The sequence below is a fragment of the Antedon bifida genome, chromosome 11 (genome assembly GCF_963402885.1).
Source record: "Antedon bifida chromosome 11, ecAntBifi1.1, whole genome shotgun sequence".
NCBI classification, from domain to species: Eukaryota; Metazoa; Echinodermata; class Crinoidea; order Comatulida; family Antedonidae; genus Antedon; species Antedon bifida.
The window spans coordinates 4570170-5140709 of NC_136236.1; the positions used below are offsets into that span (position 1 = coordinate 4570170).

The 570540-nt window shown below is 33.1% G+C and overlaps 26 protein-coding genes and 1 non-coding gene across 41 annotated transcripts; 13 read left to right on the forward strand and 14 right to left on the reverse strand.

Annotated features, from left to right (window-relative positions):
* Nucleotides 1-642: 642 nt before the first annotated feature.
* LOC144855451 (interleukin-1 receptor-associated kinase 4-like) lies at nt 643-7454 on the reverse strand. 3 transcript variants are annotated; one of them, XM_078713314.1, is made up of 10 exons: nt 7305-7454; nt 6610-6799; nt 5827-5972; nt 4787-5059; nt 4303-4448; nt 4069-4121; nt 3671-3895; nt 3378-3555; nt 2640-2864; nt 644-1948 (listed from the first exon to the last, which is right to left on the reverse strand). In XM_078713314.1, exons 2-10 carry the CDS (start codon nt 6786-6788, stop codon nt 1907-1909), a joined length of 1467 nt encoding a protein of 488 aa, XP_078569440.1. In that variant the 5' UTR covers nt 6789-6799; nt 7305-7454; the 3' UTR covers nt 644-1906. The 3 variants fall into 3 exon arrangements, with proteins under 3 accessions (XP_078569441.1, XP_078569440.1, XP_078569439.1); XM_078713313.1 differs by having other exon boundaries at nt 6610-6816; XM_078713315.1 differs by lacking the exons at nt 5827-5972; nt 6610-6799; nt 7305-7454 and adding an exon at nt 5308-5328 and having other exon boundaries at nt 643-1948.
* Nucleotides 7455-8401: 947 nt separating this feature from the next.
* On the reverse strand, nt 8402-11396 carry LOC144856041 (uncharacterized). The gene is made up of 5 exons (XM_078714019.1): nt 11371-11396; nt 10608-10795; nt 9809-9954; nt 9214-9420; nt 8402-8734 (listed from the first exon to the last, which is right to left on the reverse strand). Exons 2-5 carry the CDS (start codon nt 10784-10786, stop codon nt 8658-8660), a joined length of 609 nt encoding a protein of 202 aa, XP_078570145.1. The 5' UTR covers nt 10787-10795; nt 11371-11396; the 3' UTR covers nt 8402-8657.
* A 1001-nt stretch (nt 11397-12397) lies between these two features.
* On the reverse strand, nt 12398-37444 carry LOC144856346 (uncharacterized). 2 transcript variants are annotated; one of them, XM_078714330.1, is made up of 24 exons: nt 37297-37444; nt 32788-32959; nt 32012-32126; nt 31030-31202; nt 29914-30101; nt 29210-29382; nt 27342-27430; nt 26189-26455; nt 25814-25934; nt 25572-25681; nt 24818-25031; nt 22349-22633; nt 22139-22239; nt 21860-21892; nt 21077-21320; nt 20757-20957; nt 20353-20473; nt 19603-19958; nt 19092-19157; nt 17241-18590; nt 16403-16689; nt 16120-16313; nt 15439-15557; nt 12398-15113 (listed from the first exon to the last, which is right to left on the reverse strand). In XM_078714330.1, exons 2-24 carry the CDS (start codon nt 32877-32879, stop codon nt 14754-14756), a joined length of 5259 nt encoding a protein of 1752 aa, XP_078570456.1. In that variant the 5' UTR covers nt 32880-32959; nt 37297-37444; the 3' UTR covers nt 12398-14753. The 2 variants fall into 2 exon arrangements, with proteins under 2 accessions (XP_078570456.1, XP_078570457.1); XM_078714331.1 differs by lacking the exon at nt 19092-19157.
* A 3703-nt stretch (nt 37445-41147) lies between these two features.
* On the reverse strand, nt 41148-198089 carry LOC144856384 (caveolin-3-like). Its single transcript, XM_078714383.1, has 3 exons — nt 197337-198089; nt 43036-43430; nt 41148-42001 (listed from the first exon to the last, which is right to left on the reverse strand). Exons 2-3 carry the CDS (start codon nt 43210-43212, stop codon nt 41663-41665), a joined length of 516 nt encoding a protein of 171 aa, XP_078570509.1. The 5' UTR covers nt 43213-43430; nt 197337-198089; the 3' UTR covers nt 41148-41662.
* On the forward strand, nt 49013-49776 carry LOC144856584 (uncharacterized). The gene is made up of 2 exons (XM_078714608.1): nt 49013-49264; nt 49472-49776. The coding sequence occupies exons 1-2, from the start codon at nt 49165-49167 to the stop codon at nt 49705-49707; spliced, it is 336 nt and encodes a 111-aa protein (XP_078570734.1). The 5' UTR covers nt 49013-49164; the 3' UTR covers nt 49708-49776.
* Nucleotides 56658-106590, forward strand: LOC144856351 (uncharacterized). Its single transcript, XM_078714339.1, has 13 exons — nt 56658-56802; nt 71716-71876; nt 101013-101081; nt 101221-101335; nt 101485-102160; nt 102733-102922; nt 103175-103376; nt 103640-103851; nt 103989-104202; nt 104702-104890; nt 105637-105789; nt 106041-106244; nt 106517-106590. The coding sequence occupies exons 1-13, from the start codon at nt 56733-56735 to the stop codon at nt 106573-106575; spliced, it is 2514 nt and encodes an 837-aa protein (XP_078570465.1). The 5' UTR covers nt 56658-56732; the 3' UTR covers nt 106576-106590.
* On the reverse strand, nt 79953-93477 carry LOC144856074 (uncharacterized). The gene is made up of 7 exons (XM_078714047.1): nt 93456-93477; nt 93076-93197; nt 92788-92819; nt 87128-92006; nt 82224-86575; nt 80933-80994; nt 79953-80573 (listed from the first exon to the last, which is right to left on the reverse strand). Exons 4-7 carry the CDS (start codon nt 91062-91064, stop codon nt 80570-80572), a joined length of 8355 nt encoding a protein of 2784 aa, XP_078570173.1. The 5' UTR covers nt 91065-92006; nt 92788-92819; nt 93076-93197; nt 93456-93477; the 3' UTR covers nt 79953-80569.
* LOC144855455 (GATA-binding factor 2-like) lies at nt 141103-180049 on the forward strand. Of its 4 annotated transcripts, none has more exons than XM_078713321.1 (6): nt 141103-141235; nt 159590-160059; nt 164623-165180; nt 169263-169408; nt 173903-174028; nt 177440-180049. In XM_078713321.1, the coding sequence occupies exons 2-6, from the start codon at nt 159774-159776 to the stop codon at nt 177776-177778; spliced, it is 1455 nt and encodes a 484-aa protein (XP_078569447.1). In that variant the 5' UTR covers nt 141103-141235; nt 159590-159773; the 3' UTR covers nt 177779-180049. The 4 variants fall into 4 exon arrangements, with proteins under 4 accessions (XP_078569447.1, XP_078569446.1, XP_078569448.1 ...); XM_078713320.1 differs by lacking the exon at nt 141103-141235 and adding an exon at nt 151755-151900; XM_078713322.1 differs by lacking the exon at nt 141103-141235 and adding an exon at nt 151755-151900 and having other exon boundaries at nt 169266-169408.
* A 10882-nt stretch (nt 198090-208971) lies between the features above and the next one.
* Nucleotides 208972-211536, forward strand: LOC144856216 (uncharacterized). Its single transcript, XM_078714168.1, has 2 exons — nt 208972-209017; nt 210602-211536. The coding sequence occupies exons 1-2, from the start codon at nt 208972-208974 to the stop codon at nt 211534-211536; spliced, it is 981 nt and encodes a 326-aa protein (XP_078570294.1).
* Nucleotides 211537-211633: 97 nt separating this feature from the next.
* LOC144856217 (uncharacterized) lies at nt 211634-212590 on the forward strand. Its single transcript, XM_078714169.1, has one exon. It carries the CDS (start codon nt 211634-211636, stop codon nt 212588-212590), a length of 957 nt encoding a protein of 318 aa, XP_078570295.1.
* A 2001-nt stretch (nt 212591-214591) lies between these two features.
* On the reverse strand, nt 214592-222954 carry LOC144856367 (protein transport protein Sec61 subunit alpha-like 1). The gene is made up of 13 exons (XM_078714363.1): nt 222804-222954; nt 221797-221864; nt 220810-220875; nt 220114-220192; nt 219842-219973; nt 219443-219552; nt 219049-219202; nt 218358-218518; nt 217817-217957; nt 217407-217463; nt 216732-216923; nt 216144-216220; nt 214592-215773 (listed from the first exon to the last, which is right to left on the reverse strand). The coding sequence occupies exons 1-13, from the start codon at nt 222805-222807 to the stop codon at nt 215587-215589; spliced, it is 1428 nt and encodes a 475-aa protein (XP_078570489.1). The 5' UTR covers nt 222808-222954; the 3' UTR covers nt 214592-215586.
* An 85-nt stretch (nt 222955-223039) lies between these two features.
* LOC144856350 (uncharacterized) lies at nt 223040-235116 on the forward strand. The gene is made up of 13 exons (XM_078714338.1): nt 223040-223173; nt 224015-224234; nt 224491-224696; nt 225905-226183; nt 226371-227078; nt 227652-227785; nt 228252-228576; nt 229150-229283; nt 229750-229881; nt 230646-230730; nt 231211-231339; nt 231635-231946; nt 232785-235116. The coding sequence occupies exons 2-13, from the start codon at nt 224027-224029 to the stop codon at nt 232869-232871; spliced, it is 2739 nt and encodes a 912-aa protein (XP_078570464.1). The 5' UTR covers nt 223040-223173; nt 224015-224026; the 3' UTR covers nt 232872-235116.
* Nucleotides 235117-235523: 407 nt separating this feature from the next.
* On the reverse strand, nt 235524-238322 carry LOC144856378 (mitochondrial inner membrane protease ATP23 homolog). Of its 2 annotated transcripts, none has more exons than XM_078714377.1 (6): nt 238205-238322; nt 237694-237838; nt 237345-237390; nt 236483-236705; nt 236096-236182; nt 235524-235764 (listed from the first exon to the last, which is right to left on the reverse strand). In XM_078714377.1, the coding sequence occupies exons 2-6, from the start codon at nt 237791-237793 to the stop codon at nt 235576-235578; spliced, it is 645 nt and encodes a 214-aa protein (XP_078570503.1). In that variant the 5' UTR covers nt 237794-237838; nt 238205-238322; the 3' UTR covers nt 235524-235575. The 2 variants fall into 2 exon arrangements, with proteins under 2 accessions (XP_078570503.1, XP_078570504.1); XM_078714378.1 differs by having other exon boundaries at nt 237694-237835; nt 238205-238313.
* A 705-nt stretch (nt 238323-239027) lies between these two features.
* On the forward strand, nt 239028-249093 carry LOC144856373 (pleckstrin-like). The gene is made up of 9 exons (XM_078714373.1): nt 239028-239195; nt 240986-241141; nt 242261-242415; nt 243597-243688; nt 244439-244614; nt 245110-245280; nt 246749-246832; nt 247577-247652; nt 248136-249093. The coding sequence occupies exons 1-9, from the start codon at nt 239151-239153 to the stop codon at nt 248276-248278; spliced, it is 1098 nt and encodes a 365-aa protein (XP_078570499.1). The 5' UTR covers nt 239028-239150; the 3' UTR covers nt 248279-249093.
* Nucleotides 249094-249434: 341 nt separating this feature from the next.
* On the forward strand, nt 249435-262830 carry LOC144856349 (urethanase-like). The gene is made up of 18 exons (XM_078714337.1): nt 249435-249581; nt 250178-250415; nt 251417-251589; nt 252193-252332; nt 253340-253615; nt 253874-254039; nt 254221-254283; nt 254559-254659; nt 254743-254929; nt 258055-258292; nt 258519-258691; nt 258779-258918; nt 259097-259372; nt 259594-259762; nt 260176-260238; nt 260400-260500; nt 261696-261882; nt 262282-262830. The coding sequence occupies exons 1-18, from the start codon at nt 249575-249577 to the stop codon at nt 262482-262484; spliced, it is 2901 nt and encodes a 966-aa protein (XP_078570463.1). The 5' UTR covers nt 249435-249574; the 3' UTR covers nt 262485-262830.
* Nucleotides 262831-337938: 75108 nt separating this feature from the next.
* LOC144856352 (uncharacterized) lies at nt 337939-351985 on the reverse strand. Its single transcript, XM_078714340.1, has 15 exons — nt 351853-351985; nt 348321-348426; nt 346951-347193; nt 346564-346689; nt 346006-346122; nt 345067-345132; nt 344811-344834; nt 344106-344144; nt 343455-343487; nt 343114-343167; nt 342559-342699; nt 342137-342421; nt 341440-341592; nt 340930-341082; nt 337939-340389 (listed from the first exon to the last, which is right to left on the reverse strand). The coding sequence occupies exons 1-15, from the start codon at nt 351934-351936 to the stop codon at nt 339659-339661; spliced, it is 2355 nt and encodes a 784-aa protein (XP_078570466.1). The 5' UTR covers nt 351937-351985; the 3' UTR covers nt 337939-339658.
* Nucleotides 351986-359851: 7866 nt separating this feature from the next.
* On the reverse strand, nt 359852-378567 carry LOC144856369 (uncharacterized). Its single transcript, XM_078714365.1, has 7 exons — nt 378139-378567; nt 368152-368260; nt 365656-365754; nt 364944-365039; nt 364734-364775; nt 362706-362801; nt 359852-362623 (listed from the first exon to the last, which is right to left on the reverse strand). Exons 1-7 carry the CDS (start codon nt 378208-378210, stop codon nt 361860-361862), a joined length of 1278 nt encoding a protein of 425 aa, XP_078570491.1. The 5' UTR covers nt 378211-378567; the 3' UTR covers nt 359852-361859.
* A 3848-nt stretch (nt 378568-382415) lies between these two features.
* Nucleotides 382416-393669, reverse strand: LOC144856353 (uncharacterized). Its single transcript, XM_078714341.1, has 11 exons — nt 393534-393669; nt 390355-390460; nt 389296-389544; nt 386504-386626; nt 386102-386182; nt 385675-385770; nt 385491-385532; nt 384485-384664; nt 384062-384349; nt 383561-383632; nt 382416-383325 (listed from the first exon to the last, which is right to left on the reverse strand). The coding sequence occupies exons 1-11, from the start codon at nt 393615-393617 to the stop codon at nt 382568-382570; spliced, it is 2079 nt and encodes a 692-aa protein (XP_078570467.1). The 5' UTR covers nt 393618-393669; the 3' UTR covers nt 382416-382567.
* A 1585-nt stretch (nt 393670-395254) lies between these two features.
* On the reverse strand, nt 395255-407253 carry LOC144856218 (uncharacterized). The gene is made up of 14 exons (XM_078714170.1): nt 407179-407253; nt 405036-405141; nt 403781-404023; nt 403394-403519; nt 402836-402952; nt 401897-401962; nt 401641-401664; nt 400936-400974; nt 400285-400317; nt 399938-399991; nt 399395-399529; nt 398958-399257; nt 398335-398487; nt 395255-397993 (listed from the first exon to the last, which is right to left on the reverse strand). The coding sequence occupies exons 1-14, from the start codon at nt 407251-407253 to the stop codon at nt 397242-397244; spliced, it is 2223 nt and encodes a 740-aa protein (XP_078570296.1). The 3' UTR covers nt 395255-397241.
* Nucleotides 407254-411730: 4477 nt separating this feature from the next.
* Nucleotides 411731-527774, reverse strand: LOC144856363 (uncharacterized). 4 transcript variants are annotated; one of them, XM_078714355.1, is made up of 15 exons: nt 526798-527774; nt 520182-520241; nt 481277-481373; nt 445162-445255; nt 420586-420706; nt 418008-418262; nt 417153-417284; nt 416388-416486; nt 415809-415883; nt 415470-415511; nt 415238-415381; nt 415033-415077; nt 414831-414869; nt 414211-414390; nt 411731-413706 (listed from the first exon to the last, which is right to left on the reverse strand). In XM_078714355.1, exons 4-15 carry the CDS (start codon nt 445180-445182, stop codon nt 413414-413416), a joined length of 1446 nt encoding a protein of 481 aa, XP_078570481.1. In that variant the 5' UTR covers nt 445183-445255; nt 481277-481373; nt 520182-520241; nt 526798-527774; the 3' UTR covers nt 411731-413413. The 4 variants fall into 4 exon arrangements, with proteins under 4 accessions (XP_078570481.1, XP_078570482.1, XP_078570479.1 ...); XM_078714356.1 differs by lacking the exons at nt 520182-520241; nt 526798-527774 and adding an exon at nt 483842-483980; XM_078714353.1 differs by lacking the exons at nt 445162-445255; nt 481277-481373; nt 520182-520241; nt 526798-527774 and adding an exon at nt 425256-425375.
* Nucleotides 427380-440521, reverse strand: LOC144855871 (tumor suppressor candidate 2-like). The gene is made up of 3 exons (XM_078713823.1): nt 440168-440521; nt 431073-431193; nt 427380-429835 (listed from the first exon to the last, which is right to left on the reverse strand). Exons 1-3 carry the CDS (start codon nt 440359-440361, stop codon nt 429767-429769), a joined length of 384 nt encoding a protein of 127 aa, XP_078569949.1. The 5' UTR covers nt 440362-440521; the 3' UTR covers nt 427380-429766.
* Nucleotides 441582-455100, forward strand: LOC144856372 (uncharacterized). The gene is made up of 3 exons (XM_078714372.1): nt 441582-442130; nt 452994-454301; nt 454696-455100. Exon 2 carries the CDS (start codon nt 453132-453134, stop codon nt 454251-454253), a length of 1122 nt encoding a protein of 373 aa, XP_078570498.1. The 5' UTR covers nt 441582-442130; nt 452994-453131; the 3' UTR covers nt 454254-454301; nt 454696-455100.
* LOC144856219 (uncharacterized) lies at nt 476566-477941 on the forward strand. Its single transcript, XM_078714171.1, has one exon. It carries the CDS (start codon nt 476566-476568, stop codon nt 477325-477327), a length of 762 nt encoding a protein of 253 aa, XP_078570297.1. The 3' UTR covers nt 477328-477941.
* On the forward strand, nt 486205-488346 carry LOC144855704 (protein BTG2-like). Its single transcript, XM_078713622.1, has one exon. The coding sequence runs from the start codon at nt 486583-486585 to the stop codon at nt 487090-487092; it is 510 nt and encodes a 169-aa protein (XP_078569748.1). The 5' UTR covers nt 486205-486582; the 3' UTR covers nt 487093-488346.
* Nucleotides 512336-521177, forward strand: LOC144856374 (inositol-pentakisphosphate 2-kinase-like). The gene is made up of 13 exons (XM_078714374.1): nt 512336-512427; nt 512994-513063; nt 513406-513459; nt 513744-513854; nt 515144-515332; nt 515488-515583; nt 515927-515985; nt 516300-516372; nt 516736-516869; nt 517951-518078; nt 518947-519088; nt 519527-519721; nt 520466-521177. Exons 2-13 carry the CDS (start codon nt 512998-513000, stop codon nt 520641-520643), a joined length of 1425 nt encoding a protein of 474 aa, XP_078570500.1. The 5' UTR covers nt 512336-512427; nt 512994-512997; the 3' UTR covers nt 520644-521177.
* A 101-nt stretch (nt 527775-527875) lies between the features above and the next one.
* LOC144856371 (ras association domain-containing protein 1-like) lies at nt 527876-565803 on the reverse strand. Of its 5 annotated transcripts, none has more exons than XM_078714369.1 (8): nt 565676-565803; nt 559815-560233; nt 535627-535772; nt 534410-534508; nt 532300-532479; nt 531954-532077; nt 531540-531655; nt 527876-528117 (listed from the first exon to the last, which is right to left on the reverse strand). In XM_078714369.1, the coding sequence occupies exons 2-8, from the start codon at nt 560170-560172 to the stop codon at nt 527956-527958; spliced, it is 1185 nt and encodes a 394-aa protein (XP_078570495.1). In that variant the 5' UTR covers nt 560173-560233; nt 565676-565803; the 3' UTR covers nt 527876-527955. The 5 variants fall into 5 exon arrangements, with proteins under 5 accessions (XP_078570495.1, XP_078570493.1, XP_078570494.1 ...); XM_078714367.1 differs by having other exon boundaries at nt 535618-535772; XM_078714368.1 differs by lacking the exon at nt 565676-565803 and adding an exon at nt 563124-563179 and having other exon boundaries at nt 535618-535772.
* Nucleotides 564781-564852, forward strand: Trnac-gca (transfer RNA cysteine (anticodon GCA)). Its single transcript has one exon. It is a non-coding gene; the product is annotated as a tRNA-Cys (tRNA).
* Nucleotides 565804-570540: the final 4737 nt, after the last annotated feature.

Here is a 570540-nt window from a genome sequence, read left to right on the forward strand (position 1 = left end):
ATGTCAACTATGCTATAGTAACCAGTTTTATCGAAAAATAAAAAGGTCGAAATTTGGCCATTTTGGCGAAAACATCCCTGTACAATAGTACAGGGAAATTTTCGAAAAATGGCCATTTTTCGACCCTTTTATTTTTTGATATCAATGGTTACTATAGCAGAATAAACATGCGCAGAGTCGAATAATGGGTTCTGCGCATGTCAACTATGGTATAGTAACCAGTTTTATCGAAAAATAAAAAGGTCGAAATTTTGCCATTTTTGGAAAAAATCCCTGTACTATAGTACAGGAAAATTTTCGGAAAATTGTCATTTTTCAACCCTTTTATTTTTTGACATAAATGGTTACTATAGCACAATAAACATGCGCAGAGTAGAATAATGGGTTCTGCGCATGTCAATTATGCTATAGTAACCAGTTTTATCGAAAAATAAAAAGGTCGAAATTTGGGCATTTTTGGAAAAAATCCCTGTACTATAGTACAGGAAAATTTTCGGAAAATTGTCATTTTTCAACCCTTTTATTTTTTGACATAAATGGTTACTATAGCACAATAAACATGCGCAGAGTAGAATAATGGGTTCTGCGCATGTCAATTATGCTATAGTAACCAGTTTTATCGAAAAATAAAAAGGTAGAAATTTGGCCATTTTTGGAAAAATCCCTGTATTTTTTGGCATAACTGGTTACTATAGCATAATAAAAATGCGCAGAGTCGAATAATGGGTTCTGTGCATGTCAATTATGCTATATAGTCAGTTTTATCGAAAAATAAAATGGTCAAATTTTTTTTTTAAATCCTTATACTATTCGAAAAATGTTTTTAAAATTCAATTATGCAATAATATTGCTGTATATGACCATATATTGCCTTATCTTGTAGTGCTATAGAAAATTTGCTATTTTTAAAAATTCAATTATTATGCAATAATATTGCTGTATGTTACATCGTCTTATATTACTATAGAAACCAGTTATGTCGAAAAATATAATGGTCCAAAATTGGCTATTTAAAAAAAATGTATTTGTTTTTAAAATTCAATTATTATGCGATATTATTGCTATTTCTTTTAGCATATATTGCGTTATCATCTTATAGTGCCATAGAAACCATGTCGAAAACTGTATTTTATCAAAAATTAAAAGTTCGATAATTGGTAATTTAAACATTTTTTTTTTTTCAAATGGCTAAATTTCGACCTTGCTATTTTTCAACGTAACTGGTTACTATATCATAATTGACATGCGCAGAACCATAAATGGTTCGAAATTTGGCCATTAAAAAAAATATCTGTGATGGCCAAATTTCGACTTTCTATTTTTTGACATAAATGGTTACTATATCATTATTGACATGCGACGAACACATTATATGATATAATATGAATTATGATTCAATTGGATTGATAAAATACAATATATTATACATTTTTGTATTTAGATTTTAAGATAAATTTACATACAGCATCCCACTTTTGGATTTGGTACAGTACCTCAATTAATTGTCCCGAATTGATTACAACACGAGGTTCACTATATTCTGGATAATGAACATGTCATTCCAATCCAGATAATTAATCTAGCTAACTGATAAACCTGACTGAAAGATCTGGATGGCACAAACTTTATCAGTTATCAAGGTAACTGTTTTCGACTTCTCCTCTGTAGCCAATAAACTCCTTGTATTGTTATCTTCTCGTTAAATGACGCTAGTCATTTTATCATTCATGTGTGTGCGAATTTTAGGTTTAGCTACTGTTAAACTTAACCAAAAATATATTTCAGGTTAAAATGCTTTTTTTCTGCAAGAATGGAAGGTTACTGACGTACAGACAGACAGCCTAATGTGTTAATGATTCTAGATGGTTTAAACATCCCACATGTTATTGTCCAATTTAAGTTTCCATCATCCTTCGTATTTCGATATTTGTTTTATTTCACTTAAAAGCTGTGTAAAAAGATAAGGAAACTAGTATTAAATATTATCATTATTATTGATATTATATTATATAGATTACAGATAAAGGCCAATTTACACAGACGAGTGTAAACAGTAATTATAAAAATATAGATTCTATTTCACTCCTTATGACTATTTACACAAAGCGTGGAGCGGATGGGCGGTTTCCGCTGAAGATACACATTGTACAACTTGACCGAGGACCATATTTTTACAACGTATTAGAGATGTACATATGATTTCAGAACAATCGCGAGATTAGGGATATCGCTGCACACGCTTGCCGTACAGCCGTCGCTGTAAATTGTACTGTTAGTCACAATTTCAATTTGTGAATATGGAATAAGTGCGTTAAAAGTGGGAGGAAATATCTTAAAACAGTGCTGATAAATTACTATACTCTTCTCGAGGCAAGTGGTTAGAGAATGTTTAAAAGGAACACTCCGGATCTAGCATTGTGTATAAGAGGGGCACATAGCCTAGGAGCATGGTTTGTGTATTTTCATTTGTGAAATATAAGGGGGAGGGGTTTTCACCATCTTGGACAGTCACAGTATCAACAGTAGTCAAACAAAGTCAAGGAATGGTGTACAAGGAATTCACTACTGTAGAAGCTGGCTGGAAAAAGTTGAACTTTGACATTTGGCAAAGTTACATATAGACTTATATAAACACATACCTTTTCCATTGTTATCCTTTTAACTTTTCTATGCTCAAGACAGGCTTCTGCTAATTTGTAAAGGCTATCCAAATCTGCTGTACAATATTCCACTAAAGACTTATCTATGATGCTGTATAACTCGTCTCGACACGTGTCCACTTTCGTTTGGCAATACGTTATGATGTCTTCTTGCGTCTCTGGCACCTCAGAGGCAGGAAGGCCGGTTATTAACTCGAGCAGAATCTAACAAAAGAAAGGCAAATAATATTATGAGTTTTTAAATAGACCAGTATATCACTCAATGTACATAAAGCATGAAATAATGCACGGCAGGATTCAATACATATTTAATTCGAGCAGGGCAGGGGCCCAAGAAAAACATACCAATGACCCACCAGGGGTCTCATAAAAAAACGAACACTAATGACCTACCGGGGGCCATAAAAAAACAAACACTAATGACCTACCGGGGGCCCCAAAAAACACTAATGACTCACCAGATAAAAACACTATAATGTCCCACCAGGTTCTCCCAGAAAAACACATAACCCACCGGATCATATTATGTTGTAAAATTTATGCAGTGTAAAAAGGATATAAGTCATATATAATCGACATACAGACTATAAGCTACATTCAAACTACTTGTTCTGTTTCATGGAATGTTAAATAATGGTAAGTCCTGTACAGAATTGAATGGCGGCATCTTGGTTTTGTGAAGCAGAACATTACTAACATAGTTTTAATCAAACCTACCACTCCATAGCTGTAGACGTCAACGGTAGGTGATACGTCTCCTTGAAAGGCTTCCCGACACATGTACACCGGACTACCAATGATGACCTTCGTCACATGTGTTTTGTTACCAATGTTTCGTACCAAACCAAAGTCAGCGACCTTCCCAACAAAATCCGCATCCAATAAGACATTTGCACTAGATAAAGATAGATTAACAACATATAAAAGTTTGATGATAATAACAATCACCCATGGACCCTATGCGGGAAAATATATTAAAACTCTCGGAGTAGAAAACGTTAAATACTAACCTTTTTATATCTCTATGGATAATGTGTTTACTGTGTAAATATTCTATTCCGAGAGCAATATCCGTAGCAATGGAGAGTCTTAACTTCCACGGGAGACATTTATCTGGTGTGGAGTTCCTAAGGCAGTCTTCCAGTGAACCATTTGGCATGAAGTGATACACAAGACAGTAAGCAGGCCCATCAAATGAGTAACCCATTGGGGGAAGAATATGTTTGTGGCTAAGACTGAAAAAAAAAAAGATAAGATAAGATAAAACTTTATTGTCATGACCACAACAAGGCGAACAAGAAATTGGTTAAAACAAGTGAGTGAGTGGCCGAATGGTTGAGACAGTGGAACCGTAATTACGTAGCCATAACATCGGCAATAATTTGGCATGATTCCTTCACTAACGCACCTTGATAAATGTTTTAATTCATTTTTGAACTGACTTTTGTGCTTTTCTTCTTTCTGAAAATAAAATAAACAAACAAATTCATTACACAATAAACACAGTAGCTAGTAATGGTACTGTGGTAACGATTTGAACCAAGGACATTAGGGTTATTAGGCACAACCACCGGAACCTTCAGATTGACAAGCAAACATGTTAACCACCGACACACCAATACCACAATTAATTATTTCTTACTTCTTTTAAAACTTTAACTGCAACATCTTCACCATTTTTTGGTAACCTTCCTAGATACACCGACCCAAAACCACCCTCTCCAAGTTTTCTCCTTTCATCAAAGTTCGACGTTATGGTTTTCAACGAAAAATAACAGATATCCATCACTAGAAAAATAAATTTAGCACTCAGAAACAGAGCAAAAAACAGAGGGCACGCTATTTAATATTCCAGCCCATAGTGCAGTGCAGTGGTTGCAAGAAAAAGGGAACAATCTCTGTGCGGGCTGCGGGCTATCAAAGGTCTTTACGAGAAGGCCTGAAGTTGAAACCTTACCACAACATACTAGTGGTCATAGTCAATAGCGTAACGGCTATGAGTGCTTACTGGCGTTTTTATTCTCTACAAAACATTGGATTTGCGCGAACAAATTCGTCGGGTAAAAAATCAGCATCAATTCTTATTTCAACGTAAATTATATGAGAAATATTCATGTTACATATACCTCCTTCTTCACTTGCTTTAATCATTATCTGTACTGTTTCGGACGATTTGACTACCGTTGTCGTTCCTTGCGGTTGTTCAGCTGTGCTTGATTGACTTGGAGTAGAACTACTGGTAGTATTACCTATCTTCACATCTGCAATGCCTTCTTCAATGCTACTGGTGGTGATGTCGTCCACATCTTTGCCGATTGGTGGCTCCCCGTGCTCCCCGACAATCTCAACGCTTGCATGTGGATTACTGGCTATTTCAACTGTCTTCTGTTTTAGATACTCTGAAAAATAAAACATTAAAAAGTTGTTCAGTATACTAATAAATTTTGTATTGGTGTAAGCAAAACATCCATTAATTTAATTCAATATTTACTTAAGTGATATCCCCAAATATAGTAGTGATATGACATCATCATGTCCATATATGGGCACATCTTTTTTCATCACATTTTTGTTGATTTTTTTTTATGAAGTTTGATAGTGTAGACAGAGCTTAAAGATGTAATATAAAATAAAAAAAAATAATTACCAGGCATGATTTCTGAGATCACATCATTATACCTTACCAGGCATGATTTCTGAGATCACATCATTATACCTTACCTGGCATGATTTCTGAGATTCACATCATTATACCTTACCAGGCATGATTTCTGAGATCACATCATTATACCTTACCAGGCATGATTTCTGAGATCACATCATTATATCTTACCAGGCATGATTTCTGAGATCACATCATTATACCTTACCAGGCATGATTTCTGAGATCACATCATTATACCTTACCAGGCATGATTTCTGAGATCACATCATTATATCTTACCAGGCATGATTTCTGAGATCACATCATTATATCTTACCAGGCATGATTTCTGAGATCACATCATTATATCTTACCAGGCATGATTTCTGAGATCACATCATTATATCTTACCAGGCATGATTTCTGAGATCACATCATTATATCTTACCAGGCATGATTTCTGAGATCACATCATTATACCTTACCAGGCATGATTTCTGAGATCACATCATTATATCTTACCAGGCATGATTTCTGAGATCACATCATGTCTGCCAAGTTCAAAGAGAACCTCCAAAAGTTGTTCCACTGTTGTTTCTTGCGTTCCCCAATCTCGCAAAACTGCTTCTGTCATACTATTGCCTTTTCTCAACTCTAAGCGAAAATTTCTTAAAAAAGAAAAAAAAAGAAAAAAAAAGGACCATAGTAATTAATTTTAAACAAAACTTAATTCTTATCAGTTTATAAAATAATTTATTTTTTCTTGAAATAACTAGGCTAACTGAGCGATATCTTTCTAATGTGTTTTTTACACAGTATTACTGTATACTACATTACTCCAGGAAAAAACTAGCGCGTGTTAGAATTTGATAAAATTAGCCAGAAAGTTATATCCATGTAACAATGTAAACAAATATTGATCTAGTTATCGTCCATCGTTATTGTCCTAGTGTGAATGGGCCTTTAAGCTTTGTTCCCACATGGACACAACTCAATAACAGAAGTACACTGCAAGTAATGGATCACCTGAACTGTAACTAATTGTGTTGCATCTACTGTGGGAACCAAATGTTATTTGACAAATTTTGCATTCCATACTTCCTGATGCTTGTTTGTTGTATTTTTGTTCTTCTTTAAATATTTATTAAATTTATATATAAAAAACCAGGCGGTTTAGAATTAATGTTCTATGCCTAATGTGTTTATATATATATATTCCTGATGAGTGTATACTTCAAACAACAGAGGATATCAAATGATATATCATACACCAACAATACTTAATAAAATTATTTTAAAACTCACTCAATATCAGTTATTGAATATCTGTTGGACTTGGTTCTGGGGTCAATTATCGACCCCGCTAAAGCCTCCCAGTTATTAGTGTTTGAGTCTATGTCCATAAGCCGGCAGATGATCCGGCGTGGACCAAACGGCATCTTCCGTATCAACATGTCCGGCAACAATTTATTTTTTAGAGCCATAATGACGTCGGCTAATAAAATAAAATCTCTGTTGAAGGAAAATGTATATCATTTTAAAATGTAAGATGGTTCTCAAACCTCAATGGATTCACAAAGGATATTATTACAAAATATAGTATTACAGTATTATCTAATTGCCAAATAAAACTTCAGCAGAAGGTGATGTTCCCCACAAAAAACAGTTTTTTGATATGATTTGTAGTTATTATATTGGCCCTCTTTTTATTTATTATAATAAAGATGTTTAGGCAGAAGAAGTACTTGTAAATATGTCTAACTTAGTATGTAAATCTGTGGTTCAGTCTGGGAGCTAAACGATCAGTAGGCCTAGCCCATACCTAGGTAATGATTGACAGGAAGCCTCGTAGAGTTAGGCCCGCTATATTAATTCCAAAGCCCCGTGGTCGTGGGGAGACATGATGGTTTTCAGGGTACGAAATGTTTACAGCTGGTGGTGTATGATTGATGTAGCCTGCCTAGGCGCTACTCACTAACTACTTTCAATAAACAACTTACATGTAGAATGTAACACACACAACGTATCTTCTGCTGGTTTTAACAGCGCATTAAAGAATGACAACCTTTCTTTGACTAAAGATCAACAAATATGATGAGTACCTAGGCCTAAAGTAGCAGCATCATAAGCACCGCACATACTTGTTATTAGCGGACGTGTGGAGAGAGCTGAGAAAATTAAAAAACACAAACTTCCGGGTTCTCTATCGCTTTGTAAATAAAAAACAACTATACAATGACGTAATCGAGGTACGAAGGCCCAGAATTGACGTAATCATAATTTATAACATTTTCCATACGCCATGTGTTAGCGTGACGCATGCGCGGATCAGTAAGCAAAGCACATGCTTTTCGATTGGTAAACAGTTTACATAGGCCTATAATATTAAAAGTTCACTTGGAATATTTTGTTGATTTATTTTCATTTCATAACAGTCTAGGGCGCATTATCACCTTTAACTTTTCAAATTCTATTTTTTTTTTTTATAAAATTGTAGAATATTTGATCGACCTTATTTTATATAGTAAAATAGTGTTTTTTAAATGTTTTGTATCAATTTTGTATTTTTTAAACAATTAATTTCATATATTTTTTTGTAAATTAAACAATATCAGCCTTCAGGCTGCAAGTTTTTACTATAATAATATACCTGTATAAATAAATAAATAAAAAACAAACACATTATGGCACTCAACAGTTATTATTAAGTTACTAACAGAGCTGAGTAATAGTAGTTAGAGCTGAGTGTGGCAACTAATATTACTATAGTATCTATTTTTTATTTGCATTTTTTCCACAACAAATTTGGTAAATCTTTCCACCCACAATTTAATATATATATATATATCCAATCTGCAGACAGTACTGTTTCGATCTTATTAGATCTTGTTGTGCGCAGCTCAGGTTCAAAATGATATGTACCACAGAACTGGCACAATATACAGACTGAGCCAGTTATGTAGTACACTGATTATGAACACAAAGAGTGCACAAACTCAACGAACGTGCATTGCAAAATGCTAATAGTATTCACAACAAAATTCACCGTTTTGAACTGAAGAGTTCGAAACATTATATTCAACTTTATTGCCAGAAAACAAGTACTGCATATAAAAAATATAAAATGATGACAACAGGTTAAAAAATAGATTTACCTCAATATATATGATATAAGCATTTACAGGCATAGATGGAATTCTAAGCCACGTACTTATATATACTAAAAATAATTAATTTTTTAATGATAAATATGAGGAAATCTGTGAGAAACAAAGATTGCTATTATGTGCATGTCGGTTAATGATACTGCTTTAACTTGACACTGGTGCGTGCTTCATACTCAGCATTGTTTTCTAAATGCTCATGCTATAAGTAGCGATGTCCTTGCCACTGTTCTCTTCTTTTCGTAGATTCTGTGTTTCCAGATGCTCTGTATTATAGACATAATGAATATTTAATTATTTGCCTTTTAGAGTGCTACTGAAAAAGTACACTATATTTAATTAAGACTTTTTGTAATTTACAATTTATTATTTACAGTTTAAAACTACATCGATAAATTAAACCTTTTCTTCAACTTGTTTAACACACAGAAAAACAAATAATTAAATTACAACTTCATCAAACAAACTCCTGAATCAAAAGATATTTGTGGTTGTGTATTCAAGTAAATCTACCATATGATTCATAATAGACACTAATAAGTTTGATTATATGATTTGAAAGTTTGTTCTACTTTATAATAATACGAATAATACATTTTGAGGTAAATCCTACTTGTATTATTATTTGTTTTCTACCTGTATGAGGTTGCTATACCTTGTTGTTTTATGATCTTCCCGACAGGAGATAAACAACAAATTTAACTGAGATCTTATCAAATTTGTCCACAAGTTACATCTACTATACCTTGTTTGGTGTCCATATTTTGTACTTTTTCTGCTTTCACTGTGGCTGTTGTTACTATGCTTGGAGTGTCACTACTAATTGTCATCTCTTTCAGGCCTGCTTCAATGCTTATTGTAGTGTGGATCTCATTCCTGCCAACTTGGGGCTCACCTAGCAGATGATGTGGATTCTGCTTCACCAGTTGTTTTTGGGTTTCCAGGTTGTAATCTATATATATATATATATTAAGAAAATAATCTCCAGAAAACTTTACAATATATACTATTACTCCTGTTTCTTAGAGTATACAAAGTATCGTCAACTGAATCGCAAGTAAAAACGAAACAGACAACACTCCTTTTCATAATTGCACATAACAAATTGCTAAAATCAAAACCCTTTCTATACAATACAACTCTGCCCTTGATATCTTTAAAATTAGAAATTATCTATTAGTTTTCTGTTCTCCATATTACTCTGCATGCACTGCATTTGAATTTCTTTCAACCTAGCTAAATTTTAAGATTTTCTAGCAAACATTATATAAAAAAGGCTATTCATAACCTTTTATACAAGATATTTTCACTCTTAGTACTCTAACCTTTATGTTGCTTACCAGGCATAATTTCTGTAATCACATCTTTTCTGCCAATTTCTATGAGAACCTCAAAAAGCTGCTGTACAGTTGTTTCTTGAGTTCCCCAGTTTGTCAACACTGCCCTTGTCATGCTCTTATCCCGTTTCAACTCCAAACCAAAATGTCTAATAAAAAAATCTTGTAAGTTATTCAAGATATGTCTCTTCTTTGGTTGCAGTTTTAACACATTGCAGTGGTTATGATAAAATCTCCACATTAATTCATCATGATCAACATTGTTTTTCTTTTACTTGCAAATAGGCACTATTTTAATGAAAAATACAAATACCAATCATTTGTTCATAGGCCTACAATTAAAAGTGTCTATGTTTTTATTATCATAAAAACTTTTCACACCACTAAATGTTCCTCCACATTTTGCTTTCATACCTTTCACATTATATAACATGGTCATACTTTAAAGATGCATTGTCCCCCAAAAACATGAAAAATGAAGATTAATAAAATCAGACTTTGAATAAGCAATTTTGTAGTTGTTGTAATCACTTCAATAGAAAAAAAGAACAAAAATGTTTCACTTATAAAATAATGGTTAAATTGAACAAAAAACCTCATTGAATTCTAGTCAATTTTCAGGTAAATATGTTTTTTTTGTGAATTCAATAACTATTGTGACATTAGAAAAAATATTTTCAGGAGGACAATACATCATAAAAATATATAATTTATTATAAAAAAATAAATATATTATATTAAGTTATGTAGTCGATTTTTTGACAAACAATAACTAAACATCAAGTGAATAAGTGAAACTTACTGTATATCTAATAGTGAATATCTGTTTTCTTTTGTTTTTGGGTCTTTAATTGATCCTGCTAAAGCCTCCCAGTTGTTTTTTTCTGAACCTACATCCATCATGTCACAGATTATTTTCTGTGAAGGATATGGCATACGTCTGATCAACATGTCCAGCGACAATGCGCTTTTTAAAGCCATGATGATTAGCTAAAATAAAAGAAAACATGCAACTTTAATAAGCATTTTAAATTGTTACAGTGACAGATCCAGGATTTTGAAATAGGGGCTGGCTCCCATTGAATCCACCTATGAACAAATACTAGTAGGCTTAATTCGAGCATAATGCTTTTTCACTAGAGTTAAAAAAAACAATTCAAGATGTTTTTATACAATGAAATGAATAAAAGAAAGGTAACGCACAGGCCTACATGCTCTACACTAAAGTACATATACAGGTAGGCCTCAATTAATACATAATAATTTAAGTTACGCATGTTATTAGATAAACTTAGACAACTATAATCAGTTAAAAAAACATTTAAAGGCACAATATTTCAAACAATGTTATGATACCAATTGATGTGAAGCGCCGCTGATTATAATTAAATGTTGTATAAATGTACGATATACAATAATAATAATAATAACAAATTCTTTATCAAAAAATGCCTTACTTTTTACTCCTTACTCCCTACAATCCAGTAAGCCTTCAAATCAAATCTACCGTACCTAATCTCATAAAGTTGAAAATAATTGCATAAAAAAATATAAAAATTACCTACTTCAAAAAGTAAAGTACCACCCTGAATGCTGGTGCAATTAAATGTGGGTAAAACCCATAATGGGAAGAATAAAATATGAATATATATATATATATATAAACACAGTAGGCATATATATATATATAAATTGAGGAATTTCCCTCTAATAAGGTGTATGATTCAGGTGTATGATGTAATTAATGTATAAAGGCCCAAAGTGGACAATGTGGATAGTAAAAACAGAGGAAGTCATATTCCATTAGAACTCTCCTGTATCTCCCTACATTTTGTTGGATCCATAAGGTGTCCATTTGTTTCCTTTGTAATTGGTTTTAAAATTATCCATATACTGTATTCAAATATTAATTAACAAAACTCGGCAAAACAATTTTTGTTTTACAGAATTAACTTTAAAACCTTTTGTTTTCTATTGACTATTATTCATTTTTTTTATTCTTACTCTTCCCTACATCAAGGGATGAGTGACAATAAAAAAAAAGTTGAATTTCTCAAAGTCATTTATATGACAAAACACCTGAGTGTATTCTTTCCATTTGATTGGTTAATCATAATATATCCTGCATGTGATATAATGGTACTAATGAATGATCAGATTGTTGCAAATATTCAGAATTTTTCTTCTTGAAACATATCTGTATTGAAATATTGTTCTGTTTGACTCATAAATATTTTTCCTTTTCAACTCAAACAATTATTTGGATTTTATAACACAATTGTATTCTTGCCATTTCATTGGTTAATTATGCTGTTCATTAATTTGCACTAATGAACAATAGCGTATACTATTGAACGTTCAGCTTTTTGACAATGTTGACTGATTCATGTTTGAAAACCTGTAGTGCGTGCAGTCCATAACTACTCCGAGTCCAACGATGACAACGATTCAAGATGGATTCATTTGAATAGGTTATGTTAGGTGTGTTATAAAACAAATGTTTTCACCATTCAACTCATAAACAATTCATCATTTGTACAAGTACAACCAAAATTGTTAAGATTTTACCACAAAACAAACACAGCATACATGCCTAGTGCTATTGTATTTAATCAAGCTTAATTTTTAAATACATTTACAATTGGTTTTGGTATCAAATATTGAATAGGCTAACGGCCTAACTCATTCCTGTATTCTGACCTAACAAAATTTAACATTTAACCCCATTATAAATGATACTATGTTTATGAAATTAATATGCATGAAAAGACAATCTATCCAGAATGATTAAATAAAAATATACATAAAATCATAAAATTAAACAAAGTATAATTGATTCTTAATCAATTTCAAGTATTCTATGGTTCAGATTACATTAACACCTCTATTTAGGGGACAGCCTCTATTAAAGGGACATTTGTTTTAACACCACAACACCTCTATTAAAGGGACAATCTGGTAGGTCACAAAGGTGTCCCTATTTATGTTATGTTATCTGAACCACAAAATACATGTATTGAACATGTTCTCATTCGAAGTATATTCCCTTCTTTATTGACATTTCCTGCACCCAAACTATGGTTAAATATTCTTAAAATAAATTTCCCCTTTTAATAAAATTGATTTCAGTTTTCCTATTATTGTTATTCCCTAAATTTACCCCAACTTTTTTCATTCAATTTGTTTTCAACTTTATCATCTCTCCACTTTTTCCCACCCCTAAATATTTATCCCAACACCCTCTTTTCCCAACCCTATTCCCCCAGTCCCCTAAATTACCCACAAACCCCTACATCAAAGAGGCAATGGAACAATTAAAAAGACAATACAAACGGAGTTTATTTACAGGCAATCAGAATACAAAGGCTACAGCTATTCTTTATTTATACTAACGTCACTACAACTAAGCAATACAAAAATGGAATTTAGCTAACTATGCATAAACGGACTAAATTCATCATTATCATCCCATTTGAATACGCAATCATTATTCAACAATGCTTAAAATAGTAGATCTCTACGCAAAGCTTTTTAACCGCACGCTTCACCAATCCGAATTGAACTCCAACCTGGCAGAAAAAAGCTAACATTTACGCAAAAGCCTTATGCGAAGGAAAAATTAGCGTTGTAAAAGAAAAGATACTGTACATGGAACAACACTAGTGTGTTTGTAATAACGCTACAAACCTAGAGTAAAATCGTTTCGTTCTTCAAAGATAAAATAAAATTCCCACAATTGTGACCATGGTTTATTGTTATTTATATATACATTTTTTTATTGCATATATACGAATTACGAATAGTTCACTCAGTTTAACTTATCAAATAAAATCATTTAAAACTATGCACAAATAAATCTCTATAAAACTACAATGTAAAAGTTTATCTAAGATTCAACAAAAGAAAATTACAAAAACATGATGAAAATAATACTACAGAAATAAAAACATGAATACAAATTACAATAAAAACCTGATCACCAGTAACAGGGGAAAACAAATTATTTATACTAATTTATGAACAAATATAGTATTAGTAGTACAGTACTGTATTACTGTATAAATACCGGTGCCAATCATAGTTTTCATTGTGTATTAGATGGAAGTACAGCATTGCTTTATAAATAAAGTTTACTGTATTGGCGACAGTCTTAGCAGTATTTAAACGCCAGTATTGTACAGTATTATTACTGTATACATACTGGTGACAATCTTAGCAGTGTCCAGCCTAGTATTGTACAGTATTATTACTGTATACATACTGGTGACAATCTTAGCAGTATCCAGTTTTGAAAGCCTGTATTGTACAGTATTATCACTGTACACATACAGGTGACAATCTTAGCAGTATCCAGTTTTGAAAGCCAGTATTGTACATTATTATTACTGTAACCATACAGGTGACAATCTTAGCAGTATCTAGTTTTGAAAGACAGTATTGTACAGTAGTATTACTGTACACATACTGGTGACAATCTTAGCATTGTCCAGTTTTGTACAGTATTATTACTGTACAAATACTGGTGGCGATCTTAGCAGTATCCAGTTTTGAAAGCCAGTATTGTACAGTATTATTACTGTACTCATACTGGTGACAATCTTAGCAGTATCCAGTTTTGAAAGCCAGTATTGTACAGTATTATTACTGTACACATACAGGTGACAATCTTAGCAGTATCCAGTTTTGAAAGCCAGTATTGTACAGTAGTATTACTGTAAACATACAGGTGACAATCTTAGCAGTATCTACTTTTGAAAGCCAGTATTGTACAGTATTACTAGTGACAATCTTAGCAGTATCCAGATTTGAAAGCCTGTATTGTACAGTATTATTACTGTACACACAGGTGCCATTCTTAGCAGTATTATTATTTTACCACCTGGCAGTTTTCAGTTGAGAGGATATTTTGGTCAGCTGCTCAATGAGACAAAGATACACAAACCGTTTCCTACGATTTGTAGTACCCACGCCGTGGAGAGTAACTATGGCCGTAGGCTTGCTTTGGAAATGGAGGCTTTGCAAGTTGAGGACGCTGTTGCTGTTGAAAGTTCACACCCTGAGGAGCAGCTGGTGGTGGCGGTACGTTTGACGTCTGCTGCGGATACAACTGGTAACCATCACCGTAGTACTGCTGTGAAGGGGGATGACCTGGGTGTTTTGGTGTGGGAGTGCCTTGCTCGTGGTAGCCCGGGTATGTGCTAGGCTGGGTCGAGTTGACTGGGCTTGGATGAGATGGCTTTACAGGAAAATTCAAGCTGGTCTGGTGGCCTCTGGGTGATGAGGATGATGCTGCGTGAAACTGTTGACCCTACAAAATAGAAAAACATTACAATAAATCAAAGATCATTAGAAGAAAGCTTTTTAAATTTCAACCAGCAGTATACATATCAGTCATTTAGAACAGGACTTTCCTCACTAGTCCAGTGGGCTAGAACAGTAGTAGTACTTATTTCTAGTTGCCCACCTTACAAAACTAGCATCATTTAACACACTCATAGATACAAAAAAACACACAGTAGTACTTTTACTATTTTATACACCGGGCAAGTACTAAATAAACCAGGTTGTGCCTTGGGCTAGTACAAAATCTACAAGCTCAGGCCCTGGGTTAGTAAGATCATACATTTACTAACCTGTTGTTGATACATTTGCATCACCGGATTGTTCCGCGTCCCAGCAGACGCCACTGGACTAGCTTGATAACTGTTTTGTCTGCCAAATGGAGGTGTAGAATCTGCACTATTAAAGGCCACTGTATCAGAGGTAAAAAATGTTTACAAATTAAAATGACTCGGACAATACGCAGTTTCCACGATACGGAAGACATCTTCGATCGATGCAATGCTGTGTAGCGAAATAACATAAATCAATTATATTTAAAAAAAATCATATAGTGCTTTTAAGAACATTTTACAGTGAAAATCATGTCCATACGACCGTCCGTTTAAGAATGAGTAACTTGTCCTCCGAAAAAATGTTCGCCACACTATTTTATTTCGGTTGGTTGTGTCTCACTGCACAGCATTGTTTGTCTTTGATTGAAGATGTCTTTTATATCATGAAATAGTCGTAAGCCTATCATGATTATCATAAGCTATACTGAATACATAAAAAGAAAAACGCAATCATACTTTTAATGTTAGGCTTGAATAAATAAACAGAAAAACACAATCATACTATTAATTCTAGGTTCTCAACATTTTTGTTAACTAAAGTCTTTCAAACTATGCGATGCTGCATAAATATTGTCACTGTGGTGCAATATGTTTGTTTAGCCCTATCTGACTCACCCATTATTAAATAATCATTCTTACCTCTTGGATCTGCCTTCGTTTTTGGCGGAGGAGGGGGCGGTATGTGCAGCTGCAGTGTAGGCTTCTTGTTTGGCGGTGGTGGCGGAGGCTCAGGTGAACGTGCACGCTTTAGGCTGTGGTTAGGACCGATACGAGACATTTTCTCGCTCAACCCTTTATAATGACTAACAGCACTCTCTGCAGGTGCAGATGGCCTAAGTAAACAAGAAAAATATAGGTGTATTTATTTTGTCTAACTGATAAATTTCTGCTTAAAATCGTATAATAGTTGAGTGTTACTCACCTCTTGGTCTCAACCTCGCCTGTATCTTTCAATAACGATGTAAACGAAGAAATAGCCTTTTCGGCTTCTGTGCTTAAGCGTAGCCCCTTCCCCGTCATGTCCTTTTCCACTGGCGGAGGTGTGTCAAACAAGGGTAACGTGGGCAGTGTCGCTGGTGCCTTTACAGGTGTACTATCAGATGATTTGCTTAAAGATGACGTTATAGATTTGACGGGCGTTGAAGGCTCGGAGGATGTTTGTGTCGGTTTTGTCGTTATCTTCCGTTTTCGATACTCCAACAGTGACACCTATAGTACAATAAAATAATATTAAAACAACTGATGATTCTGTTTCAACATATCAGTATGTTGTGATTGAAATTAAAAACTGGTTTGGTACTATGACAAGAAACGGACCCAGTCACTTGTAGTCTGTAAGCATGTCAACTAATGTGCCACATCAACTACAAGCAAAAAGTTCAGATATCACATAATATACAGTCTACAATCCTTATTAAACAGGGGTACAAAAATGTAAGTTGATCTCATTCGAATTGAATTTAGTAGTAAACAGAATACAATTTTTAATTATGAGATAAATTGTTTTCTTTACCAAAGCATTGGCCCTACCCATCATTGCATGGACAGGTAAGAATTTGACTACTTTGGAAGATGTTAGTGTAATCTTGACATCAACTAAACTTGAAATTGGATGCAAGGTTTAGAATTAATACAGTATAGAACATCGCATCAAACTACAGAACTTCTATGTACACAAACATTCTAATACAGTATAGACAGTATTTTATATACACAGAATTATACAAATGCTACTAACAGAGCTCGTAATGTATACCAACCTTTTTCTTCACAGCAGGTACTGCTGCTGGTGACTGGCCACCAGTTGGCAGTACACCATCCGTTGATGTCAGTCCACCAGCCTGCACCAATGGGGGAGTGCTAGAACTCCCCAGAGGCTGTGGCGATGTCTGTGCTAGCATTCCACTATTAATGGTTTGCTGGAGTCCAGGCATACCAAGAGCCTGCACACCAGTGGTGGTCGGTGTTAATTGTCCGGCGTTTATTTGTGGAGCACTGCCTGCAGAAAGGAGTGCAGGTTGCTGTCCAGGAACACTTCCTAAAGAATAAGGCGTAGGTTGTGGTCCTTTAACAGTTTCAGAAGGATAAGGTACAGTTTGCGGTACAATAACACTTCCCGCGGGATTAGAAACCGGAAGCGGCACACTGCCTGCAGTTTGGCCTGAAGACTGACCACTTGGCAATCTAGGTCCAGTACTCGCGTCCAGAGAAGCACCAGTTGATAAAAGCTTACCACTATTCTCTTTCTCTCCTAAATTATTTGTTAGCGTTTTATTTTCATGTTCTGTTGCATCTGACAAGCTATCGCGCCATCCAGCTGAAAATTGCGTCAGCAAGTTCTCCGAATCCCGCATTAAAAGGAGAGCACGTTTTTTAGGAGAAGCGTAACTCTGTGGTCCTATTTGGTCATCAAGAGAACTTCGTGCAGAGTCCGTCCCAATCTTTTGTGGCGATTCAAAATTTAACGTCCTGATTGTATTGGGGCAGCTGACTACACTGGAGCTGGACAAATGGCGTGCTCTTTGCGAAGCAATTGTAAAGTCTGATCCATGGATTGTTTTTCCAATGTTATCAGAGTTCAAATGGTCCTTTTCCATAAGATTCAGACTTTTAATGCTATTACTAGATTGTGCATATTCTGATACAGAACTCCAAGACTGCTGGAGGTCCGATAAACCTGAAGCGGATCTATCAAGAGGATCAGTTTGTGAAGCATCTCCAGACGCTATTGAACACATGGTTGTGTGTGAAGAAGACGTCGATTTATCAAGTTCAACTTTGGCTACAGTCCTGCCTTCTGAGAGATCTGATGTCTCTAGTGTTATAGGTCCATTTGGCCTGTTTTGGTCATATTTGGAATGCATGTGGAGAGCTTCAATTAAAGGCTTTTTCTCCGTAAGGAGTTCATTATTCACGGCAGACTCAAGCTGCGTTGTTGAGGACTTGCCGTCAATTGGCACATTAACAACCTTATTCTCAGAGCTGCTAACAACTTTATTTTGGTCAATACTATATACATTATCAGAGTTAAAATAATTCAGATTTTCAGATATTTCCATCGGAGTTGTAACAGACAATCCACTATCTATTGACGAATTCTTCCGACAATCCTGAAATAAAAATGAGAATTTAATTTTAAACTATAGCTGATGGCAGTATACCTTTCATTTAAAAAAAATATTTTTAAAAACTCGCCAATTACACGATGAATAAACTATTTTATAATTTATCGTGCTTATAAACTAAGTCTTATTTAAGGCTTAGGGAGTGGAGTTAAAAGAGTTAAACCCTGGCACTGGACCTTGGGATTGGAAGGCAAGCACGTTAACCACCAAGTTACAGCTCGACTATCAAACAAACTATTCGATATATATAAAATTGTAAAAGTATCAGTAGTACTTTAAGTACAGAAACATATTTAAAGACACAGATTGTGTTCTTTCCAGAAAAGGTCATTGCTTGGATGTAATCCTGGATGCCATGGACCCGAGATTATCAATTTTTATCATTATTTATAGCAGATTTTATGAATACAAAAATGTTAATGCATGATCATGAATCATTATTAGTAATTAATGTTAGCGAGAGAAAATGTAATTTGATCTGCTAACCTTTTTAGCTGGCAATGCAAGGGGGTGGGGCCTAAAAGGGTCATCTTGAGTAGTAGAGAGAATGAGCTAGAGACAAAAACAAGCACGTTAAAACACAGCACACAATGAGTTATATAAACATAAGCTCAATCACATTAGTAGTTTTAACATGTACAGGTAATAGATAAATTTTAACATTACTGACAAAAAGCAAAAGATTAATGGGAGGCAACAAAATTGTGAAAATTTACAACTGGTTTCAGCTCAGACTATTAAGTAACCAATTTCACAAAGAGGCACAAACTATTATACGAGCTAGGTTAATGTATGCATGCACGATTTGTTTCCTTTAAGAGTTTTCGTTAAGAATTAAGATAAGGGGCCTGTTGAAAAAGATCGGAGACTTTTTGGTACGAAAGCATCTAGCTTTGGATTAGATTAAAACAATTTTTGAGACCAAATCAAAGATAACTGCGAAAAAACTGTTTTTAAAAAACAGAATTACGTCTCATTGACGCAAATCTGAACTTACTTGATGAGGTCGTTGACACGCTTCCTGTATTTCACACTTTGGCCGTACAGAATCTTCAATCTCATTTACAACATCTAACTGGCTATTAATTTCTTTTGGCTCTTCTTTCGGTTCTCCCGAAACCGTTTCCGTCAACGAAGAAGACGAAACGGTCGTAAGCAGATTATCTGCCACGCTTATGTCGGGTTTGATATCGACGTTAAGCACTGCTGATGTAGAGGGCGGTATGTAATCGGTATCCGAGGATGGGTGTAAGGGAGAAGACGACGCCGATGTTGCGGCACTACCAACTGTACCGGACTGCTCATCATTTACTGATATCCTTAGCCATCTTTTCTTCAATGGTGTGATTGTATCTAAAGAAAATTTACAAATGAATTTTATAGTATGAATCTATGATAGTTTAAAGCTAGGCCCCAAGTGATTTTGGAGTGTACAAAGTGTGCCCGGGTAGATGGATGTCTGGCAGTGCTACAAACTGCACCAACCTGGGGTGATCATCTTTAAACGATATCATTTTTTTTTTATGGCGTAATTGTATCCAAGAGAAAAAAGAAAATACTATAGTATAAATCTATGATAGTTTAAAGCTAGGCCCAAGTGATTTCGGAAACTGAAAAGTGTGCCCTGGTAGATGGGTGCCTGGCAGTGCTACAAATGGCACCAACCTGGACTGATAGGCCCAAGTGATATCAGAGACTGCAAAGTGCCCCCTGTAAGGTCGGTGTACTTATCTTAACCACTACTTACCATTCTTAGGTGATATTGCTGAGCCTGCCACTATGCCACTAGGACTAAGTGCTCCACTGCCCACAGGCGAGTCCCCTCCTCCCACTCCTCCAGCCTCGTTCATAGCTAGCCGAAGCCATCTCTACAATTAGAACAAAGGTGAATATCAAACTACATTGCTGAATAAAGATGAAAGTTCAGTGATGTTGCCACAAAAAAAAAGGCGTGCAAATGAAAAGGTACCAATTTCTGTTCAAGCGACTGGGTTGTCAAAGGCCTGTGAAAAAGTGGTCAGATTGAAACCTTACCAACCGCACTTGTGGCTACAGCCCTGAAGGTTGTTATGCTAGCGTTCATTCGCCATGCAAACCTTTCAACAATATAGTTGGTAAGATTATTAATTTCACGTTCTAAACAAATCGTACCTTTTTTGCAGACCCTAAACTTGCTTCCGGACCAGACTTGGCAGCAAGGGCAGATAAACTATTGGATCGTGCCAAATGAGAATGTGCATACGAATTCGGTGAGGCCGAGTCGACCATATCGACAAGATCCGTGGATATTGAAAGAGGATTATCCGCACAAGCTTCTTGGGCTTTCTCGTTTAACCATTCATTTAAAAACAACTGCAAGACAAAAAACAAAATTGTTTCATTGGTGTTTTTTAAAAAAATATGTAATACACTATATTATTGCATTTATTTCTCAAAAGTTAAGAATGGAAATATATGGATAGTTTGATTACCTTTTTAGTCTTTGGAAACTTAAAATGTTTGCTGTTGCAAGTAACTGGTGATATTAACGGTAACAGCCGATCGTTGTTGTTGTTATGTACAGTAGTTACGCCATGCGTCCTGGCTGGACTACTGATGCTTGGGAACAGTGGTGGCGTGCTTGCTACGGGTGCGGCTGCCAGACTTGAAAACGACTGTTCCAAAGGTTTCAAATCGGTACTGATAATTGATGCAGCACTGTTGTTTCTTGTTCTCCTAGAAAAAAATGTTTGATTGTTATATTGTTTACTCAACTTTTTAATTGTTTGTTAAATTGTTTAGTCCACTGTTTTTGTTTGTATGTTTGTTATATTGTTTTCTCCACTGTTTTTGTTTGTATGTTTGTTAAATTGTTTCCTCCATTGTGTGTTTGCTATATTGTTTTCTCCACTGTTTTTGTTTGTATGTTTGTTAAAATGTTTCCTCCATTGTGTGTTTGTTACATTGTTTTCTCCACTGTTTTTGTTTGTTAAATTGTTTCCTCCATTGTTTGTTTGCTATATTGTTTTCTCCACTGTTTTTGTTTGTTTGTTACATTGTTTTCTCCACTGTTTTTGTTTGTTTGTTACATTGTTTTCTCCACTGTTTTTGTTTGTTTGTTACATTGTTTTCTCCATTGTTTTGTTTCATTCACTGTTTGTATTTGTTACTTTATTTGTTTATCATATAACTGTAAATCCATGGTTTTATTATTATTATTTAAAAAAAATTATATTACCAAACTTTTTAAATAATTAAATAAACATTTGACATACCTCCTTGGTGTGCTATTATACCTCTTCTTTCGTCTGAAATAAAATAGCAATTTAAAGATAAAATTGGATACAAGAGCTGTCTGTTTGCATACAATCAATGCATTTTGCTGTTAAGCCCTGTCTACACTATCAAAAGTGTGATGTGCCCAAATATGGTAGTGACATGACATCATCATGTCCATATTTGGGTACATCACATTTTTTTTGTCACATAAAGTTTGATAGTGTAGACAAGGCTTTAGTTTGCATAAAAAGATAATATACATTTCAAAATGATACCTTTTTGGAGCTGGAAGTTTGGCTACTAGATTGACTGATTGTGCTTCTACTGGTTGCTGTGGTATATTTGATTTAGCGATGTCATCCGTAGGTTGATCAACCTAGAAAACAGAAAAGAATATATATTTTAAAAATTACAATTCTTACATTTATGTTGGAGTGATGATGAAACAAATTATTATTCTTAACCATCAAAGCAATCAAACTAACCTGTAAAATTTGATTACTATCTGTACTCTCTTCCTCCGACGTCTTTGTCTTCGCTTGACTGCTCTCGGTGTCTTTCGCAACCGCCAGCCTGTCCAACGCCTGCTGCCGTCGCTTTTGGGTCCTTTCCATTTTCTCAAACGCTTTCATGATTGCCTCCATCTTGCGTTCCTCCCGCGTCAGCTTACGACTGCTTTCCGGTTGGTTCTCCTCCGTCTCGACATCCACGTCCGCCTGCGTCTCCTCCTCCGTCATCTTAGTTGGAGTGATGTCTTCAATAACCGAATTCTGAAATTAAAAATTGAAATACACAGAAACGTTAATTTTTAAAAATTGTATGAACTTCGAAACATGTGGCCAAGGATTACCAATAGCAAATTAATCACTGTCCTATCAGATAGGTGGTAATCAACCTGAACAGGCGCTATTTTGTGAACCAGTTCACTGGGGTAATCCATTACTCATCCCGAATAATGAACTGGGTTCTATAAAGTGCACATGGACAAACTGTGTACACTGGACCTACGGTTTACAGTCCTTATTCAAAACACCACCAGAACCATAGAGGGATAACCGTGCCCTTGCCTTAACTGCTCGGCCATTTGACTCATTTGAATCACTTTTTGAACGTATGGTTCCCACGTATCATCAATGACGACTCCCATTAGTTAACTCTTCCAATAACATACCCTTCTAGAAAATGAACGCTCCTACTCATGCAATTATATTTAAAAAACACCCATCATAAACCACTTTGGACTATTTCTATACTCTAAAGCTCTGTCTACACTATCAAACTAGTTTGACAAAAAATGTGTTTGTTATGTGCCTAAATGTGGTAGTGATATGCCCAAATATGGAAGTGATATGACATCATCATGTCCATACATTTTGATAGAGTAGACAGAGCTTAATAGCAATACAACTTATTTTTATATTACTATATTAATGTATTAACAAATAGCTAATCAATTAATGCTTTTTACAACTTTTATATTTTACTCTACTCTACTTGTTTATTACTGTATTATCTCATTTGCTTACATATTCAGAATGTATTGGTCTTTAGCATTGAAGCTAAGTGTCTTAAAAGGCTTTAATAGTACATTAATAACTATACAATATGATTATTGTTTTCCGTTTCATGTGCACAAAATGAAAGTGAACGAACATCAAAGATCACATGAGGAGCTCATATTGCAAAACAGCTAAAATACATTTTGCAAAATCAAAGAAAGGCCAAATATTTACAACTAAAATATAATTGGATGCTCAAGCTGTTTTGAAAATACAATTAATTTATGATGGGTTGTTATTATATAATATAAAAAATAAAATAAGCAATGTATATTTGATCTTTCTCACAATATACAGTATTCATTCATTCAATCTTTTATTTCAGATTCTCTGGTCCATAGAAAATAAAATTTACTTATAAATTAATAAAAAAACTGTACTAAAACATTTTTACTTGAATTAAGCCAACACATCTGGATATTTATCAATTTTCTTAAAAATTCATATTGTATATAAATTATAATTAGCACTTGCAACAACAACAAAAAATGTCATAAAACAAATAATATCTGCATTGCAAATATTAAAGACTTAAGCTCTATCTACACTATCAAACTTTATTTTACAATAAATGATGATATTACAGTATATCACTTCGATATTTGGGCATCACTACCATATTTGGGCACATCACACTTTATTTATCACACTAGTTTGATAGTGTAGACAGAGCTTAATACAATAACAACATTACAAAAATTAAATAGAAATTTTATCTTTCTTTATACCGTGTATCAAATAATTATTGATAGTATTGATTGTTTTTTTTCCTATTATCATTTTGAAATAAAATTCTAAATCAATACTACTGTTTCAGTAATTGACAAGTATTGTACTATTAAATAACGTTGCTATGGCAGCATAATATATTGCCATGGCAACACGGTAATATAATAAAGTACTATCTCAATATTGTAGCCAACCTCTTTAAGGTGGTGATAGTTTTATTACGTAAAAACTCACCTATTTCAATAGTTATTCTTTCCATATTGCGCTGCGAGACTCTGGTAAAGAGCGCTTTATAAATGTTCAATATTATAAGTCCCAACTAGTTTTGTGTTACAGTGGAACACCTATTAAGGGGACATCATCAGGACCAAAGAAAGTGTCAATGGGCCACAGTGTAAACAGGTCTTGCTCGTATTCTTTTCACAGGAAAGTGTCTCCTTAATAAGATATCCTCTTCATTGTATAAAGGCTTGTTTACACTATCAAACTTTATGTGACAAAAAATATGTGATGTGCCCATATATGGACATGATGATGTCATAGCACTACCATATTTAAGCATATCACTACCATATTTAAGCATATCACTACCATATTTAAGCATAACACTACCATATTTAATCATATCACTAGCATATTTAAACATATCAAATTTCGGGCACTTGCCTGAAGTTGGTTTGACAGGGACACCCTCAAAGGTGAGACGGTCCTCCTACGTCCAGACACAGGAGCAGATTGGGTACCGCACGAGTTTGAATCATCCTTCTTTATATGGTTATTCTTTTGATTCTTCCGTTTGCCATCGCTATCATGCCGATGTTTTTGGTATTTCCGTATGGGGCAGTTCTTTTTACCACACGCACACTCTACAGGAAAAGGGCTGAAAAATGCAAAATATTTTAGAATACCTTAGATGTACACTTTAATTAATTAATTAAAGAAATGAAAAGGAGATAGAAAAGACACAAATAAATATCTAACAATAGATGGACAAAAGGAGTAACATAATGGCAAAAAAAGAACTGGAAGACGAAGACAAAAAAAAAAAGGGCGGAGATATGACATCAAGAGATTCCGAGTACTGCAAAACGGTCAATACCTTCAGAAAATAGGAATTGGAAAATGTGTGAAAAGGACTATCTCCAGCAGTGAACATTCTGCCTACAAATATTGGCTAGGTCAAAGGGCATTGTTCCAATTATGGCCTAAGGTACCTACTTCAGTAATAAATGACGCTTGGTGTTTATATGCAGCAACTCGAAAAAACTTTTGAGGCCACCAGCCTACAAACTCATTTGTGTTCGATTGCAATGTAGTTTATTCCGAGAACAATTTACTCAGACAATAACCAAACGCACAATCTTTCGCAACAGTGTACCTAATCTTATCAAATAAAAAACTATAAATTTTAATTTCTTACCATTCTTTGTAATTAAAATCAAACGCTATTGTAACCTCAGAATCTTTAGATATTTCTTGGCTGGAGACTAGAAACAGTCTAATCAGTTCACCTTCTGTTGTATGAAGAACCTACGACAAATAAAAAGAATTAATAATGACAATAATAATCATTTATGATGTCATTGTCATTGTTAGATTGCCTTGGTACTACGTACATAGATAATTTACTAGGAACAAAAAATAACATTGAATCAATTTTACCTGTGAGTTAGGGGAACACGACCTCCTCACGTATCTTGCTTTGTTTCCACTAACTCTCGAATCGATACAAATATCAACATTAGCAAAGTGCGAGTAGTTGAGTATATACCTATAAAATGCCCTAAAAATTAAAGAAAAAAGACATCTTAATTGAAGTACTGAAGTGGTTTTGAAAGAACGTTTGTTGCTGACAAATGCAATAAGAGTTTAAACATAAAGCTCTGTCTACAAAAAAAGCGTGATGTGCCCAAATATGGGGTAGTGATATGACATCATCATGTCCATGGGCACATCACATTTTTTTTGTCACATAAAGATTGATAGTGTAGACAATGCTTACAGCACACGCTCTGCATTACAAACAAGAAAACTCACCCTCTAAAGAACGTATTCTGCGCCAGGAGTTGCTTTTTAAACATGACTTTGCCATGATACTCTAGTATTGTCTGCCGCTCAGTTATCCGTTCCTTGGCAACAAGCCCCTTCCTGCCATTGTTTACCGTAGCGACGGCGGTGATGTTTGCTCGTAGCCTGTTGTTCGGGATGGTGGCGCCAATATCCGGCTTATGGGTGACAACAAACTGTTGCATTTCAGCTGTGTATTCATTTCTTGATACCTCTTCGTACTCCTCATTATTTTCACTACAAAAATGAAAAATATTTTACACAATGATATTTTCTCCTTTATAAAAATATCATAGGCTATGTTCGGACTTCAAACGCGGACTTTAAACACTTTGTAACGTAAGGGTATGTTCAGATCCATGAAGTTATGCTTTCGTATCACAAGCAATGTCATATTATAATCGTAACAGCAAAGTGTTCAGATTTGCTCAACCAACGCTTTCGTTTGAAACTGAAGTGTCACCGATTTGGGTGAACATCTGGTATGCAGGAGTAAATTTTATCAAGATCAGTGTCCACACTAATCTGTTCCTGGTTTAGACCTATGGAGTTGTACGCAGCGTACAATACAAAAGCATAACTCTGTAGGTCTGAACAAGCTGTAAATTACTCTTGGGAATAACCAGACAAACAATGTAAAACCTGTAATCTCAAAAAATGTACCCAGCAAGGTCATATTTCATGCATCTTTTTTACACTAGTAAGGTCAAATTGCTCCCTATCTTGTGGTTAATCAGCTTGCTGTTTAAGGTGTAATTGAAAAATCCACCTCATGTTGGGTTTTTGAAATAGCAGGGTTTATCTCAAAATGTACACCAAACGCGACCATTACATGTGTAAATTGTAAAGTACGAACAAAACAGGCTCATAGCCATCTTCCCTCAAACGATAAGGGATCATGTCAAAATTGTTGTATTGCAGTAGAACAATTTCGACATGGTCCCTTATTAGAAACATAAATTACTATTCAACATTGAGAATGTAATGTTGTAAGAAAATGGTGTAGGTCACAGGAGCTGTTAACAACACAGCTTGCTTTGTACACATGTGCAGATGTTGGGACATGTTATGATGTTATGGATTTTAATTACAAAAAGAAAAAATAAATAACATGGTAGCTTACCTCTGATGCCATGCTGCTTGTGTGTCCTCATCGAAAAAGTTCAGCTCGGACGATAAAGATCTGGATCTTGATTTCTTATCATGTTTTTTCTATAAAAAAAACACCACCATAAATAAGTAAATAAAAATACAACCCTTGCAATACCGGACACCTTTGGGCTGGCCTAATATGTCTGGTTTTCCGGAAAGTCTAGTATTCAGAAAGTATTTTTAATGGTAAAGAGGGATTCGAGACATTTTGGAATTACTAGAAAAGTCTGGTTTTGAGAGAGTGTCCGGTTTTCAGATAGTCCGGTATTGGGAGATTCGACTGTATAGTATAGATTTATTTGGCCATTTATAGTGACTCTATACATGGTTGTATATTAATGTCCATCTATAAGCTATATTTAATACTACAGTACAGTAGAACAATATCTACTATGAAGCCATCTTTACACATTGATAAAATAGTGAAAAATGAGTTGCCATTAACTGGCTTATTAAACAATACACGACTAGATATATGCTAATATACTGTATGCATTCAGTTTAGTAAAATTTAGCAAGCAAAATTGTATGTGGGTGTTTTTAATTAAACATAGCCTTCTATTAATTATAATTAAAAAATTATAATTGTGTATATTTTGTTTTTAAAAGAAAAGAGATTGTTTTTATAATTCGTTTTCTTTTTATTAAACAAATTTCCTAATGTAAGGATGCCAAAAATCCTTAAAATAATAGTATCCATATTGAGGCAAATATGGGCGTGGCATTTCAAATATTTAATGACTTCTCATAGCATAAAACTCTATCTACACTATCCTCAAACTTTATGTGACAACAAATGTGATGTGCCCATATATGGACATGGTGACGTCATATTACTACCATATTTGTGTAAATCACTACCATATTTGGGCACATCACATTTTTTTGTCAAACTAGTTTGATAGTGTAGACAGAGCTTTAGTTAAACAGCTCTATAATATTATTCTGGTTAATCTCACCATGGAGAATATCTATGGTCTTTATATAATACAAAATAGATTGCTTTTAAACAAAAACAAAATACTGAAATTTTAAGACGATCCCTTAATGAGAATTCAAAGGAAGTACTGGCTCTGAAAATTTCTGAGAACAGGAAATGGGATATATTTTCAATCCACAGCAAAATATTTTTTTAAAATTCAATAGAAACATAAAGCTCTGTCTACACTATCAAGCCAAATATGGCAGTGATATGCCTAAATATGGTAGCGATATGACATCATCATGTCCATAAATAGGCACATTACATTTTTTTTCACATAAAGTTGGATAGTGTAGACGGAGCTTCATAACAAATCAAGCAATTGAATTTTACTTTAGCATATTTAATCAAAAGTAATGAATGTATAATGAAAGATTCAATGCTTAAAGTTAAATGCCACAATACAACCTCCACATTTTGTAAGATGGTTCCAATTTGAAGGTAGCATGCGACATGGTGTTCTAGGTACTCTAGCATGGGCCAGCGACGGGTCTAATACAAATTCCTGATGCTTTTGGCATTTTACAGCTTATTAAAAGCAGTAAATTAGTCGGTATGTTGTCTAGGAAACATCACAACAAATTTATTTTGGTTCAACAAAAAAAAATTAAAATGCAACACTTAAAAAAATACTGATAAATATAGTAGTTACAATTATTCACTAGCCCATGTACAATTTTTTTGACAAACTCTGTTTCCACTATCAAACTTTATGTGGCAAAAAAAAGTGATGCCCATATGGACATGATGATGTCATAATCACTACCATATTTGAGCATATCAATACCATGTTTGGGCACATCACACACTAGTTTGATAGTGTAGATAGAACTTTAGTAAATAACCAAAAGTGATACCTTCTTTTTCTTGTGACTTCGTTCGGAGTGTTCACGTTTTCGCTTCTTCTTTTTCGATTTCTTATTCTTATGATGCGTGGTTAGCGTAAGCCTCGTCGGGGAATTCGAGATTGCCGTATACGTCGTCGGATTGACAGCATTGCTTTCCTCACTGTCCGAACTACTTGAATCATCTGAAAATGAAGATAAAAAAAAAATAATAATTCAAAAAAAAATTGCATTATTAATAGATTATTGTATCATATTCTAAAATTAAATAAAAATCAGACATACACATCATAAGCCAAAAATAGCAGATAAAATAAATTGTTTTTTTTTTGGTTAAATATTTCCTTCCATTTCCAGAAATTATTCTAAAATTATAATATCTGTACATGTAATAGGCAGTTTCTTTATGGGCAGTAGGCAGTCTAATTATTAGTATTATCTAGTCATGACCATGGCTTCAAGTTTTATACTTAATTAATAATTACATTGTATACATTAATTACCAAGAAGGCCTGTTTCTTATTTTTTCATTGAAGTGCAGGGTCATAGGGCATAACAATAGAAAAGGTTTTACATATCTAAAACATTGAGGGTGGTCTACTCCACTGGTTCCCACAATGCATTTCGTTATGTTACACATTTTGAATGATGAAGAACTTTTTATTTAATTTAATAAGTTCTTTGGATATAGTATGAAATGAAAATTGCGTAATTACTTGATAACTGTTCCCGTTTTTTCGTTTGTAATGCGACCGCCTTCTGGACATCAACAGGCCGCGGTTGACAGCGTTCGCAGAAGTAGCTGTCGGGGATGTTGTTGCGGTCGAGTCCCATGCACTCCACATGCTGCCACGTCAGACATTTATCGCAACTTATCATATAGCCGTCATCATGTTCAAAATTACTATTAAAATAAACTATCTATTAATACTATTCTATAAAGTGAGCTGTTAAAAAAACATATTTACTAAAGCTCTTTCTACACTATCAAACTTTACTGTATGTGACAAAAAAATTAGATGTGCCCATGGACATGATGATGTCATATCACTACCATATTTGGGCATACCACTACCGTATTTGGGCACCTCACACTTTCTTGTCAAACTTGTTTGACAGTGTAGACAGAGCTTTACAATAAGGATTGTACACATTGATAATTTGTGGGTAGGTTTATATCCATATAAGGTAATATATAGTCATAGTTAATTTAAAACTATGTACAGATAACATCACATTTGTTTATTCCAAAAATATAACGATTTTACATTATTTTTATGCGCATATTTAACGATAATAATGTTATCATACAATAGGGTAAAGCGTAAGTGATAGCAAACAAGAATAGGAAATTGAGGGATAACAATAACAACAATAATGATAATAAATGGGACTTATATAGCGCATTATGCAAAGCTTCAATGAGCTTAACAAAAGAAATAGAAAGCGGAAATCTAAGAGAAAAAAAGAGTTAAAAAGGTGAGTTTTCCAAGAAGCCTTTAAATATGCGACGGATAGTGGTTGGTAAATTGTTACAAAGAGCGACAGGGGCCCAAGAAAAGGAACGGAAAGCATAATGCTTTGTTGACGGATGGATGGAATGAGCAAGAAGAGATTGTGAACTAGATCGTATTTAGAAAAATAATTTGTTTAACCCAAAAATTGTTGGCATTAAAAAAAGCACATTTATAACCATTGTTTCGATTAACTATATATTTTCGGTATATTTATTCAATCATAAAAAAAGAAATTAATTGCTGCCTAAAACGCTGAATTGTAATATTTGTACAAAAATATTGATTACACTAATATTTACATTAATATTTACTTACCATATGCAGCGGGTAACACTGTCATCAGCACAGTTTGGCGAGGTACTTAACGTGCTTATGTTTAAATTATCATCTAGAAATCCATTCAGTTTATTTGTCGGTGAAACAGGCCGCAATTTGGGAGGGGGTGACGCAGGAGGGGTGGGTGGTGGTGGCGCTCCGTAATTATGATCCTAAGAACAATAAATTTAATTGGAATGAATCGGTTTGTTATGTATATAATTAATAATAAAATAAATTTAATATCATTTTCAATAAATCTTAAATACACATTTTGATTGTTAGTTAAAATATGATTAATTATTACAACTGGCTAAGGGATCATTCTGATTATTCCATATGATTTTAATTTGATTAATAATAATGTAGAGATTTATGAGCCGGTCGCTTCATTAAACAGTGTGTAGGATTACTCAAGTAAAACTTGCTAAATAATTACTGCAATAACTTAGTAGAATAATTGTAACATGATCCCTAACCAATAGTGGGTTATGAGGCAGTCACTGTAATAAACAGTGTATATGATTAAGAAAAACTTGCTAAATAATTACATATAAAACAGGTTAAAGAATTTAAACAAAAATGTAGTTACTGAAGTTACTGCAGTAGAATAATTGACAATAATAATTTTGACACGATCCCTAAATTTATTAACTGTAATTTACTGAAGTGACTGCAGTAGAAAAATTGACAATAATAATTTTGACACAATCCCTAAATTTATTAACTGTAAGTTACTGAAGTAACTGCAGTAGAAAAATTGACAATAATAATTTTGACACAATCCCTAAATGTATTAACTGTAAGTTACTGAAGTAACTGCAGTAGAAAAATTGACAATAATAATTTTGACACGATCCCTAAATTTATTAACTGTAAGTTACTGAAGTAACTGTAAGTTACTGAAGTAACTGTAAGTTACTGAAGTAACTGTAAGTAATTTTAACACGATCCCTAAATCAATCCATGTTTATTACTGTACCTGATATGGCAGACCAATGTAATGGGAGTGGTGTAGGTTGGCTGGAGTGTGGTTTGACGGCTGACTTTGGCATTTCACATCTCCAGTGGCGACGGGGTCTTCAACGGCTTCAGGACTAACAAAATTAAACATAAATAAACAAAATAACTTTTTTTATACATAAAATCTAAACTCAAAAATATTCTAAAGAAAAAAAAAATGATCTTAAATTTCTTCATGGGACTTGATAATAAATAATAAAGCAATAATTTTTTTTAAATTTTATTTTTGTATTTACAATAAACGTACCCTCTTTCGATCTTAAATTCACTGTACTAGTACAGTCAACTCTCCCAATACAGGACTGTAAATACCCAGAAACTTTCAAAAAACCAGACTTTTCTTGAGGACCAAAGGGTCCCAAATTCATTTTCACCATTAAAACACATTCCAATACCAGACTTTTTAGAAAACCAGACATATTAGGCCAGGCCAAAGGTGACCAGTATTGGGAGAGTTGACTGTAGTATAACACCTACATATTTGATGGGCCCGAATTTTATATATAATGCCAATGGTACCCCAAATTAGGAACAGGGGAATAATAAACACCTCCCCTTCCTCCCTTTGAATCTATATAATATGTCTGCTGGCACATTGAAAATGATTTACTGTTCTGCTAACATCAACTTAAGTAAAGTATGATTTGTGACCTCAGCACTAGAACAAAACAGTATTTGTTTTCAAACATTAAAGAATTACAAAGCAGCATTGTAAAAATAAAAAAAAAATCTTACTCTGATCCTGCAGCCATCGTAACATAGGGGGCGCTGTCTGCAGCTGTTGCTAGTAAGTTCAGTGTAATACTCATTACGCATTTATTGACCATTGTTGAACTGGCGCTGGGGTAAGGTTGCTAGACTTTACCCCCGGGTCAAAGGACATGGCTACCTTTGCAGGTGGGTGTGTCTGTGAAAATACAAAAGTAGAACATAAGACTCAACATGGGCAATTGTTGGTTTATCCGTGTAAACTAGGCACGAAATAGACTGACAGAATAAATATACTGTAGTAATAAATACCTTGATAATATATTAATGAGACAGCTATGCCATGGAGGTATGCTTGCAGTGATAAAGCAATTTAGACTACCAATACCAAAAGTAAAAACTATAAACTATTAACATTAACAACATTGTCTATCATGGTAAGGTATGATAAAGTGTTTTTATCACTCCGTCTAGGTGTAGATTGATAAAGGACCAATTTATGCCAATGTTCCGATTAATGTTAATATCAGACGATGTAAATTGTTGACGTGAGCCTTGAATAGCAGAATATTAATTATAAATCTTTTTAACCACAACCTACTGTACAGTAATTACGGATTCTGTATAATTATTTATTAATTATTAATTTAGTTATAATAATAATATTGAATATTTAATGCATTATTTATTATCCTTATTTTGATTATTCAATGCATTAAAATTCACCATTTGTATAAATTATTGCTATATTGCTGTATAATTTGTTGTTTTTTACACACAATTTACAGTGAAAATTCTACAAAATAGTTAAAACCATGAATGGTGGGAGATTCACAGTATTTCTTTGTGGTTTATCTACTGTATACTATACCCATTTTAGCTGTCAGCAGAGGCAACTTTTGAAGTTTAAAGGCCAACAAAGGGAATTATTGAGCTGGAGTTCAATACTAATTCTTTGTTAGTATTATAATAGGCCCATTGAAATGCAGATGAACAAGCGGTCACGCTTCACTGCTCACCTATTCTACTCATTAAAGACAGATCCTGCTGTATTGTACAACTTAGCATTCATTCAATACTAGACAACAGCATATTTTCGAGTACTTTAATATTTACAGTAATAAATGTCTGTGTGTGTATTCATACAGATTTTATTTCTGTGCAATACTTAATATTAATAATTTTATTACAAAAATGTTATACACTAACAAAATTAAATATCTTGAATTATATTTGTATTGTAAATTCTATACTATAGTATAGTATACACTACTAAATTATACAGTGTTAACTCTAAAATTATTAGCCTCGAAAATAAACATCCTCTGTACTGTAGTAAACACACAACTGTGATGAGTCATACGATTGTTGCATTGTGGGAAGGAAAGTCAACCTGACCTCTAAAATATATTATAGAGTGAATTACTGAACTAGGCAGTATCCAGTAGCATGTTTAAATCATTATTTAATCAACTCAAACAGTAACAAATGGACATTTTAAAAACAAAGTTTGATAGATCCCCAACCATTACACTAAAAATGTATTTAAATATAAAATCAATAAAATGTACTTTTAATGTAAAATTTAAGTGTAGCCTCGAAGTGTTCATGTACATGTTGTGGTTTCCAAAATAAAATAATGATTTACTTATCTTATATAGTAAATAGTATCATTGCTGATGAAATAATACAGTGTATATGTATAAATTATTGCTTCTATTCATAAATAATATTGTGTCAGTGAAAACCATCAGCCCAAAAATCATTAATACTGTACAGATATGTGAAGAAAGAGAACAAATATGCAGACTCTACCATTGGTAAGTAACAAGATTTTGTTGGATTTCAAGAAAATAATCATTTTATTTCAACAAATGAACACATAATTAATTGATCAGACTTGGTAGCATTTTGAACTGGACCCGAAATCATGGTGACATTATTAACTGTGGCAGTGTTCAGATTCGAACATAGTACTCTGTTATATTAAGCAAGCTTGTCAACCACATATTTTACCTCATATTATTACCCATAACAGTACACACAATACATTGCTAATGTCTGAAGAATGAATGCTATAAAACTAATCACAATGCTGTAGAAACACTGAGCCTGTTGTAATGTATTTCATTGCTGAGTATAATTTTGCAATTGAAGGACACTAGTGGATGTTTTTGGTTATGATAACTGCTACTCCATGCTTACTGTACAGTTACTGAGAGCATTCACACTAAGTGCCTATACATATATACTTCAATTACATCATTGCAACTCCTATTCTTACAGTACGTCATATGACTGGTATTATTAATGAGAACCCTTGACCAGGCCAGTCATAAGAGACCCCCTAAGTCTATGGAGAGACCCCCTAAGTCTATGGAGGTTAGTCTTTAATTTAAACCAGCAGTTATACAGACTGAACTGCTACAGCATTAGCAATAACTGAGTGTTTACATTTAATACATTTTAAATAAAGAACACACACAAAACAAAGATTTTTTAAAATGAAACAGCAGAGAAATATTGGATCTGAAAGAAATATAAAGTTCCCATTTTAACATAAGATGGACATTACATAACAGCAAAATCGTGACAAATGTTTGTCTGGTCTGGCGGTAATTAACACACTCCTTGTGCATACTTGAAAAAGGTCTGATTATAATAATATAGTAAATGGAACTTATACAAAATTTACTGTCTGTAGTGTCTCAAACGCAACCCATAAACCATTGTCATTTTAAATTTTTACAGTACAGTATGCGACTACTTTATAATATACTGTACATATAATTATAGATTACATTCATTTAATTTTCTTATTGATTCTTATAGATGGGAACAGTTAAGTTAGTTTGTTTTACTATAAAAATGAACAAATTATAAAACCCTGCCTCATAACAAATTGACAAACAATGAAGTCTTTGTTCTCATACTTAAGTCAAATTAGTACCAGGTACTTCTAAATTCACATTGTTTGGATGTATACTTAAGTTAACAATTAAAAATCATAAGAAAATTTGTGCTTTTTTGGATGAGGAAAAGCGAACAAATAGTAACAAAAATAAAAACTTGTGTTTTATTTTTCTAGTGACAGCAAAAAGGTAGGTTAGATTATCTGTCAAAAATAAATCATAACTATTAAATAAATCCTGCAAATAATAATATAATTAGATTTAATAATCAAAACATAATTTTTGCTTTAATAAATTTACTAACTCAATGCCTAGATCCATCCGAACTGTTTATAGGCTAATTTTACAACTAACGCTGGATTGTGTTTATAAAGCTCCGTCTCTACACAATAAAACTAGTGTGATGTGTCCAAATATGGTAGTGATGACATCATCATGTCCATATACATGGCCCTGCACATCAACATTTTTTTCCACATAAAGTTTGATAGTGTAGACAGAGCTTTACTTTCTGCAACAGTGTTTTCTAGGTTTGTTCAACAACTTCCTGTGTTGGTCATGTGGTTTACTAAAGTAGCAAAGTTACATGGAGGGAGGATCATTAAATATTCTGGGCTATTGTGGTTTCCATCAAACTAAAGTTTTTTTTATGATTGGATGATGGGCATTTGTTTACTGTTTAATTTAACATACAACATTTAATACTGTAGCTGATTATAATTTGGTGTTTTACTGTCCAATGATATGAATTTGAAAGTATTAAATACCAGTAGTTACATATTGTAGAAGGGATTATGGCAGAATTGGACCACTACTAGGCATAGTACTTTACTACAGTGAGATGAGTTTAATAATTAACCTCTGTAGCCTTGTATTCATTGGGTATTATCTAATTGTCGTGATGATGTGATGTTGTACAAAATATACAAAATGCACTTACTACTAGGGCCTACAGTATACTGTACTACCCCTGGGAGAGGTCATTTACAAATAATTAATGATGCAGGAGTGTTTCAAAAAACCTAAATGATACGTCACCTCAATGAACAATGGTGTGTCACTTTATCACCCACCACCATCCATGAACAACATTGTCACAAACAATGCGTCAAAAGAAAATGGGTGCGTAACTGATGGTCACCTAAAAGTAAAGTCACCTTTTTGATGTAGGGATGCGTCATGGTATTCATAAGGTATGACCCACATCGGACAAATGATACACCTCTCCCGAGGGTTGTAAAAAAAAAACAATGCAATGACAGTAAGACCGTATCACCTTCTCCACTCCAGCCAGCAGCAGCAGTAGGCCTAGAATAATTAATAACAATAACTTTTTACCATTCGGTGCACAACAATGCACTTGTAGGCCTACTATATACAGGTAGCTTCTAGATCTTAGGCTAGGCCTATGTTTACCAACACCCACTCTCTCTGGCAGTGGTCTGGATAGGTACACAGTAGGAAACAAACAACTACCAACCAGCCTACTACTAGGCTAGGCCTACGCGGTAAGCCGGTTAACATTTGAAATGTTTAGCGAGAAATTCCAAACTAAATCACTCCAGTAGATAATGCACACGCTTAAATACCATTCATTTTCATATTCAACAAAACGATAACCTACCGATATTATACTCTACGTGTTTTCGTGGCGGTACATAATTTATTTCAGTGCTAATTTTAATTTTATCCAAGTTTCGTACCAATCAGTTATTCCAAAGCCTACACATTACAGTTTTCTCCTTGGCGGCCATCATAAAAATTCGCGACGGGTTTCGATTCTGTTTTGAAGGGCGCCTCGAGTTTAAAAAAAAATCGCCTCTCTCGGATGACGTCATCTAAGGTCATAGGTGACAACAAACACTACTAAATTCGCGAATGGCTCGGAGCTGCATGCTCTGCATAATTTCTTTCTTTTTTTCACTAATGTGGTTTGGTTCATCGATTACAAAAATTCCCATTAATGTTGTGAATTTTACATCCTGTGTGTATGTATCAACAGGCCAGAAGGTCCGCAGGAGACATTTAGAGACTTTTCCCACCAAAAATGTATTTAAAAGTCTGCATACTTCGATTCAAATTTAGGAAAATATTTTTACGATATTTTACAAAATTATTAATTCTGAACACCTATAGTAGGTTTATAATTAAAATTAACTATTTGACAAATTCGATTTTGAAGGCGTTATTGCTTCACAGACGATCGAGTGACGGTCCGAACATGGGGTTGATACTAGTTATTATTATATTAGCTGTTCTGAAGAAAAAAGGGCACGCTGTTTCTGTGTCTTATAGCTCTTACACCAATTTAACAGAGTTTGAAAAGTAATACCACCAGCTGATTCGAGTAAAATACTTTTTTCTTTGTAGGTATTTGTATGCCGCCTCTATGGTTTTTCTAATATATTTGGTGACGGTCAGTAGACAAGAGTAATGTGTAGTTTAGTATAAGTAGTTTATCTTCGATTTATTAACATTTTTTCTACTAAAGCAAGATATCCATTTATTACGATATGTGGCAAATGCAGCTGAGCGTCACTGTTTTGTTTTTTTAGCGCACATATACATATAATATTAATATAATAGACAGTGTGGAGAAAAAGAGGGCAGTATTTAAGTAATAGCTCTGTATGGAGTTTGTATTTACTGCCCTCTGTCGTTGGGAACGCGCTACAGGTTTCTGTTTAATCGGTATGTTAACAATTCCTTTACAGGTACTTAATTTCTAGAATGTTTACTCGATGGTATGTAAAGTTGGTTCGTACTTTCGGTAATGATTTTATCCACCTGATGTAACCCTGTTTACTAATTAAATTGAGTTCGAAAATTAGTTATTGACAATTAAAACGAATTTAGGTTCAACGATTTGCCACAGCATTGTCATTTTTTCAGTAATTTGCCTTTGGATTTATATATATACAAATATATATAAACACAAGAGGCAAAGAACATTAATTCTAAACCGCCCGGTGATATACTGAAATTTAATTAATTAATTTGAAACGATAAAGACGAGGAAATCTGTGAGAATGAGAAAAAGTATATATATCCAATCTGCAGACAGTACTGTTTCGATCTTATTAGATCTCGTCAGTGCAGCTCAGGTTTCGAAGTATATATATAATGAAATATGAAATATATATATATATAATTTTTTTATTTTTATAAGTTACCAATTACCAATTTTATCTATAGCGTTAAGTAGTATTAGTACGTTTTAAGATAAACTAATTACTGTAATTGTGGATTTCTTTTGTGTTCTAAGTCATTCCATGTTTTATCATCGCTTAGCTTTTTTTGGTCCCATAGTTACCTATTGTTCAAAGTAATGAGACTATCATTGTTGCCTCATAATACCTCCTAAGGATCGAATATTTGAATCAGTAAAAAATAAATAAATACAAAAAAGAATAAAGATAGAGATACGAATAGAAAGACGTTTACTATGATAATAACTTTAAAATAAAATGTAATGATACAAATAATTTAAGTTTTGGCACAATCTTGTAACCATTGCTAAGTGAATAAACAAAGTAACGAAACACCAAAAGTGAACTTCCTTACACCCATGTGTTTTTTTATCTCACTGTTTTTTGGAAAATAATCAAAAATGCTCTCTTTTTGAGAATGTGAATTCAAATTGCAATGTTTTTTCTAGCCACTTACAGACAGAACATTCATTATTTTTATTTGTTATTGTTTAAACTGTGAAAATTGGAGTATATACAAACAAGTTGCAGAGGAAACACTATGTATATGCCTAAATTTGAGAAATACATTTTTTAAACTTAATTTATTTGTATTTTTCTGATATATTCTTTTTGTTCATTAAACAATAATTTTTAATCCTAATTTTTCTTTTTGATTTTTGTTATTCATTTTTTTAACCATATTTAGGCCTAATGAGGGTGATCTATCCAGCAATTGTTGATTATTAGGGATACTCAGAGGTTCACAAGACAAACATATAGGCCTACACAAGATGCTTTACATAAACAATCTTATTACAAGTCTTTGGGAGTGGAGTTGTAAATTTGTCCTTAGAAATGTGACGGGACTTGAACCCAGAACCCTTGGAGTGGTAGCCAAGCATCATAACCACCAAGCCACAATCTTAATATAGTACCTTAAATGGGCAACAATTTTAATAAGCCCAAAAACAGAGATAAATACGTACTCACCGATTGCATTAGACGTCACAAGCGTCGCAAACGTGATTATAAACGTAGTGTCCATGTTCTTCAAACTGATAATCCTGGAAATGTTTTGCCAAAAATAAGGAAAGTAACCGTAACATTAAGATAATCAAATTCAATTACCAAAAATATTCTATCAATTCAATTCAATTCAATAAACTTTATTGTCAAACTCATGAATGCCTTGAAACTTTGGCTGAAAGTACACACATTAAAATTGTCTAAAAACATTGTCGCACAAACAGTAAAAAAGAATAAAATCACATAAAACTGAGAACAAGATGTCATATAAAAAGTTAAAAGAGGACACAAAAAGTACAAATTGAGTTAAAAATACAGCTAAGATACTTATTGCGTTTATCTTTTCCACATTACATTAAAATGCCTCATAGCAGATGGGAGAAAGGATCTACGTAGGCGTTCAGTGTTCCGGCTTAACGTAATGTACTGGTTAAGGGGGTGGCAACATCTGACATAATAACTTTAAGTTCATAAAATAAAACATTTTCTTGTTAAATCTACTCAAAAAGCTATCCAAAATAATTCATGAATAAATATCAATAACATGGAAATATTTGTATGTTAGAACAGTAAAATCATCATTATTAAAAAGTTTAATCGAACAATGTCTACAAAATACAGATTATTTTACATACTGTACCTGATTAGTATGAGGATATTAGGAACATAATTGTGAGCAAAAAACGTACTTCTAAACAGAAAACGTGTTTAAACAAAAATCAAAGTTAGTTTGCACGGTGAATTTATTCACAATTGTGAGAGTATGGGCTGAGCATGTGTATTGATATTTCTTTCTTTATCTACTGCTCTTTTCTACTGTTTCTTGAGTTTTTCCAATCCCAACCAATCATAGCTCTTGAAATTATATAATGTATTCACAACATTAAGCAATTCAGCCAGCAGACATTTTATCGATCTTTTGCAGTATAGAAACCAGGGAAGAGTTAAATTAATAATTTAACTCTTCCCTGATAGAAACGTAGTGTAATTGTTCATGTCACTAACATTACATAAATAGCATTTTCTGCACTGTTAGTTCAGGACCATAACTTTGGATGCTATTGTGCAAACAAACAACAACAAACAACAAAAGTACTATATACTTGAGCAAATTTTATTTTGCCAAGCAAAGAAGTTATTTCACCTGCCATAGACATTTTAGCCTATCTGGTACAAAAGCTGTGGTGTGGGCACAATGGCAAAATCTCTCATACACACTGGGCACGTACGTGCTTTTGAAATTGTAGATAGAGGTGACAGTAATTATTAGTTTTACAACATAACAAAAGGTAATGTGTGTATTAAACATGGGGAGATTAGCGTCCTCAAACGGTTTGTTATTATTTTATACCCGATTCAAAGAAGTCTGATCGATATTTCTTTATTTCACCACAGTTCAATTAGTAACATAAGTCATATTCTAGATACAAAGTCACAGTGAACATAACTATTATTTAGTAAATCATAATCCGAAATTAAAATGATAATGCCATGTCATGATTGTAGGCAGGAGATTGGAAAAAATGTGATGGTGGGAAATATATTTCCATTTTTCTAAAACAATTCATTATATATATCGTGAGAATGTCTTGTATCAAGACAATATAAAAACAGGATGTTGAGCTCCGGAGATCAAAGAGTATCCTTATATTGTTTAATTGGTTAATTATTATAATTAATTATAAATAATAAATTACGTAATGGTAGCGTGATTATGATTAATTCATTGTTTTTAAAGATTTTGTGCTCTGATTTTCGGAACAATTCTTTCTGTCAGGCTTGATGAAAATCCACATTAATTCTTGAAAACGTCAAAGCGACAGAAGAATAGCATGGATCAAAGAAGGTGTGTATACAGATAGACCAGATCTCACCAGTACACTTCAAGAAAATCTTGAAGTCATGGAGACACGGGACGGCACACCAGATGTGGTAGAAGCTTAGACAAGCAAATTCAAGACCCCAACAGAACGCAGCTGGTATGGCGCAGATCGATGTCAGACAGTTGTAACACCAGGATTTTGTTCCTCGGAATGTCTGATAGCTCTTCAGCCACGTCTTGTCTTGACTGTGGAGATCGTCTGGCTCGGCGAATATATCTTCGAAAGCAACCTACAAGAAAAAATGTATGGTAGTGATATAACGTCATCATATTTTGTTGTCACATAAAGTTTGATAGTGTAGACAGAGATTAAGCGTTCTAATGTTGATCTAATTACACTTCTGTATGACGAACTCTACAATTGACAATTGATTGACCAATGCCAGTGGTCTGTTTGATACGCCCCTTTTTGTAATTGATCAAGTGTTGGCAAGTTTCAGTTAGGCCTAAGTTGTTTATTTGTCAAACGTGTATACTTTTTATCTCAGCTATTGATAAGTTCACCAGATAAGACCATTGGAACCTTTAACACAACAGGGTCAGTTAGTAATGTAAATAATAAAATAACAGGTCAAAAAGCAAGTAGGCCTATACTATTTTAATCGATAGTAATACAGCTTGTCATGTTGTATCGACTAAGTGTCCACCTGACGTTTGGAAGATCAGTGTTAGTTATTTGTAAATGTGTTGTTATGAATGAATTTAATCCTAATCTGTATTGCTAAATATTAGTTCAGTGTGGACCCACCCCTATCTACGGTGATAGCTGAGGTTGAGGCTGTGATAGATTTGAATGATTGGCATTTCACAATCAAGATGATTATATTTTACCACATTCCGGCGGCACGTCCGTTAACATTATTATTAAAAGAAGTGGTTCACATGCATTGTTAATAAGGCAAAGCCTACTCAATTACAACTACAAATGTTCACAATTAAGAGAACAGAACACCCGCCTCTGTTATGGATTATATGTTGTTGATGAATTTCATATTTCATGATAGTAGGCCTACATAAATACTAAGCATTAAAGAACAGTGGCCGTATTCACCAATCACACTTAAGTGAGATATTTCCCTTAAATTGTTTTCAAAAGTGTTTCCCTTAGCCGATGAATGTGGATGGTGAATACAGCTGCAGCCGATTTAATTGCGATATGTGACTATATATGGACATGATGATGTCATATCACTACCATATCTGTTCATATCACTACCATATTTGGTCACATCAAACTAGTTTGATATAGTAGAGAGAACTTTACCTTAACATCTTCATTGATGTGCTCAGGATCTCTATCGTTCATGTCTATATGGACGTCATCAGGAATCACCAGTTCAGTTTGTTCTTTCTCTTTTTTCTGCTTCTTCTGCTTCTTCTTTTCTGATTTATCTTTTGAAGACGAAGTGCTTTCATCTGTGTACTCGGGTTGGTCAGCCATGTTTGGACGTTTCGCGCTCTGTTCTTGCAAAGACAACGTCCACTAGTATACTGATAACTGGACCTAGCCTGTTATATTTGAATAGCTTTTTATCTCAAATCTGATATCTTTAAATTGTCACATGATACGGTGTATTTACATTGGTGTGTTTAATAATTTGCACGCTGTTATCACATTAGTAGTACACCACACGTTATAATCATATAGCTGTCGTTTACCTGTAAACGAATGGAAATAAAATTACGTTTTGCCTCCTTCCTCTACCACATCTCCTCTCATGGGTATATATTTCTTATGCGTTGATTTTCTGTAAGAATCAGTCATTTTCTTTTGAGGTGAGCGAGTGCGTACACCCTTGAGGAGTGTGATTTACAACACACTTACATTTGTAAACTTCTACACACCAAAATACAAACGGCACACCTACCGCACCACTGAATGCATTGAGGAGTGCAATATGTAGCACACCTACATTTTTAAAAAGACAAGGCCTGAAGGCTTCTCAATTGTTATGTTGTAAAATTAATTATTACTGTCGTCCGTATTTATTATTTCAAATGCATGCACGTTTTTTAAAATGTAAGAAAAAAAAAAACCAATGCCTGCCGGCCGAATTGCTTGATGCTCTGAACACATTATGACAAACAATTTCAAGAGCTATGATTGGTTGGGATTGGAAAAACTCAAGGAACAGTAGAAAAAGAAATAAATATTATTTATTTATTTATTACTTCATACATCCATTTCAAATTCATAAATGTCCCGTCCGCGACTTTTTATGCGGTTTTTTTACATTTATCTTAAAAGTAATGATGCAAAAATCTTGATATTTCATTTTCTCCTCCTGAGGACTATATCTCATTGTATTATGAACACATTTTTTGAAAATTTTATATTTTGATGAAAACATCATATTTCAAAAATATATTGTTACGGACGGGACATTTTTGTTACGGACGGGACATATCATTTAAATCCAAATTATTTCACAAACCATGCATCGTTTAAAATTTTTTGCCAGATATAGTTACTCTATGTCCCTATTGTACATATTCAAGCATTTCATAACACAAATTTTGTTTATTAAATTTCATATATACATTTCAAAATTCATAATTGTCTTATCCACGACATTTTAATAGTAGTTTTATGGTGTTTTTTACATTTCAGTTAAAAGTATTGACACCACAATTTAATATTTTGTTTTCTCCTTTTAAAACTATATGCAATACATTATAAACAAATATTTTGAAACTTTTGGGAAAAATATCATATTCAAAAATAATGTAACGAAAATCCGTTCTCGGGTTCGTTCCCTTTTGGGGGGAGGGGTCTGCGGTACTGCGACACACTCGAATGAAACAAACAAATCAATTACAATTTTTAGAGTGACCTCCTTTATTCTTCTTTGATTCCAAATTATTGGTAACAACCGATTATAATAATTAATTAGATTAGTTCTGCTATTACGCCGGACTTGAAACAACAGCGTAACCACCAGTAATGACGTAACCTCCAATAGTAGCGTAACCACCAACAAATTACGTAACCTCCAATAGTAGCGTAACCACCAACAATGGCGTAACCTCCAACCAGCAACGTAACCACCAACAATGTGTAACCTCCAACAGCAACGTAACCACCAACGATGGTGTAACCTCCACAGCAATGTAACCAACAATGGTGTAACCTCCACAGCAACGTAACCACCAACAATGGTGTAACCTCCACAGCAACGTAACCACCAACAATGGCGTAACCTCCACAGCAACGTAACCACCAACAATGGTGTAACCTCCACAGCAACGTAACCACCAACAATGGTGTAACCTCCACAGCAACGTAACCACCAACAATGGTGTAACCTCCACAGCAACGTAACCACCAACAATGGTGTAACCTCCACAGCAACGTAACCACCAACCACAGGGTGTACCACGGGCTAACTGTATCTCAAGCAGTAACACAACCAGTAGGTGCAACCCCCGGCTCAGCTATCTCAAATAGTGATACAACCAGTACAGTAGGCGCAACCTCCGGCTCACTTTGTCTCAAATAGTGATACAACCAGTACAGTAGGCGCAACCTCCGGCTCACTATGTCTCCAACAGCAGCACAAGCGGTAGGCTGTACCCTCCGGCTAACTTACCTGCTGTGTCTTAACTCTCCTTTTATTATTCAGCTCTAATTTTCTCTTTCTTTTCTCTAATCTTCTCTACACTTTGTTTTCCAATTTCTCTAATGTCCCTACTTATTTAACACGTTTTCTCCCTGCTTCTCCGCTTTTCCAGCTCCAATCTCTCCCTCCTTTTTAACGCAGCTCGAGGTAACCCTCCATTGCCTTCCTTCTCCAATCCCTCTCTGCCCTTTTTCTCACGTCCGTTCTCTGCTACTCTTCCTGCCTAACTCTGCCTCCATCTGCCGCCCTCTATCTTTTCCTTCTACCCCAAAATCATTACAATATATTGATGACATTTTTCGTAGGAACGGGACAGACATTTCTGTTAAGGACGGGACATATCATTTAAATCCTTTTTATTTCATAAAACCATGCATCACCCATAAATATACTGCAGTTACTTTTTTTTCAAAGGAAGCTCCAATTATTCATAATAAAGTATTTTATTAAAATTGTTTATCAATTTCATACTTGCATTTCAAAATTCGTAATTGTTATTTCTGAGACATTTCGATTGGGGCTTTTTCCTCACTTGTGTTTATTGAAGTAATGGCTCTAAAATTGTTATTTAATTCTTAATTTTAAATCTTAATTTTCAACTCCTAAGGAGATTAAATTGCAATAGATTTAAACAAGTTTTTTAAAACTTGTATTTTTTTTTATTAAAAAAAACCATTACTATCAAAATTTATTGAATGTTACGGATGGGACATTTTTTTTTATGGATGTGATGACAATATTGTAAGAATTAAAAAGTATTTTTGTACTGTAGGCTGAGAAGTACTGTACAAAGGTGTTAACTGTTGTTTATTAATCACAAAACATTGTGGTCTGTATTTAAAATAACAATCCACAAAAGAACAATACCTAAATCCAAAACAACATGACCAGTATGAATGGGAGTATTGGGTGTGGTCATCGCTTTGTAGATTTCATTCTTTGGTGAATTTGCAACCAAGAACCTTTTATAAATCAGATACTAAATATTTAAGATTGAATTTTAATAAAAGTAGGCCTACAGTTATTAAATCCAAGCAAGGATAGAAGAAAATTTCAGATGCAACTTGGATCCACTAACAAAGTCAGACGTCAAACGCCAACGCCAATTTTTCGCCTTAAATGTGTTAATATCTTGAAGTCTTGTGTAATATGCCAAGCATAACTTTTATATTAGTGTAAATAAATATTTTGATAACATTTAACAATATTGCTTCTCTTTATAACTCTTCGAATAATTAATTTTATAAATAATATTTCATATTTATGAATTTTAATATTTTCACTTGACATAAACTTTTAAACAGTGTTTCAAAGGTTGAATTATATTTTGATTTGTAAATAAAAGATTACATTGATGTAAAAAACTGTTTTAATAGCAAAATTATACAATTTTTTAACGTGGACAAAGTTGTCCTGTCCGCGACGTTAGAAATGTCCCGTCCGTAACGACATATAAATCATATTTATTAATAAATTTGCAGTTAAATTTTTATAATTAACATTCAGTTATCTAAAACAACTATCCGGCAACATAATAATATAAAACAAATTTTAAAATCTCTTTTAAATGAGGAGAAATATTACAATACGTAAACCATCTCAAAAGTCATGTCCATTTGCCGTCCCATCCGCGACGCATACAATGTTCATAATAAAAATTTTTTGTACAGTCTTTTTTCTTTTTTTGACTTTCATAAATAACATTGGCCATATATGTATACATTTATTCTACTTTGAATCTTGTATTCTTTTTTATTTCTAAGATATGTCTAGTTATATTCTCAAAAATGTCCCGTCCGTAACAAAAAAATACTGTGGAATGCCCCATAAATGTATTTTCGCTTATTTCTCCGTCTCATAAGTCATAAAAACGGCAGTCCTTCTTCTATTTGTACTTAAACAATAAAATTACCAAAATGACGGTTTGAAATAAAAAATAAGATTACATTTAACTTAATTAAGAGACATGTTTCGATGAGGACTTTAACCATTATCAGCGTTAACTAAAGCAACACACTGACAGAAAACGTTGCTAGATTACTTATAATATACGAACAAATGTAATTGATCTGGTATTTAAATTATATGGTATATAATATCTCTAACTTCACAGTATATCATATCAATTACCTTCATTATACAAATAATGAATGTTCGTGAATGTAATGGTACAATTAATGACATGAGGTAAATCATTCACCAAATGCCATTATTTGTACCATTACACGAATATAAAACATTCATTATTTGTTTTATATAACATATAAATAGATTCCTGTCATTTGAATCAAATAAAAGGTAGGCCTAACCAAGGCCTACATTTGATTCACATTGATTAATACAGTAACATTTGGTTTTTAATAATTATGTCAACAAACGACCAAACCATCCTAGGCCTAGCAAGGCTAAAACGCCTAGGCCTAGCCTATACTAACAGGCCTAGGCCTACTGGTACTAGGCCTAGTTAGGCTGAAAGACAGCAATACGAAACTTTTACAGGCAACTGTAATTCATATCAAGCTAATTTAAATGCCTTTTTGATCTAAATTATTACATAATATATATCTCTTCAAAAATATACTTCCATCGCGAAACCAGTCATAACAATAACTTTCGCGACGAAAGTACAAAATAGGTAACGCTGTTGTATTTTTAAAAGCAATAGTATAAACAAATATTTTCCAAAAGATTCATTTTTTCGTACACGAAAAAAAGTACTATTAAACGATCGTTTAATAGTGCGTAGTATTTCACGCCATGTGATCCAAAATCGTCCAATCAAATGACAGGAATTTATTTAGGTGTTATATAAAAAGTAATATTACAGCATCGAATGTAAAGAAATCAGAAAACTTGTGTGCTTGTTCTGTATAGTATAGATAGATCAATGTTTCATTTTAGAAGAGAGAGAGGGTATAGAAAGACAAAGGCCAAAATAAAGCTCGCCAAAGCAGCCAATAGGCGAGCGTTAATCTAGTAGTTTCAATCTCCAGCTCAACCATACGTGCCATTGGTAATTGGTTATGATGTCAATACCTCAACAATATACTGGACTGAAAATTCCCCAGCTACGATTCAACGCTATTCACTTGTCACTAACAATCACGAGGAGTTTTTGTATTTACATCCAGACTGTAAGATGTATTTCTAAACCCAGGAGCCCTACCCTGCAAAGATCCTGTGATGAAATACAGCAAATGGACTAACGCCCAGACAAGCACCTGTCATTATGATGCAGGATCTAGCCAGTGCGATGCTTGCGTAGCTGGTGCTCATAAGTGTGAAAACGGGAAGCATAGACTGTGTGTGCGTCAGTGATCCTAGTGACTGTCCAGTTTCAGGTACGTTTCTGGATTATGCTGAATATTATTACAGGAAGATACGCCTCTTATGATTTATTAAAATACTTACATAATGCAACCAATAGAAAGCAAGATTGGATTAGAATCGTGCTTGTGATAGGTCAAATTTATTTTAATGTTAAGAGTTTACAAATAATAATAATTTAGTTTAAAATAATTCATCTAAAACAAACACTCACTACCCGACTTAAAACAACTCAAATAAACAAGAAATAGTAAATTTCGAAGACGGACTTCAAACTTATTCCAACAACCCCGGATCATCTTCATGGTTTGGTTTCTGTCTGGGTTATTTTTTTAGCACCTGTGACCTCACAGCATGTCCACACACAATGATGAGTATTTGCATTATTTTGACAGATTATTACAACCGGGGTTTTGTCATTACAAAGAAGTTGGACGATCCGGATAATGAACATTTTTGTTTGTAACCCTTCATTTGGACGTCTATCAGACAAGGTTGTTCCGTCTTGCTATATACAAGATAATCCACCAGATGGGAGATGGAAAGGTAAGGAAAATTACTCCATAGAACAGCATAGCATGGCTGTAGATTATCTCCTAAAAACAGTTCCTCCATCGATCCGTTTCGGATATATATCTTGGAAAAATAACTGCGCATGAGCGCCTTTCCAATTTGCTTTTATGGGTGCATCTTTAAAGTTAAAATGCTATATTTCTTAAAATACACCTCACTATTATCAATATCCTTCATTAGCTCTTCCAATGAACCTGCACAACGTCATTGGATCTGACCAACTCACAGGACATATCTATGGCATCCACATGGACATGCGCAGTTACATGCGCAGTAAAGATCATGGTGCAACGTGGGAGTTTATCAGTAAAGACGATTGGGACTCGTTGACAAAAAGTTTGCCGGACTTCAAGACGGCTGGGACTAGTGAGGACAACTGGATATGTAAGTTTTTCTTTTTTGGTTCTCAACTCTAAGTTCTCACAGTCATGTAATGTAGGTGTAACGGGTCTTTCACACCTGTTCCGGTACGGTTCCGATCCGAAACCTGGAAATCAAATCGAACGTCAACGTTTCGCTTCCACGACTCTCCAGGCGGCTATGCACCAATCGATATGCGCGTAGCCGCGTGAAAACGACACACTGACGTTCGAAACGCAGGTTTGGTTGGCGTTTGATGCCAGAAGACCTTCGGATCGGCTTTTGAGTGTGAAAACAAAGGTTTGATAGTTACAAAGGTGTAACTAATCAAGTTTAACGCGATACCAACCATGCAATCAAATGACAAGGACAATTGTTATATATTTATTATATTAATATAATATTATTAATGTAATATTATTAACATCAATTTCTATTATCTTCAACAGATGACGACAGTGGCCTGAAGTACAATGGAGTTTTGAAAATGAAAAAATACTGCTGCTAAATTGAAAATTATAAGCCATTATTCAGTTTTCGCAATTTGTTCTGTTCTTTGCTAATGTAGTTTTAAAATGAAATCGAATGAAAATTTTATTTGCAATGTAGGCCTATGTAGTAAGGTATTTGCATGCATTGTTTATTTAAAGATATTGAAACTACAAAACATAATATGGGAACATCAAATGTTTTTATCACACAAAGTTTGATAGTGTAGACATAGCTGATTAACCTACTTTCACACTTGTCCAAAACGGGAGACGGCGCTGTTTAATTCTTTATAATATTATCATTTTCCAACGCCGTCTTTCATTCAGTAAAACGGAACAGTGTGAATGTATAAGATTTAGTCGTGTAAAAATATAAAATTCATTACATGCATAGATTTAATAGATAAATAGATAATAATAATAATATATGTAAAATATAATAAAAAATGTTCTAGCCTATTTCCAAAACATATGGCACCAACAAACATTTGGTTGTTATGACAAAATACAGTAGGCCTATATTGAAAAAATCGTTAAATGAAAAGATTTAAGCCATGAAACAAAAATCCTAATTTACCCAACGAAAAAAACAAAATATGCAACATATGCTGAGGAACCGACATCACCGCTCTGTTCGCCTGCAATTTAAGGCGCTTAAGCTCTGTCTACACTATCAAACTAGTTTGACAAAAAAGTGTGATGTGCCCAAATATGGCAGTGATATGTCCGAATATGGTAGTGATATGTCCATATATGGACACACAACATTTTTTTGGTCACATAAAGATGTAGACCAGCCTGCTCTTAGATAGATAGATAGATAGATAGATAGATAGATAGATTTGCAAATACTTGCTAACAACGTTACTACAATCAATATGCCGATAATAGGACATCTGCGATTATGGTAATGAGGACAATCGAAAAGATGCAAACTAAATTTGCATCTGTGAGTTACAATTAGCTCTTAATGTGCCCTACATTATTCTGAAATAATCATAGAAGTAGAGAATGATCCAATCTTTAGAATAAATATACATTAGTACATAAAACAGTCAAATCAATGAAAAATGCATTAATAATACAAATTTAATCTAAAAGTAAAATATATGTTATGATTAAAAATGATCACCTGGTTTTTAGATATATGCTGATGATCAGAAAAAAATATTAATCGGTGGATAGATAACGGTGTTATAGTCTTCAAGAAAAGTTATTACGTATTTAAGCAAGCACTACAATAAAGAAACTGCTATCAATTATAACAATAAAACGTTAATGATACAATAATGTTGTGTAATTATGTTTCTTTTCAATAATTGGTGTTTGACAGAAAATAAACTCTTCTGGTTGAAAAACGACTTTTCTTTGCGGAGGTTTCGATCCACGCCTACGATGTGTTGTTGTCGAATAGAAAGCGTCATAAAAGTTACGAATAGGGTCATGGGTCATTGATACTTCGTTTGATGTTTAAAATAGAATTATGAACCACCCATGGCAGTGATGATACGATTGTCACAAAGTCACCTTTACCTAGATATACCTGTCATCTGTTGTCTCTTGTTCACGAATATCAGCTACTTATCCAGGTATGTGTATTGTGTATTCTACTTCTTCTATTTTAAGGAACAAACTTTAAAGTGCACATGAGCCAGATGTACACTGGACCTACGTATTCAGCAATTTAAAACATTTTACTAATTATTACATTTTCATGTACTTTACATTCAAATCATGTGTTTCCCAATTATTGGTAATTTTTAAAGATGTTTTATGAATTATTATGGGTCTAATAACTTTTTAGAAATTTGGCTGATACTACTTTATGTGAAAAAAAGTGTGACGTATATATCACTACCCATATGTGTGCATATCACTACCATATTTGGGCATATCATCACCATATTTAGGCACATCACACTTTTTGTCAAACTAGTTTGATAGTGAAGACAGAGCTTAAAGCTTGTTTGTTTTGTTTTAAGTTGTATAGCGACTGTAGTTTGATAAAATCTTTCCTGAATCATCAGTATGGAGATTATGAATCCCACGTGTATGATCACGTTTATGACGCTCATTACATCGTCCGTTGGTGAGTACCGTACAGATATCATTTAAACAAATTATTATGATATGTCATTATATTGGCTGATTTTAAAATTATCATGCTTGAAAAAAAGAAAAAAAAAGAAATGAAAAAAAAAAGAAAAGGAAAATGAGGTAATCCAAACAAACAATCAATATCAGTAAACGGTAAATAAAAAGAGAAAAAATGAAATTCTAGGACAAAAGTTACTGTAAAGTGTTTTTAAATTGGGTTTTCGCATTTTGTAAGTTTTATCTTGTCTCTCATAAATTCAATAGCTGCGCACGTGTTTTTCCTAGTACCAGTTTCCGATTTCAAACATTTATTCGTTATTTCCTAATCTCTAAGTATGATTAATAAAATGAATGGATATATTTCTCGCTTTTAACATTAATCAATAAGAGGTTGTTCATTGTACAAATGAAATACTGCAAAATATTCACAATATTTCCTTACAAAAATCAGGAAATTTGTAAGCCTTCCTTTCATCTTTTAACTCTTGTCTTGCGCCCTCTACAGAGCAGTTATTGTCTGTATTGTACATTGTCAGGGGAAAATGGCAAAAGGTTTCCTACTTTCTTGGATTTTTATCAGATAATCTATATTATTTTGACTACTCTTGTAACATGACCACAGTGCTAATATCGCCATTTTCCCTCTAACTGTTAAGGCCTAAAACAAAGAAATTTAGAGCCATTCACCATCTTATAAGGCCTATAAAACCCCGATTTTGTCTAATATATTTTATGTTTGCCCCTGCCTGAGTGAAATCAAACCGGTTGCGTCGTCGGTTCCAAATTGTGATTACGCAATACACCACTTTGCGTCAATATGCCACTGCGTCGCTAGTAGGAACCACACCTTAGTTATTAATACAGTAACTGTTTTTTTTAAATTTTATTATTGAATTTTCATTTAATAAAATCAAATATTTAATCTTGCTCCAGTTTATGTTAGGCCTATCAATTATTAGTTATTAAATTACATAAAGTTTTACTATGAATGTAAACTACAGTTATTGTACGTTACACTTAAGCTAGGTTCCCATAACAACCATGTCGCAACGAACGTAATGAAACGTAACGTAAGAAAATAGTCTTCTATCAATGTCACATACCCCCTCTTACGTGAAGTTGATATTATTGCTTTTATTAATCATGACGTCATCTGATTGGACTTTTGAAAATCTTATTCTATTTCCATAAAAAGAAGCATAAATGGTTCTCCTAGTTCTTGGATGAAAACTGTTTCGATTAGCCTATTTAGCCTTTTTTATTTCACACGCAACCAACAGCGAGCACAAACTCGCCAATTACAGGATGGATAAACTATTATTATAATTTATCGCGCTTCTTATAAACTAAGTATCATTTGAGGCTAAAGCTTGGTTCCCACTAGAACGCAACGCAAAGACGTAAGCCGTAACGCAAGCGAATTGACAAATCACAAGGAATGGTTCGAATAATCCATCGCTTGGATTGGTCAATTCGCTTCCGTTGCGAACCAAGCTTTAGGAAGTGGAGTTGAACGAGTCGTGAGTTACAACCCTGGCACTAGGTCAGGATTGAACCACGGACCTTGGGATTGGAAGCCAAGCACGTTAACCATCAAGCTCCACTTCAATTTTGTCTACGTATTGTCAATCGTTATCCTTCTCGTATAAACGGGTCTTAAAGCGTGGTTCCCACTAGAACGCAACGCAGTGACGCAAAATGCTGTATTGCGTAATCACAAGTGTGAACCGACGACGCAATAGTGCTGCAAACATCGCAGGTTTGATTTCACGCAGGCGGGGGCAAATACAATTATGGGAAGGGCATTTTCTTACATCGTGTAGGTTGCGATACGTTGCGTCGCTTAAGGGTGAATAGGGATGGGGAGATTAACCATTGTGTCTCTCGCTATAGAACGAACTTCAATTAAATTCATAGGCACATTTTATAGGCATATCGTGAATAACCACTCCAGAAAATACATTAACACAGCGTGTAGCTAATTAGATGTACATTAATAAGCAAACCGAGGTATCGATCTACTCATTTTATAAGCTTTTACAGAATAATTGTAACCGTGGCAACTGCCACTAGTTGGATAATTTAATTACTGTACTAAGTAACGAGAAAGAACAGTGTATTGTAAAATAGGTACTAAAGCAACGAAACAATACTTATATACGTATAACAAATATCGAATATTACTTTAAAACGGAACTGAAAAAATGAAACAGAATTTGTTTCTGATAGGATGGCTATTAGGTCTAAATAAGAAAAGTAAACAAATTATAATTTCATAATGGCCACCATTTTAATATTAACATGTTGCGTTTTGGAACTTGGTGTCATATTTTTCACAATCACAATGTTTTTTTTTAAATCGTTTGTGGTTCACCGCCACCTTTATTCATTTAATATTTCATTACATAATTCCAAACATTTCCTATCTTTTTTCATTATTTTATGTTTTTTCCCACTCATTAATATCCTCAGTTTAACATTTAGTATCATACCATTAGTATAGTATTATCATTCATTTAAAGGGGTTTTTTTCGGAATTACTAAACAATAATACAAAGTATTTACTTCTTAACATTCTTTTTTTGTGTTAAATCCTCTATTTTCAATAACCAATTGTATATAAATAAATTACAAACTTGTTAACACACTTGTTTACATACAACATACATAAAATGCATTGTTTGGTGTACACTGATAGTATTAGCATACACACCCCCATAGAGTACACACACCCACACATACACATTCATTTATATATACATTTTCACCTTTAGTATATATATTACTTTAACAAATATGAATTACCGTATACAATTATATGTTTATATTTGCTCTAAAGTAAATTTTTCAAAAAGTGATAAAATCCGTTTTCTACTGTTCTGTGTCATTAGAGACAATTTGTTAAAAATAGATATGTATTATTGTATCAATTGTTAAAAAGTACCTGTTTATTGGGGTTGTATTATTTTAAAACTGGATGGTTCAGACCTAAAGCCAAATTGGCTTAATGCAATCTCCACACACATTTTTTTATCACTTATATTTAAAACAAGGCCAACAGCCATAAGTCGCGTGCTAAAACGCATAGTGATACCGGACCGACAGACAGACCGACCGACCGACATAGTGAACTATAGAGTCGCGTCCACGCGACTAAAAAGATGTACTACAAAAAAATGTATGTATTGTGTTATATTTATGTGTGAAATAAAATCAAATTTTGTAAAATATACCATTTTAATTGTCACACAGGCCAAATGAGTCTAGTTATTGACCACAATTTGATGAAAAAATACTAAAAAAATTTAATTTAAAGCCAACTATACCGTAGTCAAATAGTAATGTTTTTCGTTAATTTTTCCCTTTTTTTGTGTCTTTTTAAAAGTCAAATTATTATTTGTGTTCGTTTTTACCACGGAAATGAATAACTTAAAACTGCACAATTGCCTACTATGCAAATTGTGCTTTATTAACCTTAGGCCTACTTGTTCATATAGTATGCAGTTATTTGTCTTTAACAATGTATGTGCACCGGTGGTATGTGTGTGCTAAAAACTCACTAAAGCTCTGTTTACACTATCAAACTAGTTCAACAACAAAAAAGTGTGATGTGCCCAAATATGGTAGTGATATGCTTAAATATGGTAGTGACATTCTTAAATATGGTAGTGATATGACATCATGTCAAAATATGGGCATATTCTAGTTGATGATGAATGTTCATTCAATCTTTCCTTTTATTTCAGAATTCAAACAAATCCAACAAAAATTGAATGGTGAGAATATTTTATTTGCTTTTGTCACCGGAAATATTACAGTTTTATTTTGCCTTGTTCAAAAATACCATTTCGCACTTAGTCTGGCGTAATTTAAGCTCTAATTTGTTCTTGTTCCGAGGAGCAAACATAGTTGGAGGAGATCAGACTCTCAGTATTGCTGGACATAGGCTATGAACTACTTACCTTTGAACATTAAACAAACATTATTATTTTATTGTGCACCTTTAAGTCACTACTCAAAACTCACATTTTCTGATATTTTTGGCAGATCCATGAGAAATGACTGTTGGGATGGCGCTATATAAATCGAACAATTGATTGTCAAATCATGAGCATGTATTGTTTATGTATACATTGAGCTTTAATTTAAAATTTAAAAAATGTGCTCTTGCATTCTGGCAGTAAGCGGTCATAGCTACACAATATTATTTCGTTTAAAATTATTATTGTATTTTAGTTTCTGTTTTTACATTATTGATTTAATAAGTTTCGACAAAATTGATAAATGACAATCCTGTCAATAATGTGTGAGACGTAGATGGCGTAAACACCTGACGATAAAGTGCGCGTGTCAAAATGCAACTGGAAGACAAGACTAATTAGCGCTTACTGCGCATGACAGCACCGCATTGCATCAAATATTCAATATTTCTACTAGTCGCAGTAAGGTTAGACAAGATAAGGCTTTGTCAGTTTAAAGAGCCGAAACACAACATGTTGTCTCCACCGATTTGGAGCAAAGTAATGATCCTATCTAGTTTGATAGTTCTTTTTGATAGAAATGGTAAGTAGTATAAATTTGATTGTTTTTTAAGCAGCTCAGAAATAGAAAAAGAACAAAAGTTTAACTGTGAATTTTAATTATGAGCAATACAAAATGAAATATTTTCAATAATAAGTATGTATTAGAGTTTAACTGTTTTTTTTTCTAGTTTAAGAGTTTACTGGTTTTAATAGTTTAGGAGTTCTGGTTTTACTAATTTAAGAGTTTTACTAGTTTTTGTATCTATATATAAAAAAAAATATCGGTAAATCGCGCCTTATTTCTAGAAATTGTAGGCCAACTCTATGGTGTATAAAGTTGGTTCGTACTTTCGGTACTGATTTTAACCACCTGATGTAACCCTGTTTACTAATTAAATTGAGTAAGATAATTAGTTATTGACAATTAAAACGAATTTAGGTTTACGATTTGCTCCAAATAGGGGTGTTTTCCGATCGTGGTATACACTGTCTAATGGATGGCCATCTTCCAAATATCTGCACACAATAATACGAGGATGCTCCGCATTTACTTATCTCCTCCTACGATAATTGTTTTTAGTCGTGTGCAAGCGACTCTACAGCTCCCTATGTCGGTCAGTTGGTCGGTCGGTTGGTCGGTAAACACTAACTTGAGCGACTGCAGCCATGTATATGTCCTTGTTAATAGCTGAGTAAAGCATCATAATGTTGAAAACAGGCCGATTTTCTTTAAAAGGCCATGTACATGGTGGCTGCAGTCGCGTGCTCAAGTTAGTGTTTACCGACCGACCAACCGACCGACCGACCGAAAAACCGACCGACATAGTGAACTGTAACAAAATACTATTTTGATAGATTTAATATAGGCCTACGTTTATACAAACTTTTATACAAATGCATTGATTTGTGATGATTGGAACATTCCAAATTATTGGGTTTAACACAAGTAGGTAAATTTATGGACCATTAGAGGACGTTTAGACGTTTAGACATAGTATTGCAATACTTTGACAATACTGTTAATACGTATTAACCACTTTCGCCATTTTAATCGCAAATGTCTTACTGTGAGTGTGGGTACTGTTAGATATAATATAAACATATAATACAAATAAACTGTATTACTGTAAGTGTGGGTAGGCCCTACTGTTAGATATAAACACATAATACACAAATAAACTTTATTATTGACAGTTGCTTCTCAACGTTTGTATTAATTAATAATTACAAAAAATATAAACATCGTAGTGGTGTATCGTTACATGTACTATTTCAATCGACTATGACAGTTACAGTTGTAACGAAGCATTAAATCGCAAATGTTTTTACTGTATTTAGTGGTATATTTTTTATAGGCATATAAAACTTGAACAAAATATTTCGTTGCTGAGTGGATAAATAATATAATATTTAAAAATTGTTCCTCTTTGTACCTATCCTCTTCCCTCCCTCAACCATGTTACATACAAAACACAAATTGGGTTTGTTTAAATGAGTCCAAATCCTAAATTTGAACTCATTTTGTGACAAGTTTCTCTTTCGGAAGTAATTCCCAGGGTGCTAATTTTAGTTGACTACATAACTCATCGTATCCATTTATTCGTTTCTGTAAATGACAATGTATTATAGTCCTGCATTTGAAATCGCCAGTTTTTTTACGCTGAAATTACTGTGTATTCGAGAACCATCTGTGGGCACGACCTAGATGGTACGCGAGCGAAGCAAGCGTACCATCTAGGTCATAATTTTTAGTTCTAGTTTTACTAGTTTACCTATAGTCACATAATTTTACTATTTTTACTAATCGTATAATTTTATTAGTTTTAATAGTCACATATTTTTACTAGTCGCAGAGTTTGACTAGTTTTAATAGTCACATAGTTTTACTAGTCACAGAGTTTTACTAGTTTTAATAGTCACATATAGTTTTACTAGTCAGAGTTTTACTAGTTTTAATAGTCACATATAGTTTTACTAGTCAGAGTTTTACTAGTTTTAATAGTCACATAGCATTACTAGTCACAGAGTTGTTTTAGTTCCTAGATGAACGGTTTTTATTATGTATGTTCAACAGGTGAATACTGAATTAATGTTAATACAATGTTTAACACAGGATTAATACAATTTACGCCTACGTTATACCATAGTATTAATGTTTATTCCCTAAATTGTTTACGTCATGTTTGGATGATGATAATAGAATGTTGTTACAATAAATTCTGCTTGCTTTCGCTTGATTGCTTTCGTTCATTAGGCAGGTCTACAACGTACATATAGTACATATAAACATTTATCTATATATTATTTTTAGTATGCTTTTGTTCACCTATGTATTACCATCTTCTGACTATAATAGTAGAGTAAAGATACAGATACAGATTCATTTATTGTCCAAAATATTAATGGAAATTACAGTGCTCATAAACCTTGGCTTGCCTAAAATAAATAAAGAAGGACTCCGACACACAAGAAATCGAGTTAAGGCCCATTTACACTAGGACGATAACGATCGACGATAAATAAATAAAGATACATTTTTATAAGGCCTACATAAAGCAAACAAATAAAATAGAAAGATTATTACAAACAATCACGATCTTTATCATGACGTCATTATGATTAGACGTGTTAAAATATCATTTTCAAAATATCATTTTCATCAAAGGAAGCATAGACGGTCATTTTATAGTTATTAGGATGAAAACTTATTAGATTTCTTTTGTTTTATGTATGAAAAGTGCAAATCTATTTATCGTCGATCGTTATCGTCCTAGTGTAAATGGACCTTTACAAAAAGCAAATTCTAAAAGATATATTATATAGTACATATAATAGTTTACAAAAAAACGCAAAATAATAAGAATATATTTATATATTCCAAACGATAAAGAAGAATAAGCTAATTAAGTATAATAATAAGTATACCGTACTTAAAAACGTCAACATTGTCACGAAGAAGCAATTTTCCGTGTTCTATCATAATAGTACCCACTTTCTAATTACGGTATAATCGATCGATGTAAAAATGTAAATGTAAGCAGTATTGTCGACTGGATTGTGGATTGTGGAGTATATAGTCAAGAACTCGTTATTGCTTTGTCCGTGTCTCCATGTTATTATCAGCTATTGTCTTTTAAATGCACACTCAAATGCAGAACACGTTCGTTGCCGTCGCATACATTAGTCGTCATAGCGACGTTGATATAATTATTACTGAAGCATTTGTTCCTTCAAACAATATTTTTCCACTGGTTATGAAGGACAAGGGAAATAATATATTTAGAAATTATAATGTATACTATTATTGAAGAAATGCCGTAATCCACTGCTGGTTAATGAGTTAAGTTTGTTTTCAATATAGATGGATTTTTTAGGCGTTATTGTCATAACCACTGTGTATGATTACTCCAAAACCTTGGTAAATAAGGGCATGTGATAAATAATCAACAAAATATAGTTAATTTATATAATATTTAAAAAATATTATATAGTTTGATTTGTATTACTGTTAAATACGTTTATCCAACATTATTTTAATGCGGTTTGTTGAGAATGAGTGTTTTGAAAAAAAAAAACAATCAAAACACACTGTTGTTTTGATATTTGACCCCACAAGACAACTTTCAAACGATTAGACCACAAATTTGAGTGTTGGTGTTTTACACTGTCATTAGATTTCCATTAATCACAGTAATAACAACAGTAAAAAAAAACTAGAATTTAATTCGTCACTTTGACGAATTATAGGTGATCATTTTTATTATTTTATTGACATTAATATTTTTTAAACATGCACGTATTTTAAAATACAATCAGAAAATGTTGATGTATGCCATCCTATTATACGGTTATACTATAGTGCTGTGCCTATTATATGCCATATACATTATGTACAGTATATACTGTATATCTATATACAGTGTAGCATTGGTGAAATTACGGACACACATCATGTTCTAATTTTTCGGCACTGATGACATTATGAAAATAAACTTGTGGATTACAATATCGAAAGATAATGAATTGAGCAATAAAATATAACAATTGGAAGAAAATTTGGCACGTAGAAGGGCGGTGCGCGCTCTTTAAAAATTGTATAACTTTGACGAAAGAGATGAAAAAACTACTTTTTAACTTCAACTGGCCATATGATAACGTCACAACATCCGATAGGCTTAATTTCTATAATAATTCATATCTACATTTCACCAGCTCTCATAATAAGTTATAAACATCAAGGTCAACTTTAATTCAGAAGAGCTGTAAGGTATTCAAGTATACCTTGTAGGTGAAATTACGTAACCACCGTTATTTAAATTTTAAGACGTGATGACATCATCCAAATGAAAATATTGGCAACTCATAAGTAACATAATTGGTTGAGGTAGAATATATTAAAAATTTAAAGAAAATCGATCACAGATAAGCGAGTTGCGCTCTGTTGAATATGGTGGTCCATTACAAAATGGGAAAAAACCCTATTTTAAAAATTAATGTGGCCAAATGATGACGTCATACCATTTTGTACGTCTAATGTGTATATACATTTATATCTACAACTCATTGGCTTCCAGAATAAGTTAAAAAAATTGGGGGTCATCGTGCATTCTGAAGAGTTATATTAATTTTAAAAAGGCCTTATTTTTTACCATTTTTAGCACTTTTGTACAATTAATGTGCGCATTTTGTCATTTTTAACCTGCTCGTATAGCGTTATTTTAAGTCGGAACAGACTCAAATTTGGTGAATGTACTAAGGATGGTGAGTAGAATACGATTTGTAAAAAAAATTCATATTTTTTACGCATTTTAAGAATTGCGCACGCAAAAACGCATTTTTGCGCAGTAATTTTTTGAAACACGCAAATGGCCTAACTCATGCTCTAAATTGATCAAAACTTAATTTGGAGCTTTTTAAATTTTTAACGCGCAATTTCACGTGCATGACCTTGAAAAATGTAAGTTTTTATTTGTTAATATTTTTATCCTTCACCTGAAGTTTACGTATAGTGAATTTTATTGATATGTGATAAAGAGTTATGGAGATATGATTGATAGTGTGATTTCACAAAATCGCGTATTAATGACGTCACGGTTGAGTGATCACGCTGAAAAGCTTATTATGGCTAAGTTAAAGTATTTGAAAGACATTGTGAAATTTTTGTGATCATTGTTATTCAACTTTTTGAGATAATTGCTAAACAAAAGTGTACAGAAAGAAGAAGAAGAAGAAGAATAATAACTAGAATTTAATTCGTCACTTTGACGAATTATAGGTGATCATTTTTATAATTTTATTTACATTAATATTTTTTAAACATGCACGTATGTTAACATACAATTGGAAAATGTTGATGTATGCCATCCTATTATACGGTTATACTAATAGTGCTGTGCCTATTATATGCCATATACATTATGTACAGAATATACTGTATATCTATATACAGTGTAGCATTGGTGAAATTACGGACACACATCATGTTCTAATTTTTCGGCACTGATGACATCAAAATAAACTTGTGGATAACAATATCGAAAGATAATTAATTGAGCAATAAAATATAACAATTGGAAGAAAATTTGGCACGTAGAAGGGCGGTGCGCGCACTTTAAAAATTGTATAACTTTGACGAAAGAGATGAAAAAACTACTTTTTAACTTCAACTGGCCATATGATAACGTCACAACATCCGATAGGCTTAATTTTTATAATAATTCATATCTAAATTTCACCAGCTCTCATAATAAGTTATAAACATCAAGGTCAACTTTAATTCAGAAGAGCCGTAAGTTATTCAAGTATACCTTGTAGGTGAAATTACGTAACCACCGTTATTTAAATTTTAAGACGTGATGACATCATCCAAATGAAAATATTGGCAACTCATAAGTAACATAATTGGTTGAGGTAGAATATATTAAAAATTTAAAGAAAATCGATCACAGATAAGCGAGTTGCGCTCTGTTGAATATGGTGGTCCATTACAAAAGGGGAAAAAACCCTATTTTAAAAATTCATGTGGCCAAATGATGACGTCATACCATTTTGTACGTCTAATGTGTATATACATTTATATCTACAACTCATTGGCTTCCAGAATAAGTTAAAAAAATTGGGGGTCATCGTGCATTCTGAAGAGTTATATTAATTTTAAAAAGGCCTTATTTTTTACTATTTTTAGCACTTTTGTACAATTAATGTGCGCATTTTGTCATTTTTAACCTGCTCGTATAGCGTTATTTTAAGTCGGAACAGACTCAAATTTGGTGAATGTACTAAGGATGGTGAGTAGAATACGATTTGTAAAAAAAATTCATATTTTTTACGCATTTTAAGAATTGCGCACGCAAAAACGCATTTTTGCGCAGTAATTTTTTGAAACACGCAAATGGCCTAACTCATGCTCTAAATTGATCAAAACTTAATTTGGAGCTTTTTAAATTTTTAACGCGCAATTTCACGTGCATGACCTTGAAAAATGTAAGTTTTTATTTGTTAATATTTTTACCCTTCACCTGAAGTTTACGTATAGTGAATTTTATTGATATGTGATAAAGAGTTATGGAGATATGATTGATAGTGTGATTTCACAAAATCGCGTATTAATGACGTCACGGTTGAGTGATCACGCTGAAAAGCTTATTATGGCTAAGTTAAAGTATTTGAAAGACATTGTGAAATTTTTGTGATCATTGTTATTCAACTTTTTTAGATAATTGCTAAACAAAAGTGTACAGAAAGAAGAATAATAATAACAACTAGAATTTAATTCGTCACTTTGACGAATTATAGGTGATCATTTTTATAATTTTATTTACATTAATATTTTTTAAACATGCACGTATGTTAAAATACAATCAGAAAATGTTGATGTATGCCATCCTATTATACGGTTATACTATAGTGCTGTGCCTATTATATGCCATATACATTATGTACAGTATATACTGTATATCTATATACAGTTAGCATTGGTGAAATTACGGACACACATCATGTTCTAATTTTTCGGCACTGATGACATCAAAATAAACTTGTGGATAACAATATCGAAAGATAATGAATTGAGCAATAAAATATAACAATTGGAAGAAAATTTGGCACGTAGAAGGGCGGTGCGCGCTCTTTAAAAATTGTATAACTTTGACGAAAGAGATGAAAAAACTACTTTTTAACTTCAACTGGCCATATGATAACGTCACAACATCCGATAGGCTTAATTTTTATAATAATTCATATCTACATTTCACCAGCTCTCATAATAAGTTATAAACATCAAGGTCAACTTTAATTCAGAAGAGCCGTAAGTTATTCAAGTATACCTTGTAGGTGAAATTACGTAACCACCGTTATTTAAATTTTAAGACGTGATGACATCATCCAAATGAAAATATTGGCAACTCATAAGTAACATAATTGGTTGAGGTAGAATATATTAAAAATTTAAAGAAAATCGATCACAGATAAGCGAGTTGCGCTCTGTTGAATATGGTGGTCCATTACAAAAGGGGAAAAAACCCTATTTTAAAAATTCATGTGGCCAAATGATGACGTCATACCATTTTGTACGTCTAATGTGTATATACATTTATATCTACAACTCATTGGCTTCCAGAATAAGTTAAAAAAATTGGGGGTCATCGTGCATTCTGAAGAGTTATATTAATTTTAAAAAGGCCTTATTTTTTACTATTTTTAGCACTTTTCTACAATTAATGTGCGCATTTTGTCATTTTTAACCTGCTCGTATAGCGTTATTTTAAGTCGGAACAGACTCAAATTTGGTGAATGTACTAAGGATGGTGAGTAGAATACGATTTGTAAAAAAAATTCATATTTTTTACGCATTTTAAGAATTGCGCACGCAAAAACGCATTTTTGCGCAGTAATTTTTTGAAACACGCAAATGGCCTAACTCATGCTCTAAATTGATCAAAACTTAATTTGGAGCTTTTTAAATTTTTAACGCGCAATTTCACGTGCATGACCTTGAAAAATGTAAGTTTTTATTTGTTAATATTTTTACCCTTCACCTGAAGTTTACGTATAGTGAATTTTATTGATATGTGATAAAGAGTTATGGAGATATGATTGATAGTGTGATTTCACAAAATCGCGTATTAATGACGTCACGGTTGAGTGATCACGCTGAAAAGCTTATTATGGCTAAGTTAAAGTATTTGAAAGACATTGTGAAATTTTTGTGATCATTGTTATTCAACTTTTTTAGATAATTGCTAAACAAAAGTGTACAGAAAGAAGAATAATAATAACAACTAGAATTTAATTCGTCACTTTGACGAATTATAGGTGATCATTTTTATAATTTTATTTACATTAATATTTTTTAAACATGCACGTATGTTAAAATACAATCAGAAAATGTTGATGTATGCCATCCTATTATACGGTTATACTATAGTGCTGTGCCTATTATATGCCATATACATTATGTACAGTATATACTGTATATCTATATACAGTGTAGCATTAGTGAAACTACGGACACACATCATGTTCTAATTTTTTGGCACTGATGACATTATCAAAATAAACTTGTGGATAACAATATCGAAAGATAAAGAATTGAGCAATGAAATATAACAATTGGAAGAAAATTTGGCACGTAGAAGCGTGGTGCGCGCTCTTTAAAATTTGTATAACTTTGACGAAAGAGATGAAAAAATTGCTTTTTAATTTAAACTGGCCATATGATAACGTCACAAGATCCGATAGGCCTAATTTTTATATTAATTCATATCTACATTTAACCAGCTCTCATAATAAGTTATAAACATCAAGGTCAACTTTAATTCAGAAGAGCTGTAAGGTATCCAAATATACGTTGTAGGTGAAATTATGTAACCACAGTTAATCAAATTTTAAGACATGATGACGTCATCAAAATGAAAATATTGGCAACTCATGAGTAACATAATTGGTTGAGGTAGAATATATTAAAAATTAAAGGAAAATCGATCACAGATAAGCGAGTTGCGCTCTGTTGAATATGGTGGTCTATGACAAAAGGGGAAAATCTCCTATTTAAAAATTCATGTGGCCAAATGATGACGTCATACCATTTTGTACGTCTAATGTGTATATACATTTATATCTACAACTCATTGGCTTCCATAATAAGTTAACAAAATTGGGGGTCACCGTGCATTCTGAAGAATTATTTTCATTTTAAAAATTCCTTATTTTTTACCATTTTTAGCACTTTTGTACAATTAATGTGCGCATTTTGTCATTTTTAACGTGCTCGTATAGCACTATTTTAAGTCGAAATGGACTCAAATTTGGTGGATGTACCAAGGAAGATGAGTAGAATGCAGTTTGTACAAAAAAATTGTATTTGTTACGCTTTCTATGTACGCACGCGCAAAAACGTGTTTTTGCGCAGTAATTTTTTAAAACACGCAAATGGCCTAATTCATGCTCTAAATTGATCAAAACGTAATTTTGAGCTTTTTTAATTTTTAACGCGCGATTTCACGCGCATGATCCTACGAGCGCGTGCGTTTTTATTTGCTAATATTTTTACCCTTGGCCTAAAGTTTACGTGTAGTGAATTTCATTAATATGTGATAATGAATTATGGAGATATGATTGATAATGCGATTTCACAAAATGGCGTATAAATGACGTCACGGATGAGTGATCACGCTCAAAAGCTTATTAGAACTAAGTTAGAGTATTTCAAAGACATTGTGAAATTTTTGTTATCATTGCTATTCAACTTTTTGAGATATTTGTTAAACAAAATCTGTACAGAAAGAAATTGTGAAGAAAAATTTTTTTTATATATAAAAACAATTTCACACTAGAATTTAATTCGTCACTTTGACGAATTATAGGTGATCATTTTTATCATTTTATTGACATTAATATTTTTTAAACATGCACGTATGTTAACATACAATCGGAAAATGTTGATGTATGCCATCCTATTATACGCTATAGTACTGAGTTGTGCCTATTATATGCCATATATATACATTATGTACAGTATATACTGTATATCTATATACAGTGTAGCATTAGTGAAACTACGAACACACATCATGTTCTAATTTTTTGGCACTGATGACATTATCAAAATAAACTTGTGGATAACAATATCGAAAGATAAAGAATTGAGCAATGAAATATAACAATTGGAAGAAAATTTGGCACGTAGAAGCGCGGTGCGCGCTCTTTAAAATTTGTATAACTTTGACGAAAGAGATGAAAAAATTGCTTTTTAATTTAAACTGGCCATATGATAACGTCACAAGATCCGATAGGCCTAATTTTTATATTAATTCATATCTACATTTAACCAGCTCTCATAATAAGTTATAAACATCAAGGTCAACTTTAATTCAGAAGAGCTGTAAGGTATCCAAATATACGTTGTAGGTGAAATTATGTAACCACAGTTAATCAAATTTTAAGACATGATGACGTCATCAAAATGAAAATATTGGCAACTCATGAGTAACATAATTGGTTGAGGTAGAATATATTAAAAATTTAAAGAAAATCGATCACAGATAAGCGAGTTGCGCTCTGTTGAATATGGTGGTCCATTACAAAAGGGGAAAAAACCCTATTTTAAAAATTCATGTGGCCAAATGATGACGTCATACCATTTTGTACGTCTAATGTGTATATACATTTATATCTACAACTCATTGGCTTCCAGAATAAGTTAAAAAAATTGGGGGTCATCGTGCATTCTGAAGAGTTATATTAATTTTAAAAAGGCCTTATTTTTTACTATTTTTAGCACTTTTCTACAATTAATGTGCGCATTTTGTCATTTTTAACCTGCTCGTATAGCGTTATTTTAAGTCGGAACAGACTCAAATTTGGTGAATGTACTAAGGATGGTGAGTAGAATACGATTTGTAAAAAAAATTCATATTTTTTACGCACTTTAAGAATTGCGCACGCAAAAACGCATTTTTGCGCAGTAATTTTTTGAAACACGCAAATGGCCTAACTCATGCTCTAAATTGATCAAAACTTAATTTGGAGCTTTTTAAATTTTTAACGCGCAATTTCACGTGCATGACCTTGAAAAATGTAAGTTTTTATTTGTTAATATTTTTATCCTTCACCTGAAGTTTACGTATAGTGAATTTTATTGATATGTGATAAAGAGTTATGGAGATATGATTGATAGTGTGATTTCACAAAATCGCGTATTAATGACGTCACGGTTGAGTGATCACGCTGAAAAGCTTATTATGGCTAAGTTAAAGTATTTGAAAGACATTGTGAAATTTTTGTGATCATTGTTATTCAACTTTTTGAGATAATTGCTAAACAAAAGTGTACAGAAAGAATAATAATAATAACAATAATAAAGATTTTGTACAATAACAATAGGTGATCATTTTATTCTAAATGATCACCTAATAAAGATTTCATACAATAACAATAGGTGATCATTTTATTCTAAATGATCACCTAATAAAGATTTCATACAATAACAATAGGTGATCATTTTATTCTAAATGATCACCTAATAATAACAATAACTAGAATTTAATTCGTCACTTTGACGAATTATAGGTGATCATTTTTATCATTTTACTGAAATTAATTTTTTTAAAACATGCACGTACGTTAACATACGATCGGAAAATGTTGATGTATGCCATCCTATTATATGCTTATAGTGCTGAGTTGTGCCTATATGCCATATACAATATGTACAGTATATACTGTATATCTATATACAGTGTAGCATAGGTGAAATTACGGGACACACATGTTCTAATTTTTTGGCATGATGACGTTATCAAACTAAACTTTAAGATGACAATTTCGAAAGATAATTAATTGAGCAAAAAAATATAAGATTTGGAAAAAAATTTGGCACGTAGAAGCGCTGTGCGCGCTCTTTGAATTGTGTATAACTTTGACGAAAAATATGAAAAAACTACTTTTTCACTTCAACTGGCCATATGTTAACGTCACAACATCCGATAGGCTTAATTTTTATATGAATTAATATCTACATTTCATCAGCTTTCATAATAAATTATAATCATCAAGGTAACCTTCAATTCTGAAGAGCTGTAAGATATTCAAATTTACTGCGAAGGTGAAATTACACGGCCTACGTTATTCAAGTTTTTACGCGTGATGACGTCATTAAAATGAAGATAGTGTCAACTCATGATAAAGATAATTAATTAAGCAAGCACATACTGAAAGTTGTGCGAAATTCGAGCACACATAACCAAGATGCGCTCTGTTGAATGTGATAATCTACACAAAAAGATAACAAATCCTAATTTTTAAATTCAAGTGGCCATTTGATGACGTCAAAACATTTTGTACGTAAAATGTGTACATGAATTCATATCTACAACTCAATGGCTTCCAGAATAAGTTAAAAAAATCGGGGGTCATCTTGCATTCTGAAGAATTATTTTCATTTTAAAAAAGACCTATTTTTCACAATTTTCAGAACTTTTGTAAAATTAATGTGCGCATTTTGTCATTTTTAACGTGCTCGTATAGCGTTATTTTAAGTCGGAACTGACTCAAATTTGGTGAATGTACTAAGGATGGTGAGTAGAATGAGATTTGTAAAAAAAATTCATGTTTTTTACGCTTTTTAAGTATCGCGCGCGCAAAAACGCATTTTTGCGCAGTAATTTTTTGAAACACGCAAATGGCCTAATTCATGCTCTAAATTGATCAAAACTTAATTTTGAGCGTTTTAAATTTTTAACGCGCGATATCACGCGCATGAACCTACGTGCGCGTGCGTTTTTATTTGCTAATATTTTTACCCTTGATCTGAAGTTTACGTGTAGTGAATTTCATTATTATGTGATAATGAATTATGGAGATATGATTGATAATGTGATTTCGCAAAATGGCGTATAAATGTCGTCACGGATGAGTGATCACACTGGAAAGCTTATTAGGATTAAGTTATATTATTTGAAAGATATTCTGAAATTTTTGTAATCATTGACATTAAACTTTTTGAGATAATTGTTACACAAAATAGTGTACAGAAACAATAAAAAGAAAAAAAAAAAAATAATAACTAGAATTTAATTCGTCACTTTGACGAATTATAGGTGATCATTTTTATCATTTTACTGAAATTATTTTTTTTTAAACATGCACGTACGTTAACATACGATCGGAAAAAGTTGATGTATGCCATCCTATTATATGCTTATAGTGCTGAGTTGTGCCTATATGCCATATACAATATGTACAGTATATACTGTATATCTATATACAGTGTAGCATAGGTGAATTTACGGGACACACATGTTCTAATTTTTTTGGCATGATGACGTTATCAAACTAAACTTTAAGATGACAATTTCGAAAGATAATTAATTGAGCAAAAAAATATAAGATTTTGAAAAAAATTTGGCACGTAGAAGCGCTGTGCGCGCTCTTTGAATTGTGTGTAACTTTGACAAAAAATATGAAAAAACTACTTTTTCACTTCAACTGGCCATATGTTAACGTCACAACATCCGATAGGCTTAATTTTTATATGAATTAATATCTACATTTCATCAGCTTTCATAATAAATTATAATCATCAAGGTAACCTTCAATTCTGAAGAGCTGTAAGATATTCAAATTTACTGCGAAGGTGAAATTACACGGCCTACGTTATTCAAGTTTTTACGCGTGATGACGTCATTAAAATAAAAATAGTGTCAACTCATGATAAAGATAATTAATTAAGCAAGCACATACTGAAATTTGTGCGAAATTCGAGCACACATAACCAAGATGCGCTCTGTTGAATGTGATAATCTACACAAAAAGATAACAAATCCTAATTTTTAAATTCAAGTGGCCATTTGATGACGTCAAAACATTTTGTACGTAAAATGTGTACATGAATTCATATCTACAACTCAATGGCTTCCAGAATAAGTTAAAAAAATCGGGGGTCATCTTGCATTCTGAAGAATTATTTTCATTTTAAAAAAGACCTATTTTTCACCATTTTCAGAACTTTTGTAAAATTAATGTGCGCATTTTGTCATTTTTAACGTGCTCGTATAGCGTTATTTTAAGTCGGAACTGACTCAAATTTGGTGAATGTACTAAGGATGGTGAGTAGAATGAGATTTGTAAAAAAAAATCATATTTTTTACGCTTTTTAAGTATCGCGCGCGCAAAAACGCATTTCTGCGCAGTAATTTTTTGAAACATGCAAATGGCCTAATTCATGCTCTAAATTGATCAAAACTTAATTTTGAGCGTTTTAAATTTGTAACGCGCGATTTCACGCGCATGACCCTACGTGCGCGTGCGTTTTTATTTGCTAATATTTTTACCCTTGATCTGAAGTTTACGTGTAGTGAATTTCATTAATATGTGATAATGAATTATGGAGATATGATTGATAATGTGATTTCGCAAAATGGCGTATAAATGTCGTCACGGATGAGTGATCACGCTGGAAAGCTTATTAGGATTAAGTTATATTATTTGAAAGATATTCTGAAATTTTGGTAATCATTGACATTAAACTTTTTGAGATAATTGTTACACAAAATAGTGTACAGAAACAATAAAAAGAAAAAAAATAATAAAGATTTTATACAATAACAATAGGTGATCATTTAGAATTCTAAATGATCACCTAATAAAGATTTTATACAATAACAATAGGTGATCATTTTATTCTAAATGATCACCTAATAAAGATTTTGTACAATAACAATAGGTGATCATTTTATTCTAAATGATCACCTAATTATTTTCCAATTGAAATATTAGTTTGTATTTAAAAAAATCGTATATTGAATTAAATATAAGTAAAAGTAAACAAAACTGACAGTAACCAACTTTACGGAAGAAGACGAGACATTCTATATACTTCACAACACAACGTATGAGTTTAGATAGATAATTATAATTACTCTTGTCTTATGATAATTGTTTATTATTGTTTCAGCTCCTGCCGAAGCCGTAGAAATGGAAGCGAGCGCAACCGTAGAAGATTCGACAACCTACTACGGAATTGGAGATGAAGTAAAGACAGACTTCTTGGTGAACACTACTGGATTGAACGCGGGAACAGGTTTTAAAGTCACCCTTACAGCTGAGAACATGGAGGTAGCGAACTAAATAAAAAATACATATATATCATCATTATACTATCTATTCCATAGATTTCTACTGTTATTCCAAATCTTTTAAATATATTTAATAATAATTTAGCAATTAACTAATTACCAACCAATAGTTACAGGGGTACTGGTTTATGTAGTGCGTTTCTGGTGTTTTCCATTTTTGTTTTGTTGTTCACAGTTCGAAAATAATTAGGTGATCATTTAGAATAAAATGATCACCTATTGTTATTGTATGAAATCTTTATTGGTTATCCGCAACGAAGTTGCTGATAACCTCTTGTGATTGTACGAAATCATCAACATCAACATCATCTTTTTATTAGTTATCCGCATTCAGCGGATAACTCCTTGTAACTGTCCTGTTTCATCATCTTTTTTTTTTTTTTTCTGTATTCTTCTTTCTTTCTGTCATTTTTGTGTCACACGTAACTCAAAAACGTGTAAACATAACATTTTATAACTTTGTCAACATGTGGGCATTCACGTGAAGTTGTGCACCTGCTATTGTGAATGACGTCAGAGTTGCGCAACGTGACTTACGCGCGTTTTTATGAATTTCGCGTATTTAACATAGATCGAAAACCATATAACATTTTAATTTGAAACTTAGAAAAAGTTTAAGTTATATCTTGCGCTAACTGACTGTGGGAAAAAAATGACATGTTTCACACAAAGTTACGCGTGCACGCGCGTTTGAAATTTCAAAATGCGAAAAATCAATTTCTAATCAACTTTCTACGTGTTTCATGTCATTTTGAGCATGTAAAAAATTCCCACGCGCGCGCATTTTTTTACGCGCGCGGTGCGCACGTAGCGTTGAAAACAATTTTTTTCTCGTGATTTTTGTTTTTCCAGCCTTTTCTAGTAATTTTACCAGCTTTTGAACAATTTCGATATAAAATTACGTCATACGGGCACGTCGAATTGGATAATTTACGTGCATTTTTTATTAAAAAGTTCAAAAAATCGTCAAAATTTGTCAAAATTATGCCCTTTTTTAAACAGTCGTAGTTCCTAAACTAAACGGTGAAAGTTATTTTTTTTGCATATTCTGGAAGTTGATGAGTTTTAGATTTTGGATCATGCGTTAATATGGCTAACCGGACATTGTGACGTCACCGTATGGCCACGCGAATATAAAATATAGGATTTTTGTATCTTTCATCATAGCGCATGACATTTAATAGACCGCATCTCCAATTATCTGTTTTCCATTTTTACCTAAATTTGTATATTATCTAGGTCAATCAACTATCTTTCGCATGAGTTAAAAATATTTTAATTTTTATGACGTCATCATGTCTAAAAATGTAAATAATGTGGGTCACTTATTTTCATCTTTACAGTAAATTTCAATCTGTTATAGCTCGTCAGAATAAAACGTGATAATCATGATTAAAACGTTTTCTGGAAGCTATTGGATTGTAGATACGAATTCATGTGAACATTTTGCCAATCGGATGTTGTGACGTCATCATATGGCCAGTTGAATAAAAAAAATCGTATTTTCATATTTTGCGTAATAGTTCATCACATTTAAAAGGGCGCGCATCTATATTTTACGTATTCAAATTTCTTCTACACGGTAATATGTGGTTGCTGAGATAATGTCCTTCCGAAATTGCTGTTTTAGTTTTTCATTTTGATACCGTCACCATGTTAAAAATAGGAATAACCGGGGGTCCCGTAATTTCACCTATTCTACACTGTATGTAATATGTATACAGATTATACAGTTTATACTGTATATACTATATGACACAAAATTGACAGAATTCAGCACTAACAACATATCATATTCTTCAGATCAGGTCATAATGCCATAATCTTTTTCTGTGTGCAAAAGTCTAACGTATGACGTGCACGTGGCGTTTGTCGTGCGGATAACTAACTCGTCAAAGTGACGAGTTACATGTCTAGTTTCTCTTCTTTCTTTCTGTATGATTTTTGTGTAACGCTTTAATCTGAAACTTGCAAACATAACATTTTGTGAACTATGTTAACATTTTGACATTTATGTAACGTCGTCAAGCGAAGCTTTTCATGATGTTTACAATTGCGCAACGTGACGTACGCGCGATTTAACGATTTTCTCGTATTTAACATAGGTCAAAAACCAAATAACATTTTAAATTGAAACTTTGCACAAATTTAATTTATATCATGCGCTAACTTTCTGTTGAACAAAAATTGCGTGTTTTACACAAAGTTACGCGCGCACGCGCATTTAAAATTTCAAAATGCGCAAAATTATTTTCTAATCAACTTTCTACGCGTTTCATGTCATTTTAAGCATGTCAAAAATTCCCACGCGTGCGCAAATTTTTACGTGTGCGGTGCGCACGTAGCATTGAAAACATATATTTTCCGCGTGATTTATGTTTTTCCAGCCTCTACTAGTAATTTTACCAACTTTTAAACAATTTGGGCTTAAGGTTACGTCATACGAGCACATCGAATTGGTCAATTTGCGCGCGTTTTTGATGAAAAAGTTCAGAAATTCGTCAAAATTATGCCTTTTTTTAAACAGTCGTAGTTTCTAAACTGCACGGTCAACTTTTTGTGGATGACATATTCTGGAAGTTGATGAGTTGTAGATATAGGATCATGTACCAATATGGCTAACCGGACATTGTGACGTCATCGTATGGCCACGCGAATATAAAATTTAGGATTTTTGTATCTTTCGTCATAGCTCATCACATTTAATAGAGCGCATCTCCACTTATCCGTTTTCCATTTTCACCCCGATTTTGATATTGTCTAGGTCAATCAACTATCTTTCGCATGAGTTAAAAATATTTTAATTTTTTTGACGTCATCATGCCTAAAAATTTAAATTACGTGTGGCATTAATTTCATCTGTACAGTAAATTTTAATCTGTTATAGCTCGTAAGAATAAAATGTGATAATCACGATTAAAACGTTTTCTGGAAGCTATTGGATTGTAGATACGAAATCATGTGAAAATTTTGCCAATCTGATGATGTGACGTCATCATATGGCCACTTAACTAAAAAAAGTCGTATTTTTATTTTTTGCGTAATAGTTCATTACATTTAAAAGAGCGCGCATCAATATTTCACGTATTCAAATTTCTTCTGCACGTTAATATGTTGTTGCTGAGATAATATCCTTCCGAAATTGCTATCTTTGTATTTCATTTTGATGCCGCCGCCATGTTAAAATTTGGAATAAATGGCGGCTCCCGTAATTTCACCTAATCTACACTGTATGTAATATGTAAACAGATTTTACTGTTTATACCGACTGTAATGGAATAGCCCAAATCGTTTATTTCCTACCTATTTCTATAATGTAGCAGGCCAAATAAGACGTTATTTTTACAGGATAGAGAGAGGCAAACAATATTTTTCTCATATCAGAGCCGTTCATCGTTGTTAGGAGATATGTGATTTCTATTACATTTTCTGGTTTTGTTTGTCAGTTGCTTGTCCGGCCTGTAGGTCATAATGCCAACGTGAACGCTTCCTTTTGGCCTCAACCTATCCCCTTAATGTTAAAAGGTACGTCGTTAAACGTCCATGTTTCACCACTTGCGCAGCGGATAACCAAACTCGTCAAAGTGACGAGTTTCATGTCTAGTTGGTTTTCCGCAACGAAGTTGCAGGAAAACCTCTTGTGATTGTACGAAATCATCAACATCATCATCATCATCTTTTTTTTTAGTTATCCGCATTCAGCGGATAACTCCTTGGAACTGTCCTGTTTCATCTTTTTTTTTTTTTTTTTTCTGTATTATTCTTTCTTTCTGTCATTTTTGTGCAGAGCGTATCTCTAAAACTTGTAAAGTTAACATTTCATAACTTTGTTAACATGTGGGCATTCACGTGAAGTTGTGCTTTTTTATTTTTGAATGACGTCAGAGTTGCGCAACATGACTTACGCGCGTTTTAACGAATTTCGCGTATTTAACATAAATCGAAAACCATATAACATTTGAATTTAAAACTTAGTAAAAGTTTAATTTATATCTTGCGCTAACTGACTGTGAAAAAAAATGGCATGTTTCACACAAAGTTACGCGCGCACGCGCGTTTAAAATTTCAAAATGCGAAAAATCAATTTCTAATCAACTTTCTACGCGTTTCATGTCATTTTAAGCATGTAAAAAATTCCCACGCGCGCGCATATTTTTACGCGCGCGGTGCGCACGTAGCGTTGAAAACAATTTTTTTCGCGTGATTTATGTTTTTTTAGCCTTTTCTAGTAATTTTACCAACTTTTAAACATTTTTTACTTAAAATTACGTCATACGGGCACGTTGAATTGGATAACTTACGTGCGTTTTTGATGAAAAAGTTCAAAAATTTGTCAAAATTTGTCAAAATTATACCTTTTTTTAAACAGTCGTAGTTTCTAAAATAAACGGTAAAAGTTATTTTTATTACGTATTCTGGAAGTTGATGAGTTGTAGATATTGGATCATGCATTAATATGGCTAACCGGACATTGTGACGTCATCGTGTGGCCACGCGAATATAAAATATAGGATTTTTGTATCTTTCGTCTTAGCGTATCACATTTAATTGAGCGCATCTTCACTTATCCGTTTTCCAATTTCACCCCGATTTTGATATTTTGTAGGTAAAAGAACTATCTTTCGTATGAGTTAAAAATATTTTAATTCTATGACGTCATCATGTTGAAAAAATTTAAATAACGTGGGTCACTTATTTTCTTCTTTAAAGTAACTTTCAATCTGTTATAGCTCGTCAGAATAAAAAGCTATAATCATGATTAAAACGTTTTCTGGAAGCTATTGGATTGTAGATACGAATTCATGTGAACATTTTTCCAATCCGATGTTGTGACGTCATTATATGGCCAGTTGAATAAAAAAAGTCGTATTTTCATCTTTTGCGTCATAGTTCATCACATTTAAAAGAGCGCGCATCTACATTTTACGTATTCAAATTTCTTCTACACGTTAACATGTTGTTGCTGAGATAATGTACTTCCGAAATTGCTATCTTAGTGTTTCATTTTGATACCGTCGCCATGTTAAAAATAAGAATAAACGGGGGGTCCCGTAATTTCACCTATTCTACACTGTATGTAACATGTATACAGATTATACCGTTTGCACTGTATATACTATATGACACAAAATTGACAGAATTCGGCACTAACAGCATATGATATTCTTCAGTTCAGCTCATAATGCCATAATCTTTTTCCGTGTGCAAAATTCCAACGTATGACGTGCGCGTGGCGTTTGTCGTGCGGATAACTAACTCGTCACTTTACGGATAACTCCTTGGAACTGTCCTGTTTCATCTTTTTTTTTTTTTTTTTTCTGTATTATTCTTTCTTTCTGTCATTTTTGTGCAGAGCGTATCTCAAAAACGTGTAAAGTTAACATTTTATAACTTTGTCAACATGTGTGCATTCACGTGAAGTTGTGCTTTTTTATTTTTGAATGACGTCAGAGTTGCGCAACATGACTTACGCGCGTTTTAACGAATTTCGCGTATTTAACATAAATCAAAAGCTATATAACATTTTAAATTGAAACTTAGTAAAAGTTTAATTTATATATTGCGCTAACTGACTGTGAGAAAAAAATGGCATGTTTCACACAAAGTTACGCACGCACGCGCGTTTAAAATTTCAAAATGCGAAAAATCAATTTCTAATCAACTTTCTACGCGTTTCATGTCATTTTAAGCATGTAAAAAATTTCCATGCGTGCGCATATTTTTACGCGCGCGGTGCGCACGTAGCGTTGAAAACAATTTTTTTTGCGTGATTTCTATTTTTTCAGCCTTTTCTAGTGATTTTACCAACTTTTAAACATTTTTGACTTAAAATTACGTCATACGGGCACGTTGAATTTAATAACTTACGTGCATTTTTGATGAAAAAGTTCAAAAATTTGTCAAAATTTGTCAAAATTATACCTTTTTTTAAACAGTCGTAGTTTCTAAACTAAACGGTAAAAGTTACTTTTATTACGTATTCTGGAAGTTGATGAGTTGTAGATATTGGATCATGCATTAATATGGCTAACCGGACATTGTGACGTCATCGTGTGGCCACGCGAATATAAAATATATGATTTTTGTATCTTTCGTCATAGCGTATCACATTTAATTGAGCGCATCTTCACTTATCCGTTTTCCATTTTCACCCCGATTTTGATATTTTGTAGGTAAATGAACTATCTTTCGCATGAGTTAAAAATATTTTAATTTTATGACGTCATCATGTTGACAAAATTTAAATAACGTGGGTCACTTATTTTCTTCTTTAAAGTAACTTTCAATCTGTTATAGCTCGTCAGAATAAAAAGCTATAATCATGATTAAACGTTTTCTGGAAGCTATTGGATTGTAGATACGAATTCATGTGAACATTTTTCCAATCCGACGTTGTGACGTCATTATATGGCCAGTTGAATAAAAAAAGTCGTATTTTCATCTTTTGCGCCATAGTTCATCACATTTAAAAGAGCGCGCATCTATATTTTACGTATTCAAATTTCTTCTATACGTTAACATGTTGTTGCTGAGATAATGTACTTCCGAAATTACTATCTTAGTGTTTCATTTTGATACCATCGCCATGTTAAAAATAGGAATAAATGGCGGGTCCCTTAATTTCACCTATTCTACACTGTATGTAATATGTATACATCTGTATATACTGTAACGGAATTTGGTATAGCCCAAATCATTTATTTCCTACCTATTGCTATAATGTAGCAGGCCAAATAAGACTAAGTTCTGATTGGCTATTTTACTGTGCGTGTAATTCAACTACACGCCTAATTGTGGTAAACAACTTATCCAGGGACCTAGTAGGCCTCAGGCACTCTTCGTTGAATATACTTGGACCATCCATCCCATTATTTCTACTTAATTGTGTCGTATCTTGTAATTATAATTGGTAAGTTTTACCTTATATGAATAAAAGGGCCATACGGCTCATGAGAATTTAACCTACTTGTACTTTCATCATTTATCTATTTACATTGTACTTGAAGCCGACGGAATATCACCGTCGCCGAACCTGACACTACCTGTCATCATAAACATAAACCCTATTTACCTAGCAATAATTACTTAATTTAGTGTACGTACGTGTTGCGACGTCATCATATGGCCAGTTGAATGAAAAAGTCGTATTTTCATCTTTTGCGTCATAGTTCATCACATTTAAAAGAGCATCTATATTTTACGTATTCAAACTTCTTCAACATGTTAATATGTTGGTGATCAGATGATTGTCTTCCGAAATTGCTATCTTCCTTTTGATGGGTCATCATGTTAAAAATTAGAATTGAAGTCGAGTCTACTCTAATATTTTAATTATGCTACACTGTATGTAATAATGTATAGAGTATATAGTATACTGATACTATGGGACACAAAATAAACCAACAACATATTATATTCTTCAGGTCATAATGACATAGCCTAATTTTTTTATGTGCATAATTTTTAACGTTACATGCACGTTGATATGGCACAAATATAGACAGGGTTCAGCTCAACTACGGTATATATTATGATCAATTTTCTGTCGTCTGATTTAAAAATATTTTATTTTTTATGAAGTCATCATGTCTAAAAATTGGAATAACTTGGATCACTTATTTTATCATTATAATATACATCCATCTCTCATAACTCTCTCCAAATTTAAAGTGATAGCCATAAAACTTAATATGGAAGCTGTTGATTTGTAGATATGAATTCATGTAAACATTTTCCTATTGGATTTGTGACGTCATCTGGCCATGTCAAGTAAAATCGGATTTTCATTCCATTTAGGAACGCGCATCTGGAAATATATGTTATTTCAGAGTGACTTCATTTTGATATGTTTTAACTCAGAATATTCCATTTCATTCTCCGATTGGTTTGTAATTTGGTTATCTAATATCCTGTTTCTATTTCAAGTTTGAACATTATAATGTAAATTCAACAATGTGTGTTAATAATTGTACAAACTCTGTAGATTAAACTCATTTCATTTAATAGTTTACATATATAAGAATTGTATATTTTTTTTCATACCATACACATATTTTCCATATTAATTTGTCTATGGATAAACAATTATACTGATATTGATTTTTTCACATGGATAATTTTTGGTTTATGCAAAATTCGCCATCAAGACGTGGCATTGAATACTCTTCGTGAACACTTCTATCTGTCATAAAACTAGCCATTGGACTACCAACAAATATCTAAAACATTAATAAATACAAAAATAGGATAAACAAGCAGCCAAAAAAGGAAATAAAGAGGAAATAAAAGAAGAAGCTATTAAATAGTGAATTACATGTACACATTAAAGATTTTTTTGCTAAAATATAATAATTATAAGACTATTTATTTATAAACACATTTATTAAAAATAATGATAGGACGTATTCAAGGTATTTTTACGCGGTATTGTTTGTGACCTTACTTATACAATTTGTATTAAATTAGTACACCAATATAATGTGTTGTCTATTCCAATATACTTCTACCGGTAGTAGCATCATCATCTTTTGTTAATATATCTTTGACTGTCTTCAATTCTTGTAATGGACCCCATTTTGCTTGACCACAAACATTGATTACAAATTGAAACCACTTCATTACACTCCGTAACACTTGCATAAGAAGCCTACTTGTGATGAATTATCATAAATGCTATCTGAATAGAAAGAAAAACAAGTACCATAAAACAGATATACATTAAATTATGTCTAATGAATTTGTTAATCGTATCAAATGAAATGTTTTTTTAAACAGTTTTATTAAACTTATTTATTTAATAGATAATTATGTTGTTATGTACATACATTCTGTGTGTCATAGCATTTTTGAAATTCATATTCAATTCATTTTTTTATAAATGTGAATGAGATATTACTATCCCGAATGAGATCTTTTCCAGAGATGACCCCACAAAATATGGAAAAAGATCTCATATCAAAGGAGGCGGAGCAGTTAGAAAACTACTCGGCATAGAGGCGTTAATTCCAATAATCCCTAACATGAGGGTTTACTCACCTGATAATAATGTATTTCTTCCATACTGGAGGGTGACAAAGTTTGGAAGTTATGCTTGTCTCCTATGAAGAAAGATTTATTAAGTTCTGTTTGTAAAATTCGGGTTTTTTTTCAATTTTCCATAATAATAGGACAGTAGAATAAATGTATAGATTATAATTACAATGTAATTTGAAATGGCCTAATATAATAACTATAATAAATATTGTCTGTCTGGATTCGATCTAGACTTTTCCTAACTATAGACATAATTAATCATAATACTGTACTTATGTACGGCCATATTGCGTTGAAACACCGGTTCTCGTCAGATCACCGAAGTTAAGCAACGTTGGGCCCGGTTGCTTTCTGGATGGGAGACCGTCTAGAAATAGCGGCGGGTGCATGGTGTAATGGTAATAACGGACTAGCATGTGATAGGCATGGGTTCGAGGTTACCAGTACCATACTAATTGCATCCTTAGGCAAGATGATTTACTCTCATTGCGTCGAGTATGGGATCGTCTCCGGTGTGCTGATCTGGTAGGCGCTGCACTGCTGGCTGCCGTGAGTCCGTGGAGGACCTAATCCGAATTTCCTCCGAACTTGAGGACCAGAATGCATTAGACATTTGACATGTAGTAGAACATGTTCTGGATACCCATTCTCTGACATTACATTATTTGAATTATTTATTTTTATTTCAAACTGTTTAAAATGTGATTCCACACAATTAAATGTAACCTATATAACATTCTTGTATATCACGTATAATGTTACTTTTAGTTGGTATTTCTTTCTACAAAGAATTGCTCTTGTTTTTTAGCTCTTTTTAAAATTGTTTTTTTTTTGCAAGTTTGTTTTATCCAGTTCTATTTTAAGTTATGTTTATAATTTTGTTTAACCTTAAAACAATTACGATTAAGATTAAACATCTGAGTAAATATAAAGATTATAATCCAAATTTAATTTGAATGGCCTCATGATAACTATAATAAATTGGAATTACATGTGCCTGCATTGAATCTAGACCTTTGCTATATACATGATCAATCAATGTATTACTTTCAGTAGTAGAACTTGTAACATGTTGTTGATAACCACTCTCTGTCATTAAATTATTCACTTTGGAAGGTTGTTTGAACAGATTTTCATTAAAGTCGCCCATTATGATACATTTTGTACTTACTTTATGCAACCTTTTTAATAATTTCCTCAAATTCTGACAAAATTGTTTAATATCATAGTTCGGAGGTCTATAAATTACTGACACAGCAACTGAAATTGGACATGTTATTAAAAATGAAATTACCTCTATATCGTTAATACCTATGTCTAACCTGCTTGAAAATTTGTTCTTGGTATAGACTGCAACTCCACCATGAGCCTGATTTTTTAATTTTAGAGTAAAATCATTTTTATTAGAATATGAGTCATATCTTGCTTGGTGATAGAATTTATACGGCTCTATACTAAAGTCAAAAAAATCATCATCCTTATTTAGCCATGTTTCAGTTAGACATATGGTAGTAGAATTCATAAACAAATCATTGCACTGAAGATCAGCAAAATGTTGTTTAAGCCCTTGAATGTTATGTAACATTATTGAAAATTCAGAACCGGAATCATTAACTTCTTTATCACATTGTATGTATGAATTCATCTTGTTTAAATATTCCTTTATATGAGGATCACAATAAATCAACTTAGAATTAACATGTTCAATGGTAAGTCCAGATATTGAGGTAACACGACTGAGTGCTACATATGCTTGTCCAGGCGCAAAGGTATTTTTAAGGCAAACCAGTGCTTTATTCATTGTCATTCCTTGCACTTTATGAACTGTGCATGCATATGCTAATTTGAGTGGGAATTGCTTTCGACTGTATTTTTTTCCAATAGATTCTTGAAACATTTCAATTGCCTGAATACCAATGTCATTGTTATCAAATTTCACTTTAATTGATATTGGTTTAGCGTTTTGACTGGGCTTAATTATATCTTCCACATGTCCCATACATCCATTTGTTAAGCCTTTTTTAACATCTACATTTTTAATCAACATCACTCTGGCATTAAGTGCAATCCACAAATAATTTAATAAATTAGTTTGACATGATTTCCGAGGTTTATCACAAAGTTTGTCTTGTTTCTTGCTGTTTACTAGAGTATCCTCTGCTTCAATGCATATAATATCTAAACATATTTTATGCAACATTTTTTTATTCCATTCATTAACCTGCTTATTACATGGGTATATATGCACAGCATCTTCACATTGTTCACCTGTTTCACATGATTTTAAGACTGACAAATCTTTGTCAGACAAGCAATCATTTCTTTCTTTTGTGCGCAATTTGTTTAACAATACAGCAAATTCTTTATCTTCTTTTTGCCTCATGATTTCATCTAACTGCACTTTTTTAAAGTTATTTACCCATAATGAGTTTTCCAATGTGTTTTTATACAAAGAAGTGCCCCTCACAGGCGGTAACTGATAAAAATCACCAACTGCAATTATTGAAATATTACCAAATGCACTATCATTACGTACTTGCTTTATTTGCCGCAATCGTCCGTGGATGTACCAAAGTAACTTTTGATTTACCATTGATATTTCATCTATAATAACAATTTGCAATTGACCTAACTGATTACGAAGTGCACTTATTTTTTCTTCTCCAAGTGGTTGATATGGAAGTGAAATATGAATAGGAATAGACAAAGCACTATGAATGGTATGACCTTTAATATTATATGCTGCAATCCCTGTAGGAGCTAGTTTCAATATTGACATATCATCCGGATTTTCCAACATTTTTCCGAGAATACGTGTTGCTTCATTATAAATACAATTTACCAAATGGCTTTTTCCAGTGCCAGCGCCTCCAGTTATAAAAGTGTAAAACGATTCAGGTTGTTTGCCATTAACTTTATCTAAGCACCATTGCCTTGTCTTATAAAATATTTGTTTTTGTTGTTCATTTAAAGATCGAATCATTTTGTTCAGTTCCGGTCTTGAAATATTAGATGAGTTACATTCTATTGTAGATGTTTCATTTTTTTTTAGGCCAAAATCTGGAACAAAAAATTCATTTTCTTCATCATCAACGTCTACATTTGGCTTTGGATTCTCTAATCTTTCCTTTTCACTTTCCGGACATAATAGACCCCATGCATCTTCTTGTGGTCCAAATTTTGCTAAAACCCCTTCTGCATGTTTAATAGCATCTGCAGTTTTGTCATACTTTTCCATGTTTTTATCAACTATAACATTTACTTTTTCTAATTTACTGCCACATAATTTGACAGATCCTAGCTCATAAAATTCTTGATATGTTTGAAATTTCGATGGTTTTAACTGTTTATCTGTTCGAAATGGCAGAAATAACTGCAATATACTCATAAAATATTTTTCAGATGCTGTATTCATTGGAAACCGAGGGTACCTTATTATAGCATTGTCAGTCCGTGTTCTTTTTTGGATAAATCCTAATTTTTTTTGTAATTGGAATACGTTCTTTCTTTGCACGTTTCCTTTCATTTCTGATGTACTTAATATTCTATAATAAGAGCAAAATGTTGCAAGACACATTGTATTAAATTCAGAACTATTTGGTCGAGCTTTATATTTGTCGAGCTTATTTGGCAACCATGCACTTTGATTATCATCCACTTTGTTTTTAATTACGCTTAGTGGTAAACTCATTCTAACAGGATTAGGTCCTACTGGGATAAATTCAACTTTCCTTGAACTTTCTTTCAATCTCAAGCCACAAACACGATAAACACTTTCTTGCGCAGACACTTCTCGATTATTCATGTACACATGACCAAGTTTACTCAAGCTTTGTCTGGCATTTTCATTACCTTCTTTCACTTCTGATGCTGCATGAGATAAAAGTAAGCCCATTTCCCGTTCAGATTTCGACATATATCCTATAACGTACGTAACACATGCATATACACTGGTAATATACTGAATATCCATATTAGCATTCCATGCTCTAAGTAAGGAAGGATTGTATTGATTTACCCACACATCTTGGGGGTTTCTCTTTAAAACAATCTTTTCTTCAGTAGTTATACAATTATTTGCATCCTCATATGCACTCTGAGTAATATTTAAACTTTGAAAAAGTTCCTTGGCGCTTTGATACGTTTCTTCATTTGTCAAAGCATTTTTTACCGAGGTTAATAATTCTTGCGCTTGTTTATTTGCATCACCATCATCATTATCATCATCATTGTTTTTATCCACAATTGCAGGTCTCATAACAAATGTTTTTTCAGAAGGCTGTCTCGGGAAGTTAAATCTGCAATTTGTTCCCTTCTTTTTACACGATTTCGAATGTCTTTTACTGTGAATCTGCACACTGGTAACAATTTCATTCATTTCAGAATCTACAAATTGACGTGGCACACAACAAGAAATATATTTGTCAATAAATTCAATAACTTTTTTATCTTCATCTTCATTAAAAACAGGGGCATTTTCGACCCATACCAACATATGAACATGTGGACTTCCCCTCATTTGAAATTCAATTCTGTAAAAATAATCTGTGACTTTACCAATAGGCTGGGCTTCAGACAAAATAACTTTTTTCAAAAAAGTATGAAAGCGTTTGTCAAACATTCTGGCAACAGTTACTGGATTTGATTTTAGCAAATTACATTTGTCTGCCCATTCCAAATCATCTATGTTTCTTTGGTCTCCTGTTTGACTCAACAATGTCGTCATTATTTCTTTCCAACGGAAGTCAGCACTTGAGAATGAAAGAAAGAATGTTGGTTTTCCAATCTGTCTAACCATTGCTAATACATCTTTTTGTGTTGCTTGCCAGTAAGGTGGAGTTCCACGTATTTGTTTTAGAAATTTATAACCTTTATCAGATTTTAAAATCTCCTCAATTTTGTTTATGTTTTTTAAATCAGATACAGTTACTTTACTAAAATCATCCTTTTTACTTGACCCTTTTCGCAACGCTATGGAAATACTTGATAAAATTTGTTGAAGTTCATATATAGATTGGGCATAAAATATAAATTCTGTATTTTTTGCAAACCTGTTATCTACATGCATCAATCTATTGTGTAAATATCGTCCAAGTGTTATCTTAACATCTCTTGTATCATGGAATGTTGGTTGACCTGTTGGAAATAGTACTGGAAAAGATTTTGCTTCATTGTTTTCATTACTTAATAATGCAATAGGACTATTATTTTCACATGGTGCACAACAAATTATATCACGAAAATATTCATCAACTAAATTTTGTCGCCTGTCAACAGGTTGTAGACTTGTATCAAACGCAACACCACATAATCGATCTTCTTCATCTTCTTCTTCATTGTTTTCTACACATGTTTGTTGATTAGTAGTTGTACTTTCAATGTTTTCTTTAGACAAATAATTGTGCCAATTTTGATCAATTGCTACGTCAAAATACCATTTGTTATGATCTTGTAAATATTCAAGTGCTTCAATAACATTGGCTGTGTTAACAAATTTATATTTATAATAACCTTTGTACGACAATTTTCGCTTCAATTTTACGGATATTAACTGATCATCAGCCTCTGGTCTAGGCAGAATTTTTACAGTTTCAATAGTATTTGATGGTACGCATACAACTGGTCCATGTATTCCATGCTGTCCACCTTTGGGTAAATTCATTAATTTCATAAAAGGAATATTTAATCCAATCAGATGTTGCTCTAAATTATTTAAACAATTTAGCTCAGGAGGAATATCTTGTAGTTCTAAATTGTTTGAATTGGCTTCTGCAGGGACTTTTCCTTTCAGCAATTTCTTGTGACATGTGAAACAAATCCATAATTTGCATCTTGGTGATTTGGTAAATTGACAAGGATTATTACATTCATTGTTGCAAATATGTAAATATTTTTCATTTATACATGTCCTATACTCGTACTTAGCTTTCGTGCATTTGACAACTTGATTTTTGAATAACATTTTAAAGCATACGCAACAAACATATTCAGGACCATGAGATGTTGATTCTCTGAAGTTTTGCAAAACAAATTCAAAATTACGCTTTTTTGCTATCCATATTTTACGATGCCTCATGTTTTTTTGTACAACATTTTTTCGGAAAAGTGAATCACCGTGATATTTTTCGGTAAATTTTTGATTACAATTTTTTTTAAATTTTGGATCCCCTTGGTATTTGTCGTTAAACCTTTGCTTACAACTTTGACGAAATTTTAAATCAATACGGTATTTCTCTCCTAATGCTTTCTTCAAAATACTTCGATACTTTATTTTCAAGTTTTGTCTGAATGTTGAATTATTGCGATACTTTGCTGCTAGTTTTTGACTCAGGTTTTGTCTGAATGTTGAATTATTGCGATACTTTGATGCTAGTTTTTGACTCAGGTTTTGTCTGAATGTTGAATTATTGTGATACTTTGATGCTAGTTTTTGACTCAGGTTTTGTCTGAATTTTGAATTATTGCGATACTTTGATGCTAGTTTTTGACTCAGGTTTTGTCTAAATTGTAAATTATTCCTATACTTTTGTGCCATATTTTGTTTATTGTTATGTTTAAAGTTTTGTCTAAATATTAAATCAGTATGATATCTATTTTTTCTTTTCTCTTTTAAATTTTGCCTAAACCTTTCATTCAATCTATAATATTGCACACTTTTAGCTTTCTTGGTTGTTCGATAATCCAAATTAATGTTGTCATTTAGTTTTATCTCACTTCGTACTTTAAGATTATAATTTGGTTCACACCTGTACGCCTTCTGTTGTCTTTCTCGATTTTCCTTTCTTTTAGAAAATTTATAAATGTCATCAGCATATTTTATTCTCTGTGCCTCTTTAACTTTACGTATCTTTTCTTCTCTGTATACAGGATCATTTTGATATTTCTTTCGTTGTACCTCCGCTTTATTATGTTTCTCTTCCTTCGTCGTACTGTCATTTGAACGTTTTATCCTCATTCGCCATTTGTTTTCAAGTCGTTTATTTCTTTCAGTTGTTGTTTTATTATCTCTTATTGTCTTTATTTTGTTTGAACAACTTCCTTCAACATTTTTACTCCGTTTCTGTTTGGGTCCTATAGCATCTTCAAGTATTTCATGACTTATTTCTTTTCTTTTTCGTGTATTGTTATGTTTTGTCAAATTATTTTTCATAACACCAGGGTCTACACTTATTTCCGAGGAGCTATCCACATCATCACAATCCACAATTTTTATTGTTTCCGGAACATAATTTAAATTGACATCAACAGACTCCACTACATTGAAATGCACATTTCTGGTGTACAGAATATACATACCGTTGTCAGTTGTAACCTCATTAATTTTTCCAGGGTTTTTTGCAGAAAACATTTGCCAAGTCAAAAGCTGATCATTGAAGGAATAAATATCTGTATTAAGCAAGTTTGCCATTGCACTTATTTCAGTATTAGAAGCCCATGTTCCATTATCCATTACTCTCTTTTTAATCACATATTCCATAACTGTTCTATATTCAAAACTTAATGTACTACTAAACAAGTCATCAGTTTCCAATAAATGATTACCAATTGCTTTTCTTAAAATTAAATGATTATTTTCAGTCCCAGAAATAATGTATGAAATTGCACGATAAAAACAATTACCATCACCCGTTATATTCTTAATTTGACAAGGATGTCCAATATGACTTGCTCGATTAATACCACCATTTCTACCGGTATGTTCACAATTAATGCCAACTTTATGACACATACTTTTCCTTTGTGCTTCTAAAATTGGGATAAATTTAAAATTCTTGTCAGGTCTCTCTCCATACTGAACATTAACAATTTCAATTTCGTCATCAGTTTGACATCCTTTACTTGTTGAAACATCATCTTTTTTATTACTATGTTTGTTGTCTTTAATTGTAGAATCAATATTTTTGTCAGGTAATGTTTTGCTACATTTAAACTGGGAAGATGTACCCGGTGCATCCACATCGCAATTTTCAGAGTTGTTTTGTTCACAATTATCATCTAACGTGACAGAAGAAGAGGAACATAAAAACATAGATTCATTTTGAACATTTACACCAGTCAGTTCAAACTTTGTGTCATGTAAATTACAATTCATTGATCTTGCTAACTTTAGACAATAACTGTATACACCTTGCCAAGATGTACTATAAAGTAAAATGCTCTTTCCATGTTCACTAACACAACCAACACGATCTCTTGCATGTGGATCAAATATAAGGAAACCATTTACACGTTTAATAATAGCAAATGTACTTCTGTTAAAATTCATGAAACACGCATCATGTTGATGTAATTCTTGTTCAAGAGCTTGATTTAATGACAAGGCTCCATATTCAGCCATCATTTCAAGATTCCCATCTATTATGCCAAACACTGATTCTTTGGGAGATATTACAAATGTGCTATCTAACATATCCAATTTTGTCGGCAGTTCAGAAATCATCAGAAGATCCTCATCCATAGTGGAATCTTTTTGGATATAATAGTACAACTCATTTCCAAGTGTCAATATTGTGTCAAGATCATTTTTATAAAATTCATTTCCATTCCTCTTAGTTGAATAAAGAATAGCTACAAGACTATTTGCAACACACTGTTTACCACGTGCAAAGCCGAATCTAGGATTCCCTTGATTAAAATTACCCTGTGCTATAGTTTTATTATTGTTACATGGGTTTACAACACTATTGTATTCCTTAAATGACGCAACATCTTTAGTATCATCATTAGATATTTTGCATGCATTGGTTGATTCTTTAACATCGACACTGTTATCATCATTTATATCATATTGTTTAAATTCATTTCTAGGTCGTGTATTCTGCTTAATTGTTCCATTGGATATTTTTGTTTCTTCCGCATCAATTATTAATACTTCATGATCTGTAACATCACAACTACTATCTAATCTTAGTTGATACAGTTTGCTATTACTCTTTGGTTCATCACTAGCTGCTGTGTAAACGTTGTCTTCATTACATTTTTTTTTTGAATTATCATCATTACCCAAGTGATCTGAAATAATATTTTTACTAATGTCTTCTTCCATTTTATTGTTTTCGTTCTTCTCTTGTGATTCTTTTTTTTTTGACCTTTTGACAAAACGACCTTTTTTGCGCGCCTGCTTAATGTTAAAACCGCCACCAGAAAGTTGTTGTATTGTGTTCGTTATTGTTTTCATTTCTAAAGCATCACTCGTAGGGCTATTTACATCAACGCTTACTTTTTCATCAAGTATTCTTTGTGAATTTTCTCTATCCACATTTTTATTCAGTTTCTTGTTTCGTTTTTCATAGAAATCTTTGACAGCTTTACCAATATATGTTACACCTACTTCAATAATTATACCATTTATAACACGCTTTCTTCTGTTCTTATTTCCTCTTTTTTTATTTCCTTTTTTTCTGTTATTGGTACTTTTCCGTGATTTTACCTTAATCCATTCTCTACCAAGTAAATTTTCACTTTCTGTTTGTTGACATTGTGAGTTGGTGTTAGTCTTTGTTATATTCCGTTGGTTGGATTTCCAATTCCGTTCATTTTGCGTAAATTCTTTAAAGTTAGCGTTAGATTCATCATGTTCTAGAATCATATACCTATTAAAATGACACGTAATACCTATCTCACCTAACATATTATTTGCAAAATTACTATTTCCACACATTGAACAGATCCAAATTACTCTTGAATCACAGAGTTTGCCTTCAAACATTTGTCTTACACATGTCACATGGTAAAATTTACTGCAACAATCACATGACACATAATTTTCGTCTGCTGTATATTCAATATTACATAGGCCACATTTCTTAAACTCAGAGGCGGCCGCTGTACAAGAAGAAACATTTACGATATCATCAACTATTTCCTTAATGAATTCACAAATGTCATTACGTGGATCTTTTTTGTCCATTGTGAGAGTGCTTACGTCCTTGACATTTGTAGATAAACAGCATTGATCGGGTACATCTGTAACCTCTGTTGTATATATAATGCTGTTATTGACATTACCAGGTGTGTTGTCATTGTTGTACTCTTTACTTGTAACGTCTGTATGGTTCTTACATAAACACCACATCATTAACAACAACATTAAAAACAACATAGTAACAACAACAGTTATCAATTGTGTATCCATTATGTATAATAAACAAGTCAAATTCTATAACAATTACTAATTTATTTATTCTGTAAAATGCTACAAAAAACCGTTACGTATGGCTACAAAAGATAGTTCACTTGTTCTAAAAATTAGTTCACTGTTCTAAAAATTAGTTCACTGTTCTAAAAATTAGTTCACTTGTTCGGAAAATTAGTTCACTGTTCTAAAAATTAGTTCACTTGTTCTAAAAATTAGTTCACTTGTTCTGAAAATTAGTTCACTTGTTCTGAAAATTAGTTTTCTTGTTCTGAAAATTAGTTTTCTTGTTCTGAAAATTAGTTTTCTTGTTCTGAAAATTAGTTTTCTTGTTCTGAAAATTAGTTTTCTTGTTCTGAAAATTAGTTTTCTTGTTCTGAAAATTAGTTTTCTTGTTCTGAAAATTAGTTTTCTTGTTCTGAAAATTAGTTTTCTTGTTCTGAAAATTAGTTTTCTTGTTCTGAAAATTAGTTTTCTTGTTCTGAAAATTAGTTCACTCTTTCTATAGTTTGTTCACTTTTCTATGTTCACTTTTCTATGTTCACTTTTCTATGTTCACTTTTCTTTGTTCACTTTTCTATGTTCACTTTTCTATGTTCACTTTTCTATGTTCACTTTTCTATGTTCACTTTTCTATGTTCACTTTTCTGTGTTCACTTTTCTATGTTCACTTTTCTTTGTTCACTTTTCTATGTTCACTTTTTCTATGTTCACTTTTTCTGTGTTCACTTTTTCTGTGTTCACTTTTCTTTGTTCAATTTTTCTTTGTTCACTTTGTCTGTCTTCACTTGTACTGTATTTACTTGTATGAACTTGTAATGTATTAACTTGTAATTAATTTGTATGTATGTTTTTGTTGTGTTTATTTTCTATATTTTGTTGGCTTTAATTGTGTTTATTTGTGCTGTGTCTTCCAAAGTTTGGCAGATCGGGTTTTCAAAACTGAAAAATAAAATGAAAACAATAATCAATTTGGTTTATTTAACATTGTGAAAGTGACAATCCAAGCCATTGTTTGTGGTTGTATCAATTGAAGGGTGTCCAGTGGGCAAGTGGCCAACCATATGTGTTATGTTAATGAGGGTGTAGGTTGCTTAGGATCACGTAAACATAAAAGGTTTACTTTGAAGCCTAAAGTTGGCTGACCACCAATAGAAATGGTAGTTGTACCATGGCTTACTTAGAAGGTTATTAGTACAGTAGTAATCCCAGTAATTGAGCTATAGCTATAGCTTCACTTGTTACACAGGCATCTCTTTGGTAAGCACTTGAGACTTGTTTTATTTATTTCATATAGGTTTATTATTATTACACAACACACAATTATTTATATTGTATTGTTTTATCATGACAATTTCAGATGTAAGGTATACAGTGTATAATAGATACCGTAGATATTATTCTGTATTTATTGTTTATTTGTTATAATAAATCGAATTGATGTCCCCATTCGCAAGATACAAACGTTATACATAGGTTTAGAATATTGAATTCAGTTTATTTAATAACTACTTTAAGCATGGTCCTATAATCAAGAGTCACAATGATTTATAGCTTGCATGACTAATTGACCTTCGGCCATTTACCTACAGGCGATAATTATATACTGTAAAAGGTAAACTGCAGTAAGGAATTGGTAATTAGAAAGAAATTTGGCCTTTGCAAATATGGGACTTATGCAAAGTTAGCTAAAGGTCAAGTTGCCTTTATTTCGTACACTTACCGTATCAAACTTCCGTTGCACAAATCACACACCTGCAAGGGAAAAAGAACAGAATAATAAGATGTTTCCGTTCAAACTAATTTTTCATAGGCAAATACAATGCACCAGTCCCTAATGATGTACCTCACCTACAGTATATAAACCACCTTCATAAAACAATGTTGAAATATGATAATTAAATCTGAAGTACCATTTTCATTATGACCAAAGAAACTAAAGGGTCTTATAAACGCCACATCTTCCCTCCTCCATTTTTGATGTTATTGGCATTTAACACTCCATGCATACCTAATAAATATAGGATTCTCCTGTTTACAAATAATAGGCAGCACAGGAAGTCCCGGTGTTTTGCAGCTGTGATAAGGTAACAACGCTGAGCGCTTATTTTGATGTAGTCTTTGACATGTGGTCTTGAAAAACAAATCGATACACCAAAGGGTGTAGTAATTCAATAGAAATGCTCAACTAGTAGGCCTAGTTTGGTGAATTAGGTGCAGTAAGTAGTTCAGTATGCAAATGATGATGTTTGATTTTGACTTTCTACTAAGCACCTTGGTATTTAGGCTTTGAAAGCCCTATGTATGACTTTACAGTTCACCGCTAATAAACGCTCCTTTATTTTAATTTTAAAATGCTACAGGCTGTGAACCATACTAATATTACCGTACCTTTCTACTGTAATCACAATAACGTTCAGTCGTCCCAGGTACACTAATCAAACATTGTACCTTTCTACTGTAATCACAATAACGTACAGTCGTCCCAAGTACACTAATCAAACATTAACAACTGCAAATGAAAAACAACAGAATTGTAAGGTTTAACGTAACCAAAGTTAATAGCCAAATATAATGTCAACAATCCCCAATGGTCAAATGCAACTGAAAAAAAACTCAATAATAATATTAGTTGAAAACAAAGCCACCAGTCTCACGATGGGACTGGAGTAGCACAATAATATCAATAAATTTTATGTACCACCTTTATGTACCATGCCATAGGCCTCATCATTTACAATGTGGAGGTGTTCTATAAATAGTAAGTTTAGCTATTTATCGTCAATTGTTATCGTGGTCTAAGAAGTTTCAAAATTACAGTAATGCCAGTGTGTATTATGTTATTCATTATTTTGATCATTAGAGCAACATCATAATACTATAATAGTCCTATACATACAAGTACTTTTAGTACATTTATCATATTCGCCTTTTACTAAGTGCCACCAAAAATCTGAAGCAAACTTTAAAATAACTGAAATATTTTACAGGCTCAAAAGAAAGATTAAAAAGGCCCGTCAGGTAGAGCCTGTTTGACGAGAATTACTTTACGATACATTGGTCTGTTGCTATCTTAAACATGCCATATGATCTGATGTTATGTTTTAACAGTAACATGCATTCCTCGTACAAAATGTCAGAAATTGTAGATAAAGGGAAGTTTTAAGAATGACTAATTTGTTGAATTCTTACACTTACAGGATTGTAACTGCTGTAAACTTCTTTTTTTGATGTCAGAAATACAACAACTGAAAGACAATACATTTAACAACTTGTAAATAATGCATAAAAAACAATCATACTAATGCAACATGGTAAACTATAGGAAGGAATTGGTACTTTGAAAAAAATTTCACCTTTGCAAGTTATTCAAAGTCAGCTTAGGCAAAGTTGACTGTATATCTCTGAAACTCACTGTACTATCAACATACAGTGATTCCACTGCACCAATCAAACAACTGCAAGGGAAAAACAACAGAATAATAAGGTGTATCGGTTCAAACACATTTAAAATAACCAAATACAATGCACCAGCAGCGCTACAAATTGCTAATACCACACGCTTCTCAAACAAAATTTGAAGAACTAAGGAATTTTCTCAAAATGACAAAACAGACTTAGGTAATGTGCCATTTCATTACAATCTACATTTTCTCACACAGTGGAATTGAATGCTTAATTAAGTCTATACAAATAATTAAAACACTCAATTCTTATATAATTGTAAATCTGTGATACAACATTTACTTACACTATTTAGATAGTACCAAATAAAAAAAACTACTTCTGATTTAGCAGTAATGCTAGCAGGCAGCAAGCAGGCAATCAATTACTACTTCGTACAATCTACAGTAAAAGAAAAATAACCAAACTATTGCACGTATCAGTTCATTTAATACTTTATGGTATTTCAACCACAAGTGGTAAAAACATGTAAAATTTTTATATCTCACTTGCCAATAAGAAGACAAATATTGTTTGCATTGTATTCAAACCACAAGTGGCAAAATATTTAAAAATCGTATCCTATACTTATTACTACAAGATATAAAAAGACAAAACAAAAATATTTTGTTGGTATTGTATTCAACAAGACATCAACATTACAAAATTAATAAAGCCTAGCAGAGTACAAGCTAAACATACTACTACATAGTACAGACAGGCTATTAATACAGTGTAGCATAGACAAAATTACAAGACACATCTTTTACATCCAATTATTAATATGATGACGTCATCAAATTGATAAGATAAGAATTTTAGAAGATAATTATCTAAATAATTACATTATTGCAAATTTGAAGAATTTTGGGCACGTAAAAGTGTGATGCCCTTTCGTTTAAACGTAATGAATGCAGAGTACAAGCTAGGCATACTACTACATAGTACAGACAGGCTAGTTAGAACTACTAACATACTAGTAGTATACTACTAGCCTGGGTGCAGAACAGTTAATATACACATTTGCGGGAAAAAAGTATAGGAAAATTTTTTTTTTGGTTTTCTGATAGAGTATACAATATAGAATGTCAGAAAAAAAATCCCCATCCCAGGGTCTTGGGGAAAATTTTTTACGGCACTTTTACATTTTGGCCTATATAACACACACAAATTCCTATTAACACACACAAATACCTATATATAGGGGATAGGAAAAATCAATTAACAGTTTTTGTTACTTGCAGTTGTGTTTTAATGATTAAAATTAGTAGAGGCATACTTTAATAACTACTTCTCATAGTAGTTGATGAATCAAGTCGATACGACGACATCATCATGCCAGAATCCAATATGGCGTTAAATTTGGCGGGAAAAATAGGGTATTGCTAAACCCCGCAAACCTCCAAAAAAACATAGCAAACCCCACCGAACCAACATAAAAGTGATTGAATCATGAAGTGTACGACCCACTGGGTATATAAAATATTAAATTTCTACTGTTAACTACTTATTTTGGGGATAAAACATCATTTTTTGGTAAAAATTAGAAATCATTTTATACCAAAAAATGAAGTTTTACCCCAAAAATAAGTAGTTAACAGTAGAAATTTAATTTTTTTTTTACATGGATATACCCAGTGGGTCGTACACTACATGATTCAATCACTTTTATGTTGGTTCGGTGGGGTTTGCTATGTTTTTTTGGAGGTTTGCAGGGTTTGCGGGAAGTTAGCAATACCCTGTTTTTCCCGCCAAATTGGACGCCATATTGGATTCTGGCATGATGATGTCATTGTTATCGACTCGATTTATCAACTACTATGATAAGTAGTTATTAAAGTAAGCCTCAGCTAATTTTAATCATCATAACACAACTCCAAGTAAAAAAAAACGTGAATTGGTTTTCCCTATCCCCTATATATAGGTATTTGTGTGTGTTAATAGAAATTTGTGTGTGTTATATAGGCCAAAATTTAAAAGTGCCGTAACAAATTTTCCCCAAGAACCTGGGATGGGGATTTTTTTTTCTGACATTCTATATGGTATACTCTATCAGAAAAACCCCAAAACATTTTTCCTATACTTTTTTTCCGCTATTTTTTTTTTTCAGGCTATACCAGGATCTTCGGAAACATTTTCTTTTATCAATTAGACATTACTACGGCTAATCCACAAAACAGTTTACATTTCATATAACATAAAAGCCTAACAAATAATACGTCTACTAGACATCAACATTACGTCTGCTAGTAACTGTACTGTCTGTATTACTACTTGACCAATCAATACACGATTCCCGCTCTACGGTTTTACGGACGCCATTTTTTTTTACAGAAATGACAAAAACATGATACATCACATTGTGACATTTTAAATAATAGGCCTTATATATTATGGCGATTTTTGTTTAACTCTAAAAAATGACTTCTATAATATGCTATTGTAGGCTCGTTGTTTGTTTTTCTTGTTCAGCTAAAGAAACAACCTACCTAGACAGCCTATAATACAATACGACCGTGAATGTACTGGTCCTATTTATTTATACTAGGCCAGGCCTACTAGACAAGGCCTAGGCCTATTATTGATTAAATTACAAAACAACAATCCAAATTAAACAAAGAATGTCTTACTTATATTATATTTCACCAAATGTAGTAAAACTTTCTTGAAAATGTAATTTTGTAAACAATATTTGTTTCCGATACAACATGGAAGCACGTATACAATTACAAAGAACCACGTTGACGTTGTGACGTTTTCAATTCACTGACGACCGTCTTTAATATGGCATGCAATTCCCGACAAAAAAAGACATATCAGTTCATTTCTGTGGCGATTAAAGTAATTGTATGTGTTGCACCACTTGCGCGGCGGATAACCAAACTCGTCAAAGTGACGAGTTTCATCTTTATCTTCTTTCTTTCTGTAATTTTTGTGTCACGCGTATCTGTAAAACTTAAAGCCCCCTTCCCTACGTTTTTTAGATCTAATTTAAGATCACAAACTATTTTAATGTAAAAATAATACTATATGGTCCTATTGCGATAACTTTTTTCGTCTTTAAACGGTTAAAAATGTGAAAAATAAGTCGATTCTAATAATTATAGCGGCCCGCTATAAATCCCAAAATGCATTGCGCGCGGATTGATATTTTTGTTTTTCACCTGTAATTCGCCCACTTTTCGATCGATCGTGAGGCCAAAACAAATGGAAGACTCCTAACTTTTCAGCGAAAATACCGGGTTTTCCCCAATTTGTATCAACGGAGTCTGGCAAAAATAGAAAGACAATTAATGCAGCAACTATACAACGTCAGGCTAAATTCAGCACTAACAAAATATCATATTCTTCAGTTCAGGTCATAATGCCATAATCTTTTTCTGTGTGCAATATTCCAACGTATGACGTGCACGTGGCGTTTGTCGTGCGGATAACTAACTCGTCAAAGTGACGAGTTACATGTCTAGTTTTCATCTTCTTTCTTTCTGTATGATTTTTGTGTAACGCTTTTCTCTAAAACTTGCAAACATAACATTTTTTTAACTATGTTGACATTTTGACATTTATGTAACGTCGTCAAGCGAAGCTTTTCATGATGCTTACAATTGCGCAACGTGACGTACGCGCGATTTAACGATTTTCTCGTATTTAACATAGCTCGACAACCAAATAACATTTCAACTTGAAACTTTGCAAAAGTTTAATTTATATTATGCGCTAACTTTCTGTGGGAAAAAAATTGCGTGTTTTACACAAAGTTACGCGCGCACGCGCATTTAAAATTTCAAAATGCGCAAAATTAATTTATAATCAACTTTCTACGCGTTTCATGTCGTTTTAAGCATGTCAAAAATTCCCACGCGTGCGCACATTTTTACGTGTGCGGTGCGCACGTAGCATTGAAAACGTATTTTTTTCGCGTGATTTATGTTTTTCCAGCCTTTTCTAGTAATTTTACCAAATTTTAAACAATTTCGACTTAAAGATACGTCATACGAGCACGTCGAATTGGACAATTTGCGCGCGTTTTTTATGAAAAGGTTAAAAAATTCGTTTAAAATATGCCTTTTTTTAAACAGTCGTAATTTCTAAACTAGACGGTCAACTTTTTGTGGATGGCATATTCTGGAAGTAGATGAGTTGTAGATATCGTATCAGGTATTAATATGGCTAACCGGACATTGTGACGTCATCGTATGGCCACGCGAATATAAAATTTAGGATTTTTGTATCTTTCGTCATAGCTTACCACATTGAATAGAGCGCATCTCCACTTATCCGTTTTCCATTTTCACCCCGATTTTGATATTGTCTAGGTCAATCAACTATCTTTCGCAGGAGTTAAAAATATTTTAATTTTTTTGACGTCATCATGCATAAAAATTTAAATCACGTGTGGCATTAATTTCATCTTTACAGTAAATTTTAATCTGTTATAGCTCGTAAGAATAAAATGTGATAATCACGATTAAAACTTTTTCTGGAAGCTATTGGATTGTAGATACGAAACTATGTAAAAATGTTGCCAATCGGATGTTGTGACGTCATCATATGGCCAGTTAAATAAAAAAGGTCGTATTTTCATCTTTTGCGTCATAATTCATTACATTTAAAAGAGCGCGCATCAATATTTCACGTATTCAAATTTCTTCTACACGCTAATACGTTGTTGCTGAGATAATTTCCTTTTGGAAATGCTACCTTCGCGTTTCATTTTAAAACCGTCAACATGTTAAAAATTGCAATAAATATCGGGTCCCGTAATTTCACCTATTCTACACTGTATGTGATATGGATACAGATTATACTGTGTATACTATATATGAATTTAAATAATAAAATTCAGCAATAACAACATATCATATTCTTCAGTTCAGGTCATAATGCCAACGTGAACACTTCCTTTTGTCCTCAACCTATCCCCTTAATGTTAATGTTGCACCACTTGCGCGGCGGAAAACCAAACTCGTCAAAGTGACGAGTTACATGTCTAGTTCTTTATTTCTCTCTGTACAGATTTTGTGTAACAATTATCTCAAAAAGTTGAATGTTGAAGATGACAAAATTTTCACAATATCTTTCAAATACTGTAACTTAATCCTAATAAGCTTTTCAGCGTGATCACTCAACCGTGACGTCATTTATACGCCATTTTGTTAAATCACATTATCAATCATATCGCCATAACTCTTTATCACATATCAATAAAATTCACAATACGTAAACTTCAGGTAAAAGGTAAATATATTAACCAATAAAAGGCACGCGCACGTAGGGTCATACGCGTGAAATCGCGCGTTAAAAATTTAAAAAGCTCAAAATTAAGGTTTGATCAATTTAGAGCATGAATTAGGCTATTTGCGTGTTTCAAAAAATTACTGCGCAAAAATGCGTTTTTGCGCGCGCAATTCTTAAAAAGCGTAAAAATACGAATTTTTTGTAGAAATCGCATTCTACTCACCATCCTTAGTACATTCACCAAATTTGAGTCCGTTCTGACTTAAAATAACGCTATACGAGCATGTTAAAAATGACAAAATGCGCACATTAATTGCATAAAAGTGCTGAAAATGATGAAAAATAAGGCATTTTTAAAATGAAAATAATTCTTCAGAATGCACGATGACCCCTAAGTTTTTTAACTTATTCGGAAAGCTATTGAGTTGTAGATATAAATGTATATACACATTAGACGTACAAAATGGTATTACGTCATCAAATGGCCACTTGAATTAAAAAATTAGGATTTTTTTCCGTTTTGTGTAGGTTATCACATTCAATAGAGCGCATCTCCGCTATTTGAGCTCGATTTTCGCACAAATTTCAGTGTGTGCTTGCTTAATTATTTATCTATTTGCATTCATTATCTTTCGAAATTGTCATCTTTGAGTTTATTTTGATAATTCCATCATACCAAAAAATTAGAACATGATGTGTGTCCCGTAATTTCACCTATGCTACAATGTATATAGATATACAGTATATACTGTACATATTGTATATGGCATGCAAAACTCAGCACTATAAGCGTATGCATCATGTCATAGGATGGCATACATCAACTTTTTACGATCGTATGTTAACGTACGTGCATGTTTAAAAAGTTTTAATTTCATTAAAATGATAAAAATGATCACCTATAATTCGTCAAAGTGACGAATTAAATTCTAGTTATATTTAATATTTCAAGCTTAAAGAGTAAGAATAAAGCTGCAACTTTAAATGTAATTGCACTTCTCATTACATTTTCCATTTTTTACACAGTTCTACAATATTATTGAGTCAAAATGTAGAATATGTAGGATACTGATAAAGTAATTATATACCAGTTTGATGTAATTTATTATTTTTACTATATTTATTAATTTTTTTTTCATTTCATTTCCAAAAACACAACGCGCCATCAGCTGTGGCAACAAGACAAAAAATGGTTCTCAACAAGATGTGTTTTTTGTTGTTGTTTTTTGTTTGTTTGATGTAATTTATATTAAATGTCTTTTTTAGTTGGATTTGTCTCCGGATTCATTTATCTGGACTCTCACAGGAAATGGAAATATCGACTCAACCGCCGGGGTAAGATTTCTTTATTTTTTATTTGTGTTAAAAGTTTCTCACTTTGCCTCTAGAATGTTTACTGTGTTTTATTTGTTGATATAATTAGAAACCAAGATATAAATGCTAATGGTTTATATTTTTATTACATTTTTTCAAGAGCGGTTACACGTTGGACCCTGTAAATAATAGTCAAGCTGAACTCACGTTTGCTAGTGATACTTACTTTGCAGATGACATTCAATTCGTAGGAAACATAAACTCAACTGTTAAGGGTATTTAAACTAAACGTTGTTTGTTTTTTTTTAAATCAACACAATCAATAACTAGTACTGTCATAATTGATGATAATAAAAAATGCAATACACGTACATTTGAGTATTATTGTTTTTTGTTATCATAATGAATCGTTTGTATTTTTCAGCCGATGTGAAACCTGGAGTAATCTTACGTGTTACTATTACTGCTGAAATCAATGACCCCGGTTTGGTCACCGCAGAAGGAGCTGCTAACGCAGTCTTCAGTAAACTACCACATTTTGTAATGAACATCACCGAGCAATCTGCAGATGGCAATGTTTATGTTAACGTTGGTCAAAAGGTGCATATGAACCTTATTGTTGAGTTTCCAAAAGGTACCGCAGATCCTACAATTGAAGTCACACTACCATACAACTTTACGACTAACAAGACTAGCGAGCAATGGAGTATCAACAAAGTGTCGGTTTCCTCTGTTAGTGACAGTTTATCTTGTACGTATTCGACAGAGTTCTGCTACTACGCTCCTCAGACGCAGTACATTGCTAACGATGATGACTTCGGCATCCTTAAAGACTGGTCGGTGACACAGATTGAAGGAATTATTGAGGTGAACGATGTAGACGCTTCTAATAACATCTTAGCGTTAGAAGTAGAAGTTGTCCTAGACGATACAGACGCGGTGGTCAACGGATCTGAGCACTGGTTAGGACTTGGAATGCAGATTGGTGACGAGGCTCACATTTGGGTTGGAGAAGTACCAGTTCATACACTGATCAATGATGTTCCGGAACCGAAAATGTCGTTCAAGATAGCATACGAAACTAATTCTTTTTATAAAGGGTAAGTGTTTTTATTGGATTCATACTATAGTATAATCATAAAACTAAAAATTGCAAGTACTTGCTGCGAGCAAAATGAAATAACGTAGTTTTGATGACGCACGGCCCTCCTAAAGACACAAACCGAGTGTCTATAATAGAACGCTTCTCATTGGATAACAAAATACCTCCCACAGACTATGCAGTGAAAAAAACGTTAAACGCATGCCTAGGTCTTCTTAAGCCAATGGTCTGTGGACAAACAATAAACTTTCAAGTCTGACAAGCAATGAAGCGTAACGGCAGGTCAAGCTACTGTTCAGAATATTAATTAATAACCACTACGCAGCAATAAGCTAATAAAAAATGTTTATGCTCACACTGGCAGACAAAAAACAAAAAAACATAAACATAAATTAAAACATATTAATAATTTATTAGTCTTACGATTACACAATAGTTCATCTTCAATATAATATAAATATAATCCTCCAATTAAATGACAATAATTTACTCGGGTGTGTTAAAATAAATACCCTATTGTTTGATGTAGCACAAAATATGATACTATTTTGTTTTGATCTATGTCTCTAGTGATGATATTATACTATTGATTACAATTTGGCATGATGACGATTCAACCGGGAAAGCAGTAAACGCCACTTTCACATTGCTTACGTCTAAGACTGTCCAGTATATTAGCCTCGAATCCGAATACACAGAGCTCATCCAGGCACCAGTGGTAAACTCTATCATGTCTGGGCCATCTCCTGTTCGATTTGATGTAAGTTTTATAGAGTTCTGCAGGAACCTAAAGTCTTTCAACTTCGGCCATTATCGTCTACAGATTATAGTTTTGACGGGCCATGACGTTCCACTTCTTGCAGAATCTTATTAATTTAAAATTTAAACAAAAAAATGTTCAGCAAGTGTGGTTTATTTTTTTTTGTCTCCGTTAGATTCCTTCGTGCATGAAAGGAGTTTTCTAAATGAAACACAAACACAAATTGAAAATGTAGTAACATTTGTTTTACAGCTTGGAACTATTCAGATTGCTGCCAAACCAACCTTCCGAGTACGCTTAGGAATCGACAAAAATGGAAACAGTGCTCCGGGCACTCATCGCTTTGTTGGCGTGGCTGATTTGTTGTGGTTCTCGACTGTTAGCGATAACGTTCTAGGTTCTACAGATCTTTTTCAATTTGAGTACTCGGACATACCAGATGTTGAAGGTGGTGGTAAGTGTAGCATTATCGTATTGAAAATGAAATGTGCAAGAAAATGGTTGAGTTCTGGTTGATTTTTTATAACTTTCTTATCGTTTATTGTTGCACTTATCGTGATCCAAATTTGGCAATACTTAATCTAATTCGGAACTGGCTGTTTATATCTTTTTAGGCAGGCCTACATAGCCTATACACAAACATGAGATTGTTATTTTTGATTTATGTTCTGTTTGTTATAATGATTAATTACTCCAACATTAACTCTCATACTTCAGATTTATGTCGGCCTGGTTACACACCTTACAAAGAAACGTGTTACAAAGTGTTCAACGACACGCTACAAACTTGGGATACAGCAAAGGCGGCATGTGAAGCAGACAATTCGGAACTAGTCATGATTGAAGATACGTTTGAACAGCAATTTCTTCGCATCCTCGTTCCAGTACTCTCGCCATACAAATACTGGATTGGGCTGAAAGACGCTGGGGTTAGTATGATGTTATCCATATAATTGAAGACTGATGACGTAACCTGATGTAATCATGGCGGTGGTTATATTAATTAACTGTATGCGATATACTGTATTATACCTTATGGTTATTCAAAACATCTTGCATTTTGTAGAGTACTGATATGTTCATGTGGACAGACGGTTCATCGACATCTTATACAAAATGGCTACCAGATAGGCCAGGGGCAAGCGCGACTGAAGACTGTGGAGCTGCGGCTTTTGTAGATGTCTACGATACAAGGGATGTCAGTACTGATCTTGGTGATTGGGACATTATGGACTGCACCGCTGTCCTGCCAGCTATCTGCGAGTATCCTATGTTTGATGGTAGGTTCCTAGTTCAGCAAAGGGAAGGCGCCAACTTTGATCGATTCAAAGTTTCCTCAATTTTCTAAGTTACATTGTAAAAACTAAACATAATTTCGCTAGATTTTGTTTGAATATTTTCAGAATACTCAATTCTTAAGTTTAAAAGTTCCTACATGATTGAGTACAACAATATAAATATAGTAGAGAAAATTAAACCCTGTCTTATAAATGTATACACAAAGCATTGTGAACATAGTGTTTTAATCAAATGAGCTACTATAACTGTCATCACTATCATTTTTAATGTCACCCATAACCCTTTCCTCATTATTCGACGAGAATAAGAGCCCGTTCAGTTTAGTTCATTAACCGCGTTGGCTTAATAGACCAATTATCGCTAACTTTGGTAGGTAATTGTTAGCAACATTTCCATGTAAATAACTAAGCCTAAACGGGCCCCATGTTGCCGAACCTCACTTTTTTGTTCTAATTATCACACTGATTATGTTTACTTCAGAGGAGCCTGCACTTAACCCGGCTAAAGAACCCGTGATGAGGTACAGCAAATGGACTGACATCCAGACATGCGTCTGCCATTATGATGCCGGATCTAGCCAGTGCGATTGTTGCGTGGTCGGTGCTCATAAGTGTGAAAACGGGAAGCATACTGTGTGTGTCAGTGACCCCAGTGACTGCCCAGTTCCAGGTAAGTTTGGGAATAATTGAGAGGCTGAATTATATTTAATGCGTTACTTCCAAAGGAAAGACATTATCAACTGTAAATACAAAGATAAATTAGATAATTTCCCTCTTCCTTGGATAAATAAGAAATATAAAATTTACCAGGAACGATATCAAAAGACAGAAAGATCCGTCGCTTAAAAGGCGTCAAACCTCAGCATTATTAAGAACACTACTTACACAAAGTTTACCAATTCAAAACACATTTCAATTAGTTTCTAGTTCTAGTTTCCATGACCTAGAGGATCGTAATCGTGTAGCAGATTAGATACCGTATAGTGCACCAAGTCCTTCCAGGAAATCAGTAGTTGTACTCATCATGATACGATACACAGGCATAAGCCATATCTCCAAGTGGGGTCTATCTCATCTCCGGGCTGGAGGGGTTTGCTGGATGGCCGTTATTGGTTCTCCTGAACCAACACCCTTGTAGTATCAACTGGGTGTCCAACCACCCTCCACACCATACTCCTAAAGTAGTTGGTAGGGTACCGGTTTAATCGCCGGCGGCGTATTGGATTACAGGTTTCCAGGTCTCCTGAACTGACCTATTAGTTTGAACTATCTCATAAAGACAAACTTTGCCCTGGTTTTCATTTCGGGTCTATTATACTTCCTGGTTTGGTTCCTGCCGTCCGTGTGGCTCTTTTCTATCATATCAACTGTCTACTCAATATACTGAGCTAACGATGTGTTGTTTAATTTCGACAGATTATTACGATCGGGGTTTTGTCATAACTAAGAAGTTAGACGATCCGGCTAATGACGTCATTTTTGCTTGTAACCCTTCATTTGGACGTCTATCAGACAAGATTGTTCCATCCTGCTATGTACAAGATAATCCACCAGATGGAAGCTGGAAAGGTAAAAAAATGAGACTTGGTTTCATAATGTCGTTCAAAGAATAGCACTGTCCTGGATAGCACAGGACACTCAGCACTTCCCAGGGAAGAGTGAAATTGTAAGTTTACTCTTCCCTGTTCCTCCTTCTTTAACGGTCAAAGGTGAACTGACTAGGATTATAAGTACATCGTCCATATAAACAATATTCCGTGACTGACGATTCTAAACATCCCCCGGTACTATTATTAACATATACATATTTTTTTTAATAGCTCTTCCAATGAACCTGCATAACGTCATTGGATCTGACCAACTCACAGGACATATCTATGGCATTCACATGGACATGAGCAGTTACATGCGCAGTAAGGATCATGGTGCAACGTGGGAGTTTATCAGCAAAGACGCATGGGACTCGATCACAAAAAGTTTGCCGGACTTCAAGACGGCTGGAACTAGTGAAGATAACTGGTTGTGTGAGTTATTTTATATCTTTATTTAGTTCCCACAAAGTTCTCATCTGAACCGTCGCTTCTGATTGGTTAAACTTTGCTTCCTAATGTATGAAATCTTAAATAATTACACTACAGTAAACACTTAAGTGCGACAATCTTAAATTGTAACAATTGTAACATTGTGGGGCTGTCCGTTAAATAGAACCATTGAATGGAACGAAATAATCAATTATACGTTATACGAACAAATTAACTGGCAACGATTACATAACTCATTTCTATCTCTTCAACAGATGATGACAATGGTCTGAAGTATAATGGAGATTTGAAAATGAAAAGAGACTGCTGCTAAATCATGATATTTTAGCGGCCCGACTCTAAGTTATTAATCAACTTTCGCAAATATTATGCAAATTAGATTCCGTCCTATTGTAGTTTTGACATTTTTTTCTAAAATTCTATTTTGGAATTTATATAGAACATATTTTCAATTTTCAATTCATATTTAATTGTTTTGATTGTAATATTCATGATATTTGCATTGATTATTTAAATATCATATTAAAAATACATAACATTCCAGAAATTAATTGTAAACGAATTACCTTGAACATTTTTCTGTCTGTGTTTTGAAAGTATTTAACCCTTTTTTTGCAATTATTAAATTACGCAATATTTGTCAAAATTCAATATTTTTTAACAAAAACGTGAGTAAACAATTATTGAATGTTCTTAAATAGTTTGAATGTCTTGGCGTACCGTAATATAACATTAATGGCGATTCGGCCTAATAATAATAAAATATGTTTTTGTCACGCATGACGTTTCATAGATACGCAAAAGCTTGTTTTGAAAAATCAAAATGCCCGGGCCACTGGTGGCGCTACGTAAAATTAATAAGAATTATATCAATTTCGAATATTTATAGCTAGATTTTTTACGTACTTAATAGTTATTAATATTGTAATGACAGAACAGCTATTGTTATTTACCGTACCTATTAGGGGACACTTTCCCGTGAAACGAAAAAGAGGAAATATGTTTTAACACTACGACCAACCCCCGACACCCATTTTAAGGGGAACATTTGTTGGGTCCCCTGAAGGTGTCCCCTCATTATGGGTTCTACTGTATTTAATTTATCCAATTTGCACGCGATTAAACTGTTTTTACAATTGTAATTGCACTATATCGTTTTAACTAAAGTATATTGTTTTTGATATTGTATAATATTGCATAACATTCGAATGAAATGGTTATCAGTGTAACCACCCTGGTGTAACAGACCAAGGTATTTTTTATTCTAAACAGTTAAACACCAAGATGATCCATACATAGTTTCATTATTGCGCATGAGCGTATTAAACATAATCTGTATCAGACTGTATCCTTGTACAAACACCATTGCTGGTTATGATGTAGTGAATTGAAGGAGATGATTATTGATTATGCACTGTAACCAAGGAGGAAGCCTGATTGTTTATTTTAACAGTATCTTAGTTACGATGTAAACTTAATATAACGCTTAAATAAAGTTGTCGAAAAAAACAGTCATTGTAGGCGTATTTTCATATTATATACATACATAATACACATACATGCGCGTACATATTTTATTCTTTAACAACAACAAAAACCGACATGGCTATAAAAACATGAAGCTGTAGATGTTTTTGTTAGCGAACACCATAAAACATATTTTAATACGTCGCCTAAAGTGATATATTGTTATTAAAAATAAACAATAAAGTTGTCGAAAAAACAGTTATTTTAGGTGTATTTTCAAATTATGTACATAAATAATACATAATACATACATGCCCGTACATATTTTATTATATAGCAAAAAAACTGACATGGCTATAAACAAGGCCATATACATGGCTGCAGTCGCGTTCTCAAATTTGAGTTAGTGTTTACTGACCAACCGACCGACATAATGAGCTCGTTTGCACGCGACTAAAAACATGAATCTGTAACGTAAGCTAACGTTATAAAAAGTATTACGTGGCAAAAGGCAGAGAGAGCGACAGAGGGCGTGTTATTTAATACTTCCGTCCATAAAGTTCTATCTACACTATCAAACTTTATGTGACGTGCCCATATATGGACATGATGATCTCATATCCCTATAATGATTGGGAATATCATTACTATATTTGGGCACATCACAATTTGTTGTCAAACTAGTTTTATAGTGTTGACAGAGTGTTGACAAAGATTATATTAAGCTTTTATGACGTCACCGATATATCGATTTTCCTGACAATCAATATGCATGTTCTGTTTGCATATAAGTGCGATGCAAATGATTTGACCAATGACGACGCGTGGATTCGAAATACCATCTCAGACTATTGATCTGGGGATCGAAAATTGTATTTCTCGAGTAAGTTTCCGAGTCGACAAAAAGCAATATGGAGACGTACCGTGGAGAAAGAGATTAGGCTGGAGATCATGGAATGAAGCTAAAGCAAAAGCTAGAAAAAGAACTGCGTAAGCTCAAGCTTTGCCCGAAATATTAATGTCAAAAGCAATAATTGAAATTTTATTTTTGCTGCTTATATGGTTAATAAAAGATAAAACTTTCATGCAGTATCAAAACCGATGCTTTTTTGTAGAAAAAAATTACGAATTTAGCGAATTTATCAAAACTGTTGTTTTTTGCTCATTTTGAAATTTCATGGTTTCGCCTAGTTTCCATGGTAACAATACACTATTAAAATTTAACAAATATAAAATTATTAGTGGATTTATATAATTTAGGATGTCTTTTTTTCTAGTTTGGATTGCCGCATTTACCATTTTGGACTTTTGGCACACTTTGAATTAATTCTGGCCCATTGTGCATCGTCACGTGATTCCTTAATCTGGTATTGAATTTTGTTAACGTAGCGAATTATTTTCATTGCTTACACATTTTAGGATATTTTTGTTGTCTTCTAAAAAGTGTTTAATGCGGCCCGCTTAATAAAGTATGATCATGATGCATCAAAACTCTAAGCTCTAATCTTATCTAGTATAATGTAAGTTTATTAAGTTATTCATTCTGTATTTTTTGAAGACAATAAAATACTATTAAAGTTTACTTGTGTGTGTTATCAATACAAGTACAATTTGGTTGTGTTTATGTGCATAGGCCTATAAAGTACTTAATTAGTCCGCCAATGTATAACATTAATTTTAATACTAGCGTTATTGCTATTTTTTACCTAGAAATGAATTAAAAATAAATTCATAACTCATTGTTATTTTCCTATTATTCCCCCGTTACATGCACGTACATATTTTATTATTTATAAAAACTGTCATTGCTAAATAAAGTTAAAGATGCATGAGTCGAATGAACGTCAATTACAAGTACAATTTTGTTGTGTTTATGTGCATATAAAGTACTTAATTTGTCCGCTAATGTGTATGAAATTAATTTTAATACTAGCGGTATTGCTTTTAATCTAGCAAATAATTTAAAAGTCATAACTCATCATTATTTTCTTATTATTCACACACATGCACGTACATATTTTATTTTTTATAAAAACTGTCATGGCTAAAAAAGTTAAAGATGCATCCGAGTTGAGTGAACGCCATAAAAACTAATGCTTGTCAAAATATTTCCGTCCACGAAGATAATGAAAGAAAGACTATAATATTTTTTATGACGTCCCTGATATATCGATTTTCATGAAAAGAAATATGCATGGTCTGTATATATATATATATATATATATATATATATATTACATAATAATAATAATAATAAAATAAAAAAAATTTGTTTTAAAAGTAATTTTATTGTGTTTATGTGAATATAAAGTAGTTATTGTCAGTCTTATGTATTAAATTAACTTGAATTATAGCGTTATTAACAAACAAATCGCTACAAGATAGCGTTAGTTATAATATTGCGACCGTGTGATATACAGCATATTCGTTGTTGACGACGTAATTGAACATTGTTTATTAACACACTGTGAAGTTAGATTGTTTAAAAAAATGGCCTGTTGGAAATTCGTCTGTTTTTTTCTTTCTGTAATTCTACACTTAAGTGAAGGTATGTTATTAATATATTATTTACCAATTCTGTAAATGTAATAGTATCTCAGACTAACTTCTACATTTAGGAAGAACTTTTTGTTCTCTTTTGTGGCGTAAACACCACTTTTATTAACATTCATATTATCTTGTCATAAAATCACAATTATTTATCCCATTTTTGTTAATTCCTAATGTCATCACAATTTGATAAACTTCTTCAGTAATTTTTTCAAATCTTTGTATTCCGTATTATCTCCTTTTTTCATTAATTCCCTTATATTTTGCTATAATACACTTGCAAAAAAATAAAAAATACAAAAGGTTAATACAAAGACGTTTGTTCTAAATAACCTTGATGTTTATCCTCTTCAAAGTAGGCTACAGTGTATTGTACGAATTTAATATGAATTACTTCGTTACTGTTATTATTTTAAACAATGTTTTCGAGGGATTGAGTATTATAACATTATTAAACATTTTTAATAATCACAATTTATTTACAACATTGAAATTATAATTTTCCTTGTGGTTCTTGTTATTCGTTCACACACTGGTGACGGTAAATTAATCAAATATATCGGTAACTATAGATATGATATTAGATATTTTTCCTAAAGCATTATACAATCTACCACATGTACGCATATCGAGTAAAAAATATTAGCACGTCGCAAGCCGCGCAAGGCGCGTCGTGAAGACGAAATATTGAGAGGTGTGAAAGACACTTAAGGCGTACGGTAACTACAGTTATTTTAATATTGCAATAGTGGGACTGAACAATGCTTGTAAGAAACCTGTTAACAAAAATTATAATTAGGGTGTTTAATTTTGTTATTCTTATTGTTTATTTAGGTGTTATATTCAAGTAAACGTTTTTTTTTTAATATTCTAATAATACAGGTGATGTCATGTTTGTAGCCAACCGGGATCCTCCTGGAATATATATGACAAACATTAGTTACAGTGACAACACAACTTTAAATGTAGCACCAGTTATTCAGAATGTCGGATTAACTGAACCTCTCGCTCTCGATTATGACATTAGCACATTAACACTGTATTGGTCTGATTACAGCAGAACTATTGAACAGTTTTCATTTGTCACTAACCAACATGAAGTGTTTTTGTCTTTGGAATCACCTCATGCTCGTAATATTCTATTTATTTGAACATGTTTTGTTAGGAAAAATAAGTATCATGTATTTTTAGAGCATTTGTTATCAAAAATGTATGCAAAAGAAATGTATTTTTGTTTTATTAATTTATTTTTAAAGAATAGGCCTAATTATTTGGTAGCAAGTGTATAACTTCACTACTTTCAACATGTAGTCCAAATAGACCAACTCTTTAGAGTTATTTCAAGGTTGAACCAAACGTTGTTGCACTAAACGCTGCTGTTTAATAAATAATAATTAAACGTTTGAGGATACTAAATTAACATAATGTCGTTAAGAAAATTACGTTTTACTTCTTTTTGCATAGGTGACCATTTTATAAATCCGTCTGATTTTTTCAGAAATTGTCGATAACGGGGTCGGATTTAGGATTTCTGAATCGAAAGATTTCAGTAAGCGTTGATAACAGATGTGATGTTAGGAAAATTGAGCGCCTAGTCCAAATATGCACCTGTACAATCTTTTATTTCCCGCTTTCGCAAAGAAAAATATTTTTTTTTCAAGAAGTAAAATTCCGGAGATAATAAAGGGTATAATAGAATCATAACACTAGAAATCAAAACACCGAACACAATTAATAATAAAACCAAGAAGAATATTATGAATAGGCCTAATTATTATAAACACAATTTTACAAACAAATTCAACAACTAAACAGTAAAAGTAACTATTAAAAACAACATAGAATAAAATCAATATACCATGCTCTTTAAAAATAAAGACATTATCAAATTATTTTGTAAATAAATTGTCACGAAATCAATTTCACTCACTAATATTTAAGGAATCCCACTAAAACTTGTTTGTACCTAAATCTGCAAAAGAGATTCTTGAAATTTATAATCTAAAATAGTACCGGCCTTGACGATGTTTAACTACAATAATTATAAAAGAAATTGAATCTTTTTTAGGCCTCCGAATTATCGTACGGTTCAAATATTAAACTGCCTTGCATTTAAAGATACGCCTTAAATTATATAATTTTTTTTCTTTCTACGTGAGGAAGCATTACGAACAATAATTAGTTGCGTCGAGAACCTTATTTTTGAAAAATAGCGACGTGAAAAACGTTAACCAAAGGGTATCGGAACATGAAAGATCATTAGATTTCATTTCTGCAAAATAATTAAGAAAACAAAATGGTAAATTTAAAGTTATGCTTTTAATTAAGTCAAACAATAAGATTTGTTCATCGCAATATGCTATTTATCAGATAATAATATGAAAGTTAAAATGCCTAGCTAGGTAGGGTTGGGCGGCCCAAGGCAATTGTTTTAATGCGAGCGGTGTATGTTGCGTGCGCGATACATGCGTTGCGTTCAAATCAAAATGTATGAAGAAGTACGTTAAAACGAAACTGCTGAATCATGAACTACACTTATGTAAATGAGTATATGGTTGACGTCATCCGTAAACGTATACGCCCTCGTGCGAAAGTTTAATAATAATAATACATAACCCTAGTTATCAATTAAAATGGGTAAAAACAGGTTTAGTCTTCAGCAAGTAAATTTCATAGGTTGAGATTGCAGCAATTATTTACTTTTTTTTTCATTAATTAAGTTGTGTATGATTTAGCCGTTGATGGAGCTGGAAAAAAACTTTATTGGACAGATGTTAACACCAACCGAATTGAAGTAATCAATCTGGATGGAACAAACAGAATAATTCTGTTTGACACAGGATTACCCGGTCCGTCTGCAATTGAGATAGATGCAGCTAACGGGTATGTCACTCTCTCTTAAATTACATATATCTTTTTTTCACTCACCCAAAGGAGACAAAATATTTGATCACATTTCGGGTATTCTGCATATTATTAACGCATCTAAACCATACAATTAAATTCGTTAAAAATGAATAATAAGAATTTAGAAAAATTAATTATTAACGTCTCAGATTTAGTAGTTTTGTAAGTTTGACTTTTCATTCACACCCAATTCTCTGCACCATTATAGGCCAATTCTGTAAATACATTGTCACATGTTTCACATGGCGTCTGTACTATGTTACGGTTAAAGTTAGGGTACGATTATAGTCATAGTCATAGTCATATATACTTTATTGTCCATTTAAAAAAAAAAAAAAGGTGTCAGGTGTCACATGTGATACAGATATAACACTGTATAGAACCACTTGTACTGTATCATAATCTAAATTAGTAAAAGACTGGCCGTATTAAAGTAATAAATCTGGATAGAACGTACTGACAGTCTTAATCCTTTTTAGTTACGATTGATATATCTAACGGGTAATGTCTAGCCTATACACAGTAAACATTTTTTCACGTTGAAGGGAGATCAACTATGAACTTCACATTTCCATTATTATGATTATTAATTTTGGTTAGTAAGCAAAAACTTACTAATAGTAATGCATTAATACCACTCAATAAAGGAAGTAATAAAGATTTAACATTTGTTTTCACATATTCGTAAATCATTAGCCTAATAACTAATCTGCTTCAGTAATTTCGTAAGTTTCAATATATTTTTTTATCCGTGGAAGGGATGTGAACTAGCCTACTTGTAACAGGACGTTAATATAGTAACATAGATTATACGTACACTTAGATACCTGTACTGGACTGATGCCGATAACGATGTGATAGAGCGAGCGAAGTTAAATGACTTGAGCACAAGGACCGTGTTAGTAACAAACGTACGAGAAGCAAGAGGACTTGTTTTAGCAGTTCCCGGTAAGTTACTGTATGGCCATGAATGCATGTAAGTTATAAAATAGTATTACCGTATGTAATGTACTGTAGACAATAGTAACTACTTTCAATGCTGATTGTTGATGTTTATACATAAAGCCGCTTGCTATATAAACATGATCATTTCGGGCCACGTTGCTTATTTATACCTGCACCGTGTAGACTAGAGTCAGACCTAGAAAAGAAATGTGTACCAAATTTTGATCCTGAATCAAAAATCATGTCAAATGTACATGGGGTTATCACTTTGACATTCAATGTACTGCATGTAGTAGAGTCTGCATCTTACCAAAGAACTTATAACACAAGAATCTCCTGTTCTTCAATTTACATTCAAAACACAGTATCGGAAGTACAGGGTTAAAAGGTCAAACTGGGCGACGCCATTTCACAGCATGGAGCAGCGCCCCCTCCAAACTAGGAAGTCAAAACAATTAATTTCTATAGAGGGCTCAGTCAATTACTCTATCCCCCTATAGTATTAGCAGATCCCTCTATGATTTTGACTTTCTAATTTGATGCGGGCGCGCTTCTCCATGGCTCACAATGGCGCCACCCATTAGCTCTATTCTATACCACAATGCCTTTCGAAATTGTTACGCGTTTCGGACGAACAGGAGATTCTTGTGTTTACTTCCTGACATTAGCGACTTTGCGTTCACAACACGCGCCACGCGTCTTTCGAGTAAAAAGACAATTCTGTGGACGCTCAAAAACACATGAGCATGCGCATAATGATATTTTTACTCGCTAGGCACAAAGTATGTTGCTCATATAGTCCATGGGATTTAGCTAAAAAATGACCCTTTTCTCACACAAATTGCAAGAAAAGTTTTTTTTGATGAAATGTGTTCTTTTGACCCTACTGAACACATTTATCAACGTTAGGACATTTTTCGACAACGGGAAGTAGCCTAATTTGCATAATTAAAAATGGCGGCCATTTTTAATAACGTACTATGTATCTTGGAAACCGCTAGTCACAGATACTTAATTATGGTGTTAAAATCGTTAGAATATATGTTTTTATATTCACTGTAATGAACAAGTTTGTCCAAAAATGAATGGAAGTGCTATTTCTAACATTATTGACCTTGATTTATCATATCTCAGCAACCATTAATCGGAGATATACAAATTAGGACTTAAATTGTTCAGAAACTACACATTGATTTATATCCAGTCTAATGGCATGTTTTTGCAAAAAATGGCGGATTCTAACATTATTGACCTTTGACCTTGATTTATCATATCTTAGCAACCACTAATCTGAGAGACACACAATATGGCTCAAACTGTTTAGAAACTACATATTTATATTTAGTCTAATGGCATGTTTTTGCAAAAAATGGCCGAATCTAACATTATTGACCTTTGAACTTTGCACATAAAATCGCATAACTTTGAAAATATTGTACTAACATATGAAATTATTTTTAGTGTAAAATTGTTCAGAACATACATGTTTCTATAGAGTCCAATGACACATTATGTCCAATGATGGCCTATTGTATGGTTAGTAACATTTGAACTATATTTGAAAAGGATTTGAACCCGGAATCTTCTTCATGTGGACATCCATTAGAACATGTGATTTGGCTCTCTAAAATGTAAGAGTTGCAACGTTGACTTATTATGTTTAGTTTAAAGTAGGCCATGGTACATTTTATTATTGCATTCATCCATAAACTGCCTACAAGTTTACACGTTTGTTTATTTGATTTTTTATCGTCTTTGCAGCTGAAGCTGAATTACAAGATATTATATTAAAAACATTAAAATTGATGGTTAAAAAATGGTAAAAATTAAACCACATAGAAACATGGTACTGTACATACACAATACATTCACGTATAAAAAGTACAAAAACAAATTATAAAAGGTTAAAAACTATACACCACTAGTAGTCATACTGTATATGGTTATTGAAATAAATAAATAAATTCCATAGGAAACTGAGGTTTTTACTGTATACGGCGAAAATATTGCAAGTGGTGGTCAGCCTAATTATGAATCTTTTAAAAGTAGTGCCAAATCACATGTTCTAATGAATGCCTACATGAAGAAGATTCCGGGTTTAAAAATCCTTTTCAAATATAGTTCAAATGTTACTAACCATACAATAGGCCATCATTGGACATAATGTGTCATTGGACTCTATAGAAACATGTAGGTTCTGAACAATTTGACACTAAAAACAATTTCATATGTACAATATTTTCAAAGTTATGTGATTTTATGTAGTGCAAAGTTCAAAGGTCAATAATGTTAGAATCGGCCATTTTTTGCAAAAACATGCCATTAGACTAAATATAAATATGTAGTTTCTGAACAGTTTGAGCCATATTGTGTGTCTCTCAGATTAGTGGTTGCTAAGATATGATAAATCAAGGTCAAAGGTCAATAATGTTAGAATCCACCATTTTTTGCAAAAACATGCCATTAGACTGGATATAAATGTGTAGTTTCTGAACAATTTAAGCCCTAATTTGTATAACTCCGATTAGTGGTTGCTGAGATATGATAAATCAAGGTCAAAGGTCAATAATGTTAGAAATTTTTTGACAAACTTTTTCATTACAGTGAATATAAAAACATATATTCTAACGATTTTAACACCATAATTAAGTATCTGTGACTAGCGGTTTCCAAGATACATAGTACGTTATTAAAAATGGCCGCCATTTTTAATTATGCAAATTAGGCTACTTCCCGTTATCGAAAAATGTCCTAATGTTGATAAATGTGTTCATTGGGGTCTAAAGAACACATTTCATCAAAAAAAACCTTTTCTTGCAATTTGTGTGAGTTACGGTATAAGTCTAAATCCCATGGACTTGATTGATTGATTGATTTTATTCGATATTCATACACAAAAGTTAAAATATACAATGTACAAAAAGAATACCAGGATAACCCATTAAGTCGACAAATAAAAAGTAAACTTATTTCCAATGGGGTCCAATCCGTATTAACTGAAAAAGTGAGTGGTTGGGCCTAGTACAATATATCATTAAGTTGGACGCAGTAAAAATGGAAAAACAAGAAAATACATATAAGACAAGATAACATCAAAAAACAATATTAAAAAATAACTTAATTAAACTGATATTCCAAGCTGTTCATTATTAAAATATTCTTTAAGTTTTATTTTGACGGTTGCATTATTTTGTATTGATTTGAGTGACTAATACCCCATACCGGTAATCAAAGATATGCGTACATTTGAGTACACTTTCCTCTTTCTCAATGAGTTATAATATTTGTTTACGTTGTACATTGTGATTAATTTTCTAGAACTTTGTTTTAATTTGAACTAAATGCATGATAATCCATTTTAGCGCGCCTTCTAAAAGGTATCGTGCTTGAAATACGGGTATTCAAGTACAGTATACAATCGTAAACGTATCTCTCTCTCTCATTTTTGTTTTTCACTATTCTCAAGATGGAAAGATGTATTGGAGTGATCGGCCGAGTCAGTTAATTGAGGAAGCTAACCTTGATGGAACTAACAGAAAAACGATTATAACTGTGCCGGTGCGCCCGTGGGGGATTGATATTTATGGAAACTATCTGTACTGGACAGGCACGTTCGGTGATATATATCGAGTGGATAGAACAACTGGAGTATCATCACAACAAAGTAGCGATAGTCGACTTAATAAACCAAGAGGCTTATATATTTTGAAAAGTAAATATTCTATTTTATTATTCAAATGAAATTGCTCAACTCAAACTGTAGTTAAAGATTCAAATGACGTTCTATCAGCTTTGCTTTTATATTGCTATTTCAGTATAGGCCTAGTATAATAGTAAAGTATATTTGTGGTCAACAAGCCCATTTTTAATTTACCTTTTTTAAGTACCTACACTCACAATTAAGTCAAATGTGCTAATAAAAACACTCTTTAGAACAAAACAATGTAAGACGAATTGGACGCAATATCCACTTAGTTCCCGACGAAATAATTTCGTGTTGTGATTCAAAAGTATACTGGATGATTGGAGAGTAACATATTAAACTTTGACCCGTGATAGAAATAAGATATGTTTACTTTATTATGATATTATTGGGCGAAAGTTGTTTAATTTCTGGCGAACAAGAGTTCCATTGAGTACATTTTGATAAAAGACGCATTCCCTACATATTGTGTATGGTCTATTTTAAGATCACAGACTACATTTTAAAAAAAAAATTAACCCCAAATGGGCCTACATTGCGATCATTTTTCTTGTCTTTAAACAGGTAAAAATCTGAAAAAGAAGTCGATTATAATCATTTAAGCGGTTAGCTTTAAATATCGGCATGCATTGCGCGCATATTGTTTCGTTTTTCAATGATAAATCCAAAATAGAGGCGATTGTTAATAAATTTACCAGATCTTCCACCTTCTGTAGTAATGGATTCTGCCAAAAAATGAAAGATAATTTAAATAATCTGATAGCAGACCATCGTATAGATAAATTTATAATACACCTGATTGTATTCTTGCAATTTTATTGGTCAATTATGCCTCGTTAAATAGTGCAGTCAATTTCTCAACGCATAAACATTGATTATTTGTATAATAATAATTATTCTTATTGTTATTATCTAATTGTTTATTAATACCGGAAACGTATACTTTCAGTTCGCATGGATGCGAGCGCAACCGTAGAAGATTCGACATCTTACTACGGAATTGGAGATGAAGTAAAGACGGACCTCTTGGTGAACACTACTGGATTGCCATCAGGAACAGGCTTTAAAGTCACCCTTACAGCTGAGAATATGGAGGTAATTAACAAAAAAAGAACACATATTGTATATACAGTGTTTCTGACCATGCCATTAATTTATATATCAAATGTCTATATATAATCTTTTTTTCTCTATTTTTGATTTAATTTAAGTCGGCGGCTATAGGGTGATTATTTGGCTGTAATGTTTTCCACTTCGTTGTTTTTTTGGTGGTATTCATGCAATACTTGCATACAGCATCAGAAATAACGATTAGTATTATATCAAAACTTGCACAATTGTTGACCTGTGCGTCGATGATTCTCAGATGAGAATGCATATGAAGGGTATAATGAGTTTATTATAGAATAAGTAGAATGGGAAAACTCCCTAGTCGCAAAATGGGTCACAATGTGTGTGCGAGTAGTGTGACGCGCGTGATCCTGAATTTTTGTGCATTTTGTTTGTTTCGAATTTTACACGTTTGAGATTTAATTGTTGAAAATACATTTACAATGATGAAACATAAACATAAACTATTCACAAGAAAAATGTTTAATTAAAACGAAAAAAAACTAACAAAAATGTTAGCCAGACGATAAATTCCATCGCTAGCCTACTGAGAACGATGGATCACCTGTCTGCCCTAAGGACGGACGTAAAATGAATTTAGCCAAATGAATCAAGTTACGAATCCATGTGTCATGTGTCGTGTGTCGACATGGATAATATACGTATACGTTAGTTTATTAAAGAAATAACACACACATGTATATATTACTATAAATACCGGTTGAGTGTAATTATTACCCAATTCTAAGTCCTGAATCTTCGAGATATAGTTTCCAAGTATCAGAGGAATATTTGCTTATGATACTAGGAGAAACATGTGAAACACATGTGGTGTTGTATTACCAACTATTCCAATGATACTGGGCAAATATAGACACATCACCGATAATCGTTTGGTAATTATAGTAACATCTTTTTCAGTTCGACATGTCTGCAGATCCTTTTATATGGACTTTAACAGGAAACGGAAACACCGACTCCACCATGACGGTATGGTTCTGTTTTATATTTTCCTAATATACGGTATTGCTTAATTGAGTAATGTTGTCATAACAAAATAAGTGTGACGTGTGATTTTAGCAGTGAAATAATTAATATAACTTAATGTAATGGTATGTTAAACCATAGATATAGGTCTTTTCCCTATAATATAATTGGGCGTGCGGGAAAAATGAAGCAGAACATCCGAATTTAATCTCAGAGTGTTTTTGTTTTTAAGTCAGATTTGCTATCAGATGTTGCCACGGATCCATTGTATTTTTCAGAGCGCCTTCAAGGTCACCCTGGTCTCCGCATCAGACATTACTTTATCTTTTAGTGATAATGATTACTTTTTATCTGACATTCAACTTGAAGGGACCATCAATTCCACTGTTAATGGTATTTTAACTGAATCTTTTGTTAGTTTTTTAGCCAAAATAATAATTTACACTGTAAGCTGTTGAACCCAAATGAGTGTTACCACATCCCTGCTCCTATAAAACTGATGTTGTTAGCGTATAAGATCAGATTTATTATCAAATTGATAATCTTTTGAATTGTAAAAGCATTTTTTTAATGAATTAATGTGCAGACCTCAACCAACCATATCACATTATAACAGTTCCTATAGATCCCTCCGGTAACCGTAGGCCTACATTGCTTTGTTATACAAAATCGTAATTATAAATATATCACCAATACTTCTTTGAAGTACGTGAACATTATAGTTTTAATGTCTTCCTAATTTGTATTATTTTTTATATACAACAATAATCTGTATTTATTGTTGTTACATCAATTTCTATGTAGCCGATGTAAAACCTGGAGCTATTTTACGTGTAACTATAACTGCTGAATTAACTGACATATTCAATGGCTTAGTCACCGCAGAAGGAGTGTCAAACGCAGTTTTCAGTAAACTACCGCATTTCGTGATGAACATTACTGAGCAGTCTGCAGATGGTAATGTTTATGTTAACGTTGGTCAAAAGGTGCATATAAACCTTTTCGTTGAGTTTCCAAAAGGTACCGCTGATCCTACAATTGAAGTCTCATTACCATATAACTTTACGACTAACAAGACAAGCGAGCAGTGGAGTATCAACAAAGTGTCCATTTCGTATGTCAGTGACTCCTTATCGTGTACATATTCGACAGAGTTCTGCTACTATGCTCCTCGGACGCAGTACATTGCTAACGATGATGACTTCGGCATCCTTAAAGACTGGTCGGTGACACAGTTCGACGACTTTATTGAAGTGACCGACCCAGATGCTTCTAATAACATCTTAGCGTTAGAAGTAGAAGTTGTCCTAGACGATACAGACGCGGTGGTAAATGGATCAGAGCACTGGTTAGGACTTGGAATGCAGATTGGCGACGGAGCTCACATCTGGGTTGGAGAAGTACAAGTTCATACGCTGATTAATGAAGTCCCGAAGCCTAAGATGTCGTTCAAGATAACATATGAAACTAATTCCTTTTATAAAGGGTAAGTTTAGTATCGGATACAAGCAATGTACTGTAAGAGTAATTGTTCTTATTATAGTAGAATTGTATGAATGAAATAAGATAAATTAGAATGGTTCAAACACTATCAGAAATTGTGATGTGCATTATTTAATTGGCAAACAATTGCATTCGTCGCATTTGATCGTTGGCAATCATTGTTCATGTTTGAAGAATTTTTAATGTAACCAATTTGTACATAAGCGTTTGAGTCGCGGCATTTGACGTTTTGACAAAAGGCCTCAACTACAGCAATTGACCAATCAGATAACAGTATGATGGATAGGCGCTATATAATGAGGCAGATTAACACTTTCAAGAGAAAAGCCTTTTTCATATATTTTATAATTTGTTTTACAAATTACGTGATCTAAATTGCATTTATGGTTTATTTCAACTAAAGTCATAAATGTTTTGGTGAATTTTGATCAAAAATCAATAACTGAAAAAGTGCACTGTTTTCGAAGTATTTCCCACCATTTTTAATGACCCCCAAATAAAAAAGTAATAATTGAAAATTATGTCAGATATTTTTTAATAATTTACTTTTGAAATATATTCATTTGAAAATAAAATATTATATGAACTTTTGTAATGAAAAACAAAAACACGTTTTGGTCAATTACTCAAAAGTAGCTTTTTGTAGATAAGCCTTTTTCTCAAAGTAGGGAAGATATGTTCACATAATCACTCTAAGTATTGGGATATAGTGATTGTGGTACCACTCTAATTTGATTTCGATAATAGTATTTGTTGGCTGTTATTTTTAGTGATGATGTAATAATACTGATTAGTATTTGGCACGATGATGATTCAACGGGAAAAGCAGTAGATGTAACTTTCACAATATTGAAGTCGAAAAATGTGCAATATATTAAACTTGAATCAGAATACACAGAGCTGTTCCAGCCACCAGCGGTAAACCCAAGCATGCCTGGACCATCTCCTGTTCGATTTAATGTAAGTTATTCTACAATCAACCAGATTCAATTATGTGTAGGGCCCACAGTCAGCTTGGTTAAGGTTTGGAAGAATACTTTAAAGTATGTTAGGTGTTTACCTACAGCGCTGATACATTTTAAAAGATTAGGAAACGGGTGGATGGCCAGTGTAGTACCTTCAGTAATAAGTTAAGAATATATTATTATACCTATTAATGAAGCATAACGTCTGTCTGCATCAGGATAACGAATTCGATCTTGGCTGGGTGCAATTTTTTCACTCTTCAGATTTGTTATTATTAGGCTATTTTATTTGATTACAATTATTACAGCCTTTATTTCGCTGGGTGATGTGTTTAACTCTCTGTTTTAATGACTTATGATATAAGTGGACAGGTGTTTTCTAAATGAAATCAAAGACAATCGTAGTAACATATCTCATGTATTTCACAGCTTGGAACCATTCAGATTGCAGCAAAACCAACTTTCCGTGTACGCCTAGGAATCGACAAAAACGGAAAAACTGCTCCAGGCACTCGTCGCTTTGTTGGCGTGGCTGATTTGTTGTGGTTCTCGACTGCTAATAGCGCTAAAGTTCTTTCTAGCACAAAACATTTTCAATTTATGTATTCGGACAGACCAGATGTTGGTGGTGGTAAGTTGTAGATACAGGATCACATGTGTATCATAACGATGACTTCCTCAACTAAAACAACTTGCGTTGATACAAGTTTACATGTGATCGATATATTACGTTGTAATTAAGAGTGTGTCTGATTCTTACAGACATGAATCGGCCGATTGTAATTACTCTATAACTCTTACACTGTACTTCTAGATTTATGTCGGTCTGGTTACACACCTTACAAAGAAACGTGTTACAAAGTGTTCAACGACACGCTAGAAACTTGGGATGCAGCAAAGGCGGCCTGTGAAGCAGACAATGCGCAATTAGTCATGATTGAAGATACGTGTGAACAGCAATTTCTTCGCGACCTCGTTCCAGCACTCTCACCATACAAATACTGGATTGGGCTGAAAGACGTTGGGGTGAGTATGGCTATCCGACCCCGTGTCACTCGTAATCGCCGTAATGAACTGGCCATGCTAACTACACGAGAAGGGGGACGTAACTTTGACAGGGCAAGTCTATAAACTAATCACATGACATGCCGTTTATTATACTCCCTATGACTTCAATTATAACAATGTATATGTTCTAGGGTACTGATACTTTCAAGTGGACAAACGGGTCATCGGCGTCTTTTACTAAATGGCTACCAAACAGACCCGGAATAAGTGCGACTGAAGACTGCGGAGCTGCGGCTTTTGTAGATGTCTACGATACCAGGGATGTCAGTACTGATCTTGGTGACTGGGACATAATGGACTGCACAGCTATCCTGCCAGCTATCTGCGAGTATCATATGTTAGATTTTGAACACGGTACGCTAATTCCATGGTTCTTACTTACTCGCACAAGACCGTGTTTCTGCAGTTTCTGTGTTTACCGGATTCCACTCCAGAAAAAGTAACCGATAATTATCTTATTCAAGTCGGATAATTATCGGATAAATGCAATAATGTTTTAAACTTTGACCTAAGGGCAAATTGTTGCGTTGTGATTGGGCACTTGTTTTTCGATAATGACTACATACTATCATAAATTTGATCGTCACAATAAACCTCTAAATGAGTTACAACTGCAATTTTGTAATAAAGAAACGCACAAATTGTCTATTAGAAAGAAAGGTTGTCCATTGTTATAGTACTTTTCTTTCTCTCAGAAACAGTACTAAGATATGCAAAAGAAGCTGTGATGAGGTACAGCAAATGGACCGAATCTCAGACAGACGTCTGCCATTATGATGGAGGATCTAGCCTGCAGTGCGATGGTTGCGTGGCTGGTGCTCATAAGTGTGAAAATGGAAAACATACTGTGTGTGTCAGTGATCCTAGTAAATGTCCAGTTCCAGGTAAGTTTGGAAAAAAGAATTCTGTAGAGTATAGCTAATATTGCACACGAAGTTCCGTCGCATCATTAGAAAAACTGTAAGAGCTTAGATAATATAATACTTCTCAATCTACAATACATGTTTCAGTAATGTTAAAACATATCAGTCTAAACTAATATCACAAAAGAAACTAGTAAATGTCATCGACGCACTTTTACCAGCAATCTCCGAGCACTCCTCGTTCCTATTTAACATGGTTTGGTTTTTATCCGTTTGACTTTTAGCAATTTGTCGAAGAATCAACACTTATTATGATATTTATGATTATAAATTTTTTCAGATTATTATGACCGGGGTTTTGTCATAACTAAGAAGTTGGACGATCCGGATAATGACGTCATTTTTGCTTGTAACCCTTCAGTTAGACGTCTATCAGACAAGGTTGTTCCGTCCTGCTATGTACAAGATAATCCACCAGATGGACGATGGAAAGGTAAAACAATGAGGATTGTTTTCATAATGTCCCTCAAAGAATAGCACTGACCTGAGGCTGGCTGATATATCAAAACACTTAGAACTTCCATACTTAGAGCCTAACTGCCACGGGTCATCATACACATCGATATGGACAGCAACAGGAATATCTCTAACTTGATAAATCATCGATAAGTAATACTGACTGACACTTTCTTCTGGAGATTTTTGGATTTCTAGACAACTATCAATGATTGGTTAAGTATAGGGCCTACATTTCTTTTGTGAATACATCCTCCCTTGAATGCTTAGCGCCCACAGCAATGACTTTCTCTTTTTCTTACTTTCGATTTTAAAAAAAGGCACATAAACAGAACATTGCATGTTAATTATTTTCTTATGTCAAAATGAAAAATATATCATATACTATTATCATTATAATATGTATACAAATATAAATATTCTTCAATAGCTCTACAAATGAACCTACACAATGTAATTGGATCTGACCAGCTCACAGGACTTATCTATGGCATTCACATGGACATGCGCAGTTACATGCGCAGTAAAGATCATGGTGCAACGTGGGAGTATATCAGTAAAGACGCCTGGGCCTCTTTGACAAAAAGTTTGCCGGACTTTAAGACGGCTGGAACTAGTGAGGGCAACTGGATGTGTAAGTTATCTTATTCTATGTTAGTTACTGTTGTCTGACGTTTGACCAATCTCAAGTGACGGCTCATCTGAACTGTCCCCTGTGATTGGTCAAGTGCTTAAAAAATAAGCTGTACTTTGCTTCTGTGGAAATAATTTAGACTCTATTGTTTTAATATACGGTGATCTTAATTCTGACAATGAGCCTAATAAAACCACGTTAGATTTTAAAGTTTCACTTTTTTTAATTTTTCTATAGTGACTATAATATAATATTACTATATTTTTATAATTAATGTCTATCTCATCTACAGATGACGACAGTGGCCTCAAGTATGATGGCGTTTTGAAAATGAAAAATGACTGCTGCTAAATTATGATATTTTAGCGGCCCGACTCATATTCGGCTTTTGAAACTATTAGGCCAATTGGAATTTGTCCTGTTAAATGGCGTCGAAAACCTTTCTTTGAATTTTACTAAAAATGTTCGTTTTATATTTGTTTGTTTATTGTAATTATGATAATTGAAACTTATTAAAATATGTTAAAACAAATGCAAAACATTTCAGAAATTTGCTAATCGTAAAGAGAATTACAAGTTTATCACCTTTAGCAAAAAAATTTGAATATTTATTATTATTATTACATTTTTCAATTGTTATATATGTAAGATGGTAGCAGTTATTATTAAGTAAAATAGAAGTATAGAGACCATGTGACCAAAATACAAATACAAGAGTGAATTCTGTATCATGTCTGGCGACAATAAACATTGTGCTGTATCGTGGCTGCTGACCACAACGGCTCATACCATAGCAGCACCTAATTTATACACTTAAAGATGTATTGCCCCCTGAAAAAAAACTTCTTAAAAACATTTTTGGTGAATATGCCATTTTAATGTAACATAATGTTTATCCACTTTGACAACAAATCGAATAAAAAAAAACATTTATTTACTTGAAAAAACTGTAAAGTTAAAGCAAAAAATGGTCAAATTGGCTGCCAGCCAATGGGTTTTTTGGTTAAATTTAACTATTTATTTCATCATTTTATAAGTGAAAACATTTTTTTTTCGTGTTTTTTACTATGGAAGTAACTTGATTAAAACTACAAAATAACATATTCAAAGTCTGATTTAATTAATCTTCATTTTTCATGTTTTTGGGGACAATAAATCTTTAACCTAAACGTCTAAATAATCTCTTACTATATAACAGTATACAGTTAGCGGATAAATTTTTTTGTCAGAAGAGGCTGTTTAATGTCACTCTTGGATACTTTAAGGTCATTCATTTCACTGTCACTGTATTTTAGAAAGTAGTCCTAATTATCAATTTAATGCTATTTATGCAAAAAATGCCGTGCTTTTAGTTTAATGTCTAGTCCTAGGCCTCTAGTCAAGATGGATTCGGCTTAGTTAAATAAGTTTGTATACAAATAAACATTTTTGTGAACATGCCATGTCAACGTTACTGTACAATCATATACCTTTCCGATTTTAAAGGCGTAGGCCTAGTTCAACTAGATCTTATGTACAATTTCATAAGATACACTTTATTTAAGCCTTTGTCCCGCGACCGGATGCCGTTGGCCTCATACCAGAAACTCCTCGCAGAAAAAAAAACTTTTAAAGCTTCGATGTGTTTAAATACAACATTATTATTAATATTGTTAAATTGGTGTATTAAATTGAAGGTAAACTAAATGTATCAGTATTTTAACTAAAATCTTAACGTAATTTACCGCTTAAATAAAGTTGTCGAGAAAAAAAATCAGTCATTATTGAATATGTTGTATTTTTCTATGTTGTACTACTTAACCACATAAATCTGACACTTGACTTGACTACAAACCATTGCAAGAAATTCTCGCTATATTAGAGAATTAGGATTCTTATGACTAGGCCTACAGTATTTTAATTCATTGAAGTTCAAACACACAATGTGTACAGCCATACTGCGTTGAAATACCGGTTCTCGTCAGCTGGCGTTGTTCTGGATGGGAGAGCGCGCGTCTGGAATCGCATCGGGTGCTGTATATACAGGGGTCTTTATTTTTTTCTCCTATAAAAGGCTAAGGTTAAAATCATGAATAATTCATGATTGATAATTCATTATGACATTATAGAGGTCGCTATATATTTACATGAACAGTAATAATGAGTGATGGAGTGAAGATTTGTGTGATAGGCATGGGTTCGAGCCTACATATGTAATATATTGTATCCTTAGGCAAGATGCTTTACTGTCATCATTGCCTCGTCCTTCGGATGGGACGTAAAGCCGTTGATACCGCTGATTACTATCTGCATTATGGGAGTATGTTTCCATACGTGTTTGATAAAAAAAATGACTGAGGTAATAATGTTCAGCGCTTAGCTGTTTAACAACATTTGGCGCTATAAAAATCCAGGATATTATTATTATTATTATTATATTAGTGTACGTCAAAGAACTTGGTACACTATATTTGAAAAGAGTAGGTGATCATCTCACGGTGTGCTGATCTGGTAGACGCTGCACTGCTGGCTGCCGTGGGTTCATAGAAGGCCTAAGCGATTTTCCAGTTTTTGTTTTTAGTTTTTTTTCAGTGTTAAGAAAGCAGGTGAACAAAAATATATTACAAAAATTCGGTTCATTTTTTAATCCAAAAAAATAAAGTGCGCATGATCAGACATTACAGAACAACCAAGTGCTCAATCACAACGTAACAGTTTTTCCTTCAGGTCAAAGGTTAAAAATCATCTCGTACTGATGTAGGTTGGATTATACAATTAAATCATAAGCATTGCTTTTTTCTCCATCTTTTTGTGACAATAAAAAATTCTCGTGAAAAGTTCCCTGTGACCTTGTTTTTGTTTCTTCATTAGCTTGTAGCCCTATTGTGTGTACATTTTGTTTATTGCACCACGATCCTTATTTTTTTCTTTAGTTATTTAGCCTAGTGTAGCAGTTATTATACAAGTTAAATCGTAAACATATACCTGTGAAGACACGACATGTAAAAGTAAATTATGGATAGTTAACCTTCCCGACTGCACTGTATACTTACTTGTTTCCGAAGCTCAGCATTTGCTGGGTCCGGAGTCGAGGCTAGGTTATGCCTATAAGCCCCTCCTAAAAATAACATCAATTCTTGAATACGGCGCAAATTTGAGAGGGTGGTTGGACTATGCCTGTTCGAGACCTGACTTGAATTAATTAGTTGATCTTGATATCAACTTCCCATAACAAACTCTGGGCATCGTAAGTTGCCAATCAATATACCTATCTATGTAATTGGAGTTTAGTTTCAAAACAATTGCAATTAATTAACAACATTATCTTTATTATTGATAACGATTTTGTGAGTGACGGTGTTGTTGTTTGAATGTTTTATTGTTTTTCATGTTGGTTTAATCCAAGTCGGAAATGTCAATCTATATGAAATAACCATACAACATTTATTAATGACATGCGTGTTATTAAGGCAATTTTCCACAGACGAAAAGCGGCAACGGTAAGCGGAAAACCGCGTAGCTTGACCCACGTAGAATCTGTATCTTTCGTGAGCGAAATCCGCCTGTCCGATCCGCGTTGTGTGTGTGTGTGTGAATGGTAATAATGAATAACAAATTATATTCTATATTCTTATTATCTTTACCGCTCGTCTGTGTAAATTGGCATTTAAATTCCAAAGTTTTTTTCGTTAGCTGGCTGCTGCTTATGTAGCCTATTTAAAATATTGCCTGTGAGAATCCACCCACACTAAAGCTCTGTTTACACTATCAAACTTGTTGTGACAAAATGTGATGTGCCCATATATGGACATGATGACGTCATATCACTACCATATTTTGGCATAACACTACCGTATTTGGGCACATCACACCTTTTTTAGTCAAACTAGTTTGATAGTGTAGACAGAGCATAAGGACATGTTTCCGCTTAAAAAAAGTTTGTAAGAACATGCAATCACAAAAAATAAAGACAAATATAAATATTAAAACAAATCAAATAATTAAACATCTGAACGAGTTTTGTATTAGCTAAATACGTAACAATTATTTTGACGTACGATAATGTTTGTATGTCATTGTCAAAAAATAAAAATTAATCATGCTATTCTTAATTAGGCGCTAGGCCGAATTTATCTTTTTATTATTCAGTACCGTATGTAAATGTAAGAAAGACAATCTCCTACATCCTGCAGTAGCGAAAGAAAGGCCTAAAGAAAAGTTCAGACAAGAAGTACCGTAAACTTTATACAAAACAGATCCCATGCAGGAAAAGTCTAGGCCAATGATTTCTGTCAAACTATTGAAGAGACCACTGAGTCTAGGCCTATAAGATGATGTAAAATCTGTCTTCAGAAAAACTATTAACAGAAGGTCTAATCAATGCGCAATATTTTTGAATGACCATGTTGCTAGCCGTAACAAAGAATACAATGATTTTAACAAGTCGAGAGGCCACTTTGCACTAATTGACCGCGTGCTGGTATTGTGTTTGGCGTAGAAGACATTTCCAGCCAAATGGTACAACTTATGTCCAAATAATGTCATTAAGTAGGAATGTGTTTATTTATACTTGTTTGGTGACAATATTCTTGATGAGTTGGTCTATATGCTTGGTCGGTAGTGAGAAAAAGTAGTATGACTATAAAACACTGTGTATACTAGTACAGCCTCAAATAATGGGGGTTACGAATGAAAATGTTAGTTCTACTAGATTTAGATTCAACATCATTACATAAAAATAAAAATCGAAATTTTCATTTTTAAGAGAATTTAATAACGAATTTATAACAATTAAACCTAATAGTATGCCTACATTTTGTTAGTATCCGAAAAAAATACGTACTTATCTTAATGCAAAGATTTCGGAATAAAATATATATTTTTAACATAATATCATGCCCTATATCATTGAGCTAAAATGATTTAAAATTGCTACTCATACCGAATATTCTTATAGGGCAAATATTATCGCATGTGGAGAAAAATCGCTATGGAATTAAGTAATTATAAGTACTGTAGGTTAATTATACTAAGTATTCGTTAAAGATGTATTGTCCCCCTGAAAAATAATTATTTACAAATTTTTTTTTTTTGAATACGCCATTTTAATTTCACATAATAATTATCCACTTTGACCAAAAATTAGATCGAAAAAAAAATTATTTACCTAAAAAAACAGTAATTTAAAGCAAAAAATTGTCAAATTGGCTGCCAGCCAATGGACTTTTGGTTGAATTTAACTATTTATTTTGTCATTTAATAAGGGAAAACATAATTTTTTTTCTACAAAAGTGATTAAAACTACAAAATAACCTATTCAAAGTCTGATTTAATTAATCTTCATTTTTTATGTTTTTGGGGGACAATACATCTTTTAGAAACATAAATGCGTGACGTCATATCATTTTGGCAAAATGATTGATACGTATCCTAACATTTATGAATTAAGAAACAGTTGGTTGGTACATACCAGATAAAGTAGATAATTAACAATATTGAAGAACCATCAATGGTAAAGAAATCAATCCGTTTAATTGTGTACAATTACCAACAAATTGATAATTATCTCTATATATACAAACACACGTCCACGATAAAGACACGCCTTTGAGCGTAATATCACCTTGAGAAAATAAAAACATAGTAGGCCTAAGATATGGATGTGCTCGGAAAGTTGTACCATCCTTCGAAATGTGTCTGATAATTGAAAACAAATTTGTCCTAGGCCGGTGAGTGTATGATGTAAGAGTGATCGAAATGATAGACTCGCCCTTTCCATTATCATTCACGGCTGAGCCCAAAGATTGTGATCAGCGTTTTGACACTTAACGGCAATATCGCATCTGTGTCACGACACGGTAAGCGGATGGGTCCTGTATTATTGGCTGTATTAGGGCCTACACTACGTTGTATTTAAATTAAGTCTACGAAGGTGATGCACCGGTTTTTTGAAATAGATTAGTCTATAAAATAATTTGGACACATTCAGTTGAGATTGGATAGATGTGTTGCATATTTTGTTGTTCCTATCTGAATATCAGGTAAGATAGTAATCCTACGATTAGATAGTATTTATTTTTATAGATTAATATTTGTGTTACATACTTTAATTTTCTTGTCTAGATTTGTTTACTGTTTTAATGTTAATTAAATCAAAGCCAATTTCTGCCATTATAAGAAGTTGAAGTACTTTTACATTTTTTTGTTTGTAAATAATTAAGAATTTGTTTTCACATATTATAAGGCTATTACTTTAATCTCTTTTTATCTAATAATGTCATAATATGTTTTTTCGGGTTAGAATGCTTACTGTTATGAATCTTGTTCTCATGTATAATTTACGATATTATTGAAAGTTTTACTTTTTGTGGAGAAATAAATACATTTTTAATTTTTACTTAATATTTATAGAAAATTAAAATATAAAAATAAGATTAAAAGTTTTATACATAAATTTAAAATAGCAATGAGAATAATAAGACAAGCAATTAATTTTGGCAAATTATTTAATATCTTATCTTAGATTATGTCTTCATTATTATTATGCCAAATTGATTGTTTATTATGCTTAACTATACTAACTAATTAAAATAACTAACGAACTAACGTACTAACTAACTAACGAACTAACGTACTAACTAACTAACGAACTAACGTACTTATATTAATATAACGTTATTATAGATTTAGACGAAGATACATTTATCAATTCATGATACATAATTATCATTGTATTTTGATATACAAGTTATCTGTATCGTTGTTGTTCACATGTGTGTGCAATTCAGTTTAGATGTTTTACCAAATTAGGCCTACCGGTACTCTTCTAAATACATTAATGGGTTGGATGTGTTTTTCAATTTGTTTTTATTTAAAAAAAAAATGTTATTTCATAGTATCAAAAACAAAACACAGGACCGACGCAGCGGTAACACACACACACACAAAACAACGCTAAAACAAATAAAATAAACTAAAAAGATTCTGCAATAAACAATTCAACTACCATCTTAGTACATTGTTCCTAAAGATTTAAACATACAGTATATCTTACTTCTTAAAGAATTTTAAGAATTTAAAGTTATTAACTTAGCGATTTTCACTTTAAATCCAAAACAAATTGATTAGAAAATAAATGTCTTCTATATCTCTTTGTATTTCAATAAGACAATTTGTTTAATATATTCAGGTTTTTATCATTTTTTCTCAAACATATTTTCCAATGTAAACAGTAGCTTAAAGATGTAAACAAATGGCTACATTTGGTTTATAAGGGTATGATAATACCTAGGCTACCTATGAAGTGTTTCGTAGGCCTACATAAAGTCCACAACCGAAGGGATAGCCGTTACTCACAACAGGCCCAAGTTCAACACAATTTAGTTTTGGCTTTAAACTAAATGACTACCTGGCCAAAATGTTAATAGTATAAGTGCCTAGTATTAAAACTGTATATCATAACCATAATGTCTATTACTGTTATTGATGATGATTCAACACATAGGCCTATTTAGTACCAGAGTATTGAGGCTAGCGTGTAACGAGAAAATCACCATTGTTACGATTCTTGGTCAGTTTTCTTTGGCCGTAAATCAAAATAAAAAACAAACCCTAGACAAATATTTTTTATTTAATATAATAGAGATTAGTATGACGTTTGATCAAATATAAAATTTCCATCTAGTAGTCGAGTTCTATATAAAAAATTCGTTTAATTTGTTTAATATTTAACTTACCGCTGTGGTTCCTCTACAAAAGTAAATTAGAACCGTTTCGTTCGCAGGGGTTGATTTGTGTTCGTGGATTGGTTCATGACCGTCGACTACGAATCCATTAAACCAAAGTTGTACAAAATAAGTTTGAAAAATGATTTTGAAAAAGTTCAAATTCGTTACCTTGGTTTTAATTATAATCCAAACTTTGACCAAAACTTTGATTTAAAATATTTAATGACTTGTCGAGAGTATTTATATCTTTAAATTTTAATTCATTATATATGTATCATCTTCTTTTAAAATAATTTATTCCTGTTTTTTTTGGTTGTTATTGATAAAATAAATTCTTATTACCTTGTTTTTTTAAGGGTCTCGGCCTTAAAGCTTCACTTATTTTGAGTTCCTTTTCCATAACTTTTTGATGACATATTTGTACATATCCTTAGTTTATGGAATAGATTGATTTTGATTGATTGATGATTGATGGATAGAGAGATAGAGGATTTGGAAGGGGGGGGGGGGGGGGGCTGGGAGTGAGAGACCAACATGACATTTGGTGGATCCAGAGCTAATTAGACTAATATTCTGAAGGAAACAATTTCCAGGTTGATTTTTTAACAGAAACAAACTAAAAGCGGGATTTGATTAAAAAAAAAAACAAGTCTTTAATTAAAACGTTGACATTAAACTAAGACATGTCTGAATAAACGTACATTTTTTAACAGAAGACAATAGACAGTTTGTTAGATTAAAAGAATACTTTAAAGTCTATTGTATTATAAACTATTTTATACAATCTAACGGACACGAGAACAAATCGTCGCTTGAATCACTAGACATAAAGTTTGAAGAAAACGTTTTTAAGAACAGACACGAAAACAAAACTTCAACAATTGAGACATGTTCGAAGAAATTGTTTTTGACAGTACAAAATGCTTTTAGGAGGGTCTCAATACAAATTAAAAGAAGTCTACTGCTTTCAAAAACAAAATTTGAGAATTATAAATGGTTGATCTTTTTTGAGATTCTAAGACTAGTTTCAATAAACAAAGATGAGCAAGATGATGCGATCATGGCGGACTATGTATTAAACCTGCTGTGTTTGAACACCAAAACCCAAAACCATGTCAAACTATGGTCATTCGATACAGCATTCAATTATCTCTCGGCCAATACATACAAATGGTTTAGAAAAGAGGCGAACGGTCAAGTTATGAAAGGCAATCACAAGAAGTGCTGAGTCACTGAAATTTGGTATGGAAAACGGGTGTATTTATAGTAGTAGTATATATATAAGTAGGTTAAGAACGATGAGTTCATTTGGATTAAAGATTTATTGTTTCCCTGAAAAATTTTCTTTTTTTCTTTTAATATGCCATTTTAATGTCACATAATATTTATCCACTTTGAACAAAAATTAAATTGAAAACAAATATATATTTACCTGAAAAAACTGTAATTTAAAGTAAAAAAATAGTCAAATTGGCTGCCAGCCGATGTGTTTTTGGTTTAATTTGACCAATTTTTTGAAAAAAAAACAAACCAGGGAGAGTGAGAGAGACAAACTGAACAAACAAAATGTTTTGTTTTTCATGTTACAACATAACGTGTATGAAATATGTATAACCACCATGTCTTAATGTTACAACATAACATGTATGAAATATGTATAACCACCATGTCTTAATGTTACAACATAACATGTATGAAGTATGTATAACCACCATGTCTTCATGTTACAACATAACATGTATGAAGTATGTATAACCACCATGTCTTAATGTTACAACATAACATGTATGAAGGATGTATAACCACCATGTTTTAATGTTACAACATAACATGTATGAAGGATGTATAACCACCATGTCTTAATGTTACAACATAACATGTATGAAGTATGTATAACCACCATGTCTTAATGTTACAACATAACATGTATGACGTATGTATAACCACCATGTCTTAATGTTACAACATAACGTGTATGAAGTATGTATAACCACCATGGACATTATTTAGAATTATTCTTTCTGATACTGTAAAATCAGACTTGAGAGAGGGCATTAAATTAAATTTATTTAGGAAAAACTATAAAAGTACTGCTTATTATTGGTGCAGTGTATCACCAAAATAAGGAAGGAATGTCGCCCTCAACCCAGAAGTCAATTTTACGCTTAAATAACTATTTTTATAAACTCCACAAACATGAATTCAATGTTCAAAATTCCTCAAAATGTATACAACCTCATAACCATAACCTCACTGTTTTGTTGTTGAATTATGATTAATTATTGATTTAATAACTAGAGGCTACACTTCTAGACATGGTTTTTAAAAATATCGATATCGATAATGATAGACAAATGTGATGTGCCCATAATATGAACATGATGTCATAGCACTACCATATTTGGGCATATCAATACCATATTTGGGCATATCAAGACCATATTTGGGCATATCAATACCATATTTGGGCATATCAATACCATATTTGGTGCGCATATCAATACTACTAGACTACACTGTGTTACATAATAACCACATCTGCTTTAAAAGTGCATGAGGTTAATAACCTTAGGTCAATTTGCACGCAGACAGCCACGTGTATCTCGCATCGGGCCTATAACAATGTGTTGGATGTGACAACACTATCAAACTTTGTGTGACAAAAAAATGTGATTTGCCCATATATGGACATTATGATGTCATATCAATACCACATTTGGGCATTTCACTACCATATTTGGGCACATCACACCTTTCATTTCTCAAACTAGTTTGATAGTGTAGACAGAGCTTTAGATTGGATTTTAAAAATGTGACGTATTAGATAGAGAGGCCCATATGGAAAACAGGCCTCCTGCATATATAAATAGACTTATACAACACATGAGCTTCATAAACAAATATTTTTTAAATGTTTTAAATCTATTTTTCTGCACTCAAATATTAATATATAATAATAATGGTAATTTGAAAGGAATTTTGTTTTATTTTCTGTGGTTAATCACCATCTTTATTTATTTAATCTTTCACAATCAATAATTACAGAATCTCTATACATTTTCAAAATTTTTCGTTATTTTCTGTTTTTGTGTCTTTTGAAAGCTATACTGGCCTATTATTTTTAATATTTTAAAATTGTTGCGAATTTCTACAAATCTATCTATCCCCCTACTTTCAATTGTTTATGTCCTAAGGCTTTCGGTCGCGTGTACTAACAAAAATCATACACACAGGCTATCGTTACAAAAAGGAAAATAACACTCGACTAAAAGTCTGTTAGTACGTCGACAGTAAATACAGAAAATTATGCCGAAATAAAAGATATGCACGCTTGGGTTAGCTTGGTAAAATTGACTTTGTAGGCTTACAGGTCCGCCTCATTGTGACTGTAGCCCCCGAGGGCTTTATTTTGGCTCTATGTACACAAAACACACGGCATTCTTTTATATTTTTCTGGGCTTGTAAGTTAGGATCAAAGTGCCGAAGCGCTTGCAACATGGCGGGTCGCTTTGAACAATACGAGAACAATGAATACAACTTATAGTAAATTAAATGCTGCTTAATTTAAGAAAAAATGACTGGTGTTAAACAAATCTTTTGATAGGGGTGCCGTACTCTGTTCGGCGTTGCTCCGACCTCGATGGCACTTTTTCAGGCCTACCCGTATATTAACAAATTCAAACAATAACAGTTACTACGTAGGCCCATTGAAAATGGTAAAATAGATTTATGATATTATATCATCTAAACAAATAAATTACAACTCCACTCCCAAATCCAAAAGACTTGTAATAAGACTGTGTTTATGTAGAACATCTTGTGTATGTGATTATTTATTTTGTGAATTGGATTGCCACCTTAAAGAAGTATAGTGAATTAAATCGCTTACGGTCATCCTTGGCAATTTGCCTAAAATATATAATTTATTAAAAAAAACCCCAAATACTGTGATTTATTCCTACCAACTTAAGTCATTTGTGAACTTACGATAACGATATGGTCAAAAGCCTCGTCAGACAACAACCTCCTCCAACAATCGACATAGCTTAAACCATCCTAGTTGTAGATATGTTTGATATGTTTTAGGCCTAAATCAATTCTCATTTTAGGCTGTAAGTTAAACTTAACTATTGCACGCAATGTGACCCGCAATCGTCAAATCAAATGACAGAGATTTATTCAGGTGTTATATAATCGGTATATTGGTCTGACAATAGGACTTGGGTGTATGTCCCTGAAACATAATGAAACTGGTGTCGAAAGGCACTTGATGTGTTTAAGTTATAACTTATTGCACAAATAGATTACTAATATTAAATATTTGTAGTTTCCGTGCAGTGTTTAATATATCGATTTCAAAGTCCACATTACACATCCCAAAGTTATAATAATCCGTATTTGTTTAGCGTTCCGATTTGTTAGATCTAAAAGGAATCAAGGTTATTTAGCCGACCGATAGAAGTATCTAATTACTGTATCTACTAATTGTGTTTATATATTCGATCGGTTGTTGATTACATGAAAATAAAATAAAAATAGTCATATATATGAGGACAATATTTCTATAAAACGAATATTTAACTAAATCGTCAATTAGAATTGGAGTAGGAGATTAGCAGGAGTAGGGGATTAGCAGGAGTATGGGATTAGCAGGAGTGGGGTGGTGAGGGGATTATCAGGAGTGGGGTGGTGGGGGGGGGGGGTTTTGTTGGATTAAACATGTACGTCATGTGTATACACGATTAGATGATTACGATGTGTATACGACAAGACCATTATTTTGTTAAATTATACAGTCTGTGTCAGTGAAGTCGCATACAAACAGAATACAGATTTCTAAAATCGGTACCATATTTATTATTAAATAACTCTCTCATTTTGAAACGTTTTCCATCATTCAGACATTGCGCTTTACATGATTTTTTTTCATATTTGTTTCCTTAAATATTTTTTTATTTGGTTTATCCAGTTATCTTTTGGTTTATCCAGTTTATCTTTTGGTTTATCCAGTTACCTTTTGGTTTATCCAGTTATCTTTTGGTTTATCCAGTTATCTTTTGGTTTATCCAGTTATCTTTTGGTTTATGCAGTTATCTTTTGGTTTATGCAGTTATCTTTTGGTTTCCTAGTGGTCTTTTTAGTTTCCTAAGTAAAGGAATAATAAAACAAGTGGTCTTATAGGTTTGTCCCTCAATCTGCCTATAGGTTTAGGCGATGAACGATACGAGATACATTAGTGCATGAACGTCCCATCTCAAACTGTCAAATTCGTCGGTGGTGCGCAAGTGAGGATGGTAGTGAAACAGATATTGGTATTAATACTAACCTCCGAGATCTGATTCAATAAGATTATACTATTCAGACAGTGCTATTTTTTGTTCTTTACTTTTTTCTTTTTGATTATCAAAATTGATAAACGGTGTATTTGTAGTGTTAACCGTGGGAAATACGTCGTCTATTGTCAGATTGATGACAGACAAGATACTGACGCTTCAGAGTATTGAACAAAGTGTGACATGTAACTAAACATAAGAAATACAATGTGAGGTTGTTTAGTAAATAAGATAAGGGCGGTGCACATCAAACAAATTCGACAGGTTTCAATAAACAAGATAGATTTCTCATATTACATGTTCTTATCTTATATCTGTACCTCACAACTGTAACAGGAAAGTATTTTAACTTAAATAATACAAGTTTTGTTATACGTTATAGTGTTTATCGTTTTAACTATCTAACTATCTTTCTGTTCATCTTCTAATTCATCCATCAACCGTGGCGGTGCGTGTACATACCGCCACGGTTCACCGCCACCGCGCTCCGTCGTCTGTATCGAACTAGGCTGGTGGGGATTGATACAAGATGCAGGTATGACACGCAACGCAAGCAAGTTAAAAATAGACAACGTTGCGTCGTCTTTAGTATGGCGCGCACAAAGTTTGTAGTCTGCAACGACATGTGCTCACAAAGAACGTACTCAGTTCATTATAAACCACAACATTCTTACACAATTTACTTCTACAATAAAAATAATTACTTATATAATTCAGAGCAGTTTTAAGTGCGATGTTCGATTTATTTTTTTTTACAACTTTTTATATCAGCATTGTGTTTGAAAAAGTACAGCAAAGTTCAGGCTATATCTATAAGTATAATATCGTGACAACGTACGAATAGTTCAACTGACATTTCATTTTGAAACAGTGTATGGGTTTCGCCTCATCGCCTCTAACGTTAAAGGCGGTTAAATCAGAGCTTTTGAGAGGTTTTTATTTCTATTTGGTTTGGATTCACCCCACTAACTACTTTTGAAATTGGTAATAGCCTACTTATGAAAATGGTATTGTTAAGTTCTAAAATAATATACGTTAGGCTGTGCTTTTTGATGTGTCAAAGTACGGACTATTATGCTGCACCGTTATACACCCCTTTTTTAAAAAGAAAAATATGGACTGATTGGAAAGGTTGGTTTGGATGTAGATAGATATATCATTCATTTATTCAATATTATGTAGGCCACTGGTCCAAGTACAATAATAGGAAACAGTAATATATGCATACACCGTACCACTTATGTTACTAGCATCCCTTTATTAGCAATTTTTATTTTTAAAGTGAAGGAAAATCCGAATAGAGTCAATTTATCACCATTCATTATAAGGCATGCTTCATGTTACTTCTAAACGGTACACTTGTATACTCATGACCACATTAGAAACAGATACTCGCTAGTTTATGCCTAAATGTATGCGAGTTCGGAGTGACCTATGTTGCATGCCGAATTTACTAGTAGAAGAGAGGGTGCAAACTCATGTGCCTGCGGTGGTACCAAACCTATCAAGGCCTACAGGACAATCGGCAAGTAAAGGGGATTCCATTATTGTCATGCAATACTAATAGCAGATTAGTTGTGATATATTGATATTTCTACACATTGACAATAATAACATGAACATGCACAAGTAAAAATACTTCATGTCATTTTTTGGTCAATTTTGACAAAATCAAACAAAACCAAATTGTAAAGCTCTGTCTACACTATCAAATTTTATGTGACAAACAAATATGTTATATATGGACATGGTTATGTCATATCACTACCATATTTGGGAATATCGCTACCATATTTGGGCACATCACACTTTTTTTGTCAAAATAGTTTGATAGTTTAGACAGACCTTTACAGACGGTACAGCATCTAATTTGATTATTCTATAAAATTGTTTATCAATACAAAGCTATTTAGCATGAATAGAAATACAGAATGGAATGGCAATAAAATCCACGTAGTATTGGTGTAGCTATTATGACAGGCCTAGTTAGTAGGTTAAAGGAAAGGTAGAGAGAAAAAGAGGCATTAACATTGAAACAAATATATTTAGAATACGAAGATAAATTGCACTATTTTGCGTAACGCATGCAGTTTAGATGATCTATCGTTTGTGATTGGTTAAATTACATGCGTAACGAGCACGTGGCCTTGTGATTTTATTTCGTTACAATATAACAAGAGAAGAGTTAAACTCTGATATAACATTATAAAGCTCTGTCTACACTATCAAACTTTATGTGACAAAAACATTTGTAGGCTAGACAGAACTTAATACAGTACATATTCCGTATCATTAAATGTATGATAACATTGTCTATGTATTCTTAACGAGGAATATAACAGTTCTGTATCGAAACATACTTTAAAAAGACTTCGTACAAAGACGTATTCACCTAACATGCGCCGTGTTTTAAATACAATAGACCATTCTTTAAAGTACCACGAACTTATTATCGTGTTGATAATTATCATCGTAAAACTTGAGTAACCCCAGTATATGTATTCTTTAGAAATAATATACGTTATTCATTTCTTTTAAACCACAACTTTGTATGAATGCTAGAAATACGATTTAGACTAGAGCAGGTCGTACGGTAGAGTCAGTGTAGGCCTAAATATTATTATAAGGTAACATGTAGTAGGCCTAAATAATGTGTGACGGGCGCACTACACGTAGACAGCCTTAGACGAAATGCTTAGAAGAAATAGATACAATAGTAAGTTAATGTTTATATTGTACGTTTATCAGGCGTGATACCACCTTACTAAGGTATTCTACAAAAATATTGAACGAGGGGGAATATAATGTGTGTCTCTGATATGATCCACGCTTCTCCAAGCTTTGTAGTTAGAATCCTTTCTTTGGGACACCCCTATTCAGGGGTCCTCCCTAATAAGAGGAATCTTAAACGAAAGAGGGGAAATACAATGGAGCTCTCCATTGGAACAAACCAGGGCTGCCCATATATGGACATGATGATGTCATATCACTACCGTATTTGGGCATATCACTACCATATTTGGGCATATCACACTTTTTTTTGTCAAACTAGTTTGATAGTGTAGTCAGAGCGTTAGAAGCTTTGTACAGTAACCCTTCTTTTGGGACACCCATATTCAGGGACACCATTATTATTATATGGGACACTTTCATGTGAAATTAACAAGGGGAATAATGTATATTGTTTTAACCATGGAGCAATGATTCGACATTAAACCCTAAGAGGACACTTTATTGGTCACGACGATATATCGTTAATTCATGTTCTACTGTATATACTACAGTACTATGTTTTCACCCTTGGTATAAGTTACAAGGTATAACTGACACATACAACTATATCTATTGTTGCTTTAAGTAGTAGCAAATCCTTTTACACAAACGTCAGTTTGTTTTAGATTTTTTTTTAAGCCGGTTTCCTTCTTTTATGATACATACTGCATTACAAAAACACTTGACTTTAGCAAGTTTACTCGGCAAACATTTGTAAAGAGTGAAAGTGTTGGTGTACACTGGGTATTAAGTTTTGGCCCAGTAACCTTAGTTTAACATTTTAAACTAAACTAGAACATTACAGATAGCTTGTAAATGTGCAGATACTCTGGAGATCCGACATTTTTGGGTAGAGTTATTTAGTTTCAAAGCATTCCTATTGCTAATTTACAATACTATGAAAATAACATTGTCAATTTGGGTAAAATGACGGGGATTTTTTAAAAGGAAATACGTAGGCTTATGTTGTGGATAATTGTTAGGCATAATTTACAAAAACTTCCATTATACATTTTATACGGCATTTTTAAATTTAATTAGACGAGACCTAAAAAATGAAATCACGATTTAAAATGTCTGACATTTTGGGAATGGGCTTATACTTTAGGTCTACTACTGAATAGAAATAAGTAAAATGGTAAGATTGGGCCTGGCTAATACGAAAGATGTCACGAGCGTACGAATACTCGGTCTGGCTTAGGCCTACTACGACATATGGCCCACACGAGCGCACAAAGACTGGGCCTGACTTTAGGCCTACTACGAAAAATGGCCCGCACGAGCGTACGAAGATCGGGCCTGGCCCTAGGGCTACTACGAAAGATGGCCCACACGAGCGTACGAAGACTGGGCATGCATGACTTTAGGCCTACTACGAAATATGGCCCACACGAGCGTACTAAGACTGGGTCTGGCTTTAGGCCTACTACGAAATATGGCCCACACGAGCGTACTAAGACTGGGTCTGGCTTTAGGCCTACTACGAAATATGGCCCACACGAGCGTACTAAGACTGGGTCTGGCTTTAGGCCTACTACGAAATATGGCCCACACGAGCGTACTAAGACTGGGTCTGGCTTTAGGCCTACTACGAAATATGGCCCACACGAGCGTACTAAGACTGGGTCTGGCTTTAGGCCTACTACGAAATATGGCCCACACGAGCGTACTAAGACTGGGTCTGGCTTTAGGCCTACTACGAAATATGGCCCACACGAGCGTACTAAGACTGGGTCTGGCTTTAGGCCTACTACGAAATATGGCCCACACGAGCGTACTAAGACTGGGTCTGGCTTTAGGCCTACTACGAAATATGGCCCACACGAGCGTACTAAGACTGGGTCTGGCTTTAGGCCTACTACGAAATATGGCCCACACGAAAGAACCATACGTGACAATCACCATCATCCACGAAATAGTTTTGCAATGGTTGTTGACATCATCCAAATATTAGTTAATATGATTAAATGTCCTAAACAAATAAACACATTTAGCAGTACACAAACAATCGTGTGCCGTTTCGTCAATAGTTCGTGCGGGACTGTTGATATTATGTTGATCAAATTCGTCATCCATGTTTTAGAAACCGACAAAGCAGTACTGCTTTTACGTGAGCTAAATAATCAAATAAGGACGGGTCAAGATTTCGTTATCCGGCGTTTTAGAAACCGACAAAAGTTTCCCATCGTAACTATAGTTTTTGTGATCTGTATACTCCTTTTTTTCACCTGTGCTGTTCTCAACCACTTCAAATAAGGATGATTCGAGCTTTCGACCAATCGGATACGACCTAGAATTATTCGTCATTCGCGTTTTAGAAACCGTCAAAGAGCGTTGTTCACACTGTACCAGTAAAACACCTGTAATGGTTTAATGAACAAACAATAGGCAATATAATAATCGTATTATGATTGTTATCTGTTCATAATTTCGAATGCTGGACAATGAGAAGTCAGGTTTATGTTATTGAGAAGTCAATGCGTTATTCGGATTTCAATGCTGGTTTATTCTGCTTGACCGAAATATGCTCCAGTTTTGTTTTGACTTTTGGGGAAGAATGAATTACAAGGTAAGACAGAAATAAGAAATAGGATTAGAAGACAGGTGGTCTTCGGAAATAATTAAATTAATAACTTTACGATAAAAAAAAATTGAAATTCTAATAGGCCTACTCGTGTTAAAGTTTGAGTACACTGTTCAGAATCTGTACGTTTTACAAACCATCTTCTTAAGCTCTGTCTACTCTATCAAGCTGTATCACATCCCTACCATATTTGGGTACATCAAATTAGTTAGTGTAGACAGAGACACTATCAAACTTAAAAAAAATGTGATGTGTCCTTATATGGACACGGTGATGTCATATCACTACGATATTTGGCCATATCACTACCATATTTGATAGTTATAATTTAGACAGAGCTTAAATTTGTATCATCAATAATTTCAGGCGTGACCTGGGGGCCTAATTTACACTTGATGGGCCCTAACCGGGGCCCTAACGTAATCTACTTTAATATTGTGCACGTTTAACATCTTCGGCCCAAATAAATTGATTTAGGAATCTCCGCTCACTCAGGAACGAGACGCGGGTGGTAACGGCCTACGATTTAGAAATATATGTAAAATACCCAGGCCTAACTATTGTATGCCTACTACATGTAATATTACAAGTTTGTTTAGATTATCTTAAATTTGTATCTCCAGCCTCCACAACTAAACGGAACGGGAAATCCCCATTCTGTATCTTTTGTCTTTGTGAAACGTACCGTAAAATACACAGCGCCCTCTAATATTTTGTCACTAACTTTTTCAACCAATCAAAATACAGAAGACAACTTCTTTAAAAAAGATGAGTTAATTTTCAGATATTAATTACAATATTATTTATTTGATTTGTGGAAATCTAAATTATTTAATTACAAACTGCCTTTGACGACTCGTCATTATCAGCTCACATGCATCTGCGCGTAGGAACACTTTCGATTTATTGTACAGTACCCTACAGTCTACTTTCACTTTTATAGGCCTAGGCCTGTAAAGTTGTACGGATAGATTCTGCCAAGATGCCTGCGCCCTAAAAAGATAGTGAAAGTTCAAATGAGCCAGTCTAATGAAAGGTAATTAAGCCTCTTAGCTAAAATTGGATCCGTCAATATTATAAGGATACGCAATTATGATACTCGCGTACCCTGCTGTAATAAGCTGGCATACGTTGAACAAATTATGCACTAACTGTATATGGAAATATTGCATAAACGTTCATTATTCTAAACCATTTCATAACTGTCGAGTAGAGAATTTCTGCAAACAAACCAAACTCAACAGTGACATTAGGCTATAGAATGATACACATTATGATTATTAACAAAGCATCATAAAATTAAATAAATCATATTAATGAATATTGTCTATGATGGAAAAAATAAGCATCGGACTTGTAGGCATATGTATTTTGTAATGATTGTGCTAATTTAGGTTATCGTGCAAAATGAGTGAACTTTTTTTATGCAATCGTTTCGTACTGGCCGGCCATTTTTTTTATTGTTGAAAAGTTTACCGAACGTTAAATCGACCAAAGACAGTCGCGATATGAACGGAACGGTGCACTGGACTTATACGCATGCGCAGTTTAATGTTTTATATATACATTACTGTCTGCTTTCGTTAACCGCCCCGATGCGCGCGAATACTCACTATTATTGATTCACTATACGAGGAGATAGCACATTGTTCATAAAAAGCTGAGATACATAAAAAAATAAATAAAACTAGAAAGGATGTGTTTTTTTTCAATTCAAGAAAATTGTATACTTATTTATCTAAGATTCCAATATGTTTCAAAGTTGTTTAATTAGATATGTACGCAGACAGTAGCAATAATTCTCAGTGCCCTAGGCTTGATAAATCAACGAACGCTCAGTGTTAAGGGATTGATTCCCCCAATCCCTGGAAATAAATTAATTGCGTGTTTGTTTGCGATAAGCTGGTGAAATATTCGTAGCGTAAGCTTTCTTAATCTAATATGACGACACGAGTTAATTGACAAATCTCTTAAAGATGCATTGACACAGAAAATTAAAAAAGAAATATTTTTTTAATGTTCGTATTGAGGGATTACCCACGTAATAAAGATTTAGTTGTTAAAAGAATACGTTCACACATGTGCGCAAGTCAGGAACAAAAACTGTGAGGTATAAAACAAAAATTGTATTTATTCATAAATTAAAAAAGTAAAGAATTACACACGCATTTGAAGAAGAACGTCCGTCGCTTGCGCAATTCAATGAGTTCGCGTGCCAATTAAGTGGTAAGTTCACAGAAAATCAAAAATAATTAGTAAAACAAAAACTACTATAATACCGGTACGTCTCTCTTCAACACAAGTGTTATCTACGTTTGCCTATAAAACCCTTGTTGTGTCTACATAACTCTCTAAACAAATTACGTTAATCAAAATTTCAAAAATAAACATTATGAAATTAATTTTTAAATGAATTTTGATTACCTTTTCAAAATGTCAAAATATATATTTGTATTATACTCCCTCTAATCCCTTTTGACTTATTCCAGACATATTTAAAGTTACGTTCACAAAGCGTTTCAACGCGCGTTAGAATATTGATAATAGCGGTATGCAGTACGCGCGCGTTAATAATAAGAATACGCGCTACGCGCAAGTTTAAATGTGGATATGCCTACACAACACGCGACGTTAAACTATTGAGGATAAAGGTACGCGCACTTATGGATAGGCATAGTACTGACAACAACAGGACGCGGTACGCGCGCCAACTTTCTGCCTCAATGTTATGATGTTATTTGCATATTATTTTCTTTTAATAACTGCTTCTTTAAAGAAACAGTTACGTGTTCTATGTAATGTTCCTTGTCGCTAACTCCTTGGGGCCTGGCGCCAAAGCGAAAGCAAAACGAACGGTTGAAGATCCATTTTACTCTGCTTATTGAAACTTACATTTCATTTTCTATATTGCAGGAATATATTAAGAGACAGCATTTAATAACGTCTGGATATAGAAATAACCGGAAGATACAACGACGAACGCATTAGTTTTCAACCGTTTGGAAAAGTACAATATTATTAATTGATTTCAACATCTTGCGTGTTGAGTTTCAGATAGTTTGTAGATTATCTATAAAAAGTATACAATTGTAAACTATAGTATTTAAAACTAGTAAACAAAACTTTAAAATGACTCTAAATACATTTCTTTGTTTCTGTGTACTAAGCTATTGGTGTAAATACTAAACAATAACTTATAACGTGTGTTTAAAATGTAATAATTTCTTTAATTTAATTTCTTTAATTTTATTATTTTAAATGTGAATTGAAAGCATTATTTCACTTTTAAAATGTAAGGGTTACGGTAACGATCCTTCGTGATAGTCGGTGTCGTTCTGTGCGCATTTATAGTACACATGACATAATTAATATAACAAATTAAAATTAAAACCAATAGAATTCTTAAAGAAATAAACTCAGAACAAGAAGTCACAGTCAAAACATAACAAAGAATTTTCAACCAATTGAAAAAAAAACCAAATCTCAACCGTTTCCTTTTTTTGTCGTCCTGGACTTATTCATCGAAATGACATTGAATTAATTAATCCAATTAATTTAATAACTTGATTAAAATCAATAATTATAAAATTTCACCAATTATAAAATACCTTAATTTGAAAAGTCAATAATCTTTTTATATAAAGCCATGTTTCCTCTGTTTTTGTTTCATTGCCGTTTTAGTTACAGATAAGTTAGTTCGTAATCCGTGTTAGGTAATTGGAAGCTACAGACTAAGATTTTGTTTGGATTAACTTATGTGAAGTGATTTATCTAATTTTTAAGTTTTAGCCTCATGATATAGGTTACACACAGCCTGGCATTCTTCATTGGTTGGTACTGCATACTACAACAAACCCAACTTGAGCAGAAACCAAATTCTCCTAAATATACATTATTCAGCTATTATTAAGTTAGATGTAAAGATTTTTATAAGTTTTAAATCCACCTCAGGGTTATGTGAGCTATCGGCCAATCGTAATTGAGTGATATATTTCCCTTAACTAGGTATTTCACTTAAGTCAATGCATTTTTAAGTTAAATGGTTATTCACTTAAATTAAGAAAATGTATTATTTCCTTTAGCCAATAGGGTGAATAGTAAGTTTGTTAGTATTTTATTGGCACTACTCACTACTAGAATCAGTGGCACACACCTTTCGGTGGTGCGTCCACACAATATAAACAACACAATATAAAAGGTAAATGATGATTAAAATTACATAATTTCAGGTAAAATCGGACAAATCATCATGAACAAAATGAACAAAACAAAAAAAAAAATAAAAAATAAATAAATAAAAACCTAATGCATTGTAGTAATTGTAGACAACGAGCAAATCAATATACAGATACAACAGGTCAGTACACATAATATATACATAGTAGTAATAATAAAGATATGTATAAAGATACAAACAGAAAGGTAGGCCTAGTCTATCTATGTATAAATTATGGATACTACTATAGGAACGTATCCTGAATATGGATTTTAAAGAGAGTAGGCCTATAGAGAAATGTTTTAGTTCTTTATTGGAGATTAGAAGTTCTTAATAGTAGGGAGATGTGTTATTATAGGAAGGTATTTGGTAAATCAACGTTTTGGAAAGATAACTGTATCTTTGTAAGTGATATTTTGTTATATACTTGAACTATGACCTGTGGCGATGCAACCTTGTATCATTTTGTCAATATTGACTCAGTGACGTGTCATAGAAAACTTTTATTTGTTTTAGTAGGCGTTGTGAACACGTTGGTTGGTATAGGCCTACATTAATAGGTAAACAATAACTTGGACGGCATGGCCTAAACAACGAGTGCTTAGGAAACATTTGAAAGAGATGAGTTGTCGCAGAAACAACCGTATGTTGTAATAAAAATTGCGATCAAACAAAGTTAAATTTGCCAAACAAAATCAGAAAGGGTTACGTAATAAAAATATAACAATACTATAACCAAGCCACGGAGATAGTATTATGATAAAAGACGAAATACCTCAACAGGAAAAATTAAACCAGGCAGTCTATCCGGGCACACATTTATATAAAACACAATATATATTTTACTTAAATTAAATATTTTTATTTAATGGATGAGATTGATATTAATTTGTAATATCAAATATGAGTATATACGTCTGGTAGCGTATTATTGATGACGTCACAGACTAGGCGACAGCTTGTCGGTAAAATCATATAAGTCAGGGTATCAAAGGCCTACCGCGATATTAGTCAATTACTGACTGTCAATCGGCTTTAGAACCGGCCCTTACCTGCCCCCAGGCTAACGCTACGATGATTCCAAGCCTAGCTACAATGGCTTGATCAATACATTTGTATTCAGTCGTCCCAAACAGTTTAAAAATCATGCATGTCCTCTTTGTGTTTTTATAATCCGTTTAATTGTATTTATTTGATGATCGTTTGAAGTCTGCTTAGAGAATTCTCAAGTTTACAATTGGTTCTGATAAATATCTAAAACACGTGGAATTAACAGTATTATGGTATTTAACTGTAAAAAAGGACTTTTCTAAGGTAACGCACAATTTCAACTAAAGACAATACACCGCTCGTGGCTCGTGGCAACAACGTGTTAAAACTAGTTTATTAGAGGTTAGACAAATCACCTGGTTTAGGCTCGCTTAATTAATGTACGATTGCTTATTCCTTTGCAATAGAATCGGTCCGTTCCGCCAGAATATATATATATATAACCAATCGAATACCATGAAAGCCCTAGTGATCTAATGGTTAGGACATCTGTCTGTGGACGAACGCATTGTGAAATTGAAGCATGACGTCACAAGACACTATAAGATTCATATATACACCATGTCAATAAACCATAAGGATTGCATTGACATTTTCAAATCGGATTGGGCAAGACCTTCGCCTTCACGGTAGAAAAGGTTTCAATTGTACGCACGCGCAACATAGAAATATTCTGTTAAATTAAAAAAAAAATGTTATCTTCATTTGTATCTGTTACAACTTTGTAAATAGAAAAGTTAATCAATAAAAGGGCATTTCTTTAGAAAGTCACGGAAATGGTAAAAAATACAGATTTCTATATTTATAATACATATGGGTAAAGCTTAGGATAACTATCTATAATCAATTGAGATTTTGATTCGAAGTGCGTGAGGTATGGTAACACGATACCACTACAGAACAATTTTATCAAAACATGTATAGATGATATCAAATCATGATATTATACAACTTTTAGATATCATCTGGTTTACTGTACTGTAGACTAACATGGCCTCAGGGAAACATGTATTTTTGTTTGTAAATAGACATAAAGGTGTACAAGTATAATTTAGAAAATTGAAATGTCGTAATATGTTAACAAATAGATTCTGTTCGTATTTGGACAATTTTTGAATTAATTAAAAAAAAATGTTAGGGTAAAAATACTTTCAATATTAAGTTATGTACTTTTGTATGAAGATGCTCTAGAGAAAATATGTATCAAATGTCTAATTTTAAAATGTGCGTAAAAGAAAATGGAAATGAATTGATGTAGCACTAAAATAAGGTTATTAGATCATTAGGTTCCCGTGGGTACCGTCAGTACCTCCTAAGTAAGTTTTAGTAGGCGAATGTAGGATTTCTAAGGTCAGGTGTTTTTTTTTCGGGTCACAACAAGAACACCATGTACGTTTTCGATTCGCGTAGTGGAAAACAAGCCCAGTCTACATTATATCTTAGTCTGGATATGGGTAATGCGACTGTACCGTTCCTACCTGAAATGTTACTTTTGGCCTACACAGTTCAATCGAGTGTGTCGTGGTACGGTATCCTTCCCCCTCCCACGACACATGGAGTACCTAAATATTGTCTAGTCTAGTGATTAGGGATCGATATATTATGACCTTAAGGAGTATCGTCTCTGGATTGTGTATGCCTACATAGTTTAATGGGGACCGTTTCCACCTCATACAATATAGACTTTACTTGTTCAACTGAGATACCAATACCTCCGGGCCTTAGGAGTGCAGTCACTTCTTCATAGTGAACAATACATGGGGTATATATTATTGTGTCTCATTGTTTCAGATATGGTATCGCTAGGCCTCTTATTCTTACTCCTAGATAACCCTTGGAACTCTGTCACTAGGAGATGGTCATGCTGGACCCTCAAAGTAGGCTTACTTTGTATTCAAAACTTTTTCCCGAAGTGAATAAATTCAGTCTTTGTTTTTGGTCTTTGGTATTTAAACAACTTTTTTTTTCACTCAACCATCAATATAATTATTGTTATATTCAAAATGGTATTGTTGAATTATAACAGAGCTATGATTTATAGCATGGGTTAAACTCTGTAATTAGTTAGTAACCTCTTTATTGTCTGCCCGATTGCTATCAATTAAACTTATACAAAGTTCGTTGTGGTCCGAATGCGTCAAATAAAATGCGGTAAATATTGCATTTGATCTGCCGCACGTTGGTATTAAGTCCGTTGTCGACTGTGACTAATTGAAATTTATTTCTAAATCACGCCAATAAAGAACTTTATTTGCTTTGAATATATATACATTTGAATGGAACGCATACTTCCAATTCCGTTACACAATAGAAAGGTGAACGAATTTCAAACACAGCGGTGTTATTATTATCAAACTATGGTAAAATATCGTTCACCAATGAATTAATTATGAATGGGATAAAATTGCTATCGTATGAAACCAAGCCGCTGCTGTCGATCGTCTGCTAAACTAGTGTGGAGATGTTTCAACCAATCGCGACAGAGTAAGTTGGTTTGGCGAACTATGATTGGTTGATTGTTGGTATTGTCCTGTTGAGCGCGATTTGATACGCAAGTCAGCACCAAATACCATCAACACTTCTTTCATCTTTAAATACCTCATATACGTTTCAAATTAACGAGTCGTATACACAGTACGCACATGTCAACAGCAATATTATTTGGACATTTGTACACCAATTCATATTACCTTATTTTCAAGAGGATTTTTTTTATCTTGTATTACCGTTGGATGTAAGGAACAGGTTTACAAAGTTAGGTAGGTCAAATTCTAAATAATAGTTCTAAAATGTGAAGTATGTATCATGCTTGTATCCGACACTTCCGTATAGATTAAATTATCACTTCTACTTTCTATGCCTTAACTTCCATGTACTCTTTATTAGGCCTAGAATTATTTTAACTCTATTTAATAGTGGTGGGTGCCTAACTTCCATCTACTCTAAGGCCTAGGACTATTTTAACTCTATGTAATGGTGCTGGGTGCCTAGCTTCCATCTACTCTAGGCCTAATAATGCTCATTCATTACACGGAATTATTTACATTGATTAATAATTATAGCAACATTAATAATTAATTAGTATATACAATATCCACTGGTATCTTTGAGAATATATCAGTCCCTGGCCTTCATCCGGTTATTTATAATACATTATATAGCAAAATAAAAAAAAGAAAAATAAAACAATTTAATTTTGGTGTTAAACATTTTTTCTTCCAGTATAATTTATGAAACTTTTTTTAGGTTTGAATATTGATATCATCTAATATTGATATCATCTACTATTGATATCATCTAATATTGATATCATCTAATATTGATATCATCTAAAGTGTACACAGTATTTCTTTCTTTAATAGTGATAGTTTAGGACAAGCAATCTAATGTTGGTGTTGAACATTGATTTTTCCAGTATACTGTATCAAACTTTTTTTAGATTTAATATTAATATCATCTAGGCCTAATATTGATATCATCTAATATTGATATCATCTAATATTGATATCATCTAAAGTGTACACAGTATTACTTTTTATATTGATAGTTTTCTATATTTTATTTCTGTACTGCACTCTTGTACTATTTAAAATAAAATCAATTGTTTAGTTTTAGTATGATAAGAACAAACAAATAGGCCTACCGTGTGCAGGGATAACACTTTCCTTTGGGACTCTTCTATTTAGGGGACACTTTCTTATCAAACGACAAAGGGGACGCTTTAGCACAATGGGAAAAAATGACCGCCAGGCCCGGGACAACCCTTTGTTGGGTACGGTACTGAAGATGATTGTCCCCTTGACATGGGTTATACCGTAGGCTTACTTAACGTATCTAATCTTTCGGTTTAATTTGACTGTGGTTCTCACGATGAACTGATGTTAATAGACATCAGATGTGTGATGACGGTCTAAGTCTACTAATAATCTACACATCATTACCCTAATATCAAATATGTACGGTATTCACAATATATTATTAGTACGAAATCAGTACAAAAATATAACCACTGAACAGAAGAGGAAACGTTTTAATATTATTGGTATACGTGTTATGGCTTTATATTAAAATAATAAATAAATTCCATATCGTAATCTCGCGTTATTTTATATGGGTCCGAATGTTCCCTTTAAAAGGCATTCCTATAACGAAAATGTATTGTAACACGTTATCACTTAACCTATCAAACCTATTCGTAAGCTCTTATTGTACTGATCCTATTATAAAATACATTTCTATTACAAAATAATATCTATACATTTTCAGAAAAAGGGAAGTAAAGTTAAAATTCATGATTTTTGACCGAATAGAAAAAGGAAACGATTTAAAATGTAAGCCTGTTATTTGCATATATATAAACTTTTTTACCATATTAGATAAAATATCGTCACTTTGTATTGGGTTATCTTCTATGCATTCTTACATAATGTACAATGCTGTTATCGTCATTATATTGAATTGTTCCGTATTATAGTAACCATGATCATACCATATATGCTTAAAATGTTCCTAAGTTTCTTTGTACCTATAACGTTTGTTCTATATACTAGAAAGTAATCAATTAACGCAAAATATAAACCATTTGCGTATTTCGCTTTCATATTCTTTGAAGAGGAAGAACATTGATATTCTGTTTAAACAGAATGTTTCACTCAATTATCTTGCTAATTTTACTAAACATGTGTCTTGTGTCTTATGGAACTATCGGTATTTGATTTACTGAACTGTTCCTGCAGTAAGAAACGTCGTACCGCCATTTAATGTTATTTGTTTCTCTGAACAGTTTTCTGCACCATCAACACAGTGTACAATAACAGCAGCAATTGATTCACTACGATAGGCCTACATGTTTGTGTTTAAACCTTACTTAGGCTCACTATACCACATAATCAGCATTACTGACACTACTGAAACCACCTACCACCGCTACAACCAAAACTGACGGTACTTGTGGTAAACGCTACTAGGCTCACTATGCCACACGATCAACATTACCGCCACTACTTAAACCACCTACCAGCGCTACAAACAAACCTGCCACTTTACAAAAACTCATACAACCACTAATACTGCTACTACAACACCCTGTTAAGTATACCCCGCCACTACTATACCACTACTTACGACTGCAACCTCTACAGTACATCAACTCAATAACACCACCTAATCAACAGTATGCCCTACATAATCTCTTTAGAAAAAGTCATATTATACATCATTTAATATGGCTCTATACAAATGGCTTTACATTACTATATTCGCCACCACCATCGTTATTTAAAAACAAATAACAGCATAATTACAGCATTTGCTACATTTTTTTGCAAGATGTATTATAGGCTAACATACTAAAACTATGTGGTTAGATTTTCACATTATCTTTTTCAATTTTGATAAGGTAGTATACACCAGATATTTCTAACAGCCCTGGTTTAGCATCATGAATAAACCTGCATACCATACAATCACACAGTTGCTATTTGTATAATCTAACTCTCTTTAGAAGAATTAACACAAAAATAATAATTTGGCTAAAGGGGATACACATCACTTGTATATGTCTCCGATTTTAATTGAGAAAGCCAGCGTACACGGAAAAACGTCAATGATATTATCTACAGAACCGTCTGAAAATGAATATACAAAACTATATTGATACAGTGATGACGGAATATATACACGACAATTTAAAAATACTTTTTCCTTTACGGATCTATAGAAAACCAAGTATTGCTTATAATTCTCATTATTAATACAATTAATGATCGTTGGAGTCTACATTGCCGTAGAAATAGATTACAAAATATAGTATATAATTACTTATTATAGATGTATTACTAAATACAATGTTGACTATTCATCCGATTCTCGGTATATTGTGTCTAAATTTTCTCCAGTCATAGGAATATTTGAAATAGGAATATAGCATATCCTATTGTATACCATAACCTAACCTTACTTGATACAGGTTAGGTTATGAGATGAGAATTACCAATATTTCTATGATACTTAGAAAATATTGTATTATGTGTACAGCACTGAGGATTGAGAATCGGGTACATTATTGATAATAACTGATTATAGTTGATTCTTTATTTGCATTTCAGAAGAAAATGTTTCACACTTTTCACAGTTTTTCTGTCTATTTTCTAAAATATGTAACGTTCTATAACTAGAATGTTTCACACAAATCTAATTTTAAAAGTCGCCCTCACGACAATTAGGTTATTCCACATCAAGTTTTGCTTCCAACAGTGTCCAATAACATTCATAAACACATCTAGTATAGTGTGCCATTTCTAAAACAACAACAATGACTGAGGGGTATTTTAATTATTAAATATATACAAGCGTTCTATTGTTTTAATAACTTTGCGAAAAAACGTTCGAATTCTTTTATAAAGTTTAGGAACTTTGCAAAAAACACCCTCGATTTCTTTTATACCTTAAGAACTTTGCGATATGTAAAACAACAAATTATTATATAATATTTGTATATATTAGCGTTCGATTTCTTTAATAACTTACTTTAAAACATTTGATTTCTTTGATACATTTTTAAGAACTTTGCAAAAAAAAAAGAATCGATTTCTTTGATAATCTTAACTTTGCAAAAAAAATTGATGAACCTTTAAAAGTACAATTAGGCTTATGTTGAATTTGACTAGAACCTTTGCCAATTTTCTTCAAATGAGATTCAAAAGACGAAACAATAACTCACTTTATTACAAATAAAAAGCATCATTGTAAACATTTTAAAATTGTTTTTTGACCTAAAGGAATTCAAAAGGTACCTTAATAACAATAAAAAAACAAATAAAGGCCTATTGGTTTATAGTACCTTTTTTATTTTACGAATCAAGGACAACTACTAATCCGGGAGATTAAAAGTTTAATATTAACGATAAACCGATTAAATTGTAAACAGAAAAACACTACAAGAAAACTTGAAAATAATTAGAAAAAAACAAAAGGATACACTGTAAACATGTAGAAGAAATCAACAAAGATGAATGCTTAGGCCTAATTTTTGAAAAAGATCATTGTTTTTCAAAACATTGCATTTTAGGAATTATAATCAGTAGGCCCAATACTTATAATTTAAAAACATTTTTTCAAGATTAATTAGTTTCTCTGTAAGTCAGTACAGGATAATTAGAAGTATGACATTAGATGACCAACAACCTCTAATAAGCTCTTACTTATCAATACATCCGAGGGTTAGCTTTCAAGGAAAATAGAAAAATAGGTGGAGAAATCTCCTTTCTTCTTGAAAATAAGCGCTAAAAAACATATATGTAAACCCATGTAACTTAGATATAATATTGAGATACTGAGAGTGGAGAAAGAAAGGGTTTGACGGACTGTTCTACAGGATATGGAATGAATCCCCAGTGATAAAAAAGATGAGCAATAATTAAGCCAAATTTTAATTAGGACTAATCAGTGACAGAAATAATATGCCCCTAAACAAAACGTAACGTATGTATCCTGAATCAGTAATTCCAAATTATCTAAAAACGAAAATATATCTCTTGACCTAAACAAATATCAAATAAAGTTAATTATAGGAGAATTTATTTTTATGATTAATAATAATTTGATAACGAAACTAAAAAAATGAAATATATTGATTCATAACTTTGGAGTAGAGTTGGTAGTTGGACTAGTTAGAGGAGGTAGGTCACTTTTAGATACTTTCATCATAACTTTTTCAACTTGTAACTTAAAAAAATGTATTATTATACTATAGGCCTAATTGCTTAATTATGCCTTTTTGTTAAGAGTTTCAGTGAGACAGGTATCAACTTCTAGTTTCTTTATCTGGAAGGGGCAGGCATGTTCGGTGGTCGGAAAAACGACATAGCATTCTCTTTAGAAACCACTGACCGTAATCACCAATCGCAATATTATTTAGGCCTAATATAAATATTTCACTAAACTCAATAAATATTTAAATATTTCTCTTAAATTGTATTCATTTATATAGGAGATTTTTTAAATGTTACGTGTAAAATATTTTTGCAGTTTATTTTACTTTCCACATACATAATATGATGAACTTACGGTAATGTCCACATTATACCAAAGTAAAATGTTGCCGTTTTTTAAAACTTTTTTTTCAATTTTAAAACTTCCGTTCCCTCTTTAACTTTTGTCATTCCAACATAAAAAATCAATCCACATATTATTCGCTTTGAATATAACACTATTATTGTATAGCGTTTAGCAAAAGTGTAGAAGTAGTATTTGTAAGTGAAGTATCTTTTAGGCATGTAGATTTTATCTCGTTCACTAAGTATTATCATTTAATCATAATTGTTGATGTGGATTGGAATAGCCGATAAAATCAGAGACGCGATATAACTGCTTCTGTGTGTCCGTCAATCAAGACATTTTGACATTTTGTTTTATTTATCAACAATAATGGCAAAACAAGAGGAAAACATTGAAAAATGTGTAATTTCAAAGTGGGTTACATTGTAATTTGTGAGACTCAAATTAATTTTATATTTAAAAAAAAAGTTAAAGCTTGATTCCCACTTAGACGCAACGAAAGGACGTAACCGCAAGCATTTGACCAATCGCGATGCACCATATGAACTATCGCTTTTGATTGGTTAACTCACTTGCGTTGCGCCTATGTTGTCGTTGCGTCCAATAAGTAGGAACCAAGCTAAATACCCAGTAAATTGTATAAGTTAAGTACCGTACGGTATGTGTAGCCTATACTGCAGGGATAAGTCAAAAAATTATGATCTGAAATAAATTCATTTAGGTCTAAATGTTTTAAGGAAACCCCTTGTTTCCACTAGCGAAATATATCATTCACGAGCTATGGTGTTTAATTATTTTTTTCGCGTCACAAAAATGTGACGATAAACGCATGCGCGAGAACAAATTATCTTGGCGTGAAAAAAACAAGCGTAATCTGCATTGAATTGTGGACTTAAATATGATGGTTTTCCCCAGAGGACATTTCAACTTTTTCTTTCTGATTACAAAGTTTTTGTTCATGACATTCGTGCATTTTTTTTACATTTTTAAACAGGCGTTTTTAAAATCATCATTAAATAACGAAACTTGAAATTGCAATCGAAGTCGTTGTCAACTGTGAATTAATAATGTTTGTATCTGTCGCTGTTTATTTTGAATATAACTGACAAGATGAAATTGTTTAATTTCTCTAATCTTTAAATAATTATCTATTTTAGTTGTAATACTATGTAACTATGACACGATTAATCAACATGTTTGTTTCCTATCGAATATCACAGCATTTTTCGATGAAATTGATAAAAAAAAAAGTTCAATAATGAAAATGAAACTATCTTGTTATAAGTTTCTTCGCGTCTTAATTACCTTTTTGATGTGTTCAAATTTAGTTTATTTTCAATTTAGTTGAAGTTTCTAACACTTTATCAACGACAACAACAACTAGTTGAAACTACTTCAAGGACAAACGAATCACATGTGTTATTAAATCATTATTTTCTACAACATGTATAACAGTTTATAACGTATTCGTAGGAGCTAATATAAAACATTTATCGAAACTACATTATTTATAAAATTATGTAAAAAGTCTGAAAACTGTTCTGAACGGTGACACGCCATATGTCGTGCAAGATACCAGAACATTATAGTTACGTTCCTAACATTAAAAGTGCATAACAATTATTTAACGAGAAAGGAATAAATTACGGTATTTTAAAAATTATAAAACGATATTTCGTGCAAGATAACAATTTAATAAAACTTTGTTCATGGAATAGGCATAAGTCCCCAAAATATTGCATTGTAATTCATCGAGCAGATCATTTAAAAAGATTAACAAGGTTATTTTAAAATCAGAATTTTATTTTGTTATTCTTATTGTTGAGCACTTTCATCAATCTGTGTCATAACAAGTGGGCCTAGCATTGAGACGAACTGACTTTTAAAAACCTATTACTGTACTAACAATGTGTGTTTATTAATCATTTATTTATTAATTAATTGTTCGGCATATTTTTATGATGGCTAGCGTATTTTGGTCACTCCTGTACACACTGTGGTTCCGTACATAACTCGCCCTGGTAATTTCCAAGGTGGCCTGTGATAGGCTGTGTTCCCTATTTTTGTTTGGAACCTAAACCAAACTTCAAAATGATGGTATTAACTTGTTTGATTCCTTAGATGTTTCTATTTGTGTGTATTTTATTTAACAATGCTGTTACGTCAACGATAATTGACCTTTTACGACACACATGGATTTTAATATCCCTGGATTCGGTAAGGGGTACTTAAACCAGCCTAATTCACTTAGCCGATAAGCAATCCATACTTTTCCTGAATTAGTTTTGCAATTTATAATTATTGAAACGATAGGAAGTGAATATAAATAGTCAATATTAGATTTACAAAAAATATATCCTTAATAGTTATTTGTCTCATTTTTTTTTCAGTTACACTTTGTTTGTACTTGACAATACTCGACTGTGATTGGTAGAATTAGTTTGTACTTGAAATTAAGTAACTATACGCGGATGCACCCGACACACGTGGACGAACGTGTATTCACCTGACGCGGTTAGAGAGAACACGAAAGCACGCCTCTGTCAGGCGAAGGTGACTCGGTTGCCGATAACTATGGAAATGTCACATGTTCCGGCTATTTCTGAGCCCACCCGGTGGATGTTAGTGAACGGACAGCCCCACGACACGCACGCGCCGCACGCACCCAGTGGGCCTTCAGTCGACAGAATGCATGTATCTTCGGGCTTAAATTTCGTAGATCCTTCATCACAGATTTTGCCGTCTGAAGAGGTAGATGTTTTCTACCCTACCTATGATGGGCCTGGAAATCACATGAGCCACACAAGCTACTACACGAACTCTGCAGCCAGAGCAATGCATAGCTACAGACCACCATCAAGTAAGTTGAATAGCCTAAACAAAAGTGTTTCTTAATATACCAATGTATTATATAGCAAATTGTTTCTTATCATCGTTAAGGGCCATGTATACTAGGACGACAACGACCAACGATAACATAGGTATTTTTTAAATAAACAAAAAAAAAATTAGAAAATGTTCATCCTAAAATTATAGTTTTAGAATGAAAACTTTTTAAATCTCTTTTGTTTTATGTAATAAAAATGTATAGGCCTAATATTTACCGTCGCTCATTATCGACGGTCCTAGTATGATTGTCTTTATAGCCGTTATATTTAGTATTGTTGGTCTTAGAAATAAATACAAATTACCAATGTGTATTAAAGAATGGTTGTTGACTGGAGGTTGTCAGTTTTTCGATCGGAGAAAAGGATATAATAGAAAGACTATGATTATTAAACATGAACTTTGTTTTCTTTTTGTTTTCAACTATTAAGCTCTGTATACACTAACTCTATGTGAGAAAAAATGTGATGTGCCCATATATGGACATGATGATGTCATATCACTACCATATGTGGGCATATCACTACCATATTTGGGCACATTCCACTTTTTTTGTCAAACTAGTTTGATAGTGTAGACAGAGCTTTAGTAATGAATATAGTCAGCATGCACTCTCGCGCTAATTTGTACTTTGCGAAAAGAAAAGTTTGAAATCAATATTCTCTCAAGGGTCCAAAGGATTATTAATTAATTTCCTTGTTAATTAGATTTACTTTAATTCGTTTTATATTTACACTTCTTACGACTTATCCAACATTACGCAAATGAAAAAAAAAACATTACGTAGAGGAAGATTCTGAACATGAATGTTTACTACACTTTGACGTAATTTGTGACGTAATTTGTTACGCAATACCACTGTATATAGGAAGGAATGACAGACCAGTGACCGTTCAGTAATAACTTTTTTTTTGTGTTCGTAAATTGCACTTCACTTTTTAGAGATAAGCTAAGCCGCAATGAAAGTAAATATATAGGCCTTTGGGACACTCCTATTTACGGAACATAATACCGTACACAATATTTTAAATTCAATGTATTCACATTCCTTGTCTGCATATAGAAATTTATGACAGAGATTATAACACGTATTTAAAAAAGCTAGACTCGTATCTAGATGAATTGCGATAGTCAGTTAGAATCTATCTTGTGACAGCTGCAGAATCGGGTGTTTAAAACTATACGGCTATAAACATATATTAAAAGAACAACCCACTTTGTTCGGTCCCGGTTCTAAGCATATATACCATTATTATACAATTACCAATTCCAACTTCCAAGCGGAATTACCTTGATATCTGTGTAGCCTACAAATCGGTATGATAGGCCTGCGATGCACTGGATACAGTTATGCCTACTATTATAAGTTATTTATATTTGTACATTTCTTTGTTTATATAAGGCTATTATATATGTTAGCCAATGCTATACAGTCTTCAAAAAATGCGTTATTAGTAGTAGCGTTACATGTAAATCATTTTAAGTTTCATTTTAATAATCGAAAACTAACGTTATTAAGATTTTAATCAAAGTGAACGTTCTTTCAATTGGCGAATGTACAAGTTTCGTTTGTTTACAGTAACTTAACAAACGCCCGGGGGCGCTGTAGCAAATCCTAAAGTTAAATATATTAATATCCAAATAAAAATAATAAAACACGTGCTGTAAACTATTGCAAAATAACAGAAATTCGTATATCATTTAAAATGATAATTTTAATTTGGAGATAATTAAGTTCAAAGGTATAGTAATTATATTAAAAAAATTATATATATATATATATATATATATATAACTTGATATATTGAAACACAAGATAAAAATATCTAATCTTTTAATCTAATAATTTCAAAAGCATTGAGAAGATATTAATAACAATTAAAGATATCGCGTCACGAAACAATTCACATTATTATACAATTAAAATGTATAAAAGCATATACACGGGAAACCAAACTCACGAGAGAAGATCTCACGATTTTAAAAATAAAAAAATATTGGTTCCAACTTGGACGCAACGCAATGACGTAGGCGCAACGTAAAAGTGATTAATCAATCACGACGCAATGGATCATCCAAACTGTTGTTTGTGATTGGTCAACACATTTGCGTTGCGCGTACGACGTCATTGAACATAAGTGGTGTCATTATTTACAACATAGTCAGCTTTTATACAAGAGACTTTATAAAGAAATTTGTACTAGTTTGTGTTTACTATGATTATAAGCAACATTTTGATAAAGCAGTCATGCTATTCGATATCATAAATTTAATTACATTCGATGTTAGTCCTCACCTTGAAATTAACATACATGTGTTTCATTTTAAAACCAGTTTTCTAAATGGCAGAAGACACCTGTATAATTAGCAGACGTGTGGGACGCATTGATAATTAGGTCATCATAGTACTACTAAAAATACCTCAAGATCTGGGGTTAAAACATGGGCAGATGTATCAGTGCTAATACATAACCCTTTTACGTATATAGGTATATTGTTCACTGATATAAATTATTATAACCTGACCCTTGACCATTATGACCCTGGGTAAATGAATTAATTTAATACATTTCAGTTTGCTAATTCAAATATCGTCAGCCCAAAACCAAAACAGAAAATTCCAAAAGTGTATATTATAGGCAACGGTATAAGAATGATAAAATTATATTACAGAAAATATGAAAAAAAAACTACCCAATCTATTCAATTTATTATTTACAGATACAATTATCAATTTTATTGTTGTTGTTTTATAAACGTGGTATTAAAAAAAGATAAAACAGAAAAGAGAAGTAAAAATGTACCAAAAAACTTGCAGATAGATGGAGTGATAAAGAATCGTGGATTTATTTATTTGTGATACCGGTACAACACAAGTTTCAAATGTTAAAAAATGTCAACGAAATATTTTAACAAAAGTTTAATTTGTAACATGTAAACATAAAAGTTGTTTGTTTTTACAATATTGTATATTGATTTTAAAAAAGAATCGATTATCTGATTTTATCTTTGATAATGGCATAATTGAGCATTTTATAATTATAAATAAATGACCATAACATTAAAAAAAAATGAGAAGGCTTAATTTGATGTGTTGCTTAATTAAATAAAACATTGTTATCTGATGCTAACCTTTGATAATAATATGTTTACGTTTTCCATGATTTATAGATCATTTTTTAAATGACAATACGTGGAAACGGATTAAAAGTAAAACGATTAAAACAAAAGAAACGAGTACAAAATACCGCCACGGGTCGTAAATAACAAAAAAACGTTATAATACTGATTGTAACGATGGGAATTCTGTGTTTTTAAGCAGATAATTCGGTTTAGAGAAAAACACAATATCAATTTGGGAATATCCGTTTTTCTATAATGTCATTATAACATAATTTATGACGTTTCCAATTGGCTAGACATAGTGCTAACACCTGCTAACCAGTTCAGTATAACAGTGAATGAAATAGCTGTATTTCCTAACAAAAATGTTTAAGTCAACGACCAATTATTACTATAGATTCTACTGATTATGATATGATGATAATTTCTTACAATGGGTGAACAATTCGAAACCACACAATATAAAAAAAAGATGATTAATAATGAATATCAATAAAACACAGAACATTCATTCATACATTTTCACACAATACTGTCATACAGTATAAAACTTAATTAATTGAATGAAATTAATACATTAAAAAAAAAATATTATATTGTGTTTGGAAAATACAAGTGGGTCCAAAATTGTAAAATGCTAAACATTAAAAATTATATTTGTTGATTGTTAGTAAAAGGTTGAATATCAAACATTATTTCAATAAAACTATTTTAAATTTATGTATTTGCAACTGTTGAGTTGATTAAAACAATTAAAATTAAACATTATTATTACGATTTTGTTTAATGATTAAAGGAAATACCAGATTTAGCAATATAATATTTGATAATTTATGTACATACTTTTTTAATTAAAAATATTTTATTTTACAGATTTTTATCTACAAAATATAATCATAAAAAAAGAAAATGTTATTTTCGAAATTTGTATTTTCCGACTAATATTTTGATTATCAATATTTTATTAATATAATATCTAAAATAACGATCAGTTTTGCTTATGTTATCATCGAAGACTCTTCTATCATTTCGGATTAGTACGACTGTTTTTAGAACTCTTCGCGTCTGTACTCTGTAAGATAGCCTATGTGTTTCCTTACAGATAAGTGGATTCCCTTGTCTCTGTATGTCGATCTCTTGTTCGTTAGTTTTTTTTTTTTCATATAAAAGGCATCGAAGAGTCAAAAAACGGATATTCTTATATGCACAAGCTATAGCTGTCAAGCTATGTGCGCTTTGAACTTTATAGGAAAATTGGAGTTCCTTTCCTGTGTGTTGCAGTAATCGTATAAATAGGACGGGCACAGTAAGTGGCTTATTTAGTAGAAGCCTTGGCTCAGTGGCCACACGTCCGTTGTTTTATTAGTTTTAACCTGCTGTAACCGTAGCTTCGTTATTTTTTCTTATTTCTCAGTGCGTGGAGGAAGTCAAGTCTGTAGGCCACCGCATTTTCACGCTGCACCGATTCAGTGGTTAGAAAGCAGTAAGTCGCTGCACTCGGTTCAAAGTTCTGCTCACAGTGCATGGTGTTCGAGCCCGTTCAGCAAACCAACGCACCATCCAAGACCCGCATGTTCCTACCAACCGTCCAGCATTACCTCTAGCAACCACTCAAACGGCCATCATCCTTTCAACTATCCACCTACACCGCCTAAGGAAAACACCCCTGACCCTGTTGTTGGTACGGCGGTGGTGACCACCCCAACTTCGGACTACAATTCATCGTCTGAAGATAAACTAAGCTCAAAGTCTATCAGTGGAAATTCTGCGATGAACATGTCAATATCAGGCGCGGAGAGCCCGTACAGCCAGGCTCATCCTTTATCGTCTTACCCCACGTGCCCAACGTATGTACCCACGACGGACTTCGCTTGCAGTGGAACAACCCTTGGGTTTCACCCTAGTGTGTTCTCAAATCGAAGTAGTTTAACCACTACTACACGACCACGAACCAAAAGTCGATCAAGCTCAGGTAAGTCTGGTAATTTTACTTTTTTGTTCTTGAACTTTGAGAATCTTTTATACTGACCTGCTGCCAAATAAGACAATTAAACAAAATTAGGGTTTAATAGTTTAATTTTGAGTCCAATAAAGTATGTATGTACGTTGTAACAAATTACATCCCAGAGTTAATACACTGCGTACCGATACAGCTAGTTCATTGATATACCGGAAAATAAACGAAGCATTTTAACAGGAAGATTTAAACTCAAACGATACACCTGTTGTTCAGACTGTTATTGTGAAACTAAAAATTAATAATTCTGAGTATACCTAATCACAAAGACAATAATAACTTTCGTGTTGATAAGTCATGTATAAAAGGTATTGAACGACGGGTTGATAACCCAACATTCAAAGAGTGGTTCCAGTAATAACTAGTTCTACTATAGTTTTAAAAATTTCGAACAATAGAGTAGGATATACATGATACAGTATTTTGAATATCGTTTACACGCGTACAAAATAACGGCACATCTTTTGTACGCGCGCGTACAATCAATGATAATAATGATACACGCTGTACTCACCCTTGAGAAGTGATGTGTGTAACTTTACAATTTCAAAGTGAACGAGTTCACATAACCGTTACATATCTATGTCGTACGCGCGCGTACAAACAATGATGATATTGACACACGTTGTACGCGCGCGTACAAACAATGATCATAATGACACACGCTGTACGCACTGAAAAAGTCCAAGGTAAATGAGTTAACATCACAGCTACATGTTTCGGATGTGTAGCCTAGCGTTAAATTGTAATGATTAAATTGTTAAATTGTAATAATTTCATAATAATTATTTCAATAATCGTTGTTCAACAAGACGCATGGGTAATCTATTTTTAGTCTACGATGTTCAAACTGTATCTCATGGGATAATAATAATCTTAAACGTATTTTGCGATATTATCTTATAAACTGAAATCCTTGTTTTGGGGTCAATGAATTACAAGCATAAAAGAAGGAATATCCATAATTAGACTTCGAAAACAAACTATTAAAAAAAGACAAAGTATGGGTATATTCTTTGAAGGAACCTTTGGCTGATATGTTCAATGTATTGATTATGAAATTTCGACATGGAGTAACTGACATTTTTAAAGTTTATTCATAAATTGTTCACACATATGCCTATGCTTTTCAGAATGCAATGTGTACCATACCAAGGTTATCGGGTGAATTAGTTGATTAACTAACCTGAAAATTAAATTATCTGTTTTAAATAAGAGCAAGAACATTTTAAAAATCTGCTGCTGATTTTACACACAAACCTATTAACTATAACGATACCGTACGAAATAAGTATCGCAACAATTATTGTATAGAAAGTTACAAAAACTATATTTAGATCAATCCTTTTGTGTCAAAACTTCAGATATTATTCGTGATAAAAGTTTAAGGCCTAAGTGCATCGACATTACGAAGGTCCCGGTAAAAAGCAATACTTCCCCGAGACTGAGCTTTTGAAATTTGCGTCGCTGGGTCAAAGCAACACAGCCTAAGGGTATTTAAGATTTTACACAGCTGCTTCCGTGTTCTTTGCAAGTCTAACCCAGGCTGTGTACTCCCCAATGAACACGACAGTATACGCAACATCGCGACAGGATCCCCTCTATCCTAGAAGCCTTCTTCGGTAAACGTGATCACTCATTCATCGTCTATTATTTACAGTTTTTATCGTCTCAAACATGAGCTCTACAATCGCCTTGAAACGTGTAATATTGAAAAGTAAATTAGAAGGTTGATTTGTTTAAAACCCTATGACTTCTGTTATAGAAGATAGTGTGTTTTGTTTTGTTATGTAGGTCTGGAAAAACGTGTAAGAAAATTATCAAATTTGATTTAAGCTAATTGCATTCGATTAGTTAGGCAATAGTTTGATATACTTTAATATAGAGATAAGGAATATAATGTTAATTCTAAACAAAAATCGTGCACTGCACTCATGCACTGGTAACAATATAAACCTATCTGTTTCTGGTAAATTTTGAGGCCAATAATAATAGGCCTTAGTATTCACTCATATAGAAGGTCTAGATTGAGGTGTTTAGGATGGACCATTATGGTATCTTCGTATGCTCTCAACTTTGGGATCTTTATCATCGCACCACACAACACCACGTTAGGTCATCTTTATCACACTAGCCGCTCACCATATCACCAATTACCATCGTTCCTAGTCATTATTTCTATAGTATCAACATTACCATTATTATATCTCTCGAACCTTTTCACTGTCAACAATTAACGTAAGGAAGATACCACACGTCATGGTACTCAAACAATCATTGTTATAATGCCCTTTTAAACAGTATTGCTCAGTGCAATGTAGTACGGTATCACAACCGGGTTGTAAGCAGTTGTACAGTACTATAGAAAGAAACGAACATGACCACTGTGCTCCTAAATGAACCTTGGAAAGACACAAGTTCGTAGCCTACTGTACTAATTAATGTTTTTCCTTCATTACATTACATTTGTGTTATGTTCACGCTCATACACAAAGAAGGTGTACTTGAACTTCAATTTAACATTATCGAGTTTCTACTATATGGATGAATCTATCAATTAATGTTAACAAGAGGCACACCGTCCTAACTAATGACATTATAACATTATGATTGTTCAATTGAATAGAATAATGTTATATATATAGGAATATACGGTAGATACTATGATTTGGTGACATAACGTCTGGTAAAATATTGAATTTGATAAGCTCAATTTCATCGGAGGGCAATGTTTTCGCAACTATACATCGGTTAAAACCACCACATTGGAGTCCAGGGTATTGTAACCGTGGGATAAAATAAGTCAGTGAAGACATTAACGGAGTTTTGATGAGAATTTAACGCTAAGTTGAATCGACTGTATCCAAACACGGGGAAATGTTGGCTAAACACGCCGTGAACTTGCAGTTTTCATCGTTGGCTGATCGACAAATGATCCCAATCATTTGGTCTTAATCAAAATGCCGGAGACAGAACGACGACGCAAGTCTTATAATTTGGGTGTCATCATCTTCAACAGGTTAGCCTCCCGAGAGGACAAAAATAGCTTAATGTGTCGAGTAATTAATATTTTTGACAAATTAGTACACGCCTTCGGCAGTGTGGTTAATTCGTTCACAAAAAGAAACCTTTTTCTCTGCATTTTTATTTTCATGGGAGTTGAGTAAAAGGCGATTTCAGATAGCACGTGTTCGGTTTCCCATTTAAACGTCTGTCTATTTCGTGCATTTCAAAAGTAGCGCGTGTTACGCGCATGAATGTTGTAGGTGCTACGCGCATTGATGAATAGTAATTTCCTTGCAGGTGTTAAGTATGCGCAGTGGTTTGTGCGCAACTCTTGCTTCATCAATACATTTATGTAAGAGAGAAAACTTTGTATATCTTCAGAATAACTCTTAGAAAGAACAACCGCTAACGTAAACAAGTTGATTTATGTCTAGACATTTTCGTCCCGTATGTATTTTAGAAATTCATATTATACGAAAATCAATGCAGATAAAGATACACAGTCCTAAAGATTAAGTCTTATTGGCTAAAAAATACAAATCAAAGTCAACCATTTAATATCACAGACATGTATCATTTAAACGGTATGCAAATTTTAAAATAACTCCCTTGAGCAAACTGTTCGTACAAAAAGCAATTACAGATATGGCTGACCAATTGTGTTCATGATTGATAGTAAATACAAATAACAACATTAAAGTATACATAAAGAAAATAAGTAAAATGTTAATCTTAGCAAAGTATACAAAAAAATATTTAGGCCTATAGAAATAAAAAATAAACATTGCAAGGGAATAATTGCAATACAATTATGTATTTTGATTTTGTAATACTGTATTGGATCTACTTTAACCTATAAGGGGAAGGGGGAAACCGGGGGCGGGGGGTTTGATTGATTATATTTTGTTTTATTGATTTTTATATTTTATAGTTGAAATTTACTTTAAAATAAATTTTAAACGAAACAAAACAAAGAAGTATTTGTATGTTTAATCCATAGATTTTATGAATTCTTTATTGTTTTTATTCAGAAGGTCGGGAGTGTGTTAATTGTGGTGCAACGTCTACACCTCTATGGCGAAGGGACGGTAATGGTCACTACCTGTGCAACGCTTGCGGATTATACCACAAAATGAACGGTCAAAATAGACCCCTAATAAAACCTAAAAGAAGATTGGTACGTATATATATTATATTTTAATTCATTTCACAGTAATTTTGATAATTATCATCATCATCATTGCCAATGATGACGTCATCGTCAACATCACCTTCATTATCACATCAACCCACCATTCTGAAAATAGTTTATTAGAAACATCAGACTATACTCGCTGTCGTTGTGTTGTCATTCCATCAACGACAATCATTGCTTTATAACTCTCGTAAATTATTCGAATGTAAGTTTTAAATTGTAAATTAGTTAGGTACCAATCTTTCCCCAATCAACTATCGTGCATAAGAAAAGTTACCGTACATTTAAACAAACAAACAAACAAACCGTTTTACGGTGCTTTACGATTTTTCTTCATTTAGCAAAATGGCACCAACTTCTGTTAGATGAAACGGAAAAAAGTTTATATTTTATTTTGTTTTTATTTTATTTTACAATTTATACGACTATTCAGCATTAGCAAGTAGTGAAAATTAAAACTTTCGTATATACATTAAACAACAAAGTACACACATAACATGAACATTTTACTGATAGTGGAACGTTCAGCAGATAGGAACACTGCACCCGCTCCTTCCTAATCTACCTCACTCATCACTTCGCTTTCATTTTTAAATTAATTTGTCTTTTGATGAAGTTTAATCTACGTTATTAATAATTCAGAAGAGTGTACGATGTTATCTTGAACTTCATATGGGCAACGGTGTAATGATTTAATTGAATTAGGCAGCGCGTAAACCACCAAAATGCCAGAAAATGACCCAAATCTAGTAGCTGTTTCGTATCCGCAGCTTGCATATTTCCTTTAATTTCTTTAAGATTAAAGGCTAAAAAGATGCCTAATTGTGAGGTTATTAATGAAATAATAATTAATTTTACAATATTGCAATGGTTAATGTTCGCGATAACTTTCGTTATCACAACATCACGAATTGATTATAACATATTCGCTATACATGTCGTTTCATTCGTTATTAGTGCTAGAGTATCCGAATACATATGGTATCATCATTTATGAATTTTATTAAAGTATCTGTTCAAAATTAACGATACATTTCCTATAATACTATATTCTTGCTAGAGTCTACTAAAGAGCAGTTAAACAGTTAAAAGCATTAGTTTGCAGTTAAATATTATGCCATACATTTTAATTTATGAAAATGTAATCAGATAAAGGTCGAGGAGTTTACATAATCTCTGGTAAGATCTTTGGCGTTTCATAGTTTACGGTAATGAATAAACTTACTGACGTCATCAATTATTAATTGCACTAAATACACGCTTCTGACTACCTGGTCCTATATATAAATTACACGGCACCTGTTGCTTGTGGACCTATTTGTGTACAGTACTGTACATTTTTTTTAGTAATGTCTTTCTATAAATTAAGATCTTCGTATATATAAATAACGAGATAAATAATTCTACTAAATCTAAATTTATTGAGTTTTTATTGGTTTTGTTCGCAAGAGTTTGTTTTCGTTACCCGTTTCGGCAGGTATATTACCCGTCCTATTTTTATCTCGTAACAAAGGAAATGCCTTTGTTAAACGGTCGTCGTATATCGTCATTAGAAGATCCGTAATCTGTAAAATGCATTACTACTAAATTCCTGGGGGTAACCAATTGACCCTAACATTGGAATTCGCTTAACACCATAAATTATAAGTGTTTTTATTAGCGCGAGTAATTGAAGTCGCGAGTCAGTTCGAGCTGAAAGGATGTTCGTGCAATGTTTGATGGGAGTTTCCGGTGTTTTCGCTAACGGACCCGAATCACATCCTGGAGTAATCTCTCATGTTTAGGCCGAGGGGTTGCAACAAGCACGTTCAAAACCTTGAAAACAAGGTAGAGAGTATCACATTTTCTTGCCTTATGTTATCAGTACCATGCAGACGACCAGTGACAAAAAGAGCGTAAACAAAATGACATCCAATGTTTACTAAACTTCTAAAAATAGCTGAATGAAATTAATGTATTTAAAATGCTAATACATTAAAATGTCTACAGAAAATAAACAGACGACCATAGGATCTTATCTAGGCCTACGTCTTCTTCGTTACACCTGTTGATTGACCCATGGCTAACAGTGGTTCATCTATAGTCCAGCTTAAAATGACTGTTGAGAGACGCATACTTATAAACACCGTGGGCCTACGCGGTTCTTCTTTCAACAAAAGGTGTTCACAGACTTCGATTCAATGATTTACGTGTAGCACGTGGCCGCCATTAGAACAATTTGTAAACATATTCATACGCGTGGAGTGTGTAGTTTGGCGTGCTGCCATGTGATTTATGCAGACATTATTCTACAATTGTTATAGCAGGTTTAAGGATTTCATGTCAAAGTTCAAGGGTTCTGGTTATATAAAAACCGAAATACCGAAAATGTAATTACTGTAGTTCTATATAGGGCTATATTGTAACCTTTATGTTAAATAAACGATCAAGAATTGTATGACGTTTTAGGTGATAACAAAACGTTTTAGGAGTTTTTGAATCGGTAGGAAACTTTACCTAATAATATACCCGGATATTCTATATACCTTAATCACAAAGATCGTTCAAGTAATATAGATTCCTACCATTATACCTAACTACTACGATGATACTGAGTATACCTATCTAATATTAATAACATTTCATTATTAAGGTAACAGTGCATATTGTATCATGGTGTATAACGTATACAGTTTGAACCATCAATTGTATGTGCCTACCCGTGGTAACCCTCCTGTTCTTGCAAACCTATCTATATCAGTAGGCCTAATAAATATATGCAGGCCTAAACTATACAATGACATATGCCATTTCTGCAAGGATCTGCCAATTATAAAGGGAAACTACTGCTATTTATCAAAATAATTTTCGGATTTCTAGATGGATAACACATGTATATAAAATATACAAATTGAATAAATCGGTTTTGATAATTTGAGGCTCAGTTTCCGCGCTTTGTCCTAGCCTATATAAACGGATACATCCTTCTCTTTAAAATTCCTTCTACCGACTTGATTTGTTTGTATTAACTGGTTTTCTTTTCCTCTTTGTGGTTCTATAAAAAGAGACTCGTGTTTATAGTTATTTTCGATTTTCCTGTTTGACGAGTCCAATAATTCAGTGTAATTGTGTAAACAAATGACTATGGAGGATTTCCTTTACAGAATTAATAATATAAATTGTCGTCGTCATTAAATTTAGAAAGTCTCATTTATTTTTAGATGTTTAAAATAAAGATATTTAACTGAATTTTATTATACAGTGAATATATTGATAATTTATTTTATAAAATAAAGAATATAATAATGTCTTCACAAATTCATCAAAACTTTTCAATTATTATTAGCTGTTTAACAGAAAGATATTTATTTGAATTATCATTAAAAATGAATATAGGCATACAGCTATAATGGCGATAACGATTGCGTGTTGTATCTCAAAATATGACAATATTTAGCCAGTATCTTAGGCGAATTCCTCAATACAGCATCTCATATGCATCATGTGACACCTGTATCATGGCAGATTGGGTTAAGATGGGGACTATAATACAAACATCACATGTGAAACACATGAGATGCTGTATCAAGTAATTTGCCTATAATATAACTTGACAAATTTTGAATCTTCTGTAAGTGTAATGAACAATGTAAATAAAAGTGATAGAATCTCACAAACTCTCTCATAACTGTCTGATGATAAATTCATACCATAACCTGTACATGTGTTATCACATGTGTTGTCTATGGTAACTCATTAATATACATATTGTTAATAGACCTACAATTTAATCGATTATTTCCGGTCTTATACACGAATTACAATTTAATTGTCATAATAGTTTCTTGTTGATATTATGAGATTAAACGATAAAGTTATAATGACAGACGATGTTTATCTTTCTGACTACAATTTAGTCTATAAGTGGAAGTTATTTGAACGTACAATTTACGTTTTTTTTCTTCGTAAAAGCATGTGTGAACATTCTAGACATTATTCTGAAGAATTTACTAGTGTGGACACAATTTAGTAGATTGAGATTACAACAATTTAGTCTTTTTTTTGTAAAAGCATGTGTGAACACATCTCTAACCATTATTCTAAAGAATTTACCCATGTGGACACAATTCAGTAGATTGAGATTATTGTATAAGTGGAAGTTATTTGAATGTACAATTTAGTCTTTTTTTTTGTGTGCAAAACCATGTGTGAACACATTTCTAAACATTATTCTGAAGAATTTACCCGTGTGGACACAATTCAGTAGATTGAGATTATTGTAATATCACTCTTTCGTATGTTCTGCCTGATACGTTATGTAAGAGTAGTCCCAAATGCCACAAAACCTAACGCTATAAACATTAAATACATTACATGAAATTACAAATTATTTGATGTTTGATGCTACAAATCACATAAAATTGTATCACAAACTACAACTCTAAACATGGATGTTTAATCGTTACTTTTTAATGTATTTTTAAATATTTTTTACAGTCTGCAGCAAAAAGGGCGGGAACATCATGCGCTAATTGTCAGGCTACAACAACGACTTTATGGAGAAGAAACCCTAGTGGAGATCCTGTTTGTAATGCTTGTGGCCTTTACTACAAACTTCATGGGGTGAGTTTTTTTTGTCTTTAAAAAAGCAATTATTATTTATTTTCTTTTATAAGAACGAATTAGCAGACCACAAATTAATGGTTAAAACATATTGTTGGATCAAAGTTGAAAGGTAATTTCCGGTTACAGGTCATTTTGTGGTTTTCCATGAGCATACAGGTACCTGGAGAAATCTGGGAAGAGTCGTGAACAATAGAAAAGGAATGAGTTATAGTTTTGGGAAAATCATTAACTGATAATTATTGTGCGTAAATTGACAACAAAAAAGAATGCTACGAATACTAGAGGATACGTTTGAAACTCGTTCTTCTTATCGGATTTTTCTTGAAATATTAAGATGGTAGGGTCTAATGTAATTTGCCTGTGGTGAAGCTAATGTAATTTGCATAAACTGTCCATCAATAATAAAAAAAAAGCAGTATTTCGGAAATGTTTTGTCAATATAATTAACAGAATAATGAAATTCACATTGTTTTAAACATGTATTTCTCCATGTCCTAACTAATCATTATTAGGGACATTATATCTTTAGGTAAAACAATACTAGGCTTATATTGTTCTTGTAAGCATATAGATAATACATTATAGTGAACATAGAGATATTATAGTTCACTATGTTGTAAGTAACAAACGGACATTCGCTGAAATTCGAGACCAGTATTTCTACCCTATAAAACGTCTAAACATTTAAACCATAAATTCATAATAATGATTGCCTATAAGCTACCGTTTTATAATCATGTATAAAAATGCTCCGAGAAAAGTTTATTTCTATACAATCAAAAATACAAAGTCTAAAAATAACTAGTAGTAACTAATAATTTATATTCGATTCTGAATACATTCCCATAGCAAAATTAATATTCTGCCAAATAGGCTTATAATCATGATAGTGAAACTATCCTCATACATGCAATAGTCAGTATATTTATACTATTAACGTTCAATATTAGTATTAACTCAAACATTCATATGTTTATGGCTAGATTCTGATTCGTCATTGACATGAATGGTATTAGCTTACGCGCCTCTAGCTAGCAGACTACAGTTGTATACACGGAGGCGCCAAAATAAATATTCTTTTAAGGAAATACCAAAGATTTTTTAAACAGAGGTAAATGGGATTACGATGTTATATAGTTAACTCTATAATTTGGTTAAATACAAGCACAATAGGCTAATAACAATGGCGGTAACTTCAAAGACACATTTGTACTTTTTTTGGACTATTTTTTGTTAACTTTGCGCGTACGTAGGAACGTTTTTGAAAGATTGACAAAATATGATAAATTTCTTTTACCATAATCATACTTTTTTTAAATTACTAAATTTTGTACATTGTAAGAAAAATTTAAAATAGCATTATTCGTATTTCTACCTTATACATTTATTTTTATACAAATTTGTTACCGGTAATAGACCTGGTGTACAAGTTAACAATGTAAATCTGTACATCTGTCCGATGTATTGTAAATAATTTCACTCATTTCCATGTCTAGCAAAAATAACATTTTTAAAATATAAATTAACCGTAATTCTTAGAAATTAATGAAAATTGTACACTCGGATAAAATAAGATATTTAGATAAGTGGCTACATTTTAGGAGTTCGTTACAGATGAGATATCAATCGTTAAGGCACCTATCAAAATGCTAACCTTTTAGATACTAGTAATTAGGCTAGATTTGGAAACTCGTGCTCAAAATAACGAACATATCGTCGTTGTCGGATTTCCCATACGCTAATAAACCACGTCACACGTTATCGTGTATGTCTAAAACTCTCTTGAGTTTTCGTTAGTAGGAACCCTCATTAAATTTACTTAATTTATCCGTCAAGTTCTCATATGGTGATGACGTCAAAAGCTAGGCCTGCGTCTTGTACATGCGCGTCGTGTCAGGAAATATTTCAGGCCGTGCTGCCTTATCTCCGCGTATCAAGCTTCCCTTTTGAATTAGTACTCTCCTTGCGTATAGTGCCTGTTTCCTGTTGTGGTCCTAATGCATGCAAATTAGCAAAACCCACATTAACCAATGACGGTCGCGTATTTCAGACGAACACATCCACGCGACTTCAATTAATAATAATGAACTTCTAGTGTTAATTTTTACCGAGATAAGACTAAAAATGAAATTAACAATTTCGTTTTATAGTCTATTGGTTGATACTCAATCCTGTTCGACGAAGTAGGATATATATATATATTTTTTCCTTTCAAATTAAAAGAAAAAAAAAATCTGGTTGAAATGCTTTATAATATTTTGATTACATCATATTTGCTTTATATTTTATTAGACCGGAAAACTTAATTATCCAATCATAGGTTATTAATTACAAACATTATTGTGACACCTTCGAATGGTATTCCATTTCCTTTAATATTATGGTGGTCTAGACAATTGGTGTATCTTGACAGAAGAGTGAATACGCAACTTAATGATATACTACTGGTGACCCACGTTGTGGGCCTACATTCTTACTTTGTTTGATAATATGACTCGAAAGGACTTCTTAGTATACATATCAACATTGAAAAAAATGTATGAATAATAGGCCTACATTTAGTAGCTGTAAACGAGAACTATCAACAAGCAGTGTCAACTGCTACTGTTCTAGTCGATAATCGCGTCTGGATAAGTAGAGACTAATCCCATGGGTGTTCAGTCTTAATTGATATTGGCATATTCAGTTTTTAGCATATATTTTGCCTCAACTCTGTTGTTTGTGATACAGTTCTGTTATGTTTAAAGTTTTGTCCGTTTAAAACACTAACTGACACGGGGTTTTGAAAAGCTCAATAATATTTTGTTTTTTGGGTATGGCGCGCCAAACTACCATTTATTCTAAAAAATAAATATTTAATAGATATATATAGTAATTCTCAACTAAGATACAGTACATATTGGTGCATTATCTAAAAGAAAAGTTGAATTGAAAGAAATCTGATCGATGTTTTTTTTTTACGAAATTTGACTATAATTCTCAATGATAACTGAACGAAAATACAAATTCATACAAAATGAAAACAAAATTAAAATGGAAACATTCGCATTGGATCAGTTAACATGAACAAACAATTTTTAAAAACATATAATGATTCCTAAGCTGTATTAAATAGATTCTATTCAAATTATTTTGATTTGACCAATTTAGTTAAATTCAATGTTAGTAATACTTCCAAGGGATTTGACCTCCAGTTTTTAATTTTGTGTTAAATGAAATTAGTTTCAAGTAGGTTTTTTCTTTGAGCACTTCCATACTTGAGGCTAATTTATATTACACGAAATTGACCTGGAAGGTTAGTTAGTAACGCGTTTACACAGGGGAAGTTTGCGTTTTAAACGCATAATATGAACTAAAAAATTAGATAGTAAGACGTGTTTATTTATTACGATATTTTATTTGTTTCAGGTAAACCGTCCCTTAACGATGAAGAAGGATGGAATACAAACAAGAAACAGAAAACTTTCCTCAAAGTCAAAGAAAAGCAAAAATAAAATGCCAGAAGAACTGAAATTCCCGAGTTTTATCGATCAACCAAACCACTACGGCACAACGATGCATCACGTACCCGACTACGGTATGGGAGGCCCAGGAGGTCAAATTCACCATCACACACATCCATCGATGGCCTACTCATCACCATCACTATGTAACAGCCTTTATCAATCACCGCCCAGTCATCATATGTCTGTTCCAAGCAGTTTATCCCTGTCATCAAATACGAATATGGTTGGAGCTATGGCCTAACTTGCAGGGCCTAGAAGTAGGCCTACATGCGGTACGGTAGCCGAAGAAAGAGCGTCAAACGCTTGACAGTACAGTAAAGCTAAAACGTGTGATATTTTAAAACTATACAGTAACATTTACGGTGCTAAGACGTCACGGGAAAATTGAAATCATTATGAGATGACCTTTTGACATTTCCGTTAATGAAGAATTAAAATTGAGCGAATAAATGAAAATAGATGGACTCCATAAAACAATGCTTTTTCAGCATTCTTCAGAGCCGACTACTTTATATCTTACAGTATACAATATTGAACAGAAAATAACCTTAAAGTGTATGTACATAGTTTAAATATTCGGAGCAGTTTGCTTTCAGGAAGAAATTAACTTTGTACGTTTTGTATGAGCAAGAAATTAGTATAAGTAATTAAGGCTAGTTGACATTTTTATATTAATATTTTTACCTGCCAGTTGATCGGAGGAATGCTTCGGAAAGTTTCGGAATGTTTCGGAATGATGTGAATCATAGCTTCCATCAATTTTGTAAATTTAAATATTTATGTTCTATAACCGTAAAAAGGTTGAAAGATAATTAACAGGGACTCTTTGATCCACGAATTGAAATTGAACTGTAACCTTATTGTCTAACGCACGCGCGCGTAGTGAGCATGCTTGACCAACTTTGTATTTACGCTGTCCGCATTGACGGACGGAACGGGAAACTTATTAAAAGATTGAATTAATTGAAATTCGTGGATTAAAGTTTCCTAACAAGTATACCTATAATTGGTTTACAAGAAAGTATTAAAAAGCTGGACTTTAAAAAAAAAAGTATAAGTATTATACTTATATGGACGATAATTTTCTAGATAATTATTAGTCTACGATTTGTACATTTTTTAAAATAGGTGTTGGTTGGAGAATAAGAGTCACAAAATTGGTGCAATATTTGTGTTCAAGTTGATAAAAAAAATTATCAAACAGTCCGAACTTGACATAATTATTTCTGAACAATCCGCGATATCTTCCCTAAAGAATCCTCTAGAATCAATCTAATTTGTTCCCCAATTGGAAAAAGTCAAATCCAGTTTGCAAAATTTGGGCATTGAATTTAATTTTAAAACGTTTGTGCGTCCCTAATATTTACTTTATCATCACCTTTACATTATTACAATTACTAGAATAAATGTTTGTTTCTTATTTAAAGTCAGCAAACCTACTGCAATAGTCATTCTATCAACCAATAGACATAGGCCTATTATAAGTATTATCCAATGAAATGCATCCTATTATAATCCTCGTCCGTTATAACCTTATCTTGAAAAATGTCGTCTGCTCTTTTCTATGCGAATAAGGTGTTTCCAGCAGCCGAGCTCGTATCACGCTCAAAACTAAAAGAGTACATTTCACTATCTAATTATTTAGACCACACTAGTAATGTTAAAAGTGGAAAGTATGCGTGTGTATCCTCTTTAAATAACTTGTGTTTACTTTGTTAATTATATTGATGAATGAAATTGTCGTGTTCAACACAACTTAGTAAATACACAGATATACACGGTGTGAGACAAGCAATGTTGTCCACTTAACATTAATTCTTCATGTTTGCCTGAAAATTAGAATCTCTATTAGGGGACACCTTCGGGACCCAAAAAAAGTGTACCCTGAATAGGAGTTATCCTTAGTGTTAAAACATTACATTGCCTCTAGCTCGGGAGAAGGTGTCCCCTGTATAGAGGTGTTCCAAAGGAGGGGTTCTGCCGTATTAAAATACATCATTTAACTTCGTCACTGATGTGTTTGGGATGGGTTATTTCAGAGATAATTTTGCCCTGATAAAAATAATTTGTTTCTTACTGGTACCATCATCATTTTATTATTATTATTATATTTTCTTTTTAGAAACAACATTTACGAAACATTGATTAAAATATATTCTGTTTACGCAAAGAAAGTCAAGATTACCTCTTTTCGAGTTAATCTTTTTATCTGCAATTAAGATGCTGTTAACATTCTTAAATTTTAAACTGGTAAACAGCTGATAAACGTGTGAGAAAAAGGTAGTGTCAAACTTAAAAATAATAAGAAGTTTTAAAAAACTTGATACCATTTCAAGTTATAATAGAATTTTAAATTGCTTCGGTACAATACGGGTACCAGAAAACGTAGACTTATTACTATCCTATAAGTCATTATTTCCAAATCTGTGTGTACATTTAAATTTCATTAGGATTTTGGTTGGTGTACTTACGATGCTGTAAAAATAAAGTTATTAAAAAATGAAAATTTAAATGTGTTTATTGAATATGTGGTGCATTTGTTGTTTTCTTTTACTAAAAAGTTAATTTGTCGTTTAACAATATTGGCTTGGTCTTCAGGGAAGAGTGAATTGGTTCATTCTATTCTTAAACAAAGATTGATTCGTTTCCATATTTTTCTACAGAGATTGAATTAGTCGTATTCCGTATTTTCGGTAAATGTCTTTGCTCTCCAACGAATATTCAATTCGTAGTTTCTATATTTTCAACAAGGAATGGATTGGTCGTGGATATGCCATAATGCAGATTATTATACGCTCAACAAACAGGATCCGCTTACTATCTACAATTGAGAAGGAAGGGTATTGTAGATTGACGAGTTTATTTAGATTAATTTTACTGTACTTAACAGTTATTTTTGCTTGTAGCCTGTAACAAGTTCTCTCTATATAAATGACAATACTGAGGGTAGGCTAACTGAATATCAACGAAGATACACTCATGGAAAAAGCTAAATCAAAACCTATGCAAACAAGGCCATATACATGTTATATAAGTTAGTGTTTACCGACCAACCGACCGACCGACCGACCAACCGACCGACATAGTGAGCTGTAGAGTCGCGTTGCACGCACGCGACTAAGAAGGCAGAATGTGAGAAGCTTCCAGAAACACTTTCGTAAGGCTAATTGGAATATCTCTATATAGGCCTATAATTGAACAAACTCTAAAATATATATTGGTTTACTGAACCAAATGTTTATAAGCACACCTAAATTTTGTGTGAACAACCTTTCAGTTAATAATGGGTCATTCCACACCTAGGGTTGGACGACTTCCCATATGTCTTTCCGATTATAGACAAAATTCTGGACTGATTTTCCGGAGTTGTCCGGAAGTTATTGGTGTATAATGCTTTGATAAAATAAGGATATAAAATAGTGAATTTAAAAAATTACCAGAGGAATAACCATGTTAGAAGTCCTTGGATTTTATACAACAATTCAATTATTGTTAAAATGATTCCGAGAAAAGTAATTAGGAAAACCATCCAAACCTAAAGTGAGAGGAAGTATTCTTCGTTGCCCCACAAAAGTGAACCTGTTAATTTATATTATTGGCCTACCTTCACTTTGTTTTTTGTTTTTAAAAATCGGGGTTACCAACACAAACCCATCATTACAGTTATTTTCTTAACATTAGCCTATTATTTTTACACAGTCTAGCATCCACTAGTTGTGTCACAATTGTTGTTCAAACATATTTAATGTTCGCACATTTAGAAAAAGCAGCATACTTAGGCATTTTGTAGTTTGTATGAGATCTAGAACCAGGCTAAACTTAAACTCGAGTGCCTACACACATTCAGTGTCATAGTTTTCTATTTTTCAAGCTTTATATAATATACAGTCGAACAAAAAACGTAATTTTTTTTAAAGATATTGACAAAAAAATGAATAGAGTTGAAAGTACCAAGGTTGTTCAAAGCGCGGTTTAATTTAACAAAAGTTATTTTATTTGATTAGTATAATACAGGATGTTATTAAAATGTCCACCATGGCCGGAGCCAGTGTCCAGGCCTCGTGGCCTCGGTGCTCCTTCTGTATTACCGGATCTTATCCACCTGGGGTAGTGCTGGCTACACAGAACTAATTGTTTAGCCCTTGTTAATATTTAAAACGGACTGAAGTGGAGGGCAGAAGCGGATACAACGGTTTCTATGCACACATCACAGGGGAAAGATTGCAATATTATTTAGGTCTATTTTTACTAATCAGTATAGTTAAACCTCTTTGTTGGACATAGTGATCACTATAACAATGTCCTCCACATTCAACTTTATAAAATTTGGTGTGTTTAGCATTTCATTAAATATCGGAAGCCAGAGGTTTCTGTGTCCTGTTATAAAAAGTATAACCAATGAGGTATAATGCTTAACTGGTACTGTATAACCATGGATGATATGCATAACTTTCTAAATTTCATTTTTCAAAAAGGGTCTTACATAAACATGAATAGGCCAATATAAGCATAATTTAATCCAAAATCTTTGTGTTGACCAAGCATGTCCAGAACAAACTAGTTTTTTAATAAGGATTACTAGAATTGCCTAGAATACTACAACACTTTTCAATAATATGCGGCACTATACATTAATGTTGATGAATCATGGTCAATACAAAACGTTACTGTTACAAATAATTGATCATAAATTTAATAAAAAGCATCGTCAACAATATTAGTAATGAATAAAGGATGCATATGTGTAAAATGAGGATATTGCCGTCCAATACTGTCACCATCATTTTACCTCCCCTGGGATGTCAAAGGTCACTTAGGATATAATTATTTCCAAATTATGTAATTGCCCAATAAAGTTTGTTTATTTCAAATATACCGATTAAAAATAGACCGAGGCAAAAGAAGTATTGGAACTGACCAACGTTGACGGAAATTAATGATACACAATTTTACTTTCCCATAACAAAGTTTTTAAGTAAAATTCACTTTAAATGAGTGATTTTTACGAATGTTGCTTCAATTAAAAATCAGTTCACCTAATGAGTTTGAATAGTTCAACTAAACAAAATAACATTAAATGACCACGAGACATGCGCAAATAGAAACTATGTCAACGGTACTAACATTTAAATAATACGAGATAGATACCTCGTCATCACAGCAATATAGCAGAACCTCTACCCAGTACTTAACTCGAGCGGAATAATAAAACCCAGAATAAAAACCTATACATTTTAGTATGAGAAGCATCCTCTTGGATTGTTCTTTGTTTAGATAGCATACTTTCACTCCAATCCACTCACAGTTAAATCGAGCGGAATATTAAGACATAGAATATTCCTATATATTTTAGTATTGAGAAGTGCCCTCTTTAAAGTTTTTGTCAATTATCATAGGTAAAAACGATCGGATCAAAAGATATCTTGTACATAAAAAAACAAACGGTGATGAAACATATCTGCTTTGATTGCGGTAATGATATAGTAATTATATTGTGATTAACAGTATAAAGTGTGGGTGATTGGTTGGTTATGATAAGTGTGCAAATATGCACGTCCTATTAACTTACAATACACTTTTATCAGATTGCGTTTATTTAAATTATATTTCGACAAAGTGGTAAGTAGGAAGATTGCAAATAATCGGTTGTCGCTCAGTAGGAAACTAACGGGACGATCTGGAGATGACCACACGTTTAACATGGCCGGACAGATGACCGTCAACAGCCGGATTGTTCGGACATCTGGTGAACTGACAAAACACAGCACGTATGAAGCGTGTAGGCCTATATACTTTTTAATAGTGAAAGTTGTATAGTGATTTTTTATTGTTGTCAACATCGAATTTCATGTTCTGTTTCGATTTGTCACTTTTTTTGATGTAATATTCACTAAATTGGCACTCATATGTATATATGGTGTCACATATAATGTGACACAATTAACAATGAAGGTCGTATGTATAGGCCTAATAACAAGTAGATGAAGATAAGAAAATGTTTAAAAAAAACTAACATACAAGCTCACATTTTAACAAGCAAGATTAGTCTACGTATAGATATTCTTAAACTACAGAATCTTTATATTTTTTATAGCAGTATAATGGACTAATATATAATTTCATTAGAAATGTTTATTTTCTTTACCTCCTTTAATAAATGTTATAACTTATACTGCTATTATGTTAAATTGTCCCGGGTAAAACAATAGACCCGATATTGAAGTGATAATAAATAGAGGAAAGTACTGGTGAAATTATAATAATATGTTAGTTCATTCTTATTAAAGTTAAATTATAGGCCTAATATATTATAAACGTACCACGTGAAACTTGTCACGCTGAGTTCTGTAGTAGGCCTACAATTAGTATAACGAAACTTCCTAGACACATAAAACTGTTTCCGCTCCAATTCTACGGATCAGAAATCATTAATCAATCAGATTTAGGCTTAAACCACGAATTTACAAGAGTTTCGTTACTAACAGAAGCATACATGAAGGTTGAACGAGCCTCAACCCTTAAAAGGACACGTTTGCCCGCACCAGGTGTAATTTCCCCCCACAGATCAGACGTGGCATAGAGCAGAGGCAAAGTTCTAAAGGAATTTGCAATTTACTGTCTGTTCATTTGAACTAGCGTATGTGCATACTGGGTTATGTCAAAAGGTACACTGATTTCTCGCCGTAGAAAATGAGATTTTTAATGTTGGAAGAAGATAAGCAGGTGCGGGGCTTGAAAAGTGCAAGGCTGGTGATGTCGGGGTGGCAGTAATCATTTGCATTATGCAAGTCACTGACTTAAACCGATGTTTGTATTAGGGTCTTTTTAGCTAGGCAGTGTCAAACTTATTTCTGACTTTTGCGTGTTCTTACAGGGGAGCTCTGACCCGTGGTTCAGCGTAGCAGCGCGGGGACTGGCTGTACCGAGCGTCGCTTCGTAAGCCTGCTTTTACATTTTGATTGCTGTAAATTACCAACAGTTATTGCAGTTGCGATTTGTACCCTTGTGCTGTTTTTGAACCGAGACCCCTGGCGCGGTGACGAAAACGTTGAAAGGTGTGAGCCTACGCTGCTAACAAAGTGTCACTAACCTAGTTTGGTATCTACAATATGTGTTGGCATCTTCCCTCCCATCGCTGGACGCTGGGTCTAGAGGTAGGCAAGCAGTCATTTGCGACTGATAATTAAATCAGCGCTGATTGCAACACGCCGCTATGGTCTGTCAGCGAATGAAGAGTTAATTTTTAGTAATCGTTAGGTAATTTCTCTACAGGTGCACTAGGTATCAGAATGATTAACAGATAATCGAATTCTCTACTCTTTTTAGATTCCACACAAATCAACACAGCCCTCGTGCTAATAAAGACGAGTGGTAGCTTCTAGATCATTATCTCAACTGTCTTGTCCTAATTTTAAGTATACTATGCCCTCAAATCATTGCGGTCAAAAACAAATTATCATTATATTCAAAATAGCACAAGGTAAATAATTGCATTGTCAATTTCACTAAAACGGTCTCATTATTACTTAGTAATTAATTAGTTATTAGTAATTTGAATTAACTGAATTTTTTTTTATCAATAAAACTACCGTATTCTATAGAGGGCAAATTGTGATTCTATTTAATAGCTGTAGATTGATGTGATTTTGTTAAAGTTTCTCTAAAATTTATAACTGAAAAAAAATAATAAAATTGTGCGAAAGATAGTAATTCGTGATAGCTTGGTATTACATGTTTTTTTCCAATAAACTATTAATGTATTGTACTTTAGATTACAAAAATAACTATTAATAACTCCTAAATATGTATTTCTTTGCAATATTTTTTTTTCTTAAGTTGTTCTGTATAACGCGTAACGTGGTAATATGTAATGACTTAATAGTGTTTATTGCGCATTAGAAAAACTCAAGTGTGTATAATGCGCAGTATTTATTGCGCATTAGACAAGCTCAAGTGTGTTTAATACGCAGTATTTCTTGCGCATTAGACAAGCTCAAGTGTGTATAACGCGCAGTATTTATTGTGCATTAGACAAGTGTGCTTAATGCGCAGTATTTCTTGCGCATTACACTGTTTCTTGCAAACTTGCACCTAATCAGAATGATAAAAATTATTTGAATTCTACTCAAATCAAAAGATCACATTTACTTGCTTTCATTTATAATATAGGCCTAAATAAATATATATTATATATTTTATGAAGGGAAAAAGCAGAACCTTGAGATGGACAAAAAAATGAAATAAACGAAACAAAAACGAAAACAAAAAAAAAATCAATAGAAAAAAAAAAGAACTCCAGGCCCTATGACAACACTGATTACCATAATTGTATATAATGTAAAAATAAAATGTACGATGTAAATTCTTATCTCGTACTCTCACATAGTGTATCTTTTCCTCTTTTCGTTTATCTCATGTTGTATCTGAAACCAAACAGCGCTTGTTATGTGTAACAACACGTAGTGGCTTGCCAAGGCCACAATGTACGCCTCGCGTGGGTCTATAATTTCCCCCTTTTCCTTTTAGGCCTACAGATGTTCTTTTCTGTTAGGGCCTATATTCAATCACAGCAATTACGGATATTCGAACAATAAAGTTGACAATGTGTGAAAGGGTAAAAAAGGAACAAAATTAAAAGGGTTAAAAAGTTTACCCGAAACTGGAATCTGGTGCTTGATTTATGTTAACGCCCTACCACCATAACATGTTAATGTTATGTCTTTATAGAAAAGTAATAATACATTTTTAAAATGTATTGTCCCCCAAAAACATGAAAATAATTGTTAAAAACCACTTTGAATAGGCCATTTCGCAGTTATAATAAAGTTTACTCACTTCCGTAGTAAGAACAAATTAAATAAATAATGTTTTCGTTTTTAAAAGAAAACTAAATAAACGGTTATTTTTGGTCAAAGTGAATAACTATTATGTGACACTAAGATTCAACAAACCAATTATAATCTTTTTTTCAGGGGGAAAATATAGGTCATATATCTTTAAATTTAAAAAAAAACAAGTTTATGTGTTAATTAAAATTTAGATACTTTCATAATGTCAGAATTGTCGTTATATAGATTTTTGCGCATGCGCGAATATTTGATTTTTTTTTCACCTATCGTACCGAAAATATATCAAGCGTCCTGTATACGTGATTTCACATCGTACTTGAGGGCCGCATGATCCCGTTTTTACAAGGATTTAATGTAATAGATACAGCCTCTATTAAGCGATTCTTTTAAAAATAATTTCAAATTATAAACTAATATAATTTATATAATTAACTGAATTTAAAATGGGAAGTTGAACAGAACGAGATAAGGATTTTATTCGTGCCTGGTTAGCAGGGACTTAATAGCACTGAGGCAGTTCCGAACTATGTCTATTTGATTCCTATAAACAAAGCCAAAAATAATTGTCTGGAGATTTATAAATATTTCTTTTTTTTCAATTAAATAAATACATACATTTATACAATAAGTATCTTCTAAAAACTATAGTACGTTATTTGTGTTCAAAATAACAAACAGTTCAGCTCTGTCTTTGTGTGACAATAAAATGTGATGTGCCCATAATTATATGGACACGATGACGTCATATCACTACCATATAAAGGCACGTCACACATTTTTTTTGTAAAAATGATTTTATAGTGTAGACAGAGCTTTAGATAAAAAGGGTATTTGAACAACTCTGACTGTATATTTGTCAAATTGCAAGAGGAGCTGGGGAGTCTTTTTTTACTGTGCAAGTTATAGCCAACCTATTTACCATTGAAATATTAATAAAGCAATTGAATACTCAGTAACTTAGTTCTATTATTTTATTTGTTTTAATTAAACACTACAAATTCCCTAAACCAACCGTGTTGTTGGTAGTCTTTGCCGCTTACTTGGATGAACTAACATGTTTATATTTGCCATATTACGTGTCTCGCTATTACTAACTACTTGAATGTCAATGTAATTACGTATTTCTTTCAAATATCTGTTTGGATGCGGATCATAAAAGGTAAAAAAAAAATGACCTTAGAATCGTATTAGCGTTTTCCCAATTATCCTTCATGTTTAGAAACATTTAATTGATAGGTTTGAACATCATTGGAGAAAGTGAAATTGAAAACATCACAATCAAGCCTATATATGTAACATGAGAAGAATGAGAAAAGGAAGTGAAAATGAAATTAATCCGCACTGGAAAATATCATAATCCGTGACAAGTTGAGATTTCTATATTTATCTTTATTTAGTAATGTAACTATCAATATTAATATCTAATAATTAGAACTTGGAGCACCGTGTATGCTACTACTTAGTCAACGTGAATTTTAGCGAAACAAAAAAGCGTTTAAAACACGGACAACGTTTGATTACCCGCTTAAAACGATACAATTAACAATTTAGGAGATGATAACTGATGATTATCTTCAAAATACTAAATACATGAGGATAAAGATTTCTTATTTTAAAAAAATCATTGTTTATAACACTATTACAAAAAATACAATTATGGATGGATTGGTTGGGATGTCTTCGTCCTTAAACCAGTTTTGAATATTGTCACATCACACGTTTTGGACTTTTTGGCACACTTGAAATGAATTCTGAAACTTGGACGTCTAAATCTACAAAAATATTTATCGCAGAAAGAATGAATATTCACTATCAACATGCATGGAGGACAATTCACCAACAAAATTCAAATCACCAACTAAAAATGACAATTCACTATCAAGGAATGGCAGTTCAGCAAAAAAAGCATGACACATTAAAAAGTAATGGCATTTTTTCTTTGAAAGAATTAAATTTCACCACCAACAAGAAATGACAATTCATCACCAACAAGAAATGATAACTTAACACCAAAAAAAATGAAAATCGACACCAAAATAATCGAGAATTCGCATTCTTATAATTGTGATGAAAGTGTTTGAATAAATAATAATAATAATAATAATTTATATTGAGAAAAACTTGAATTATTACTAAAGGAAAAGGACATTAGTTTAGTGGTAGGTTTAAGAGAAGTTTGACATTAAGATACCAAAAATGTGTATAGTATAGAGGGAAGGCAATTGAATAATAAGTTTGTTCCAAAGTGTTTAAAAAGTGTATTCCAAAGTGTTTGAAGGAGAAAGTTTGGACACAACAGAGTTCAGTGCTTGGAATTTCTATGCTAAAAATAACCTGTATTCTAAAGAGCCTAAATTTTTAAATAACAATATCAAGCTAGTTTAACATAATAACCGCAATAATGAGAATAATGTATTAACGAATTAACATATTAGGAACTGCTGTTGCAATTACTGCTAGCAATTGGATGTTATGTCTGAACCAAGTTTGTGAATGCAGTATGTGACTTTATCATTTTACATTATTATGTTCTCTGTCATGTAATATTAATGCCCTTCTAATATTTACTCATCTTCTTTGTTTGATCTAACCGGTATTGAGTACTTAAACAGGTGACCAATTAAAATCAAGTGAATGTTGGCATGACCAATGAGAAACTACTGCGATTTCCTTCACCTTTCTGGACCACCATACAAGCATGTCGATATTGGTATCGAGTCGTGTATCTTCCACGCAATTAAGATCTCGGTGCGATACACTACACTCTCTACAAATTCAAGTATGTTTTGATTCGAATGTTATCATGGTATGATATTGATAAGAAATGTTTCATTGCTCCTAAGAATGTCATTCATTGCACGTCTTCGCACAGAACGTGTGAAATTAATTTTATCATTAGCGTACGCTAAGCCAGATAAAATATTTCTTTGACACGGCCCCTCCTGGGATCAAAACCAATGCGGTCGTATGTGCCCGGGTGCGCGGCCTAGGCAAAAACGCTATTAGGTGTACCGATTCAGCTCAGGTGAAAAGTGCCAATGGCTAGAGCTAGCGTAGCGTTTTACTATAGCTGCATGGTGTTACTACGTGTTTGTATATCTGAAACATATGTCAGTACTTAATTCAAGCTGTGTTTTTGTCGCAGACGATTAAGATACGTTAGCGGTGAAGCTCATTGAGGTTCAATGAAAACGTTTTGAGGCATCGTAACATCACCTCCAACAACCATCATTTACCCATCGTTTTCCCAGCATAGTCGACACACCTGGACGAGATATTTTGGCTACATGGGCAGTTATTTCTAACACATTTTCTCATCGTGATTATTATACCAATTTGAAAAGGAAACATGATAGTTTACAGATCCCTGACAGTCATGTTGGCCTAAGGCTCGGACTGTCAAAGGCGATCAAAAAGTACCTTGACTGTACAAATTTCAATTTAAAATTATTACCGTTTTGATTTACATTATAAAATTATATACAATCAATCAACAATGGAAGATGCAGTTATGTTCTCACCAATGGAAGAAGATAAGAATGCTATTATTATTATCGAATGTCTAAAAATAAACGAGCATCTTCCATTTATAAGAATAGGCCTAATTGATACTAATAACAATTATTTAATTTGCGCTAATATCTATCAACAGTTTATAATAATGGCTCCATCTAGTTCTCTCTCTTCTCATTGCTACTTACTCTACTAGGCCTACTACACTATCTAGTTTATTGATAAATAGATAAATATTTTATAGAATACTGTCTGTGGTTTCTTTAGCTGTAATATAGGCTATTAAATGGAATGGAAATTCTAGATAACTAATAAGAATATAGCTGCTGCAACTAAAATAGCGGCTTAGAGTGGCTTCACCAGAGCCAATGCTATTATTACTAAAACTACTACCACTGCAGTTGCTCCTGCAACTACTACTAATTTCATTGCCACTACTACAGTTGCTACAACCTTGGACACGCTATTATGAGAGCTGCTGCTGCTACTAATAGAGATGTTGCAACTAATATACAAGAATAGTTACTGCCACAATAAAACTGATACAACTAGAGTACTGTTACAGTATTACTACTAAGCAATTTTATTGATTATTGTTAAATATGTGCAGCAACTTGTTCACACTGCTATTTTTTCAGTTGCTGCTTTAGGTAGTAATTGCAGAGCATTATCAGATAAGATACAGATAAGCTTACTAGCGTTAGGTATTATAGGGCCTCTACAAACTGCAGATATTTAGTCAAATATCTAACATTGAAATCCAATTCTTGTACTCCGTGGTACACCATAATTAGTTTTCACAACTGAATGACAAACATGCTAATTACAACATTAAAGTCTTCCGCTTCAATGCAATGTGCATCCAGTCGCTACTCTGAGTATTTTACTATTTTCTCACATATGTCCCCACATTGTTTCTGTAAACACGAGTCTAATTTGATATGAGTTGACATGTCTGGTCTACACCTGTCATTGAAGGCCTGATGCAATTATAAGCTTGATGACAACCATTTAATACATTGTTATTTCATTCAAAAGGCAAAATTATACCCCCAACATAAACAAATTATCTAATAGTGTTGTTTTTGTGGTAGATCTCTAAGCCAAGATATACAAAAATCTTCCTTTAATAGAGGAAGTAGTTGGTAATAAATTAAGGGATATAAAATCGGGGGAAAATAATATAGGTTAATAGTTCTGCAGAACAACCATGAATTTGCACCACGTATGAAACGCAATCGATTATTGCGCGCGCACGCAACTCTTTGAAATTCACTGATTCATTTACCCCTACTGTATTAGTACGGTAACACAGAAAACACATGATCAAAGAACAGTATCTCGGAGTTACTATTACTGCTTTACGGTAGAGTAATGTTCATCTTGTAAAGTTTTACTCAATAGAGGGCGATGTCGAATTCGGAACTAATGATGAGTCGAAAAATATTAATCAATCCAATTCAATTAGTATAGGAACAAGGCATTTGAAGAATCGACAGAAACAGAACCGTGGAAAAAGTTATCCGTTCTAATTATAAAAAGTATAACATAGGTATGGTGTATGCCCAGTACAAAAAGATGAATAAGTAAATCTTTGAAATAGGACATTCTGAAGTTGTAATACCGTATTTACTTTCTTATAAAAAAGCCAACAAAACAATGGCTGTCGGTGAATTAATTTCTTTTTATTTAAATAACTGTTCATTGGGTACTATTCAATGGTTGGACAAACATTTTGCCTGTGAGGACAAGCTCCGTATATTTATGAAACCAACGCGGTTCTAAGTCAGCGGTGATTTGCTAGCAATCCCTCTGTACACATCAACCACATTAATGACAATTGTTTTTTGATCCAATCACAAGTAGTGATTCCCTAACCATACATTACCAGCAGCACAACCGCCTGAGCATCGTCTAATGTCATATTTTAATATCAATAACAAAAAAATTGGCAAACATAATTGATGATACACATAGGACCTTTTGGTAATTTCTTACTTTATGAAGAGTAAGACTTGTGGAGCCGTGTACGCCTCCGGCCGTCTAACCCTTGACCCTAGTTGAGAAATACATGTTCCAAATGTCACATAGGCCTAAGTTCTCGTCGTATAATATTATTCATATACCCTATCATTTCTGCGGTTTTTCCTAATACAAACTTTTACAGCAGACAAAAATCTAAATTTAATTTAACAAATTTGTTCAGCGTTCAAAAATGTTTTAATTGGCATCAACTTGGCATATAAAACCATGTCTTCTTATTCCAATAAATATTCATTTTTTCTCACATAATTGGAAAAATTATAAGAAGTAACCTAATCTGGGTAACGAGTACACATTGAAACAGATATGTGGGAGATATGTAACAAAGCATTCACTACATGTTGTACTTAAAAAACACACAAAAGTTCTGCTGTACCGCTAACGAAAAATAAGTGGGGTTAGTCTCAATTAATGTTGTTGTATATTTTTACAATATGAACTTTATACACGGAGCTTTTTTTTAAATTTGTTTGGGGGAGGGGGTCTTGGTGATCGGTCAAAGGTTAAAGTTAAGTTAATCATTGAGAAAAACTTTATTCCAATTAATTTAAAAACAGATACAAAAAATACAGATACAGAATGGAAAAAAAAGGCAACCACACAATCAAGTTTTAAACCCGCGGCACCTGAAAGATACAACATGTTTCTTAGTGCTCAGAATCACTTATTCGATTGGGACTTGAGTATATTTTTCCCGTTGAGTAATTATTGACCAAAGTTGAGATTGTTCTCAACGAAAAATCTTGTGTTTGTTTACGTTTTCTATTCGAATGATTTTCTGTTGAGCACAATCCGTTTACAATTTACCATTCGAATACAAAAATACTCAACGAATCTTTACGTTGGCAACGAAAGTTCCCAATCGAATACAACAATTGAATGCAATCATTATTGCAATTGTTAGAGATACTATGCCTACTAAACAAGAACAACGAATTTGGCGCAGTATTCAGAAAAGTTCTAAGATTATGGCGACTTGGACTTTGTCAACAATCTCGTAGGGTCTACAGGTGGGTCTTGTCTGTAATGCTACCGGAAACTATTGGTACAGTTAAAATGAGACTATTGGTACGCTGTTGACGAATATTTAGGTGACTTAGTAATATTTCGGAGAACTGTGTGTAGGAAACATGTTACTGAAAGTCCCACTTGACTCTAGGCCCGATGTTGTTTTAGCTGACGGTTTGGCTAGAAGCTAACTAAACAAAAGAACATCTTTTGACCCGTGGGATAAAACAAGTGCCCATCTTGTTCCACCATCAATTGTAGCCTACAATTAGCACGCACCATTTTAAAGAGAACCTACATCAATGCATTACAATCGAACTTTAAAAATATATCTTTTTTTTCACAATTCAAAAATATCATTCCTCGAAAAAGTATGCTGAGTATATTAATATACTATACAGCAGTAGGTTACATAAATATAAAAGAGTCTAACGGCCTAGTACGGGACATTTAGGACCACGTGGAAGGAACGGTACAGTAATACTTAATATGAAAGGGAAATTTTGTTATTGAAATATTCATTCAAAGAATCAGGGAATATGTGCATACTCCATACTTGTTTAGTTATTGTAATAGCCTACAGGTAGTGATGTAGTAATTATACCAAATTATAATATATTCCAGCAACATAGGGAGTGTTTATTATTTAATCTTAAAACATTACAAATACAAGATTTTCGTCATTTTCTTTTTTTTCTCTTTCGTGTTTTTTCGTCATTTTCAAAGCACATTTCGCGTATCTGTTATCCTCCAAAATTCCAATATGTTATTGCCGACACAATTATAATGTTACCATCATTCATATTATTGATGACGTCATCATCGTTAACATTTTAAATAAGGGGGAGTCATTTATTCTAACGAAAGCTAACACATGATTAGTTCGAATAAAATGTTTGTACTCTATTTTCGTTCAATACAGTATTATGTGTTCATATGATACATTAATATTCGGTATGTTCAGGTTTATTTATCCAATCAAAATTCCTTTTCAAAATCAATCAATAATGCAGATTAACTCGGCCACGTAACATATTTTACAAGATCTTGACTTCCAAGTGTCAAATCGTTAGATCATAAGTCAATAGCGTGAACGCGGATGCATTTTGTCATGTCACTGCTGATGACCCACCGTCAACAAATTATGCAATTTACAACATCTGTACATCACCTGGTATTCGAATCATAGTTTTCAATTTCAAAATTAATGTCCACTCCAAGTAGGCTATCGAATTTCACGATGTGCCATCGTCAAGTCGCGGACAAGCCTGGGTACAAGGTCGGCAAAGGGACTGAAACAATATCAGCCTACACTGAAGACAAATACTTGGAATTGTCTTATAATCCGTCGCAGGTTAGAAAAACTTCGCATAAACGACACAAAGTGCAATTACCCAGGTAGTGTTTTTGTCCGCGTTTGAGTGTCGCGTTTTAGCGTCACAGCGGGTGACGCGTTTTGAAATGATACAGAAACACACATGGCACAGCGAAGTATGTTTTTATTTTTTAAAAAATAATGTGAGAAAAGCATAACGCAAGATAGATATAGTAAAATATGCATTAATTTTGTCATAGAAATTGCAAAGCATTTGCACTAGGCTACTAGTTCCCATATATTGATTTTCTGCAACACTTAGGCCTATAACAACCAATTTTGCAAATCAAAAAATGTCAAAGAGTTGACCACTGGTCATCGATAATTCAATTGGTCACTCGACGAGTGGCCGCCACCTGAGGAATATCTCGGTCAAACAGCATTAATCAATGGTCAACTAGTGGTCAAGATCTTGCTATTTCAATCTTGTTTCACTTAATTTAATATTTTTCTTTATTTTTTGGCTGTACTAATGGAATCGTTTATGTTCTATTAATTCTAAAGACGAATATTAATTAATGAGGACTGTAATACATGAGTTGTTTTGTTTGTGATGACATAAAAAAAGAAACAACCAAATTTAATTGAAAATTACCATATAATCAATATTGAAAAAAAAAATAAAATTCATGTTTCAATGTCGCATACGCCTCCTTTCATAGTTGTTAGTAGGCATATTATGGTATATTTTTTTATAGTTACTATATTACTAAATTTAATTGAAAAAAAAAATTTAAAAATAGGTTTTAAAATTGTTATAATTTGTAATTCTTTGTAATTTTTTTTTATTTTGCTTATTCATTCATTTTCTTTAGGTCTATTTCGGATAGTAAAGCCATATACAAAACATACAACAGAAAGAGCAATTTTACCAGGAAATTAAAAATACCATCTTCCACAAAAACAACCAAAATTGTAACATATCAATTTGCACCAACGCTGTGATGCAGATTTCATTGTGAAAATACTGAACACTGACTATTTGTTTTAATAAATATTAATTTAATTTTTATTACAACTGTCTTGAATTCTTTTCTTAAAACTGAATAAAGTGTCAAATAAAATAAAAAATATTGAACAAACGAGGTAATTAATATATAATAATACTGCTTTTTTGTCTTTTTTTTCTGATTTGGCTAAATAAATGTTAACTTGAATTGAAATCTAGATAAGCGAAAACTTTTTATTTGATCTTTGTGTCAAATTTGAATACTAAAGTTTCATTTTTACATTTTTGACAATAAAAAGATATTATGTAATCGAACATCGTTTTAAAATCAATTAATGTAGTCTCGTATATAAAATTCTAGATACTGAAAGAATTAAATTTCATGAAAAATCACGCAGATGTAGACAATAATGTACCTTAAGCAAACGCACTACTCTCTACGAATGAACACTTATTATTTTAAATATAGCCTACTGTAGATTTTTTTTCCATGCAGTTCTAGTCTAAAAATATAAACCCACGAACATTTACTTGAATTAAAATGTACACACTCATGTATCTGTTGAACTAAATCTAACCTTCGACCTTTTACTGAACTTATTTGGTCATTAGCAACTAAAATTGGCCCTAGTTCTAGAATCATTTCCTTCTTCGTTGTTCAATGTCACAAGACGCATTAATTAACATTGTTTAGATCACCTTAACATTATATACAACAATCTCACAAATCTAGGCCTTACGAACATTTTTAACAATAACATTTGTTTGTTTTTTAATTTGTGTAAAATATAATTAGAACACCTGGGCTTAAAAAAAAGGAGACAATTCAAAAAGGTAAACTATTTCTTTGTAATACCGAAATATTCAAGGTAAACGAACAAAGTCTAGCCACCGCCCGTTGGCGATACCTGGTTGAACATGAAACTATATAACTAATATTTACGTTAAAACATGATTATTTGGTTTATGAAATCATAAACGCTCCACGTTTCTGTACAACAAATAGTTTAAGGCGCAACTTAACATTGAGGTGTGTGAATAGTATAGTTACCAGCTGGAAATGTATGTTCTAGGTACATAAATAGCCGTCTAGGGATTTGACAACGCGGATTAATATTACTAATAATCGTGATACTTTGATGGAAATAGCTACCACGGGTAGGTGGGACCTCTCTAGCCCGCCTTGAACCCTCTTGGTAGTCATCAAGGGGTGCGAATTAGGGGTGTCAACTATCAGCTGCATTGTAATTATCGACACATCGGGTAGTTCCCAATCGGTCGTGTTTTGATGGTAACACGTCACACTATGAGGCAAATGTAATGAGATGAAACGTTATTTTTAGTTTTACTCTGACATAAGATTATTTTTGGAGTTGATAAACCTAAGGCAATACATAACAATGATAGCTTATATCAATACTGAATGGGTAAATGGTATGATGTAATGAAGACATGATTTCTGTAAGCGTTCTCAATACAAGGGGCCTATAAGAGTTCACAATTGTGTTGTAATCAAGAAACTAGGTTAATTACGTAATAAACGTGTGACATTGGCGTATTGTCACCATTAATTGACATTTATAAAGAGGTGACGAAGGTGACAAAAGGTTACAGAGGTGACAAATGTAAATACAATTAAATAAATTATCCGAATTAATGTATTTTTACGTAATGTGGGAAAAAAGAACAGAAAGAGAAAGAAAGACAGATGCGGGCGTATAATAAATGTAACGACATTTTCAAGAATTTCAGTAACTTGAGGGTGCTATGGTCGCGGGAATTAAACACATGCGTCGTGACAGAAGAATGGGGGCGACGTACAGTATTTAGCTATCTACGTCATTGGAATATGAATAAAATAATTACTTGACTGGCTACAGACAGTAGCAGGGAAAGCTAATCAATAAGGAAAACAAAACTATTAGTTGCCCTTAATTAGACTGTCCGACTGACCGTCCGTCCGAACCACCTTTGAGTATAGGTATGACCAATTGCTAATCACAACAAACGCCTATTCACGATAAATCCGACTAGTAAAGGTTTATAAATGTGTGTCACTCACCATTTTAGGCCTCCTCGTCCTCAGTCAATTGGTATAAAATTCACAAGTATTATATCCAGAATGTTAATTCATATAAATCCAAAATGTTACCGTCCTTGATTCTTTAAATTCAAACGTTACTGTCTTTGATTCGTATAGATTCAAACGTCACCGTAGTTTACTTGATTCGTATAAATTCAAACGTTACCGTCCTTGATTCGTATAGATTCAAACGTTATCGTCCTTGATTCGTATAGATTGAAACGTTACCGTCCTTGATTCGTATAAATTCAAACGTTACCGTACTTGATTCGTATAGATTCAAACGTTACCGTCCCTGGTTCGTATAAATTCAAACGTTACCGTCCTTGATTCGTATAGATTCAACCGTTACCGTCCTCGATTCGTATAAATTCAAACGTTACCGTCTTTGATTCGTATAGATTCAAACGTTACCGTCCTTGATTCGTATAGCTTCAAACGTTACCATCCTTGATTCGTATAGGCCTATATACAAACGTTACCGTACTTGATTCGTATAGATTCAAACGTCACCGTCCTTGATTCGTACATGTTCAAACGTCACCGCACTTGTTGATGATTCCTATACATCCAAATGTTTCTTAATTGCTCTAAATTCACGTGTTAAATAATTCCACATTCTAAACGTCCACATTATTACTTTACAAAACCATATAAAGTGATAAATCTACGCGATAAATTAAATAAACAATATGTTTTGCCAAAGACAGTAGCCTACATTACAACAGTAACCATTTTGTAAACACTCAACTAGAAGTCGTATACAGTATAGACAAAGGTGTATTGAATTGATAATGATTAGCATATCAACTAAACTAATTTGCATATTCATCTGTGATCTGATTGCACGTAATCACACAAGAATGTCAGTTCGTATAGTTATAATTACGTAAGCATTTTGTAAACAGAGTTCGTATACAGTACGCAAGACAAAAGTGTATTGAATTGATAGTGATTAGCATATCAAATAAACTAATTTGCATATCCATCTGTGGCCTGACTGCATGGACGTAATGTACACTAATCACATAGGAATGTCAACTCGTCTCCTTTCAATTATTGACTTATTATGTTTATGTTTGTTTTTGTTATTTTTTTTATTTCGAATCTATTGCAATACAGTTGAGAAATAAAAACCATATAATGTATACTTCCACGATCCAACCTGCATCACAGCGTTGGTGCAAATTGATATTTTAAGTTGTTTTTGTGGAATATGCTATTGTTAATTTACTGGTGACATTTTTTTTCTCTTTTTGTTTTGGAAGTTTTGTATATGGATGTGCTATCCGAGCTCAGGTAGCATACGTATGAAACGCCATATGTGCCAAAATAATAATCTTTTTCCTAATATTAAGAAGCTTGACTAACCAAAGGCGAGACGAGATTGGAATTGTCTTAATAAATTAATAACAAACGTAATAAATAAATGAAATTAAGCCATTAATATTATTTATTAATTTCGACAAACACCCAAACCGTACCAAATAGCGTTGTCTTTCCAAGGGTAGCAGAAAATCTCAAAAAAATAAAAATAAACTGCTGCCGCATATTAGGGGTAAAATAAAGAAAAATTAATAAATAAATCAAACTAAAATTCGACAAACATATAATGGCCAAATATATATCGACATCTAGTAATACAGTATTTGCATTACCAGAAATCACTCAATTATTTTATTCTCCGTTTCTTTCTGGGAATTGAAAATACAAAGTAGGTCTTACGTGATTAAAAAGCTTTGGCTAAATTTGATAATAATCACGCGAAGGATTTAAACAAAACCCAACGCTATAAATTCTCAAAGCATCGTCATAATGAGGGAAGAGAATAAGTAGTTTGACCAGTTAATTATTAGGAATTTAAGCTGGATAACTGTCAAGTTGACGTATCCTTGAGACCCAAGAGGAAGGGCCTGTGCCCCGCGGGAAACTGTGAGTCTCTGGATGTCTAGCCTATAGAGGTGGGAAAGACGGATCTGTGTTTGAGTGGTTAATCCGATGGGTTTAGGCCTACTTTTAACATTGATTAAAGAGAGGATTAATCAGTAATAAATGTGTTGATAAATTATTCGTTGATCCGTGAAGAGACTTTAGAGAAGCGATGTGGACAGAGAAACTTAGGCCAACGAAGACAAATGAAGTCGGCTTAGATGGACTTAACGTGAGATCGAACCCTCATATACTCTAAATGAGAATAGATAATTATGCTATAGGCTTTAGGTTTAAATCTAGACAATTTTGAACATTTATCGAGTGTCAGATTTTTGGAAAAACATGGCTTTAAGTTAAACGAACGGTAAACAATTATACAGGGCTCGGTTTCACAAAGTATACGAAAAAAAAGTAAGTTATTTAGGGGCTTACATCTATTGTAAAATGTACGGTCGCTCATTTAGGCCGCCTACAAAGGAAACACAATTAAAAAAATTCCAATGAAAAATCCTCCACTATCTCCTAGGATAACTATGAATAAAAATCATATTCTTCTACCCAGTGAAGGATGGCTCGAAAGAATATACGTGAAACAATAACGAAAGAGGCCCTGAATTGAGGATAGCTAGGCTTTTCGGTATACCAACGCACTATACACGTCAAGTGAGCCATCATCGTGCAACGAGGGCATTTCATAGGGCTGTGATGATCAGTTACAGCCTGCAGGCAGATAATACACTGCTCTGCCATCTTCCTCCTTTCGGAGGGACGAGGTGCAGATTTTATGTTTAAATTTATCTTAAATACAGCTTATTTTACCAAACACAACAAGTGTTAGATCCTATTCAAAAGTTTCAATGTAAAATATTTCGAAAATAGTAATTGTGCATAAAATAATTTTTTTTTCCAATATCAGTGAAGGTCAATAATAAAAAACAAAACAAAATATTGTAAAGCATATATATAATTTAATGTTATGAATATGTATGCATCTCTTCTGAAAAGGTATGGGGGAAAGTCCCAATAAACACCGACACATATTTTTAGAGAACACACAATACAAATAACAATAAAAGAAATAAAATACAGTGACTTGCGACATTTTATATCGTGTTCATTGGAACGGAATAAAACGTAAGCCTAAAAAGGAATAACGTTGACAGATTCGTACAATCTTCCACTGAAAACGAACCATATTTTGATTATTAACTTAATGAGTTATTTATACATAGATTTTGCTGGTTGAAAAATATTGTACACAATGCGCATTATTACATGATTACCGTACCTAAAGAGCCAACAATATCGGCAAGGGTTCGAGGCCGACTCGCTCCTAGTTCTGGTGGTGGAACAAGTCTTCTCGGATAAGGAGTATAAACCGTAGGTCCAGTGTACACAGTTATAACCTGTGTCCACTTTAAAGAACCCAGTTCATTATTCGAAAAGAGTAGGGGGTTACCCCGGTGAACTGGTTAACAAAATAGCCCCTGTATCAGGGGGATTACCACCTATCTGATAGGACAGTGATTAATTCACTATTGGTAATCCTTGGCCACATTGCCTAAAGACATAAAATAAAATAAAAAATAAAATAAATAAAATAAAAGCATTGACAGTGGCTGATAGAGAGACATCAATTGAATAGAAATTTGTACTCTCCTACAAAATGCAAAATGTATTCATATGTTACGCAGACTTTAAACATTATATCTGGTGCTTCTAAGTACAGATTTACATACGCTGGTCCACTAAAGTTTGTTTTATGGCCAAATATAGAAAGCACGAATGCTTTAAAGTAATTGCACTGGCTGTGGATTAGGAGGGGAAAGAAGTATGTTTCACTTTACCACCACAACAACATTTATGTTTTCGGCAACAAAAATAATGGAAGCTAGTATAGGCCTACAGTGGTAAATTCCTATCTTGCGCCTCGTTATTTCACGGGAAAGTCTACACTTTAGGGAACGCCCTTTTACTTAAATATATTTAAGTAAAATGTATTTTGATGTGTGTGGAAAAGAATTAATAAACAAACAAACAGAGGTCTCCTAAAGTTCTTCTTTAGTTATGTGAATTTCTAATATTAGGTACATTTAAAATCCTTATTGAGTTTTAAAGGATTTTTAATACTAAGTATAGAAATCAAATTCTATGATCCAGTGAGGGAGGGCTAATCGAAAACACCGACGTCGTCTACGTGGACGTCGGCGGCACTGTGGACAACTACGTTTATTAGTATACCATTTCAGTATACACTCCAAGTGAGCTGTACAAGAGCAGACAGAGCACTCCCAGAATCCTAGCATTATACCATTCAAGCAAATCATACAATTACAATTCCAATCCATGATGGCATAATAGAAACAAATGTAGCCTACTGTACATTATATATAATATATAATACTGAAAGATGAGGGCGTATGTATATATATTTATACAAAATTCGGTAAATCGCGCGTTATTTCTAGAATGTTTACTCGATGGTATATAAAATTGGTTAGAATCTCGGTACTGATTTTAACCACCTGATGTAACCCTGTTTACTAATTAAAATGAGTTAGATAATTAGTTATTGACAATTAAAACGAATTTAGGTTCAACGATTTGCCCCAAATAGGGGTGTTTTCCGATCGTGGTATACACTGTCTAATGGATGTTCTCTTAAAAAATACCTGCACACAATAATACGAGGATGCTTCGCATTTTCCTATCTCCTCCTACGATAATTGTTTTTAATAGCTGAAACCCGATTGAACAGCTCGAGTACAGTATAACATGTTGAAGACAGGCTGATTTTATTTAAAAAAATACTATTTTGATAGATTTAATATACGTTTATACAAATGTATTGATTTGCGATGAATGATGAACATTCCAATCTCTCAGACTCCCAGTTTGTAGGTAAATTTATGAGCCCTTGGTTTAACAAAAGTAGGTAAATTTGTTTAAACTTAAAAGTGAGATATAGTATTGCGATTCTTTGACAATATTGTAAATAATGTACGTATTAACCATTTTTGGTCGCAATTTGAATCGAAATTTTCTTACCGTGAATGTGATTACTGTTTATATAAACACATACACAAAGAACATTTATTACTGTGACTGTGGGTAGGCTCTGCTGCTGGATATATAAAACACATAATATACAAATAAAAACTTTATTACTGACAGTTGCTTATCAACGTTTTTGTAATAATTAATCATTATAAAAAATATAAACGTCGTAGTGGTGTATCGTTACATGTACTTTACTATTCCAATCGACTATAACAGGGACGGTTTTAAAAAAAGTATTAAATCGTAAATGTTTTACTGTGTTTAGTAATATATTATTGATAGGCCTATAAAACATTTAAAACAATATTTCGTTACTGAGTGGATAAAGAGTATATTTAAAAATTGTTTTTCCCATCCTCTTCCCCATCCCTCAACTCTAATGTTATATACAAAACACAAATTGGGTTTGTTTAAATGAGTTCAAATAAAAAACTCATTTTTATGTTTCTCCTTCGGAAGTAGGCCTAATTCCCAGGGTGCTAATTTTAGTTGACTAAATTAATCATCGTGTCTATTTATTCGTTTCTGAAAACGACAATGTATTTATAGTCCTGCGGTACGTATACATTTGAAAGCCAGTTTTTTGACGCTGAAATTACTGTGTATTCGAGAATTGAATTATCTGTGGACACGACCTAGTGAAAATAATGAATAAAAATACTGAGAGATAAGGGCGATCAATTTGATCTCTGGTGCGCGTGCGTACAATTGAGGGACTAGTGCTATTCCTCCGTACCACGCCGACAATGTTAAAGGGTCGCTATCCAATCGCGTTTGAACAATAGAACATGAAAGCCCCAGTGGTCACATGGTTAGGACATCTGCATATCAAGCAGAAGGTTCCGGGTTCGAATCTCGGTTGGGGCGACTTTTTCTCATTCTCACACATTTCCTCATCTTATCGTTTCAAATTAATTAATTTAACTTCAGTATATCCCCGGGGAGTTTAGAATTACTGTTCTGTCTATATATATATATATATAATATCAAATATTTTACCTATTTCTGACAAACGTTATATTACACAATTTTATTATGAGCTTAGATAGAAAATATAAATCAATAATTATATTTGTGTGACATGTATGTTTGTGGATATAAATACGTTCTGGTGGTTAAACATACAATAGAACATAATTTATATTCATATTAGGCCTGGAGGCGTAGAAGAAAACACTTCTAGTCCTCTTATAATGCACAATTTGAAACAGGCCTAATTCCCGGTACATGTATGCGGACATAAGATGAAGACGTATGTGGTAAGAAGTGGGGAGAAGTGATAGAACTCACTTTTAGTTATGACACATAATATTGTAATACATTAAACAAGTAGGCCTAATACAGAACACACATTAAAGGGCCTATCAATAAGCCAAACGTACTTTTCGAAAACAATAACTGTGTAGTTTTCTCATCTCATCTAAAAATCACAGTGAATGTTTCTTCACAGAAATGTTTTCCGCTTCGAAATAAAGCTAATAAAGTATCAAAATTGTATTTTTGTTGTTGTCAATACAAATTTTTCATGTGGCCGCTTAATTTTTTGTTTAAAACGGAAGGCGGCCGCTTACGGGAGGTACCAAATGCACTAATTTAGATAGGAAGAACAAACGGGCTTTTAAAGTGCGGCCGTTAAGGGAGGTGGCCACTCACGGGAGGTGGCCGCTCGCGGAGGTTCAACTGTCCGATCTTTCTTTAACAACTTTCTATTCAAAAGAAAGAAAGAAAGAATTCGATCCGGCAGCGAGGCGTCCTAACACACTAGGCTGTTCTGGAAGACTTAAGTATATTTCAATTTCTAATGTTAGATTTTTTTTAAACCATCTATCTATAATTAAATTAAATGGTTAAAAAACTAGGTATAGAAATCAAATTCTATAACCCAGTATGGAAGCGGACGTCTAGGTGGATGACGTCGACGTCGATGACGTCGTCTGCATTGTGGACAACTACGCTTTTTGGCATACCATTTTCGTATACACTCAAAGTGAGTTGCACAAGTGCAGGCTGAGCACTTCCAGAAGGCTAGCCTTATATCATAAAAACAAATGATACATTTCTCAATCGCCATAAAGAGAATACAGAATTTGAGTTAAAATTTATTCTATACACAGATCGGTGGTAAAAGTGGTAAATCTACTACAACGGTTTCAGTCTGAAATCTCGTAAACACAGAAACACTATATTAAAATTATTTATTTCCAAATTCATTAAAGGTAATTAAATAACAACGTATATCATAAACACAATTATTAAAATAATTGTACACAATTATGATGAATATGCAAGTCGTCTCCTCTATAAGGGCATGGGGAAAAACCCCATGTAACTATAATAATAATATTATACTATTAAAACACCATTATGAGAGACAACAATAGACAAAATCAATAATGCGTGTGACTTGTATAACTTGTGGATATAAATACGTTCTGGTGGTTTAACATACAATAACACATCATTTATATTCATATTAGGCCTAAGCGTAGAAGAAAAACACTACTACTAAACTGTTTTGTATAATGACCGCCCCACAGCAGTTTGTGCGGCTTCAAAAGGAGAAATGCCAAATAAATAAGGCACCGTCAAAAGTAGGGTCTATATGCATGGTTTACAACCAAAATATGGAAAGTATGGATCCTACAGTAGTCCTCTAATAATACACAATTTGAAATATGCCTAATTCTCGGTACATGTCTGCGAACATAAGATGAATACTTATGTGGTATGAAGTGGGGAGAAGTGATAGAACTCACTTTTAGTCATGACACACAAGTAGGCCTAATACAGAACACACATTAAGGGGTCTATCAATAAGCCAAACGTACTTTTCGAAAACAATAACTAAAAATGACTGAAAGATTGCATAGCATTACTGGTTGTCTTGTTTAAAATATAACTACAGTTGAACCTCCCGTAAGCGGCCACCCTCGGGACCGGGAAAAATGGCCGCTTCGAGAGGTGACCGCTTACGGCCTACACTTTAGGGAAGGCCTCTGAACAGAGGTCTTCTAAAGTTATTAGTCTAGTTATGTGAATTTCTATTATTAAGTACATTTAAAATCCTTATTGAGTTTTAAAGGATTTTTAACACTAGGTATAGAAATCAAATTCTATGACCCAGTGAGTATGAACTCGTCTAGAACACCGACGCCGTCTACGTGGACGTCGGCGGCATTGTGGACAACTCCGCTTGTTGGTATACCATTTCAGTATACACTTCAAGTGAGTTGCACAAGTGCAGACAGAGCACCCCCAGAAGCCTAGCATTATACCATTTAAGCAAATGATACAATTCCAAGCCATGATGGAATAATAGCAACGAATGTAGCCTACTGTACATTATATATAATAAATACTGAAAGATGAGGGCGTATCAATTTGATCTCTGGTGCGCGTGCGTACAATTAAGGGACTAGTGCCTGTTCAGCCGTACCACGCCGAGACTGTTAAAGAGTCGCTATCCAATCGAGTTTGAACAACATCATGAAAGGTTCCGGGTTCGAATCTCGGTTGGGGCGACTTTTTCTCAATCTCACAGATTTCCTCATATTGTCGTTTGAAATAATTAATTAAATTTCAGTATATCACCGGTTTAGAATTCCAGTTCTATGTAATACATAATATTTATATACAGATTATTTTACCACACACTATAAGTGTTGAATCCAATCCAAAGGTTTCAGACAAAAATCTCTTAAAACCAGAAACTCTATAATATAAATATTTGTTTCGAAAACCAGTAAACATAATAAATAACAACGTATATCATAAACACAATTATTAACATTTAGTAAAACATTATGAATATGCAAATGTTATCCTATATAAGGACATGTGGGGAAATCCCGTAAGAACAACTATACTATTCAGACATTAATTGTATATGAGTAGAGAACAATACGAAATCAATACCGTAATGTGTGACATTTGTGTGGGTATTGGGTTCGGTAAAGGTAATTTCATATTGGTAACAGAACAAGAAGATCAAAATAGATAATTATATGATTTAACACACACTGGTGTATTTCTTTGGTTTTACATGGATTTCTGTTTACATAAACAACCTTAAAACATCGCATCTAATTGAATTCCATCACAATTATGTGGACAATTGATGATTCAAAACGATGAATGTAGAGCGACATTCAGAGATGCGGCCTGCATAAGAAAATGTTCCGCGCTTTAAAAAAAAAACTGTATTGTTTTGTAATGTTCAAATATTTTACCTATTTCTGACAAACGTTATATTACACAATTTTATTATGAGCTTAGATAGAAAATATAAATCAATAATTATATTTGTGTGACATGTATGTTTGTGGATATAAATACGTTCTGGTGGTTAAACATACAATAGAACATAATTTATATTCATATTAGGCCTGGAGGCGTAGAAGAAAACACTTCTAGTCCTCTTATAATGCACAATTTGAAACAGGCCTAATTCCCGGTACATGTATGCGGACATAAGATGAAGACTTATGTGGTATGAAGTGGGGAGAAGTGATAGAACTCACTTTTAGTTATGAAACAATATTGTTTATGTTTTACTAAGGAAAGGCACATTTAATTATTTACGGTACTTGGTCGCTCACAATACAAATTAACGACAAACTTGTTCAACTGAGTAAACTAATAGGCCCAACTACATTAATCAAGTATGCTTAATACAGAACACACATTAAAGTTCCTATCAATGAGCCAAACGTACTTTTCGACACTAACATTACAATGATCTTCATTTTAAAACTGTGTATATATAGTCATGTATCATAGGAATTTGCTCCGACAGCGAGGCACCCTAACACACTAGGCTGCCCCGGAAGACTTACCAATGTCAATTTCTAATGTTAGATATTTTTTAACCATTTTTAAAATAAAAATGGTTTAAATTATTAGGTATAGAAATCATATTCTATAACCCAGTATGGAAGCGGACGTCTTGGTGGACGACGACGTCGTCTTGGTGGACGACCTCGTCTGCGTGGACGTCGTCTGCATTGTGGACAACTATGCTTTTCGGTATACCATTTCAGTATACACTCCAAGTGAGCTGTACAAGTGCAGACATCGCACTCCCAGAAGCCTAGAATTATATCATCCATACAAATGATACAATTCCTAGCCATGATGGAATACAGAATTTGAGTTAAAATTTATTTTATATACAGATCATTTTACCGCACACTATAAGTTTTACATCTACTACAACGGTTTCAGGCCAAAATCTTGTAAAAAACAGAAACACTATATTAAAATTATTTATTTCCAAATTCATTAAAGGTAATTAAATAACAACGTATATCATAAACACAATTATTAAAATAATTGTACACAATTATGATGAATATGCAAGTCGTCTCCTCTATAAGGGCATGGGGAAAAACCCCATGTAACTATAATAATAATATTATACTATTAAAACACCATTATGAGAGACAACAATAGACAAAATCAATAATGCGTGTGACTTGTATAACTTGTGGATATAAATACGTTCTGGTGGTTTAACATACAATAACACATCATTTATATTCATATTAGGCCTAAGCGTAGAAGAAAAACACTACTACTAAACTGTTTTGTATAATGACCGCCCCACAGCAGTTTGTGCGGCTTCAAAAGGAGAAATGCCAAATAAATAAGACACCGTCAAAAGTAGGGTCTATGCATGGTTTACAACCAAAATATGGAAAGTATGGATCCTACAGTAGTCCTCTAATAATACACAATTTGAAATATGCCTAATTCTCGGTACATGTCTGCGAACATAAGATGAATACTTATGTGGTATGAAGTGGGGAGAAGTGATAGAACTCACTTTTAGTCATGACACACAAGTAGGCCTAATACAGAACACACATTAAGGGGTCTATCAATAAGCCAAACGTACTTTTCGAAAATAATAACTAAAAATGACTGAAAGATTGCATAGCATTACTGGTTGTCTTGTTTAACATATAACTACAGTTGAACCTCCCGTAAGCGGCCACCATCGGGACCGGGAAAAATGGCCGCTTACGAGACGTGACCGCTTACGGGAAAGTCTACACATTAGGGAAGGCCTCTGAACAGAGGTCTCCTAAAGTTCTTCTCTAGTTATGTGAATTTCTAATATTAGGTACATTTAAAATCCTTTTATTTAAAGGATTTTAAAGATAGCACACTCTACCTTGTGACACTAGGTATAAAAATCAAATTCTTTGACCCAGTGAGGGAGGGCTCGTCGAGAACGCCGACGCCGTCTACGTGGACATTGGCGGCATTGTGGACAACTACGCTTGTTAGTATACCATTTCAGTATACACTCAAAGTGAGCTGTACATGAGCAGACGGAGCACTTCCAGAACCCTAGCATTATACCATTCAAGCAAATGATACAATTCCAAGCCATGGTAATGGAATAATAGAAACGAATGTAGCCTACTGTACATTATATATAATATATACTACTGAAAGATGAGGGCGTATAAACTATTGCCTATAATAATTATACTATTCAAACACCATTATGAGACAAAACAATAGACAAAATAAATAATGCGTGTGATCTTGAGAGTATCACGGTGCTGACGTCACGATGGTAGGTGGCGCTGAGGGGTTGCTAGCGCAATCAAAAATGCCTTCAGCCTGGCTGAGAGTACGTGACTCCAAGATCTTCAATGGTTTGGAATAGGCTTATTGAAATAGTCATTTTAAAACTTTCAATAAAAACAAACTAAAATTTCAAAAGATCACTAATTAAAATATTTGCTTTTATATTTTGTATTTTTGTATTCATATGTTACGCAGACTTTAAACACTATACCTGGTGCTTCTAAGTACAGATTTACATACGCTGGTCCACTAAATTTTGTTTTATGGCCAAATATAGAAAGCACGAATGCTTTAAAGTAATTGCACTGGCTGTGGATTAGGAGGGGAAAGAAATACCGTTATGTTTCACCTTACCACCACAACAACATTTATGTTTTCGGCAACAAAAATAATGGAAGCTAGTATAGGCCTACAGTGGTAAATTCCTATCTTGCGCCTCGTTAATTCACGGGAAAGTCTACACTTTAGGTAATGCCCTTTTACTTAAATATATTTAAGTAAAATGTATTTTGATGTGTGTGGAAAAGAATTAATAAACAAACAAACAGAGGTCTCCTAAAGTTCTTCTCTAGTTATGTGAATTTCTAATATTAGGTACATTTAAAATCCTTATTGAAGTTTTAAAGGATTTTTAACACTAAGTATAGAAATCAAATTCTATGACCCAGTGAGGGAGGGCTCGTCGAGAACACCGACGCCGTCTACTAAATACGTTCTGGTGGTTTAACATACAATAACACATCATTTGTATTCATATAAGCCTAGAGGAAAAACATGATTTAAAAACCAAAACAGGATTTCGTTTGTCACAAATTCCGTCACAATACTGGACGACTAAATATTCGGTGGAATATTCAAAACGATGGCATAACATGGTACTGCATTATTCAGTGTGTAACAGTTCTGCTCATTTTAAAACCTTCTAAATTTGCTATTTTTTGTTTTTGCAGGCGAACTTATTTATTTTTCAGTTTCTTTTAGTTCTCCCAATACATGCGGACGATTAGACCTAAATACAAATTATTAGAGAATAGAAGACAAAAGACTGCAACAGTATTAATAACAGCGAAGTATTATGGGAGAAATGTTGTAACATGCTGTTCCATTTTGTCTAGTCTTACCTGCTATTTAGCATATTCTGTTATAGCAATTAGGCCTATAGGGAAATGCTCTCGGAAATTTCTAACATTTGTTAATTTTCAAATACATACATCTTCGCATTACACTGCAAACGTTTAGACATCACCCCGCCGAGTTTAAAGCTTAGATACCCTTTTAACACCGAAATCAGCAAAAATATCATCAAAAACACCGAAAAGCAGTTATTACGTGAGAGTATCCGTGTAACGTCGAAGCAGATTGAGCATTTAAGCGTTAAAGAAAAAGAAATAAGCGAAATCATCGACCGAAAAATCACGAACAGAGGGGATCGTGACGCGATAAAGAATTTCGCAAACAACAGCAAGGAAAGAGAGTTTGCAGATGTAAGATCACGGCAAAAGAAGAAACTTGAATGGTGGATTAAAAAAGGAAAACATCTACAGAATGAATTATATCAAGAACCAGATTTGAGCGGGAGGCAGTTGAAAAACAGGTGGGTGATAAATCTATCCAAAAAAGACCTTAGCAGTACTGAAATTAAGGTATTTTAGAGCTAGTCCTAAACTATGCAGTGTCCCCACGCACAACACCTATTGAGGACATTGTTGTAGCGACAGAGCTAGCATGTAAATCGATCAACGCTGAAAAAGACATCATTCGTGCCAAAATCTTTAACACCATAAACACTGCTAAAATCCCACCCTCCAACATATCATCCGAAGAAAGAAAAGCCTTACTCAATTTAAAGAAAAACAACGACATTACAATCTTGCCAGCCGACAAAGTTCGAGCTACTGTTATTCTAGACACAATTGATTATGTAAGCAAAGTTAATGACATGCTTAGCGATAGTAACACCTATGAACAGCTGAAGAAAGATCCAACGGCAAACCACAAAAGAAAACTAGTCAACATCTTGAACAGGCACTTTAATGATAAGAAAATATCAAGGAAAGAAAAGAATGACATGTTTCCCACAGCTGAAAATGTACCACGCCTCTATTGCTTACCCAAAGTACACAAACCAAATTGGCCCATCCCACCAATTGTTGACAGTATTAACACCATTTTCTACGGAGTGTCACGCTACATTAAGGAAATCCTCAAACCCCTAGTAGGCAACTCAAAACATCATGTTGAGAACTCCAAACAGCTAGCGAAGGAAATGAGGAACATAAACATACCTCCTAATGAAACACTAATATCATTTGATGTTGTTTCTTTGTACACAAAAACACCAGTAAAAGAAGCAATAAAAACCGTAGAACATTGCCTAAAACAGGACAAGCAACTTAACACAAGAACAAAATTAGAAATGGTTGACATCATTGAGTTGCTATCACTGATTCTCAACGCCACTTATTTCAGTTTCCAAGGCAAAATATACAAACATAGGGAATTTGTTTATGGAATGGTTAGAGTCGGAGGCGATTGCTACAGCACCAATGGAATTCAAACCCACCATATGGTATCGCTATGTCGATGACATTCTTGCCAGCATTCCCTTACATGCAGCTACTGATCTAAACACTCACTTAAACAACATTGACACTACCCAAAACATCAAATTCACCACCGAATGCATGTCCAACAACACCATTCCTTTTTTGGACATTCTCATAACACTACAAAGCAACGGATCATTAACTACTTCAGTCTACAGAAAACCGACACACACAGATCAGTATTTAAATTTCAAGTCAAATCACCCATTACAACCCAAACTCAGTGTTATTAATACGCTTGTGGATAGATGTGAAAACATAGTTTCAACACCTGAAGGACAGAAACAGGAAATGAACCACATCAGACAGGCTTTGAAGAAATGCGACTACCCAGAATGGACATTCAAGAAGGTAGAAAAACAACGACTCCAAAAACGGCAACAACAGCTTGATCAAAATCGCAGCAAAGGTACAACATCTACTAAAGAAAAGTCACGTTGTAACATCGGGATCCCATACACAAAAGGTCTGTCTGAACGCATAAAAAGAGTATTCAACCAACACCAAATTGACACCTTCTTCATCCCATCTAATAAGATCAGGCAAAACCTCGTTCATCCGAAAGACCGCATCGAAAAAGATCAAGTATGCGGTTGCATCTACAAACTACAATGTTTGAACTGTCCACAAGCTTACATAGGGGAAACAGGGAGGGCTTTAAAAACACGCATAAAAGAACATCGCACAGACACAGAAAATAACACGGGAGGGATTTTAACTAGGGCTCAAAGATCGTCTACATCTTCAATCATACATAAATCTGCAATAACAGATCATGCACTACAAGACAATCACCTCATTGATTGGAACGCTGCTATCCCTGAGAAAGAATGCAACACTCAAAAAAGGCAAATAAAAGAGTCGATCAACATCAGAAAACATGGAAAAATCATGAACAGAGATGAAGGAGCCCACGAATTATCACACATTTATGATCAACTATTGAAGAAGGAGAAGGGGGCACGTCCTTTTGGACCTATTTGTGGCGCTATACCAACTCATCGTCGTCATGGAATTAACAACGCTAGACGATGAAACGCCAGTTGAGAATGAACTGAAAATGAACTGAAACGTACTGTAAGTTCACTTATACTATTTTTGGTTGTTAAAAAAAAAATAAATAAAAAAAAAAAAAAAAAAAAAATAAATAAATAAATCTTTTAAAAAAAAATGGATTTTTCATTTACTAGGTATAGAAATCAAATTCTACCCAGTGCTGAGGAGAAGCTCGTTGGGGAGCTCTGGGAGGACGTCCACGCCGTCGACGTCTTCTGCATTGTGGACAACTACGCTTTACGGTATACCATTTAAGTATACACTCAAAGTGAGTTGCACATGTGCAGACAGAGCACTCCCAGAAGCCTAGCTTTATATCATTCAAGCAAATGATACAATTCAAAGGCATGATGGAATTTAGAATTTCAGTTAAAATTAATGTTATATACAGATCATCTTACCACACACTATAAGTGTTAAATCTACTACAACGGTTTCAGTCTAAGATATCGTAAAAAGGGAAACCCTATAATATAATGTTTTGTTTCCAAAATCAATAAAGTTAATTAAATAATAACATAATTAAAACAAAGGAATTCAAATGTAAAACAACATTATGAATATGTAAGTATTCTCCCACAATGGGTATGGGGGAAATCCCGTGTTACTAGCGTAACAATGATTATTATAGAGGAAATCAATCAATATTTGTGTATATTCATTGAAGAAGGATTGTAACATTCTGTTTAACCAGCGACTATTTTAGCATATTCTCATGAGAAATAGACAGTGTTCTCGGAAATTTCTAGTAAATGTTAATTTTGAAATCCATCTTTTAAAACAAATGGATATGAATAGTCCTGTAACTCAGAATAGCCTTCTGGTATATTCGGAAATATAGGGTGAAGACACATGTCGTGTTGTAAGGAAGAGGAGGGGTAGGTATATGAATAGAAAAAAAATCGCACTAGCCAAGCACTGTCCAACTATCAAACAGGTTTTAGTTATTATATGCATACACAATTTTTTTCACGCTGCTGCTCTAGCCCGCTACGTCACAAGAGATGACTCATTTATAAGCTGAAAGCAAAAGCAGCAGTTATAGTACTAGAGGCTGACGTTTTTGCTAATTTGTAAACTCAACTATAATTTATAGATCCCAGCTGCTGGACTCAAACAACTATGGGAAAAGAGAGTCTATGAGGGCTCATGGTTGAACGATTTTAAATTGTCTTTGATTGGTTGACAGACTGGAAAGAATTTTCTCACTTGAAGCAAAGAATATATATCACTGAAGTCACGTTGTCTCTAGAGTGTATTCAGTTGCATGCCTTGAGGTCACAAACACACAGCACATTAAAGTTCAAAATTGACCATTTTTAAATGGGCATGTGATTCATAATTAAAGAACTATCTTTGATTTGTATGTATTTTTGGGATTAAAGGACATCTTTTTAAAAAATATATCTGAAGAAAGAACAATGTTTAATTTTAAAATGTCGAGCAGCGTTTTTTGTAAGAAATATTTCTTGTTTAATCATTTTTTCATGGGATGTTGTTGTTTATTATTGTGTTGCTTTATTTTAATTGTGTTGTTTTTGTCTTGTCATATTGTATTTTTGTGAGGGTCCCTAATGATCAGCTTCGGCAAATATTGTTGAAATAAATAAATTGCACCTCAAAATTAAAAAATGGAAATTTAAGTACAAAATAAATATCCACACCATTCTTTAAGCTCTGTCTGTTACACTATCAATCGAGTTTGAAAATAAAAGTGTGATGTGCCAAATATGGTAGCGATATTGTCAAATATGGTAGTGATATGACATCGTCATGTCCATATATGGGCACCTCACATTTTTTTGTCACATACCGTTTGATAGTGTAGACAGATCTTAAAGCCCTACACTATCAAACTTTATGTGAAAAAAAGTGTGATGTGCCCAAATATGGTAGCGATATTGTCAAATATGGTAGTGATATGACATCAACATATCCTTATGGGCACATCACATACTGTACGAATAAACATAAAACATATTTCAAAACTTTGTTATCAGTTTATTTCCAAACATGACTTTTGTAACCATAAATTGTTGATACATACAGCATTATATTACTATACATTACTGTTGTGACAATAACTAGATGGTTCGCCCTTCAGTGACGGATGGACCACCTATTACTCTTATAGTTTTTACACTGTATTTAATTTTGTAAGAAGATAGTAAAGCATAACATTAATTCCTGTTTTTTCTTTAAAATAACTTTCACATCCAACAACTCCACAAAAAATATAACATTTTCTGTTTTTTTAATTTAATTTATAAACGCATGAATATAAACGGCGATCGTATTGATAGAAATATGTGTAGGGATAATTTGTTTTTAAGTAGCACATTTTACAATAACAAAACAAATAAATTATTTATTAAATAAGGAAGTCAATTCATGTTTGAACAGAAAAAAAAATTAAAGGAAAAGAATTTAATTACTAAACAATATTTAAAATTACTTAACGCCATGAATAACACACAAGTAAAGTACTGTAGTGCTAAAATGGATATTTTAAAGTAAAATTATTATTAAATTTATGTTGATTTGTTTACAGTATTTCGGAGGGAGGACTGGCTATCCTTAAAGGCGTGTCGTCGGCCACATGGCAAAACGTTTCCATAGAGATTTGTTTTACCGCGATACTGCTGATTAGAATGAAAATTTTACTATCTCAAATAATTACCCCCGAAGCAAGAAATAATATCTTAAATATTACATGTTATGTAACATTTTTAACTATGAGTCGGAAACAGAGAAAAGTTGACATGGTGAGAACGAAAAGATGGTAAACATTTAAAAACATCTAAAACTAAACATCAATGGATTAGTAATGAGAGTGAAATAATAGCATAGGGAAATCCCCTAATTAGCATATCAACACAAAACAACTCCCTAATTATGTATGCAGTACGCATACATAATTTTAAGGGAAATACCCTAATTATAATAGTTTTATGAATAGTTTTTATTGGTCAATGTTAGAATAGCAACGATCCCATGCCGCCCATTTCGCTCTGTTCTTTAACAAATATTTCAAAATATTGGTATATAATCGTAACAGCTAGTAGAATACCAGTTCCGGAACCAATGGCGCCGAGAAGATCAGCCATAACTGAGAGGGCACCGATGCACAGACCTCCAAATGCGGCGGCTGTAGGTATGTATCTACATAATTAGAAACAAAAATTATTAATTTTTTTTTCCATTTTTTTCAAATTGTTTTATAAAATATAATATTTATTAGAAGCTTGGTTCCTACTTGGATGAAACAAACAACGTATGCGCACCACTATGAGTTTACCAATCAAGCGACAATTCGAATAACCAATCACATCATGATTAGTCAAATTACTTGCGTCCATGTGTTGCATCAAAGCGAGAAAAAATCTTTATTATTAATCATTTACTTACAAAAATTAGTAATGATCGCAGAACAATGTGTAGAATCATGTCAAAATCACTTTACTGCAGTAACTACAGTAAAATAATTTTGACACGGTCCCTAGGGGGATGAAATAAAGGATAAGATGCCTACCTGTTTAGTTCATGAATCATAGACTTCTCACGGTGACCACGCATCACCATTTGTTGTTCTTTGAGTTGCTTGGCAACCTAAGATAAATATAAACAAAACAATAAAAATATTGTGGCAGATGATTAAATGATCAAGTTGGTCTTGAGGTATGAATGGCTAGTAATCAGGAGGTTGTAGGTTCGAGTCCAAATCATCCATTTTTACCACAGAATGATTTTTTTCTTCGTCATCTTTCGGCAGCCAAAACAAAATTATCGGTTAATTTTTTAACCAATAAAGTGCGCATGATCAATCATTACCAAACAACTAGATGCCCAATCACAACGCAGCAATTTGTCCTTTAAATTTATCCAATAATTATCCAATTTGATTAAGATAATTATCAGTTAATTTTCCTCGAGTGGAATAGGTTAAACTCCGTTTCCACAGGCAGTTTATCGGTTAATGTTTGTCTGAGGAAACACGCCCTTTATAACATTTTTTGGATCACAGCCAACAGAAAAAAGATCTACAATAACCGAGAACATTAATTATTTCATTTTTTAATATGTTTAAAAAAAAAAAAAAATTTAAAATGGCCACACTTACATCTTTAGCTGATGACCCGGATACATCGATCCAAGTCTTAGAAAAGAAGGCGCAAGAGCCCAACATAAAGACAATATAGATGAGAGCGTGGATAGGATCCGCTATCATATGACTGAAGTTCTCCGGTGGCGACATATAGTAACAAATGCCACCTATAGGAAAAGAACGTGCCGGACCGCCATCTCCTGAATCCTGTTAAGTAAAATAAAATTTATTATTATTATTTTATTTACTTTATATATTATTTTTATTCTTTAATTTGGTAAACAAGTCTAATGTTTGTATTGAGGGGTACACTTTGTCTATTTCCCGGGAGAAATGCAAATGATATGGTTCTAAAGCTCTGCCTACACTATCAAACTAGTTTGAAAAAAAAGTGCCCAAATATGGTAGTGATATGCTCAAATATGGTAGTGATACGACATCATCATGTCCATATATGGGCACATCACATTTTTTATAACATAAAGTTTGATAGTGTGGACAGGGCTTAAGAATGCAAAAGGTATCCACAACAGTTAAATAACAATTTCTGGTGGTTTCTTTTTATTTGCAATCTTACTACACTGTGCTATAGGTCTTATGTCTTTATATACATTCCTGTCAGATGTCCAATTCATTAGTGTGTATTCTATGCATACTCGGCAATATATGTTGAATTTGAATATAACTTACCGCCCATGTTCCAAGGAAATTAACAAAAATATTTCCACTGAATTTTGCTGCCAACATCTGAAAGAAAGATGAAAGAAAAATTATTATTTGAAATATAATCATTTGTATTTCTTGAAGTGGTGTTACTAAATATGGTGCATCAGGAAACGACAAATTGTTACAGACCTCAAACAAGTATGGGCATTAAATTTTAACCTAGGATGTACATGTACCCCAAAATATAGCAAATATCTTATGGTCATTAAGCTTGCTTAGAAATCTTGCGTTTTAAGTTCAAATCCCATCTGATGATGTAACGATTTTACATATGTAGCAAATATGTAATGTATTAGAAATCGTCTTGCGAGCACCTAAAACATTCTTCGTGAAAATAAAAAGTTAAAGTTTGAAGAAATATTTTATTTTCTTACCTGCGAGATAATATAAAGATTAGAAACCAGAGCACTCTGCAGAATGATGGGAATGTTTGATGTATAAAACAATTTGATTGGATAAGAACTGTATTGTCCACGGTAACGAGAAGATTTGATTGGTAGATCGACTCTGAAGCCCTGAAAAGTAAAATTTAAAAAATACAAAAGTTATATTTAAAGGAAAAAAACTGTTATTACATAATATGATAAATATAATTATAATATATGTATTTTTTTTTGTGGGTAGGATGCGAGGTTGGAATGTGCCAACTGAAATAGCAGTCCAACAAGCTTATCCAACCAGTGATAATATACCTGCATTATATAGTTGTAATGGCATTGAAGAGGCCAAAAAACGTAAGCGGATCTGCAGGAGAAGGACCATATATCAAATATAAGTGTAATGATATACCCAAATATGGTAGCGATATGACATCATCATTTCTATATATGGGCACATCACATTTTTTTTGTCACATAAAGTTTGATAGTGTAGACAGAGCTTTACTACTCGACCCTGAATAATTGATTCACATACCTGGAAGTATATTACTATCGCGAATACAAGAACGGTTGCTGTAAGGTTCATCAGATTCGGCAAATTCTGTCGGTAGAATGCTTCTCGCAAGGCGCGTACTTTATCTGTACGTGTCGCTAATAGATGGAACAATGCAATAACTGCGCCCTCAAATTCAGTTCCTGCAAGACGAATACAATGACATTAAATAAGTTTATGAAACAGATATATAATTAATAATAATAATTCTGCATACAAAATATGTGAAGATAATTTTTCTGTTGGTAAGATGCGAGGTTGAAATGTGCCAACTGAAATAGCAGTCCAACAAGCTAATCCAACCAGTGATAATATACCTGCATTATATAGTTGTAATGGCATTGAAAAAGCCAAAAAACGTAAGCGGATCTGCAGGAGAAAATGGCATATAGCCGTATAACAAAATATCCAATGTGTAGGTATATATTTTGTATGAGCTTCCTGATACATGTTAAATTTAAGTTAAACACACTGTCAAGTAACAACAACGCAATAACTTCAGGCATATGTTTACACTTAGACGTACATGTACCCGTAAAAAAAATGTAATAATGCGATTCCTTGAAAAGGTTTCTGGTAACACAGTACACACATTCTTGCATTAGGTATTTCCCAAAGCACAATTATGCTGTTTGTGCAATTTGAAGATTAGTACACTGTTGAATCAAATTACCTTTTCCAGTGTTAACTGTCGCTGGACTGAACGCCCTCCATACGATGGTCTCGCAAATATTAGTAGCAATGAAAAGCGAGATTCCTGAACCAAGTCCGTATCCTTTTTGTAGAAGCTCGTCGAGCAACAATACAATGAGACCAGCAACAAACAACTGTAAAGAACAAAAGATTAAAATATCTTATAATATGTATGCTAGGCCTTATGCCGGAGAATAAAACCAGACAAAAATCAGACACAGAACAACTTTTATACAGCGTTCTTGACTGTGTTTTGGGATAGGCCTAGGCTAGCAGTTTTCTAAAATCATGCCCTCCCTAAGTGTTGTAATATATTTTTGTAGTAATTGTTGGTGCTCACATGTACATAAATCGAGAATAAGTGCGTTCCATACCTGAATCATGATGAGCATGCAGATTCCAAGACCAATATCACTTGGATCTCCATACATTCCGGTCATAACGTATACAATAGCCTGACCAATAGTAATGATCATACCAAACACTGTAAAAAATAAATAAGATAATAAATATACTTGTAATCATGGTAACAACATGGTATACATGAATTGGATGTGGGTGGGTTACCCAGTATATTTTAAGGGTTTCTACAGTCATATTTCTCACTTAACACACGGCCTAGAATTATAACGTTGCTTAGTAAGGTGCAGTCTGTATAAAACTCTGTGAATGTAGGGTGTGTATCTAAACTTGTATAGACCCTACAAAATCATACATAGTCTAGAAGGGAATCGCTTAGTACTAATAGGCAAGGAAAATACTAAATTACTTACACTTTTGTGCACCATTGAAAAGAGCTCTATCTTTTGGGGTATCTCCTACATCAATGATTTTAGCTCCAGCCAGCAATTGCATGATAAGACTGGAAGTGACAATGGGTGATATACCCAACTCCATAAGCGTTCCTGCAAAGATAAATTAAATCATTAGTACTGCAGAATGTCAATGATATGCCAGAAAGTTTTTCGATGTATGGGTGTAACTTTGTAGATAATCGAACCAGGAATAATGGTCTAATAGTCAAGCATTCTTATTAGATACTTACCCCTGTTTGAAGCCATGATAACTCTAAGCCAGTAGAATGGATCAGCGGAATCCGAGGACATAATACCGAACAATGGAATCTGTAATAATAGACACATTCTTTAGTTTTTTAAAGTTCTTTACACACTTTGATACAGTTTCTCTAAAGCTCTGTCTACACTATCAAACTAGTTTGACAAAAAAAGTGTGATGTGCCCAAATATGGTAGTGATATGACATTATCATCATGTACATATGGGTACATCACATTTTTTTGTCACATAAAATGTGATAGTGAAGACAGAGCTGCAGACAGAGTGGTGCGGATATAACCCAGCCTAAATCACTTAAAGATGTATTGTCCCCCAAAAACATGAAAAATAAAGATTATTAAAATCAGACTTTGAATATATTATTTTGTAGTTTTAATAAAGTTAATCACTTCCATGCTTTAAATTACAGATTTTTTAGGTAAATGCATTTTTTTGGATCAAATTTTTGGTCAAAGTGGATAACTGACAGTAAAATGGCATATTAAAAAAAAAAAATAACATATTATTTTTTCAGGGGAAACATACATCTTTAACTGTTTTATAAATACTTAGCCATCTACCTATTACCCTTTGGTACCCACACAAAACTTGTAGGTTTTTGTTAGATAATACTCTATTTCATTTATTAATTTAAATATATTTTTTTGTTTGTTTATTTTTCTTACCTGGCAACAAACCAAGAAGATGAAAAGCGTAATTGCCGTCCATAATACTTTCTCTCTAAATTGAATCTGAAAAATAAAACATAAATTTGAAAGTTATTTTATAATTAGAGACCATTTCAACATATCAACGTATGTTATATTGTGTGTGTTATCTTTTGAACCTCGCTAAAGACTTAAGTAAAAAGAGGTGGGTATCGCTTCCATAACAATACATTACACAAAAGCCTAATTAAAGTTGGCTTGTTGTAAAAATGAGGGTGTGGTCAAAAAGCAGGATGCATTTTAACTCAGGATTTTTAAAGGCCAGGTGCGGGCAAAAAATTTCTATTGATCATACATTCCAATAATTATCGATCTATAGTTTCCCCTATGTTTCATAATTTTTGGGATTTTATTTGTGTTACACAAGCTTGTTGAAAATAAGCACTTTCTTATCAGTGGGGGGATAGTTCAAATTACACAGTAAAATCTCTATTCTTTTGTACACAAATTTTGTAAATAGAGAGGCATTTTAAAAAGCTATGAAAAATAAACAGTGTGGTAAAAAATGTTATCAGATAACTAAATATAGGTAATATAACTTGAATATTACATTTATGGTATTTTTATTCAACTTCAGCTTTTTATTTTCATGCTATAGCAAAAATTATCCACCGTATATTCACCATCTTTTTTCACCTTCTAGGGAGTCACCAGACATGTTCTTACATTAGGTTAACTACCTAACTACTGAAAAAAGGTCTTCCTGGTTTTTATGGAAGAATTTTGCCAAATTTTGTATTTGGCCATATTAAGGGAAATTCATGTTTTTTCGTCTTGATTTCGGTTACAAATATTTGATTTATGTACAATTAACCAAATATTATATTTAAAATTCATGCCTGTACCTGAGCTTTAACATAGAGCACGTTGTTTGAAATGGTATAAAGACAAGCAATTTTAATATTAATTGAAAATATTTTAATATAAAAACTACAAGAATTATACCTTTCGCTCAGGCTTGGAAATTTCTGGCAATACTGCACAGAAAGGCTTCAGCACTTCCAAAAATTTCACTGTAAAATAAAAGTTTCACATTTATGTATTGTTACAAAAGATTTACAATAGTTAGTACAGTATCATATAAATAACCTTGGCGATCTAATTGTTAAATAGCAACTTTTATAAAGCCTGAAAATAAATCTTAAATCTAAGTTTGATTAATTAAATCTTAAATTATGTTCTAAGCATATTTAAATGGATTACATAGTTCTTCATTGTTGCAGAATGAAACAGCTTGTTCGTTTGTGTTTATTTACTGTTTTGTTCCACCATATGTTGTTTTCAATTATCAGTTCAGGTGGTCAATTTTAAAGTAGGTAACATTTGAATTGCCCATACCAATTTAAATAAATATATACATATATGGGTTTTAAAGCCCTGTTAATTGGCATATAGGTTATAAAAAAATGTAATAATACTAATAAAAATAAGATTTAAGTTTTTTAAACAAAACAATAACCTTAGGCCTAGGCATAGTAGGTTTTCTAATTTAAATTAAATGTCAGTTAAATAGTAAAGAGACAAAATATAGTAAATAAAACATTTCTTTCAAAATAGAAAAGGTGAAAATATTTCAGAGATTTATTAAACAAAAAAAAGTTTGTTAAAGAGATGGTAAAACTTCCACTTAATTAAATTATTATAAATAAAACAATTTTAAAAAAATGCAAGGAATCACACATGTTAAAAAGCCTAGGCCTAGTAATGTATTATTCATGAACAGTTACACTGGTCAATTTAATTGAATCTTGTTATCTAACTTAGCCTAGGCCTTTAAACTACTAAGCCTAGACTACCGGCAATGAACGGTCAAAACTGCGTTTGTGCGACGTGTCACTTTAGAACGCCACCAGAAGTCACCACAAACGAGAAAATCAACTGATAAAAACTTAAAAAACACAACTGTAAATTGAAAAAAAGCATAAAATATTAACATCAATAGAGATACTTACCCATATTTAACACCACTAATTATAAAAAGTATGAAGAAAATGCCTGTATTTTGTTAAATTTTGACTTTTAATTACGAAGAAAAACAGAACCTTCTGCTACCCATCAGTAGCCGACAGAAAAGAGAGTCACGTGATATGCTCAACACGTTCACTAAGAGGACGCCACCTTTAGTTTTTAAAAGGCAAATCATTGATGCATGACGTTATTATTATCAAAATCATCGTCACGTCACACATATAACTCAATTAGATTCTGGAATTTCCAATTGTGTATTTTAGAAATCCAGAAATTACCAAATCGTATTTCTGTATCGGAGAGCAAAAAAGAAGGATGTTAAACATATTACTACATTTATAGCTTAATATACAGGTAAGAAGTAGGTAGTTTTCGCAGTGCTGTAGTGTAAGTGTAAAGTTAGGATAGGCCTACGCCTACCACACACGGACTGATCGTCGGTACCGGTACCTGTTGGGGGAATCCCCTGATTAAAATATGCTAGCCGAAGGCCTAGGCCTAGACTATTTAAAACACTGTACTTCTTACTAAACGTACTTGGAGGCAGGAATATAGGTTTATACTTAGCTAACATAATTGGTATCTATTTCATTAAGTTGTATTGATTCTAATATAAGCCTAAAAATAAAGTCTAGATAGGAAAGACAATTCAATTTAATATTTTATTTATTTTTATGTACATATTTCTTATGGTACTTTTTTTTGGACAAGAAGTAATAGGCCTAGGCTATATATAGAGTATAATCATTCAATAATGACTGTAGTCCAGGCTTAGTTTAAGACATATCATGTATGAAAAATAGTGTTTGCTTAATTTCAAAGATTAAAATCCAAATTTTCTACTGTATAGAATATTATTACATCATCATCATCATTACGCAATCAGTCTGCTTTGACCTTTAAATGTAAACAGAGTTTGGTGAAACTGTATTGCAACAGGCCTACTCTAAAATTTGGCATATATTAATATTCAGAAAGTTAATGATCTAATTATATCCTATTTACAATATTGAGGTCACTACTCTATCCGAGAATAAATTTCTTTCAATGTTTCATTTTTACCAGTATTGATTTTTTTAAAACTTTCATAACTATTTTCAATGTTTGTATTGTATACAGTACGTCATAAATTAAGAAAACATTTTGAAATGAAATTATAATATATTATTAATACTACTGAATTTTTTGTTTACAGTAATAGAGAAATATGGATAACGATGGTGAAAATCAACAGATGTTTGAGGCAAATTTGTCCAGCATTCCAAATGATTTTGTTGTTTTGAATTACTCTAAGGAGCCACTAGTGGGTGATATCAATGAAGAGCACTTATCTGAGAACCATCACACGAATATAGATGAACAGAATCTGATCCAATCATGGGAAATGTTGAGAGAAGAAAATGCCAATCTTAAAGGTAAGAAAATCCCTATGACGATGACACTCTCCATGACGATGACACACACAAACAAAATCTCATCCAATCATTGGAAATGATGAGAGAAGGGAATGCCAATCTTAAACAAAATCTCATCCAATCAGATAAGAAAAGAGAATGACAAGGACATTCTCTAATCGTAGGAACTGTTAGAAAAGAGAATGACACAATAGTAGATGTAGTTGGCTTTAAAACAAAAATAATGTATTTAAATGAAAACGCTTTTATTTTTTAGAACAACTACAGAAACTAAATCTGTGTCTCATTAAACGAATAGAAGAAACAAAGGTGATGAGAATTAATCAAGAAAAAAATGTAGAAGTGTTTGACACAAATTTCAAACAAGCAAAGGAGATGATTATGAATTTAAGAAAAGAAAATGACAGCTATAAACAACGTATTGAATCAATCTTGGAACAACTCGGGCAAATTATTGAAAGGGTATATTTTTTTTAATTAATTAATAATACTTAAAGATATATTGTCCCCTAAACAAATATTTTTTTAAATTTTTTTGTTGAATATGTTATTTTAATGTCACATAATAGTTATTAACTCTCACAAAAAATTGGGTCTGAAAAAAATTTATTTACCTGAGAAAAATGTAATTTAAAGCAAAAAATGGTCAAATTGTCTGGAAGACAATGAGTTTTTGGGTAATTTAACTGTTTATTTTGTCTTTTTATAGGTGAAATAATTTTTTTACCCCGTTTTTTTTCTTATGGAAGTGAACAACTTCATTAAAACTGCAAAATGGCCTATTCAAAGTCCGATTTTAAAAATCTTTATTTTTAATGATTTTGGGGGACAATACATCTTTAAATTATTCGTAACAAAAAATCACAAATAATTGGTTGGCAGATCCATGTCAGAAATGATGGTTCTGTAGGTACTGCAGTAACTATACTGGTGTTGTGCCAATTAATTATGCCTCAAGGACCAACAAGTATGGTTTAATATACAAAAACACGCCATTGAATTCTTGCGCAATATTTAAAGAATTACAAACGGATGTAGTCACCTTCTGTACAGATTATTAAATGACAACCACAATTCATTTTTCTTTTTGTTCAGACATAACATTAAATTTCAACAATCTTTTATAAATATTACACTCAAGTATGTCCTTGACTATAGTTTTAGATTTTAAATTATTCTCGTTAAAAAAAAAATCTCATTTAAGGCAGATTGCCAAGGATAGCTTGCGATTTGTGAGTTATTTCACTGCCTTCCTGAAAGTGGCAACCTTGTTGACAATATGATTGCAAGTCTGTGGTTCGAGTTGAGTTGTTGTCATGAGAAAAAATCCTGACAGAATTTGAACCCACGACCCTGTGATCGGTAGCCAAGCATCTTAACCACCAAATAAAGAAAATTCAAAATATTGTTTATAATTCAATTCAATTAAAAAATAAACAACATTCATTGGTTGACTTCTATTTTAGAATATTAACCACCAGATCTATGTAGTTTAAAAAATGAAAACTATGTTCCCTTCCTATGAAACCTCTTCACTGTAGGTGGATGCTAAAACATAGTCATATACAGTTTTTTTCTGTGTTAATAACCTTTAACAAATTTCGAACAATTGTATGTTAACATGAATTTCCTTTAGGGCAAATAATTTGAACTATCAAACATTTTTTTAGGAAAAAGATCCAGAATATAAAAAAGTCCTTGAGCATATCTCATTACAAATCAAAGACGAAATAGAGACAGATAAGCTAGACACAAGCAATACAGAAACTGTTGAAGAGGTCGGAACACAGAAGGAGAGAAAAGAAACAAGCGCAACTGACGAAGAAATGACCAAGTTAAACGCATTGGTTGCGGAGATGAGCGAACAGTTAAAATGTAAAGATGAACAGATCGACTTGATAGCCAAACAGTTATCGGAAATGAAATTAGCTCAACATTCTCCAAACATGGTAGGAAAAATCATTAATTCTTCAATGCACAGCAAGACTTTTAGATTTAAGTGAACGTACACAACGTTCACGTCCACATGGGTCATAGTTGACTGTTACTCGTCGATAGATATATAAACTTTTAGTTTAAGGGGACGTTTATGTTAATTTGTACTATAGTTTTACTATTTTTATTTTGCTATTGCAGGTCTCAGAATCAACAGAAACATCAAATGGAACATCTGAAAGTACATTACCAGAAAGCTCCCTAGACGATGTTGCATCGATGAAAAATGAACTTGGCAAAGTGACATCGCTGAATACTCAGTTGACAGAAGACCTTGCAAGCATGAAGAATCTACATTCAAAGAACCAGACAGAGATCAATGCTCTGAAGGCTTCCGTTCTTAGGTATCAAAACATCCAGGAAGAGAAGTCAAAAGAGTTTGAAAGACTCCGTGCAAACTATGACAAAGTTCAGATGGATAGGGATGAACTGGTGAAGAGTCAGACTTCTCACCAGCAGCAATCTGCAAACATACCAAAAGTAACTGTGAAGTCACCGCCATCATCTAATAAAACTTCAACTCAGTCTACAGAAGTCTTGGTTGGCAGTGCTCCAAGTACTGGTGTTAAGAGTTACAAGAAGGAATCAAATGATGAAACGGTACAGAATTTGATGATGCTCTTCAAAACGGAAAGAGAAAAATGTGCCAGTCTACAGGAAAAACTTAGAAACGAATCCAAGAAATGCCACGATCTTGAGATGGAATTGTTCAGGAGTCAAAGTAGACTGGAATATAAAAGCAGTAATCTTGACAAAGAAATGACCAAGAGAGAAAGAGAACATGAGCTAACTGTGGAAGAATTGAATAAGAAACTAGACAACCTTTCTAGAGAACTAGAAGAGGCTAAGGTCAGTATTGCTTGTGTTATAATTGCCAAGGATTGCAAACTGGTAAATCCAGTTATTGATTTAATTGGTTTCAATGTGTTGGGGAGCTTTCGGCTTGCGATGACCAAACTACCATCATTGTGCGCATCCAGGAATGTTGGGATGTGTGTCCTTGCCCCGACACAGGTTTGATGGTTTCTAGATCTAGACGACGACCGACGACACAGTGATTGATGTCACTTAGGTTGCTACAGTAATCGTTTCTCGGTCGTTGCAAATCAAAATTAACAGATTAACAGAAAAAAGAAACCATTATGTTAAAATCGGTGTAAAATTAGGAGAATAAGCTGTGACTCACAGCCTACTGGGCTGAATTGCACACAAGTGTGAACAATACAGAAACCAACTGTTATCTCCCTAAAAAGTCCTTTCGTGTCATACAGCTGCCACCAAAGAGCAATGTCCAAAACTATGGTTGAGGAAAGTCTTGAACCTGTGCCGATGTTATGGCTACTGTAGATTGAGGTACCTATACCTGACTCTTTATACTACTAAGATTGTGTGCTAATCCAGGGTCCATTTCTCATAATATAGGAACCACGATATCAAAGTACTGGAGAGAACCTACGTGCCTTAAGAGGACAGGTGATGCATCTAATGAGGGAACTCTCAGAAAGGAATGCTCAAGTAGCCAATGCTAACAAACAGGTGGAGAAGAAAAATGAAAGGTATGCACTAGGTATCTCTTCTTTAAGGCTCGCCCATCACAAGATGTTTTTCCTCATCTTTCTGGGCATTTGTCTTCATCATTATTCTCTTACATTGTATTCCTTCTTTGTCAGTGAGGTTATGTGTGTGTCACTGTCACAGGGATAGTGAGTAAGGTATCAATAAGCTGTTGTCAGAGAAAAAATATAAACAGTCACAGGAATTGGACTGTATGTTTAAAGAAGAGTTTCCAAATACCAGACATTCTTTGGCTGGCATATGTCTGGTTTTCTAAAAATTCTGGTTTTCCGAATGAAGTTGTAATGGTTAAAAAGAATTTTGGGACTTTTTGGTTTTGGTAGAGTTTCCATTTTTCAGATATTCCAGTATTGAGAGAGTCAACTGTTAGTAGTAAAGATTGCTGTATTAAATCTGTTTGTCGCATTGCATTTAAAAATAAAATTATTTTTTGTAATTGAAAAACAGAATTAAAAGTCTGGAGATGAAGAATTCTGTTTTAGATAGTGAACATTACAACCAAAGTATGCAAGACACAGCTATCATTGAACGTCTTCAAATCGAAGTTAAACGTCTCGGAAATGACCTAAACAGTCTACAGGAAAAACTTAGAAACGAATCCAAGAAATGCCACGATCTTGAGATGGAATTGTTCAGGAGTCAAAGTAGACTGGAATATAAAAGCAGTAATCTTGACAAAGAAATGACCAAGAGAGAAAGAGAACATGAGCTAACTGTGGAAGAATTGAATAAGAAACTAGACAACCTTTCTAGAGAACTAGAAGAGGCTAAGGTCAGTATTGCTTGTGTTATAATTGCCAAGGATTGCAAACTGGTAAATCCAGTTATTGATTTAATTGGTTTCAATGTGTTGGGGAGCTTTCGGCTTGCGATGACCAAACTACCATCATTGTGCGCATCCAGGAATGTTGGGATGTGTGTCCTTGCCCCGACACAGGTTTGATGGTTTCTAGATCTAGACGACGACCGACGACACAGTGATTGATGTCACTTAGGTTGCTACAGTAATCGTTTCTCGGTCGTTGCAAATCAAAATTAACAGATTAACAGAAAAAAGAAACCATTATGTTAAAATCGGTGTAAAATTAGGAGAATAAGCTGTGACTCACAGCCTACTGGGCTGAATTGCACACAAGTGTGAACAATACAGAAACCAACTGTTATCTCCCTAAAAAGTCCTTTCGTGTCATACAGCTGCCACCAAAGAGCAATGTCCAAAACTATGGTTGAGGAAAGTCTTGAACCTGTGCCGATGTTATGGCTACTGTAGATTGAGGTACCTATACCTGACTCTTTATACTACTAAGATTGTGTGCTAATCCAGGGTCCATTTCTCATAATATAGGAACCACGATATCAAAGTACTGGAGAGAACCTACGTGCCTTAAGAGGACAGGTGATGCATCTAATGAGGGAACTCTCAGAAATGAATGCTCAAGTAGCCAATGCTAACAAACAGGTGGAGAAGAAAAATGAAAGGTATGCACTAGGTATCTCTTCTTTAAGGCTCGCCCATCACAAGATGTTTTTCCTCATCTTTCTGGGCATTTGTCTTCATCATTATTCTCTTACATTGTATTCCTTCTTTGTCAGTGAGGTTATGTGTGTGTCACTGTCACAGGGATAGTGAGTAAGGTATCAATAAGCTGTTGTCAGAGAAAAAATATAAACAGTCACAGGAATTGGACTGTAGGTTTAAAGAAGAGTTTCCAAATACCAGACACTCTTTGGCTGGCATATGTCTGGTTTTCTAAAAATTCTGGTTTTCCGAATGAAGTTGTAATGGTTAAAAAGAATTTTGGGACTTTTTGGTTTTGGTAGAGTTTCCATTTTTCAGATATTCCAGTATTGAGAGAGTCAACTGTTAGTAGTAAAGATTGCTGTATTAAATCTGTTTGTCGCATTGCATTTAAAAATAAAATTATTTTTTGTAATTGAAAAACAGAATTAAAAGTCTGGAGATGAAGAATTCTGTTTTAGATAGTGAACATTACAACCAAAGTATGCAAGACACAGCTATCATTGAACGTCTTCAAATCGAAGTTAAACGTCTCGGAAATGACCTAAACAGGGTTATGTAAGTACAGTACTTTTATGTTAATTGAAGTTGGCCGTCAGTACTAACAATTGCTCATGTGCACTTTAAAGAACCTAGTACATCTTTCGAGATGAGTAGGGGTAGTCCACACACAGCCACTGTCACACACCAGCGACCAAACCGGTACCCACATCAACTTCTTTAGGAGCATGGTGTGTGGAGAGTGGTTGGACACCCACAAGGGCATCGGTTCAGGAGAACCAAGGACGGCCATCCAGAAAAAAACCCCGCCATCCCGGAGAGGAGATAGGCACCACTAATCATAATAACCATAACGTATCATGATGAGTATCACGTTTGCTACGCCCCAACAGGACATCGAACGAACGAACGAACTAACAATTAGCTGTCAGTTTGTCTGTATTTTAAAAGGCGCCAACGCTTGCATTTGTACGCAGATTTAATCCAATTTGAGATAAATACCTGTAGGTTTGCAGCTAATGGGATATTCCTATTTCCAAATATAAATTAAGAAAAAACTCACCCAGAATTTCCTCCCATATCAAATGAATCATCTATTAGAAAAAAATAAACATTTTTTATCAGAATAGTGTCCAGTGTTTTAGCATATTTCTTCAGTAGTACTGTACCTTAAGCTCTGTCTACATCTGCCCAAATATGGTAGTGATATGACATCATCATGTCCATATTTTGGCATATCACATTTTTTTTTTACATAAAGTTTGATAGTGTAGACAGAGCTTTAGATGTAAATTAATATTAAATGTGTATTATTATTTTAGCGAGGAAAGAAACAACCTTCTAAGTAAATGCCAAGAATTTCAAGAATTATATCAAGATGTGAAACAGAATGCAGTTGACGAGCAGGTATTAAGATTTTTTTTCCTCGCGTATGTGTTTCAAATAATCCACACACATATAAAATTGACATATATTTTGCCACACACTTAGGGATCATGGTATCATATTCTAATGCAGTAACTAAGTTTTTTTTACTCCAGTAAACGTACTGTATGTGTGTGAGGCAATAACTGCAATTACAATACAGTATGTGTATACTGTACCCAAAAAAGATTGCTAAATAATTGCATAAACAGCTTAAAGAGGAAAATGTAGTTACTGCAGTAACTGCAGCAAAATAGTATATGACAAGGTCTTTTATGAGTTGGTCTTCACGACATTTTATGTCAGGAGGTAGCCATTTAAAAATCATCTTTATACTCAAGATCATTTGGTGATAACTCTTTGAGCACAAAACTGTAGCACTAGACGTAAAATAAACCATAACATAAATAAATGGAATTAATTTGTTTATTTTATCCCAAATTTTTTTTATTATTTACGTAGGCATTAAACGACATAACAATAAAGTTGGTTCAAAGCCAAGAAGCCCACGAGAGGAAAGACACTCACATCAAAGAGTTGCAAGGAATGAAAAACCAGTTGGAAGACAAATGTTCCGCATTAGCTGCCCAGGTGAATATATTAAACCTACGGCGGGAGGACATAAAGTCTGTCTACACTATCAAACTAGTTGGAGCAAAAAAGTGTGATGTGCCCAAATATGGTGGTGATATGCCTAAATTATGGTAGTTATATGACACCATCGTGTCCATATATGGACACATCACATTTTTTTTGTCATATCAAGTATGATAGTGTAGACAGAGCTTAAGTTTGGTCTAGTCCAGGACTTTGTTGTTGTTGAAAATATTTCTGTTTAAATTTTTTCTACCGATGTCTCTAGTAATTCTTGTTATTTTTTTTAAAGGCGGAGGTGTACAAGGCCGATTTTGAAGCCGAGCGACAAGCCAGAGAAGCAGCACACAGCGAAAGAGAAAATCTTTTGGAAATGATTAAAATGAAAGAGAGAGAAATGGAACAGTTGACAGAAGACCAAAGTCCGGCTAATGTGAGAGCCTTAGAGGACCTACAGCGTATATATGGAGGAGCGCAAACCGCGCATGGTTACCCCCAGCATACAATCGCACCTGCTGCTGGTCAGACGTATGGAAGGCAGGAAGACTACTATCCACACCCTGTTGGTGGTGGTAATTACCACATGGGAACAGCCCAACCACTGGTAAAACGACCACCTCATTATCAGTACATAAGACCTACCCAACCACTGGTAAAAACAACCATATTATTATCGGTACATAAGAACTGCTCAACCACTGGTAAAAACAACCATATTATTATCAGTACATAAGAACTACCCAACCACTGGTAAAAACAACCATTTTATTATCGGTACATAAGAACTACCCAACCACTGGTTCTATAGAAATTCAATACAATTAGAGATTCTATAGAAAAGAAGAAACATTCTATAGACACTAAATAAATTCTATAGAATTTGAAATATGTTTCTATAGAAATGTTGTACTTCTATAGAATAATATAGAGCTCTATAAAATGTTCTATGGAACTCTATAGAATTCTATAGAACATTTTTGCAAGGGTGATTAGACACAACACCACTTTTCACAGGTTGTAAGAGCTGCTATTTAACATAAAAATGCATGTATTTGTCAAGATAAATACAACTGCCTATAATAGAAATAATAATAAATCCAAAGGCAAATTACTGAAAAAATGACAATGCTGTTGGTATCAGTGGCTGGATCGCAATGGAGATACAAAATAAAATAAGCAAAAAGCTAAATCAAAACGATAACGATAAGGTAAAACAGCCGGAAAAAGTAGTAGAGCTTTCAGGCAACACTAGCCCTTCATCAGTGCAAATGAAACAGAAATAATACTGTAAGTTATATATCATTAGAAAAGGTAACCTACTTTGCGAAATTTTGTAATTGTGGGGTCCAAGTAACGTAATGTCAGAAAGATAAGATGAAAGCAATTTATGAAATGATTGTTAGGAAAACGTTTTAACAGCCATTTTTGTTTTTCTTCGACAGGCGCAAGAATTTAAGTGTCCCGTTTGCCAAAACTTGTTTCCAGATATAGACACACTGCAGATTCATGTTATTGATTGTATCCAATAGAATGCCTGCAAATATCGAAACGGTTGAACGATCCTGACTCAAGAAGTTTTCATTCACTAGCAAAAATTATATTTTGTTTATTTATTTTTTAAAATGTTAAGACACATCCAGAAAGCCAATAAAAAGTAAATATAAACAAGCAAAGATATAAAAAAATTATTAAATATCAAATAATTGCATAATTACTATTAAAGTACAGTTATGTTTAATTTGCTGCAAACATTAAAATTGACAAACGAAAACAACAAACCGGGGATATAAATTTTAAAATATGATTGAAATTGTTCTAATAATAATGTCTTTATTTATGTATACTTTAATTTTAAAGACATTTTTCGAATTTAAAAGTAAACTTTAAAAGAAAATTTATGTTTCAGTTGAAATTAAATTTTGTGTAGGACAACAAAAAAGGATCGATTTACTGTAGAAATTAGAAAGAATGTTTTCGATACAGTTTATCAAATAGATTAACTGAAAGATATTTAAAGGGTAATTTAGTTTATAACATTTTCTTTTCAAAGAAAATAAATTTAGTAAAATATTGATTTTTACCAATATTAATAATTATGTTCATTAATGTGATATTCTGTAAATATTTGATTTAAAACTTGTCAGAGATTGAAAAAGGGTTATTTAGCATTACCTAACCCTGGTTATAGGCAAGAATTAATAATCTGGTGTAGATAAAAATTGATTAATTATTTAGAAGTACTGTGTAGTTGGCACATTCTGTTGAATGGTATCATTATTATAATAAAGTTATTGTTCAGTGGCGCAACGGGCCCCTGAGAGGGAACAAGGCTAAAAACACCGAAGTCCTCCAGTGTTGGAGGGCCACTTAGAATCCCTAAACCAGGGGCCTCAAGCCTCAGTGTTACGCCACACTCATTGCTAATTCACTGGTTAAAAATATACAATAAATATTTTCAGCATTAATATGTGAAGTGCCTTTAGCTTAAATGTCAAAATTTATCATTATTATTGTTATTCTATTGACCATGTTATGGTACTATTATATTATTGTAACCTGCAGTTTAGTCTTACCCTATGATCCAAGTGTTCTGTTTTAAAAATATAAATGTTAAATTGTAAAAGTAAAGAATCTTATATATACTACAGTGTATTAAACAAAATACTACTACATTATATCAATATGAAATAATAATTATATAGAAATTATAAATCACTTGAAAATTTAGAAATATATTAAAACAAACATAAAAAATATGTTTATTGAATTACTAGGAGTATGGTAGTGTGTGGCGTTTATTAAATTTTTTTTTTTAATATGGACAGTTACCTTAAAGGTAACTGTCCATATTTAAAAAAAAAATATATTAATAATTTATGGACTGTCACATGATTAAAGCCCACCAATTAGCACTCCCAAAGTTGTGTTAATTATGCAAAATTTTGTGAATAGACCGACTTCAATATCAAATTGATTTTTAAAAATTGCGCCTTTTATTCAAAAGTGGGGAGACCGCATCTTACAGAATTTGCATTACTTGTCAATAGGTTAAATAAAATTATTGTGTTATATAATAATTGTATTATTAGTACTTACTACATATGGTGGGTGAATAATTAAGGAAAAACCATACAATCGTACATAATTATATTAATTAATACATTATAATTGATTTCAAATTTATAAGTTTTATTATTAAATTGAAATATTAAAAACTTTTTTTTTGTAAAACTTTATTATCAATCAATTATTTAGAATTAGCATATTGTGTATATTCTGTTAAAATTATGATTTATGTAAAAAAGGAAACATTTCATTTGTGTAATTTAATTGTATATACATTTAAAGACAAATAGTAGTCATAGGAAAAAAGTTTTCAGCATCGACAATTTACTTAAAGATATATTGTCCCCCTAAAAAAATATTTTTTTTAATTTTTTTGTTGAATATTTTATTTTAATGTCACATAATAGTTATTCACTCTCACAAAAAATTGGGTCTGAAAAAAATTTATTTACCTGAGAAAAATGTAATTTAAAGCAAAAAATGGTCAAATTGTCTGGAAGACAATGAGTTTTTGGGTAATTTAACTGTTTATTTGTCTTTTTATAGGTGAAATAATTTTTTTCCCCCGTTTTTTTTCTTATGGAAGTGAACAACTTCATTAAAACTGCAAAATGGCCTATTCAAAGTCCGATTTTAAAAATCTTTATTTTTCATGATTTTGGGGGACAATACATCTTTAAATGAATGTCATGGCACAATTAAAAAGATAATCAAATGATTATAGATTATTGTATTTTCCTATTTTAGTTTTGGAAGATTGTATTTCATCATTTTCTAAATAGATGGGATATTTTTGGATTTTTATTCACCGACCGGACGTGTTGTACGCAACAATTTTTAACCAATCAGCCTTTCAACATGAATTCAATATTAATTCATTCATCATATCAGTGGAAAATTACTTCCATTTATGTCACTTACATATTAAGTATACATAGACATTTTGTTTGCTCCGAGATATACAAAAACAGATAAATAAAAAACTAAAAAAAAACAATTACAAAATGTCACATCTCTCTCATACGGTATACTGACATGCATCGATTTTCAAAAACGGATTCAATTGAACTCTGCTCAAACAAGACACGAGACAAATTGTCAACAAAAAATTCTTTGCATAAATCAGAATTTATTCATAAAATAACAATATTTCTAAGTAACTCTATGTCATAAATCATAATTGTATTTTTGACGGGACATACGTTTAATTTCTTCTTTGTTTCTTGGAATTTTGTCAAAAGGTTCAAAATCGTTGAAGCATATATCCCACACGTCGTCCATCGCTTTGTCAATGTCTTTTTTAGATATATTCCACACCGACATAACCGATTTCATTGCACGTTCCCGGACACAATTCTGAAGAAAAAAATGAAAGATAATCGCATATATTATATGGTTTTTCCTTTTTACGTCTTGTTTGTGTATAGCCTATCGAATATAAATTAGTGCAACATATATGTGAAGCATGTAGGAAATTGCTATTAAAAAATTGTGTGAGTAACAATATTCTATACAATTCTTTATACTGTATAGCATCGTAGGCAAATTGTAAAATACAGTGTCACAAATGCATCACATACAGTATGGCAACTTTACAAGCGTCACATGTGATACATATGTGACGCTCTATTACAGTATTTGCTTATGATACTCAGGGTTTTTTTCAATTTAAAATATATAAAAGCACCTGGTGATGTTTCTTGAAACCAAATTTGTGACTATAGACATTCTGGCTAACAAACGAACAATCTCCGCTAAGACTAGCGGCACGAATCTGTAAATAGATCACAGGTTAAAGGTCAAAACGAGTACAACTGAAAATTCACAAATGAAATAATCTATTGATAAACGGCCTTTAAAAAATCAACCCGATTATCTGTACTATAACTGTATCTCCACATATGCCATTATGAGTCCAGTATAATACAGTAGGCAGTCGCCAAATGTAGTGGTAAGGTTAAGCTTATGATACAGGCATCCCATGTGACACATATGTGATACTGTATCACAGATACTGTGATATAGATACAGTATAAACATATTTTTTTACACAAAAGATTAAAAAAAAACTTACTTCTGTGCAGGCAACATGCTTTAAGTTGTCCCACTCTACGTGAGCGCGACAGAAATCAAATGCGTGAATGAGTTCGTGAGTGAGTAGCGTGCTAACAACACGCTGTGATGGCGCCCTGTTTTCACAGAGTACAATCTGTCCATTTGAAGGATCAAATCCACCGTTGATAATACTGTCCTCAGGGCATTTTTCGCAAGAAATATGTCGGGATATGTTCACAGGACTGAGAAGAAAAAAAATTAAATTAATCATTGGTAGAACTTGGTATGCATTATGTACTTATCAATTGTATGACCCGCTATACGACCCCGGGAGAGGTGCGTCATGGATGCGTAATATACAGGGGTGCGTCAAAAAAAGGTACAGTACGTCGCATCAATGAACAATGGTGTGTCAATGTCTATTGCTTATACCACCACCAACATGGTCACAATGCGTGAAAATGGGTGCCTCATGGTCACCTAAAGGTAAGTCACTTTTGACACAGGGGTGTGTCATGGTATTTATATGGTATGATGCACATCGGACAAATGACACACCTCTCCTAAGGGTTGTATAGTGGGTCATACTGTACAATTGACAAGTGCATTATACTGTTTGCAGTACTTGGGGATAATGTCAAAATGATTCTACTGTGCAGTTACTGCAGTAACTAAATTTTTTTTTTCTACTGACATTATGTACCATATGCTTTTAGTTTGTTCCAAGGTATAAGTTTATGAGGCAGTCACTGAAAAACAGTTTATATGTTTACAAAAAAAAGTTTGCTAGATAAAATGACATATTAAAACAGGTTATATTAAAGATTATACAATAATATAGTTACTGCAGTAACTGCAGTAAAGTAGATTACAGTACTTACCATCCGTGTGCTTCCATAGATTTCAGCATGAACTTTACAAAAGGACCTGAAACAATTTAAAACATTTTTGTTAAAATAAAAGTAAAGAAAAATATTATTTGCTATTATTGAAGTTGTTGTATCAGTTACTTTGCGCGCTGCTGTAGCATGCTGCATGATGGGATACTAGTAGCATGCTTCTGTAGCATGCTGCATGATGGGATGGATATTTTACAGTAATCTAAGTGTACCTACTGTCAGTATTATATAATTAATATACTGTGATAATATTAATAATGAAATTCTTACTGTTTCAATATAAAACTTTAGGTAACCAATATGAATCAAATTAAAATGTTCCAAAACTTACTTTCTTTGCAAGCAAATTCTAATCGTCTAAGACAAGATCTATGTTCAAGACTTCCTTTTTTAGAAGCAGGGGAGGGTGAATCATTTTCCTTTTCTGCCATCCTTACTTATTACAGATACTTACTAAAAATTTGTAATAATCTCTGCTGAAAAATAAATTAACACATGTTATATATTGATAACTTTACAATTAATCATATATATATATTTTTAAATCATAGGCATAGAATAGTTTATTAATATATAAATGAGCCATCTAAGATCTACGCTCAAAGATAATAACACGTAGTACTAGTAGTAATCATATGGATATTCATAGTAGGTCGAAACGACTTCGAGCACATCGCATAGCTATATGATACAGCTATCGCTGTGTCGCGTGTGGAAATAGGTATAAGCTATGCCTAGCCTAGAATGTAGGCATGGCTGATCTAGCCTAACCTAGGCTAGAAAATGAAAAAAGTGGGCTTTCAATAACAGTATGAATGGTAAATAACATAATGGACACTTACTTGTTCTTATTGCTGATCTTTCTATACGTGAAAGTTCGTAATTTAAACCAGAGCTAGGCCTCCCACGTTCAGAACCATCGTGACGGAGATTTACAAACACCAATCTATGGCACGCCCGTGGTGCCGTTATACAGAGGACGTATGACACGCGAAATTATTATATCAAGGTAATATTCCCCAGGAAATGCAACGTGACCTAAATACTTGTATACATTTTATGATAATTAATATTTAGAACAGAGAGTTTTTCTACGGTTTTTATTGGCAATAAACGTCGTATATAGATGACACCGCATTTTGTGTTTTCGATTCCTAAATACTGACTTACAAACATTTACACGGGGCCTACAAACGCTAGACCTATCGCATTAATTATTCATTGTTTTGATACGAACAAACTGATAATGTAGTGGTCCCCTGTAGCTTTGAGCTTAACGTGCTTGTCTTCCAATCCCAGGGTTCAGGGTTCAATCCTGACCTAGTTCCAGGGTTGTAACTCACGCTCTTTCAACTCTTCATGCACGATCAATTATAAAATATTTATCCATTAGCGAGTTTGTAATTGCCGTGTGTGTGCTCAGATGCGTATGAAAAAAATAAAAAAATAAATAAATGCACTTCTAGTTACTGTACGTTTTATTAGAATATTCTATAAGACATTAATTTTTCAATAATATTTAATTTCTGGAAGTGACAACATTTACCTACAGCGCCTCCATTTGAAAAGTAGGCCTATATGGTTATACTGCTGACAATATACTATTGTTGTTCCAACCAGGAACCAAATAGAGCGTTAAATGATATCAATAGTATAGTAGTAACTTCCCATTACAACGCAATACTAATATCCGTGCAAGGCATAACTTAATCTGATCTTGAGCCGGTGAGTTGGTTATTACTAAGGACGGGCTACTGATTTAAAATAGGCCCTTACATCGGTGGCTAAATGACACAACGCGCTAAGTTAAAAGAAGGGTTCCTCGTCAAAAAGGTAAGCTTAACGTTGTTTTTGATATACACACAGAATGGCTATGTTGACATAAGCATTTGTGTAAATAAGAAATCAACGGGGTTGTAAAACTGCGATATGACACACTATAGTGGCCCACGGTATTATTATGATTCTTTTGATTGTAAATAAAAGAATTGTATAGGCCTATGCTGTGTAGGCATTACGGTAATGTTAAAATTCGTTTGCTGTATCTATCGGGTCTGAGTTCTGTTTTTCAAATGTATAATAACGTAAAATACAAAGTGAAAAAGATACAATTGTTAGGCCTAATTTGATATTTTAATATGGGACAACCTTAGGAGAAGGAACTCATACAACCCCTCAAAAAGACTTGTTAAAAGTAGAGATATTCAGTAAAGCTCTGTCTACTCTCTCAAACTAGTTTGATAAAAAAAAGTGTGATGTGCCTAAATAAGGTATTGATATGCCTAAATATAGTAGTGATATGACATCATCATGTCCATGGGCACATCACTTTTTTTGTCACATGAAGTTTAATAGTGAAGACAGAGCTTTAGAGTCACAGGGTTCCCGATAATAACTATAGTGTAAGTCCGATATTAAGGGCAATCAGGGCACATGAAGAATTAGTGTCAAATTAGTTTTTTTAATTGTATTGTAGGCTATTTTTACCAATATCAAAGATATATCAATTGTATATATTAATCTGTTCTGTTACACTTTTCTGAGTTTACTTAAGTTACCGACCTTCATGCTGTTCGTAATTATTGCTATATTGTTCCCACGAAAAATGTCAAAGTTAATTTGTTACGGAAGAACCAATGGTTATAACGAGTATTTGTTTGGCATTCAATTGTTGGAAATTCAACGTTGACTTGAGTAAACAAAATGCAGTACTATAACTTTTTGTTATTATAATGAATTTGTATGAATGAATGGCCAATGATTAAATCTATTAATTCCTACAATCACTCTAGCAGAAAAGAATCACTTCCGGAATGCAATGATTAGGCATACTGTATAAGTATTTCAAAACTTTGTTTGTGTTTATTTTTTTGTGAAGATGGATTAATTATAACGACTTGTAGAATCTCAATCACCACATTCTCTAACAATAGGCCTAATTATATTTTCTATTTTGCCTGTGCGTTTTACGTCATACTACACGTGCAAACACAACATTGAATGCGCTTGTTAAGGCCAATTTACACAGACGAGCGGTAACGGTAAGTGGAAAACCGCGTAGCTTGTCCCACGTAGATTGTATCTATTCTGAGCGCGGAACTGCCCGTTCGCTTCGCGTTGTGTGTAAATGGTCATAAGGAATAACATAGATTCTATATTTTTATTGTTCAAAGTTTATTAGAATCCGCTATCAATTTTAGATATTGTTTCCGTAAGTTATAGGCAAGTTAAGCAGAAGTCGGTTAACGTAACCGCTACAAAAAAATAGGAAAAGAAAAGGAAAATGAATAAAATACGGGAGTAATCTCACTATATCCTTATGGTTTGATTAACACGTTTCCATCTCTAGATCGCCAACATTGATATACTAATGCATTCTTCCATTATTTCTCTACAAAGAAATAATACGGAAAAACGCATAGGAAGTTATTAGGTATTTAAACCACAAATGTAATGTATGGATTATGATGTTACGGATACGAAAAGATCCTCTCCGAGCAGAGAGTGAGTATACATTGCATCACATCACCATTGGGAATCACGTGTGTTTTGTATATCCATTCATATTCATTTTATTAAGATCACCCAGTGTTTTACACTGAATCTAACCCTTTTACTCGTAGGGTCATGTTCGTACCAACTGGAGGACCCGATGGTTTGTTTTGTTTCCAGAGGAACTACGATATTATAAAAAGAAGGAAGACGAGGTGGCGGCTGGTGTCGTCATATTAAAAGGAAGCTCTGTCATCTCACCCGTTCCGCAATACACTAAGAAAACGGTTTGTACATTTATTGTAAATAATGGTGAAGACAACATCGACGACGATGATGGTGATGACAACGACGATGACGAATACTAATCGACGAGAACGATGACGAACGCAAAGACGAGGACGACGAACACAATAGACGACGATAACGAATACGACAATGACGATCACGACGATGACAACCATTACGACGAGGACGGTGGCGGCGACGACGACGACTATGACGAACACAAAGACGACGATGACGAAGACGACGATGACGACCACGACACTGACAACCACTACGACGAGGACGACGACGACTATGACGAACACAAAGACAACGATGACGAAGGCGACAATGACGACCACTATGATAACCACTACGGCGACGACGACGACGAGTATGACGACCATAATGAATGTAACCGTGTGCGACGTCTTAATGAAATTCCAACACGCTATATTTGCGCATTATTTTCCTGCTCGCTTGAACTTTCTTTTTTAAATATTTATTTTTTCAATTATAAATATAGTTAGAGTACTTCCTTTGTGGTTCAGTAACCTGTAATTAGAGAGCTTCCCACCGAGTTAAAAATATTTCTATAATTCTAGAACAAATGTTATAATTTACTACTTGGCAAAATGACCAGTGCGTTTACTTTGTATGGCATTCTGTTTGTCTGGCTGTCCATATCCACATATATGCCTATCATACCTATTGATTTCCAATATATTCGATGACGTCACAAAAGATTATTTAAATCTCGAACTAACTGTATCTTAAAATATTGTGGTTCGCACTTTCAAGTAAATATCTTAAGCCTTGTCTACATCATTGCAATTTATGTGACAAAAATGTGATGTGCCCATATATGGATGGATGTCATAGCACTAATATATTTGGGCATATCACTACCATATATTTAGGCATATCACACTTTTGTTTGTCAAACTAGTTTAATAGTGTAGGCAGAGCTTTAGAGTTTAGCATCGCCAGTATTTTGATGTATGTTACAATTTTAACTTTTCTAAATCACTTGTTCTGTCTAGTTTTAAACAAGAATTCTAGTTGGGGATATATTAACCTCATAACCTAATTAGTTCTAAATGTACCGTTATATTATATGTACAATTTTGTAAATTTAGGACGTATTTCAAATATCATCCATGGCTGGTCAAGATCTTCTGGTTCAAGCATCTGGTGACGCTGAAAGAGAAGAATGGGTAGCTGCCATCAGTGAGGCTATCAGAGGAGTCGATGCCGTTCGAGTAGACGGTAAAGAACACGACAAATCTTTAAAGTAAGTCAACCAATGGGATGGTTTGTAGCCGAATGTAATCCTAATGCCATTGGCTGTCAATAGTTAAGTTTGGCCGCACCTAAGTTCCAAAGTAAACAAACTATTTACGGAATTGACTTCCTTAGATCTTTAGATAGCCTTACATCACATTATTTCCCTTAGTTTCCCTTGCTTCCTTGGACAAAATCATTGTTTTTATTTTTCAAATCTGACCTCTGCGCTCAACTTAAACAAATTAAATTACCGACGGATGACTTGATTTTCCCTAAATACTGTGATTAGTAAGGAACCGAAGGAAATGCTTTGAAAGGAGGGAATTTAACTCGTATTGGATCATCGGCGGGTTCGATTGTTATTCAGATTAGGCCTAATACCATTCACTACATCTGACGTAATATTTTAATCCATCTAATCCTCTTCATCAATGATGGGAAACATAATTATATGCCTACCATGGAGGTATACCTCTATGATTACATCATGAACAAAGTTTAAAGTCTTCATGTCTAACCACACCTGTAATTTCCTGGTCATGATGTTTTATGTGATAAAGTTTAGTGCATTCATAAAACTGTAAACAATATTATTCGATTGTTATACTGAAATTATATTATACTTTTAATATGTAATCGTATACGCCAATACAAACAAATAACCGCACAAGAATTGATAATTGTAAACAAAATCATAAATATTTATCACAGGCTTATTTAATACTTGCGAAGATTTTATTAATAGAAATACAGAATGATGCAACCGTAATTTTTACAATACCTAATGTAGGCCATACTGAAAAATAAGGCGAGGTGTGTCAGGAAGCGTGAATTTGGCCACTGGGCGGGGTAACACTATACTAAACAATTTGGGCTATCCCCTGCTTTAATTTCTCAAGTTTAATGTTTTTATTTATCTATTTACTTTCATTCATATTTTTATGCTGTTTTATAAATTGTACTGTTCTTGGAAAGCAATAAATATTACTTACTTATTCGTTATAATTACATCCGTACATTCCATTATGAAGTAGCCTACAATATAGTATGCTATAATGCAATAGGCACACCATACAACACGAGCCTAACCCAACTAATTTCATAAAATATTATAATTTTGATATCTCCCATGCCTCGTTTCTTCTTTCCTCTCTGTATTAATGATTTATTATTAACTTTTTTTTATAGTGATCTTGTATCAGCGATGCAAGATTCTGGAGGGGGTATTCAACTTGACACGCACGTTGTCGGGACTAAAAAATACAATCACTGCTTTACAGGTAAGGCGGCCGTGTATCCAACATTGAACAATAACATAATTCAAGTTTGAACTATACTGCTATACTGTTTTCAATCAAAAACTATCCAAAAAACTATCAAACAACCAAGCGGTCAGAAAATGAGCGAACTACCAGAGGGCGTGCTATTCAGTATTTTTTTTAATATTAAAGATACAGACTCGAGATTTTAATATGCTTTGTGACGTCATCGATATATCGATTTTCTTGAAAATCAAAAGACATAATCTGTTGTTATAAAGCTATTTACAATCAGGAACAAATCGGAACAATAAGTTAAAAATTGTGAACCGTTCCGTGTAAACTAACCAGTGCAATTCTTGGAATTTTGCCAAGTAATAATTATGCCCTAATTCATCAATGTTAGGTGGGCGAAGAGTTCCATCACACCCGGAAGAACAATATATTAACTTGACACAAATATTATTTTTCACACCATTGATACTAATTCTAAAGCTCTGTCTATCAAATTTTATGTGACAAAAAAATGTGATGTGCCGGTGTATTAGTACATCACAGCCACTGATGACCAACTGGGCCCTCTGGGAGACCAGTCTTTGACTGAAGAGGTTACCCAGTATAAATATATATTTCAATCATTCATTCAATCATATGGACATGATGATGTCATATTACTATCATACTTGCACTTGCCATATTTGGTCAAACTAGTTTGATAGTGTCGATTAGGGCTTTATGCTGATAAGAATGATTTCAATGTACCTTTAACAGGAGTGGCTTTGGTAGACTGGCTCTTAGAATGGTCGTTTGTCTCAAATCGAGCGGACGGAGTCAAGCAATGCAATACGCTACTTGGGCGGGCTTATCTACAAGCACTAGAGGGTGACACGAACGGGACGAAAGACGCAAAAACATTCCAAGACGAACGACATGCATTATATCGATTTGTAAGTAACATTTTGAGGGCTGCTGTGTGTCTATTGTTCCTCAAATTCTACCGGGAAATCATAAAACTAATCTCAAAACACAGTATCTCTATTTTGCGTAAAGCTTATTTCCAACTAAAAAGCTATGCAAAGAAGTTGCGCAATTGGACCAATCACCTCGCACGGATAATCATCCATCCATTGTGATTGGTCAGTGTTACGCGTACATTCTTGCGCTGTGTCCTCTAGTGTCCATCAACTCCGAGAGACCACCGTCATAATTACATTACAGTCGTTACATTACGATTGTTGAATTAGTAGTTTTCTATAGTGACCCTTTAAGTGACAATAACGAAATATTACATGGCTGCAGTGGGTCTATTTCATTTCATATCAACAACAGTAGCTGATTATACGTTTGCAAACTGTACGGGTAATATTTATAATCATGATTAGTATTATTCGTTAATTCCCTTTCTCGTAAATTATCACAATTCTTTGTTTTATTTTATCCAGTCAGCCTTCACATCTAACAACAAAGATACATTCACTAGTAGTAGCGATGAATCCGATTCAGACGACGAAAAACAATTGAAAAGGGCGAAAGAGAAGGTAGTCATACCTTCAAAATTATTAAATGGACCGGAAGGTGGAACATTGATTAAACAAGGATTTCTATTAAAAAGGGTAAGTTCAAAGGTGGAAGTTTAATGTTTCTCTTTTGAAATTCTATAATTTTACCTGTTTTTTCAGGCACATTATGCTCTCGGCAATGGCCGACCACAATGTAAATGTTCACATGGGACGTCCCATTGAAAGCGATTGAGTTCGCTGTAGGAGTCCCCCGGGTCTAGCATAATGTGATGTATGTGTTATTGTTTGTTTTGTAAAATCCGGAATAAATTGAATTGAATGATTACATTGAATGGCCGTTTACGCACGATAAGTTAATAGCACTGTAATACAATAGACGTATACTTTTTTTTAAAGATACATTGATTTATGTGTGGTCACAAACGTCGAAACATTAACGATAAAAAAATACGATTTGACTGAGAAATATTGAACCTAATGTTTCCGTGGTTTAGTTTGAAAAAATAAAGTATGATGTGCCCAAATATGGTAGTGATATGCTTAAATATGGTAGTGATATGACACCATCGTGTCCATATATATATGGGCACATCACACAACGTTTGGTAGTGTAGACAGAGCTTTAAGCTTGGTTCCCTTAAGGGCCTTTCACACCTGTTCCGGCACGGTTCCGGTCCGGCGAATCGAACATCAATGTTTCGTTTTCACGACGCTCCACGCGGCTATGCGCCAATCGAAACATTGACGTTCGATTGGATTTTCCGGCGCCGGACCGGAACCGTGCCGGAACAGGTGTGGAAGACCCTTTAAGGACGTATAAGCACGCCGCAAGATATTTACCAATCACGACGCGATGAATCACCCTAACTGTTGTTTGTGTTTGGTCAGCTCACTCACTGTAACGTTGTGCCTTACCTTATTGCGTTGTGCTGAGCGTGGTTCCCACTAGAACGCAACGCAGTGACGTATTGACGCAAAGTGCTGTATTGTGTAATCTAATCAGTGGGAACCGACAACGCAACAGTGCTGTAAACATCGCAGGTTTGATTCCACGCAGGCGGCGTAATTGGAAGGGCGCGCATTTTCTTACGTTGTGTCGCTAGTGCGAACCAATATTTAGCATCAAGCATCTACTGCTTTGAACTTTGTTTCAAACTTTTAAATGTAAATTATATCTTCTGGGTCTGAATTACAATACCGGTTACCGATAGGCATAGAGCGCTGTTGCGTTGAGTGGAATCATTGAGTGCCAATGAAAATCTATGTATAATTTATACGCGATAAAATGTAATTTCCTTATTTGCATTGTTTGTTATCATGTCCCACAAGTGGCATTATGTTTGTTAAGAGGTTCAATTTTAAACAGCATTGTGTTTGTACAGTAGAGCCTACTATACATACATTATTGTGTTTCATATTTGCTTACTTTACAGCATGAAAGACAGTAAAATGTTGATGTTTTTACAGCAAGACAACAGGCTATGACAATTGAGTTTATTCATGTATTCATCACCCATTCATGATTCATCCAAACTATAATGTTATGTCTTATTTTTTACAGGGTCACGTGCGCCGAACGTGGAAAGCTAGGTTATTCCTATTATGGGATAAGCCACAATTATTACAGTATTATCGGGGTTCAAAGGTGAATATCTACCGGATGTTGCAAATCTGGAATTACCAATTGTCAATATAGACATGCCTGATAATAATTCATTATGACGTAATAAATAGGCGGTTTACGGAACCACAAGCCCTATTGGTTGTTCTGCAGGGTTAATCCCACTGTTACGACTATAAATAGATAATAATATATTAGTTAAACACCACTGTCATAGAATAAATTCTAAACAGACCGGTGATATACTGAAACTGTATTATAATTAATACTAATAGACAGTTTACGGAACCACTAACCCTATTGGTTGTTCTGCAGAGTTAATCCCAATGTTACGACTATAAATGAATATATAATATATCAGATAAACACCACTGGCATAGAATAAATTTTAAACCGCCCAGTGATAGTGAAAATGTATTATAATTAATACTAATAGACAGTTTACGGAACCACAAGCCCTTTTGGTTGTTCTACAGGGTTAATCCCACCGTCTATAAATAGATAATATTAGATATATATAAACACCACTGGCATAGAACAAATTCTAAACCGCCCGGTGATACTGAAAATGTATTATAATTATTTGAAACGGAAACCTGTGAGAAAGAGAAAAAGTCGCCCCAACCGAGATTCGAACCCGGGACCTTCATTCAGATGTTCTAACCATTAGATCACTGGGGCTTTCTGATTGGATAGCGACTCTTTAACACTCTCGGATTTAATCCAACCAGTGTAATTTAATCTAGGCCTAATCTAATCCTATTTCAGATTGATGAGGAAAAACCACTTGGAGAAGTAGATATAAACTATTGTTCGGTTGAAATATTAAATACAGATTCATCAGGTAAGTGTACCAGCACTCGTTGACTAAGATTAGCGTACATTTAACATAATAAGCCTATCGCAAATAGTGTGAGCGATGCATAACGGGACGGAATTGAGAGCAATAGCGCCACCATTAGTATATAAAGTTTTTACTATGCTGGTGGCGCTATTGCTCTCAATTCCTTCCCATCATGCATCACTCACGCTATTTGCGGTAAACCCTTGGCCGGTTATTTGGACAAATAAGAATAAAACCAGAAACTAAGTAAAATTACCAACTAAAAATGACAATTTACTATAATCAATGAATGGCATTTCAGCATAAAAAGCATGACGGAAATAAACACGCGGGCAAATCAGATGCCTATCCCGTGGCCTATCCGCAATTGTGTAGGCTACACGTAACCTAATGACAATGCACATTTCTTTATGCTTCTAGGATCATAAATAATAATTACCGCTCGCTAATAAATGTTTATTACTATGCTTGTTTGGATTTCAGACTCGAAAGTGAAAAATAAATCTCGTTCCAATCTGTTTAGCGTGAAAACACGGAAGGGAAAACAATACATATTTCAGGCATCCAGTCCAGAGGAGAGAGAATCGTGGTTAAGGGCTATAATGAGCCCGGGTAACTTTAAGTGAATAATGGGATTGTAGGCACACACTTAGGCCTAAGTTTTTCGTCCTTGTCGTCATGTCCATACGACAAAGTTATTTTATTCATGTATATTAATTTTAAACATTAAAATAATGAACTAATAGATCAATTCGTTTAGGCGTAACGAACTCGCTTGCGTTGCGTCTGTAGCTTAAGCGTGGTTCCCACTAGCGACGCAACGCAAGGACGTAACGCAACGTAAGTGAATTGACCAATCACAAGCGATGGCTTATTCGCTTGTGATTGCTAACTGTCTATAACTTCGCTTGTCATTGGTTAAAACGCTTGCGTTGCGTTTACGTCCTTGCGTTACGTTCTAGTGGGAACCAAGCTTAAAGCTTGGTTCCCACTAGATACGCAACCCAAAGACAAAAGCGGAACGTAAGTGGTTTAACCAATCACAAGCGATGGATTATTTGAACTCTCGCTTGTCATTGGTCAACTCGCTTGCGTTGCGTCCCCAGTGGAATGGATAACGGAAGGTTTGGTTAAGTGTTAGGATTCTGAAAAAACACGTGGTATACAAATAAGATAATAAATTAAATAATAGTAGGCCTATAACATTTGATGAAAGCCTTGCACTATGAATTTTATGAACTAGACTGCCAACTAAAAGGCCATTTCGCTTATTTGTAGGGAGAAAGAAGACTAATGTATTTTAAAAACCAGCAACTACTAATATTAAAAACAATAAATCAAATTTGATGTGTTTTGATTCAGGTTTTAAATGTTTGTATAAATAAAATTAGTTACTCCTGTAAAAAATGTTATATAATATATTTTCTTAATTCTTGAATAGGCCTACTGTATGTAATAATAGTTGACTTTTAATAAATAATTTGTATTTAACGAAATTGTGTATAACTGTTGTTTGATTTCCTATCACTACTGGCATATGTTAACCATAACATTAATTAGGCCTATTAAAATTATTTAACCACAAACAATATACTATATCCTTCAAATTTTGAAAAATGGAAACACTTTCTTTAATTATTGAACCAAAACGCCTACTAATAATACGTAATAACCATTTAAGAGAGTTTATTATGCGTGCAAATGAAACTCGTCAAACATAAATGCTAATCACTTGTTATCTGAACAAATCAAACTAAACCAAGGCAAGACATTATTACAGAGAACAAGTAAATTTAAAGGTAGTAATTATAAATTGGAGAAAGAAAACCTATGCCAACCTCTATACCAGACACGTTCAAGCCTTTTCAGTATTAGTTGATGTTGATATTTAGTTCATCTAGAAACCGAACATAACAGATAACATGGCACGTAAGTAGCCTACAAGTTATATTTCTTTTGTATTCACTGCCTTAATGTTCTTTCCTACTGCAGTAAACTGCGGTAGATTCAAATATTGAATTAATTCTTTAACATTATGTAAGAATCCATCCATTAATGAAAAAAAAATCTAAAAAAAAGTAGGCCTTGTCAATAGTTAATTTTATTTTTTTCACATTATTCACCCGATTCTGCAGTTGTCAGTAAATAGAGTCTAACTGACTGTCGCAAGTCTAGCTGTATTATAATACTTTTAAAAAACGATATCTTTGTTAGTAATTATCTACGCATAACGTGAATTGTGCATTTCTTCTAGTGACAGCGATATCTTATTTAATACAGCTAAACTCGTTTTTATATGACTTGCAAGATTCAGTTAGACACTATCTACTGACAGATGTAGGATCAAGTGTATTACTAGTGTCGAAAAACTGTAGTGGCAATACACAGTAAAACAACCAATTAAAGTGAAAGAACATTTATCGTTCATTAACACGTAAATCTAAAAAGTTCCATGTTCATAAAAAGGATAAAAAAGGAGTCCTTTCGAAAATTATTAACAATTGGACACCTATCATTTGTTTTAGATGTACCCTACAGTTCACCTCCAGTTCGCTTACCTAGTCTAAAAAAGACGAAAGAACTTGCCCAGAGAATCGGAATTGATCTAAGTGAAGAAGAAGTAGCCGAATACAGGGATCTAATGAAAGATATCATTGGCTGCTACAATGAAATAGAAAAACTTCCAGAGATTACGCTTCCAGTGAAGTATCCGAGACTACCGGGTTACAGACCGACGGCGGAAGAAAATCCCCTGAATGCGTGGTAGGTTTAAATAGATAGGCCTATAATATGACACAAAATATAACAAATGTTTTGTTACAACAAATCAGGGATAAGACAAAAAATGGGGAAAAAATATCGAGGATAAAATCCAATGACAAAATCACACCTATAGTCCTTTAGTTAAACAATACAGAGACCTATGTTTTTAGAGAAAGTTATTTACCCAACATTAATAATTCAGAAACATGGCATCTCAAAAGAACGATCACAAATAATGTGAATGGAATAAGAAGAGGAAGAACGAAACAGAGATTCAGAGATGATATCATACAGATATGATACCATACCGAGATGACATCGTAGAAAGATGACATCATACAGAAATGATACCATACAGAAATGACATCGTACAGAGACAACATCATTCAGAGATGGCATTATACTGAGATAGTATCATACAGAGATGGTATCATACAGAGATGGCATCATACTGAGATGGTATCATACAGAGATGGTATCATACAGAGATGACATCATACATAGATGACATCATAAAGAGATGACATCATGCAGAGATGCCATCATACAGATATGACATCATACAGAGATAATATCATAAATAGATGACATCATACAGACAGGACATCATACAGAGATGATACCATACAGAGATGAAATCATACAGAGATGACATCATACAGAGATGACATCACACAGAGATGACACCATACAAAGATGACATTATACAGAGGCAATAACATACAAAGATGTCATCATACAGAGATGACATCATGCAGAGATGACATCACACGGAGCTGACACCATACAAAGATGACATCATACAGAGGTAATAACATACAGAGATGGCATTATACAGAGATGACATCATGCAGAGATGACTTCATACAGAGATGAAATCATACAGAGATCATTGTTTCAAAGAAACACCCAAAAGTCAGCACTGTTTGAATTTTGCTATTAATCGGGACATTAATGGTACCTACTGAACAAATTGTCCAATTAGGTTGGTTTACTTGCAGGTATTGGAAAACTAATATTTCTGGAGCGCCAAAGGGAATACTGAGAGGTAAACGCATTGCAATGAAAGACACCATCGCCGTCTCTGGGGTACCTATGATGGGAGGATCATGGGTAATGGAAGGATATGTACCAGAGTTTGATGCCACGGTGGTCACAAGAGTTCTAGATGCAGGTTTGTGACTACTGATGAATTTTTGGTATGACATTTGAACCCAGAATACGGTTGAAGTGTAAGCTGTACAAATTATGATATTGTAAAAGTTCATCTAGTTTGTGAAAAGAAACTTCTAAATCCTTGTACCAACTTGTTTGTAACTCTTGTATTTCTGTATTGTATTATCAAATCATTACAGTAGTATAGAGGTCATTTCAATAGAGAGATTACATTTAGTGTATGTAATGATTGGTTCTCACTAGGACGTAACGCATCGGCGTAAGGCACAACGTGAGTTGACCAATCACAAGCGACAGTTCGGATGATACATCGCGCCGTGATTGGTCAAATCGCTTACGTTACGCTTACGAACTTGTATGTGGGAACCAAACTTAAATTCCATTTATATATAAAGATACGTAAGAAGATAAATCATTAGGCTTACCTTAAAACTTGGCGTGTTATTGTATAAGATTAACGTGAGCTGAAAAGAAATAAATATTAGTGTAAAATTTATTTGTAAACAACAAACATATCTTGTGCTACTATCTTAATTATAGTTGTTGAAAAGTTAAAGAAAACTGAAATCATGATTGCTTTTTATGTTGTATTGACGCAAAGGTGGAACAGTCGCAGGCAAAGCATTGTGTGAGGACTGGTGTGTTTCTGGAGTAAGTTTTCTGGCAGCGAAAGGACCGACACTGAACCCTCACAACAACAGTCACAGTGCGGGTGGTTCAAGCTCAGGCTGTGCTGTATTGGTAAGTCTAGACGTCTGTCACTAACAGCTTTCGATTTGCGAAGACCGATGACCTACCCCAGGTAGGCAGGTAGGTCAGGTCAATAGATCGGTCTCGCTTGGAGCATATCTATCTATCTAGGCATAGTTCATCCATATGTTGAATGAAGCCCTCCTCATAACATTTCCACTGCTGTCCTAGTCCATGCAGCCGTTCCAATGTATGTTGTTAGATCATCTCTCCACCTTCTTTTCTGTCTTCTTCTTTTCTGTCTTCCTCTTTTCCTCTTTCCTACCCTTGGTTGCCATTCTGTTAATCTGTATGTCCATCTATTATCTTGAAATCTTGCCACGTGCCCAGCCCATCTCCATTTTGACTGTCTTACTTTCTCCATTATATCTGTAACACCTGTCTTTTTTCTGATGCTTGTATGATTTACCCTGTCTCGAAGCGATAAGTTCATCATCTTTCTTTCCATTGCTCTTTGAGTAGTTGTAAGTTTCTGTTCAAGTTCCTTTGTTATTGCCCATGTCTCTGTACCATATGTCATAGTTGATAGCACACATTGGTTAAATAATTTCTTTCTCAGTGACATTGGTATATTTTTGTCAGTCAGCATGTGTTTGTGTCTGCCAAAATTCATCCATCCTGCTTTTATTGTTAACAGAACTTCCTCCTTCGTGGCGTCTTCCATTTTCAGTGTTTGTCCTAGATATTTATATTCTTTCACTTTTTCTAGTTTCCGGCCCTCTATTTCAATGTCTTCCTGTGTGTCAAAGTTAGTCATGTATTTTGTTTTGTCTTTGTGCATAGTTAGTCCGATTGATTTACTCTCCTTATTCAAACTTGAGCCTGGAGCCTAGAAACCATAAAAACTGTGTCAAGATGGGGGGCGCAAGGACCCACGTCCCATTATCCCCGCATGCGCACACTCAATTAACATGACCAGGAAAGAGTGAACACGATCTTCCATGATCACTGGTCGTCACAAATTGAAGCATTATAAATTTATGGTTATAATTTTTTAGGTTGCAAAAGGTGAAGTGGACATGGCGATTGGAGGTGACCAAGGCGGGTCAGTTCGACTACCTGCTAGTTGCTGTGGAATCGTAGGCTTAAAGCCTACCCATGGTCTTATACCTTACACGGGTGCTCAAGCCATGGACTCGACAGTCGATCATTTAGGACCAATGACAAGGAACGTTACGGATTGTGCTCTTCTTTTGGAGGCAATAGCAGGATACGATGATGGTCTCGATCAGCGACAAAACCCAACAATCGTTGGAGAAAAATACACAGACGCAGTAAGTATGATTGTTCTTCATTTATATGCGGAAAAACATGCTGTTCATTATCAGATATGTAAAGCTCTGTCTACAATTATCAAACTATATGTGACAAAAATGTGATGTGCACATGTATGGACATGGTGATGTCATATCACTGATATTTGGGCATATCAATACCATATTTAGGCACATCACATTTTTTGTCATACTAGTGTGGACACAGCTTTAGTAATATAAACTGCAATATGTTATTTAAATCCATTTTATTTATAGTTGAAGTTTAAAACGCTCGATAATATTACGATTGGATTGTTGAAAGAAGGTTTTGAGCAGGATAACTCCGAGCATGTAGTAAATGAGTTGGTTCGAACAGCTCTTCAAAAAATTACAAAAATGAAAGCAAAAGTCACTGACGTTTCGGTACCATTGCACAAGCAAGGTAAGATTTCATGTGTTATATTTCAATTCATAGAAAAGTGTTTAATAAATAAGTACAATGAACAACATTTTAGGTAATACACCACTAGGAACGTTCCATAAAGTGGTAGTTAGGCCTATTTAATAAGAAAAGGTTGCAGAAGGATTTTTTTAAATGAAATATCGTTGAAAATAATTTATAGGTCCAAATATGTGGCTGTGTATAGGACATCAAGCGATAGCAGATACAATGCTACGAGGAGGCTGTAAGTAACATTTTAACCGTCATGCTCCCTTTGTAAAATGCCAACTCTCGTATATGAGTATAACTAAGGTAACTTATCTTAGATAACTAATAGGCCTACCATACTTTAAAAATTATTCTAATACTCATTATATTCTAGATATGGGGTGGTATTACGAATTTCCAGGCATCGAAATCATTCCAAATTCTCCCGTGAAACATTTGCTTTGAATTTTGCGATAAAACGTTGGGAAAAAAATATAATACTGCTGGTAACGAATATCATCTTTTTTTTAGGTTTTGGAAGTGGCCACAAAGGATTCTACTCCACCAGTATGATGGACGCTGTCGGCAGAGGTATTCAATCCCAACCAGATGATCTACCATCTCCACTTAAGGTAGGCATCCAACATATCAATAACATCAACAAGAGTTTGTTTTTTGGGGAATAAATTCTTGTAACATGTATAATATGTTTTAGAGTGCATGGATGTTGGGAGAATATATGAAACACGAATATCGAGGAAGATTTTACGGCAAGGCTCAGAATCTTAGAAGATTGTTGACAGCAGAATTTGATAAAATTTTTCAAGAGATTGATGTCATTGCTATGCCAACGATTCCGTTTCGAACTCCAGAACTGCAAAGAAAAGGCGCTTCAATCTCAGGTAATGATATTTTTTAATAAATTAACATTAATGTTATTTCAACTAGCTTCTGCTAACAATACGGCAGTTTAAGATTAATTATTTTTCCGAGTAACCTTGTGAGCACAGTTAGTTGGTGGTAGTTCACCAACTTATCCGGATATATAACTAAGCCTGAACGGGCCAATAGTCACATATACAATCTCAAAATACAAAAGATATCGGTCACTAACAAACAATTTACTATCGTTGTAATTTAGAATTGGCCAATAATAGTGGAAATAACTTGACGAATACATTTACATTTAACGTAACTGGTCACCCAGCGCTGACCATCAACGCAGGCTTTATAGACGGCCTACCAGTCGGGATGATGTTAGTTGGACGAATGTTTGACGAGAAAACACTTCTGAAAGTAGCGCACGCTTACGAACAACTAGACCAATAGGACCACCATGATATTCAACGTAAACAAAGAAGTTGACCAATGAGAAACGACAGTTCAAATTATCCATCGTGATTGGCTGAATTACTTCCAAACTAGACCATGCATGTTATAACTCAATGTGAGACAATAGAATTTCGAATTTCCTCATAAAAAATACATCTATATTATATATAAGATCTAGCTGTCCTCGTCTAAAGTCAATTTTTCAACAAATGTCTCGTACGTACGAATGATAGAAGACTTTGTAACTGTTGTTGACTATTAAGGGAATATGCTGCCTATAAAGTTCCAAACATATTTAAAGAATCATTGTAAAATGAAAAGATAACATAATAGATGCGAATTGATGTTTTTTTAAATAATAATAATAATAATATTGTTTTTGTTTTATTGGATATAAGTTATCACTTTACTTTCTGTATTTTTTCCTTAAATGTTTTACGTTTGTAAACTTTAGAATAAACAAATAAAATAAATACATATTAAAGGTACAGTATTATTAATGCATATGTTAAAAACATATTTAATAATAAATATTAAAGGTACAGTACTAATAATAAGCGTGCAATGCATAATTTATGTTAATATCATATTTAATAAATAATTATGTGCACTATTGCAAATGATACTGGTAGGTCTATTAAAAAGATATATTAAAGGTGAAATCTTCATTTATAAAATGTATTTTCATTTCATATTCCTGCTATGAAGATTTCATATTCTTTAAGACATATATCATAATTATCTCCCCTATTAACAAAATGGATTGGCCCAATTCTTATTTTTGAATCTGGATATGACATCACAATCACATCCATTTTATATTATATCGTAGTTTTGCCATACGGTGTATGTAAGTCCTTGAACATTGAACTGATTTGCCTTATTGCTGGTCGTCATATTTTGTGGTAAGGTAGGCTTACACGTTGTTTGCTAGGGTAGGTTACTGGGGAATTTAAGGCTCGGTCCCTGGAAAATTACAGCTCGGTCCCTGGAAAATTACAGCTCGGTCCCTGGGAAATTACAGCTCGGTCTCTGGGAAATTACAGCTCGGTCCCTGGGAAATTACAGCTCGGTCCCTGGGAAATTACAGCTCGGTCTCTGGAAAATTACAGCTCGGCACCTGGGGAAATGACAGCTCGGTCCCTGCGGGAATGACAACTTGGTCTTTGTGGTTGGAATGAACGTTTCTGAATTTGGATAGTACCGAGAGTAAGCCAATTCTCGGTACTGTATGTATCTATAGGGAGATATAGTACTGGGAATCAGGAGTAAAGACGCATTCTCTGCCTGGATTGTATAGCCTCAATTTCCCAGGCCTATATTATTTCAGCATTTGTCGAGTCGGCTTATAGTGCAAAACGCTATGTTTCTCCAGCGATTAAACTTGGTTCTCACTAGGTTAACGCAAGTACGTAAACGCAAGTAGACCAATCACGACGCGACGGACCATCATCTATCGCGCCGTGATTGGTCAACAATTACTTGTTTTGCATTTCGTCCTTGTGTTGTCTACTAGTGGGACCCACGCGTTATTGTGCAGTGAATTTAAGGTAGTATACTGCAGATCAGTCGTATAACGAATGTTAAACATTTGCGCATGCGTCATTTCAAGTGTACCTCGTAAGATTATAACAGCCTAATAAACGGTACGATACACACGTATACGCTCCAAATAAAATAATAAATAAAAGTTTATTGCAGGCCTTCATATTAATAAAATCATGATATTTATAATAAGGCCATTTCAAGAAGCCAATCAGAAAAAAGGCGATAAAGTTAGCAGTACATTAATAGTATGTTTTGCTTATAATTGGTAGGCTTAGGAACTCTAGTCAGAAGAGAGAGACTGATCAAACACAATATTTAGCAATGGCTTCATGTAAGTATATCAAGCTAAAGCTTGGTTTCAAATACAGACAGAACGCAAGTACGTAACTCATCAACGTAAGTAATTTTACCAATCACAAGCGATGGATTATTCGAACAATCGCTTGTGATTGCTCGACTACTAAGTATATCAAGCTAACAAACAGTTCACACCTTTGGCCGTAAGAACTACGCAAGTACTTTTGATGATTCTCGTCTCTTGTAATTGATCAAATTACTGTCGTTTCCGCTTACGTCATTGTGTGAATCCACCTTAGCTAACGCGTGCATTTAATTTATAATGTACGTAACGTTTGTTGTCAAGTTGACAAGAAGGTAGGCACATACAGTATTAGTTACCGTACTGATTACTGTTTAAATGTTGCTACACAACTTTTGCTATTTTTCCTATCCATGTACCTGTTAAAAGGTAGCTCCGGGTAAAAAATGTATTTTGTTTATAACATTACACAATTATACAATCACCTTTGCTACAAAATTAATAAATGACCCCAATAATAATAATAATAATAATATCCTGGATTTATATAGCACCTAATGCTGAACATTTTTTTTCTGTTGATCAAACTCGTATGGAAACATACTCCCATAATGCAGCTAGTAATCAGTTGTGTCTTGATCTAACCGAGTTCCCATTATACACCTGGGTGGAGTGAGGAAAACGATCTCGCGATCAGTAGTCGAACGTCCAACACACTGCGCCACACGCCCTAACAATGGTACAGCCGAACGAGCATCGTGAAATAAGCACCAAGTAATTAAGCCTAATAACAAAACATGAACGTTTAATAAATGACTTTTTTTGAAGATGTACCATATAGTTCACCACCAGTTCGCTTACCTAGTTTAAAAAAGACGAAAGAACTTGCCCAGAGAATCGGAATTGATCTTAGTCAAGAAGAAGTAGCTGAATACAGGGATCTAATGAAGGATATCATTGGCTGCTACAACGAAATAGAAAAACTTCCAGAGATTACACTTCCAGTGAAGTACCCGAGACTACCGGGTTACAGACCTACGGCGGAGGAAAATCCGTTAAATGCGTGGTAAGTCATTATGTTTGTAAGATCTGAGCCTAGCCAAAAGGATGGATTACTGTATACATATTGATGACGTCACAAAATATTAATGTAAAGACTAATCTCAGGTTTTCTGTATTTTTTAATATGAACAAAAACATTAAATAGGGCGCACTCTTTCGTTCTATGCATTCTGTATTCCGTTTAGTTTCTGAGCGCTTAATTTATTATATTTCCAATGTGGTTTTCTTAGGTATTGGAAGACTGACATCAAAGGAGCTTCAGAAGGATTACTGCAAGGAAAACGTATAGCTATGAAAGACACAATCGCCGTCTCTGGAGTACCTATGATGGGAGGATCATGGGTAATGGAAGGATATGTACCAGAGTTTGATGCCACGGTGGTCACCCGGGTTCTAGATGCAGGTTTGTTGTTTTTTGTCTAAAGATGTACAGAGAAATTATACGTACAATTTTGCTAAGCCTAATTTAGTTATTTGTATTCTTCCAAAGGGGGAACAATTGCGGGTAAAGCAGTATGTGAGGACTGGTGCGTTTCTGGAGTAAGTTATATGGCAGCCAAAGGGCCGACGCTGAATCCCTGCGTCAACACGCACAGTGCAGGAGGGTCAAGCTCAGGTTGTGCGGTACTGGTAAGACGGTGTAATCAATTAATATTTCGATGAATACTATATGGCTTAGGGAGAGACCCGAATTCCTCGGATTGGCACTCATAGACTGGGAGTTTGAACCAGAATTCAGAGTAAAGTTTCCTGAAGATTTTCATAATTTAAGATTAATTGTTTTTTCATGGTTGACTTATTTTCAAAGGTAGCAAAAGGTGAAGTGGACATGGCGATTGGAGGTGACCAGGGCGGGTCGATTCGACTACCTGCTAGTTGCTGTGGCATCGTAGGCTTAAAGCCTACCCATGGTCTTGTACCTTACACAGGTGCTCAAGCCATGGAACCAACAACCGATCATTTAGGACCTATGGCAAAGAACGTAAAGGATTGTGCTCTTCTATTGGAGGCAATCGCAGGGTACGATGATGGACTCGATCAACGACAAAATCCAACAATCGTGGGAGAAAAATATTCAGATTCTGTGAGTATAGTAGTATAGTTAGTTAATTTTACTCATTATTATAAACTACTTGGCACACTTGGCGTATATTACCTATAATAAAAAGAAACAAAAAATTGACCGAAGAAAAACAGAAACGAACATGCAAAGCTGGCCATACATTTTGCTAAGTAAAAATTAAATTTTTTATTCAACTTTTTGTTCTCTTGTATCCTAAACCATTCTTGATTTGTATTTTGCAGGTGGAGTGTGAAAATCTCAAGAACATTACAATAGGATTGCTTAAGGAGGGTTTTGAGCAGCAAGGTTGTGACGAAAGGGTGAACAGTATTGTAAAGTCGGCTGTTTCCAAAATGTCAAAATTATTATTGACAAAGATCGTAGATGTTTCGGTTCCTTTACACAACCAGGGTAAGCCACATTTTCTAATACATAGAAAAAGACAACAGCCAAACAATGTACACAAAATAACCGTTTTCAGATTAGATAAGAAGGAAATGTATCAATTTGATTCAATTTGGTCAAAACACCCGATTAGGCAGCTGTCATTCGATAGTATCTAACAGATTATTGACAGTCAGTCAGATACAATTCTAAGTGTATTGAACACAATACACCTTATAGAATAAAAAACATAAACAACGAAAACAAAAGTATGAATAATACAAAACAGGTAACACAGAGAGAGTTTCATAAAATATTCCAGAAAAAAATAATTTTAGGTTTGCGCTTGGTTTGTAAAGATTTTCTGTCATGAATAAAACATGCATTCAACATTGACAAAGCAAGTAATAGGCTGATCAAGTTTGAAACGGTATTTCTAGGTAAAAATATAAGGTGGTGTATGGCACATCAAGGAATAAGTGACACAATGCTACGAGGAGGTTGTAAGTAAAAACATAAATTTCATATTTTGAAACTTTCTTGAGACTTTAGCTGAGAAGAATCGTTCCAACTAGGGCGATATTATGGTTATGCATGGTTCCACTGAACCACTCGGCTACTCACTAACTATGTTGTGTGCACTGCTTTGCTTTTCATTTCCCAGGTGTGGGAAGCGGTCACAAAGGGTTCTATTCAACCAGCATGATGGACGCTGTTGGCAGAGGGCTCCAGTCACAACCAAATGATCTTTCACCTGCAGTTAAGGTAATAACAATATGGATGTTCCTGGTCGTGTCGCAGCCACAGATAAACAGTTGATCTCCTGATTGCCTTGATGTAGTTCAGGCGTAGGTGGTATCTTATTAATCCTTCCCATCATGCAGATGTTTGTTATAGTTTGTTTTTTCATGGATACTATTTGGATTTGACAGCATATCAATAACCAATTCAAACTGTAAGAACACCTCGTCACTTCCTGTCTCAATTAACTAGACTAATTCCAAATTATTATTACATTTTTGAACAAATTAGACCATTCATTGATTTTCAATACGTCATAAATTTGCTATACTTTGCTATAATACTTGTAAAAGTCAATCACTCACCGCAATGTACACCAAAGCGAATAGGCGAACAACCACCGTTTATTTTCTGAAATAACATAGTATAGTACCGTATGTTTTACTTGGAGCCGACAGTACTTTATTAATTAGTTGTTTAGTGAATGCCTATAACGACAGTGAGATGTTTGTTAATAGATAGATTGGATGTTGTCTTGACTAACTAAAGCTCTATGTACACTATCAAACTAGTTTGACAAAAAAGGTGTGGTGTGCCCAAATATGGCAGTGATATTGACACATCACATTTTGTGTCACATACATTTTGTTTGTACACAAAGAACTAGATTTAGACAGAAAAGATTGAAAGGCGCATCTCAACTCAACAATGTATTGTTTTATCATCACTCAGTTTATTTCGTTTATGAAAACAACCTTGTGAAAACACTAGTTTTAATTATTCAGCCTATTTTTCTGTGAATTTGTTAAAGCATTGCATTATATTAATTGTTTTTGTTAAGCATGTATTTAGATAATGACATACATAACAAACTAAGACAAAAAAAAGATACCTTCATTCCTAACCTTAAAGTGGATCTTACAGAAGTAAAATATATAAGAAAAAAGATAATTCAGTAACAACAATATAATAAAATATATAGCTAAATAAAGCAAAATGTATAAATTATTCTAGTTAATTACATATCGAAATTCTAGAAATAATTAGTTAAATATAGAATAAATATAGTTTATTAGAGCATAATTTGATTAGACAACATATACTAATTTTAACACAGTGTTCTTTTTTATTCATAGTTTATTATAGAATATTATCCTTTATCTTCCTAGTGATTCCTTACATTATACATTCAATTATACCCCAATATTATTAATTGTAGCGTGCTTGGATGTTGGGAGAATATATGAAACATGAATATCGAGGGAGATTTTACGGCAAGGCTCAGAATCTTAGAAGACTACTGACTGCAGAATACGATAAAGTTTTTCAGGAGGTTGATGTTATCGTTATGCCAACGATTCCATTCAAAACGCCAAAACTACCAGCAAAAAACACCCCAGTTGCAGGTACGGTTAGAACACATGCCAGTAATGCAGTAATTTGGTTTACACTTTAAGCTTTAAAACTATTTAAGAAGCTTTGGGGTAATCATACACATTGATGATTAGAATTACTGCTTAGCATACGTTACTGCAGTAAACATTTAGTTTTAGTGACTACAACCACTATTCTACTCAATTCTATTTGAATAAACTATGTTCTACATAAAAAAAAGCTTATCAAACTTATCAAACTAAAGCTCTGTCTACACTATAACATTTTATGTGATAACAAAATGTGTCCATATATGGACACGATGACGTCATATCACTACCATATTTGGGCACATTACATTTATTTTCACATAACGTTTGATAGTGTAGATAGATTTTTAAATAGAATACAATATTTTATGTGTTTTGTAGCTCTGTTGAAAGAGGTTGGGCGAAATGTGACCAACACATCACCCTTTAACGCAACTGGTCATCCAGCGCTGACCATCAACGCAGGTTTCTTAGATGGCCTACCAGTGGGGATGATGTTAGTTGGACGAATGTTTGACGAGAAAACTCTTCTAAAAGTTGCTTATGCCTACGAACAACTTCAACAATACACTTTGCTTCCTTAAAGGATGAATTAACTGCTAAATGTTATGCCACCGATTCTATAATTAGTCTTCTAACTGGGATTTGAAACAAACAACTGCTGAACGCTAATAATGCGTGAAGCAGTATCTGTACAAGAAGATAGGCCTACCTCTATATTCTACTTCAACAAGTTTCAATCATTAATACTTTTCTACACTGTATTAGGTCTATATTCATATGTATTTCTGTAATAAATAGTTACAGACTAATGATCGTTTTCATAACATTTGTGAGCATCACAATCATAGTCAATAAACTGCCTTCATATTTTAAGATTATTCAACCTTTCTTCATCAAAGAACGAAAAAAATGAATAAATTGCTCATTCCACAGTTTACATAGGTAATTGTTAATAGTACAACTATCACATCAACATTGTACGAATATTTACCATCGCTGATTTCCACTAACGAACAATACAGGAAATATACCACAAGTGGGGAAACACATACAACATATGTGCACACAATTACGAGAGTTGTCTTCGTAGCTTTGTAGTCTTTCGCGCGTTTTGATCTGGTTACAAGATTCTCTATTGCGGCAATTTTTAGCTGCTGCTCTCTTGCTTTGAAATAAATAACAACATTGAAAATGCATATTAAGATGAGAATTATTAGACGTACAGTATCGAACATTATGAAGAAGGTACCCATTTTAATGTACGTTATAATGAACGCGCCAGCAATTAAAATGAATATTCCAGTTACAATCATGGTTACAATTCCAATATTTACAATTCGAGGACTCATCAGCTGATGGTGACGAAAGGGGTAGACTATTGCTATGTATCTTTCGATTGCTAGCAAGCACAAAAGTAACTGTGATGTGAACACCACACACAAAAGAATAATGTCCAGTGAAAATTTAATTCTTGATTCGGCCTTTAAGAAGTTCTGAAAAGCCAAAGCACTACCAATTATCCCAGAAGTAAAATCAGTTATGCTTAAACTGAACTGAATACGTTTGGTCATGTTATTATGGTAAAGCTTTTTCCAGAAAATAAATGCAATCACGAATGAATTACTTAACATTATCCAAATAGAAATAAATCCCGATATTGGTCCACATATTAAAGCAAAAGAATCTATTTCGGTTTCTTTCTCATCCGAGTAATTCATGTCTTCGTCAGTAACTAAAAATCGTAACTCGAAACTGCATTTGAAGATTTGGAGATATCAACAAATCAAATATACATTTACAATCCGTTTAGTTCATCAATGGTGTAGCGTACTTCAGTGAATGTTCGCCAGTGCCCATTTAATTTAAACTCCTGCCGAGACTGATTAAGCTGTAACCATGGTAACCATGGAGAATTAATTAATTTTCTTCTCTTCTTCAATCTACCGATATACTTCTACCGATATTTTATGTAAGAAAAAGAGGGCGCTTTCGTTTACCGATTTTCCATTCTCACTCCTGAGGACGATCAAAGCATATTGAAATTGAAAATAAACTCACAGTTTTTTTTCAGAACTAGTATACGTGGTGTACCGCAAACTTTATATCAACATTTGATTTCGCCATGCAAACATTCAACAATATATTTTACCGATTCAATTATTGTAATCATTAATAGCAAAATGACAGAAACGCGATGAGGTTATTTAAGACGTGTTAGATAGTGTTAGTTATTTTTAGAAAGTTAATAAATATGTTTTAATTAAGATGTAAACAACATTTAACATTTTCTACCATCTGGATATGATACAGTTAGTCAAATTGTTTGTAAGTTAAGTTTAAATTCGAGTTAAAGATGTATTGTCCATCAAAATATTTTGAATAGGCCATTTTGTATTGTTAATAAATAGGCCTAATCATGCTAATAGGACGAGTAAAAGCATTCATATTGTACCAATCACAAAATATGTGAATGACACCCACATTTTCAACATTCTTTAGCCTTTCCTTATCAATGAACAAAAATAGTGAATAAATTGTTCATTCCTAAAGGAATACACAATAGGATTCATACCAGAGTTTAAATACGTAACTGTCAATAGAACAAGAGTAATTATTTCATCGTATATTAATTTACCATCGATAATATATAATATAGAGTGAGACAAAAAGTAGACGCAAAATGGAAAAATACATACAAAATATGTACCGATAATGATGAGAGTTGTTTTCGTAGCTTTGTAGTCTTTCGCGCGTTTCGATCTGATGACAGCATTCTCTATTGCGGCGATTTTTTGTTGTTGTTTTCTAGCTTTAAAATAAATGATAATATTGAATACGCACACTAACAGTAGAATTATTACACGAATCGTATCAAAGATTATGAAAAAACTAGGCAGGTTGATATAAAATGCTATGAATCCTCCTGCAATGAACATGAACATTGCTGTTACTATTGTAGCCGCAATTCCAGTGTTGACAACACGAGACGTCATCAGTTGATGATGACGAAACGGATAGACTATTGCTACGTATCTTTCAATTGATAATAAACACAGATGTAGCTGCGATATAAACACTGTAAACAACAAAACACAATCCTGAAAAAAATTGAATCGTGATTTTTTCAGTAAAAGTCCCTGAACTGCCCACACACTTCCAATTACACCAGAGCTGAAGTCAATTATACCTAAACTTAACTGGATTCGCTTTGTCATGTTGGCGTGGTAAAGTCTTGTCTTGATAATAAAAACAATAACGAACGAATTACTTATAATTATCCAGAGAGATAAAAATATCCATACAGATCCACATACTATGAGGCTAGTATACCGTAATTTGGTTACTTCTTCACCTGTTGTATTATTCATGTTAGTAGAAGATCAATGAATGTATACAATTGTGGTTTCAGCAAAGTGTTATTTTATAAATTCAGTAGGCCTATAATCCAAAAGGATGCTCGCGGTGAATAAACGCATTGGAGCGATGAATCAAAGAAAACGATGGTGAAAAATATGTAGCCTTAAAAAAGTGAAATTTCAGCCTTAATGCAGTATCGTGAACTCGAGGGTCTACGGTAAATGTCAATCTTCTACTTGCTGAGAAAATATTACAATAATATGCAAACATAAGTGCACTACTAACATTTATTCAACAATAAAGGCCTGGTGATTTATTAAACATTTTAACGTGTACAACAGTAACCCTAGACTGTCATTTCTCAATCAGTTTAGTTGTTATTAAGAAGATATATTTCATCGTTCGATATTATATTAAAAAATAGATTAATTAGTTGTTTGACAGTGAAATCAAATTGTCAATTATGCTTTCGTAGAGTATGTAGGTCTACAAAATAAAATGTTATGACAATCGATTGAGTCCTCCTGTTTTCTTGTTCGAGCGATTCAAAAGTCATCTTCTTCTGTCAATTTCTAAATGCCCCTTTTCTTCGACGAATTTACATTCAATATTGAAGGAGCTGCTCAATTATTAATTTTTTTCCATTGTATTTAAGAATCAGATTTTCCTCATAAGAGAACGAAAATAATTAATAAATTGCTCATTCCTAAAGGAATACACGATGGGATTCATTCCCGAGTTTAAGTAGGAAAGTGTAAATAATATAATTATTATTACGTCATCGTACATCTTTTTTCCATGATTGACTTCCAGTATAGAATAATAAAGTAAATATACTAATTGTGGAAAAATACATATAAAATACGTGCCCACAATGATCAGTGTGGTTTTCGTTGCCTTGTAGTCTTTTGTCCGTTTTGATCTGGTTACCAAATTCTCCATTGCGGCAATTTTTAGCTGCTGCTCTCTTGCTTTGAAATATATAATGACATTGAATACGAATATCAATACAAGAATTATTAGACGTATTGTATCAAAGACTACTAAAAACACCGGCGTGCTAATGTAAATTGAAACGAATCCACCAGCTAGGAGTATGAGAAATCCTGTTACTATTGTGACAGCAATACCAGTATTTACGACGCGTGACGACATCAGTTGATGGTGACGAAATGGATACACTATTGCTACGTATCGTTCGATTGATAATAAACACAACTGTAATTGTGATATGAACACAAGGCATAAGAATATACAGAGCAGTAGAAATTCGAATGTTGATCTTTTAAAGGAAAGTACTTGAACTGCATATATAATACCAATCATTCCAGAAGTGAAATCAATTATGCTTAAACTTAATTGGATACGTTTAGTTATGTTATCGTGGTATAGTCTTTTCCAGATATTGAAAATAATAACGGATACATTACTTATAATTATCCAAATAGATACAAAAAACCAAAAAAATCCAGCTATTATATTAAAATATTCTATTTTGGTTTCTTCTTCGCCTGTTGTGTTATCCATGTCCTCGTGCGTCAGTAGATGAACTGATTACTTGATGATAACTTCTTCTTGATTACAAGATCAACGAAATTATTATAGAGTACAGTACGCTGTAAGATTCAGTAGAGATGTATAGATCGTCCAAACGGATGTTTGGCATTGATGAAACTACAGGACAAAGTTGGAAACCGATGAATGAAAAAGGGGCAATGAATAAGATAATGTTTACACATTAGCGAAAACTGACCGATCTATTATAAGATAATAGTAATAATACTAATATTGGTAGTCTTAAATAGCGCCTAATACAATGCTTCTAAACGCAACAATGATCAATAAAATATCGTAAGATAACCGAAAAAATAAGAAGAAAAGCAGATAAACCAGGAGCTCGAGTGAAACATGCATCTGTATTCTAAAAAAGGCGAGGTCTAACTGTGATTAGATACACTTTATTGAACAATATCACATGCCAAAAGCTGAGTGCAGAACTAACGTTCACATATTTGACAAAAGGCTATTAGGTGACTTACTACAAATTTAGATCAATATAACGTGTACATTTAACTGTTGTTTTTAGGTCTATAGTTGCTTGTTGACAAAGACGCTATCGATCGATAGCATGATAACTAATTATTAGGTCAGTGAAAATGTTATATTATAGTTAAAAAAATAAGATAGTACGATTGTAATTATGTTTTACAATTTACAAATTACAATTACTAGATGCGCTTAATTTAATAGGTCGAGTGGTTACAGTAGTTAGGACGTGATGTATAACATTTAGTTGTAAATGCAACGTTGAAAGTACCAGATAATGTGTTCAATTATGTAACGGGAAAAGCAAACCTTCCTTCTACAAAGAACAAACAAGATAAATTGTTCACTTATTTGTGAATGAATTAGTTGTTTGACGTCAAATATGATTTCATTGTAGAGTTAGGCCTACAAAATAAAATGTTATGACAATCGACTAAGGCCTGTTTTCCCCACTAGGCGACTTTTTTTTCGACCGAATAGGAGGGTTAAATCCCTTCTGCGAAAAGAATTCAAGTTTCTTGAGTTTTTTATTTCGGCGAAATTATAAGTTTAAATACAATAATTTATACCTTTTGCACATCAAAAAGCAATTGTCTATAATAAAACGCTTTTCATTGGATAGCAAAAAACCTTCTACGGATGCTGTTTACAGTCGTTGCCTGCAATAAACGATTTCCCTCGCAGAGGGCGAAAGCCGTAAACTTGCCTAGGTCGTCTTAGGCCAATGTTTCGTAGCTAAACAACGAACTTTCGGATCTGTCAAGCAATGAAGCGTGACTTGAGGTCAGATTGCTGTTCAGAAGAATATGAAAAGCTTGCGTCCATAATATGGCTAATAATACTGTATTATACTTCATATAATGTCACATTCTATATTATATATAATACTTTATTCATGCTTTTCTCATCACAGAACGAAAATACTTAATAAACTGCTCATTCCTAAAGAAATACACGATAAGGTTCATTCCCGAGTTCAAATAGGTAACTGTAAATAGAACCACTAATACGACGCTATCGTACATCTTTTTTCCATGAATGACTTCCAAAACAAAGTAATACAGTGAAAATACCAACTGTGGAAAAATACATACAAAATACGTGCCCACAATGATCAGTGTGGTTTTCGTTGCCTTGTAGTCTTTTGTGCGTTTTGATCTGGTTACAAGATTCTGCATTGCGGCAATTTTTAGCTGCTGCTCTCTTGCTTTGAAATATATAATGACATTGAATACGAATATCAATACGAGAATTATTAGACGTATTGTACCGAAGGCGACTAAGAAACCAGACGTTCCAATGTAAGTTGAAATGAATCCACCAACTATAAGTATGAGAAAGCCTGTTACTATTGTGACAGGAATACCTGTATTTACGACACGTGACGTCATTATTTGGTGATAACGAAACGGATAGACTATTGCTACGTATCTTTCGAAAGCTGATAAACACAGCAGTAGCTGTGATATGAACACCAAATCCAGTAAAATACAAAGCAGTACAAATTCTAATATTGATCTTTCCACCAGTGCTTGAACTGCCCATACACTGCCAAAAATTCCAGAGGTAAAGTCAATTATGCTTACACTTAGCTGGATTCGCTTTGTCAAGTTATCCCGGTAAAGTCTTTTCCAGATATTGAAAATAATAACGAATGCATTACTTATAATTATCCAAAAGGATACAGATAACCATACAAATCCACATACTATATTAGCATAGTCTATTTTGTTTTCTTCTCCATGCTTTGTTGTGTTGTTATCCATGTTCTCGACAGTTTAACTTTTTTTCTTGATGAAAAGGTCAATAGAGGTATAAAACGGTATACTGCATTTTGAGATATAATGAACGTTTATAAATAGTTCAAAATTCAAAATACTTTATGAGAGTTTGAGCTGATGAATCAAGTCTATAAATCAGCGAAAGTTCACCGAGTTCTATTGTAAAAGCAAAAGTCCAGTGAGCTTTAACTTATCAGCGAACATTGAATAATGATTCCAACATTTAAGCGTAGTAAGGTTGTCATAAATAAACTTACTTACTCTCATGTTACTTATGATATCTAGAAATCAGTTGTTATTATTGGGCCTGTTTGTTGAAGTTATCGATTTATATCAATCGATAGCATGAACAAAAATAAAAGAATTATTTGTTCAGTGAAATCAAACTCTTCCAATAAGATCTTGTAATCATTATGAAGAAAATAAAATATGATGACGTAATTACAATATGCACGGATGTTACGAGATGCACATTTAAAGGTAATGGTGAAACGTTGCTGTTTCAACACGATCATTACAAAGTACAACTTCTTAGGATATTGACAGCATCACAATACGTCATAGATGAAATATTAAAACTATCAGATACTGAAAACTAAATAGCTTTTTCTTCTCTACTGAAAACATCTTTACCATTTATTCAACAAAGAATGAAACGATGTAACAAATTGCTCACTTCTAAATGAATAGACGATAGGATTCAAACCAGAGTTTAAATAGGTAAGTGTAAATAGCACAACTTGTAGTCTTTTATCCGGATCGTGAACACCACAAACAACATATAATAAAGATTGGTATATATTATACACCAGAAAAGGTGAAATGCATACGAAATAGGTGCCGACAATTATAGTGGTTGTTTTCGTAGCTTTGTAGTCTATGGTGCGTTTTGATCTGATCACAGCATTCTCTATTGCGGCGATTTTATGTTGTTGCTTTCTAGCCTTGAGATATATTAAAACATTTAAAACACATACCAACAACATTATTAGTAGAGGTGCTGTATCTACTATCAGGAAAAATAATGACACCATTAGGCCTAAACGGTGACTGCTGAATAATGCGAACATTATGACAAATCCTACACAAATTGTGACGATAATTCCTGTATTTATAATGCGCTCAGTTATCAACTGATGACGAAATGGATAAAATATTGCTACGTATTTTTCGATTGCTAACAAGCACAATAGCAACTGTGATGTGAACACCAAACACAGTAACACCACATCTAATACAATGGCAAGAGTTGATTTTGAAACTACAGCTTTCTGCATTATACACACACTACCAATTAGTCCAATAGTTAAATCAGTTATGCTTATACTGAACAGGATACGTTTTGTAAAGTTTATTTTGTAAAGCTTTTTCCAGATGATGAAAGTAATAACGAATACATTACTCGCTACTATCCAAAACGATGTTGCTATCCATAGCAGTCCAATAATTATATTCCTATAGTCCATTTTATCTTTAGCTGTGGTGTTCATTGTATCTTCGTGGTAAAATGGACTTGTTTCGACTTATCAAAGAAATAACAGTTGAGATAATTTATCAACCAAAAATGAAACAAAGGAATGTCTAAAAATTACAACAAAGATAACAATATTGCAATAAAGATAAAAACAATAAATGGCAGAGTGTTCGCAAAGTATATTTTTAGTACAATTACTTTACAGTAGGGAAAATATGTTACCATTTATAACGTTCCACAGCGTATTATAAGAAGGATAAACGTAACAATATTTAGTACAATGGAACGTCGTTGTTTTTACACCTAGGAAGAACAAAGCAAACTAAAAAAGTAACTTCTCTCACGATTGATGAGATAACCAAGTTTGAGCTTATCAGGGGAGAATCCAACCAACATGACAGTATTACAGAAACAACTAACGGATATAATTGTCTATATAAACCTTTTTTCACAGTTAAAATAGAACAGTTTCGTAAGATATAATAAATTATACAATGCATGTTTGTCGCTCAAATAGTCCACAAGAATGCTTTCCACTGGTCAGTCAGCCTACACAATAAATATAATTCGCAAAATCAAAAAAAGTAATCAACAAAACACTTTTAAAGCTAAATATTTAATTTAGTTTAACTTCAACAACTCTATAATAACACTTGATGTAAAACTTGAGAATAACGATTAGTGTAAGACAATATCATAATAGCGATTTAATATGTGATAATAAACTAAATTACATTTTACAAAAATACAAGTTTGACAGTCCAATATTGTAACTGTTTACGATTGACATTGAGCTACCGGAAATTAAACAACAAACCGATCATTATTTTTGTTGTTGTTGAAGGATTATTTCAAGTTTGATCGATTGTAATCAAAAAGAGTGTATCTTGTATGTATGTGATTGTTGTAGGCGAATTGTCATTTTATCGATTCTAGTACGAAACTTTTAATTTTTTGAGTTTCGTTGACTTATAAGATCCGATAATATTTCGTAAATATCTTTAATAACATCGAATCTGTAGGAAATCATCATCAGGCAATTGGTGATTAGTCCTACTGTGATTTTCTTCAAACTAATTGACATATGGTATAATTTCTAGAGACATTAAGAAAATACTGTAGTATCGGGCCTTCTTCTGGGGTTCGAACAAGGTCTACCGATTGGAAAGCTGAACAGCTTAGTCAAACAGATCAGCTGAATAGCTTAGTCAAATAGATCAGCCGAACATAGCAGTCGAACAGATCAGCCGAACAGATCAGCCGAACAGATCAGCCGAATAGCTTAGTCGAATAGATCAGCCGCACAGACCAGCCGAACAGCTTAGTCGAATAGATCAGCCGAACAGATCAGCCGAACAGATCATCTGAACAGCTTAGTCGAACATATTAACCGAACATATTAGCAGAACATATCAGCCGAACATAAGCCGAACATTTTAGTCGAACAGTTCAGCCAAACAGATCAGACGAACAGCTTAATCGAACAAATCAGCCGAACTGATCAGCCGAACAGCTAAAGGGCGAATATATCTTGTTATTTAAAGCTTGTTCAATAGAGAACGAACAAAATGAATGAATTGTTCATTCCTAAACGAATACACTATTGGGTTCATACCAGAGTTTAAAAAGGTAATAGCTAATAGTACTACTGCTATTCTGTCATTGTAACCGTTTTTCCCATTGACGATTCCCAAAACAGAGCAATACAGAAAGTATGCCAAAAATGGGAAAATACATACAAAATATGTACAAATAATGATCAGAGTTGTTTTTGTAGCTCTATACTCTTTTGTACGGTTTGATCTGATGACAGCATTCTCCATTGCCGCAATTTTCTGTTGCTGCTTTCTAGCCTTGAAATAAATGATAACATTAAAGACGCATATTAATATCAGAATTATAAGACGTATTGTATCAACCATTAAAAAGAAACTAGACATGCTGACGGAATATGTACTGAATCCTCCAGCAATGAACAAGACGATTCCTATAACAATCGTAGCCGCAATTCCAGTGTTGACAACACGTGACGTCATCAGTTGATGGTGACGAAACGGATAAACTATTGCTACGTATCTTTCAACTGATAATAAAAACAACAGTAATTGTGATATGAACACCAAATACATTAATATACAATCAATTAGAAAGTCTAATGTTGGTATATTAATGAACCATTTCCGTATTAACCACAGATTACCGAATAATCCAGATATTAAATCAACTATACTTAAACTGAACTGGATACGTTTTGCTAAGTTGGTGTGAAGCTTCTTCCAGAGAGTTACAACAATAACAACTGAATTACTGACAATTATCCACAAGGATATCACTATCCATACACTAGACATTATGATTGTATTTAGTATTTCGTCATCCTCGGTAGCATTCATTTTGTCAATCAAATAAAGTTTGGAAGCTTTGTTCAATAGCGTAGAAATCAAAGTAAAAATGACAGTTTTACTTGAAAAAGTCTCCAAGAACCAAACTCGAAATAACAGAAAGCAGACGAGTATTAATGAAGAAATTTATGAATTACTGACGTCAGTTCAAGTTCAAAGTTCAACATCAGTCCAGCTTCAATGGTCGTGCAATCGAAATGAAAGTTGTAGAGTTGCTAGAGAGTAGGCGCGCCTAGGCCTATTCTTCTGGACGTGACCCACAAATGAAAGAACTAGAGTGTACAATGTTCTGCTAAGAAACTAAAACCAGAAAGAGATGATGCTTTTACATATTGGTGTGGTTTGTATTGTTAACTTAATTATGAAAACAAAATATTTGAAACTTCTGTGATAATGACTAAATTGTATTACAACGTTTCTGGCGTTGAAAGAGATTTTATTTCATGTACAAATTTACCTTTTAAATTTGGTTCAATAATTGAAACAAATAATGTAAAGTATAATAATGTTAACCGTAATTCTAAATATTATTAGATTTAACGGTATTTAACGGTATCGTTAAAGAGGTCATCTTGAAGCTATAGAATGAAAAAATAGAATATTCCACTTAGGCCTACTGTATATATATACACAATAGCATGACGATACCAATTTATGCATAACGTAATTCATTACTTAATCACGCATAACGGAGTGTAACTAGCGCCATCACAGATATACATGTATTCTTTTCGACTTGTTTTTTTAAATAAAAAGTAAGTGACCAAAAAGTGTCAGCTAAAAATTGCTCAAACATTCTTCAATGCTTCTTATCTAAAAGTGAACTTCCAGTTTGCAAGAATATTGCGTACCGTAGCTTTTTGCCCATAGGAAGATATCAACCAATAAACTTACATTTAAAATAGGATCATAACCATTAGGCCTACAAGTTTGTTTCGTGGCGTATCAGAGCGCATTTTACAATGCATTACTCTGACTTACTGGCTGTTCCACCACCGACTTATGCATGCTTAACTTCTCCGCGTAATTGCTTTATGATATTCCTCCCATCCCTTACTATTTTTTTTTAGTGTTTTAAATCTTTGTACTTTTTAATTTATCTGTGGAATCTGCTGTTACACAATTCTACGCCATTTGAAATTTTCTTTTGTCCATGAGATTAAAAAAAATCGTCACCTTAATTAAACAGTTAAACGGTTTCTTGGAGTTTAGTTTCATGTTGTTGTTTATTTCGTCTTCGTCTGTGAAAATGAGAATTTCTGTTACAATCGAAATTGTGAAATGGAAGTAACGATTGTTATGACGACTGAATAACGTTACAACAGCATCCAAAGAAAGTTTGTTGATAGAAATTGTCTTTTGGTGAACAACCAATGTGCTGGTGGTACAATGAGAACTGGTTACTTTAATCAACAGGAACGTGAACACAAGAAAGACACAGCCATGATCAATCAGAAAGCTTAGATATTGTATCACAAAAGATGGCAAAACTAACTGCTGTTAGACGAGGAAGATAGCCTTCCATGTATATCTTCAATTTGATTATTCAATTATTGTATTGTACATGAAAAATACAATAAGTTAACATGTGTTTCCCCAGTTACGTTATATATTATTAAAGACCCCTACCCTGCAATTTTGGACGTTTTTTGGAAAATAATACATATATATCACTTTAAAAACATTAAACCATGTCATTCCTTGTCTTAAATGTACGTTTTATGGTAAATTATGATAAAAAGTGAGAAACAATGCACTACCTAAGTAGCTCGCGGCGATCGACCTCTCGCGGACGGTCTTAGGCCTAGCCTAGCTAGGCTTAGTTTTGTAGGCCTAACTGGTAAACATCGGTAACGTACGAACATCGTACGCTAGCTATATACCTAGCCTGACGTTGTATAGTTGCTGCATTAATTGTCTTTCTATTTTTGCCAGACTCCGTTGATACAAATTGGGGAAAACCCGGTATTTTCGCTGAAAAGTTAGGAGTCTTCCATTTGTTTTGGCCTCACGATCGATCGAAAAGTGGGCGAATTACAGGTGAAAAACAAAAATATCAATCCGCGCGCAATGCATTTTGGGATTTATAGCGGGCCGCTATAATTATTAGAATCGACTTATTTTTCACATTTTTAACCGTTTAAAGACGAAAAAAGTTATCGCAATAGGACCATATAGTATTATTTTTACATTAAATATAGTTTGTGATCTTAAATTAGATCTAAAAAACGTAGGGAAGGGGGCTTTAAGTTTAATTAACGTTTGTTAAGGTAATTATCAATTACACCTCAGTCACACATAGTTAAGTAATACTAGGTTGTATAGAGTACATCGTACAATTTGACCAATGATAATCGACAGTTCAAATAATCCATCGCTTGTAATTGGTCATATTACTTGCGTAGCGTCGTTGTTTTAGGTCATGTACATTAACTTAGGCTCAGCGGGAATTATGGTATACTTGTTGTATAAAGAGACAGAAAGGTGTCTTAGAAAGAAAATCTAACCCACAATTGTTATTAATGTGAACACAGGCTTAAAAAGGCCTAACAAATGTTTGTTGATGTTTATTTATTCTTATTCAAATAAATTCTGTGCCTTTAATATTGGAAAGTCGTTAATGTTTATAAAACAGAGAACGAACAAAGTTAATAAATTGCTCATTCCTAAACGAATACACGATAGGATTCATACCGGAGTTTAGATACGTAACTCCCATCAGTACAACTGATATTGTGTCGTCATAGTCTTTTTCACCACGGCTAACTTCCAAAATACCGTAAAAGAGAAAATAAACCAAATATGGGAAAACACATACAACATATGTACCGATAATGATCATAGTAGTTTTCGTCTTGTGTGCGTTTTGATCTGATGACAACATTCTCAATTGCGGTGATTTGTCGTTGTTGCTTTCTAGCTTTAAAATAAATAATGCAATTGAAGAGGCATATTAAGGTCAGAATTATTAGACGTATCCCATCGAAAATTAACCCAAAAACTAACAAATCAATATAAACTGCTGTGACACCACTAGCGATGATAAAAGTAGCTATTCCTGTTACAATCGTTGCCGCAATTCCAATATTTACAACATATGACGTCATAAGTTGATGATGACGAAACGGATAAACTATTGCTACGTATCTTTCGATTACTAATAGACACAACAGTAGTTGTGATATTAACACCAGACACAAGAACATGCAATGTAATAGTAATCTGGTTATTGATCTTTTCAGTAAACGGTTTTGAAATATCCACACAGTACCCATTACTCCAGATAATAAATCGATTATGCTTAAACTGAACTGGATACGTTTTGACAAGTTAGTGTACAGCTTCTTCCAGAGAGTGATACCGATAACAACTAAATTACTGACAATTATCCACAATGAAATCAGTATCCACACACCTGCCATTATTATTGTATTATTAACATTTAGTGTCTTGGCGTCAGTAGTTTTATTCATTATTTTTTTTTCATGTCAAATAGCATTCAAAGAGGTAGAATGATAGTCGGTGTGGTGTTTCTGTCCCATCCGCTTCTTTTGCTTCTTGTGTATTTCCTTTTCAAGAGTTTTCGTTTGGTTTCCAACTTGTTTACCTTTAGGCGCACATGCTTGTACTAAATCCTGAACATTTTATTATTCTAACACGTTGGCTTTAAAATGAAGTAAAACGGATTGTTTACTTGAGAAAGATCACGGAGAACCATACCGCAGAATATTGAAGAAAGACTAAACAACAAAGTAATTCAGGAAGCAAATTAAGCTACAAACGAGAGTCCATTTCGCAAGAGTCCAGAAATGACTGCTGTAGACGGTTGATTAAAGGCCCGTTTACACTAGGACGATAAAGATCGACGATAAATAAACAAATATGCATTGTTCATACACAAAACAAAAGAAATCTAAACAGTTTTAATTCTAGAACTATTTAGGAACCATCTATGCTTAATTTGATGAAAATTATATTTTCACATGTCCAATCAAATAACGTCATGATTAGTAAGAGCAATAATATCGTGACAATACAACGATTTTTTTGGTTTTATTGATCATGACGTCATTTGATTGGATTTTTAAAAATATTATTTTTATCAAAGACAGCATAAATTCTATAATTCTAGAACGAAAACCTTTCTAAATTATTTTGTTTTGTGTAAGAAAAAGGCATGCTTATCTATTTATCGCCGATCGTTATCGTCCTAGTGTAAACGGGCCTTAAGACAGCAATATAACCTTATCGGTCTTTGGATGAACTACTACAGTTAACAAATAAAACAACAATTTTGTTGTTGAATAATTCTGGTGACCAACCAATGTGGAAAGTATAGCAAAAATAACAAGAGCTGACACTACAGAGAAGATGTTTTCACATCAATGATACACACAATATTATTATTTTGTTTTATTCAGATACAACAAATGATGCAAATTCTATACAATGGTGTACTTTTTGGAATTTAATTTAATCGAAATTTGTAGGTTGAATACAAAAGAAGTATCTAAATTGTACATTTGCTAACGATAATAAAGATTGTATTTCATGCAAATGTGAATTTAATTAAATTATAAAGTTACATAATGTAAATATCAAACAGTAGCAATCATTATGTGAACATTATCGTTACACGAAATCAATGGAGTACACGGTAATGATAATCAAAAATAATTGTTCCAATATTAAGTGATTGCAATTTATATACAGAAGGTATATATCGTTACAACTGCAGTCGCTGGCTTAAGTATATGCATAATTTCATGAGGTGAAAGATGAAATATCTATTTTCAATAATAAAAAATAAAATATAACCTTTACCGCATTGAACCCATAAACATTCAGTTTACAAATAAAGACATACGAATATTAAGCTCTAAAAGGAGTACAAAAATCTATTAAAACAAGAGAAGCAAATACAAATTAATTACTCATTATTCAATGCTACCATATAGTTTTCTTCAAGTCTTTTTGTTAACTTTCGTTCAACAAATATTTAATTATCAAAATCAAAATCAAACTAAACAGCCGTCGATTTAAAAATAAAAACCGTAAATCTATATATTATTTAGTAAAGTTAACCATTAAGTAAGTTATCCATTTTATGTCCATATACCCACGTTGCTACATATCTATTGGTAAACAATAAATCTAAATGTAGATGTGAAGTGATATGAACAAACAAAGCAAATTATTGTTAAGCTCTGACTACACTCAATTAAACTTTATGTGACAACAACAATATGATGTGCCCAATAGACATGATGATGTCATATCACTACCATTTGGGCATATTACTACCATATTTTGGGCACATCACACTTTCTTGTCAAACTAGTCTGATAGTGTAGAGAGAGTTTAAAAAGAATTTTGGTGGGCGATGTGAAGTGGTATAAGATATGTTGCCCTCAAGTGTTGCCAATTGTTTCTGCGATAAGTACTGCTGATAAATATCCAAAATGATATCACTATCTATAAAGTTGCAAATATTATATTTTAATATCTTTTTCTTCATACAGTTAGTTGTATTATTTGTCATATCAGTAACAAAACATAATTCGATAGCTCAGTATGATAGATCGACAGATAAACAGAGGATGGGAATAGTGGGGGAAGATACAGAAAGCAAAATAACAGTTTAATATTAGGAAAGCAAGAATGGTAAACATATGTTATTTTACTAATTATTTAGTATACTTATTTAATACGTGAACGTGATTGATCGAAATGGCATCACATGACTACCGATCTGATTTGTTATAGGCCTATTCGGTCCTATAGGTTGCAGCAATAACCCTGGATTTTGTCTAACATTTACGCGGGCTGCATGTGGTCGGCTTTCGGTTTGCAAAACGTGAGCGTTTCCCATCAAAATAGCTTAAAAATGTGTAAATATTAGCGGCCTAGCCCTATCATCGTTATTAAATTCTTAACTTAACTACATAAAAGCTCAACGCTTAAGCAGGCAATATCTGTATTATATACAGAAAAGTAGAGTGCATACATACAGTCACTGTCACATTCACTGGACCTCAAGTTCAATAGTATCTCTTTATTCATCAATTATTTACAAAAGAACGAAAATAGTGAACAAATTTCTCATTCCTAAAGGAATACACGATCGGATTTAAACCAGAGTTTAAATACGTAATTGTTAATAGTACGGCGAGCACAACATCATCGGATGAGTTTTCACCATAAATAATATCAGATAGTGACTGATACAGGAAATAAAACACAAGCGGGAAAATGCATACAAAATATGTGCCCACAATTATTGTAGTTGTTTTCGTAGCTTTGTAGTCTTTTCTGCGTTTTGATCTGATTACAATATTTTCCATTGCGTCGATTCTGCGTTGTTGTTGTCTAGCCTTGTGGTAAATTATAACGTTGAAAACGCATATCAACATCAGAGTTATAAGATTAATCGTATTGAACATCAAGAAAAATAACCAGTCGCTTGAAAAGACGATGATGAATACACCAGACATGAACATTACAAACGCTATGATATTCGTGACTAAAATTCCTATGTCTACAACGCGTGATGTCATTATGTGATTATAACGTAACGGATAGACTATTGCCACGTATCTGTCGATTACTAATAAACCTAGATGCAGCTGTGATATGAACACCAGACACAGAAAAATACAGTCAAATACAGTTTCTATAATTGGTGTTTCCACAAAAACTCTATACAACGACAATATACTACCAATGACTCCAGATATTAAATCAATAACACTTAAACTGAACTGGATACGCTTTGCCAAGTTGGTGTACAGCTTTTTCCAGATAGTGACCGCAATAACGAATGAATTACTGACAATTATCCACAACGATATCACTAGCCATACACTTGTAAGTATTATTATATTAGTATAATCTAGTATTTCGTCCTCAAAGTTTGTAGTATTATTCATTTTATCAAGTAACAACACAAAGTTTGATAGCTTAGTTTGGTGTTGTTGCGATTAAAGTAACATTCACAGAGAAAATACGGTACTTGAGTCGCGAAAAGCACTGAACGCAAACTAACAGAACACAACATCACAAGCAGACGAGCCAATAGTAGTTTAGGAGTCACTGACATGAGTTCAGTTCCGGTTTAAAGTTTAACATTACAGAAGTCCAGTTTTAATGGGTGTGCGTTTGAAACGAGGATTGTTAAATTATTTAGGCCTTACATTAGTTTTCAATAATTTTGTGACAAAGAAAACTAAGAGTTTCTCTTGACGTGACCCACAAATGAGTTGAAAGAACTGGAGAGTACAATGTTCTGCTAAGGAACTAAAACAAGACAAGGATGAATTCCTCAATATTACAAGATAATAATAAGAGAAGTTCCAGTTTGCGAGGTTCAATAATTATTATGATCTAAGAACTGCTTTCAGTATAATTTCATCTGGTTATGATCATTGCAGTCTTTGATGTGCATTTCCTTTTTTTAATTGCGAAACGAATTTAATTCTATGTCATTAACAGAGACACGTCGTTTTATTTACCAGAGAACGAATCAAATTACGAAATTGCTCATTTCTAAACGAATACACAATTGGATTCATACCAGAGTTTAAATAGGTAACTGTTAATAGTAACACTGCCGCTATGTCATCGTATGTTTGTTCACCATGAATAATTTTGTATACAGAATGAGACAGAATATATACCAAATATGGAAAGACACATACAACGTAAGTGCCGACAATTATAATAGTTGTTTTCGTGGCTTTGTAGTCTTTCATGCGTTTTGATTTGATTACAGCATTCTCTATTGCTGATATCTGTAGTTGCTGCTTCCTAGCTTTGAAATAAATAATAAGATTGAATACACATATTAACACAAGAATTATCAGACGCACAGTATCGAACATTAAGAAGAAAGTAGGCAGGTTGATATAAAATGCAACGAATCCTCCAGCAATGAACAAGACAATCCCTATTACTATTGTAGCCGCAATTCCAGTGTTGACAACACGCGACGTCATCAGCTGATGGTGACGAAACGGATAGACTATTGCTACGTATCTTTCGACTGTTAATAAACACAGAAGTAGCTGTGAAATAAACACCATATACAACAAAGTACAGTCCAGTAAAAAAACGAATGTTGACCTTCTCAGTAAAAATCTCTGCATCACCCACAGGCTACCGATCACTCCAGATATTAAATCAACTATACTTAAACTGAACTGGATACGTTTTGCCAAGTTAGTGTACATCTTTTTCCAAATAGCGACCGCAATAACAAATAAATTACTGACAATTATCCACAATGATATGACTATCCATACACTTCCAAGTATTAACTGATTACTGAAATTCACATTAGTATCTTCATAGTTAGTTACATTATCCATCTTTTATTGTTCGGTGTGTTGAAATCACAGTAAAATGAACCAGAATGCATTAATTAGTTCCTTGAGAGAGGAGTCTAGTTCAAGATCACAAGAATCCAGACGTATTTGTGCAATGAAAGTGACGATTGTTACGAACCTTAAGATATTGTATCCAATACGTAATTGGACGGGTAGGCACATACACAGAGAAAACAAAACAGTAGGCGTGTGTTGCTTTTGAGCTTGCGAATACGATGGTGAGTAAAGAGGTATAAAACTGTAGCGTACAATGGTCAGTAAAGGAGCATGAAGATTCAAAATCAATGGTTCTTCATCTTCTTCTTCTTCATCAATAACAGTCTTTGAAAGACATTCGACATCATCATCATTTGCTGTTGACATGCTTTAATTGAAATATCTACAATTTATAATTTAGTTACCAAAACCTCTGACAGGTAAAATAATTATAAAACATACCAGAACTGTAACATTACTATAATTGTATTAAGCAAAATTTCTGACAGTGAGGCAAACTTGCTAACAGTGAGGCATATTGTATTTCTAAGCATAGCTCACTACTAATGGTTCAATTTATTAATTATAAACAAATTTAAATAATGAATTGTAACAGTACAATGTGTAACATAATATTATTAAGGTAATTGTATTATAGAAGCAGAAACAGAAAAAGTAAGTTGACCGATGACAGTTTGGATTATACATCACGTCATTTCATCAATTCTAGTACGAAACTTTTAATTTTGTTTAGTTATAAGATCCGATAATAATTTTGTCAATATCTTTAATAATAGCATTGAATCTGTAGAAAATCATCATCAGGCAATTGGTGATTAGGTCTACTGTGATTTTCTTCAAACTGATTCACGTATGGTATCATGTCTAGTGACAATAAGAACATACTGTAGTATCGTGCCTGCTGAGGCATAAAATCTAACTCTTGATACGTTTTGCTAGTGTTTGTTAGTGTTAATTATCCACAACGACATGACTAGCCATATACTTGTAAGTATTATTATATTAATATAATCTAGTATCTCGTCCTCATAGTTTGTAGAATTATTCATTTTATAATGTAATAAAACAAAGTTTGATAACGTAGTTTGTTGTTGCGATCGAGGTAACTTTCACAGAGAAAGACGGTTGAGTTTCGAAGAGCACTGAACGCAAAATAACAGAACACAACATCACAAGCAGACGAGCCAATACAGCAGTTTAGGAGTCACTGACATGAGTTCAGTTCCGGTTCAAATTTCAACATTACAGAAGTCCAATTTTAATGGATAATAGTTCAAGAGAAGTTCCAATTTGAGGTTCGATAATTATTATGGTCTAAGGGTTGCTTTCAGTAAATGTTCATCTGGTTATGATTGTTGTAGGTTCTTGATAGAATGTTAGTAGCTTTTGACGTGCAATTCATTTATTCAATTGCGAAACTAATTTAATTCTATGTCATTAACAGAGACACGTCGTTTTATTTACCAGAGAACGAATCAATTGACGAAATTGCTCATTTCTAAATGAATACACAATTGGATTCATACCAGAGTTTAAATGGGTAACTGTTAATAATAACATTGCCGTTGTGTCATCGTATGTTTTTTCACCATGAATAATATCGTATATAGAATGAGACAGAATATATACCAAACATGGAAAGATACATACAACATAAGTGCCAACAATTATCATAGTTGTTTTCGTGGCTTTGTAGTCTTTCATGCGTTTTGATCTGATTACAGAATTATCTATTGCTGAAATCTGTAGTTGCTGCTTCCTAGCTTTGAAATAAATAATAAGATTGAATACACATATTAACACAAGAATTATCAGACGCACAGTAGTTATCATTAAGAAGAAAGTAGGCAGGTTGATATAAAATGCAACGAATCCTCCAGTAATGAACAAGACAATCCCTATTACTATTGTAGCCGCAATTCCAGTGTTGACAACACGCGACGTCATCAGCTGATGGTGACGGAACGGATAGACTATTGCTACGTATCTTTCGACTGTTAATAAACACAGTAGTAGCTGTGAAATAAACACCATATACAACAAAGTACAGTCTAGTAAAAAAATGAATGTTGACCTCCTCAGTAAAAGTCTCTGCATCATCCACAGGCTACCGATCACTCCAGATATTAAATCAACTATACTTAAACTGAACTGGATACGTTTTGCCAAGTTAGTGTACATCTTTTTCCAAATTCCGACCGCAATAACAAATACATTACTGACAATTATCCACAATGATATCATTATCCATATATTTCCAAGTATTAACATATTACTGAAATTCACTGTTGTATCTTCATAGCTAGTTACATTATCCATTTTTATTGTTCGGTGTAAAGTGACGAGTAAAAAGTAAAATGACAGAGAACCAGAATTCATTAATTAGTTCCTTGAGAGAGGAGTCTAGTTGAAGATCACAAAAGTCCAGACGTAATTGTGCAATGAAAGTGACGATTGTTACGAACATTAAGATATAAAGTACTGTATCCAATACTTGATTAGATGTGTATGCATATACACAGAGAAAAACATAACAGTAGGCGTTTGTTGCTGTTGAGCTTGCGAGTACGATGGTGAGTAAAGAGGTATAAAACTGTAGCATACAATGGTCAGTCAAGGAGCATGACGATGCCAAAGAATAACGTTTCCACATCAATGGTTTGTCATCTTATTCTTCTTCTTCAATAACGTCTTTGAAAGACACTCGACAGTCATTGATTTGCTGTTGACATGCTTTCATTGAAATAATTATATACAATTTATAATTTATATAGGCCAAAGTTACCGAACCTCTGACAGGTAAAATAATTATAAAAGATACCAGAACTGTAACATTACTATAATTGTATTAAACAAAATTGCTAACAGTGAGGCATATTGTATTTCGAAGCATAGCTTACTACTAATGGTTCAATTTAGTAATTATAAACAAAGTTAAATAATGAATTGTATCAGTACAATGTGTAACATATATTATTAAGGTAATTGTATTATAGAAGCAGAAATAGAAAAAGTAAGTTGACTGATGACAGTTCGGATTATACATCACGTCATTTCATCAATTCTAGTACGAAACTTTTAATTTTGTTTAGTTATAAGATCCGATAATAATTTTGTCAATAGCTTTAATAATAGCATTGAATCTGTAGAAAATCATCATCAGGCAATTGGTAATTAGGTCTACTGTGATTTTCTTCAAACTGATTCACGTATGGTATGATGTCTAGTGACAATAAGAAAATACTGTAGTATCGTGCCTGCTGAGGCATAAAATCTAACTCTTGATACGTTTTGCTAGTGTTTGTTAGTGTTAATTATTCACAACGACATGACTAGCCATATACTTGTAAGTAATATTATATTAATATAATCTAGTATCTCGTCCTCATAGTTTGTAGTATTATTCATTTTATAATGTAATAAAACAAAGTTTGATAATGTAGTTTGTTGTTGCGATCGAAGTAACTTAAGACGGCTGAGTTTCGAAAAGCACTGAACGCAAAATAATAGAACACAACATCACAAGCAGACGAGCCAATACAGCAGTTTAGGAGTCACTGACATGAGTTAAGTTCCGGTTCAAATTTCAACATTACAGAAGTCCAATTTTAATGGATAATAGTTCAAGGGAAGTTCCAATTTTAGGTTCGATAATTAGTATGATCTAATGGTTGCTTTCAGCAAAAGTTCATCTGGTTATGATCGTTGTAGGTTCTTGATAGAATGTTAGTAGCTTTTGACGTGCAATTCATTTATTCAATTGCGAAACGAATTTATTTCCATGTCTTCAACAGAGACACGTCGTTTTATTTACCAGAGAACGAATCAAATGACGAAATTGCTCATTTCTAAATGAATAAACAATTGGATTCATACCAGAGTTTAAATGAGTAACTGTTAATAATAACATTGCCGTTGTGTCATCGTATGTTTTTTCACCATGAATAATTTCGTATATAGAATGAGACAGAATATATACCAAATATGGAAAAATACATACAACATAAGTGCCGACAATTATCATAGTTGTTTTTGTGGCTTTGTAGTCTTTCACGCGTTTTGATTTGATGACAGAATTCTCTATTGCTGAAATCTGTAGTTGCTGCTTCCTAGCTTTGAAATAAATAATAAGATTGAATACGCATATTACAACAAGAATTATCAGACGCACAGTAACGAACATTAAAGAGAAAGCAGGTAGGTTGATATATAATGTAATGAATCCTCCAGCAATGAACAAGACGATTCCTGTTACAATGGTAGCCGCAATTCCAGTGTTGACAACACGCGACGTCATCAGCTGATGGTGACGAAACGGATAGACTATTGCTACGTATCTTTCGACTGTTAATAAACACAACAGTAGTTGTGAAATAAACACCATATACAACAAAGTACAGTCTAGTAAAAAAATGAATGTTGACCTTCTCAGTAAAAATCTCTGCATCACCCACAGGCTACCGATCACTCCAGATATTAAATCAACTATACTTAAACTGAACTGGATACGTTTTGCCAAGTTAGTGTACATCTTTTTCCAAATAGCGACCGCAATAACAAATAAATTACTGACAATTATCCACAATGATATGACTATCCATAGGCCTACACTTCCAAGTATTAACAGATTACTGAAATTCACTTTAGTATCTTCATAGTTAGTTACATTATCCATCTTTTATTGTTCGGTGTGTTGAAATCACAGTAAAATGAACCAGAATGCATTAATTAGTTCCTAAAGAGAGGAGTCTAGTTCAAGATCACAAGAATCCAGACGTATTTGTGCAATGAAAGTGACGATTGTTACGAACCTTAAGATATTGTATCCAATACGTAATTGGACGGGTAGGCACATACACAGAGAAAACAAAACAGTAGGCGTGTGTTGCTTTTGAGCTTGCGAATACGATGGTGAGTAAAGAGGTATAAAACTGTAGCGTACAATGGTCAGTAAAGGAGCATGAAGATTCAAAATCAATGGTTCTTCTTCATCTTCTTCTTCTTCATCAATAACAGTCTTTGAAAGACATTCGACATCATCATCATTTGCTGTTGACATGCTTTAATTGAAATATCTACAATTTATAATTTAGTTACCAAAACCTCTGACAGGTAAAATAATTATAAAACATACCAGAACTGTAACATTACTATAATTGTATTAAGCAAAATTTCTGACAGTGAGGCAAACTTGCTAACAGTGAGGCATATTGTATTTCTAAGCATAGCTCACTACTAATGGTTCAATTTATTAATTATAAACAAATTTAAATAATGAATTGTAACAGTACAATGTGTAACATAATATTATTAAGGTAATTGTATTATAGAAGCAGAAACAGAAAAAGTAAGTTGACCGATGACAGTTTGGATTATACATCACGTCATTTCATCAATTCTAGTACGAAACTTTTAATTTTGTTTAGTTATAAGATCCGATAATAATTTTGTCAATATCTTTAATAATAGCATTGAATCTGTAGAAAATCATCATCAGGCAATTGGTGATTAGGTCTACTGTGATTTTCTTCAAACTGATTCACGTATGGTATGATGTCTAGTGACAATAAGAACATACTGTAGTATCGTGCCTGCTGAGGCATAAAATCTAACTCTTGATACGTTTTGCTAGTGTTTGTTAGTGTTAATTATCCACAACGACATGACTAGCCATATACTTGTAAGTATTATTATATTAATATAATCTAGTATCTCGTCCTCATAGTTTGTAGAATTATTCATTTTATAATGTAATAAAACAAAGTTTGATAACGTAGTTTGTTGTTGCGATCGAGGTAACTTTCACAGAGAAAGACGGTTGAGTTTCGAAGAGCACTGAACGCAAAATAACAGAACACAACATCACAAGCAGACGAGCCAATACAGCAGTTTAGGAGTCACTGACATGAGTTCAGTTCCGGTTCAAATTTCAACATTACAGAAGTCCAATTTTAATGGATAATAGTTCAAGAGAAGTTCCAATTTGAGGTTCGATAATTATTATGGTCTAAGGGTTGCTTTCAGTAAATGTTCATCTGGTTATGATCGTTGTAGGTTCTTGATAGAATGTTAGTAGCTTTTGACGTGCAATTCATTTATTCAATTGCGAAACTAATTTAATTCTATGTCATTAACAGAGACACGTCGTTTTATTTACCAGAGAACGAATCAATTGACGAAATTGCTCATTTCTAAATGAATACACAATTGGATTCATACCAGAGTTTAAATGGGTAACTGTTAATAATAACATTGCCGTTGTGTCATCGTATGTTTTTTTACCATGAATAATATCGTATATAGAATGAGACAGAATATATACCAAACATGGAAAGATACATACAACATAAGTGCCAACAATTATCATAGTTGTTTTCGTGGCTTTGTAGTCTTTCATGCGTTTTGATCTGATTACAGAATTCTCTATTGCTGAAATCTGTAGTTGCTGCTTCCTAGCTTTGAAATAAATAATAAGATTGAATACACATATTAACACAAGAATTATCAGACGCACAGTAGTTATCATTAAGAAGAAAGTAGGCAGGTTGATATAAAATGCAACGAATCCTCCAGTAATGAACAAGACAATCCCTATTACTATTGTAGCCGCAATTCCAGTGTTGACAACACGCGACGTCATCAGCTGATGGTGACGGAACGGATAGACTATTGCTACGTATCTTTCGACTGTTAATAAACACAGTAGTAGCTGTGAAATAAACACCATATACAACAAAGTACAGTCTAGTAAAAAAATGAATGTTGACCTTCTCAGTAAAAGTCTCTGCATCACCCACAGGCTACCGATCACTCCAGATATTAAATCAACTATACTTAAACTGAACTGGATACGTTTTGCCAAGTTAGTGTACATCTTTTTCCAAATTCCGACCGCAATAACAAATACATTACTGACAATTATCCACAATGATATCATTATCCATATATTTCCAAGTATTAACATATTACTGAAATTCACTGTTGTATCTTCATAGCTAGTTACATTATCCATTTTTATTGTTCGGTGTAAAGTGACGACTAAAAAGTAAAATGACAGAGAACCAGAATTCATTAATTAGTTCCTTGAGAGAGGAGTCTAGTTGAAGATCACAAAAGTCCAGACGTAATTGTGCAATGAAAGTGACGATTGTTACGAACATTAAGATATAAAGTACTGTATCCAATACTTGATTAGATGTGTATGCATATACACAGAGAAAAACATAACAGTAGGCGTTTGTTGCTGTTGAGCTTGCGAGTACGATGGTGAGTAAAGAGGTATAAAACTGTAGCATACAATGGTCAGTCAAGGAGCATGACGATGCCAAAGAATAACGTTTCCACATCAATGGTTTGTCATCTTATTCTTCTTCTTCAATAACGTCTTTGAAAGACACTCGACAGTCATTGATTTGCTGTTGACATGCTTTCATTGAAATAATTATATACAATTTATAATTTATATAGGCCAAAGTTACCGAACCTCTGACAGGTAAAATAATTATAAAAGATACCAGAACTGTAACATTACTATAATTGTATTAAACAAAATTGCTAACAGTGAGGCATATTGTATTTCGAAGCATAGCTTACTACTAATGGTTCAATTTATTAATTATAAACAAAGTTAAATAATGAATTGTATCAGTACAATGTGTAACATATATTATTAAGGTAATTGTATTATAGAAGCAGAAATAGAAAAAGTAAGTTGACTGATGACAGTTCGGATTATACATCACGTCATTTCATCAATTCTAGTACGAAACTTTTAATTTTGTTTAGTTATAAGATCCGATAATAATTTTGTCAATAGCTTTAATAATAGCATTGAATCTGTAGAAAATCATCATCAGGCAATTGGTAATTAGGTCTACTGTGATTTTCTTCAAACTGATTCACGTATGGTATGATGTCTAGTGACAACAAGAAAATACTGTAGTATCGTGCCTGCTGAGGCATCAAATCTAACTCTTGATACGTTTTGCTAGTGTTTGTTAGTGTTAATTATTCACAACGACATGACTAGCCATATACTTGTAAGTAATATTATATTAATATAATCTAGTATCTCGTCCTCATAGTTTGTAGTATTATTCATTTTATAATGTTATAAAACAAAGTTTGATAATGTAGTTTGTTGTTGCGATCGAGGTAACTTTCACAGAGAAAGACGGTTGAGTTTCGAAAAGCACTGAACGCAAAATAACAGAACACAACATCACAAGCAGACGAGCCAATACAGCAGTTTAGGAGTCACTGACATGAGTTCAGTTTCGGTTCAAATTTCAACATTACAGAGGTCCAATTTTAATGGATAATAGTTCAAGGAAAGTTCCAATTTTAGGTTCGATAATTAGTATGATCTAATGGTTGCTTTCAGCAAAATTTCATCTGGTTATGATCGTTGTAGGTTCTTGATAGAATGTTAGTAGCTTTTGACGTGCAATTCATTTATTCAATTGCGAAACGAATTTATTTCCATGTCTTCAACAGAGACACGTCGTTTTATTTACCAGAGAACGAATCAAATGACGAAATTGCTCATTTCTAAATGAATACACAATTGGATTCATACCAGAGTTTAAATGGGTAACTGTTAATAATAACATTGCCGTTGTGTCATCGTATGTTTTTTTACCATGAATAATTTCGTATATAGAATGAGACAGAATATATACCAAATATGGAAAGATACATACGACATAAGTGCCGACAATTATCATAGTTGTTTTCGTGGCTTTGTAGTCTTTCACGCGTTTTGATTTGATGACAGAATTCTCTATTGCTGATATCTGTAGTTGCTGCTTCCTAGCTTTGAAATAGATAATAAGATTGAATACACATATTAACACAAGAATTATCAGACGCACAGTATCGAACATTAAGAAGAAAGTAGGCAGGTTGATATAAAATGCAACGAATCCTCCAGCAATGAACAAGACAATCCCTATTACTATTGTAGCCGCAATGTCAGTGTTGACAATACGCGACGTCATCAGCTGATGGTGACGAAACGGATAGACTATTGCTACGTATCTTTCGACTGTTAATAAACACAACAGTAGTTGTGAAATAAACACCATATACAACAAAGTACAGTCCAGTAAAAAAACGAATGTTGACCTTCTCAGTAAAAGTCTCTGCATCACCCACAGGCTACCGATCACTCCAGATATTAAATCAACTATACTTAAACTGAACTGGATACGTTTTGCCAAGTTAGTGTACATCTTTTTCCAAATAGCGACCGCAATAACAAATAAATTACTGACAATTATCCACAATGATGTGACTATCCATACACTTCCAAGTATTAACAGATTACTGAAATTCACATTAGTATCTTCATAGTTAGTTACATTATCCATCTTTTATTGTTCGGTGTGTTGAAATCACAGTAAAATGAACCAGAATGCATTAATTAGTTCCTTGAGAGAGGAGTCTAGTTCAAGATCACAAGAATCCAGACGTATTTGTGCAATGAAAGTGACGATTGTTACGAACCTTAAGATATTGTATCCAATACGTAATTGGACGGGTAGGCACATACACAGAGAAAACAAAACAGTAGGCGTGTGTTGCTTTTGAGCTTGCGAATACGATGGTGAGTAAAGAGGTATAAAACTGTAGCGTACAATGGTCAGTAAAGGAGCATGAAGATTCAAAATCAATGGTTCTTCTTCATCTTCTTCTTCTTCATCAATAACAGTCTTTGAAAGACATTCGACATCATCATCATTTGCTGTTGACATGCTTTAATTGAAATATCTACAATTTATAATTTAGTTACCAAAACCTCTGACAGGTAAAATAATTATAAAACATACCAGAACTGTAACATTACTATAATTGTATTAAGCAAAATTTCTGACAGTGAGGCAAACTTGCTAACAGTGAGGCATATTGTATTTCTAAGCATAGCTCACTACTAATGGTTCAATTTATTAATTATAAACAAATTTAAATAATGAATTGTAACAGTACAATGTGTAACATAATATTATTAAGGTAATTGTATTATAGAAGCAGAAACAGAAAAAGTAAGTTGACCGATGACAGTTTGGATTATACATCACGTCATTTCATCAATTCTAGTACGAAACTTTTAATTTTGTTTAGTTATAAGATCCGATAATAATTTTGTCAATATCTTTAATAATAGCATTGAATCTGTAGAAAATCATCATCAGGCAATTGGTGATTAGGTCTACTGTGATTTTCTTCAAACTGATTCACGTATGGTATGATGTCTAGTGACAATAAGAACATACTGTAGTATCGTGCCTGCTGAGGCATAAAATCTAACTCTTGATACGTTTTGCTAGTGTTTGTTAGTGTTAATTATCCACAACGACATGACTAGCCATATACTTGTAAGTATTATTATATTAATATAATCTAGTATCTCGTCCTCATAGTTTGTAGAATTATTCATTTTATAATGTAATAAAACAAAGTTTGATAACGTAGTTTGTTGTTGCGATCGAGGTAACTTTCACAGAGAAAGACGGTTGAGTTTCGAAGAGCACTGAACGCAAAATAACAGAACACAACATCACAAGCAGACGAGCCAATACAGCAGTTTAGGAGTCACTGACATGAGTTCAGTTCCGGTTCAAATTTCAACATTACAGAAGTCCAATTTTAATGGATAATAGTTCAAGAGAAGTTCCAATTTGAGGTTCGATAATTATTATGGTCTTGAAGGGTTGCTTTCAGTAAATGTTCATCTGGTTATGATCGTTGTAGGTTCTTGATAGAATGTTAGTAGCTTTTGACGTGCAATTCATTTATTCAATTGCGAAACTAATTTAATTATATGTCATTAACAGAGACACGTCGTTTTATTTACCAGAGAACGAATCAATTGACGAAATTGCTCATTTCTAAATGAATACACAATTGGATTCATACCAGAGTTTAAATGGGTAACTGTTAATAATAACATTGCCGTTGTGTCATCGTATGTTTTTTTACCATGAATAATATCGTATATAGAATGAGACAGAATATATACCAAACATGGAAAGATACATACAACATAAGTGCCAACAATTATCATAGTTGTTTTCGTGGCTTTGTAGTCTTTCATGCGTTTTGATCTGATTACAGAATTCTCTATTGCTGAAATCTGTAGTTGCTGCTTCCTAGCTTTGAAATAAATAATAAGATTGAATACACATATTAACACAAGAATTATCAGACGCACAGTAGTTATCATTAAGAAGAAAGTAGGCAGGTTGATATAAAATGCAACGAATCCTCCAGTAATGAACAAGACAATCCCTATTACTATTGTAGCCGCAATTCCAGTGTTGACAACACGCGACGTCATCAGCTGATGGTGACGGAACGGATAGACTATTGCTACGTATCTTTCGACTGTTAATAAACACAGTAGTAGCTGTGAAATAAACACCATATACAACAAAGTACAGTCTAGTAAAAAAATGAATGTTGACCTTCTCAGTAAAAGTCTCTGCATCACCCACAGGCTACCGATCACTCCAGATATTAAATCAACTATACTTAAACTGAACTGGATACGTTTTGCCAAGTTAGTGTACATCTTTTTCCAAATTCCGACCGCAATAACAAATACATTACTGACAATTATCCACAATGATATCATTATCCATATATTTCCAAGTATTAACATATTACTGAAATTCACTGTTGTATCTTCATAGCTAGTTACATTATCCATTTTTATTGTTCGGTGTAAAGTGACGACTAAAAAGTAAAATGACAGAGAACCAGAATTCATTAATTAGTTCCTTGAGAGAGGAGTCTAGTTGAAGATCACAAAAGTCCAGACGTAATTGTGCAATGAAAGTGACGATTGTTACGAACATTAAGATATAAAGTACTGTATCCAATACTTGATTAGATGTGTATGCATATACACAGAGAAAAACATAACAGTAGGCGTTTGTTGCTGTTGAGCTTGCGAGTACGATGGTGAGTAAAGAGGTATAAAACTGTAGCATACAATGGTCAGTCAAGGAGCATGACGATGCCAAAGAATAACGTTTCCACATCAATGGTTTGTCATCTTATTCTTCTTCTTCAATAACGTCTTTGAAAGACACTCGACAGTCATTGATTTGCTGTTGACATGCTTTCATTGAAATAATTATATACAATTTATAATTTATATAGGCCAAAGTTACCGAACCTCTGACAGGTAAAATAATTATAAAAGATACCAGAACTGTAACATTACTATAATTGTATTAAACAAAATTGCTAACAGTGAGGCATATTGTATTTCGAAGCATAGCTTACTACTAATGGTTCAATTTATTAATTATAAACAAAGTTAAATAATGAATTGTATCAGTACAATGTGTAACATATATTATTAAGGTAATTGTATTATAGAAGCAGAAATAGAAAAAGTAAGTTGACTGATGACAGTTCGGATTATACATCACGTCATTTCATCAATTCTAGTACGAAACTTTTAATTTTGTTTAGTTATAAGATCCGATAATAATTTTGTCAATAGCTTTAATAATAGCATTGAATCTGTAGAAAATCATCATCAGGCAATTGGTAATTAGGTCTACTGTGATTTTCTTCAAACTGATTCACGTATGGTATGATGTCTAGTGACAACAAGAAAATACTGTAGTATCGTGCCTGCTGAGGCATAAAATCTAACTCTTGATACGTTTTGCTAGTGTTTGTTAGTGTTAATTATTCACAACGACATGACTAGCCATATACTTGTAAGTAATATTATATTAATATAATCTAGTATCTCGTCCTCATAGTTTGTAGTATTATTCATTTTATAATGTTATAAAACAAAGTTTGATAATGTAGTTTGTTGTTGCGATCGAGGTAACTTTCACAGAGAAAGACGGTTGAGTTTCGAAAAGCACTGAACGCAAAATAACAGAACACAACATCACAAGCAGACGAGCCAATACAGCAGTTTAGGAGTCACTGACATGAGTTCAGTTTCGGTTCAAATTTCAACATTACAGAGGTCCAATTTTAATGGATAATAGTTCAAGGAAAGTTCCAATTTTAGGTTCGATAATTAGTATGATCTAATGGTTGCTTTCAGCAAAATTTCATCTGGTTATGATCGTTGTAGGTTCTTGATAGAATGTTAGTAGCTTTTGACGTGCAATTCATTTATTCAATTGCGAAACGAATTTATTTCCATGTCTTCAACAGAGACACGTCGTTTTATTTACCAGAGAACGAATCAAATGACGAAATTGCTCATTTCTAAATGAATACACAATTGGATTCATACCAGAGTTTAAATGGGTAACTGTTAATAATAACATTGCCGTTGTGTCATCGTATGTTTTTTTACCATGAATAATTTCGTATATAGAATGAGACAGAATATATACCAAATATGGAAAGATACATACGACATAAGTGCCGACAATTATCATAGTTGTTTTCGTGGCTTTGTAGTCTTTCACGCGTTTTGATTTGATGACAGAATTCTCTATTGCTGATATCTGTAGTTGCTGCTTCCTAGCTTTGAAATAGATAATAAGATTGAATACACATATTAACACAAGAATTATCAGACGCACAGTATCGAACATTAAGAAGAAAGTAGGCAGGTTGATATAAAATGCAACGAATCCTCCAGCAATGAACAAGACAATCCCTATTACTATTGTAGCCGCAATGTCAGTGTTGACAATACGCGACGTCATCAGCTGATGGTGACGAAACGGATAGACTATTGCTACGTATCTTTCGACTGTTAATAAACACAACAGTAGTTGTGAAATAAACACCATATACAACAAAGTACAGTCCAGTAAAAAAACGAATGTTGACCTTCTCAGTAAAAGTCTCTGCATCACCCACAGGCTACCGATCACTCCAGATATTAAATCAACTATACTTAAACTGAACTGGATACGTTTTGCCAAGTTAGTGTACATCTTTTTCCAAATAGCGACCGCAATAACAAATAAATTACTGACAATTATCCACAATGATGTGACTATCCATACACTTCCAAGTATTAACAGATTACTGAAATTCACATTAGTATCTTCATAGTTAGTTACATTATCCATCTTTTATTGTTCGGTGTGTTGAAATCACAGTAAAATGAACCAGAATGCATTAATTAGTTCCTTGAGAGAGGAGTCTAGTTCAAGATCACAAAAATCCAGACGTAGGCCTATTTGTGCAATGAAAGTGACGATTGTTACAAACCTTAAGATATTGTATCCAATACGTAATTGGACGCGTAGGCACATACACAGAGAAAACAAAACAGTAGGCGTGTGTTGCTTTTGAGCTTGCGAATACGATGGTGAGTAAGGAGGTATAAAACTGTAGCGTACAATGGTCAGTAAAGGAGCATGAAGATGGCAAAGAATAAGGATTCAAAATCAATGGTTCTTCATCTTCTTCTTCTTCATCAATAACAGTCTTTGAAAGACATTCGACATCATCGTCATTTGCTGTTGACATGCTTTAATTGAAATATCTACAATTTATAATTTAGTTACCGAACCTCTGACAGGCAAAATAATTATAAAACATACCAGAACTGTAACATTACTATAATTGTACAATTAGCACAATTTCTGACAGTGAGGCAAAATTGCTAACAGTGAGGCATATTGTATTTCGAAGCATAGCTCACTACTAATGGTTCAATTTATTAATTATAAACAAATTTAAATAATGAATTGTATCAGTACAATGTGTAAAATAATATTATTAAGGTAATTGTATTAAAGAAGCCATCAATTTAGAAAAACAGACGTATGTGAATGATTTACTAACCATCTAAGACAACAAGTACCAATAATGAAATCAGTCCAATAAACTAATTCGGGAGAAGTTACTTTTGAGCAAAAATGTCACAGATGTCTACCTTGTAAAACCAAGGCAATCTTACTTTACTTATTCGCGTACGTACCATTTATTTTGGATCACCAGAATATATATATATATACAGTATTTCTTCTTTCTAGAATATTTCTAATTTAATAAAAACATGGTATTTGATACAAAATGGGTTATGTAACGAGCCGAAGGGATGCTAAGCTATTGGGATCAAATGGTTTATCTGTGCCTGCGACACCATCAGTTCCATGCAACTTAACAGACGCCGCGCGCCGCGGAGAATAAGAACATAGTACAGTACTTTTGGTATTTGTCGCAGCAAGACATAATATCAAAGGACTGTTATGAGTTGCTATCTTGACAAGTGTCCTATTTTTAGATTGCCTTGGTAAAACTAAATACTATTATTATAATACAGGTTATGCATCTATCTATACATCTATGTATTAAAGTAGGCACCTGTTTACTATTCTGTTTGGTCAATGTAGGCTAGTATGATACCATATACAGGTAAATAATAGATATAGCCTGTGATGGCGCTAGTTACACTCCATTATGCGTGAGTAATTTCAGAATGACGTAATGCACAAACGGGCATAAATAAAGAGATGAAGATCCTGTGACGTGTTGATTACGAGTACAGGTTATAGATGATAATAATACAACTTCATGATATGTAACCAGCCACAGATGTGTAAATAAAAGTACGAATGCATTTATATGATTGTTTTTTGTGCTTCTCGTCAGAAGAGTATTGGCAGACATAATAGATAGCCTAGAAATTGACCAAAGAACGAAAATAGTGAAGAAATTGCTTATTTCTAAAAGAGTACACGATCGGGTTCAAACCTGAGTTTATATACGTAACTGTTAATAATACTCCAATTACAATTGTATTAAAAGAGTTTTTACCAGAAATAATATCAGATAGGGATTGATACAGGAAATACACGACAGATGGGAAAATACATACGAAATATGTGCCCACAATTATTGTAGTTGTTTTCGTAGCTTTGTAGTCTTTTTTGTGTTTTGATCTTATCACAATATTTTCCATTGCATCAATTTTAAGTTGTTGTTTTCTAGCTTTGCAGTAAATGATAACGTTCAAGACACATATTAAAAGAAGAAGTATAAGATTGATTGTATTACACATCAAGAAGAATAACCAATCCTTGGACAAAACTATGAAAAATATTCTAGATATGAAAATCAAAAACCCTATAATATACGTCACTGCAATTCCTATATTCACAACGCGTGATGTCATTATTTGATTGTGACGTAACGGATAAATGATTGCTACGTATCTTTCGATTACTAATAACCCAAGATGTAGTTGTGATATGAAGACAAGACACAGAAAAACAGTTTCAAATAATTCTTCAACTATTGATCTTTCCATTAAAACTCTAAACATTGACAATATACTACCACTTATTCCAGATATTAAATCAACTATACTTAAACTGAACTGGATACGTTTTGCCAAATTAGTGTACAGCTTTTTCCAAATAGTGACCGCAATAACAAATGAATTACTGACAATTATCCACAATGTAACCATTAGCCACACACTAGTAATTATTACTGTATTATTAACATGTTGAATTTCTTCTTCATTGCTAGTTGTGCTATTCATTTTTTCGTCGGTAACAAATGTTAGATCGCTTTGTTTGGTATGTTGATATCAAACTAACAGAGAAGAGAATGCCGTACTCGAGAAGGATATTCAGAGATTCACGGAGTGCGAAATAACAGACTTGTCAGAAAGCAGACGATCCAATGAAGCTAGTAAGAAATTAACTGGTTAGAGGTCAAAGTTCAACATCACAGAAGCAAAACTTGCACTGGAAATAATGATAGTTAATTCGACTAATATATGCATTCAATCTCCAGAAACAGAGAACCCAATGGCTGTGACCCAAGACACACTGATGGTAAGAACTGGAGAGTACAATATCCTTTAAAGGAATTAAAACAAGAATGTTTACAGTATATATAATTGTGTTACATGAATTACTATCACAACAGATTCCAAACCTGTTTTTCACGATTGTACACATTAACCTGTTACTGATTCAATAATTGAATTATAATGAAACAATAATGTAAAGTAAACCGTAACACTAGATATTATTAGGTTTAATTTTATCTTTAAAGAGGTCACATATTGAGATAAACATATCCACTCTATTGATTGTAATATTAACAATAAAGCACATCTTAACTGTCTAACTTGTTTAACAGATAAAGTGAGTTGACAAATGACAAGCGACAGTTCGGATTATCCAACAAACATCTATTTCATTTTTTATATTCCTTACCATTTTTGTTTATTATTTTGTACTGTATTGCTATGGAGGAAAATAAATGTCTTTTGAAATGAAATGAAATGAAATACATCACGTTGTAATTGGTCAAATTACTTGACGCTGACGCCATTTGGGTGCAACCTAGTGGAAACCAAGTTGTAGTTAAAAATTCTTCCATCTTACTATATATAGCGAGTGAAAGTATAGTTTTTCGATGTTCATTAAAATGTGGATGTACGAATAATGCGTAGCTTTTTAAATTTTGAAGTTAATTTTGAGAGTTAGATTTGGTCATTGCTGTTTAATAGCCCTATTGTTTTGACTTTATCAATTCATTATGGTGTCCATAAATCCATTCAGTCTTTTAATGATGAAACGTATTTTTATTCAAAAGAGAACGAACCGATTTAAGAAACTGATTATTCCTAAATGAATAAACAACAGGATTCATACCTGAGTTTAAATAGGTAACGACCAAAAGTGCAATTGATGTTGTTCCATTGCATGTTATATCACCATTAATGACTTCAGATATAGAGCAAGACAAAAAATATACCAAATATGGAAAGATACATACAAAATAGGTGCCTACAATTATCATACTTGTCTTCGTAGCTCTGTGGTCTTTTTTGCGTTTTGATCTGATTACAGCGTTTTCAATTGCGGCAATCTGCCGTTGTTGCTTTTTAGCTTTCAAATAAATAATAAAATTAAAGCCGCATATCAACACTAGAATTATAAGACGTAATGTATCGAGGATTAGCAAAAAAACCGACGTACTGATATGAATTATAATGAATCCTCCTAGTATGAACATAATCGTTCCTATTGCAATCGTTGCTGCAATTCCAATATTTACAAATCGTGACGTCATCAGCTGATGGTGACGAAACGGATAGACTATTGCTACGTATCTTTCAATTGCTAATAGACACAACTGTAATTGGGATATGAACACCAAATACAGCAGAGTACAGTCCAGTAGAAATGTGAAAACGGAACCCTCCAGGCCTAACATTCTCTGCATTATCCACACACTGCCAATTATTCCCGATATTAAATCGATTATGCTTAAACTGAACTGGATACGTTTTGCCAAGTTAGTGTATAACTTTTTCCAAATTGTGACCGCAATAACGAATGAATTACTGACAATTATCCACACTGTTATTACTATCCATACACTTGCAATTGTTATCACATCTATAGTGAAAGTGTCTACTATATTATCTTCATAGCTAGTAATATTAGGCCTATCCATTTTATTGTTTAATCGTGTGTGGTTGTTGTGTTGCAATTAAACTAACTTATGCATTAATTCTTGGAGAGCACCGACAAACATAAGTGTACTGCTCAATTTACCACCATTGTTGCTTAAGGACCACACCTTAAACAACAGGTAGCTATTGGTTTGTGTGTATCACCAAACTAACAAAAAACGAATAATGTACCTTTAGTTCAGAAATTACTGATGAGAGTCCAGTTCAAGTTCAAAGTTCACAGTAATTGTCGTGAAATGAAAATGACGATTGATTTGAATCTTAAAATTTACTGATTCTAATCCAGGTATACACAAAGAAAACGTACGAATTTGTTGTTGCTGCTAATATTACCGACCGATTTCAGAAGGAAATTGAGAGTTGGCCTACAATGGTGAGAAATGAAGTAAAGAACTATACCGTACAATGTTCACTGAAGGGGCATGGAGACACCAAGAAAAAACGCTTCGACACCAATGGTTATTTTTCTTCTTTTGAAACAACCGTTTTTTAAGACATTCGATAGTCAGTGACTTGCTGTTGACATTAGAGATATATTGCTTCAATTGAGATATCTACAATGTTATAATTATCTTGTGACAGAAAAAATGATTACAAAAGATACAAAATACGTAGCTGAAGCTAACAATAAAATAATTGTATTAAAATCAATTGTTAACCGTGAGGAATATTGTATTTCGATAAGCATAGTTCACTAATAATAGTTCAATTTATTAATTATAAAAATAAGTAATATAATAATGAATAGTATGAGTACAATGTGTAACAGAGTGACAGTAATAACCCATTTGATTGGTCAATTAAGCACCACATGTCTTCAAACGTTGGAGCAATGCCATTTTAAATGGCCTAGCTTCTCGACCTAGCCTTCGTCAATTGTTTTTGATGGATATTTTATTATAGAACAGTAAGTGTGTTTTAAAACAAATAATGAATGTGTTATGATCATTGAATGGAGAGAATATTTCATTCGATGGAAAGTTTACTGCTCTATTTAACTCGGCTCCGCCTCAATAAACATAGAAGTCAATTTTTTTTCAATTCATGAATTATTCTGTCCATCAACTCATCAACATTCATTATTTTTACTGGTAAATAATACAGTCTAAATATTACTGAACAAAGAACGAAAATAGTTAACAAATTGCTTATTTCTAAAAGAATACACGATCGGATTTAAACCAGAGTTTATAAAAGTAATTGTTAATAGTATGGCGATTACAATATTATCAAAAGAGTTTTTACCAGAAATGATATCAGATAGGGATTGATACAGTAAATATGCGACAAGTGGAAAAATACATACAAAATATGTGCCCACAATTATTGTAGTTGTTTTCGTAGCTTTGTAGTCTTTTTTGCGTTTTGATCTGATCACAATATTTTCCATTGCGTCGATTTTATTTTGTTGTCGTCTAGCCTTGCAGTAAATGATAACGTTAAAGACACATATTAACAGCAGAAGTATTAGATTTATTGTATAACACGTCAATAAAAATAACCAATCCTTGGAAAAAACTATGAAAAGTACTCTAGATATGAAAATAAAACACCCTATGATATACGTCACTGCAATTCCTATATTCACAACGCGTGATGTCATTATTAAATTGTTACGTAACGGATAAATGATTGCTACGTATCTTTCGAATACTAATAACCCAAGATGTAGCTGTGATATGAAGACAAGACACAGAAAAACATTGTCAAATATTTCTTCAAATATTGATCTTTGCAATAAAATTCTACACATTGACAATATACTACCAATTATTCCAGATATCAAATCAATTATACTTAAACTGAACTGGATACGTTTTGCCAAATTAGTGTAAAGTTTTTTCCAAATAGTGACGGCAATAACAACTGAATTACTGAAAATTATCCACGACGATATCACAAGCCAAGTACACATTACTATATTAATAGGCCTAACAGTTGGTATTTCGTCTTCATAGCTAGTTGTGTTATTCATTTCATACGTGTCCGTAGTACTAACAAAAGTTTGATAGCATGAGGTATGTTGATATCAAAGTAAACAGAAAGCGAAAAATCTATGAGAACACAGGCTGCGAAATAAAATAGTCAAAAAGCAGGCAATTCAATGAAGCAAATTACTGATGAGATTTCAGTTTAAGTTCAAAGTTCAACATCACGGAGTTCAGCTTATAAACAGTCGTGAAATAAAAATGAAGACTCTTGTTAGGCCTGCATAAGCATTCATTCTGACGAAAACAACGGTGTTTTTGCTAGTGGTTACCCACGAGTGTGCCGATGAGAAAGTACTGGAGAGTAGGCCTACAGTACTATGTTCTGCTGAAAGGAACTAATCCCACTGAAAGAGATTCCTACTAAATATCAGCTAACCTAATTAGGACAAAAGATTTCAAAATTGTAAAACTGTAACTTCGGTAAATATTACTAAAAAAATTGTATTAAACACAATATATGAAGGTGATATAATTATATTGTCTTTTATGTACAAATTTACCTATTAATAGTGCAATTATTGAATTATAGTAAAACAATATTGAACACTATATGTGTTAAACGTAACCCTATATTATTAGGTTTAATAGTTGTAACGTTAAAGAAATCATTTATTGTGTGACATGTGATAGAAATAGAATATTCCAATTATCTTCGTATTTTGCTATACTATACTGAACACTTAGAAAAGACCTAGCCTACAACTTACAATAACATCAAGCGCTATGCGTGTATTATTTCTTTATTTTAAAAAGAAGTAAAAAAAAAAGATTGACAGATACAGTTCAGTTAGTTCAGTCTCCTAACCCCTGATAGGGTTGTTCAGGCACCACTGCTGACTTTTGAACAATCCTCCTCCATCGATCTCTGTACTCTGTAGCTATCCATTCCTTGATTCCAACTCTTTCTCTGTCTGCCTCTCCTTCTCCCTCCTGATACGGTATCCTGTAGAATGGTCTTGGCCAGCCCACTGGATCTCGACACGTGTCAGTATTGACAGATACAACTTGATTACAAATGTCTGGATAAATAAATATTAGATAAATATTTTCATTTATATAGCTCCCTTCTAAACGATCATCGCTCATGGCGCTGTGGAATTTACACTTTTCAGCAACATACTTCAAGTGTCAAGCTATGTCAGTGCTACCAATTCTAGCGCTCATACGTCTGTCCACGACAGTGGCTGTGTGAGCTAGTACACCGGGGTAATGCCCTACTCGTCTCGAAAGATGTGCTAGGTTCTCTCGTTTCCAAAGATGTAGCTACGATTTATTATCTTGAACAATTTAATCTATATCATGTAATTAATATAGGATCATCGACCCATGAATGTTGTATAGTTTCCTAAGGTAACTTTCCATGTGGATATCATTGCTGTTCGTTGTTGAGACTGATTGTTGCCTTTACACAAGGAAATCTAACGACAGGACGCTGAGCTCGGCCAGATCAAAGGATTTACCTCTAGTTGCGAAACGATCAGTCCCCTCCCTTAAACACTTAACTGATTTTCGATTAGTCAATTGGCTTCCTCAAATGTTTAGTAACAGACATCAGTGAATACCAAAATGGTACAAACTTCTATATGCAGAATTTTAAAAAAGTAGTGGCAAATATGATTTATACAATATTGTAGTTGCTATAAAGGCAAGTCTACTTGTAATGAATCATTCGCCATTGGTACTACAAAAAGCGAACATTTAATTTTCTCCGAGTCGCATAGTTAATCTTTAATATTAATTAAACAGAGAACCAACAAAGTTAATAAACTGCTCATTCCTAAACGAATACACGATAGGATTCATACCAGAGTTTAAATACGTATTAACTGCCACTAGTATAACTGCCGTTATGTCGTCATAAGCTTTTTCGCCACGGATTACTTCTAATACAGAGTGAGACATAAAATATACCAAATAGGGGAATATACATACACAGTATGTGCCGATAACAATCAAAGTGGTTTTCGTAGCTTTGTAGTCTTGTTTGCGTTTTGATCTGATGACAGCATTCTCTATTGCGGTAATTAGTTATCCGCTTGGTATACCAAGCGGATAACTCCTTGTAATTGTATGAGATCAATATTTTTGGTTATCCGCAACTTAGTTGCGGATAACCCATGTGATTGTAAATATCTTTTTTTTCATCTTCTTCTTTGTTATTCTTCTTTCTTTCCCGGATTTTTGTGCGTCGCATATCCCCTATTGCTTGTGAATATATCTTTTGTATAACTTTGTCATTATATGGACATTTACCTGAAGTTGTGCACCTCCATATTTTTAATGACGTTAGAGTCGCGCAGCGTAAGTTACGTGCAATTTTATGAATTTCAATGATTGGTCATAGATTATAAACCAAAAGTCATTTTGTATTGACACTTGGTAAAAATTTAAGTCATATCAAGGGCAAACTTTCTATGGATTAAAAATGACATGTTTCACAAGAAGTTACGCGCGCTCGCGCATTTAAAATTTCAAAATGCGCAAAATTAATTTCTAATCAACTTTCTACGCTGATCATGACATTTTGAGCATGTCAAAAATTCCCACGCGGGCGAAAAAATTTACGCGTAAGGTGCGCACGGAGCATGAAAATCATGTGTTTTTTTCTTGAATTATGATTTTACAGCCTTTCTTAGTCATTTTAAAAAAGATTTACATCATTTCAAATTAAAATGACGTCATACGAACATGTTGATTTAGACCATTTGCGCGCGTTTTTGTTTAAAAAGTTACAAAATATTGTCAAAATAATGCCTATTTTGAATCTATTATAGCTCTTCAGGATCGAAGGTGACCCCCAATTTTTTTAACTTATTATGCAAGAAGATAAATTGTAGAAATGATTTCATGCAGAATTTTCACCTCTCGGATGTTATGACGTCATCGTATGGCCACACGCATGTAAAATATAGGATTTTTGTCTCTTTCGTTATTGCTCATCACATTCAACAGAGCGCATCTCGCTTATACGTATTCCATTTCCCCCGAGATTTTATTATTGTCTACGTCAATCAACTATCTTTCGCATGAGTTAAAAATATTTTAATTTTTATGACGTCATCATGTCTAAAAATGTAAATAACGTAGGGCACTTATTTTTATCATTACAGTAAATTTTAATCTGTTATAGCTCGTCAGAATAAAAAGTGATAATCATGATTAAAACGTTTTCTGGAAGCTATTGGATTTTAGTTACGAATTCATGTGAATATTTTGCCAATTAGATGTTGTGACGTCATCATATGGCCAGTTTAATTCAAAAAGTCATATTTTCATCTCTTGCGTAAAAGTTCATTGCATTTAAACGAGAGCGCATCTCACTTTTACGTGCCCAAAATTCTTCAAATTTGTATTAATGTAATTATTTAGATAATCAGCTTCTAAAATAGTTATGTTTATATGTCAATTTGATGACATCATCGTGTTAATAATTGGATTTAAAAGATGGGTCTCGTAATTTCGTCTATGCTACACTGTATAACATATACAGTGTATTCTGTAAATACTGTAATATGCTGTATGCTACAAAATAGATACAATTCAGCACTGTAAACATATTTATTTCATGTCATAGGATGGCATAGTAATTGTCGAGGTTCATAGTTTAAAGTATCTGCATGTTGCATTTGCGCGGATAACCCGAACTCGTCAAAGTGACGAGTTCAAATCTAGTTTTTCTGTATTATTCTTCTTTCCTTCCTTCCTTTTTGTGAGTCGTGTTCCTCTAAAATGTGTAAACATAACATTTCATAACTTTGACAACATATGGGCATTTACGTGAAGTTGTGCACCTCCTATTTTTGAATGACGTCATAGTTGCGCAACGTGACTTATGCGCAATTTTATGAATTTCAATGATTGATCATAGATTAAAAACCAAAAGTCATTTAGTATTGACACTTTGACAAAATTTAAGTCATATCAGGGGCAAACTTTCTACGGATTAAAAATGGCATGTTTGACAAGAAGTTACGCGCGCACGCGCATTTAAAATTTCAAAATGCGCAAAATTAATTTCTAATCAACTTTTTACGCGTTTCTTGTCATTTTGAGCATGTCAAAAATTCCCACGGGCGCGCAATTTTTTATGCGCGCGGTGCGCACATAGCGTTAAAAACATATTTTTTTCTCTTGAATTATATTTTTCAAGCCTTTCCCAGTGATTTTGAAAACAATTTAGACCTTTTCCAGTTTAAATAACGCCATACGAACACGTTGAATTAGACAATTCGTGCGCGTTTTTTATGAAAAAGCTTAAAAAATCGTCAAAATTATGTCTTTTTTTAAACAGTCATAGTTTCTAAAGTAAACCGTTAACCGTTTATTTTTATTACAAAATCTAGAAGTTGATGAGTTGTAGATATCGGATCATGCATCAATAAGGCTAAAAAAACATTGTGACGTCATCGTATGGCCACACGAATGTAAAATATAGGATTTTTGTCTCTTTCGTTATTGCTCATCACATTCAATGGAGCGCATCGCGCTTATCTGTATTCCTTTTTCTCCTACATTTATATATTGTGTAGGTCAATCAACTTTCTTTAGCATGAGATAAAAATATTTTAATTTTTATGACGTCATCATGCCTAAAAATTTTAATTACGTGGGTCATTAATTTCATCTTTACAGTAAATTTTAATCTGTAATAGCTCGTAAGAATAAAATGTGATAATCACGATTAAAACGTTTTCTGGAAGCTATTGGATTGTAGATACGAATTCATGTAAACATTTTGCCAATCGGATGTTGTGACGTCATCATATGGCCAGTTGAATAAAAAAAGTCGTATTTTCATATTTTGCGTAATAGTTCATCACATTTAAAAGGGTGCGCATCTATATTTTACGTATTCAAATTTCTTCTACACGTTAATATGTTGTTCCTGAGATAATTTCCTTCTGAAATTGCTATCTAAGTGTTTCATTTTGATACCGTCGCCATGTTAAAAATTGGAATAAATGGCGGGTCCCGTAATTTCACCTATTCTACACTGTATGTAGTATGTATACAGCTTATACTGTTTGCATGTATATACTATATGACACAAAATTCAGCACTAACAGCATGTCATATTCTTCAGTTCTTGTCATAATGCCATAATCTTTATCTGTGTGCAATATTCCAACGTATGACGTGCACGTGGCGTTTGTCGTGGTGCGGATAACTAACTCGTCAAAGTGACGAGTTTCATGTCTAGTTTTATGTTGTTGCTTTCTAGCTTTAAAATAAATGATGCAATTGAATACGAATGTCAACGTCAGAATTATGAAGCGTGTCGCATCGAAGATTATAGCAAAAACTGACATGTCAACATAGACTGTTATGAATCCACCGGCTATTAAAACGAATATTCCTGTTACAATCGTTGCTGCAATTCCAGTATTTACAACACGTGGCGACATCAGTCGATGATGACGAAACGGATAGACTATTGCTACGTATCTTTCGATTGATAATAAACACAGAAGTAGCTGTGATATGAACACAAGGCACAAGAACATGCAATCCATTAGTAATCCAATTATTGATGTATTCAGTAAACGGTTTTGCAATGCCCATACACTTCCAATTATTCCAGTTATCAAGTCAACTATACTTAAACTAAACTGGATACGTTTTGACACGTTAGTGTAAAGCTTTTTCCAGAGAGTGACCCCGATAACAACTGAATTACTGACAATTATCCACAAGGATATCACTATCCACACACCTGCTATTGCATTATCAACATTTAGTGCCTTGTCCTCAGTTTCGTTATTCATTATTCTTTATTTTCAATCAATGGATACGTTGTAAATCATATTAATTCCTTCTCTCCAAGAAACAATAGGGCCTGGTACCTCTGTCCTACGCGCTTTTCAGCCTTTGGCTGCAGGCAGTCGCTGCCTATGGCCGGCAGCATACTTCCTCATTTCTTTTCTTTCCAACAGTTCTTTTTAAGATTTCGTTTGGTCTTCCTACTTTTCGTTAGGCTACTGCGGCGCCAATATTACAACTACTCTTGCTGTCCTACATGTATCGATGCCTCTGTACACGTCGTTCTTTCTTTGCTTTCATAGTTCTTATAAATATTTTGTTTGGTCTTCCTACTTTTCTTTAGGCTACTGAGGCGCCAATATAACAACTACTCTTGCTGTCCTACACGCTACTATACTCGGCCTAGTGACAGTCGCTTCTTCTGCACACGTCATTCTTTCTTTGCTTTCCTACAGTTCTTATAAAGATTTCGTTTAAGAGAGAAAAGGCAATTGAGGAATTATTGACCAGAGTTCAGTTCACACGAGTTCAGCGATGGAAATGTCGACAATTTCAATTTCAATGTGAGACAACATTAACAATCTTTAAGCGTACTTCATACAGTAAAGGACATTGAAGTTGTAGCTAAAAGTCAAGTTTAGTATTGGTTCGCATTAAATTACTTTAAACCTCGCAGAAAATCCCAAAATGATCAACTAGGGAATCGCTCAACCGTTGAAATTCTAGTGACCAACCAAATATGCTGAATGATGGTAGAAAAGTACAATCTGGTGAGTTCAGCAAAGGAATAAGAATATTATGATGTGCCTACATCAATGATGTAAAGAATATTAAAAATGATATTTTAAATTCAAGTACAGTGAATGCTACAATAAACAAGAGTCTTACACTATTGTTTTTATAATTTAATAATTGAAATATCAAATGCGAAATGTAATACGTGAAATACAAAACTTATACATCAATTTTGAAAATTCCAATTTACATTAATTTTGTCATCTTTTTGAAGTGCAGTTTACACGGTTGAATGTTCAAACTTTATTCCAGTTATAGCCTATTGTGTGTGTATTGTTGTTATGTCTCCAAGTATCAACGAATAATAAATTTATATATTAAATACATTTACTGATGGAAATGAAGATTGGATTTCATGTCGAATTTCAATTCCATTGAATTTAATTTAATTATGAAAGTAAAATAAAATAAATATATGTGTCAAATGTAAGCAATAACACTAGATATAATTTTCATCGCAAAGAGTTCATCAATGCTGACAAAATATAATGATAACAAAAATATAATATTCAAATATTAATTAATGAATTGCAATTATCTACAGACAGGTGTCTTGTTGTTTACAAAAAGGAATGTAATGTAGTTAACTCCTACTTCTTCGAGTTTCATTAATTTATAAGTAAACATAAAATAAATTAGTTGTTTGTTATTACCATATGCCTATATGATCTGCCTAATGTTTATTCAATAGAGAACGAACAAAGTTAAGAAATTGCTCATTCCTAAACGAATACACGATAGGATTCATACCAGAGTTTAAATGCGTAACTGTAAATAGAAATAGTAATACTGTGTTATCGCGCATAGTTTCACCATAGATGACTTCGAGTAGAGAGTTGAACCAAAAATATATCAAAAATGGAAAAATACATATAAAATATGTGCCGACGACGATCAGTGTGGTTTTCGTAGCTCTGAAATCTCTTATGCGTTTCGATTTAATCACCAGATTCTCTATTGCGGTAATTTTTTGTTGTTGCTTTTTTGCTTTGAAATAAATGGTAACATTAAAGACGCATGTTAACAGCAGAATTATAAGCCTTATTGTATCGATTAATAAGAAAGAAACTGATGGGTTAGTGTAAAAAGTAATGAAACCACCAGGTATGAGCATAAACAATCCTGATACAATCGTTGCTGCAATTCCAGTATTTACAACACGTGACGTCATCAGTTGATGATGACGAAACGGATACACTATTGCTACGTATCTTTCGATTGTTAATAAACACAACTGTAATTGTGATACGAACACAAGGCACAACAAAAAATATTCCAGTAAATTATTGAATGTTGGTGTTTTCAGAAAAAATCTGTAAATTGGCCACAGACTACCAAAAAATCCAGAAAAAAAATCAGTTATACTTAAACTGAACTGGATACGTTTTGCCAAGTTAGTGTACAGCTTTTTCCAGATAGTGACAGCAATAACAAATAAATTACTAACAATAATCCACAATGAAATCATTATCCATACACTTGTAAGTATTACTATATGTGCAAAATCTATATTTTTGTCCTCGGATATATTGTTCATTTTATCGCCAATACAAAACAAAAGTTTGATATCTTTAATGTTGTATGTTTTGACAGGTATAATTACAAAAGAGAATACTGTATTTCAATTTGGAAAGCTTACGAAGACACGTACACATCGCACGATAATAGAAAGCAGAAAAGAGCTAGCCAATGAAGCAATTTAGAAAATACTGACTCCGTAGTCCAGTTCAAGATCACAGATACCAGGTTTTTAACTCTTGGTTAATAAAAACAACAGATAGCTGAAGAAAGTCAATGAATAATGACCAAGTCCAATTCAAGATCACAGAAAAACTGGAAACGTAAACTGGAATTGACCGTCGTTTTATATACACAATTGTTCCAAGTTGGTACCATTTGTTATAATAAAAATAACATCAATCAGAAGAGAGCCAAATAAAAAATCCGGTGGAAATGGAAATGATGATTGTTATATTAACAGTTATTTATTCAATCCAAGTAAAAGAAAAACCAAATAATGATCCGATTGATGATATAAATAACTGGAGAGAACAATTTTCAGCAAAGATCATACGGAAATGACGATTTTTATGTTGACAGTTATAACATCAAAATGTAAATCGTACGGTAAATAAAGCAAACAATTTTATTGCTTAAAAGTCTTCTGGAGAGAGATCATAAACAACTTAAACACTTTTGTTGCTGAAAAGGTCTTCTGAGAGAGATCATAAACAAAGCAACACTTTAGTTGCTGAAAATGTCTTCTGAGAGAGATCATAAACAAAGCAAACAATGTTGTTGCTGAAAAAGTCTTCTGAGAGAGATCATAACCAAATAATTTTCCGATTGATGGTATAAATAACTGGAGAGAACAATTTTCAGCAAAGACCATACACAAGATCGATGAATCCCAGACAAGAGTACAGATGCTTCACAAATGAATCAAAAACTGTACAAATGCACTGTTTTGTATACATTAATGTGTTTTTATAATTCAATAAATTGAACAATTTCATAATTTGATTTGTAGGCCTGCGTGAAACATAATATTCGCCAGCGTCAGCATATTCAGTCCAATTAGATATGAATGAATTTGAAAAAATTGTACAAATATGCTAAAGTTGACTCAGATTATTTCAACCATAATTAATAGAAAAACTAAATAATGTGATACAGCATTTGTGTACTCTTAAAGACTAATAGAAGAAGACCACGTGTCATTGTATTGTTAGAAAACTAATCAATTGTATAAAGGCTATCCTAAATACTAATAACAATAACAATGCTCCATGGTTGACATTTCGTAGTCGGTATCATACATTATAATCCGTAGATATTCTGTTTGTTTAAACAATAAAATATTGCCAGGCACAAGGATTGTCTGTAAACGCAGACGATCTAGACATCTAGCCTACATTTCTGAGGATATAAAGGTCTTTACACATCCAAAAATCACCTTTGTAAAGAAGATATACTGCATTCGAGGCCTGGAATTTATCAAATCATTACAGAAATAAAACATTGTTTAAATCTTACCTATAATTCAGGAACAGTCATGTATCATTTTGCTTTGTTTTGTACTGTACATCCAAAACACTTTGGTCTTGCTCGAAAGTAGGTGTATATTCCAAAAAAAACATATTATGATTCCATTAGGATATATTTCAATAACCTTTTCAATCCATGTGCTATCCATTTTCTACAATTCTTGTTGTCACGCTCGACCCATACACCTGTGAATCGTATTGTTCCTACTCCTCTAGCCAATCACATTCTTGTATTTGAATCGCCAACGCTCCAGGTGTGGATCATAGCGGTGTAGAAGAGATCGTCAGTGACGTCATAGGATACCCGGACTAAATCATTGTTTTGCAAAATTAGCCGGTACCTTATAAAGATTGAACGATTTCATTCAAAGCATCGATTGCAAATAGGCCCTACAGTATAACCAAGGCAATCTAACAACAGGATGTTGAGTTGCATAGATCAAAGGTTTATCTGTGGCTGCGACACGATCTATTCTACACATCAGACACCGCGTCGCAGAAAATACAGTATGTACATAGTACAGTACTGTTGGTATTTGTCGCAGTCAGACATCAGATCAAAGGACTGTTACAAGTTCCTATCTTGGCAAGCCGAGCTCAGTGACCTGTTGTTAAAACGCATTGTTATAACACCGATTAAGGGGACACTTTTAGGACCATAAGAGGGGTGGGTGGCTGTAGTGTGAAAACATACATTTCTCTTTATCGTTTAATACGGATGTCTGAATAGGGGTATCACCAATGTATAATTAGAACAATAACAACAATATGATGAGAAAAGTATTTAATAATTTCTATATTCATATAAAATTATTGCAATTACATTACTTATACATATTTTTAAGTAAAAATTCAGTAACAGAAAAAATAAAATTTCAGAATACAGTGTAGTACAGATTGTGACAATAAATGTATATCAAGGTACTTTCATTAACCTTTAACCCTTAACCTTTAAGTCTGAACTCGTTTCCGTTAGGTCTCTTATCAGCGCTGATCATGTATGGGGTGCAGGCGACGCCAAAATTGTCACTTTATAAACAAAATACCACCTAAAATAACCCAAACATTTGGAATTTGCATGGGTATATTTTCTAAAATCAATAATATTCTTCAACTAGTCTAACAGCTAAAATGTTTCTATACTTTTGAAGATGTTCTTAGGATAAAACTACTTCACTTTTAGTGTAATGAAATGAAAACAGTTTTAATGGCAACTTTTTTAAAGTAAAATCTTATAAACAGTCATAATTACCCATTATAAAAAATAACACATTCAATAGAATTCTTTCTATCATGTATCTAAATTGTGTATAAAAAAATTATTTTAATTTAATTTAATAATCATATAAAAACGTTCAGCTTAACTGTGGAATTACATATACAAATAAATAGAAAAACTGGACACCTTTAGTACCCAACAATTATCATCCCCTTTAATAGAGAATAGTGGAAGTTCTATAAGTATAGTATACATTATTTCTCTGATTATTATTTACATAAAAAACTAACACCAAAATTAAACGTTCAATTATTTTTTAGCAGGCAGTTAACAAAAGTAAATACTTCAAACCATGGCATTTATATAATAGTTGTTTATGAAACCAAACAAAACAAACCAATATCTTCAAACCTTGTATTGTGTCCACTTATATCTCAGAATTAAGCATAATTTATATATAGAAACATAACTTTAATGGCCAAAGAAAATACAACTATAACACCTATTAAGGGGACACCATTTAAACCCAAAAAAGTGTCCCCTTAATAGGGGTATATGAGAAGATATGCGAGTTCAAAATTACCACATTTTTTTTACTTTGATATAAGACATCTTATTATCTGTATTTTCATATGTTCAAATAATCTAACAATAGGACAAAAACTCTTTAACACTATGAAAATGTACAGTGGAATAGTACTAAAGTAAACCACATGGAATTAGTAATGATATCTCCCTCACCCTCACCTCTACCCACCCCAACCAATCAACCGACACTTCTTTAGCAAGTTATTTACAACACATAATTATAATAATGGCGAAATATTATAGCTGGGCAGTGCAAATATATTAGTAAAATGAAGAATAATTTATCTAACTATTAGCACCAAATGCATTGAATTATTATAAAGCATGGTTGCCATAGGATGCAACACAATGACATAATTGACCAATCAGAAGCTATAGATTATCAGAAATGTTTTCGTATTTAAAAAAAAAAAAACTTGCATTGTGCTAAGGACTTTGTTTAGTATGTAACGTTACCCTCTATACATAATGTTGAAATAAATATGGCCTCTCATTGGCAATACTAAATGTATGTGGGTCAATCATTCAGGTGGGATTTAGTGACAAGACAAACATATTCTAATCTGTGTACATATAACCAACGGCGCAGTCTTTAATAGTGGGGGATGTAAAAAAATGAAATACTTTAGGCTGGGGGCCAGGTGGCCGATGCGCCACTGGTTATATTCACGCAAAATCTATTCTTCTTAGATACTGTATTTTCTGAAATTACATACAAATACGTCATGCGTGTCATAGAAGTCTTACTTTCTATTTCATCAACAATTTAATGATTTTGCTGTTGAAAAGTGAGGGGGAATATCCCCCACTAAATAATATGTGAGGGGACATGTCCCCCCACCCCCAAGGATCTGCGCCGGTGTTGCATATAACTTATCTACATGTGAAAATATGCAAATTTAAAATATTTTTATATTTTTAAAGTAAAAAAAATTATAAAATTGATATTAATGTATGGTGTCATAAATTATTGGTTAAAAAAAACTAAAAATTTCTTTACAATACAATTAAAAAATATCTTCTTTCCCGTCTACCATACATAATGTGTGTAGACTATGATGTAAGAAAGACAGTTAATTAATACAATACATAAATATAATTGCTATATATTTAAGTTACAATTGGTTTTGTCAATTAAAAATATAATACTTATCTACTTTGGTTATATATATGTTATTAAACTACAAGAATACAAAATTAATATTTCCATTTCAACATTAAGGCTTATAACACACAATTTAAAAAAAATCACAATCCACATAATAATATATAGAAAATAAAATATATTGATATGTATAGCCATTTTGTTCAAGTACCCATAATATACAAGCAGCTACAAATGAAAGATATGTGTAGTAGTTAAGGTACACTTAATTCTCAGTACTGTATCTGTACCTTGTCCAGTATCATAGGCAAATTCTGTGAAACAGTGACACATATGTATCACATGCATCATTTTGTAATCTTGATCTAACCTTGATCTAACCATGATATAGGTGGCACATGTGATGAACATGTTATACTGTATCAAATAATTGCCTATGATACAGTAATAAATGTGTAGAGATACACTGATGCGTTGAGTGATTCTTTTTTACTAAAAGTAGCATCCAAATACTTATATTTTTAAGTAACACAGACATAAGTAACAATACCAATACAAATTGTCATTTTAAAAACTATGTCTAATTTGTTTTTTAAACACACAATAATACAGATTTACTTTAGGAATGATTAAAATTGGAATTTGCTTAATATCACCTCTGTTATACAAAATTGACAAAAAACATCCGTATTAATATACGGCGCCATGAAAAACCTAACTGAAAGTAACTAATAGTGCTAGAGGACTCGTGTCGACATTGGAGTAGGAAACTAACAAATTCTATCTGGTCATGGTTACCCATACTGCGTACACGACGCAATCCGTAGTTGAGGGAGTGGAACCGATGGGCAGAAGATCCATGTTGAGATACCAACTGGTCGTGGTTACAAATACCATATCAACATGAAGTTTTTATTCGTTTTTTCCTATCAGTTCCGCAACTCAACTCAGCTTATGTCGACATATTTTGCGTAGCTTTGCGGTCAGTTGAAGTCAGTTTCTCGGATCACTTATGTCAACAAAGTTTCTTTCAGTTCCATTTTAACATAAGCCCACTTTTGCTTTTTACATTTAAAATGTTTAGTTCAACTCAAAGGAATATAAAATTTGTTCAATTATATTGTAAACTTCTATCTACTGTCATATAGTAATTGAAAATATATCTTAAAAATACTTTACTTTTTCAAAAATATGCATAATATAAATCAGCCATTGTAATGAATATATTACATACTTCTACTAATACCAATTATAAAACCTTAATTAATTCTAAAAACTTTTAATTTAATTTTTTTTTTTTTTTAAATTTTGAGGTTAAAATCAGTGTACCTTCTGTTGTCCCAAACAGTAGTAGTTGTGTTATAGTACTGTATTAAGGATTTTTATAATAAAAAATAACATGATTACTTTAAAATAACCGTATTCAAATGAAAAACTACTTCAAGGTTTTGCATTCAATCTTTTAACCACAGTTACCATATTTTCTTGCATAGAAAGTTGAATATCGGAATATTCTTGCTAAAATAAAATGTTAAGGACACTTGTTTGTAGACGGATCAATACAAATTTAAGGTGGGTTTGAAATTTTTCAACAAGGAAAGAATTATTTTTTATCTTAAACCTCGATCGCAAAAGATTTTTTTTTCATTCAAACTACTTTAACTTCAGTTAACTACTACTCAAAAACTCTAAATTTGCTCCGAAAAAAGACCATGCAAGGACAAAATCAAATGCGACCAAGGTAAAAAAAAAACATAGCGCCCTCAACAGTTGATTTCAATAAAACTAACTAGGGACAATTATTCTGTGTGTGAATAACCAGAAGACTAATTTGTGGTTTGTGGTTCTTGAAGAAGAGGGACAAAGTGATTAGGAACAAACTGTTCACCTTCAGGCATTGGTGTGTGCCTAGACCACATAATGAAAACTGTTGCTGGATTTTCTTGCTCTTCACGTGGAGTGATAAGTACATTCAAAGGGCTGGGTTCCGATGCACCTATTGTAGGATAGACGGACTGAATATTGCAGTTTAAAACAGATGCAAGGCCGAACAGCTGGATGGAATTTCCATGCAGACTGAAGAGGTTTTGTTCACTTAATGTTTGCCGGACTGTCTTTTCAAAGTTTGCCTTTATATCTTTAGATTTGGTTAGTACATCATTCTCTCCTACACTTGTTAATGCGTACTCAGCTTTAATACACTTAGTGAGTGCTTTTCTTCTCATATAGTCTTCGTTGTGAAAAGCCAACTCAACAGCTGTTCGTACTTTTAACTCGAGGAAATTATCTTCTGAACCGTAGCAAATAAGGGAAGCGGCAGAGAATAAACAGTTTTCCCCAACTGAGACACAAACTGGTTTTAAATGTTTAAATGAATGTGAAATCAGGGGTTCAGAAATGTTATCCACACTTTGATGCACCTCGAGATGAGGACACTTTTGTACACTTTCAATGGAGGGTTGATGAACCTCTACAGTGCCACAAGCCATGCTTAGTATTCGGAAGTCTCCATAACCATTATCTAACAAAGTATCACAGATCTCTCGCCATGTGTTTTTTTTCTTCCAGTCCTTACCATGGAAATATGCTAAAATATGAGAAAAAGGGTTTAAAAGATGATCCATAAATTAAATAAATAGGTTAATTTTCTACAGAAGCTAGTTTAATCTTGAGCGGTATTTGTTTTTCTTATTGCTTATACTTAATTTAATTTTAACAACTTTATCTGGAGGACAGCCATAGAGGCTAACATTTTAAATTATTAATTTAAAATGTTTGTAATCAAGAATGAATACAATCCTGTTTTTAATCCAATTTTTAATTGTATTTTAAATTACAGTACTTACCAGCATTAAGTTCAAAATCTAATTCCTGACTTTTTCTTCTCTTAAAAAATGGTTTTTTCTTTACATTTCCTAAATCAAGTGAACAAAATATAGCAATGTAATATTATTAACTTGTCTTGTCTAACAGATAATGTTAGTTGTACTAAAAAATCAAAAACCTCGTTCATAAACATTCAAAATAGGTAAATTACCTTGATTCAACTCTTGCTCAGACCATAGATTATCCTTTGCAAGTTCCACTCTTCCTATAACATCAAGGGCACGTGCAAGAACACCTTTCGTAGCATGAACACCTTTCTTTCCCATCCACTTCTGTAAAACTTCTAAGTTCTGTCTTGATAGATCAGACTTGTGGTCATGCTCAATGGTCTCCACTTCACCTTTAGTTAACCCAAGGATATCACCGATTCTTGCTACTTCTTTTCCAATGTGTTTAGAAATTTCTGAAATGTGTTCAGATTCAGCTCTTGTCCTATCCTCTATAAATTGAAAGTAAATAAAAAAAAGGAAGTAGAAAAAAACATAGCCTGTTTTATTTTAACATCAGATATTCAATTTTTAAAATGGTAGGTTGAATCATTAATTTAAAAAACACTTACGGTAACACCACTTAGGTAGAACACCTGAAAGTGGTTCATTTTCATGTACATCAGGAAGGCTGGATATGGAGGAAAGTCGTCTCCTAACCATTTTTACAACCTTTTTAGAATTTCCATTAGTTTTTGAAATCAAAAGTGGTTCTAATTGTTCCTCAATCTCTGAAATAATAATACAATGTCAATATTTAAAATTTATATTAAATTGCATTTGAGATGATCCTACACAACATAATGTAATATAAAATATTATTCACTAATGTACAGTATAGACTCACCTGACTTCTCAGAATCTTGGCGTGAAAATACACTGGCTGTTTAAAAAAGGAAAACATCTTTCTTTGCTGTTAATTATTCATGGAAATAAATGTTGGAAATTGCTAGCATTTAATGAGTAGTAAAACATTTCTTTTACTCAAATAAAACTATTGAATAAATGAGCTGATGCATGATGGGATCTGGTTGGTACTGTAGCTTTTTGCATTGGGCTTACTTGGACAAAACTCAAATTACCATACAACCAAACATTTAAATAAATCACTTTTAGACATTCAATTGATAGATAATAAAAGGATATCGCTATTGTACAATTTGCTTTTCTATTTCATTATCAGGTTTCATACTAATTGTTACTGTATAGGAAAAACACTCATGCAGAAAATACAAGGTTGGGTTGACATAAAATGGGTTTACCATGGTATTTAACAATTCAACATACCTGCTGATGAAGTATTTGATATATTGTCATCGCCTAAAAAAAAAATCACTATTTAGAAAATGTTTTGTTTAAAAATTTGCATTTTGAAATATTCAGTTAAAATAACAGAAAAGTCAAAGGACCATGTAAACCATTTTATTGCTTGAATGAATTTTAGTTGAGTGGCTTGGTCTTTTGTTCTACCTTTTGTACATGTTGATATTCATTGAAAAATTTTCAATAAATAATAATTGAATTACAGTATGTATAATAATATATCGTATACCCTCTGGTATAATCCCACCATGATAGAACATGAAAATTTGGGTTGGGGACTATACCCAGGTTCAGAAAAATAATGATTGGTAAGCATTTCTTGTAAAAACTAATCTGAACTGGCAATACTGGGACTATACCCAGGGATATGCCTGTTTTTGAAATCAGACATAAAGTAGGGAGTGGGATTAGACCCGAAGTGGGATTATACCCGAGGATATACGGTATTTATATCTTGCAATATATTTGACTGATTATAAAATCATACCTTGTGATTTAATACCATCATTTGGTACACTTTTCCCATCTTAAAATAAAAAGCAAAATTCAGAAAATATATATTTATAATTTGCTATATTCTTTCAGAAAAAAATGTATAACATGTAAAAAAATAGAACTACCAGATAATTATATGAAAATACATTTAGTTTTTGTTCATTTAGAAATTTCTTTTCTTCAGGAGATCATGAATTCTCTTTCAACATTCTCATTAGATCTTTCAATGGGCATAATTCAAAAAGAAGTTTTATAAGAATAAGATGCGAAAATCTAATATTAAAATATAGAAATAATATAATGAACAGTAATTATGACATTTTTTTATCAACTTAAATATTTACTATTAGAAAATGTATAGGCCTAATGCCATTTTTACATAGGCTTCAGAAAAGATACAATACAATAGAAATATACACCACATATATATATATATATATACATTTATTTCTTATCTTAATGATACTTTATAATAATAATAGTTTTACCTGAGCTTGACGGACCATCTATGTGGACTGTTTCATCTTCACCTAAAATTACAATTGAAAAATAAGCTGTGTAACTAATTAATACTTTTTTTAAAAGGTTTGATTAATCTGCTATTGTAACTCACATTCATTTTTAGCTACTTCAAATATAAAATGATTGTTAAAATTCAGCATGCATGTATATTATTTATAAAATTATATTTACGTTTGTAAGTTACAGAACGGTTGGGGGTGGAGGGACCTTCTTCAATTGTCTGTTTTACAGCTAACTTCCTTGACTTTCCATTACTTTGGTTTTTGGAACGGACACTATGTACAACAAGAGACTGTTGTTCGGAATCACCATTTGCTAAATATAAGAGAATTTGAAATGAGTAAAAATGTTTATAAATTTACAACTCTTTTGACCAATTAGGCATTTCAAAGTGCTGGAAGGAGCAGAGCATAGCTCCAAATTAATGAAATCTTTATTTGTTTATATTGTTTTCATTAATTGAATAAATGTGAAATGAATTGAATTGAATTGATGATGAAGAACCTTTCTAAATGCTGTCTATATTAGAATACTTTTCATTGGTTAAAAGAAGACCTCCAAACAGACTATGCCATGTACAACCGTCACCTGCAAAAAATGGTTGCAATTGCAGAGAGCGAAAGTCGTAAACTTGTCTCAGGCCAATGTTTTGTAGTCAAACAATAAACTTTCGGATCTGACAAGCAATGAAATGTGACAGCAGGTCAAATTGCTATGCAGAAAATGAACAGCAATAAGAACAGAATAAACAATACCTTGTGAAGGACTAGTAGTAGCAACTGGTCCATTGGCATCAGCTAAAATAAACGAAATTCATTTATTTATATATTTACAGTATATTTAATAGTCTCAATTTTAGAATTTTTGAATATTGTACACACTTTTCTAAAGCCTAGGTTCTAGACCATAAATCGAATAGAAAAATGATTATAATTTATCTATTGTCTATTGATTAAAAGATGTTGCAAGTAGGGAGAAAATGAATAGTGAAGAATAATGATGAGAAAATATGACATTAAAATATAGAAATAATATAATGCACAGTACTAGGCTAGTCAATCTAGCAAAAAAAACAGCCCAAAGTGAAACAAATTGCAAACAGAGATTTTTCTTTTTTAAATGGTCATATATGATGAGGAGATCAAAATTTGAGCATCACACCTCTGTCACTCATCCCGATGATATGCAAATTAGCTTAAATATGCAAATTAGGGTGAAATTACAAGGTTACCATATCTCAAAAACTACTAGTCTGAGAGAGTTGATTTTTTCACTGATTTATTCAAAATGTATATATTTATATTTACTCTAATGAAACATTTTACGAAAAAATGACCGGAAGTACAACATTTGACCTTCGACCCCATTTCTCAATGTTTGCATATATAATGTGACTAAAATGTCTGTAGAGACTTTATTTTGCCCTCAAATGACCCAGACATAGGTTCCTAATAGCCAGCATAGGACCACTTTGTAATTCCCAAAATCACACCTTTGTCACACACCTCCAAAGTATGCAAATTAGTAGTACAATTTAAATAAAATATGCAAATAAGGGGGAAAAATTACAGTTGTCCTATATCTCGAAAACCACTAATGCTAGAGAGTTGATTTTTTCACAGCCGTATTCAGAATGTACATATTTCTATTTGCTCCAATGAAACATTTTACAAAAAATTGACCGGAAGTATGACATTTGACCCTCGACCCCATTTCTCAATATTGCATATATAATGAAACTAAAATGTCTGTAGAGACTTTGTTTTGCCCTCAAATGACTCTGATACAGGTTTCTAATAGCCAACATAGGACTGCTTAGTAGATCTCAAAATCACACCTGTATCACTCACCTCCAAAGTATGCAAATTATTAGTACCAGTTACATGAAATATGCAAATTAGAGGGTGAAATTACAGGTTCCTATATATCGAAAACCAATAAGGCTAGAGAGTTGATTTTTTCAATAACTTGTTCAGAATGTACATATTTATATTTACTCTAATGAAACATTTTACGAAAAAATGACCGGAAATACAACAATTGACCCTCGACCCCATTTATCAATGTTTGCATACATAATGCGACTAAAATGTCTGTAGAGACTTTGTTTTGGACTCAAATAACTCGGATACATGTTTCCTATAGTCAGCATAGGACCGCTTTGTAATTCCCAAAATCACGCCTTCGTTATGCACCTCAAAATTATGCTAATTAGTAGTACAAATTACATGAAATATGCAAATAAGGGGGTGAAATTACAGTCTTCCCATATCTCGAAAACGATTAATGCTAGAGAGTTGATTTTTTCACAGCCGTATTCAGAATGTACATATTTCTATTTGCTCCAATGAAACATTTTACAAAAAATTGACCGGAAGTATGACATTTGACCCTCGACACAACTGGTGCTGACCAGGGTTCAATTAGACCGATCCCTGGTTAGTGACGAAGGCGTATCCCTTTACTTCGGTTTGGGTTTTTTTTTTGGCATGGTTGGAATTCCCTTTTTTCGTATTAGTTTATGTACAGCGCTTAGAGGTTTCACAACATTAGGCGCTATATAAATCCAGGATATTATTATTATTATTTCTCAATATTTGCATATAATGCAACTAAAATGTATGTACAGACTTTGTTTTGGCCTCAAATGACTCGGATACAGGTTTTATATAGCCAGTATAAGTCAAGCACCTCGAAAGTATGCAAATTAGTAGTACAAGCTATATGAAATATGCAAATTACAGTGAATTGCCTTATGTATCTCGAAAACGCTAATGACCGATAGAGATATGGCAACTTTCTTGTACTACTATACTAATTTGCATACTTTCAAGCAGTAACAGAGGTGTGATTTTGAGAATTACTCAACAGTTCTATGCTGGCTATAGAAAACCTGTATCTGGGTCATTTGAGGCCAAAACAAAGTCTGTACAGACATTTTAGTTGCATTATATGAAAATATTGAGAAATAGGATCGAGGGTCAAATGTCATAATTCCGACAATTTTTGCGTAAAATGTTTCATTAGAGCGAATATAAATATGTACATTCTGAATCAACTCTGAATTTAAATCAACTCTCTAGCATTAATGGTTTTCGAGATATGGGAAGACTGTAATTTCACCCCTAATTTGCATATTTCAAGTAATTTGTACTAATAATTTGCATACTTTCAAAGATGTGATTTTGGGAATTACAAAGCGGTCCTATGCTGACGATAGGAAAACTGTATCCGAGTCATTTGAGTCCAAAAAATTATCTACAGACATTTTAGTGGCATTATGTATGCAAACATTGATAAATAGGGTCAAGGGTCAATTGTTGTATTTCCGGTCATTTTTTCGTAAAATGTTTCATTAGAGCAAATATAAATATGTACATTCTGAACAAGTTTTTGAAAAAATCAACTCTCTACCTTAGCGGTTTCGATACATATAGGAACCTGTAATTTCACCCCCTAATTTGCATATTTCATAACTTGTACTAATAATTTGCATACTTTAAAGGTGAGTGATACAGGTGTGATTTTGAGATTTACTAAACATTCCTATGTTGGCTATTAGAAACCTGTATCCGAGTCATTTGAGGGCAAAACAAAGTCTCTACAGACATTTTAGTTTCATTGTATATATGTAATTATTGAGAAATGGGGTCGAAGGTCAAATGTCATACTTCCGGGCATTTTTTTGTAAAATGTTTTATTACAGCAAATATAAATATACATATTTTAAATATTTTAGTGAAAAAATCAACACTCTAGCATTAGCGGTTTTCGAGATATGGCAACGCTGTAATTTCACTCCCTAATTTGCATATTTAATATTACTTGTACTACTAATTTGCATACTTTAGAGGTGCGTGACGGAGGTGTGATTTTGGGAATTATAATACAGTTCTATGGTGGGTATTGAAAAACAATATCCAAGTCATTGAGTACAAAATAAAGTCTCTACAGACATGTTAATCACATATTTATGTAAATATTGAGAAATGGGGTCAAGGGTCAAAATTTGGTACTTCCGGACATTTTTTTGTAAAATGTCTCATTAGAGCAAATATAAATATATATATTCTGAACCAGACTGTGCAAAAATGAACTCTGTACGATTAGTAGTTTTTAAGATATGGTAACCCTGTAATTTTACCCTAATTTGCATATTTAACCTAATTTGCATACCTTCGGGATGAGTGTCACAGGTGTGATGCTCAAAAAATAATCACCTTATCATATGTAACCATTTAAAAAAAAAAAATCTCTGTTTGCAATTTGTTTCACTCAAAATGCTAGATTGACTAGCCTATACCTGCATTGTCTCCAGCCCCTTAAAAAACAAAAATTACAATTTTATGACATTTTTTTAAACCAAATTTAATATTAGAAATGTATATTTATGCCTAATGCCATTTTTACATAGGCGTCAGCAAAGATACAATACAACAAAATAAAAATATACACCATATATATATATATTTATTCTATATCTTATTGATATTCAAAGCAGGAATTTTACATTGTTTTTAAGTATGATGCCATATTCCACATTTTCTTCCCTCCTCTACACTATTTCCTATTCATTATTATGCTTTGTGATATGTTCTGCAACTTTTTAGATATCACCACAATCTCAGTCTATGACTATGTATTAATGAAATGTCTAGCCTACACATTTTACCAGTCTTGTAAATAACAGCATAATCTCAATCAAGCAATCAAGTACAGTATCTTTGATCTTCCACCTTTACAGTAGTCCTGAATCCGTATATCTTGCTCATTTCCAGTCTTCTAATACATTGTTATCCTTACTTACAGTACTGCCTTGTAGAATTTTTACTGATAGCCCCTACTCTGTATCAAACTGTGGCACTATTTTTCATCTCTCCCACACACAGTGAAAATGATTAATAGTGTATGTAACTACAACTAAAAAACTAGAATTTAATTCGTCACTTTGACGAATTATAGGTGATCATTTTTATCATTTTACTGAAATTAATTTTTTTTTAAACATGCACGTACGTTAACATACGATCGGAAAATGTTGATGTATGCCATCCTATTATATGCTTATAGTGCTGAGTTGTGCCTATATGCCATATACAATATGTACAGTATATACTGTATATCTATATACAGTGTAGCATAGGTGAAATTACGGGACACATGTTCTAATTTTTTGGCATGATGACGTTATCAAACTAAACTTTAAGATAACAATTTCGAAAGATAATTAATTGAGCAAAAAAATATAAGATTTGGAAAAAAATTTGGCACGTAGAAGCGCTGTGCGCGCTCTTTGAATTGTGTATAACTTTGACGAAAAATATGAAAAAACTACTTTTTCACTTCAACTGGCCATATGTTAACGTCACAACATCCGATAGGCTTAATTTTTATATGAATTAATATCTACATTTTATCAGCTTTCATAATAAATTATAATCATCAAGGTAACCTTCAATTCTGAAGAGCTGTAAGATATTCAAATTTACTGCGAAGGTGAAATTACACGGCCTACGTTATTTAAGTTTTTACGCGTGATGACGTCATTAAAATGAAGGTAGTGTCAACTCATGATAAAGATAATTAATTAAGCAAGCACATACTGAAAGTTGTGTGAAATTCGAGCACACATAACCAAGATGCGCTCTGTTGAATGTGATAATCTACACAAAAAGATAACAAATCCTAATTTTTAAATTCAAGTGGCCATTTGATGACGTCAAAACATTTTGTACGTAAAATGTGTACATGAATTCATATCTACAACTCAATGGCTTCCAGAATAAGTTAAAAAAATCGGGGGTCATCTTGCATTCTGAAGAATTATTTTCATTTTAAAAAAGACTTATTTTTTACCATTTTCAGAACTTTTGTAAAATAAATGTGCGCATTTTGTCATTTTTAACGTGCTCGTATAGCGTTATTTTAAGTCGGAACTGACTCAAATTTGGTGAATGTACTAAGGATGGTGAGTAGAATGAGATTTGTAAAAAAAATTCATATTTTTTACGCTTTTTAAGTATCGCGCACGCAAAAACGCATTTTTGCGCAGTAATTTTTTGAAACACGCAAATGGCCTAATTCATGCTCTAAATTGATCAAAACTTAATTTTGAGCGTTTTAAATTTTTAACGCGCGATATCACGCGCATGAACCTACGTGCGCGTGCGTTTTTATTTGCTAATATTTTTACCCTTGATCTGAAGTTGACGTGTAGTGAATTTCATTAATATGTGATAATGAATTATGGAGATATGATTGATAATGTGATTTCGCAAAATGGCGTATAAATGTCGTCACGGATGAGTGATCACGCTGGAAAGCTTATTAGGATTAAGTTGTATTATTTGAAAGATATTCTGAAATTTTTGTAATCATTGACATTAAACTTTTTGAGATAATTGTTACACAAAATAGTGTACAGAAACAATAAAAAGAAAAAAAATAATAAAAAAAAAAAAAATAATAATAAAGATTTTATACAATAACAATAGGTGATCATTTTATTCTAAATGATCACCTAATTATATATTTACCCGTTTGTTGGACTGTTATACAACACCCTATAATAAAAATAAACAAACAAAGTTGTTGAGCTGCTTTACTATTGAAACAACATCAAAATGTTTATTATTGAATCTAGTCATACATTTTCCAAGAAAGGAAGAAGAAACAAAAATACAAATTGCATTTGAAACACACATTTGTTCAAACTAGTAAAAAACTTGTTTAGTAAAACTTATAATAAAATCAGTTATATTTTTACCTGCTAGAATATTACACATGGTAGATCTCTTATTACCCTGGGAGACAGCAATTCCTTCATTTCCACCTTCAATTTCATTTGTTTTGCCTAAAATCAAAATATTGATAATTATACTGTATACAACTTTTTGGTTCTTCTAATAAAATACAGAAGAATAACATTTTAGTTGGGTCAAACTGATGTTTTCAAATTTATGTTCACAAACTGTTTATTGAAGTAAAGATTATAAGCATTTATTGGCTGAAGAATTTAGTGCTTTTAGAAAAAATACTCCTTAAATCCGTCAGGCATAATTTAACCTGTTAATAAATCTAAAAATCAGGGCCTTAATACTTCATAAACAATCTTCGGTAAATCTATACATAAGAAACTTACAGCAACAGGGACAATAATCTGCCCAAAATTCTCGAGATTTCTTAGTCCAGCAGCACAAACTCCTTCTAGCACAGATGCATAAACCGCCAATAACAAAGATAACAAACACTAAAAATATTAAACAAGAATAACAAATACAGTACATTAAAAAATCACCCAGGAACTGAATGTTCTTATTTTAGATGTGTGATCATTTATAGTTATCTGGGTTTATCTGGGGTTTTGTTAAGACAAAAAAAAAACTCATTCGCCCAGAAAACCAAAACTAAAAAAAAAAAAATTCAATAAAACAGAATGTAGTAGGCACAGAATAAGGACTGAGCCACGAAAGCTAGGTGACTAGCTTGGTGTAATTCTCATGCACTAAATTTTGGTCCTTATTACCGAATTATTCCACTCAACAAAATTTAAAAGCATGAATGAGCTTATATACTCTACGTGTGCACAATACAAGAGGTGATTGTAATTCACTGATAGTAACACAGTTGTCATGCCACTAGATAATTGATAAGCACAAATCGACATAACATTAAGGGGAGCCTTACCTGGAGAGCCAATAATTGGCACAAGGTATACATGCTTCCACGATGAACCCTCTTCTTGGAGATCGGTGGTAGGTGGTATAGACGTGGATGTTGTTTGACTCGGTGTTGTCATTACAGTGGTTCTAGCTGTGAAAAGTAATAAATAAAAATAAATTACATAGTCCAAATAATGATCGAATTATTAAAAATTATGTTTTCACAAATCCAGGTAGTGTAGTGAAGATCAGAGTTGTTGTGTTGTTCAAATTAACATAAATTAACATAAATTTAAGTTGTATTTGTTAAACTACATTTGAGGTATATTTCTCAATTTTCTAAACAACCACAATGTTTTCCTGATCATCATATAATTAGTTTTGGTTGCCAAATTGAGAATGATTTCCTAATCGATTGAAACTTACCAGGTGTTGTGGACTTTTTTAGCGGTGTTGGCGTTGATTTTGGTGGTGTTGTTGTTGTGTTACATACTATTTTACAATCTTTTTCATTGCATTCGTCACACGGTACGCATGTGCTAAAGCTGGTGATGTATTTTCCATATGGACACTTACAAACCGTGTCTTTTGCACGAGTACACTCCTCAATCTTGTCTTCGCCATGGAGACAATTGTGACAATTTTCACAAAATTCTCCAACTTTACCAGATGAGAATGTTCCATCTATTGAGATAAGACAATAATTTAAATAGAAATGTAAGTGGGGTTGATGATTGGCTACAGATTCTTGGGTTCAAATTCTGTCAGAGGTCATGGCAAAAAAACGATAGAAGACGTTGTGTACATCATTTTGTGTAGGGCTTATAGTTTGTTTGTGCTTGTGAATAGGGTTTCTATCTTTGAGAAGGGCAGTGAATAAACTCAACAATATTGAACACATGTATTCTTTTACGCAGGAAATATTATAATTGATATATAGGAAGGATTATAATTGGTAGATAAAAGGAAGATACAAGTAAAGTAAAACAAGGAAAGATACAGTAGCTATGCTAGTAGTAATACATAAATGGAACTAAAAGAAGAAGCACTAAATAGAGAAGTGTGGAGAAAGAAGACTTTCATGGACCTTCCAAATGGCAGATGACAAGGTAGACACTTAAGTAGGTAGGTACATAGGTAGGTACCTGTAAATAGGTAGGTACATTTATTTCTGTGGATGCCAGCGTAAAATTATCCCAATTCCAGTAGGCAGCCTGAGTTTAGATAATTCCTGGATAGCCCTGTAGACTATAATCTACTTTCACATCGCGTCTGCATTCGGTCCGGTGCCCTGAGGAAAATATTGCGAACGTTGTGCATGCTTTCACATAGAACATGAATACGGTTATCTGTTATCAAGCGAGGTCATTCATAATCGCTGTTGATTGGTCAAAAGAATACAAATGTATGATTTCAGTGAAGAAATATAATTTGGAGTCAAGTACGGATTAAAATGATTAAAATCATACAAATTTGGTGTGAAGCCAATTTCTATGATAATTTTTTCAAGGCACCGGACCAAATCTGGGCGCGATGTGAAAGCAGCTAAGAAGAATTTATTCCAGACTTCATGTCCAGTAAAAACAATTTAATACACTGGTTACTGTCATTTGAATTGCTTAGCTTAGGTATATATTAACAGGGGTAATCATCTGAAATGTTAGATAAGATTATAAAATTGTAAATATCAAATTACCTATACATGGTTCACACTCATTTCCACCACAAGCGTCTCTACCTCCCTCGCAACACTGGTATCCAGGAAGGCATTCAACATTGTCGCAGATGTTTGCTCTTTTCACCTGTGTAAGTAACCCAAAATAAAAATAAGTAATTGACATAGGCAAAACATTATTTATAGTAAACTTGTCAAAATTCAAATAAAGCTCTTGATTAATTAGTATTAGTAGTACAGTAGAAATCCACTATCTGACCTTTGGAACCAGATTTTATGATTGGAATGATTATGAGTCATCATAATAAATTTATCAATTAGGAAATACCCATGTTGCTGTTAATTACAGTGTTATGTAATGTATGATTGTTAAAAGAGTTGAAAAACCTTTTGAGTACAGTATTTCTCTTTTTTTGTATTTACTGTACCATAAAAAAAATGTGCTGTCTGTCAATACAATAAATCAAGTTTAGTTAAAAATGTGTTAGCTTGGGGAAAAAAAGTCCTGATCTTCTGAAAGTTTTAATAATAAACCCCTATTAAGGAGACTCCTTCGGGACCTTCCAAGATGTCTCTTTTTCATCAGGGTGTCCCTTGAATAGAGGTTGGCTGTAGTATTATACAGAATATTGACCCTCGCCCATTTAATAGAAAAATGTCCCCTAAATTGAGGGGTTGTGAAGAGGACTTCTACTGTATTTAAATCGGAAAAAATGTTAGTTTTGCATGATGAAAAAAAAACGAAATAAACTTTAATAAGAACAGTATAAAAATATTAAACAGAAAATTAAAATTCTACTGTACAGAGGTCTCCCGTTAGACACTTCTTTTACTGGTCACAGAATATGGGCATACATTAGGGAGACCTCCAATTAACAACAAAAATAATGAACATTCCTGATCCTGAAAAATGAAAACGAGGTACAGAAAAGAAATCTTAATTACATAGTTCAGGTGTGAAATATTGTGTAAGGAAAATGTGAAGAGGTGTATTGAGTAAAATTATTGTTATTTTATAAGATTTTTACTGAAATTTTAACTGGCCAAGTGGATTCATTATTTGACTACAGTACTGTATATAGCTGGTCCGCCACACATTAACTGGCCATTGGCTGGCAGACCAGGTGTTACAATTGCAAACGCTGGTAATTTTAATAATATATAGTAATTTTATTTAAAACTATTTTTCAGCAAAGAATATTTTGTTTTTCATACAGGCTTGTGTGCATTCATATCAAATCGTATTTAACAGGTTCATTCGTATTAGGGATTTCTATTGAAGCTTAAACAATACATGTTCCTATCCCTTGTGTATCTTGTGGTCATAACGAACAATTAGAAGGAATTTCTTTTATTATAACTTGACACACACAATAAGGTCAAGGTTTGTGAAATTGTAATCATAAAGATAACTTTAAACAGAAACAAATTTAGAAGGCAATCATTACAATTTTTTAACAAATGAAATATTCTCTCCAACAACAAAAAATTCATTATTTTTACTTTTCTAATGTCAAATATTTTTTTTAGTAAATTTAAATAATCTGTTTCTTCTTGAAGGCCAGGAGGATAGGCTTTAAAACAGCGTTTCAATTTTGGTAGCGAAGTAGAACATTATTATACAACGCACACTACATTGGGTTGGGTTGGGTTTTCGAACGCTGATCAGTCAACAGAAAGTTTCCAAAAAACTGAACATTTAATGATTTTTTTATAGTTCATTGGATACATTAACCATTTAATATTATAAATCAGACTTTGAATAGGTTAATTTGTAGTATTAATAAAGTTCCATAGAAAAAAAAACGAAAACAAAAAAATGTTTTTAATTTAATAACATAATAAATGGTTAAAATTCAACCAAAAATCCATTGGCTGGCAGCGAATTTTTTTGCTTTAAATTACAGTGTTTTCAGGTAAATCAATTTTGGTTAGATCCAATTTTTGGTCATTTAAGTGGATAACTATTAATATTATGTGACAATTAATGGCATATTCAACAAAAGAAAAGTCAAACATTTTTCAGGGGGACAATACATCTTTAATAAATGGCGAGGATAGTTTATATTATAAGTGTTGTAAATAACTGTTATCTACGATGTATTTTTTTTTCATAATTGATGCCTCGAAAAATAACTAGCCTATCAAATATTTATGATTGTGTGTTTTTTATACATTCATGTTTCAAAAGGTCTGTTTACACTATCAAACTTTATGTGACAAAAACATTTGATGTGCCCATATATGGATATGATGATGTCATATCACTACCATATTTGGATATATCACTACCATATTTGGATATATCACTACCATATTTAGGCACATCACACTTTTTTTTTCAAAACTAGTTTGAGATAGTGTAGACAGAGCTTTAAAACAGTACTTAGGTTAAAGCATATCCTGTCAGTGAGCAATGTACTGTGGGCGTTTCCTTTCCAGGTGGTTTTTCTAATGTGTATTTTTGTTTTAACTTTTGTATCGTGGTTTGTCAATCAAATCGTAACATCAGCATATGTGGTTTTAATAATGAAAAAATGTTCTAAAACATTACCACACATAATACATTAATTTAATTGTGTCATTGAAATGTAATAACTATATCGGAGTTGATATATTTAATAATAGAGTTGATATTTAATACAATAGATCACTATACTCTGACTTATTAATAGCGTACCAAATAAAAACTTTAAAAAAAAACAATAGTTTTATATTGTGTAACAGGTTTTTTAAAAGTGGATTTGTACAAAATTCTGTTTATGGAATTTGTTAAGTACTGTAATTACAAAGCATGATGTTGTTGGGCATGGATTGGCAAAGCTTTTTTTTACTGTTGTATGTGATAAAAATTAAATTTTTTTTATTTTTTTTGTCACATAGGCCTAGGCCTACAGTAAAAACATTTGTTTTCAATTACACTCATGATAAATAATACAATATAAATCATGAAATAAAACTAATACACTAGGGCCTACAGTCTAGTCTTATTTGTATCTTATTCGAATGAACACATAAGTTTGGTACCAACCATCCCAACCAAAACCATCTAGGCCTAGGCCTAAATTTGCCAGTCAGTCAAGTCAGTCGGCACAGGCTAAATTCAGCCAAAATTATAACTGATTTATTTACTAACAATTAACCTGATCATGCCACGGCCTAGCTATCTATGCCATAGTATTCCGCCTAAACCTAGGATAGTAGTAGGACTAGGCCTAGTACTCTACGCCTAGTCCGATTGGGCAAAGACTAGTCTAGGCCTACGCTAGTCATAATACTTTAAGCCCCATACGAGCCTTCTTAGTAAGGGGTAGGCCTAGCCTATAGCCTCTACTAGGCCTATAGGCCTAGCCTAGTTTGGTCGGATTTGATTATTTACACCTACCTTAATTTGAACTGGACTCGCTAAAATGATAGAATATTGAATAAATACAAATATAATAGGGATAGTAAAATATGACAATTCCATTTAATACGACTTAAAGGCTTAGGATTTCATCACATAAAAACAAGAACGGCGACACACACCTAGCCTAGGCCTAGCTTATCTTCGCTCATTTTGTTATGTCATTGATGAGAGAGTGATGACATCAGACATGATGTTTTATATGGATGATGTGACGTATGTCGACTCGGATGCATGATGACGACACAATTTATACGGTGTGACGTCTCCGTTTCTCTCAACCCGACGTATGAAACGCCAAAATGACCAACCGCAAAATAAATGTAACACTGTCATATTTTTCAGTAATTTGCTTTTGGATTTATATGAATACGTTAAATTATAAGCTCATTAGTTAAAATACAATATTATAATGTTTCGGGATTATGTAAAACCGCACCACCTAACCCCCCCCCCCCCCCAAAATAAATAAATAAACTGTAGGCCTAGTGTAGATCGATAACATAATCTTGTTATATCCGGGTAGGCCCTGAGACTAAATCCTTCTTGATTGCTTAATCTGTAAATAACTACCGTAGGCCTAGATAAAGTTGCGTCAGGTTCTAAAATATCATATTATTTATTATGGTTATGCCAACAATATTTATACTTTATTTAAGCAATATATAATTTTGTTTTTGATTGCCACTTTGTTCATGTTTTTGTGGAAGTTTAAAATAATAATTTTAGTCCTAATGCCCCTGCCGAATCTATTTCGCAGAGATAAAATTATATCCTTCAGATAGGCCTACTTACGAGCCTTCGTAATAAATCCCACAGTAGCGCTTAAGAATAAGAATTTTATTATATTATTTTTAAATTGAAATAAAACGATTCAATACTATATAATAATTTATAAAAATACTGGAATATGCATTTTATGTAGGCCTAATAAAATGTCACTCTTCTCAGCGCACATCGTTTTGTAAAAAAAATTGTTATAGGCCTATACGTGATCAGTATCCGGCTGTCAGTGAGTTTCGAATACTTCCTGTTAGTATATAATAGGCCTAAACATTCAAGTGTCTTCTCTTTACCGCTACAAAACAGGAGTGACAATTGCATTTCTGTTAAAACGATCGACCAATGATGAGGTGGCATTTTATCTTACGAAACCCATTGTCGTGGGAGGAGATAACATAATTAGGCCTACATGCAACAAGTCAGAAATAGTACATTAAATCATGGAGCTATAAAATGTTATAGCTCCATGATTAAATCATGGAGTAAAGAATAAGAGGAGGCACAACACGGCCTAGCTATCCAGTTAATCCAATTAGTATCACGCTGTGCGGTAGTGCTTAAGCATAGGGTAATAAACTTCCCATAACGATCCTTTGAAGAACACCCATGCAGCTCGCTGCAGAGTCGGCTCTGATTACGTAACACCCTAATTAAGGAAGAAGCCAGGCATGACATCGGTGACAAGAAAAGTAAACAGAGGTTGCGCAGTAGTTTCTAATACATCATATAGTCCAGGAGTATTAGACAAAAAAAGGGCCAAAGGTAGAAATAAATATGCTAAAGCTGAATTTTTCAGGATAGGTCCCCAATGTTGTCTGGAACAACATATTAAAAGTCCCCGGGTTTCCCCGTTGTGCTTCAACCTGATTGGGCCATTTTTCAAAATGGCGGCCATCTTAACAATTATTTACCATATTTTGACAACCAGTAGGTGTAAGTAAACAATTTTGGTGTCAAAATACTCAGAAGACCAATATTTATATTCACTGTAATGGAGAAGTTTTTAAAAAAATGACCGGAAATGCCTGTTTTGACCTTTGACCATCAATTTGGATTATCTCAATATCTTATCAACGACTGGCCGTAGAGAGTTCAAAATTGTCCCAAATTATTCAGAATGCCCAACTTTCTATTCACTCTAATGAAAGAAAAACACTAAATTCCTTTAAAAACCTTCTATTCTGACCTTTGAACTATTGACCTAAGCATATTTTAATTTTATAGACATCTTGGTGATCGATAGGAGTGCATAAGCGAAATTGGTGTCAAAATACTCAGAAGACCCATATTTATATTCACTATAATGGAAAAGTTTTTTAAAAAATGACCGGAAATGCATGTTTTGAACTTTGACCCTAAATTTGGATTATCACAATATCTAATCAACGACTGGCCGTAGAGACTTCAAAGTTGTCCCAAATTATTCAGAATGCCCAACTTTCTATTTACTTTAATGAAAGAAAAATACTAAAAACCTTTAGAAACCTTCTATTTTGACCTTTGAACTATTGACGTAGGCATATTTATTTTTATAGACATCTTGGTGATCGATAGGATACGAAATTGGTTTAAAAATTTATAACTTTGACCCTAAATTTGGGTTATCTCAATACCGCATCAACTGCTGGCCGTAGAGACTTCAAAATTGTCCTAAATTAAGAAGAGTGCCCAACTCTCTATTCACTGTAGTTAAAGAAAAATACTAAAAGCCTTTAGAAACCACCTATTTTGCCATTTGAACTATTGATCTGGCCAATACAGTATTTTATATCATAAATATATAGAAATCTTGGTGATCGATAGGAATACATAAGCGAATTTGTTGTCAAAATATTTCTAAACACCCATGTTTTTTTACCTTTGACTTTAATCACTACATTATAATTTAATAATTTAAGTCCCAAATAGCATGATGGACATATCACACCATTCATCATGCCATGAGATGTCAAATTTATCCGAAACAGCCCAGAAAAAAATGTCCGATGGACGAATAATGCTATTCATCAATATAGATATGAGGCCATAATTTCAGGTATCAAAGGGTCACAATGTGTCATTTGACAAATCACCTAAATAATAAAATACAATATGAAACTCTTACAAATCTATCAAGATGAATTATAAAAAATTGTCACTGTAAAGTTGTTATGGTCTTCAACAGATTTTCATGCCCTTATTTTATTAACCATCATAATTATAGTCCTGAAGTATTTTCGATTTTTAGAGAATTTTGATTGGAAAAAAACAGAGAAAAATGTTCACATCTTAAAGATAAATGCAATAATTCTTTTAAAATTAAATTGCATCATATCAGATAAGAATCGGAGGTATGACTAGAGCCTAAAATGAGACTTAGACTGAGACCTTGATAAATGGTTGGGTGGGTGACTATGTACAGTGTGCAGTTTTAGACAATTTAAAAAATGTTATAAGATGAATTATGTACTCCAGACCTATATACACAAAGAAATGTAATAGTGCAGCTCAATTGAAAAAAAAAAACCAATTTTACCAATAAGTGTGTGTCAAATCAACCAGTAGTGGTCTCTGCTATATATTAAATGACACTGCCGAAGAGGAAACATTTCAGAATTGGTGTAGCTCCAAAGTTTAAACATGGACATTAGCCATATAGAGAAGGCGTGGCATTTTTTGGAGGACTAATTTCTAACCTTAAATAATAAATAAATAATAAAATTTGTTTGGTTACTAATGAATAAAAGAAGTGAAAACAGGCTAAAGCCCAAACAGACAGTAAAATGTATCATATATATATAGTTTAAAATTGGGGCTTGGTTTGTCTGTTTAGCATCTGAGCAATTTGGAATGAATTTTACCTCTCATGGCAATGGCCATACTGATGAATTGTTAGATTCTGTCTATCTTTATGTCAACTTAAATTTAACTTTTTGCATCTAAGCCCTCCCTCTGGAGAGCACGGGCTATTGTCGGTTTATACAGGTAAGCTAGGCACGAAATAGACTAATTCTCATTAAAATGTAATTATTAGGGTCAAATGTCAAAACACTTTCAATCGCATTCAGTACATTATTTCTATAAGAGTAAACAGAAACATGGGTGTTTTGGAGTATTTTGACACCAAATTCCTATTCCTATCGATCACCAAGATTTCTATACAATTTTGGTATAAAATATGACCAGATCAATGGTTCAAAGGTCAAAATAGAAGGTTTCTAAAGGAATTTGGTATTTTTCTTTCATTAAAGTGAATAGAAAGTTGGGCATTCTGAATAATTTGGGACAACTTTGAAGTCCCTACGGCCAGTCGTTGATGAGATATTGAGATAATCCAAATTTATGGTCAAAGGTCAAAACAGGCATTTCCGACCATTTTTTGTTAAACTTTTCCATTACAGTGAATATAAATGTGGGTCTTCTGAGTATTTTGACACCAATTTCGCTTGTGTACTCCTATCGATCACCAAGATGTCTATAAAATTAAAATATGCTTAGGTCAATAGTTCAAAGGTCAGAATAGAAGGTTTTTAAAGGAATTTAGTGTTTTTCTTTCATTAAAGTGAATAGAAAGTTGGGCATTCTGAATAATTTGGGACAACTTTGACGTCTCTACGGCCAGTCGTTGATGAGATATTGAGATAATCCAAATTTAGGGTCAAAGGTCAAAACAGGCATTTCTGACCATTTTTTGTTAAACTTTTCCATTACAGTGAATATAAATATGGGTCTTCTGAGTATTTTGACACCAAGATTGTTTACTTACACCTACTGGTTGTCAACATATGGTAAATAATTTTAAGATGGCCGCCATTTTGAAAAATGGCCCAATCGGGTAGAAGCACAACGGGGAAACCCGGGGACTTTTAGTATGTTGTTTCAGACAACATTAGGGACCTATCCTGAAAAATTCAGCTTTAGCATATTTATTTCTACCTCAAAGTCTAATACTCCTGGACTAATAGTGAAGCATGACCTTTGTGCAGTTGTTCATTGTTCTTTGAGCTTTTTTCTCGAAAAAACCGTTTAAAAATCGAGTAAATTTTCACGGAGATATCGCAGTTTTTATACCAGCTAACAAAATTAATCATATTTTTTATCAAGCCATAGACGTATCATTTGGTAAATCGAAATTTTACCGTTTAAGCAACTTTTTAATCGGACATATATACGAACAATAGATCGCCAACATTATTCGTACCCTTTTGCTGTATTGCGTACGTCGATACACAGTACACGACTGACATGACGCGGCTGTAAACTTCGCCTGGAAAGTAACTAGTACAGTACACATTCTGGTCCCTGGATGGAACATGATATCACACGTAAACCGCAATGGAGCAGGCCCAATGTTAAACAATTCGTACAAAGGGGAACCGCCAGACAAGTGCGTACCTATTCATTGTTTATTAGATCGCTGGCAATAACGCATGCATATAAAGTGCAATAGCCCTCCGCTCGGGATCCGACTTACTAAAAAAAATGGAACGTCGCGGTTGTTCTAGACGCTGAAGTTATACGAAGTGAAAGCGAATGATTTTTACTGTATATCATATTCCCCGACGAAAAAGTACTCGCGTTTCCCAGACGGGGAGTGGGGGCAGATAGGCTCTCCGACGAGGGGATACAGCGCAGATTGGATCGAATGTTAATTTGGCAAAAAAAACATGTTTATTAAACTGAAAGATGCTTCTTTAAATTGTCTATATTGACGATATGTAAAAACGTATTATAACGTCTTTGAAAAATGTATGTTTATTTAAAAATTCATTGTCCCCCCAAAAAACAAGAAAAATGATGATGATGGTTATAAAACAAATATATTTGTCACTTATAAAAAGACAAAACAAACAGTTAAATTCAACCAAACACATTGACTTTAGTCATTTTTTTGCTTTAAATTTTAATTTTTCAGGTCTTTCGATCCAATCTTTGGTCAAAGTGAATAAATATTATTATTATAAATATCTTACATAGACAATTACTTAACATCATATTCAACAACCTGAGCACCTCTCTAAGAGGTGTACACATATAGTACTTTATTATTAATAAGTTAAAAAAAATGTTAATCTATTATAGATTACGATATATATAAATATGTTTTAAAATATTAGTATTCAGTTATTTACAGTAAAATTCTAATTTATCAACTGTCATTATATTTTGTTTAAAAATTACACTGATTATTTTAAAACAAATGCTCCTTACAATAACTAGACCAATATCTTCAATCATATGTAAACAGTTCCAATGTAAAATTACATACACATAAAACACAACATTCTTTTTCTATATTCCTATCTAAAACTGTTTTTATGAAACAGATACAACATTAAAATTCAAAATATCTTTATTAGTAGGTAGTTATAAAATGTTCTTTCTTTAAATTTTATTTACAATCAATTTAATAATGGTTACATAAAAAACAGTATTGTACAATGAAGTAAGATTTTAAAGGAAAGAGAGAAAATCTATGAAGCAAATAATGTATAAATAGTTAATGAGAAAACACACATCAGAGTGGAAAAAGTTGTCAAACTGTGACTTCTTCTTCTGCTTCATATACTCTACCATTAGACATGTGTTCTGTTAGACATTAACTCTTTTTTCACTCTGAATATGGTGCAATTGAATGGGAGTTTCTTACAGGGAAATAATAGAAATATACTTAAAAATTACCATTGCCATTTAAAGTACAAAATAACTTTTTTGTCTCAGAACCTCTTACATCAGAATATGTCTATTATATGTCTTATTTCCTAAAAGCAGCATTTAGTATTCAAGGTATAATCTATTTATCAATTAAAATCCCACAAAGCAGTCAAAATTAGTCAAATTATACAAGGCTAAAATGAGTAAATTAACAAACCATTATTAAACATTTTTAAAACTATCATTCTACAATCTTTTAGTGCATGCTTTTGAAAGAATGATTATGAATTGAAAGACCGATTATGAATTGAAAGACCATTGGCATACGCAGTTTACTATCACACTCATCATTTTATATAAAACAGTTCTGGAATACAACATCTTTTGAGACAACTGTCTTTCTCGATGAGCTTTGATGGTTTTTGATTAAACCTTTAAACCCAAAGCATTAAAGCACAAGTTATCCTTCACACATATACTAATTCTACAGGCAAATACAATATACATATTTACAAACCAAATATAAGCATTTGATTATTTAAAATGAACTAACAATTGTAATTTACTTGTTGGCTTTTGGACATATTGGTGGCGCCTTACCAACTCATCGTCATCATAGGATAAACAACGCCAGACGATGAAACGCCAGTTAAGAATGAAACCTGCCAGGTTTCGAAACGTTCTCTAAGTTCGATTATAATTTAATGGTTTTTACAAAATGAATTCCTTGTTATACCTATTGTAAAACCAGATGAAATTTTTCCAATAATTTTGCTTTCGGAATTTTTAGAATTGTTAATGCCTACTTACACAGACTCTTTGATGTTATATTACTCTACTGTAGTGTATGGGATTTTATTTTAGCAGTTATTTGCTTTAAATATTTACTTCTGATGCTTTAAGAAGCATACACATATTCCTACCTAAAACTGTTTTTATGAAACAGATACAAATACTACTGTATGGGATTTGAACAAGAGTTATTTGCTTTATGATGCTTTAAGAAGAGGCATATATGATGTTTCTTCATATATGTATCCCATAACAAAAACTGTGGCTGGATTTTCGATCTTTTTATGTGGAGTGATAAGTATATTTTTTGCATTCAGTTTTGATGAATACCTATCAGGATAAATGTAATGCAAAGTGCAGTTTAAAACAGACGCTACACCGAACAAATAGAATGGGTTTCCGGGTAGACTGTGCAATAAGTAGTATAGTGCCATTGGGAATTTATCACTTAATAAACATATGACTGAACGTTGAAAGAAACTCTTTCTATCTATCCCGCTGTAACACCCGAACTTCTTACAATAACGGATAAGTGCACCATTTTTCAAATAGTTATCTTTGTGACAAACCATCTCAATTATAGTACGTACTTTAAACTCAAGGACATGATTATATGAACCATTGTACAAGAAAGATGCAGTATAGAATAAAGAATCAGATTCACTTGGTACATTTATGGGTTTCAGGTTTCTAAACTGTGAATCTTCCAACATTGATAAAGCTGTTATATTCAAATCATGCTCCTCTTTAAAATATTGACAGCTTTTTACATTTTCAAGAGCGGGTTGTTTTAACTTTATAGCACTGCAAAATAATTTTAGTGCAGTGAAATCTTGCTTGAACCTAAATATGTTTACAAGTGTTAACATAATATCCAAGATCTCTTGCCATGTGCTTTCTTCCCTCCAGTCCTTTCCATCAAAATCTCCTATAAAACAAAATATTATCTTTATTTAAAAATCTCACTGAAAAAAATAAATCAGCCAATATAATTGGCCAATATAATTGATAAATATATTTACATATTCACAGTAGGTGTGTTTGGCCATGAAAAAATAAATAAAGGGTTCAATAGTAAAACAGCCATTTTTTGTGAAGCTTACAATTATATTGGATGAACGTAGGGGAAGAAGCTGTTAGGAGCTCGTTGTACTAAGCCTTGGCACATGCTCGCCGTACAGCCGTCGACGTAAATTTGTGACGTCACAGATGCATCGCAAAATTTATGTCTGAGTTTTCTGGCAAAGTCTGGCAATTTTTTTTTTTTCTTTTGCTTATCTGGACTCATTAAGTAGATTTTGCGATGCATCTGTGACGTCACAGCAATTTACGGCGACGGCTGTACGGGGAGCACGTGCGGCGATATCCTTAATCTTGTGATTGTTCTGAAATCATATGTACATCCCTAATACGTTGTAAAAATATGGTCCTCAGTCAAGTTGTCCTTTAAGTTCTTTAAAACTCTTACCTTCAGACCACTTTGTACTAGGTACAGGTGGATCATCTTTGCTTGAAGATGGATCATGCACATCAGGTAAGTTTGATCCAGAGGTGTCTTGTCTCGCACTCTCTTTTGTAACAGCTGATGTCCCTGAACTCAATAGCGGCTCATTTTCATCATCTTCAATAAAAATAATCAAATATTTACAAAAAATGTTTTTACAAGACAATGTAGATTTTAAAAAATGTTTTAATAGTAAAACACTCATTTTTTTGTGAAGCTTACAATTATGTAGGATAGACGTAGGGGAATAAACTGTTAGGAGCTCATTGTACTAAGCCTTGGCATTATGTGGTAGGGTGGCCAGTTTCTTTCCAAAATGTTATTAATTATACTTGGTTGTTACCATCCAAGTCAAGCGAACGTTATTTACAATTATGCTATGGAATAAAAGTAGATTACAAGAAGATTCACATCAAACATTTCAGTTTCAAAAGGAAAGATTGAATTATACATTAAGTTCTTTAAAACTCTTACCTTCAGACCACTTTGTACTAGGTTCAGGTGGATCATCTTTGCTTGAAGATGGATCATGCACATCAGGTAAGTTTGATCCAGAGGTGTCTTGTCTCGCACTCTCTTTTGTAACAGCTAATGTCCCTGAACTCAATAGCGGCTCATTTTCATTATCTTCAATAAAAATAATCAAATATTTACAAAAAAATGTTTTTACAAGCCAATGTAGATTTTAGCTTTTGTTCTAGTAAACTGAGAACGTTCACTAGAAGTTTCCACAACAACCAGGAGAACCTTTGCTGAGAGGTCTTTAGGCTTCTCAGGTCCACGGTTATGGAACGATCTTCCAGTGCCAATTCGGTCTGAAACTAACTTTGATAGCTTTAAATATAAACAAAAAACGTTTCTTTTCCAAAAAGTTTATGGAACATAATTTCGATGTACATCACTTTTGATAATGGTTTCATTCTAAGAGCGCTATATCAAATTTGTAATGTACTGTAATGTAATGTAACGATCACTACGTAATGTAAGTTTACAGTATATGCGTTGGGGAGTGAAATAAATAGTCATAACACCCATCAACCAGGGCTTCTATACTTGAATTTTTGAATAAAATTTGTGGCATCTGAATTGGTGCTCCTTTGGTTACAATTACATTTGCCTTTATTTATAATAATATAATTGTGATTCTGGAAAAAATTAACCTTAAACCTACCTTGTTTCCATTCTTGGTCAGACCATAAATAATCCTTTGCAAGTTCTGCTAATCCAACCCGACTAAGAGCACGAGCAAAGATACCTTTTGTAGCATCAACACCTTTCTTTAGCAACCACAACTTTAAAACTTCAAAATTTTGGTCTGATAGATCTGAATTGTTATGTTTAATGTTATCTACTTCACCATTAGATAAGCCAAGAATATCACCAATCCTTGCTACCTGGTTTCCAATATGCATTGATATTTCTGATATGTGTTCAACTTCAACCCTTGCCTCATCCTCTATGAAAGCAAACAATACAAATGCAAAAGTTGAATAAATTTTAATGATAGAGTTCACTTCAAGTAAAGTATGTTCTGCTTCAATAAATAAAATTAAGAAATTACAAAATATTAAAAAAATATTTAAAAATGCTTACGGAAACACCATTCAGGTAGAACATATTCAGGCACATCAGGAAGATTAGAGGGACCTTGGCTGAATAACCTTGTATGAAGCGACTTCCCAGATCTTTTAACACTGGAGGCCGTACGATGCTGAGGATCTTGTGCTGCACATGCTAAAATTTGAAATAATTTAAATATACAGTATATAAAAATAATGTAGTGGTAATAGTTAAAGTACCAATGGTTAGGGTGATACTTTCAATTAAATGGGCTTGAGAGGGAATCAATTCCCACAATCAAATCACATAGGATTACGAACATAACTTTTCTGATTTTGGAAAATACAATTATAAAGTGCTACTTGTAAGAGAGGGGAGAGAGAGCTAGTCCCATACTAATGTGGAATATTTCTGTATTTCTGTAATTTTGCATCCTACAAAAAAAATGAAGTCACAAGGTAAAAAATGGGATTTAATCAACTTTAAAAGTGTACACTGCCAGAATTGAATTTGTGCGTTAGTGGTGTACTACTATTTAGGATTATAGTACGAAACTTAAAACCCTATTAGTAGTAAGAATATACTCACAATCATTTACACTTAACTCCTCTTCAGCTGAATAATATACACTATCTACTGAATCTAAAATAAACAAAAATTAAGTTTATGATTGTTATTGTTTATTCATTCAAGTGCTGCAAGCAGGTAGTGAATTTATACTATATTAGCATGGGCACAGATCCTATTTGACAGCAAACCTCTAAAATCTGCAATAAGCTGTACACTTATACGGTGTCAGAAACTTTGTTTTAGGGAGTTTTTTTAACATTTGAAACGGATCTGTGTTCTTGTATAACAAAAATGTGATGAGATGAGAAAATCTGCAAGAACCGATTTCATGTGGTGAAATAATATATAATGAACTGTACCTGATTGACTTCTGCTGCTGCTATTGTCACCAGCTTAAAAAAAAGAGAAAAAAATCACTTATTATAGTCCTGCACAAAGCTTCAGCAAAGTGCTGTATCTGCAACAACAAATTAAAGTGCAAGCAGTTGGAAGATTTTATTATGTAAAAACTCATTTACACTACGACAATAACGATGGCCGATAAATAAACACACATTTTTCATACATAAAACAAAAGAAATCTAAAAAGTTTTTATTGTAGAACTATAGGATAACCATCTATGCTTTCTTTTATGAAAATAATATTTTTCACACGTCCAATCAAATGACGTCTTGATTAGTAAAAGCAATAATATCGTGAAATACAACGATTTTATTGATCATGACGTCATTTGATTGGATTTAAAAAAATCAAAGACAGTGCAATAGGGTTTAAAATGAATGAATTTCTGTAACACTTAATTATTTATTTATTAAAGGTCTGAAAATATTGTATTACAAAGATTGAAACATTAAAAATGACGGATCAAAAGTAGACAAATTCACAGAAAAACTACACATAAAATTTAAACATACAGAAAGGCAAATAAAAAAACAAACATTAAAATGTAACAGTATTGCAATAAAAACAAATCACTTCTGTGTAGAAAACAAGAAATTATGAACAATACCTGGCAATGGAGCTGTTCCATTTATTGTTAGGTTGTCACCTAAAACAAATTCATTGTTTTTTTAAAATAGCATATTTATATCATAATTATTAACTGTTAACCCATCCGAGAATTACCAAAATAAACGTGGCATTTGATAGTAGCAAAGAAATTTTGTCACTATAACATACAGTAGGCAGTGGCGTAACACAGGGGAAAAAGGCCTATGGTTCAACGCTGGGTAATTGCATTGGGCTGCTCATGCTCTGGGGCCCCTGGGTTTAGCCAGTGAGCGCTCATAGCTGTTACGCCTAAATGGAATAAAAGGTATCTCAGCTTGAATGGTACAAGTATCCTCATGCAATTTAAGGGAAGATGGAGAACAAACTTTCGGTTAGGAATATAGATAACTATTTTGGCTAAATGCTTTATCAAAAAGTAGGACATTAAATATTTTTAAATAGTTCAAAAAGTTGTATTTTCCCCTTCTCCTTCCACTCTATCATCCAATCCATTAGCCTGCTCTTTGGTCATTTTTCCTACCAATTAAAATGATCAATTTGGCTTTCACCACTTTTTCACCACCTGCTCACATCTAGCAAAGAGAACTTTCATCAGTGGTATACAGTACTGAACTCCTGACACCAGTGTTCACCCATACCATTCACTTTATAATATGTTTCTTTATCTCTCTATGTAAACTCTGTACCTTTCTTGATAGCTTACCAAAATTGAGAATTGCATTGTCACCTAAAATTATAAAAAAAATAACCAATATTATTAGTATAACTTATATATTAAATAAAGTAAAAACAAATTATTTGTGATGTTTTAATGAGTTTTATAACTGGGAGAACTGAAAAAAAAAACACTACAAAATAAATAAATGTTAAAAGATATTGGTGTTTTAAATAAAATAAAAAATAAAATCCAATAAAATCATATTTACATTATTGTAGTACAGTACTAATGTTTTACCTACCTGTTATATTATATACGTTATTACTATGATTCATGGTTGTAGGATTTCGGTCAGCTTCGTCATTGCCTAAAAGCAAAATAATTATTTGATTGATAAAACTTTTTGGTCTTTTAAAACAACACATAAAAACCTCAGACACATATTAAAAAACCAAGAAAAGAATTTATAGGAATGTAGAATTAACCACTTCGCCACTCACTCGTTTAATTACTGTAATGTTGTTAATTACATTTTTTTTACATTTTTGAACATTGCGTCCTTTTTTACATCCTTACTTTGTGTTTCTTTGCCTTAAAATCAAAATATATTATTGACAATTATATGAAACATGCAAAGCTACTCCACAGTAGATACAAACAATTACAACCCTGTTGGTGCAGTACCCACTGCTTACTTGGGCTCGATTCTAACCTGTAGCCATCAGCGTAAGCTCGGTGGTCTAGAGGTATGAACGCCACGATAGTGATCTGAAGGTCGTGGGTTTGAGTCCCACTAAAGTATTCTTAATGTACTTAGTATAAAGTACAAATGACGTCAGAGTAGAGCAAACATCCTGATGAAAAGCAACTACAATTACAATTCTATATAAAACATGTTTTTGTTCTATTAAAACACAGAAGAATAACAAATTCAGCTGGGGCCATAACTACAGATGCAAATAATATTGTTTTCTTTTTATTTCATTTTTACAAGTTTATGATTCTCAAATTATTTATTGCTGCAAAGATTGTGGTGTAGAAGATTGGAATACTGGTGGATATGTAGGTTGAAGAAAGGGAATGAGGTATCACCATTGAGTTGCTTGCATGTACCTGAAAGTGACACCAGTGATGTGTGTATTTAAGAATTAAATAGTAATAAATATCAACATATGATATCAAAACCTTCATACAGTAATTCATAAACAATCGTTGTAAATCGATAAAATAAAAAACCTACAATGTTTACAGCAACAGGGACAATAATCTGCCCAAAATTCTCGAGATTTCTTAGTCCAGCAGCACAAACTCCTTTTAGCACAGATCCATAAACCGCCAATAACAAAGATAACAGACACTAAAAAAATTAAACAAGAATAACAAATACAGTACATTAAAAAATCACCCAGAAACTGAATGTTCTTATTTTAGATGTGTGATCATTTATAGTTATCTGGGTTTATCTGGGGTTTTGTTAAGACAAAAAAAAAACTCATTCGGCCAGAAAACCAAAACTAAAAAAAAAAAAAAAAATTCAATAAAACAGAATGTAGTAGGCACAGAATAAGGACTGAGCCACGAAAGCTAGGTGACTAGCTTGGTGTAATTCTCATGCACTAAATTTTGGTCCTTATTACTGAATTATTCCACTCAACAAAATTTAAAAGCATGAATGAGCTTATATACTCTACGTGTGCACAATACAAGAGGTGGTTGTAATTCACTGATAGTAACACAGTTGTCATGCCACTAGATAATTGATAAGCACAAATCGACATAACATTAAGGGGAGCCTTACCTGGAGAGCTAATAATTGGCACAAGGTATACATAATTCCACGATGAACCCTCTTCTTGGATATCGGTGGTAGGTGGAATAGACGTGGATGTTGTTTGACTCGGTGTTGTCATTACAGTGGTTCTAGCTGTGAAAAGTAATAAATAAAAATAAATTACATAGTCCAAATAATGATCGAATTATTAAAAATTATGTTTTCACAAATCCAGGTAGTGTAGTAAAGATCAGAGTTGCTAACATAAATTAACATAAATTTAAGTTGTATTTGTTAAACTACATTTGAGGTATATTTCTCAATTTTCTAAACAACCACAATGTTTTCCTGATCATCATATAATTAGTTTTGGTTGCCAAATTGAGAATGATTTCCTAATCGATTGAAACTTACCAGGTGTTGTGGACTTTTTTAGCGGTGTTGGCGTTGTTGTTGTGTTACATACTATTTTACAATCTTTTTCATTGCATTCGTCACACGGTACGCATGTGCTAAAGCTGGTGATGTATTTTCCATATGGACACTTACAAACCGTGTCTTTTTCACGAGTACACTCCTCAATCTTGTCTTCGCCCTGGAGACAATTGTGACAATTTTCACAAAATTCTCCAACTTTACCAGATGAGAATGTTCCATCTATTGAGATAAGACAATAATTTAAATAGAAATGTAATTGGGGTTGATGATTGGCAGATTCTTGGGTTCAAATCCTGTCAGAGGTCATGGCAAAAAAATGATAGAAGATGATGTGTACATCATTGTGTAGGGCTTACAGTATGTTTGCCTTGAGAATAGGGTTTCTATCTTTGAGAAGGACAGTGAATAATTAATATTGAACAGATTTTAATGAATATTCTTTTACGCAGGAAATATTTAGTATTGAAGCCTTTGAGATGTGGTGCTGGAGAAAAATACAAACACTCAGAAGAAATAAGGACAAATTGATAGAGAGAAGGAGAGGCAGATAATGAAAAGGATAGGAAGGATTATAATTGAAAATTGTGATAGATAGAAGGAAGATACAGTACAAAGGTAAAACAAGGAAAGATACAGTAGCTATGCTTGATACAGTAGATTAAAAAATAAAAGTAGTAATACACAAATGGAACTAAAAGAATAAGCACTAAATAGAGAAAGCAGACTTTCATGGACCTGCCAAATGGCAGAATATGACAAGGTAGGCACTTAAGTAGGTAGGTAAATAGGTAGGTACTGTAAATAGGTTGGTACATTTATTTCTGTGGATGCCAGTGTAAAATTCCAGTAGGCAGCCTGAATTTAGATAATTTGTGGATAGCCCTGTAGACTATAATCTATTTTCACATCGCGTCTGCATTCGGTCCGGTGCCCTGAGGAAAATATTGCGAACATTGTGCATGCTTTCACATCGAACATGAATACGGTTATCTGTTGTCAAGCGAGGTCATTCATAATCACTGTTGATTGGTCAAAAGAATACAAATGTATGATTTCAGTGAAGAAATATAATTCGGAGTCCGAATCAAGTATGGATTAAAATGATTAAAATCGTACAAATTTGGTGTGAAGCCAATTTCTATGATAATTTTTTCAAGGCACCGGACCAAATCTGGGCGCGATGTGAAAGCAGCTTAGAAGAATTTATTCCAGACTTCATGTCCAGTAAAAACAATTTAATACACTGGTTACTGTCATTTGAATTGCTTACTGTAGGTACAGTATATATTAACAGGAGGAACCATCTGAAATGTTAGATAAGATTATAAAATTGTATATCAAATTACCTATACATGGTTCACACTCATTTCCACCACAAGCGTCTCTACCTCCCTTGCAACACTGGTGTCCAGGAAGGCATTCAACATTATCGCAGATGTTTGCTCTTTTCACCTGTAACCCAAAATAAAAATAGGTAATTGACATGATTGTCTATAGTCAACCATGGAGTTATAACTCCATGAGTCAACCTAATAAAACTTGATTATTATTATTATTAAAATCCACTATCTGACCTTTGGAACCAGATTTTATGATTGGAATGAGTCATCATAATAAATTTACCAATTAGGAAATACCCATGGAATGTTGCTAATAATTACAGTGTTATGTAATGTATGATTGTTAAAAGAGTTGAAAAACCTTTAGAGTATTTCTCTTTTTTTGTATTTAAAGTACCATAAAATAAAAAAATGTGCTGTCTGTCAATACAATAAATCAAGTTTAGTTAAAAATGTGATAGCTTGGGGAAAAAAAGTCCTGATCTTCTGAAAGTTTTAATAATAAACCCCTATTAAGGAGACTCCTTCGGGACCTTCCAAGATGTCTCTTTTTCATCAGGGTGTCCCTTGAATAGAGGTTGGCTGTAGTATTATACAGAATATTGACCCTCGCCCATTTCATGGAAAAATGTCCCCTAAATTGAGGTGTTGTAAAGAGGAGTTCTACTGTATTTAAATCGGAAAAAATGTTAGTTTTACATGATGAAAAAAAAACGAAATAAACTTTAATAAGAACAGTATAAAAATATTAAACAGAAAATTAAAATTGTACTGTACAGAGGTCTCCCTTTAGACACTTCTTTTACTGGTCACAGAATATGGGTGTATACATTAGGGAGACCCCCAATGAACAACAAAAATAATGAACATTCCTGAACATTAAAACGTGAAAAGAAATCATAATATACATACAGTAGTTCAGGTGTTAAATATTTTATAAGGAAATTGTGAAGAGGTGAATTAAGTAAAATTATTGTTATTTTATCAGATTTTTATTGACATTTTAACTGGCCAAGCAGACTCATTATTTGACTACAGTATATAGTATATATCTGCCACGCATTTAACTGGCCATTGGCCGGCAGACCAGTGTTATTGCAAACGCAATTTTTCAGCAAAGAATTGTGCATTCATATCAAATCGTATTTTAAAACAGGTTCATTTTGCATACAGTATTAGGAATTTCTATTGTTCAGCTTAAACAATACACGTTCCTACCCCTTGTGTATCTTGTGGTGATAACGAACAATTAGAAGGAATTTCTTTTATTATAACTTGACACACAATAAGGTCAAGGTTTGTGAAATTGTAATCATAAAGATAACTTTAAACAGAAACAAATTTAGAAGGCAATCATTACAATTTTTTAACAAATGAAATATTCTCTCCAACAACAAAAAAATTCATTATTTTTACTGTTCTAATGTCAAATATTTTTTTTAATAAATTTGAATAATGTGTTTCTTCTTGAAGGCCAGGAGGATAGGCTTTAAAACAGCGTTTCAATTTTGCTAGCTGAGTAGAACATTATTATACAACGCACACTACATTGGGTTGGGTTGGGTTTTCGAACGCTGATCAGTCAACAGAAAGTTTCCAAAAAACTGAACATTTAATGATTTATAGTTCATTGGATACATTAACCAGTCAATATTATAAATCAGACTTTGAATAGGTTAATTTGTAGAATTAATAAAGTTCCATAGAAAAAAAACGAAAACAAAAAAATGTTTTCACTTTAATTTAATAACATAATAAATGGTTAAATTTAATCAAAAATCCATTTGACGCTTTTTTGCTTTAAATTACAGTGTTTTCAGGTAAATCAATTTTGTTTAGATCCAATTTTTGTTCAAAGTGGATAACTATTATCAGACATTAAAATGGCATATTCAACAAAATTCAAACATTTTTCAGGGGGACAATACATCTTTAATAAATGTCGAGGATAGTTTATATATAGGTTTTGTAATGTTATCTACGATGTTTTTTTTTTTTTTTTTCATAATTGATGCTTCGAAAAATAACTAGCCTATCAAATATTTATGATTGTGTGTTTTTTATACATTCATGTTTCTTAAAACAGTACTTAGGTTAAAGCATATCCTGAGCAATGCGTAAATCCATTCCAGGTGGTTTTTCTAATGCATATTTTTGTTGAAACATTACCACACATAATATAATAATTTAATTGTGCCATTGAAATGTAATAAATATATCGGAGTTGATATTTAAAAGAGTTGATATTTAATACAGTAGATCACAATATACTCTGACTTAATAATAGTGTACTGTAATACAAAATTTAAAAAAAATATATAGGCCTAGGCCTATATAGTTTTATATAATAGTGTAACATGTTTTTTTAAAGTGGATTAGTACAAAACTCTGTTTATGGAATTTGTATTAAGTACTGTAATTACAAATCATGATGTTTTTGGAGATGGATTGGCAATCAAAAGTTTTTTTTTACAGTATGTGATAAAATAAAAACATTTGTTTACATTACAGTCATGATAAATAATACAATACAAATCATGAAATAAAACTAATACACTAGGGCCTACAGCCTATTTGTATCTTATTCGAATGAACACATAAGTTTGGTACCAACCATCCCAACCAAAACCATCTAAATTTGCCAGTCAGTCAAGTCAGTCGGCACAGGCTAAATTCAGCCAAAATTATAACTGATTTACTAACAATTAACCTGATCATGCCACGGCCTAGCTATCTATACCATAGTATCCCACCTAAACCTAGGCTAGTAGTAGGCCTAGTACTGTAGTCCAAATGGGCAAGACTAGCCTACAGTAGGCCTACGCTAGTCCTTCCCCATACGAGCCTTCTTAATAAGGGCTAAGGCCTAGGCTAGTAGGGTAACGGGACGATTCGGCCCTGAGACGATTCGGCCCTGGGACGATTCGGCCCGGGACTATTTGGCCCGGGACGATTCGGCCCTGAGACGATTCGGCACACTTAAATTTATCGGCTTTGATATGCATTTTATAAGCATAAAATAAGCTTTTTCCCCAAACTTTATTTCCAGAGAGACTATGGGGTAGTACTACTAGGGATAAAGATGCAATAAAGCAAACATTTTGAAAACATTGTCGAAAATGATCAATTTTTAGTCACGCGAACGATGTAAACAAGTTACGCCCTCTGTTGGCCGCTTGGCGAATGCACGAAATAAACAAGGTTTTCAAAGTAATAAATTGAATATAAAATTACGTTTTTTTAGTAATTTATTATATATATTATATCAAAATTGTCAATATCAATAAAATACGGATTGTTAAACACCTTTAAAAACTTGATAAATACCCAAAAAAATGAATATGAATTTGGTCTAAAGTGAGACGTTTCGGCCCACAAAGTGGGATGTTTCGGCCCAAAAGTGGGCCGAATCGTCCCACCAAAAGTGGGCCGAATAGTCCCGGGCCGAATCGTCTCAGGGCCGAATCGTCCCTGAACCGCTAGTAGTAGGCCTAGCTTCCCGGTTTTTTTTTGGTCGGATATGATTATTTACACCTACCTTAATTTGAACTGGACTCGCTAAAATTATTGAATATTGAATAAATACAAATAGAATAGGGATAGTGAAATATGACAATTCCATTTAATACGACTTAAAGGCTTAGGATTTCATCACATAAACAAGAACGGCGACACACCGGCTAGGCCTATAGCTAGCTCATCTTCGCTCATTTTTTTATGACATTGAGTGATATGGATGTCGGCGGCGGATGATGACACAATTATGGTGTGACGTCTCCCTCTATCTCTCAACCCGACGTATGAAACGCCAAAATGACCAACCGCAAAATAAATGTAACACTGTCATATTTGTCAGTAATTTGCTTTTGGATTTATATGTATTACGTTAAATGATAAGCTCATTGGTTAAAATACAATATTATAATGTTTCGAGATTATGTAATGAAACATTGAATAAATAAAGGTGGTGGTGAACCACAAAAGATAAAATCAAAATATTATTCTTATTCTCATTATTAATCCATGGTGTGTAGTAAAAAGATACTATTTACGGTGGCATCCATACATAAGGCCATCATTTCATCAAATTAATTAGGCTTAACAATAACAGACTAAACAATGAGACGAATTAAAATGTAGATAAGTCTAGGCCTAACGCTGGCCGAGACTGGCAGATAACATTAATTTTTAAAAATGTTTATTTCAACTGGGAGTTAAAGTGTAGATCGTATGGAAAGTTTATAAGTATTAACAAGCTTTAAAACGTAATCTCTCACCTACTCGTCACCACCCCCCACACCCCAAAAAAGAAGAAAAATAGACCTTAGAATTAATGTAGATCGATAACATAATCCTAATCCAGGTAGGCCTAAATCCAACTTGATTGCTTAATCTGTTGAAAATAACTACCGTAGGCCTAATCAAGTTGCGTCAGGTTCTAAAATACCATATTATTTATTATGGTTTTGCCAACAATATTTATACTTTATTTAAGCAATATATAATTTTGTTTTTGATTGCCGCTTTGTCGGTCGGTGACGTGAACATTGTTCGTTTTTGTGGAAGTTTAAAATAATCTTTCTTTAGTCCTAATGTCTCTGCCGAAGCTATTTCTCAGACGGATAGCACTCAGAAATAAAATCATATCCTTGAGATACGAGCCTTCGTAATAAATCCCACAGTAGCGCTTAAGATAAGACTTATTATTATTATTATATTATTTTTATATATTGAAATAAAACGCTTGAATTCTATATATATAATTTCTATTTAAAAACAAATACTGGAAATTGCATTTTACAATACAATTTCACTCTTTGTCAGCGCTCGTCGTTTTGTAAAAAAAATTGTTATAGGCCTATACGTGATACTAAGTATCCGGCTGTCAGTGACGTTTCGAATACTTCCTGTTAGCATAGGCCTAAACATTCAAGTGTCTTCTTTTTACCGCTACAAAACCGGAGTGACAATTTTATTTCTGTTAAAACGATCGAACAACAACGATGAGGTTGCATTTTATCTTACGCAACCCATTGTGTCGTGGGAGGAGACAACATAAATTAGGCCGCTGCAACAAGGAAGTCAGAAATAGTACATCAATTAAATGCAAATCATTATACTCGAATAAAGATTGGATCGAATATTAATTTGGCAAAAAATTGTCTATATTGACGATAAAAAAAGAAACATGTTCATTTAACTAAAAGACGCTTTTTGAAATTGTCTATATTGACGATATCTAAAAACTACGGTGGCCCACAACTGTCACGCACACTATAAAACACAGAATCACACAATTAAAGAAGGAATTACACAATTAAAAAAGGAATCACACAATTAAAGAAGAAATCGCACAATTAAAGAAGAAATCACATATAAACAAAAGAAAGCATGAAAATATAAAACGAAATGCACAAATAAAGAAGAAACGCGAAATTAAAGAAGAGCTAAGCACAATTAAAGAAGTCCGCAACAAATTCGAAAGCTCCTTGTGGAACGCCGTTACTGCGCATGCCTTCTTCGGCTCTTTTACCATTCGGCCCTTTACCATTTTAGTCCAGATCCCTATGTATTTTCGTGTGCAGATTATGGGGAAAGTGTAAACATTGTGTTTTATGAATATTTGAATCATGCTGGTTATAAAAACCCATGTTGTCAAATTTCTAAAATTTATCTTTGACCTCTGACCTCAATTTGAATGTTTTGACCCATTGAAAACAAAATGGTCATATCTTTGCAACGCTTAGATTAAATGAAATAATTTTAGTGTCAAATTATTTGGGAGATGCATATTAATATTCGTTCTAATGGAAAAGTTTGTCCAAAAATGGCTGGAAGTATGATTTTTGGCATTTTTGACCTTTGACCTACATATCATATAACTCCGTAACTAACAGTTGGACAAACTTTAAATAGGGCTCAAATTAATCTGAAGGTATATGTTTCTATTCAGTCTAATAAGAACTTTTTCAAGAAAATGACCCAAAATATTTTTATTGACCTTTGACCTGTACTGGTACTACACATTCCTAAAATCTCAAAAACTATTGGCCGTAAAAGGTTTTTTTTTGTGAAATTGTTCGAAAAATTTACATTTATATGTTGTATATAACAACATTTTATAGAAATGTAAAAGAATTCTATTTATGATCACTAACTTTGTAATTTATTAACATCACTAGCATTTGTTATAATATTAAAATGTGTTATATTTACTGATTTTAAGCACTTCACATGAATTTATCAGAATTAAGTGTATTTAATATAAAGTTTTATTTTTTTTGATATAAAGAAAATTTAATTATCTATCAAATAAGACCATTTTCAAATTATTATGGCTAAAACTTAATTAAATACAGGCAAAAAAGTGTAATTTTACTTGTATGAACAGCGCCCTCAATCTTCATATTTTCCTTCAAAATGCCACATTTTTATGTGGTTTCATAAACTTAGCTGGTTGTAACTTTTTAAAAGATTTGTTGTCAGTGACGTGTAACTTACATACCCCTTCTACCATATACTAAGTAAGTTTCTGAGATAAAATGAAAAAAATATTTTTATAGCTTGATATTTTTCTTGAGGTTATTACATGGTGCACGCTAAAAAAGATTTTGATTTTGTGCTAAAAATCCATCTTTTTGGTCCAGTACAAACAATCTTGTACAGACATTCTTACACAAACAGCATATTTTATTGGAAAGATAATCATAATATCTATCCAATAAAATATGAATTTTGTGTATTAAGATCTGCTAGATAGCTTTTATTAAACCAAAAAGATGGACTTTTAGCTCAAAATTAAAATATTTTTTGGTGTGTATCATAATAACCTCAACAAAAATATCAAGCTATTGGAATATTTTTCTCAATTTTTTTCTGAGAAACTGACCTAGTATGTTATAAATGTGGTATGTAAATTACTGGTTACTGTAAAAAACAAAGTTATACCCTGTTAAGTTATAGAAACCACATAAAAATGTGGCATTTTTGGGGAAAAAATGAAGATTGAGGGCGCTGTTCATACAAGTAAAAATACACTTTTTTGCCTGTATTTAATTAAGTTTTAGCCATAATAATTTGAAAATGGTCTTATTTGATAGATAATTAAATTTTCTTTATATCAAAAAAATAAAACTTTATATTAAATACACATAATTCTGATAAATTCATGTGAAGTGCTTAAAATCAGTATATATAACACATTTTAATATTATAACAAAAGCTAGTGATGTTAATAAATTACAAAGTTAGTGTTCATAAATAGAATTCTTTTACATTTCTATAAAATGTTGTTATATACAACATATAAATGTAAATTTTTCGAACAATTCAACAAAAAAAACCTTTTACGGCCAATAGTTTTTGAGATTATAGGAATGTATAGTACCAATACAGGTCAAAGGTCAATAAAAATATTTTGGGTTATTTTCTTGAAAAAGTTCTTATTAGACTGAATAGAAACATATACCTTCAGATTAATTTGAGCCCTATTTAAAGTTTGTCCAACTGTTAGTTACGGAGTTATATGATATGTAGGTCAAAGGTCAAAAATGCCAAAAATCATACTTCTAGCCATTTTTGGACAAACTTTTCCATTAGAACGAATATTAATATGCATCTCCTAAATAATTTGACACTAAAATTATTTCATTTAATCTAAGCGTTGCAAAGATATGACCATTTTAATTTCAATGGGTCAAAACATTCAAATTGAGGTCAGAGGTCAAAGATGAATTTTAGAAATTTGACAACATGGGTTTTTATAACCAGCATGATTCAAATATTCATAAAACACAATGTTTACACTTTCCCCATGATCTGCACACGAAGGCACTTTTTTTGACATAGGGATCTGGACTATTTGGCTCTTTCACCATTACGTTCGGCACTTTTACCATTTCATATGGCTCTTTTACCATTTCATACGGCTCTTTCATCATTTCAAACGGCTCTTTCATCATTTGGTGCTTTTCTATTTGGCCGTTCGGTGCTGTCATCATTCAGTGTTTTTACCTTCCGGTCGTTTTCAATTTCAAGTCTCAACAAATATGACCCTTGACATCGGGTCAAATGAGAAAATGTGACTGCTGCATGGAGCCTAGTCTAACTTGCTCAAACTTGCCCAAGTACACGCGCGGCACATTGAGTCCGAGGCAGGTTGTTTCCAAGAGGTGAAAAATTGTTCAACCAATCAAAACTCGAAAACTTTCGATTCGGGTGGGTGCACGACGTGAATATTCGCATGGGGGTGGTGCGGTGGTGGATCGAAAGTACATGGTACAACTTCTCCTTCTATGTGATGCATTGATAAACGAACAACGTGCTTTACCAAACGATGTAGATTGCCGAATGAACTTAAGGACTCGTCCATTTTCTAAATACGGTATAAAAAAATACGGTCATCGGAAATTAAAAAATAAACTAGATTTGAACTCGTCACTTTGACGAGTTAGTTATCCGCACGACAAACACCACATGTATGAAATTGCGCGTATAAAAAAATTATGCCATTATGACCTGAGGAAAATGTTGTTAATAGCGAGATCTCTATTTTGTGTCTAAGAATATAGAGTATACACTATATAACTACATAGTGTAGCATAGGTAACATTATGGGACCCGCCCTTTAATTTCAATTTTTATCATGATGACGTCATAAAAATGAAACACGAAGATAGCAATTTTGGAAGGAATTTATCTGAGCAACAACATATTAACTTGTAGAAGAATTTGGATACGTAGAATATAGATAAGCTCTCTTTTAAATGTGATGAACTATGACGCAAAAGATAAAAATACGACTTTTATAATTCAACTGGCCATAAAATGATGTCACAACATCTGATACGCAACATTTTTACATGAATTCGTATCTAGAATTCAACAGCCTCCAAAAAACGTTTTCATGAGGGTCACTTTTCATTTATTTGTCAGGATGAGTTTTGCTTACGCAGAAGATACAGGCTGCTCGCTTTGATGTTAAGTGACACATTTTGAAAGTGCTCAAAACGACATGAAAAACTTACGACAGCTTATAATCATTCTGCAAATTTAATCGTCACCATAGTGGCGTTCACATCGAACTATGTCGAGATAATTTAAATAGATAATCCAGACGATGTCGCAATAAGTTTGGATGTGAACGCTCATGACAAGACCATACAAACACCAGGTCTCCAACGGTGTCTGCCTTAAATAATAATTAAGCCTTTTCATGCCAAATGAACGTTTATATTATTTCAAAGCTATTATTGTTGGGTGGAATGAAAGGTGATATTCATACAATTTACATCTCAATTCTCGTGTCGGGTGAGCGCGGAAGTGTACGGCACTGTTGATTGATTGATTTTATTACAAAAAGTTAAAATATACAATGTACAAAAAAAATACCAGGATAACCCATTAAGTCGACAAAAAAAGTAAACTTATTTCCAATGGGATCCAATCCGTATTAACTGAAAAAGTGAGTGGTTGGGCCTAGTAAATATATGATTAAGTTGGACGCAGAAAAAATGGAAAAACAAGAAAATACATATAAAACAAGATAACATCAACAAACAATATTATAAAATAACTTAATTAAACTGATATTCCAAGCTTTTCATCATTAAAATATTCTTTTCTATCTACTTCTGCCCACTGTCTTACTATTACATTTCGATCATACAAAAGAAAATTAATACTAATTCACTCCTCTCATTAGACATCATTTTTTTCTTGAACGTTGGCCTACGTGTATATTTGGCTGCCTATCATCAGTAACGTCTTGTAATAAAGTGCTAGCATGCAATGAAGATCCGGGAGGACAATATTATGTTGCAATTAAATCGAAAATTTATCTTACATAATCGATTTGCAGTAAGAATTTCATTTCATTTTAATCAGAAAAGAAGCAGTCATTAACTTTACAGGGCAACGAAGAAACATCGGCATCAATGTCCTTAGTTTTTTTAAATGCAATTTAATATCATCAGTGGTATTATCGGGAGACATGTTACCCAGGTAAAACTTGCATGGAGGAGGCGGTCTACCCTTGAGTGCAATATTTACACCAGTTCTACACACTTACACATGTTGTTTTTGCAGTATAACAAAGGTTACAAATAAAAATGTCGTATATACTGGGATACACATTTTAAAACAATAGGTCATCAAAAAAACATCAACATAAAAAAATCATCATTAAATATCTTAAATAGGGGTGAAAAAAAACTATCGTTTAATGCATTTATTAAGGACGGTATAATCGATTTACAAAATCTTTCTGTGCAAAACTTAAATTGCGATAACTTATTGCGGAAGCGTAACGTGCGTCCAGTGGCAGTTTTACGATGTGTGGGAAATAAGTGACTAAGATTTGGCAATAACAAAAATGGTTATGTAATTTCTACCAAATAATGTAACTTAACTTATAAAAAGATTGCATTTTCTATTTTTATTATCTGCAAACCAGTTTTGTGACGTGAGCTAATATTTTGATTACTTGTATACACATATTTATAACTAGATTTGAACACAACAAAACGTCACGTGAAAATGCGCACATACATTATGTTACTCCTACGAAAGATAATTGATTAAGCAAGATAATATCACAAATATGGAAAAGATTGGGGTTCAAATAAAATGCGCTCTACCTATTAAATTCAATTAAACTAGCATAAAAAAGAAAAAACACCTATTTTTAAAATTCGGGTGGCATATGATGATGGCACAACTTTCGTCAAGCATAAATGATAGATAAATTCATATCTACAACTCATCAGCAAAATATGTGGTCACCATCCATCCCGCGGAGCTATGATAGATTTAAAATAGACATTTTTTTATAAATTTGCATTAGATTAGTAGCCATTTTTAAACATATGGTTTTTAAAGTTTAACGTGAATCGTTATTTTGCAATTAAAGTTCATAAAATTTAATAAAAATCTATCACAGAAGGTATGAAGAACAACAATCAATTGGAAAAAACGGACTTTATCTGTTTATGTACGACATGTGCGCACGCGTTCGTTCCCGCAACGCAAACAAAATTGAAAATGCTGAAATACCCTGAACCGTGTTGAAAAATGATTAGAAAATAATTGTTCACATTTTCAAATTTTCAATGCGCGTAACTTTCTGTGAAACACGCCATTTTACATCAAAGAAAGTTGACCCTTGATATGAAATTTCCACCAAGTGTCAAAAGAAATGTCTTGGTTTTTATGCTATGATCAATCATTGAATTCATAAAATCGCGCGTAAGTCATGTTGCGAAAATATGACGTCATTAAAAAAAATATGAGGTGCACAACTTCACGTAAATTTCGATATATCGACAAAGTTGCGAAATGTTCTGTTTTCCCCAAAAACATGAAAAATGAAGATTAATAAAATCAGACTTTGAACATACCATTTTGTAGTTCCGTAGAAAAAAAAAGTTAATAACTATTATGTAACATTAAAATGGCATATTCAACAACATCTTTAAGAGATACGCGAGCCACAAAAATAGCAGAAAGAAAGAAGAATAACAAAGCAAATAACTAATTAATATATTTCTGATCAATTCAGTGATTCATTTTTTATTGTTGTTGTTATATACTTTTGTTCAAGTTCATTTACACAACATATTAATATAAAACAACACAGTATACACGTTACAACTAAAAACGGTATGTGAGGAAGACATATAAGTCAACAAGGATTTAAGTGGTTTGGTCACATCCAACAAAAGATATAACGTTTTGTTACATTAATTTGAAGTAATCATTAATAGAACATTATTGCATTGAAATACTGTACAACACTTGTACTCTACTGCATACTGTTGGCCTGGCATATCAATGTTAAACTTTGCATGTACTGGGGCGATTCCAGTAAACTTAAAGTGCTCAACTACAGCACATTGAAAGAACGTAACCCACCACAACAATTAACAAAATACTATATTAACATAATACTATAATATTCTGTTCTTAACAACTGTGTGCCCTAATGCAATGGATTGACATGGAAGTTTTTTTCTTGTATTTTTATGCAGAAAAAAAGTCTACATAATTTGAACAGTATTTTAATAGTTTTGGCCCAAATTAAAATAAAAACTAGTATGAAAGGCTTTTAATAAAATCACTCACTTTTTTAAAAACAAATGCAGCCACAATTAAACATTTTCAATTAATTGCATAACACAGTTACACTGTGGAATTACATACATGTCAAGTAAAGACAATTTTATAATACAATATAGTATATTCATTTTACTGCCTAAAACTTTATATTTTTTCTTACGAATTTTTGTGTTGTAAAATGTTACAGTTTCAGCATTCTGGCTATTTGTGGAATTTTTCGTCTTTTTTTTACAATAAATATACCTGAATTAATATTTATTTATTAGTGAACATCTACTTCTAAAACACACACTTGTTATAATAGGCCTAAGTTAGCTTTTGACATTGAATTCTTGATGTTAATCAAATCAGCATGTATACACTTTTTGTTGGGACTATACAGTAGAATGATGTGCTATGCTGCAGCAAAGTGTAAATGGACACTAAGTAAAACCTAGATTCCTCCGATTGACTTCTTTTAAACTGAACATGATAGAACAGCACTGAAATGATATGTACATGTATGTAATAGAGATGAAACTGTTCCTCACAACCCTCCTAAACTTAAATATTGAATTGTAAATAAATATGAATGACATTGCAGTAGAGGTAGATTAACTGAAATGAAAATGAAACTACGATAACGTCACCAAAAAGTTGGGTACAAATTGTGGATCTTGCTTGAAATTATAAATATGCCTGGAATTATTAATTGAGAAGGCACTACTGTGTATTAGCATAGGGAAATTAGCGCCCCAAACGGTTATAATTCCATATCCAATTAAATTTTAGACTACTGTTAACCACTTCTATCTATTTTGTTATAGGAAGCAAAGACAAAACACCTTCTATAATGAATCTACATTATTTGAATTGCATAATGATATTGGAATGAAAATAACTAGGTACAATAAAGACAGTAGAAATAATATATTAGTTAAATATCAGCCTAAAAAGAAATGTCTACCTACCTACATATTTTGTTACTATATAATATGCAAATTACCCTTAAATTGAAGTGTTTTTAAATTAAAAATTGTTATTAAAGTGTTTGATAGCTTAGATGCACAAATGAATACTTCTTTAATTCTAAATGAATTAAACCAGCTTGTTCTTAAAAGCAGCAGCAAAAATAAGCAACAAAAACATAAGTAACAAGATATAGATACTTTTCAAATATTTCATTGGAATGATTTGTACTTTACTAATACCATCTATCTATTAAAATATATATACTACAGTAAAATATTATTTGAGTATAATAATTATTATATAAAACTTTTATAAAACATTTTATTTGTTTAAAATAAACATACGGAGTTGAAAAACACAATAAAGTACAAAAATAAACTTAGTCCTAGAAAAATTCAAGGTAAATTAGTCAAGGTATATTATTTACTATAACCATTGATGGAATCATTTGGGAGATGCAATAGCAAGAAGTAATCAGAACTAGTTTGTAGTTGTTGGAGCTTTTAGAAGAGGGACAAAGTGGTTAGGAACAAACTGTTCATCTTCAGGCAATGGTGTGTGCCTAGACCACATAATGAAAACAGTTGCTGGATTGTCTTGCTCTTTACGGGGAGTGATAAGTACATTTAAAGGGCTCTGTTCTGATGCACCTATTGTAGGGTAGACGGACTGAATATTGCATTTTAATACTGATGCTAAACCAAACAGGTGGATTGAGTTTCCCTGTAGACTGAAAAGGTTTTGTTTAATTAATGTTTTCCTTACTAAATTTTTGAAGATTGCATATATATCTTCAGAGTTTAGTAATACATGATTGTCTTCTTCCATAGTCAGTGCATACTCAGATTTAATACAATATATAAGTGCGGTTTGTTCCAAATAGTGATCAATGTGATAGGCCAATTCAATTACTGTTCGTAATTTTAACTCAAGAAAATGATCTTCTGAACCGTAGTAAATAACAGATGCAGCGGAGAATAAACAATTCACACCATCTGGTATGCAAACTGGCTTTAGATGTTTAAACTGTGAATCCATTAGACATTCAGCATTTTGATCCAAATCATGAGTTGACGAATTAAAATATGGACATTTTTGTATACTATCAAGGGGAGGTTGATGTAATTCTACAGTGCCGCAAGCTAATTTCAAGTTTCTAAAATATCCAGTGTTGTTTTCTAACATATAATCACTGATCTCTTGCCATGTGCTTTGCTTTGTCCAGTCCTTACCAAGGAAATAACCTATAAAATGAAATCCTTATGTTTAACATTTGTTAATTTAGCATTTTAAATAGAAGAATAAAAAATTAATATGAATTCTTACGGTAACAATGGCACTCTGCCACACCATGAGGTCTGGAGTTTATTGCCACGTCAGATTTTTTCCCCAAATCATCAGAATTTATAAAAGGCTGTTTTTCTAAAATATGAAACATAATTCAATATAAACAAAATTCTAAATTCAAAATATTATCTCTGTTCTAATACATAGGCTTCAATTTTTGTCTGGACATTGTTCCATCTGTAGAATGTGTTACTTTAAATTTGATTTATCTCTACTTGCCTATAGCATTCTCCAAAAGACAGTTGTAGCATAACAATCAAAAGGGCAAAACAATCTCAGCCATACTTTATTTCTTTTTGGAAACACAATGGCAAACCTAACTTTACTAGTGATTATTTTCCATGCAAACCTTTAAACAATATTGTTAAATCTGCAAATGCAGTATTCTACAAGAAACTGCACTTAAATAACAAACGTTGAATATTGTAGAATAAAAAAAAATCTTCTGTAGACACTAAATTACCTTAAAGATGTATTTTCCCCCAAAAACATGAAAAATGAAGATTAATTAAATCAGACTTTGAATAGGTTATTTTGTAGTTTTATTTTTTAGTTAATGACTTCCGTAGAAAAAAAAAATAAATTATGGTTTCCCTTATAAAATGACAAAATAAATGGTTAAATTCAACCAAAAATCTATTGCTGGCAGCCAATTTGACTATTTTTAACTTTAAATTACAGTTTTTTTCAGGTAAATCATTTTTTTTTCGCGATGTAATTTTTGGTCAAAGTGGATAATCATTATGTGAAATTAAAAATGGCATATTCAACAAAAAAATGTTAACAATTATTTTTTCAGGGGGACAATATCTTCTAGACAAAACACATTTCTATGGTGCCAGCCTAAAGTTTACGGCTAGATCAAACACCTTACCTCTAGACTGTAAAACAAGTAAGTGGTCAAATGAAACCACAGGCTTTTGCACTCTATGTAATAATGGTGAATCTGAAGATATTAACCATTTTTTATTGAACTGTAATGCTTTTGACGAAATCAGAAAAGAAGAATTAAGAAAACTAGAAAATGAATTGACACTCTGTAATGATTATGGCATATGGACACAATATTTAAATGCAAACAATGAAAGCAAACTAAGTTTTATCTTAGGAGGAGAGTCTATTCCTCTCTCTGACAATTCTTACAACGCATTTGATAAATTCTGTAAAAGATATTTAAGCTTGTCATGGGAAAAACGGTCTTCGTTGAAATATTCCCAATGACTGTTTTTGTTGTATTGTTGCTTGTATATAGTTTAATTTTCTTTTAGTTTTTTCTTTTTTTTTCCTCTCATTATGTTTTCCTTCTTTTTGTTTCTTTTTCAAATTGTTATGTTTTGTTTTTTTGGATCGCACCGCATGTTGTGAGTGCCACCGATCAAAGGTGAATGAGTCAACAAATAAATAAATAAATAATACATCTTTAAATGTGAATCTTATTACTGTTAGTGTTACTAAATTAACTTGATTGAGTAAGAGTAAACATACTATTCCATTTTTTTTAATAATACGAATCATAATTTTGCTATGAGTTTGCAATTTTTTTTCAAAAAAAGGTTTTAAAGAAAATGGCTACAATTAAATAAGTCTGAATTCCTATCCAGTTATCAATCAGTGGATAAAATACAATGAGTATAATGAATGTATACGATATATGTGTGCTCTTTTCTGTTGGCAAAAGAACTCCAACAAAATGGCATGTTTATTTTTAGCAGTCAACAGAACGAGTTCTGATTTTCTGTCACTGTTGGCTTTTCATACACATGTTGATAATGTTAGATTTCTGAAAAATTAAAAGGGAACAACAGTAGAACAGTCATATTTGCAAAAAAAAAACTTAAAATACACCACAGCAGAACTGCGCACACCAGTAGTAGCTCTATCTGACTTATGAATCACAAAAGCCAGTTAAGGTAAATAAAAAATGTTAACAACATGGCAACATAACATAACTAAACCCCGCTTCCACCAGTACTTTTATGATACTACATAAATAAATAATGATTTTACCTGTTTTGAATGGACCACCTATTTGAACATTTGCATAATCCCCTATAAAAAAAAAATAACAGTTCAATAATCTTCTAAATGCACAAGTCATTTTGTATTATGTATTTAAAAACAATACACGCATTTGGCCATCTCAACTAGCAAAATTCAAATAAGCAGGAAAAGATATTAATACCAAATTATATTTACAGTTATAAAATGTCTGTTTACCTGTTGTTAGATGAACCACTGACACATTGCAATTCTCATTATGCTTGATTGTATTGGAGATACTGCCATTCGCAGTTTCACTATTGGTGTGCTTGTCTAAAGCAAAATAAATATTTGGTAATGGTGTTGAAGAACAGCAGATAAACAAAATGATTATTATATATGGTACAGGAATCTATCTATAAAGAGACTAATTTTTGCTATTGCTTACATCCATGCATGACTCAAAAAATAAAAAAATTGAGAGGTGGTTGTAATGACAAATACAGTATTATCGGTTTGACACAAATGTTAAAAAATATTAAGGTACCACCCCATAATCAAATATGTCATACATGAATTTGGTGGCTGACACCACGCATTGAATAAAATCGGTTCAATGGGGTTTGCTATTTGTCTTAGGAAGTTTGCAGGATTTAGCAATTATTTAAAACCAAAAATTAATGTTTTACCACAATAAAGTACTTAAAACAAGTAAAAATCAGTTCTATGTTGGTTGGATGGCAAAATGTTATTTTTTTTTTTTTTTTTTTAGGTTTGCGGGGTTAGCATCCTGCAATACTTACATTTTTACAAAAAAGAATAATTAGTACTGTACTTCGAAAAATTGTTCTTGAATAATACTAATTACAATAACAATTATAAAACAGATTTCATATAGGCTACTAACTGAATCAAATTAATAAAAAGTAACAATTGAATTATAGCTTACTGCTGCAACATGGACAATAACGTTTCCATAAGTTCTTTGATTTCTCAGTCCAGCAACAAAACAGCTTTGTTGCAAAGCCAATAACAGTGATTAAAAACACTAAAAATATAAAAAAAAATGACAGTAGCATTCATTCATATAGGGGATGACATGGTAAATACATTAGCATTATACTATGGAGCAAGGATTCCTGAAACAGGGAAGTGTTAATAACAGTATGGGGAACTTAGTAGAGCCCAAGGGATACTTTTCTTTTCATCTTTCTCTTTATTCCTGTACACTAGAGGGTTCGCTTGCTCACTCTCTAGTGAGTGTACATGAATGGTTCTCGCCCCTGGAAACCAGAGACACGGGCAAGACCTATGCATATGACTACTGAATTAACTATTTTTACGTTTCATGAGGGGTCTCCAACCTATGTACAAAAACCAAAATATAGCGACTAGGTTAATATAACTAGTGTGATTATTTGGAGGTACAGTAACACAGTTGAGGTTGGTAACGGAAATGCTATTTAGGACTGTTGTTGACATCCCATTTACGTCTTGATGATGTAGTAAGAAAATTAAAATGACATGACAGGCATAGTATAATAAGTGATATTATAGAAAGTATGAATAGAATAATAAGCAAACAAAAATATTTGACCTTCCACCAATGGAATGTTAGTGTACAGTACGAGACTTGAACCACAGAATTGAGCTTGTTACCAAGAATGAGTATAAGATGGGAAGGGTAATTTATGATTGATTATGTCAACTGTCCACACCCATCATCAAAAGTTAAGGGAATTGATAATGTGTTACATGAAACATATAATATACTTTAAAGGTACACAGGAGGGAAAAGTCATCAATCACTGAAGCAGTAGCTACACCAGAGACAAAAAGCATAATTTATCAACTGAAAGTAAAAGTGGTTTACAGTCATGTCGTGTCACTTAGTACTCATGTCCAACATATCATAACACCTGTTTAGAACCACAATAATCTAATCAAATGACAACTTTAATAATATTAATAATGTTATTCAAAAGGCTCTGTGTTGGATTTTCCTAGAAAACAGACATAAATTAATTCTTGTTTCAAACAGTCACTCCACATTGAAGTAATACTGCTGTATTTGTTTAAATTTATTTATTTTATTTATATTTTTATCTTGAAATCTTAAATTTGTATATACTGTAATTGTATTTTATAAATGTTTTTCATAATTACCAACTTTATATATTTTTATATTGTATTGAGTCATAGTGGCCTAGGTCACTTTTGTTTTTCCTGACCTGTTTTTATTGTTGTTTTTTGGTCAAATAAATAAATTAAATGAAAGAAATGTAGACTTTACCACAATAACAAACCATCCTGCCCGAAACAAAAAATATGGAAACAAATTGTGGAAAGCGTAATGTTGGAAAATGTTTAACATTTAGAAAAACCTGCTGGGTCTTTACTTTTTCTTTTTTGCTAGAAAAGTGTGTTTTAGAGTAAAGTATATTTTTCAACCAAATTTTAATTATTTATAAAGATTATAAATAAAGATACAGTACCTCTAGATATCTGTATTAAAATCTAAGACTAAAGAGACATTCTTTTATCATACTGTATGAAAGATAACCAAGCTAATTTCCCAATATTAATTTTATTTTACAATATTTCACTATAAACTATTAATGAAACCACCATATTAAATTAAATAGTAAACAAACAATTACATGGACTGATAACAACTGTTGCAACAATGTATTTCCATGAAGAACTCTTAATGGTAGGTGGAGATGTGGATGTTTTTCCAGTATTTTCAACTGTGAAAAAGAAAAAATTGAACAATAATACAAGGGCTCTAGGAAAATTTGAAACCCAGTTTGCCAATAGAAATGTAAATGAGTATGATCACATTTAAAGTCTACCCATGAAAAACCCACATTGTCTACACTATACTGTTATACAATGGTAAGTGGTAGAAAAAAATGTGTTACCCTTTAATAAATGATTACAATGATGTTACCAGACTGTCACTCCTCCCACTCAAAGAATAAAAATGGCTTCCACCAAGACATGCAGAAACAAGTCATGATGCGCTCTGTGCTTACATACAGCATAGGTTACCAATCAGCTGCGTAACACAGTTTTTCATTTATGCCTCTCAGAAATCATGGCTATTTTTGGGCCAGAGACTTGGCCTAGGACTAGCTAGACATTTTAAAACTTCCATATCGAGAGTACAGCAGTAGAAATTTAGTTTAATTTCAGTTTAAATGTATACGCATCAAAAGTTCTTTTGTGTTTGTCCAAAATATTGGGAGAAATTGAATTTTTGAAATGATTATTGAATATTACCGTAATAATATTAGTAATATTACCTTTCTTTTTATTTCATTCTCATATCCAAATTTCAATAGTGGCAAAATAATAAATTAATATACGAACTCATACCTAGAGATTATGTTTATAATAAAAATTTGACTTGAAGCTTAACAACTTCCAGTGCTATTTTTACCTATAGAAAATGGCTGACATGTCTGTCCATTAGGCTTACAGACTCCATCGTTGCAGCATTGGTACCCTGAAGGGCATGTGTTATCTTTGCAAGTAACTACTGTTCTTTTCTATATAAGATAAAAAATTAAATATGGATTATTTATTAATAATTTTATACACATTTTCAAGTAAAGCTTTTTGAACAAGAAAAGAAAATTACAGTACAGTCAGTATTTTGGGTACTTTTGTCTGATCTTAAACCATCTAAATAACTGGAAAAAAAATATCTTACTCATTTTCTAATATAGCATAGAATCAACACTTTTTGTACTGTATGCTGTATGTACAAAATTTGATAGGTCTGAAGAAGTTCCAAATAAATATACAGTCAGTAACATAGAATATAGTTTGGATATTAAAAGGTGAAGAAAATTAGAGATCACAACTTAAAGATATAGTAATAATAGATTAATGACTTAAACCAAAATAATTTGATCAAAACTTTAACCTATACAGTTCATAAAATAAAATAGGCCTAAATATAACTGTAGTGTAATAGTTCATAATTCAATTACTACTGTACCTTTTGATAAACTAGTTTTGAAATTTTTTATTTATAGGTTACTGGGCATGGTACTGTATACATTATCATGACTGATTTATTGATGAGTGTATAATGGTTCAAAGTAGGCCTAGGGGCGGTCGCAGGACTATTTTAAGGGGGTTTCCAAGAGTCCTGGGACGTAGAAACCAAGCATTTGCTTTTTTTAAATGACACCATGGCTGGAAATGGTACTCTTGCACGTAAAATTCATGATAAATGGCACCTCTAGTTCACCAGAAATGACACTCTATATCGGGCTACTAAACAGCAATACCATCGTATTTATCCCACATACTATTTTTTCCGCCGGTAAAACACACACGACTAAGGATGACATTTTTGTGTTCAATGCGAACGGCAGAGAAAGTACCGGTGAGGTAATAAATTCCACCAATTATAATCAATAATTAATACAAATTGATTATTATTATCAATTAATAATTTTAAAAAGTCAGTAAAAACCACAATTTCCAAAATTCATTTATTCACTATAAACTGTACTTGACAGTGTTGCTTAAACCACACTCCAGAAAAGAAAATACAATCAAAATTTGCAGAAAGAAGGAATTAAACACTGTTTGGAAGGTCCGTAATCACGGACATAGGGAAATAAAGATAAATAGGACACTACGATACGATTATTGGGAATCCCCGGCAAAATGCAATAACTATGGACTAATCAACAACCCATATGACAGGGTTTTCCACGAACACAGTGTCGACGCACAAGCAATCAAAATAGTTAGAAATTCATTCTATTTATGTTCAGAAACATATCCAAAAAAAAAATACTATATGTAATAATAATATGCAGTCTGTCAATTTACATATAGGTTTTTCTAACCCTGGACTTTTATAACGTTAATGGTTAATATATGATGAAATGGGATCTAAATTTTAATTTAGTGGCAGAGAAAACATTTAGTATGATATTAAGGCTGTTGCCCGGGCAACTGGGGCAACACCTCTGCGTCCCCCCCCCCCCACCCTGAGGCCTATAGTGTGGTTGTCTGGTATAGTAAATGAAGTGTGGTTTTAAATGTGTATTGAGCAAAGCTATGTAATGTAATCAATTCATATTAATCTTGTTGTCAAATTAATGGCTTAAAAGCTATCATTACTTATTTTAGGATGTGAAAGGTCAGGAGGTTAACACACTAGTGCCATTGGCTACTTGAGAGGCTCCGTGTGTCTGTGGTCAACATGTTCAGTAGTTTGTAGTTTAAACTGTTAACGATCAACGATGATAGCGTCGAATAACATCGAGAGAAAAAAAGGCTTAAGGGCCTGTTCAGACACATTCTTTAGTGATTTATATCGTATAAGTTGAAGTCACAAATCATGCGGCAACAACGCGCTAAAAAAGCCAATAAAACGTACGTAATTCGATAAACAAACGACAGAGGTGATAATGTGGGACCATATCGGTTCTCTCAAGCATGTTGTATAGTATAGGCGGCGTCCTACAACTCGCGCTAGCAGAGCCATATATAAAGAGTTACGACATTGGATTATAGTCACGTGATATGCAGATCAATTTGTGTCAAACTTGTCTCCGTTAATTCATGTAAAGTATAGGAGCAAGAAAATACTTTAAACTTTTTCTTATATTTAAAAAATGTAATTTTACATTTTACGGTGAAATATCGATGTGCACAGCGTACAGAAGTACTTGCGGCAAAGAATATTGCGCGCGCGTGCGCTAGTACATTATAAAGTTCGATTGATTGATTCTGGAACGAAACATCCCATAACTATACGTCCTATTAATAACAATTATGTAATATTTTCAATTCATAATGCATGCTTTGATGACTGTGCCGGCTTAGCGCACCTGCCGCCGTAAAGCGTGGCTCATTTGAATAGTATTTTAGCACACGAATGACTCGTTAGGTATACATAGTTCTAGTTGATGAATCACTATACATTCGTCATATCATGCAAGGGATTGTATCGTGCGATGCTGGTGCATTTACAGTTGTTGTAAGTAGCTAAGTTTATAATAATGTATTACGATATACTGACTTAACTTAACCTAAAATTGATCTTGATAGATTACTACTGTACGTTGTTATCTCAGTACATATAGGCCTATTATTTATGATAGCTTTCTCGCCGGCATTGGCTGGTGTGGTACTGTTTGTAGGTAACACTTCACATAGCCGGGATTTGCGTATTGTGTGCCCGATGGGCTTGGCTCCCGTGCTCTATTATTTACACATTTGTTATTGTTATTGTTTCAGTTACCATATAACCGCTTTACATATTAAATTGTACGGATCCAAAGTGCTGTGTTCGTGTTGTATATTGTAACCGGTGTGGTTATCTGTCTGGATAGCGGGCAGCCGGTCTCCGTGAGGCCAGAACAGTAAAACAACTATTTGTACATCGCATGAGAACCACAGTGGAGATGTCTTCGAAACAAAGCAGTAGAGCAAGTTCACGACGCTCATCCGTGTATTCGCAGCTCGCATTGACAGTCGCAGAGGCTCGGGCAGACGCTGCAATGAAGAAGGCACGCCTAAACTATACAAAAGAAAAAAGCAAAGTCCAAGTAGAAGCAGCGAAGGCAAAGGCGGCATACCAATCGTTGCTGGATGAAGAGGCTGCTGCAGCTGCAGAGGCTAGGTCAAAGGTGCTTGACCAAGAGCTTCTCGAACTCAATGTAGATGACTTCAGTGACGATTCCTTGGATGGTGTTCCTGCAGTTGAGCGTAACTGTCTCGTAGAACAATACTTAGAAAGCCTTCCTAGCCAGACCAAACCGACTCATTCGACACCTAAGATGGCAGAGCCAAAAGCAGTTATGGGAGAAACCAAACTCGACTCATCAAAGGGGGACGTTTCTGACTTTCTTCAAGGCATGATGCGTATATACACTCGTCGGGATCTCGTCACGGCTTGTATACCAAACTTCGACGACCAACCTGAAAGTTTCCGGGCATGGAAGTTATCTTTCCAGAACGCAATCCAGGATATTCCTGTGACACCATCGGAACAGATTGACCTCATTCTAAAGTATACTGGACCTGAATCAACCGAGATCGTACGGAGTGCAAGGGCTGTTCACATTTCCAACCCAGCTAAGGGATTGTCTGTTGTATGGGATCGGCTGGAAGAAAAGTATGGTACTCTCGAAAGAGTAACTACAGCTCTAACTAATAAACTGCTTAATTTTCAAGATATACCGAAAAGTCAGTACGAGCAACTGAGGAGGTTTGGAGATGATATCCAAATGGTACAGCAAGCAAGAATTGATGGTGGTCTTCCCGGACTTGACTATTTAGATACATTTCTAGGCGTCAATCCTCTGGTGTCAAAGATGTCACGAGATCTTCAGGAGAAGTGCCGTTCTCGAGCCTTCTGTTACAAGCAAGACTCGGATGGTAAATTCCCACCATTTTCAATTTTTCAAGTTTGTTACAGAAGTAGCTAAAGAACGAAACGACAGGAGCCTGATGCTCTCCGACGCCGTGGAACAGGGGAAACAGAGTAACCCGAAAAGATCGACTACGCCCAAAGCTACCTACCGGGCTAATATCCTGGCTAAGTTGACAGGTGTTGACAAAACCAACGATACCGACGACGAAGTGTCCCATTCACAAGACTCCTCATCATCTGTTGCATGATTGTAGAGCATTCCTCAAGATGTCTACCGATGCGAAACAAGCACTACTGAGAGAATTGGGGTATTGCTTCCGGTGCATCGCATCCACTTCACACGTAGCTAGGCCGTGTAAAGCCGACATCGAATGTTTATTGTGTGGTAGCAAACGGCACCTGGAAGCCCTGCATGCAGATAAGCCGAATACAGGAACCAGCCAGCAAAGCGGGGAGCAAACCAACGTTCCTACTGATGATAAAGGCGCCCAAGGCAACGTTTTCGCTAAAAGTGCACCAAGATATGCCACAACGTGCCGACAGCAAGATCCTGTTCCAAGATATGTTTGGCTCGTGTGTATTTGAAGGGGATGTCTGAGACGGCTATTACCACTTATATTGTCTTGGACGAGACATACCGCAAGTTCATAAAGTGCGTGAAGTGCGTAACGGCCGAGATGCTGCTCCGTGGGGCCAGCGATTGGACCTCGGATGGGTGGTAATGGGAGAAGTCTGCGTAGGAAAATCAAATCATAGCACCAACATTAACACGTTTCACACCCACACCATGCCTACTGGACGACTTTCATGTTTCAACCCTTGTACTAACCTCTTCGGAATTTCTCATCATCCACCTGTATATTCAGACCATGTAGGGTGCGACGTCTTCAACCTGTCAAAACATGACAATAAGATTGGTAGCTCTACGGAAGATAGACAGTTCTTGAAGATAATGGAATCTGGGTGTGTGAAAGGCGTTACAGGCAACTGGGTAGCACCACTTCCATTCCGTTCCTCAAGGCCTACGTTACCCGACAACCGACACGAAGCGATGAAGCGGTTTCGTACCTTGCTGAAGTCCTTTTCACGAAAGCCTAAGATGAAACAGCAATATCTTTAGTTTATGACTACTATGTTGGTAAAGGGTCATGCGGAGCAAGTTACTACAGGTTGCTTACCTAAAGAACGATGGTACCTCCCACATTTCAGAGTGTACCACCCAAAAAAGCCGAACAAAATCCGTGTCGTGTTCGACTCAAGTGCTAAATATCTGGGTGTATCGCTAAACAGTGTGCTGATAACCGGACCCGACCTCGTCAACAGCCTAATCGGCGTTCTAATTAGGTTTCGAGAAGATACAGTTGCCTTTATGGCAGATATAGAGCAAATGTTTCATTCTTTCCATGTGAAGGAAGAGCATCGTGATTACTTGAGATTCCTGTGGTTTAGGAATAACGACCCGGAAAGTGATATTGTGGATTACAGAATGAAGGTTCATATATTTGGAAACGCACCGTCGCCTGCTGTTGCCACATTCGGATTGCGCAAAACTGCTCAAGTTGCGTCAGAAAGGTTTGGCGAAGATGCCCGAAAGTTTGTGGAACACAATTTCTATGTTGATGACGGCCTGAAGTCCCTCCCAACTCCAACAGATGCTATTGACTTTTTGAAACGTACACAGTCGATGTAGTTAACCGGTCAGTTGAGACTCCACAAAATTGCATCTAATAGCCTCGAGGTGATGAATGCGTTTCCAGGCGAAGACCACGCTGGAGATCTACGGGATCTCGACTTTACATCACAAGAACCTCCCATTCAAAGGTCACTGGGAGTGTATTGGGACATTAAGCTTGATGACTTCACCTTCAAGATTAGTCCAGTCGAGCGACCCTTCACCAAGCATTGCAGCACCAGTTTTAATTGAGGGTAAACGGCTGTTGATGTGAGATGACAAGGGATAGTTCACTTGATTGGGATGATTCCTTACCAGAGCAAACACTATCTACATGGCGCAACTGGCGGCTTTTGTTACCTACCCTGGCGGAGGTGCGCATCCCTCGTGCATATACACCTGTTCCTACTACTGAATCGACCAGGCGGGAACTACACACGTTCGTTGATGCTTCCACCCAAGCTATCGGTGCTGTCAGCTATCTCCGGGTTTCCGACAAAAGTGGAAACGTCTACGTAAGCTTTGTTCTCGGGAAGGCTAAGTTAGCACCCAAACAAGCAAAAACGGTGCCGAGACTCGAACTGTGCGCCGCAGTGTTAGGTGCTGGCATAGCAGAGCTTATTGCAGACGAACTAGACCTGAAACTAGACAGAATGGTTTTTTACTCGGACAGCCGTGTGGATATATTTCAAATCAGACAAGAAGATTTTATGTATATGTTAGCAACAGAGTAGAACGTACAGTATTCTCAGAACCACACAACCATCCCAATGGCGATACATCGAATCCGGAAAAAATCCAGCCGATCTTGCTTCGAGAGGCATTTTTGGTAAGTCAAGTGCACTTATCAAGTTGGACCCTTTCATAGACGGAAATGGACTTCTCTGAGTTGGCGGTCGTCTTAAGAACGCTAAGATGGAAGAGCTGGACAAACACCCGATAATTATACCAGGGTCACATCACGTGTCCGACTTAATCATTCAATATTACCATGCACAAGTCCAACATCAGGGAAAGCATTTCACTCGAAGAGCTATTAGAAGTGCTGGATACTGGATTGTAGCGGAGAAACGAAGGGTCGACAGTATCATTAGCAAGTGTATCAAGTGCCGGAAGCGTAGAGGCAAGGAACTGGGTCAAAAGATGGTGGACTTGCCAACTGAGCGCTTGTCCATGGCCCCTCCTTTCACGTACGTTGGCCTAGATGTATTTGGACCATGGATACTGTCGTCACGTAAAACGAGAGGAGGTATGGTGAGAGCAAAACGTCGGGCTGTACTGTTTACGTGTATGTCTTGCCGCGCCATTCATATTGAGATTACAGAGTCTATGGACACGTCAAGCTTCATCAACGCCTTGCGCAGATTCCTTGCCATTCGTGGACCAGTAAGTCAGATTCGATCAGACTGTGGCACAAACTTCATGGGAGCGTGTAACGAGATTGGTATACCGATGGTGAAGTCAAGAAATACCATTTAGAGAATAAACTGTGAGTGGTTGTTTAATCCTCCCCATTCCTCCCCTATGGGCGGAACATGGGAAAGGATGATTGGCATATGCAGACGCATCCTAGATTCTATGTTTGCCGACTTAGAACATATCCAGCTGTCACATGAGGTTCTGACGACACTTATGGCAGAAGTTACGGCGATTGTGAACTTAAGACCGCTTACGCCGATACCGAGTGATCCACAATCTCCCGATTTGTTAACACCAAATATGATTTTGACTCAAAAGTCTAATCACGTGAGGGCCCCTCTTGGTATCCGTTTTACCAAGAACGACTTAGTTGGAAAGCAATGGCGGAGGGTGCAATACCTGGCCGATACGTTTTGGTCCAGGTGGAAGAAAGAATATCTTCTCCTTCTACACGGTAGAAGGAAATGGCATCGTGTAAGACGATGTCTGAAGGAGGGCGACCTCGTCCTAATGAGGGAAAGGGCAATTCATCGAAATAATTGGCCAATGGCAAGAGTCACGAGCACTTTTGAAAGTAGTGACAAATTGGTGCGGAAGGTGGAATTGAAAGTGAGCCGAGATGGTTCAACCAAGCTGCTTTCTAGACCAAGCCATGAACTGGTACTGGTATGTTTTTCATGTAATTTTTAAAAGTAGCGGTATCCTTTCCAACATTTCATTCTTTATTTATCCAAATACATAAACATAACATTATAATACAAAACATTAAATTAATTGGATAAAAAGGAAGTAGAGAAAAGGCAACTTCATGCCTATCTAGCCCTACTCCCTTATAACTAAAAGATTTCAAATTTTTTTTAAAATCAAACAAATCATATTAAGATATAATTTAATTACTAATAATAATACTTTGTTTACCAAACGGGGAGTGTGCCGGCTTAGTGCACCTGCCGCCGTAAAGCATGGCTCATTTGAATAGTATTTTAGCACACGAATGACTCATTAGGTATACGTAGTTCTAGTTGATGATTCACTATACATTCGTCATATCATGCAAGGGATTGTATCGTGCGATGCTGGTGCATTTACAGTTGTTGTAAGTAGCTAAGTTTATAATAATGTATTATGATATACTGACTTAACTTAACCTAAAATTGATCTTGATAGATTACTACTATACGTTGTTATCTTACAGTACATATAGGCCTATTATTTATGATAGCTTTCTCGCCGGCATTGGCTGGTGTGGTACTGTTTGTAGGTAACACTTCACATAGCCGGGATTTGCGTATTGTGTGCCCGATGGGCTTGGCTCCCGTGCTCTATTATTTATACATTTGTTATTGTTTCAGTTACCATATAACCGCTTTACATATTAAATTGTACGGATCCAAAGTGCTGTGTTCGTGTTGTATTGTAACCGGTGTGGTTATCTGTCTGGATAGCGTGAGGTGAGGCCAGAACAATGACTAAATAAAATAATAAAGTGTCGTGGATATATTTGTTAATATATTGAATAGGGTATGAACAATATTAAAATAATAAAGGCAAATTATTACAAATGAAATGATGAACGAGTCTCTGAAAGTTTGTATCAAAAACACACAGTGAGCCATACTGTATAAAAAGAGGGGTGAATTTGTATTGGTTCATGCTTTGATGTATCCTGACTTGCATGTAGGCCCTAGCATTTATTATTTTGTTATTATAGACACAATATATATATGTTACCAAATTAATACCATTAATAAAATTAATAACTAAAATAAAAACGGAATATAAGCGTTATTTCATAGACAAAAAAATCTAAAAATAATGCATGAACTACAGGAAAACGCTATACAAAATAGATGCGCGCGCCCTCAGCGTGCGAATTCTTACACAAAAATGGCTTCTAATTTTCAATGTCGTAACTCTTTATGGCTCTGCGCGCTAGTATATACTGTATGAGTTGTTTTAGAGTTGAGAACTTGAGCGGCGTTTTGTGGGTACCCATTTTGTGCTAGACAGATGGCAATAAACAATGGATACCGATTTCGAATAAGAACCGAAATGTATTTATTATACGTTTTCGTAATTGTTACGGCTTAAACCATAAAAAAAATACAGATTATCATTGCCGATAAAAGAGGCTTAGCATTTATTAGGCCTAGCTAGCTAGCTAAGCAAACTCAATTCAAGAAGGCTCATCGTGTGGGCCGTGATCACGACAGGATGATTTAAATTTGTTATCTAAAGTAATTTTTATTAAGATTTTAACCAGCATGTTAGTGGCGATGATTCGCTGTTTGTCTGGAATGAAATGAATAATAAATGTTAGTGTACACAGAATTTGTTTGACCAAATAAATGCATCGGTAGTGCCTCACAGTTGACCGCTGAATACAATACACAATAGACACGGATGAACGCGTTCGTTTCGTTACTGTTACGAAGTTCGAACGCATTCGATTCTGTAATTGCGACGGCGAGAAAATCACTTTGAACTTCAATTTTATAAGTTTCTGAATAAATTATGCCTTGAAATTTGTAATATACCATTAATAATACATTCCAAACAGGTGGCTGATCTCTGGTGGTAGGATGTGTTGCTCTGGTATGTATCTGGTGGTATCTGGTGGTGTTTAGTAGGACACCACTTTATAGGGAGTCACTGGATATGGCATTAGCATGGAGGTATAAAAATACCTCCATGGGTAAACTACCTAAATAGTGTGTCTAGATTTTAAATAGGCCTACAGTAATTGCCAAAATTATTATATTTTTTCATCATGATTTTTGCTACACATAATAAAGGTGTTTAAACTATATTATGTTATATATATATTCGACAATATTAATATTAAAATGAGAATCGTTCCTGAGCCAAACTGTCTTTCTTGGGCCGAACCGTCCCGCTAGCAAGCTAGGCCTAACTCTAGAGTGACCAACCTTAATCTGAACAGGAATCGCTGAAATGACTACAAGTTGAACAAAGAGAAGAATGACGTAAGACAAGTCCATTTTTTATTAGGCATACAGGTAGTACAGCATAACTAGCTAGGTAGGCCGGAGATCCAGTTCCTAGTACCTCTTCTAGCCTCTAGGCCTAGTTAGTTCCTCAACAATCCATCCCAATCAATTATAGTATTACTTCTAGCCTATAGTCCCGTCGCGTCAGTACATCATAATAAGTGAGAGTGTGCTATTAACTATGGGATGGGGGTGTAGTAAAAGGGCCTACCTCTATAACTACTAGGCCTAGCTAGGCTTATTTTTATCACTACTGTAATTTCCTCAACAATCCATCCCAATCAATTACACGCACCGACGAATTCAAACAATGAATTAGTTCCCTTCATATATATATTTTCAATACAGTACAAAGAAACCATGATGTCATAACAGAGTTTTTTAACTCTCCCTCCATTCACCACCACCACGACGTGCCCACGCAAATGCCTAATCTATGGAACGCCAAAATCGCCATATGGAAGTCACCGAAACAATATGTACCGGTGCAGTCGTACAATCATTTTATGGATAACCATGGATAAATGATTTATTTATCATTCATTTTATCTATCCATGGCTAGATTCTGAGTAATTAATTAATTAAATTGTTCAGGACGGTATTTAAGGAAGGGGGTTTTAATGGGTACTGAGGCATTCATTTTTTTTGGTTGTACGTAATCTTGTAAAATGTATAATCAAAATGATCAGATGATACGAAAAACTAGATATGAAAAAAATACAACTAAATTAATATTATGAAGTGATAAAATACAGTCAAATTGTTTCAGAATGCTTGTTAACTTGTAGACCATGTCAATCAATAAATTTTACTACAAATGTGTATGTGTGTTGCAGGGGGAATTATATTCGAGGAAATACTGAGAGAGGGTTTATTCCAAATGATGTTCTATAGTACATTGGAGGGTGGGGAGGTGGACCTTCATTTGTGGGTAGGCGTTTATTCAAAGCGTGGGGTGTATTTAAATAAACAATATGTTAGCAATGTTCACAATCTGAAAATAAAAATCATTAAAAGTAAAAAAAAAAAAAAATAGTGGCCAAGTTAAAAAATGAGGCCAACCGTAAAAAAAAAATATTTATATAGGTAAAAATCGTATTCAAAGTTCCAACTTCGAATCTGAAACACTGGGTTGGGTCTGCACACACCTCATTGAGTAAAACTATTTTGAAAATATGATTTTTTTTGGTCACAAATTAAGTGAAAATTGTAATGTGTAGGCTCTACTGTGAGATAGTTGATCTTCCCCTGACCACCCAAATCATTATACAGGTAATTAGTTTCGTTAACTAATTATCTTTCAGCAAACTTGTGTGTTATAAATTATGAAAATATAAACCAACTTCTTTCGATTTTATTATTTAATACTGTAATAGAAAAAGTAATCAAATTAAAAAAAAATAATTTCTAGTAAACCTTAACTAGAGTTACATCTACTACTTGTATGCTAGTTGAAGTTTCAAGGTAAATTTCATTCTCAATCAAAAGCTGATTATTGACAATGCCCTACGAAAAACAAGTGCTAAATGTATATACAGTGTATATATATAAACACATTAGGCATAGAAAGTTAATTCTAAACTGCCCGGTGATATACTGAAATTTAATTAATTAATTTGAAACAACAGTTTTTAATTTAAAAAAAAAACAGTATATTGAATATAGCCATGGTTGCAAATATCATATATTCTTGTTGCATAGAAATCAATAAAAAATGTCATTTATCTCATACTGTACTATTTGTGGTAAACAGTATGTCGAAAAACAAAAAACATGTTCCGTATGAGAATGACACAACATAGATCAGCTATCAAAAATTTCAGAGTTATTGCAATAGACAATGTCAAATAGAGCAACAAAACTGGCAAAAACAAAGAAAACCACTGGGAATTACTACTTAAAACCCCAAAACCCTTTGGACTTAACATTAGGAACATACTCCAAGATTGGTAAAATTACTCCATTGACTACCTAAATTTTAGTTTCAATATTAACCACAATTGAAGCTGTTATTTAGTTTTATTCCAAAATTGTTGATATCTACCAAGATATCTATATATCTATCTACACCCTCTATTCACCACGCCTTTTGCCTCTATTGTTTTTTAGGTGATCATTTAGAATAAAATGATCACCTATTGTTATTGTATCAAATCTTTATTGTTATTATTGTTTCTGGGCACTATTTTGTGTAACAAATATCTAAAAAAGTTTAATGTCAATGATTACCAAAATTTCACAATGTCTTTCAAATACTTTAACTTAGTCCTAATAAGCTTTTCAGCGTGATCACTCATCCGTGACGTCATTTATACGCCATTTTGTGAAATCACATTATCAATCATATCTCCATAATTCATTATCACATATTAATGAAATTTATTACACGTAAACTTCAGGTCAAGGGTAAAAATATTAGCAAGTAAAAACGCACGCGCACGTAGGGTCATGCGCGTAAAATCGCGCGTTCAAAATTTAAAAAGCTCAAAATTAAGTTTTAATCAATTTAGAGCATGAATTAGGCCATTTGCGTGTTTCAAAAAATTACTGCGCAAAAATGCGTTTTTGAGCGCGCGATTCTTAAAAAGCGTAAAAATACGATTTTTTTGTAGAAATCGCAATCTACTCACCATCCTTAGTACATTCACCGAATTTGAGTTCGTTCCGACTTAAAATAACGCTATACGAGCATGTTAAAAATGACAAAATGCGCACATTAATTTCACAAAAGTTCTGAAAATGGTGAAAAATATGTCTTTTTTTAAATGAAGATAACTCTTCAGAATGGACGATGACCCCTAAATTTTTTAACTTATTCGGGAAGCCATTGAGTTGTAGATATAAATGTATATACACATTAGACGTACAAAATGGTATTACGTCATCACATGGCCACTTGAATTAAAAAATTAGGTTTTTTTCTCTTTTGTCATAGATTATCACATTCAACTGAGCGCATCTCGGTTATTTTGCGCCCGATTTTCGCTCAATTTTTTGTATATGATTGCTCATTTAATTATCTTTCTCATGAGTTTTCAACATTTTTATTTCGATGACGTCATCACGCGTAAAAATTTGAATAACCTAGGTCGTGTAATTTTAGCTACACCATACATTTGAATATCTAATAGCTCTTCAGAATTAAAGGTGACCTTGAAGATTATAACTTATTATGAAAGCTGTTGAAATGTAGATATGAATTCATATAAAAATTAAGCCTATCGGATGTTGTGATGTTATCATATGGCCAGTTGAAGTTAAAACGTAGTTTTTATATTTCTTTAGTCGAAGTTATACAAATTTCAATGAGCGCGCATTGCGTTTCTACGTATCAAATTCTCTTCCAATCCTTATATTTATTTGCTCAATTCATTATCTTTCGAAATTGTCATCTTCGAGTTTATTTTGATAATTCCATCATACCAACAAATTTGAACATGATGTGGGTCCAGTAATTTCACCTATGCTACACTGTATATAGATATACAGTATATACTGTACATAATAGGTACAACTCAGCACTATAAGTGTATATGCATCATGTCATAGGATGGCGTACATCAGCTTTTTACGATCGTATGTTAACGTACGTGCATGTTTAAAAAATGTTAATTTCATTAAAATGATAAAAATGATCACCTATAATTCGTCAAAGTGACGAATTAAATTCTAGTTTTCTTTTATTCCTGTCCACTCAGGCAGCGCTTGCCTGATATATATCTAACTATCTTGTCCAAGTACATTCACTTGCACTAATGAAGGGCTAGTGTTGCCCGAAAGCTCTGCTAACTTTCCTGCCTGTTTTACTTTATCGTTTCATTTTTTTTTTTGTATCTCCATTGAGATCTAGCCACTAATACCCCAGCATTGTCATTTTTTCAGTATTTTGCCTTTGGATTTATATATATTTATGACAATGCTGTGGGTATCAGTGGCTGGATCTCAATGGAGAAACAAAATAAAATAAGCAAAAAGCTATATACAACTTCAATTCAAACCAGCTAAAATCACTGTTTTCATATGTTAAGTAACCCTATAGTAGAAATGGTAAAAGTAATTCAAACAAAAGAATATGAGTTTTACACTGATTGATAACTGAAGATATAAAAACATAATCAACATGTGTTAACATACCAACAATCTTTCTCGTAAAAGCAATACATTATATTCCAAAAAGTAGGATTTATCAGTAGTGTAATAATTTAAAACTAAAGTTATTTTTACATTAACAACTACATTCACAGACAACTTTCTGTTAAATTTTTCCAGTTTTTAATTAAAAAAAACACACCAGTATATTGAATATAGCCATGTTTGCCAATATGATATATTCTTGTTGCATAGAAGTCAATTGTTGGTTTGAAGAAGAGGGACAAAATGGTTAGAAACAAACTGTTCACCTTCAGGTATTGGTGTGTGCCTAGACCACATAATGAAAACAGTTGCTGGATTGTCTTGCTCTTTACGGGGAGTGATAAGTACATTTAAAGGGCTGGGTTCCGATGCACCCATCGTAGGGTAGACGGACTGAATATTGCATTTTAATACTGATGCTAAACCAAACAGGTGGATTGAGTTTCCCTGCAGGCTGAACAGGTTTTGTTTAATTAATGTTTTCTTAACTAAACTTTCAAAGTATGCTTCTACATCTTTTACTTTAAATAATGTATCGGCATTCTTTTCTACCTTTGTCAGTGCGTACTCAGCTTTCAAAAAACTGTTAAGTGTTTTTTGTCTCAAATAGTAATCTTTGTGATAGGTCAATTCAATAACTGATCGTAATTTTAACTCAAGAAAATGATCTTCTGAACCGTAGTAAATAACAGATGCGGCGGAGAATAAACAATTCACACCATTTGGTACGCAAACTGGCTTTAGATGTTTAAACTGTGAATCCATTAGACATTCAGCATTTTGATCCAAATCATGAGTTGATGACATAAAATATTGACATTTTTGTATACTATCAAGGGGAGGTTGATGTAATTCTACAGTGCCGCAAGCTAATTTTAGTTGTCTGAAACTTCCATAGTCATTTTCTAACATGATATCCAAGATTTCTTGCCAGGTGCTTTGCTTTGTCCAGTCTTTACTACGAAAATAACCTATAAAACGAAGTTATAGATTTAACAGATGAGAGGAGTGCTGTAGGGAAATACAGTAGCAAGGGTTCACAAGAGGAAGGATCTGTTTGTATTTAAGATTTCATCATATAAACAAGTACTAACCATAATTGTTTACTTCTAATCATGACCCCAATGATGGCATTCCTTTCTCTTCTTGTTTTTGTATTGTATTACTGTTTCTTATTGTTTATTATTCTTGTATTATTTTTCTTACCATTATTGAAAATTGAATTTAAATCCTGAGATTTTCTTCTTCTCCAAAAAGTTAATTTGTTGATTGACATCCCTAAATCAAATAAATGTTAAATATTGTGAAAAGTGCTTATATTATATCCATTTTATTACAAAAATACATTTTGTTCTTTATTTAAAGATGTATTGTCCCAAAAAACATGAAAAATTAAGATTAATTAAATCAGACTTTGAATGTTTTAATAAAGTTAATTACTTCCGTAAAAAAAAAACCTGAAAAAAAATGTTTTCACTGGTTAAATTCAACCAAAAACCCATTGGCTAGCAGGCAACTTGACAATTGTTTTGCTTTAAAAATGCAGTTTTTTCAGGTAAATACATTTTTTTCCAATCCAATTTTTGGTCAAAGTGGATAACTAATATGTGACATTAAAATGGCATATTCAACAAAAATGTAGTTAAGAATTATTTTTTCAGGGGGACAATGCATCTTTAAACAAACATTTAAATTAAAAATAATTACCTTGTTTCCATTCTGGGTCAGTCCATAAATGATTTAATGCAAGTTCGGGTCTTCCAATACTGTTAAGAGCACGTGCAAGAACACCTTTCGTAGCACAAACACCTCTCTTTTCCATCCACTGCTGTAATACTTCCAAATTTTGTCTTGATAGATCTGACTTGTAATTATGCTCAATAGTTTCCACTTCACCTTTAGTCAAGCCAAGCGTTAAACCAATCCTTACTACTTCTTTCCCAATGTGTCGTGAGATTTCTGATATGTGTTCCAAATCAACTCTTGTTCTATCCTCTATGCAAACAAATACAAAGCCTCTAAAAAAGTGGTTCTTAAAGTAAAACATTCTTTTCTTTCTCAAAATAATATTTTTTTTATTATGTTTATAGTTAATAAATTAACGATTAAATAACATGATTAAATGCTTACGGTAACACCAATTACCACTTGTTAGTGGATGATCTTCAGGCACATCAGTAAGGCTGGAGCTGGAGAAACGTTGTCTTGTGAACCTCTTTTTTGTAACTGCTGACACTGAATTTTCATTCCTTTGTTTCATGAGGCGGTCATTAAGATTCACAAGACACTCTTGTTCAGTATCTTCAATTGCTAAAATATAATAGATAATTTCATCAATATTATATACTAACTTATAATGTTAGTCTACAAACCTTAATTCTCAACTACATAACAATGAAGCCAAAATGTTGTATAAAATATTCCATAACCAAGCTCCACCATATCTAAACAAACTGCTTACACTCAAACTAGATTTCTGTTTATATATTTTGTTCTCTTTTCTGTTATTTTAAAATTAGTAATAATAATGTTATTAATAGTAATGTATTAAGTTGATCATGGCCTTTTAGAAGAACAGAAAAAGAACACCTTTGTGGTGATACAAGCTTTTCTGTGTTAAAATAAAGTATTTATTATTATTATGTCTGCATAAAAAGACAGTCTGGGTTGAAGTTTTGGTTAAGGAGAAAATTTCAATTCATATTCTCTTCATGACTAAGCATCATTTTTTTCATTTTCTAAATCTTCAATAATTTTCAATGAAACAGTTTTATTAAAGTTTTAAACCAAGTTAGTTACTACTGTATATAATGTATGCACTGTTTTCCACATCTTAAAAGATGCATTGTAAAGAACCATTCAGAGTCAATCGTTCAGTGACTATGTTAAGGCCTCTCTGTCCAGAGAATATGTGTCTTCCTTTGATAGCCACAATTAAATTATTAACTTTTAATTAACTATTAATACTTCAATGTTATTAATATTATTATACAATATGTTGATATAAAGTTTGCAGTACACCACATATATAGTTCTTAGAAGAACTGTTAAGTTTCTTGACGTTTCAATCAATATACTTTGATCATCCTCATGTAACCACTTTTATACATAATACATGATAAAAAATTGATTTTACCTGATTTGAATTTTTCACCTATATGAACTCTTGCATTATCACCTAAAATTAGAATAACAAATATTTTAAAAACATTTGTGATAATTTAGGTGCACCTTTATTCAAGTGTATATAAAGCCAAAATATATACTTGGCCATTTATAGTGAAAATGTAGATATTATTCAATTTTAAGAATTTTTTTACCCGTTTGTAGATTAACCAGCGTGATTTTAGATTTATCATTACCCTGAACGGTATTAGCCATATCAGCATCTTCATTTGCATCAAAGCTTTTTTTGCCTAAAAACAAAATATATTTAAATTTAATTAGTTAAGCCTGTTTTCCAGTAATCGTTGAGTTCCGGTTAGTTGCAATGAAGTGCATAGAGTCAACTAGATTCAAAGATTTTACAGGAAAAAAAAAATCAATGCTAAAAATCGTTGTTAAAGTTGAACCGAGTTCAACTTTAATGATAGGCGCTGATAATTCTTGTATTCTTACAACGCGAAGATGTTTGTCACCTTTTTTGGTACATTTTTAAGGTCTGATATTTCAAAAAAGTGTAAGCAACTAACTAAATTTCAATTAAAAAATAATTGAATTTAATTGTTGAATAAAAACATAGCTTACCGCAAAATATGTAACAGTGTTTTCTGAATTTGTTAGAATCAGTCCAGCAACAACAAATGTAAATAACAACAACTACAAACACTAAAAAATATAAAGTTTACCATGCATTCAATGCATAAAAAAATCCTACAGAGTCTTCAACAGTTCTCTGGAAAGGTTGATTTCATTTTCCTCATAGCTTTTGTTAAATTAATTCACAGATGACGATGACAAAACATTTTCTTGATAAAGAACTTAAGACAATGGCAAACAATAAATTTGTACATATTGCTTATGTTATCAAAACACCATACCTAGGCTTATAACAGAAAATTAGCAAATATTTGTAGTAGTTTCAATTTTAAAGAATAAAAAATTTAATCGCTTTAGGGATAGAATAATTAAAAAATCTTATTGCATTACATTGACTGCAAATAATGGGCACAAGATACACATGCCTCCATGAAGAATTCTCCGTCTGAGGATTGGTTACTTGGTTGGTACTTGCAGTGGTTTTAACTGTGATGGTACTTGCATTGGTTTTACCTGTTAAGAACAACCAAGAGAAATCAAATTAAACAACAGTTATACCAATAAGTGCTGATACTTAATTATAACATTGTGCAATTAGGCCCATTTCTCTTACCCCCACCCTGTCTAAAATAGCTGAACGCAAAGTAACTCAAATAGCTATTGACGCCATCAAACCAAAACTAGACATTAGGCAATATGGAAACCAAAAGGGCGTCTCCACAACCCACTGCCTAATACACATCTACCATTTTCTTGCTTCCAATACTGATGTGGCAAGTAATATTTGCACTCTGGTACTTACTGACTTTAGCAAGGCGTTTGACCTGGTCGATCACACTATAGCAGTGTCTAAATTATTAGATCTCAATATCCCTGCCTCCTTGTTGAAGTGGATAATTGACTTTTTGATTGACAGACGCCAAAGAGTGAAATACAAAGACGTATATTCGCAGTGGGTCATCTTTACTGGGGGTGTTCCCTAAGGAACCCTACTTGCTGTTCTGATATTCTTGGTCGTTATTAATAACGCTCTTGATGGGTCAAATGAAGCTGGAATTCCGGTCTGGAAGTATGTTGACGATCTTACCTTAGGGGAAAAAATTAAGCCATGGGAGAATAGTATAATTCAAAATTCCATCAATATACTCTCCCAATGGGCGTCCGATAACAAATTGAAACTAAACCCCGCCAAATGCCAAATATTCCAAGTTTTCTTTGGCCGCCGCTTACTTCCAGACCGGAATTTCACAATTAATGGTACTGTGTTACCACTTGCTGATAAAGTCAAATTACTAGGTGTCGTGATTGATAATAATCTTAGATGGGAGAGCAATACAAATGAAATAGTTAAGAAGGGGAACCAAAAACTATTCATGTTGAGACTTGTGGTTTCAATAAGGAAGAGCTGTCCATTGTATTTAAGGTCTACATCAGACCCGTTTTAGAATACGCCGCCCCAGTTTGGCATTTTGGTATAACCCACGCACAATCCAACCTGATTGAACGCGTCCAGAAAAGGGCTTGTAGGTGTATAATAGGGTATGAGAACTATACATCATACGATGCGGCCCTGACTGAGTTAGGCTTTGAACGTTTGTCAGACTGCCGTGACCTGCTTTGTGCCAATTTTGCTCACAAATGTGTACAAAACAATAGATTTAGTGAATAGTTCCCACTAAACAATAAAACACATAACATGAATATGCGAAAATCACTTAAATACAAAGAATATAAATGTAGAACTAAACGATTCCAATGCTCCCCTATACCATCAATGGTTAAATTACTAAATGAATGAACGAAAAAGAATGAAAATGAAAACTAAATTTATTTATTTTTATACATTTAAACATTATATATTTTTAAAGATATTTTTCTACTAATTAATTGACTATGTACCGTAACTTAACTATTGTATTAATCTTCATTTTGCTCATTTTGTTTAATTCTGTATATTTTGTATAATGTATTTAACTACTCAGTTCGCAATTCAGTTTATACTGCCATGAATTGTTTTATGTATATACTTATTTGATGAATAAAAGATACCGAAATATTAGTACAGTACCATCCAGTGTAAACGGAACTACAGTTAACTGAAGTACAGTTAAAGAAAATACTGAACGTGGGTTATGTTGTTGGCTTCGTAGTTTATGTTGTTTGGCTTCATAACCTCAATAAACAACTTTCAATAACCTACGTTCTGAAGTTTGTAATAATAAATAACCCTATCATGTTCTTTGTGAAGTAACATTCAAGGTGGGAAAATTAATGTCTTAATTTTGACTGGCGGAGGACCAAGTTGTAAGTTACTCGAAAATATATATTTTGTAATCGCATTGTTTCCTTTGTGCATGTTTAAGTAAGTAAGTAAATTTATTGTCATTTATATAAAAAAAATTTACCTTGAAATGAATTGAACGGCAAATAAATATAATTTAATCTACACTCGACACCATCCCAGTACTTCTAAAACTGGTTTCAGGGTTGGTAAAAAACTAAACTACCTACTGCACTGTACTCGACACAGAATATGAATAGAAATTTCCCAAGTTAAACTTCATTCTAAATATTGTATCAGAACTTTCAGTCGGTCGCTAAAAAGGACTGCCGACATTAATAAAGACCTAGATGAAACGCGATACTCTGTTGTTGACCGTAACCTCTCACATGTTTTTTAACTCAGTATGGCCGCCAGGGTTCGTGAGGGTGGCTGCTCTGATGATAAGATCGTGTCATGACATGAAACGCAATACTCTCTCTTTCTAACTGTTACAAAGTCTCACAATTAGGTTAATCGATGTGTAGGGCAGCTACAAAAATTGACATCTTCTAGCCTTATTCTGGGCTATGAAAGGTTACAATTTATTAAACCAATTTGTCATTTTGGTTGGATCGTGGTACACCATGACTAATGTACGGGCATTAGGAGTTATGTTAAAAAAATAAATGCGTTTATTTCATGAGCGGTTGTGTTGTGGTCCTCTTGGACAGTGGGTAATGTTTGTGAGGTGTCTGACATGGGGATTTGTTAGAAGACCCTGTCACAATGATGCATGGCTGGGATTATTAATCAGTTTTGGTAAACATCGGTAAATATCTGGAAAGCAATTTGTGTCAATATTCTGCAAGGGGTCCGTTACAAGATTGACCAATGAAAATGAGTTCCTTTTGAAACTTACCAGGTACTACTATTGTTTTTTTAGTCGTTGATTTTGGAGTTGTCGTCGTTACGCTACATTTTTTACAATCCTCTCCTTCACAGATGTTGCACGGTTTGCACACCCCATAATTAGTGATGTATTTTCCATATGGACAGTCACAAACCGTGTCTTTTTCACGAGTACAGTCCTTAATCTTGTCTTCGCCATGGAGACAATTGTGACAATTTTCACAATATTCTCCAACTTCACCAGATGAGAATGTTCCATCTATTGAGATAAGACAATAATTTAAATAGAAATGTAATTGGGGTTGATGATTGGCAGATTCTTGGGTTCAAATCCTGTCAGAGGTCATGGAAAAAAAATGATAGAAGATTATAATTGAAAATTGTGATAGATAGAAGATACAAAGGTAAACAAGGAAAGATACAGTAGCTATGCTTGATAGATTAAAAAATAAAAGTAGTAATACACAAATGGAACTAAAAGAATAAGCACTAAATAGAGAAAGTGACTTTCATGGACCTACCAAAAGGTAGGCACTTAAGTAGGTAGGTAAATAGGTACTGTAAATGTGAATGCCAGTGTAAAATTTCAGTAGGCAGCCTGAATTTAGATAATTTGTGGATAGCCCTGTAGACTATAATCTACTTTCACATCGCGTCTGCATTCGGTCCGGTGCCCTGAGGAAAATATTGCGAGCGTTGTGCATGCTTTCACATCGAACATGAATACGGTTATCTGTTGTCAAGCGAGGTCATTCATAATCACTATTGATTGGTCAAAAGAATACAAATGTATGATTTCAGTGAAGAAATATAATTCCGAATCAAGTACGGATTAAAATCATACAAATTTGGTGTGAAGCCAATTTCTATGATAATTTTTTCAAGGCACCGGACCAAATCTGGGCGCGATGTGAAAGCAGCTTAGAAGAATTTATTCCAGACTTCATGTCCAGTAAAAACAATTTAATACACTGGTTACTGTCATTTGAATTGCTTAGTTTAGGTATATATTAACAGGAGGAACCATCTGAAATGTTAGATAAGATTATAAAATTGTATATCAAATTACCTATACATGGTTCACACTCATTTCCACCACAAGCGTCTCTACCTCCCTCGCAACATTGGTATCCAGGAGTGCATTCAACATTATCGCAGATGTTTGCTCTTTTCACCTGTAAGTAACCCAAAATAAAAATAAGTAATTGACATAGGCAAAACATTGTTTATAGTAAACTTGTCAAAATTCAAATAAAGCTTGATGAATTATTATTAGTAGTACAGTAGAAATCCACTATCTGACCTTTGGAACCAGATTTTATGATTGGAATGAGTCATCATAATAAATTTATCAATTAGGAAATACCCATGGAATGTTGCTGTTAATTACAGTGTTATGTAATGTATGATTGTTAAAAGAGTTGAAAAAAAGTCCTGATCTTCTGAAAGTTTCAATAATAAGCCCCTATTAAGGAGACTCCTTTGGGACCTTCCAAGATGTCTCTTTTTCATCAGGGTGTCCCTTGAATAGAGGTTGGCTGTAGTATTATACAGTACATTGACCCTAGCTCATGAAAAGTGTCACCCTAAATCAAGGTGTCGTAACGAGGAGTTCTACTGTATTTAAATCAGCAAAAACTTTAATAAGAACAATGTATAAAAATATTAAACAGAAAATTAAAATTCTACTGTACAGAGGTCTCCCGTTAGACACTTCTTTTACTGGTCACAGAATGTGGGTGTATACATTAGGGAGACCTCCAATGAACAACCAAAATATGAACATTCCTGAACATTAAAACGTGAAAAGAAATCATAATATACATACAGTAGTTCAGGTGTTAAATATTTTGTAAGGAAATTGTGAAGAGGTGAATTAAGTAAAATTATTGTTATTTTATCAGATTTTTATTGACATTTTAACTGGCCAAGCAGACTCATTATTTGACTACAGTATATAGTATATATCTGCCACGCATTTAACTGGCCATTGGCCGGCAGACCAGTTTTATTGCAAACGCAATTTTTCAGCAAAGAATTGTGCATTCATATCAAATCGTATTTTAAAACAGGTTCATTTTGCATACAGTATTAGGGATTTCTATTAAAGCTTAAACAAATGTTCCTTGTGTATCTTGTGGTCATAACGAACAATTAGAAGGAATTTTTTTAAAATTAACTTGACACACAATAAGGTCAAGGTTTGTGAAATTGTAATCATAAAGATAACTTTAAACAGAAACAAATTTAGAAGGCAATCATTACAATTTTTTAACAAATGAAATATTCTCTCCAACAACAAAAAATTCATTATTTTTACTTTTCTAATGTCAAATTTTTTAAATATTTTTGAATAATCTGTTTCTTCTTTAAGGCCAGGAGGATAGGCTTTAAAACAGCGTTTCAATTTTGGTAGCTGAGTAGAACATTATTATACAACGCACACTACATTGGGTTGGGTTGGGTTTTCGAACGCTGATCAGTCAACAGAAAGTTTCCAAAAAACTGAACATTTAATGATTTATAGTTCATTGGATACATTAACCATTCAATATTATAAATCAGACTTTGAATAGGTTAATTTGTAGTATTAATAAAGTTCCATAGAAAAAAAAACGAAAACAAAAAAATGTTTTCAATTTAATAACATAATAAATGGTTAAATTTAATCAAAAATCCATTGGCTGGCAGCCAATTTGACGCTTTTTTGCTTTAAAAATTAGAGTGTTTTCAGGTAAATCAATTTTGTTTAGATCCAAATTTTGTTCAAAGTGGATAACTATTATGAGACATTAAAATGGCATATTAAACAAAAGAAAATACAGACATTTTTCGGGGGGACAATACATCTTTAATAAATGGCGAGGATAGTTTATATATAGGTATTGTAATGTTATCTACGATGTTTTTTTTGTTTGTTTTTTTTTCATAATTGATGCTTCGAAAAATAAATAGCCTATCAAATATTTATGATTGTGTGTTTTTTATACATTCATGTTTCTTAAAACAGTACTTAGGTTAAAGCAGTGAGCAATGCGTTTCCTTTCCAGGTGGTTTTTCTAATGTGTATTTTTGTTGAAACATTACCACACATAATATATTAATTTAATTGTGCCATTGAAATGTAATAAATATATCGGAGGTGACATTTAATAGAGTTGATATTTAATACAGTAGATCACAATATACTCTGACTTAATAATAGTGTACTGTAATACAAAATTTAAAAAAAATATATAGGCCTAGGCCTATATAGTTTTATATAATGCACTTGTCAATTGTTTGTATGACCCACTATACGACCCCCGGGAGAGGTGCGTCATTTGTCTGATGTGCGTCATACCATTGAATACCATGACGCACCCGTGCGTCAAAAATGTGACTTACCTTTAGGTGACCATGACGCACCCATTTTGACGCACTGTGACCATGTTGTTTATGATAAGGTGGGTGGTAAAGTGACGGACATTGACACACCTTGTTCATTGATGTGACGTACCATCTAGGTTTTTTGACGCACCCCTGCGTCAGTAATTATTTGTAAATGACGCACCCATGACGCACCTCTCCCGGGGGTCGTATAGTGGGTCATACAATTGACAAGTGCATAATAGTGTAACAGGTTTTTTAAAAGTGGATTAGTACAAAACTCTGTTTATGGAATTTGTATTAAGTACTGTAATAACAAAGCATGATGTTGTTAGGGATGGATTGGCAATCCAAAGTATTTTTTTACTGTACTGTATTTGATAAAATTGTTTTATTTTTTTTGTCACATACAGTAAAAACATTTGTTTTCAATTACAGTCATGATAAATAATACAATATAAATCATGAAATAAAACTAATACACTAGGGCCTACAGTATAGTCCAATACCCCTATTTGTATCTTATTCGAATGAACACAAAGTTTTGGTACCAACCATCCCAACCAAAACCATCAACATTTGCCAGTCAGTCAAGTCAGTCGGTAAATTCAGCCAAAATTATAACTGACTTACTAATAACAATTAACCTGATCATGCCACGGCCTAGCTATCTATACCATAGTATCCCACCTAAACCTAGGCTAGTAGTAGGCCTAGTACTGTAGTCCAATTGGGCAAGACTAGCCTACAGTAGGCCTACGCTAGTCCTTCCCCATACGAGCCTTTCTTAATAAGGGCTAGCTAGGCCTACGCTATGCCCTAGCCTAGGCCTAGTAGGCCTAGCCTCTAGTTTGGTCGGATATGATTATTTACACCTACCTTAAGATGAACTGGACTCGCTAAAATTATTGAATATGGAATAAATACAAATAGGATAGGGATAGTGGAATATGACAATTCCATTTAATACGACTTAAAGGCTTAGGATTTCATCACATAAACAAGAACGTCGACACACACGTACCTAGGCTAGGCCTATATCTAGCTCATCTTCGCTCATGATATGATGGATGTCGGCGCGGCGGATGATGACACAATACGGTGTGACGTCTCCCTCTCTCTCAACCCGACGTATGAAACGCCAAAATGACCAACCGCAAAGTAAATGTAACACTGTCATATTTGTCAGAATTTGCTGTTTGATTTATATGTATTGCGTTAAATTATAAGCTCATTGGTTAAAATACAATATTATAATGTTTCGAGATTATGTAATGAAACATTGAATGAATAAAGGTGGTGATGAACCACAAAAGAAAAAAAAAATATTATTCTTATTCTCATTATTAATCCAAAAAGATACTATTTTACGGTGGAATCCATGATACATAAGGCCACCATTTCCTAAAATTAATTAGGCTTAACAATAAACAGACTAAACAATGAGACGAATTAAAATGTAGATAAGTCTAGGCCTAATGGTGGCCGAGACTGGCAGATAACATTAATTTTTAAAATGTTTATTTCAACTGGCAGTTATAGAGTGTACATTGTATGAAAAGTGTATAAGTATAACAAGCTTTAAAACTTATATTGAAATAAAACGCTTCAATTCTATATAATAATTTCTATTATTAAAAAAAATACTGGAAATTGCATTTTAGGCCTAATACAATTTCACTCTTAGTCAGCGCACGTCGTTTTGTAAAAAAAATTGTTATAGGCCTATACGTGATACTAAGTATCCGGCTGTCAGTGACGTTTCGAATACTTCCTGTTAGTATAGGCCTAAACATTCAAGTGTCTTCTTTTTACCGCTACAAAACCGGAGTGACAATTTTATTTCTGTTGAAACGATCGACCAACAACGATGAGGTTGCATTTTATCTTACGAAACCCATTGTGTCGTGGGAGGAGACAACATAATTAGGCATACATGCAACAAGTCAGAAATAGTACATCAATTAAATGCAAATCATTATACTCGAATAAAGATTGGATCGAATATTAATTTGGCAAAAAAAAGAAACATGTTTATTTAACTAAAAGATGCTTCTTGAAATTGTCTATATTGACGATATGTAAAAACGTATTATAACGTCTTTAAAAAATGTATGTTTATTTAAAAATTCATTGTCCCCCCAAAAAACAAGAAAAATGATGATGATGGTTATAAAACAAATATCTTTGTCACTTATAAAAAGACAAAACAAACAGTTAAATTCAACCAAACACACATTGACTTTAGTCATTTTTTTGCTTTAAATTTTAGTTTTTCAGGTCTTTCGATCCAATCTTTGGTCAAAGTGAATAAATATTATGCGACATAAAAAGGGCATATTGAACAAAAAGTAAATGTCAGAAATTATGTTTTTAGGGGGACAGTATATCTTAGATGAACTTTTGATTGTATTGGGTAAAGTTTTCCAAAATATCGTATTTTAAAGCGAGAATACTCTAAATTGAAACTCCAATCACATGGGCACGATACTTGTAAATAATTATAAAATTTGATCGATTGTTTAAAGAAAAAAAGAACAAAAACAAAAACTAAATTACATGTACAGTATTTATAAAGAACGATAATTTTATTATCGGTACACATTGTCGAATTAAGTACTACATTTTAAAATACCCTGATATACAAATATTATCTAAACAGATTCTCATTAAAAGGAATGTTGTTAGGGTCACAAATGACCTACTCTGTCCGGATTCAATACTTTCATAAAAGTAAACATATATTCATCCCACTACCAATATTCGATTCTCAATTTCAAATGTGCGCAAAAGGTCATGTCATGATTGTTTATAACTATATGACAAACTAATACTGGAAATATCTTACATAGACAATTACATAACATCATATTCAACAACCTGAGCACCTCTCTAAGAGGTGTACACATATTATAGTACTTTATTATTTTTAAAGTAAAAAAAAATTGTAATCTATTATAGATTACGATATTTACTGAAAATTGTTTACAATTATAAATATGTTTTAAAATACTATTATTCAGTCATAATCACTGAGAACTGCTTTTTAAAAATAAAATGTAAACAATTCATTTGTCATACATTTACAGTAACATTCTTATTAGTTGTCATTGTCACTAATCATTATATTTTGTTTAAAAATTACACTGATTATTTTAAAATAAATGCACCTTACAATAATAAGTAATTAATAATAATTTATCATGTGAAACAGTTCAAATGTAAAATTACATACACATAAAACACAACAGATAACATTATTTTTCTATATTCCTATCTAAAACTGTTTTTATGAAACAGATACAAAATTAAAATTCTTTATTAGTAGGTACTGTAGTTATAAAATGTTTCATTTACCATTAATAAATAATGGTTACATAAAACACAATATTATACAATGAAGTAAGATTTTAAAGGAAAGAGAGAAAATCTATGAAGCAAATAATGTATAAATAGTTAATGAGAAAACACACATCAGAGTGGAAGAAGTTGCCAAACAGTGACTCTTCTGCTTCCTATGCCCTACCATTAGACATGTGTTCTGTTAGACATGAACTCTTTCTTCACTCTGAATATGGTGCAATTGAATGGGAGTTTCTTACAGGGAAATAATAGAAATATACTTAAAAATTACCATTGCCATTTAAAGTACAAAATAACTTTTTTGTCTCAGAACCTCTTACATCAGAATATGTCTATTATATGTCTTATTTCTTAAAAGCAGCATTTAGTATTCAAGGTATAATCTATTTATCAATAAAAATCCCACAATCCCACAAAGCAGTCAAAATTAGTAAAATTTTACATATGTGTAAAATGAGTAAATTAACAAACCATTATTAAACATTGTTAAAACTATCATTCTACAATCTTTTAGTGTATGCTTTTGAAAGAATGATTATGAATTGAAAGTCCATTGGCATACAAAGTTTACAATCACACTCATCATTTATATAAAACAGTTCTGGAATACAATATCTTTTAAGACAACTGTCTTTTTCGATGAGCTTTGATGGTTTTTAATTAAACCTTTTTCCAAAGCATCAAAACACAAAGTTATCCTTCACACATATACTAATTCTACAGGCAAATACAATATACATATTTACAAACCAAATATAAGCATTTGATTATTTAAAATGAACAAAAATTGTAATTTACTTGTTGGCTTTTGGACCTATTGGTGGCGCCATACAAACTCATCGTCATCATAGGATAAACAACGCCAGACGATGAAACGCCAGTTAAGAATGAAACCTGCCAGGTTTCGAAACGTTCTCTAAGTTCGATTATAATTTAATGGTTTTTACAAAAAGAATTCCTTGTTATACCTATTGTAAAACCAGATGAAATTTTTCCAATAATTTTGCTTTCGGAATTTTTAGAATTGTTAATGCCTACTTACACAGACTCTTTGATGTTATATTACTCTACTGTAGTGTATGGGATTTTATTTTAGCAGTTATTTGCTTTAAATATTTACTTCTGATGCTTTAATAAGCATACACATATTCCTACCTATTCCTACTGTTTTTATGAAACAGATACAAATACTACTGTATGGGATTTGAACAACAGTTATTTGCTTTATGATGCTTTAAGAAGAGGAATATATAATGGTTCTCCACGGGGGGTGTGTCCGAACCTCATAACAAAACCTGTGGCTGGATTTTCGATCTTTTTACGTGGAGTGATAAGTTTTGATGAATACCTATGAGAATAAATGTACTGCAAAGTGCAGTTTAAAACAGACGCTACACCAAACAAACAGAAGGGGTTTCCGTGTAGCCAGTGCAATGGGTAGTATAGTGTGGGGAATTTATCACTTAATATACATATGACTGAATGTTGAAAGAAACTCTCTATACCTAAACCGAGCAGATCAACCTCGCTAAGATAACTGATAAGTGCATCACTTTTCAAATAGTTATCTTTGTGACAAACAAACTCAATTATAGTACGTACTTTAAACTCAAGGACATGATTATATGAACCATTGTACAAGAAAGATGCAGTATAGAATAAAGAATCAGATTCACTTGGTACATTAATGGGTTTTAGGTTTTCAAACTGTGAATCTTTCAGCAGTGATAAAGCATCTTCATTCAAATCATGCCCCTCCTTAAAATATTGACAGCCTTTTACATTTTCAAGAGCGGGTTGTTTTAACTTTATAGCACTGCAAAATAATTCTAGTGCAGTGAAATTGAGGGAAGGATCTTTTATCACTGGAATGCCCCTAAACATTTCTGGTTCATGGAATATGACAAATGTTAACATAATATCAAAGATCTCTTGCCATGTGCTTTCTTTCCTCCAGTCCTTTCCATCAAAATCTCCTATAAAACAAAATATTATCTTTATTTAAAAATCTCACTGAAAAAAATAAATCAGCCAATATAATTGGCCAATATAATTGATAAATATATTTACATATTCACAGTAGGTGTGTTTGGCCATGAAAAAATAAATAAAGGTTTTAATAGTAAAACAGCCATTTTTTTGTGAAGCTTACAATTATATAGAATTAACATAGGGGAATAATCTGTTAGGAGCTCATTGTACTAAGCCTTGGCATAATGTGGTAGGGTGGCCAGTTCCTTTCCAAAATGTTATTAATTATATTCAGTCAAGCCAATGTTATTTACAATTATGCTATGGAATTCTTTAAAACTCTTACCTTCAGACCACTTTGTACTAGGTTCAGGTGGATCATCTTTGCTTGAAGATGGATCATGCACATCAGGTAAGTTTGATCCAGAGGTGTCTTGTCTCGCATTCTCTTTTGTAACAGCTAATGTCCCTGAACTCAATAGCGGCTCATTTTCATCATCTTCAATAAAAATAATCAAATATTTACAAAAAACTAGAAGTTTCCACAACAACCAGGAGAACCTTTGCTGAGAGGTCTTTAGGCTTCTCAGGTCCACGGTTATGGAACGATCTTCCAGTGCCAATTCGGTCTGAAACTAACTTTGATAGCTTTAAATATAAACAAAAAACGTTTCTTTTCCAAAAAGTTTATGGAACATAATTTTGATGTACATCACTTTTGATAATGGTTTCATTCTAAGAGCGCTATATCAAATTTGTAATGTACTGTAATGTAATGTAACGATCACTACGTAATGTAAGTTTACAGTATATGCGTTGGGGAGTGAAATAAATAATCATAACACCCATCAACCAGGGCTTATATACTTTTGAATAAAATTAATGGCATCTTAATTTGGTTACAATTACATTTGCCTTTATTTATAATATTTTAATTGTGATTTTGGAAAAAAATAACCTTAAACCTACCTTGTTTCCATTCTTGGTCCATCCATTCTTGGTCAGGCCATAGGTATTTCTTTGCAACTACTGCTAATCCAACCTGACTAAGAGCATCAGCAAAGATACCTTTTGTAGCATGAACACCTTTCTTTAGCAACCACAAATTTAAAACTTCAAAATTTTGGTCTGAGAGATCTACATTTTTATGTTCAATGTTATCTACTTCACCATTAGATAAGCCAAGAATACCACCAATCCTTGCTACTTGGTTCCCAATATGCATTGATATTTCTGATATGTGTTCAACTTCAACCCTTGCCTCATCCTCTATGAAAGCAAACAATACAAATGCAAAAGTTGATTACATTTTGATGATACAGTTCACTTCAAGTGAAGTATGTTTTGCTTCAATAAATAAAATTAATAAATTACAAAATATTAAACAAATATTTTAAAATGCTTACGGAAACACCATTCAGGTAGAATACATTCAGGCACAACAGGAAGATTAGAGGGACCTTGACTGAATGAATGACGCGACTTCCAAGACCTTTTAACACTGGAGGCTGTACGATTCTGAGGATCTTGTGTTATAAGTGCTAAAATTTGAAATAATTAAAATATACAGTATATAAAAATAAAATGTAGTGGTACTAGTAAAAGTACCAATGGTTAGGGTGATATTTTCAATTAAATGAGCTTGAGAGGGAATCAATTTCCACAATCAAATCACATATGATTACGGACATAACTTTTCTGATTTTGGAAAATACAAAAATAAAGTGCTACTTGTTAGAGAGGGGAGAGAGAGCTAGTCCCATACTAATGTGGAATATTTCTGTAATTCTGCATCCTACAAAAAAAATGAAGTCACAAGGTAAAAAATGGGATTTAATCAACTTTAAAAGTGTACACTGCCAGAATTGAATTTGTGCGTTAGTGGTGTACTACTATTTAGGATTATAGTACGAAACTTAAAACCCTATTAGTAGTAAGAATATACTCACAATCATTTACACTTAACTCCTCTTCAGCTGAATAATATACACTATCTACTGAATCTAAATTTAAAATAAACAAAAATTAAGTTTATGATTGTTATTGTTTATTCATTCAAGTGCTGCAAGCAGGTAGTGAATTTATACTATATTAGCATGGGCACAGATCCTATTTGACAGCAAACCTCTAAAATCTGCAATAAGCTGTACACTTATACGGTGTCAGAAACTTTGTTTTAGGGAGTTTTTTTAACATTTGAAACGGATCTGTGTTCTTGTATAACAAAAATGTGATGAGATGAGAAAATCTGCAAGAACCGATTTCATGTGGTGAAATAATATATTATGAACTGTACCTGATTGACTTCTGCTGCTGCTATTGTCACCAGCTTAAAAAAAAGAGAAAAAAATCACTTATTATAGTCCTGCACAAAGCTTCAGCAAAGTGCTGTATCTGCAACAACAAATTAAAGTGCAAGCAGTTGGAAGATTTTATTATGTAAAAACTCATTTACACTACGACAATAACGATGGCCGATAAATAAACACACATTTTTCATACATAAAACAAAAGAAATCTAAAAAGTTTTTATTGTAGAACTATAGGATAACCATCTATGCTTTCTTTTATGAAAATAATATTTTTCACACGTCCAATCAAATGACGTCTTGATTAGTAAAAGCAATAATATCGTGAAATACAACGATTTTATTGATCATGACGTCATTTGATTGGATTTAAAAAAATCAAAGACAGTGCAATAGGGTTTAAAATGAATGAATTTCTGTAACACTTAATTATTTATTTATTAAAGGTCTGAAAATATTGTATTACAAAGATTGAAACATTAAAAATGACGGATCAAAAGTAGACAAATTCACAGAAAAACTACACATAAAATTTAAACATACAGAAAGGCAAATAAAAAAACAAACATTAAAATGTAACAGTATTGCAATAAAAACAAATCACTTCTGTGTAGAAAACAAGAAATTATGAACAATACCTGGCAATGGAGCTGTTCCATTTATTGTTAGGTTGTCACCTAAAACAAATTCATTGTTTTTTTAAAATAGCATATTTATATCATAATTATTAACTGTTAACCCATCCGAGAATTACCAAAATAAACGTGGCATTTGATAGTAGCAAAGAAATTTTGTCACTATAACATACAGTAGGCAGTGGCGTAACACAGGGGAAAAAGGCCTATGGTTCAACGCTGGGTAATTGCATTGGGCTGCTCATGCTCTGGGGCCCCTGGGTTTAGCCAGTGAGCGCTCATAGCTGTTACGCCTAAATGGAATAAAAGGTATCTCAGCTTGAATGGTACAAGTATCCTCATGCAATTTAAGGGAAGATGGAGAACAAACTTTCGGTTAGGAATATAGATAACTATTTTGGCTAAATGCTTTATCAAAAAGTAGGACATTAAATATTTTTAAATAGTTCAAAAAGTTGTATTTTCCCCTTCTCCTTCCACTCTATCATCCAATCCATTAGCCTGCTCTTTGGTCATTTTTCCTACCAATTAAAATGATCAATTTGGCTTTCACCACTTTTTCACCACCTGCTCACATCTAGCAAAGAGAACTTTCATCAGTGGTATACAGTACTGAACTCCTGACACCAGTGTTCACCCATACCATTCACTTTATAATATGTTTCTTTATCTCTCTATGTAAACTCTGTACCTTTCTTGATAGCTTACCAAAATTGAGAATTGCATTGTCACCTAAAATTATAAAAAAAATAACCAATATTATTAGTATAACTTATATATTAAATAAAGTAAAAACAAATTATTTGTGATGTTTTAATGAGTTTTATAACTGGGAGAACTGAAAAAAAAAACACTACAAAATAAATAAATGTTAAAAGATATTGGTGTTTTAAATAAAATAAAAAATAAAATCCAATAAAATCATATTTACATTATTGTAGTACAGTACTAATGTTTTACCTACCTGTTATATTATATACGTTATTACTATGATTCATGGTTGTAGGATTTCGGTCAGCTTCGTCATTGCCTAAAAGCAAAATAATTATTTGATTGATAAAACTTTTTGGTCTTTTAAAACAACACATAAAAACCTCAGACACATATTAAAAAACCAAGAAAAGAATTTATAGGAATGTAGAATTAACCACTTCGCCACTCACTCGTTTAATTACTGTAATGTTGTTAATTACATTTTTTTTACATTTTTGAACATTGCGTCCTTTTTTACATCCTTACTTTGTGTTTCTTTGCCTTAAAATCAAAATATATTATTGACAATTATATGAAACATGCAAAGCTACTCCACAGTAGATACAAACAATTACAACCCTGTTGGTGCAGTACCCACTGCTTACTTGGGCTCGATTCTAACCTGTAGCCATCAGCGTAAGCTCGGTGGTCTAGAGGTATGAACGCCACGATAGTGATCTGAAGGTCGTGGGTTTGAGTCCCACTAAAGTATTCTTAATGTACTTAGTATAAAGTACAAATGACGTCAGAGTAGAGCAAACATCCTGATGAAAAGCAACTACAATTACAATTCTATATAAAACATGTTTTTGTTCTATTAAAACACAGAAGAATAACAAATTCAGCTGGGGCCATAACTACAGATGCAAATAATATTGTTTTCTTTTTATTTCATTTTTACAAGTTTATGATTCTCAAATTATTTATTGCTGCAAAGATTGTGGTGTAGAAGATTGGAATACTGGTGGATATGTAGGTTGAAGAAAGGAAATGAGGTATCACCATTGAGTTGCTTGCATGTACCTGAAAGTGACAACAGTGATGTGTGTATTTAAGAATTAAATAGTAATAAATATCAACATATGATATCAAAACCTTCATACAGTAATTCATAAACAATCGTTGTAAATCGATAAAATAAAAAACCTACAATGTTTACAGCAACAGGGACAATAATCTGCCCAAAATTCTCGAGATTTCTTAGTCCAGCAGCACAAACTCCTTTTAGCACAGATCCATAAACCGCCAATAACAAAGATAACAGACACTAAAAAAATTAAACAAGAATAACAAATACAGTACATTAAAAAATCACCCAGAAACTGAATGTTCTTATTTTAGATGTGTGATCATTTATAGTTATCTGGGTTTATCTGGGGTTTTGTTAAGACAAAAAAAAAACTCATTCGGCCAGAAAACCAAAACTAAAAAAAAAAAAAAAAATTCAATAAAACAGAATGTAGTAGGCACAGAATAAGGACTGAGCCACGAAAGCTAGGTGACTAGCTTGGTGTAATTCTCATGCACTAAATTTTGGTCCTTATTACTGAATTATTCCACTCAACAAAATTTAAAAGCATGAATGAGCTTATATACTCTACGTGTGCACAATACAAGAGGTGGTTGTAATTCACTGATAGTAACACAGTTGTCATGCCACTAGATAATTGATAAGCACAAATCGACATAACATTAAGGGGAGCCTTACCTGGAGAGCTAATAATTGGCACAAGGTATACATACTTCCACGATGAACCCTCTTCTTGGATATCGGTGGTAGGTGGAATAGACGTGGATGTTGTTTGACTCGGTGTTGTCATTACAGTGGTTCTAGCTGTGAAAAGTAATAAATAAAAATAAATTACATAGTCCAAATAATGATCGAATTATTAAAAATTATGTTTTCACAAATCCAGGTAGTGTAGTAAAGATCAGAGTTGCTAACATAAATTAACATAAATTTAAGTTGTATTTGTTAAACTACATTTGAGGTATATTTCTCAATTTTCTAAACAACCACAATGTTTTCCTGATCATCATATAATTAGTTTTGGTTGCCAAATTGAGAATGATTTCCTAATCGATTGAAACTTACCAGGTGTTGTGGACTTTTTTAGCGGTGTTGGCGTTGTTGTTGTGTTACATACTATTTTACAATCTTTTTCATTGCATTCGTCACACGGTACGCATGTGATAAAGCTGGTGATGTATTTTCCATATGGACACTTACAAACCGTGTCTTTTGCACGAGTACACTCCTCAATCTTGTCTTCGCCATGGAGACAATTGTGACAATTTTCACAAAATTCTCCAACTTTACCAGATGAGAATGTTCCATCTATTGAGATAAGACAATAATTTAAATAGAAATGTAAGTGGGGTTGATGATTGGCTACAGATTCTTGGGTTCAAATTCTGTCAGAGGTCATGGCAAAAAAACGATAGAAGACGTTGTGTACATCATTTTGTGTAGGGCTTATAGTTTGTTTGTGCTTGTGAATAGGGTTTCTATCTTTGAGAAGGGCAGTGAATAAACTCAACAATATTGAACACATGTATTCTTTTACGCAGGAAATATTATAATTGATATATAGGAAGGATTATAATTGGTAGATAAAAGGAAGATACAAGTAAAGTAAAACAAGGAAAGATACAGTAGCTATGCTAGTAGTAATACATAAATGGAACTAAAAGAAGAAGCACTAAATAGAGAAGTGTGGAGAAAGAAGACTTTCATGGACCTTCCAAATGGCAGATGACAAGGTAGACACTTAAGTAGGTAGGTACATAGGTAGGTACCTGTAAATAGGTAGGTACATTTATTTCTGTGGATGCCAGCGTAAAATTATCCCAATTCCAGTAGGCAGCCTGAGTTTAGATAATTCCTGGATAGCCCTGTAGACTATAATCTACTTTCACATCGCGTCTGCATTCGGTCCGGTGCCCTGAGGAAAATATTGCGAACGTTGTGCATGCTTTCACATCGAACATGAATACGGTTATCTGTTATCAAGCGAGGTCATTCATAATCGCTGTTGATTGGTCAAAAGAATACAAATGTATGATTTCAGTGAAGAAATATAATTTGGAGTCAAGTACGGATTAAAATGATTAAAATCATACAAATTTGGTGTGAAGCCAATTTCTATGATAATTTTTTCAAGGCACCAGACCAAATCTGGGCGCGATGTGAAAGCAGCTAAGAAGAATTTATTCCAGACTTCATGTCCAGTAAAAACAATTTAATACACTGGTTACTGTCATTTGAATTGCTTAGCTTAGGCATATATTAACAGGGGTAATCATCTGAAATGTTAGATAAGATTATAAAATTGTAAATATCAAATTACCTATACATGGTTCACACTCATTTCCACCACAAGCGTCTCTACCTCCCTCGCAACACTGGTATCCAGGAAGGCATTCAACATTGTCGCAGATGTTTGCTCTTTTCACCTGTGTAAGTAACCCAAAATAAAAATAAGTAATTGACATAGGCAAAACATTATTTATAGTAAACTTGTCAAAATTCAAATAAAGCTCTTGATTAATTAGTATTAGTAGTACAGTAGAAATCCACTATCTGACCTTTGGAACCAGATTTTATGATTGGAATGATTATGAGTCATCATAATAAATTTATCAATTAGGAAATACCCATGTTGCTGTTAATTACACTACAGTGTTATGTAATGTATGATTGTTAAAAGAGTTGAAAAACCTTTTGAGTACAGTATTTCTCTTTTTTTGTATTTACTGTACCATAAAAAAAATGTGCTGTCTGTCAATACAATAAATCAAGTTTAGTTAAAAATGTGTTAGCTTGGGGAAAAAAAGTCCTGATCTTCTGAAAGTTTTAATAATAAACCCCTATTAAGGAGACTCCTTCGGGACCTTCCAAGATGTCTCTTTTTCATCAGGGTGTCCCTTGAATAATAGAGGTTGGCTGTAGTATTATACAGAATATTGACCCTCGCCCATCTAATAGAAAAATGTCCCCTAAATTGAGGTGTTGTGAAGAGGACTTCTACTGTATTTAAATCGGAAAAAATGTTAGTTTTGCATGATGAAAAAAAAACGAAATAAACTTTAATAAGAACAGTATAAAAATATTAAACAGAAAATTTTACCCCTTAAGCTACCCCTTGTGTATCTTGTGGTCATAACGAACAATTAGAAGGAATTTCTTTTATTATAACTTGATACACAATAAGGTCAAGGTCACCATTGAATATCACTGTTCCATTCAATAGAACCAATACTGAATGACCCATAATATGCAATTAACCAATTTACAGTAAATGATACACTCGCTCGGGTGTGTATTTTTTTTCAATAATTCATGTTTAAATATTAGGCCTACCTGACTAAAAACTCTATTCATGTTTCTTAAAACAGTACTTTGGTAAAGCACATCCTGTCAGTGAGTTATATTGTGAATTTCCTATCAATGGTTTTTCTAGAGTATTCTGTAATGTCATTTCTTATTTTAAAAATTGTCATAAATACAGTGTCTTATTAAACAACACCACACTTATGTCCTAATATTATCACACTTTGATTGGTTGATTTTACATCATGAGTCGTTGGTATTAGTTCTACCTATAGAATTTAACTATATTATCTCTATGTTCTACATAAAACAGCGAATTAATATCTAATCTATTGATGACAATTACCTACTGTATAAGGCCCTAGGTAGGTTTAATGAATATTTTAATTAATTGGGTCATGCTAATCTTCGTCCAGTATTGCCCGGTAGGGTTTTATGATATAAAATGTTTAAATCAAGTAAAATTATGCTAAAATAATATTTAATGTTTATTGTGACCTTTAATTATTTTGATTGTACATTTTATACATTTTTTGATATAATAAACTGTTAAAATAATGATTATGTTTTTTCCAAAACTGAAGACTACCCTATGTAAGTGATATTTTGTTGTTGTGATGAATGAAAAGTTTAACAATAACTAATTAATAATTGATTTTAACTTGTTTCTCGAAAGAAAAATATATCTATAAGTTATATTTACGACTAACATCTTAATATCATGTAGGGGCCTACTTGCTTGACATTATTTTATATCATAAAATCCTGCCAGGCGATACCGGGCCTCTACCTTCCTAGCGATACATACAGGGCCCTAGTAGTTAGGCCTGTATATACCGGGCAAAGATTAGCATGACCGTTTCGTTTAATATTATTTTATTGATTAATTTATTAAATTAAATTAAAGATTAGGCCTAAGCCTAGTAGGAAAAATTATCACTAGGCTATCAAGTAACAATACAAAACCAGGCCTAGCTAGATCGAAGCTGTTAATTTGGTCCTTTCAAACTTGGTGACAGTCAACTCAGTCCCACTAGCCGCTTACTTTGCCTAGCCTAAACTGCACTGTACTTGGTTCCAGTACGCTAGCCACGCCTAGACTAGCTAGCTACTTCTTAGTAGTAGGGCCTAGCCTAGGCAGTCATAGTTTATACACCTACCTTAATTTGAACAACTGGATTAGACTTGACTATAATTATAAATACAATCCTAGTGAAGAAATAAGACAATGCCATTTAGTACAAGTCTAGCATTACATTAAATTAAAATAGCACTCTGCGACAAACACGTCTTTCTACACATGTCATTGTTGATGATAAAAATGATGACACAATACACGTACGTACTTGGTGCTTTTAACAAAATTGTTAGCGCCACCAAAGATACGTACAAAATTCTGGCCAAAACGTTAAAAAACATACTCATAGTCATACCCACGTCCAATCTTGTAGAAGATTGGACGTGGGTGTTTAAGTACCCACGTCCAATCTTGTACATTTTGTGTGTATGCGTATGCGTTCACTTTATGGCCATATTGCGCAATAATTGTCAGTATCAAAGATCATCTTAAATAAAAATTCATATTTGAACGAATCTTTGAATTTAATGTAGTCTTTGTTGTATTTTTAGTCGCGTGGACGCGACTCTATAGTTCTCTATGTCGGTCGGTCGGTCTGTCTGTCGGTCCGGTATCACTATGCGTTTTATCGCTTTTCTGTACTTTTTGAAGTGTTTTGATGTACAGAAAAGTTTTAAAGTACATTACTTTTTGAAAGTTCATTTTTTTCTGAGACTGAGACGCGACTTATGGCTGTTGGCCTTGTTTTTATAATTGTTACTTTGTGGTAGTTAAGAAAATAAGTATTAAGCCCTACCATTATATTGCTTCCAAACACGTTTTACCTCAAGTATTTCAATTGTTTGAATTTTTTTTCCTCCTGGCTTTTTTTGCCTCAGTAAATCAAACAACAACGCAAGGCAATAAGAATTATGATTATTAATTAAACCCTATAACAGTAGTATAAGTATTAAATTAGGCTAGAACCTATGAATAGATTGATAGGCTTTTAGAGACATATAATAATAATATAAACAAATATTGCTGTATTCATTTTACTCACTCGACTCATAATGTGTAATTATTTATACTGTATATCACTCTCTGTCGACGTCACATTGTACGTATTTCACGCACGGACGCTGATTGAAAAAGATTGCACAAAAATCGACGCCCGCTGGCCATATTGCGCAATATTTGGTACGCCGCCGGCTGGCCATCATGCACACATACGTAGTAAACATACCCAACTAGTCGCCGTGTGACGTCAAAGAACCGCCAAATTAATGGACAGCGCAAATGAGTAGGCGTATCTTATCCGGCTATAGAATCAGAACGAAGATTCAATCACTTTCTTTTTTTATAAACATCGACAAATATTTTAAAAACCTATACTAACTGAAATTTAACATTCAAAAAACAATCAAGTATCGATCTCATTTTTGTTTACAAAACTAATTTTTTTCCTGATTTTTTTTTTGTATTTAAGACAGGACCACAGTGCAACACAGGTTTCCTTTTACCTAATTGTGTAATCCTGGATAAAGTTGTTGTTAAATAAATATCTTTATAACCTGAGTGACAATTTATTACAATAACTGACGGATAAGGTTGCATTTATATTATGCAATCCATTTGCCGAGAGAGGGACATTACGAAATGGAAATGTTTGTGGCTGTCAATTTATGAGGACAGTGACAGTACAACATCCAAAAATGTCACGTGTACAGTTGCAAAAAAGAAAGATGCACCTGCGCACTCGAAACGGCTGAGTCATTATTCGTCTATGACCTTACAATCGTTTAAACATAAACTTACTTAAACACAATAAATTATGAGCATTGAACAACATTTAAATCAAACATTATGAATATATTTAAAATACCATTAACAAAATGTGTTTTTTATAACAACTTGACCTATCATATGATGAATTTTACAATTATTTTTTTTTCATTGAAATTACATACATAATACTAATAATTACAAATATTTCTCCTTCTTAAAATCCTTGCATGCAGTAAACAAACATATCCTTTGTCAGAATAAACATTTAACTGTTTCATACAAAAAAACACAAATTTCTTTTAAAATGTTTTATATCTATATGGCCGACTTCTGTCGTAAACGACAATGTCAATTAGTCTTACATTCATCTGAATGATGACTAAATAATTATCAAATAAAATACAAACATGTTCACAAAATTCACAATAAACATTTAAAAAAGAAATATCGTAAATAAAAAAATTCAGCTTTTAACTATTTTAATTTATTTAATTTACTATAATAATAACTTTATTGAACATACGCCTTTAAATCGGCGGCACACGTTCTTCTGGACGGTGCGTTCTTACATACATTACATAAAATATAAAGAGAAAATAAAAGAAAAAACATTTAAATGAAAGGAAACGAATTGTACAAAAAGAAACTAAAAACTAAAAAGCAAAAAGTACAATACTTAACTTTGATGGAGTGTTATTATTTATTATTAGTATTATTATCAATGTTATTAATATGTTAATTTTAAAGAAAATATTATTAGACCTATTATTAAAAATGTCATTTAATTTAAATATTATATTGTTTAAATATTATTTAATTATTTATGTTCTTGTTAATACTGTATATCATTTAATTATGTTATGAGTTATGATCTTTATTTGTTATTTAGTTACAGTGGTATTGTTTTTATTATTATTTCGATTTTCCTAATTTTAATATTTAATCTTATTTTTAGTGTTTTATTAACTATTTTACCTCAAATTATAATCCTGATTTAATTGTGTTTTTAAAGTTTTGTAAATATAAATTTAAAGTCTCCATGCAGCAGTTAAGTGTTGTTTACAATGATGATACAAAATACAGATATAAATAAAAGGCCTAAAAAAAATTACATTTGCAAAATTAAAAAATTACATTATAGGCCTAAAGTTAAACATAAGACAACAACAGAAATTTACACTATGCAAGTCTTACTCTGCAATACAGAACGGAAATCGGGTACAATCTCTAGATCTATTAATTGATAATTGCGGAGCGCTTTTTCCATGCTCTTTTGGCATATATTTTGCAAAATTTATCAAGTATTAGATGGGTTTCTTTACTGAACACATGATAGTCACTTCCAAGTGTTAGGTGTATTTTAACATCAGTATTAGAATTTATGAATAAGTGCCAAATATGATTAAGGTTAGAAGATTGCAATTGTAGTTTTAATCTCATGGTTTCTTCTTTTCTAATGTCGTCGTAAGCAGGACATTCAAATAGGAAGTGTGTTACGTTTTCTATACGTTTCATATTGCATAGACTACATAAACCATCACTTTCAGGTAGCCAATTGCATTTTCTACCTTCTAATGGCAGAGTATTTGTGCGCAGCTTAAATTTGATGCTTGCCCCTTCAAAATCTGTTTTGTCCAGAAGGTAAGTTTCAAGACAAGGGGTTTTTTTTAAAGATTTGTATTCGTTGAGTGATGATTTTGTATTTAACTCTTGGCTCCAATTAGTAATTGATAAATCAAAGAGAGATTGTTTAAGAGGGCACACCCAATGTGAATTAACAATTTCTTTGTTATTACAAATATATTCAAATATATCATTTGCATTACCTTTAGTAAATAGGTTTTCTAAGTGATTGACAATCTTATAACTTAATAGATTAAAATTACAGTTTAAGTCAAGCAAAGAAGTAAGTAATAGTTTTGGCCATCGATTGTGATCCATCAATAAAATACGATTGAAAAAATTTATCCTATAATTATCCTGTATAACAGAAATAGGCGACCAGCCAAGTTCGCCGTATAACGCTGTCCGTGGTGTATTACGTGGTGCTTTTAAAATACACCGTGCCATTTGAAGCTGCAATTTTTCAAGTTTATCAACGTCAGAATAACTACCACACCACGTTGAGCAAGCATAATTAATTGACGGTAAAGCGATTACCTTCCATAAAATATCACCGTAGTATATGCGGTTGAAGTTATTACAATTGTCAATAATTGACTTGATATAAGCAATTAGGCGATTTCCCTTTTTAATTACATTTTCAAAATGAACATGATCATTTAGATTACGTGATATAAAAACACCTAAATACTTATAAGTATCGACTTCTGAAATGCCATAATCTCCTAACTTCCGTATCTTATTTTTATCAGTTCGCTTGCCGATTATCATAATGTTTGATTTTTCATAATTGAATTTTAGTTTCCAAACTTTGGCAAATTGGGTTGCAATATCCAACATTTTTTTCATTTCATGTTCATTGTCTGCAATAAGAACAACATCATCAGCCCAAAAAATTCCTCCTAGCCAGATATCGTTAATTCGTACTCCAATATTATGGGATTTCAGAAGTTTTGTAAACTCGTGTATGAAAATGCAAAAAAGTACAGGTGAGAGTACACACCCTTGCTTTACACCTTGTTCGATATTAAAATAATCTGTACATATATCCCCAAACTTTACATGACCTCGTACATTTGTGTAAAGTGCATCAATAATTTTCCAGACGCGGCCTCTAATGCCTGAAGTCCAGGCTGCTGTTAATAGGCCATCTCTCCACACGATGAGTATAATTATTATTTTTTGAAATCACACACTGTTTAGGGAGCACAATTACAAACCAAAGACGTCACGGGTGACGAGTTTAAATCTAGTATCTATTTTAATTTGCTTTATTTATTTATTTCAATTCACAATCAACAACGGAGAAACCGCCATTTACTAACTGAGAATACATAAACACAAGACTAATTATAAACATTTCATAATTTTTTATTTAAATAAGTAAACAATTACAGAAAATATCAATAGTGAAGTCAAATGTATATGAATTAAATCATCTACAAGTAAATCCGTTTTTGAGAACATGTAGTCTTAGTAGAAAAAAGAATATAAAAAGATAAGAAAATGCTTTACGAAATCTCTTACTTTTAATAGCAAAGTCCAAATAACGAAAGGAGAAAGGACCCAATAGACCAGTTCCTCATTTTGGTTATAAGATATTTTTTTTTGTCTTTTGTGGGTTTCCAACTTTTATTTCATCATCATTAAAATTGTTTCATTCATCATGATTTGTACATTTATTCATCTAATCCAATTCAACATAATTACATGTAACATGCTACAAAGCATAACTAAACTATTTGCAGTATAGGAATGTAGAAAACATGTATGTACCAATATAAAATACATCTATACATACACCTTATACTAATTCTTTTCTTCATTGTAAACTTAATTTTCAAATTATCTATTTTGTTTTATTGTTCATGTTATACATTTATAGATCACTTATGATTCATATAATAATTTAAACAATTTATATATTACTAGCATATGTATAAATCCAAAGGCAAAATACTGAAAAAAATGACAATGCTGTTGGTATCAGTGGCTGGATCTCAATGAAGATACAAAAAAAAGCGAAAAGCTAAATCAAAACGATAAAATAAAACAGCCAGAAAAGTTAGCAGAGCTTTCGGGCAACACTAGCCCTTCATCAAGTGAATGTATTTGGACAAGATACAAAAGAGAAATAAAACAAAAGAGGCATAAGGGCTGGTGAATAGAGGATGTAGTATAGTAACATATGTATATGTATATATAATATGAAAGTATTACAATACATGATCACTGTAACACAGTAACATACACAAGTCAATAATTTGCAGGTAAATCACCTAGGCCTATATCTTAAATATTAAATATTGCATTACAAATATTAATGTATACATCTTAACCTGTACACGTTTAATGCATATTATATTATTGTATAATATTATTATTGTATAAACAGTTTGGTTCAATACCACTATGTTCAATGTTTCATTAAAAAATGTCTTTATTGTTTTCTGTTTTTCCTCAATGATATCATAATGATAACTTTATCACTTTTCAAATTTGCTGTGTTTTTGTTTGTTTTATAGTTTTCTACCATTACATGTATAATTGCAAATGGGATGTCGGATTTTAAGATAGGAACCAATTATACAGAATCTTGAAACTTTAGTCAATTTTTACGAAATGTTCTTTGAGAATGTCAAAGAATGACGAACTTGTAGACTATTAATTAGATTGAATAAAATCTATATATCTCCTACAGTAATCTGAACTAATGTTAGGCCTATATTGTTGGTTTAGGAAAAAATACCAGGGACAAACTGAGTGCTGTTTAGGAACGAATGTCCTTCTTCAGGCTTGGTATTGGTGTGTGTGCCAAGCAAACAGGAACAAGTATGTGCGAACTTTCGGAGGGTAAGCTTTTTACCTTTATAAATTGATAGAGGTCAAAATCTTACCCTCAACGATATGATCTAACGTCATCTCATTTAACTTTGTTTCCATTCTTGCTCAGGCCATAAATACTTCTTTGCAAGTTCTCCTCTTCCGATTTTATGAAGAGCATGTGCAAGAACACCTTTCGTAGCAAGAACACCTTTCATTCTCTTCCACTCCTGTAAAACCACTAAATTCTGTCTTGATAGATCGAACTTGTGGTCATGCTCAATGGTCTCCACTTCACCTGTTGTTAATCCGAGAATAACACCAATCCTTGCTACTTCTTTCCCAATGTGTCGTGAGATGTCTAATATATCTTCACATTTAACCATTGTATTATCATCTATGAAAACAAGTAAACAAAATGAAAACAATCCTATACAAAAGTGAGCTTTCGACTTGCGACCACCGAAGATCGACGACAGTGTGGCCAAACTTTTAACAAATGCAAAACGTAATTTAACAAAAAGACTTTGGATGCTAGATCGCTTGGTGGCGCCATATTTGCCATTTGACATACCATTATTATTCCACTTACAAACGCAACAAGCAAAAAGATGCTAGATTACAGATTGGTCAACATTAGGCCAGAAAGCATAATTATTCCAGATTTGGTCACTTTGATCGACGACATCGCTAGAGGTCAGGTCAATCAATGTGTGTTGTTGGTCGTCGAATGAACCAGAAACCATCAAACCGACCATCGACACATTTACGCATGCGCACATTGAACTAACATGACGTAGTTTGGTCGTCGGTCGTCGAAAGCCAAAACCACACTATTATTCTTATAAATACAATGTCCAAATATCCAAATATTAAATGTTTTAAATGTTTGAATTCTTACGTTTACACCATTCAGGCAGATCGTCTGATAGTGGAGTGCCTTCAGGAACATCAGGAAGGCTGGAAGTGGAGGAACGCCGTCTCATAACCTTTCTCACACCCTTACTTGAACGTCCATTAGTGTGTTGTATGGATCTTCCATTAGGATTCCTAAGTACCTTTTGCTCAGGAATCTCAGTCCCTAAAACAGTAATAACATTTCATACAAAAAACAAACAAATTCATACTAAACTTATCTACTTATAAACCAATCAATAATAAACTTGATAAACGTTTACTCAATATAATATAATTCAGATGTCAGTTTAGTTTTTTAGTTTAAAAAATAAATATGTATTTGTTATCTTAAAGAAATAACTTATGTGTAATTTTTATGACTTTTAGAGAAAAACTCTTTTTTTGTGTGCAATTGTTCAGTTTTTGTAGTCACGGTGGAAATAAGAACACTTTTCTTTCCTTGTGATCAAGGTTTGTTATTTCGCTTTTTAAAAATATTTTTACTGTTGATGTGTTGTGTAAAATTTCCTGTAGTCGAATTTGTACAAGTTGCTTCTGGTTTAAAATAAAATAAGAAATATGAAAATCGATTGCAAATAAAAATTCAAGATAATATCAACTTACTTGCTACAGGCTTGTCATTCTCATCTTGAATAGATTGATCTGATATTGAAAAAGAAAATCATTTTGATTTCAATAATATTTTTTTTTTCATACACATCCAACAGCGAGCACAAACTCGCCAATAATATATATATAAATATATATGTATATATATAGGCCTATTGAACCTGTTTACTTTATTTTAAAAATCAAACTGTTTTACCTGCGTTGGATGGATTTTGACCCATTTGGGCTCTTTCATCTTCACCTAAACGTATAATAATAAAAATAATAAGTTGGTTAAATATTTAATGTTTGTTAAAGATTTGATTTACTGTAAATATATAATTTCAATTAATGTTTAGCTATTTTAAATGGGAAAATTGATTAATATAAATTCAGTATTCATATTATAAAAATTATATTACGTTTATAGGAGACAGTAAGATCATCAGAACAGCCAATGGGACCTTCTGCGGACTCCTGTTTTACAGCTAAATTCACTGATTTGTCATCATCCTGCTTTTTGACATTAGGATTTACAAGAGATTGTTGTTCGGAATCACCATTTGCTAAATGTAAGAGAATTCGAAATTCAACAGATTACATTTTAATCATTATACAACTTTTTAAAGTTAATTTTAAAAATACTTATTTTACCATTCATTGATGCGTCATTTGCATGTACAAATATGCAACAACCTGTAAAAGAAATTACCAAATATTTAAGCTGTGTAAAAAAGAATCATATTATATAAAAGCATTATGTTACTACCAATGCATATTTTTAGTCGCGTACAACGCGACTCTACAGCTCACTATGTCGGTCGGTCGGTTGGTCAGCAAATACTAACTTGAGCACGCGACTGCAGACATGTATATGGCCTTGTTACATTACACAGAGGAAATGCCATGGTCAGTTTGTGTTATGTTAAAATGGTTTGTTAAACTTCAATAAACAGATAATGGTACTAAAAAAGGATATTGTTTTACATTTACCTGATAGATTGCTAAGCACTGAGTTGGCAGGTCTTTTATTACCCTTATTTCCATCTTCACTTTCGGGGTTTTGGCCTAAAGTCAAAATATTGATAATTAATATACAACTGTTTGGTTCTATTAAAACACACAGACAAACTACAGATGACAGTATAAATGTTTTTCTCTAATGATTTTGAATTGATGTTCTCAAAAATGTCTATTGCAGCAACGATTGTGAATATGTATTGGTCGACGAAAGGAAGACTGTCGAAGATGTTATCATGTAGGGGCCTAGACGTTTATTTGAAATACTTAATAACTTTAGTTCTCTGTATAACTAACTCAAATCATTTAACGTTCTATATTCACTGATTGTTATATTTTTTTTCTATTTTTCTTGTGTTTTTTTTAAAGTTGTTTCATTGCAGGACCATATTGAAAAAACAAAAATGTTGTGATCTTTTCTTTTCTGAATTATGTTATCCTGCCTAAATATGTTTTAATAAAATAATAAAAATAAAATAGGATTAAAAGATACCTGATAATAAATTGAAATAAAATATCATATTTCATAAATATTTCTTTTTTAAATCTTACATTTTTTACAGCAACATGGAAAATGATCCGCCCAAAAGTCATGAGACTCCTTCGTCCAACAACACAAAATCAAACAGCCAATAACTAAGATGACAAACACTTAAAATATAAAGCAAAATTCAATACATTAAAAAATACTGTTGTAATACCTTTTCCAATTTTCCAACTGACTGTTCTTAGTTTAGACCTGTGATGTAGAAAGTTCACATTCACAGAAAAAGATAGTAAAAACTAATAAAGTTCAGCCCCTAAACATTGAAATATAAATAGTTATATATATATATATAAATAAATTATAAAAAAATTAATATACATATAACATTTTTTATACACACTTTCTCTCAAATATATAATAATAATATGCTCGCTTCTTCTATCTCAATGGTTTGGCCAAAAATGTATACATTTTATAAAATGTTTTTACTAATTTTTAGTCGCGTGGACGCGACTCTATAGTTCACTATGTCGGTCGGTCGGTCTGGTATCACTATGCGTTTTAGCACGCGACTTATGGCTGTTGGCCTTGTTTACCAATGTTTTAAACATTTCATTGATTTCTGTGTATTGACTCAAACATGTATTAATTTATAAAACTGTTTTGGTGTAACTTGTTTATCTTAATGTTTTAATCTTTTTAATAACTTGTCGAAAATGAATATCCAGTTACAATTAATTGATTGCAATAAACGATTTTGAACTTGAACTTGTATGACTGTATGGCCAACAAATCGACAGAGAAACAATTTGTTAAAGGGTTTGCCTTACATGGAGCGCCAATTATCGGCAGAAGGTATATACTCTTCCATGAAGAACCTTCCTTTTGTTTATCGATGTTTGGTACAGATGTGGATGTTATCATTAACGTTTGACTTGCTGTTGATAGTCCAGTGGTACCAGCTGTGAAAGCAAACATAGAAATAGAAATAAAACAATAAAACCAAAATTATACAGTGATAATATATAATGATTGAATAAGATAATGATGTTTAAACGTTCTTGGGAAATGCTATTTTGGTTATTTTTGTTGGGTAACGTTTATTTGACCAATAATAAACAGAATAATAATAATTTGAAGATAAGATAATGGAAACAAAAAATAATATTTGTCAATAATAACAACAATATAAATAATAATTCAAGTTAAAAAATACATTTAGATACAATAAAATGTTCTTATCGGTCTTGATCATAATTAGAAATTCAATGAACTTGTCTCAAAATGACCCAGGGACGGATACAATATAAAATAATAATAATTTGATGTTCAAAAGTATGACGTATTCAGCGAATGAATAAAAGAAGATTTAATAAAACGAATTGTTTGCGCAAAAACTATAAACCCAATGATATTAATTATACTTAGATAAAATGTGACCTTTAACATGCTTTTTAAAAAATAGAATATTTCTATATATAAATAAGTTTGCATTAAGCTCATTCCCATAGTTTAGGACCAGCAACACTTATAAATAATTGAATCTTAGTAAGTTTGGTAAATGGAACATGAATTGTGCGTGGATTCCTTAAATTATATTTGAGATATGGCTGATATTTGGGAAACAAAATATTAGAAATTAATGATTACCAACTTGACAATTAATTTCTTAATTTGAAACTTACCAGGCGTTGTGGACTTTTCCGAAGTTGTTGGTGTTGATGTTGCTGTAGTTATGTTACATGTTTGACACTCCTCTCCTTCACAGATGTCACCACATGGTTGGCACGTATCATCATTAGTTTTATATTTGCCATGTGGACATTCACAAACTGCGTCTTTTCCGGGCGTACACTCTTCAACTTGGACCATGCCATTCTCTTGACATTTTGTACAACTTTTACACTTTACTCCATCGTAACCAGAAGAGAACTGTTCATCTGTTGAGTTAATTTAATTAGATGTGTTAATGCCAAGGGTCTATACTGGGACCATTATTGTTTTTCATTTATGTCAACGACATACCTAACACATCCAAACTTTTAAATTTTATGATGACACAAATGTATTTTACTCACATAGAAATAAAGAGACAATTATTTACAATTATTAATGTTGAATTTATTAAAGTTGCAAATTGGTTCAAATTAAACAAGCTTTTCTTAATATTCAAACAACAAATTATGTTCTGTTTATATATAAAGTTTAAAGCTTCTATTAAGGATCATATTTTTATTGATAATTTTAATATATCACTTGTTAACTAAACTAAATTCCTTGGTATCACTATAGATGAAAAGTTAACATGGAAACCTCACCTTCATATAATTAGTAATATAATTTCGCTAAATATTGGCATTATGAATAAACTAAAATACATACTTCCTTCTAATATACTCATAACCCTATATAATACCTTAGTATCGTAATACCGTATATTTCATATTGCAATTTAATTTGGGCCGTAATTATTGTTAAATTTGAAACATTATGCCCTTGGACAAGCCTTGAATCATCACATATTGATCATCTGTTCAAATTACAAAAGAGAGCCTTGAGAATGTGTGATGGCTCATCATTTCAATCTCATACCAAACCTTTATTCTTTAAGTTTAATGTTTTGAACATCTACGATATTAATAAACTCCAAACGGCTCTGTTCATGTATCGTATTCACAATTTAATTATTCCATCTCATTTTTTCATTATTAGTTAAATCATATGACAAGCATAGACATGCAGAGATAATTATGTAACCGAAGCTTTTACAACAAACCTTAGACGTAATTCTGTTTTATATACTGGTCCCAAACTTTTGAATTCTCTTTCGATTGAATTAAAAAACAAACCATCCATTGCTAATTTTAAATATAACATCAAGAAATCTCTGGTCTGTACATAGGGTGAGTAAATGCCTGACATATGTACAATCTGATTTGTTTTTGCCTATGTATTTCCTTTTATCTCAAATAATGTATCGATTACATTTCCATTATATTGTATATAATATGTGCCATGATTTTACATATTTCCATATTTGCTTTTTATCCCATAGGCCTATTTGAATACTACTCTGTTTACTTATTTATTTATTTTTTTAAACTTATCTTTTTCTCTACTTCTTTTTTATCTTTATTTATCACATATTTGTATATAATATTAATAATGTATGTATAATAATGTTTGAAATGGGGTCAGCCTTAACGTTTAACTTAGTTGACCTCCATCCAAACACATGTTTCTTTTAATCTAATTTATAATTATGTTTTATTAGAATGTACAACTGTATTATTTGATGTGTGTGGAAAATTTAATAAAGAAACAAACAGAACAAACCGCTGCAACAATAATCAATATAACCGCATATTCGCCAATGATTTTATATAGCAGAAGGCTAGATCACAAAGAACAATGTTATAGCAGTTCAAAAAGTGATTCTCCATGGAGGAGGAACCAACAAGATGGCGGCTGCAATCGACCAATCAGATATGCCCTACGCTGTACGCCTGTGTTGAGCCTATCTGCGTGAGAACGATACGCAACGCAGCGTGTTAAGCGTATAAACGCGAACGCATTCTATATGATCCTCGTATACAAAAAATGCTAGATTACCAAAAAATTATTCATTTATTGCGATTAACAATATAATTAATTTTATAAAAACTTCACTGTGCTTTGACAAGAATATGTGTTGAAAAGTATGTGTTCTTAATGTATTATATTAGATTATTATTTTTTATATTAAATAATGTTTTTGAACACATTTACGGCCGCCATCTTGTTGATTCCCCTCCTGTTGGAATCACTTTTCAGTCTGGAGTACGCCCTCTAGCCTTCGGCTTTACCACCTCGCTGATTTTCGCAAATGCTGAACGAGCGTCATGCACGTTGGCCTAATGATTTAAAACGCTACCACCAGGTAACTGGAGATGCTTTGGTAACTAGGCATGCTTGGCTACCGATCCTAGGTTCCGGGTTCAAAATCCTGTCAGAGGCCGGGTTTTTGTCATAACAATGGCCATAATATATTTGTCTCGTGAATAATGTATCTATTTTTTAAGCAAGGCAGCGAAGAGAATGAGAATATTATAATTATTAAACACCCGTCAGCGTGAATTACACCAGATTCAGGAGGCAACCTACATTTCGATAATTTCTCGATTTGTTGACTGAGGAAGGGCTGTATTATTTACAGATTAGCCTACCATCAATCATTAATGTTTTTTGTATTCACAGGATATAATATTCTTTAATTATAATTACCTCCTGCACACTCAGAACACGCTGTTGGACAACGCACTTTGTCGTTTTTATACGGGCAGCACTCCTCCCCAGGATCGCAAAAAACACCTGCGCAGATTTCTTCTTCTGTTGATCTTTTCGCCTATAGATAAAAAAAAAGAAATGACAAAGAAAACAAGTCATTAAACATGAATATTTTATAGATAATAGTGACCTTTTTTTCTTTCTAAGAAGTTGTGAAGTGTTTATTTTCTTTTTTCTCCTTTCCCACTCTCACCGTTGAGCAAGGTCAAGTAGCGCGCTTACGTAATATATAAAAGTTTATTTTGCAAATGAAGATTTATTAAATCGTAGGCCTACAAGTTATAAGGCGTTCGATTGGGTGTTTCCGTTTCTTGCTGCCATTTAACCCGTTAATAGAAAATGTATCCTGTTTCTGATGAGGGTGAATTTACTCACACGTAGTATATTCATTCATTAATTTATTTCGCAGCAGAAACAACTAAGCTCATGTACACCCTTGTTATTATTGATTGACGAAGACCTAATTTACTGTCAATCACACAAACACAGCATTAGTAGGCCTACTATAGTTTAGTTTATGGATATGTATATGTCATTCATCCAGGTAGTAGTAAGTTTAGAAATAGATAAATATAATCCACTGGACTGGATAGGGCATGAAACGTCGCTAACCAAGGAAGTCCTGGATCAGATTTATCTCTATATAGTTTAGCCATAATTACTGGATGGAAGAATGGCTACCCGGCAACTTTCCAGGGGTGATCTCGTTGTTCCTAGACCTCAGTGTGAACTTTTTAAACATTCTTTTAATTATAAAGGACTTACATATTTTAACTCGTTCTATTAGAAATTGCAATACCTTTTTAAATTTTAAAAGTAAATTAAAGAATTTTATGCTTAATAATGACACTTTTTAAATTTCTATCTTCTTGACCTTTTTTCTTTTTTGCCTTTCTTTTTACATTTTTATATTTATTCATTATTCAATTTTAACTATTGTAATATATTTTTTACCTATTATGTTTTATGTCGTATTGTTGAGGGCCCCTTAAAATCAGCTTCCGCTGGCTGGGTCACCCTCTTGAAATATGGTTGAATAAATAATACATTTAGACAACAGTGTCAAATGGAGCGACAAACTCGCAAAGACAAAGAAAACCACTGGGAAGGGAAATACTACTTAAAACCACAAAACCCTTTGGACTTAACGTTAGGAACATACTCCCAGACCTAATTTAAGTTTCAATATTAACCACCATAATCTGTTTTTTAGTTTCATTCCAAAATTGTTTATATCTACCAAGCTATCTTCTTTGTTTTCTACCCATACTATCTCCACCCTCTATTCACCAGCCTGTGCCTCTTTATTTCGTTTAATCCTGTCCACTCAGTCAGCGCTTGCCTGATATATATCTATCTGTCTTTGTCCAAGTACCTTCACTTGCACTGATGAAGGGCTAATGTTGCCCGAAAGCTTTGCTCAATTTTCTGGCTGTTTTACTTTATCGTTTTGATTTAGCTTTTCGCTTCTTTTTTTTTCTCCATTGAGATCCAGCCACTGCATTGTCATTTTTTTTTCAGTATTTTGCCTTATTTATTAATTTATATAGTTTAGTTTAGTTATCTATAAAAAAATATTACTATAATTTATCAATTATGACCTTTGACCAACAATATAATTATGTAATAATAATTTGATACAAAACGTTGAACATGATTAAGTTTTAATATTTAAAAAAGGTAACATACAGTGGTCTAGCCCACAGACCACCGATTATGATACATTGTGGTAAATTATAGTTGAAACGTATCCTGTGATGAGAGCATTGCACTGTTCTTGGTTTGTCAGCCGTTTTTAACATTAACTGTGTCATTGGTGAATTACTTCCTAGCGAGTTCTAAAAATCATCCATGGATTTTACAAAAAATGTCATAACCTTATTTTACGATACAAATGAAATAATAGATTTGTATTAATGAAATGCAGTTATACTTTTTAATTGAAGACAGAGTTGTTTTTTGTAATCTTGTATTTTTCTACTACAATTTGTTTGGTCATCTGTATGATGTGAAGCGCCTATATTATGAAATATATTAAGACATATGGTAAATAAATAAATACTAGACTTAAAAATGTTGTTAAATCAATTATTATAAACAATTGGCAGGTAAATTCAATTCAATTCAATTCAATTCAACTTTATTTCAGACAAACTGTCCATATGAAACATATAAATACAATAAAAAATAATGCAAAGCATTATGTGACAACCGTCATGGAGAGAGGACTAATAATTATTTGTTGACATATAGTGCCTCTTAAAATACATGTGGATTATGTTTTGGGATTTATTGGATGTAGACTGTAGACATTATTATATTATTGATTACTATAGTTTACAAAACAACACATTATTATGGCTAAAAGTGTAGTTCAAATAGAGTAAGTACGTTTTCAAAAAATAACAAGCAGGAACAGATAGCCATGTAAACTTTCAACACACGATAGCAATTGTAATAGATCTACACAAGTAAAATACTAGTGAGGGTGAATTTTTCGAGCAATAAGTACTGTACGGTTTCTAGGAATGGAAGATGGCGCTGATTTGTATGGAAACCATAACAATCTGATTGACACCATTATAAATTAAGAATTTCTCGAACACATGATTATAAATAATGCTTTCTGGAAAAATTAGAAAATACGGAAAAACACAAAGTGATATGGAATTTGTTTACATTTGAATTGAAATCCTTAATTACAAATGAATACGGATGCAATTTTATGAAAGCGGACAAAAAATGGAAAATGTAAAAACTAGCATTTTAGACCACCTTACATTGATTTTATTTCATAAAACTGTTTTAATATATAAAATATTATTAATTGTACAATACAATTTTAAATATAAAATATATATAGAATTATTTTATCAACGGTTCTTCTATTAGGACTATAGCTTCATCTGTATAGAGTCTAATTATGTTTATGCCAAATATGTAACTATATCGTTTTAAGAATGACATTTTATGAATATTATAAATCGATAGTAATTGAATACGTTCATAATTGAAAATGAGAATAAATTACAATAAAGGTGGGTGGGGTGATTCCCACGAAAGGAAAAAAGGATTTCTCACACCCTCTACTATCATCATCATCATCATCAGCCGTTGTCAGTCCACTGCTGGACGAAAGCCTCAGCATGTTTCTGCCACAGTGCACGATCTCTAGCTGCTCCCTGCCACTGCACTGTACCCCAATACTTGTCTATTTCATCTCGCCATCTCACTCTTTGTCTTCCTTTATTTCTACTCCCATCCATCGGTCTCCATGATGTCATTAGCGAAGTCCATCTATTGTCTCTTCTCCTACTGATATGTCCAGCCCACTTCCACTTACTTAATTTGATAGTTCTTATAATGTCTTGAACTTGTGTTTGTTTTCTCACCCATTCATTTGTTTTTCTGTCTTTATATGTGATTCCGAGCATATTTCTTTCCATGTTGTGCTGTGCTGCTGCTATTTTCTTTTCCATTTTATTTGACAGTGCCCAGGTCGCAGCTCCATATGTCATGGTTGGTAACACGCATTGATTAAAGACCTTTCTTTTTAGGCTTAACGGTATTTCCCCTCTCATGATGTTGCTCAGTTTACCATATTGGCACCAGCCCAATCTGATTCTCCTCTTTATCTCCTGTTCTTGATTCTTTTCTCTCAGGCTAAATCTCTGCCCCAGATAGATATATTCATTTACTTCATCAATTTTATTGCCATTAACAGTCACAGAACCATGAGGTACCATGGAATTTGCCATAACTTTTGTTTTCTTCATATTCATTTTCAATCCACAGCATTTGCTGGCATTTGCAAGGTCTTTAAGCATATCCTCCACTTCACTGATTTGCTCTCCCAGGACAACAATGTCATCTGCAAACCTCAAATGATTAAATTTTTCTCCATTGATATTCACTCCTTTATCCTCCCATTCCAGTGAGCGAAATATGCCTTCCAAACAAGCTGTAAACAGTTTAGGTGAAATTGTATCGCCTTGTCGGACACCCTTCTTTATGTGGATTTTCTCGCTTGGTTTGTGCATCGTAACTGTGGTAGTGCAGTTGGTGTAGATGTCTGTCCCTCTACTATACATCACTATTATACATCTAATAGATCAGGTTTATGCCATAAAAAGTGAAATAGACTAATACATTCATTTAGTATCTGTTTAACCTAGTCTTACACTGAAATATACTTGTTATTTCGAAAGAGCATATACGCCGACTGAAAACCATTGTTGCGTTGTTAGTCAGGACACAGATCATTAATAATAACTGTGACATTGTTGCGTTGTTAGGTGTCAACGCATGATATTTAAAATTACTTCTTAATAACATTATGAAAAGTCGTGTACCACTTTCTTAAAGGGAGGCTTATTTCAATATTCCCGTTCTGCTTCACCGTTGGCGAAAAATACTTGAGGTATATAGCAACGTTGTGCTACATTTATGTTTTATAATAAACAATCGAATTTTATACTCGGAGCTTTAACACTTCAGGAATTTTCTACGTCATTAACTTAAAAGGCTCCTTCATTAAATTCTCCTCACCTTCATATTGTAAAAGAACATAATAACTTAATTAAACTTTATTTATGAACCTTACCTACCTTAGATTGAACTGGACTCGCTAAAATTAGTGAAGATTGAAGAATCCAAGATATTAGAACAAGAATAGTGAAATTGGAAAAATACATCACACACGGTTCTATTATGTTAACAGCCTATGCTAGTCAGGACACAGATCATTCGTCATGTCACAGTTATAAAAAAGAATAACTGTGACATGACGTCACAGAGTTACGTCTCCCTCTATGTAAAGGAAGTTTCTTTGATTAATGTACTACCGTATTTTTTATGCGGCAGAGCTGACCACAGATCATACGATCATGGACGCCTCCACAACATAACCCTTGTTCACCGCTGTGTCATAGGTCTTTCTTTGTTTCAAATGTTTGTGGAAATGAAATATTTGTTTTTATGTAGGCCGTATCACCATACAATGAAGAGGAAGCGCTATTCACCGGGCCGCCGGCACAGCACCACTTATATGACGACGTATGTGATCATCGTTGTCGCTTGCGATTGACCAACTCACATTCATTGCGCATACGTCGTTGCGTTGCGTCAAAGTTGGAACCAGTTATTTAAGGCGAATTTGTCACAAAAAAAAACCAAAAAAAAACACGGACCGCAATTTACTTTACCCTAAAACGTGGGCGTAACACGCAAGCGCACCGGCAATAATTTGACCAATCACGACGCGACGGATCATCAAATCTGTCGTTTGTGATTTGTCCACTCACTTTTGCGTCGCGTTCAACGAACCAAGATTATTTACATGGCCTGGCCAGTATAATCCGGCTGGGATTCGGCTGTGGAGTAACATTTTACTAGGAAATATTACATCGAATTTAATGTATTTGAGTTACTTCCTCTGAGTTTGCATTTTATACACAATAATTCATTGAGACCGACCGCATAAGTTCATGAAAATATCGAATGACACGAAATATCATTCATTTATGAAACTAGAACGACAAACTCTGAAAGTGCATACCTCCGCCTATTGTAAAATTCTCCTACATAGATTTCACCGGAAATTTTTTTTTTTAATTGTTGTGTCTTAATGGGTGATTAGGCTAATTTCACTACAACCATGTGTAGGCCTATGCGAATTTGGTGTAATGGTTATGTAACTTCAGCCCTTTCAACTAACAATAGTTTCAGTTTACTAACAATTGAACAGCAACGCCAAAAACAAACGGGTGAATTTGAAAAGAATTCGGTTTTTAAAAACTACTTATATCTAAAAACCTGTACACAAATGACTATTTATAACTCTTGCCTCTTGTACAAACATTTTTTGGACAAGTAGTTCTCGAGAAAATGCAATTTCAGTTTACTTGCTACTTTAAGTAGCAAACGTCGTTGTCGGGCCCGGGCGGAACCTTTTTTTTTTTATTAAATCCAAATATGAATGTTTCGACCCACCCAAATCCTAAAGTACCTTTAAATGTACGGTCATGGATAACATTGATAAACAGAACCACCTTGCTAAAAATAATTATTGATATATTGTCCCCCTGAAAAAAAAATGTTTTTGTTGATGATGCCATTGTAATGTCATATAATAGTTATTCACTTCACTTCACTCACTAAAAATCGGATCGAAATCAAAATTATCTACCTTTTAAAAACTAAAAAATGAACTAAAAAAATAGTCAAATTGACCAAAGTCAATGTGTTTTTGGTTGAATATTTAACCATTTATGTTGTCTTTTTATAAGTAAATAAGTAATATTATTAAAACCTATTCAAAGTCCTTTTAAATGTTTTGTTTTTTTGGGTACAATACATCTTTAATTATAAGTACAGTTAATATAAATATTTTAAAGGATATCTAATAGGGGTTCAGTGTTATAAAAAAATTATATATTATCTGTAGTGTCCTTAAATGGTGTCCTGAAGGAGTGGTTCAACTGTAGTCAATGAATTAGTTTATTTCATTTTGACAATCAAAAGGAGGAATCCTAGCGCCCTCACTGGATACCACCGACGGTTTTTTTTTATTATCATGCATGAACCTTCTCAAATCTACATCACTTTACACGGATTTTTGTTATTATCTCTCAATCGGATCCATTCTATGAAGCACCAGTATAGCTACTGATTATTTATTGACTATCGCCTACAATGATTATGACAATCACACAAATTCAACACGTTCGGCGTAATCGTTAAGTCACATTTATTTTTAAATAATAACATTTATATTGAACATGTAAATAATACAATTGCCGACTAATTTCCATCACGATAGTATATTAACTTCACCATCGCGATTATGACAATTTTATTTTACAATACTTTACAAGAAAACAAGCAGAAGGTTTAAACAAATCAAATGTCGTACTCGCGCGCAAAATGAAAACCCCTAAAACTTCGTATCCACTTCTAGACGCAACGCAAGAACATAAGTCGAACGCACGTTATTTAACAAATCACAGGCGACTCGCTGGCGTTGCGCTTACGTCCTTTCGTTGCGTCCTCGGAACTAAGCTTTACTGACAAAAAAAAACCTGAAGCGCTAACCTTCGAATAAATGAATTATAATTTCTGCCTCAGAGGTCTAGAAAAAAAAACGTGGACGGGTTAGTTGCATTTAAAATAAAATCTGTACACAGACGTCAACATTTTTTAGCAGACAAGCACAGGAGCACATGGAATTTTCAAACGATATAATATCTAATATAGAAACATATCGATAATTTCCAAAATGTCCCTCTTGATCGGCAAAGAATTGTGTATAGGCGCATTTGCGGTGACGCTCATTTTGTGAGAGCTCTGTCTACACTATGAAACGTCACGTGACAAAAAAATGTGATGTGTCCCTATATGGACATGATGATGTCATACCACTTCCATATTTGAGCATATTATTATCATATTTGGGCACACATCACACTTTGTCAAACTAGTTTGCTTTACAGTGAATTGAAAAAGCCAAAATGTGAAATAAATATCCTACTAAGTACAAACAAAACTACAGTACTGTTCATAGTTTTCTAGAAATAAAAACTTCTAAATATATCTTTTTCCCTAAACGTAAAAATTGTATGTACATCTCAAGATTTTAACCACACTGGTGTATCGTACTGCATAACATATACAAAAATCGTAACAAAACAATATTAATAATTAGTTATAATTAATAATAAAATCATTTAATGCTCTAAAAACACAGTAATAAACAAGACAAGGCATAATACAGTAATTTTGAAGATTATGATACAATACTGCAAAGTTCTCAAAATGTTTGTGCACAAAAGGCATAAACCTGCACATTATATTTAAAACGACAATTTACACAATATTCTCCAACGTTACTGTCTTCCATGATTCATTGGTGACTCTTCTTATCGACGAAATAAGACAACATTGTTGAAACCAAGCACTGATTAACCCAAATTGTTATTACATGGTTGTGATGAGTCTATTGTTTTCTCAGAGATTAGAAGGTTTTGACAACACTGAGGCTTGTATATTAAATAAATTGCTCAATTCCATAAAGAATATAGTAAATCAAAATCTGTACTATCCATGCAGTGTTTCCATTTTCTGTGCAGGTAATTTAACAGCCCTGGGAAAAGGAAACAACAACCCTGGGAATAAGAAACAACCACCCTGGGAATAGGAACCAGCAACCCTGGGAAAAGGAACCAGCAACCCTGGGAATAGGGACCAGCAACCCTGGGAATAGGAACCAGCAACCCTGGGAATAGGAACCAGCAACCCTGGGAATAGGAACCAGCAACCCTGGGAATAGGAAACAACCACCCTGGGAATAGGAAACAACCACCCTGGGAATAGGAACCAGCAACCCTGGGAATAGGAACCAGCAACCCTGGGAATAGAAAACAACTACCCAGCAACCCATGAGCCAAAATTGTTACTGGTATTGAAAAAAAATACTAATATAGACTAACAAATAAGCAATAGAAAAGGGTGGGACTTTTTTTTTAATAGCATAATAGAACATGACATTAGATATAGGATGGGTTATCTTGGTATATCTTGACAGATCCTAACATTACTGGCTGGGTAGAAAAAGAGAGGAGCCTCATATTATCAACATGCCTGTCAAAGTCCTCCTGGTAATTGGGCAAGATAGGTAGGCACTTTTATAAAACAGGGGCAGGGGTGGGAAATATTGGTATGGTCTGAAGAGCTTTTAATATTTACTGATAGGCGCAAGTGATACCACCTGGTAGGGATGTGTAGTAAATTTGGTAAGATGATACCTTCCTAGGGTGCGTAAAAAAGCAGTTATGTTTATCAGTTCTTGCTGCTAAGAGGTAAAGTAGTGGATTGACACTAAAGTGTAAACATTTGATTTTGGTGCGTCATTCTATTACAGTATGGGATGAAAAAAGTGAAAAAAATACAGCTGAACTGGTGTGTACAGTACATAAAAATGAGCTTTAAGTTCTTATGTACAGAGATATATACATATATAATATCAATTTATTTCTTTGATTCTATGGCATTTAGCCATTTTTAAATAAGTCCCTTCAGCAAAACTTTGACCATCAAAAGATAACTTTCATATCAGCCAATATCATGTGACCTCACACAGAACAAACGGCATATCCACATGTAACCTCGGTGGATCCAATGCAATCTCTCCCTGTAGAGAAAAAGAGCAGTAAAGAATATCAGACTGAAATGTATTAAATTAAAAACACATATGTTGATGTGTAAGCTCACTGGATAAAATGTGTTAATATGTAACCTCAGTGGATCCAATGTAATCTCCTGTTATGAAGAAATCATTAAGAATGTCAGATTGAAATGTACACAATAAAAAATAATGCAGTAGGTTGACATGTAACCTCAGTGGATCCAATATAATCTCTCTCTATGGAGTAGAGTGCATTAATAACTGACATTACAGTAATGCTCTAGACAGGTGAAACATAAACATAATTAAAACATAAACTTTGAAAATGAATGAGACAATGATGAAACAAGACCCCATGCGGGTAAAGATAAATTACAGCTAGACCACTGTGTATGCAGTGTCCTGATTTTCTATTGCTACTGTGAAGATTGAGAAACTCAAAATGAATGAGACAATGATGAAACAAGACCCCATGCCGGTAAAGATATTACAGCTAGACCACTGTGTATGCAGTGTCCTGATTTTCTATTGCTACTGTGAAGATTGAGAAACTCAAAATGGATGAGACAATGATGAACCAAGACCCTATGTGGGTATAAAGATACATTACAGTTAGACCACTGTGTATGCAGTGTACTGATTTTCTATTGCTACTGTGAACTCTATTGAGAAACTCATTTTTTATGAAAATGGCTGAGACAATGATGAAACAAGACCCCATGCAGGTAAAGATAAATTACAGCTAGACCACTGTGTATGCAGTGTGCTGATTTTCTATTGCTAAAGTGAACTCTATTGAGAAACTCATTTTTTATGAAAATTGCTGAGACAATGATGAAACAAGACCCCATGCAGGTAAAGATAAATTACAGCTAGACCTCTGTGTATGCAGTGTGCTGATTTCTATTGCTACTGTGAACTCTATTGAGAAACTCATTTTTTTTTAATTGATGAGACAATGATGAAACAAGACCCCATGTGTGTAAAGATAGAAGATTTTCTACTGAGAAACTCATTTTAATTTTAAATTAAACTATGCTGTATTGTAGGCGTCCAGGGATGTGGCTATTCATAGAAATATAAACAATTGATATTAGATTTCAGTTAATCAGTAGTTCACCATCCAACACACAGCGCTACATGCTTTCACATGGTGTGAATAGGGATGTCCAAAGAACAGGCTCTATAATAATACCGAAAACAACAATTTAAAAAAAATTAAACTTTTTATCGCGTTACTTACCAAAGGCTTTATGTTTGCTAGAATACGCTTCATACCAACTTTCCTTCTGCCGTTGTGTTTGTCGGAATCTTCCACGTAAAATTCATGAGCAACGTGCCCGTCTTCATCGTAACACATTGAACTAAGGACAAAACAAAATATGGTAATGATATACCCAAATATGATAATGATATACCCAAATATGGTAGTGGTATGAGATCATCATGTCCATATATGGGCATCACATTTTTTGTCATTTTAATTGTGTAGGCTTAACACATTGAACTAAGGACAAGACAAAATATAAATAAATATTATTTATTTTATTCCTTTCAGTGAGATATAAAATATCCAAATATTAAATACACTGGGACAGTAAATAGCAGCCTACAGTAAAGCTCTGTCTACACTATCAAACTAAGTTGACAAAAAAGTGTGATGTGCCCAAACATGGTAATGATATATCCAAATATGGTAGTGCTATGACATCATCATGTCCATGGGCACATCACATTTGTTTTGCCCATAAGCTAATTATTAGCGTCAAAACATATTCTCCCTAATTTCATGGGCAAGTGTCTCCTCATAAGAGTTATCCCCTGACTAATGTGTTCTAAATAAGGGGCTTTTGTATTGCATAATGGTTGGTGGTACTGTAGACTTACTATCATGCTACAACATCATGTTTTTATTTACATAATATTCATATTTTTTTGTTGAATCATTTCATTTAATTTGCTAATAGCATCCTGCTTATCATATTATATTGTCCTTGATATTATGTAGATCTCCACAGTACTTATTCCTCTAGGGTACTACAGTACTACAGCTATTAATATCACTAGATTTCTATCATAGCTGACATTTGCCAACTTTTGTAATTTTGTTTCTCTCCTCCTTCTCCTTATTAATTTAAATAAAAACCTTTTGCTTTTCCCATTTTCCTTCATTTCAATTCGTAAAAATTTATTTCGATAAAAATACAAAGTATTATCGTCACCCATTATAACACACCTGATTGTATTCATGCAATTTAATTGGTTAATTACGCATCATGTGTTATTTGGAATTCGCCCTATCTCATGGAAAAGTGATATCTAATGGTGATAATGAACAGCTCTAATGCATGTTCAGCTTTTTGTAAACATTTTAAAATTTTTTTCGAAAATCAACTTCTGATGCGCGCCGTCTATATAAATAATCTACTCCATGTCTAAAGTTGGAGCACTGCCTTTTTTAATGGCCTACTGTAGCTTTTAGGCCTAGCATTCGTCAATGATTTACCATGGATAAGTTGAATATGTCAATTAATGTTTTGTATTCGTTGAATGGAAAGAATATTTAATTAATTGATAACTGCTCTATTTTCAACTCGGCTTGAACATTGTTAAAAATAGAGCAGTCAATTTTTTCAACTCATGAAATATTTTCACTATCCAACTCATAAACATTCATTATTTGCATAATATCAAGGTGGTCAGTTAATTTTGTATATTTTAATTACAATTATAATTCTAGTGTTACCCTTTGAAAATATGCAATAAGAGAGACACAAAATCAAAACACATCGATACAAAATTGAATGAATAATGGAAAGAGTAGATAAGCGATAGATTTCTCGCTAATTCTGAATATGTTTAGCAGCTTGATTTATGGCATCAACTTTACAAGGTCTAATAAATGTTCAATTTCGAAAAATAACTGCACAAAAATAATTGAAATTCACAACTGCTAAGAATTACTTTACAATTAATATGATAATTGTGAATATTGAACTATCATTGCCCATAAAATGCTGTAGATCTATGTCAGGGTTAAAGATACATTAACAATAAACAGCAGTAGTGTTTGAGCCAACAGAATAATTTTCCTTAATATTAATAACTAACATTTCATATTTTGCAAGGTTTAAAGATATATTGTCTCCCTGAAAAAATAATTTTCTAAAATGTTTTTGTTGAATATGCCATTTTAATGTCACATAATAGTTATTCACTTTGATCAAAAATTGGATAGGAAAAAAACTTATTTACCTGAAAAAAACGTTAAAAAAAAGCCAAATTGAATGGAAGTCAATATGTTTTTGGTTGAATTTAACAATTTATTTTGTCTCTTTATAAGTGAAAACATTACTTTTATTTTTTTTCTACGGAAGTGATAAACATTAAAACTGCAAAAAATTGCCTATTCAAAATCTTTCGAAATCAATCTTTTCTTTTCATGTTTTTGGGGGACAATACATCTTTAAAGTAAAGTAAAAGAGTATTAGTTTAAATAAATTTGATCAGAAAAAATTACTGTTTATTATACTCGAACCTCAAGTGGTATTTGATTGCCTACAGTGGTTACATTAAGTAAGCAAATGTTAATATTTCTGAAAATATAGAAAATATAGCCTGAACAATAAACAATCTCTAGTGTTTTGAATTTGAAAGAAATTACTCTAATTTTGAATATGTGTTGAAAGTTAAAGATTATTGTATTCTGTTTCCCTTTTTCATTCATCCTATTTTGCCGAAATTACAATCCAAAAACATAAACACAAATACATTCCAATAAGTTTTAGTGGGAAGATAATTAGAACTGTCTGCTCATAATGGTTATTAGAAACATGTTTTTATCAAGTATCGAAATATGAAAAAATTCCCAAATGTCACATAATTTACTGTAGTCCATTACTGAAAAACAAAAATGAAAACAATAACAGAAATTTAAGAAAACCAGAAACAAATAAAATTCTGACCTAAAAAAAAAAGAGAAAATAACAAATTCAAAAGTTTGATACTGTAAGTTAATAAATCAAGTGGATGGGAGAATAATGTAAAGTACACAACAAAAGTCATTTTAATGAACATCAGCTGTGAGTGTGAAATCACACTGATGAGATGGAAATGGCTCGGACATGTGCTAAGAAAACTAGCAAACGACAACAGTAGAATTGCGCTGACATGGCAAGAAAAAGAAAGACAGACCTAAGATGACTTGGACTGGAGAGATGACCAATTGACCAGGAAACCGGGTGGAGGTGGAAACAAGAACAAGAAACCGAGAGAGTTGGATAGAAGATCCGTATGCGTTACTGGGCACGAGAATGATGTTCAAGCTGACATGACACTCTACATGGTACACATGCTTGCAGTACATTATGTAGGCTTACCAGTCACGAGTTATTAAACATTGTATCATCCATAACGGTAGAGTAACTATCAAGCAAGAAACTGGGAGAGATGGAGTGGAGAGAATGTTATCTTCAAATGCGTTACTGGGCACGAGAATGATGTTCAAGCTGACATGACAATCTACATGGTACACATGCTTGTAGTTTTACCTTTTATGTAGGCTTACGAGTCACGCGTATTAAACATTGTATCATCTATAACGGTAGAGTAACTATCAAGCAAGAAACTGGGAGAGATGGAGTGGAGAGAATGTTATCTTCAAATGCGTTACTGGGCACGAGAATGATGTTCAAGCTGACATGACAATCTACATGGTACACATGCTTGTAGTTTTACCTTTTATGTAGGCTTACGAGTCACGCGTATTAAACATTGTATCATCTATAACGGTAGAGTAACTATCAAGCAAGAAACTGGGAGAGATGGAGTGGAGGGAATGTTATCCTTTATGCGTTACTGGGCACGAGAATGATGTTCAAGCTGACATGACAATCTACATGGTACACATGCTTGTAGTTTTACCTTTTATGTAGGCTTACGAGTCACGCGTATTAAACATTGTCTCATCTATAACGGTAGAGTAACTATCAAGCAAGAAACTGGGAGAGATGGAGTGGAGGGAATGTTATCCTTTATGCGTTACTGGGCACGAGAATGATGTTCAAGCTGACATGACAATCTACATGGTACACATGCTTGTAGTTTTACCTTTTATGTAGGCTTACGAGTCACGCGTATTAAACATTGTATCATCTATAACGAAAGAGTAACTATCAAGCAAGAAACTGGGAGAGATGGAGTGGAGGGAATGTTATCCTTTATGCGTTACTGGGCACGAGAATGATGTTCAAGCTGACATGACAATCTACATGGTACACATGCTTGTAGTTTTACCTTTTATGTAGGCTTACGAGTCACGCGTATTAAACATTGTATCATCTATAACGGTAGAGTAACTATCAAGCAAGAAACTGGGAGAGATGGAGTGGAGGGAATGTTATCCTTTATGCGTTACTGGGCACGAGAATGATGTTCAAGCTGACATGACAATCTACATGGTACACATGCTTGTAGTTTTACCTTTTATGTAGGCTTACGAGTCACGCGTATTAAACATTGTATCATCTATAACGAAAGAGTAACTATCAAGCAAGAAACTGGGAGAGATGGAGTGGAGGGAATGTTATCCTTTATGCGTTACTGGGCACGAGAATGATGTTCAAGCTGACATGACAATCTACATGGTACACATGCTTGTAGTTTTACCTTTTATGTAGGCTTACGAGTCACGCGTATTAAACATTGTATCATCTATAACGGTAGAGTAACTATCAAGCAAGAAACTGGGAGAGATGGAGTGGAGGGAATGTTATCCTTTATGCGTTACTGGGCACAAGAATGATGTTCAAGCTGACATGACAATCTACATGGTACACATGCTTGTAGTTTTACCTTTTATGTAGGCTTACGAGTCACGCGTATTAAACATTGTATCATCTATAACGGTAGAGTAACTATCAAGCAAGAAACTGGGAGAGATGGAGTGGAGGGAATGTTATCCTTTATGCGTTACTGGGCACGAGAATGATGTTCAAGCTGACATGACAATCTACATGGTACACATGCTTGTAGTTTTACCTTTTATGTAGGCTTACGAGTCACGCGTATTAAACATTGTATCATCTATAACGAAAGAGTAACTATCAAGCAAGAAACTGGGAGAGATGGAGTGGAGGGAATGTTATCCTTTATGCGTTACTGGGCACGAGAATGATGTTCAAGCTGACATGACAATCTACATGGTACACATGCTTGTAGTTTTACCTTTTATGTAGGCTTACGAGTCACGCGTATTAAACATTGTATCATCTATAACGGTAGAGTAACTATCAAGCAAGAAACTGGGAGAGATGGAGTGGAGGGAATGTTATCCTTTATGCGTTACTGGGCACGAGAATGATGTTCAAGCTGACATGACAATCTACATGGTACACATGCTTGTAGTTTTACCTTTTATGTAGGCTTACGAGTCACGCGTATTAAACATTGTATCATCTATAACGAAAGAGTAACTATCAAGCAAGAAACTGGGAGAGATGGAGTGGAGGGAATGTTATCCTTTATGCGTTACTGGGCACGAGAATGATGTTCAAGCTGACATGACAATCTACATGGTACACATGCTTGTAGTTTTACCTTTTATGTAGGCTTACGAGTCACGCGTATTAAACATTGTATCATCTATAACGAAAGAGTAACTATCAAGCAAGAAACTGGGAGAGATGGAGTGGAGGGAATGTTATCCTTTATGCGTTACTGGGCACGAGAATGATGTTCAAGCTGACATGACAATCTACATGGTACACATGCTTGTAGTTTTACCTTTTATGTAGGCTTACGAGTCACGCGTATTAAACATTGTATCATCTATAACGAAAGAGTAACTATCAAGCAAGAAACTGGGAGAGATGGAGTGGAGGGAATGTTATCCTTTATGCGTTACTGGGCACGAGAATGATGTTCAAGCTGACATGACAATCTACATGGTACACATGCTTGTAGTTTTACCTTTTATGTAGGCTTACGAGTCACGCGTATTAAACATTGTATCATCTGTAACGGTAGAGTAACTATCAAGCAAGAAACTGGGAGAGATGGAGTGGAGGGAATGTTATCCTTTATGCGTTACTGGGCACGAGAATGATGTTCAAGCTGACATGACAATCTACATGGTACACATGCTTGTAGTTTTACCTTATGTAGGCTTACCAGTCACGCGTATTAAACATTGTATCATCTGTAACGGTAGAGTAACTATCAAGCAAGAAACTGGGAGAGATGGAGTGGAGGGAATGTTATCTTCAAATGCGTTACTGGGCACGAGAATGATGTTCAAGCTGACATGACAATATACACTTGCTTGTACACATAGCCTACTAAACATTGTATCATACACATAACGGTAGAGTGACTATCTAAAGTTGATTAGGTACACACATATACACGAGTGGATTACTCCTTGACATGACTCTGAACTAATATTTGATGTCGCTACAAACATCAATAAACATTTGTTCCATCTCACTGAAAGCATTGTGGAGTTTATTAACCAACTGAATGAAAAAGAAATTAAAGCAGAGGAGAGTTTCCGGTTTAAGGAGAGTTTCCGTTTTTGAGAGTTTCCGGTTTTGGGAGAGTTTCCAGTTTTTGGAGATTTTCCGGTTCTGGGAGACTTTCTGCTTTTAGGAGACTTTCCGCTTTTGGGAGCGTTTTTTTTTCCGGTTTTGGGAGCGTTTTTTCAGGTTTTGGGAGACTTTCCAGTTTTGGGAGAGTTTCTGGTTTTGGGAGTTTTATTTCCGGTTTTGTGAGAGTTTTTTTCCGGTTTTGGGAGTTTCCAGTTTTGGGAGAGTTTCAGGTTTTCAGAGGTACAGTAAGCTACTGTACCAGTTTTATTTTTGCAAGGAGTTAAGTTATCATCCACTGGTGACACAACAAATGTACATACATTGTTAACAGATGTAACCTTTCGCATTCGTGTAATACAATCACTGCAACACTTATTTGATTATAAAAAATCAATGTCTTGCTTGTTGGTGGTATAGAGCCACGTTTGTTCCGGTTCACTGGTTATTAAGACGAAGATAGATCTGTTAATGGAGCAGCAGACAATGTGCGTGCAATCTACAGTATAGTAATATTAATAACAATGCCGTTCATGTTACTTTCATATAGGGAATGCATATATTGGAGGCGTGTACAACTCTGTTATCTCTCCACAGGGAAATATAATAGTTATTAGTGTGTATGATATAACCCTATTGGTTAATTACAACTTTTAAAAACAAGGTAGGTTTAGTAGCACTAGTAGATTCATTTTTTTTTATTTATTCGACTTGAAGCATAATACTAATATCAATACAATGAGGACAAATGCTGGGCAGGGTTACATGTGTAGCTTTAGCAAAATAAATTTTGCTGTAATTAAAATGAGCCAGTTACCCCTCATACTTACAATACAATACAATAATAACATACTCTATTTAATAAAGATCTATAATTAAATAAAAATTGCTGCACATACAGCACTACACAGTATTAATAAATATAATGTGTTAACTTTTAAGAAGATAATTTTTGTTCTAAATGTCACTAAACCTAATAACGTTTAAATAATACAATCCCTCCAGATTAAAATTTTGACATTAACGTTGTATTTGTATTTTCATTACTACTAGAACCTACTGTATTTATCCATTTTTTTTTATTAACAGACAGTAGTAGGGGATGTACTGTATAGTAGGGCTACGTTCAATGTTTTCTCACAATCACATCAGCCCAGATGGTTATCTAACTGTAGGCCATTGACATTTGATGCTTGACCGTAACCCAGAATATCAATTAAAAATACTGTTCTGATCTGTCGCCATAAAACCTACCAACAAAATTAAAAGTGCACTAATAATACTGATAATTAGAACTGATTATTATAATAATTTCCCCTTTTCTATGAAAGTCTGATATCATACAGTATCACATCTGAAGGAGAACTGATGATAATTTGTACAGAGGGCACACAGGATGCTCCTTGTCAAAATGTGACATAAGTTTATTTTTAAAATAAACATCCAAAAAGCATCTTTATAGTACAGTATCTACTGGGGGTATTAGCTACCATGAAATTTAAGTTTGGGACTTTGTTTAATTGACTCACAAAAGTAAAGGCAAAACTTTTGCTCCTTAGGTGATATCCCATCTTTGGGAATCACTTACTAAGACATGAAACAATTCCTGTGGAATTTGTTGTCAAGCGCCATCCAAATCTTAATGGCAATGCCTAAAGCTCTGTCTACACTATCAAACTAGTTTTGAAAGAAAAAGTGTGATGTGCCCAAATATGGTAGTGGTATTCCCAAATATGGTAGTGATATGACATCATCATGTCCATATAGGGGCACATCAAATTTGTTTTGACACATAAATAAAGAGTGATAGTATTTAGACAGAGGTTAATAAAACATATTCCATTCTAAAACAACCACAAGGCAAGGTTAAATCTATTTTTCAACTCATCTCTGACATGACATCATAATAGAATTGGGTACACACTTCAGTAACGTAATTAATTCAAAAAGTAATTAGAATTGACATTTTTATTAATAAACAATGCATTATAAATGTATTTTACAATTTTAGAAGTAATAGTGAACAGGCTACCGCTACTTAAAATTAATATCAGTAGGATATTATAATGGACATTGCCAACTTCCACCCAAATACAACATCAAAGAAATATATTCTAGCAAGTTTAAGGACATTCATTATTAACTAATGACTATTATGGTGCATAAATCTTCTTAACATGACGTTGCTGTGAATGAACATGATTTGAAATATCATTAATTAAATGCAAGAATTAGACACAAAAGAGAAACGATGAACAGCGATGACGTCAGTAAAAATTTGAGAGTTGAGGTATAGATTGCAAACAAAAGGGGATCTCAAAACAAAAACAATGTGAAAATGTCTACAAATTTTGTATGTCCAATTATTTTTTTTAAAATAAAAATAACTGTAAAATAAATAAATAAAATTAATATTAATTATTATTTAATAAAAGAAAGGCACTAGCCTACTAGGCCTATGATGTGTAGGTGAAAATATTAAGCTTCTATCTAGGCAAGTCCCTATATACTAGCTATGCTAACTAGAGCAGCCTAGAGATAGGCTAGTCTAGTCTAGTTTCTAGAACAATCTATTCTCTAGCCTATAAAATAATAGAGAGGCCTAGCCTAGCTAGGCCCCGAACTAGGCCTACTAGTCTATAGAGTGTTAATTATGTAAATAAATAAAGTAAATTGTGATAAATATTATTCAAAGATTGTTCATACATTTTTAAATGTTGGCATACATTAAATACAATAATTTTGACAAACTAACCTTCTCCGTTTTCTCACCCACGGGGCAGCCTTTGCACGAGCTAGCGATTTATTGTTGCGTTTATCTTTGCCGGGCGGAGGCGACTCATCTCCATTGCCATTGCTGCGAAGTGTTTTCCTCTTCAGCCAGCGGGCTGGACCAGAGATGAACGTTTTCCACATCGTTATACATACAACAGAAACCCAGCCTCCCATGAACGTCAACCAAATATATTAGTCTTATTATCTCGTTTCCGTATTTCTGTCATTCGTCTAAAAATAACTTTATATAACAAGATAATTACTTAATGAGTTCATAAATTAAGCGATGAGTGATACTCTTCCTTTCCGCGAGCCAGCCGCCATATTGGTTTGCTTGTTGTGCACATTATTGATTAATCCCTAAACTCAAACAACATACAACTATAGAGGGATGAATTTTACTTTATGTATTACTATTACGTAACTGATGCCAGTGTGAGGTAGGTCTACTATTTAATATTTATTTTTTTTAATTGATAACTCAGGGGAGCGCGCTTATAATCAATTCACACAGAGCCTACAGATTTCTGAAATACATTTAGGCCTCACCCCATGCACCGTTTGTTTTCGTACAATCCTTCTTTGGGCATACTTTTATTGAATAAATTTTCCCTGTGAAACTTACAACAAAACACACACAACAAACACCTTTTATATATAAAATTGGAACATGACAACAATTGGCAAAAGTGAGATCTGCGCACCGCATCACAAACAGAGTTCAAGATTATAACGTGTTCTATAATACTTTGTATAGGCTACAAATCATGAAATTACTGTGATTATCAAAGACCGCGCAAAACGTTGATGATTTTACAAAATAGCATTAATAACCGCAAAATATAAATTGGGTTACAGACTCTTCAATTTTGTTCTCATACTAAATTTCGCGAAAATAAACGCACAAATCAGTGCATAACAATACTTGATATTAATCTAAAAATATTTTTTTATCGCGAATATTGAAGACTTTGAAATCAACAACAATACGCCTTAGGTCGCAAAAATAAATGTTTCACAGTAAACCATTTGCCTACTTCTTGCATTCACTAGATCGTATTCTTAATTACTATGATCGTAGCTAAGTACCCTTAATCGTTTTAATTTGCATAACATGTATTAATATGTATGCGCTTCATAATTTATAATCTTTTTGAATGCGTATTATCGTATTTATGATTTTATTAAAACACTTTCATTATTTTAATTTACGAATGAAAATTAAAATTGATAATACATGACTTCTGATATCACCTTGGCGTCCCAGCGGGTAGTGACGTCATAGCTCATTTCCATAAAGCCCACGAATCCTTCGGGAGTACTCGAAGTGTTACTCGGCAGCTCTCGTGGAATAAAGTCGATAGATGTTTCATTCTTATCTTTAGCATGTAAGGATTACTGTTCGCTTTTCGTTTACACGATAAGATACACACGAGCGAGTTTCTTTACGTTGGTACAGAATCAATATACTCCATAATAAACTCGCTCGCATCGGCGTTAACAATAATAACGAGGAGGTTATGAAATAATTAATCTATATGCATTGCATCTGTTCTCTCGTTTCAGGCAACACTCATGCGGAGATGGCACTACTCGCCTTTGCTCGTATAGGCCTAAACATACCAAACATATCTGGAATACCGCCACGAGACTTGATAGGCACTGTTCTCATTTCACGATCGCATCCTCGTCAACATTAGGCCTAACCTTTCGGAATTAATACTGTTGCACAATTTTGTAATCAATTCTTGACAAAGAGGAAATTTACGAAAACGATTGTTGCTGAAAAAAAAACCTTTATTCTGTGGCACTTGATAAACACCGGATTAACCTATTGTGTCCAGGTAGAGTGCAGGCGATTACAAATTGTCGTCTGGTCTCGTAAATTGAAAATGTTTTTGAAGGGATGACAGATAGAGAAAACGTGTGGAATCAATTCAACGGTAAGTTGTCATACTTCACTTCGGATTACGTCTACAGTATGTTATCCATTATCCTTGATAGCATTATTAATATTTAATAAGTAATATTATATAAATTTAGAACGATCTTCTGCTTCAAAACAAAATGAAAGGAACTTTTTTTATTCATCATACATATAGCATTTTGTGTATAATTACATGCCCGCATGTAATATGATTCGAACCTGCCAATTGTTGGTGACAGGATGAAAGTTGTGTTGATTATCTTTCTTGAGTTCACGATACACGACAGTAACTCGTGTTTTCATCTTATAGAATGTATTTATGTTATACTATTACCAGGTGGAATGTGTAATATCGTTTTTAATCTACATTCGGTCTGGATTTCACTTGAAAATACACGCGAGCAACTCGCGTTTTCAGCTGTATAAAGGATTTACCGATGGTGCATCAACATGACTTGGCTTTCTACAGTCACTTTTTCTCGCAATTTCGCATTGGAAAAAAAAAACACGCGAGTAACCCGCGTTTTCAGATAAAGGATTTTACCAATGGTACATCAAAATCAATTTATACACTCTCTTTCTCGAGTTCGCTTCAAAAATACACGCGAGTAACTCGTGTTTTTAGCTAAGGATTTTACCAATGGTACATCAATATCAATTTATACACTCTCTTTCTCGAGTTCGCTTGAAAAATACACGCGAGTAACTCGTGTTTTTAGCTAAAGGATTTTACCAATGGACATCAATATTGATTGCTTTATACATTCTCTTTCTCGAGTTCGCTTGAAAAATACACGCGAGTAACTCGTGCATTTAGCTAAAGGATTTTACCAATGGTACATCAATATCAATTTATAACACTCTCTTTCTCGAGTTCGCTTAAAATAGACGCGAGTAACTCGTGTTTTTAGCTAAAGGATTTTATCGTGGTGCATCAATATTGATGCCTTTCTGTGCTCTGTTTCTCGAGTTCTCTTGAAAGATACACGCGAATAACTCGTGTTTTTCAGCTATAAAAGATGCTACGGCATGTAAATATCGATTACAGTCTACTATACATTTGATACAAAGTATTAATCCTTACAATAAACATGAGTATAGTTTTATTAACACGATAATGTTTATAATTCTGAATAGCCGAATCAATTGCGTATTCAGACCTTTTCGCAGTGTACTATTATTGATAATACTCGAGATGATATTGACCCTAGGGGCTCTCGCCGGTCGATGATAAAATATAATGTTACGTCAAAAAGTCAGCTTCTGTTACCGTTTCGCCACGTTCGGTTGTTTTGTTTTTTCCGATATCCCCCGATATCAGTATTAATAGCTGTCAATACATGATAAAAAGTGCATTACGAAAGGAATGTTAAGTAGGCCTATATTGCATGCAATCAACCAATGCTTTGTCTGTATAAACAAATATTGCATTATGATTTTTCTTCATAGTATCATGCGCTTCAAATTTTATGTTGTACGCGCTATATTTCAATTACTGCATCATGTAATTATTTCAAGGTGAATTGAAGATTTATTGGTTCATAATTGGAATTTTGACTTTTCTTTGCTAGAACAAAATTAAAAAGTAAAAATATTGTATTAACCACAATTAAAATGCCAACATTTGAAGTGATGAATGTTTAAATCGAGTCCCTAATTGCTATGGCTTTGTAGGCCTATATTTACCTCTTTCTATAGCGCTATTTTTGCTTATGTGCTTTCGATAATACTTTGGACCAATATTGGGCCTTAAGCTCTGTCTACACTATTAAACTTTATGTGACAAAAAATGTGATGTGCCCATATATGGACATGATGATGTCATATCACTACCATGTTTGGGCATATCACTACCATATTTGGTGGAGGATTCACGATGGAGATTGAAACGGAACAACACATCTCGTTGTATTGCTTATGTAACATAGGAATAATAATAGAGAGTATCCATTCCGTGTGAATAGCAAGCAGTCTCATTCATATCATGTTGTAATGAAGTCATGTTTATCGATCTTTACTATACGCACGGACGCCCATAAACAATTACCCAACTGGAGGGAGGAATAGCCATTTTCAAGTTCATTAAAAATGCTTTGTTAACGCAGACATTTTCCGATATCGTTTGTCAAAATATCTTAAAATTATAAAGAACCATGTACTGCGACATATAATATTAAAGTTGACCCACTTTTATTTTGACTTTACCAATTATTAATAGATATAGTGTCTTGATTAATTGTGTAGTGACGATTAATTTATTGCGTCAATTAATTATATCTTCCGAATGTAAGGTCACGCCTTCCATTTAACCTTTTGTAGCATTGATCATTGTTGTCACTCTGCATAGTGAAATCAACAATGACTGTTTAGCAGATAGAACCTTCGAGCAATTTGAGAAAAACACACTGAGGAAACTTAACTAAATTGGAAGCCCGTGTGTGTAACATCACCTATTGTATACACCCCTTTTACATCGCCTAGAAAAACTCTTGAGTTTACACACACGAGGCACACCATGAAACAATATTGCGCCCCGTGTGTTGTACAATTAATGGGAAACCATCGGGACCCAACTGTCCCCTAATAGAGTTGTCCCTTGAATTAGGGGTAGGCCTAGTCCGTATAGTATTATACTGTATATCTCCCTCCCTCTCGTTCGTTTCACGGTAAAGTTGAGGTGACCCCTGCGTCCTTTTAAAAGTGGTGTCACAAAAGAGGGGTTCTACTGTACCACGTTGTTAAATAAACTAAAGCAATCTAACAGCAGCTCGCCATGTCAATATAGGAACTCGTAACAGTCCTTTGATATTATGTCTGGCTGCGACAAATACCACAATACTGTACTGATCGTGTCGAAGCCACAGATAAACAATTTGATCTCATGCTCAGCATCCTTTGTTAGATTGTTTTTTAATAAACATATACCTCTCCCCACCCCAGGCCTGTACCCAACCCACATCGACACTTGACAAGTATTGTAATTATACATGTTATCATTCATTTCTGAACACTATATGGCGGAAGTTCAAGAAGTGAAAGAAATTTACCAAAGAACTGTTATTCTGCATATCTTCTGGTTATTGTAATTTTCGTTTCGATCGTATAAACAACATTGATTACTTTTGCCGAGTCGCAGAATACCTATAAGAGTAACAACAACATTATCAATATTATCATTTTCGATTAGAATATATGCAATCATGTGTCGCCGTTACTTTTTGCCTATATACCTAACCTAATACTGTCTAACAACTTCAAAATGGCGACAGTTTGGATAACAATGCAAGATAAATGTTTCCAAACTCGACTAAAGGCCAATTTACACAGACAAGCTGTAACGGTGATAAAACATAGAATCTATGTTATTCCTTATAAACCTGCATTTACACACAATGAGTGGACGGGTGACTTTCACTCAGGATAGAGACAGATTCTACGTGGGACAAGCTATACGTGGTTTTCCGCTTACCGTTACCGCTCGCCTGTGTAAATTGGCAACTCATTTTTAATTTCCATCAAAATAAATTACAATACAAATGATAATGTATAACAATGTTGATGCTAAATTGATAACATCAGTACATTGTTATACCGCGTCCAATTGACGAGTATAAGTAATGATGAAATTTATTCATTTTTTGATAGATGCTTTATTTATTCACGAGACTGATGTACAGCACATATCGTTCAATCAACATTTATTGTTTTTACACAAGTTCGTGATATTACAAAATTAATAAAACACCATGATAAATACAAAAAAAGAAAGAAAAATTTGAAGAGAAAATTACAGCAGAATCCCTTCTATCGTACACCCTCTATTTAGGGGACACCATACCGGTATTTCGCGCGTAAACGGAACCCCTATCTTTATAAGTGTCTCTTTTATAGAGATTCTGATAAAGACAAGAATAATGATGAGAATATTATGATAATAATAATGTTGAAAATAAATGATAGGGATGATAACAATGAAAATGATTAGATTAAGACGATAAAGATGATTTATTTATTTGTTTCAACTAAAACAAGGCCATATACATGGTTGCAGTCGCGTGCTCAAATTTGAGTTAGTGTTTACCGACCGACCAACCGACCGACCATCCGACTGACATAGTGAGCTGTAGAGTCGCGTTTTGCATGCGACTGAAAAGTAACCATTCTTCAAAACCATCAAAGCAGAATAAATCAACACCTTGCAAAAACCAATTAATCTATTCACTAATTAATTGTTTAAATATTATCTGTGACGATGCACTGGTATTAATTATGCCACGAGATTTGTCGAATAAATACATTTATAGACATAGCATTAGTGTGTTCATTAACTGTGTTTACTTTTTCCAAATAACACCATTACATGTTTACCTTTTTAGGTCAATTAATTAAGAAGCGGTAATCAATTTTAAACATTGTAATCAGAACTGCAAATTAGTTTTTTAAAGGGCGGTTGCCAACATTTTCAGGAAAACGGAAATCTCTCTTGATCCCTATTCCGCAAGCGTACTACAAGTTGACCAATCACGACGATATGGATCATCTCTCTGTCGCTTGTGATTGGTCAACTGACTTGCGTTGCGCCTACATCGTTGCATTGCGTCCAAGTTGGAATCATGCTTTTTGTCTTATGCTTTATTATTATTATTTATAGGCTGACCGGCCGCCGATTCATGATTTTACCAATAAAGGTTGCATTGCCTGGATCCTAATGTTTCTTATAAGAAACTTACATGTTTAAAAAAAGGCTTAGTACAACGTGAGATTATACTGTGGAATTGATGGGTGAATCGCGCAAGGCGCACTTTATTATCGCATGTGATGACCAGCTGTGTTATTAAATACCCCGTATGTTATCATAAGTTGTTTTTCCTTTCTCGATTCTATATCTACAGTTTATTATCGTATGGAGAAATCACGTGAACTACCGTATCTAACATTTGGCGCAAAATTCAACTTTGAAATTACATGCATGATGTACGCTGTATCTAAGAAATCGTCTGATACGAGAAAATAATGACACCTATAGATTGACATTGGTGACAGACAGAAATTATAAATTAATTCCTTCGTGAATGTATATTATGAAATGTTTTGTAGGCCTATAGGATCTTCGAATATTTTTCACGATCAGGCGATTTTGCAGGCTGACTTCATCACCCCTTATTATGCATAATGCCTCCACCTGAATATTGCATTTCTGAAGGATTGTTGATAAATATTTCATAACAGTAGTAATAATTGATGGGCTTAGAATATCGAATTATCAATATTGCGAATCACAACCTTTACGCTGCTTTAATAACTTACCTAATGCAATGCCTCGCTGTCGGATTAAGCACTGCATATTTTAAGTACGCACTTTTATATAATGGAGATTATTGTTGCACGGTTTAAGAAATTGAAAACGCGTATAAATATACTGTAATTGTGTAACAATGATGAAAGTGAAGGACTTTGTAGACCAACCGCCAAACTGACTAGGCTCTGTTCAGGTTTGTTATTTACTCGGGTAATTTGCTCTTTGTTTTTATTTTTTCTTAATTGCAAGAGGAATATTAGTCTGAGTTCCAGACGGAGTTTTAACTTAATATTAATAAAAAGATAAATATTTTGGCACATATGGCGTTTCATACGTATACTACTAGCTGGTGGACTAACATGAAAAAAGACAATAAAACACATACTTGGGGAAAGTCTAGATGAATATCTAAAGGCATCTCTAAGCATGGGTTTGAGGCATTTACTTTGCACAACAATCACTTGTTCATATAAGGAAATCTGTTACGCCTTTCTAATATCGTTTTTGACCTTTAACCCTAGAGAAACTTCTATTATAATAATAATTAAATATATTTATTATAATTAATAAAATTTATTTTTTCTAGAATTGTTTAGCCTTTATATTGCAATGCTCTTTTTTAATCGAACTTTGAATATGTTGTTCATTTCATATACATAAATTTGAATAACATACATTTATTTTACATTTTCAAATGCACTTGCAAATTTAGAATATCCAAATCATGATATATGACAAATCATGAACCAGAATGTTCAACATTGTAATTCCTATCTTCAAGCAATGATTATAAATCCTGTGTTGATTGTAAATTATTTAATTTGACATTCTTGGAAATGTAATTATATTATTTACGAAACTGTTGTACAAAAAAATCTTTGTAATGACCTTTGCACTGCACAGGTAATAGTATGTATTAAAAGATATAAATTGTTAGAATCTCTGACCTAATGCAAAAAGCATTAAAGTAATCAGAAGTATACGTGAAACAATCCATGGAGTTTTTACTGCCTTAAGCTCTGTCTACACTATCAAACTTTAAGTGATAGAAAATGTGATGTGCCCATGTGGACACGATGATGTCTACCATATTTGGGCATATCACTGTATTAGGGCACATCACACTTTTCTTTTGTCCAACTAGTTTGATAGTGTAGACAGAGCTTTAGAAAATTGTCGTTTATCTGAAATTCTGACAGATTTTAGATATTGATTTTTTCCAAAGGTACTGTTTTAAATTTGCATTTTCTTCCAAGAGTGGCTTATAATACATTATTATCATAAATAGGTGTGATATCATTAACTTAACGCATCCTCTTTTTCTCCTCTTTTGAAACGTTTTCAGACATTATCATTCTAAGGATATTGGAAGAACATATCTTCATATATTTTTAAGAACATAATTCATGACAGTTGTAAGATTAAAATGTACTTCCACAATCCAACCTACATCAGCGTTGGTGCAAATTGATATTTTAAGATATTGTATAAGTTGTTTTTGTGGAAGTTGATATTGTTGTTGCTGGTGAAATGTTGTCTCTTTTTGTTTTGTATGTTTTATGGATGATCCGAAATAAAGGAAATGCATGAATGATTACATTCTCTGCGATTTGTTTTCCATATTTGTCTGGTTTTGGCAGGATGGTTTGTTATTGTGCTAAAGTCTACAATTTTTTCTTCTAAATCTTTTTTTAAATCTAATTTGGTTTATCTATGAGATCGCAGGTAACTATCTCGCTTCCACCATCACGTAACATAACCGCAAGTAATTTGACCAAAGTTGACGCGATAGATCATCCGAACTGTCACTTGTGATTGGTCAACTAAAGCTTGGTTCCCACTAGGACGCAACGAAAGGACGTAAGCGAATTGACTTACGTTGCGCTTACTCTTTGCGTGTCGCCCTAGTGGGAACCAATCTCTATAAGCTAAACTTTATCGCAGCTGTTTTTGTTATGAAAATATACAGTAGCTTTACATGCTAATGCTACAAACAGAGTTGACATTTCCTAAGACATTATTAATGTAAACTAAAACAAATGGATGTATTAGTGGTGATTACTTACAAAAATAGTTACGCTAGTATACTAACCTTTAATTAATTCGCACTTAATATTTTCATGCTCTATTTCTTAATAAAAACACATGTTGTAGATCTAGATTCTCTCATTTCTACTTACTATAATTGTTGTTTCGTTAGTCGCAGAAGCACAACTTGATAGTTAAGTTTGGACGCAACGCAACGACGTAGGCGCAACGCAAGATACGTTGAGCACAGTTGCCACTTGGCCGCATCACAATGATGACGTAAGCGCAACGCAAGTGAGCCGACCATTCACAATTGATAGTTCGGGTGCTACATCGCGGCATGATTGGTCAAATTGATTGCGTTGCCTATACGTTAAGTTCTACCCCAAGTGGGAAGCAAGATTTCGGCTTGATTAAAGTTTGGAATATTGCTATGATCGCTAAAAAGGCAAATTTAGGCTTCATCTTCACGATATTGCTTTAAGTGTTGAATTGATTCATTGGGGACTTGAAGTCCTCATATTTGCTAACTTTTTACTGATACAAGTATACTTGAACTGTATATGGGAATAACTAACACGAGAAAAGTATGGCACGCATAATGTAGCTCTGTGGAACGCCTCAAGCGCATACATTTAATTAACCATCATAGACGCCGACTGACTGTGTATGAATATTAGTAGAAAAGCATAATGATTATGTTGAGCATTAGTCTGGTTAATCCGCTGAACTGTCTAGAGGGTCTACGAACTTTTTCAAATATGAAACAAATTGTTATTCTACAAATATCGCATTCCATAGATAATATATATAGAAGGAAGGAAAAAGGAAGGAACGGCAAAAAATGAAAAGGAACTAAAACAGCAAATGTGGTGTCAATTGCCATTTGCGGGTTTGAAGCCTTTGGGGCACAAAAGAACATTATAGTATGATTAAAGATGCATTGCCCACCCCACCACAACATGATAAATGAAGATTAATAAAATGAGACTTTGAATAGGTTATCCCGTAGTTTTAATCAAGTTAATCACTTCCGTAGAAAAAAGCCGAACACAAATCCTTTTTTACTTATAGAATGAAAAAATAAATAGGTTAAATCAACCAAAAAATTCATTGGCTGGCAGCCAATTTGACTATTTTTGCTTTAGGCTAAATTACAGTTTTTTTCAGGTAAATACTTTTTTTTGCCGATCTAATTTTTGGTCAAAGTGAAAAACTATTATCTGACATTACAATGGCATATTCAACGAAAATATTTTTAATATTTATTTTTTCAGGGGGACCATACATCTTTAATTGACGTTTCTTTTAAGGTAGTGAACTAAGGTGGAAGACCTCAACAAAATAGTTGCTTACTTCGACCTAAATTCGTTTAAATATATCAAAACACAGTCATTGTTGTATAAAATTTAACGGCAGGATTGAAAACGGTTCAATAAATACAATGAAATAAGCCTTTAATCAGTATAGTAGTATGTATATATAGTACCTAAAGATTATGGTCAATTTCAAAATGATGATAACACCTGAGCTTACACGCTTCCACTTATTTTATGTAAAATACCAAATTCTCCAAATTAAAAACAACTATGCAAAAACAATCTATATATCCGTCGCAATAGCTTAAAAGCTATCCCCTTTGTATTCGAAAACTGTATACAGTAACGTATTATTATGACATAAACATAATTAGAAAATATTTTATTTCACGAGGAAACGATGTACTATGTTTCAACGTAGTATAATTGTCTTTCTTTTATTGATTGTATGATGTAGTATGCATTGTCTCCTCAGACATTTTAGTCTGTCGTCACGCCTTCGGGGGAAATTACATCTAGAAATATTCTCGAATTGATAGCCTAATAATAAGGGACAGTTTTTCACGACGAGACGTCAGAAAAAAATGACAGGCAATAAAACTCTGTACTGTAACTATGGTTGCTATACATAGGAGAAACATTAGCACGAACACGTATACAATAGGCCATGAGGTTGGGTTCCCAATATGACACAACTCAAATGACGTATCGTAATTTGACCAATCACGAAAAGATCTACCATCCGAACATCGCCTGTGATTGGTCAACTCAATTGCGTTGCGCTTACGTCCTTGTTGTGCTCAACGTATCTATCTCCAACAAAGCTAACATAACTTCAAAATGTCTCGGATCTATTGGACACGGACCTATGGACTCGGATCTATAGAAAAAATCGGATCTATACATTGACTCGGATCTATAGAAAATATCGGATCTATACATGGACTCGGATCTATAGAAAAAATCGGATCTATACATGGACTCGGATCTATAGAGAAATCTGATCTATACATGGACTCGGATAAAAAAAAAAATGGGATCAATACATGGACTCGGATCTATAGACAAAATCGGGTCTATACATGGACTCAGATATATAGAAAAATGGGATCTATACATGGACTCGGATCTATAGAAAAAAATCTGATCTATACATGGACTCGGATCTATAGAAAAAATCGGATTTATACATGTACTCAGATCTATAGATGGACCTAACATTATGTGTTGCTTGTTTGTAGCAATTAACTCAATCACCGATAAACATTGTTCCCTCTGAGCACTTCTCGTCACATGGCATATTTATTTTAAACATAAATATTTATGTTGAGTAATGATGTGGTTATGATATTACGTATCAATATGACACGTTTATTAGATTCGTTTTATTATGAAGAAGTCATTAACCTATTAGGCCCAACAGACAAACCGACATATAATGCATGTAGACTAGAGAAAGATACATTATTACAGCTTGGTTGCCACTAAAGCTTGGTTCACACTAAGACGCAACAACACAAGGACGTAAACGCAACGCAAGCGTGTTGACCAATGACAAGCGACAGTTCGAATCCTATCGCTTGTGATAGGTCGACTCATTTACGTTGATTTACGTCCTTGTGTTGCGTCTGTAGTGGGAACCAAGCATAAGACGCAACGCAAGGACGCGATGGATTATAATTGCGTCCTAGTGGGAACACGGCTCGAGTTTCAGATGCCTCTAAAGCCCTGTCTACACTATCAAACTAGTTTGACAAAAAAAGTGTTATGTGCCCAAATATGGTAGTGATATGACGTCATCGTGTTCATATATTTTTGTCACATAAAGTTTGATAGTATGTAGACAGCGCTTAATGCTTCAACTACTGTTCTATAATACAGCCGTTGAAAATTCGCGCATCATACGCATTTGCGCAGATGCGCAGCATGGAATGAGAACCAGGCCTAATCAATTATTCAAGGCCGCAATTGCAGGCATTCGAAAAATCCTATTCTGATTATTTATCCTGCCAATACGCCAATAAATAATCTTAATAATAAATCTTAATTTATAGAAAAGAATTAGAGTGACAGTAATCGGGGACAACATTGTTTACGAAACATACCTAAACGTAAAATAAGTCTGCTACATTGTTAAGGGTAATAGTCAGCAGTGACACGGTTCTGGAACGTGAAACTAGTAACTAAGGAAACCATGAAACGTGATGTAACAATTATTTATTTTTTATTTCAGGTGCTCGGCGCTGACGAAAGCAAACACTCAATAAACAATTTTTCATAGGATGGTCATTCAGCTTTACAATACGAATTCTGTTTAAACGTGTGAGCAGCCTAGGCTGCCAATGGCTATTTACCGCGTGGAAACAGTGCTATGGCCTCAGCTGACACTAACAGTACATGTACGACGCCGATATCAGGCATTCGACCGTCGTTCCTGCACGAGCAAACGTTAGCAGCTCTACTGTCTGGTGAAGTTGACGCGCATGTGCGTAACTTTGCCCGCCACCTGCGATCAGCAAGTATGGAGGACCAGTGGCAGTTACTGCAATTACTGGACGCCATGGATGAACTAGCGACGGTTAATATGATTAGATACTGCCAAATTGTTCAACGTTTGTCTGAAAAGGTTCTGCAGTACAGTACGCAGTACCTCGTGAGTCGCGGATCACAGTTCTCACCAGACGATCTTAAAATTGATAATGTTCTTCGTCTTCTATGGATGTCTAGTCTGTATAAACCTGTTTCGAGGCGTCTCTGTTACATGGATAGCGAACTATTTCCAGTACTAAACGAAATCTGTCTGAATTGTTTGCATTTGCAAAAAGAAACCGAGCCAGCAGCGTCGACGGACCTAGATTCACCGACAAGCGATATCGGTTATAACCGTACGCAGGCGATAATGGTGTCTGCTCTCGCGCTTCTTCACAACGCCTTAGCTTTCACAAATGACCCTCAGCACATCGCTGTATCATGCCATTCCGGGCTTGTGAATACCATAACAAAACTGGTGACAACAACAAAGAATATATTTGTAGCCGAGATTTGTTTAAAAATCATTGACTGCATCGCAGAGAGTGGAAACAGCGTGGCGGTAACGTCTCTAAACGACTGTCGAGTAATGCGAGCCGCAAGCGGTATATGGGCGTATATTGTTGCTATCGACCCGACTTTGAAGTCGGGTATACACATTGCTGAACTTATTGCGCGAATAGGAGAAAATTTAAGACGAGCCAAAGGATGCTATAAACGTTTTTATCCTATTGGTTTTCCAGGAACTAAAAGGGACAGGTTGATATATAGAAACCCTACTATTAAAATGGTGCATTGGTGCTCGTGGAATGATTGTGGAAAAGCCGAAGATAGGAATAATCACTTAAAAGTTTGCTCGAGGTGCATGCTGTGTCGATATTGCAATGAAGCATGTCAAAGAGCGCACTGGGAGAACGGTCACGATTTAGAATGTTTTATTGTTAAGAAACCGTCTTTCCATTGATGATACATAAGTATTGTTTGCAGTACACCGTGTAAACGCAAGTCTAAGGTCTGCTCAAGTGGATAGCACTTCTACCATGCAAACCTTAATAATAATATTGATACATTTCATCTTATTTATTCTGCTGCTTGAGAAATCACTACCCACCAAACATATTCTATGTATTTGACGAGTAAGCCTTCAGGCTATACCACCTATGTCATTTCCAGTCTGAGAAGAATATTTATTCCTAATTCATATTGATAATTGATGACGTCGGAATTATTTTGGTTGCTTAATGTGATGAAATCTTCTTGCATATCATTTTACGATGATAAACAAATGTGACGTTTAAGGCTACGCAACAGGTACATTAGCAAATTTACATTACATTCGAACAAATGTTCTTATGTTAATAAATTAAAATATACAAATAAATGAATATTGCTCTCTCTCACTAGAGACGCAACACAAGGACGTAACGCAACGTAAGTGAGTTGACCAATCACAAGTGATGAATTATTCGAACTGAAAGAAAGCCAAAGGAGTAACGTTGTGGAATAACGCTTGTCGAAAAAATTAATTACGCGAAGAATTTTAAAAGCAGTTTTTCAGTTTTATATACGAACAATATCGATAAAGAGTTATGTTCAGATACAACAATGGAGGATATACAACATATGAGAATGCTACACTATTATTACGCCTCAATTAAAAACGAGTTCTGTTGTCAGAGGAAGGTCACCGCAAAAAGAAATCATTGATAATAATTAGTATCAGACTATGAATACGTCGACTTGTAGAATGGAGTGAAAAAAATGCTTCTAATAATTCTCAATGCATTTTGTTAAAGAGGATTCGTGACCTGGATAATTAATTTAGGTGTAATTAATTTACTCCTTAGTTAAAACATAGACCTATACATTAACTAATTTATAGGTCCATGGTTAAAACATACACTATCAATATCTGACAAATTTCTAAAAACTGAATGATCAAAATGTATTTTTTTTTGTAAAGCTCTGTCTACACTACCAAAAATGTGATGTACCCATAGGTGGACATGTCATTATATCACTAACATATTTGGGCACATCGAACTTTTTTTGGTCAAACTAGTTTGATAGTGTAGACATAGCTTTAAGCTCTGTTTACACTCTCAAACTTTATGTGACAAAAAAAATGTGATGTGCCCATATATACTACACGATGACATCATATCACACCCATATTTGGGTATATCACTACCATATTTGGACACATCACAGCCAGTTTGATGTAGACAGAGCTTTAGTCATTATTTGTATTAATTATAATGATATCCACCATAAGGTGTGTTATGTAAAACTACTCTTCTACTTACTAGTAATCATTTCACCGGCACATCAAATATATTACTTTACTAAATTTAGCGATTAATTATTTTAAGGTAGATAGGCCTACTTTGCTTCTATAAAAAAAATAAAACAAAATATATTGATGACGATGGAAAATTAGGTTGAAGATGGCAACAACAAAATCAAAATTAATCGGATGCTGTAAATTTTTTTTTTACAAATTTTCTTCTTGCAGATTGCATGACCGTACCACCAAAACAATACGTTTAAACACTCGTTGAAACAATACACCTTTTGTACGCACACACAAAGCGACAAGTTGACGCGCGCGTTCAAAAGTTGATGAAAAATTGCTTTTGTGCGCCGCCAGTCAACTTTATCTCTCTTTGTGGTACCGACAATACTGGAATAAGTAAATGTAATGCTTATAAATGTAAGCCCATATATTTTAATTTAAGTCTTCCAGCAGTTTTTAATTTAAAGAATACAAAATAGGATATTAAATATTCAGTTGAATTTAAAGCGACTAATGAAATTCATATCTCATGAAATTAATCAGATTCAAATATGGAAATATGGTTGAATTTATGATTAGAAAAATTCTTCAATTAACTGTCTTTTCAATCTATGTTGTTATTTAAAGCTAATATCGTTCTTCTTCTTCCACGATAAAAACCAATAACTAACCGGAGTTTTGACATAGTTCATACCTCCTATAAATGTATTTATTTAAATCTAGGCCTAGTATTTTAAAGAGATACTCTTGAAGAGGTTTCAAGTTTATGGAAGGAATTACTTATCAGAGCGTCGCTGATATATGCCTACTATAGTAGGCCTACGTTTTTTAAAACAGCCTAACCAATATGGTGAAAGTAGAAGTTTCGGATAAAGCTACTGTTGATATCCACCGAGTCTCGACTATTGGATTGGCATATGCTTTACTTTCAATTTGTAGGCGTATGCTAAAAAGACCGCGTAGAAATTATTATTAAATTGTTATAATAGGAACGCATACATTATTCAACATCGTACAACAGTCCTAGAAGAATTAATTCACTTTTTTTTATTGTTGTGATCTTAGGCCTAATAATTAAATTCAAAATGCCTCCCACGCATAAATCTCTCAATCATGCTTGCAATTTCTTAGCCATGAGCTTAGAAAGATCATCTGGTCTTCTTGAATAATATTGAAATATTATTACTAACCTAACCAGATTAGATTAATAGCAAGACAAGAAAGGTATTACACATTTCAAAAGCCATTGTTTAAAGCTCTGTCTACAAAAATGTGATGTGGCCATATATGGACATGATGATGCCATCCATATAGTTACCATATTTGGGCTTATCGCTACCATATTGGGCACTTCACACTATTTTGTCACATACACTTTGATGGTGTACAGAGCTTAAGATTACCCATGATTCAATACTCAGTATCTTGAATATACTGCATTCACGTGACTTATGTACTTATATAATGTGTTATTATAAAATACACTGTTCTATATAGCCAATTGTTTATGGAATAATGGAACGGAAGAAATCATGAATAAAACTAAGTTACAATGTGAGTGCTCTTTATAACTATTCAGCATCAAGCTGAGATATGCAGGTGTATTAACAAATTTAATATAAAAAACATAAAGACAAAATAGCAAAATAAGACAATACAAAGTTCGAAAGGGGCCTGTTTATTTGACGTATAACAAAAGCCTTCTGGCTATGCAAATGAAGATAACATATTCTGTCGAAGAAGAATAGAACAGTAATTTATTTTAAAAATATAGTTAAAAGTGTGTGTGCATATAATATCATTTATTTATTTCTTTATTTATTTACTATATAATGTCATTATTTTATATAGAGTGTGTTTTAAATTCTTTAGGCCTAATTTTTAAAAAACAAATGATTAAAGAACTATGTCTTTCGTATGTACTCATTATCATTAATTATTTATTTCTAATATACGTTATTTTTGATAACGTCTTTAACGGGCTTGCAATGTTATATGACATTTAATTACGTTTTTTATGTACGTCTTTCTTTTTTATATAATATATGGAGTAAATGTCACAATAGAGACAATATTAAAGATTGGTTCCAAATAGATCGCAACGCAAGGACGTAAGCGCAGCGCAACGCACAAGCGAGTTGACCAATCACAAGCGATAGTTTGAATAATGCATCGCTTGTGATTGGTCAAATTACTTGTGTTGCTTACTAGTTAGAACCAAGCTATCTACTTGGTGAGTTAAAAGCATTAGGCTTGGTTCCCACTAGGATACAAGGCAACGAAAAAAAACCGCCACAAGTAGTTTGTCTAATCACAAGCGACGGATCATCCGAACTCTCGTTTTATGATTGGTCAAATTAATTTCATTGCGTCGTAATGGAACCAAGTACTGAGTAATACATTTTAACTAAACCGTGTAATCTGAGACTATGTTTTAATTTGCAGATTATATGTAAATTATTTTCATGTAAGGTTTGAGTTTGTAATATTATTAAGTACAACATGGTTAGCGTGCAACGGTGATGATGAAACCGGCTTTGATTAAAAAAATCTGGAACAAATGCTAAGTTTATTTTTTTAAGATTATTTTTCCTTAACGTGTTTTAAATAATAGAGAGTGGATTTGGACACAATATACCGTTGGCCTACCAATTTGTTATTCTGGGGAAAACGGATTATTTTTTACAAATTTGAATTTCTTTTATTGTGGATAGTTGCTCTATTTTTAGACACAACATACCAGTCGTTTTCTTTTGACAAATTGTCCACATTTTGGACGAATATCAGAATTTCTCTATATTGGTATAATAATAATCGACAGTTTCTCTATTTGGATCTCTCCTGTCGCTATTCTGAAAAAAAAATCCACATTTTGGAGAAATCGGAATTTATAATGGAAAGTTTCACATAATTTGGACGCAGTCGCTATTGGATAACATTTCCACAAATCTGAATTTCTGTTATTGGACAATGTCTCTACTTTGGACTCGATATAGATATGTCGTTATTCTGTACAAACAATTTTCACATTTTGAACAAAACTTGTCTATAATTTTTACATTCTCACCACACCCACCGGGATAACGCAGGAACATCAATCATTCATATTCTAATAAATCTCAGAGGGCGCTATGACTATGACGTAAGCATTGTTCAAAATGCCAGAAACCGGTGAGTTTCTGGCCTAAACAGAAACGTCAATGGGTTTGATACTGCTGTACATTATTATAGTACAGTAATACCATACATAGCTTGTATTAATAATAAAATCAACGAATTTGGCGAGAGAAAAACAAACAAAACCACACAACGAAAGCGCCCTCTATAGATGTGAACAAACAAACTTCCTCTGGGGACGAATATTATGGTACAGTATTTCGATTCTCACTTCGAATCCATTTAATATTTTTTCTATATATTCATTACTAAATTAAAATATATATAAAAGTGGAAATCCTATTCTAAAAACAATATTAAATTGTGTTTACACATGTCAACAAGAATTACTCGCTAAATATCAACTTAGTCGATTTGAAACCAAATTAAGTTATCTTTGTAGATTCACTTCACAAGTTAATCCGTTAGCTATCTCAAACAATCCTGGAAAGAGCAAACAATTATTACCAAAGGAGTGTGGCTTCACCGTTGTTGCAATAATATATTGCGCAAACAGAAAAACAACGACACATTATGCAAATTATTTTCTGAATAAAATCAAGTTTCTATTCACTGGAGGTAACCTGCGGAGAGAAACGTAAACAAAATGGAAGGCGTTACGTATGAAAGTGACAATCCGTGACGTTGATGTGGTTATATTCCTCATTTAATGACAAACTCGTATCCCATGTGATTGTTAAGGTGTTAAATCAAACAACAGATCTCCACTTAGTTTATTAGATAATTTAAGTTATTTAGGTCGATTTTCAACTGATTTGATTTAGTAACGTGATATAGATTGTGTCTCATATATTTGCTAATAATACCCCACAACCCAACCCCCATTCTTTCTATTTGTCACTTAGATTTTCAACTACTGTATATACACTATTAAAGCTTGGTTTCCACTATAGAGACGCTTACGCAAGCGAGTTGCCCAATGACCAGTGACGGTTCGAATAATCCATCGCTTGTGATTGGTCAAATCATTTACGTTGCGTTATGGCACGTCTTTGTGTTTCGTCTCTAGTACAGTGGGAACCATAAATCTATGGTTGAAATTAGCTGCGTACTATAACACACTTAAGCAGATTCTTGATATTGATTGGAGGACTGCGGGTCATGTGATAATACAAATATAATAGTAGGCCTAAACTCGTACGTAAGAGTGTAATATTCCTGTTTAGCTTTTTTTGTAGGCCTACGAAAAAAAGAATGTTCTCGCGTACGAAAGTATCAGGGCGCGGCTGTCATCCAACTCATAAACATTCATTATTTGTATACTACGATTCCAATACTGCTGACAGAGACAAAAATAACACAAGGCCTACAGTAATTCATGACGTCACCGAGTGGAGTGCCCTGGGAAAACTACCGTTATTTACATACGTAACAATCCAGGTAAAATAGAGGGCGATATCACAACATATTTTTAAGGGATCAATACAGTTTGTAATCATCCGTTGTGGTAATACTTGAGGGCGTTAAATAATAATTTCGGAAGCAAGGCATCCAATGTCCATAGAAGATGTACTGAGAACAAGTACTAGCGCCCTCTAACGTGAGTTCAACGAGTTCAGTATTGCAGATCAGTATTTTTTCTGTAAGTACAACTTCAGAACGATATGGCAATTTAATGGATTAGAAGTATACTCATGGCGCGACAACACTCTATTACTGAACGGCTGTGAATAACGCTATGTGTATGAGGATTCACAACTAAAAGCGTAAGTTGTACATTATTTTATATTAAATAGTGCAATAGTGGATCGGTGGGCCATGGGATGAGCTTCTGAAGCTACGACGATGAGATGCGCGTAGCAATATTGATGACAAGTGTAGGAATGTTGAACCTACTTTTGACTGCCGAAAATTTGTATAATCTCAAGTCATATTTAATTTATATCATTTTCATAATAATATTAGGCCTATATACTTTTTTAGTTATGCGCTGCACGTTCCCCACGCAAGCTAGGATTTCCTCTTCGTTTATCATACAGACGTATTATTTATGGAAATATAATAACGCGACGATATTTCAACAATTGATGTGGATGTCATAACATTTATTTTATGCATGACGAAGGTTCGAGGTTAACAGCAAAAACGATCGCTTGGTTAAATTGATGTAATAGAATAAATATGAATTCAGTATGTCATGAAGAGACGTCATGAAAAAAAGGAAACGCGCGCGTTGAAAACCTGATATCAATAATAGATACTTTTGTACACCGCGTCGATACTGACCGCGTGCTTTCACTTGAGGATACGCGCACTTTTAGATGATGGTACGCGCGCTTTTAGATGATAATACGCGCACTTTCAGGATGATACGCGCACATTCAGATGATGGTACACGTGCATTAAGATGATAATACGCGCGCGCAAAACATTACGGTTTTGTTGACGAGTCGGACTATAATAAATTATGATTTTACATGCCGCATTTTCTATATTCTGTATTAAATAACGTTGTGTATTAAATTTAGTTTTGCATTTTCTTGACGTTTGTGATATAAATTAGGAAAATTCAGAGTGATGAAGGTGATAATGGAATAATGATAATAAACGGAAATTGTTATCAACAAATGCACGCTCACTATACACACCTTGCAAATTACAGTACTCATGCTAAACTATATGTTTTCATCAATTACAAAACAGTATATTTAAATATTTAGTAGATACTTAAGTATGTAACAGACAGACTCCATGGACATGCTAAGTAAATTCTAAACGATAGATTTTTTTTTCAATTGCATTTGGCGAGATTCGTCTTAACGACTTTATAATGCGTGATTTAAAAACACGAGTGTAATGCTGTATGTGGTGATGTATGACTGTGAATAAAATGCTGACTACAAATCGTAGTTTAATACATTACATAAGCATAACGATTGTAGCCGTATGGAATAAGCCAACATAGTATTACACGTCTGAAATGAGATGAAATGCATTGATTTTCATGCATTTAATACATTTCGTAAACCATATTTATTATGAAAATTATATTATAAATTGATACAAAAGGCTGCAATCGGAAGTTATCACGATTGGTTGATATCAATATTATTTTTTTTAAACATGATGATGTGAATATGTTGATACGAATGAATGATAACAAAATAGATAAATTGAAAATTATATTATAAATTGGTACAAAAGGCTGCAATCGGAAGTTATCACGATTAGTTGATATCAATAATATTTTTTTTAACATGATAATGTGAATATGTTGATACGTATGAATGATAACATAGATACATTATGATGAAAATGATGGTTGTGTTGATATTAATGATAATGATAACCATATTGATAAAGATGATTAAATTAAATAAAAATGAAAATGATAATTGTAAGGATGGATATTTACAAAGTGTTGATTAGTAATTAATATGAATGAAATGGTACCAACATTTTTTGTACCGTATTTATTGAGGGTGATCCATCCAGCAATTGCTGATCATTAGGGACCCTCAGAGGTTCACAAGACAAACATATACACAGGATGCTCTATATAAACAAAGTCTTATTACAAGTCTTTGGGAGTGGAGTTGTAATTTTGTCCTTAGAGAAAATCTTGACATGTGACGGGACTTGAACCCAGGACCCTTGGAGTGGTAGCCAAGCATAATAACCACCAAGCCACAACTCCACTCAAACCACCAAGCCACAACTCCACTGATAAATAAGTGTGTATAGTAATTCTAAAAGATGGTGATTTGACGTGTAAAATTCACTGGTAAAAATTCCAATTCTGGTAGACCAGGCCTAAGATACAACATTAATAAAAATACAGTATTAAGTAATGGATAATGTTGTAAATTCTGATATATTTTAGTAACAAACGAATATAAAATGTATGATAATGTACAATATTTTAATGTATATAAAGTAATGTACGCTTCTGTAACATATTTAACATTACAACTGTTTTAACATGAACGTCACGTGGGCGCGTTGTAGGGAATCACGTGACTATTAAGCGTTTCGTTGTCAAAATGAATTAAAGTAAAAATAATCGAAAAATACTACGTGGAAGAATTTACGTTAATTTCCAATCCGAATCAAGTGGGTTTTTTTTCAATTTGTGCCTTCCATACCTATCAACTAATATCAAATAATGTATTAACTAATATGTATTAATATGTCGTAGACGAGTGTATTACGAGGTATTATAAGAAATAATATGCGTATTTCTATATTCGTGACAATCTGCATAATAATGTCTGAACTGATTGAAAAAAACAAAAATGACTTCTAAATAACAAAGAACATAATTAGATATTTATGACAAATTAATATAGACGACAATTTCAATTTACTGTTAAAAATGACTGATACTTGAGCTAGATGACTGTCGTGGCAAACGTTGTTGATATAGCAGCGATTCAAGTGTTTCGAGTACTCATGAAAAAAAAATTCATTCATGCATTCATTCATTAATGTTGGATTATTTAAATATTCATTTATTCAGGTTAAACACATAACATGAATGACTAGAAAATGTTGGCGTTTATTCAAGAAGATAAAATCATAGAAAACAATTTCGAGAAAAAAATTCAGTACAATCGTTTAGAATTAAATTTTAAAGAATTTAGAAATATGCCCTCGCGTAAGTAGTAAATCGAAACCCTTAAGACTGAAACAGATGGTTCCTGGTATGCGAGATATATTCAGACCATCAATATGAATACACTAATGCTAAGTAATCCTAATCCGAAGTATTAATCATAATACTAATCTCAACACTAATCATAACACTAATTCTAAGCCAAATCCTAATATTAATCATAATCAAAATCCTAACATTAATCCTAATCCAAACACTAATCGTAGGACTAGTAACAGTAAACACTAATCCTCATCATAACACTAATCGTAGGACTAGTAACAGTAAACACTAATCCTCATCATAACACTAATCCTAATATTAACATTAATCATAACACAAATCCTAACAATAATCGTAGGACTAGTAACAGTAAACACGAATCCTAATCATAACACTAATCCTAATCGTAACATTATCCCTAACACTAATCCTAATCCAAACACTAATCGTAGGACTAGTAACAGAAAACACTAATCCTAATCATAACACTAATCCTAATATTAACATTAATCATAACACAAATCCTAACACTAATCGTAGGACTAGTAACAGTAAACACTAATCTTAATCATAACACTAATCCTAATCGTAACATTAATCATAACACAAATCCAAACACTAATCGTAACACTAATCCTAAGACTAATCCTAATCCTAACATTAATCATAACATAAATCCTAACACTAATCGTAACACTAATCCCAATCCTAACACTAATCGTAACACTAATCCCAATCCCAACACTAACTGAATACAGACAGTCATGAGTATGCTGTTGTCTTCATTTTGACGGGCCATTATCTCTGTTGTATTCATTAACTAAAATGCTTCTTTGCGGAAGTTATCGCAAATTACGGAATTTGTAATAAATGTCCATCTGCCCAAAATAATGGGTACTTTCGTTTTCGTAATTACGTCATGGAATGTCCAATTAGGCCTAACTGTAATTCAAACTCGAAATGGATGTAATCGGAAATTGGCAAGTACAAGAAAGAATAAAAGAACCCGGAATTAAACGAAAGAGATAAGAAAAGACAACGATCATAGATGAGTTATGCTCTATGACGTCCTAATTCAGATTTTCAATTTGGTAATAGGTCTTCTTTTATCCCGTTTATCAGAAGCTAATAACCCTCGACAGCCATTACAACTCAGATGAAACCAACTCTACAAACATCTCAATAAACATTACTAAATTATAATGTTAAATGCCAAAATGTTAATGGAAATAAATATTCACTAAAAAAACTTTGTGCTCAAAAAGCTTTAAAAAATATCGCGATAAATAACTATAGATCACAATTTTCGACACCATTTTCTCTTACTTTGTGACTTTCCATTTCAAATCATTTATGGGGCGCGATCACCGCCAAAGGAAAGCTTGGTTGATTCGCATTCAAGACACAACGATACAAATTAATTAAGATTAAAATGTTTTAAATGATACTCGAAGTCTATATCACTCATCTCGAAAAAAAGATACACAAACGAACTCCCTTTTATTTTATTTCGCATTAAAAAAACAACAGCAAGAAAACATTTCAAGATTTTGGAAAACCTAACACTAGGCCAGTGTTTTGTTAATCTATAATTTTATCATATCATTGCGTCTTAATAATAATAATACCAGTAACTACGATATGTTACTTAAAGAAATGAATGCTTTGACTATAAATATGGACAAACTCATAACGCATCATACTTAAAATGAATACCTAAATAACCAATCACCTAATACGATACAGTAATAGTATCATAAATCAGGTCGATTATGAAGGTTTACTTGGAGGCCTTGCCAGGGCTTAGTTTTAATTTTAGTGGCTGTTATCTTCAGTGATACTTACGAACGAGACAAATATAATTATCTATTTGATGAGCGTTTGAACGCGCGCGTACAAAAGTCGTAAATATTCATCAGTGTTTGAACGCGCTTATAAAAAGCAGTGCACATTCATCAGTGTTTGAACGCGCGCGTACAAAGCCAAAAGCATTCTTCTGCCGCCTTTGGACGCGCGGGTATTCATACACATTCATCAACGTTTTAACGAGCGCGTACTCTCTTTTCTTGGTGGTACTAATATTACTTGTTTATTAGATTCTATTTAATAAATACTATTGTAGCGACTCAATTACTGAATGTAAAACCCGGACTCAAATTTACAACTTAAAAACTTGTTATAGGCGTGCGTGTTGGTTATATATATAATCTCGCGTGCCGTACAAATTATCTAATTCATTACGGGATCAGAAAACTGCGCTACACTTCGATATCAGTTGACCTTTGAACCCGGACAGTGTTCATTCCCTTCAGATGTATTATCTTATATATAATGTGTATATAAAATATTATTTAACACTTTGTCTACGTTTTGTACGTAATTACATCATAATTACAAGAATAATGAACCGAGCACTTTGTATCATTTTTCTCATTTAATCCGTTCGTTTAATATACGAAGTGTGAATGTACGATTTAATCGCTATCAATCAAAATTCATAAATATAAATTAAAAGTGAAAGAAAAGAGCATGTCATATTTTAACATGGAAATATACTTTCCAACGCATTTGCCAAATATAGTACTTTCTTTCTGTGCGTTGTCCCGGATGTTAAAATTGGGGTTGGTTAGGCTCGGTCTATACACAGGCGTCACATAATAGGCGATACATAATTATAATGTATTAACGAATTTGTATAGGATAGTGGAAAATTACGCACACAACACCGATAATTGGATTAACATTTAGGTTAGGTTATGACATTCAATTTTATTAATAGCCTACTCATATCGCCAACAATACTTTAAACATGATTATTATTAAGGCTTTACTGTTGAATTTATTTTATTCAATTAAAGTAAACCGCAGAAGGCATGATGTGTTTAACTCAGTTCACGATAAAAATGAATCCATTAAAACTAAGCTTTATATAATGTTGTTCTTATTTCTGAATATTCTGAATAAAAAATCCAATTCACCTGCGTTGAACCTCAGAAAAACGTTGGATATTCAATAAGGTTGTCTGCTGAGTGTAATGTAAATTACAATAATATGATACATTGCATGTTTTCGACGCAATAAATGCAACGTTGAATTTATATCACTGGCTGTGTACAAATGGATCGGATTCATGTTCATTTATTTTTCATTTTTATAAAGTCGAAGATTGATTGATTTCTCGATAATGTTATGAATATCTCGTCTGGGCGACGTCGCGATCGCGTTCAAAAAATGGTCACAAGCGCGGTCAAACTCAGATAACAATAAAGGCACGCGCGCGTCAACCACTTTTTGACACTGGCGAGTTTGCATCCTAATTTAAATATGCAACGTAACCAATTAAACAATTGATTAATGCTATAATTATGAAAACGATTTATATATATAATTACACACCTTATCTACAATGCAGTTTGTTTCTTAATGTATGGTGAGGAATTCCTTCATGTTAGTATTATGCAATGGAGAACTTGAACATAGACAATATAGAACTGGAAATAGCTCCTACTAATGAGTAGTAAAAGTAATTATTATTCCGTGATTATATTATATATCAACACTATCTAATGTACGGTTCAGGTGACAATGTAAAAAGGGTATAATCAGTACAGTAAAGGCCAATTTACACAGACGAGGGGTAGGCCTAACGGTAATACAAATACAGAATATATGTACAGACCTATGACCATTTACCCACACAACGCGAAGCAGACGGGCTGTTCGGGATAGATATATACAGATTATACGTGGGACAAGCTAAGCGGTTTTCCTCTTACCGTTACCGCTCGTCTGTGTATTGCCTATACGTTGGTTAATTTTAGGGGTCCGTGTTTCACTAACGCCGCACTAGACTACCTAGGTTTGAGAGTAACGTTCTGCGCATGATCATAGATTTCTGGGAATCATCATAAACTCCTTGTCGATGTTAGTTGACGCAACTCACGTTGCACTGCAGATGTATCAATTAGTTTTGTTGTTTTCCAGTGTTACACTGGATACAGACTGAAATAAACACTTACAAGACGAGTATCACTTTGAAGGCACTAGCGGCATGCAACTGACATTTCAAATGTTCTAACAAATTGATTATCGACAACAGATCTGTGAATTTTACCGATGAGGAAAATACGTTTTAACACTGATTCCATATGCTCACTAAAACAAGGTAAATACATATTTAATTATTTGAAGAGAACTTTTGCCCGGATAGGGACTCTTTTTAATTCACGAAACTAATTTCCACTAAACTAAGAAGGAGGACCATGATGTAAAATCGTTACCCGATTGTGTAATCCTGGATTACATAATTAAATAAATAAATAAAACAATTTCCTTCTACGATTCCCCATAATGCTCAGTAGTGGCACTGTAGCTTGGTGGTTAACGTGCTTGCTGTCCAATCCCAAGGTCCATGGTTCAATCCTGACCTAGTGCCAGGGTTGTTACTCACGATTCTTTCAACTCCACTCCCTAATTTAGTTTATAAGCATGATAAATTATAAAATAGTTTATCTCATCCTGTAATTGGCGAGTTTGTGCTCGCTGTTGAGTATGAAATAAAGAAAGGTAAACTTCTTTTTATTTCAATTACTTTCAGTACTAATTAGGATATATTTACGACCAACAATATCATTACTAACTTTGCCTTGAGGATAACGATAATATACGGTCTCGTTGACTAAACTAATATTAGTAGGCCTATGTTGCAAAGAAATAAAGTAATTTGATTTTTGGTTATCTGTATAATAATAATATAAACCAGTTATTCGCCATTGTCTATTGTGTTACACACGTGTAATATTCGTGCGACACGCGAGGTTCAACTCAATGCTATACAAAGTACGGGGAAACTTTGTTTCCAAGAATAATATATTATGCGAGTTGTGTTAAATGTATAGTCTAGCGCATTTGATCAACCAATGGCCAAAAAAATAGCATAATGGTATAATCCTTATGATTGATAAGACCAGTGTAGCCTACCGACTAACTAAATAAATTTTAACTGTTTTGGTTTAAGGCACGTAATACATATACTATGTGTTGTTCAGTTAAAATAAACGCATAATGCCTAAATAACATTGTCAAAACATGTCAAATTAGACTAAAGAAGTTTGTTGAAATAACGATTTTGCTATCGACACGTTTGCAAAGTAAACTAATTAACATTGTAAAATCGGTAAGTCTAGCATTACGTAGGCTTGTATAGGTCGACCGCCTCTTACATCACGCTCGAATCACTTCAAAAAGTCTTATTAATTAAACAAAATTAAACACAGATGACTTGGTTCTGATCAATACGATACACAGTAGCAATATGTAACAATGCTGAACCAATCTTGTGGAATAATGTGGCCTAAATTGTGTAATTATGAATCACACACAAAGTTGAAAAAAACCTGTAAACAATATTACAATAATTCATTGGCTTGCCATACTTTGAGATGCTTGCGCTCCATGAGGTAGACACGTAGTTAGTATAACGCTACACAGACTATAGCTAGGCCCACGAGTCATACGAATCTATTGAAGACCTAGTTCCTGAATATCATTTAAATCAAAGGCTTTTATAGCACAATATTTGTAAAGAAGTGCAATAAGGTACAATGGTAATAATAGTATCATCATTAAATAAGTTTTACAAAAATAAAAGCCTTTATAGCACAATGTTTTTATAGCAGTGCAATAAAGCATAATGATAATGATATTATCAGTATTATTACATTTTAAAAATTATATAGGCCTAATTATTATAATCCTATACAAAAAGTATTACCATTTTTAGAAAATCAAAAGCCATTATAGCACAACATTCTTTTAGCAGTGCAATATAGTATAGTAATGATATGTTTTTGTTTAAATCAAATGCTTTATAGCACAATATTTTATAGCAATGCAATAATTATAGTAAATGGTAATAGTATCATTATGTTAATTTTAAAACATATATTAAAATATGCGCCCTGAATGCATGAAAAAATGTTAATAATAAAAAGCACAATCATGTTTATAGCAGTCCAATATAGTATAACGATAGTATCATATATCAACTTTAAAACATAGATTAAAATATATGCGCCCTTGAATAATCACTGAATGTATGATATAATGTTACATACTATACAAGTCAAATGAATCTAGATCGTTCAAAATTACAAATCATTTCGCAATAGAAACTGAAATCACAATTTCAGCTTCGTTGCATGCGTACTTGATTCAAATTGGCAGAAAAATATTCTATGATTATTATGTGGAGCCATGACATTGTATTGGAAATCGAAATATTACGCTGGTTAAATAAAGCAACATTAACATAGCAATGTATGTTTAAATATGTATACATTCATCCAATATCCACTCATGCTTGTGTATATGACATATATGAATGGGATTTGTAATGATAATGTGTACATAGTCTTGCCGTGATAACGTTGTGTATTATATTGATGTTATTATTGTTTAATTATTATTAGGAGGCCTATTCTAACTAATTATTATAACTATATTTACACCACCTGCCGGCTGACAACCACTAACGTGATTCTCATCTTCGTCTGTATACATGACGTCACCAAACATAATATAACATAATAAACTATTTAAATATAAAATGGGTAGAAATAATATAAACTCTTCTATGTAATAAGCTAGGCCTAAGTCAACTAAGTCAATCAAATAGGAGGCTATCAATCAATAATAACCCAGGCTTATATAGAACATTATAATATATCTACCACTTACAGGCCTAATAAGTATCCGAAGATTGTCATCCATTAGATTAAGAATCTAGGCTGGTCAATTCGTCCACATCTCGAGGTTACATTTCCTCATAGAGAGATGGGAATATAGATTTTGTTTTAAACATTATGCATTCTTTAGATCTTAAACAATCTTTTGATATAATCCACTTGAGAATAATGATCTAATACCATGATTTATACGGTTCTTAAAGATGCTGAGTGTTTAGGAAATTATGTTAAACTTTGCATAATTGATTTTGCTAAAGCCTTTCATCTTGACGATCACTATTCTTATTAAAAAGTTAATTGGCATTCGGGAACTTAATTCTTACCATTCTGAAACTTCCTAACTAATCACATTAAGTAGAATTATTTGGTTTCATATAAGAGACAACAAATGTTCACTGTAATACGTCATAGTTTAACACTAACATGTCATATGCTTGCATAAACACGTCATTTACAATAACACGTCACCTGTTTACACTAACACGTCATATAATTACACTAACACGTTACGTTTAAACATACACGTCATGTGTTTACACTAACACGTAACATTTTTACACTAACAGGTTATATTGACACAAACACGTCATATTGACACAAACACGTCACCTGTTTACACTAACACGTATATGGTTAAACTAATACGTCATATATTTACACTAACAGTCGTATGTTTACCCAAACTCGTCATACGTATACACTAACACGTCATATATTTAAAATAACACGTAATATGTTTACACTAACACGTAATATGTTTACACTAACACGTTATGCTTACACTAACACGTAATATGTTTACACTAACACGTTATGCTTACACTAACACGTAATATGTTTACACTAACACGTCATATATGTATATAAACACGTCATATGTTACACTAACACGTAATATGTTTACACTGACACGCGTTATGTTTACACTGACACGTTATGTTACATTAATACGTAATACGTTTACACTAACACGTCATATATGTTTACATAGACACGTCATATGTTACACAAACACGTCATATGTTACACATACACGTCATATGTTACATTAACGCGTCATATGTTTATACTAACATGTCATAAATGATGTGTACACACACGTTTATGTTACACTAACGCGTCATGTTTACACTAACACGTCATAAATTTATGTCCTTAACTTTAATTAATTTTAACTAACAATTATTGTCTAAAGAATTTAGAACACGACACATTTGTAACGGTCAGTGCTTTCTCGACAAATAGGATGGCTAGGTTATATAATAACATAATTTACTTATTAATGAAGCGGAGTTCTGTTTTAATAATTTATAATAATGACTTCAATATGCACTGGTACGGTAGGCTTACTATTGCAATATCCGTTACGCTTTAGCGCATGTGCAGTTAAAATGTCCGATTGTGAATGAGGGTTCTTTTTATTATAAAGCTGGAAATGCTGTGCAGCAAGAGTTACGTCATGCGCACATGCGCAGTTGATAATAATGAGAATGGTTTTTTGTGGAAGGTAGAATTTAACTTAAATGTTTGACAGTTAATATACAGTAGTTATTATAGTCCAATATAATGCAATGGAAATAAAGCTGACATACCATAACTGTGTAGTGTAGTAATGTTCCCATTCCATGTTCGATGTGAAGCCCAATATGCAAGAACACTTATGATTAGATCTGTCACAAATTAAGTTGATCCCAGATGGAATAATGACAACTATGTAATTACAGCATCTCATTAGACAATTATTCACAAACACACGTTTATGTATATTTAATTATATATGGAAGGCTAAAACGTTGGTCATGACTTTAGAGTATATATATATATATATATATATAACACGTTTTGTAATCAGCGTTGTTGTACGTTTAATTGGTATGATGTTGATGTTAGATGAATGTAGGCGCCGTGTATTCACGACAGCTCGAGTCCACCTCTTTTATTTGATGAACACACGGTACTAAGCGCATTAAATACGTGATGCAAAGTGCCGTCATAAAGATATACAACGTTGACACGTGCTTACAAATGACGGATTTTCTGAGGGAGCTTTCGATTTGTGACCCCCTAAGATGTTTTAAATTATGTATTACGTTATTTGTTCAATTGTTTGTGACCACCTAGGATATTGTAAATTATGTATTACGTTATTTGTTCAATTCCTCGTCCAGCCCTGTAAACTCTTGCAACGATCACAAAAATAGTTCAAATGCGTAACTGTGGTAATCCCAAGGTCGCAACCTAGACCTAAATTCGATCAAATTGGGTCCAACGACTTGACAATAATTGCCAACACAATGTAGTAGTATGAATCATATGTCTAAAGCTCTGTCTACACTGTCAAATTAGTTTGACAAGAAAAAATGTGATGTGCCTAAATATGGTAGTGAGATGACATTATCATGTCCATATATGGGCACATCACACTTGTTTGTCACATAAAGTTTGATAGTATAGAAAGAGCTTCAGGTAATTAAGGTCGTCGCAAAATCTAAATCACCCCATTAACAATGTTTGAACGCGCGCGTCACTTCCATTGTGTCTCCTCATGACGAAAACGCGCGCGTCACTTTCATTGTGTATCCTTATGATGAAAACGCGCGTGTCACTTTCATTGTATCTCCTCATGACGAAAACGCGCGCGTCGTCAGTCATGTCCGAACGTCTGCTGAACTTGTAAACGCTTTGGAGGAACTATGTTTAATTAATTATAGTTCTAAGAGATGACACTCGAGCATTAAAGCCGAAAGGGCTGCAATTAAAATAATTGTATAACCACTTTAGAGGCTCCGAGTTTGATTCCTTCATACCTAAAAGACTACGATCAGCCGGTCAATGAAGTGTGATTTCCCTTGCCTATCATTTACCGTAAGATGCCATATCCTCGCATTGGTAATTTGTATAATGAGAAATCCTAACAGACAATATTGTATTAGGTCATGCATACATGCACTACGGTACTTATATCGGTAAGGTATTACTATAATTATTATCATGATTAAAATGCAGTACTATTGAGAGGCTTAGATTAGGTGGCAAAGACGCATGCTTGCATTCCTTTATAGTGTAACTGGTTTGTGCCTGTCGTACACATGTTACACGCATATCAAACAACATAGGCAAGGACCAAGTGCTATACAGTACATAGGCCTATAATGTTACTCACAATACTCGCGAGTATCTCAGTTCTGAAATGTAAGTATAAGTTAAGCTAATGTTCTTAAGGCAAATATATCCTTATATATCAGATGTTAAAGGGGAACCTATATAACAATTCACTAACAAGTGAGGCCTAAGTGTTTTTCTATAGAGCTTTATGCTTTCCTTTCTTCTCCGCATAGTTCCTAATTTTTATTGTGCTGAGTAAGTTACCGATCATGAAACCTACTGTTACTGTTCCCGAGACCGGGTGTGGTCGAAAGATCGCTTCGTAATTGAATATTTCAACAGTTTCCTCCACAATTTTCAATTTCTCAATCAACAAGTTAGTGCCATTGTCTGTGTTTCTAAGAAACTACGCCTACTGAATTTACTAAAAATAATCTCAGGTTAAATGAGGGACAGTTAAACATACATTATACTAATATATGAAATAGAAACACAGCGTGAAAAAACAACTATTGACCGAGTGACACTAAGTAATGTTGTTGATATATTATTCAATCGACAAATCATAAATGCCTAATAGAGGTTACTTAATGTGTGTCAGCCGTACGATATAATACCCGTATCTGTAACATTAACAGAATGATTCACTCTTCTTGAACAATAAATTTACAACGTGTCTAAAAGGCAAAATATCCTTAAGCTAATAGACAATAGATTGAAGAAGTATTTTCATCAGAAATAATACTGAAGAGCATATAATACACTGTTTATCATTTTCTTTATAAGACATACATTATAGACGGCGCTATATTTCCGGTTGTATAACATAATTATTAATAGGGTTTCAAAAGTCTACCTTATCTTGCAAAAATTTAGAAATGTCATGCGTACACTTTTTTTACTCCCGGTAAACATAGAATTAAACGCAATGAAACACAAAAAAGGAAGAATTAAGAAATAAACTATAGGAGGCGCTATATTTCCGGTTGTAAATAATGATTAAGGTTTTCACACAGTCGACATTATCTTTACAAAACAAATTTTAGAAATGTCATGCATAGAGTTTTTAAACATAGATATAGTAGAATTAATTGCTATCAATGTACCATTTCTTTCTAACGTATTATTATAAACTATAGGAGGCGCTACATTTCCGGTTGTGAATATGATTAATGGAGTTTTAAAGATGTATTGTCCCCCAAAAACATGAAAAATGAAGATTAATTAAATCAGATTTTGAATAGGTTATTTTGTAGTTTTAATAAAGTGAATCACTTCCATAGAAAAAAAAAACGGAAAACAATAATGTTTCCCTTTATAAAATAACATGATAAATGGTTGAATTCAACCAAAAATCCATTGGCTGGCAGCCAATTTGACCATTTTTTGCTTTAAATTCCAGTTTTTTCAGGTAAATAAATTTTCTTTTGATCCAATTTTTGGTCGAAGTCAATAACTTTTATGTGACATTAAAACGGCATATTCAACAAAAAAAATGTAAAAAAATTATTTTCAGGAGGACAATACATCTTTAAATTACAATTTTTTCAGGTAAATAAATTTCCGGTTTGAGATAATGATTATATGATTTATAAGTCTACATTATCGTAAAAACATTCCTAGAAATGTCATGGATACGTTATACCCTGGTAAACTTGGTGTTAAACATACATATTAGTGCAGAAATGTGCTATACATTTCCGGTTGTACATGATTAAGGCTTTGTATAGTACCTTATCTTATAAACATTTTTAGAAATATCATGCATATACTTTTTTAAGATAAAGATATTATAGTGGTATTAAACATAATGACTTTTCAATGTTCTAAAGTATTAAAACATAAACTATAGGAGGCGCTATATTTCCGGTTGTGAATAATAATGAATGGAGTTTTTTAAACAGTCTAACATTTGAAAAATGTCATGCATACATTTTATTTACCCCTGGTAAACTTGGTGTTAAACATTTTGATATAATACACGATTTTTTTTTATAACGTGTTAAGGCATAAACTATAGGGGGCGGTATGTTTCCGATTGGGGTTTTAACAGTTTATCCTATCTTACATTTAAAAATACGCAACTCTTTATAATTGTGTCTATTACTTATTTAGCCACTACACTCTTCCTATGTTTTGAAGTGGAAATAAATGTATTATTGATTGAATAATTTTAATATATTCATATTTTTTTTTAATATGAATTACATGAAAAATAAATAACAGAAAATCTATAATGTTCGACCATGAACCTTCTTTAAAACAAATCAAATATAATAATTTGTTCCAACCGAAACATTATTGTTTAGTTTATTTATACCGGTGTGTGTAATTAATTTTTCTCAACACCCTTTTTTTCATCGTTTACAGACGAAAAAAAAAAATTAAAAAAAATAAATTTGAATCAGTCAACAAAATGTAAGTTCACTGACACAGCAGATACATTCCTAAGAATGAAGTGTAATTTCACAACAAGAACGTATTATCAAAACTGCTTGAAACAGTTAGTATGGAGGGCTCATGGTTACAGGAATCAACTTATTTCTCTACTTAAAGTCCAAATCAAACCTCTAACCAGGCCATCAACATTCATTCCTATTCCCCATTTACTCAGATCTGGCCGGTAATTTCGTTCTCTCTGTTTGATATGCCTAAATGCTGCTTCCTGCTTCCGTGTGGGTCTACCAATTTGACAATGTTGCTGAAAATATAGTATATACGCATGCGCAGTAGTTTGTTACTCAGTAGTAAGATGTAGTCTGTTGTGCCAAGTCACACAATCGACTAAAATTGTGTAAAAAGTTCTGTTTATAATTTGACATTTCTCTACTTTTACAGGATCATGATTTTGGAAACGAGCAACATCTGTCCTTTGGATTACCACATGTACTATCAAACAGTCCACGCGGGTGTTTCGTAATGTTCTACGTCAACATCAGACTACTAGCATTGACTCGAACATTTCTATTGCTAGCAATGGTCAGAATAAACCAACCTGTGGAATTTTTATTCTCTGTGTGTTCTACCATATTACAGATTAATGTTGTATAAATACGGTAGAAATTTACAAGATACATATACCACAATGGCAATGGACCTTAGTGAGTATTCGATTGAAGAGGAAGCGGAACGAGTTGATAGTTGGATTCGTAACGCGTCTTCGCTTCAAGATCAATGGCGATTACGTGACTTCCTCAAAGCCCTTGCCATCTTGCCTGAATCGTCACGTGATCTTTATTGGCGCTACGTGCAGACGATAACAGAAACTTGCCTGGAAATATGCCTCGCTCACCTACAAATTTTACACAGCGTAAAAGAGGAATTTCTATTTCACAATGTACTGGAATTAGTTTGGATGGCGTGTGCGTACGGCAGTGGAAGAAAACGAATTGCCGCCAAAAGCAGAGGGATATTTCCGATATTCATTCATAGTCTGACGCAAAATATGAAACCTGAAAAACGCCATACAATGATGGCTATGGAAAGCTGCGCACAAGCGGACAGTGTGTCCAGAGCTATATATGCCATCGTTCACAACATGTTGCTGTGCAACGGAGAAGTTGGTTTCACGTCAAAAATTGACTTTAGCACGAGTGGCCTTCTGCAGTTAATTGTCTGCTGTCTTCCTAGAGTTAAAAACTCAGAGCATGGAGAGTCGTGCTTGCGAATCTTGAATATCATTACGTCTCCAGGAGCCGTTGGAAAAGAATACGTTGATACTGGATTAGTCTTCAAGTCAATATCACAATACTGCAATGATCTAAAGACTCACGAGGAAGGCAGACGTCTGAAGATTTTTGAACTCGCTGGGCGAGTTGGTGAAAACTTACGACGTGCGAATGGCATCATTAGTCATTACCCTGTAGGGCTGTGCAGTGAGAACTGGAACCGCCCGATATTGAACAATAACAATGCTGACATACCAGTCAAGTGGTGTTCACTCCCGACATGTAAGAAGTCAGACGAAAACTGCGTAGTGACGCTTAAGCTTTGTGGGAACTGCAAGCTGTCGCGATACTGCAGCATACAGTGCCAACGACAGCATTGGGAAAGTGGACACCGTGAGAAATGTTGTGCAGTGTTTTACGTCGCTGGAGAATTCGATGATTGTTCGTGACCAAAGTTAATGTCTTGTGTTAGTTATGCTATAGAGTCATGCTATGAAATCTTGCAGGATATTTAATAGCTCAACGACCCTTTATTCATGGGCAAGAGTCCTCAGACGTCTTTTGGAATGCCACAGAGGAGGATTTTGGTGAATTGCAAGGAACACTTGGACGATGGCAAAAGATTGCGATTGCGATTACTGTTGTGATCAAAATGTCAGCATTATTAAAAATGGAACCATAATGCTTCTACCGCAACACGTGGAATTAAGCCTCGTATATCCTTAAATATTGTCCATAAGTTACCGTAAAAAACCGTTTATATTACTAAATAACTACGCTCCACGCGAATACGTACCATACACCATTTTCCAGTTTAAACCAGTATCCATGTCAGACTTCTTAACTCCGATAACGTTATCTTAATGTTCTGCGCAATATTACAAACATAAAATGTTTTTTATAACTTAATAAGCCTTAGGATTAATGCACTAAATCTCTATAATGGCAATTTCAGCAAACTTACCATTTCTACGTGCTTCTTTAAAATTCAAATTATGCTGTTTATAGTTAGGCCTAAATTGTTCATCTTTTTTCAGTATCCCCACTTATTCAGCCAATAGAGCAAACACAGGCATAGTAACTAAAAATACATGTTCTTATTGTCGTATAGAGGACACAATCGAGACCCAACCAAATGTCCGCTGAAAAGAGGTCGGTTATGTGTTAAAATATATGTTTCCTGGGAAAGTGTCCCCTTAATAGGAGTGTCCCAAAGTAAGAGTTATACCGTAGAAGGTTGAGTGTAGATCATTTCAAAATATTTACACAATATTAATCATGAAATTACATGTTATTTTTGTTGCTATGCCAACCAAACATTTACATTTAGCGAACATTTTACTGACAGCATTACGTGACTGTTCGCTTGATTATACGTAATTTGTAAGCATTCAATGTTGTACTGCATAAACAGACATATTTAAACAGGTTTTAACCAAATTCCTCTCTGGCTAGCGCACAAATGTATGTAAAATGTTACAATATCAATTTCAATGTATGTTTGCTTGTTGTGCCCTTCAAAGTGGATGGATCTTCAAAAATATTATTATATATTAATGTGTTTTGTATTCTTTTACCAGATGGTTCGGAATAGATCTATCATCACACTAAAAATAAGTCATAATGAGTTCTGGCTAAAATAGATGACTTTGGTAAAATGGATAAAAAAAAACCTCCTAAATCTTTCACATCTGTTACAGTGTGCGTTCAAAAATGCATATAAAAATGTTGCTGTTCTTTGCGGTATAGTCACCGGACGAAATGTATAGATCAACATCAACACATAAAACAGACATGACAATTTAAATAAAGTTCAAAGCGATTATGATTATCATCTGTTGATAAAATCAACATTTATAAATCGCGCTCTGCATACATTGTCTAGCACGCATGCGCAAAGCTCGTGGTCGCTACCTCTATACGTTTGTAATGGTTCATAAAGTTCGATAGCGTTTATATACTCGCGTCATATTGTAGGCTATTGCTATGAAATTCACGTTATTTCTCTAGCACGCACAAAATAACAAAACCTGTCTCGAAAATGCTCCTATAATATGCGATGTTTCTCTCTTTGCATTTTATAACAATAGCAATAGTAGGCCTATTGTATTGAATTGTTATAATTTGCTGCACAATAAATCTCACTCTATTAGATTTGTACAACCAGATATTAGCTTAAAATACTAACTCACCCTTAGGCCTACCGTACGTGTATAATAGCGTCCTCAATGTCGAAACGTGTGCCTCGCAAATTATTGCCAAAATAAAACGTGTAACAAATGTAAATCACACTAAAATACACTTCATGAATTTGAAAATCCTGAACACTATAGCAAGTACCGTAAACAAATAGAATAACTTAGAAACAAAATAGACAGCGTAATACTCTCTCTACTACAAACATATTGTACCATGTAGAAACACAATTCTGTACTGACATGTCTAAACTATATATGGTAATAAACAATGGATTAATATATTCTTGAATTTTAAAAATCTAAAACTCTTAGCATTGCAATTAACAAAATAGACTCCTAAAAATGTTTCATAATACCTGTATCTAAAATACCATTGATATAACCACTGTACAGAAAAATAGGCATACTAAACGTGTCTAAAATATGAACATGAATAATGAATATTCGTGGAAATGAGATTAAACAAGAAATATTTATCACAAAAAACGCCGTTCGACTTTCTGACGTAACAGTTTCAATTACAGTATTGTTTTTTCTTCAGAAATAATTATTTATTATCAATTATTTTTGTTTAAAAATCAGTATTAAACATTTTGTGTAACGTAACTATAGTCTGTCCTAATGTACAGAACAAAAATCTAATCATAAACTAAACTATAGTATTTATTATACCCGGCTTATTTTGACAGCTAGCCTACAAACAGACTGCATGGTATGGGTCGAGCATGGACCTATAAATTAGTTTACAAATTATCAATTCTGTCAGTCTGTAGTACTATAGGCCTAGGCCTAGTTTCGCGTGTGATACTGCTTCCAATTGCTTACTTCCTCTGGGAATATAACTGCCTAAAGGCGCGGCGCGAAAACAAACTCAGTACCGCTGCACTACAGTATATCATATATATTTATGATTGTAGGCCTACAACAATGTAACATCACTAAATTCCACATTCATTGTGATGCGGTATTGAATTGTAGCATGCCCTTCTCTGAACCTCACTGTTTCAGCACAACTATAATTATTTTAGTTTCATTGATTGATAGCCATGCTACAATTTGCGAACAAAATATTATAATATTTAATGCAATACACTTATATACTAACTGTGTATGATATTAAAGACAACTTAACCTAATTAATACATGTCACACACTTTCCAATTAAGAAAATGTGTTAATTGCCGCTGATCATGTCAATACTGAAGATGAAAATGTAGCTGGGCCATACACGGATTGCACAAAACAACCCGAAATGCAGTAGAATTTTTAAAATATACTGTCGTTAATGAGAAGATGGGAAACAAATAATAGTCTTTTCAATTCATTAAGTTAAGTGACTTTGTCACAATGATAAATGGAATTATTAATATCTTTATGTATAAATGTATGGAATTACCGTAGATAATATCTTAAAAGATTACCAACAGAAAGATATGCCTAATACTATGATGCATTTAAGGGAATCACGCCATTTCGTTCTTATCCAGAATGTCAGTAGAAATAATAGTGACTCCACAATAAGACACATGTTAAAAGCGCGTACAATACTTCATCATATCATCAACGCGCGCGTCACTTGGTGTGCGCATTCAGTTCATGATATCCTTGACGCTAAATAAAAAAATTGAATAATTTATGAAGTCGGAAAGGATCAATATTACTTTTTTGCTAAATTAACCCATGCCTTGATTGATGATGTGAAGAACAAGATAGTAGAATACATTTTAAAATGATGACATCGCCAATAAGAAACAAAAAATATCAGAATAAACACGCAACATCACGAGGAACTAATTTGCATAATATGTCATGACGTGTGAATACGTTATAGAGTTAAAAGGTTTCCACTTCTACTGGAAACGGTAACTCGCGTAAAACGGGAGTGTTGGCATGTATGCATGTAGGCCTACCGCCGCGGCGCGCCAATTCTAGAAGCTGAGCTCTACAGTTACGCCTATCTTTGAAACATTTCAGATTATACTGTCCTCGCTGCACTTGCTTCTCTCATAATACAGCATAACCTCTATTCAGGGGACACCGTTGGGAAATGGGTGTACCATTATTAATAGGGGTCACAAATAAGGGGTTACTATTGTATGTACACCACACAGGCGTGCAAGGCGCGGCACATGAAACACCGTAATCTCCGATAACTTAACAATGTTTTTAACACGAATAAATATAACATAACAACTCTTACCGTTCACCCAATTATTTCAGCGTCTTCTCAACTTCTTCCAATTCCTTTTGTTGCTTGACAATTTAAATGCAATGTTTAGTTATGCTGCTAAGGTCCTCTAATAAAAACAAGAAATATTATATGACGTTAATGATTGCATCAAAATTATGGTCGTATGGTATCGTCCTCCGTCCTAATATCGAGTAGCTAGGTTCGATCTCAATCATTTCCTTATAATGACGACATAATAGTACAAATATGGTTTTAAATAATTGATAATGATGCTGATAATCATACTATTTGAATACAATATTATACAATAGGTGTACAGTCGTACCCATTGTGTTTGAACCGTACGCACGGCATATCCGCTCATTTTTATGGCTGGACATCATTGTTAAAATGTTAATCTTTCACTCGAAAGGTATGAACCGCCGTTGGCTGAAATTGTCGTTTTAACAGCTAGCCTACGTTAAACGTTTGAGTTCGGCAACATATATATATTACCTACATTTTCTGAATATGCATTTAACGTGTTACGTCTTCTATGTTCAACTTGATAATTAATCATATTTAATCACATAGAGAGTCAGTGGAATTTCAACGCTAATATATAATTTCCACCTTTGTTATTGAAGTAGGCGTTATGGCTCAATTGACATTATGTAACGTGAATATATAGTTAGATAGGCCTACATTGTGGTTATAATGTGTTTTTTTACATGAGAGTATGATATCTCCATGATTTTCCCAATACCGGTAGGCCTATGCTATGGCACGTCTACTAACGGCAACCTGTTGGAAACGTAGGGTTAACGATCTGCCTTTAAGTTAAAACGGACAGTAAAATGTAGGCCTACACTCTGCCAATGATGTTTATAGTTACATCCATACAAATGTGCTTTTTGTTACATATCGCATGAATATTATACTCGAGCTTCACATACGAGGAGTAAAGGCATTTACCGTACTGTACGCTACTAACAGTCAAGCAGGCCGTAATGTACTCGAGAGTGTCTATGCCCTATTTGACATGGTTAAATTAGTCATAGCAAATTAACATTTTTCCACCATGAACTACTTATGTTTATATTTTAATATTTCACTTATTTTATATCTCAGGCCTAATGTTATGCTTTTCGTCCACTTTTCAAAGTCTTCCATAACAATAATTCCAATTGTATGTTTGCTGCCCTCTAATGTCAATACTTATTTCTCCAGAAGATACATGCGCAGTAACCATTTATACAGTTAGTGTGGTTGTGTTCGAAAGTGTATGAAAACACCAATTCGCAAAGCATAACATATGTATCACGCATGCGCTGCACATCTGCGTCTAAATCTTTCGAAATTTGAATGTAAAGTATCTATTTGAAATTGTTTTTAGTTTAGTTCAGATAACTCATGTTATGGAGAGAGCAAACTGATCACGATTTTGTATTATAATTTATTATTTTATAATATATTTAATTGATCTCATATAAGTTTAAAGATGTATTGTCCCCTGAAAAATAATTGTTTAAATTTGTTTTTTGAGTATGCCATTTTAATGTCACATAATAGTTATCCACCTTGACCAAAAATTGGATCGAAAACTAATTTATTTACCTGAAAAAACTGTAATTTAAAGCAAAAAATAGTCAAATTGGCTGCCAGCCAATTGGTTTTTAGTTGAATCTAACCATTTATTTTGTCATTTTATAAGTGATAACATTATTTTTTCTCTTTTTTTTCTACGGAAGTGAATATAATTTAAATTATAAGAAATAGAACTTAAGAAATAATCTATTCAAAGTCTGATTTTATTAATCTTTATTTTTCATGTTTTTGGAGGACAATACATCTTTAAGATCTTGTTAGAATAATATTTTTCAACCGTATAAATGGTAACCGCAGCTTTTGTTATTAAGATTAATAAACATTCCATTTATGTTAAGTAAAATAATTTATTCAAATTACGTTATGCAATCACAGATTTAAATATGTTAATTAAAGCAATGACATCAAATAGAATTGAAGTACTGTACTAATTACAATTATATAACTACGAATTCATGGTATCTTTATCATATACTAGGCTAGAATATCATATTTATAGGCTACTATAAAACACTGTTTAAACACAATATTCATTATATTCTACTGTATACAAGTTATTAAAAAATGTTTTTAAAAATATGAATATGAAAGAAAACGTGTGTGTATTAAAATCACAAACTCCCTTGATAAAAAACACGTTTTGGTGTTTTAAAATGTAATGTTTTATTCAATAATAAATAAATAAATGCACCTACCCTTGGTGAGATCAAACTATAGAGGGCGTTCGATGTAATTTTGTTTGTTGTGTGTTTATTTTGTCGGATTCTTTTAATATTATCAACGGAAATGGGGAAATAATTATTTTTAAACCATATACAGTATAAGCATTTTATAGCTCCATGGTATAAGGAATATATATAATAAGTAGGCTCGGCGATGGAGGAAAGTTGCTCTATTTATGCCGTGATATATGCGAATCGGCATGTAGGCCTATCGCCCCGGCGCGCCAATTTTAGAAGTTGAGCTAAGCCTAAAAGGTACGCCTACCTTTAAAACATTTCAGATTGTACCTCTTTCTACCACGTGACAGTTAAAGTGACAAGATTTGAGAATAACTCATCTTCAAGTTGTCTACTAGTTACACACAGAGGCTACAAAATGTATGCTGTTTTTTTAGTGGGATTTGTTACCTGGTGGTAGTTTGGTTCTGTCATCCCCACTCCTGACGCAAATGGCGCCCTCATTTGGCGATTTCTATTACTGATACATACCGTTAAAGAAATAAGAAAGAAAAAGAAAAGGAAGAACAAAATGAAAGAAGGGAAATACCTAATTGTTTTTGTACAAATTCCCTAAATTAATCTCCTAAAATTATCCTAAAATTAATAATAATCAACATTAAGAAAGCTAACCTTTGTTCGTCATGTGTTTCTTCAAAAGTACAGTTACAGATAACAACTCCCTGAAACAAGGCTATTACTCAAACAATTCCCCTCCCCCCCCCCCCCCACCCTTTCTATTGCTGTTTTGTTTCCGAAGGAAAATGAATTCAGACACGTACTGTACAGCTACTAACAATGACGTCATACAATAATCTGATTCGGTTATTTTACACGAAACGACACAATTGTCACGTCGTGCGATGTGATGTAACAACCTAGAAATAATAGTTGACCAATAGCAGCATAATATATGTGGTTTTTATTTTTTTTAGATTCAGTCAACTTTTTTTTTCTTCACGAGGAGCTACATAACTTCAGTACATTGATATTACGCCCTCAGCCTGATCTTTAACACTGTTTACGTGCCGCATGAACGATTAGACCTCATGCATAGATCGATCGCATGAAATTGAAAACAATGAAACGTCATTCCAAAAGAATTTTCAGTACACAGAGAATCAAGTTATTATTGTGTGTGGTCCCCTCCCCAAACATCACAATCCCAACCACGCCCCAAAACTGCCATTCTTTAGGTAGAATATGAATACAAAAATCCTGCCAAAATCAACAAGAAGTTCTAACACTAACATCTTTTATAATAAATATGGCTGAATGATTGTTTACATCCACTTATGTGGAAACATAAGGGAAAATAAGGAAACGAAGACGTAAGGGTGAATAAACATACAGCACTGTACATGTATCTTATAAATAAGGATACATCTTATAAATATATACATTCATAGATCTATCGCATGAAATTGAAAACAATGAAACGTCATTCCTAAAGAATGTTCAGTACACGGACAGGGCATCAAGTTATTACGCTGTCATCCATTGTGTGTGGTCCCCTCCCCAAACATCACCAACTCAACCACGCCCCAAGAGCTGCCATTCATTATGTAGAATATGAATAATAATGATAATATAACAGAAAAAGCAATAACACTAACATCAAAATATAACCAAGAAAGAATGAAATTTTCCTCTAATATATAACAAATATGGCTGAATCATAACTTTGTTTACATCCACTTATGTTATAAATAAGGAAAAATAGGGACACGAAGAAGTAATGGTGAATAAACATACAGTACTGTACGTATGTATCTTATAACTATTATACAAGCTGAAATATCATTAAACATACTAAACTAAAAAGAAATCTTAGAAGAAAACAAAACAACCTTTGTCAGACTAAAATAAACTATTGGTCATGAAGTATGTTTATGTGTGCTTACATTATGTATTACGTTTATAATATGAATGAACTGTACAAACAAGATACGAATTAGAAGAGAGAACAAGAAGAAGAAGAAGAAACATACACGATATAATATTATTAATCTGTAGAAAAAGAGTCCCAAGTCTTGGTATTCAGATTGTTTTCATCGCCTAAGACCATTTTGCTTGTCTGATCACGATGGTGATAGGCCTAAATAAATGAATGTACTTATAATTTATCCATGGTCTGACAAGTAAACTATCAAGAAGGCTACATTTAATTATGGAATATAAATACCCGCAAATTAGAAAATTGGAAACATATTGATCTTCCAAGACTAGATCTTAATTGGGTTGGTGCATTTGTGATAAGTATTGTTTGTGCCAAATCGGTTTTCTTATACAGTACGGTATTGTACAAGGATATTTTGTAATGGTAGGACTTATCTTTCCCATAGACATAACAATATTGATACACTATTAACATAACAATTATGAAATATTAGACTTTCCTTCAGCAACAACAACACAATCTATAAATAACCACCCACACCCCTATTTAGATAGTGGTTTTCCCCATTGTTTAATCTTCATAACAAAAAAGGAATCAAAATGACCTGTGTTGACAAAATAATATACTAAGCCTTGAAACGTCACTAATTGCTATTCACTGATTGGTTGGATTATAGCCTGCTTATGACGTAGCCCACACAAGCCGAAGAGGACAATGAGAAATAAAACAAGCGTATGCCCTGACTCAGCGTCCAGATGCAGAAAGCAACGATGAAGGCAAGATCGTGACGGTAAAAACCTCACAGTTTTTAATTTTTTTACCGTCTTCCATACATTATTCGGCATTTTATTACTCGAAATCAGTTGAGATTAGTCATTATATCCCACGAAAATCTTTTTTGAGTATTTTGATGCTGTGGAAGTTAAATTTCAGAACGATTTTGTAAAGTGATTGATTGTAAAAACATCGGAAGACATCTTGTTTTTTTTACAAAAACAAAGAGCCGAATTGGATACACCATTTTTGGAACTTTCATTTTCTACTTTTCGGTAGCACTTTTTGGAGGATAAACTATTTAAAGAAGAATTAACAATAAATACTATTTTAAAATGATTGAAGAAATCACAAGCGCCGTAACGTTCCTTTCTAATTTACTCCGTACTCGACGGGTACCGGAAAATGTTTTGGAAGATTTTTGTACAGAACTTGATTCAAGATTGAACGAAAAGTACGAGAAACACTGGTTTCCCGAACGACCATGCAGAGGAAGTGGATTTAGGTGTATGCGGATCAATATTCTCAATATGGATCCGTTAATTCTCCAGTCAGCCATTGCTGCGGGGATCCCACGCAGTCGTATCCAGAAGCTTCTCCCTAGCGAATTAACCATATGGGTTGATCCCTTCGAAGTAGCTTATCGCATTGGTGAAGATGGTTCTATTTGTACCTTTTACGATAGTGAAACATCATCAACTGAATCTAGATCATCATCAACGTGTAGTAGCCCAACGTTAGAAATTGACAACCAACAACAACAATACATCTTGAGGGACTGCAAAACACAAATGCGTCCAAAACAAGTAAATTGTAATTTTAACGGACCGATTGAAGTCAAGTAGTGTGACCATTACAGTACTTTTCGGCTTGACCAAACCAAAGGCAGACTCTAACATCGTTCATCATCCATCGAACTTTAACATGAACTGAAATCTTTGTTTTTAATCATATTTGTTCCGTTTATTTTGTTGGAAATACATTGTCAAACATATTTTATCTGATGATTTTTTAACCAAATTTTAATGAAGAGAAAGGTATACTGTTTTATTTTGATAATTAAATTAATAATAATTTATATTTTATCGGTAAATAGTATGTCATGTTAAAAACATCAGTACTTACTATATTGAAGTTGATTTTTACTAATATTAAATAATTATATTTATCTTATTCTTAATGAGATTTTCAGCCATATTCTGAGTAGTTCAAACTCGTAGGCGTATTTCACAATTGTATGAATGTTGGTTCCGATGCATTTCCATGTCACAGTATTATTCAATAACATTTTTTAAAGATTTGCTGACAACAGCATTTTTGGTCAATCATAATTCAATCTACAACAGCAGTGCTCGTTGCAACTGAAGTGTTTACGAACATATGGGGTTCGTCTAAATTGTAAATCATTAACGAAAACAAATGTTAATTGGATGCGTTAAAATTCCCGGGATGTTTCATTACTCTACTTCAATGTCTAAATACAGTACTGCGTACATTCATTCATATAATTATTCTTTTGTTGCAAATAGGTGTGGTTTAACATTACGTAACATTTATTTCATTAGGATATCGACAGATGACTCCTAAATCACAGACCAAATTTACACATATTGTGTTGTAATGATTTCTAGTTTTTTTCCCGCGTAATTTCTGTAGTTATATTTTATAGCGTGTGCTTTCAAATCTAGCATAATTATTATAGTAATTTAGCATTTTCTCTTTAAACGAAGATATTTTAAATCTGATTTGGAATCAGTTTTTTTATTTCCTTTGTACTGTATTATCTTCACATTCCTGATATTCGTTCAGGTGCTAATGAGCCACGATGAGAATGCCTTAGATATACAATTAATATTTGAATTCATTTTTGTCATTCTTAGTTATACTTTTAGCTAACTGGATAAACAATTGTAGATATAAAGCTCTGTATATTACAAAACTGTACAGTGAAGTTGTTTTTGGACTTGTGCAATTGGGACTGTTAACCCACAAGTTTTGTACTTTGAAGATATGTACAGATATAAGTTTCAGAATAAAACATAAAAGCAAAAAATGCAAAATAAGATTTGCAGACGAGAAATAAAAGAAAATGAATTTAATTTTATAGTTTCATTTGTCTTATTATTTTTGTACACAAACAAATATTTTTTTACTTATACGGTTTGTTGGAAAGGTCAGAGGTCATTAATGATGCTGATTGTGTAAGTTTCTCTCCCTAATTACCTTACTGATGTCACAGTACTACCAAAATTAAATGGATATTACAACGTTGATGCTACAGTTTTTCTTATGGTTTAGATGTTGAAATTGACATATGTTCACATAATACTCCGTAATATTGAACGTTTTTCCCCTTAAATGCGCATTGAAACCACTACTCTATACTACCAGCTGGATATATACAGGTATGATTTTGCTATTTTGTACTATAGCTAACTTTTAGCAAGGAAATTTGTTTATGAAAACCTGCTGTTGCAATTTTTAGTGCAGTTTAATGCTAAACATTATGCGTGGGCAACCAAGATGGCTTTTATTTAATAAGATTTTAAGAAACCAGCATACAAATTAAGTATAGGTGAATCATATATTATGTTACGGCTATTTTGTACTATAGCTAACTTTTAGCAAAGAGATTTATTTATGAAAACCTGCTGTTTAAATTTTTAGTGCTGTTTCCTAAACATTATGCGTGGGCAACCAAGATGGCTTTTATTTAATAAGATTTTAAGAAAGAAACCACCATAGAAATTAAGTATAGGTGAAATTTCTATTATGTTACGGCTATTTTGTACTATAGCTAACTTTTAGCAAGGAGATTTATTTATGACTAAACGTACTGCTGTTACCATTTTTAGTGCGGTTTAATACTAAACTTTCCTAAACATTATGCGTGGGCAACCAAGATGGCTTTTATTGAAAAAGAAAGAAACCAGCATAAAGGTGAATCATCTATTATGTTACGGCGGGAAATAATGCTTTCCTTAACAATATTATTTCTAAACAACAAAAGACAGAAAGTGTAAATAAGTATTGTGTTCTATAGAAATCATTGTTCTATTCCGTTGAAAGATCTCCACCCATTAGCACCACACAGGGAGCTGCTGTTGTAATGGAAATTCGTTCTATTTACAAGGTAGGTTATTACAATTAGGACGTTTTGTTTCGTTGAATAATTCACATTCATTATGAGTCAGGTCATTAGATATACTGTAGTTTAATTTCGTTGCATTTCAGCAGAACATTCGAACTGAAAACACAAACATATTATAGGAAAAACAATTGAATAGTGGATAAATTAAATGTAATAATTATGATTCTTTCTATAAAAAATAGAATTATTAATTCGGTATATAATATAATTAAGAACATAGATGTTTAAATAATTTTAAAAAATTAATACAATATTTAAAATTGCAATTCTTTTTAACAGGTCATATAATTAAAATATTTGTGCACGGACAAATATGTAGGGATAGTGTTAATATTTTTTTTTTAATAATTAAAACATGGACTGATTCGGCACTTTGTTGGATAAATTTAAATAAAAAAATTCACTCAATAATAGGCCTACGGTAGCACTTAAAGATATGCCCAGACAGAGGCTTCTTATAGTACAGTAATACGTATCAATATGTTTTAAGCCAAGAAAAGTATACTGTTCAATATTGTTCCAAAATGATACGATAACACTGTTATTTATATTTTAATCTTCCCACCAATGCCAGAAGCACAGTATAACAAAACAATATTGTGCTATTTGGCACAAATACGTCATTGACACTTAATAATAATATTATTGAATTCAATTCAATCATTGTATTATTTCTCAACATCTAAATTGATTTTAAGTCAATATTTTACCAATTTCCGGTCGTCTGACAGAAGTGAGTCTTATTACTGTACTGTATTTGGATTTATTTATTTAATCCGAGCAAGCTCGACGCAGTAGTAGTATTTGGAAAGTGATAAATAGTATGTACACATTTTTACAGTGTACTACAGTATTTAAAAAGAAAAATACAGTGCCTAGTTGCCGATGCTGTACCAGCATTTTCAAATAGTTGGTACTTTTCCAAATACTGTATACAGTAATAATAGAGCTATGAATATACATACACGAATTAAAATCAAGCTACATTCGTTGAAGCAACCAATAGTTTTGAAATAAAGTGTTTCTCTTTTTGGAAAACAAATCAGTAAAATAAGGGAATGCTTTTCTTTTTAAACTGTAAATAAGATATCATTATAGCCTAGGCCTATTAATTATTAATTTCTTCATGTATTATCTTTCAGCATACGAATTTATTATACAAGAATCCACCAGTTTTGAAATAAAATGTTTCTCTTTTTGAAAAAATTAAATTAAAAAGTAGAGTGTTCCTGCTGTACCGAATAGGATAATTATTACAATAGCTTATATAAATATTGGTTAATAATAGTAATACTACATGTATTATATGTATTATATAGCAAATGAATTTATAAACACACTGGTGAAATCTTCGCCTAGTTGAACCATGGAGGGAAACTATTTCCCCCTTCATGAAGCAACAGCTGCCTTCCAGCATTTTTAAAATTAAAATAATGAACGCAGTAAATAGAGTCTGGATCAGGATTTCTATGAATGAATTCCTACATGATTCAATGTACGTCTTGTAGGCCTGCCTGCGTGAGATATAAAATGTACCATATTCCAGGGATTTGTTAATTAAAGATGTATTGTCCCCCTGAAAAATAATTTTACAATTTTTATTGTTGAATATGTTATTTTAATGTCACATAATAGTTATCCAATTTGACCAAAAATTGGATCTAAAAAAACATATTTATCTGAAAAAATGGTAAAATTGGCTGCCTGCCAATGTATTTTTGGTTTGAGTTTAACCATGGAGAATTATTTCTCCATGGTTCAACCATTTATTATGTTATTTTTATAAGTAAAAACATTATTTTTTGGGGTTTTTCTTCTACGGAAGTGATTAACTTTATTAAAACTACAAAATAAGTCTGATTTAATTAATCTTCATTTTTCATGTTTTGGGGGGAACAATACATCTTTAACGTCCTTCTGGTTACTTCCTTAGAGATACAAGTAGGCCTATTAAAACGGGGGATTTTCTTTGTTTGTGAAATAACACTTGGAATCATGAAACATGCATTTATTTACACAAACTATGGATACCAGATATTTTATCAGTATTATCAGCAAACCGTTTTTTAAAACAAACACTTCAATGGATATTCCCCCAACGAGTCATCGTGTTAAATGTACTACTACTATACGTATTGACATGAACAAATGAAACCATGAAATCTCAATGCAAACTATGCCATTATGGAACATATAATTATAATACATATACAGTTTAAGACTATACAGTATAGGCCCTACTTACTATATACCTTACCAATGTACTACATGTTAGTTGTTTTATACATGGTGTAACATTGTTATTATGGAACATATAATTATAATAAATACAGATAAATGTTGTTTTATACATGGTGTAACATTGATATTATGGAACATATAATTATAATAAATACAGATAAATGCACTGATGAAGGGCTAGTGTTGCCCGAAAGCTCTGCTAACTTTTCTGGCTGTTTTACTTATCGTTTTGATTAGTAGCTTTTCGCTTTTTTTTTGTATCTCCATTGAGATCCAGCCACTGATTTTCAGTAATTTGCCTTTGGAATTATATATAAATACAGTATACAGTATAAGACTACAGCACACTACTGTATAACCTATGATCAACGTACTCCATGTTACTAGTTGTTTGATACATGGTGTAGGCCTAACATTGTTTTCCTGTTGTGGTTATAGCTCTAGAAGTTCTAGCTTATTTTATACCGCCATGGTTCTGCTGTTATCGTGCATTGGAACCACAAAAGCCTTGATTTATATAAAATTGTTCTTCACACTGTTCTTACTAAGCAAATTAAGAAGTGATTCAACAAAAATCAAACAGTGTTTATCAATTACTGATGCTTCTTGCCTAATACACGGTTAATTAATTTTGACACGGTTTTGATCAAGTTGATATTACAGAACTCTGCAAGGTCAATATTTTCAATAATTTCGCGATGGTATAAATAACTACGGCTCTTGGGTAACTTTCGATTAATTGTGATTTACATCTGAGTGGAGACCGAGGACTTACTTAGATTATTAATTCGTCTAGGCCTGTATCCCTTGCGGATGTTGATATAGATATTTTAATGATACTGCTTAAAATTAGACCTGACTATATAATAACCCTTAATCTAAACTTCAGTTTCATGATACTTAGGCCTGAACTTGGTTTTGGCTTAGGCCGACCGAACCAACCATAGATATTTATTATTCCAAATATCTCTATGATCCAACCTAATGGAATGTATCTATAGACATGGTGTTCTTCCGTGATCTAAAGTGTTTGGGATAATTTTTAGTACACAGACGAAGAGAGATTTCAATTGATGCTGCACACAGGCCTAGGCCATTTTAAGTTGTTGCCTTAGGCCGATCCAAACTTAGCATACATCTAGGCATGGTTGAATTTTCATAGCCAAATTTTGAAGGACTGTAAAATTACTTAATAATGAAGCACTCGTTTAAGGACTCCGCATTTACCGTGTGTAGTGAATGGTGAGTCCCTATCACCCAACCCCTTTTACCATGTGAGCTAAATGCAAGAGTTTCCAAAGTAGAAAACAAAATGTATGAACAAGCTTAATCGGCGTCTGGGAAAATATTTACTACAGCTCAGGCCTAAAAGAAATGCTGTGCAGTCGAAAAATGGCCATATCATTTCTAGGCTACACACTCATTTCAAACATAAAAGAAGAAATATACAAACAAATAAGAGGGCAGGACTAAGCTCACATAATCTATTTTAAACTGCGATAAACAAATTAAGCAAATAATTAGCATAGTATTAATAAACAAGGACTGATACATCCGTCCGGTCAGTCATTACAATAAATTATTTATAATTTTCGTTTTCAATGGGGCCCACATAAAACAGTAATGGGTACTTACTATTACGATTAAATCATAGTATGAATAAGAGACAGTTGAATTATTAATGCCATAACAAGAACGAAATGAAACGAAATTTCCGTTTTGACAATGTCGTGGGTCACTCTCAAACTTATTTAATATTAATGTAAACAATTCTTGGAGGCACACCTATTCTGGATACGCCTGTTAAGCTTGATTCACACTAGGACGTAGACGTAACTCAAACGAGTTGACCAATCACACGCGACTGTTCGAATAATCCATCGCTTGAAATTAGTCTAATCACGTTGCGTTACGACCTTGCGTTGCGTTCTAGTGGGAACCACACTTCCCCGTGAATCTACGAACAAACATTGAATGGACACCCTCTCTAAGGGACACTTATGGGTTAATTCTAAATTCTAAGAATGAAATTAAATAATCATGTGTTAGAGTTCAATAATTACAGTACATAACAAATTTCCTAAATTCAATAAGCCTAAATTTATCTTTCAGAATGGAACTCGCATCAGAAATATCGTCGTTAGAACAATCTGTCTCATTACATTGATTAGGCCTATTGTTATCTGAGGTCGTTACTCTTCAATAATCTTCAATCAATAGCAGCAACACAGTAGGCCTAGGTCACAATCTGTTATGGATGTGACGCGGGCGGAAATTTAATTACTTACAACAAAGTAGATACATTGTAGGATGGTGATTAATATTATATTATAATTTTATTATAATATTATGTATTAAACTTTGTACAGTAGAACCATAGAAATATGTTATATCTCTATGGTAGAACCCCTCCGCTGGGACACGTCACCTCTATTCAGGGGACACACCTATTATTAATTAAGGGGACACCTCTCCATGAAACTAAAAACGACCCAATATGATTCTCAGTCTCAGCATATGCTGATTAAGGTCACCTTTCATAAACAAGGTTAATTATATTATATATTATACTCTGTATATATATAGAACCCCTCCGTTGGGACACGTCACTTCCATTCAGGGACACGATATATTAAGGGGACACCTTTCCGTGAACCAAACGACGGCACAATATGATTGTCAGCAATGCTGGTTATGACCACCTTAATAAACAAGGTTACATAAAAAATAAATAAATGTGTTAATACCAGCCTACAGTCAACCCCTAATTGAGGGGACACTTGGGGCCACCCGCGAGTCCCCTTTAATATCGGTTTTACCTGTATTCAGTTTAGTATTTAGTCTAATGTTGCTGAACAGTATACGTTATCGATATCTTTATTGGACTCATGGATACATTGTTGAAACAGGGACCATAGTCAATGTTATTGGACTCTCTTGGGTAAGTGCATTCTTGAAACATGGACCATAGTCCATGGTTAAAAAGCTTACTATAAGGCGGCCTATTGAAATCTTCATCCAAAACAAACATTTCAATTGTATATACAGTACGGTACTATAATGTTATATTTCCACGCTCCAGTCTATGTGTGTATCGAGAAAATAAAACATGTCAGGCTACATTATGTCATAGACACGTTTTTGGTAATGTTGCTTGCATCGAAAGGAATAATCATTTACTGAATTAATTAGAGCATTTTTAATTGGTTTAATTTGATCAGCTTGGGCGTTTGTGATTATTAGTCATAATTAGCATCCGTATGATTAATGATAACGAGCGATGGTTCAATTATCAATTGGCAACAATATACATAATGTAAAGTATAATATAATGCGCGTGTTTATTATTTACAAGACGCACAACAACATTAAACCTGATACTGCATAACCAGGGAAGAGTTACACTTCCCCGGTATAAACATGTAGAAATAAGTAAAGGTGATATAATTCTTCACAAACGGCAGCCTCAGGACCGGTTCATAAAATGCACGTCTATTCTCATAACGTCATTTCATTAGCTTTATCCAATACAGTAGAATCCCATCTTTGAGACACCACTATTCAGGGGACACATTATAAAGGAACACCCTCATTAAGAGGACATTCCATGTGAAACGAACGGAGGTGGGGGAAGGGGGACATTATGCGTTAATACTCGACAAACCCCTATTCAGGAACAGCCTTAGGGACATTCCATGTGAAACAAACGATAGGGTAACATTATGCTTTACAGTACGGCCAACCCCTATTCAGAAACTTAAGGGGACATTCAATGTGAGACAAACTATTATGATAATATATTTTAACACTACGGCCAATCCCTATTTAGTAGACACACATGGGTGTACTTAATATGTATCTTTCTGGGTTCTATAGCATGAGTTCTCGTGATGATTCAAAACTGAATACTGTAGTATCACCCCTCGATTTGCGCAAGACAAATCCATTTGTAATTCATTGCACACACTATTTTGAAAGATACGTATACCATTCCATAATTGGATTGAATTATCATAACACCTCTGATAATATTGTTACATCTTTAATAAAATCGTTATCAATCTTATTACATACGTGTTAATAATATTATATCATCGATAATATTATGATAGAAGCTATGCAGATATTCTTCTGTGTAGTTTATTTCTGTGCTTACCATGGCACTAGGCCAAGTTTCAATTTCACGAAACGACAAAACAGGAAATTCAGAAGGCCAGAATCTTGCGAGGCTTAAAATTAAATCAGTTCTTCTGCGCGTATGGTTTCCCATTAGCAGAAGGGCAACACAGCAGTGCGGTCAAACGATTTTTTATGGTAATCTGTTTTTATCTTAGTTAAAACAGTTGGAAGATCGCTAGAACCTAATGGACCAACTTTGGTACGGTATGGTTATGTAATATACACAGTACACCGGTTTGTTTTTAGACATTTCTTTTGTGACATATAGCTAAATGTTTAGATTACTTGCATGAACTATCGTAAATATACAGTACAACAATCCGGTTGATGCACCAACGCATACAGTAAAATGTTTGAGTGTTTTAGTTAGACTAGTACGAGTTTTCTTACAACCAACGTGCTGAGCCAAAAATGATCTTCAACTTTGCTTTAAGTTAAGTTTGTTTTAGTTATTTTTTAGTTTCTATACGTTTTTTCTCGCTATACAATCTCAATGTATAAGCTATTAAAGAAAATAAATAGAAATGTTTTTTTGTTTACAGTTTCTATATTTTACATGCTATTTCTTCTCTATTAGAATCTCAATGTATAAACCATAAAAAGAAATTTAAGAAAATAGATATAAATATTTTTTTATTTTTCCTGGTTGTTAATAATAAAACCTGAATTCTTGTTGTTGAATGTTAGTATGTTATGTCGTCATATTGGATTGTTCTGAAGGTCCATAATGATCAGCTTCAGTTGGATGGACCACCCTCGTAAAATATTGTTGAAATAAATATTAATTAAATAAATAAAATAAAGTTTACAATTTTCAACTTAATTCTTTGCATCATGATTAGGCTATTATGAGCAGCCGCGTTTGGCCCAAATTCAGAAACCATTATTTAAAAGGTCAAGAAAGAGCATTATGTAAGTGTTACACAAAGCTTGTTGAAAGAATATTAATTAGAAGCTTTACTTTAATACCGGATACCTGCAAAAACCATATGATTAATTGAAAAGCAAGGTAGCCGGTCAATAAACAAACAAGGCTTCAGAAACCAGTACAAAGGAGATAGAAAAGGTGTTGATCATCAGCCAGCAATATCTTTAAATAGATGGAAATAATGTAAAATCGTTAACAATATATTTCTCGCCTATACCACCAGCATATTAACCACGATAAAACAAGCTGGATATTTTTGTTGACAGTAACTAAAAAGGTACTCACTTCTGTTACGCTACAATATACCCTCAGAACTGTTCAGACACAACATTTTGTCAGCGTCGTCGTACGCTAAAAAGCCATAAAGCTTTGGGTGTGAACAGGGCCTAACTCTAATCAGTGGAAGAATGAAATAACAACACATTACAGTTCACTCTTTTCTGCTCTGACCCTAAACGTTATGATGCAAAACATTATGAGAACACCAAATAAGCAAACGATTTGCAGAAAAATATTTAAAACAGAGAATAAACATATTGAGCCAAATAACTTTTAGAATGTATACGATAATCAACAGAAGGAAATAAAGAAATACCGTATACACTTTCGACAGGCTATATAGGGCCTACATACACGGACTGCAGTGTTTATTAATAGGTAATTGTAACAAACTCCATGGACGAATTACTGAAGTAAATGTGTAATAACAACATATAAAAGAATTGGGATATAGGCCAAATAAAATTTCAGAACTGGACATACACAGAAAGTGAAATACTATGAATAATCATGTCATTATGACCTAGGCCTCTTTTGTGTTATTAAAGTGAACACAGTACAGTTACTGTTTTAAAAAACATGGAGAAAAAAATGAATGAATACAGTTATTATATTACTTGTTTTTATCTCACAATCATAAACTCGAATGCTAAAACCGGTATGGGAAAAATACGGTAATTTAAAAATATATATATAAATGACGTGCTGACGTAATAAAGCACTGTAATTGTGTAATGATCCGGGTTTCAAATACTAAAGGAGCTATACTAATATACAATGCGAATAAAAACTCTTGGCGGAACTTTATTTTAAACAGCAAATTCTATGAATTTTAAAGGCTTATAAACTAAGTAGTTACACGAACAAAGAATTGAAACTAACTCTACATTGATGATGACTTTTTAAATACATTATTTCCTTTTCGAAAATCTGACCTTTTCTTATCACCGGAAGAATTTACCGTTTCTATAAACAGATTTTGTTTTTTTTTTCGTTTAAAGACTTTACCAAATTTCATCCGAGTTTTCCTTTCTGTTACTTTATTTTGTCACTATCTGCAATCTTCAAGGGTCTGATTAAGCCCCGGTAATCGCTATGCGAGAGGTCTTTCAGGCTGGGAAGCCTATCAAAGTAGACCTAAATCTAGGGCCTAATTAGATAATTTGTACTATACATTGAGGCCAACTGTGCCACCCAGCCTAGCCGGAAAATGACATGAATTGGCGAAATCCATACAGAAAGTGGGTATAGGGCGTTGTTAACCTAAAAAAGGTCAATCAGGATACTATACAGGTCTTGAAAAGAACATACTCAAATCTCGAGGCAAGCCAGTACGGGAAACAATAAGAAAAGGGTTAGGCCGACTCGTGTTTAATGTAATAGTGACGTCAGGAAGGAAAACAACAAAGCAAATGTATCGTTCGAAAACAGAATTAGAAAATGAAACAAGAGCTAATGAAAAGTCATAAAGATTATGCAACAAACGTCACTGTGGTAATAATAATCGAGAATTACAAATGTTTATTTTAAAAAAAATCATAAAAACGGTAGGCCTACTGTAATTCATAGAAACCCATAGTTAACGAAAACGAAAAAAAAATCGAAGAAAAACACAACTGCAACTAACTATAAGTTATAACGATCATTCATCGACTCATATTTTAATATGTTAACAAAACTGCAATAAAATGTAATATAAATTTTGTTTAGTTTGCGTCAATGATTAAATTTCTTCACGATCGAATCATAACAAAGTGTTTTGTGATGCACTCGACTGGACACCTATTCATACCTATGGTGTCACGACAGAATTAGCAATATTTAATCTCGCGAAGGACGTTTCTACCCAAACGAGTTCCATTTTGACGAGGATATGACGTCAGAGTCGATCATGACGTCAGACTTCCACAGCTCCTTTCTTCGAAAACGTTTCTAAAGTTACTATACTTGCACTAGTTCTATAGCTTTTCAAGCAAATCTGTCTGACAGAATGTTACATATAACATAATACAGTTTGTTTCGGACTTGAAATAATTCAATCGTGGACGATTATTAGGTACTTAAGTACTTTTTTATCTACTAAAAATAAATAAATAAAAACAAAACAAACAAAAAACAAAACTACAACGTGTTGTACGGGTCTATTGTAAGTCTATATAAAATGCAATGGATTACACCGTTTGTATCGACTATAATTTTTGTTTTGAATTTCTAATTCGTTTTAACATTATTTTAATATTGGCCTATAAACCGTATTTTAACATTGGCCTATAGCGTTTGTGCAATTTGATGAATTGTTCTTGTAGTTGTATTGTCTTATTTATGCCAAGCAAAATGAATTTCAATTTTAAGTGGACCAATCACATTTCTTGAATCTTGAAATGGGGAAAAATAGTAACTTGCAAGATTCAACAAAACATTTGATTACTGAGCATGAATTGAAACCAGATTAATACGATTACATTCAACCTACCATGAAATGAATACAATTATTATAAGGAAATATATTTCTTTAATGAATCGAGGAATTTACATTTATGTCAGGTTTCAATGGCAGGAAATAGACGAAATGTCCAGTTTGCAAGTGCTGGAGGTTGATGAAAAACCCACGCACTTGATCAGTACAGTACTTAGAATTTGTTAGTGAGCTAGCTAACTTCATATAAATAACTGGTATAGTAAAGGTCAAGTGTTATGTTATGCATGTTAATTAACAAGTTCTTCACAACTTAGATACTTATGAGTTCTGGATACAAAGCATCCGAAAGAGTAACAAGAATGTCTTCGGATTAACAAACAATTGGTTGCGTCGAAGATAATCTTCAATCAAAGAAAGCTGGATTAGAAATTGAAGAAACCGATGCGGTCTTCTTCCCGTATTAAATCTTTCACCCAGATGGTACGAAGGCCAAATAATTAAAAACTAATATAAAGTAGGCCTAATGCTTGTGAATAAGCAACTAGTATTTGCAGACACGTCAAGCCTGGACAAGTCTGTTTGGTTAAGAGAAGTTAAGTAGACATATGAATATTTATCATATCTTACCGATATCTTATTTACAAATTACACAAAGAGAAAAATAAATACATGAGTATATAGTCACAAACGTCTACTTATTGTACGGATGTCTACAATAAGATCCACAATACAATATTTTAGATTCAAGCAGTTGAATACGGGACGATTCGATCCGAGGCGTTTCGGTTCATTTTCGGTAGGACATTTCGGCGCACTTTGGGTCGAAACGTCCCACTTTGCAGGACGAATCTGGGCCAAAAAAAAAGAAAAATAAATAGCAGATCTATCAGACAATAGTATTAACATGATAAAGTCACTGTAATCGTGTACTTAAGTATGCTGCTGTTGGCCTGGCTCCCCAGGACAAAAGTATTTGTCACTGACTGAAGTAGATTCCTATAGACGTTTCGTACCAATGAATAGCGCATAATGCGTTTGTATAATTGCAGGTAGATTAACTCTTTGTGGGTAACTTAATAACAAAATGGACTAATCCATAAATACGTACTGATGAGGGCCTAACACTGATGTAACAAAATGGACTAATCCATAAATACGTACTGATGAGGGCCTAACACTGATGTAACAAAATGGACTAATCCATAAAGACGTACTGATGAGGGCCTAACACTGATGTAACCAATTGTTTAGAAGGCGAACAATAATTGTGAAATACTGCTATTTTACTTTAGGCCTAAAGTGCTGGTGCTGTTTTTGTTTCTAAACAAAACGTAATTGTTCATACCAACTGAGACTTAAACCAGTCTTATAATGAGATGCATTGGCACTATAAGGAAATTAAAAATTGAAAGTTGGCCGTAAAAATTTTTTCAATTTGTTCAATGACAGATTCATTAAAGCTACCGTATGAACAACAAGTATTGGTACCAGCTTGTAATCGCTACTAGTACTAGGTAAACAAGGCATAAAATAGAGACTTTGATACTCGAAATGAAACGGAACGAGTTTGTGAAGGGTCGACAAAGTGGGTAATGTGTAGTGGGGCGACATTAAAGTTATATCTTGGTGTGGGTCGAACTTAAATCTTTCTGACTAAATGACTCTCCCCTCCACACGATTGAACTAATTTTCATTGTATTTATATGCAATTTTATTTATTAACAAACTTGTTTAACATTACCGGTATGTCATTGTGTATATCATGTATGTTATAACATTTTGGAAATAAATTGAAACTGACATTGACAACTTTGTGAAGAATCGACTTTGAAAAGTGGGTAATAATGTGCATTGGGGCGACTTTGAAAAAGAATGACTTCGTGAAGGATCGACTTTGAAAGGTCGGGACACTGGGGCGACTTTGAAACGGTACGGTACGACTCTGTGAAGGGGAGACTTGGCTAAGGGGTGAGTTTGTGGAAGTGGGAACTGTGTATTGGAGTGACTTTGAAAAGGAGCGACATATGAGGAAACTTTGAAAGGATCGACTTTGGTAAGAGATGACTTTACTGGACAATAACCAATGATAGTATACTTTAGGTCCACATTAAGAAGAAATGTCGTGATTCAGATAGAAAATGGTAATAATTACAAGAAACAGTGTTTCTTGTGATTTTACAGTATTTGATTCTCATATTTACCGAAACTATGAATAATAGATTATAGTCTGAAAATAAAATTTCCCGCCAACTTAATTGTTCTTCCAGTCAATAAATTAAAGATAATGTAAAGAAGTTTACATCCGGGATTTAGCTTAAGCATGAATAAATAATCACTTCACTGAACCGATAATCGTGTAAACAAATGATATAAAATGCTATGGCGTTATATTTGTATTATCATTCATTATTTGTGTTGTTGAATTATACAGTACATATTCAATTTTAAACGCTCGATTTGGAATAGTAAAATGATTCAGAGCAAAGTAAAGTACACACAAACTGGAGTTTGTTTTGGCATCAAAACTAGTTACACAAAGAGGAAAAAATATCTTCTCTTCATTGATGGAACAATAATCAGAAAAGAAAACAACAACTATGGGAATTTAAAAAAAAATGAAATCAGTAAAATGAAAATATATAGAGAAAAAATATATAGATAAAAGAGATTGGCACATTTGAGAATGAGAAGGTTTCGATCTACTGTGTTGATCATTTTTAAGAATGTTTTCTGTTTCTTTATCTGGTGTCCAGTCGTATTAATTTAGTCCTATATTTGTTTCTAATTTTTAATATAGGCCTACACTTTACACCATGAAATCACCTGTTACTGTTTTGGTTCATGGACATGGGAAATCCATTCCCAGACGATTGCATTAAACGGATGTGACGTAACGGAAACACTTCAACCTTTCGGAACTGAAACGAGTTGTAATTTGTTATTGTAGAAACCTCATAGCAACAAAGCGTTCATTTTAGATCACGTAATAATAATATTTTGATTTATACTGTATTAGTATGTAGTATTAGCAGTATGTATGGAAAACAGTTCTTTTCACAAATCGTGTTGTAGGCCTAACACAGGAAATAATTTCGGCAGTGTAGCAAATAGCAAAAAGCTATACAAAACAATCTTACTGCTACATTTCTAAAATTGTGTAGCAAAAAATATCGTACAAAAACTATGTTCCTCGACTAAAAAATCAGTTTGATTAGCAATATTGCTAAACAAAATTTAAAATGAAAATTGTCCTTGATTGTAGATAAATGAAATTTGCAGTGCTGCACCAAATGGGGGTAAAGAGAAGTGTGAAATGTAACGAATTTACATAGTTGGTAAATTCCCTCCGTGTGTCTTAAGAAACAGGAGGGAAATTACCAAAGTATCTAAATATGTTCAGAGAATAGAATCACAAACAACACTTAATAGCAGTATGAACCTTAAATGCAATACCAGTTAATATCCGTAAAATTAGACAAACATATTTCAAAAGATAAAGCAAATGACGGTATACTATGAAAAAGAAATAAAAGATAAAATCTATAAAAAAAAATAATAGGCAAAAAACAAAATTGAATTCTTGGAAAAGCCCGTTGGAGGGGGATTAACAATTTCCATATGTCAAAATGGTGGTGAATTTCCATGCAAACAAGTTACCTGATACAATCAAGTTGTAAAGTGCCAGACAAGACAATACCCAAGAGTGTGATACAAAATGGTTCTGGTTGAGACATCAACACACATGATTTATGCATAAGAGCTTGCCTATGCTGATTTATGCTACACCTGCGCTACCTTTACAGGTAAACAGATGTTTGATTCCATGTTTAAATGTATAAATCAACAAGGGAACTTCTCCGCTTGGTAAGAGATGCATCACAAGAGATTGGTCAAACCTTCTTGCGTCAAGCTTATACTGGTGTAAAGTGCTAGACTTGCCCAAAGTCTCTAGTTATTTCGAGGCTTTTCTGAAATACAAGTTTACAAGCTCAAGTAGTATACGTATGAAACGCCATATGTGCCAAAATATTTATCTTTTTACTAATATTAAGTCAAAACTCCGTCTCTTAGACTAGTCATGGAGGAAATTTCCTCCATGGACTAGTAAAGTGCGTACTATAATGAACCTTATTTGGTACAATTTGTCTTTATTTGTCGTGAATTTTCTACACGAATGGTTAAGAAATAATATTTCCACCAATTCTAAATTATTCAGTATAAAACGAAGTACACAATGTTGACTGCATCGAGATATGTTTTATTAAAAACAAAATACTAATAGCTGCTTGAAGGCACAACTTTACTTTAGCCAGAATTATATTTGGAGGAGGAATAGGAGAGGATGGTCATTTATACATTAACATATCCTTCGACCTAATGGGTTGACATTTCAAATGAATATTAAGTAGGTAAAAACAGAAACAATTTCGTTACTGCAAAGTAATCTACGAGTTGTCCCGAATGCATAATATTGTATAATAAGGGTAATTCTGCTCTAACTTCTAAGACATGGAGTAACAATAGATTGTAATATGTTAAGAAGTTTAGATTTACCGTGAAGGATTATTTCTTTATGGATTTACGTAATGCACTTATCAAGAATGGTATCGCATGCCAATTAACACAGGAAGCTGATCTGTTAAAATAGGTGAGTATTCCGTAAGAATTAAATAATTTACGAGGTAAACTAGGGTCACCTTGAATTTACCTCTATCGGATTTTGTTTATTGACATTTTAGAAGCAGCAGATGTTCGATTGTTATGAACGTGTTTCAGTACAACGAGAATAATACTTCCAGCTTGGCCAGGCTTAAGTTGCTAAAACACCTTCGAGCACTTTTGAACTTTAATTGGCTGAAAACGCTTCGCTGAATCGTGTTATTGTTGCATTACTTGGCCATATTTTGACGCTTTGCTGAACTTATAATCGTACATGGCAACGAGCTGTTCACATAGCAACCGTGTATATTCCAACCAATCAGAAAGGAAGTACGCCTCGATGATGCTTTTTGCAGACTATTAGCCTTGAATTGGAGAATGAAAGCGATAAAGGATTTCCCTACAACAAGAGAGACCAAAGGCAGGCTATTACGTTTTATGACAACAAAGGCGATTGAACCAATCGCTGGTTAGATTGTAATCAATCAGCTGAGGCTGTGTCGAGAAACAGGTCAAGGAGTTGTTGATGTTTTGGGAATGGGCGAATGAACGAACAACACAGGGGTGCATTCATCGAGCAAAATTCCTTAATAAAATACAGAAGTTACAAAAACCGATCCGTTGTTACTATGTGTTTTTTACCAAAATAAAAATGTTGTCGTATTAGTTATGATGCTTTTGATTAAGATGAAGACTGGCCTTTATCAACATTTTTGCTTAAGTCAAGATCACTTAAGTGAAAAATAAACTTTCCTCCTCAAAATGAAGCATAGTTATCCAACATGATGTCTTTCCATCTTATGAATTAGATTTTTAAGAAAAATAATACATTATATGTATACGTTAAAAATGTGCTAGGTTATTTTGAAAACAAAAATGACTTAAGCAAAATTATTAACTTACAACAAAGTTAAGATATCTTTTGCTAAGCACGTTTGATAAATGTGGCCTGACAAGGACTAACAATTACTCTTTGTTCTTGTACTGTCAAGTTTCGGAAATAAGGGGTGGGGTGGGGGGGGGGGGAGAAAGGATACGGGGTGTAGGCGGACAGGGGGAGAAAGAAAGGAGACAGGGGGTCGGAGAAAGGAGACGGGCGGGAGAAGGGGTATGTTATAATAACTACAAATACACATCTAGGCATAAAATATTAATATTGGCATGTAAAACAGATGCAACTCTTGTCAATATCATATGGTACCTAGACCTAATACTGTACGCAGCCTAAAACAATATAAACAGCAGTGAGGATCGGATTCATGATTTTTATCCACGGAATGTGTCCCCGGGTAAGGTACACACAGCAGGACCGGCATTCCTTACGTCAAAAACCAGTGGTAGGTTGTCCTATTTTAGTTATTCCAGATTTAAAACAAGGTCCCTTTGTTTATGATTGGTTCAGCGCATTCACTACCGAGGGCCTTTAGACCTATTTCTCATTGCGAAAACCTCAATATTATTTTTGTCTAAAAATGTAATGATCTGATACAGTACTAAGGCCTACTAAAGCATATTTGTATACACACTGACAATATGTCTACATGAACATGGCATGACTAACATTTTGTTTTACGAATGATGGAAAGATTTTACTATTGGAAACTTTCAACATTCAACATTTAGACATTTATGTTAAAAACAGTTCAAGAAATAAAAGAAGCATACATTTACAATAACTTAAATGGTAACAATAAAAAAGTTTTCTGAAACTGTTCCTTCAGGGATCGGAAAAAAAAGTAAAAGAACTTGTCAAATACCAACCCCTAAACGTGATCTCGGTAAAATCTGCCTATAATTTAGTCCAACGCGAACTTAAATTAAGCAACAATTGTGAACAGGCCTATTGAACTGAATATATTAAAATAATATTAAAAATATTTAGGCCCCTATAATTATTATATTCCGTTGATAAATCAACCAAGAAACATCTAATAATATTGGTAAGATAGAATTTTCCTGATGAATCTTGACGCATTTTTTACAAGGACAACGTCGTTTACCTAATACTACGAAATATTGCATCAGGGAGTAGGCATAAGAATACAAGAAATAACTGCCAATCGAGAGGTTTCTATTACACTGTACATTATTAGTGTGATACGTTTCTTTACAATTTTCCTGAATTTTCTGGATGTTCCACTGCCTACTAGATGGTACTGTATTTCATTAGACGGCCAACAATGATGATTCACTCATCTCGTAATGATTAAACGGTATAATCGGTAGATTTATCATATCAGAAGTTGTGGAACATTTCCACTAACGATAATATCATTAACAACATATTCTGACACTGATATTTTTGTTAAATTTTATTGTTATGTTTATCCAATTTTTGCTATTTTTATAAATTGTAAAAACGATTGTTGTAATTTAGTTTTTTTTTAACTGTAAGAACGATTGAAATGAATAAACCCTTTGTTGATATTCATAACATTAATATTTTACTAATACTTGGAAGTCGTATCAAGATAGAAGTGGTTGGGTGTTGAGTGAAGAAGGGAAAATTGCAAACGTATGTATAACAGATCATGGGGACTGCTGACTCTTGAAGTTATAGTAATCTTGTTTACTTTAGAAATCCCTGGCCAATTGATCTCTGTATATTTTACATTATGGATCGTGGTTGGTCAAATAAATAAACGAAATGAAAATGAAATAAAGAAAAGATAGATTTAATTCGTCTGCTGTCTTAGGTATGATTTGGCCAAACATAATTCTGGTCTCCGGTGAAAAGAGCATGGGTGCGGGGGTTGGGGCTGGAGGGGGGTTTGCGCAGATTAGTTCGAACCCTACAAGTGTTGCCTGGCTATTTTGCAGTTGTAAGTCTAAACATATACAATACAGTTATACACTGACAATCATTAATAATATCGAAATGGAGATGTGTGTGAGTAGGGGTGGCGTAGGGTTATCTTGAATACACCATATTGCACAAACAGGTGATAAGTTATCTCGATGACCTTTCATTAAGGTACATTACATGGCCCTTGTCACGATTACTACATTTCATTGTTTAGAAACAGTAGGGAACGGACACAATGTACCCATTGTATGGTGTTCCATTGTATGGTGTTCCATTGTATGGTGTTCCATTGTATGGTGTTCCATTGTATGGTGTTCCATTGTATGGTGTTCCATTGTATGGTGTTCCATTGTATGGTGTTCCATTGTATGGTGTTCCATTGTATGGTGTTCCATTGTATGGTGTTCCATTGTATGGTGTTCCATTGAACAGGGATTATGGTACCGTATTGGGTTTCTTTTGGGCCAGTTTTTTTGTTATAACAATATATTATTAATATCTCTATGGGATAACATATTGTGTACTCGAACACAAACATGGACCATAACGTTACACATTGATTGATCACTTTTTTCATAATAAAAAGTCCATATACACAACAATACTTGATAGAAAATAACAGGCTTTTCTTTCATTTAGTGAAGAGATATGAAGACTGTAACATATATTCTTTGTGCAAGATCATTTTCACCATTCAAAATCCTTAAAACCATAGATTCATTTGGGTAAACAGGTCAAACACAAACGAAAACTGTTTAATTTTCTATCAACATTTGGTACCAAATAGCTCATAACAAAAACCACCATTCAAAAAATAAAATCCTGGACTAACAGCTACTTATTTGGCCTTATTTTATTTCTGTATAATGGTAGGCCTATTCATTGTTGTTATATGATATGAATCATAAGAGATGGCTTTACATGGTACAATACAACTTCCAACAAACGAATACAACAATAACCTGCATTAAAAGCTAATGTCACGTGATTATAATGATTAAATATTAGTGATATTGTATGAGCCTATATTGTCTAATGATGGATCTTTTAATATCGTTGTTTTACGGTACTACCACCGTACATAATCATTGCAGGTGTAGATACAATCTGATCAATACCAATCCGAGTGAGAAAATCAACATCCTGCCAATACATAGTTTTGATTGGGGTGAATGAACGGCGAATGGATAGCGAATCAGTATCCATATAAAATAAGATATCGATGACGTCATAGGCGTGTAATTTGATTACTGATGCAGTGTATCAAGAAATCATACATTTATTATATTGTATTTGCTCTAAAATAGATATAGATATGTTATGTTTCGAATTGTTTTGTTATGTTATGAAAATAATTTTAGATATAGCTTATGATTATGAAAGCCTAACAAAAACATGGGTTAGATTACTGCATTAAAACAGACTCGTTATTCTACCCTTGTACTGTCAAATATATCACAAATAACACTAACAACATTATATAAACTAAACAAAAAGCAAAGATTCAAATGATAAAAGATGGTTAGATTACTGAATTTAAACAGACTCGTTATTCTTATATCTGCATTGTCAATATCACACATAACAAAAACATTACATAAACTAAATAAGAAGCTCAAATGATAAAATCCTAACAAAAACATGGTTAGATTATGGAATTAAAACAGACTCTTTATTCTTATCATTGTACTGCCGGCCAATTATGTCACAAATAACAAAAATATTATATAAACTAAACAAAAAGCAAAGATTCAAATGATAAAAGATGGTTAGATTACTGAATTTAAACAGACTCGTTATTCTTATATCTGCATTGTCAATATCACACATAACAAAAACATTACATAAACTAAATAAAAAGCTCAAATGATAAAATCCTAACAAAAACATGGTTAGATTATGGAATTAAAACAGACTCTTTATTCTTATCATTGTACTGCCGGCCAATTATGTCACAAATAACAAAAATATTATTATAAACTAAACAAAAAAAAAGAGTCAAATGATAAAATCCAAACAAAAACATAGTTGGATTATGAAATTTAAACAATATCAACATTATAACAACATTCTATATAAACTAAACACAAAACAACGTCTCAAATGATAAAAGCCTAACAAAAACATAGTTAGATTATGAAATCTATATCACCAGATTGCATATTATATAAAACAAGGCCATATACATGGCTGCAGTCGCGTGCTCAAGTCAGCCGACTGTTTACCGACCAACCGACCGACCGACATAGTGAGCTGTAGAGTCGCGTTGCACGCGATTAAAAATTAAAATATTGTAGTATACATAAAAAAACACCATAAATTAGGCCTATAGAAACTATTTTTACAGATACAAAAAAAAAAAAGCAAGCAAGATTAAAAGTCATTCATATTCAGAATTTAATATTATTTTTCATCAAACAATTACTCACCATCTTTTGATCGCTTTGATGATCGATCGAAACAATTAATAGACAATGCTAACACTTCGATGGTAATAAAATCGAGATTGTAATGAAATTGTTTCTTTGTCGTATTCGCAATATTGGATAGTCATTATACGAATCTATTGTTTCATTGTGATGGTAGCAAAAGAGAAGTGACACAAAGGAATCGGTAAAAATTACGAATGATTCATAATCGTATTCAATCATTATGATTCTATTCAATATTGTGTTGTTTTCAATTCAATCTTTTTTTGGAATCGCTGGTCCGTAGAAAGTAACAATTACGTATAAATTAAAAAAAAATAAACTGTACTGAATAATTACTATACTAATCTCACCTTAGAATGATATTAATACCTATAAAAGATGATGACTGGTGTAGGAGTGTGATGATGATGGTGATGATAATGATGATTGATGATCATCATCATGATCATAACATGATGATATGATGATTACGATCATCATGATGATAATGAGATGATGATAATGATGATTATGCCGATGATGATGATGTCGATGATGATGATGATGATGTCGATGATGGGGATGATGATGATGATGATGATGATGTCGATGATAATAATGATGATGATCATGATCATGAGATGATGATGATGATGATGATGATCATGAGATGATGATGTCGATGTCGATGATGTCGAAGAAGATGATGTCGATGATGATGATGTCGATGATAATAATGATGATGATGATCATGATCATGAGATGATGATGGTGATGATGATCATGAGATGATGATGTCGATGACGATGATGTCGAAGATGATGATGTCGATGATGATGATGATGTCGATGATAATAATGATGATCATCATGAGATGATGATGATGATGATGCTGATCATGAGATGATGATGATGATGTCAATGATGTCGATGATATCGATGATGATGATGTCGACGGTGATGATGATTATGTCGATGAGGATAATGATGATGATAAAGATGATGATGATAATGATGATGATGTCGATGGTAATGATAGTGATGATGATATCGATGTTGATGATGTCGACGGTTATGATGATGATAATGATGATGGAGATGATGATAATGATGATGATCATGATGATCATGTCATGACCATGAGATGATGATGATAATGATGATGCTGATCATGAGATGATGATGATAATGATGATGCTGATCATGAGATGATGATGATCATGATGTAAATGATGATGCTGTTGTTGTTGACCATGCTGACAACAGGTAATTCAATTAGTGATTCATTGATGAATGGTACTCAGTTCGTCAATATTATTTGATGGGAAAACTGATGGTAACACTGGCAATAATAATAAATTAACAAAACCAATAACTTAACGACCTCATGGTGCTATCTTATTTAAAGTTCCCGGATATATCGATTTAAAGTGTTTACTATATGTATTGTTATTAAACAGATATGATAATTCTAGCGATAATCAGCATATCAAGGGGCCAGCCTTTTTTTGTAACTTGGTTCAGTAGCCTATTATTGTTGATCGAAGAACCATATGTTCTTGTTTATACAAATATATTAATTTAAAGAGAAACTTGATATGCCTGTAAATTTATTGAAAAGGCTTATGATTATAGAGGGCGACATTTACATAGATAATGTCAAACTTCGTGATTATTCTATGCGTAAGCCTATAGGCCATTAGATGCAGACAACACAATTCATGAATAAAAAGACCGGATATGCCGGAAAACAATACAAAGGTGAGGTAACCATCAGAAATAATATGATGAATAAAGGAATAACAAACGGAAGGGGTGTGTTTTTATTGGGTGTGGCCACGATTAACCAGTTGCTGTATCATGTACTGTACGTTTAAGATAGTGGTTAATGGTCTATTACTAACTAAGCAATATAACGGGATTTTCCAATAACTAGAACATCTACAGTTAAGTATAGGCCTACAGAGAGAATCATCGAATGCCTGTGTGGATCAATGTCACTGGGCTCAACCTGTTCTTGGGAGCAGTTCCCATACTAAATTAGGCCTACTATTTTTTTTCAAATTGTATTATAAAGCTTGTACAGTGTACCGCGTACACTAATTACAGTAACCAATCAAACCACGAGGTACTGAAAAGTATATTATTGTTATCGAAAACCGGGCCTTAATGTTAAGATCAAAGAGATACAATGATCCAGTACTAGCTGAGTAAAAATGCACTAATTCCGAATAAAAAGTTATTGTAAAAAGTAATCCCACTGAGGCCTAACCGAACCGAACTCTCATCATAATGGTATTGTTTGAAAAGTGTTGCATTTGTCACAGGCCAGCGTTTAAGCATTCACAATGACGAATATGAACACTTGAATGATCGTGGAGGTCTATCGGTTGAGTGCCTTGTAGTTTGTAAACAAAAATAGTAAACAAAAGGTGGATTTATCTATCGAGGGTCATCGACAAAGTCAATGTCAGGCATCACTCAACCATGATTAACGTACGATCAATGTCAAGTATACAGATTCACACAACAGTCCACACAATAACAAGGCTAGGCCCAAGTTCATGATGATTTGTGTACGACGAGGTTCGGCTAAACCTTGATCTTGAAGGATTTACATCTATACATTAAGATAAATTGCTTGCTTTTTGAACGTCCAGACCTGTTTAAGTACGTACTGTCCTCGTTGTATCAAATCCATTTAAAGCAACACGCATTCCACCCCTAAGCCTACGTCATGTGCTAATAATATTACGTAATTGAATACTAGCATACATTATAATTGTAAAATGCATAATGTTAATAATATCCTTGAATATGCGCGGCTTACGTTATGAAAATGAAATAATGTATCGGTAACCATATCCGGTATAGGAAATAATAGCGTGGTACGATTATGTATTACACCTGTGTTTTAATCGACAACATTATAATCTCGGAAAAAGTTTATGCATAAATTATTATCTAAATAATTGAGGGCGCTATTTGCTGGAATTCTGAAATTTTGCGGGCATTTTCATCAGAAAAATATACGCTAATGTAATTATTAACGATTTTGGTAACAATAAATACTTTATATTGTATAATTTATACATATTTTGGAACAGGTAATTTTAAATATAGTTAGGGTTTACTTAGAGAAAACATACGTTATGTTGTGAGTGCCTAGGCCTACCTAGCATCACCGGGTGGCGATTCTACTCTCTCATAGGCGGGTAAGTGGCCTCCTGTCCCGCGTCGTCATTTAGTCTCGCCCTGCCACAGCTTAGGCCTAGACTTGTCTAACTAAATTATTCCTAATCTGGTGTTTACAGTTATTTATAGAAGCTATACAAAATCGAATACTAACCATGATAGTATATCTGCTTAATAAGTACATTTTGTACAATAATTATTCCTTTTTCAACTGGAAATCTGTCCCTCTTTCTCCACCCCTCCCCTCCTCTTCTGCTGCTCTGTCTGGCCTCTGATGTCCTGATCTTAAGGACTCTTATAACCTAGGCCTAGGCTAAAAATATACACCTTATACGACTGTCAAATAGTGATGTTTGTCCAAAATATTTTTTATACAATATATTTCATAAAACAAACAGTTAAAACAATAAAAAAAAAACACATTTTGCTAATTTAATAATAATTTTCATGTTTACGATAATTATAACCTGTTTTACAGAACAATGGATACATCTGATTGGGTGTATCGTGGCGAAGGAAATTCATCTTTAGTCATCGCAAACACAAAGGTAGGTAAAGTTGGATGATCAATTTGACCATCAAAGAAATGGTAACAAACAAACATGACATAGCTACTACAGTAGACCTTCCCCCTCCCTTCTAAGACCCCCCCCCCTCCCTTCCTCTTCTAAGACCCCCTTCCTCTTCTAAGACCCCCTTCCTCTTCTAAGACCCCTCTCCTCTCTAAGGCACCCCCTCCTTTAAGACACCTCTGTTCATTGGACACCTTTGTTCATTAATTAGACACTCTCCAACAAAATGCAGATGAGACTGTGTAAAAGTATATGCATCCCTACCTTAACAAAAGCCCAGATTAACCCCCACAACATATATATTTTTTTTTATTTCAGACCAATAGAGTTTTCAAGTTACGGAAGAAGAAAATTGTCAAGTGTGATAGTAAAGTATGTTAATTAACTTAAAGAATTATATTATCAAATACTGTACAAGTTTGTTTATGTATATTTTAGGCACATTGCCAATGATAACCATAATAAGTGAATTTAATCACTTAAGCTCAGTCTACACTATCGAACTAAAAAAAGTGTGATGTGCCCAAATATGGTAGTTTATATGACATCATCATGTCCATATATGAGCACATAACATTTTTTTGTCACATAATGTTTGATAATGTAGACAGGGCTTAACATACGTTATAAAACTGAAAATATTTTGTTGCTTACAGAACCCGAAGAGTAGTGACAGTGAAGGCAAGCTGCAGATGTGTAGACGATTGCTACAATATTCTGAGGGTGTTCTTAGACCTCTTCTAGGAGAAGAAGTTGTGCCAATTGCTGTAGGTGTATTCATTTATAAAAGGGGTAAATTATGGGTTAAAGACCCAACACAAAAGTTGAACCTCTTAATAAACAAGAAATATTTCTTCCAGATACCCATATTTTGAGCCGTAGTAAACAATAAGCTACAGCATGGTAACTGTTTTCTAATGATTCCATTCTCTTGAAGGAGAGGTGCGAAAATAGCTTCTACAGTATATAAAAACATGTCTAAAAGAATCTACAGAAAAACATGTCTAAAACAATACTTGTATTGTAAGGTATTGTTAACCCTATTTATAAATGGATTGTTCCAGTGTTATTTATCCTGTTTGTGGTGTTTTTTATTTTCCTGTTTTTGCTTTCCTTTATAGTATTTTTTCTAAATGTCCTGACTACAATCCCACTAATTGTTTGATTTATTAAAGGGATCATATCAATAATATTCTACTACTATATTTTGTGTTCTTTTTAACCTGAGCCTCACTCGCTCCATGGTTCTGGTGGTAGAATGAGTCTTCTTGGATAAGGACTATAAACCGTAGGTCCAGTGTACACATCTGGCTCATGTGCACTTTAAACAACCTAGTACATCTTTCAAACGAGTAAAGGGTTACCCCTGTGACTAGTCCACACACAGCCACTATTACACACAGCCACTGTGCAATTAGGACTGGACCGTTTAGAGGTGTTTACCACCTGTTGGTCCCATCCTTCACTAACTTAGTGAGAAGTTAAATAAATAAAAAAAAAATAATAAAAAAAAATTCAGTTCAAACTGTAGTTACTGCAGTAAACTACAGTAAAATGACATGATCCCTGAATAGATATTAGTTGTGGTATGCTGAGCAGGAAATCAAATCCTGTGGTTTGTTATTACAAAACCACAGCTTAGCCTTATGGTACTAAATCCATATGGTCCTTTATTATACTGTACTATAATTGTCTCCTCAAAAAGTATTTAAACAAAAGACCCTTTAGAAGCAGTGATGCGAAACAAAATAATAAATAGAGAGTGATATACTGTACATGGTTACTTTAGTAAACAAAAATAGTTTAATATTACTACAGTAGAACCTATATTAAGAGGACATCTTCAGGACCCAACAACGTGTTCCCTTAATATGGATTGGCCATAGTGTTAAAACATATATTTCTCTTAATTAATTTCTGGGCTGGAATAATGATAACTGAAAATACTTTTCAATATCCTTTGGAACTTCTTTGTATAAATTTATCAGAAAAAGAAAGAAAGAAAGAAGAAAAATTCATAAATTTATACTGCAATTTTCTCTGGTTTGTCTCTTAGGAAATTGTTCCAGTGTCAGTAGATTTTTTAAAGGGTATAAGTAAAAAGGTGAGAAAGTTGAGGCCAGCTAAACGTCTCGACACTGAGGTTGATGAAGAAAGTGAATACGGTATAAGCCTGCCAGATCTTTGCTCCGTTCAGCCTTTCGACAGGAATAATACTAATCCAGTATTTTGTGTCGAAATTAAGGTAATAATAATCTTTAGGTTGATACCACCGATTTACTATAATACTGTGTCTCTACAGGCTTTAGCAACCTTCTGAAACCCAACCCCTACCCTACCCCATCCCCTACTCACACATTTTTAACCCAATACTTAATTGCTTTAAAAAAATATTTTTAGCCAAAAATGGGATTCCTACCAGATTGTAAGCCAATCAGTGAAGAAAGGTCGATCAAAAGGAATGCCTGCAAATTCTGTATGTATCAAAAATTAAAGGTAACATCATATATTAAGATCTGTCTTACACTATCAAACTAGTTTGACAAAAGTGTGATGTGCCCAAATATGGTAGTGATGTGCCCAAATACGGTAGTGATATGACATGTTCATATAAGGCACATCACATTTTTTTGTCACATAAAGTTTGATAGTGTAGACAAAACTTTAGATTATATAATTACTACAAAATACTTTTTCTAATTTGATGGTAACATGCTTACTTACCATTATTCTAGGGTTAAAATCATCTATCTACCATAATATAATCGTACTCTCACTAACACTGAATAATTGTTTTCCTAATAAATATTTATTTTTAAATGTCTTTCTTTCTGTCTAGTTGGAATTTGGAACATGGGATTCGGCTAGTTTGTACTGCCCTATAGATCTATTTTCAGGGTTTGTACCAACTTTTGTTATTAAATTAATTTGGGAGAGTTTCCAAATCATAAGTACTTAATAGGTTCTTGCCATTTTATTGGGTGATCGTCAAGTCATGATAAAAATTTGTGTTCTATTAATCCAAATAGCCTAGATTTTTACTGGCTGAAGGCTGGACACCACAACCCCTCACAACAGCTTAACAACAATGCTTTTCGCATGCTCCAGCATCTTTGTTTAAATCTAAACATCATCTTCCACCTATTATTTATACCATCATGCTCATAAAAATTCATTATTTTCAAACTATTTATGACCATGTCTTTTTTTAGGAATGAAGAAAGAATGATGTGTGCTCTTTCATGCCTCGTAAAAACACCACAAAACAATCTTAGGATATTTATGGTAAGTCTATCAGGATGTTCTTGCAGACAAAGCTAATAATAACCTGGGACTTGCAGCCTAGTGGGCTGAATTGCGCACGGGTGTGGACGACACATACCACAACTTTCTCCTCCTCTAAGGGTCCCTTTGTGTCGAGTGCTACCACCAAACGACGCCTTTCATCTGTCCACAACAACAGGGGTTGAAGACCAGTAACCTCTACTCTTCAAAAAGTGCACATGTGCCCGAGGTCTCGAACCTGCGCCGATTGTATATACCTATGGTTTGCGGCGCCCCTGTTTTAACCGCCAGGCCACTCGACTCCAATTGTGGATGACTGTAGTAAACATTATTTGTTTTACTTAAAAGCTTTTTTATTCCTAGAATGGCCAGTTAATCTTTTCAAACAATGGACGACACTCGCCAACTCTTCAAGATCGGCAACAGTTGACTGACCTTTTAAAATCGCAATTTGGATCAAGTTCAGAAAATAAAGATGGACATAATTCTTTAAATCAGTAAGATTATTTTCCACAAATATAGAGTTTGATATTATCTCAAAACAGAATTTGAAAATTATGCAATAAACACAAAGACCGAGGCCATAGACATGGGACACACAAATTAACCGAAATCACTGTAACATAAGTCTTATTCATACCTGTAGCTGACCTTCAAGTTGTTTAAATCTCTGTCTACACTATAAAACTTTATGTGACACAAAATGACATCATCCATGTCCATATATGAACATGGATGATGTCGTATTACTACCATATTTGGGACATCACACTTTTTTTGTCAAACTAGTTTGATAGTGTATACAGAGCTTAAGAATGTGATGCCAGACAGTAACACACACACGCTTACCGTTGAATAGCGTTAAAGGCATAGCCTAGTAGACTTAATTTAATTCTTTTATAAAATATATATTGTCTTTAGAGAATAATAAGTGACAGTAAATGACACTGTCATTTGAGAATAAATGACATGTATCATGCAGATTACAAAATAAGTGACATTAAAAATAGGGACATTTGAGAATAGGTCACAGTTTGTTATTGGAAAATAAATAAAATTAGAGTCAATAAAGGAAAAGCTAAATAAGTGACATAATGTGACATTCTTAAATAAATAACATGATTTGTCACTGGAGAATAAGTGACACTGTGGGGCGTAACATATTTGTTGGTGGATAATATGTGACATTAGATAGTAAATGACATTAGTGCATAGAGAATAAGTTGTGCATTAGTGTACTTTCTGTTTGTAATGTAACAGGTACCATTCGCGGATACTTGGTTCAGGCAGGTACATCCTACCTGTGCACGACCTTTTCAATATGACAAATTATGTTCTAATTACTTCAATATATATTTCCTTATAACCTAATCTCATATGCATATAGGTAAAATAACATAACATTATTCATCACTGTTGACTTTTACTACATTGGCCTATTTCATTGCTTGCATATATCGCTATGATTGCTGCTGTAGCCTTTGGAGAGATTAATAATAATAAACATGTTTTATAACACCAAATTATTTTTATTATTATCTTTTATACTACTTATATTTGTTGGCGTCTTATTCACAGTTCCTGTCTGCTAGACTTCCTACATCTAATACAAAAAGTACTCGTAGCCACAGAAGGTAATAACGAAGTAAAGCGACCTCAAACTACGAACCAATGCCTTGAGAGTCAATATAAACCAAGTGGTGCAGGTAAGTTTGGAATCCAACGGTGGAACGTCCATGTGAGTGCAATTTAAGCTAGCCTAGACGGATGTTACTCTCCAAGATTACAATGACCTGCAGACAGGTCCTAGGGTCCTATATACAGGTCATAAAAACCTATACACAGGTCAGAAGACATACATGTCAAAGGTCATAAAGAGCTGCATACCTTTTCCTTCTTGGATTATATCTAAAGTACTACTGCTGCAGGAGCGTCAATGATCTTGTTGATCGTTCAACTGCATCGCAAACAATTTAATAAAGATATTAATAAATAACTTGTACAAGTCATGCTAATAAAGCGAAACAAACAAAACAAATTCGTTTGAAGGACCTCTGAGGTTTGTGGTTCACCGTGCAAGGCACCGTGCCAAAAGCCAATTAGTGTAAATTGTTGCAGCAATATGTGTGTATATATATATACTTGTTTTTATTTAATGAAGTAATTACAGTGTAAGTTTCTTGGAATTACATTATTTAGTAGCTTATCAGCACGTAGTAACTGTAAACTACAATTTTATAAAGTAGAACCTCTCTTTCCCTACTATTGAGTACACACTCCTGTTAAGAGAACACCCCTATTAAGTACACACTCCTATTCAGAGAACACCCTTATCCAGGACACATCCCTATTCAATACACACCCCTATTCAGCACACACCCCTATTCAGCACACACTCCTATTCAGCGCACACTATTAAGTACACACTCCTACTAAGGGGACACTTTCTTGTGAAACGTTTGGGAGGACTACTATTCTACAGTAGACTACAGTACTACCATTATCACTAACCTCTATTAAAGGGGTGTGCATCAACACTCGTGATATTTTAAATTTATTTCAACAAATATATAGATATGGTAAATAATTCCCTGCCACCTGGTTGTATATTGGATCGTATATTAAACGTACAAAGATTAGATGATTTGGACATAGAGGGCATCTATCCACTGTACCAACAACTACAAGAACATATATCTCAACACCCAGAAGATAGGTAAGGATATAATATGACACTGTATATCAAAGTCACTCGTCACCTATTGGTCTATATGTAGTAGAAAAGCTTGTTTAATAAGGCTATACCCTAAGGTGTCTATAATCCCTCCCCTGAAATAATGCCTTATCTCACCACTATATCAAATGGTTACACAAACCAACAGTGGTGTTGGTAGTCTATGAGTGCCGCTTACCTGGATAAACCAACAATAGCCCCTTCTCCTCGAAGAGTGAGATATAACTCGAAAAGTAGAAGTTTTCATTGAATTCCCCTCTCCACAAATGGTATAGTCCATGAACTATGCCCTCAAGTGGGAGCCTGCCCACAAACCACCATCATCAATGAGTTGGGTTCTAGCAAACTTTTTGATATAGGTTCAGACAGAACATACTATCAAGAAGGAATTCATATCAAGTTTTTCTTTATTTTTTTCAGAGAGAAATACTCCCTAGAAGGACCATTCAATGAACATTTTATAGACCAGTTACCTATGATGACCCAGGTCACTAGAAACCACAGTACGAAAGAAACAATTGACTATGCCGTGCAAAAAATCAGGGAGTTCCTAATTGCAGCTACAACAAAGGACTGCTCTATTATGGTTACCATGCAACGGACAACAAATGCAAAGTAAGTTTGATATTGAGGAAATTTCAATGTAACAGACAAAAAAATAAAAAGAAAATGAAACCACATTAAGTGAAACAGAATAGATTTGCACTAGACTACTGTATCAACATTATTTTCTAATTTAATCGTGTATAAATCAGCAGATTATTACTTTAAGGAAGATTTACATATTCCCACTGTACGATCACCTTGAGGGCAGCAAACAGAAAAAGTAAAAATGTTTGTGGTTACTGTTTCCCAGAAAACTGCATTTTGACTCAAATTGAGTGCTTTCTATATTTATTTGTTGCGAATATTTCTTGATTAATTATCGATTAATAACATGTTTGGTGTTGGTGTAAACTTCAATCTATTTACTAATTGTATGAATGTTAACACAATAAGGTACACATATATTAAAGTATGACGTTTATAACGTCTTTGGTTTTTAATTCAAAATATAAAATTAACATTCACTTACCTAAATGCCATCTGTAAATTGATAGTCAGTGGAAATCATTGTGTGTGTTGTCTCTGCAAACTAAGGAGAATAAGAAATAAATATTTTGTTGATTTGATAAACAGCACATGTGATTATTAGCTAAATCTATTAAACTAATTAGAAAAGCCAACATCTCAAGAGCCATATGTGCCAAAATAAAGAAGAGATCAGGAGGTGAAAACTAGAATGGAAGCTTATATAGCTTACATTACCTGGATTTATTTACTATTGCTATTTACAAATTATTTTATTATTTTTCTTAGAGTAGAAGATGCAAGTCAACATATATCTTCAGGTAATGGAAACTTTTTTAAATACCACTGCAACATTGTGGATTTGGACCCGAAGCCTTCAATACGTATTCCAATGTATTACCAGTTAGACCACGACATAACACAGCATTACAAGAAATACCTTGAACAGAAAAACTTGGAATCTTGATAGAGGGAGGCAGACTGGACAGTTTTTTATTAAAATGCCTATTCTATAGGACATTGGTATTATTACAAAGAATAACACAAACATACAGTGGCACTTCATATTATTCTTACCAATTCCAGTGCACTAGTTCAAATCCTCAAATTTCTCACGATCATTGTTGCCTCATACTAAGGCGATTTAGAGAAAATTATATTAACAAAATTTTTGTTTAGATTGTTGCTATAATACGTTATTTATAAAACATAAAAGAAAAAAAAGTGTAAAAGTAATACTTGTTATTATTTTTTATGTCAGAAAATATATTTTGGTTAAAACAATCTGGTCTTTAAAATTTAAAATCTTGAAACTTGAACATTGTTTTAAACAGTATTTGAATTTTTATATAGTAGAACACCTATTAGAGGGACCATTAGGGCCAAACAAAGTATCCCTTTAATTGGGGTGTTCCTTGACTCTAGTGTTAAAACATATTGCCTTCATTTATTTCACAGGAAATGGAGTCCTACTGTACTTTGAAATACTGAGGTATACAGGTTGGAAATATGAAATATGTTTCAAATTCTCATTCTAAGTGAAAATATAGATTATGTTTTTATAATAAAAGAAGAGATTTAAATATGATTAAGTATCTATTATTTTGTGATAGTAAGGATTACCTAATAATAATGTTTTCATATATAGAGGGCAGCAACCAAATTACAAATCGTCAGTTCAATTTCAACAACCTAATATACTGTTTAAGAAATAAGAATACGGAAAAAAAAAATTAAAAAGACGACCCGCATAGTGAGTATTACCTAATAATAAAGTTTTCAAACATAGAGGGCGGCACACAAATAAAAAATTGCCAGTTCAATTTCAACAACTTAAAACACTGTTGAAGGAATAAGAAAAAGAAAACAGAAAAACAATAGACGCCCTACATAGTGAGTATTACCTAATAATAATGTTTTCAAACATAGAGGGCGGCAACACACAAATTCAAAATTGATGGTCCAATAATAATCAGAAGATTTAATAACTACTTCAACATATGGAGCGATGATTCTGATAAACTAATCAAATTATACATATAACCTATGTCTGGCCGTTGAAAATGACGAGACCTACTTAAGAAACAAAAAATGAAACGATTCTGAAGTAGGCCATTGAGATAAAAAATGCAACAATCATTCTCAAGACTATAAAGTGTATCACTTTTACTGCAACATGTCAGCAGTCTATCTCTACCCTTAACAGGCCCAGGCCAGTAACCTAAACCAAAATGATCAGCAATATTTATTGGTAATTGACACTACCTAGGTCTATTAATTGATTGTTAGTTACTTTTTGAGGTATATGTTCTCTTCTCAGAGGGGAAAGGGCCTATGTCGGTTTATCCAGGTAAGCTATGGACAAAACACACAAATTTCTTTAAAAAAAATTGCAATTCATTTGTGGCAACATTGTATAATTAATTAATTACTTATGGAGATTATTTTCGATTTATAGCTATAATGACAATATTTAAACAAATATAACGCTGACATATGTCCAAAGTAAAATAAACCAATATTTCACTTTCTATTGTATTGTGTAAAAATAGTCTCAAGATGAATTAAGGAAATAGCTTGAACTGGAACAGTTTAGTATCTGGGGGATTTCAGGTATAATGGAGTGTTCTTTTTTTTAGTGAATTTGTTATTTTTATGATGTTTTAGACAAACATAATTTAAAATAGCCTGGGAATTATGTTAAATTGAATACACAACAAAGAACTTGTTTTTGTCATAGATTCTCTGAGGAGAAAATAAATATGTTGTACTATTTCTTCTTGGCATGAATTATAGACCTACCAGAAAGTGTGTCATTATTTAAACTAGCATTATAAAAGAAGTAAACCAAAGAAAGGACAAAACAGAATGTTGAAATGATTCCATACAATAGTTCTAACTAACTAAAAAAATCATTCTGCTTGGGGAATAAACACTAGTAAAGTAAAGTTTGCGGTACACCATGTGTTTCAAAAAGGAAATAAAGTAAAGTTGATAATTTCTTGACAGTTCAGTTGTTATGCTATTACCAACCTCTAGAGTAATGCTAGGCCAATTGCGACTTTCCTTTTTAGAAATAGATACTGCACCCAAGATCTTATTTTTTTATATTTCATACACATTCAACAGCGAGTTACTCGCCAATTACAGGATGGATAAACTATTTAATGATTTATCATGCTTATAAACTAAGTCTCATTTAGGGGGTGGAGTTGAAAGAGTCGTGAGTTACAACCCTGGCACTAGGATAGGATTGAACCCCAGGATTGGAAGGCAAGCATGTTAACCACCAAGCTACTACAAGTCTATATCGCCATGCAAACCATTAAACATAAAGTAACTTTCATGTGAAACTTTTAGAGTTAAAATATAATAATTGATACACATCTAACAATAGTTAGGAGAAATGGAACTACAATGGCAAACATTGATGATTATGTCTCCATGAGTCTCTGTAAAATGTTTAAATATTAATACAAAAGAAGAAACCAGAATGCTGAAATGATTCCATAATGAAATAATTATTATACAGGTTAGACATCTGGTAAATCGAGAGGTAAAAAATAAGCCTAGTACCAAGACAGATGTAACTGATTGGAAAAATGACCACAAAGGTTCAACCAGGTTCATTCCTCAAACTTTAATGTACCAAAATACACATAATCCAGACTGTAGGCCTATTATAGTAAGTGAATGTGACATTGACGTACTAATAACAATATCGCAACATTCAACCCTATATAAACAACCTAAAAATCATCCAAACACATTTCACTTTCATTTTTCAAAATATTAAGACCGATGGTATTTTCCACTGACATGGCATACAGTGCCTATCGAATGAAGTATCGAACAAACATTGAGCAGAAAAAAATTGGAAACAATCAGATTGGAGAATGAAGGAACATATACAGCAATGGACGTCCATCATGGAGAAGGCTGCCAGTTAAATACATAACATGCTTGTCTTCAAAACTATCTAAAGCTCTGTCTACACTATCAAACTCTATGTAAAAAACAAAAATGCTATGTGCCCATATGGATATGATAATGTCATATCACTACCATATTTGGGAACATTACACTTTTTTGTCAAACTAGTTTGATAGTGTAGACAAAGCTTTATTTTGGGTTACTTATTGAATCATAAAATCCTCTTTTACTCAACAAACTAAAATAATGAAATATTAACCAGTAGTTTACTTAAGACTTATTTTTATTGAAACTCTATGTATCCGACTTAATCAATACAATATCTTAAATAATGAACGTCATCTTAATATAAGTTATCATTCTTTGTTTTCGATTCAATATTCCAGGATATTTCTGTCATTAACTCTCTTATCTTACAAGATGATCAAAATGATATAATTGTTAGCAAATTTATGGAACTTACTGGTTTCCATATAGTCATCCACAAATTAATTAAAAATAATTAATACCATGTCAAAGGCAAGCCATAAATAATCATGCAGAACTTACATGCATTTAAAATTAAATAACCATCAAAGATTACTAATTTTTATTTCACAGAAAGTTAATTTAACTTTTTATATTTTCTTTTGAGATTAATATTCATAATTAACAATCCAATCAAGGTATCCTATTTGTTAATAAGGAATCAAGTAAAGTATTCTGACATGTCACAGCTTCCTTAGGGGTTATTATAACCCCATGAGACTACTTTTGAGGAAAGGGGTTATCAATGGCTTGCAACCACACCTGTCATTTATAATTGTAATTTTAATAAATCATGACGTTTTGATGAGGTTAAAGATATTATCTTTGAAAAAAGCGGAAAATAAAGTGAAAAAAGGTTTGCATGGTATATTGGACTTAAAATAAAGAATGGGAACAGTCACCTTCGTCTCTGTGCTATATTTACACATACTATATGGCATTTTACACATACTATATGGCATTTTACATACAGTATCAGGCAAATGCTGTAATACAGTGTCATATTGTATCACATTTGTCATGTATTACATTAAGGTTAGGCTTATGACTTGATAAAGGCATCGGATGTAATACACATGACACTGTATTACAGTATTTGTCTAAGATACTGCACACAGTATAGATACAGTACAGAGAATAAACTAGACAATTTGGTATCAACAACTTACAAATAACAATGGTAGCACCTTTTAATAATGGACTTCACAATACCATATCATTTTATTTAACATAACTTGTTTCAATATCTTAAAATAATACTTAACAATACTCCTATCTTTACCTCAACTTTGACTCTCTGATGTTTATAACTTAAGCATTTGTTATTGAATTTTTTTCCATAAATAATTTATCATAAAAAGATTGAAATTTATTAAAAAATGACTTATTATATCTTTATGATAAAGGCTATCCAGTGGACCTCAGTTTTTGCTATACCTTTAAATACAGCATATACCGATATGGTAACACACTGTTTAGACTTGTATAACTGTTTAAAGAAAATAAAAAATGTTTTTATCTTTTTTTTAGAATTACACGGTGTACCGTAAATCTTTTGTATTTTCTTGCAATGCAAATGTATAAGCAATATTAAAATGGTCAAGATTATAAACATCAGAGGTTTTTACAAGGTTTTAAACACTTTAATTTAAATAACCTAGCCTAAGCCTAGCATTATATACATTTTTTACAGTATAATATATACAATAATATACATGTTATTTACAAATCACTTTACAGAGTTAAATATACACAGTTAGATATAAACATAAATATATTCATATACAACGGTTAGCATGGGTAGAGTTACAGTAAATGTTTATGACAAATATAAGAAAAACAAAATAAAACAATATATTGTAATTAATTTTCAATATGGAAAAATAAAATATTAAAAAATCGGTTTAAGGTTAGAATTTGTTTATCATTTTTTGTAATTTTTTTTAATTGGGTTTCATATTTATTTTGAGTAAAAGGAAGAGTTGAATATTTTTGAGAAAAAAAATCAACAAAAGTATTATCTTTAGGGAAAACAGGTTTCCAAAATAAGAGATATTTAAAAAACAACATTTGAGGAAAAGAATTAAAATTATGCATACACTTGCCAGAGAGTGTCAAAGTGATTTGAAAGAGACATGATGGTCCCTAGCCTAGACAATCTTGACTTAAGCTCCGTCTACACTATGAAACTACTAGTTTGATGAAAAAAGTGTGATGTGCCCAAATATGGTAGTGATACAACATCATCATGTTCATATATGGGCACATCACAATTTGTTGTCAAACTAGTAGTTTGATAGTGTAGACAGGTCTACCTATAAAAAAACTTGGATTCTAAACCTAGGCCTACTATTCTCAGATCAGACAACAAAGGCTGGCATTGCGTTTATTACATTTAACAGCAAACAATGCAACGTACTATAAGAAAATTAATTAATGGTAGTGAGGACGCAAACAAAAGGAATTATTTATTCATTGCATCCCATTAAAACATTGGCAAACTACGTCAACAATGACGAAATTGTTTAAATATTGAATAGTCAACTAATAAACTTGATGATAGTATAATCATAATGCCTCCAAACAACACAATACAGTATTATTAAGATTAAACATTATTTGAACATAAATTATTTGAGGTTCAGCATGTTAAAACACTGTGTTGCCACAACAACAAGAATGGATGTGATTGGAAGAGAAACATGCGCAAAGTTTACAGACCAAATCACATGTCATAGTCAAAGACCAAGTCACAGACGGACAAAAGTCACACCATTAGAGAATAATGTCTAACTCTTTTTCTGCTATGTTGAATGTTCATTTTAGCTTATAAGGGTGATTTAATTCCCTTTCTAAGATCAAATGGGTTGTAAAGGTAATATAAATCCCCCTTATAAGATCATTGGAACAACCCCATTGGTGGAGATTTAATAGTGATACATTACATTATATTAATAACTCCTTCAATTTGAAAGAAACCTCCATATGGTTAGTTATAAACAAATCTTAATATAGATTATATTCATTAATAATGAATAATTAGACAGATGTTAACTCAAAATAAAACAATGTAGAATATCCACACATGCATCTACTGTACTAACAGCAGCTAAGGCAAACCTTCCATCAATGTTTAAAAGAGCTAATTTTCTTTAATTTACCTGAATTTATTCAGAGGATTTTCTTGTAGTCACTGATTGATGTGAGAATTGGTAATGCTTGAAAACACAGCCTAAGTTGTCATGATCAATAATTATATCCTATCTGTTTAAATCTTCCTGCCTCATTCACTTAACATACTTAACAAATCTTCTGAATTAGCTAACACTTAACAACCTTTGACCCTAGCTTCATGACCCTAACTTCCTGTCCCTAGCTTCATGACCCTAACTTCCTGTTCCTAGCTTCCTGACCTATCAATTAATTAACTTTAATTAAAATTATACCAAGTATGAAAAAAACTATAATCAAATAATGCTGCAAAAGTTCATTGTTAAAATATTCAGCGCATTATTTATATTTTGGCTATATATTTCTCCACTTTAACCAAAAAACATGCATAAATACTTCAAAATAATGATTTTCTTAGTATGTTTTTGTAATATCAGTTGATACTTTTCAACTAAAATTAGAATTCAAAATAATAATATCAAAGCACATTACATTTTGTTCCGATTGAGTACTTATTCAAATTTGGATGGAATGTGAAAATTCAGAGCATGTATTCGATCCAAAATATCTTAGGAAAATAGTAAATAGAAGTCAGATAATCTTATAATAACTGATAAAAGTATAATGGAAACTTCATAGGAAACAAAGACCTTTTTGATATCAAGATTATATATTACAACACTAATTTTGTTACCATCAATGATAAGATATAAGTAAGCAGAAATGTTGAATTTCATCATAATAGCCTTATTTCATTTGATGATAACATCAATGTTGAAATATACCATCAACCTGATGATGTTATTTCATTTTTATAATGGAATATTGTTGAAATTGTTTAGTTTTACGATAAAATAATTTTGAAATATATCATCATGACGATGAAAATATTGAATTGAAATATGTTATTAACATTATTTTAATTAGTTTGATGATAAAATACAATAGTATTGAAATATATTTTTTATTATGAATGACAAACACTAGTGTTGAAATATAATTAATCATTGTTTCAGTTGATGACATATTAATTCAACATTATTTAATATTTTAATTTATATTTAATATGAAGTATACATTATACTTTCTTCAGTATTTAAAATAATAATATATTTCTGCATATGTTTATGTATTTCATATTTCTTCATTTATGCTTTTCCTTTTTCTCGTTTCTTGGCTGCTTTCATACAGTCCCGTAAACGTATCGCTTTCATTGCATATCGGTGACGGATTTCAGCGATGTGGTCTTCTTGTTCTTTATCCAGCATCATCAAGAAGTTGGTCAACTCTGCATTGCTGAAATTTTCCCACTGTAAGTGACAATGAAACAGAAAGATAATGTTAAGAAAGTTCTCAAATCTATCAGTAACACCATAGCATTAAAATGGCTATAAAGAATGCCTAATTTTGGAGATGGGATTTATACAGTACTTCAGAATGGGATTATACTTCAGCAGGGGATTATACCTCAGAACATGAGATTATACTTCAGCATTGGATTATAGCTCAGAATGCTTTAGCATGAGATTGTACTTCAGCGTGGGATTATAATTCAGCATGGGATTATACTTCAGCATGGCATTATACTTCAGAACGAGATTATACTTCAGCATGGGATTATACTTCAGAATGGGTTTGTACTTCAGCATGGGAGTATACTTCAGCACAGGATTGTACTTCAGCATGGGATTATACTTCAGCATGGGGTTATACTGCAGCATGGGATTATACTGCACTTCAGCATGGGATTATACTATTCATTTAAAACTTATTCACAATACAGTTTCTTAAACCATAGGGATATTATCATTATATCCCTATGCACAAAACATAAGCAGTAACTCTCCAACGGCCAGAATATTTTCTATTCTTCTAGTTAATCATTTTTTCTAAAAAACTGTGGACATTGTGTCAGCTGTAATATTTAATTCATCATTTAAACAAACAATGCTAGTTCTATAATCTTGAAAAGAATTTAAGTTGCTTTTGAGCTGCCTCATTAATCATCATTACTTGTCTGAATTTTAATCAGGAAACATGCTCGCAGATTTTCAAGGTATTTAGTAGTTAGCAGTAGTCTGATACAGGAGGTAAGACTTGAATAATGATGAAGGTTCTTGTAACATATAAACATGTTAATAGATATGTATTATCATCCTACCGCACATACTTATTAAGGCCACCCTGGGTATTATAAGAAAAGATTTTCATCCTAACTGGTCCAGCCACTGTTCAGTACAATTTTCTAGCAAGCCGATCAAGGTAAAGCAATGGGCAACTGAATAGAATTCTGTCACAATCAAGACGCCCATCTTACAAGATTAACACAATATTGTCTGGTTTAAGGTGGATAGGGTATTAAGCTTTGTCTACACTATCAAACTTTGTGACAAAAAAGTGTGTGCCAAAATATGGTAGTGATATGACATCACCATGTCCATATATGGGCACATCACATTTTTTGTCACATAAAGTTTGATAGTGTAGACAGAGCTTTAGACTAATCAACCGTCTAAAGGCCACTAAAAATAGCCCTAACATTCAGTCATAATTTTCACTTGCAGATGTTACAACCATACAGTATTATTGCCTATTCGTCATAATGCAAATCATATAATAACATTATACAGTATAAACTCCTCTTAATGGAAAAGGAAGCCTTTAAAATCCTTCAGAAAAAGCAAGTAATCTAAACGGCTAGACTTTGTTATTTAATCAAATCTCATAAAATGTTGATCTACTGAAGATAATTTTAAAGTGCGTCACATGTTCATGATGAAAATGTAAACATACTCGGACATTTACATTTTTTGTTTGATTACGTATACCATTAACTTCCTTAAATTAAATCTGACACTTAGAAAACGGGAAATTCATGTGATTGTTAAGACAGACTATTTCAAAGACACACTACTTAAAATATATTCTGAAAATCAAATTGTATGGAAAATAAGATATCATGCTGTAGCAAAAGTGCATTCAGTTTTATATTGGAGCTGTAGCTTGCAGCTTTGCAATCTAAGGTTCAATCCTAGCCTAGTGTCGGGACTGTAGGGACTCAAGGATTTTTCTACTCCACTCCATTGCCTCAAATGAGCATGATATGAGATGATAAAGTGTTTGGAGATTGTGATGGGATGTGCAGATACCTGATTGTAATTTTAGTATTAAGCTCAAACTAGTTTGACAAACAAAGTGTGATGTGCACAAATATGGTAGTGATATGATGTCATTATGTCCATATAACAGCATTTTTTGTCACATAAAATTTGATAGTGTAAACAGAGCTTTAGCAAACTATAGTTCAGAGTAATTAAACAAAATGTGAACCTGTTGCAGACGGTTAGTCATGGTTGAGTGTTAGTGAGTCACATGACATGTGTATGTAAACCTAACCTGAGTTTGTCTGATGACTGTCATAAGTGTCTGAATATTTTCACGAACAAATTAACTACACAAGAAAGATCAGAATCGCTTTTTTTTAAATATAATTTCTTAAATTGTTAACAATTAAAATAAACTAATGCTATAACTTAAATGGAAGATACAATTCTGGACTAAGTATTTATTGAGATATTTCATGATTCTCCCAAGGTCTAAGAAAACATTTAATGCTATCGATTGTTACAAGAAAATGTTAAAACCTTTGAAAACATGAACGAACAGAGTTTATGCAATCTGTGCTGGTTCCTACTACTTCCTATTCATTTAGAAGTTCATAAATGACCTAGCAAAACTTGGTTTATGTTTTGAAATCTCTTGGGAAAGTCCACAAATTAAAAGTTCAAAACTACTTTTATTTTCCAAATTTAACTAATTATTAATTTAAAAACTTATATTGTCATTAAAAGTGAAATTATAAGCGGTTGTGAGATTTAAAAATGTTCAATGGAAGGAAATATGAAATATTTGGCATTGGGGGGTTTGTTGGTGCCTGTTACAAAGTGGCATAGGGAAAAGGAATGAGTATACAGTTGATTTGGGGGGGGGGGGGGGGGGGGTAGAGATGGAGGGGAAGGGAAAGGGAAAAATGGAAAGGAGAAACAGCCCTGTTTATTTATTATTGTGAACAAGGACAAATAAAGACTAACTCAGGTCATCATCACAACACAAAACCATAATATTATTAAAAATTGATTATTCAGAATTTTGAAAAACTGCTGGTAGTATAGTACTGTAAAGTAGATCTATAATAAGTCATTAATAATGGAGTCAATGTTATTACATATACAACTAATACAAATATGTTGTGTTTTGTATGTTTTTGTTGTTGTTGTTTTGTATGTTTTTTGTTCTTGTTTTGTAGGTTTATGTGATGGTTTTTTTCTTATTGTTTTGAATGTTTTTTTTTAGTATTTTTGTAGTTTTGTATGTTTTTGTTGTTGTTTTGTATGTTTTTTGTGGTGTTTTTTTGTAGTTTTGTGTGTTTTCTTGTGGTGTTTTTGTTGTTTTTTGTTGTTGTTTTGTATTTTTTTGTGGAGTTTTTTTGTTGTTGTTTTGTATGTTCTTTGTGGTGTTTTTTGTTGTTGCTTTGTATGTATTTTTGTTGTTTTGTATGTGATTTGTGGTGTTTTTTTTCAATTAAGAATAAGTTTTTCTTTGTGTTAAGTTTCCTGCTAACTTGCTTTGTGGTGTTTTTTTTATTTTTTTATTGTATGTTTTTTTGTGATATTTTTGTTGTTTTGTATGTTTTTTGTTATACAAGAATATTTTTTTTTTTAGTAATACTTACGAGAATTTGTCCAGTTTCATTTTCTTGCAGCAAAAATCGCTTCATTCCGTTATCACCGCCCCAAGACAGGCAGAGAAACAGCGGGCACTCTTGGTCTCCTAAACGTCTAATGATTGCTGTAACAACAAACGCAAATTTACATAATTCACCTTGTGATACTGTACTTAAGCTCTATCTACACTATCAAACTAGTTTCACAAAAAAAAGTGTGATGTGCCCAATTATGGTAGTGATATGCACAAATATGGTAGCCATATGACATCATCATGTCCATATATGGGCACATCACATTTTTTTTCACATAAAGTTTAAGTGTAGACAGAGCTTGAGTTTATATTATGGATCTTGATAATGATAATGATGATATGATAACGTTACTATTGTGATGATATTATGAACTTTCATAACACTTACATTTTCCATTCTCATCAATCTTTTCAAATAAGGCAAACTTCTGTGGATTGTCTATAACCTTAAACTTGTTTAGTAGCAGCATAATAACCTCTTGAGCTGTGGTTTCGCTAGTAATGTGTAAGGCCTACAAAAACATCAAGAAATCATAGCATGAGAAAAAGCCATATGAAGAGAGAAAAGGCAGTGAGAAGCAATGTCAGTAGAATCTCTCATTTGAGACACTCCTATTCAGGGGACAATGTATGCTTTATTAACACTACTGTATTGAGCTTGGGTATGAAGGCGTGCTCTAAATAGGTGTTCGATTGTATCATTGAAACTATTCAAAGATGAACTGTTTGTATACCTTTACAGTATTTTTTGGAAGAAAAAAAGATGTCCTCGCTCTTGATGTGTCCTCGCAATGATCGTACTGCTCCGGTGCGCCATGGCACCGTGCCATGTGAGAGTCTGTTGGTACACTGATAGGTCGGGAAAGATTTAGTCGCACTCTTACTGATCCTACGAAACTACATCCCTCGCTTTCCTGCCAAGAGAAAGTAAAAATGAAAATGTTATTAAATGAACATTGTATGGTAATCTAATTTGGCGGCACATCAGAGTCTAACTGTGATCAATCATGCATATATAAAAAAAAACCGCATGACATATGCAAATTTCTCAAACCCAAGGGTTTGGATAATATCTGGAATATTTTACGTCAATTAATGCTCTTTAGTGTCGCAAACGTTATTGAAAATTATCAATGTTTCACATACAGTACATTTTATCAAACGATCTCCAAGGCTTTTGAAAAAGTTTTGCAGGAGAAAAAACTAAATTAAATTTCCATTCAATTAGTATACAATTTAAATGGAATTATCAATGACCTAGGCTAATTGTTTTGGGCCTTGTATGTGTTTTTTTATATTTAACTCTTTTTATAAATTGATCCATACTGGTCATGGAAATCTAGTGTCCGTAAAGTGAGCATCTCAGTATTAGATGAAGAGACGAGATAGTGAAAAAGACAGGGACACTAATAACATGGACAGGAATCACAGAAGATGGAGAGAGATAGCTCAATTTGGGAGTGACGCTTGCTCAGAAGTGTGGCGATACGAGACAATGATGATATTAGCTCGCCAAAAACCATTATTTATTTTTCAGTTAAGTTTGTTAATAATACTGCTTTATAACTTTATGGTAGTAATGATAAAGATAAACCTAATATCAACTGAAGTCGTCAAAGATTTTATTATTAAAAATCAGAATTTCAAAATTTGAAGCCCAGCCAAAGGTGACTGTTACAGTCAATCAATCCTCCCAATACCAGACTCTATGAAAACAAGAAACTCTCTCAAAACCAGACTTTCAAAAGTTCTTAAACAGTCACAAATTCAACCATTAAAAACACATTCCGAGGTTGACTCATTCTAATACCAGACTCTCTGAAAAATGTAAACTCTCCCAAAACTAGACTTTGCTCGAGGTCCCAAATTAACTTTTACCACTAAAAACACATTCTGAATACCAGACTCTCTGGATAACCAGACATATTAGGCCAGCCCAAAGGTGTCTGGTATTGGGATATTTGACTGTACCAGACTTTCCAGAAAACCAGCCCAAAGGTGTCCAGTATTGGGAGAATTTACTGTATTTAAATTTGGTTTAATTTCATCTGGACTTTAGAAACAATTGTTCTGTACAATTATAACTAAATATCTAACAAATCAACTCTACTGTATGAAAAAAAAAGAAGGCAAATTGAATTATTTATATGTTGTTGTTTTCTCTTGATGAAATCCAGCAAACATGGTTATATTCCATATCAATATTCTTCCATATCATAAACATAATGCACGTCGCTATATTCAAATTTCCTGTTTTTCTCATTTCATGTTTTTCCAAACAAAGACATTAAACATTAATAACTACTTATAGATTAAATCAAATATTAAGTGTTTGCTAACATAATGCTTGAAAGCAAAATGGATTGATAAATTATGCGAAATAGTGATTAAATTTCTATTGGCAGGTCTTTTTAATCATGTTTTTTAAGCAATTTTTTTTCAAAATGGAAGGTTATAAAATGTGCTGGCGAAGTATAATTGAAGGCCAAGAGAAATATGAATATAATCTGTTTTATAATTCTTGTTATAATGACACATACAGTAAAAAATGTGATATAATATCATATTTCATACAATATTCTGTTACTTGTTTTGACAATTTTTATTAATTGGTTGTGAACGCAGTTACAGTACCTAGACGTAGCTGTACATTTTATTTCTTGTTTATTTTTTTATTATGTGATCGAATATGAGTTGTTTCGGTAATAAGTTTTTAAGTTAATAACCAGCCAATTAATCAAAAATTTTGCTGAAGAAACGTGTCTTTAACATTCATTTCAATAAAAAGTCGGTGAATGTTGACAGAAAGTGGAAGTCTGTTTCAAAGAGGCGATGAAACCTTACCAAGGTGATGGCTGTTCCATCCGCATTTGAATTGTACATATCAATTCTTTTCTTTAATTGGTCCCGTGTCAACAACGGAGAACACACACCAACAGGGATCTGCAAAAAAAGGAGAGAATATAAAGATAAATATTACGTCAAATGCCGTATACTAGGCTGGGCCCAAAAAGTTAATTAATATAATAATTGTATTGTCATCCTTGTTTTGCACTGTTTCAGTATGTAGATCAAAAGAGATTTACTTAATATTGTTATTATAGGATAAAGTAAGATTAACGATAAAAGGCATTGTTGTATAGAATGACAACAGAATATAATTATTATAATAATATGGTTGTTGGTCCGAGTTCAGGGTACTAGTAATGGTAGGTCTTTACGTTTTTTTTGTTCACTCAATTATAACCAATTAAATATAAATCTCTCAGGTATGTTGGTAGATCTACTGAGCATGTGTACTGTAGATACGTAAATTGCATCATTTGAAAATTGTATAACAGGAAGAGCTTGGGCCATTGACAGCATCAGGTGACCAGCAAACAACCAATCACAGCCTTGTTACTAGATCATATGGTATAATTGAAACTTCTATTTTTTAGTTTTGGATAATCCAACTGGAGACTGAATATTACTATATTAAATGTGCCAAGGTTTCTGATCTTAAATGATTAGATTTGAATTTCATAATTTTGTTAACACAGGTTATTGAAAACAAATTATGAATTGATAAAAATAATTTAATATTTGGTACTGTATATAGTGTGTTATATTTTAAAAATGTGTATTCTGGTGACAATCCAAAATATTGAAGGAAAAAAAGTAACTACAGTATTCATTCCTGTATGACTACTGTATGTTCCTCTTTTAAAATTAATATTATTACAAACAATTATTAACAAACAATCCACGAAATTTAGGAGTTTATGGAGACTATAGTCTCGTCCTAAATGTTGCCAATTCTAACACATGACTATAGATTATCACTTGATTGGCTGAGTTGTTCCAAACCTTACAGTAGCAAACTAGTTTGCTGCAGTTTGTCCGAGTTTTCTAGTCTGGCAAACTTTGAGAAATGTGTCCGGTCAACCTTGGTATTCGCTTGAGTTAACACTAAAGTTGCTTGGGTACACTAAGTATCTACTATGAAAATTATTGCTTAGTATTAAGATGATTATATGTGTTTTATAAAACAAAAAGCTTTGAGTACTAACAACGGGTACCTTAGATGGAACTACCGTTGTCGGCGCTACGTTTGTGAATCCACCGTCTGTATCCTCTTCTTCATATTGGTCTCGGAATTCTTGCGTCTTCTTGCATCCAAGTCTGACGTCTTTTACGCATTTGTAATGACATGTGTAGTTGCAATCTAAAATAAAATAAAAACGAAATTAATTTAATATAGGCAACATTTAATTCCAAATATGAACGATAGAAGAAGATGAAAACCATTTTTTGAAAACAAATTTTAAATTCAAGGTAGATACTTTTATTTTAGTGGAGTACTTAACAGCTACACTATGAAGGAGCTGTTCAGACTTCTAACTGTATGCCTTTGTATGATACATCAGGACGTACAACTCCATATATCTGAACCAGGAAGATTTAACTGTAGTGGAAACTGTATCTTATGACACTGACCAGCTTTTACAGTATTCTATTATGGAAGCGCAATGTACGTTTAGTGTATAATGCTTACGTTACAAAGCATCAACAATTTTGATTTCTAACCAATCAAATTTAATCTTTAATACATACTGGATTTTGTCCCATCGAAGACACTTTAAACAGTTTTTAACAAAAGCGTTATTAAATCGTATCTTAATACCTTTCTGTTACAGTTTGACCTTGCTTACGATACGAAGAATAACTTCATAGAAAATACCAATAGTGATTATTAGGGCGTGTGTTTATTAATTGTGTTAATATATTTTACAAGTTTCAATTCAATCTTTAAAATACGTCATCTTTAATACGTTAACATCTTTTTTATTGCTTGTTTAACCAGGAAGTTTGCAACATTACTATCATTATTAGCAGGATTTACGACATAGTTAGTAAACCAAAATAGAAAATTAGAATCGTTTTTCCCCTCATTATACTGTACCACCGAAACTACAACAAAATAAATACTATGACAATGTAAACAGTCAAACATGTTCATATCCATTATACCATATAACATCTTTTGCTCAAAGCATCAGTATAAATTTTAAATAAAATGCAATAAAACTCTATCAAACTATGTGCTCCATTGCTTCAATCAAGTCAAATCCAACCAAAGCTACAATTATATTCTAGCAAGTTTAAATAACATAGTATACACAAATCCCATGCAAACTCTATGTTATAGGGAGAAGACCTATCTACACTATCAAACTAGTTCAACGACAAAGAAGTGCGATGTGCCGCCCAAATATGGTGGGGTATGACATCATCATCAAATTTTTAGTACATAAAGTTTAATAGTGTATTGTAGAGACAGAGCTTAAGCAACAATTCAAGCAAACTGAATGGCCTAGCACATTGCTTCAAAAAGTAAAATCCAACAGAAGCTAAACTATCCTAGTTATAAGGTAATAAATATATTTGCAACAACATTTAAAACAACTTGCACGAACCATATCCGCAATCACCTGACAAATGCAGGGCTTTCTGCAGCTGATAAATGTCCAAAGGCATCGTCACAGTTCTTTTTTTAATACTGCATGCTAAAATTTACATGCATATCAGGTCGATCTTACGAAACAAGGACTTCATTGGCGACAGAAACAGTAGCTATAGATCGTTGGACTTTCACAATTACAGTCAATAAGGAAATATAATCAGTGTACTCCACCCAGTGTTTGTGTCACATGACCGAGAATAAATTGTTTCAGCACGTGGTAATGTTTCCTTAATTGTCTTATAAGGAGAACTGATTGAGAATTTATTTAAAGAAAATGATGAAGTATAATAATAACATGTTCAAAAGAAAATACTATTTTATGTATTGTGTTTTTGCAGTAGAATGTCCTATTCAGGGGACATTTTCCTGTAAAATCAACATGGGGAAATATATGTTTTAACATCTTAATGGGCACAATTTGTTGGGTCCTGAAGGTGTCCCCTTAATAGGGATTTTAATGTATTACAGATTAAAAATCTTGAAAAAAAATAAGATGTTCAGTACAATACTGTATTAAGAATGGATGTATGTCTTTCTTGAACATTCTCAAGATTTATTTAAACAACATTATGAATGTGGACTTTGCGGCAGAGAGTGTTACAAATCACTTCAGAATCGAAAGCTCTTATGGCAAGAAAAAAGTGTGACAATGTTTCCCTTATTTACTAAATTTGTTTGGAAGAAAATGGAAAAAATACTAACTACTAATTTACTATAATTTACCAAATACTGTAGGCTTTTACATTCCAATACACCTTCATACAATTATTATTGACGTAGTTTTATTAAATTGTTTTTTGTGTAGGCGAGTACTGTACTCCTACGGTCCAGACAAGATTATATGACCATGAGAACTCCTATAAAGTATCTATAAAATAATCCTATTGAAAACAAAAACAAATTTAGGGAATTTTTTTATTTAATTGTTTGCTCATTACATCCTTTAATTAAAAAATACATACAGTATGTACTAAACTGTAAGATCTTGCAACCCGGATTTTACAGTATACAGTATAGAGTACTGTAACTACAAAAACCTATTTTCTATGGGATCAGTCTGTGGTTTACTGGATATGTACAGTATGACAGTTAATTAAGCCTAAAAAATACAGTTTCATTAACCTCATCACCACTGTACTATACATAATTGTCAACTACAGTACAGGTTGTCAGTCTGTTAGTCAGAAAACGTAAAATGAGGCTAGCCTCAGTTTACAGTAAAAGAAAAGACCGGTTAAATATGAAACTGGACACAGCAAATAGTCAAACAATATTACAGTAAGCATGCGTTATTTACTACAGTAGTTTTGGACTCTGCCCAACACAATAGACAAACATATTGTACATTTCCTGCCTTTCATTCATTCAGCCCTAACTGTAATTGAATTGCAGTTTCCTGAACGTCAGAGAAAAGGCGGATATTTTCAGAAAAATCTATCATGTTAAAATAAGTAATCAACTGATAGTACAGTATTTTACAAAAGTGTAAAAATATAAAATGGGTATTTTTACTTACACACTACGGTTAATACATTTTTTAAATGAGGCCATCGCTACTAAATTAGTTACCTATCAGTTAAAGGTGGACTCCTGCCTGCTAGACTTATAGTACTGTATATTAACATATTTAAAATATAACATTATTTTAACTTTTCGAAAAACATAATACAGTTTTAAACTTATTGGAACACCTTATACATATCATTTTTTGGCATTGAAAAGAAATCTATTTTTATAATATCAAAGTAAAGACACTCTTGTAGATTTCTTTTGAAAGTTATTTAACCTTGACTAAATACACAGAAACTTTAAAACAACAAGAGTTATTGAATTATACAAAATCAATTTCCTCAGAAAACATACTAAAAGAGAAACATGTTAAAATATTATTAATTGAATTAGCTGTTATTAGTAAATTTAATAAATTAACATAATTATGCAGATAAAAAGGGAAACAGTTAATTCATAATTTCTCCCCTAACCCTTATTAAACAACAACTTTTGCCAATTCATTAATGACACCGATATAAAAAGTAAAACTAGGCTGAAGAAAAATATGAAATTTTTGACTGGAGGGGAAACGATTTAAATTTGATCGTACGACAGTGTTTTAGTTTGAAAGGTAATTGGATTAAAGTACACTCGAAAAGTGTTATAATCTTTCCAATATTCATTTCGTGTATCGACTTCAACGTGAGGCATTACTGTTATTTATTATGGAGGATAAATTAAAACTTTTTTAATAGGATCAACTGTAGGTTTATTGAAACACTGATACTATAGAAAGATGTTAATACTGTAACTGATACAAATGGCCTATAGGTATTTCATCCAAAAAACATTTAAGTAAAAATCACAAGAACTCCCAGAAACTACAAACTCTCAAAAAACTACTACAATACTACACATTTTGGGCCAGCCCAATGCTGGTTTCTGAAAAGGAGTTGTCTATAACTTAGTAAACATTCCTAATTTAAAACCATAGTAAATGTAATGAGTATCAAAACTTATTGTAAACTCAGCATCAATAATGTCTTTCTTATCCTATCAAAATCATAAAGAACATAACATAACATTAAATACCTTATGAATCATTTAAAGAGTGGAGCTCCTCCATTGGAACACACCTATTAAGGGGACACTTTGCTATGTGTTCCTTTAATAGGGGTTCAACAGTAAACATTTTCAACATACAATATAACTATCAACTTTAATAAGTGATTTAGGATGTTGACAAAATACTTTTAAATTTGAATACAATTTACATATTCTAAACTACACAGCCACCTTACCTTTTGAAACTTGTTCCAACTTTTCTTTAACCCATCCGCACAATCTACACCTAGATTTTACAAACTTCATAATTCAAAACTTTAGAAAATACTTAACACACGTTTGAAATTCTACAAAATTTGTTCAAAACTCGGATCAATTATCAACATGGCACGAAGTGCTCCTATCAAAGAGAAACTACTAATTCATGTGTTGAGTAAAGTTTCGTTTCTTCCTCGTTCTTGCTAGGGAAAAAAAAGGAATGAACTAAAAGGGAAGCTTACAAATACCTTATGGATATAGAAGCTTAATACAATACCAGGATTGTTCAATTAGAAGAGGGAAAACAATAGGCTGGATAGAGAACAATGAGTTGACAATAAAAGGATGGTTAAAGTTACACCCTACATTATGAATGGGTTCAGATCCTAGGATTCACCCAATAGTCTCTCTTGGATATGAGGATTGAAGTTGGTAAAAGGTTCTTTTCCCACCTTTATTATGTCTAAAACAGAACACTATCTGATACTGACAGTAGCTGGTTACTGACTTTACAGAACCCTACCTGTAGCTAGCGACTATACAGCATTCTAAAAGTACATAATGTAGCTAGTTTTTGCAGAACACTACATTTAGCTATTTTTCGCAGACTATACAGAAAACTATAGGTATAGTTTACAAACTTTACAGAGCACTCTCTGTAGCTAGTTAACAAACTTTACAGAACACTCTCTGTATCCAGTTAACAAACTTTACAGAACACTCTCTGTATCCAGTTAACAAACTTTACAGAACACTACCTGCATCTAGTATCAGACATTACAGAGCACTACCTATAGTCACTTTGTAGAAAATCAAATTTAGCTAGCTAACAGACTATAAGTTACAGTACTTATGACTAGTTAAACAGTGACGGATTACAAAAGCTTTCTGTTAGTGTTAGCTAGCTACTGTAGTGTAACAGACTTTGCAGAACACTATATGTAGCTAGTTAAAAAAGACTTTACAGAACTAGCTAATTAATTTGAAAAAACTAAAAACTTAAACATTTATTTTTAATATTTAAAAGGCCTCTATGGGAAGAAAATCGTATAGTGTATTATTCTTGATACAATCTATTTTCAAACTTCCGAATTGTAATTACTTGGGAAGCTAATTCCCACGACAAACACATGTTTATTATTTACGGCCAAATAGAAAAAAATATGTTTTATATTGTGTGGAAAGTAACAAAGCAATGCCAAGAAGGGAAGTGGAAAGAACTTGAGTGGGGTAGATGTGCTGTTAGAATTATGCATAAAAGTACTTATATTTGTCAAGAGGGGAGGGGGACAGACTCAACATGGTCATATTTAATAAAACGTATCATAGTCTCAATGTCTTTACAAAAAGAAAGACCCAACCTAATATTTTAATATTATGTTAACCAACCCAGAACCAACATAGTACTTACTCCAAGAAAGCATTGGGAGTAAAATCTTATTCTATTTTAAAATTTAGAACAACAGTAAGAAACATATACTACTATTATTATAGTTAGTAGAATATTTTCACAGACCATCATGAGACAAATTATCGAAGTCTAGGTTAAATTCAAACAACTTTCTGCAGTATAATTTACCTGAATATAAAATTTCCACTAGAAAATATGTTATAAACAATTAAATTTTCAAATTTATTTTGAGTAGTATGATTCAATTTTAACTTAAATTGTTTTAAATAAATTAATAGTAGTTTAAAAGGACCTGAAACTGAAATTGAATTGGATACACTAAACATTAATATTTAACTTATTTCGCTACAAACTTCAAACTGTGCTCGGTTATTGTAACAGTTGGAATCTCTGTTTGTGTGCAGCGATGACGTCAATTACACGTCAGTTTCTTTGTAAAACAACAACAATATAAAGTTTACCTCAGGACACCATTTGGCAGGTACACAATAGAAATTAACTCTATTTAATCCAATTATCAAAAAGGTGTTAACAAATTTGCAGATTTAATATAATTAAAACATACTTAGAGAAAATCAAAACCAAATATTTTAAATTGTAAATTTTAAACACATTTAAATAAACACTACTTTTTACAATAGAATCTTTATTAAGGGGACACCTTTGAGATCCATCAAAGTGTCTCCTTAATAGGGGTGTCCTGTCCCTTTGAAGAGGGGTTGTTCACGGGCTCCAGGGAAGAACAATATTGTGTTAATCTGAATAGGAGTACCTCAAGAAATAATTATAATAGAATAATAAATATTCAATTCCTAATATGTACAGTTATGTCTAATGTGTCACTACTGTAGTTATGACATGATTTTTTTTTCTGTTTGACTTGTTTGTACTAAACTATACACACCCTTATAATGTAAGGCTACCGTGTATACAGCATAGACATCTGGATTTTAATCTAAAACTTGACAAATTTCCAGACACAGGCCGACAAACTTATTATTAAGGTTTCATTAAACAACCTTTAACCAAATCAAGATCTTATTCATCGAGAAGTCCTGTTTCTTGCCAAAATCCTTCAACAACAAAACACCCAGGGCGTACATTTGAATAAAAACCTTATGCTAATTAGCAGCAGGGAGCCCAAGACTGCATGTTAATCATCGACAGAACTGCCATGATAACTACAGGGTCTTTAAAGTTAATTTAACAAATTTGACGTTTCGTCAACTTTCTGTGACTCATTTCTGACAACCTCCCATAGCTAGGCCCTCTCAGCTACAACTGACAGGACACGATTGAGTCACGTCGAACTGGACCAGGTCAGACCAACTGGTAAGAGTTTAAACACACAGAAAAAAATGAATATCAGTCTATAAAACATGTGCAGTACTTGTGGGCTAAAATGATAAGAAATTTAACTTTGAATTGTGAAAGGAGAAAGAAAGTTTAAGAAGTCACTTGGAAGTAGATGAAGCTCTTATGTCATTTCCAGCCCTGTTGCAAAATGTCTCACCTGATCTTGTCCGATATTTCTTTTAATCTCAATACAACGTTTTCAATTTGTTTTTCTTTACAGAGAGTCACTCTAGTTGAATAACACTACTGTATCTCTATGATAACACTTTATAAAAAACTTTCCCAATTTGTTTGTTGGGCAACTAGAGTCACATGATCAGTTTCTTTTATTTCTAACCCTGAGCAGATTATTTTATCATGGGAACAAATTGGAACATGTCGCAATAAAAAACAGCCACAAGAATAGAAAATCTTTTTAATTTGTTGAACACTTTTTTAACATTAAATAATAATTGAATAGTTAAATAACACAGATACTTTTAAACATGACTCACAGAAAAACTTTCCCTGTGTTTATTGGGCAACTACAGTAACTGTAAAACCACATGATGGGAAACCAGCTTTTTTTTACCATAACAGATTATATTAAACATTATTGTATGGTTGAAACATGTCGCAGGATAACACAGTCATAACGTAACTACAGTACATTGTAATTGCTTGAGCAACATACTAATGTAATATTTACAAATGTTTACAGTCTTTAATACTTCTATCCATGACACCACAATTGTTCTACATGTAGGCCTACCAAGATTTAGTTAACTATGGACTATCATTCTGTATTTTTAAATGACTAAGAACTTTAAAGTTACTAATTAGGTTAAAGATCATTTTTGATAGAGATATTTGGCAATGATTTTAAAAACCTGTCATCTACATCAAGGACATCGTTAAAAATTCAATCAACAGCCAGTTAAAATATAACATAATGTTTAGGTAATTTTTTATGGAGTCAAAGTGAGAATAGACTAGTATATCATGTTAATCATGTAATTATTTTTATTAATAAGGTCATTATTAGATGTATTAAATTAGTACTTTATTTCCTGGCAATGACTTCATCAACATATCATATGTACGGTAGAACCATGCATTATTATGGGAATATTGCGAAATAAACATAGGCTACAGTATTATCAGTACTAACAATATGGTCATTACCTTTCCAGGAGGCACCTCTACAGTATTAAGGAGACAATTTGAAAGGTGTCCCCTTAATAGAGGTTCTACTGTATTTACTCAAAAACAACAAATGTGAATGTTACACCACAATACAGTATTCTGTTAAAATTTCATGTTTAATTTACCGAGTTTAAGCAAGTACAATATATTGTAGAAATGGTAGAATGCATGAGTTGCAAAGTAATGAATCTTTGACAAAAATAATTAAAGTGTTCCAATCTGTACTAATTATGAAATATTATATTTTACTGTTAATATCAATATGCAGTATTTTAACAGATAGTATTGTAATAAGTAAATATGAGTAAATATTAGTATAATGTAATTAATCTACAGAACGTACAGCTGTGTATATTCCGAGACACTGATATTAAATCTACTGAACTACCAGGTGTGGCATTTAAATCTTTTAATGCTCTTAAAAATCGACAGTGTCAACAGGAAAAGGACTATGAATTTCCCTCCAAAATGTTATACAATTGAATACTGCATTTAAACAATAGTTTTAACAGTGGATTAAAACTGTGAAAGGTCACCTTAAAGTGACCCTGGGTTACAATAACTTAATTGTTTATTGTAGGTATTCATGTCGAAATGATTCAAATAGAGAAATTTAGGAAACCATGTGTAAGATGTGATTGTTAAGAAAACGAGTAATAATAGGACTTTAATTACGCAACTTTGAGGGTAATATTGTGTAAAATGTCCTTAATTATAGTGACATTCCGCTAAGCTACTTAGTATTGTTAAACTTTTAAAACAACAATTGTTTCATCAAATCCGGTATGAATTATTACGGTGTTTGTTACTCACAATATTTGGCGCGAGTTTGTTTGATGTTAATTGACAAAGTGCAGTTCCTACTAATTATACATTGTTTACACTAATTTAATATTTAATAATAATAATTTAGTGTATAATATTATTATACTGAACAACAACTGTACAAGGAAAAAAATAACAAAGAACCTATCAAGCAATAATAATAAAGCATATATACAGGTACCCTTTTTACCTGTGCTTTATTATAAACAAATAAACAATAAAATGTTTGACCCACCCTGTATTTTAAATACCCAACATAGTATGAGGCTGAAGCTATACACAGTAACTGTATTCCTTCCAACCCAAAAATAAAAGCAGTATTTAATAGACTGATAGGAAAGATAATTAATGCGGTGCACTTTGTAACGCATGACGTCTAAAAACACATCTAAGAATCAATTATCATTTTTTTAAATTAACAGCTGCCAAGGGAAGAAATCTAATAAAAAAAATTCCTAGTAGCTTATAAAAATATTTCTAATTAGTATAATTATCAATCAACAATGGGTGGATACTGTAGTGCCTTGACGGTATAGTGATGCAATCAACAGTGATTTAAGTATAGCTCTAAACGATATGTACTGTAGGCTATCAAAAGGTAATCTTTAAAATCCTTTTTACGTACCTCCGTTAGCACAGGCTACTATCATTCCGTTACTGTTCACTTCAGGTTTTTTCTTATCTTTATAAGTCCAAGAAAGCCATTCTGCAGCCTTACTAAAGGTCTGCCGCAATTTTGAGCATAAAATCACAAACATTTTGTACTGTTCTTTTTCTAACCAGTGTGGCGTCCACATCAGCGTCTAATCATATATTATTGTAAGATATTTTGAAAAACCTTAGTGAAATCAGATAGACTCTGCTAACTCAACTGAAATCCAGACAAGAATAGAACTATCCGCATGAGGGAGCAATGACATCACACAATTACCTCATCTGATGAATAATTCATTAGCTTCTTGTCAGACTATGTAAAACCCTCTGCTGATTGGTCAGTGTGAGTAATCCCATTACAGAATATTCATAAGCTAGGGAGTTACCATTTTTATGTGGAGTATTTTTGTGAATAAAATGCTTTAGGCTTTTCAAAGTTTATTCAATGGTATTCTGTTTGTTTTGTGCAAACAACAAGAATTCCTCAACCATGATTCATTCACAAATAAAACTGTCAGCTTTAAGGGGAAGTTAAGGGGCATTAAAGATGGAATTAGGGGGAAAATTAAAGAGGGAGTTAGGGGGCATTAAAGAGGGTATGGGTATTCACCTTCCCATTCTATATACAATATTAATATTATAAAACCTGAAAATAAGGAAATCTGCTATCATATATTATATTTAATAATTATTTCAGATACTTTATCCGGAAAAGGGAAGTCACCTTTAAAAACAATTATAAGAATAAGATCCATAGAATTATGTTATATTTTTCTAAATTTAATACTAAACAAAACAGAAACATCATCACACTCTTGACTTAGAGTAGCTCACATGAGGAAAAATAATGAGAAAACAATCCCCACCTTTTTAACTTGTAGTCCAACAACAATCTAAACCTCAACTTAACTCCAATAGACCATAATATAACTCCGATAAAGAAAATACTGTGTAAACATAGGTTGATAAATAAAACATTAAGTTAATGTGTCAGTCAGTCCACAACAGAATACAGATACACCTGTAACAGGTGGTTGGCTCCTACAAGGAGAACATGCAATCTCCTTACTCATTAGAAATATCTTAGTCACTAATAAGCAATTAAGATTAAAAATTCTGGATATTGTAATGATATTACCTAGTTTGTTTGTCTATTTATTGTATGTTTAGTTTATAGTTCTTATTTCTGTAAACAGATGTTTAGATCAAACTGTAATTAAGTAACTTTTACAGGATTTGCCACCTGGATTAAAGAATAATTTAATTAATTTTTTTTATTTTAAAAGTTAATTTAATTATTAAAGTTCAGATATGGCCTAAACAAATGTTTGTTGTCAAGAGGAAACAACTTTTAAGATGGTGTGCCCATATGGACACGATGATGTCATATCACTACCATAGGCATATCACTACCATATTTGGACACAACACATTTTTGTCAAACTAGTTTGATACAAAATGATAGTGTAGACAGAGCTTTAGAGTTTGACTTTCTTCAATTTTCTGTGTGCACAGTATTTGAGTAAGTTTTCCTTTCTGTTGATTGACAAATATCATATGTTTGGCAATGAAAATTCAAAAATAATTTTGAGCAAAACTTATTGGAAGATGTGGAGCATAAAATGATGATATGATATGATGGTGATGTTGATAATATTATGACTTTTGCCAGATAATTAAAAGATATTAAAAAGCAAATACAGACAATAATAACTAAGAATATCAAGATATTTATAAATATTTAAAAAAGTAAAAAAAATAAATAAATAAATTTACTTACATAGCGACCGGTTAAAAGAGAAGTTATATACAGACTTCGTGAACTGAAAACATCCTGTTGACATTTTTTACGCCACGCCAAATATCGCTTTTTTATACAGGCGCGTGGTACAGTGACAATATCAATAGCGTACACAATTGTATTTGCATGCAGTATCTACAGAGTGCTCTAGTCAACGTGCTGTACGGTACACTTCTGTTGGTACTTTACTAAACAACACTTTATAAAATACTTTCCCTCATATCAGTAACTTTAAATAACATGTAACAACTTGAGTTATGTCTTTTTATAGTGATACTGATGCTCTTTGGTAAACAGATAATTTCTAGTGTCCCATAGAGATAAAAATCCAATAACAAAATTTAAGATGTAGATGATGATGACGTCAGAGGAGTGTTTAGACTGCCCCAAGAGGCAGGACAACAAGGAAGACGATAAGGGAACCTGACTGTATCTTGAAAAATATTAGGCTATTATCTGTAGGGGTATTGTGTATTTTGCTTTCACAGATCAAAACAAATTATAATAAATTTATCATTCCAACTGTAACCCAGTTTCACAACTTTATTGACAAATTAAGGTGCACTTTGAACAATAAAATGTTACAAAAAAGTTGAGTGATATAAAAATATTAATAAATGTTCATTTAAAATATTGCAATTGACATAAAAATTCCAACTGTAACCTAGTTTTACAACTTTATTGACAAATTATGGTGCACTTCGAACAATAAAATGTTACAAAAAAGTTCAGTGAATAATAAATATATATTTTTTTAACCTAAAAATATTGAAATCGACCTAAAAACTGGCCTGGAGGAAATGAAAATATATAAATTGCAGATTAAAACAAAATTGACTCACTATATAATTAGAAACAAATTTATTTTAATTTAATAAAGTGCAAAAGGTATGGTTAAATTTCAAACCTTATTTGATTGAGGTCCGGCTAGTTATAATAATAGAGAAATATAGAGAAATCAATGTATGTATAGTGTTCATTCGTTTAATATGACGTTTATAAATTTATCAATTGAACAATCTACTAGGGAGGGGTAAAGGAAGGAACAGCCCATGCAGACAACCTCATCGTGTAGAATACCAGGCTCCAAGTCTATTGAGTCACCTATGATCTAACTGCCTGTATAATCATTCGGTAAACTCCAACGCGTCTAAACTGTTCAATTAAAGATAATTTAATTCGCACTATATTTAATTTCGAATTGGAAACGCCATTATCTACAACTGAATCACAGGAAGAGAGAGATATTAGGAAGTGCACAATTTAACAAATCAATTGAACGAGTCAATGTTTGTTATACAGGTGGTTAATTAGCATAATGTGCAGTGTTGACACCTGTACTTAACAGTGTTGACAAATTGAATTGTGAAAAGAAGCCAGTTTGAAATCTGATATTAAAAAAAGTTAAACTTTTATTTTCAATGTTGTTTAGGGTAAATCGAACCATAAATTGGGACCCATTTAAAATATACCGTATTCTCGCAACCATTGGATAGTATTCGGTATGTATGTTATAATAAACTATTCTGCCATGGTTTACCATTACCTAGCATTGCAAACCACCATTTAAATTTCTTATACTTTATGAAATAATAATAAAAAAAAATAAAACAAAAACGATATCTCTTCTTATTTCTAGAAATGCGTTTGCTAAACAGGTCGAAATTAAAGTTGTCTAAAATTCAACTGTCAGGGTCATTTTTAAAATGAGGAAAAAAAAGCCAATTAAAATCGTTAAAACAATTGATCTAGTGTGCACTACCTTCCTGTCAAGTATCAAGCCGTTTCCTTTTAAAATACCACGCATATTAAAGAGACAATCTCACACACAAATATAATCGCAGTTTTTATGAATCAAAGAGGTAGCGTACTGTTACACGGATTTGTAAACGTCACGACAGCTTTAAAAATTATTTAAGGTTCCGGTCGTTGACTTGTTAAGAACTACACACCTTATAAACTATTTTTTTTATTTTGAAGGCCATTTGTGAACTTACTGTAATAATAGAAAACAAAAATTGCCACTTATCATTTCATCAGTTGTTATATTTTACAATCATATCATCTTTAATAAAAAAAGACCACCACATCACTGTGATGGTCAATATGATAGATGATAAACTATATACCATGCAAGAATGAATGGCACAAAATAGTATGATGAGTGAACTATGATGATGGTGTAAAGATATATAACATGCTTTGTCACTGATGTGTACATTTAGGGCCATTCAAATATCCAACTTCTAATTAGATTCTTTGAAAAACAATCACCGAAAATATTGTTTTTGTAAATACGGAGAACCATAGCATCCTATCCTGGGGTCGTAGCCACTATGATAGATGATAAATGATATACCATCAGGAATGAATGGCACAAAATAGTATGAGTGCACTACGCTGATGGTGTAAAGATATAGCATGCTTTGTCATTGCTATACGTTCAGGGCCATTCAAATATCCAACTTTTAATTGGATTCTTTGAAAAACAATCACCGAATATATTGTTTTTGTAAATACGGAGAACCATAGCATCCTATCCTGTGGTAGTAGTTCAAGTTGTAAATCTAGTTTCATGCTATTGACCAAGCTTATAGCAACACGCCCTTCTGTACTGGATTACGAGGGATTGGCTTCCTTTACACAAAATAGATCCACGCTTTAATAATAAGACTCAGTGGAGTCGTTGGATAATCTATCTTCCTTTGGAGGCATCGGACCATGTCCTTTTTGTCAATGAACAAATTGCGTACTTTTTAATAGTTTGAGCCAAATCATTCTTTAACAAGTTTAATCTTTTGAATTTTAAAGTCAGGATACATTTCAACCTGTAATCTCATTCAAAAAATACTTATGAACTATAGGCTATACTTTCATAAACTTTTAAAATGTGTGTAAATGTAACAGGGAACATTGTTATTCAAATTTATGTTAATTAGCCATAACTGACAAAATGTTTTGATTTTTTTTTTTACTATATTTTTTTAAACTAAAGGTTTGTCTACATTACCAAACAAGTTTGACAAAAAAAGTAGTGCCCAAATAATGTAGTTATGACATCATCATATCCATATATGGGCACATCACATTTTTGTCATATAAAGTTTGATGGTGTAGACAAGGCTATATTAAACAATGACCTACTTTTAACTACTTTATTGATGCACTAGAATGTACTCCAATTCTAAATAAATTGTCTTCAAACAACAGTTTTATTGTATTCATACTATAGACAGAAGCTATAATATCCCACAATTGACAATAGTAGTCCATCCCTCCTGTTATTGACGAATCCTTTTTTGCTGTTGGTTTTGGATTGAAAACAAAATAATAATAATAGTATGTATACCATTGTCTTCAAACAACAGTTTTATTGTATTCATACTTCAGACAGAAAGGTACCTTAATACAATCAATCCATTGCCAACAAGGTGTGTCCGCATTATTTAAGAATAATGGTATGCACAGTAATGCTACAAAATATAGCAACCTTTAATCCACTAACTGTTATCAGCGGAAACTCCATAAGCCCTGGTCTTGTCAAGTACACACAGCTATTGAAATACTTTATTAAATTTATTGACACTTTTTACTAAATTTACATCAATTTTTGTTTTTGTTTCATTCTATCACTGGGTGGATGTTTTATCTTTCTTTCCATTACAGCAATACATTGTCTTGCTTGATATTAAACCTTTACAGATTTTGGGAAAGGTAACTTCCAAGAGGGCAAGTTAGTTAAATTAAAAACTTGCTGACTTTTATTAAATAATAAAGAAAATACGATAACCGAGAATCCTATGCTGGAGTATAATCCCAGATCCCTATTCTGAATTCAGACACTTTAAGACAGTTATAAATTTATTTATTAAATTTAATTTAAAGTTTAAATGAGTATACAGTAATTCCGCCTCCTAAATTTGTGGAAAATGTTCCAATCAGGCCCACTGGGATAATCGTTCACATACAGTAATAGTTGAAGAATTACAGATAAAAGGAAGTAGGCATAAAAAAAGTTTGCATCTATACTGCCCTCAATAGAATACTCTGAAAAATTCAACTATAGAGGGGAGCAGACTAATAATTATAGTGATCACTCAAGCACGAGCTTAACCCTGGCTCATTAATATTAAAATCTGAGGGAATACATAGCATACTCAGTCAATAGTTCAACCGAATAATAATATTAATCAATGATGCGTGAAGGCAATAATTTACGTTGTCTATACAGTACAAGCACACATCATAAGATCCACGTTGCAATTGATGATGTAATATTTCTATAAATATTTGGATGATTCATTGCGTGAATGAATGGTGTTTACCTGGATAAAAATTAATCAAGCTAAAAATATAGTCTTGCGTTCCTCGTTAGACAAACCTATCAAAACAGAACAACATCTGGCAAAATCCTGATACGAACATAAAATGTGTACACTATTTAAAAAGGAAAGGGGATCTGCTCATCTGGGTCGGTGCTACCGGCTAGCTACCATGGATCCTTTAAAAGCTCTGTCTACACTATCAGTGCGATGTGCAGAAATATGGTAGTGATATACCCAAATACGATAGTAATATAACAAACATAATCATATCTATATCTATGGGCACATACATTATTTTTGTCACATAAAATTTGATTGATAGTGTAGAGACTGAACTTTAGAGGCCTAATTCGATTTTCCTCATTTGCCAGTTAAGTTGATATATTTAATAAATAATAAGTCTTCAATTTTACATAGTACTGTAGTACCCATGTTTAGTGATTCATAATAAGAAAGATACAGGTACCGTACAATACAATTAGTACTGTCCACAAAGTATACAATTATTTTACAGGTACCTTTGTCAACAAATGGATTTAATTTTCACTGAAAATGTCATTAACTGTTTAATGACAATGTATAAAGTGACTCATAAGGATGTTAAACATTTTTATTAACAATGTTGTTAATCAAATGTTTAACATCTAGGTTAAAGTCAAGGCATTAAAGCTAATAGTAATAATGTTTAAACTAGGACTAAACAAACATTATAGAATAACTACTGTATCACTCAGAACCTTGTGGCAGTGTACAGTAGCAGACCCACTGTTTTGACGATAATACCAATTTATCCACTATGCAGTATAAATCAAATTATATAGTAAAATTATTCAAAAACGCAATGCAAAACTATTTGTTCTACTCCTTTTAAATTCTAATGATGAGCAGTTATGGCAGATCAAATCTTTTTAATGAAAATGTTCCTTGAAAAGGAGAGGAGGTACTGGGAGAAATGACTTTTGCCTGTGTATCGTATCATGATGAGTATAGGCCTATCTCATCTGCTACGACCCTACGACCCTCTACAGTAGGTCATGGTACAACTAGAACTAGAAAGGGTAAAATAAAATAACAGTCTTAACATATTGATGATAATTATTCATTTTCATTCAAAAATTATACCAATGGTTTTAAAAATATCGAAAAAAAAATACAGTACCTGTAGAGAGAACGACTTCGTAACATGGCAGATCAATGCTACTAGGATCCATTTCTTCCAAATCAAATTCATTGAAAGAGCTCATTCAAATAATTCCAAAAATATAACTTAAATACAATAACATACCAAATCCAATGTTGCTATTAACAACATGGAAGCCTGACAAATAATGCATTATTATGTCACCAACTTGATAACATATTTTAATCTAATCGAGTTTACAATTTGGGGACGTGGACGTTATCACTAAAAGGCCAATTTCACATGGGAATCACTGAATTTGATACTACAATGTTATAAAATGTAAGGTGTGATAATTTCTTTGTTTCATTTCAAAATCAACAAAGAAATATGATTGATTTTTGGCTGAATTTCATATAAGATTTAAAGTTCAGAGGTCAGTGGTTGTTGATGTGCATTTGTGGGTAAATTAGTTGATGTGCATTGTGGGTAAATTTTGTAGCTATGGATACTGTGAATAATTGGACAAATTAGGTACTGCACTTTGTTTTGTGCAAAATAAGAAAATCAATAAATCAAATTATTATTAAATGAAAACAAAACAAATGTTTGTGCTATAGCAACACCATGCATTAATTGCCGTTGGTGAAGATGACATCTGTGTGAACATTTGTGCCAAAGGGATTATCACATCCAGTCACAAAAAGAGAATACTTGATTTTTAATACATAATTCGTACTTATTGTACAGTAATAATGCTTAAAATATTGGATTAGAAAATTGCAAGAAAATTAAATCCATATTTGAGATGGCACTAATAAATGTATAAGGAAAGTATGGTTTTATTAAACTTTATGATATACTGTAAAAAGGGACATCCATTCTTTTTCCAAATTGGTATGTTTGCCGCCCTCTATCTTTCTAATTATCAGAGTACTACAGAGGTCAAAGCCATCAATCAATGGCGACAGAATAAAATAAACAAGATTCATTAGGGTTTCTATAAAATGGAAGAAACCATCAGATCAAAACTAATTACAGAACTATAGTAGTAGAAGCCAGCAACTACAACTTAGCATTACAATGAAAAGGCACTGTCAACAGTACTAATTTAATAAAACAACATTAATTAGTTAGGGGACACTAATTTGAACACAAATAATCCGGATGACTTATGGTATTTCTCCTTAATTAGTGGTCATGGTGCTGCTCTATTGTACCAAAAGTGGAATGTCCAAGGATGCACAGACTAGACAATAATTAATCAGATTAATTAGAAAGGTCATTCACCTTGACATGTGATAGTACTGATATTAATTAAGTTAATTAATAATTCACTTATTTCCATTAGACCACATCCTAGTTAGAGGTATTCACTTTTTGTATTGAACGCACAACATGCAAACAAAGAAAAATAGTCTCTAGTTTGGGCTCTAGTTGTACATTGCCATCTTCTAAAATTTGAATAATAAACAGCTGAACCACAACACGCATCAGAGCTAGTCTCTAGTTGTACATTGTGAGTTTATTATGACCTCTTTGGACAGATTGCCATCTTCTAACATTTGAATAATAGCTGAACCACAACATGCATCAAAGCTAGTCTCTAGTTGTACATTGTGAGTTTATTATGACCTCTTTGGACAGATTGCCATCTTCTATTCTAACATTTGAATAATAGCTGAACCACAACATGCATCAGAGCTAGTCTCTAGTTGTACAATATTGTGAGTTTATTATAACCTCTTTGGACAGATTGCCATCTTCTAACATTTGAATAATAGCTGAACCACAACATGCATCAGAGCTAGTCTCTAGTTGTACAATATTGTGAGTTTATAACCTCTTTGGGCTGATAGCCATCTCATAAAATTTGAATAACAGTGTACAGTAGAATCATTCTTTAACACACCCATATTCAGTGCCACTTTGTTGAGTCCCTAACAAAAGGGGTAATAAAAACCATAAATTTTAACCGGAAAATTACTGTACAGATACAGTATCCCACATATTGTGGGAAAATACATTCAACATAAATAATAATAGATGTTGGAAAATAGTGAGGTATTACACAATACCGCATGATCAATACATTATTGATATTTCTGGTATCATCATTCATGGCCAACTTGGTTGTACTGTATGGGTTGAAAGAGGTAAGTACAAAAGTCAATATCCTGTAACATCAAACTTTCAAAGGATGTTCACATACTAAATTTAATTCAAAGGAAGTTCAAAAGGAAAAGAAAAATTGTATAGTAAGCCTCAATTCACACTTTGGTATAAACCTGAAACCGAAAAGATTTGAACCATGACCTCTCGCTAAACAAGATGGGTACTGGACTGTTAAACCAGCCTCACTTTCAACAATTACACAAACCAAACTGGTGTTTGTGGTCTTTGAGTGCCGCTGGATAAACTAATATTGAAAACTACTATGTTTCTCAAAATTGGGGGCAAAGTTCAAGGAATGTACCATTCTCTATCTAAGGTGTAAATACAATTGTAATGTAATTGAGTTGTATCGCTCTTTGTGGTAATGGTAACGGTTTATCCGGGTAAGTTTAGGCACAAAATAGACAAGGCTGTATTGAGATTCTCCTAACAGTATAACAACAGTTGAATATTTTGAAGCAAATTGAGTACTCTCATTAACAACACGTACAGTAGTTCCAACTACATATTGTTTTAATATCTGTAGAGATTCTAACTCATTAAAAATATTCTGAAAAAAAATTGCAGTTTGTACAGCTTCTTCTAACAACATTACTAGTTATTGCTGACAGATGTCACAATATTTAAACTAAAACTATTCTTCATACATTTTACTCATTTGTGTAATGAGATGCTGGAGACTGAAATCATACAAAACAGATTACTGAACAGACTAGGGAGGCAAAAATGATTAAAATAAATAGTAGAATAAAAATAAAATGTAAATTTCATTAATTATTGATAAATTAAAACAGTAAGATCAGTATTGTACAATGCAGTACAAAACAAAATTTACTTAATTTTCTCAAGCTATTTTGGTCACGGTTCACAAACATCCCAAACATACAAGCCGCTCCTGGACCCACCTCTCAAGGTGGTCCAGGTCTACATCCGGTCCAGGTCTACATCCGGTCCAGAGCCGGCCTAACTTTATTGCGTGTTTACACTTACCGATTGCCGACCCATGACGGCCCAAACCGTAAGTGTAAATGGGGTCTCATCTCTCAAGCTTTCTTTAAGGAATGGAGCAGAAAAAGTTGGGTTACAAAATGGCACTAGATCAGGATCGAACAGCAGTACATACTGTTTGTACAGTGAAATCTGTAATCTAATGTATGTCTACAGTTTATACAGATATTACTATTAATACACACATTAGTTTTTTATGATATAAAACATGTGTTTAAATACTAAAGGTTAACAACAGTGCATGCTGCAGTTTGCCTTATGGAAGAGTTTGTAAATTGTAAAGAACGTTGTTATCAGCAATATAACGTTCAAATATTAATAAAAATAGTATAATATGGTATACTGTAACTACTGTATGAGCAAAAAAAAAGAGTAATAAAAAATAACCAACTTTTGCAAATCATTATCATTTAAATAAATCTTCCGAACATGATTGGTTTCTTTTACATGGACTAACTTCTACCAGAAGTTACTAACAAGAAAATTACAAATTGATTTAAAAAACAACACAAAAAAGGCCCATTATACTGTACTGTAACTAACAGGAAAATGAAAAGAGGAAATTGGTAAACATGCCATTAGATTTGATTCAGAACAATGTCTTATCAAACAGAATATCAGAAATGAAAAAGGAAGTAGTGGAACCTAATTAAGGAAAAGCCTACTTCTCACAGTGAGATATTATCACTGAAACAAAAAAGCGGCAAATAGACACCAAGTGTACTGTATGGTGCACAGCACATCCTGGAGATGTTCATGTTACAGTTCCTAAGTGTTGTATTCAATCATTTCAAACTTAAATTAACTTAAAAAAATATGTCAATAACTTCATTCGAAATACAATTGATACGCAACATTTAAACTAAGTTTTCTTTTCTATTAAAATTGATTTCTATTTTTAATGTATATTTTCTCTATAATTGTTATTACTCTTTGTTAATACTTTATGTTTGTTATGATATTTTCCAATTATTGTACTCATATTGAAAATCAGTGCACTAGTACTGAAAGTGGCTGCAGAATAAAGAAAGAATAAATAAATACAGTAAATATACCAAATTGTCAACTACAAATGAAAAGTAGTGTTTATTTACTGTACATTTCTTTTTTTTCCTTTAATGATGATTTTATTTGCCATTAAAGTTTGGCTTCCTTGTATCTCAATGCTTGCTTAGTATCCTAGGCCTTTACTTACATTGTCTCTCTCCACCCATGTACAGTATTACAAAATGGGTACCTAGTATAGGTCAAAACACAACTGCACTGATTACGATTGCAACATTATGGGAGTATGTTTCCAGATGTGTTTGATCCAAAACATGACTGGGGTAATAATATGAAGAGCTTAGTAGAAGCTTTGCGTATGAAGAACTATATACAGTAAGATCGACATATTATTATTATTACCGTATCCTCGGGTATAATCCCACTTCGAATCTAATCCCACCCCCTACTTTATGTCTGATTTCACAAACAGGCATATCCCTGGGTATAGTCCCAGTATTGACTTTTGGTTTGGGTGTAGACCTCTCTCTAGCCAGTTCATATGAGTTTTTACAATAAATGCTTACCAATAATTTTTTCCTGAACCATGGTTTCTCCGAGTATAGTCGCAACACCGAAAACACTCGATTTTGTGTTCTAGGGGGGTGGGATTAAATCAGAGGATGTAAGGTATTACTATTACTATAATGTTGTGTAATCATACATCTGTTATTAATTTACAATACAAAATCAACTGTGATACTGTACATTCATGAACTTCGGATAATCAGGATATTCTGTGTGAAACCTGAATTGCTTCCTAAAGGAGTTATGACATGCGTAAACATACTGTACTTTTAAAAATAGGTACATTAGGTAGCAATCACATGGTAATATTATTTGTTTTTTTAAATTTTAATGTCCAAAAAAATGCACATGACTTGCTATACGATGGGAAAAAACCATTGTGATGCTTCTAAAAACAAAGTTTATGAGGTTTTTTTTAAAGGCAGGTTGGCACTTTATTTTGGGCATGAGAAAGCACTGTGCTAGGGCTTTGAACCAGACCCTCAATGATTGGTAAGCAAGAATGTTTAAACACAAAGCAGCATTACCACTACATTTTATCTTTAAATTTTTGTTTAGACCTAAACATTGATTGTTATGTTATAGAAAAAAAGAGGGAAAAAATACTACGGTACTGAAAACAATCTATTTTCCAACGAAAAAGAAAGTATTCTAATTTACATAAATTGAAAAAATCTATTTATTTTCTTTGAAAATGGATCTAAAATTTAAAAAAGTTTTGCATTGTAATATATTTTATATATTTGCATTTATTTATAATAATTTATTACATTACATTCGAATTTTTAAATATTACTGTTTATCACTGTGATGTAACTGTAGAGTTTGTCTTTTTATGGCCAGGCCATGTACTAAACACTAAGTGAAACCATTGATTTTTATTGTATAATGTATCAGAAATAGCACAATACAGAGAGTTGAAAGGTCAATTTTACTGAATCTGGTTGTATGCAGACAAAACCACTCACCTACTGCAGTATTACAATAACCAAAATGAAAGTATTAAAAACTGAGACAGGATGCTATTATATTAGCAAGAAAACACAATCAATATTATATTTTGTTTACAATTCAAATGAAATGTTACTGTACTGTACAGTAAACTATACCATTCTGTACAGTAAACTACTGTACACCATTCTGTACAGTAAATAAGAATATCATTCTGTACAGTAACCTATACCATTCTGTACATTACTGTAAGCTATACCATTATGTATACTATTCTGTACAGTAAACTGTACCATCTGTACAGTAAACTATATCATTCTGTACAGTAAACTATACCATTCTGTACAGTAAACTATACCATTCTGTAGAAAACTATACCATTCTGTAGAAAACTATATCATTCTGTACAGTAAACTATACCATTCTGTAGAAAACTATACCATTCTGTACAGTAAACTATACCATTCTGTAGAAAACTATATCATTCTGTACAGTAAACTATACCATTCTGTAGAAAACTATATCATTCTGTACAGTAAACTATACCATTCTGTACAGTAAACTATACCATTCTGTAGAAAACTATACCATTCTGTAGAAAACTATATCATTCTGTAGTAAACTATACCATTCTATGCCATTTTGTAGTAAACTATGCTACTAGTCTGTACAGTATACCATTCTATACAAACAAAGTACTTTAAAATACAAAACCAATATTGATATAATTCTTTAATCTTTAATAGTAAAAAAAAACTTCGCACATGATCTAAAAGTCAGTACAGTAGACCTACTGTACCACGAGTGGTATGCAAAATTACTTAATCTTAGTCAAACTGTGTGGATTTATAGCAGATTCATTGATACTTTAGTTGATACCAGCATAAATAATATTAATAATATTACTCAACAGAAAGACTAGAGTATAGCTGTACTGTAATGTAATAGCAGTGTATGTGCAGTATGTACTGTAAAACAATGTTTTCAAAGTCTTCTTAGACAGCCTGGCCTGAACACCTTTGCGATTTCAATGGAGACAATTACTGAAGACTATGGATTTTACCAAACTTATAGTAGAAATTGCGTTCCTGCTAATCCTCCAGATACAGTACTGTAGTTGATGTGACATGTATGAAAGTGATTGTATGAAAGTTCAGGAAAACATTTTCAGTAGTTACTGTACTCCTTATAGTTACACCTTCAGGACACTTGAACAAAGTGTCCCCTTAACAGGTGTGTCCCTAGGATAGGGATTGGCTGTGGTGTTGAAAATATTTCCCCTTTTATTGGAAAGTGTCCCCTTAATAGGGGTGTCCCTTGAATAGGGATTGGCTGTAGTGTTGAAAATATTTCCCCTCGTTGATTTCACAGGAAAGTGTCCCCTTAATAGGGTGTCCCTTGAATAAGGATTGGCTGTAGTGTTGAAAATATTTCCCCTCGTTGATTTCACAGGAAAGTGTCCCCTTAATACGGGTATCCAAACCATGGAGTTCTACTGTATTTCCATGATTACAAATTAAAACATTTAAAAAAAAATTGTACTTACGTTTACATCGGAAGCTCTGTGCATAAAATCCCCAGATGAATGCCCCGCATTTATCGCACCACGTCGGGTTCGTCATTAACCGTATCGGTACAAAGTCGTGTCCACTGTCTTTTTCGTTCTTGATACCGTTCTTCTTTCTGTGTCTCAGTCGCGACTTATCTGAATCGCTTGTTTGTTTCACCATTAACTTTTGTCGCCAGCCTAAGAAGTACCCCATACCGCTAAGGAGTCCACCGTTACTCGACGCAGCTTCAATGATTTCATCGTCGTGTTCGTGCGTGATACCGTTCTCACGCTCCAATGTCCGCATCTCTATATATTCAGACATTTTTGTCCATATATCGTGTAGAGTACTCATTTTTGGTGATGAGAATTAGACTGATTGGTAGAGAGAAACAAGGATAGAATAAGGACAGCACCTAGAGTAAAAAACAAAGAGTTACCAGTGAATACATTTATTTTTAAATAGTACAGAAAAAGAAACTTTTTGTCTCTCTTACTGGCGTGGCTACACAAGTCATAAGATAATCCACGTATACTAAATTAACAAATTGAACGGGTTGAAAACAGCATTCAAAATAATGACTGCCTTTAAACATAGAATTGAAATGCATGTGTACTGTAGTCATTTTATTTTAAGTTTAGCATTGAAGAAAGCAGCCTAGAGTCTATAATTAAAGTTTGCAATTGATGGCTGTCTTTTTTTTAATGTCACCAGCCAACCATGTGTAGCTAGTGACGTTAACAATAGCAAGAGTCTGCCTAGTCTAGTTCACATGCAATGCATACAGTACGCCAGTCTTATGCCATACATGTCACTGTGAACATACATGTATTGCCTACACAACTCTTCCACCTATTGCGCACTTTTAACCTAGTAGCACCAACCCTAAAGTATGAAGACACCATTACCCTTTAGGGAAGACCTTGCAACTACTGTTTTTGCTATTTTTCAAATTTTAACACCCTACAAAGTACCGTATAAAGCTTGCTATACACTGCACCATCAAATCATCACTGTATCCTTTTAACCCTTTAATATTTATTTTAATTACTTATTGGTGTGGTATAAAAGCTCAACCAGTATAAAATCTACATTATTATCCTTGGAAAAAAGTGAAGGGTAGTGCAGAACATTTAAATAAGAATGGCTTTGGAAGATAACCAAACATAATGTTTATGGAAAAGATTTTAAGGGGAAATTTTCTATTCTGTCATTTCAACTTAATGACTGTCAATCGAAAGTAAAAGAAACCCTTCGCTTACATCTTGTTGACTACCGGCCTAATGATTATGAGATCATGGGTTCGAATCCAACAGTCTAAGTGTCATATTGCTTTATCCTTTGGCAAGACCATTACATTTGCCTCTCTCCACAAAGGGGTACTGTACAAATGGGTACAGTACCTGGTAAGGTCAAAATACAACTTCACGCTGTACTAGCCTGCAATATGGGACCATGTTTCCATACGTGTTTGATCCAAAAAACGACTGGGGTAATAATATGTACAGCGCTAAGAAATTTCACAACATTATGCGCTTTATAAATCCAGGATATTTATTATTTGGAACTGCATTGTGGCGGCTGTGGACCCGTAAAGGATGTAATCCAATCTCCAGAAACAAACATACTAGTAGACTAACATTCATGATTCTTTGCAGCCACATTATGAGCATTCCTACGTTTAAAGGAATTGGTCAGTTAGGCCTACTGGCCCCATATTGTTGCAGAAAATAAAATATTCCAACTAAACTGGCTGGCTGCTACCATCATGTTGATGTAACATGACCTACTTCAGAAAGGAAACCAAAATTGGTTAATAATTTATTACCGCAGCTTAGCTATGTGTGTGAACAGGGCTTTAGTTATCACTGTAGAGTGCCTCAGTTGCTAAGGGGTCTTGAGTTGTGGAAGTAAAATTCCTGGAGGATTAACAAGGCTTAGTGACAATATGGACAGACTGTCTCATTACTGCATACCTAATTGTTTATTTGTACAATCGTAAGACATACTGTACTATAGTTACTTAATTAATACTGACTGAAAATCAAACAAATTCTTCAGTCACAGGCATTACTGTAGGTTTGAATACAATCTACAGTGTTCTTCCAAAGCAGGTTTGCCAGCTGGCTTTTTTATTTTAAAAAAATCATTCAATCCATGCACCAATCGATAGTAAGTTCTTTATGAAGTATTCTGTAAGTGTAAGTATAGTAGTATCCTAAACATCCACTTATTTTTAGTTATTTTAATTAAGCCAAATCACTTATTAGTCATACTTTTTTTAATCTAAATCTCAATCGATTTCAAAATGTATAGTTTTGAACGCATTTGTAACTTCAAACAACACTACGTAAGAGTCATTTTAGAATCAAGTCATCATACTAATAACAGTACTCATAAAACGAGAGTGGTAATAATATTCATACAAAAGTAATATTATGATTAATTATAAAGTATTAACTATTAATATAATGCAATGCAACACTAGATTATCAAAAGCGGAAAGAATATTTAGTAAAGTACAGTATTCATGAACTGACATACAGTACAGTACATTAAGCAAGGGCGGAAACAGAAAATGGTATATATGGTGGGAGTTATGGGGAGGATAGTGAATGTTTATGAGTGCGATGGTACAAATAATTTCATGAGGTGAGTGAAAGATGAAATTCTATGTTCATAAGGCGAAAATAGAATTTTATATTTCACTAAATAAAATTATTTGTACCATCGGACAAATATAAAAACATTATTTGTTTTATAAGTAGATTCTTGTCATTGCTATTGTTCTGATCTTGTTGTTGTAAAGGATAGATCGCGCCATGTGCGTCACTGCCTCTTTTCACGATACTGCTAATTGTATTTCAAGCATGTGACCCACAATCGTCCAAATGACAGGAATTTATTTAGGTGTAATATAATAATTTAACATAAATATACTCTACACAAGAAAACATACTATTGTATTGGATTTAATAATTCTCCAAACAGTATAATAAGTAAGAAACTTGCATGTGGAGCCCGTTGAATTTGCCCCTGGTAAAAGTTGGTTACTGTCATGCATGCAGTAGTGGAAGGTATGTACATAACATGATCTCAATTCAAAGCAAGAGTTCAACATTAAAGCTCTGTCTACACTATCAAACTAGCTTGACAAACAAGTGTGATATGCCCAAATGATGTAGTGATGTGCTCAAATATGGTGATAATGATCATTATCATGTCCATACAGTATATGGGAACATCACATTTTTTTGTCACATAAAGTTTGATAGTGTAGACAGAGCTTAACAAACTATACTTACCCATTGTATAATGTTCTATGAAAACTATGATTGACAAACAAAACGAAGATAAAGTAATTTAGTACACTGCAGTTAGTGCTAATTACAACAATAGCATAGATCAGTACTATTTAACTGTGATGAGAAACAAGTATGAAACGCTGTCACACTCACAGATTCCAATGGCGTGTTGCTATATTGTTATTGTTACAACAACACATCTTTTTGGGAATGGAGCACAATTGATTTTGTCTAGTTCCTATTTTCTGTGTGTAATCAATTGAATCAAAAACCCTACATATATCACCTGATCAAGTTCAAAGTTGAAACTTTGTCAAAGGAAATAAAATCACAAATGATTGCTTTAAAATACAGTAAAAGGAAACCAACAGATGTTTTATTAACAGTATACAGTTGTTTATCAAAACATGATTCTTTGAAATTGGTAACTACAGTAGTAAGAAAGCACCATTGTTAGTGGTTATAGAACCCTTCCTTTACAACCTATTCAGGAGTAGCCGAGTGGTTAGAACACTTTACTTACTGTCATACAGAGAGACCCGGGTTCAATTCCTGACAACTCGCAGTATACTCAGCTGTAAATGAGTTAGAGTACCTGGTTGAAAATACTCTAGGTAGAGGATAGGTGGCGTGGAAAGGAACTGGCCACCCTACCACCCCTACCACATAACGCAGAGGTTTAATAAAATGAGTTCCTATAAACAGCTCATTCCCCTACGTTCCGAAATGAATATGGGACTTAGTTCTTCTGGATACACCTAGTGGACATCATTCCATAAGAGGTACACTATTTCACTACAAGACAACCAACCTATACAGAGTGGACACCCCTATATTAAGAGAATACTTTTCATTTCGAAACGATGGTATTGTCCACCAAAAACATGAAAAATTAAGATTAATAAAATCAGACTTTCGTAGAAAAAAAAAGAAAAAAAAACAATGACTTTTTTACTTATAAAATGACAAAACAAATGGTTAAATTCACCCAACAAATTCATTGGCTGGCAGCCAATTTTACTATTCTTTTGCTTTAAATTACACTTACAGTAAAAAAGTACATTTTTTTTATCTAATTTTTTATCAAACTGAATATTATTAAATATGACTTTGGCATATTCAACAACAAAAATATTTTTTTCAGTGGATAAACGTAAACTAATTATAAATAGGCCTATAACTAAATTTTCCTTTAATTACTTGATTTAAAATTTTAAATGGATGAATTGCATTTTCTTATTAGTTAGCAAGTACTGTACAGTAAAAACAGTAGGAAGTGGTTTAATTCAACTGGCTGACGTTGGGATTAAAAGTTATATGTCTGGTTGGATTGTCTTTACTATCATTTATCAATCTTTATTGAACACATGGGTTAGGCCGATATACTGTATAGATTAATAAATAATGAAACATTGTATTTATTTATTAAATAATATAATAATATTAAATAATAATAAAGAATATCATTCATTATTGAACAGTTTCTGTATTTTTTTTCAATAATATTTTTTTAATATTTCAGTATTAATTCAACTAAAATAGTCAGTATTTTCTTATTTTTTTTAATTATCATAACTGTATTAATAATTAATGTATATTGTATAATTAATATTGTCTGTAAAAATCACTATACTTCTTTACACACGTTGTTTTAGTTGGGGATATAGCTCAGTGGTAGAGCAATCGACTGCAGATCGAGAGGTCCCTGGTTCATGTCCGGGTGTCCTCTACTGATTTGTTTGGGAGGGGAGTTGTGGCTTGGTGGTTATGATGCTTGGCTACCACTCCAAGGGTCCTGGGTTCAAGTCCCGTCACATGTCAGGACAAAATTACAACTCCACTCCCAAAGACTTGTATTAAGACTTTGTTTATGTAGAGCATCTTGTGTATATGTTTGACTTGTGAACCTCTGAGGGTCCCTAATGATCAGCAATTGCTGGATGGATCACCCTCAATAAATATGTTACAAAAAAATATAAAAAAAAAGGTTATTGTATTATTATTATTATTATGAATTTATGATTGATAGAATAAAGTTCACAAGAAAAACCTGAATAACTAGGCCTAGGCCTCTAGTAAGAAAGACACTTACACATAAATAGCATCGTCATCTATACTTTATGAATGAATGTGTAGCAGGCAGCATGTTGTTTCAATATAAATTATAAATTATCTTCATATCATCATTCACATCATATTGTTTATAAATTTGTATTCATTCATATTGATATTGAATTTGTATTGTAATGCTTTAACCACAAACATGGGCCTATCTGCCTACTCTAATAAGCCTAGCTAGGCCTGATTAAATAAAGTTACTAAAAATAATAGTAATTTTGGTTTAGTGTCATGGCTAGGCATTTGTCAAGAGCTAGGCCTAGGCCGGAGTTCCATGAGAGTATACCCATCATCCCTCCGCCGACGAAAACCTCACACACCACCACGACACACGATCCGAGCGAGAGAACAATGAAATGTGTAAACATACACAACTCAAAAGTAAATGGAGCCTTTCTAATATTAGTAAATCACAAATATCTAACTAAACTTACCGAGAAATAGAGGGTATATATGTTACACAACGATATATTGAGAGCACGTGGTGTTTCTTCACAGAGTTTAATTCTTTTGAACAAAAAAACTTTCAGAATAAACAACAAAAATATAATATCGTCCACTCATTAATATCCATCGTCTCATGAACCGGAAGTACCTGCTGTTGTTTAAAAAGTTCATCGACCGGTAAAAAATAGATGGCGCTGTTCTATTTTTTTTTTAAGTTATCAGAGTGACTAAACAATTCCATCTTTCCCAATAATACACCTGCACAACCATTGCATAACAACGCACGGCATACCAAACCGTTTCGTACACCTGCGATGAAAATTTAAATTCAATTTCTTTTCTAAAAAAATTTAAAACAGAAAGGAGGACGTATAATTCTGTGAACCCCAAACACAGCTCGCATAGCTTTAACTCTATTCCACCGATATGTATGACGTAATGATAAATTACGTAATACACGTATAAATAGACTATTATCAGCTGTTTGTGGCGCAACGGGTAATGCTCAGGTTTGAGTGCTCTCAGCTGCTCTACGGGTATTTTTTTTTTATTTTGAAAGAGAGATATTTTGAGGGTTGTAAATGTCCGGCCTAAACAATTGGACCTTTTTTAAAATCAGAAACAAAGTTGCATGGCATTATTTTCTATTAAATAGACTGCCATAAAACCTCGAAAAGAAGCCCATGTGCTCCTTCATTTTTAGTACTCTTGGGTGTGCTTCTTTTCCACATGGAGTTCTTTTCGAGATTACTTTTGCAAACTAAAAGAGTGGAGCTGCTATGTTCCCGCCCCGAAAATGTTTTATTTACATGATTTGAACAATCTTCTAATGTAAATATTAACAACATCAACATTTTAAACATTGACTCTGCTAAAGGGAACACAAAGGATATTGTTGTTTCTTAAATTTATTAACATTTAGTGACTTTATTTCTACTTACCACTTTGCTCCACTGGTGCCAAATTAGGTCCACTTGAGCACAGTGTATTAACATACGAACAAATATTAAAATGCAGTGACTTATTTTTATTTTATATCACTGTGCTCCACTAGCACCAAGGATTCACTTGAGCACAGTGTATTAATATAAAAATATTAAAATACAGTGACTTTATTATTTTTATTTTATATCACTGTGCTCCACTAGCACCAAATTGGGTCTACTTGAGCACAGTGTATTAACATATCGGGATGAATTTTTTTTTTTCATTTTATCTGTGCTCCACTGGCGCAAAATTGGGTCCACTTGCGTACAATGTATAGAACATACAAAAAGACAATATTAAGGTTCAGTGACTTCTATTTTATATCACTGTGCTCCACTGGCGCCAAATTGGGTCCACTGAGCACAGTACATACGAAAAGATATTAAATTCAGTGACTTATTTCTATTTTATATCAATAAACTAAATGAGGGGAGCTTCTAGGTTCCCGCCCGGAAAATTGTATCTTTTGTTGTAACTTTTAAATTTAATGTTGTGGCGTGTTCACCGCGTAGGACTAACAATACCATCTTTCCCATTACACCTGCACAAACTCATTTGCATAACAAAGCAGGGCTTACCAAACTGTTTAAAATAGCTACAAGGTCCCCAGAAATGACACCAATAGTATTTTGAAACATGATATATAAGAGTCTTCACTACCCACCATGATTGGGGCTGAGCAAAGACAATTTTGAAAAAAAATATTTGTTGAAATATGAAATTAAAGTCTCCAGTTAAGCTCATCATGGTTGGGGCAGAGCTAAGAATGAAAGCTTAGTCCCCGGAAATTATGAAACGAAATATAAAAGTCTTCAGGACCAGCCATACAATGGTGATTGTTTCCCAAGTGTGAGACATGCAATGCACGCGGCCGTGACGGTAATTCAACAAAACAAAATTATGAAATACAAACAGAGCTAGCACACAAAAGCCTACTTACTAATTTTAATATTTCTATAATTTAGAAAACAATTAGAATTATCATATCACCTTTGATAATTATAATGTTAAATTTCAACTATCCAGATGCGAATTTTAGGTTGGGTTTTAAAAAACTCGACTTCATAATTATGCTTCAATTTCCAAGATCTGCTTAAAACATATTTATTTATTCTACCATAAACTTTTATTCACAACATATTAGTAGGCCTAAAATGCAATATCTTGCATGAAACGGATATTTAAAAGTACACTATAATGTGTAACGGTAGAATTACAATTCTAATGTAAAAGATTAACAAAATTAAAATTGAACAGTGTTGTGTGTTGATCGCGAATGACTAACAATACCATCTTTTCCACAGCACATGTGCACACTCATTTGCATAACAAACGCACGGCATACCAAACTCTACGATAAGATAACATTAACTCTCTTCTAAACACGTAACGAAGAGAATTAATTCCCTTTTTTTACATTAAAATAAATTGAGGGCGCTAAACATAAAATTTAAACCATCAAAGCAGTTTGCGAGAGCCAAAAAAAAAAAGATGGTAAATGTGCTCTCCCTGCCTCAGCACTAAGGCCCTGCCACAGCCTTTTGGGGTCGTTTCCACCACATCACCAGATGCATTGATGTTGTCGCCTCATGATGTGTGGTGGAAAGGGGGACGTATGATCTGTGAACCCCAAACACAGTGGCTCGCATAGCCTTAACTCTATTCCACCGACCAGCGTGGGAATCGAACCCACGACATACGTGTTGTTAACACGACGCTCAGACGACTGAGCTAACTGATCATTTTGGTTTTAGCAAGATTTATAGGATATTTATGACGTAATGATGAATTACGTCATACACGTATAAATAGACTATTATCAGCTTTTCAGTTATGTACTTGGTGGCGTAACGGGTAATGCTCAGTTTTGAGTGCTATCGGCTGGGGTTCGAACCTCGACGGATATTTTTTTTTTTTTTTTTTAATATTGTTTTTTTTTTTTTAATATAGAGATGTGATATTATCAACCTGCACGTTGTAGGTGGCCTAGGCCTAGTAAATTTGGTATTGGATATCCCAGATGATGTACGCTCGAGATTTTTTGTATAACTTAATATTAGCTTAAATAGCGCCCTCTATATAATTTTTAATTATTATAGGACGCCCTCTATTGTTTACCCGAAATTTTGTTTTTTTCAACTTGGGACCTCTGTAAAATCACTGTGCTCCACTGGTGCTAAATTTGGTCCACTGAACCAGTTACCGTAGTACTATTTCTATTTCGGAAGATGGCGCTCCGTAGAAGTAGAGAACGCTCGATCGTCGAAATGACGCTCTGAATATACCTCGAGGTGAATATACCATGGAGGTATAAAATATAGAATATCCCTCCAGTAAATACAAACCAACAGGGAAGAGTGAATTTTAAATAATAATTTTGAATTATCTGATTAATTTTAACATTTCTCTCGTTCCATCTTACAATATTATTCACAAATTTTAATGGTGGTTCTATTTATTTTTTCATATGGGAATAAGGGTATAATTAATTTAGAACCAATTAAAATCATACAGAATTGACAATAATGATTTGTAGTACTGTATGTGTTCATTAGGTGAAATTCTTATCTTATTTATAATTATTATAATAGAAAGTAATTAAATGTAGGGTAGTGAAAAAGATTCCATTAGCTTAATATCAAAATTAAAAGCCCGAAAGAGAAATAAATAAAATTAAAAACAAAGTTTACAATATATATCAAATTATCATTTATTATTGCACAACTGTAAAATTAACAAACATATCAAATAATGTATCCTTATCGTAAAAATTAATATTTAAATGATTATAATTAGTCCATTGTAATGATTAAAGTATTCAGTAATTGTATTGATCTATCGTAGCATCATGATTGGTTCAGTTTGGATCATCATCTGCTGTCATGTCAGCCAGTGATGTCAAGTCAACTACTATTGGTCGGCAATTTGTTTCCTCATCATTGTCGACGTCTTGTAGCTCGTGTTGGTCTAAACATTAAAATGAATGAATATTTTTAGTACTCATGAGGCCCAACTAATAGTGAAGAATTTTTAAAGCATAGACAAAAAAATCAGCTTTTAAAAATAAAAATAAATTTACCAGGGGTAATATTCGATGATTTCATAGCAGCCTTAGCTGCCAATCTTTGGGCGATAGCTCTCTGCCTCATCCAGGCATCAGGTTCTTCATCGCTTGGGTCTGTAGGTCCCATGTCTATCCAGTCATAGTCACTTTCCACTCCATACTTATAAAATGCTTCATCCATTTCGTCATTCTGTTCCTGGATGCTTTTGCAATCTGATGCCTATAACAAATTCAAACATAGTGAAAATTAAAAAAATAATACAAATTATGGATGGTACCGTTTTGGTACTACCAGTCGCATAGACCCTAATGAAATGTTGTGGGGCGTGGGGCATAATCGTATAGCATCAACACCTAACGTTTTATGTAGGGAAGGTCAGTGTCCTGTTGTTTGGTAGCCTAGATCGTCTTTATTTTGCTTAAATTTTCTTTTTCTGGCATTTGCTTTTGTTAGGAAAGAATTAATTTTGAGAAGCAGAATTTGTTTTCATCTTTTTTCACATTCATTAAACTGAGTACATTGAAATAGGCTCATGCCACTGCCTGTGTACCTGTTTTGGTGGGGAAGTGTCTATGAGTTACTTACAAATTGTCCACCTGCCATAGCAGTATTTCCTTTGATATCGAAGAAAGGGTCTCCATATTCTGACCAATATCGATCTGTACAAGTATCGGTTGTGAGATCTAGTGTGAGAGGGAGAGCAAAAAAAAATTGAGTTAGTGATTTGTTATAATATAGATTTCTAATTGTTAACAAATATAACAGTATAGGAAAGGAGTGGTTAGGCTTAAATGAAAATT

Bases quoted from the DNA above. Each gene is read 5' to 3' on its own strand.
- LOC144855451 (XM_078713314.1), bottom strand. From the start codon at position 6,788: ATGGCTCTAAAAAATAAATTGTTGCCGGACATGTTGATACGGAAGATG. The intron at 5,060-5,826 runs GTAAGATATAAT...TTTATTTTTCAG, and splicing joins GATCTCAGAAATCATGCCTG to AGTATCTAAAACAGAAGACA. The intron at 1,949-2,639 runs GTATGTGTTTAT...CTTTTTACACAG, and splicing joins AAAGGATAACAATGGAAAAG to CTTTTAAGTGAAATAAAACA.
- LOC144856041 (XM_078714019.1), bottom strand. From the start codon at position 10,786: ATGGCTTTAAAAAGCGCATTGTCGCTGGACATGTTGATCAGACGTATG. The intron at 9,421-9,808 runs GTAAGCAACATA...ATATATATATAG, and splicing joins GATTACAGAAATTATGCCTG to ATTACAACCTGGAAACCCAA. The intron at 8,735-9,213 runs GTATAGTAGATG...TCTATAATACAG, and splicing joins AAATATGGACACCAAACAAG to AGCATCTGGAAACACAGAAT.
- LOC144856346 (XM_078714330.1), bottom strand. From the start codon at position 32,879: ATGGTCAATAAATGCGTAATGAGTATTACACTGAACTTACTAGCAACA. The intron at 20,958-21,076 runs GTAATCAAACTA...TTTGTCTTGCAG, and splicing joins AGTTTCCAAAGACTAAAAAG to TTGTTTTTAAATGAATGGTT. The intron at 19,959-20,352 runs GTAAGTAGTGGT...AATTTTCTTTAG, and splicing joins AGCAATATCACCTAAGAATG to ATACAATCACACCATTGAAG.
- LOC144856384 (XM_078714383.1), bottom strand. From the start codon at position 43,212: ATGGCTGACCAACCCGAGTACACAGATGAAAGCACTTCGTCTTCAAAA. The intron at 42,002-43,035 runs GTAAAGTTCTCT...TTTTTCTTGTAG, and splicing joins ACATCAATGAAGATGTTAAG to GTTGCTTTCGAAGATATATT.
- LOC144856584 (XM_078714608.1), top strand. From the start codon at position 49,165: ATGAACATTTTTGTTTGTAACCCTTCATTTGGACGTCTATCAGACAAG. The intron at 49,265-49,471 runs GTAAGGAAAATT...ATCCTTCATTAG, and splicing joins ACCAGATGGGAGATGGAAAG to CTCTTCCAATGAACCTGCAC.
- LOC144856351 (XM_078714339.1), top strand. From the start codon at position 56,733: ATGTTGTCTCCACCGATTTGGAGCAAAGTAATGATCCTATCTAGTTTG. The intron at 101,336-101,484 runs GTATTTAAACTA...TGTATTTTTCAG, and splicing joins CATAAACTCAACTGTTAAGG to CCGATGTGAAACCTGGAGTA. The intron at 105,790-106,040 runs GTAAAAAAATGA...TTTTTTTAATAG, and splicing joins ACCAGATGGAAGCTGGAAAG to CTCTTCCAATGAACCTGCAT.
- LOC144856074 (XM_078714047.1), bottom strand. From the start codon at position 91,064: ATGGATACACAATTGATAACTGTTGTTGTTACTATGTTGTTTTTAATG. The intron at 86,576-87,127 runs GTAAGCAAAGGT...ATTTACCCAAAG, and splicing joins TTTAAAATTTCGTCAAAGTT to GTGGACAGCATGGAATACAT. The intron at 80,995-82,223 runs GTAATTTCATTT...CTTTCTTCATAG, and splicing joins TAGGTATTAACGATATAGAG to GAGACAAGCATAACTTCCAA.
- LOC144855455 (XM_078713321.1), top strand. From the start codon at position 159,774: ATGGAAATGTCACATGTTCCGGCTATTTCTGAGCCCACCCGGTGGATG. The intron at 160,060-164,622 runs GTAAGTTGAATA...CTTATTTCTCAG, and splicing joins TAGCTACAGACCACCATCAA to TGCGTGGAGGAAGTCAAGTC. The intron at 174,029-177,439 runs GTGAGTTTTTTT...TATTTGTTTCAG, and splicing joins TTTACTACAAACTTCATGGG to GTAAACCGTCCCTTAACGAT.
- LOC144856216 (XM_078714168.1), top strand. From the start codon at position 208,972: ATGCCTTCAGCCTGGCTGAGAGTACGTGACTCCAAGATCTTCAATG. The intron at 209,018-210,601 runs GTTTGGAATAGG...AAGGTATTTTAG, and splicing joins TGACTCCAAGATCTTCAATG to AGCTAGTCCTAAACTATGCA.
- LOC144856217 (XM_078714169.1), top strand. From the start codon at position 211,634: ATGTCCAACAACACCATTCCTTTTTTGGACATTCTCATAACACTACAA.
- LOC144856367 (XM_078714363.1), bottom strand. The intron at 220,876-221,796 runs GTATAATTCTTG...TTTATTTTTCAG, and splicing joins TTTCCAAGCCTGAGCGAAAG to ATTCAATTTAGAGAGAAAGT. The intron at 219,553-219,841 runs GTAAGTAATTTA...TATTTTTTACAG, and splicing joins TTTCAATGGTGCACAAAAGT to TGTTTGGTATGATCATTACT.
- LOC144856350 (XM_078714338.1), top strand. From the start codon at position 224,027: ATGGATAACGATGGTGAAAATCAACAGATGTTTGAGGCAAATTTGTCC. The intron at 224,235-224,490 runs GTAAGAAAATCC...TTTATTTTTTAG, and splicing joins AGAAAATGCCAATCTTAAAG to AACAACTACAGAAACTAAAT. The intron at 224,697-225,904 runs GTATATTTTTTT...ACATTTTTTTAG, and splicing joins TCGGGCAAATTATTGAAAGG to GAAAAAGATCCAGAATATAA.
- LOC144856378 (XM_078714377.1), bottom strand. From the start codon at position 237,793: ATGGCAGAAAAGGAAAATGATTCACCCTCCCCTGCTTCTAAAAAAGGA. The intron at 236,183-236,482 runs GTAAGTTTTTTT...ATCTATTTACAG, and splicing joins AGCATGTTGCCTGCACAGAA to ATTCGTGCCGCTAGTCTTAG. The intron at 235,765-236,095 runs GTGCTTTTATAT...TTTTTTCTTCAG, and splicing joins GTTTCAAGAAACATCACCAG to AATTGTGTCCGGGAACGTGC.
- LOC144856373 (XM_078714373.1), top strand. From the start codon at position 239,151: ATGACACAACGCGCTAAGTTAAAAGAAGGGTTCCTCGTCAAAAAG. The intron at 239,196-240,985 runs GTAAGCTTAACG...TTTTACTCGTAG, and splicing joins AAGGGTTCCTCGTCAAAAAG to GGTCATGTTCGTACCAACTG. The intron at 241,142-242,260 runs GTTTGTACATTT...TTGTAAATTTAG, and splicing joins CGCAATACACTAAGAAAACG to GACGTATTTCAAATATCATC.
- LOC144856349 (XM_078714337.1), top strand. The intron at 259,373-259,593 runs GTGAGTATAGTA...TGTATTTTGCAG, and splicing joins GAGAAAAATATTCAGATTCT to GTGGAGTGTGAAAATCTCAA. The intron at 261,883-262,281 runs GTACGGTTAGAA...TGTGTTTTGTAG, and splicing joins AAAAAACACCCCAGTTGCAG to CTCTGTTGAAAGAGGTTGGG.
- LOC144856352 (XM_078714340.1), bottom strand. From the start codon at position 351,936: ATGGAATTGTCATATTTCACTATCCCTATTCTATTTGTATTTATTCAA. The intron at 346,690-346,950 runs GTAAGTTTCAAT...TACTTTTCACAG, and splicing joins AAAAAAGTCCACAACACCTG to CTAGAACCACTGTAATGACA. The intron at 340,390-340,929 runs GTAAGAGTTTTA...TTTGTTTTATAG, and splicing joins TAGTACAAAGTGGTCTGAAG to GAGATTTTGATGGAAAGGAC.
- LOC144856369 (XM_078714365.1), bottom strand. From the start codon at position 378,210: ATGGACTTGTCTTACGTCATTCTTCTCTTTGTTCAACTTGTAGTCATT. The intron at 365,755-368,151 runs GTAAAAATAGCA...TTATATTTTTAG, and splicing joins ATGTCAGCCATTTTCTATAG to TGTTTTTAATCACTGTTATT. The intron at 364,776-364,943 runs GTAAACAGACAT...TTTTTTTTATAG, and splicing joins AGTGGTTCATCTAACAACAG to GGGATTATGCAAATGTTCAA.
- LOC144856353 (XM_078714341.1), bottom strand. From the start codon at position 393,617: ATGGAATTGTCATATTCCACTATCCCTATCCTATTTGTATTTATTCCA. The intron at 389,545-390,354 runs GTAATTTGATAT...TTATCTCAATAG, and splicing joins TGAGTGTGAACCATGTATAG to ATGGAACATTCTCATCTGGT. The intron at 384,665-385,490 runs GTAAAATCAATT...ATTATATTTTAG, and splicing joins AGGTGAAAAATTCAAATCAG to CAATTGAAGATACTGAACAA.
- LOC144856218 (XM_078714170.1), bottom strand. From the start codon at position 407,253: ATGGCATTGTCTTATTTCTTCACTAGGATTGTATTTATAATTATAGTC. The intron at 400,975-401,640 runs GTAAGCTATCAA...AATTTGTTTTAG, and splicing joins CAATGCAATTCTCAATTTTG to GTGACAACCTAACAATAAAT. The intron at 399,258-399,394 runs GTAAGCATTTTA...TTGCTTTCATAG, and splicing joins TCTACCTGAATGGTGTTTCC to AGGATGAGGCAAGGGTTGAA.
- LOC144856363 (XM_078714353.1), bottom strand. From the start codon at position 425,342: ATGTATTTTTCCAATTTCACTATTCTTGTTCTAATATCTTGGATTCTT. The intron at 415,078-415,237 runs GTAATATAATTT...TTATACGTTTAG, and splicing joins TCTTACTGTCTCCTATAAAC to GTGAAGATGAAAGAGCCCAA. The intron at 414,870-415,032 runs GTAAAACAGTTT...TTTCAATATCAG, and splicing joins TCAAAATCCATCCAACGCAG to ATCAATCTATTCAAGATGAG.
- LOC144855871 (XM_078713823.1), bottom strand. From the start codon at position 440,361: ATGGGAGGCTGGGTTTCTGTTGTATGTATAACGATGTGGAAAACGTTC. The intron at 431,194-440,167 runs GTTAGTTTGTCA...TTTTGTCCTTAG, and splicing joins TGGGTGAGAAAACGGAGAAG to TTCAATGTGTTACGATGAAG. The intron at 429,836-431,072 runs GTAAGTAACGCG...TTTTCTCTACAG, and splicing joins TAGCAAACATAAAGCCTTTG to GGAGAGATTGCATTGGATCC.
- LOC144856372 (XM_078714372.1), top strand. From the start codon at position 453,132: ATGGCCTCAGCTGACACTAACAGTACATGTACGACGCCGATATCAGGC.
- LOC144856219 (XM_078714171.1), top strand. From the start codon at position 476,566: ATGGCGTGTGCGTACGGCAGTGGAAGAAAACGAATTGCCGCCAAAAGC.
- LOC144855704 (XM_078713622.1), top strand. From the start codon at position 486,583: ATGATTGAAGAAATCACAAGCGCCGTAACGTTCCTTTCTAATTTACTC.
- LOC144856374 (XM_078714374.1), top strand. From the start codon at position 512,998: ATGGATACATCTGATTGGGTGTATCGTGGCGAAGGAAATTCATCTTTA. The intron at 516,870-517,950 runs GTAAGATTATTT...TCTTATTCACAG, and splicing joins GGACATAATTCTTTAAATCA to TTCCTGTCTGCTAGACTTCC. The intron at 519,089-519,526 runs GTAAGGATATAA...TATTTTTTTCAG, and splicing joins TCTCAACACCCAGAAGATAG to AGAGAAATACTCCCTAGAAG.
- LOC144856371 (XM_078714367.1), bottom strand. From the start codon at position 560,172: ATGAGTACTCTACACGATATATGGACAAAAATGTCTGAATATATAGAG. The intron at 531,656-531,953 runs GTAAGTGTTATG...TTGTTGTTACAG, and splicing joins GATTGATGAGAATGGAAAAT to CAATCATTAGACGTTTAGGA. The intron at 528,118-531,539 runs GTAAGTATTACT...TGTCACTTACAG, and splicing joins ATGAAACTGGACAAATTCTC to TGGGAAAATTTCAGCAATGC.